This window comes from Coturnix japonica, chromosome 15 (genome assembly GCF_054131305.1).
Source record: "Coturnix japonica strain WE chromosome 15, WE-NBRP24, whole genome shotgun sequence".
Lineage (NCBI taxonomy): Eukaryota > Metazoa > Chordata > Aves > Galliformes > Phasianidae > Coturnix > Coturnix japonica.
This window is the reverse complement of record NC_140677.1, coordinates 12,022,039-12,598,754: the sequence shown is the minus strand read 5'-3', so window position 1 is coordinate 12,598,754 and position 576,716 is coordinate 12,022,039. Positions and strand designations below refer to the sequence as shown.

The 576,716-nt window shown below is 36.2% G+C and overlaps 6 protein-coding genes and 3 long non-coding RNA genes across 38 annotated transcripts in view; 4 read left to right on the top strand and 5 right to left on the bottom strand.

The window, feature by feature from the left end:
- Window positions 1-163,778, top strand: part of CACNA1D (calcium voltage-gated channel subunit alpha1 D) — a 167,501-nt gene extending 3,723 nt beyond the window's left edge. The window contains exons 1-50 of one of the 24 annotated variants that reach the window (XM_085516469.1): window positions 24,562-25,064; window positions 27,027-27,345; window positions 29,019-29,124; window positions 76,128-76,267; window positions 79,514-79,656; window positions 80,492-80,644; window positions 81,118-81,314; window positions 90,960-91,063; window positions 99,774-99,943; window positions 105,935-106,022; window positions 106,584-106,610; window positions 109,116-109,276; window positions 109,883-110,108; window positions 110,322-110,529; window positions 111,256-111,376; window positions 112,461-112,575; window positions 113,294-113,363; window positions 113,961-114,030; window positions 114,902-115,046; window positions 115,845-115,974; window positions 118,343-118,402; window positions 118,482-118,541; window positions 120,737-120,843; window positions 121,919-122,006; window positions 122,479-122,586; window positions 122,750-122,802; window positions 123,089-123,235; window positions 123,393-123,594; window positions 124,656-124,814; window positions 125,697-125,807; window positions 130,900-130,983; window positions 131,322-131,405; window positions 138,801-138,839; window positions 139,262-139,390; window positions 140,131-140,196; window positions 141,151-141,242; window positions 141,771-141,930; window positions 142,223-142,350; window positions 142,463-142,559; window positions 143,031-143,133; window positions 143,356-143,457; window positions 149,055-149,185; window positions 154,683-154,799; window positions 156,242-156,609; window positions 156,896-156,922; window positions 157,405-157,554; window positions 158,620-158,783; window positions 159,509-159,630; window positions 160,308-160,628; window positions 161,582-163,772. In XM_085516469.1, the coding sequence (XP_085372595.1) occupies window positions 25,022-25,064; window positions 27,027-27,345; window positions 29,019-29,124; window positions 76,128-76,267; window positions 79,514-79,656; window positions 80,492-80,644; window positions 81,118-81,314; window positions 90,960-91,063; window positions 99,774-99,943; window positions 105,935-106,022; window positions 106,584-106,610; window positions 109,116-109,276; window positions 109,883-110,108; window positions 110,322-110,529; window positions 111,256-111,376; window positions 112,461-112,575; window positions 113,294-113,363; window positions 113,961-114,030; window positions 114,902-115,046; window positions 115,845-115,974; window positions 118,343-118,402; window positions 118,482-118,541; window positions 120,737-120,843; window positions 121,919-122,006; window positions 122,479-122,586; window positions 122,750-122,802; window positions 123,089-123,235; window positions 123,393-123,594; window positions 124,656-124,814; window positions 125,697-125,807; window positions 130,900-130,983; window positions 131,322-131,405; window positions 138,801-138,839; window positions 139,262-139,390; window positions 140,131-140,196; window positions 141,151-141,242; window positions 141,771-141,930; window positions 142,223-142,350; window positions 142,463-142,559; window positions 143,031-143,133; window positions 143,356-143,457; window positions 149,055-149,185; window positions 154,683-154,799; window positions 156,242-156,609; window positions 156,896-156,922; window positions 157,405-157,554; window positions 158,620-158,783; window positions 159,509-159,630; window positions 160,308-160,628; window positions 161,582-161,875 (6,609 nt within the window). In that variant the 5' untranslated portion in view covers window positions 24,562-25,021 and the 3' untranslated portion in view covers window positions 161,876-163,772. Of the gene's footprint in view, window positions 1-24,561; window positions 25,065-25,856; window positions 26,473-27,026; window positions 27,346-29,018; window positions 29,125-76,127; window positions 76,268-79,513; window positions 79,657-80,491; window positions 80,645-81,117; window positions 81,315-90,345; window positions 90,450-90,959; window positions 91,064-99,773; window positions 99,944-105,934; window positions 106,023-106,583; window positions 106,611-109,115; window positions 109,277-109,882; window positions 110,109-110,321; window positions 110,530-111,255; window positions 111,377-112,460; window positions 112,576-113,293; window positions 113,364-113,960; window positions 114,031-114,901; window positions 115,047-115,844; window positions 115,975-118,342; window positions 118,403-118,481; window positions 118,542-120,736; window positions 120,844-121,918; window positions 122,007-122,478; window positions 122,587-122,749; window positions 122,803-123,088; window positions 123,236-123,392; window positions 123,595-124,655; window positions 124,815-125,696; window positions 125,808-130,899; window positions 130,984-131,321; window positions 131,406-138,800; window positions 138,840-139,261; window positions 139,391-140,130; window positions 140,197-141,150; window positions 141,243-141,770; window positions 141,931-142,222; window positions 142,351-142,462; window positions 142,560-143,030; window positions 143,134-143,355; window positions 143,458-149,054; window positions 149,186-154,682; window positions 154,800-156,241; window positions 156,610-156,895; window positions 156,923-157,404; window positions 157,555-158,619; window positions 158,784-159,508; window positions 159,631-160,307; window positions 160,629-161,581 lie in introns of those variants that run through there. The other 23 variants (XM_015875158.3, XM_015875159.3, XM_015875160.3 and 20 more) reach the window with 23 other exon arrangements.
- On the bottom strand, window positions 160,957-175,905 carry CHDH (choline dehydrogenase). Its single transcript, XM_015875180.3, has 8 exons — window positions 175,311-175,905; window positions 170,612-171,425; window positions 170,027-170,178; window positions 169,393-169,522; window positions 168,581-168,715; window positions 167,130-167,272; window positions 166,527-166,629; window positions 160,957-166,070 (listed from the first exon to the last, which is right to left on the bottom strand). The coding sequence occupies exons 2-8, from the start codon at window positions 171,363-171,365 to the stop codon at window positions 165,652-165,654; spliced, it is 1,836 nt and encodes a 611-aa protein (XP_015730666.2). The 5' UTR covers window positions 171,366-171,425; window positions 175,311-175,905; the 3' UTR covers window positions 160,957-165,651.
- Window positions 175,539-177,510, top strand: LOC107319877 (uncharacterized). Its single transcript, XR_004308846.2, has 3 exons — window positions 175,539-175,674; window positions 176,480-176,573; window positions 177,412-177,510. It is a non-coding gene; the product is annotated as an uncharacterized LOC107319877 (long non-coding RNA).
- Window positions 177,511-177,551: 41 nt separating this feature from the next.
- Window positions 177,552-183,653, bottom strand: ACTR8 (actin related protein 8). 2 transcript variants are annotated; one of them, XR_014934652.1, is made up of 14 exons: window positions 183,502-183,653; window positions 183,246-183,416; window positions 182,976-183,086; window positions 182,613-182,717; window positions 182,193-182,366; window positions 181,962-182,055; window positions 181,480-181,612; window positions 181,010-181,163; window positions 180,606-180,701; window positions 180,048-180,188; window positions 179,393-179,657; window positions 179,191-179,283; window positions 178,913-179,076; window positions 177,552-178,300 (listed from the first exon to the last, which is right to left on the bottom strand). XR_014934652.1 is itself a non-coding variant. In XM_015875177.3 (13 exons), exons 1-13 carry the CDS (start codon window positions 183,616-183,618, stop codon window positions 178,157-178,159), a joined length of 1,869 nt encoding a protein of 622 aa, XP_015730663.2. In that variant the 5' UTR covers window positions 183,619-183,653; the 3' UTR covers window positions 177,552-178,156. The 2 variants fall into 2 exon arrangements, 1 of the variants encoding a protein (XP_015730663.2); XM_015875177.3 differs by lacking the exon at window positions 179,191-179,283.
- A 794-nt stretch (window positions 183,654-184,447) lies between these two features.
- Window positions 184,448-187,699, bottom strand: SELENOK (selenoprotein K). Of its 2 annotated transcripts, XM_015875181.3 has the most exons (5): window positions 187,628-187,699; window positions 187,145-187,235; window positions 186,226-186,303; window positions 185,688-185,780; window positions 184,448-184,734 (listed from the first exon to the last, which is right to left on the bottom strand). In XM_015875181.3, the coding sequence occupies exons 1-5, from the start codon at window positions 187,644-187,646 to the stop codon at window positions 184,731-184,733; spliced, it is 285 nt and encodes a 94-aa protein (XP_015730667.1). In that variant the 5' UTR covers window positions 187,647-187,699; the 3' UTR covers window positions 184,448-184,730. The 2 variants fall into 2 exon arrangements, with proteins under 2 accessions (XP_015730667.1, XP_015730668.1); XM_015875182.3 differs by lacking the exon at window positions 184,448-184,734 and having other exon boundaries at window positions 185,684-185,780.
- A 4,167-nt stretch (window positions 187,700-191,866) lies between these two features.
- On the top strand, window positions 191,867-198,106 carry LOC146758366 (uncharacterized). The gene is made up of 2 exons (XR_014934654.1): window positions 191,867-191,975; window positions 197,835-198,106. It is a non-coding gene; the product is annotated as an uncharacterized LOC146758366 (long non-coding RNA).
- Window positions 192,523-216,362, bottom strand: LOC146758365 (uncharacterized). Its single transcript, XR_014934653.1, has 3 exons — window positions 216,233-216,362; window positions 193,687-193,711; window positions 192,523-193,424 (listed from the first exon to the last, which is right to left on the bottom strand). It is a non-coding gene; the product is annotated as an uncharacterized LOC146758365 (long non-coding RNA).
- A 21,480-nt stretch (window positions 216,363-237,842) lies between these two features.
- On the top strand, window positions 237,843-575,047 carry CACNA2D3 (calcium voltage-gated channel auxiliary subunit alpha2delta 3). Of its 5 annotated transcripts, none has more exons than XM_085516472.1 (38): window positions 237,843-238,944; window positions 239,564-239,645; window positions 311,417-311,533; window positions 345,832-345,891; window positions 377,051-377,213; window positions 395,087-395,218; window positions 396,576-396,636; window positions 396,727-396,877; window positions 403,402-403,476; window positions 411,454-411,543; window positions 414,492-414,605; window positions 451,866-451,944; window positions 456,824-456,957; window positions 471,834-471,851; window positions 479,066-479,122; window positions 479,911-479,991; window positions 483,238-483,312; window positions 493,987-494,070; window positions 498,499-498,570; window positions 498,822-498,883; window positions 500,629-500,696; window positions 502,341-502,386; window positions 502,534-502,631; window positions 503,480-503,573; window positions 504,972-505,067; window positions 505,857-505,978; window positions 506,534-506,614; window positions 534,623-534,684; window positions 535,573-535,617; window positions 539,607-539,669; window positions 543,290-543,360; window positions 552,489-552,564; window positions 554,329-554,381; window positions 555,990-556,045; window positions 558,361-558,472; window positions 572,881-572,996; window positions 573,738-573,817; window positions 574,632-575,047. In XM_085516472.1, exons 1-38 carry the CDS (start codon window positions 238,826-238,828, stop codon window positions 574,722-574,724), a joined length of 3,258 nt encoding a protein of 1,085 aa, XP_085372598.1. In that variant the 5' UTR covers window positions 237,843-238,825; the 3' UTR covers window positions 574,725-575,047. The 5 variants fall into 5 exon arrangements, 3 of the variants coding, with proteins under 3 accessions (XP_085372598.1, XP_085372597.1, XP_085372599.1); XM_085516471.1 differs by having other exon boundaries at window positions 479,051-479,122; XM_085516473.1 differs by lacking the exon at window positions 471,834-471,851 and having other exon boundaries at window positions 479,051-479,122.
- LRTM1 (leucine rich repeat transmembrane protein 1) lies at window positions 513,322-518,785 on the bottom strand. The gene is made up of 3 exons (XM_015875443.3): window positions 518,521-518,785; window positions 516,513-517,109; window positions 513,322-513,895 (listed from the first exon to the last, which is right to left on the bottom strand). Exons 1-3 carry the CDS (start codon window positions 518,525-518,527, stop codon window positions 513,462-513,464), a joined length of 1,038 nt encoding a protein of 345 aa, XP_015730929.1. The 5' UTR covers window positions 518,528-518,785; the 3' UTR covers window positions 513,322-513,461.
- Window positions 575,048-576,716: the final 1,669 nt, after the last annotated feature.

Genomic DNA, 576,716 nt, shown 5'->3' with positions numbered 1-576,716 from the left:
CTCTGCAAAGTGCTCTCTCCCCACGGCTTAGTGGCACGGCGCCAAGTGCTGAGGCATTTAAGGGTAGGAGTTCTTTCCTTTTCAAACAAGGAGATGCCTATGAAGTGAAATTCGCTGCAAGTGAAAGCTGGTAGCTGAAACACTGATGTTACCAGGTGGGTTTGGCTGCCAGTGTGAGGGTACTTTGTTGAACACTTCAACGAAGAGGAAAAAAAAGGTACAAGGTAACTGTATTAAACTATTTCATTTAATACCATCATGTAGTAGTGCAATGGCACTTCTTAAACTTACTCCAGTTCTCTTTGGTTCTTTATACCTTCAAGAAAAATAATCAAAACCAAGAAATTATTGTCTCGAGTTACTTTTCTGTTTGCATCTCTATTCAGAATTTAATATTAGTGTTTGCAATATATTCTAGTCCATGGGCTATTTGCAAACTGTTCACTGGGACTGTTATTTAAACAACCTTAACTGTAGTTTTCAATAACTTAAGTAATGTTGTAGCAGTTCTTGGAAAGCTCCCAAAGCTTCCAGTTCTCCAGAGAATGCATGTAATAGTAATGTAAATAATGACGCATGTAATGGGCCATCAAGGCACATCGATGGTTTTAATTTGCATGTAAAAAGACTAATACTAAGACTACTACTCAGTAGCCGAGGTGTGTGGCTCTTTGAAAAGGCTCTTTCTGTGACCTCCAGCTTGCATCCAGGACCTATTTCAGTCCCAACCTTTGGCTTGTACCCTGGTTTCTATGGCACAGGCTCTTGACCTTTGGCATTTAGCCTGATGGTTGCTGGTCTTTGGATGTCAGATCGTTTCTTGTTCAAGCCCTATATTCTGGTTTCAGATATTATCTCTAGCTGCATCTTACAGCCTGGCACTTAAGTCTTCTTTGTGCTTTTGAAGTTTTCCCCCAAAGTCCTCAATTATACCTGTATTTCTTTTTCAGCCTGTGTAAAGGTGAATTAAAACTCCTGCAAACAGAGCCACCCTGTCGCTCATTTCTAAGTGTACTGTTTCTCTAGTGGTTACTCAAGTGAGAATGCAGAGCTGTTGGGACACTCTTCCCTTCCGTTCAAACTCAACACAGGGAGTCCCTGGGCCGCCTTTATGTTCCTGCCATTTTTCAGGATACCTCCTGGCCTCTGTGCAGGAGACTGGGAGCCTCTCAGCCCACCTCAGCCCCAGATGGCTGCTGGAAATCTGCTTCATGGCCGGATGGTCCTAAACAAAAACATGTGCAAGTCTGAGTGCCAGCACCCTGTTTGCTAGAAATCTGTTGCTGAAACACCAACCTGTATGCTGGCTCAGAAAGAATGACTCGGGAAGAAAACTCCATGAATTAAATATGAAATCAGCTATTTTCCTCCTGTGAAACCTGATATTAAATGACAGTTAGATCATATTTATGAAGAATAAATGCAACCCCCAACACCTCTAGTATTTTCCATAAAGCCACTGACAAATTCTGTTGGTTTTGAAGGTCAGATGGTAGACTTCATGCTCACAGTTGTGACTACATGCTCACATGAGCTTGTTTCCCTGGCTTTGCTGCAAGTGTTTGCATGAATAAGTACTCCTGCAGAGTGAATGAAGGCATCGGCAATCTGGTCCCAGTTGGAAACTTATATCAGAAGCCAGTTCAACCCCTTCATAAAATGCAGATTCTTATGTTATCCTGTTTAGCATTTACTTCATATAATTTGAGATCTTTGGTTAGATTGCTCTTCCATTCCAAATAATTTTCTAATGGAAGAGCTGTGTGCTTCAGAGCTCTCAGTTCTCTTTGGGTATGTATTTGGAATAGATGTTTTTTAGTTTGGGAGGAGAAGGATAATTGCTGCCTGCCTGGGTATCAGTTAATTAGCAGTCTCCTCACTAGTGGATGCCTGGCTAAATTCATTCCTCTGCTGAGTAATTTATTAAATAACTACAAGCCCATTCAGCAAGTCCCAGTAGTATTTTATAGGAGAGCACTAATTATTTCATATAGTTAGTTGGGAAAAAGAGGTGTAAGGAAATGCAGGGTGTGTGTTTTCAATGGTTTTACCAACCTTTTTATCCATGCCTTTCTCCTGGATTCAGTTCTTCCTCAAGTGAGGATGTGGTGTGATTTCATAGGAGACTGACTGACTGTCCTTTTCTTCCACAACTGATGCCTTCTTGGCTGCTTAGAAATGAAGCATAACATTTCAAATAGGAATCACTGTCACAGCCTCAGTGAGGCTGCTCAGATAGAAGAATCAGCTCATTAAGTGCTGCTGTTTGTGGAGCAGCAGAGGAAATGCTCGATAAACCTTGTGCTCGCCTCTCCTGTCACATCTTCTGCAGTGTGGCTGTCCATTAACATGCCACAGACTCAGCCCGAGTGCTGGGCTCTAACCAGATCACTTGGTGGCTGTCAGGTAGATAAGACAAGCTTTCTGGGAAATGCATGAAGATAAGGTGAAGTTAAACCATAGGCATGTGCTTGGCTGTGTGCTTGGAGCAGAGGAGGTTTTATTCTGCTGTGTGGTAACCAGATGGACTTGATGGCTGTTCTTTCAATTTCTGGGGGAGAATTCAGTACATACAGTCTGGAATCAACATATTGTTCTGTGAGCTTGAGTCGCAGCACTCTGCTCCCGTCCCCCATAGTACCCTTTTTTGTTTTATTAACAGAAAATCCACTGGTGAGTGCAAGGAGGTGTGTGTTTGAAGTATGTCAGCTCTTTATCTCTTTGCTGAACCCCTTGGAATCCAGAAGCCCAAGCTCTTTTCTCTTTCCTGCAGGGTAGAGACAGATGCTATTTTGAAAAGAGAGGCTTTGTGCCACAGTCGTTCTTCTCAGCAATTCAAAACAAAACAAAACAATAACAAAACTAACAACAAAACCAAAGGCAAATGCTCTGTTGCTCTGCAGATGATTTGCTGTTTATAATACAGCAAACAGTTGATATAATATACAGCTGAATAAATTGTGCAAATGAAAGGTCAGTTGATTCAACGGTTAGATACAACCGTGCCCTTTTACGAGTGCCAATCCTTGCTGAGTAACTGAGATATGTTAGTGCAAAAAGGTATGCACAGGTATTTCTCATCACTAATGAGGAGGCTGTTGCTGCCCTTATGTCCCCCAGATGGCTGAAGCTTTTCCCATTGTATTTCCTATTTTTCAATCATAACAACACGCCGTCTGTTCTTGCTCATGTTTTATAGTGCACAAACATTCTATATTTATTATAAAGTTTAAATAGGCTTGTTCTGCACCCCTGCTCTGAGCTGCTTGCCAAGAACCAGGTCAGGCTGCCTAGGTCCCACCCAACCTGTACATGAATGCTTTCAGAGATGAGACACCTACAAATTCTGGACAGCTGTGTCAGTCCCTCACTGCCCTCTGAGTGAAGAGTTCTCTCCTAACATCCAACTTAATGTCCCCTCTTTTAGTTTAAAGCTATTCTTCTTTGTTCTATTGCTATCAGATCGTGTAAAGAAAATTTGGTTCCCTTCCTCCTTGTAAGCTCTCATCAAGTTCTTGAAGGCCTCCATGAGATCTCACATGAGCCTTCTTTTCTCCAAGCTAAACAAACCCAACTCCCTCAACCTTCCTGCACAGGAAAGGTGCTCCAGCCCTTTTATCACCTTTGTGGCACTCCTCTGGACCCTTTTTAAGAAATCCATGCCGGTCTTGTTTTGGGGGATCCAGAACTCCCCCAGGTTTCAATATTTTTTACTCACTTGAGATGAAATTTCAAAATATCTGAACCTCCATAGGAGGTATAACTTGTTACTCTCTATGGCATTTTGACACAGATTTCTCTAAAGAAGAATCTGTATCTTTACTACAGTGAGCAGAGTGGTTCTTTTTTCAATCTCAGCTGTTAGGGAATGAGAGTTGTCAGCTGAGGAAAACATGTGTAGCTCACAAGTACTCTCTATCAATAACACATTGTTTAAGAGAAATTAAGACCTGAGAGTCACATTTCTTTTCACCTTGATATTAACTGACCTTCTGAGACAGCAATAACATCAAAACTAATGGGTGTTCCAGAATTTCTACCAGTGAAAAGCTTGTTCTCCAAATGTATTGCACAAAACTCTTCTTACAGTTCCAAGGGATTATTTAAAGAACAAAGTTGCATCAAGATTTTTAGTCTCACTGAAGACCACAAGCATTGGATTAGGTCCTCAGATCCAGTTATGTAAACATTTCTGTAACATTTTTAGGCTGTAATGTTTGGGCTGTTACTACAGAGCACTGCAGTGCTTTTCATAGCTCAGTGTTTTAGTATCTTCTCTTGAAGGGTTTGTAATTTGTTTTCCACCTGATTCATCCTCTTCCTATGTTAACATATACACTGATATCTGAGTACCAGTCTTTACTTTCTCTGCTGCCCGAGGTCTGACAAAATCTAAGAGTGCTGCTGAGTGTCAGTGATTTTTAACTCATAGAATAGCAGAAGAAATCCTTTGCATTTTATCTTGCAGCTATTTCCTTTTTTCTTGTGGGTAAGAGGTCTTTTTTTACCCATTGTCTTTGCTATTCAGTAGATGAATGTGGCCACCCGTGTAAATGTTGCTTGGAAGGCTTTCAGTTTTGACCCATTTTCTCTTTTTACACTTTAAGTTAGATTTTTCCTTCTATAAAGAATCAGCACATAGCTGAAGAATGCTCAACTCCACTTAATCTTGCTTCACCTGTTAGCTGGAGCTTCAGCAACACGGAAGGTTGGGCCAGGATTTACAGAGGAGGCAGATGACCAGGAAACATTTGTTTTTAATTCAGGGGGTGATGTGAACATACAAGAAAAAGACAGCACTCATCATTCTGGGGTCCTATTAGATACAAATGAGAAGCTCAGTTTTAGGGAGACCAGGCTGCTCCCCCATTAATTCTGCATAATGAGCTGATTTATTATATTTAAAAAAAAAAATAAAAAAATCCTAGGAGTGTATCTCATTATTGACTAGGTAATGTTAAACAACAGCAGCAGATTAATCAAAAGAGACTAAATAATAGATGTCTTGCGTCAGAACTGCTGACAGATAGCACGCTGGCAAAGTGAAACACAGCCTACCCTGCATTGTTCATTCATTCTATGCAGCAGTGACATCTGTTACGCTAGCGCAGTAGCACACAGAATCAGTGCATCTCAAACACATCTGTATTTGCACAAAAGAGGCAGACTAGGTGTCAGGAAAATGGTTTTGAATATGTGACCTATATCTTACGTAAACAGTGTGCCCTTCCCTGACAACACAGGCAAGTGCAGAAGTGGACTTCCACCTCCTCTCTGTCATAAATTTCACTAAATTATATAAGAGCATCAACATGAATACATGTCCTAATAAGTCTGTGACAGAGCCGTGGTTCATAAACAACAGAATTTCTAGTTCCCCTGCTAATAAATTAAACTAATGTTACGTGGATGTGTGTTTGTTTTAATACTGCTTTTGATTCCTCATCTTTTACAACCATCAGAGTTCTCAGATGATACGCAGAATTTAATTTCTCCTTATTCAGTTGCTGGATTGCATTAAGAATAATGAGGTAGAATTTCTCACACAACCAAACATTATGAAAGATACAGAGCTGCCCATCTTAGCTTCACAAACCTGCGCTCATTTCTGAAGACAAGGAAGAAGCTACCTAATAAAATCAATGGGTCCAGATGACCTATACAGTTGTTATCTTAGGGTCTTTTTTATAACTAGTTTTGATTTGAGTAGAAGTGTTCAATCTTCATAAAATTTTACTAAGGTAATAATTGCAATGGTATGTTCCATAGATAGTACTGTTTGTCTCAAGTGCTTTTTAAAAATAAGAACCATCTTAATTAATGCTGAAGCAGACTTGAATGGCTTGTGTGCTAAGTCACACAGCACCTACCAACAAAGCTTTAGAATGAGTAATTCTTCCAATGCATCACATCTGTGTAGCAATAACTGCTTCTTCGCAGTTCTTGCTGTTTTCTATTTAAGAAACCAGAACTATTAAAATCTTTATAAAATAAATTTAAAAAATAACTAAGACTGTGGTTCTACACACACTTCAACTCAGTGTTAGTTAATTCTGTAGCTACAAGAAGTGCACCAAGCCCTCTGAGGCTTTGTCACCATCTGATACACAGGAGTAGAATCTCCAGGGCTGGAACAAGATGCAGGAGGTCACGTGGCCCAGCCTCCCACACGAGGCAGCATCAAGACTGCTCTCAGATTGGGTTGTTATGGCTTTTTCCAAGTCAAAACCAACACTCCTTCACCATTTAGCTTTAATCTAGTTCAGTTCCTCCTGCATATCACAGCTGTACTATTTGCCTGTGGTCTGCCTTCTTATCTTGTTTATTTATTTCTATTGCACTGTAGCACACGTTCAACTTAAATTACCACATTGATATTTAGCCTTCTGGATCTGCTAAGCCATTCATAGTGGACTCATAACAGTACATTGCTGAGTTTTCAGTGCCATTCCCTCTCTGTGACACCATCTTAATGAGAGAAGGCATAGTTTTCCCAGTTTAAATGCTTGCAGCATGCTTTGTAAGGTGCTGTTTGCTCTTGACATCTGAGGTATCTGTGGATGCTGTCCTTGAAGGCTTTGCTTTCCTTTTCACTGCATTCTTATTGTGTCTGTCTGTGCTCTAAGTTTTACGCTCTGCCAAATTTTAGCCTGGAGTGACAGCAGAGAAATAAGCATTATAATGAAAGTGCTGACAAACCCTTAGCTGTAATGACGTGAATGGTACAGCTATCATTTGAGTTTGCTGTACTCTTTACTTTAAATCTTTAATGCTATTTTCTCTTTTTATCCTGTGCTGAGCAGTGGGATTAGTCAAGTGGTTTACAGCTTAGAAGTTGTGCAGTTAAGTGAGTTGTTTGGCGGGGTAGAAGGGCTCCTCACTAGGGGATACCTGCTTCACTTCAAATGTGAGCCAAACTTCAAGGATTACAGAGGAAAAATACCATTAGCAAGGTGTTTGATGCTGCAGTGCCATTGCAGCACTGCTGCCAGCATTGTACCCTGTGAGGAGCTGTATGACACCTTATTTTCTATATGTCTGGCTGAGGTAAGGTTGGTATTCACCAAGGTGCAAGAAATAGGGCAATCCGTATTGTAAAGGGGAAGAGAGAAGCAGGAAGTGTGAGAAAATGGAGCTCACAGTAAGAAAATATTTGTTTGTTAATATTTAAGTCTTGAGGCAGGATGTCTGCATTCCTGCTTGTATGGGTGCTGACCAATACAAATCATGCTGTGCTGGATATGAATCAGTGCTGAATGCCTACTCTGTCAATGTGCAGCTGACATTGCAGCAACAAAAGTAACGATCCCATGGAGTTTCCCATTGATTTTATTGAATGCAGAGAAAAGTTTTAAAGAGGCCTTTTGGATTAGGTCTCTAGCTTTCCTAAAGTGACAGAAGGCTTTTCATCTCTAATATGTCCAGCTTACTTACACCAGACTGGCATTTGGTCTTTGACTTGGACAATGTCTGTGTGGCAGCTGGATGCAGTTACTGAATGGAGGAGAGCATGTGCTGCTTTGATGTATGTAAACTTCAAGAAAACTTTTGAAAACTCCAACATAAATATAAGTGTGATAAACTCCAGCCTCTTGGTCCTTCATGCCGCTTTTCCATACAGCTTGCAAGAAATTCAACATGTCACGTCAAAATAAGAACTTGCAAAAACCGAATACATATGCATATTCTGCCCAAGAAGTCACACCTTTTTCATTTCTGAGGACAGAGTCCATATATGGGATCAGAAGAACGTTCAGCTTTGCATATGGTAGCAAGTAAAACCATGTTCATACAGATGTATTTATCATATGTGGAAGCAATGCAAGAACTGCCCTGCAGACAGGTGTGTAGGTATGCTCTCTGCCATCACTGCTCAACTTGGCTGCAGTGTCTTCTGACAGCATCCTTTTTCCTGGATGCAGAGAGAAAACTGGAATTTCATCTTCAGAGGGACCGTGGCAGAGACCTTGGGGGACAGTAGCTCCTTCAGCTGCCTCCCTATCTTGGGGCTCAGGCATCAACTATGAGAAACGCTGCTAAAACTTGTCCTGACCAGTGTAGCTTGTTTTCTTTTTCCCCACTTAAACACGTTACGTCATCAGCAAGTCTGCATGCTATTCTGAGAATTACTTTTCTGCAGATTTCCCTATGGAAAGCAAGAGTCTATCTTGCGGGGAGAAAAAATGTGTAGATGTCTGACACATTACATTTTCTTCTATATTTGCCCTTCATTTGTGTGCAGCAAGAGGCTAAAAATTGTCAAGGATATTTGTTACTTGTCACTCTTATTTGTACATGAACACACACAGCCTTATGCAGGGATGTGAAAACTTTGAATTTTATAACAGTACAAAAAGGTTTTATGTCCTGTTTATCCTCTAGGCACTGTGCTATCATTTCTCTTTATTCTGATGGGAAAGGGGCTTATTAATGATCTGGCTCAATAGATCTATTAAAAGATATATATTTTTTTCACAATAAAGGGTACAGAGACAAAAATTATTATGAGGGTAATGAAGCACTGGCACAGGTTGCCCAGAGAGATGGTAGGATCTCCATTCCTGGAGATGTTTGAGGTAAGGCTGGACAGGCTCAGAGAACCAACTGAAGCTATAGGTGTCCCTGTTGATGCAGGGGAGTTGGGTCAGATTGTCTTTAAGAGTCCCTTCCAACTCAACAATTCTATGACTCTATGATAAGGAAACTGTGTGAACTATGAGCAAAAGAGAGAAGCAAGAAAGATATGATTGTGAAGGCATGACAGATAACAATGGCACTAAGTTTCTGGTTGATTCTTCTTGTGTAGGGGGAATTGGGACAATCACACTGAGATCCTTATTTTCCTCTCCTTGAAGGATTTGAGATCATTTTTCTGTGTCTTCAGCGAATATCCATCTAGTCAGAAGTCTTTGTTCCAGGAAGGAGCAACCTTTCTCCTGTAGATTTCAGTGCACAAAGACAGGAAAATGATTTCTATTGTTTACAACATTTAATTTCACCAAATATAAATGCATTTGATATTTAAAGACAAGCTAATATTTGTCCTGTGACTTCAGCTGAAACAGATGATTGTTAACCCAAATGTTCTGAAGCTAAATACGTTTGTTCAGCAAATTGTGTTTTCAAGATCTTTTTCTGGTTTATGAGAATCAGTCTCCCTTTAAATTCTATTTACTTTGGTTTTAAACCCAATCTTGCTTACATTTTTTTCTGCACGAAGCCCCGGGGCATCGTGACAGCTACACATGCAGCAGACACATACCCTTCCCAGAAGATGTAGTCAGCTGAAAGTAATGTGAGTTGGGGATGAATCTTGTAGAAGTAAATTTTCACACAACAATTTGTCATTGAATCTCATAGAATTCAGTGTAGCCTTCTCTCTAGTTTTCGTGTTAAGAATGTCATTTTATAATTTATTTGTTGACCTTCTCTGTTCTTAACAACCCTTAGATCTACTTTTGTACTGCTCTCTGCATGCACTGTGCAAAAAGTCTTTGGGAGAGTGTTTTGCATCCATACAAATGGTAAGTTAGCTTAGGTCCAGCACCCAAGCTATATATTTAGACAATTAACAGCTAACTTGATCTATGAAGGTCTCGTTTTTCTTTGGGATTTTGCTTTAATAATCTGTGATAAGTGTGCTAAACAAAACACCTAGTTTCTTCAATAAACCCTTCTCTTTCTGGGCATGATGCAGTGTTCATGGAACCAAATGGAAAAAGTAATTTCCTTGTGATAACTGAGCATCAGTCACATGCACTGAAATGCCAATTATACCTGCTGTTGTACATGCAACTTGAGGAATGACTTAGCAAAGACTAGAGAAGATATGAGGGGCAGGAAGAATACAGAAGCAGTTATGTAATGATTCCAAGACCTTTTCATTGCTAACAAAAGTTCAGTCATCCATGTGTCTTTAGCTGGGAGACATTTTTTTCTGCTGAGATTTGTCTACATAATATTCAGTGTGCCTCCCTCATTGTCCTTTGAGCTCAGAAACATTGAATATATGCATAGGCTGAATGAAAATCATGCTTAGCTTGAGAAATTGTAGGAACAGAGGAGAGAAAACACATAGTGCCCACTTTAGTAATACACTAGAATTATTACATGTGATAATGATTAACAGATGATGGGAATTTTAAACCCTGAAGTTTTGAGTTAATTCTCAGGCCTAAAGATCTGTAGTCAATGGGAAACAACTGGCAGTGTATCCAGATTGCAGAGATTGCTTGGTGGAACATTCCTGTGTTTGAAGACCGTGAAAAATTCCATCATGATTTGGAATGTAAAGGGTTAATTGACTGATTAGCCCTCTTTTGGCACATGCTTTATTAACCCCTATTCGCTGTGAGATTCCTTCAGGTAAATAAAACAGCTTCCATGGGGAAAGGAGAACTTGTTGTAAATAAAATTTCCAGGAAGAAAATAATTAAGTGAAATTGTATTCTTTTTGTACATATTCAATTGCTTTTTGTCTAAGCCTGTTTCTAAGTTTTTAATACTTCTGTTAACATTTTTGAGGAAATAACAGAAAATTCAGTTATTTGTTTTTTTAGATTTTTAATACTCTGAAAGTAATGCCTCCCATTTTTGTGCTGTTGGCTTACAACATCAGAGGTAGATGCTGGTAGGATGGCAGCAAGGATGGAGCGTCCCCACTAATAGTTCATTACGTTTGGTTGCTGTGTGACAGGTGTCAGCAGAGGGACAGTCCAACAAAATGGTGCCTGACATGGAACTGTGAATGAAGCAAAGGGATGTCACTGAATTCCTCCAAGGGCTTTACCAGTAATTCTGTGTGATAGTATATAAAACTATAGTATATAAAACTATAGTAGGCCTCTAGATTTGAAAACTGTATGAGATCACTGTGACCACTTCCATCTATGTAATTTTATGAGTGAATCATTGTATTACATCCAACAGCTATGGCTGAAAGAGAACTGGACTTTGAGAAAGTTACCCAATTTTGGTTTAAAGATTTTGTGACTGAAAGTCCTTTGTAAGACTGAGAGATACACCTTCACAATAGAGTACGTCAGCCAATTTTTGTGCACTGTATATTACACTGATGTTACCATCCTATTTTATTAATGGAAAGGACCAGTCAAATACCAGAGGGAAGTCTTAATGTATTACATAGATGAAGTTATTCTATCACAACTTCTCTTAGTCTTGACAGAAAAATAGTATCAGTGTGGTCTAAAAGATTTATTTTCCTCTGCACTGTTCCTACTGGCATGAATTATGTTACCCTCCTTAATTCTTTGTTGCATAAAAATTCCAGTGCTGGTGTTTCTGCTATTTTCCCAGGATTCCTATCAGACTGACAGGCCTGTAATTACCTTGGCCTTTCCATTTGCTCTGTTTAAACTTGGCATGATTCAACTTTATTTCTTTTTTTTCTTTTTTTCCCCTGTCGAGCTGTATTTCAGTGCTGAATTCCCCTTCCAAGATAGGAAATTGTCCTTGGAAATTTTAAAAATAATGACTGACATTGTATTATTCACACCATGAGAACACCAGTATGTGTCACTGTGGTATAAAATAGTTTTCTAAATAGCTAAGTATTTTAACTTCTAGAAGTGCAGGACAAAATTAAATCAACAACAACAACAACAACAAAACAAAAAAAACCCCACAAAACACCTTTGTTAGGATAAGGGTTTGAATATTTATTCTCTCAAAGGTTTTAATTCAGTTGTCAAAGAGCACTTTGCAACAGTGGAGTTTCTGCATGCAGACATGGAAGTTGGGGTGATGGGTTGTGTTGTCACTTAAGAATTTGTTATAGTTTATTTAGAGGTCAAATGCTGACAAGTTAAAACAGAGGAGAACCATCTTGGTAGCTGTTAAGTAATTTGCAAGAGCAAATTAATGTTCAGGAGAACTCAAAACCATAACAGACTGATTAAGAATTCAGAGTGTGCTGTCCTTCAAGAGAGCATTTCTGTTTACTGAAGTACTGAACTACATACTTAAATATCAAAGAAGTTGGAGAGTCTTAAGGGCTTTTCTGAGATAATTGCATTCATTTTTTCTTGGTTGCAGGAGCACAAACAAAACGAGAGTTACTTTTAGTGGGGCTTGGGATATCTGCATTATCATTGATAGTGATGAAAATCTTTGATTTACTGTAGCTCTATAAAGGAAAAAGGGGAGGAAAAAAAACTGTTTAGGAAACTTTAAAAAAATGAATATGCCAGTGGTTTAAGATTCTCCTTAGACTTCCAAATTTACTACTTAAAGATTTTATACCCTATACAAAGTAGAGGCTGATTAAAACTAAGCTATAATGTTTCTCCTGGCTGCAACTTCTTTGCAAAAATATCCTGTTTTGGAGGCTGTTTTCCATTAAAAAGTATTACTCTGTTCAGTACAATGTACTTTCCTGAAGATTTGTTGTTTTGTCTTTACAAATTTGATTCCATATCCATCCATTCTGCTTCAGTGCCCACTTTAGGGGCTTTCAATTATTTTAAGTTACTGAACTAGTATCACATAATTCTTCATGTTTTTGTTCTCTTATATTTCCTTCTGTTTTTCATAAAAGACTGTTAATATTTAAATGTTACATTTTCAGCTCCTTATATAACACATTTTACCATAGCTTATTTTATTTACAATTACTTAAGTAGTGATTCTATTGCAACAATGGGATCAATGTTTATTTTATAGTATGGAGAATGTGTTGTGACAAATTTATATCAAAGAACTCATTATATTTCATGTTATAAATACAGGTTTAATTTCTGTCTGCTCATATACTGACCTGACTGTGCTGACATTGGTTTGCTATCTATGTTGCCTGCGTAGTTTCTGCAGAAGAAAGTTAAGCCCTGGTACTGTTGAAATTAATACTGATAAAATCAATGAAACCTTCTTTTTGGGTGCCTGTAAATCATCAGAATTGTAATTAAAATTCAGTCTAATACTGGCAAATAGCATTGTGCTTGTCTGGGATGCAAGCCTCCTGGAATCTTATTCTTTGGTTTCATAACCACATTCACAAGCCTTGGCACTGGCTGTCATTGCCCGATGGAATGAATGTCTTCAGCGGTATTTGGTCTGCTTGTTCCAGCAACACATTTGGCTCCAAGTTCTGTATGAGGATCTCCAAGCCTGTGATTGCTCTGTAAAGCAATTAGCTAACTAGCCTTGTTCTGAGGGCTGTGCTGACATCAGCAATGATGGTGGTGGCCAAAGAGTTTCAGCATGAATCTCTTTAATGTAATGTCATCAAGTAGAACATTTTCAATACAGCTATTAGGGAAGGTCAGTAAGCAGGAAAGAAGCATATCGACAAACATTTAAAATAAGCAGTATTCAATGACATGAAGGTTGTTTGCATATGATTCAGAGAGGCAGATATCTGCAGAGAAAAGGAAATACCAGTTTCCCAGTGGTGAGTTTATCTAATGTCCAAAACAGAGCAGAAGTATTCTGCTGATTAAGATTAAGATTAAGATTCAAATGCCACTTCAATAGCCTTTCCATGGCATGAAGCATATTAAAGAAAGTAGGCAGCATTACTGCATACTGGGGTGTAGAGAGCCAAGAAGGCAGTAACAATTCTCTTTTCCTGTGGTTAAGAGACAAATGAGTGACTTGATACAACAGGTTGAAACAAACTTGAAATTAGGACAAAATGTTTAGGGGGGTCAATGGGTTCTTTTCCTCATGTTGCTAAATATGAAGCAGGTGATTTGAGGCAGGATGGATCTGTTGCCCTTTCATACAAAGAGCTAATAATGATATACAAGTGCTCTGGTGTGACGGTCTTCCAGCTTTAGGGTTATTTTGCAGTGCTGAAATGGAACTCATGGCCAGCCCAGAGATACCCCTTCTTTTAGGTCTGCTGTCAGATTTTAATAGACTCAGCCTTAAGGTTTTCCTGCCACTGTGAATATGTTCCTGCTGCTCTCCAGTGGTTCTGCCTAAGTAGCAAGCTACTGGATTCTGTGAAAAATCAAAGATAGAAACTGAGAGGTGTTGCAGCCCATCATCTCAGATTGACTTTGCTTCAGAGTAATGGAAAAATTAATTGCAGATGTTGCTCGTTTGCAAAGGTGATTCCATTGTGAATTCACATGGGATACTTTGTACTTCTCCCTAATGCTATATGTGCTGCCTGGCCTCATGCTTTCATATCAGTAGGATTACTCTGGCCTTTCAGGTCATAATGAGTTATCTCTGGTTTCCTAGCATTTTCCAATTTGGTTTTGTGCAGCCTGGAGTAACAACTATTTGTTTTTCTATTCATCTTGAACTCTTTCTGCAAAATCATCTTTAAGGTTTGAAATTTTCTTTCAAGTACACTCACCACAAATAATCGAGCTTCCTGTCTTCTGTGTCTGTAGTTATTCTAAATTGCAAACAGATTGGTTCTTTATTGCACTGGAAGTTGTATTCTCTTTCCTGCATTTTGTTTTTCTTTACTGCATGGGTGTTGAATAGGAAAACGCATTTCATATTTCTAGCTTTATCGTTTTGCTAAGTCCTCTCACGCACAGGTTCTGTTAGCAGCTTGGAGGTTAATTCCTTATTGACCTTCACATCTCTTAAACATATTGAGAACCTGTGTTGTTTTTCTTTCCTTCCTGAGCGATCTTCTTGCTATGCCAATTCTGGCATCTTTAAACAGTGCTGTTGTTGGGTTTGGATATATATATATTTTTTCTTTAAAGTCTTTCTGTCTCGCTTCATAATTCTCCTAATCCTTTTCAGATTTCATGTTCTTATATATGTCATATAACATCTATTTTTCCTCAAGAGCTCTACTGACATTCTTAGTTATTCACACCAGTCTTATCCTTCTTTTATGACTAGAAGAGCTGATATTCATGCCCTCACGAATCACTGACCACCCTCCCTTCCCCAGCTCCTGCTTAGTTCATTATTTAGCACTGGATGTGGCTGGATTGAAAGAAATACAGACCTTATAAAGTCAATGATATTGAAATATCTGCCTATTTAGGAGAAGCACTGATGTTTAGCTTCAGTGTTTCTGAGTCAGCCTTTGCCCCTGGGCTGGTGCTGCATTGCTGGCTCATTTGAGCATCATAGAAGATGGTACTTGGTGATGCAACAGGCACGGTCTGAGCAGGCATAGAGTTGTTTGCCAAAAGGCAAAGATGTGTAAGCAGCATGCTTAGGCAAAGTGAAAAAACAGGCTTTGGAAGACTAAATACTGTGTGCATTGTGTTAAATTTCTAGGAAGACAAGAAAAATCCTGGAGTGAACTTGCTTTCCCATTACTTGCAAGGTATATCTGCTAATGCATTGTACATACATGGCAGCCAGTGTTACTGTGGGCACTGGTGAATTTGGTATTAAATCAAATGTGTTTTTGGTGCACATGCTGCATCTCCAAGCCTTCAAATGGGAATATGCTTTGTGTTTCTGATGAAGTTATAGCACTGAAATGTTGTTTTAAAAGCAGAATTAGAATTGAAAGAGAAAAAGAACATTTCACATGGGTTTGAAGTGAATATTTGACAAAAATCCATCCTGCTGGAGAAGCACTTCTATTTTTGAATAGCTTGGTTCCTGAAGATTTCTAAGTGGTTTAAAAGCTTATTATGCTAAAATACAGTTTCATAGCTAATCTTTATAAAAGTCCCTGTTACAATTGCTGTTTCCATAGCTCTGAAGCAGTAGCTCTCATGCGTTTCAGCACCATGCCTATGTTCATCACTGAGGAACATTTTACACTTCATTATTATAAGCTACTTCCTAAGTAGGGTGAGTGTTCATGTGTGGGCATATGTATGCTCTGTGTACCTCATTACTTGCCTACAACTCATTTCCAGATGAAAGCTATGGCTGCACAGCATGAAAGTCAGTATTAGCCTTCTCCTTTTCTTGTGTAAGACATGAAAATTCACAAAAGACCTGCAGTCTTTGATTCTGTTCAAAACTTCCTGAACTATTTGAGCACTTCTTTCTCCTTTCCACTGAAAGAAAACATTCAGCTATGGCTTGTTCCCCAGTAAGAGCTGCTCAGTGGGGAGATGGCATGGTGGAAAGAGGTACTTGACAGATGTCTTCCCATTCTAGCAACCCAGGACTACAGCTAGGGACTGGTCTAATACCTAACATACATTAATTTACCTTGCAGACTCCTTTAATATATACTTGACTGTGAGACGCTATGAAACTGTGTCATTAGCCTGGGATCTCCTTGGCAAAGGTCACAATCAATTGTATTTCCATTCAGAACATCATGTACTGAATGCTGCAGCAGTTGTCAGGTAACTCTGAAACATCAAGACTTTAAAAATAGTGAGACAAAGTCTTTGCTGGAAGTTTTTAATAATAGTGTATGGAATGTTTAAACTCTGAGTTTGTTATCAAAGTTGAGCTGGAATTTCTGAGGGAATTTCTATGTAACATACCAGGTGCGGCTGTAACACGGCCACATGGTGTGACTTTAGAATCTGATATGGTATGCATAAGGATCTCTGACATAATTCATATTGCTAGGTGCTTGTATTGCCCCTCAGGGGGCATACTAAATATTTCTCTCTCTTCAAGCGTTCTTTTACCCATCATATAATATACACAAAGCAGGTCCAAATGTGCTATGATGAAGGAGAGCCCTTAAACCTAAGTAGGCTTAATCTTAAATTGAACTTCTGAGTGAAATTAACTGTTTAGTTTGTTAACAATTTTACAAACTTGGTATGAGACAAAAGGAAGCAGTCTGTATCTGTAAAGAGCTATAATATGCCCATTAATAAGCTTGATCACTGGCCTTTCTGCAGAATGCAACAAAAAACCTGTATACTAAACTGTCAAGAGGACAAAAACAAATTCTGAGCTTGTACTCTGTATCATTGTCTGCTGTTTTTGTTTGTTTTGTTTTAGTTTTTAAATTGTGCATTTTTATGCAACAGCAAACACAGATTATGCCTTAGTAATTTTTAAGTCTTTGGCATCTGTCCCTTTGCTTTTATTCACATATTTTCATAGCCATAAACTCTACTTTCTTGTTTGATGACGCAAACCTTTCAGATGCAGAAATGGATAAAAATCCTGCTGAGTTTAGTGAGAGTCATTTTCAGGAATAATCCTTTTATTTGACAGGAAAGAACGACCCCAGGCAAAAAAAAAAAAAAAAAAAAAAGAAAAAAAAGAAAAAAAAAGCAGCATGAATATTAAATGACTGAAGATATTAGTGTCCAATGTTTTCATCTCTAGCTTTCCGCATAAAGAAGTGCTTGGAGAATTACTCTACAATAGCAAACTGGAGAAGCCCCAAGACATAATCCACTAGAGCCTCGGTTTTATTTTGCATGCATAATAGAGCTTTATTTTGTTTGAAATTGCAGAGTATGTTGACAGGTCTGTCAGCTGTCTCAAGCAGACATCCATAATGGGAGACACCCCCTCCAAAGGGAGCTGGCACCCTACAATGTGATGCCACTTCCACGGTCATTAAGAGAAGATGTACCCATGTTCAGAGCTATAACTGAACTGCGTCAGCATGCCAGCCATGTGGGTCAGGTGATTATTTTATTTCAGCATTAAGAGATTTGGCTGCACTGGCTTCTTTTTAGTTGATTTCAAGGACATCACAAGGAAGGAAAATGGTAATAGAACTTGCTAGCTATTTTAGAAATACTAACATGATACAGAACTGAAATGTTTCTGTTAACTTAAACACAGCATAGCACATTCTCACTTAATGTGTTTGGGCAATGCTGTCTCCAATGAAAGCAGAACAATCCAAAGTACCCTCAAGGAAATGAACCTTACTCTGTAAACACCTTATGATAATTTCACCTGCTAACTGAAAAGCATAAGAAGAGTCCACTGTATCCTGAAGCAATTTTATTTGCAGATTCTCTGATTGAAAGCTTCTGTGCTGTCTTGTCTGCTACTGACATGATCCTTCCATGCTTTTCTATAGGGATTTGCCTCCCTAGTCTATTAAACTGGTCTTTATGCTGTCCAGAGTTACGCACTGAAGTCTTATGATAAGAAAGGATATTTACTCTACTTCCCTAGTTATGCTTTTGTCCTGTCAGACTCTCTGAACTCCAGTGAAAGCACAGTTGTCAGAGGTCTAGCCTAACCATGGTTCTCTACTGTGATGAATGTGATCGTAAAGCCAAAGGACAAAGATTTTCAGTGAGGTAGAGATCTTGATATCCTACAGCACTGAGAGAGACAAGAAATGCAACCGGTAGATGTACCTAGATATCAATAAAAACAAAGACTGAACATACATATGAGACATTACTCTTAAAGGCAAATATGGAACATTTACATGAGACTCTCCATTCTACCTAGTGAGGTACTTAAAAGTAATTGCTGTACTGTTGAGAACATACCACACTTTCTAAAACATTTAACAACTGTAATTTTCTACTTCCATGAGTAACAGAGCTCATCGGACTGACTTCCCAGTATCAACTTATTTAAAAAACAAAACAAAAAACCCTGCAAGACCTTAAAACCTTTCTCAAGATTTGAAAATCTATACTTGCTTTTTACTTCACTTGGTTTTTTTCCTTTTTCTAACACAATTACTGTGACTCCTCCTTCATTTTAAAGAGCTCCGATTTTCTTATTAACTGCGGTTCCTCTTTCAGTGTGGGATGCCAACACCAACAAAGAGACAGGGCCACGTTTCCACCAGTAGGTATCAATTAGCACAGGCAGAAAGCCATCTTTCTACAGGAGTTAGCTCCTGTTTACTTAAAATCCTTTGCTCGTGCTTACTTCTAACCCTACTTAAAACATGTACAGGTAAATCTGGCATGCTTCTATTGCAGTAAAATGTTGTCTTCTTACAGAATAAGTTTGGAATATGTTTTGTTTTATCCACTGATAAATAAATAAATGGGATTTAATGATACATGTATTTACCCTTCGTGCTGTAAGTGCAGGCTGTCTCACACTACATGGTGCATATTCCTGTGAAAGGAAGAACTGATCATGTGGAACTGTGTCATGATGCAGCCCCAGAATGAAGTAGGGCATCTCTTGACCTTGGTGTGCTCAACCGTGCAGCTGTTGCCTTCTTCAAGAGCTGCTTTTCACAAAGAATGCCTTTGAAAGTCATTTAAAAAATCTATTTGGGAAAAATTCCACAGAGAATTTTGCTACATTTTAATTTTATTTTATTTTATCTTATTCCTGTATCTGGCAAAGAAAGAAACATCTTTTTTTGAACCCCAGGCAATGTGTTGTGTTTAGGAAGCGGAGCAGAGACTGGAAAATCTGAGAATTTGATTTCACTCTGTATGTTGCTGTGTGTCAAGAAGCCTGAATTTTCACTTCATCCCGGATCACTGTAAATGTCACTTTCTTAATATTTAATTCAGGGCTAATAAGTTTTACTTGTACTGGCAAAAATACTTCCAGATACCATCAGAAGTAAAGTTGGTTTAAAAGTAAAAGATAAGTTTACATTTCTGCTACCACAGGGAGAAAGCAAAAGGACTTTGTATCAACAGCCAGGATTCACGCCCAAAAGCACATCTTCACCTGGTTGGGCTTGGGGTGGGAGCACCTTGGAGCAGCACTTTGGGTGGCTCCTCTGGGCACTGGGGTGAGGCTGCAGAGGATGAGGTGCCCAGTGAAGTTGGCACAGCCAACCCAAATGCTGCTCCTCCCCTGTTGTTGGCTGTTATCTCCTGCAGCCACCATGGGAGAGCCCCCCTCAGATGTGTTTTCTTCTATCGAAACCCTGCACAGTTTTTAGCAGCCTCCAGAGTGGAGTTTTGAAGACCCATCATCAGAACTCCCTGCAGAAGCTGCAGCATGGCTTGTATTTATCAAAGTTATTTGTTTGCATGAGGCACATGTGCTGATACTGTGAGTCATCTGTCCATTTCACAGTGGCATTTTCAAGCGCAATTATGTGTAGAGGAATTTTTTTGGTAGCTGTCTATGTTGCCCATCTGTGAAATCATCATTTTACTGAGCGCTAAAAATAGAGATGAAACTCTTCTGAGAAAATTCTGAATCTACTTAAATGACAGTTTGAAATGTGTTCATGCAGTCAACAGTTTAAATATTTTCTATCCTAAATATGGGTACTCTAAATTTAAGGTGATGTAGTCCTGCTGTCACAACTTCACCTTGCTAGCAAAGTGATATAGTTGGAAACAGTTTCTGACCAGCATTCCTGTCCACTGCCCACCAGAGCCAATTTGCACTGGCCTGAGATGACCAGGACTGGTGTAGGAACGTGAGGAAGGTGGATAACACACAGGGTGGGAAGCATCAATAATGGGGAATCACCAGAGGGAAATAAAGTGATGTGACAGTAGAAAAGAGGAAAGAGGGAAAGAAGGCTAGCAAGAAATGAAGCTTTCAGACAAGGAGTAAGAGAAGAGCCAGAACTTCAGAGTGACTCTAGTCCTGATCAAATGTTCAAAGCAGTTAACAAAAAGTGGTGGTAAACTTTAGAAATAGTGAAGATCATAGGTAAAGGAGAGAACTGCTGGAAGAAAATAAATACAGTTGAGTAATTGCACCCTAACTGAAGCCAAGGAATCTAATTAGTCAGGAAAACACATTTCATTACATTCTTAGTAATGTGTTTTGAGGGGAAAAAAAAAAAAAGCTGAATTTTAAATTGAACAGATTCTCAGTGTGTTCAGAGCGTATTAGACCTTATTCCTGTGTAGAATGGAAAGGAAAAATACAGTTTCAGTGATGTATACATTAGAGCATTTAATCCCAAATCGTTTACAATTGGCCCCTAGTGTCTGGGTGCCGTTATATGAAGAGAATATGGGAATAACAAAACGGGGCTCCTGATACGTTGGTGAGCTCCAATGGAGATCTATGGCTTCTTGTTGGCCTGCAGTCAACAAGACGTGCTTGGGGCTGATACTCAGCCAAACAAATGAAAAGAGTTTGTGCAACCCCTGCCTTTCCTCCTTCCCTTTCTCCCTCCTTCTCTGCTTCTGTACAAGTTTTTATAATTATACATGCATATATATACTTTTTTTCTTTCACAAATTTTCAGCTAGATCTCCTGCTAGACTGCTTAGTGTAACTCACCTCATTTACATTTAGCTTTCAGAAACGTGTATTTTTTGTGAGTTTATATGCAAACGATGAGGCTTTGCTGTGGTAGGTTTCTTGTTTTTTGATTATTTATTTATTGGAGGGAAGAATTCTAAATAAGACAAAAAATAGTCAGGATTATATTCTGTATTGGGATACTCTGCTCACCCAAACTGATACAAATGAGTACACAAAGACATAAAGGACTTTTGTAGAGGGCAATTCAAAATTTGATGTTACTTTCTCTTGGTAAACATTTTATGTTTTAAATCTTGAGTGTGGATACAGTCAATAAAATGGACATTTAAGCCACTCTCTCATCATCTTTATTATGTAGTGAATTCCTATATTTTAAAATCCCTACATGTACATTTTATCTATTTTTGAGATCCCAGTCAGTGGGATTTAGAAACATATGCTTTCTATAGTTTTCCACATAAACTACACTTGTAACAAAGTGCTATTTTAAGTTCCCTAGAGCTTGTTACTTGTACTGACATCAGAAAGATGATATTCACCAAGCTGATAGACAATATATGGATATACTGAAGTTTCCTCATGATCTTTTTTAGCAAACAGTTTGAAAAACATCTTCAAACCCAAACTGTGGCTCTACAATGCTTCAGGTGAGCAGAATGACAAGAGTACTTTCAGGCAGAAAGTAAAAGAGGCTGCAGGATGGGGCCCTGGGCAGCCTGTTCTCGTGGGGACAACCAGACACAGCAGGGCTGAGAGCTGGGAGGGATTTAGGAGCACTGCCAACCTGAGGTAATTAAAAGACAGCGTGTGCTAAGTTAGATGGAAGCACGTAATGTGGGTGAGAATGAATTCTACAACTGCTTGTTGTCAACGTGGCTGTCTTTCATTTATACATTCCTCCCATGTGTAAGGACAGTAACAAACAGGTCAGTATGCTAATAACTTCAGCAGAATTATTATGATAAGTAATGGATTAATGCGTGTGAGTTGCCTGCATGTTACAGGACTAGGCTGGTTCTGTTGCTTTATATTATTTTTCAGTTCTGCGTTTGTTATATAACTTCTTCCCACTATGGCAATTATATTCTGATTGGATCAGTCCCTTTCTGCAGTGAGCTGGTCCTGGTTCAGTAGGACTAGCCATGTGTGCTCCTAAATTCTGAATAGGCTTCTGCTCCTAAAATGTCCATAAAATGCTGCTTCTTGGCTCATCTGCTTCTCTTACAGAGAATGAGTCCCTGAAAGCAATAAATGTTATCAGAGGACAAATGATAATAACTGAATGGCAGTTCTGCAACAAATATGTGATAATAGAGAATGTATTTTCTTCCTGCCCTGCCATTCTTTGACTTGTACAGGAAATACACTGATAAGGGCATCACACTGAGCAGATGGCAGTTGAAGACGATCTAAAACATTAACATAATTCCAACCATTTCATTCAGGAATGAGTAAATAACATCCATGTGACATCAAAATGAAGCAGTGTTAGTGAAATAATCAAATATTAGTTTCCAGAAGAGAAGGGCATACAGCTGTGTAGAGAATTAATGGTTTCAGTAATTAGCACTTTTGTGATTAAACTGTATCAGTGTTCTTACAGACTTTCTCAAAACTCGCTAAAAGGACTTTCATTTTCATAATTATTATGAAAATATAGCAGATAATTTGATTATCTAGGAGTTACCTGCTATGTCTGTTGATAGTCTAGGGCTAGATAGCTTTTGAAATAAGCCTAAGTACTTGTTTGCAGATACAGACCAAGCGTGTAAAAGCATCTCTCTCTCATGGTTTTATTGGGAGTCTTTGGAGAGTATTTGTAGTTTCTGTTACATAGTGCTGTTCTCCTTTGTAAGGACAGGGGATTGGAAACCAGGCACTGGCAAGACCAGAACCCTGGGATTTGATGGACTTCTGCAGACTTCAGGCTTTTTCTTTGGGATGCTTTGTTTCTTTTAGATCTGGGCCTGAATACTGATGGATTTGCCAATAGCATCTTTGTGTTGAACTTCATAAGTCTCTTTTAAAACAACAATTAAGGGATCTGAGTCTACACCTGTAAGGGTCCCAGTGGCCAAGCAGGGTGTCTGCCTCCAGCATCCATAGCGCTGGCTAGGCAGCTCCACTCAGGATGCATCTGAAAATACACCAAGCATTTTTGACACCTGAATATCTATCTCTCAAGAGTAGAAGTCATCTTGCCTTTCATGGATGTCTAAGGGAGGTGCTTAAGAACAGAGACTATTATGTTTTTGTATGGAAACTGTTGAGTCACGGCCTGAACCACCTAAGGAAAGACTTTGTCAGTCCTGGGAGCACAAGTGAAGGCAAATCATGTGTGTGACCAAGAAGGATCTTTAGTTGGAGATTCCTCCTTTGTGGAGACTGGATCTTTGGAGATGGGTGAATCCACTCAAAAGGCTGGAGAAAACTGAGTCCCAGACCAAGGCTAACAAGTGGTCCGGAGATGGACATTTTCTCTCTCTGATGGGCACCAGAAGTGATAGTTTCCACCTAACAGGGCCTCCTATAAGACTGGAAGATATCAGAAGTATTAAGGTCTTCTTTCTTTTCTTCTTCTTTTTTTTTTTTTTTTCTTTTTCTTTTTTTTTTTTTTTTCCCTATGTCTTCTCTGTCATTGTTAATTAAGTAAGTTAATTGTGGATGAAGGATAGCCTGAAGATAAGATTGAGACATGGATAAGAAAGTGATGAAAGAGAGGGCTCATAGTTCTGCCAAATGGTTTCTTAATAAAATAGTGCCTTTATCACAGGGTCACACATGCTGTTTTAACAATGGTTTGTTCAGAATGAATATCCTGAAAATGATCTCAAAAAGTGAATCAGGAAGTCATCATTTCAGAGAAAACCACCTGGAACTCCGAAGTGTTCATTCTGTTTGGAATTCGTGTAATCCTTACTTGGTTTCATTATGTACTTATCCTGATGGCTGCGATATTGCCACTGGGAAAAGCATCACAGTAATTGGAGGTGCTGCCCTCACTGTTCCCAGTGCATCCCATGGCTACTCCAGTCATGTGCAACAGTGCACGTGATTGCTGCTTTGAGTCCAATGAAGGAAAAATAAGACCAAATGAAGGATTCTGGCATCTGATGTGAAATGCTGAGAATGGAAAAAAATGGAAAGACAAATGATTTTATTTTTTCTTTCATGAAACGCTGGGGTTGGCTTAGGATGGGAATGGAGCCATTGCAACAGGTCGAGGCGCTGAAGGTTTGAGGAACTGAGCGTTCACCGTATGCACGTGGGCACGAGAACCGAGCGGGGAGCTGTCCAGAGTGCGGGCTGCGCTCGCCACAAGGCGTGGGAGGGGCGACCCCGAACCCACCCTCGTTTCGGCGCTGACCCGGGCGTGCAGAGCCGTGCTGGCTACACGAGCTACACGAGCTCCAGGAGCGGGCGGCTGCGGGGCTGCGGTGTGCGGGGGCGCCGAGGGACGGACTCCGTGCCGGCGGCGGAGGGGTTAAGACGGCGGCGGTTCTATTTGCGGCCGCCGGAGCTCCGGGCGATTAGAGAGCGGCTCCGCTCCCCCGCCCGGCCCGACCGCTGGAGCGCGGCAGCAGCAGGTGGCGGCGGCAGCAGCGAAGAGGGAGTTAAGCCCGAGGTGGCGGCAGCGGCAGGAGGGGGCTGAGGAGGAGCGGCACCGGGAGGAGGGGGCTCGCGTAGCAGGCGGCGGCGGCGGCAGGAGGGGGGGGACCGACGAGCTGGCAGCGGCAGCCGGGTTGCTAGGGATGGAGAGATCCCGTGTCACCCGGATGTGAGTGTCATGTTGGCCCAAACTCGGAGGGATTTGGCAGCGGCGAAGCAGCGGCAGCAGCGGCTGGAGGAGGAGGAGCGGGAGCAGCCCCTCGCGCGTCGCTAGTCGCTACCATGGGGGTCGGGTAGCGGAGCGCAGGGCAGCGCGCACCTGGCTCGGGGCGGCAGGGGCCGTCTCGGCCCTGGCTTTTCTTTTTCTTTTTCCTCTCGCTCGCCGGAGAAAGTGGGAATCATGCAGCACCACCAGCAGCAGCAACACGAGCAGCACCCAGAAGGTAGGAGCGGAGCGGGCAGCAAGGGCAGCGGTGTGCCCGGGGCTGAGGGAGGGGGAGCGGGGGAGGATTTGCGAGGGATTTGGGAGACGGGGATTAGGGGAGGGAGGGAAAGCGTTGGGGCCGGGATGGGTTTGAGGCGGGGAGGGGGCGAGCGGCCGGGCTCGGGGAAGGGGCCGGGAGCGGGAAGGGCGCGGGGTGAGGTTCGGTGGGATGCGGGATGCTGCTCGGGGCCGGAGCTGAGGGCGAGCGGGGGGACGCGGCTCCGCTCGCTCCGCTCCGAACGGGGTGCGGGGGCGAAGCGCCGGCGGCTGCGGCTGGGGGCGGGCGGCTGAGGGGGCGCCGTGGGGCCGCGCCGGTCCCGTGCCGGCTCCGCACGTCCTCCCCTGCCGCGTTCGAACGATTCTCCCCCCCCCGCGCTTCCCCCGTATGAGCTGCGTGCCCGCCGGGGGCAGAGGTTCCCCGGGGAGCACGGCGCTCGGGCTTTGTTTCGCTCGCCAGCACCGATGAGGAGGATGACAGCTAGATGCGTCGATCGGCTGCTGGTTTGCGCCGAACCACGTTGCACGGCATCCCGGGGGGCAGGAGGAAGGCGGGGGAGATGCTGTCGAATTTCTTGAGAAAATTATAAAAAAAAAAAAAAAGAAAGGGGGGAACAGAAATCCTTTGCAAAATGTTGATATCGGCACCTCCGCCTCCGAGCATCCTTACCCCCACTCCCCCAGGCTCGGCGTTAGGGGCTGCCCGGCTCCCACCCCCACCACCACCCAGTGCCGGCCACGGCCCCTCGCTGACCCCGCCGCCCCGGGAGCCATCTTAGAGCCCCCGCGGCCGCCCCTCACGCAGCAGGGCCGGGCTCGGGCTCGCACACATCGACGCATGTTCAGGGCTCTCGCGTCGCTGCCGTTATCTCCGCTCCCACAGTCTGGGAAGGGAGGGCTGCGCTCCCTTCTTCGGCGAACGGCGGTCGCTGGGGAGTTATCTTCCCCTCCTGCCTGGGCAGATCCGTTCCGCTTGCCAGCCCTGATTCCCTGCGCGTGGATTGTGCCATCATTCCTCCATGTTCTGCCCACCCAGGCGTCTTCAAGTTTTGAATTTCACTTAGGAGCTGCTCCTTCCTACAGGTGCATGTAGGTGTCGGCTCTGCTGCTCTAGTCAGGAGCAGAGATCTGTGTGAGGAGGTGGCATTGTGCCTTCCTCGCTGCTATCTAAATAAAAAGAGCTCAAAAAACGTTGTTTAGAATGTACGATTTACGTAGTGAAACCTCGTGAAGAAGCAGGAAGAAACATTCCTTTGCATTGGTTTCACGTGTGTGTAACTCCACCATATCGACATATTTACCACCACGCAGTATGGGATTTTCACTTGTGGGAGGCATCCCTGCATTCTGCTGTGAGAATGCAGAACGAGGTGAGATTCGACTTGCTTGCAGGGTTTCTTTTTTTCTTTGGGAAGGTAGCATTGGTTGTTTTCTATTGAAAAACACACATAAATGACTGTTTGTCTGCTGAACACTGAGGTACCAGCAGCAGAGTTGGTCATTAGGAGGAGGTGTGCTTCGCTGGATAAACGTGGTGACAGGAAAGCTGCCATCGAGTCTGTAAGAAATGTAAAGTGGGAGACTCAAAATGCAAAGCGTTGGTAGAGCACTTGTCATGACATCGAGACTGGGCCTGACGTTACAGTGCTGACTGCTGAGCCTTTTTGGCTACTGTTCAATCACATGTATACATACGTATATATGTTCAATTACGTGTAAGTATATTTATTTGCCTACAGTCATATATATATGTGTATATATATATATATATACTGCAGAGCATGAGTGTATGCACATATATAGGCATCACACCATCAAGAGGTCTTAAAATAATCTTTTCATCGAAAACACGGTGACACATTATGGCATAAAATGTTATAAACAAGTTCTCTTTTTTTTCTCTCCTTTTCCTTTTCTCTCACAGAGGCGAACTATGCAAGTAGCACCAGAATTCCTCTCCCTGGTGACGGACCAACTACTCAGTCCAACAGTTCAGCACCATCCAAGCAAACTGTTCTGTCTTGGCAAGCTGCAATTGATGCTGCTAGACAAGCAAAGGCTGCCCAAAATATGAATACCACCACAGCCCAGCCTGTAGGATCTCTGTCCCAAAGAAAACGCCAGCAATATGCCAAGAGCAAAAAACAGGGTAATACATCTAATAGTCGGCCACCCCGTGCCCTTTTCTGTTTATCCCTCAACAACCCAATACGAAGAGCCTGCATTAGTCTAGTAGAATGGAAGTATCCTTTGATGCAGTTTCAGTTCATCTGTTTCTTGAGTTTTTTAGGTGTATCAAGACTGTCTTGCAAGTTCTCTGATAGCATCATAGCTAACACTGTACTTCACTTACCTGTGTGTAGCTCTCACTAACGTTAATAGTAGCTAGTTTTGTATAAATGGTTCTGATAGATAGGAGACCAGACACACCAGCTTCTCCTTGTGGTGATGTGCATGCTGGGAAGGACTGCTTTATCTTTGTCTCAGCACTTGTGATTTGAAAGTCTGCGGATTTCTTTGGAATAAGTAATATCATGCAGTTATGATATATTGTTTAATTCTCAAGAAAGAAGTTTGAAATAGAAGATAAAGGTTTGTTGAGGTACAAGGAGAAAAATGTTTGCCTGTTAGCCATGGCAACATTCCTGTAGCAGGAAATAGCTGTTCAAGAGAGTACATTACCAAAGTAAAGCTCATTTTCTTACTTTAAACAGAACACCCATCCTGGCAGTATGAAATGTTCCTCATTTATAGGGCTTGTTTTATTTTTTCAGTTCTTTGAACGTAATTAAAGATAGTGAAACAGATTCTACTTTCATTTTAAACTGGTAGAAGTCCAACTAATTTCAGTAAATTGGCCTCTCCTTGGCTAAGGTCAGTTAAATTAAATTGCTATGAGTCTGAAGTGGAATAACTCAGGGCTGAGTTGGTCCCAGTAGCACTATATCATAAAACAAGCTTGGAAGTCTTGCACTGATGTGGTTTGTTCATTTCAATCTGGAGAATGCTGTGTATTAAGATGGGCACTCTATTTTTTTTATATGTACAGTATAGTGGTTGTTGGCATTCCTAGGCTTTTATGGACATCAAAACAATCCTAGAGGTGACAAACTTTGTGGTGCCAACAAACAAAATTTAAAAGTACTTAATGGGCATGTGGGCTTAATAGGTGTTTTCTTCAGAGAAAAGTACATTGTAAACTGAGAAAAATATTCTTTGGAAGGAAGTAGGATTGTATTTGGTGCTCTGCCCTCAGTCTTTTATGGGAATTTTATGGTAAAGACCAAGAAGATAACAGAAAAAAATGGCAAATATCATAGCTAAGGTTCAAAGAATTCCGTTTTGAAATTCTAGAAGTGGTCTCATCTGGGTAATTCCATCTTTTTGAGTTATGAGGATGAAATTCCTGAGTAAATTCCTGAGTATGAATGTATGAATTTGAGGAAACGACCTTTTTTTCATCCACAAGAAATGTATTTCCAGGGTTCTACTACTTTTATCCAGAGGTGGTGTTAAAACTGCAGCTGTACTTCATGCTGCTTGTGCAAAAGCCTTGAGCCTGTATGGCTGCCAAACCAAGAGTAGAATGCCATTCTACTTACCCAAACTTTGATCTGCTCTGGCCAAAGCAAAACTGTTAAGGAGTTCCACTGTCAGAAACATGAAGAGTTCTCTGGCAGCAAGAGTAATAGTTTTCTTGCTTTTGTAAAGAGAAGGGGACATTGAGACGTTGTTGTGATGGAAGATGATGTGGTATGGTGATATAACCAATGGTGATTTGATGTTTGTCCCACTTAATAGTCTAAAGATTTCCTTAAAAGAAGAACTGTCTGTGAGGGTTGAAACAGAAAGGAGAGCAGGGCTTAAAAGTTTGTAGATACTCCGAATCCATTAATTCCTTAACAGGATTTTCCAGACCATTTGACATATTTATATTACTGTCTATTTTTGCCAATTGTGTGGCCTTAGCTGTTTACATCCCATTCCCAGAAGATGATTCTAATTCAACTAATCATAATTTGGTGAGTACTCTTGAGTTTTTGTTTTATATTGGTCTTGAAGTTTTATCTTGGCGGTCAAGATTAGCTGCTAGCGTTTAGGACGGTATTAAGTATAGTAATTTTAGTACAAAAAACAAATTGGTTTACAGTGGTACTCAAATAAAATGCGAGTTGGAATATGGGATTGCATTATTTTCAGTTTCAATATGTACTCTCAAATGTCATATCTTAAAATTATGTTTTCAGTGGTAAAACTCTTTGGAAGAGAACGTACCATAATGTTGTGCTCTGTCTGTGTATGTATTTGTGTGGTGTATGAACTTGTATTTGAACTCCTGTTGTTGCTGAGATGTCTGTTTCAATCCCTGTATGGTTTTACTGCTTTTCCTAGTTTATTTGTCTAATCTGTTCTCAATTTTTAACGCTGCTGTTTGAATGTCTGTTTTTAGCTGTTATTTTAGCTTTTATTGAAAGAGAATGGTGGAAAACTTTACAGCAAAGTGGTAAGAATATCAACGTGAATTCTAGAATCACTTCCGTTATAAGTTGTTTTGAAAAGGGATGATAACACAGTGGGTAGTTCATTTGCGGAGCTGTATTTCTTCAGCTGAAAACAGGATAGCAGTGTTGTACTCGAAAATGATTTAGTTGCTAGTCTCCAAGTCTTACAGGTACTATTACACACAAGGGTGATTAGAAATACATTGTCATGGTTTTGTTCATTCTAAACAGCATTTTGAAATAGTTAGCAGAGCTCTGTGGTCTTGGGAGTTCTGAAAGCCCGTGATTTGTTTTCTGGTATGGCAGGAAAGGGTGTCAGATCATTAAGCAGGTAATTTTGGATTGCTTTGGAAGGGAATTTTTGATTGATACGAGGCTTTCTGTTTATGAAGATGTATGTGTATTTTGTGCATGTGAGCATTTTTATTTTCCTAAAAGTAATTGTTCTAGTCATATGACCCATTTTATATACATTTCATTTATCAAGATTAAGCAAATACAAACAATAAAAATGCTGGTGAAAGGCAGAATAATTCAGGTCAGTGTGAGGTACTCATCGTGCAGCTGTTTATCTAGCCAGCCAATAGTCTCTATTTCTTCATTTTACCCTCCATGAGAAATTCAGGGCACAAGTCTCCATAGCTGTCAATCCACCAAGAGATCCGCTAATAACTGCTTTCATAAAGCATTACGTGAAAAGGGCAAAACAGCTACTTATGTCAGAAGCTAATAATTTTGAAATAAATGTTTTTTAGCATTTGTTTTGTTAGCCCAGTATTTGACCTAATTCTACAGTGTGCTTAGAAAGGAATGGACGTTTCTGTATTTGATGTTTTTATTAACATGGATGGGTGGACAGGTTGGTCTGAACAAAAACACGTTGTGCTTTTTTAGTAAGAGATCCCTGTCCCTTTTAAGTAGAAAGGGGCTTGAACACTCCGAGTTGTGGATCTTTGAGCCTGCTGAAGTGGCTTGTGTGCTTCTAAATTTGCAATAAAATCCCAGAACCTCAGACACACTTATACTTCATTTTTATATTTAGAGGTGAACAAAGGTTAAAGTATGTGTAGACTGTGTTAAGGCAAGGGAAGAGGGAGCAGTGATACATGAGGGCAGAAGGCAGTGGAGCATGGATAAGTGGGAAAAAGAAATGAAACTTGTTCTGTTCTGCCTTTTTGCTGTTCTGTGGGAGTACAAGGTGCGCTACAACTTTTTTCTTGCACGGTAAACTCATGGTCAGCACTTCAGAATGGTATGTTCTGTACTGGATGGTACAAAACAATGCACTTCAAACAAATCAGGAGTACAGAGTTAAATTCTGAATGGACTGAGCTTGGCCACTAACCAGCGTCACAGTCTTGTGTTCTGTGACAAAGTTTATCAAGAAAAGGCCTTGATATGTTTTTGGTCTGTGCTAGGAGCGATGGGAGGAAGGGATCTCCTCTTCTTTGAGTGGAGCACTTCTGTCATGCTTGTCTATTCTGCGCAGAGCACAGTACAGCCTGATAAACTTTGAAAAGCTATTCAGCTAGATTCCAAATTCTTCTTAATTGTTTAGTCCTTAATCAGTTGGTATCTTCACAAGTGAGCAGAGTTCTTCTGAAGGCAGATCTTTTTTCTCCTGCATCAGGAGAACAGGGTCAGTACAACCCCTGCTGAAATTCTCATAACCTCACCTCTTCATTCAGGTTTTACTTTTTTTTTTTTTCATCTGCTTTCAGAAGTTTCAGGTGATCTGAACTCTTGGTGCTTGATTCAGCTCTTTTGGCAGTGTCTCCTGTTTGGGTTTGATAAGAAGCTGTTTTTGGACGGACGATGAATTTCCTGTATATATATTTCTCCTATTTCTGCCTTTTCTGCTTTTTATCCACATACGTCTTGCGATATTTTTCCCTCATGCCTTTTGTCTTCATTAACTTCCCACTCATTTCTTTTTTTTATCTTTTACTTTGGCCTCTGGCTTCCCTCTTTGTTTACTCTTCTGTTGGTCCTCTCCTGCACCATGCTTTATTCTATCTCATTGTCCCACCTCAATTTTTCTTTCTTGTATCATCCTGCCATACCATGTTCTGTTCTCTCTTCCTTCCTCGTGCTTTGCCTCCTACTTACTTTACCACTGGTTTGTCTAGCACTGGGCTTTTTTACAGCATGCAGGCAGACTGGTATAATATTGGTCTGCATTTCTGTTGTGATCAAAGCATTTTTAGTTTTTCTTCTGTTAATAACTAGGCATGAACAATTAGAAGGCATCCATACTGAATCTCTGCAGGTTTGACCCCTGAAATTTGAGTTGAGCCTGCTTTGGGTGTATTGCATCTCTTGTGACCAGGCTCCACAGGTTTTCACTGGTGAGGTTGTTCTGAGTAAGAGGCTGTAAACCCCCATTTGGGGGGGATTTGCATTAATTACAGCAAATTGGCAAGTGCAAAGTCACAAGCACAAAGCTCTCGAGTCTGCTGATAATCACAGACTCTATGCCCACAGTAACAGATTCTTCAGCTTTGCTTCTGACTATGATTGTCAATTGGAAACTCTCTTGAAGGGTGAGGTTTCTGAGATGTGCCTACAGAACTCAGTTGGATACCTCATTTATTTCAAGTTTTCCCAGACAGCTGGGACTGGGAAAGCCATAGCGAGGGATACTGCTACAGAATGCTACAGAAAGGTACTGCCCATGTTTTCTTTCAGGCAAAGATGTTCTCTTTAAGTAGATTTAGGTGTTGCCCCTGAACTGTTAGCTGTGCCTTCAATCTAGGTCACAGCAGCAGAGAACTCACCCACTTGAACTCCTGACTTAAGGTGTCGGGCTTCCTATCCTTATCTCATTAGCAATCCCATGACTCATTCAGTCCTATGGCCACATGACTGAGTAATCCACCCATTGAAAAGATTTTTGGATTTTACCTTACACTTGGCTATGCCATATGTAGCTTATCTGAAAATGTATCTCGTAGAATGCTGTGGGTCTTAACATTTAATATCTTGGTATTAATTGCATTGCTAAATGTTCTGTGGTGCATTTAAAATGGGATTGTAATTATACATGCTGTATTTGCCATCTTTACTCTTCCAGCTGAGGGTGCTTTGGAGCCTAAGTCTCTTCTTTTTCTGATTACCCTGACATCTATGTTTTTTGTTTGTTTGTTGAACAACAGGAGCAGCCTGACTTATTTTGCTAAAAATCAGCAGTGTTGCTGTTTGATGGTTACTAGGTGGGGCATTGTGCTTCAGCAAATAACCTTTAGACAGCCGCAAGAATTCCTTAATTGATCACCCTTCTGCAAGTGGATTATTTAAACGTTATCTTTTACTCAGCCCTACCTTCATATTTGACTTTTTTCTTTCTGCCAGCCCTGAATATCCAATATTACGCACTTGCTAATTGTTATGGAATGGTTTGACTTTTATTAGTACTGATCATAGTTAGAGGAAACCTTTTCTTTTGTGCACACCTCTTCAAAATCAAATGAGAGTTCTGGATTGTTAGTGTATCTGTATGGGAAATCACAGCTTGAACCTCTGATTAATCAGCTGAGGCAAGTGTTGGGTCAGCTGCGGGATCACAGGTGAGAGTAATGTAGCTGTGCTCCTGGAAGGTGTGGAGCTCGACTCCACCTCCTCTAAGACCTCATTTAAGGGCTGATCACCACTGAGGCAGCATCTCTTGGAGATTGCTCCCCAGTGTTGACTGCCTCAGCTTTCTGGTCAAGGCATCAGCAAGTTTTCCTTTGCTAATAACCTCTGACTATCCACTATCATCTTTGTTAACATCTTTATATTAGCCACCCTTACAGTATCACGTCCACTTTATCCTGTAGTCAGCTTTAAGGCCTATTTTGCTCTGTCTCTCTCTACTATGCTAGTAATCTGATTCTTGATTTATTTTTCATAAGGAGAATTGCTATACATCAAGTCCATCTCTAGTGGTGAATGAAAGAGAAGTTTTGCTTCTTCCTGTGGGTTAGGAAAAGGGGCATTCCTGGAAGAAAGATGTGAGCAAGACTGAATTGGAGACTTCCAACTGCTTGAAGGGCTGCTCAGGTCTGTGGTGGTTTGGGAATAACACAGATTTGTCCTTATTACTCTTTTATTCTTGTGTGCCCCAGTATAACTGAAGACCTGGGTTACTTCAGCACAGATTAAAACGAGTCTTACAAGTTTTAGTTAATGACACTGGAAAAATGATTTCCCATCTTTAAGTGTAGGAGATAGCTGTTCAGTTATCCAGACCAGGAGGCCCCACAATAAGATGTACTTAATCACTGCTGTTTGAAAGAAAATGTTTTTTCCACTTTCAAAGTTGCATGCTTGTTCCTATGGGGAATTCCTACTAAGGGCCTGTCTCTCCTTAAAAAGATTTGCTGGTAGTGCTTTACTGGCAAAATGCCTCAGGAGATGCATCATACACCAGAAAGGACTGGAAGGGCCCTTCTTTCTAATACAGCAGTCTCTCAAACTGAATAGTGCTACGTTTTTAGAAGGTGGATTCATTAGTTTAATTGTTCGGGCAAATGCTGTGGAGCCTTATTCCCTCATTTGCCTTTTTATTTTTTCTTTGTTCTGCTTAACAAAGGTGTATCTGTAAAATTTTGCAGTCTAGGCTTCTATCTGTAACATTGTGCCCTTCCACATATACCATATTCTTGGTTACTGTAACGGTCAGTGGGAAAGCAGTTGAATCTTGTATTAAAACTGTAGTCAGTCAAGTTTCAAGAGTTTAAAATGAGTGGGAGAAGTTGGGTCTTTGTATACAAACTGTTGACATGGTGAGACTGAGAGTCGTTTCATAAATGCTCCAAAAGAAATGTGAACAAAACAGTTTGCTTTGTCAATCATGTGAATTACTTGCTTGAGGCTGGAGTAAATTAGTAAATGCAGTGAAATTCTATTAGATAGTTATATTCCTCGATGATAGCTGTTATGCTAAGGGAGACCCTGAGAGTTACAATTCTGAAACTTACTAAGAAAAATTAATACGTTCAATTGTGAATCTTTACATGTTGCCATGTACTATGTTGCCATTGCAGAAGTGGATTGCCATGAAAATTATTTTAGGGCCATAACTGCTGTTTGCTTCACAAATGCTTAGGAACAAAACCAACAGCAAACAAGCTGTGCAGAGCAGAGTTGTGAAGCTAAACAACTTCTCAACAGAATCGTGTCATGAACTGAGACCCTCCCATGCAGGACAGGCTGAATGGGGCTGCGAGCAACAGGATCTAGTGGGAGGAGTCCCTGCCTATAACGAGGGGATGGACTAGATGATCTCAAAGGTCCCTTCCAACCCAGACCACTCTGTTTCTGTATTTTTGCCTGTGTGAAGAGTGCTGTGTCTTGAAGTGTGACATTTCAGATCCATGTTGAAAGTGTTGGCCATAGACACGTTTGCTTGTTTCATTTTAGCAGCAATGGAGGAGCTCTGGGTGCGTTTGGAACCCGGTCTGTGCTTGCTTTGAAAGACTCATGTATTTTTTTTAAGATCAACTAAAATGAATGTGCTGATCTGCTGAGGTTTAATAACAAACTATTTCAGCGATGGTTAATTGGTGTGTGATTTGATTTATCATTTGATGCTGTTAAGCACCAAAACTTTTTGCTTCTGCTGGGCCATCTGGGGGGACAGGACCATGAAACAAGGTTAAATGAATTATAGAGATAGTAGGAGAATGTTAATTAGGGTGCGTTTGCTTTTCAGTGCTTGTCTTTTTTTGGTTATTGTGTGATTCTTTGCAATAAAATACTAATTTAATGAATTACAACTAAAATTCCATCTCTATCTTCCTTTCAGCAAATGTTGAAATCATGATCTTATCCTCGCTTGTGTAAAACTGATTTGGTAGCACTGATTTTAAAGCTTCATATTCAAGTTTTTTAGCACTTATTTTCATGAGGGAAAGTACTTTTGGAGTTCCATTCTCCTTGAAGAATGCTTTGATTCTTATCAGAAATCTTGGTCCTTGCTTTCGGTGTTTGAAGCCAAACTTTAAATAAAGACTTGAGACAGATGCTCAAAGCTTAACAATGAAAATAACATTTTCACTGAAATCAATATAAAACTTTGAAATGATGAGCAGATTAAACAGACTGAATTCTTTGCAAGATTTGTTTACATAGCTATGAAACACCTTTGGTTCTCTTAATACTAGAAGGTATTATGCCATATTCTTTTCACTGCTGATGCATGTCTGGAAGTTCATCCAGTGTTCAACTTGGTTGCAATTCCCTGTTTTCATCGTGGTTGCTATTCATGTGAATAGAGAACTGCTTACAATTCTGCAGTCTTGTAGCATTATACATGTTGACAAAGTCATCAAAGGTCTGACTCCGGATACTTTAGTGCGGTAAATAACACATAATATTGTTGGGTGGTGTTCCAGAAGGGATGATACTAGACAAAGAACTTGAAGAATATGAGCATTAAATCTTTCCACCCTTTTCATTGCATATTTTCTAAGACAAGTTTTCCTCTTAACAGAGGACAGAAGTTCAGCCCAAAGGTTCACCTGACAAGTTGTTTTAGTTATACGCTCTTTAAACGTGATCCAAAACAGGTTCTGATTTACAGCCTAACTATATGATGCTGAAACATCATTTTGTTCTTCAGTAAAAATTTTGCAGATCAAATGCTACAAAGGAGCAGACAGAGCCAGTTATGCTTATATGATGTGGGGACCAGTAAGAACATAAAAATAAGCGTTCATTAATAAGGTTCAGTAGTTCAGTATTTATACTTCTTCTGGATTGGCCTGCTGTGGCTGGAGCTGCTCTCCAGCAGTGCAGCAGCCTCCAGCGAGGTTGCATCTTCTGCTGCTCAGCTAATCAGGGAAATGCAATCCTTCCTAGGAAGTGAGTAGCAAATACCCTGGAGCTGTATTATGTTTATCAGAGTTTTGCTATTGAGTTTTTCACTCTGATGGATTTATTAGGATGCCACGACTTAAAACTTTTTCTCCAAATATCGATTGAGTTCTTTAAAACACAAATGGATTAAATGTGGCATGTTAAATTCGTCACTGTGGTTTGATATTGAAATAATTATGTACTTATCATCATCCCATGAAGTAGTAGTTGTGAATTCAGATGGCTTTTCTTTCTATTTATTTCTTTCCATACCAAAGGGAGAAACTGAAAGAAAACAGCCTATGGAATTATTTATGTCCCATATAGTGCTTTTAAGTAAGGTCTCAAACTCTTGATGCCACCGACTTCAGAAAAAATAAAAGAAAAAAACCAGTAAAAAGTACCTTGTATCTCAAAGTATAAAATGTTGTTACTGCAGTTTGTGTTCTGAGGAGCTGCTAGAGAAAAGATGGGTACTCTGAGATGCAAAGTCTCTGTGATGGATGCGCCCAGTGCAGTGCAGCAAAGCTTTGTCTTCTGTAAGAGTTTCTCTATGCCTGAGAGATGAGTTGAATGATTCTTGAAAATGTTCAGATTTTGTTTTAATTATAAGGAGACAGTGTCAAATTGAATTGAAATGCCCTAGAGCAGAGGCCATGCTATGTTAGTGGTTTTGTGATTTGCTTTTGATTACAGGGCTGTGGATATTTTCACATTACTCCATCTTAAGATGAGAAATGCCTGCCCTCCGTATTCCTGATAAAATAAGAAGACATTTCCCTGAACTCTGAATCTCAGTGGGTGCTTTGCAAGTGTAACAGTCCCGTAGCTGATACAGACTGAGCATAGGTAGGCTGAGCACACGCAGCCCGTCTGGCAGCACTTGTGTTTTAAGGCCCTTGTACTCTATGGTAGAGTCTATCAGCTGCTCCTCACAGCTGTGTTTTCCCTAAGCATCGTATAACTGTGAGGGTGTTCCTGCGGGTGAAAGGTAGTTGGATCTAAGTTGTGGTGTAGCTAAGGCTGACCTCAAAGGATCTTCCTGTTAAGGATAGAAAGCCAAGAAGAGGGGAAAAAAAGAAAACAAAACCCAACTTCTTGAAGTCCCATGTTAGATGTATAACATAACAGAGCTCTTTGAAACATTAGAGGGAATGTGTTTTCAAATACAGCAGAAATGTGGGTGTCAAGGTTTTCTCACTCCTCCCCCCACCCCCTTTTCTTTTTGTTAATAGCAGGAGAGGAATCAGTGTTCCCTGTTTTCCCAAAGGCAGGAGGACATGTATCATACCACAGCTAATCAGCCAACGCCAGGCAGTAGGACAAGACTCCATTAATTTTCATGCTAACAGAGCTGCTTATCTCTAATGGGAACACTGAATTATTCTGGCTAAGGAAATAAAATGATTTGGAGCCTGAATAGAGAGAAAGAGAAGGGGGATAAGAAATTCAGGAGTTTACTTTTTGTTTTAAAATTAATTTATTTTTTTAAGTTTGCTCCCAACATCCTGTGTGTCCTTTGACAGGCTATTTGTATCGTTAGTGTTTTAGTTTCCTGCTTAGAAGTTTCTTTCTACTCTGAAAGGGCATCTAAAAGAAGAGTACGTCTGAGGCTGTGAAATGTTCAGATGTGGTGATGGGGTTTGTATAAATGTTAAAATGAGATCTTGGGAGTTTTCTTAAAAGCATTCCTTGTTTTCTTAATTGGAAATGACTTGGCCGACTTGCTGGTGAACACCAGAAACATGACATCTGTTTTGTTCTCAGAGGCTGTATTTCAGGTTGAACTTAGAATGTTTTGGAAGCAGATTTTGGTCAAGAGAAAGCTCTTGGTGGTGGCAGTATAGGAACAGAAGGAACCACTGCTGTTCCCATAGTGATACAGCGAAAGCAGTGACATTTAGGTAAACAGCAGTAGGAAAGGAAATTTGGGGGAGTTAATATTAGATGTCTCAGAAGATAGAGCAAGCTTCCATGTGGTGTTTCATGTGTATCTAAAAATGTTAATGTTAATCTTTGGGTTGTATTGGTAGCACAAGCACCCTAAGATTTGGTGGGCAGTTCAGTGTCTTCCTTGAACAGATGATCTGTGAATGAAGCCAAGGCAGGCAGCATCCATTCAGCAAAAGAAAGCAGGATGCACTGAGTGATCACAAATAGGCTTATACAGGCTGCCCGATTGGTGTGAATGGTGCCACAGAAGGTGCTTTTAGCATGGTCCTGATGCATGTAAAAGGAAGGTATTTTCAGAAACTCAGTAAATCTAAATATTACATACATGTTAGTCCCAAATAAGTTGCTGTTGAAAAGAATAATTATGTATGAAAGCTCATATACAGGACTGTAGCATTCAGTTTAATTCAGTAAGGGCTGAGACACTGCATGATGCCGCATGTACCTCTGTTTATTAGTCAGCACAGATTGTGGAATCTCAAATGGAATTCTCCATAGGGACCTAGCAAATGAAATGGAAGAGAACTTTTTTTCCTCTTTGAAATTAATTTGTATGAAATAAGAAGAATACAGCATTAAGTATAGGATAGGAGACTAACATTTCAGGTATAGGTGAGGCAGGATGAATGAGGTTTATATATGTATATGTTTTTGGTGGAAACTTTGAGTAAAGTTGGCATGTCAGCTAAAGCGTGGATTAGGTAAACTCTTTTCAAGTAATATTAAGTAAGTGAGGAGGAAAAAAAAAAGACTGCTGATTATTGGAATTAATGACTATACAGAGACTTAGTGCAGGGATATATCTTGTCCCTTTTGTCCAACCCTGTGAACAGGGGTATTTCAGAAGGTATTAGAAGAAAAGAAATTGGAAAGGCTAATGGGGAAGAAAAAATAACTTACTGCACAAAGATGGTGTGTTTTAGTGTGGTATGATGTACCTTGTTTTAATAAATAAGTGGAATGAGGTTAATCTGTTCTTTGAACAAGTATATTGTTTGTATTACATTGCCTTGAATGTGCTTGTTCAGTACCAGTGAAAAGCAAAAAGAAGGCATAGATTTACAGCTTATTTTGAGGTATTGACTCTCGTGGGTGTTCACTGAGTAAAGGATATCCACTGAATGGTTATGTAACATGGATTATAAGCACTCTAGTCTTGTTTTCCTTGCCTTTAAACAACTGCAGAAGAAGGAAATTACAATTGAGTTAGCAGATAGCCTTCTGGCAAATCGATTGCTACATGTTAGTTAAAATTATGGACCTCTGGACTGAGGGTGCTGGAAGTGTATAAAGTGATGTTTAAAGCTTTGTGCTTAAGGGATTCTGTACAATAGCTACTTTTTATTGGTGATAGAAGTGATAATCTTTTTAGTTGTCAGGAGTGCATCAGTTTACTTCATACAACACTTCTCACTATAAACGTATTTCTAAAGAATGTAGTGAAACATAAGGAAGATGCATTATTTTGTAGCTACATTGCTTTATGATTGTGTACTTTCAAAATGTGTGTTTTGCCTTTGAAGAAGGTATATGCAAGCCAAGGTTCTATCTCGCTCCAATTTATGGGAGGGAGAGGAGATTCTTTGATATTCGTCTCTCTCTCTCTTTGCCCTGGTTTCCAAATCTTCAGATAGAAAATTTCTCCAGCTTTGACCAGGACTTGTCTGGAGTTGCCCATCCTTGCTCCTCAGCAAGCTTTGAGACTAAGGTGCACAGAGAATAATCTCTTATACATGCTTTCTAAGCTTCCTTACAAGGGTGTCATGGAGAGACAGGGTCAAGTATCATGTTCAAGTCAAGGTACACATCTGCTTCTATCCCCTCACTTCTCCAGATGGTGGTGACATTATAGAATGCTACCAGGTTGGTCAAGCATGATTCCCCTTAGTGAATCCATACTGTCTATTCCTGATAACCTTTTCTTGCAATTGTTTAGTGATGGCATTCAGAAAAAGTTGTTCCATCACTTTTCGAAGTATGGAGGTGAGGTTGACTGGCCTGTAGTTTCCCAGATCATCCTGCTTGCCCTTTTTCACGACTAGTGTAACACTGGCTATCCTCCAGCATGTTCTCCAGGACCTTTCAATGATGATAGAGAGAGGTTTGTTAATAGCTTCTGCCAGCTCTCTCAATGCTCATGGATGCAGCCCATGGTTTGGTGTGTGGTGTTTTTGGCTAAATGCTCTCTGATCAGGTCCCCCTTGACCAAGAGGAAGTCTTCTATCCCCTGACTCTTACCTCTTGTGTCTGGGATTCCTGAGGGGTAGTCTTAGTAGTAAAGACTGAAGCAAAGAGGGTGTTTAGTATCTTTACATTCTCAGTGTCCCATTACAAAGGCACCCTAATTCTTTAGTGGACGTACATCATCCCTAGTCTTCCTTTTACTATTGAAAATACTTTTAAAAGCCTTTCTTGTTGTCCTTGACCTCCTCTGTCAAAATTAACTCCAGGTGGACCTTGCCTTCCATGTTGCATCCTTGCAGGCCCTGACAACGTTCCTATATAATTTTGAAGGGAACAGACTCTTCCTGCTTGTCGTGGGCCTCATTCTTCCCTTTGAGTTTATCCACAAGCTTCTTGCTCATCCATACTTATTAATGACCCTTCCATGGTAGTTTAACACCATTTCAAGTTGGGAAACTCAATGAATTTTCTAGTGACAATTTAGAGTTCTCTACAGAGAATGAAAAACTACTGAAAATAGTTTTTCCTCAGTTGTGATTTATAGATTTGATAGGTGTGGGCCACAGACTACTACAGGTTTGTGGCTATAAACCGAGAAATCTGGAGGTACTGCTGGTAATGAATAAGCAATTACTGCTTCAGTGCAAAATACCAAAGGCTGTGATCTGCAGCAGGCTGAATAATTCAGTGACCTTTGAAAGTGTATAGACAAGTATGTGTTAGAGCAAAATTATGGAAGAGTCGGGAAAAATCTGAGTTGATTAGTTTTTATAAATGTTGTGGCTTCGTGATGGAATATACTGTTATTAACTGTGTTAGGGAGGTAAAAACTGAGGAATGATTCCAGAATTGCTAAGTTATGCATTACATGTGTATTGAACTCTATGAAAATAATTGGAATCAGAGCCCTCTGTTATACAGCTTTTCCTAGTGCAGTTTTTCTTTCCATACTGATATGTTTTACTAATAGTAAGATATCAATAATGAAAATAATGTTTCAAAGGAGGTTAATATCACTGAATGGTTTCCCTCTATTTCAGCAATAGTTTATTTGATACTTAATTTGTCATTGAAGTCTGGCAATGTTTTAATGATTATCTAGAAATTTGGTATTCCATCTATTTAAATGTGCCATGTTTAAAGAAAAAAATGTCAAGCTTATGTTTGCTAGCTGTGATTTTGCATAAGTGGTAACAAGCAGTAAAATGTGCACTATGTGTCTTGCAGTGATCTTCACTGCTGGGAATAGTGGAAAGAAAAAGCAAAGACATGCTTAAAAATTCTTTGTTTGGAGGGCTAAAGCTGGCCTCTGTTCTGCTGTCCTAATTGTGCATAGTGTCTGTGGAGACCTTTTCAGCTTGGACAGGCACACATCTTCCAAAGGGCAGAATCAAATACTCCATTTTGTTTTTATTTTAACATACTGTGTATATTAAATCAGCCTAAAATAGAGCAGCGTGTTTCTATTGAGCTTGATTTCTAGTCGGCATATTTGGTTTTTATGTAAATCTGAAAAACGTTCTTGCTTTTATAAAGGACTCAAAGGTTATTTTTATTAATAATTTAAGCATTGCAGTTAGTTGGAGAAGTTAAATGTCAGGGTTTTTCTTTCTGTTTGGATGTGCCCAAAGAATGAACCTGGTCATGCTGGAAGCAACTCTGCTTCTTTTTCCTTATTACAGGAATGACACACTGCAGCAGCTGTGCAGGGTTACAGCATCAACCCCCAAATCCTAGCCCAGGCACTGATCGATAAGTGATGTTTAGGCAATGAAATAATAGATGGTACTGACTCCACAGTCTTCAGCTCAATATGTACTTGAGCAAGAAATAAGGTCTTCATTGTCAGTTTTTCTGTATTTCTGTGCAGTCTAATGGAAAGTAGAGTAAGGAAAAAATTATCTTGATCATGTAACAGCTTTATATTATATATTTATTCGATGTTATAAGTAAACAGAATACTTACATGGAATTTACTACAGTGCTTAGAGCTGTCAGTCATGACTTTTCAGCAGACTTCACAGTGACACAGTTTTCTCATTTTAAATGCATAATTTCACTGTAGTATGACTGCAGCCAGCAAATCCTGTACAAACTCTCTCCAGGTAAAAAAAAAAAAAAAAAAAAATCTCCATAAATCTAACATAGATTTTCTCCTCCTTTAGTTTAAAGGCATTTCCGCTGGTACTTTCACAATCAGATCATGTCAAAAGTCACTTCTCCTGCTTAAAAGCTCCCTTCAAGTACTGGAAGGCTGCAATGAGATCTCAGAGCCTACTCTACTCAATCTAAATAAGCCCATCTCCCTCAGTTTTTCTTTATAGCTCCAGCCCTTTGATCATTCTCATGGCCCTCCTCTGGACCCATTCCAACAAATCAGTCTAATTTGGCTTTTTTATTGCTGGTCAGTAATGAAAATGGCATTTTGTTTCCAGATGACCAAGTTTACATACATATATTACAAGCCTATAGTGTACTACCAGTCTTATAAGATACTGAAAGAATGTGATGATTCCTGCTGAAGGTGGAGGAAGACAGAAGTGGACTGAAATTGGTCAGTAGTAGGAAGCTGCTGTTAAAAGTGTTGCTTTCAACATTTCTTGATGAATGGTAGATCAGTTAAGTAGTCAGTATGGATCTTTGCTCCCCGAAAATAGACTCTTACAGAAGAACTGAAGTCCTGAAGGGCAGTAATCCAACGATGACTCACAAATCTATCTTTCTGCTAGTCCTGAAGGTAAGATGATGGCAATCCTGCCACTTCCTTGTTTTCTACTGAGAATGACTAAATCCTCTGTCTGAGGCCAAGATTGATAGAATCTTCCTAATTATTCATGGAATGAGCCTTGATAACCTGTTCAGACATACTTTTCATGATTGGTGCTAAATTTGCTACTAAAGACACTGCTCAGGAAGGCAGAATGGGAATACTTCTAAGTAGCAAACTTTATTATCTGGCCCCTCATTTGGTCTGCAGATCAAATATTGTTTGTCTTCAACATTGCTGTGATTCTAAATAAATGCCTGGCCAGGACATGCGAAGATACACTGCCCTCTTAGTGAGTACGTACTACTACTTTCTCAGCTTGTCAAGCATATTGTGTATCCTGCCCTCCATTGAGCTAGAAGGTATCAAGGAGTGGACCATGTATTTGTTTTTCCAGAGGTTTCTTCATTACACGTATTTTTTGTATGATCTGAGTGAGAATGGTAACTACGACAAAGCAGAACTGCTGAATAACAAAGAGCAATACAACAATCCCAGAGAACGTGCTTCATTTATAGAATTGCTAACTTCAAAGCCTTTCAAGCTCAAGAAATTAAACCAGGGATTTCGTTTGGCATTTGGTGTGCAGCCTTCATGCCGGTGTCTTTATTGCCTTTGCTGACAAAATTATGCCTACATCTCCCCTTCTCTGCCACTTTATTTTCTTCCTTTTTTAGGGATGTTGCATTATGATTTCATTGCAATTTAGGTTAAATGATACATTTTTGTACCTCGTCAGAATGAAAAATGAAGATAAGCTGGGTAAATGAACTCAGAAGTATCTTCGCTCTTTAGTACCGTTAAAGAAAAATTCCAAGCTCTTCTAAATTTCTTATTTATTTATTTGTTTATTGCCAGGAGCATCTCTGGTTGTTTGGAGATAAAATAAATGGATTGTATTTTATGTTTGTAATTCAAGTTAATGCGCAGAAAGTCCTCAGAACCACTGCTTTGAAAATCTGCTGCTTTTAGTCAGGAAGTGGTTACCAATGAGAATGGTACCTTCTCAGTGGAATATCTCTGTATGTGTGCATGTTTACATAACTACATGTATATTCCATAAGTTTCTATGAAAATACACAAATGATACTGGATCAGTCCAGAATGACTCCTCTAAGAGAGCACAGCAGTTGGAATGTTTTTCAGTGCAACTAGATGAGTCAAAATGGTCTTGTGTTGTTCTAATTTATTTTCAGACTGGTAGCTCTGCTATTAGAATAGCCAGATTTTCTTTCCTACCACTTCTCATCCCTTCCTATTGCCTTAATTGTCAAACTTAGCTCAAATCTGCTGGGAAATAGAACTGTTTCCTTGAAGATGTCTCATTTTAGCAGCAGCTGCTGAAGTATTTAATAATCAGTACAGTAGTGATAAAGATGTTGCAGAAATTTCTTTTTCCGTTAAGAAGTTTTTGGATCGATGATAACAGATTTTATGAGTTGTTAAAGGAGACCTTGGCTCTAGGTGGCACAGATTACCAACGTGGGAGCCATCTCAGAAGCAACCATATTCCTTGCCTAAGGCCTGCAGATTCAGTGAGCCAGCTTGCTTATTATTTCTTTCACTTGTGCCTTTGTCTGTAAATTTATATCTTGTAGGAAACTGGACCAGTGAACTAACTGGGTCTGTTCTGTACACCCATATTATTTCATTACAGGACATTGATAATTTTGGCATGGCACAGTTGGAAATAAAATGTGTACAGGATGCCCAAAGATTTCAGTTACCATTGTATCACCACAGGGCTGTGGTGTTAGGAAAAACCCTTGTGCTAATAGTATGTGGGAGCAGCTGCTTGCTGTCTTACCACCCTTTTGGAATGGCCACAGACGTGCTGGGAACGAGATGGGGGAAGTGGGAGCCTGATGATGAGTTTATAAGCACTGTGTTCTGTCCTCATAATGTGGGGAGAAAACAAAATTGGATTCAGGTGCTAAACGGTATTGCTATGTTCCTTCTGGCAGCAGTATATACTGTTAATGATCTCTCATTCTCTCCATCAAAAGTTACAAAGCTACTTGAAAAAAGGGAACTGCAGTATAGAATGCATGCTTTTCCCTCCACTCTTTATGAATTAGTGCTTTATAGTACTTTTGTATTTGTATTTTTGTGTTGTTTTCCCCCAAAATGCAGGTTAGTTCATCTTTTGATGCTGTTACTATAATTTCTTTTTCAGTACAACTTGCTATTTAAAATAAATGAGACAATTATTTTGTGCTGAAAGTTGATGCCTGTAAAAATAGTGTTTTTAAAAAGAACGTTTTCATTTCGCTCATCAGTCAGTTGTAACTTTCATTTTTATCTTCCCAAGAAGATAACAGCTGAGAGAGAAGTGCTCTGGGTTACTTTCACTGCTGATAAATACTTCAAAGATTATTACAGAGAAGTCTTTTTCATGCAGAGGAGAATTCCTGCTTTGTAGTCTATCCTTTCATGAAAATATGGACAGCTCTGTATGTCTCGTTAGCATTAATGCTATCTGTTACAAATCTGCCAGCTACCTCTAGAAGAATAAGCCTGCAGTTTAAGTATCTCAACTGTCTTTTTTTTATTATTATTATTCCACATCAGCATTTTGCATACTGTATCATACACAGCAAGCTTGTAACTCTAGCTGTGTGCGTTATTCTGCCTTTGGCTTGGGGGCAGGGGGAAGGAAGAAATTCCTTACTGGCCCCTTTGAATGGAATTGATGTCAGGGTCATATCCAGTGAGAAATGCAGTGGATATAGAATTTAGTTATGTGAAATAACAGTATGGAAGCCTTTTGTTTTGGGCTAGGGTTCTTTTGTAATTTTAATCTGTGTCAAAACTTCAGGCCGTAGGTGAGTTTTCTAGATGGCTTGTAAGCAAACATCATGTTTCTATAGCCAGATGCCTCTTTTGTAGCATCAAAACCTATTAACTGCTAAGACATGCAGGTCAAGATGCTTTTTATTTTTTTTGAGGTGACGAGTGAGATAGAAGAAGGAAAGAAGAAGGCAAGGAAATCTTAGGAAATTATAAGCACTTCCAAAACATTCGGAATTGTCTAAAAGTCAAGAAAGGACTCTGAATCATCAGCAGTATGAATACAAAGATTATGTAAAGTGTTTATGATTCCCTATTCAGAAGGTTCATCTTTCTAAAATCCAAACTCTATTAATGCTGGCGAAAGTGAGGTAAATGTTTGTGCATGAGTGGGTCTCAGAAACCTGTAAATTTTGAGTTAAGACTGATTTTCTAATTTAAAGTCAAGTTGGTTTAGGCATATAAATGGTGTTATGAATCACTTTTACAGTGTGATGGAATGCACTAAAACCCAAACTCACCACAGGTTCCCATCTCTTCCTCTCTGCCAGAGGATACCTTTGCCTTTTATCTGCCAGCTGAACTGTTGCTGTGGCTGTTCCCTGGTGTATTGTTTCAGTCACAATGAGTTAACTAAAACAGTTTTATACAATAAGAAATGCTTTTCTTTCCAAACTAAGCAGCTAAGAATAGACGGAGTGGAGTTCTCCTTTCTGCTTTACAGCTGGATCCAGAAGAGAATGTCTGCCCACAGTGTCATCTGCAAGTTTGACACGTAGTCTTTAATCAACGAGGTTTCCTCTCTGAGGGGTTTGCAACTAGAATTTCCCTCCCTTGCAAAAATGGTTTGAAACGTAGGAGGTGACAGAGGTAGAGAGCCTCTCTAGTGTTACTCTACAGCTATCACGGGAGGAAGCAAGAAGTGCTTGAGCCAGGTGCTTGCATGAAACTGTCTGTGATGGACTGTGGGCTTTTTTTTTTTTTTTTTTTAATGGCAGCCTTTGAATGCTGGGAGGCATCCTTTGCATTTATGGAAGGATGCAATTACAGCATCAGTGGAGAAAAAGAACTGAAATTCTGGGAATGGAAATCTGGATATTTTCTTGTTTGTTTCTTTGCCCTCTGTGGACCTTTCCGTTTTGCAGATAATTGATACTTACATTAGCATGTGGCTAAGATGTTAATTGTACTAGTTCAGGTAATTAAGAATTAATGTCTTTTTTTTTTTAAAGCTTCAGTGCATATGCAGAGGAGAAGCTTCAATCCATACATGAATGTGAAATATCTGGTAATGAGGCATTATCATCACTTAAAGCACACAGATGGTACCTTTAGTGCTGTACAAGGCATGAAGAGATGTGTTGCCAAGTTCTTGTAGATACAAACAACATCAGTATAGTGCTGCTGTTTTAGAGTTACATCTGTTTATAGTCCTGGCTTTGGGGGAATAGCCCAAGATGTTTTATGAGTTCTTTTTTATATACCAACACAAAAAGGTCTCTTAGTTATTGCATTTAACTCATTCTGTAGTGAGAAGTTGTGATGCACGCCAGCAATGAAGTGAGTTCAGGTTTAATTATTTTTCTTGATTTCTGCATTATTAAATATGTACAGGTTTTAGGAACAGCTTCTTTATTTTCTATACATTTAAGGTCACTTGACAAATGTCTAAAGTGTTCTACATGCACTATAAATGTGTAGCTATCACTTAAAATATGCTGTGATGGGCTGCCATTACCTTAAGGAACAATGTTTTTGTGTTATAGCATCTGCTCTTTGTTGACACTGTCAGAGATCAGTAATGGTATTATGGGCTGCTGTGTACTTAGCAAAGACCAGGGTAAAGCTTTTCTGTTCCTGACATGTTTTGCAACTTGTGTTTGCTTCTACCATCATAGATAAGATTGATTATAAAAACAGTACTGTTTGTAGCTTCCTTATATGCATTTGTGTGTTGATTTTACAGTCCTTTTTCTGGCCTGGTTATAAAATATGTATGTAAAAAAAATGTTGTTAGAAGCACACTCCTACTGAATTCCATGTCTTTGATCATAAGGATGATATCCTCAGCTCTGTAACACATTTTCCAGGACTTGAAATATTGGTCTGAACATAATAGTATAAGATTATATCACATCAAAGCTGGCAGTGTTGGATGTTGCTGAGGAGCGATTATGAGGGCTTAGATGGCATCAGAGAGAGCTATTAAGGCTAACGGGTAGGAAAGGGGGTGTACATCAATAGGTGATCTGGATACAGTCCCTTGTGTCACCAGGGACAGCAGAGAAAGGATATGTGACCAACAGTTGCTGTTACTGTACTTTTAGTGACATTCTGCTGATGCAGCAAAGCTGTGGCCATAGCAGGTTGTACTGTAGAAATGTGTTTTCCTAGGCAATTTTGCTGATGCACCTGGAGGAAAAGGGACCTGAAAGGTGTTATGTACCACTAAAAGCACTGATAGTAATTCTACCAGAACTGAATGTAGAATGTATCTTTTTTTTTTCTCTACTGTGAAATTGTAACCAGAGTCTGTTTTTGCTTCTGGTTAAATGGATTTGTACGCGGCTCAGTAGTATGCCTTAAGAATGAGTAAACAGGAAACCTAAAAAAAATAAATTTCTTAGTTGATCTGATGTTAATTCAGATTTTTTTTTCCTTATTAAATGTTTACTAAATATAAGGTCAAGATCTTTGTTTTTAATTTAAATCTTTATTTATAATTATGGGAGGCACAAACCTTAAGTTTAAATTGTTGTGTAATAAACTCTCTCTTGTCAGGTCTTACTTCTAAATGATAAAACAGCGTTAGCATTTATTTTAAGAGTGCTTTTAGTGGTGAAGAAGTGCTTAATGTTAGGTGGAACCTCTTGTGTTCCACTTTGTGCTCACTTCCTGGCACTAGGAACCACTGAAAAGATCCCTGTTCCCTCCTCTTGCACCCACCCCTCAGGTATTTACACACATAAGATTCCCCCTGGCCTCCTTTTCTCCAGGCTGAACTGTCCCCAAAATATGCTCCTGAAACTTTTGCTGTCCAGAAATGCAGTTGGCAATTCTCCCCTATGAGTGTAGTGTTAGAGCCTATACTTTATTACTTAGGTGGCTTGGGATAGTTTGATTTTATTCTTCTCATGCTTGGAGGCCATTTTTATGTTTGCTTATAAGTCTCTGTGGTCTGCATGTTATCTTATATCCATGGTGTGTTCTGCACAAGTTATGTACTTTGTTCTCTTGGTTATCACAAAAACTGATTTGCCCCACTCTAGGTCTACATTTCTCTGACCGCTGGGGAGTTGTTTGTAGGCTGTGCTGTCTGCCTCTGCTCTCTTACACCATGCCTGTACACCTCTGCTCTGCAGGTTTTCTTCCTGCTTTTCAGTGCCTCTGCTATAATGTCAGACCTTGATTCCTCTATGCTAATCCTGAAAGTTTTGTTCTTCACAAAGAATAAAAACAACAAACAAAACCCAACATAAGGAAAAGTTAAAAACAAATGAAAAGTAGGTGATAATTCTCCTTGTAATGAAGTGAAGCCTTTCCTCCAACAAGCTTAGGCTACTCTGTTAGCTAATTTCTGTAAGTTTTCTACTCTCCTCGTGGTACATAAAGGTGCATTAAATCACTTAATGAAGACGTGAGGTTCTTGGATCAGGTGGCAGCAATTTACCTAACAAGGATGTAGAAAATTACACAGTGGTTTAAGACAAGGATAGGATTATGCAGTGAACATGACATTGGCCTTGGAAAAGTGTGATTGGAAAGGAAGTGGTCTAGATAAAGGCAGTATTGGTCAAAATTCTGTATTTATGTTATTGTATGTATATATCATGGAGGTGTGAACCTTCTGATTTTGTTTGCAGTTTGTCTTTAGATTTCAGTGATACCCTGTTTGCTTGAAACTTTTTGGTGAAAAATTAAGGGCCGTTTTCTTTTTCTAAAACTAAATTACTTACACTGCAAAATTAATTCTTCAGGATCGTTTTGATTTGGAAGCACATAGTTATGGAATTGTAGGGATGTAGGAAGGGACCTCTGGAGATCGTTGAGTCCCACCCCAATGTTGCGTTGTTGTTGTCAGCAAATCAAAATTAAAAAAAAACACCAACCAAACAAACAAAATACCCCAGAAAATTCTGATTGTTTTTAGTTCTAAAGACATGAAAAGCAATTTTTCTAATTTCAAAAACCAAAAAGAGGATGTAGAACTTTTAGGCTCCCTGGAGAGAGTGTGTTGAGTGGAAATGAAATAGTTCCGAAAGGAATGAGTAGAATGAGTAACGTTTCAATAACATTCCATAACATTCAGTTATATGTTGAAGGCAAGCAAAAGTAGGGGGTAATTTACTTGATAAATAGCTGTAGTCTGTTTTAATCAGTCAGAAGGCCTAGGAAATTAGAGATTGCACAGATGCTGTGCGTTGGTACAAGCTATAGAACACCTCTAAGCACAGCTGGTCTCATAGGAGTGGGTATTGAGCTGGACTGTAATGGTTGTTCCTAAGATGTATGTTGCAGAAGAAAATGCTATCACCCATTTTACTGCATAATATTTCCTTGGATTTGTAGGCATGTCCTTGTACGTGCTCTTAGAACTATCTCTGAGGGAGATGTTATCAAGCACTGCAGTGAAAATGCAACAATAAAGCTGTTTTCTTGTTAACAGAGCAATTTAAATATTAACCTGGAACAAACTACTCAGGTTCAGTGAAACCTTACTTATCCACAGCACCTTTTCTCACTTTCAAGATATGTTTTAAAGTAAGAAGCGAGGCTGTTAGTGGAAGGCTAAGAGATGGTGCAGCTACTTGTCATGGTTGATTTAAGGCAATAACCTTGACTTTTTTTGACTTTTTTTACTTCAGAGAAATCCTGAGATAAGCCCTGAGAATTATGTAATATTTACTAAGTTTACTCTTAGATCTTGAACTCAGATTCCTTACTTGAACACACAATTAACAGCTTCAAAGCAGTGGAATTATTATATACTTTCCCAGTGGCACTGCAGTATTGTTCTAAATTAAAGTTGGGAACAGTCACAACTATTTAATGTGAGGATAATAAAGTAAACAGATTGCTCATTTTAAAAAGGAACTAAAATGTACATAAGATGATAAGAAAAGACAATTTCAGTATGTGCTGCTGCTTGTGGGATTAGTTTTTCAGATGCTGTATATATCTGTGTATTATAAAATGGGTAGTTAAGAAGTTGATAGAACATCATGTAGATCTTTTACACAAAACACCTTTTAGAAAGAGATGACTAAAATTGTTTTATCTACTGGAACTGTGAAACAAAGCTAATTTAAACATATTCTGCTCTGAGTTGTTTTTGTTTTTTTTTTTGCATTACTCCTTCTGTAGTTACTTCGTTAGTTTTCCTTGCAGGTACGTAAAGAAAATGGATGCTGTAGTACATGCCCTGGAAACCTGTTGGCTTTTCTGCAATCTTGTGATCAGAGCTCCATGTAGAGAAAACTTTCTTTTGTGAAGGTGCTTATCTAGAATGCAGGCCTATCTTCATTCTTGTAATAGGGTTGCTCTAGATGCACTTTCTAAATTTTATGTTGTTGCAGGTGACTGTAACATTACAGATGACTATTTACTCTTGCACTAGCGTTGCATTTAGTAATATGGTAAAGAACTACATCATTTTTGTCAAAACTAGGTAATATATCTTGTTTTTTCTCTAGCAGCAGAATGACTTATATAAACTGTAGTTGTTCATATTCTGGTCCAGCCCAGACCAGTTTTTCAAAGTTAGAAATATGCTTTCACATTTGCATTAAAAATGTGGATTGTGGTCAACTGAGTGAAGCATCTGGAGCAAATAATTGAGCTTTTTATGGTAAAGAAATGTAATGGGAAGTACGAATATATATGGGTTGTATTTTTCTGTGAAATAAACACAAATATATCTAAGGAAATCCTTATTAATTTCATAATAACGTGACCTATATGTAATTGAAAATTTATTTTTATTTCCTCTTCAGGGTATTTTAAGTGAGGTCATTTTTTCTTTTTAAACTATTGTTGCACGAATTTATGGATCTCTTCTCTCAGCTTAAAAAGTGACATGCATTAGATATTCTCTGAAACACTGTGTTAACCAAATTCACTATGAGATTTTTACAAGAAAAGTAGCTTTCAGCTTCAGTGCTCAAGCACTGTCCATTTAGCCTTATTGAACTGCGTCACACTTTGTTTTGTAGGCAGCAATAGAAGTAACTTTTGCACAAGCTGAGCTGAGAGAATTCTGTGCCTGGATTGGCTGTTTTTAATACTGTAGCGCTGACTCTTGTTTTCTTGCATAAAACAGCTAAAACAATGGTAAGGCTATTCTTGCCAGATAATAAGTTTAAATATTAGATATGTGTGCTACCTGTCATGATGAGCTGATATAGGAGCGTTGTCTCAGGTTTTATCTTGACTTATTTTATGAGCAGTGTTGTAAGTTACATATGTAGGGAATAACAAATATTTATAATTAAAATTGGAACTGCTTTGATCTAATGAAATAGATTCTGTAGGAACTTAAGTATCAGGATGGGAATTCAAATGTAAATGTGTACAAACGTACAGTGTATGAATATATGCTGATGTGAGAATGAAGTTTGGCTAATTTACACTAAATACTTGCTTGACTAGTGGTGCAGAGCTGTATTGTAATAAATCACAGCTTCACTCAAGCTAATGAGCACACAACCCACAACCTGTGCAACTGCACAGCCTTCTGTTTTTCTCCTATTTGTTCCAAATCTTCATTTAAACTGAGGTTGCTGAGAACTTTAACATGAATAATGAAAGAAAATTATGATCTGATGAAAACAAGTTAACCATTTATCATACTGAATTCACAGCAACAGAATTGGATCTGGACAGTTTTTTGTTGCCATTGAATGGTTTAAAAAATATTTTGTAGTATGGTTAATATGGTTAAATGAGTGATTTCCTGTGCTGAGATTTTTGATAAAACTTTTCTAATATTCTTGATCAGACACTGCTATTTTGCTAAATATATGTCTTGTGAATAATAGAAAATGTCTGTGAAACCATTTATAGTTCTGTTGAGCCCCAGATATGTAAATATCCCTTGTGTGTCTGCTTCCTTTCGGATAAAGAAATGTTTCATCTGAAGAAACTTACGTGAAATAATTTTCCAATGGAATTTGTGGTTTGGTTTTTGTTCTTGGAAATTTTGGTGAGAATTTGATGATCCTTTTGTTCCTCAGCATGGCAGTTTGTTGGAGGAGATCTTCCAAAATGAAGCATCTTGGTCTGCAAGACTCTCAGCAGTGGCTGGATTGTGAGACTCATTAAGAACCTTTTATGCAGCATTCTAAAATTGCATTTCTGTGTAGCTGTGGAGTTACCTTACAGATATTCTTCCTATCTGTCCTCGTGGTTCCCAAAATTATGGTCTGATCTTCTTCTGTTTGACTGGACAGTTAACTAAATAAGTAAATAATGGTCTTCCGTTAGAGGAGGTGTGCCTGTCTCTCTCTACCTCTAGCAGACAGTGTCTAACCAGTTTCTTGGAGCACATGGTATTAAGTGGAGAGATTTATGATTCTGCTGTCATGTTTACTCCTAAACCTTAAGCACAAAATATCTTCCTAACTAGCCTAAGCCAAGGTCAAAACTAAATAATTCTGCCAAAAACTGGCCGTTGCTCACCAAACTGCTTCTGCCAAGTTTTTTTCAGTCCATAATGCATTATGAGTGGCCTGTGATGAGTGGGTTCTTCAGCAAAATTTCATTAACTTAATGTTCCACACATATTCTCATTTACTTCCAGAAGAGAAAACCATTATTTCAAACCTTGTTATCATGCATAACTCGTTATAAGTAGTGAAATTATTTATGTATGCAGTGAGACCTTTTAAAATATAGGGTATGATTCAGCCATTCTTGCATTAGAAGGATAGTACTTACTCAGCCTGTAATTCTCTTTGTTTGATTAGCTTTGTATTGATTATTAGCTGGTTATTGTAATGCTTGATCAGAATGACTCCACTTTTAATTAGCCTCCAAGGACATGATGTGACTCATCTTCATGCTGAACTATTTTTAGTAAATATTTATATTCTTACGCAGTACTGGAAGGAAATTCATCCATGCATGTTGATAGAGGAAACAGTAAGGCCCTGCTCTGGAGGTGTTATAAAGCGTAGACTAAATAGTGTTCCCACTTGATGGGCTTCTGTGAAATGAATAGGATTTTCTAGGTCAAATTATTTGTAAGCGTGATCAAGAACAGGAGAGTTGAACGTAAGGAATGAAGTCTAAGACGATATCAAATCAGAGTCTGGTTTAGGGTGCATGCGTGCCTTCTTGGTATGTGCACTTTCTTGGTATTACCATTGTCATTGTTTGTGACATGTACCAGGTATGAAATATTAGTTCAAGTCCTGCTACTTTTCTGCACGGCCTTGAGTGTGTAGGCTCTGGGTGCTTTTTCACAGCTTGGTCTTATACTGACTTCCAATATTATTAAGAGGGTGAGGCTTTATCTTTGTCATCATGCTGTAAATTAAAGGTTGTCTCCTTAAAAAGTAGTGGAAGAATATTCAACATGTACCTGCTGACTTCCATTCCGCTCAATTTATGAGCTTTTTTTCCTGTTTAAGATTTTGATCTCGGTATTGCCAAATAAGGTAGTAGCATTTGGAAATTGGAAGGAAGTCATACTGTAAAACATGCTCACAGAAATAGTAAAGTTGTCAGCAGCAGCAGCTTCTAAAATACATTCTTGTTAAATATTTTAGGATTCCATCATGTTCTCAATCATTTCCTTAGAAGGGACTGTGATCACAGTGGAAAATGTGTTACTTTTCTCTGAGCAAGCTGAAGTCTGTATTCAACAATAAGTAGTTGGAGGCTGGTGACCCCTTAAAATCCTGATGGTATTCTGGGTAGGAAAGTTATTCTGTGGATGTCAGGATGGAATTAAGCGTCCTGATGTGTGAGAGTAGAGGTCTGTGGGAGTGGAAGTGGCTTTACAGGTATAATTTCTGGAGACAGGTAATTTCCACATTTTTCTATAATTTTTCCATATTTTGTTGGGCAAATCCTTCTGTGATTTTATTGTTTCATTCCACCAAGCTGCCAGGTGTTCTGATCACACATGGGAGCCGATCTTTCTGGTCATTCATGCTTTGGCATGTTGATAAAAACCATTAGAAACATGATATTGCAGTGGTGAGAGGTCCTGAACTGATGCAAGTCTGTACACATTGAATTTTGTTTGATGTTTCAAATCCATGATGTGTAGTCATCTGTTTTAGTGAAAATCACTGCATTAAAGTTTATATTGGTTGTTTTTTTTTTAAGTAGCTATAGCAAGAAGAGCTTCATGACAGTGTGGTAAAGAGGAATAAAATAGAATTCACTACCCAAAGCATTTAGTACGATCTAAATCATACTATCTATTATACAATAGCTGTACTTTATTCCGCTCATTTGACATGAACATTGATACACCAGTATATGCAGTTCAAATTAACTTGGCTTTGTTTTTAAACTTCCCTTTTCTGTCTTGGCGTGAACCAAACAGTTCATAGAGGTGTTGCTTAGTCCAAAGAAATTCAGGAAATTCAACCAAGCTGCAAGTTATCACTCGTATACACACATAGACACACACACGTGTGTGTACATATATATGTGTGTGTATATATATATATATAAAAAACATATATATGTTTTGCATTGGAAATGTATGATTTAATCATCTGTTCTAGTGCTTCTTACAGCAGAATATTCATGTTCAGAATTTGTTTGGTGTAAGATTGTGCCTTATGTGTCACCTTTTATTTTTTAATACCTTTAGTGCAGTTGCATTTACTCTAGAGAAGTTTTAATGAATGTGAAACAAAGAGCTCTGTGTTTGGGGAAAGGGGAACTTTTGCTCAGTTCTATTGTGCACCAAAAGGTTGAATAAGATTGTTTCTACAAGGGACAGATACACCTGTAGGAGCAGAGACAGAGCCTGAGGGAGTTTTGAAGAGGACAAATACTTAAAAATACTGAGATTTCCTAAAAATACTGTTCTCTTTCCATCATCTGAAGTAGATTTTGTTTTTAAATGTAAAGCTTCTAATAATTCACTTCCCCTTGCGTTACTGAAACAAACTGGATCCTTCTCTGAAGTCCCAAGGCAAATCTTAATCTCTGACAGCAGTGTAGAAGTCTTTTTTTCTTTTCCTTTGAGTACTTGGCATTTCATTGCTATACAGTTGGTGCTAATCCAGTTTGTTCCCATTATGCATTAGATCACGTCGCTTTGCCTAGTGTGAATTAGTCTGTGAAATCATGGTAGACTTGCTCAGTTTTTCCAAACTTCATTCTGTGTGGGCTGACATAGTTGTTAACTGTATTCATTCTTTACATTTTGTTTTACAAGTCATCATTATATCCTTGCTTGTATCCTCTGTAACCTTAATGCGTCACCCTCACTTTTACATTCAACCATATGCTTATCTCATACCTGTCACTCATTCAATTTTTTAAAATGGTTTATTGTATATTGTTTATTTTAAGAATAACCTGATTCAGAAGATTTAAGGACATCTTACATCAAAACCTATGAATTATATGACTGAAGGAGTTCTCGATAGGCCGCGTGGCACTTGGACTGCATTACTATATTTTTTTTGTTCCAAATCCTAAACTTCTCTGACGCATTGATCCTACACATCTTAATGCTGGAAACTTAAGCTGTGTATATGAATTCTGACAAGATGTGAGGAGAAAAATTTAAACAAGAGATATAGAAAAGTACTGTCAGACTGTTGCAGTGCTATATTAGACACCCTGCATGCTGACCATCCCATTAATGCAGATGGGAAACCATTTGGCCATTTGGTCTCTTTCATCAGGGCCAAGGTAGAGACCAGTCAGAGCTTCTGACCCTGCCCTTCCATAAATGACGGGAAGGCTTGAGTATTCACTATAAATGCTTGCAGCCTGTTTCATGTGTTCTGGTTTTCTTCTGACAAGTTTACTTAGGATCTCAGCCAAGGAAGAGCAGAGAACATCAGAGATGTTTTGAAGGCAAACTGGAGTTATTAGCTGCAATTTATTAAAGGGGATGGCTTCATTCATAGGTGACTTTCTTTCCTCTGCATGGATTGAATGGCAATGCTTTTCCTCCTGAAGGAAAGCAGAAGCTTTTATTCACTGAGCTGAGTAGATCTGTTTTGTAGTCATAAAGTTAGATTAAAAACCGTCCTGAGCTGCTGGCAGTCGTAGTTTCAGTCTACTGAGAAGCAAAACCAGTCTATGCTTTTGTTTTATGAAGAACTGAGGACCAATATTTCTGCTTGGTTTTAAAGTTTCATTGCCTCTGTTGAACAGTTTTCTCTTCCACTGTTTGCGTAAGCATTGCCTTCACCCTCATTGGGGTCCTTTCCTGCATGCCTTATTCTGCAGAGAGGCTACAGGATGTACATAAAGCCACAGTAGTATTTAGAACAAGGAACTATGGGAAACCTAGCCTTTCAGGTCAAACTTCATTAAAACTAAACTGTTCAGTCTGGCTTAGAGGCTGGAAGTACTAATACAAATGCCATAGGCACATGGTGTGGCATTCTGAACTCACGTAAATCCACTTAGCTCTTTCAAGTTTGCTAAATCTTTTTTCAGCAGATCAGCTTTTCATTGACAGACTTCCTGCAGGTGTGGTCTCTTTGGCCTATTAGGTATTACGCTGGATTAGGGATCTTCTGACCTACTTCGGTTGTCAAAAACTTCTATAAACTCTATATTATGTGCTGTGAGTAATTGAAGAAATATGACGTTATGGACATGTATGATATGAATTGTAAGTTTTACTACTGGATAAACTAACCCATGCTGTGACCTTAGAGTCCCAGCCTTCAGACTCATTGCAGTTTTGAATTCTTTGAGCAGAAATTTAGGGGAATAATAGAATCATACAATCATATAATTGTTTGTGTTGGGAATGACCTTTGGAGGTCCTCTAGTCCAAGTCACCTGCATGAACAGGGGCACCTACAGTTCCATCAGATGCTCAGAACCTGCTCATGGTGTTGCTAAGTTGAAGTGAGCTGGCATAAAAATGTAAGAGCGCAGTGAGATATTTGTCAGATGATGTTATACTAATAGGTATTCTCTTGCAAGTTAACTTTAAATGGTAAATGTCTTTCGTATCAGATGAACAGAATAGCTGCTTGCTTACATCTTACGTGTGAAGTTTGTACAACACTGATCATACTGGTATCTGATCATCTGCATTTGTTATAGAAAGTGAATTTATTGTTTCAGGCAGACTGCACTTTATCTACAAAAAGACGCCATCCTAACAGGCTTCATGGGAGCTGTCTGATGTTTCATTGTGAGCCTCAAGTACATCATTTGCTCTGTCTGCTTAGGACTTAATCTGGTTGGGCAAGAGACTGAAGACAGATATTGAGCTAATTTCAATAAAATTGATACAGTGATATTTTTCAAGTGGGCACGGTATAAGGACAATAGGATTCCTCAGGGCAGTCTGCTCTATAAAATGTAATATGTATTATAATATGCAAATATTACTAATATTTGTCAACTAGAAAATATACACAGTTCAGTCAAGGGAAGAGTTGGTGTGTATTAGCTTTTTTTTGCTGTTGAAGTTAAGCAGTTTATCTGGCTATTTATGATATGGCCACACACATGCTAGGAGCTGCTCTGAGTGAACTAGTTCACTGTATTGTAGGCAACAGAAGAATATTCCAAGAATCCACTTTAAATCACTGTGAAACTAAACAGTCTGAACAAGTGATTGGTGCATGGAAGTTTATATCCTGTTATAACTTGCTTTTCAGCTTTGTTTTAAAGTTTATAAGTCTTCTGCTGATCTTTTCTTACACAAACTTTGTTCACACGGGCCAGATTCTTGCCTTTAATTTGCAGTGCTTAGTTTCATCGCTGCTCTCTATATGCTAGAGATAGGAGGAGAGTTTGTATTCTCCTCATGGTTCTTAGGTGCTGGAATAGAGAGCCTAACCAGCCAGCAAGCTGTAATTTATCACACTATTTTATTTTGAGCCAGTGTGAGGTTTTATTGTGCTGTCAAACTGCCTAGCTGTCATAGCTGGTATGCAATGCAGTCAGAGGGTTTATTAGAGAATAGAAAGGGGAGATGTAAAGTTAGCTAGCTTGGGAGCAAAGAACATTTCTGGAGACAGTTCATGTTGGCTCTGTGAAGTTGTGGGTGGTGCTTTTCAGCAGTGACACCAGAGACAGTGGGACACCTTTGCAGGTGCTGATGTTTACAAGCACACCATGCAGGCTGTTGCTCATTGCTGGTGAACTTGCACAGCTAACAGTGGAGACTGTTGGAAAAGTAATGTTTTGTAGCTGAGATTTTTGCTCTATCAAGTACTATTATTGTGTTCTTTGTGTCTGTAATTTCAGTGGAAATAAATAGTAGTCATTACTTTCAGAGCAACCTACATGTGATTAAAGTTTTGCAGTAGTTTAGAGGTAGAATATCTGTTGTTCTAGACAATCTGAAATAATAAAGAGCAAAGCGAATGGAAAGTCTGTCCTCTGTAGTTGGGAGCAAACACAGTCAGTAATGTTAGAAAGGCAGGAGAATGCAGGGCATTTAAGTCAATATGGTGCATTTTCTTTCCTTGCTGCACTTACAGCTTACTTTCCATGGATTTTTTTTCCTCAAATTTGTGAATTTCACACGCTGGGTGGTAGGAAAGCTTGGTATCAGTTACTGTCTTCAAGGCAGCACAGCGTATCTAATGAATTTCAGTGCTAATGTTGTTCCATTGCTGCAGTAATGTTTTGCTGCCTAACTTCAGGCTTTACCTGACTTGCACTTTCTCAGGTCTTGCAACAAAGTGTTGTATGCAGCCAGCAGCTGGCGCGGGGCTGCAGGTTTGGGTCTGGAAAATGCTCTGGGTTACCTGGCAGCTTAGCTGTGTTATCCTATATTGGGCTTTTCTTGAGATCCATGGGGTTTTCTATAGGGGAGAATGGATGGCACCTGAACGTTGCTCTTCGGCAGATAATGCGACTTGATAATGTGTGTTTGCACTGAGCTTTCTTATGTAATGAACTGAAACCTAACTGAGCCATAAAACAGGGAGTCCTGCAGTGTTCTCAGTTGTTAGAGCTGAGGTTGTATTTTCAATAACCTATAGTCTAATTTTCAAATTATCTTCTCTTGGTTTGGTGAAGTAGTATCAGCGTGGCCCTGTTTGTAGTGCTTTTATAATCTTTTGGGAAAGCGAGCTATAATAAAAGGATGCACTCAGTAGACAGAAAAACCACAAATGACAGCATTTAAAATGTCTGTATCAGTATCTAGTACAGAAAATGTAATAGAATAATCCTGCCTTTTTACAGAAATGTGGAATTTTTCAATAATTCTGGGGGCTGATTGCCTGGCCAACTTCTTTGTGCTTTTCTTATTGCTGCCACAGACTCTAAGTGACAACAATGTTACTGGAGTATCTGATCTAGCCATATTTTGCAACAGCAGTAAAAAAGCTTTGCATTTGTCCAACATCTCTCATCCAAACAAAGCATTATTGCTACCAAGTGTCGCTGGATGCTTTCCAAGATCTGGATTCAATCCTCCTCCTTTTGACTTACAAGAAGCTGTTGTCTAACTCCAGACGTGATGTCTACACAACAGTGCAGACATCATCAAGGCTTATGTAACATGGGAAAAGAGCTTCAGGCAAAGTGAACGGAATAATCCTTTTCTAAGAAAATTCACATATGCTTTAAGGACACCCACATGAGGACTCCCACAGGTGAAGCATTTGTGAAGCTCTGTATGTTTGTGTAGAGAGGAAAAATGGTTGGGGTGCTCTAACAGAAATATAAACCTGTTGTTTCACAAATAATAGGGTAAGAAATATTGATTGAATGTGACTGAAAATACTAGTGCTGGTTCTTTGGTAGAGTTCAGTTGGGGACAATTTTAGCAAGGATTTGAAGGCAGGCAGCTTAGAGGTATTCACTGAAATAGAGACGTGTAAATAAATGTATGTTTTTAAATTACGTAACAGATTTATGTGCATACTCTGAACTGTCAAAATTCCTTTCTGATAGAGGGAAAATTCATCCTCCTCTTGTGGATCAATTAATTCCGATAAGCAGGTGCAGAGGAAAGCTAATAGGATGATTTTGGAAGGAAGAGTGAACTGTAACAGCTTGACATTTTTCAGTTGAGAAAATTGAAGAATGAGAGAGAGTTTCATTGGGGGGAAAATGAGGGAGAGAGAAAAGCTGCTTAAGCTGAACTATAACGTCAGCTCAAGAACAGTTGGCTATCTACTGGCTGTGAGTAAAGTTATATTAGAGAGTAGAGAGCTTTCTAAATTCCAGAGGGGTGAGCTACAGGAGTGAACATCCAGAAGGAGTGAAGAGGGCTTGTCTGGAGGATTGGGCCCCCAAAGTGGGACAACTTAACATAGCTAAATGCTGCCAGCCATGCTGGGAGAGAGTTCAGTGAAGGATCAAGAAATTAAGTAGAAGACAGACAAAATTGATGAGTTTACTTATATGTTAATAAAGTATCTCTTGATCCACCCTAAAATCTAATAAGGTACTAGACTACTTATTTTCTTTTTTACTATTACTGTACAAAAATAATGCAAACATATAAAATACTAAGTTGTAATACTAATATTAATTACTAAGGACTATTTACTGATGATGGCTTTGCTTCTCAGCAGACCCTTAGGAACTGGTGAATACTGGCTTGCTGAATTACCCAGAGTACTAAGCTACTAAATCACCTGGTTCAAATAGCTGTAGTCTCTTCAATAATACAAAGTTTTTTATTGTCCAAATTCATTTTTTACTTCTTGGCTGAAAATTAATAAAACAATAAGGATGGTCTTTGTAAAGTAAAAATCTATCTATCTATATGTGTATTATGTACTAATGAGACAGTAATGGCACTGATTTGTTGGAATATATAGATGTTTCTCCAAAAGTAATGCCTCCTATGGATTTCCACAACTGATACAAAGAGCACAATAGCACCATTTGAGAGAGCAGATTCTCAGCTACAAAATGCTGTTTTTCAGCATAGTCACCACCATTAGCTGCTTACACCTTACTAAAATTAAATGACATTATCATATTGCTTGGAGTTTCTGCTCCAGTGAAATATATCAAATACTGTAAAACAAACAGAAAACCCCCTTAAAAATAGCAACAGAAGCCCACCAAGTGGTACTGTAAAATGTTATCTAGTCATTGTTAATGAATAGCAAATACTGGAGGGAAAAAGGTTCTTTATTATATTTTCAGCTATTTACCATGTGCTGTTACAAAAACAAAACAGAAAAATGAAGGTTATTTTGTGGTCAACAAGCACATCCTAGTATTTTCAGTGCATTTCTGCATGCCATTCTTCTTTGGCATCTTTAACAGTTTAACTCTGTTCCCAGGATAAATTAAGTGCGCAGATTAAAAGCTTGTCACTGTCTGTAAACTGTATTAATTATACATGGAGTACACATAGTCTGTGCTTTCAAGAGCTTTTTCCAATCATGTAGCACTGTCAAATGGGAAACTGAAAGTTTAGTCTCATGTGCTGTAAAAAAGGAAGTGAGTAGTTAATATTTCAGAAAGGAAATGGTATCATAATGTAAATATTGGGATTGAACAGTGTAAAGGTGCTGATCTCAGACATGCTTGATACAGATTTTAACATTCAAAACTGAATGTGTTGTTTACTGTGTGACCTTAGGATTCCAAAATTGTACCGTCTTTCATTAGTACTAAAAGGTTAATGCATGCAGTTCACTTGGCATGGCTGTGTAGTATCTTAATTATTGCTTTTGAACATGGTATGTATATGTGATTTAGGGACTGTTTATGCCCCCAGAATGCACAGATCTTACATTGTAATTTTCAGAAATCTGAAGGGTTTTAAGACTGATATAATTGCATTTATTATGTACTGCTGTACGGGGTGACTCCGTTAACGTACAAGACACAATTTGTTGCTTATTTTTCTAAACAAACAAAAAATCTAAACAAACAAAAAGCTCCTCTTCAAACCAAATGGCAACCCGCCCTCCTCCCAGAAAACATCAAGAAGTTCAGATGTCTAAAAAGAATGTGAGCTAAGCCATGTAATATGGCTGAATTTCCCTGAAGGAAGAGGAAGGTGTCAGTTACGATTAATGTGAACAACATTTATGGCCCTCGAGATGTGACCTCTCGTTACAGTAAATGTGACAGCATGAATTACTTTCAATTGCGGTGAACTACATTCAGCTGCATTAGTTCTGACACACCTCAGTAGGAGATTGCTGCTTTGATAGCTAGAAAAAAAACAGCAAAACTTTTGAGTGCAAATGTGTACATCACTTAAACAAAACCACTAGAGTTTGGCGGTGATGTATCACTGCCTCAGGTTTTACACGCTTCTGTTACATCATTTGTTATTTTCATTGCCTTGGGTGCTGGTGAATATGAGAACTACCTTTTTAATATGGCATGTATAATAAATGCAAATGCTAAAAATTATGAAGGAAAAAGAATTAGATTAAATATCCTTCTCTTTTTCTTTTTTTTTTTTTTTCAATCGCAGCCTTCACCTTTACTTGGAGTTTTAAGTAAGATTTTCTGTCTATCAGCACATCCCATTTAGTATCGCATAACTCATTTAAAATATTTTAATATTTAAAATTAATAAAATTATCAAGTCAATCTTGAAAACTAAAGATATCACTACAGAATACATCTCATTGCATGGAAACAGTTGTTATAATGTCACCACGTTTTTCTTCAAGGTTTAATTATCATGCTTCAGTTTATACCTCTAAGCTTTCACAGAAAATAAAAGATGCCCTAGGCTGAAGTCAACCTTTCACTTTTGCTACAGAGGAGATGCCATCTATTTCACGCTGTGCTAAGTATTCCATCGAAACATGAGTAAAACAATGCCTTTGGCAATTCATAAGTTAGAAATAACACTGAGCTAAAGAAATAGCTTTAATTAAGGCATTTTGTTCCAGTTTGAGGACTTGATCTTGCAGAGTATTGGGTGTCTTTTCTGCAAAGATGAAGACCCTCAACTCTTTCCAAATTGAAGGCATGAGTTTTTGTGGCAGTATTAGATGCCAAAAAAACTTGCAATGTAAAATTGCCCATTAGAAAAAGAGATTACAAAATGGCATTTGCCTATACTAAAGTGAGTCTGATTTAATGTCATACTGAGCAAATTTGTCTTCCTCCCATGTTAACTGTTTGAAACCCCAGGTTTTCCAATGAAGACACTGGACATTGTACAATGTATTACTGGATCATGAAAATACTTTTAAACGTGTCAGATAGCTATTTCTAAGATCAATGTGTAGTATAACATTATTTCTATAGCCCAGCATTTCTCTAGGCCATTAAGATGCAAATATTTGTATCTTAGTTGTTTTGCTTACTAAAACTCAAAATAATTATAAAATTTTAAGTGCTTTCCCTAAATCCCTGAAGCAGCTGGAGTTCTAACATTATCAGTTCAGCTTTTCTGACTGTAGAATGCCCTTACTTAGACACTCAGCTCATGAGAGGTAATAAAGTTTTTTATTATATGCTTGTATGACAGAAGAAATTACTGCTGTGATAATGTTTTTCCCCTGTTCTGTGCACTTCAGTACGGGAGAGGAAACATGAAAGACTTAGAGTAGGTGGAAAAAAAAAACGTACCAAAAATGATTTTGTGGCACAGACTTGATGTTCTACCTGCACAAAGAATGTATGTCACTTTTGGGGTTAACTGGTCACACCCCAGGCTTAGAAGTTCTTTGTTTCATCTGTAGGTGACAAGCAGTATTAATAATTCAGTAGTTCTCTTGCTTGATTTGATGCCTGGTAGTGTTTCGCGCCATCAAACCTAACAGAAGCTTTAGAACATCAAACTTTTAGCAACAGTTCAAGACAGCCTCCTATGCACAGGTGTCATGTGCCTAATTATCGGTATGTTGAAGCTGGTGTATTCTTAAAACAAGTAACCAACTCCTTCTAATTTTCTTTCTTCTGTTTTCATGTAATTAATTATCACTTGAATCAACTAATAGTAATGCATAGACTTTGATTTTTTGGATGTAGGCACCACCTACCAATTCTTCTCTCTCCTCAGCAAAATGGCAGTTTGGATGGAGTCACAATATGTGAGCCATGTAGGCTGAGTCGTTCCTAGAACCATCAGGTTCTGTCATATAGATATAAACACATAATGTCTAATATGAATTTATGAGCATGATTCAATAGAATGTATGAGATTAAATTAGCTGAGCTTAGAGGGATTTCCTAATGGAAGCATTTTTATTTTTATACGTACTGAAGTACAAGCAAAATGTGGAACATACAGGATTGACTGCACATTATCATCTTGAGCAAATGGGTCTTGTTGGATTTCTGTGTGTAGAACTCTATTAATAGGAATCACAGTTCAGTTAAGACAGTAGGTTTCCCTCACCTACTTGGGAGTGGTTTTGGCAGATGTAAATGCAGTTCTCTAGGAGTGAAAAGTTGAGAACTTTTCAGAAGGGAAATGAACAGTTCTTGTTCCATGTAGTTACTTTTGAGACCACAACTGTAAATATGTGTCAGGGATGGCAGGAAGCTGCAGGGTCTGTGACACTTTACATCAGGTGGAGAAGAAGCAAGTGTTGGTATATTCAAACACTTGTATAGTGACAGTGAACAGGAAACCATGTCAGAGTTGTTCCTAATGTATTGTTACAGACAGTGAGTTCTCTGGAAATCAAAACTGATCTCCAAAATAAGGAAAAAAAAGAGGAAAAAAGAGAAAAGACTTAGATGGAATTTAGATGAGAATAATAAAAACCAGAACATAATCTTCCTGGTAAAGACTGTTCTGTGTGGATAAGTGGAAAATGAAATAAGAAACTCAAAACCTAAATACATCTCCTGGGTTGCCAAATGACACAGGAAAGAAAGGAAGGAGTTCTTTAGATATAACCTTGAAATTGCCGGGATACTCTTAGAAGTGTTTGAGATTTTCTGAGTGCTGCTTACTGCCTTTAATATTAAGAATAGCTAGGTGATTAAAAAAACAAATAAGCATAGTCATCTGCAGAATCTGGAGCTGTAATTGCAGCAGCAACTGGAGAGGCATTAACTAATGTTAGTAGCATTCCAAAGGAAAGAAAGAAAACTGATTCATCTGTAGAGAAGAAAGAAATTTGGCTTCAGGGCAGGCAGATGTGTGTTTTCCTTTCTATCAGAAGTTGAAGGTTTTTATCAGTAAGGTTTGATCTGTAGATCACAGAAATGATGTAATTATTTTATACCAAGTCCAATGTACTGCCTTTGGATAGTTTAAAAAGAATATATGGGATCTATTAAATCAGAAATCTTTCTTATATGGATTGAAAGGTGAATTACATAATGAATGAAGAACAAATAAAGACTTCTTTCAACTTTACTCAATTTCTTTCAGTTGAGTTTTTTACTGCGTTGAGTACTCCTGGTATTTCAGCAATGACTGTAGGTAACATTCCTGGTGTTCACATCTTTCTAAAGTAGTACACTTATTGTTTTTTTCTGTGAAACAGTTTTCTATCAAGACATACAGGTTAAAATAAAGAGCAAGTCTGAGCATAGAGCCATTTACCTAAATGAATTTTCAGAGGAGTGGACCAATAGCCCTACCTGATCAAGGCTGAAATGCAAATGTGTACGTCTCTCTGATCTTGTCCATGAACTGAGCTGAGTACAAATTGATGACTTTGTTCTGTTTTGGTTTTCTTTTTTTTTCTTTTTTTTTTCTTTCTTTTTTTTTTCTTTTTCCTAGGAGCTCCCTAATGTATACAGGAAACTATTCCACATCATAACTCTTTTCCTTGTGCTCTACACCTGCAAAGAACACACAGCCTACTTTTTTGTTACTTAGAGAGCAGTATTATGGTAGAAGATGGCAATTCTCCTATCAACCATATTATTTCTAGAAATCTGTATTTTCTTGATTATGAAGCAGCCAGAACAATCTGACCCTCACAAGTATGATGCATTAAAAATATGCAGTTCTTGTGTTCACTGAACGTTCTGTTCCAGTTGAAAGAATTATAGAGGTCTCTCCTTTCTTTGTTATCCAAATACTTAATTACTTGCCACACAAAATGGGAATTGCCCTGCCTAGTGTTGCTGCGGGAAAATACCATTTTGTTCAGAAACAATTTGTTCAGCAAACTGAGACAATCAAGGGTAAAGTTGTACTTACACATTGTCGTGGGTGTTGTAGATCATTCATCTGTCAGTTTGGATATATTTCTTTTTGTTCTTCATGTCTTTGTTCTGGACAGTGTCTGCAAGGACTATTCTGTGCTGCCCTCTCCTATAGTTAAAAGTTTTATTAGCATTGTTGCTGTTGACATTTTTACAGTTAGATTTCCAATGTTCAGGCATTCTGTTTGCAGTGAAGCTTGCCATGTTATTTACCTGCCATATTCCTCAGTATACAAGTGCCATATCCACATTATTTGTTGCATTCACTATGTTCTGTATGAAACTCTAGAGGATGTCTGATGTTAGTAAACATTAAATAAGAAACAAAACCAAAATACATGTTTCTTATCAAATTTCTTAACAGTATTATCCCAGTATCCTGGGATAATAATCCTGGAGTACTTTCTAACTTATTTTCTAATAATACTTTGATTCTGTGGTATCTCCTGCTTTATTCCTCCACTCAATTTCAAGAAATGCAGAGAAAAGGATAAAGAAAAAAAAATGCATTTTGTGGACGGAGATCCGTGAAGGTCCCTGAAGATTCTTTTTGGGGAATCTGCATGTAGGTTTAGGCTCCATCCGGATATCATGGGGATTTGGGGTTTAGATACAATATTTGAAATTTAAGTCATCTTCCTTCAAAGTTCATTTAAAAAAAATAACATCCTACTGTTTGCTTATGAAAAAAAACCTCAAGTTATTTGCTTTTTTAATTTTCCAGGTAAGATAAATAAAGGTATTAGCAGTAAGTCACATACTTGTTGAAGTGCATTTGGGAAGAACTGCTTTCCCATTGTGAAAATTAGGGAAGGGAAGAGACCATTAGAGACAATAAGCAAGTAGAGTTGGTTGAAGACAGCGTGGTGTGCGACATTTTTTTGGTAGTCGTTAGTTTATTTCAGCATCGGGAATGAGTTAGAAAAATACTCTAGCAATGGAACCATTATAGTTTACATTGATTTAATTAGTGTTTTTATTACTCACCTTTCCCTTTTTTTTTTTGTTTTTGTTTTTTTTTTTTTGAACATTCTGGTACTTCTCTATTGAAGAAAAATGAGTTAAGCATAAAGCAAATGGGCTTGTGACTACTCTCAGAACGTTTGACTGAGTGCATCTGTATTCTCTTCTATATCTTTACTTCACTGATACTCCTTACTTCGCTTATTTTCTTGAATATCATCAATTAAATAAGAGGACAGCAGAAATACACTCAAGTAATTTGGATTGTATTCCAGTTATATGCTTTATTGCTTGCTTGGCCTGCTTTCCCTTGTGCATTTCAGATTCTTTGGAACATCGTGTTCAATTTTCAGTTGGAGTTTGGGGTTGAATCTTCCACATAGCTACTTATTAGCAGCTTTGCAGCTTGCAATTTACATCTTATCACAATATAGTTATTGCTAAGTGATTGTTTCAAGTCCCCAAATGCTGTACACAGAACAACTCAAATTTTCTTTTTCAGCATTAAATGCTTTTTTTACTCAGGAGATCTTTTTTTGATAATGTTTCAGTAGATGGTAAATTGGTGGGTCCATTGGATTTAGTCACTCATGAGCAGTTTTATGAAGTCATGCCATTTACCTTGTTCCTTTGGAACAAAACAGATAAGAAAAACTGTATTTACAAGGTTATGTAAAGGAGTAGCAATGATGTGTAGTAACATACGTACAGAATGAACAGCAATTTTGTACAGATTATACAAAAATAGTGTGGGCCTACCCAGATGCCTGATGTCAGTAGGAAAATTTGTCAACTGTCTTCATTTTTCTGACTGTACTTCAGATAGTTTATAAAACTGAGGTGTGTAACTCTGTCTCTGTAATTCCACAAGTTAAAGTGGAAAAAACATGATTGAATGTGTGAGAAGTGATCATACTCAAGAGTGAAACACAGATTTACAGCGCATTTAGGGGAAGTGACTACAGGAAATAATGGAAAAAAAGTAATCAGTGTTAAACAGGATCTGTTTAGTCATCTATCTGTGTCTGCCAGAGTCTGTCAGCTGAAAGCATGGGCATTTGTGCTACCCAAAACTGTCTTTGAAAAATCGAGATAATATCTTGGTGACTTACTCAAATGATGCTTCAAATGACATTGGTCAAAAAGGGAGTTGAAGAAACTTACATTTGAACTTAAGTATACTTCGGATTACACATCTATTTTCTTCACCTGCTGTACCCAGTATTTCTGTGATGTCCTATTACAAATTCTTTTCTTACAAGCATGAGATTAGAGAGGGGAACTTCTAATTGTGACTGTACCAAAAGATGGTGAATTCTCAGTTCAGAGGAGATGAAACGTTTTGTGTTCTCTTTGGAAACAGTGCCGTTGCTGTGAGTGAGATTTGTCATTTGACAGTGGTATTAGGAACAGGAGCCCCTTCAGATTTATATAAAACTGGTTTAAAAATGCTTACAGTGCAGCAACTACTTACTGTCAGCAGTACCTCCTAAATATAGAGTTTGCATTTGGTATTGGCTCTTAAATATCAACCTTGCCATCAGATGTATCAGCAGTAAAAGCCTCAAACCACGTGGATCTCTGGTGTTGTGATGGTGTCCTGAGGTCTGTTTAAATCCTTATACTTCTGAGATGAGGTAATGGGTGTCCTGTGAGCAATTTATAGTCAGGCACCATTGCTGTTCACACAGAAACATGAAATGGTCCTCTGTAAATGGAGCACCATGTGCCCTTGGAAACAACACCTACTGGATCCTCTCTGTATTAAAGAGGTGTAATTATGGGTAATTAATTACATTTTCTGAAGTTTTTTTTTTAATTGCTGCTGAACTCCTCTGTCGAAGTAGAAGCTGTACTTAAAAGAGTTTGAATTCAGACCTCTGACATGAAAGTATTGTCTTAAGAAATTCTGAACAGTTACTTTTATGCCATCTTATAAATGCTCTGTTTTCCTTGTAGCAGAATTTGGAAAAATGGCTGTTTCTCAAAAGCATGAATGGCTTTGTGTGCTGTCAAGTTATCGATTGCACAGCATAATTAACAGCACATTGATTATTAATCCCCAGATAAAGAAAAAATATAAAGTCAAAGCATCTGGCTCTCTATATGGCTGAACTGCAGAACACTGAGTAGAGTGACTTTACTTAAATTCAGTCAATTAATCTGATAAGATTTTATTCTGATAGATGCATGTTACTGTGTATGCAAAAATGTTTCCAATATTAAGACGTTATGAAAGTTTCAATGTCCAGGGAATAGGAATTAACGTGAGAAATCTCTTAATTACGTAAAGTGATACGTTTACATTTTTGCAAACCACTGACTTTATTTCTAAGCAGTTTTCTTGTGAGATGTCTTAAGTTCTGTGCTGAGTTTCAGCGTGTCGTGTTAAAATATGTAGCAGTAGCTTTGCCTGTTTCTTTTGGAGATTCTGAAAATATGAAGATAATAAATTATGACTAATGTACACCATCTGGCAGGGGTGGGAAAAAAAATTCTTCCTGAGCAACAGGGTTTCTGCTGGGCTGATTTACTTAAAATAAAAAAGCAAACACATTTCTTTGCTGAGAAAATGTTCCAACAACTTCCCTGAAACTCGGTGGATATGGGTAGTCTTTATTTTGTACTAAATGATCGATCTTAGCGTGGAGCTTGTTGGCCACTTGTGTGACAAGAAGGACAATGGAACTTATCAGTGTTGTTACTGCACCATGAATTCTTAAAAAGATTACTGAGTCTTAGTGGATTTGAGCATCCTTAACAAAAGTGTGAGACAGCTTGCGGTAAAAGAGTGAGGGCCTGGTTCTGTGTGGAAGCAAATCTGTGAACGAGCTACTGTTAATCTGTGCAGCATCACAGATCCTTAGAAACAGCCAGATTTTGCTGCTTCCTGTCATCTTGAGATTTACAGCTATCAGTTTTTAATCTGCTACTTTTGTGATGCTATATAGAATAAATGCCATAGTAGACATTCATAACTATATATCATTTTTAATTTAATCTGTATGGTTTCTAGGATGGAATTGGTCTTTTCAATAACAGTGTTCTTCAGGGACTCAGGCATATGTATGTCCTTATTTAAATTCAGTTGTCCTATGTCTTAGCATTCTTACTTCCATTTTTGAAGGAATAAATTACTCATTTAAAGATCCCAAATAATATGAATAAAATAGAAATGTGCATGGATGTTTCCTTAGTATAGAGAAAAATAGGAAATGCGTTCCTCTTTTAAAACTGCAACCTTCTGTCTGGATCCTTAAATTATCACTCGCTGCCTTAGTTCTGCATAGCAAAACTACTCCTTCCACCCTTCCAGTAATGCTGAAAATGGGATGGTTAAACTTTATTCATTCTTGGTTAATGCTCGCTTAAGATCTGAGCATGCCCGGTGAGACATGGCCATAGATGAGTGTAGGCTGCAGAGAAAGGATTGATGTCCCTAGAGATGGGCAGAAGGTTACAGGAATGCAAGGAGGGACTGCCAGTACCTTCCTGAGGGTGAGCAGGTTGTCAGCTTTGTGTTAGAACATCTGTTGGCTGCCCACCTACTGAAAAACAGAGTGTAAGGAAAGCACAGCCCGTACTTTGGGTACTGTTGTTAAATGCTGGGCCAAATGACTCCTCTGGCCACTGTGGAAGATCTAAAATGTATTTAAAAAAAGAAGAAGGAAAGAAAGAGTGAGTGTGCAAGAGTGTGGAGTGTAAGAATTATTTGAAATAGATTAAAATAATAGAAATATGAACTGGGAAGAACTTCTGGGGATTGTCTAGAACTTCAGTTCCTAGCAGGATAGTTGCCACCGTGCAGTTGTATAGCTGAATCTTCAGAACTTCTTGCCTTGAAGCCACCTGTTCAGATGTTACATTGCCCTATTGGTAGAGAAGTCTTTCTTCCAAACTTGGATCTTTTGGCTCTTTTCCCCTGTTTTACCATCTGCTGCTACTTTCTATTTGGCTTAATCATCTTTGTAACTCCCCTTCAAGTAGTTATTGTACACTGTTAAATATTTATTAGCCTTCTTTTTGATGGAGAGAAGATCTTTCCTTCACTTGCACTTTATCAATGTTCTTTTTGAGCATGACTATAGTAGCTGCACAGCCTCAGCACCGTATAGAGGTGAGATAGTAATTTCCCACAGTTTGCTGGCCGTGCTAAGGAATTCCTAATGCAGCTTAGTATACAATTTGTCTTATTTAAAATCAGCACATTTAGCTTGGCTCTCAGTGTGATTTTCAGGTTCTTTCTCAACCTGTCTTGATGTGTGGGATTATTCAACCCAAGGTACAGAGCTTTACATTTCTCCTGTCTGAAATTCATGAGGTTTCTCTTGGCCCAGCTGTCAATGTTTCTTAAAGTCCTTCTACTTTGACATACTGAGCCTTCTCAGATTGCTTCATGCTCTGTAATTCAGAATGCTCTGAGTTGCAGAACTCACCCTGCTGTGCTGCAGTGGACATCCTGTTGCCTTGATCCCCACTGGTTTAGCATTATGTGGAGCTATCTTGTGAATTTAGGGTACGGAGTGCCAGTGTGTATTTATTTCTCATTCTTTCTTTTTGTGTTAGGGTTGTGTATCCTGTTTCTAACACTTCTCCCCATTCTGTATACATTGCGTGAGATTGATGTAGGAAATCTGAAACAGTAAAACCAAAATGAGTAACAATGAAAACTTAACATAATGCCTCATAAAAGCAAATTTACCAGCTGTGTTATTACCCATCCAGAGTTCTGGCTTGCTTTGTAATAGCCATTCTAATGCCTGTCTTCTTTTTAATTAATGCCAACTGATACTGGTCTTCAGTGGGCCAGTACCCAGTGCTTATCTTTGTCACACACTGCGTGTATTTTTTTAATGGAATCATAGAATCATTAAGGTTGGTAGAGACCACTAAGATCTTCTATTCCAACCATCAGCTCATCCCCACAATGCCCACTAAACCACGTCTTTCAACTTACAGCATTTTTCTAGAAGGCGGCAGGATAGGAGGAGTAGGATCTTACTATATTTATTGTATTTATATCATTCTTTTCAGTCTTGCTTGAGAGGTACAACTTCACTATAATTGCACTGAAAATGTGATACCGTTTTTCTCCCTGATCTGTTAACCAGAAGTAAAAAGCTCATAACAGAGTTATCTCCACTGGAGTTAAAAAATTTGCTTGCTCTAGATAATATATTTCTTGAATAAGATGTTTGCAGTACTGATTAAGAAATAGGAAACAACTCTGCTTCCATAGGAAGGAAAGAAAATCAACAGGAACAAGACCAATGTATTTTAAAAGATGGGAGTTAAGTAGGAAGACAGAGTTAGATGTGAGCTGTAGCATTCAAATGAATGGCAGGAGTATGTAACATAACTATCAAGCACACTGGGACGAGGGATGGTGCCAAGCCCAAATAGCTGTAGAGCATTAAAACTTCCTGTGAAGATGAGCAGAAGGGAGCAAAGTTGCTTTTTAGAAATGAGTCTGATAGGTTTATTATGGGATTATATTACATCTTTGCCTGTAGTAACATCTCAGTGGGCATAATGGCCCAGAAATCTAATCATAGAATGGTTTGAGTTGGAAAGGACCTTAAACACCTAGATCATCACCCTCCTGCTGTGGGCTGGTTGCCACCCACCAGGTCAAACTGCCAAGGGCCCCATATAACCTGGCCTTGGGGCATCCACAACTGGTACTGGCAACCTGTGCCAATGCTTCTCCACTGCCTGAATAAAAAATTTCGTGATGTCTAACCTAACTTTCTCCTCTTTTAGTTTATAACCATTTCCCCTTGTCTTATCACTATCAGCTTGTGTAAAAAGTCCCCCTCCTGTTCGTGAGCTCCCTTCAAGTGCTGGAAGGCCACCATGAGATCTCTGGGGATCCTTTTCTTGTCCCAGCTAAACAAACCCACCTCCCTCAACTTATTTTTCATAGGAGAAGTGCTCCAGCCCTCCAGTCAACTTCCTCTGGCCCACTCTGACATCTCCACATGCTTCTTGTGCTGGGGGACCTTCACCTGGTTATAGTGTGGTGTGGTCTCATGAGGGCAGAATAGAGGGTAACAGTCCCCTCTCTGCCTGCTGCCACCCCTCCGTTGATGTGGACCAGGATACTCTTGACCTTCTGGGCTGCAAGAACACACTGCTGGCTTATTTCAAGACAGACCCCCTTTCCTTTTCCTTTCATGTTAACGAGTTGTTGTTATTTGCATATATGAAGGCTCCTCTCTTTTGTTTCAAGTTTTCTTTTACTATTTTGGCTACTGATATGTATTTTGCCTACAGCAAATGCCAACCTAATATTTTTGCCTTCCTTGTGTTGTCTTAAATTATTTATCTTTCTATACCCTAGTTAGAGACTTGTATATAGAGAGACCGAAATAGATGTTATTGTGGAATGTATACATGGTAGTGCTTGACTGGATTACAGAATTTTGGCAGTATGGTTCTCAGGTGCACTCATAATCTGTATTATTGTTACTTTTGTTGTGCTCTCTGATCAAAGAAATATAATGGCTATTCTTTCACAAAGCATTTATACCTTTCTGACATCACTTGAATCTCTTTACTGTGTAATCGTCCCAGTTTATCAGTGAAAAATTAGAAAGTGGAAGAGACAATACTGTAATTGGTGTTGGCAAAAATAGCAGGGGAATATGGTGGGGATAAGAAGGATGTCCATCATTGTCACTGGGGCAGAAAAACTCATGCAAAACAAGGTAGCTGAGGAGAAGCTGCCTTGGGTGAAGCTCTGTAATCCTTGTTTTCTGACTGTAATCTTTACTGAGCAATTACAGTCTGTATAATTAACGCTGCGTATGATAACAGCTAACAACATCCGTAAGTGCCTGAAGAAGTTTTAAAAAAAATGAATCATTCTGTGTCTTGTATTCATAGCTGCAATGTTTGCATAATGTCAGATAACAAAGCAAGTATTATACAAAGCAATAGAATGATTTCTGAGGGTAAAAAGAATAAACGTGTTAATTGATCTGTTCTGATAGCTGCGATTTTTACAAATCAAATGTGATATTAGGAGACAAAGAAGAAGACACAATTATCAATTACCTATGAAAAGAAATTCAACTTTTATGTTGGTTTAAAATATGAATTTTGGCAAAATGAAGATATAGTGTAGTAATAGTGCTTTGTAAAAAGTACTTAACCTCGAATTGGAGCTTCAATGGTACATGATGGTATACAAAAATAACATTTCTTCAAGCATATTAGGATGACTTAACGCAGATCTTACGATATGCAAGGAAGAATAAATCAATATAAACTTCCATGTCATGATGACTGTGGAATTAAATTATGATCACACTCATAATTTTTCAAAGGTCATTAGTGCATTATGACACTGTCTCAAACTCCTTTGATAGAATTCTGTGTGTTGTAATTTAAGGCTACTGTAAGAAATAGTCATCAGTATAACTCTGCGTACTTTTAAAGGATATTTCAAGGATCCTGCTCTACACCATTTTCTGATTTTAATGAATCTAATGAATCCTACTGATCTGGATGGGACTATTTGCTTAAGCAATTGTTTGCTGAATTGGACCCTTTTTCTCTCATGAAATGTGAAAACAGGAAAGCTCTCGTTCAGTTGTGTAATTTCAACCTTGTCAATACAGCTAACATTAAATGCTATGCAATTAAAATCCAGAAAGTAAACTGACATCGAGTACTGTTTCTCCTTAATCCCGATCAATACATCTTACCTTCTTACTGTGAATTTTAAATAGTAAAAGAGCTGTTAAATTGCATTGTCTTTCATTGTACTTTGTCTTTTTTACAGGAAAAAGTAGAATATGCCTTCCTGATAATTTTTACAGTTGAAACATTTTTGAAGATTATAGCATATGGATTATTATTACACCCCAATGCGTATGTTAGAAATGGATGGAATTTATTGGATTTTGTAATAGTAGTAGTAGGGTAAGTAACTTATCTTCCATTGTATAAATGTTTTAAAGTGAAGTAGATATGGATTTGTTTGGCTGTTTATAAGGGCCTGAGCTTGACATTCATTCCTCTGGAGTAAAAGCATTGACTGATAAGAGTGAAGAGTTCAATATAAAGTCAAAAGTTTTTACTGCTGTAAGCCATATTGCACCATCATCTATACACTAAAAGTTCATAGGGATTTCTGTGTTCTGCCAAACAATTTGACAAGATGTTCCTTAGTTGTCTTGCCTATTGCTGTATCAAGGAGCTCTTAAGAGTTATGACAAGATACTGCTCAAGCCTTGTGCAGGTTACTAAAGACTAGAAAGTGGAATGTCTCTTGGAAAGTGATTATTGAAAAAGGAAGTTTCCAGTATTTTTTTTTAATTTTTTTTTTAATTTTAATTGTTATAGCCTATAGAGAACATTATCTCATATAACCTTGCATATTGTGGCTGGCTTGCAAAGAAGAACCTGGTATGCAAGTTCAAGCTATATAATTTCTCTGTAATTGAAAAAGCCCTGGAGTTCAAGAGTATTCTTCAAAGTACAGGAATTGGTGGTAAAGCATTATTAAATATGGGGAAGTATTCTGCATGTGTTAATAACCAACTTATAACTATTTGATTCTGAGATAGAAAATATTACTGAGAAGATTGAATTTGGGCCAGTTGCTTGGGCAGAAAAAAGAGTTTTCACTGAGGACTAAAATTTATGCATAAATAGATCCTTCATCAGGCTAGGTCATTCTCAACAGATTGGCATCTGCGCCTGAAGGGGAAGCTTGGTGGGTAGGTATGGAGTCTATCAGAGATAAAAGCTCTGTTCTCTTGCCAGGCTCACTTGAATAGACCTCTTCTCTTTTGTCAAATGACCATGGAGCCACAGTAAGCCTGGAGCAGTCTAATTAACATGACCTCTATCTTTGGCTCTGTCCTAAATACATGATAACTAAAAATTTTTCCATTAACTCATAAAATGCTCACTCTTAGAGGCTTAATCTGGTTAGGTTAAATATTTGCACCGAATCCGTAAAAAATAGGAAAAAAGAAAAGACTACATCTTATGAAATGCCCAAAATGTCCCACCAAGATTTAAATTCTACCTCAAACCCAGAAGTTTTGAGATGTAAATTCCTATGTACGTTGTCATCCATTGTCATCTTCCTGGAATTATTGCCCTTCAGTAACAATTTGTTTTTGCTCACTTTGTTAAAAAAAAACAACGGTGTAAAACCCAAGAGAAAACACCATGCACGTAAGTAAAGGAACAAGAATGAGTCCATTTATCTAATTAATACTTAAAAGAAAAGCCTATTGGAAAGTTGATTCTCATATATAACTCAAGATGGATATGGAATCACTTCTGGATCTAATTCTATTTGACTGGCATCACCATGCAATTTCATTAGGTATTTTAATAGCTTTGAAAGAGCTGCTGTGCTGTCCTCTAGTCAACATGTTAGATGAAATTTGCTTTGTGTGCTTTTTCAGCAGAAACTGAAGCAGTCCAAATGCATAAATCTTAACTATGCCAAAAGAAATCTCTACCAGGAAATGAGAAACATGCTTATAGGCTTTTTCCCCAGCATAAAATTCAGCATTTAAACTTTGATAAACTGTATGGGAGGGTAAATGTCAATTTTAAGGATAAGAAGAGTTTGTGTGTTTTACACCTTAATGGCTTTAGATAATGGACATAAAGTGATAGAAGTGTAGACACAGCTACTATTACTCCTGTCTTTGTGACTCCTCTCTGAAACCCGAGTAGGAATTACCTTCTGAGCAGTCTACTACTTCCCTGCATTCTTTGTCATTCCATTTCTGTAGATTTAAGTGAGCTAATAAGGGTCTAGCAAAGAAAGCTTTCATAGTGCTTTTACAGTGCCTGTAGCCTTTAAATTTTCTGAATAATGTACTGATTGGCAGGCTTGAAAGCAGCTTCTCTTAAATTGGGGTTTTATTCAGTCTATTATTGGAGTCTGTTTAACCACGTTGTCTTTGGAGCGCAGGCAGTCTAGCTGAAATCATTGAGGTGGCTCATTTTCTTAGAATTATGCTTCAATTAAATTATGAGGATGAATCAGGATCCACTGTGTGCATTTCTCAAGGTGTTACAGAAGGTGGGTTGTTGGATTGATGTTCATACTAAGAGCCACGTGATGCTCTTTGTGTCTAGCTTTCATTCCAGAGGAGAATGAAGCAGAACAGAGATGGGAATTAATTGACACAGGTTGATTGTTGAGTGGGGGAGGAGAAAATCTTCAAGATTCTACTTCGGGCATTATATGACTTATAGCAACTATCCTACAGCACTGTGAACCAGAGATGTGAAAACTTCTTTTGATGAAGCCAAAAACCTACACATTTCAGGAGTCCTTTGCAAATGTGAAGTATTTCAGGACTGCAAGAATATTGGCTTGATAGTCTTTCCAAGAGAAGCACAGTTTTACAAGTATTGGACAACAGTCTCTGTGCAAAGGATTATTACAGTTTTCATGTTCGGAATTGACTAGAAAATAACATGTCTAAAATTCAGTTCCAAACCATAATAGGGCTAAGTTTACTTTGAATTTCAAACACTTGCATGAGTTTGAATTCCTACTGGAAGCAGGAGGGGAAAAAAACAACAAAAAACCTTGTCTTCCAAACTCTTCTAATGAATTACTAGCTCATTTCTGCAGTGAAAAAATGCAATATAACAAATGAGTCATCTAGGAATATTTTTATACTCAAGGTTATTGTGAATTAGAAACAAATCTTTACTGTGTTATTAAATTTTGGTCTGAAATTATTTTTTAATATATTCAGCTTTTGCTGACTGTATTTAGCATATTGAAGTCACTTGGAGTTCACATATTCCACTAAAATTAAAACAGATGGTTTCTTGTGATTATCTATTTCATATTTTAAAGAGAAGACTACTTCTCACAGTTAAAATGTTTGAACATGGAGAAATGGCAAAGTAGCTTCATTTATCTTCATTTATTTAAAAATAGCCACAGGGTGTGTACAAGTAGGATGCTAATTTATTGGAGACTGTGTGATCGTCACTCTCAGAAGGGATTAGCACTTGCAATTCATAACTCTTCTTGTCATGATTTAATACATCAGTATTCCTCTCACTTTGAAATATGGATGGCTTTGCAGAGTTATTTGCAGTTCAAGTAATTTCCTAATACCTTTGATTGCATGGCAAATGGATGGTGATGACCTTTCCCTTCATCTCATTTTCTAGATTATTTAGTGTAATATTGGAACAATTAACCAAAGAAACAGAAGGTGGCAGCCACTCAGGTGGCAAACCTGGGGGCTTTGATGTCAAAGCCCTAAGAGCCTTTCGTGTATTGCGACCTCTTCGGCTTGTATCAGGAGTGCCCAGTAAGCTCTTTTCTATTTAATTCTATTGAAAAAAAGTATCATAACTGATCTGATTGTTTAACTTTCATGTTCCAGACACTAGGATAAATGAGATAATATAAAGTTGATTTTTGTTTTCCGATTGTTTATATGAAGTGAGATTCAAGATGAATGATATGCTGTTTCAAACTGAACAGAGGATTGTGAATTCACTCAGTGTATGATCATCTTACACAGTTCAATAAGCAGACGGACAAATACACTTCCTTTTTAGAAGCTTTATATAGAATTGAATTACATGTTTAAATGCAAATAAACCAGAAATTAAAATTCAGATTTTTAAAATTCCAAATCCTACACATCTGAAAATGTAGGTGATCCTAAAATAGTTTATATTTTGGTAAGTGCATGCCAAAGCACATTACACATTTCATATTTCCTGCTCCCTCCAATGCACATGAATGCCTTCTGTTTATGTCAATAAAGCTACCAGATAAATTAGGAGACTTGAAAAGCAGAGCAATATTATTTAAAGAAAGCAATTGAATTTTATAACAGTCCTTCCTATTTTCATGCATTACTAACTTCTGAAGCTTTTTGGGCTGAGTAAGAGGTTCATGGCTTACAACTCAACTCTTTCCACTGGTTTTATTTATTATAACTTAGTCTCTTACATAGAAATGGTTGTGTTCCATATATGTTTAGCAAAAAGATTCAGTGTAGAAGGAAGCAGTTTTTAAACAGATATTCTCTGCATGTGTGTATCATAAATGTTGAATAATGTGTAATTACAGAAGTTCTGGTAAGGCATGAACATAGAAACCTCGTTCATATCATGTGTCTTCTTTTATTTTAGGTTTACAAGTTGTCCTGAACTCCATTATAAAAGCCATGGTTCCCCTGCTCCATATTGCCCTTTTGGTATTGTTTGTAATCATAATCTATGCTATTATAGGATTGGAACTTTTTATTGGAAAAATGCACAAATCTTGTTTTCTTATTGATTCAGGTAAGTTGTGAAACTGCTTACTAAAATAAGGAATTGGTTCTGTTGTATTTCAAGTCTGCAGGGTTTCAGTTTGAAATAGAACAGGGGTTGAAGCACTGAGCCTGTTGTAACCCTAGAATTCATTGGACTGTAATTTTAGGAAAAGAATATTCTATTTAACCACATTGTATATGGGCAGTTTCTGAAAAGATGTGTTGCGTTATTAAAACTGTGCAGAGGCTTTTTTTTCCCCTTCCCATTTCTTAATTACTTGAGCTCTTTTATATGCTCAGTTTTGATTAAAAAATTTTCAGATTGAAGGGCCTTTGTGTCAGAGAGACAAACAGCTCTAGAGCTCACGTGAGTTCCCTTTCTCAGCATTTCTCAGGTTGATATCTAGGTTTACATTCTAATAGATTTGCTATTTCTTTGCATAGAAGAATTAACTCACAAATGTTTGAGAAATGAAACAGACTTTTTTGGTCAATTTTCAGATATTCTAGTTGAAGAAGATCCAGCACCTTGTGCATTCTCAGGGAATGGACGTCAGTGTGTCATGAATGGCACTGAATGTAAGGGTGGTTGGGTTGGACCGAATGGAGGCATAACGAACTTCGATAATTTTGCATTTGCAATGTTGACTGTATTCCAGTGTATAACCATGGAAGGATGGACTGATGTGTTATACTGGGTAAGTAACTTCAGAAATCATTCAACGCTGCTTACTTTTTAACAAACTTGAACATTCAAATGAGAAGTAAACTGTTTTCCAATACCATAAGTAAGAGATCTTGGTGAATTTTAATAGAAGAGGAGTTTAACAGCTTAACTTTTAGCTGTCATAGTAACTTTTTGGTGTGCTTAGGCTAGGAAGGCATTTTAGCAACAAATTTATACTTTGGGTTTTATTTGTTTTTGTTTTTTGTCTGTTTCATTTGGATAAAAATAATACCACATTTATGTCCATTGGACTAACAATTTTTTCATGCAAGTATACAGTTTTTCAACATGTCCGATTTAAGTTTAGGAGCTCTGTTTCCACAGTATTTCTGCAAAATATTTTGCAATTTTAACATAAGTTAGACCAAAACGAGCTCTCAGCTGTCATTGCTTGCCTTAGGGATTGTAAACCATTGTTAAACATTAAAACAAACAAACAAAAAACAACAAAAACCAACTCACAACAGTTGTGAGCCTGATGTTGTCATCAAAGAAGCAGCAAAAGGCATTCAAAAGTTATTTACTGCTGTGTAAGGCCCTACTTTAAATGCTACTCCATCATTAAATAATGAGCTTTTTCCATCTTAGAACATAAACAAACAGCTGAACCTAGGCTGGAATCAAGATACTCTTTGTCCTAATTTTGTAGATGAGAATGGAGAAAAAGAACACAGATTTTCAAATGAATAGGGTTACCTAAATATTCAGGTAGGAGTTTCTCTGCCTTACCCTATTCCACTCAAAGAACATTTTGTTCTGCAACTTTTTAAGGACCTAATATTTGGCATGAGTGACTTATAGAAGGTTGTGCAAGAAGCCTATGACAGAGCCAGCCTACCGCAGGTGCTCAGAATCATTGAGAACATTCCATACTACTTGGTACTGAGCAGTAAGTCTTTGCAGCAATTAGGACCTTATGGCATCTCAGCAGTTTGAATACTGAGATTCATTTTTTTATTTTTTTTAACAAAAGAAGAAATTTGACTGCTAGATGTGTAGGTTAAGTTAACTTTTGCTTAGAAATCTGGAGATGAAAGCCAAATAGAATAAGTTTTCTTCAAAACAAACACAAGAAAAACAAACCCACAAAGATTAGAAGCTGCACAAAAATCCTGATTTCCACTTGTTCACTGTGTGAACTGTAAAATTGGCTATGTAGAATTATCTTGCTAGCAGGTGTAAGCTGAGTGGGTGAAATATGTGCAATACTTTGCATCACGTTATGTGGCATTCTGCTAGCAAGAATGACAGCTGAAAATTACAGCTTCCAGCAATGCTCACTAGCACAGCTTGTTTTCACCTGGTTAACAACAGTAAACTCTCCCTAAAAATTCCCCGAGTATCAGGAGTGTTTTTTTCTAATACGTATTTATTATAGATTGAGAGCTTTATCCTGCTACTGCTTGGCACCCTTCCCATCCTGGTGACTCACCAGGAGATCCTGCTACTCACCAGTTTGCACCTGATTCCTACATGTCCTATTACTTTTAGTGCTTTTCCTTGACACTTAGTTGTGAAGATATCTCTTCATGTCTCTTCTTATTGTGTTCGTAGCTTAAGAATCATAAAGGATTGCCTATAAGGAAGAATTTTAAGGTGATATCATGTACTTGAAAGCAACTAGTACACAATCAAAGATTTTTCCTGGAAACAACCAATTATTTTATAAATCTATCTCACAAAAGAAGCCCTTGGCTGATGCACAAAATGTATCATTGTATCCATAAAAAAAGTTGCAGAGCACATTTAAAATATTATGCAAACTATCATCAGAGTGCTGAGATGGAATTTTTAAAGCAAATAAATTAGCAAAATCTTTTTGTATGACCAACAGGTCAAATAAGCAATCATGCTCAAGAACTTTGACTTGAATGTTCTAATATAACATTAGAAAACAAAGGCATAAGTTGATATAAATTATTTAGTCACATTACAGTAGCAGAATTGGAATGCGTGTTATTGCATCCAAACAATACTGGTCAGCAATGAATTTCATCTTAGCCGAAGAATTCAACAGATGCTCAATAGCTTTTCATTCTTCTGTACATTAGCTGCAAATGTTCAGCAAACAGTGTTAAAATTGTGAGCGAATATGCTAGACAAATCTTACAAAATCTGTATTTCTCCCTTTTATTTGTCTTTTATGGTGCTAAGGATAGCTGAGCACTGTTCAACACCACTCACGGGTCATCTAAGGGAGACTCTTCAGTGAAACAAGGCAGTACATCCCCAAAGACACTGATGTGCTGGCTGCACAGTGCTCCCGGCGTTTGATGACTACATAGGCAGAAATTTAACACATGATGTCCAGCTGGAAAAAGAATAGTAGGAACTTTGGATAGCAGTATTAATACACTGCATAAATTGTACCTAAGGGCCAGGGATAACAGACAGGATTTTTTTTTAAGATAATGCATTAATCATTTGAATTCAATTTCAAGCTAGTCCAGTTTAACATGTACCTCTCCCCACTCCCTCCACCTTTAGATAATGGTTTGGACTACTTGTTTTTCCCAGAATCAGCCAATTTTAGATTGCAAAGAGCTGATACTTAAATAATCAATACATTAGAAACCTCAGAGGGAAAATGAAATGATGAAATTCAGACCTGCAAACAGAGCTGCCAAGCCAGGGAATATGCATATTAACGAATTTGAATTAGTATTTGAAGAGATGATCATGTATGTATTTTTAAATGAACAGCTTATCACAACCCACCTGAGCAGGATTTTAAACTACCCCACAGAGAAATATTGTTCCCATGCATTGAACCTGATCTACTTTGACAAGATATCTAGTATCTCAGTCTGAGCTGACTGCTGACCTATACTGCAGTAAAAGCATGGAACTAATTTCTTGTCACACAACATTGCAAATACTCAAAAGAACATATTACTTCTCCCCAGACAGTTTAAATAAAATAGATAGAAACCGGCTTAGAAGTAGGCCACACTTACAGCGCTGAGGACTCCTCTAGCTGAAGCTTCAGTTCATCAGTAACACCACAAGAAGGAAAAAATCATTTAAAACACATTTTACTTCCCAGGCTGTCCCAGGATTATAGCTTAGTAGGTAAATTCAGATGTAGCTTGAGCATTGAGTTTTCATTTGTACATCCCCTATATATGATAAGGTAACAATTATACATCATCAATCCAAATGATTCATGCAAAGTCAACAACACACACATTTATAGTATCAGGTTGTATGGAATATACATAGATAATCCTAGCAGATTTGGCAATAAGTGATTCATTTCAATAATGAAAAAGTCTTTTGAGTCCTTAGATTAACCAAACCAAATCAATGCATTTTAGGTTTAGAAAATAATATAATAAATAAAATATTACAATATAATATACAATATAATAAAAAATATTATACAAATAAACTAAATAAGTTTGAGAAATTTCTTACGTGCAATTTTTTCTGGGCAATATGAATAACTACATAGAAGCCCTAATTAATTGTATTAATCCTAGAGTACTCTGTGGCAACCAATGAAACACTTCTGATTTGTTACACCTTGAACATGAATTTGGTTAAACTTGGTGTAGTCATAGTTTTGCTTCCAACAGTCCTGTAGAAAACATCTGGCTTACTAGAATGGGGAGAGGCACTGCTCACCATTTAGTTATGGTGATGTGCACCTGCTCTGCCACCAATGCAAACTGCTGCCAGAGTGATTCAACACAAGATAGCTGCCTGAAGAAGTAATTTCTTAACAGAAATTAAAGCCTTCTATTCAAATAGGTTGAAGCAAATTAATACAAATGGAGCTAAGTCTTACAAGTTGAAGTTTAATTTGGAAGGGTCACCTATGTGTGTAATTTCAATAACTCTGTAGTTTAGATATGGAAGTTGGGGGTCAAATGTAGAGGCAATGAAGTAATTATGAAGCTCTGCAGGTACTGTAGCAACTTCTCATCTCATCTCTCCAGAAGATACATTCCTTTATAGCCTTCCTTAATGCCTGGGCTTCAGAATTCTGATTTTCCAGTTGTTCTTGAGCCAAGATGCTTAACAGAGCATGAGTTCACATCCACCGGAGCTTCTCAGCATGTGTCTGAGTCTGTCCAACCAGGAGAATGTCAGGGAGGGCTGTGCTTTAACTACAGAACCCAGAGAAGATCGAAGATAAAATTGCATGCTTTCACAAACCATTCGGGAGGCTGCTATGCTTCAAGCGCAGCCTGTTTTAAGTCAGCTTGAAGTTAACTCCACTTCAGCCAGGAATATCTCAGAACACAAACTTTGAAGTCAGCAGGCTTTGAAAAGCTGTCTACTGTATTCTAACGTGAGTAGAATAAATAGTCTGTGATCTTTGGTCTGTGAACCTGTGGCGTATGCTTCAAAGAGAGCAGGATTAGTCCCATTTAGCAAAATACTGATTCCTGAGAGATTTTTACACTCTTCAAGAGGCTGAGTTTGTCAGTCTGAATTTTTAAGATGTTTATATAGGTTCTAGGTAGCTATAAGTAAACTCAGAAATTGTATCTCCATTAGAAGGTTATGAAAGGAGAAAGGTAAGATTGAAAACTAAGGAAGCAAAGAGAATAAATGATTTAGAAACATTGTGAAAAATAGTTTGAAATAGGTTCAGGCATCAGTGGAGTATGATTGTAATAGGACAAATACAGAATTAGAGTGTTATTGCGCTGCTTTGTCATTATCCCCAATTAGGGCTACATTAATCAATACATACAAAGAACTTGCAATGATTTACATAAACCAGTGGCAGCTTTTCAAGAATGTAAGGCTTTGATCTGCACACAGTTGCAGATGGGGATTTTACAGTTACCACAGATAGGACAAGTGAGACATTTTGATGATTTCTAATTAATGCTTTGGATTTGGATGGGCTATCTACCACTGTGTAATATTTATGGCTATATCTGTGCTATAAACTTAGCTTCCTATCTCTATTTCACTTCAGATATATCCCCAAACAGCTACACTACAGGGTATGATAGCTGACTCCATTTATAGCACAGCTAACAAAATAATTCACCCCAAATGCCAGGCAAGGCAGTTTCAGACTTTACCAAGTTTGTCCCATCAGCTAAAGATAATTCTTAAAGAGTTTTCAGGCATATGCATGTTGATATAGAATCAAATATACAAAGAACGTGCTCATCCCTACCAATTGGACTTGCACAGAGTAATTTGTCTCCAGATCTGGTAGAGCCCACATCTGGATCCTATTATGGGGGCTTCAGACTGTTCCTGTGTCACTTATGAAAAGTATTGGAAGAGCTTTAGATTTTAGTTCTAGTGTCTGTATGAAAGCATGAAAATACCAAAAGGGGCAGTCTGTAGAATGAGCATTTTTAAAGACTTACCTAATGGAATACTAGTGCATTTACAATTAAAGTGAAACTGAATTAAGTGGTAAGAAAAACATTCTGTCCTTTTTAGTGTTCAGTATCATGTCTGTCCTCTGGGTCACATGATGGACAAACTAATTAGAACCTAAATAAAAACATTAAGTCTAGTGCTGGAAAAAGACAGGAAGAAGGGCAAGAAGAGTGTCACTTGGCAAGTGTCTTTGCAGTAGGTGTTACGGATGCTGAAATCTTAATGGATTCAAAAAGAGATGGGACAAGCCCATTGGCAGCCATTAGGTATGGCGCTCTCTGTTGTGTTATGTCTCTGAGTCACAGAGGGTGTCTCACAAGACCTTTGCTGAGCAGTTGAGACCTTGTAGCTTATGGATTTCCTGATATAATTTTACCATTATTTGAGTGGCTTTCATTGCTTATGTTTCTTAGTTGCAACTTCCAATAGTCTGGAATTTATGTCTTTAACATTCCTTATTTTTAGATTTTGAGTGAGAAGTCAGTATTAATCCCTTCAATTGGAAATATCTCATCTGTGAGGATGGAAATCTTTTTGTGCATGTGTATTAACTAAGCTCTGTCTCCATCTTTAATCATGAAAAACTGACTCTTCAGATATTTCTTTAAGTGAAAGTTATGGAAAATGCCACAAGGCATGCATGAAATAAACAATTTTTTTCCAAATATAAAGGACTTCCTTACATGCTTTCATCTCTGGTATTAATGCAATCAGAAATATTACTTCATGGATAGAAACGATGATGCATTACCTGAATAGACTTTAACTGTCTTAAGAATTAAGTGGTGAAATTATTAAATAGATACAGTTTCAGGTAGTTGATTTTAGGAGTTAGTGCCAGGCTTCTTAGTTAGAAATGCTTTAAATTAGTTCATCATCTGCCCAATCCAAAATGTTTAATCTGATGCTGGTTAGCTGCAATTTTTAAGCTTTCACATCACTGGGCATTAGTCCTAGACAGATTAGCCTAAAATATTGGGGTTATACATCAAACTGCACAAATGAGATGGGCTTTCTTTCATATATTACACACGTTAATGTGATTTAAGGAGAAGCAAATCACAGTTGTGTGTACCTTTAGAACAGAGCTTGGAAATTCATCTTTGCTCCTGGCTTTCTAAGCTAGCACAATGCCTTGCTTCTTGGATACCTTCTCTTTCTGAGGAGGAAGAATGTGTCAGGTTGGATTCCAGTGATTCCCGGAGCTCTTTTGTTCTCCTCAGATCTTTTGTTTTTCTCAAACTGAAATTGCAAATATTCATCTTTCAAGTTTTTCAAAGCAATTTATAGCAGGAAAATGTTGACATCATCACCAGATGAATGTATGCCCCTTACTCTGAGCTCTGGGACTTGCAAAATGCTGTTTGCTAATGGTATAGTTAAACTGGATGCAAAATACATTCATATGCATGTGAAATTTAATCAAATTGTTAACTCTTGCAAGCTATTATTAGTAAAACACTTTGCCTGATCTGTGTATTATGAATCACTTTTATGAAGTAAACTCAGTTCTAAAATAGTAAAATAACTACAAGGTATGTATGTAAAAAAAAAAAAACACACAAAAAAACAAACAAAAAACAAAACAAAAAAACCACCTTAGTAAATGTTAAGGTCAGATGCCTGCAATTGAAATAAGGTGCAAAGGGCTGCACACACTGGAGCAAAGCAGAAATCCAGTATTGGCAGTAGGTCATTTTACTAATCTGAGCTCTCTTTGTTGTTAAGAGTTCTGAAAACTTTCTTTGGGAAAACATGCATGGGAGATAAAAAGCAACTTAGCCTCCTCAACATAAGCCCCTAATGTATTAAGTATTGCTAAAAGTATTGCGTAGGAGATTGAGTTTAAGTAGGTCAATATAACGGCAGCATTATGAAAGACCTTATTTTCCACGTGAGCATGTTGCAGAATTGGATGACGGAAACCTGGGATCTTTTAGAACTGAAGTCAGTGATTCCAGCCTTCCTGAATGGCTGTAATCTATCTCCATTTTAATTTCTCCAAAACTTACTTTTATTGAAATTAAAAGGAAAAAATCCAAATCAAATATGTACTTCACAATATTTAAATTATTATTAGTAGTACTATTTTGCTATTGAGTAAGTAATTCAAGGTTGCTTTTCAGGATTTCAGTTTGGTTTCTAAAACATTATAACTGAGGATGTACAGGATGTATACAGAGGATACTTTAAAGGACAAATGAAGGAGTTATGTAAAAGAATCTTCTTTTAGTTACTTTGGAAGTCTTAATTTACTTGGTATAACATGTCGTTGTGACAGATTACCATTGAAGAAAAGTGCCTATGGACCTTAATCTGCAAAGACTTAATGTGTGTGCTTACATTTAGCTGTACGTTGCATCCCCTTGTGGAAACTGAAACTATGATACATTTTTAACAGATAGAGGAAAAAATGAAATTAGAAATACCATTTGAAAAGGTTTTGTTGCTGTGTGTAATGTGGAACTGTGTCCGTTTCAGCAAGGATGTTAATGACAGGGTTTAAAGCTGAGCTTTTATAGAGCTCAAAGCCCGATCACAAATTTCAGATGCAATAAACAAGCTTAGGATAGCATTCACATAAAAGGAAAAGGGTCTCCTTGTAAACTGGTCTGAAATGCCATATCTGATCTGGAGTAATCACAGAGTTCTTATGGTCTCCTGAATCCTGGCTAAAAAGCATCTCAAGAAGAATCTAATGCAAAAATAATATGTGAGAAAGTTTTTCCAAAAGGGTCCAGATCAGAATTTATTTGTAACTGACTGAAATGTCTTCTTGCATCCAATAATTACACAAAACACTCAGTTTTCCTGTGTTTTACATGTGATTCTTTGTTTTTTAACAAGTGTTCTAAGATGTCCATGGATATGTTTTTTGAGTCTGTCTCATAGGTGTAATTAGCTTACTAAAATTAGGTGCTTTATTTATAGAAAAACTTGTGTAAACGGAGAATATTACATCTAAAGTTCAGGAACTTCAACCTAACTTAAAAAAAACAAACAAACAAAAAAACCCACAACCAAAACACAACCACAACACTTTTAAAACTTCATTTTGATGTAATTTTGGTTCAGAAGTGTTGCTGGGATATTTCCTCATTTTTGCTGTGTTTATAAAATTTTATTTCAGTTCTTTGTTTTCATAAAGTTCCATTCATGTTTTTGAAGTCTGAATGCATCCAGATGTAGTATTTCAGGAAAAAAACAACAACACTGAAATGTCATTTTGCAGAAAAAAATGATATTACTTGTCCTGTTAAATTACATATCAGTACTTCTTTTCTCAAAGGATCATTCATGAAACTAAAATATATATGAATAGTCCTAGTAAGCATAAATTAACTTAGATCCAAGATGTGCTTTTCTAGGTGTTAAAGAATAGAACTGTTGCAATACTCAATTTGTATGTTTGATAGTATTTTTGGTCTGAAAGCTAGGTTAACTCAGTATGTTCTTTTCAAGTACATATTAGGAATGCAAATTAAATGTGGCCAGTGCCTCCTTTCTTTTATTGTTCCCCTTCTCTAAGTACTGAAAGAATGAAGAGAATGCTATCTCACCTGAACGATTAAATTCTGTTTCTCTGACTCTTAGTTTCTATTACTATAGAGATCTACTCTATAAGATCATCTTATTTCTTGCAGATGAATGATGCTATGGGATTTGAATTGCCATGGGTGTATTTTGTCAGTCTCGTCATCTTTGGGTCATTTTTCGTACTAAATCTTGTTCTTGGTGTATTGAGCGGGTAAGCATACACCTTTTTCATCATGAAGGCAGAGTCCTGAATTCAGTTGCCATGAACACACAGGTTATTTTATACAGGTGAGACTTGAGTTGCCATGATTTCTTTTTTTTTTTTTTCTTTATATAACTAATTTTTTTTTTCTTTTTCTTTTTTTTTCCCGATTAGAACAGAAACAGTTTTTGTAGCCTTCATAAAAAAATAAGAAACACTAAAATTGGTTTAGACATACTAGTATGTATATTCTTCATGTCCATATTTATGGCAAAAGCATAAAAGAACTGAAATTTTTCTTGCTGTTGATTAAATATCTTATTTGAATTAATCTTTGAAGGCATCATATCTGCAATAGAATTTGGGAGAGTAGTGAAATTAAAGGAAAATTAATTGATTTCAAGAACTGTATTAACACAGAACTTACAGTGTTGACACCTACGTGATCTGGCAGCTGCAAAAAGGACTCTGCTGTTTAATGAATGACTGAATCATAACTTATTTCCTTACATTTTACAGGTAAATGATGCAATAGGATGTGAATGGCCATGGATCTATTTTGTTAGTCTTATCATCCTTGGCTCATTTTTCGTACTTAACCTGGTTCTTGGTGTACTTAGTGGGTAAGCAGTTGAGTTAACATTGTGTATGCTACTGCTACTTGTAAGATGGCCTCTGCATTTACTCAAGCTTCTCAGCAATGGCTTCTTTTGCATGTACTTTAGATTATGTCATTCTACCAGTGTTTGCTCTTTGGATTGAACTGTGTGATCCTAATGCCTGTATCTGTCTGACATCACGTTCACCATGCTTGCCAAAAATACTCATTAAATGAGGTGCTGATCCCCACATTCTGTAACATTTCAGCACAGGTATGGGTACTGCTTGTACAAATGTTTTACTCTATAGATATAGTGGTGTTTCTTTCTGAAACTTGCTTTTATTAAAATAGCTGTAAATTCTTTGGATTTACTTGCATTTACTAGTTACTAGGATGATTTATGTAGCCGAATGGGCTTTGTTTTATTCAGGGACAAACATGTCAACTGTTGTAAAACAAACAGTCTATCTCTTGCATCACAGCCACACTGAACAAGCAAGAAAGAAAAGGACAAAAAATGATGGTAGTTGCTGTATGATTTATTTCTCCTTTTGATACTGTTACCTAATGTTGCTGTGTGACTAGGTTTCCCACTAAAGCCATTAGTGGATTAGGTTTTCATATTTCCTTTCACTGGCCCTTAAGAAGGTCATAAGGAGCAGTTAGTTTTCTTCCTGTCATGCAAAGGTGTGCTGTCAAAGCAGTTAATTAGTATTTCCCTTTTCCCTTGCATGACTCAAATTAATTGCTGCTGGTCTCAGATGTTTTAATTTTTTTAAAAGCTAATTGTGGAGAAAGTAATGCCAGATTTGATGTGCTGATGCCCACATTCTTCCATCGAAGCCGTGGAAATTGAGAGATCCATGTAGCAATGCTTTTCATTTGATTTAATACCTTTAAAATATTTTATAAGGTTTGCACCACTTTGTTAAACCAGCTACTTTTTTCACTGCATGATCTTTTTATTTTAGTAAGGTATTATATCAAAGCTATTAAAAACTGAATAAGTCAGATAAATTACTGCATTTTTGATTGCACCCCTCTGCAATTCCATTAAACTCCAATACATTTAGCATAAACTTCCAGGCGTCACTGCTGGTACTCTTTCAGCAGCTTTTCTTCTGTTGCAATGAGATGGTTTTGGTGAGGAAAGTCTTTTGGAATTATGAAGTTGTTTTTAGAACTATTGTTATAATGTAGGGGAAAAGTTGTCTGCTATTAAGGTTCCATTCTTCAGAAAAAAATTACCCGTTTTCTAGGTGTTGCTTGATCCATAGGGCTCTTAGAGCCCTTACCTACTTGCCTTGGCTTTTCAGTGGACTTAAATGGAAGTAGCAAGTGTCGTGTATATTCGAATTTATAATTTCATTCATTCTTTAACTTGTTTTCTGCCACGGTGTCACTAATTGTAGTGTCAGTCGAGCACTCAGGGTGCTTGATGGATTGTCTACTGTTCATGATTTGCATGCTGAAGGAAATGATCCAAGTAAACCGAGATCTGTGATGTATAAATACCACCAATATTGACATTGAGTGGGGAAAGAGAAAAGGGGAAGTGAGTATTCCTGAAAGATATGAAAGACATCTATTATATCAAACTAATAATTGGTACAAAAGAGAAGAAAATGTCCTGGAGAATATGTTTGAAAATCTGATGGGGCCACTGTGGAACAGTTACACAGATTTGATTTGGTCACTGAATGCTTTTATACTTACCATGTAACTATTTTCCACATATTATCTAATTAGACCTACTTGTCTGAATTTTATGGGTATGCTGAACATTCTGTGGATGTATTTGTATTAGTTAGCAGAAAGCTGTATTATATATATTATTCTGAGCCAGGCATTGAATGTGTAACACTTGCATTCTTTGTGTTATTGAAGTTAGCTTTTATGTCTTATGTTCTTCAAACTATAGCATGAAACTACTTCTATGATAAAACCACAAAGTTAAATTTTACTTAACCAAAGAATGCAAAAAGTTATGGCAACTGACTTGAAAAGCATGGCTTTGCATACAGATTTTGTAAGTGGAGTCTGAATGCCTAATACAGTTTTTCTGTATGGAAGTGTTACTTCCTGTAATATACGGTTGTGCTGTATACATTTAAATCTGCTGTTCTGTTTGTGGTTTTGAAATATTCATTAATTCTCTTTACCATCCCTGTGTTACTCTGTGACCATCTGCCCCTTTGTATTTCTGTACTGCCTCCTGTGTGCTGCATGTTTGATGTAGATACTGTTCAAGTGGATAAGAATGATGATTTGGGAGATATTTTATTTTACATGTAGCCCTTTCTGAAGGTGAGTATATTCTGATTATCCATGTCACTTTTACTGACTGAAGATGATGCTCTTAAAAACTCAGTACATATTTTTAATAGCAGATATGTAAATTAAGAGAAATATTATGTGTAAATATTTTAAATTTTGGAAGGAAGCTGTCTATAGAGAGGGTTTTTTTTTTCTTCTAAATACTCTCTTGAATAACAAGAATGGAGAGAATTAATAGGCTGAAGGTTGTACAACTGCTTTTTTGTTAGCTTGTCTTTTTCAAAATGCTCCCTTTTTTATACTCTGTATTAGTCACTAGTCTGATTATTCACATCATTCTCAGAGTGAATTCTCAATTGAAAAGCTATGTTGGATTGCTGAGCTATACAGGAAAAGGCAGTCTGGAAAAAGATTCCTGTTCAGGCTTTAGAAATGCCACCACATCCAGCTCAGTTCGTAGATCTGTTGCAGAAATGAATTGCAGAGCCAGCTTTAGAAAAGACTAGAAATGGTTCCAGTTCCTGCATATATAAATTCTGCAACGTCTAGCTCTGGTGATGCAATCCAGGCAGTGCCTCTAGATCCAACTCTCTAAAGGTATTTTTAGGTAAAACCCTCTAGATGACCTCTAACAAAGACATTTATAAAAACAGCTCCAGAATGGGCTGTTGAAAATGCTCCAGAACATATGTAGATTGAGCTCCAGGAAACTGGACAATCAAAGTTGAGTCCAGCTCTGGAAAAGACCTCAAGAATTGGCTCTAGTCCAGCTCTGGGAAAGGGTACTAATGGGCCTCATAGTTAGTAAGATTCAACTCCAGATGAGAGCTCTAGAAATGGCAATTGAACACCTTTAGATGTGATTCTAGGAAAAGGTTTTATCAATGGCTCTTGGTTCCACTACAAAAGAGGGCTATGTAGAAGCCTAGCTCTAGCTTGAGAAGACCTGATGAACAGCTTCTCCCTAAGCACACTAGGAAAAACTGTACATAGATCCAGTTCCAGAAATGCACCTGGACGTGTGTTTGGAAGTTTGATTCAGAATCATAAATGTTGGTTCTTTTTTTCAGCACAGTGAGTTTTTTGGGAATTTACCTGGTTGGCTGGAACTATTACCTGATCTTTCACTTAAGACTGCAATTTTGAATTCATACAATATTTAGAAACACAGATCAAAATGCTTACTCACAGCTCTGAAAAGCTGCAAATACACCCATTCCTCACATAGCTTTACATTTTCTCTATCTTGGTCTGGCCTGCATTTTACCAATTCACATTATGGATTTAAAGCTGCGTGTGGTTCTGAATGATTGTTTTGGCTACTTGAAATCACAGGTTGTCGTGACATGATCATGTTCTATTTTGATTGCCAGATATTTTGAACTTACAGCGGAGAGGGGGTTCAGCCTGCAAGCAATCCACTAAAGTATACTTCTTTTTCTTTAAAAAAATATGTATATATCCATCTGGTTGGGATCTGAGAACTGGGTAGTGCAGCTTTAGGCCAACTTGACACTTGATGGGCTAGTACAAAAAGTTCTAGTTTGGTAAAGAGTGATGGACTTGTTCAGGAGCCTGCTTTTACATGTAGCTTTTTTACTCACTATGTCTGTATCAGGTGTAAATGGGATCTGTATTCTCTGAGCTCATGAAATACCAGGCAGAAACTGGGAGTTGAGGGCAGACCTCTGTATATTACTGGGAAAACAATTGAGTGTATTGTGACCACCAGAGCAAGAGACAGAAGGCTGAGATTAGAAAGTTGAGTTTGAAATTATAAAGTTAGGGGCTGCCTTGTAAAAGTAAGAGGCAGGAACTGAGAGATAAACATCAACACTGAAAGTACCTTTAAAGGTGTGTTGAAAACTTAAATAAAGATGCCTATAATTCATCATGCATTAAACTATTCTCCTATGAAGTGAAGAAATAATAAATGATGATGCTTCATAGCTTATTTATTAAGAGGCATTGCTTTTTAATGATGCATGATAATCTGTTCTTCAGGATAGTCTTTATCATTAGGGGATGGCTTCTGCTGACAGCATCTTCTGCTTAAAGCATTAGTATGTTATGGGGTAGCCATGGGAACAAGTAAGTCCTTTCAAACACAATAAATCTTCATACATTGAATTTCTTGCTTTACTAAAGGACATAAAGTCATGAGCTTTGGCATGCTCTTCTATGTATCTTCCTGCATGCAGGTCTTGTGTATTTCTAAGAGAATGATAATTTTTTCCATTTATTTCCCACAGTATTATTTATAATATATGTAGCGATTCTGAAAGCTATGGTTACATAGTTATCCATGTCAATCTCGCCAGCAACATCTGCCAATTAATGTAATGTAAAATATATTGGTACAGTGGAGCTGATACACCTAAGAATTGTCTACAGCATACACAGAAAAAAAAAAATCATAGAAAAAGACATTTGAGTAATGATGCACAAAATAGAAAATGGCAGCGAACTGTCAACCATAGTCTTTCAGCAAAAGGGATATGAACTTGTTTTGACAGTATTCCTTTTGACAGCAGAGGGAAAGCGTAGTAGAAAAAAGACATCTGGATAAAAATTTAACTCCCTCACACAATATATATTAAAAAAGAGGAAACCTCAACTCCAGATCTGAGAAGGTTATAAGCTAAAGTAGATTGCTTTTGATTGCACTGTGGATGGTAAAAATAAAACTCAAATACACAAATATTTAAAGAAAAACAAAACAACAATAACAAAACAACAAAAAAAATGGAAATATCCTTGACAGATCAGTTGAATGTACTAACAATGATGTCTGCCAAAGATGATGGCAAATTCTTTCAGATGTAGTAACAAACCAACTGGTCTAAATAGAGACCACTAAAATCTATGGGAGTAATTCAGTACTCTTTAATAAAGAGCATGAACAGAAGTCCTATTGATACATATCACACAGTCATTAGTGTGGGCCCTGTGAAATCACAGAATCACAGAATTGTAATCCTGTGAAATGGGCTTCTGGCAGTTAAAACATCAGTTTTTAAAACTTTGTTGGCAGTGCTCATCATGACAGTAGGTTCAATGTGCTCTGCGGGGTAGAACCTGCCCTTGGTGCTGCCAGTTCTTCCTCTAAGAAATCCAGCGTTGTGAGCCAAGCAGGTCTCTACTCAGGGCAGAATGGGCACGTCTTAAAGTGCTAATGTAAATGCAGTCTGACATGTCAGAACTCAGTTTTGTTTTTCCATCGCCTCTTCTTTCAAATTGTTCTTCATCTTGCTGCTCTTACAGATGATTCCACTGCCTCTTTGACACTATGTGCTGTACAGTATACATTTCTTCAACTGCTGGCTAACTATATAGAAATAACTGTGGATTTGCATTTTCATGTCAAGAGCCCAATTCCCTTTGCTCAAGGAAAATTTCTGCTATGCTTATGTTTCTGCAAAAATAATCCTGTGATATTCAGCCAATGATTTTTTAAGGGATAATGATTTTTTTAAGAAGGGATAATATGTACAGATATTCAGTAATTAAAGATGTGCCATCACTTAACATTTTAAAGTATCTCTTTACACCTGGGATACACCATAGGCCCAGCAGGAGCTGCTGTCTGTGCTCGCTGTGCAGTTTTAGTTCTCTGATGAGATTCTGCTGATTTTTTTTTAAATTTATTTATTTATTTATTTATTTTGGGTTGGTATGGTTACTGCTGCATGAAACCTCTTCTGAGAGGCCAACACTATACTTCTGTGAGCACAATTCCATGATTGTGTGACTCTGTGAATGAACAAGGGTCTAGGATGTCTGGGTGACAGTTTGGCATATGGCATTCTCATAACACTTTCCATGTAGTGGACCATGTGCACAGTAAGTTACCTACTGCAGTAACACTCTCTCATTCTGGCTGCATAAGTATAAGGTCAATAAAACAGCCAGCCAAGAAGCACTATCCTGGTTTACACTTAGAGGTGGAACTTCTTGTTTCCTTTCATCACTGCCTCAGTGATGCACATGAGATAGAGTAGCGCTCATCTTACCAGGTTTCTGTTCCATATCTGCTGGTGTGTCAAATCAGAGTAGCCTCTCAGGGTTTTCAATTTATAGTAACTTGGGTGGAGACTGATTAAAATCACGTATTAGTGAGGGAGAGTTTTATGAGTGTTACCACAGCCACAACATCTCTTTGAATACAATTTTTGTTAAGTTAATTAATGAAATAAAGCAAAACAAAACAATAGAAAAAAAACCCAACACCCAAATTTACACTTTCATATAGCAGATCCAGGTCATCTTTATCAAAACAAAATGAAATATTTATTCTGAAATTAGACCTTACTCCAGGCATTTGTGAAAACAAATATTTACATTGTGGAGGTCCACTTAACACAATTAACGTACAGCTTCCTAAGCCTGTCATCTTCTAAGGCTTCTGGGCTGAGTACTGGGTTGATCACAGTCAGAGAGGCCAGTTCAGGCCATTGGTTTAATATTGCCTACATTAATGATGCCCGCATAACCAGAAGCCTTTCCTTTCTGCCCTGGAACTGGCCTACACTCTCTATAGCCATGAAATGCTGCACAAGCAGCTGTCTTATTCCTCCTTCCAGGAAACCAGCCAATATCTGCGTATTTTGTCTATGTATCCAAATAGGTTGTTGTCTGAATGTCTTTATCAGCAGTTTTAAAGAGCCAACATTTCTCCTTCACTTCACCTCCATCGACTTTTTCAGTTAACTTGTTTTTCCTCTGCTAACAGGATAATTATTTCATTTCCAGTTCAATTTAATTCCACTCTTATAAGTTGTATTTGTGTAAGAGGAGTCACTGGGGACTTTGCCTGGCTGCTTTGACTCTTCAAACATGATCGAGAATGATGCAACTGCATCAATCAGTTCTTTCAGGACCCGGAGATGCCTGCTATCTGTCCCCATAGACTTATACACATTCTGTCTCAGCTGATTTTGAACTTACTCTTCTCTTACAGTGGGAGGGATTTTGTTCCCCCCAGTTTCCACCTGTAGGTTCAGGGTTCTGGAAGACACAAAGAGTCTGGTTGCCTTTGAAGACTGAGGCAAAGAATTCATTCATTATCTCAACCTTTTCTATGTCTGTTGTAACCAGCTTTCTCTTGTCATTTACCACAGGGTACCAATCTATCTGTAGATAGATAGATAGACCTATCTGTAGATAGGTCCTTGCTGAACATTGCAGACAATTGGGTTTTTTAAATTAAGGTAAAATTTTTAAACATTGTGGAAATTAAGCACTTCTGCATCTCTCTCTAATGATAAATTGCCTCAGCATTTAACCAAGACTAATGTCTGGCTTCTGTGCTGTATTGAAGGAAAGGTCATAGATAGCTGTGTGTATGAAAACTGTGCTTAATCCTCTGCATGCAGCTATTTTAATATAAAGACAAGGTTAAAGAGGGGCTCAGTCATGGGTGAAGTGCAGTTTGAAGTAGCAGCTTTGCCAACTGTTTCATTTTACTACTCTCCTACAATAACGGCAGCTTTCCTTTTACTTTATCCTCACAAATCACAAATTCCTCACTCTAATGAAAGGTACCAAAAGACAAAACAAGAATAGTGAGCAAAAGCTTGCAAAAGTTATTGCTTCTGATTTCACAGCATGCTGTGATAGCTCTGTTTTCCAAATGTACTGCTTGTGCAGTGATACAGGTTGGAAGGGTCCTCGGAAGGTCATTTTATGCACCCCTCTTCTCAAAGAGTGTGACTTAATTAGAGTAAGGGTCATTCCATGACAACTCAGGGCATGGACCAAATCACAGAGTTCAATTGGGATGTTTCTTGAGATGGGAGCCAACAGGCAGAGGATTCAGTTTATGTAAAGAGATGCAATTTTTATCTGTAAAAACAGGATTTCCAGGACCATAAAGAATAATGGGGCAAAGCATCCAGATTTCAAACACCACAGGAGTCTCTGCCTGGTGTAATAAAGAGAGAGCTTGTGAGTGACGTTCTGTGAATGAGACATGGCAGTGAGTATGTATCTTTGGTTGTGGACAGTGAGCCATAGCTGGAAGAGAAAGGGGGTTTTTTCAGACTAAATGCCAGAATTTCCTTTTTGTTGGGTGTTACTCAACTCGGTTCTCTGAAATTACTTTATTCGTGCAATCCAGTTTATTTTCTTAGCCATTAGATATGGTTGATCTTTAAAAATATTTATAAAGAGTACATAAACAAATTGTGGCATATAAACTGTCTTGGAAAAGTTAAGAATCTTGTTTAATTTTCAATTAAATTGTAAGAGCTCTGAATGTTCTGATGCAGTACAATGGGGATTTGCTGTGACTTCTTTGCACCACTGTCTTGTTTTCAAAAAGCACTGCAATCTTCTGTGTGGTTGATGCAGTACATTTTCTATGTCAGTATGTTATTCTCCAATGTCAAGACCTAGATCAAAATGCCTGGCAAGCTGACAATTAGTATTTTTTCTGCTTTATCTGAATTTGATAGGGAATTTTCCAAGGAAAGAGAAAAAGCCAAGGCCCAAGGGGACTTTCAGAAGCTACGTGAAAAACAGCAGCTTGAAGAAGATCTGAAGGGATATTTAGACTGGATTACGCAGGCAGAAGACATTGATCCTGAGAATGATGAAGAGGCTGATGAAGAAGGCAAACGGAACAGTATGTGTTCTTTACTCAGTGCTGATTCTGTGTGGAATGGTTTGACTGCTTTCAGTGAGTTACACTGGGGAGAATGCAGCCTGGCTGGTGTTGTTCTCTGATTTTAAGTTCATACAAGTGCTTATTAGCAGAACAATCATGTCCGTTAATATATTGGTACTTGAAGTTATGGGAAAGAATTAAGAATTTTACAATAAGTTGAGAGTTTTTCTCTGACCTGTCCGTGTACAGCTCTCAGCCTGCACTCAGTCTACTCAGATTGAAAAACTTTGCTTTATTTGTGTTCTCTAAAAAATTAGTGCGTATAAGCTGTGTACCACTAAGAGTCATCATAAATACTTGATCAAGAAGGATGTGTTTATGTGTAGGTGCGTGCAGTATAGAAGCAATAACTTAAAAGCTTAAAGTATGCAGTCAAAACTCCAGTAGAAAAATAACCTTGTGCTAACAGAGAGGATGTTTTTGAGTTTCAAAGTGAGGAAATGACACTCTTGATCATTCTGATATTCAAGAATACTATTATATCAAATCTTTTCTACTAGAAGTTTTCATGTACAATTAGAAACTGGGAAATTATGGGGCACTTTTATCGAATGGTAAGAAGTATGATTGTCACTTACTTACAGTGTATTAGTGTATGTAGTAGTGTATAATGGAAATAGTAGTTTATTACCACAATAACTTTCTAGTGCATCTGACCAGAATCCCAACATAAAGAAGTTAGTTTTGTGATCTTGCAAAAACTAAAAGTTATCATTTGTTTCTTCATGTGAGAAGTTATAATTAATAGCAGTATGTTAATGTAATAACTTTATACAAGGTGTTTTGGTCTCTTAGCTGTGTTTGCATAGTAATAAATGAAAAGAGAACTTCTAGAGCTGTACTTAAATAAGAGCATGGATGCTGCTGGTATAATACTGAAAGTAAGATTAAATACCAAATTTCAATATAGATATTGATTTTAAGTAGCACCTTATTATTTGGTTGATACTCTAAAAAGTATATGTAAGGCAGTGTGTCACAAGTAGTTTGTTAAAGGCAACTCAGTACAACATCTTTTGTGTTAAAATAATTTGATTTTACTTTACTTCTTTTTTACTCTAGCACTGCTACCTTGTTCATGAAATCTATAGTCCTTCACAGAAGCTTAAATATTGACTGTTGAAGATAGGAGCAACAGTTTTATACTGCGCTGATTTATAAGTGAACATTATGGATAGAACATGACAGATAGAAATGAGTAGAGCATAGAGCAGAGCATATGCTGCAAAAGAACCCTTTGCTTAAGCATTCCTTAAACAATTTATAGATTATGTTGGTCTTTCATAAATCAGAAGTACTTGTTTGCTTAGTTGTTGGTTTTGAGAGAGCTTTTTAATCTAAATTGTTAACATACATATTCTGGGGTAATTTAAGAGCTGAAAGATTTCCAGCATAACAATAGGACAGGAGATGTAATTAATTAATTAAATCCCAAGAACTGCATTTCAGATGGTTGCTTCTATTTTAAATATAAAACATCAAAGCCAAGTTACTAACATGCGAAACACTAAAGAATACTTGAAGCCTCATTATCAGTGTTGTAAAACTACTGAATACTTTATGTGTTGTATCTTCAAAGCCCTAATACATTGCCTGTCAGCTGGTCCTAATACCCCTACAAAGCAAATGTTAGCAGTATTCCTTTGACTTCTGAGAAAAGTAGTTGAAGTGTAGATCTTTGTGAATGAATTTACTGTGGTGTCATCAATACAGATTTGCTCTTCAATGAATAATGTTTCCTTTGCAGGTGGTCCGCTTTTGTATATTTACAGGATATCTCTTTAGTCCCATCAGCTTGTTGTCTACTATTCTAGCAGTATAAAGTAGTATAAAGAGTATAAAGAGTATAAAGAAACCTGGCAGGCCTGCTGAGATTCCTGCTTCTGCAGCTCTGCTGGCATTGTAGATGTTGTTCTAAGAAGGAAAGAGAAGTAAGAGATCAGGGTGGCAAAGGCTTCAGTATACTGGGCCTTTAACTGTGGCTGAGATGTTGTGATTGGCTTCTGGCAAGATACTGTTCTTAACATCAATTTACCTCCACAGAGAAGGCACAGCACACACAATTATCTGGAGTGGTCTCTAAGTTGTACATTCCAGTCACATCACAAAAAATCATTTCTGGTTTGGCTGAGTCATAAAAAGTTCAAAAAAATGCTTTGCGCAAGCTCAGTGTTTTGTTTTACAGTGAACTATTGATCTGCAAGCATTCCTTTGGCACTGAGCAGGCTTGTGTACATGTGTGTTGAGTGGAAATTTCCAGCAAATAGTCTCCTAGCACTCTTCTGGGTTTTGCACATGTGCTTGAATACGGGGCTGGGGATTTCGTTTTTAGTACCAACTGCTGCAAGTTGTAAAGGAGAGAAAGTTTGCTCAGGCGCTCCACCTTATATTGTCTTGCATTCAGAAGTGTTCTGCTGCTCATCGTGTTGCATGGCAAGGTGTGATGAGAGAGCATGAGCTACCTAGTCACTTACTCCAGAGAAAGCTTTAGGGTTTGGAGTACCAGTATAATGATAAGCAACTTGTTTTGTGAGTGAGGTGAAATTTAGGTAGCTATCATCAGGTTAATAATATTGGGTAGACAAATTAGGTAATAAATTTACTTCAAATATACCAATGATTTCTTGCTTCGAAGAATGACCTTTGAAGCAAAAGAGAGGGATGGCCTGTAGTGTGGGTAGAAGAAGCCACAGTCCTAGACTGAGTGCCCCTGGACATTCAAGATTGCCACTGATGCTATGGTGATGGAAGATCACCATAATGCTCTTCCATGATGTCCAAGAGCTTTGGGTATGGGACACAGAAGGTCTCTCCCTGGCAGGAAGAGGTACAGATTTGAAAGGCTGTTAAATCAATAACTACTAGTTTCTTACATGATCCTTTAAAAGATATTCAGGTTCCTTTGCATTTTAAAAATTGTAACTAGAGTTATTTAGGTTCTAACACAAGTTATTTTTGTATGAAAACCACGTGTTTGTACTTTTTTTTTTCCTCACTGGTGGACGAGAATTCATTGCTGTGGAAAAGGGGGAAGCCTTTTAACTAGTAGAATTGTCACTGTGTCTCTAGGAAAAGACTAGGTAGTATATTTATATGAGCTAATAGTTTTCTACTCTGAGGCCAACAAAAAGAATTTCCCATTGACTTCAAAGGAATTCGAATTTAGCTCAAATTCCAAAAATCCCCAGAGGTGGGGGCTGTAGCTCTGATAAGCTTTTCTGTAGGCAATTTCAATTTGTTTTGTCTAATATTGCTTGTGCTGTATATACGGACACGTCTTTATTTTTTTGCGTTGCAACTGCTGCCATCTACTGTGTAAATGCTGGGATTACATGTACTTAACGCGAAGGGGTTACACTGGCTGACTTAATGGAAGAAAAGAAGAAAAGCAGACTTAGTTGCTTTGGCCGGTCTTCCAATAAACATGGTAAAACACGTTCGAGTTTGCAGTTGAGCTTTCTCTGCATTTGATGTGATAACATTTGAAAGCCCATATTCTATGCATTTTCTGTGCTACAGAAATATACATCTACAGCATGGAGACGTTGGTGCATGCAGTTCTGCTCTTCTAAGTGCATGTTTCTGATAGACTGGTGCTGCAGTGTTCTGCCTTCTTAGAGCATAGTTTTTAATCTGTTTTGATTTCAACTGAATTGACTTTGAATGTTTTTGTTTAAGTGCAGGCTTTCTTTCTTAAACATACCACATACAAAATACGCTTTGAATTCAGGTGTGAAAAATCCATGACAGTATGTCACAAGCTTTATAATTTATTGCAGGTTTAAGATAGCATGGCTATAATAGAATAATAACAGTATTTGGTGTTTTAATTCTACTTTTAATATGGAATCTAACAACAGCAAAAGAAACTTTACTGTATCTGCTCTTGTTATTGATAGTTTTCTGTAATATGTGCTTTCTTCATTTCCTCTCACCCACAATGGAGGCAGACAAGGGTCCTTGTGTGATACATACTTTTAGCTCTGTTCCCTTTTAATACTGGTGAATGTGTTGATTTGACATAATCACAGTGACAGCAGTTAGGAGTTCTGGTTTTAGTCCCATGTAAAATGAATTTTCTGGAGCAACTGATATCCTTGCTGTCATGAAACGATCACTATTGTGACTCAGACTGAGGCTTGAAAATCTGCTCCTTAACGGAATGTATAAGATTAAGTTGGGAATGGCTGGAACGTTATGGATTCATCTTCAGTGAATCAGCTTAGAATTATTTATGTACTCATACATAGTAAGATGGATTATTTCACTCTCCTTCCACTGTCATGTAAGCAAACCATTTCAAACTATCTGGAGTTTTTGAGGGCTGACAAAAAAAAAGAGCCCACAAAAATGAATGCTGGCAGTACCAAAATTAAATCTGCACTGTGTAAGCAGATACCTCACTACAGTGTCATGTGCAGCATCTTCCTGCCAGCCCCTCCATAAGCTGAACTTATAATGAGGTGCCTCACAGTCAGAGCAGCAGGAACCCCTTCTTTCAGATGTGCTTTCTGGACATAAAGTAGATTTAGGGAAATTTGTGATGAATTTTTGATTATTTGGTTGTTCTGATTTCCTTTGTGACCACTTCAAAGCGTTGGCATAACGAATTCAGAAAACCAATGTGCTAATTTGACAAAGAATTAGGACAATGTTGAAGTTTATGGATCTATGGAATTCTTAGCAGGCACAAGGAGAGCATTCTGCAAGGTTTGCTTTAGAATGGTGCCACCTTGTTTTGTGATCATAAGATTCTCTCCAGTAGCTGCTTTCTTCTCCTCATTGGTAAAATGTAATAGCTGATACTTTTGACCTAATTCCTCTGTCCTCAGGAAGGTATCAAGCTGCATGCTGTATGGGTTAGCTATACTGCCTAAAGCAAGCATTCTTTCCTCTAAAATAAGATATTATTTTATGCTTTTGGTTTTTTTTTTCTTTTCTTGCTGTTCTACAGTAATTTCTACCTTCTTTCTCTTTTTTCCTACTTTATATGGCGTTTCTACTATAAAAGCCAGTTTTAATAAAATAAAATAAATTTTTCTTGTTCCTGAGGTTTTCCTTCATTGCTTCCTTTGCATAGAAGTACTACTATTCCCCCATAGGAAGAACTGAGAACTTCGGTGGTTCATCCTTTCCTAATACTTATTCTACATTGGTAGAAGTAAATGGTGATGATGAACAATTGACAAGTGAGCTTTGTCTAACAAATCATTAGCTACAGTTGCTAACTCTGATCCCTCCTTGAGTTAGGATTGGACCAGGTGACCTCCAGAGGTCTTTTCCAACTTCAATTGCTCTTTGATCCACCACATGTGCAGTAATTAACTGGTGTAGTACAAATGTAACAGCCCCCGTTTTGCTAGCATCCCTTGCAGCACCCGTTCTGATATTCCCAGTGCTCCTTCCTGACTTCCTATATGATATTTGCAGGCACAGTTAATTTTTAATGTCTTGCCTTGATAATTTCATAATGGAATTAAAATCATAGAGTGGCCAGTATGATCAAAGTGCAAGTCCCTATTCTCAGAGGAACTGTAGCATTTCTTGGAATTAGCAATGTGTTAGCAAGAGTTCAACTGATAATCACCTCCAAAGTAGTAACAGGACGCTTAAAAGGTCACAGAATCTAGCACTGGTTTATTTATTAGTTACCGTTCCCTGTTCATAATTTTCTCTACGTTGCATTCTGTAGTACATTTATGCAGTTATGATGAATGACTGAAGCAAAACAAAAAGTTTTAATGCCCTTTGGTATTCTGTGTGCTTTCTTTTGCTATATGTGAAGGACTGATGAAGTGTCTGTTCAACTTCATCTGCTATTCCTCAGACCTTCTGAGCTCTCATTAAATCAGCAAAATATGGAGATATTCTTGTCATAGAGCAGGCGGCTAGATGCTGTGTAATGCCATGCTTGGCTGTCAATCTAAAACAATTGCTGTCTCCTAACAGCAAGCATGCCCACCAGTGAAACCGAGTCAGTGAACACAGAGAATGTGAGTGGAGAAGGAGAGAACCCAGCATGCTGTGGGAGCTTATGGTGAGTACAGTGCTGATAGTTTTGAAACATCCTTATACTGTGGTTCAGCCCTGTGGGCAGCTCAGCACCATGCAGCCATTGGCTTGTTCCCCCACAGTAGGATGGAGCAGCTGCTAGGAAGAAAATTAACTCTACCCTAACCAAAACAGGGACACCCCGTCACCTAATCTTCCAGTGGCATCATGTTTTCCTGTAAGCTTTTATTGAATGTAATTATGATCCAAAATGGAACAATATGAACAGCAAGGAAATTGTACACATAGAGGTGTTCGTTGTTTGCAAAGATTTTCCTGCGTACCCAGCATATTCTACATCATCAGATAATTAAAGTTTTTCCTTTGTTTAACTTAGAATATCTGTAAAACTTTTAGAATGGTATGACAGAAAATAAACAACAGATAGTAACATTTGAACATTCACAAAGCATTTTGGGGAGATTATTTTTATGTATATGTAATTCCGATGTATTGATTTGAAAAATTCCATATCCTTCCAAAGAGAGTGAACTTGTGTTAGCTAATTTTTCTGCACTCTTAACACTTCATTTTTCTTTTCTTTTAGTCAAACCATCTCAAAATCCAAGTTCAGGTCAGTATTTTCCTGTCTTTTAAAATAACTTTACTTTTTCTTGGTACATTTTGAACACTATTATGGTCTAATATGTTCATTTTTTATTTATTGTACTTTAAGTTTTACTATTTGAAAATACCAAATCTTGATCTAATTTTCAGTCTTCTGGCCTTAGTCTTACTCCAAACTCAGGGTTGTTGTTCTGCAATGGAATTACACTGTATCTCAGGGCAAAATAACTCAGGACACAATTTGTCAAGAGTATTTGTTTGACTGTGAACTGTTTTGCTTTTGGATAAAAGTAGAAAATACTTCTTATCATATGCCTTACCAGCTATGCCACAAGTGAAAACTGAAGTTAGTCTTTGGAAATATATTTCTGATGAGTCACATGGGTACTTGGTTAAGAGTATTAAATCCTAGAAAGATATAGCAGTTATCTGCCAGTTTATATCAACCGAAAAAATATTCTAGGACATATATATGTATATAGGTAAGCGTGATCTATTTGTAATCTTCCAAGTCAATTTGAGATGTCTTGAAACTCGAGCTGCTGCTTTTCTATTCTAGTAGTGAAGGAAAGGTTTCCTGTACAGATGTTAGTGCCCACAATTACAGAAGAATTTATCTTGAGCATCAATCTTTATATCTCTGTGAGCTGACTAGTGAAAACATGAAGTATTCTAAATTCAAAGAAATAATAATTACATATGTAGTTTGAGCAAGAGAGTACAGTTTAAAAAGTGTCATGTTATTCTGAATCACCACAGATAAAAAAATAATCTGAAAATGAAGGTTGCTAGTTTTACACAGATCTACTAGCAATATTGAAAATGCAAATGGATTGCAGATTACCAAGCTAAACTTCATAGGCTGTGGTGACTGACTTGATGCTGGATTTCCCATTTCAAGTTGAACTCAGGTTTGTGTCTGGGACCTAAAGGACAACCTAATCATGAGTACTTGAGCCATTGGAAGTGATATTGGGAACATATTTGTGAGAATAATGGTTTACTCATGAATAATTATGAAGAAAAAGTAATAAATTATTTAATGGGAACATAAACACTGAGTAATTTGGTTTGTTGTAATAAACTGTATCAATTATAAGGGTCCTTTGTGGTTTGAATACTTATTCAACTGCTTTATTTTGTGGAAAATGCTTCGTAAGTTCATAAAACAGTATTATGTCATTGCAAATTTATGAAAATTATTTTTTTCTTCAAAATTAAAGGCTACGTTTCATTCTTCCCCCAAAATGATGTTAGTGTTTTATAATTGGGAGGGATGATTACTAAAAATAGAAAACTATTGAGAGAAATCAATGTTTTCTGATTTTCCCAAGTATTCCCAAGTCTTTTTGTCACAGCAAGCCATGTACTTATTATTTCTACTTATTTCTTTAGATATTTCAAGCTAATGAAGGTAGAACATTGAAGTTATTCTTGAAGTTATTTTTGAATTTTTGCTGCATTTCTTTTTTTCTTCTTTTAAATACAGTGATATCGTTCAAGCACTTGTACATTTATGTGTCACTGCACACTTTTCAGAAGCATTTTCGTATGTGTACCATTTAGCTGGAGCATTTTGTCACTGATTCCACAGGCCCTGGCTAAGAAAAATCCCATTGGTTTTAGGGAGTGATAACTCATAGGCTTGTTTGAGTAGAGAGATCCAAACAATATTATCTTTATCACACTGGCTTAAAAGATAGAGTGTTCTGTAAGTCTAAGAAAAGCTGTTTTACCTACCTGATAAGTGAGCACTTCCATTGCTGGCTGTGCACCAAGGACTCTTGAGCCAAGAACTGACATGATAAGAGTGTTCTTGAGTGCAGTGTCAGTTCAGGTCAGGGCAGGGTATTTTTCCTTTAAAGAGTTAGAATACTGCAAAGGTCTGGAATATCTTCGTACCAATCAAAACGTATTTATTTCCAGTGCTACCAGTTTAAGGTGTGCAGAGAAAATGTAGATGTCTGAATGCGTTGACAGCTCAGATGTTTGTATGGTGGCATTGTTGTATTGTAGATTCTGTTTACTGGGAGAGATCTAAAGCATTTCTAACTTTACATATAGTCAATAATCTGCTAATTCAGGCACTGGAAGTGAAACCAATATACCTAGTTTTTTATAACAATTTTCAAATGCTGTTTAGTGTCATTTTTATTCCTGTCTGAGTAGTTTAAAGCCTGCATTTTAAGACTAAATGTAATCTCAATTCTATTTCTTCTGCTTTGTGGTCTTTTCTTTACTGCTATCAATTTCATGGGGCCTAGGAAGGCAGGTTACTTGATTGCCTTGTTACTCAGTGAAGTATTGAATCCATTTCACTCCCAAAGTTGTGGTTTACTTCTAAAAACACTCAACAAAATCTAACTTAGTCTACTCATTAATTTACACAAATAACATGTTTTTATGTCAATGCATCTATTCACGTGTGTGCTTGCCCTATGCTTCTTCAGAGATGAAACCCTCTTCAAGTTGACATGCATTTTCAAAAATTTACTTTTATTTGAACTTGCAGCCGACGCTGGCGTCGCTGGAATCGATTTAATCGAAGAAAATGTAGAGCTGCAGTAAAATCTGTCACATTTTATTGGCTTGTTATTGTCTTGGTCTTTCTGAACACATTAACTATCTCATCGGAACATTATAACCAACCTGACTGGCTGACCCAGATCCAAGGTACAGACAAAAATTATTTGTCCTGTTTGTAACTTTGGATAATTACATTCTGTATATCTTTCATACTTTGCCATTTTGTTTGTTGCTGTCCCGAAGATATTCAGCCCACCCAAAAGGCAATACAAGAAATGATTTACTGTATTAGATTTTCACTTCCATAACATAGCTTAATTGCATACCAGCAAAGAAATGGACAATGCTAAATTTCAAATTCCTGTACTTTTGTTTTTAAATCATGCTTGAGAGGTGAGGAAGAAAATGGTAATTGGCAGAGCACACTATGGGCTTCACTGTTCAATTTTAGGCATGGACTCAAGTTCTGAATTGAGCAGCTGCGAACTGCTCAACGTGCTGGAAAAACAAATACTACTTAGATGGCAGGAAGGTGGGCATCCTTGTGTAACTCATGTCACATAAAGCAACAAATACTGTCCAAAGTAATAGATAAGTAAATAAATGAAATTAATAAAATCATTCATTTCTTTCTTCTTAAGGAATTGGCCTTACAGAAAGTGTAGTATTAAGATGTTAAAATGAAAATGGAAGCTATGGGAGAATTCAGAAATGTCATGGGTTTTTTTTTGTTTTTTTAATATTTTGTTCCAGATATCGCAAATAAAGTTCTTCTGGCTTTGTTCACCTGTGAAATGTTAGTAAAGATGTACAGCTTGGGTCTACAGGCTTATTTTGTTTCTCTTTTTAACCGCTTTGATTGCTTCGTTGTTTGTGGTGGCATTGTTGAAACCATTTTGGTGGAGTTGGAAATTATGTCACCCCTTGGAATTTCAGTGTTTCGCTGTGTTCGTCTCCTGCGTATTTTTAAAGTAACAAGGTAAGATTAACTAATACTGCTAACTTTAGGGATAGCTGAAGGGTGATCAGCAATTCTTTTGTAATACTTCATCATGCACTGCTCTTTTACTGTTCTTTTGGTTGTTGTTTTGTTTCTTTTTGGTTGGTTGGTTTTGTTATGTTTTTCTTTTTTTTCTTTTTTTTTTTTTTTTTTTTTTTCGGTGTGTGTTAACACACGCATTTTAATTTATAGGCACTGGGCATCCCTGAGCAACTTGGTAGCATCCTTGTTAAACTCAATGAAGTCCATTGCTTCACTGTTGCTTCTGCTTTTCCTCTTCATCATAATCTTCTCGTTGCTTGGAATGCAGCTGTTTGGAGGCAAATTTAATTTTGATGAAACTCAAACAAAACGGAGCACCTTCGATAATTTTCCACAAGCTCTTTTAACTGTATTCCAGGTAACTGTCTTTCATCCCCTATGAAACATTTTATCTTTGATGATCAGCAGAACTGTTTAAGTGATCATGTTGCCTGAAAGCAAAACCATGAATACTATTTATTCAGTTTAATTCAAGTAGCATTCTGCTCATTAAATTCAGTACTCTGGTAATTCTGCACCATTTGTACCATTTGTTTCATGTCTTATTTGATCTATGCAACATAGCTGTCATATTACTTCACAAAATTAAATCTGTTTTGTCCATCAAATTTACACTTAGAAAAAGAGGTGACATGTTGTCTTCTTTTTATTAATTTATTTCCTTTGACTTCATTAACTATTTAAAAATTCAGCTTTTCCCTATGGAAAATTTGCATTGTTGGAGGGCATATTTGCATATGGGTTTATATTGCATACTCTGATATAGGAATAAGTTTAAAGAGACACTACCAGGCTTATTTCATTTTTAAAGATTAGAGATCAGGCTTATCAGTTCCATCTTTCTAACCATTTCCATGTTCAGCTTTGCAGATGTTGCACATTACCACAGTGTTTGGTTTCAGACATTGTAGGTGAATGTTTAAGGCAGGCACTGTAAGACTCAACTCTGTATCTGATTCCTATCTCCTCTCTAGTAGTTTTTATACACAGAAGGTTAGCTTTATTGTGTATTTTGAACAGAGGAAACATAGTCCTCTATTGCTCCTTTTGATATTGTGTTATTAACAATATCTCTGCTTCTCAGATTCTAACAGGTGAAGATTGGAATGCTGTTATGTATGATGGCATAATGGCGTATGGTGGCCCATCTTCATCAGGCATGATAGTCTGCATATATTTCATTATCCTCTTCATCTGTGGTAACTGTATCCTTTGTGCTTCATGGAAACATCTCCAAATAGAACCATGTGCCAGGGTGTAACCACGCCAGGAGCACAGGCACATTTTCTTTAGAAGGGAGTAAGTTGCAAAGGACGTGCATGCTCATTCTGCACATGCTCAGTCCTTTAAATTGACTTCACAGAGTAATTCTCTTTTTTACATTCCCTGATGAATGAGATTCCAGGGACCTCTAAGTACATCTCCAACCACCACAGTGGCAGGAACAAAAAATATATAAAAAAATCATTTTCCCTTCAGTGGGAAAACAACCTTATTCAACCTGCTTGTCTCTATTTGACATCTCTCCTCTCAAAACGCGTGGATGTAGTTTGATCTCTATGACAGTAATTTCCTGTTTGTCCTTTTGATACTCTGTATAGATCTGTTAGGTCTGACACACACTGACAATGGAGCCAGTGATCCACTGTATACTGCAAGGACCAGATGAGAGGAATTGACAAAGGAGAAATGTTGAGTCAGTTAGGATTAAGTCTTCTGAATCATTCCCCTTCCCTGTCTACAGTATGCTGGAAATAATCCCATACAGCAACAGAAACTAGTGTCTTTCTAAATTCTTAAAAGGTCATGAGGTAATAAAAGGGCAAATACATTCTATTTTCTGTATTACACTGTACTTATAGCAGTATTTGTGTGTAATTGATGTGACTGAAGTCTAAAATTTGATATAGTTTTCATAGACAGAGAAGACAGAGCATTACAGAAATAAATTTTTAAAAATGCCTGAACGTTCCTGACTTTCAAAAGACAATATTTTTTATTTGAAACATGGTCAGGCTAACATGAAGTTAAGTTTCATTTTATGTAATAACAAACAAACAGCAAGTATTCCATTATTTTAAAATCAGTGTTCCTGCTGGATCATGGCTGGTTTTACACCGATTATTATTCCAGTCTGAGTGTTATTTCCAGTAAATTCCAATGTCACCCATCTCTACACTTAAGGTTGGGAACATGGGATTTATCTCTCTCACACTGTCAGTGTTTATACTGATAGTAAACTAAACAAAGTGTGGTAAGGCATAATGTCCTTAAAATGATTTGAAATAGATATCTTGCTAAATGTCTTCTTGGCCATTGCTGTGGATAACTTGGCAGATGCTGAAAGTCTAAATACAGCTCAGAAAGAAGAAGCAGAAGAAAAGGAAAGGAAAAAGAATGCAAGGTAAATGACTCATACATGATGAATGAGCAGGAGAAGGGAGGAGGAGAGAAATGAGTTCTTTCTTGTAATACTTTCTTGCATAAATGCCCTCACTATTTGCAAAATTTATTGGACTTGGGAAACAAAGGGCAGAATTTACCTTGACATTAAAGTAAGACCAAGTAAGAGTGATTTTAGATAAAAGTTGGCTAGTGACTGGGAAAATAGAATGATCTAAGGAGAGAACGATAAGCCAACTGATGTTTAAACATCACAATGGTAAGGATTTATTGTACAATTAGAACAGGAATGTATCTGTTCTTGCCAGTGAAAAAGACCATTTGGAATCTGTTCTGTAAGCCTTATACAGGCAAGAAGAAGACCTTTCCTCAAGATAAGTGCTGCCCATTGAAGTTAGTGCATGTTATTTGAGTCTAAGGGCACGTTTTATCCATCTAGAAAGAAGTAATCATCATGCATCAAATTTTTTAGAGATTAACTTCTGCAGTTAAATTCAAAATAGTAATGTTTGAAATGGATCAACTGTGTTCAAAGGCGGTAGATTTTATAACTTTGGTGACTGCTTCTTTGCAAATCACTTTAAATATCACTTAAATTTTTTACTGTAATTTTTTATGTATACGCAACTTTTAAAAGTATGCTTGTAATTCATTCTAAATCTCCCGTCTTTACGTGATTTGCATTGTAATTGTTTTTTTTGCTTGTTTGTATTTTCTAGAAAAGAGAGTCTGGAAAATAAAAAAAGTGAGAAGTCAGAAGGTGACCAAAAGAAGCCCAAGGATAGTAAGGTGTTTATTTTTTTATATTAAAAAAATATATATTAAAATTTATGTTTAAAAATATATATATTTTTTAAAATCTGTTTAAAAAAAGAATTACTTTGCAGGCCTGCTATTCTTTATGTGATTTTTTTCATGGAGTCATCATCAGTACACTTTTCCAGGGAAGGAAAACAGTTCTAATTCTTAGCATCTTTGCGGAATCTGTTAGCCCAGAAAATCCTTTTGATTTTAAAATCCAAAGAAGGGAAGGTCAAATTAGGATCTCTGAATGTGTTTTGCCTGTTAAATCCAGTGGAAGAAATTAGATGAATTCTTATTTGAATTTTCAACCATTATTAGTAATTTTTACCAAACCTGTTGGTCATCTTGTGATTGTAACGTGTACAGCTAAAAGAATACAGATATTATAGAAAACAACATATTTTAAATATATATTAAAATGTCAATTATTCTCCCTTCTCAGGTTTACCCTGTCTTAAAAAGTCAGACTAGATATGGGCATGACTTTCTTGACTTCGGAGTCTTACTTGTTCTGCCTTCTGTTAAACTTTGCTGTATGCAAAGCTCTACTGAAAACTATTTTCTCCTATTTAATGGCCATAGGTGACAATTGCTGAATATGGAGAAGGAGAGGATGAAGATAAAGATCCCTATCCACCCTGTGATGTACCAGGTATGTGAATACCAGTCCAAAGACGAAAACATTTAAATTTACTAGCTAAAATATCATAAACCGCTCTCTCTGAACACTGAATCAGTTCCTTTGAAATCAATGAAGTTGTACTCTGTTATCACCTCTGAATCACCACTTTTGATCAGCTGGCTATGCTATGTTTGCAAACATGGCTTACTCACTTGGCTGCCAGAGCACACAGCTGGCTCATTTTGAGCCTGTGGTCACCTACTACCCCCACATACCTTTCTGCAGTGCTGCTCTCCAACCATTCATCTCCCACACTCTACTATTTCAAGTGTAGAACTTGGCGCTTACCTCTCTTGAATTTCATGCTATTTGCTGATTGGCTAATGCTCTAGTTTATCTCAATCCCTCTGCAAGACCTCTTGTCCTACCGAAGAATCAACACCTCCTCCCAGATTAGTATCATTAGTGAACTTTCTAAGGATGCTTTCCAGTCCTGCATCCAGATCACTGATGAAAGTGTTGAACAGTACTGGCCCTGGAATTGACCCCTGGGCAACATTGCTAGTGACCCGCTGCAAGCCATAGCCTTATTCACTTTGATCCTTCTTGTAGACAACAACCTATATATAACACTATTCAGGGATCTCCCCAGACTGCCAAGACCCTTGGTAAAGTATTGAGAGGGATACAGCTATAACATCTGTGAACTCCTTCATTACTCTGTGGTGAAACCTGTTTGCCCTCACAGACTTCTGAACATTCATAGACTCATTCACATTTTTTTTAAAGATGTTTAAAGCTGTGGTATATAATTTTGTGATATAAAGCTATGTAAATATATTTTTTTATACTGGTATGAAAAAAAAAATCCTTTTTAGTAAAATAAATGTTTAATTTATAGTAGGTGAAGATGAAGAAGATGAGGAGGATGAACCTGAGGTACCAGCAGGCCCACGTCCCCGTAGAATATCAGAACTAAATATGAAGGAGAAGATAACACCAATCCCTGAAGGGAGTGCCTTCTTCATTTTCAGCAGCACCAATCCGTAAATATCATCCTGAAATATTCTCCTTTTGCTCCTCCAGTGGTGAAGGAGTAGGTCTCCTAGCACTGAGTGTAGGGATAGAACAGCAGTATCTGCAGCAGGATAGGAATTGATTTCTAAGTGACTTGATAAATAAAAATAATTTGTTAAATACATTAATTTGCCTTCCACTTTCAAAGATGATTTTGTAATTATAAATAAAGTATTTTGTAAGTATTGACTATGAGGCCTGCATAGGTCTGAAAAATACCTTTTAATGTCTACTAGCCAGCTTTTCTGTTAGTCACTGGGTATAAAGGTATATAAGGTATGAGGATTTTGGCATGAGATAGGATTCATAGAAACCATGGGAAGAATGGCATGTTTTTATAGCAGTGAGGGTGAGGAATGAGGAAAAAACACATCTCAGCAAATTAATAATTTAATCAACTTTAAGAGTCAAATAACAGTTGGGATCTGAATAACCTTAATATCTGGCATTTGACATGGATATCTATCTACATACACAGAGGCATAAACACTGAAATTTATCATGGCATTCATAATCTGGGAAATTTTCTCCCATATTCTTTTGATAAGAGCACCTTCACAACTGGGGGACTGGATTTTGAATTTATTTAAGTTTTTATTTAAGTTTTTACATAAGAGAGCAATAGCTTCAGCGTTTACACCGTGTTTTAGCTACTGATGGCTTCCCAGATCTGTCATTTCTGGCACAGTAATAGAAAACATGTTGTATATTAGCCATCTGCTGAATTCTGTTTGCACATGTGGCATATTTTTGTATCTTTTCTGCAGAATTCGAGTGGGATGCCACAGGCTCATCAATCACCACATCTTTACCAATCTCATCCTTGTCTTCATCATGCTGAGCAGTGTTTCCCTAGCAGCAGAAGATCCAATTCGCAGCCACTCTTTTCGAAATAATGTAAGCCTATCAATTTTGTGTCTGGAGATAAATATATCCTCATAGAATAATAAACCTCTGGTACTATTGCCTCGTTTTTAATTTTCAAGTGAAGAAATGTTTCTTTTCCAAGTCAAACATTTGCACTTCATTTTGTTGTAATAAACATAAATCTTTCAAAGACAAGTAGGTTTATTGATGGAGCATCATAGGTAGTACAACTGTTTTGCATGAGGGGTGGAGAAAGCTTCTCAAGTTATTGTGAATTGTGCATGCTTCTGGTTAGATATGAAATAGCTGATATGATTGAACTGGTTTGTGGGGATTTGGAAAGAATTGTGAGATCTCTCCTGTCTTACATATATGTTGATTTGCAGGCTAGCCATGGAGTTAGAAGAAATTCTTCCACCTCTTACTAGAAGAATGGGCCTAGTGTGTCAGTAGATGTCAGTAGATGTTCCAGTACTAAAGCTACCAGAGCAATTACTTGGGAAATGCAGCTTTTGTTCAGTGTTTCCTTGTAGGAAAAAGAAAAGAAAAAAGGAAAAAAAGCTTGAAAATTGAACTCAGAATGTCAAAAAACAAACCAACAACCCAAACCATCAGGGCATCAATAGGAAGACCTTCCAAAATCAATCAAAAAATGAATAAATGAATAATAAAAAGTCTAATCTTAGTTTCAGAGTTTTTGACAATCTAAAATGTGATTTTTAAAGGTTTGGGAATGGCCACAACATGACAGTGGGCTAAGTGCTAACCTTCTGTTTCTGAGGAATTAATTCTGTTTAAGAGTCTTTCAGTAGTTTTGACACAAATCTCTAAACTGCCCCAGGTGTTGTGCTTGCATTTGCACTGCAGTTGCACTGCAGCACAAACTAGGTTCCTTTTAGATGAAGCTAAAGCAAGAATTACACCCCAGCACACAAAGTCAAGGCAAAAACTTTTGATTTGTCAAGCATTGGGTTCTAGCTTCTGAAGGCTGAAACTGCAGTCTTACAGAACTAAAGGACTAAGAGATGTCTTTCAACATCTAATGGGACTTGTGTTCATGTAATGAGGAGGGTAAACACTTATAGAGGAAAAATGAAAATATGGTTGTCAATACTGTTTCAGTTCAGTAGCATGGCTTTCTGGTGAGTGTTAGTTCATGTTCTCTTTTCTGCAAATATGATTGCTTCTACTCAGTCCTGTGCTTTTTATGATGGCTATCCCATGTTGGCTTGTTAATGAAGATCATGTTGTTTGTAGCTGTGCTAGCATGGTAAAATTCCAGGATAAAAGACAGCACATTGGATCAAGTCACACTGCCAAACATGGGAGCTGACCATCCTGATGAGTCTAAGGTTAGGTGTGTCTGATAAAATTCATGACAGTAAAAGCATGAAAACACAAGTTTAACAAGCAAGAATTGCTTTAAATACATTATTTAATTCTAGAACAAATTCCTTTCTGACTAATTTTTGTTGAACAGATTTCTTGTATGACTCTTCTTTCAGTCACAGCAAGCGATGGAGGGATGTGATCGTCAGTAGAACATGGGAAGAAAAAGATTTCTTTTGGTCTTACAGGAATATGTCCAGTGTGTGTTGTCTCTTTATTTTATTTCTCCTACCCATTTTCTTAGCTGTTGCACCACAGGAAACATGCCTCTGTGCTCACCTGTTTTCTAGGTTAACTGCTGAATCCTTGAAACTGAACTAACACAGTGCTGCAGTGTACGTCTGTGACTAAATTTGTTGCTAGCAATACTTCCACCTTGAAAGGGTGAAATCCCAGTTCCATTGAAATTTATATGCACTATTCCTATTGACAACTGCAAAATCAATATCACAACTATGATATTTTTAAATTTTGCATGTCACTAAATTACTGGTGTGTGTTCTAAATTTCCAGCAAATAAAGAACTGCTGTGTCTTCCAAGTTAAAAAAAAAAAAAAGGATAATAAAAAGCTGCAGTGCTGATTTTATTTAGTTCAGTTATTCATTAATGTGCTTTGACGTATTCTAACTCAGTCTGTATGGGAACAACAACATCCAAATGACTTACTAATAACAAACATTTACTACTACTAAACATTTCTTGTATAAGATTATGTATGTCTGTGAAAGTCTGAAGCGGATACCTGTGAAAGCCAATAGGGAAAGGTCTGAAAGATCTGAAAGTCTCACTGGGTCTGAGTGGTAAAATCTCACATCTAAATGTGTTGGCATGTGCTAATTTGTTAAGTAAATATAAACTGTTGCTCAATAGCTGGAATATTAAACTACGTTGACTTAATTCCCCATCTACCTGTTTCTATAATTTCAGGTGTTGTTGTACATGTGGTATAAACTGTAAAAACTTATTAATAGTTGAATTTCTTACTGTGGCACGTATTATACCTTGCAGATACTTGGTTACTTTGACTATGCTTTCACAGCCATCTTTACTGTTGAAATCCTGTTAAAGGTAATGCATTGTTATTGATCCTTGTTAGCTCAAAACCAGCTTTAGCAATAATGTTTGTAACTTTTTGTTTACCTTCCAGATCCTAGGGTATGCAGATTATGTCTTCACTAGTATGTTTACATTTGAGATCATTTTGAAGGTAACAGGTTTTCAAAGGAAGTTTGTTTAAAAGGATTTTCCTTGTGTGTCACCTGCCAAGAAAAGGCACTTGAAGTGTTCTTCGCCTTTTCTCTAAGCGATCAAAGCTAAACTTTTTTTCAACCAGAGGAATTTTTTATTTGACAATTTCTCATAGTTTTGATTGGTTATTTTTTACCATTGGATGCATGTAGAAGATGATTTTTTTATCATTACATCAATTTAGTAATTCATTTTTTTACCCTTTTAAAACTTACAGTTGTCAGAAAAGGGAAAAATAATTCACTGCGCATGAGCTTTTCCTTCTCCCTGCTCTGGCATTTCCAAAAGAGTTGATCAGTCTTGTAAGGAGGGAGCATGTAATTTCTCATTTCTCTTGCTGAGCTATACTCACAGAGCTAAAATAGATAACTATTTTCTTGCAATAGGACTTGCAAGATATCTTGCATTTAGCTATCTATACAGTAAGATACTTTTCATTTATCTTATCTTGGGCATACATTTAAATACGCAGAAAGGCATAAATATGCTTGCTTAAATGTATTACCCATGCATGAGTTCAAAAATGGCATTTTAATGTACAGTTTGTGTACTGATTATTAAGATTATCCATTGGGGTTACTCAGAACATATGTATATATATGGAGCTTACTCTGGCAAAGAAGCTCTGTAACTGAGGGTTGGTTTCATGTGTAGGAAACAGTTGGACAAAATAATTCTTATTTATTTATTTTTAATTTGATTAACATTTTTTTTTCTCCAGAAATTTACTTATGATTCTTAAAAGTTAAATCAGTGCATATTCAGTGTAAGTTTTTTGTTGAGTAACCCTGATTTATACACTGGTACACTAAGAATCTGTACATAAACTTTGCATTTCTAGTTGAGGATTAAACTTAACAAAATCTCTTCTCCCAGCTTTTGCTCATATTGCTGTGCATACTCTTCACTGTGCAACTTGAGTAATACTAATTGATGCAATATTTGGGCTGTTTACAAGATAAGCCGTATTGTAAGTAGTAGACTGTTTTTATGCTTGCAAATATTCTCAGACTTCAATTTAATCCCTTCTCATTTTCATCAGTGAGCAGCTTGCTAAAAATTGATTGGTTTTGTATTTGTTATTAAAAGAAAATATAAGTCCTGACTTTTCACATCAAGAGAAAGGCCAAACTAAAGGAAAGAAAGAAATGAGAAAGAAACACTGAAAAGTCTTGTAGCATTCAATCAAAGTAATTCCAAACTCTGAATTTGAGAAGCCATACTAAATATGTTAGCACCATTGGTACAGCAGAAGAGTTGGTCGACCAACTACATGCTCTGAGCAGCAGGTTGTACAGCTCCTGTAGTTCCAGCTGTATCTCTGTACAGACAGAGGAATTACAAAGCATGGCATAAACAAACATAACTAGATATGCTAAGAAAATAAACAGTCTCAGTGACTGCAAAAGATTTTGACATTAAGTTATTCAAGGGAAGTAGGAAGCACTAGAGCATGAACTACTGAAATCTGGCATCATTAAGTAATAAAAAGAAACAAGAAGCCTCATCACAGAAAAGCGTGTTAATACTCCTGACTGCATTAACTGCAGGAAACTCTGCCTGGCAGTGTACTCACATGTATTTATGAAGGAAAATAAATGGTACCATAAAAAAAAGTCAGTGGACAGTCAGAAAATGGCACGTTCATACACAATGCCAGCTTTACTAACTTGTCTCGGACACTGGCTTTGCTTGCTTCGGGCTGGGGCCCTCCTTGTTTCCCCTGTTGCTTTCTGTGCTATGCTTTTCACAGTTCTCAAGACAATAGGAACAATGAGGAGTCATAATCCAGACCTTACAGTGTAGTAAGCATGGAAGGTTTGTGGTGCTTGTAGTCATTTTTCTATCAAAGCCCAGCCACTCCAGTGAAATCCACTCAGCCTAATCAGTTACATAAAAATACAACATTTGTTGGCAGCAGAAGCAACTGACACATTTGCTCATGTTTCCTGAGCAGAATTTTTGTGATTAAAATGAACGTTCCTTAACATATGTAGTATTTTTTTTTTATTTTTTATTTTTAAATTTCAGTTGTTTTTAGAAGGTGATGCTATTGTGCGCATTCACACTCTAGGCAAGTGACTTGTAAACAGCCTAAATGTCAGTGTGAATAGATTGAGATAGAGATTAAACATGTAACAATTCTGTTTTTAGATGACAGCTTTTGGAGCATTCCTTCATAAAGGGTCCTTCTGCAGAAATTACTTTAATTTGCTGGATTTGCTGGTTGTGGGTGTTTCTCTGGTATCATTTGGTATTCAGTAAGTATTACAATGTGAACAATTTATTTTTGCTCTGGGGTTCTCTACTGAAATCAGTCTTGCAGCTCCTTTTGTTCTGCCATTGTGTGTGGGTGTAGTCAGGGCTGGGAACAGGACGAGGTAGTGCTTTATATGGAGAGTTGTAATTCAATACCAATAGAGACTGGAAGCAAATCACTGCTTCCCACTATTGCCAAGAGAACAAGGAGGAACACCACAGCACTCTGTTGTGTAGCAATGAATTCCTGGAGCTTCTGGAGGTTTATATGCCCTCCTTTGTTTTATTGCCACATATGCAGCCTAATTCTATGAGCTTGTTCTTGTGGCATTGTCCTACTGGGATACATAACCTGACAGGATTTGAAAGGGTGAGAAGTTGCAGATTAATCAGGGCTGTAAGTGGTACCGAGAGATGTTTTGCTTCCTTTGGATCAGGCAGAACATAATAACAGTCAGAAGGTGCTTATTGATTCTCTAAGCGAGCAGCTGTGCCATGTTTAAATCATCCGTGAATCCTTTACTGACCTAGAAATGAGCAAAGGCTTGCTGTCAGTTAGTCTCCTCCCAGTCTGTGTTCTGCTTGTGCTACACTACTTATGTGAGATTTTAGTTTTATGATGTGTTCTTCAATGGGCTGTCTGCTGTTATAGCTGCTGAAAGCAAATGTGATTCCATTAAGACCCTTTCAAATCCAGTTGGTTGGAAATGAAGGTATTCATTGACTTGCCGGACTTGCACAAGAGTTTTGAGTCAGGTGTCAGCATTCAAAAAAGAATTTACTCTGGGAAGTAATTTGCTCCTGACCAGCCTTAATTGTGTTTGTGTCAGATGAGCCTCGGAGCTGCTGATTCCCAAGTTGATGCAGAAATCAAAATGATTCTTACAGTATTTATGACATTGTTATTATTTTCCAGTATTGACAAGAGATCAGTGAAGGAGTGCTTCAAAAAATCTTGTATACAATGTCATGATGCTTTATTTGAATTTTCATGTAAAAGGAAGTTGTGAGAATGCTGTTGTTCTTAGAAATAAAATCAATTACCTTAAAAGTAACAAGCTTTTATTTTTTCCCCAGGTCAAGTGCTATCTCAGTTGTGAAGATCCTCAGAGTTTTGAGAGTCTTGAGGCCCCTGAGGGCTATAAACAGAGCAAAAGGACTGAAGGTTTAAATTTTTATCTTTTTAAAGTTACATTTCTGTTGACCTGATTCCTCAATTCTGCTTCAGCTTAAAAAGTCTAACATAATAAAAAATTTCTGGAGGTCACAGGTCAAACCCATAAATCAGTTTCTGATTCTTAAGCGTACTGGGCCAGATTCTGCCCACAGTTCCAGTAACGTATATGTGGAGGAACATGAGCAGAATTTGACCATGATACTTGCTGTGAACCGACATCACAGAAATGGCTCCATTGCCATTCTACAGTGTGTGTGTACATTTTAATCTATACATGTTAATGAGTCTGTCTCAACAGACTTTGGGACAAATTTGGGAAATGAGCTTAGCTATGATAGCAGGTATAATGCTGTCAGTGCAAAAATGTCTTCTTTAAAAAGTAATCTAAATATGATAAAGAAAGCTTTTACTCTTGTGGTAGGTGTTCTAGGTTTAAAACCTATTTTTTCTTTCTTTCCAGCACGTTGTTCAGTGTGTCTTTGTGGCTATTAGAACTATCGGTAATATCATGATCGTTACAACTCTGCTGCAGTTCATGTTTGCTTGTATTGGAGTGCAGCTCTTCAAGGTGAGCAGACTAAAAAGTTGTAATGCAGCAAGAATACAAAAACAGAGTTGAATTCTTGGTGTCTTGCTGCTTGGTGGGTTGGTCTCATTCAGAAGCAGTCATAGTGTTAGTACATTTATTGTGCATATTCTCCATTTTAACACTGTGTTTTGTTTATATGTAGGGAAAATTCTACAAGTGCACTGATGAGGCAAAACAGAATCCAGAGGAATGCCGGTGAGAACTCCTTTGAGCTAAGAAAGTGACACATATGTTGAGTAATGTAAACTGCACCAGATAAGGACAGGCATGTGTTAAGTGACTTAGGTTCATATAAATTGGAATTGCCATCTTGAGATCGATAAGAAAAGTCTAAAATGTAAAAGCTGTCAGGACATGTTAGCAAGGAAATGAAGCAAGCTTATTATGGAGTAAAATAAACTATTTGAATAGATAATTGTATAACTTGAGGGCTAATTAAATACCTTACTAATGGCAGTTTGTTTCCTTTCTTTTCCCACAGGGGGATATACATTGTTTATAAAGATGGAGATGTTGATAATCCAATGGTCAAAGAGAGGGTCTGGCAAAATAGTGATTTCAACTTCGACAATGTTCTCTCTGCTATGATGGCCCTTTTCACAGTGTCCACTTTTGAAGGCTGGCCAGCGTGAGTGGATGCTTCATGACATGTTTGTTAAGACAGATGTTTCAGAAAGATGATGATAATAAGCAGTATTTTATTTCTGAAATCTGTCCTCTGAGTCTGCATATTTTGCTGTCTTTTGCCATTTTAGTGCTAATAAAGATTTTTTTTTCTCCCCTAGGCTGCTGTACAAAGCCATTGATTCCAATGGCGAGAATGTGGGACCTGTGTACAACTACAGAGTGGAAATCTCCATTTTTTTCATCATTTATATCATCATTATTGCTTTCTTCATGATGAACATATTTGTTGGTTTTGTCATTGTTACATTTCAAGAACAGGGAGAACAAGAATACAAGAACTGTGAGCTGGACAAAAATCAGGTTAAAATACATAATGAACTCTTAATTTTTGAGAGTATTCTTTTTTACTTATTTATTCACCAGTTCCTTTCTTCTTTGGGCCAGAGGAGGGCATCAAACACATATCTTAGCAATAAAATAATTTCAAAAAGTAGCCTGAGTAAATAGCATCAGATGGTACTTAAGTCACTCTATATTCTTTCTGTAAGCCAAACATCTCAGTCTTTTTGTTGTGAAGGTTCTTGTATGATGGCTGTTAGTATCTTAGCGTCTCTTCCTCTTTTGTTATTTAATCTTTTCACACAGAAACTTGCCAGTGACCAGTCATGGTTTTTTTGATAGTCTTGTTCCACTGTAACACCCTTCATCCAATGTAGTTAAGCACAAAGCCCTGGGGGAGCATTCTTTATGCATTTCATGCCCCAACAGCCAGCTTTTATAAGCATTCTTCAAAAGGCAAGGAGAAGGCCCAGCTTATATGGAGATTTAGGTGCTAAGACCTGGAGGTGAATCCATGATGTTGCTGTATATCAGTTTATCTCAACTATTAACACCCACTAGTGTTTATTTTGCAGACTGGGATTTTATGCTATGCAGTTACAATAATGATTGAAAACTTAGTTAAGACAAAGTACAGCTTACAGACTAATTAAAAGTCAGCATTATTGTTAGCTGAGATTCTTTACAATTAGTTCTGTATAGTATGTTAATATTATGGTGATTTGGTAACAGTATGGCGATATGTGTATCAGTGCACTTAATACTATAAACCATATGCATATGTACAGATAAATGTGGTTTGTGGTATACTAGTATGCTGTGTGAAGGTGAAATGCTTTTGAGTTTCCATCTGATTCTTTTGCATGTAGCTGAGTAGTGTATGTGCCCAGAAACAGTTGTAAATGACCAACTGAAGGTTGGTAAGCTACTTGATTAATATATAAGTACCTAAAATTGTATGTAAAACAGAGACACTGCTTCTCTCTGCTTTTAACAATTTGCACTCATCATTAATTATATTCCCATTTTTTTTTTGACTCTTGGCCATAATCTGACAATTTTTTATGTACTTGCTTTTACAGCGTCAGTGTGTGGAATACGCCTTGAAGGCACGTCCTCTTCGTAGATACATTCCAAAAAATCCTTACCAGTACAAGTTCTGGTATGTGGTGAATTCTACTGGATTCGAATACATCATGTTTGTCCTCATCATGCTGAACACACTTTGCCTGGCTATGCAGGTAGGAAAAGCAGAAGCTCTTTTGAAGCCACTGGTAGGAAAGGTGTAGAAGATACACTGCCTTCTGTTTATATATATATATTGCTTGTTAATTAAAAAAACAACCCTTCTTAACATAGTACTTTTATAGCTAATCTTATTATTGTATTCTTTAAGCATTGCTTCACACCTTTGTAACTCCTGTACTTGTTTTGTCTTTGTTTCATGTTTGTACTACCCCGTATGTCTGTATCTTCTTAGAAGGTTGGGATTTTTGTCTGTATATGTTTATTTTTTCTTCTCTTCCTGCTCTATTATATCCACTGTTTTTCTTTAGTTCGTAATCTTACCTACTTTTCCAAGTTGTTTTAAATTTAAAATTTTCTTTTCCTTGGTACTTTAGAATTTGATAAGAAAAAGAATCTTTCAAATCCAATTTATATGCCCATCCTACTTAGTTTTTGTGGTAGACTTCCATGGTGCTGTATGCTCTTAAAACATCACTCCTACACAATATGTTTTTCTGTGACTAAGATACTACAGTCTTTCTAAGCAGGTGTGACATGAGATTATGTTATTTAAAAACTACCTTCTAAGACTTGAAAAAATAGCTTTTGTCTAATATTCCATTTTTGTGGGAGCAGTATTCTCCTCAAAGCTATCTCTGAAGGTCACCAGATGTAGAGGAATGCCAGATTTGTTCCGCTCATTGCCGGCCCAAAATAGATGTATATCCATTTTTGGAGAGATATTCATCTAGTCTCATATGATTTAGTTGTGCATCTTGAATGTACCAGAAAATATTTTCTTATGCTGCACTGTTGTCAGCTTTTATGTTGTTGCCTTATTTTCTCTTGGTATTTTAAAACTTTTACCTTTAAATGTGTCATTTTTTCTTCCACAGCACTATGGACAGTCTAAGCTCTTTAATGATGCGATGGACATTATGAATATGGTTTTCACGGGAGTGTTCACTGTTGAAATGGTTTTGAAGCTGATTGCATTCAAACCCAAGGTAAGTTTTATACATGATTTAATTAGGGTATTGCCGCAAGAATTAAGTGTAATGTAAATTTCAGACTAGCCGTGAAATAACAAAAAGAACCTATATGTTCCCACAGTTATCCATCAATTAAATCATAGTAGAAATGTTAATCTGATAATACATATACACATAAATCCAAGAAATGAAATACAGATATCAGAGCAAACATTACAAGGTGGTTGATGACACCTGGAATATTCTGAGGTAACAAAACTGTCCCTTTCTAAATTAGACAAATAATTTCCTGTTACAGGCGTTACCACTTCTAATTCCTGGTACCACATTCGTAACCTTCAACAACGTTGATCTCCATTAAAGATTTATATATTGTGTTTCTCTTTCAAAATACAAAAATATTCCTTTCCTTTTTAAATTATAGCCATGTGCTACAAACATACACAGTAATAATTCAATAGCCATTTTAATGTTTCCAGTTATGTTTACACACCATTTGATAGATGGTCCTGCAGGAGGAGATTCCTTGCTTTAAAGGGACACTGTCAAAATGAAAAATGTAGACATGCTGTTGAAAGTAGATTCACAAGACATACTGATAACTGTTCTTATTAATTCTTAAAAGAAGATTAAAGTTGGATTGTGACAGTTCATGAAGTCTTATTTGTTCTGTTCTCGTACCCCATTTATGGCAGTGCAAAAGACAAACTAAACTAAATTTTGTTTTCCGTACAGTGAAATCAATGTTTTTTCTGGGCTTCTGTCTCTGTATATAAGTGAAGTAGTATGGTCACTCATTAGGTGTCAAATTTGAAAACAACCATTTGATGTTCCTCATCTCAGCATCTAAGGCTGGTTTCTTTTTCATCTTGCACTGCCCTTCTTTTAAAGTAATCAGAATATTGGAATCTGTAAATTGAATGTGGACTGTGCACTTCCTTTGGTTTAAGTAGTATACTGGATGACTCCAGTCTGTGAGGACAACCTTATCTGTGCTTATTTAGCTCTGACACTAACAGCAACATAGCCATGGCAGCCCACATTCTAGTATGCAGTAGATGCATAACTCCTTTCCAGCATTTCAGGACTGTTTATTCAGCATGATTAGCCATGAGCTGTACTGTGTCACCCGGGCTACTTGATTTATGGTTAGCTTATTTTTGCCTGCACAGAAGTAAACAAATCATACATCACTTGAGGTCTGGTGTTGAGATATGAAGTGTGGAATTCTGGGTGAGTTTACTCACTCTCCCATAGTCATTCTCTGCACTGTCTAGACTGTTACACGTTTCTAGTGAATTTATATGTATTTTTTGTCATCTGTGTTATTTAAACACCAAGGATTTCACAGTAAAACCAACATGATCTGAAGCTCTAGAGTACGCTGATTGCATTTCCTGTTCTGTATTTCCTGTTGTATATCACTGTTTCACACTGACATTTCAGAAGACTTTGCTGCATTTTATCATCTGCTCTTAGAAAGAAGATTGTGAATCCTTATGTGGTTCTTCATGCACCTGTTCCTATAGTCAGAAATAGCAGCTAATGCTAAATTGATTGGCCTGATCATGGGTGTATAAATCACAATTCTTCATTTGTATTATGAACTTCCCACTTATTAATGAATGCGGTGTCTTAACAGTGATCTTTAAAACTCGGTACAGTTTGGATTCTAATTGTTGCAATGTGCTTTCTGTCTGATTGGATGCTTTTACTGTAACAGCTCCCTGGATCTGAAAATTGAGTTTGAAGGGAAGACACTTATTTCCTGAATTTCCTGAATTTCATTCCCTCATAGAAGCAGAAGACCTTTAATTTGCTAATTAGCAGGATGAGGTTAAAAATTCATTATATTAATCACAATTTTCAGAGATTAATTAGCACAGGAGGAAGGAAGTGACATATTTTTGAGGTTGTTCCTGTTTTTTTTTTTGTTTTATTTTGCTTCCAAAGATTGTAACTTTTAAAATAATTTATTCCCAAACACTGACTGGCAACATCTACCTCACAGTTCATTAGTAACTTAAAATGAGTTAACAGTCTTAAACAAAATCTAAATTTTAATCTAGGTACATACTTTAAGCGACAATGAATTGTTTAAATTAATGTTAAAATGCTTTAATGGTCAGAACAATTTGAAACCAAGCCTACAATTTTTCTTTAGGATTTTGGGGAAAAACTGGTTCATTTCCTTTGTGTTTAAATCACCATTGGGTTATTTTGTCTACTCTGACAGGATGGACAACGTTATTTACTGCTTTTATGCACTATAGAAATAATTTCAAAGTTGTTCAGAGCATCAACTTGAAACTTCATTACTTACTGTGTAAATATAAGATGAGAACATGTTAGTTTTTATCTGATCTGCTTGACAGTGTCCCCTTAATAACACTGACAAAAATCCCGTAAAAAATGTAAACTTTGCTTTTGCTGTTCATGCAAACTTAGTGCAATTATAAATAATTGATACTCCTACTGTGCTAATTGTGTTGTGTTACACTGAGGTACTGCAGACTGCCTTCTGGCTCTGAAATATATAACCTTTGGATAAATAATAGATGTTAAAGGTGGTGCTGAGTGTCTGGCACACTTGTTGACTGGGAAGTTGGAACACAGAGCACTTTACAGAAAGAGTTCCTGAACTTCTCAAAAGAGTACTGTAATGACTAAAATGTTTATGTAGTTGATCAACAGAAATCTGTGTTTTGTATTAATTCTTGATGCCTACATATTCCCTAGAATTTGTGACTTATCCTCCAGCATTTCTCAATGAATACTTTTTCACAGTGTAAGGTAAAAGAGCAGGCATATTTTTCTCCATGTTGTTCTCCACATATGCTAAATTCTGGTCAGTACGTTATGAAACAAAATATATCAGCAAAATCTAAAACAATGCATCAACACACACTGTATATATAGCTTCGTAATAGCCAACCGATACTTAAACTTGTAATGATTTTCCATGTCATTTTACATCAGATTTTTGTAAGAAAAAAGGAAAGATGGCTAGTAAGTGAACTGATTTTGGGTTATTGCAGTGGTGAAAACAACTTATTTGCATGATGTTTATTTGCTGTGACTTGTCCATTCCTCCCTTTTCCAAAACCATCTTTATTTTCTCTTAGTTTTTTGTTTGTATGCTTTTGCTTTACATATTACTTTGAACAATATTTGTCTATACTGATGGAAAAGGTTTCATAAAATAAATGTTTAAAGTATTTTAGCTGTATTGAATTAAAAGTGTGAATTTGTTATTTAAGTGCTTTATATTGTAGCATGTCTAGTAAAGTCACTTTTTCAGTAGCTGAAAGACCTTTTTTGGTTGCTGGTGTTGTAGAGGAAGATGGATAGCACACCTCGGGAATGCACTGATTATTGGTTAGCTGTTTATCAGCAGCCTCTTATATAAATAGTTATGTGAATAACAAGAAAGATATGGCTTTTAAATGAGATAAATATGGAATACACATGAGCAGAAAAAGTACCATGAGGGAGCGGCTCCCATTCTACCCCTCATCAGTTGGTCTCTCCTAATCTCTTCAGGATTATAAATCAGTATTGTTGAGGTGGTTGAACATTGAAGTTTAGCAGGACATTAGGATTAATTTTAGTGGAGTGAAATGGTGAAGGTGGAGTGGTAGGGAGTTGTGGAGCAACTCTGAGGTGGGTGCATTTATTCAGAAGGAAGAACATATCTTAATTCTTGCTTGAAATTCTGACAGTTTAAGATGTTGGGAAGACTTTTCATAAAACAAACAAACAAAAGCCCAAACAAAAATCCAGCTAACTTTGCTTTTCTATGCTAAATCCAAGTAACAACTAAAACTGCTCAACTAAAACATTATCTTATAGTAAGTAGTGCAGTAATAATACATCAGGTAAGGTCACTGTGCTTATTTTCAACCTCTTGCTAAATTAATTATGTAGATCTGCAATGGCAATTAAGTTACTATTTTAAAATGAGTTATCTGGAAAGCGGAATGCATATGTGCAATATGTACATTGCAGCCTTTGCAATATCAATCCTTAGCTGTTGTTGACTTATCAGTCATTATATTGGAATGAGAAGAAAGATGACTTTGGTAACATTTAGAATTCGGAATTTCTGTAATAATTATGCAAAACTCATCTAAAACCTACATGCCTTGTATCTGTAGAATTACTTTCAACACTGTAATACATCTTGTTCCCAGTGAGAGATTAATCCTGAAACCCAACTCAGTGTTTCTTTTTAATTATCTTTCTGCCCAAACATGGAGTTTTGATTCCAGTAGAAAGATAATTGGAGTATATATTGGATTATAGTGTTTTATAACAATATGCAGCGGTGAACTATTAAAATATACATAGAAGAATATATTTTGAGGCATAAAATGTCAAAAGGGTGACTAAGTGATTAATGACAGTGAATTTTTAGATGTTAGAAAGGCTGTGTTAGAAGTGGTATGAACTTGTCCAAGTTGTTATGGTTCCTAGCCTTGACTTCACTGGTTATGGAATGAGATCCTAACTGCAAAAGTGCTGTGAGTTCCTCTATAAAAAACTTATTTATAAATAGAAAATCCAGTTACGTAATGTGTATGCACAGTTTTTTTCTTGAAGGATGATCACGCATTAATAACCAGGGATGACACTTAAAGTATTTTCTACTAGTTGCTTAGATAGGACTATCACAACATCGTTACTGCTAGGGAGATCTCAATGGGCTAGGTCCTGTAGAAATCTTGTTAAAGGGTTTTTTTTCATGTTGCTTTAGTTTAGATATATTAGACTTCTTCAGCCTTGCTGCTGAGTCCCAAATGAGAGATTTGGCTGATGGCTTGCTTGCCAAAGTTGTGCTTATACGATGGTGTGTTATGCATGTGTAGCGCATGTGTGTGTCTGTATGTGTATATATATGTATATATATACACACCCACACATGCGCACATGTATGTTGCTTTTCCTTCAGTAGGCAATATTGTTTGTTTTATTTTGTTTTGTTTTCTCATTAGACCACAGGTTTTGTTTAACTAATTTCTGTTTATGCAAAACTAAACAGAAGTATGCAAATATTTGACATTTCATGTGTAATCACAAACGTTTGCACCCTGCCTGCTCTGTTCAGGGCTATTTTAGTGATGCCTGGAATACGTTTGACTCCCTCATCGTTATTGGCAGCATAGTAGACGTCGTTCTCAGTGAAGCTGATGTGAGTATACCCCAGCTTACTTTCCCCAGTCCCTACTTCTCTTTCTCTGTCTCCCCACTATTTCCATCATCTGGACAAGTCACAGATTTTGATCTGATGTTTCTAAAGTTTGAATACAGACCATTTATAGGTCAATTATGTTGATATGGGAAATAAATAGCCTTTTTTTTCTACCAATTTTTGTTTTGTTTTGTTTTTAGCTAAGAAAAGGGAAAGATTGTATAGTGGTACATCAGAGAAGCCTAGAGTGTTTCTGTGTTATAACACTGTCCTTTTCTTCTCTTTTTCTGTTTGTGTTTTTCTCTTGCTCTCTTTCTGCTGAATGCTTGTCCTAACAGCACTATTTCACTGATGCATGGAACACTTTTGATGCCTTAATTGTTGTTGGTAGCGTCGTTGATATTGCTATAACAGAAGTTAATGTAAGTAGCAACTGTTCATGCACTAAAAAGTAATTGCTGTCCTCAAGAAATACAGAAAATGTAATTTTTATACCCCCAAATCCTCTTTCACAGAAGTGTGCTTTATCCTGTAATTCAAGACCAAAATACAAGCTATTATTGTTCAACTAAAAAGCCGTACAACTGAACATGCATGCAGTATAGTGAGACATGAAATTATGTTTTCCTGTATATGTTCAGAAAATATTTTAAATCATTTTATTTATAGAACGGGAATTAAGCCTTTACTACTATTTCATTTGAAGTCAGTGATTTTCTTATGTAACCTGACTGAGATAATTCAAGCATCTGTAGGTTGCTTTAATGGCTCAGTTTAACAAGTAATGGTTTATTCCATGTGAGGTTTTGCCTCTAAAGTGGTTTGACCACTCATATCTTAAGAGGTAGTGGAGGAATTGGAAAAGAGTAAGTAAAGACTTCCAAGGTATGAAAAATAAAGTGTTTTTTTGTTTGTTTGTTTTTTGGGTTTTTTTGATTGATTGATTTTTTTTCAATACTGCAGCAAATGCTTTGAAATCCAAACTACTTTTAAAGTACTTTGAAAACTCCACCTTTTTTACCAGAATTTTGATTAATGGCCATTGTAAAAAAAAGATATTTTAACAGAAATACGGGGAAATGTTGATTTTTGCTGACTTTCTATATGACTTGCTGATTTTAAAAAGGAAAGCTGTTTGACAAAAGGAAAAATATATGAAACATGACAAAACACACAGCTGCTCTGGAGCGATGCTCTCCCTATTTATGTGTTTCTGTTGTCCAGTTTTCAGAGGAAAGTTCCTCCAAAGATTGCATGTTTCTCTACATCAGTCTCAGGTTATGAGCTGATTCATAAGTTTCCTATAAGTTTCTCCCATGGAGATCTTTTTTTTATTATTTTTCAGTAGGGACATCAAATTAAGTAAGAAGCATGCAAAATCTTTCAAAAAACTTCAGAGTTTCAATTAATGCTCTTAATTGAATATCTCCAATGACTTGCAACATAATTTCCAATGTAACATAATCAGCAATATCTCTGTCTAGTACTGGAGAGAAGTGAGGCAGAAGAATTTTGATATACTCACAGCCTCAGGGGGGTCATTGTGTAGAAGCTGTTAAGCCCCGTGTATTTCTAAAAAGTCTGCTAAGAATAATCAAACCCTCAACATCACATAACTGGAAAACAAAAAATTTAATTGAATTGATAAGTATTCAAAGGGGGAATATGTGCCATGATATTTTTTCTTTTCTTGTATCTGTGGACTGAAGGGAACCTGAGCTGTCATTGAGATACCAACAGTACAGAGTGGTGTTGTCCCACTGAGACGTTTCTCAAAGTATAATTACAGTTCATGGCTGAGATTTTTCAAGGCTGATTCAAATTTATTTTTTTCCAGAGACATTTGAATTTAGACTTTGGACTGAATTAATTGCATACGGCCTTCTATCTCCATTCACAGTAGTACTGACAGGAGCATAACATGAGGGGTGTAAAAATACTATTAATTTAGAGTAGCTTTCCCTAACAGCTGCCAAATGTACTTAACTGTGCAGCCACTGAAAAATAGCTTTTGCAATTAGAGGTGATGCCTCTGTGCTTAGCCTTGTATTTAGCGCTGCATGGACAGTGTTAATTTGGCAGCATTACTTATAACTAATCGCCGCTGAGCTCTCAGTAGAGATCGTGTACATGGCTACAGAACACGCCAAAGCAAGAACTAGCACTGAGTTTCTTAGTTTTTCATGCTATATTTAGTAGAGAAAAGGCTTATCTTTGACATCTCCCAGTACTGCACAGCAGGCTGTCTGTGTTCTAAGTATTGTCTGTTTCTTGTCTTTCATTTTTTTGTGCTTTGTTTGTGCAGCTGATGAATGTATTTCAATTTCATTTTATTTCTGGGCTTGATTTCCCATTTTCAACATGAAACAGTGAATACTGCAAAGTGTCCAGGGATGTTTTTAAAGTTTTTTATGACTTTTATTGTTTTTATTCTATTCATTTTTTCCTTCTTCATTGGTTTTGGGTAAATCTGTATAATCCAAATTCAGCATTTTAAAATGGTTTTCTCAGTATTTTCTTTGGAAATGAACCATTCCACCCATTCTTTTTCTAGCTAACAATGATCCTGGGAAACCCACAGTTCCACTAGGGTGCTCACAGGGCTTTGTTTTCAATTATATTATAAGCACAAATGGAATTGCACTTGTGACAGTTCCAAGTATAGACAGTACTTTGAGGGAGCTCAGCCTTGTTTGAATGAATGGTCTGCTCTTGCGAACTGCTAGCACTGGTGTAAAAATAGATTGCATTGCAGTTGCAATTGCATGAGTGCAGCCCTCTTAGTTGAACAGTGTAAATGAGGAGATGAAAAGCTGTAAATACCTAAAGTATAGAAAGACTCAAGATGGATTAAATATTCTTATAGGTATGAATATATACTTATGTCATGTGGTGGAATCAAATTGATCTTGTTCCAATCTTTTGTCTGTGTACATTTAGACAAATTCCAAAGGCCAACAATTTCATTATATTTATATCTGACCTGGGTTTTTCAAGTGAGTGGGTAGAACTTTTGTATATGACCTTGATTTTGGTGTTCAATTTTTGAAATAAAATGTCTCCTCTTTGGTTTTGTTTCTTTTTTTTTTTTTTTCCTATTTATTTGTTTTTTAAGTATATGGTGCCTAAAGTCTGATTCTTCTGATCTAATCCCATTCAAATACTAACCAGGAAATTACTGAGCTTTGAATATTCTCAGTGCCCAGGAAAATCAATGCATTTAATTTACAAAACTACTCAGCATCCTCAAGGTCTGGATCAGTGACCAGTTCCAAAACCAAACCACCTCAGAGCAACAGACATTTTGGCTACACACTATTTGCTGTGATTTTTGTTTTTGACTGTCATTTAATATCCCTTTGTTTAAACAGTTATTTTTTTTACCCTAATTGGTTTTCATGTTCATTTTATTTTTAGAAATTTTTAGAGGCAAGTATATATAAGTAAATGTGTATATACTGCATAGCAATACAAGATTTAAAAGCACTACTAAAACCTGCGTAATTACTTTGGCTTTTTTGTAACCTGTTGTTTTCAGAAAGTTTCATGTGACACTTGTGTGGTCATAAAAATGGTTCCTTTTAAATTAGAAAAAAAAAAAGAAAAAAGAGCAGAGTGGTGGTTATGAGACACAAAAAGTGGCCACTCCTCTCTTGGAGATGAAGATACTTAAGAACATGAGAGATAAATGGAAATAAATTTGGAATTAGTTATGAAGTTCTTTATTTGAATTCAGACATGTTTCAGCCTGGCCAGACTGTGATGAAATTATCCACAGTTCCCATTTGGTAGTTCAGAAACCATTTGGATGACCAGTACGGGATGACATAGAGGCATGATCACATTGAAATGCGATAGTAGATACAGACATTTTAATTCACATTTTTAAAATTCCATTTTCCTTTACCATTCGTGTGCTGCCAAAATGTCACGAAAAGAATGAGGAGTTTAATTTACCATTCATTTGTTCAACCAATTTGGGAATAATGTTATGCACCAATAAAATTCAAGTTCTTTGCTTGACAGGAGAGCACTGCTATCTTCTTCCTGATCGCCTCAGGATCTATTCATTTTGAGCTCAGCCTTGTAAACACGTGAGACTCATTCAGTGCTTCCTCTACAGTTAACAGTTGACAGTGGTTAATAGCAATATGATCAAAAAGTCTATCACAAAACTTGAATTGGTCATTCTGTCATTTGCCAGAAGGGAACCAGCCTGTTATCATTTTAGCACTGTGCAGTGCATAGCACTGAGTTGCAGACAGTTGGTCACTTTTTTTGCTAGGCTGCTAGTGGAGCTGGGATGGCTGGTGCTCACTCCTACATAATTCATATCCTCTTCCCATAAGATGTTCTAGATTCCAAGTTTGAACAAAAGCACTGCAGCTCAGTTTGAATCCCACTTCATCCATCAATATCATACTTCAGATCTTGCACTTTGCTACTAATTGCTAATAAGTAATTTATACTTTTTAGTAGAGTAGATATGTTGTTAAGATTTTTCTAAATAAATCTCTTTAAACCTAAGGGGTTTGCTTTAATTAGCATCAAGTGATGTGTAACCTACACTGTGTTGCAGTGTTTAATTTGGAAGTAGAAGTAAATTCCTAAGTTGAGTCCATAAAAATGTTAATACTGATAATTTGGATATTGAACCATGGAATATATATTAGACAGCCATGAGAATAATATCTTCTGCCAACTATGGATGTTAGCTATGAACTTGATATCATTAATAGGGGATGATCCATACTTTTTAATCTACTTTGGGTCACACTGATTCCAAATTTTTACTAACTGATGTGCATGGGCATTTGATTCATGTTCAACAGGGAGTTTACAAAGCACTAAGGCTATGAAGAAAGTTACTTAATAGCAAATTTGACTCCTAGTAATGAGTATCTGAATGAATCTTATGTATACACGTGCACATGTTTCTAAAGATATTTTGGCATCTTGAATGGTTTCCCTGTGTTTGTTGATGTCAGCATATATATTTGTCATTTAGATGTTTCCTGCAGTAATCACAGTCATGACTACATCATCATTAATACATGTAAATTTTGTTTGCATACCCTGGTACACTTTTGCACAATAAGTAACGAGAGGCATTTGATCAAAATTGTGTACTAATATTCACTGTTTTGCACATTGCTTATTTTTTTTTTCTTATACATGGAGCTATGGTTTGCTACCAGTGCATGATGCAGTCAGTTTCACATCAGTCACAGATTTGACACTGAAGCTTTTCCAAAACTAGGGTGGATATATGGAACTTCAATTGCAATATGAGGAGTAGAAAGATAGGTTACTCTTTAGCATATGTGCCAAATTTTTAGTAAGCTGCAGTAAATATGAACCTGAAATGTTTAGCAGGCTGCAAACATCTTCATCTTTTGGTTGATCATTGGTTAATCTTCTTTGAGGGCTGGGATTGTCTGGAGAAGAAAAATGCTACATTGAGCTTCAGTTAAGATATATGTGTGCATGTATATATATACACATATATATGTGCATATATGTGACTGAATAATGGCCTATTTGAAGTATTTAAGAATTGACTTAAAAGCACATGAAGATGAGATGCTTTGCTGGAGTAGTCTCAGTGCAGCTGGCACATGGCTGACAGAAAAGCCAATAATTATCCTAGTCTCTGTTCTCTCCATTCAGTTTGAATACTTCTCCTACATAAAAATAATGTGCCACCTACTTATGTGTGTACATGTCAAGTAATACAACTGAAGTTGTAAATAGGACTGTGTATATGTCTTTTCCTTATCTGTAGGAAGCAGACAGTCTTTGTTGTCAATGTGTCTGTTACTGCAACTTGTGTTAATTTTAGTTTCCAAAATCTTAGTGTAACTGTTGCTAAATACACATACACAAATGTTAACTCTTAGATGAACATTTCCTTAATAAATAAATATAAGTACTGCTTTATTTCAGCACTATCATTTTATTAAATTAATTGAAATTTTAATTAATAAGCCAAGCTACTGTAATATCAGAGGGAAATGCCAGGAGGGATAAGAAATTAAATGCTCTCAATTAGAAATGTCAGTACCCAGAACACTAAGCCAATAATTTTTAACTGATTCTTTCTTTTGTGAATTTATTTCAAAACAAAATCCAGTGATTTTAACAATGATCTTCAGTGTTTCTTGTATTTTGGTTCTTTTTGTCGTTGTTGTGGTTTGTTTGTTTTTAAAGAAACTAAATAGATTCTGCAGGATGAAAGTGTTCTTACCATGTTGTTATATATCTCATACATTGCTATGCTAATACTTCTCCTAATTTTTTTGGAGCCCAATTCTCCTTTAAAAGCTGGTAGAAAATGCACCCAAATGTAAAATCCAGCATTTTATTTCATTCTTTCAGTGTGAGCTTCTGAAGGTGCTATAACTTAATCTGTTCTTTTGCTGTGAAACACTTTAATTTTTGATAACACAAAATACCGCATGCAAATTAATTTGATCGCTGATAAAGGCCGTATTCCTCAGCATGAATCAGCCACCAGCTGTTAATATGAAACATCAGGCCCCATCTGCAGAAGTTGTAATGAAACCCTTTTTCTTTAAAGGTTTCAGATGGAAAAATTATTTCTGCAACAAAAATCAGTAGCAATGTGGGTCAGTGTGCACCAGTACAGGCTTGTGATTGGTACAGGGAGACTTTGTGAGATTATTTGAGCATTATGTGATATTTTGGCATTGATGATGTTTGTGATTATTACTTATGAATTTCAAGTTTGATGATTTGCTTCAACTTGCAGAAGTACACAGGGAATTTCTAATACAACAGTTCTTTCATTGGTAGCATTTTATCACTGTTTATACAAAGGTTTACAAAGCTTAGACATGATCACTGATTTTACAAATTCTCTGCTTACTGAAGATTTAACTCAGTGGCATTGAGAGTGTGCCTGATGCATGTGCAGAGTGCTGGAAGCAGCACATAGAAGGCATCGTGGTTACTGTCACTGTATGTAACATCTGTTGAAAAACAACGCTTCAAAAAGATGCCCTTTTTGGGCAAGAAAGAAAGTCCCATCACTTGGATCTAACCTCCAGGAATCCATTCATTCTAGTGCTGTGAAGTTTTAAAGACTTTTCCATTCAGTCTGAAAGAAGCTGCAATGAACATCAGCGCACAAGCAAGCATAGACAGCTGGCCCATAAAGCTTTTCTAGCTGCTGTACTTCAGTGCCTGGCCATTTAGTATACTGGGACAGTTTCTCCAAAGACTAATAAAAATTAGAAAAAGAGAAGTTTTGGCTCTGATTAAGAAGCTGGCATGCCTCTCTCCTATCTGTAGCTCATTAACTTGTGAACTTTGTTTTGAAGGAACTCCCAATTTGATATAAAGCCCAATTCATTAAATATGGTTAGATTCGAGTGATGGAATAATTAACTGTCAAAAAAACTGTCAAGTAAACAGCAGAGAACTTGAAAACCTGATTTGACCCCAAAGCTTTGTTTCTGAGTTGTATTTAAGGCTTATTGCTACATTTTTACACAACCTGTGGAAACTGGGGGCTAATTTTGTTTGGCTTAAATGAGATCAGGTATTTAATTTTGTTTTCAGTTCATATTGACTCTCTTAAATGTGTTTTAAAATAGCAGATTTTAGTATGAGTCAGCCAATGTAAAATGCTAAATTGAAGGTTTTGCTGAAGGTATCATTGTTCTGTTCTGGGAGAATATAGAGTTGAAAGATGTACGTTTACATATAGAAATGAAAAATGTCCTGTTTATGGTGAAGCTGCTTTTTTGATCTCTTACTTGATTTTAATATTTAATGTTCTTAATTTCTTAAAGCCAAAGCCAACTGAAACAGTCACAACTGATGAGTCTGGGGTAAGATTAGTAAACAGACCCCAGTGGTTTTACCTCTACTTGAGTTTATTCTTTTTACCATGTCTCTTTTTTTCCACCAATTTTTTCTGTATTTTTCATAACTGTCCTATTACAAAGGTGTATGCAGTGGTTTGCATTCATTGTCAATGTATTATTGAAGTCTACTACAATCAAACCCAGTATGATCCCTATTAACAAACCAGAAAACTTGGAAATGCATGTGATGTGTGAAGCATTTCTACAGGTCCTGTGTTTTTAGCATGTAATTTTTTTCCTTTCATATCATTCTTATCAAGGTGAAAAGGCCCTCAAGATACATTTTCAAATCCTACCTCTTCCACCTCTGCATTTGATGTTGTTTTTCTGAAAGTGTTGCATGTCTGTGTTTGTATTTGGTTTGACTTCTTCATGATGCTCTTCAGAACTCCGAAGACAGCGCGAGAATCTCCATCACTTTTTTCCGTCTCTTCCGTGTGATGAGGTTGGTGAAGCTGCTTAGCAGAGGAGAAGGAATCAGGACTTTATTGTGGACATTTATTAAGTCATTTCAGGTTAGCAAAGTTTCTTTAAATTTGCTTTGTAATTATCACCTCTTTGTATACCAATTTTTATGAAGCGACACATTGTGGAGTATAAATAATATTTCTTTTGAAATCCATTCTATCAATGATTACACATAGAAATACTTTTACATATTAATACTACAAAAAACTTCACCTGCTGCTTCCTTCTGGGAGTCCAAGGATCATTCTTTGTCATAAACATTAGCTGCCACAATGAGATTTCTATAGTATTCCATATACAGCATTAGATATGCCTAAAAAATACTTTATTGCTGTGAAATTAAATTATTATTTGATTTAAAGCACACCGGTCTTCTGCACATTTTATTAGGTGATTTGAAAAGAGGAATTTAGTCTTATAAGGGGCTGATTTCATAAGTGTAGTAAATAGATATTTGAAACCTTGCCCTTGAAAACTGTGATGAATGTGAAGTTAATGTCATTCGATATGAAGTAGTTTTGTGTTGGCAGAATCAGGAATGTAAATAAAATTTAAATCTGTTAAAGTTGGGCCTTTCCCCTGGATTACTGGCAGAAGTAATTTAAAATATAACAAAGCTCATGTTCATTGCATATGACAGATTATTAAGAGGTGATAACATTTCAAGCATTTGCCTAGGAAGAAACCTCGCAAGAGCCTGTAATGTACAGAGAAATTATTTTTGTGAATTGAAATGGAAATTATGGTGTGAAATTATTAATATACAATGCACTTGTCCCTTTTCTAGGCTCTGCCTTATGTTGCCCTTCTGATAGCCATGCTATTTTTCATCTATGCTGTCATTGGAATGCAGGTAATTTTAGGTGTTTTCAGCTCTCAACAGAAGCGTGGTGTTGGCTATTCTGAGACCTGTTTGCCAAGGTGCTTTCTGAAATATTCTCCTGAGAGTGGTGCTATTCCTTAGGCAGAGCTTTCAGAATAATGCAGACATCTTTTGTTGGCTGTAATTTCGACAGTCCAAAAAGACAGAAGATCTGAGTGTGTGCTCATAGTATCTTATTTTGCTGAGAGATGACCTTCCTCTTTCATTTACTGTGTAGCTTATTCCAATGCATGAATGAATGAAAAAAATGCATTTATTGTAGATTTGTTTCTGGAGTAAGGCATTGCAATCAAAAAGATTTTCTTTTGATCCCAAAGTTGTAAGGTTCTAAACCAAGAGACCTGCCTGTATGCAGAGCATGGTAACATTAATCTCTTTTAATTAAATAACAAATTCCACTGTACTGCAAGTGGATATCAATTAATTATTTTGGAGAGAAAGAATGAAAGAATGAGAAAGAAGGAATTACAGCTTAATTTTGGAGAACTGCTCATTTTCCTCTCTGGCTGGGACAAGGTGCTCAGACTGTATTCATTGACTTCCATCTTTATATCTGTCTATTTAGATTTGAGATTTTCAGGACAGAAATCACTTCTTAATACAAGTATGCACAGTACCTATTGTAATGAAGTTTCAATCACAGTAAAGGACTGTAGCTGCCAGTTCAGAGCAGGTACATAGTCATCTAAAATACAGGAGAGAATGTTAGTATGGTAACGATTTCTTGTTGCCAAATTAAAACTAAGAATTATCTTGTACACGTGAAAAATTTACTAAAACTACATTGTTAGGAAAAAATCTAAGGACTTTACAGAAAGTGCATGTGTGTTTTTCATATGTACTGAAGCTGGTCTAAATTATGGGGACCACAGGTTCTGAGAGTATGGGCCACAAAGATGAAAGTAAAATCTTGTTTTCCTGTAGGTGTTTGGAAAAGTGGCCATGAGAGACAACAATCAAATAAACAGAAACAACAATTTTCAAACATTCCCCCAAGCTGTGCTGCTTCTCTTCAGGTGAGTAAACCTGAACTCTCTCTTGGTGCACCCCATTTCAACAATCCAGGGAAAATGTCAATAGAACTTCTTGTGGATTTGCTCTAAATGTGTTTCTAAGTTAGGAACTATTCTCTGTCAGCACATACTGCTCAGCAGATGCTGAGCATCCACTATGTTCTAACCAGGATCTACAGGCCTGAAGTAGAGAATCCCCCATAACCCTGGGAGATTATGGAATCTTCATCACTAGAAGGGTTAAGAGCAAAGTAAACCTGTGTTGGGAGTGCTTCTAAATCACAGCTTGGGGTGCAAAATTTTCACATGCAAGCCTTTCTGGTGTATGAGTGTGCTCTGTCAAGTCTAAGCTTCTCATGTTTGAAACATATCCTATAATTTTTAATTAGTTCCTACTCTCAGGATTTTACTATCCGTTTTCACATTTCTACACATACAGCTCCAGGCATTTAATTGGAACTTAACAAATTAATACGTCTTCAGTTCGTTTTGATCAATTAATACTTCGTTTCTCTTTGTAACTTTATAAAGGTGTGCAACTGGAGAAGCCTGGCAGGAAATCATGCTGGCCTGTTTGCCTGGTAAACGCTGTGATCCAGAATCTGATTATAATCCAGGGGAAGAATACACGTGTGGAAGCAATTTTGCCATCATTTATTTTATCAGTTTTTATATGCTTTGTGCATTTTTGGTGAGTTCAGCTGGTGATTATTATCAGAAATAAGTTTTAAGAAATAAGTTTCTGAATTTCTTCTGAAATAAAACAGCAGTGAAGTCAGAGAATGATGTAGAGTCCCATGTCTAAAATATTTTTGCAAGGATTTGTTTTTCATACATGCCCCTATATCCTGTATCCTGTATTTATAAGATCAATTTATTTAACTTCTTGAATTTTGCACCGTCTACCTTAAACTTTATTTGTATAATATATTTAGACTTCCAAAAAATTAAATGTAGATCTGTGTTCTTAATTGCTTTTTTAGATAATAAACTTATTTGTGGCTGTCATTATGGATAACTTTGACTATTTGACGCGTGACTGGTCCATTCTGGGTCCTCATCATTTGGATGAGTTCAAAAGGATATGGTCAGAATATGACCCTGAAGCAAAGTAAGTTAGAACATCTATCTGGTAGGAGTTATCTGTTAAAAATATTGAAAGCAGAGCACTGTATGTACTGAGAATTTATGTGTATTTGGTAACTGATATGTGTTGGTTCTAGGGGAAGGATAAAGCATCTTGATGTGGTTACATTACTGAGACGTATTCAGCCACCACTTGGTTTCGGCAAATTATGCCCTCACCGAGTGGCCTGCAAGGTAGGTTCTACCCTTTTTCCTTTGTAGGTTTCTTTCACTGTTCAAACATTCATTTGTTCAACTCTTCAAAATACTTCTTGCATCTGCACAGTAATCCTGTTTTTTCACAAGATCTCCAGTCTCTAGTTTTCCCAGTTTTCTGCAGGCTTGACTTAAACCAGCAACATCAGTATCGTTTCTCTAAGGGTAATCATTTGAATTTATTGCCAACATAAAATTGTTGACAGAGCACCATAATAAAAAGGAATTGGTCTGTACATTTGTCATTAGTCTTTTATTGTGATGTATATGAAATAGGTGATAGTGGTGTTAGTTACAGATAGCTGGGATAGAAGCCTCAGTGCTTTTGAAGAGTTCCACAATGTTATATCTCTTAGTGATATTATTCATGTCCCCTTTTCAGAAGTGAAAGTTACACAAGTTTTTTTTTTCTTCTTTTTTTCAAACAAAGTTTTCTTTTCTCCTTCACAGAGGTTAGTAGCCATGAATATGCCACTAAACAGTGACGGAACCGTCATGTTCAATGCTACTTTGTTTGCTTTGGTTAGAACTGCACTAAAGATAAAAACAGAAGGTAAGGTTCTTATCTGCCAAGTTTTTATTGCACTTGTCAGAAAGTGCAATGAGGAAAAACTAGAAATTATTACTTTTGTTGAACTTGATTAAGGCTTCTTAAGTCTCTTTATCAGTCTTTCTCAGAGTCTTTATCAGTCCTTATGTGGATACAAGTAATTAATATCCAAAGGATCATTCAAACATAATTGTCATCCTCTATGTCTCTATTTTGTTGCCACAGGTAACCTAGAGCAAGCAAATGAAGAACTTAGAGCAGTTATAAAGAAAATATGGAAGAAAACTAGCATGAAATTACTTGACCAAGTTGTCCCTCCGGCTGGCGGTCAGTGTGATAAACTTTGCCATATGCTTTTCTCTTTTAATTCTTTGGCCTTTGTAGATTGGTAGGGACTAAAGAAATAAAATTAGTAAAGCTTGAAATGATAATGTCATTAAAGGACAACAAACAATAACAGCAAAATAATACAGATAATGTTATATACTGTTACAATAGATAATAAATGTAGGACTAAATAATACAACTTCCTTAGATCAAAAAGAAAGAGGAAAATATACCTAATGTTTGTTTTCTTATTTGACAAAGAAAACCAAACCAACAAAACCCTATTAGACCAATATGTATTCTTAATTTCAAGTCATTCAGTGAAATAAACTAAAGTTAGTTTTATTTCATTGCATTCAGCAAAATAATATGTATTTTTTACTAACTAAGCTTGACAGTGTACACTGCATTTCAGCTGATATCCTTGTAAATGTTGAACACTTCTGGGAGGAAACTAAAAAAAAGTTAATTGCAAAACTAAACATATTTTTTCTGTTAAACTGACAAAGCAAGAGGCTAAGCTACCTCAGTTGCATTAGTTTAAACTGGAGCAGTTCCACAGCCAACATATAATGGAACTGCTTCAGATTTATGCCAGTATGACTAAGGTATAAATATGGCCCATGTAAAAAATACCTAAATTATCATACCAATGTGTTTGCAAGAAGTATAAGGCACGTATATTGTTTCTACGTGCAGTGAGATGACATCAAATATTTGTTATATTTCTTTTTAAATATATATATTCCAATATATATATTTAGAGTTTTCTGATATATACATTTTTACCAATATGCTATAGTATAGGTTTAGGTGACATTATACTTGCTTTTTCAAGTTTTAAAGGTGCAGGATCTGTTGCACTGTCCATTCATACCCAGGATAGATGTACCTAGACATCCAATATTCCAATCCACTGTAATCACCTGGTATTTTTTGTAGTTTATTGTACTTTTATAGTGTTACAGCAGCTTTCAAGACTGATCAGACTCAGGTTTGGAAGCAGACTCAAGATCCAGGCTCGATGGTGGTGGAGGCTGATCCCTTTCTGAAGGTGACACTCTCAGTCTCTAGGGGAGGAGGAGCATGCTGGCTGCCCCGCTGTTCAGCATGACCCCAGAAGCAGCATTAGCTTGGTTGCTGCAGGGAGCCACGTGCTACTGGTGTGGTGGCTGCCAGCTGGTAGTCGGGATTAATACAAAGATCTAGCAAATTTGACGATCCAAAGGGGAACTGATACTGCACATTTAAAACAATTTTTTTGTGTTCTACTCTGTTGTTTTCAGCTTTACACCTAGTTGCTTGCATGGCATAGATGAATTGCTTTGTTACTGTTGTAACTATGTGCTTGAGCTTTTTCTGCAGCCTCTGTTCCTTTCAACTATGAGTCTTTCCGAATATTCTGAAGCAATTCTGTTTTAGGGTGGTGGCATGGAATTGGTGTTGCCTCTTGCCAACTTTATTCCCCTACATTTTTTATTGAAATAGAGATGCATGCTTCAGAATAGCGAGCTGTGCCTGCCTTAAACCAATCTGACAAAGAATCTTTAAAGATCATAATCCTAGAACTAATCTCACACAGCAACTCACTGTTAACTTCAGTTTCATCTCATTGCTGAATATAAGCTGTATATTTACTTTCAGCTATACTAAAATTCGTTGCTAATATTTCTTCCACAAATTTAGCTCTTCAGTGTAGCTAGAAGAAAATCTAGGTCACAATCTGCATGATAAAAACCCGTATGGCTTCAACAGCATAAACAAGGACATTTTGGGAAGTCATAGAATCATTCAGGTTGGAAAAGGCTGCTATGAACATCCAGTCCAACCATCAAAGTCCTTAAGATTCACCAGTTTTCAATTTCATTTTGACTTCATTTCTCTGCAGGCCTCATTAAGACTTACACAATAATTGAAAAAGAAATAAAAATAAGAAGAGGAATGCAGCTATTTTACATTCATGTGCCATAGGAGTGTAAAATAGCTAAGTATAGGGAAAAAAAAGTTTCTATCAAAGCTTAATATTCAGTATCAAATTGTATATGACATTAATACCAGTGACAGCTGATAAAAAACAGTCTGCCAAGAGACAGGTTTTCAATATTAATCAACAAAGCGTCCAAGTTCGCTGTACTAGAATCACATGTACTTACAAATATTGGGCTGTTCATGGTATTACTGAGTGCTAGATCCTTCAAGTGCTTGTGATCATGCCTCCTGAACACAAGGAGAACAGATCCATTAGTTGCAGAGCAGAATGAAAACAATCAATATTTCTTTTTTTCTTTTTTCTTTTTTTTTTTTTTTTTTTTTGGCTAAATTATAAATAGATGCGCCAGAAATGGGCAGCCAGCTAAGTGTTGGTACTGGCTGAATAACTCATTAATACAATGTAATTAAACTGTTAAAAGTTAGGAACGGATTCTCAAGAAAACTAAAGCTGCTCTGCAGGAACATAGAATTAAAGTCAAAAGCCTGAATGTATAAATGTGTTAACATTATTCCTAGGGTACTACAGAGTAAGAGAAAGGCATACCACCAACTAAAGATTCACCTGCTTTCTATTCTTTAAATTCCCCAGTCTCCACCTGCAAGACCGTTTAATCCTGCCTACTACTTTTTGCCCTCTTAAATAACTTCCTACTGAAATGATTCCTTTTGCTGTCCCCAATTGTAGCTATAGATCTGTCAATACTGTGGTCAGTTACGCTTAGCTGCCTCCCTCCCTGTCCATATCTGGCTTTATGTGTCAAGGATGGCTCCCCTTGGCCAAGCTTTAGTTCTTGTGTGCACGTGTCTGCAATACAACTGACTGTGCCTGTGAAGTAAACATGCATCTTGTTGGTACATACAGACTTTGGCATGCACGATTCAGGAAACTGGTAATGCATTCAACTAATCTGCTTAATAAAAAAAAATTGGTGTGTGTCCACAGCAATTAATAGGGCCCTTCATTTGTGCATACTGAGACTTTGGAGGTATGGTTGTCTCAGGTACAGTCAGTAATCATAGCCTGTCTTGAGACATGCTCTAAGTGCAACCCATGGTAGTGTCTGTTATATGAAGTCTGTCACTTCTATGTGCGTGTTCTTTCTATGAGCCATTTGCTATATCACTTCCTCAAAGAGTTCTGTTCAAATAGTTGAAACAAAGAAATACGAAGGATGGGGAAAGGCTCATCTGGGGAGTTTGAGCAAGGATGCATTACAGAAATGAACTGATTCAGCTAAGCTAAGGAAGGCAAATTTAGATCAGATACTTTATAAGAGATCTCTTCTGAATACAAAAGACCACAAGGCTCCAGAGAAGCTGCCAAGAGAGATCACAGATGTGCATCAAAACAAATGCTCATACAAAACATTAAAAATTCTATTTGGGGAGTCAGTAAAAAAGCTTTTCTACTACTGAGACTGAATTGGGACACTGGGGAGCTTTTCTTGTGAGCTGTGGAGCCCGTGCTTCCCAGTGGGAACTGGAGGCACTCAGCCCTTACAGAGATGTCGGTATTTGGCAGAACAGACACACTAACATGCAAAGACATTTCCCATGGCAGGCTGGTCTTCCAGCCAAGACATTTTAAGGCAATTACTAGAATTTGTTTTGCTCTGATGCATTTAAAGAAATAAAACTTTGGTATCATACATCCCTGGTGCAATTTTCCTGAAATTAAAGCTTGTCGTAGTTTCTCACATGCGTATAGCCTACATCAGACATCACAATGAAATACATCCTGTGAACTCTGTGGAAGGTGCTTGTTTTGAATGCTGAGGATTCACTTGGAGGCAGATTTTGTCACAGAGACAGAAATAAGTTTTAACAGTTTTACACACAGATTGGATTTCCCCATCCTTTTTATTGACTTGAAAGCAGGTCATGAAAAGTAGAAAGTTAATAATGTTTAAATTAGTTAACAGTATCGCAGGTTTTGCTATTATTACTGAGATACATTGGGAGAGATTGTTGATGAAGCTAAAACACAAGGAGAATGTTTTATTCTAACACTAATTGTGATGTTACAGTAAATGATGGTCACATTAAAAGTATCTCTTGAGAGGGGAATATCTTGCTTGACAAGATGTGTTCATAGGTAAGAAAGAAAGATGAATAGAGCAAATGAAGTTACCACTCAGGTCTGTACTAAATCTTCATTAGAGAGAAAAAAACAATTGAGATAAAACTTAAAAAAAAAAAAAAAAAGTAATGATAAGATTTTTCTTCTATCAAAGACATGTTAAAATATATACGAGCACCTTAGATTTCCTGTGTGCAACCAAACAAGTCATGACAGCGTAACCCAGATCCCAAAGTCTGTAAGCACCTGCCCATCACAAGGGTGACTGGGATGGCAGGGACTTACTGTCTGGATGTGAGCCCCTGCCAGGGGCTACCAATCTTCCTTTCTGTACAGCTCTACCCAACCAGTTGCAAATAGCTGTCTTGGCATACTGCAAAAATACAGAGGGTAGGCAACACAGCAGGAAGAGAAACAGCTAGCTTTGTACCAGATGACTCTGGGGAAGTGTGTGAGAACAAAAGCAATGTTTTTTGAATAGAAAACTATTCCTAGTTTTCTGGCAAGCATATTACATGTCAGGAGATCAAACTTAAACAGCTGAATGATTGAATGGAACATGCTTACATGCTATGGACAAGGAGATTTTGGTATCATAAGGTACCTGTCTTTGAACTGTGAAAACTTTGAAATTTGGATTCTTTTCACAATAGGGACTCTCAAAAATGGTGGTTTTTTACTGCACTTACTGTCTGTGTATCTTTTGAAGTGTACAAAATTAATTGACATGAATTATTTTCATATCTATCAGCATTTCAGAGGTGGTACAATACAATTATATGGGGAAGCACCACGTGTGTTTCATACTCACTTTTATCACCACCTGGCTGGGAGGTGACTCAGGACCAAGTCTTTACTTAAGCAAGAGCCTCACAGAAAATGTGTGAAATTGTAAACACTGTGAGATTTCAGTCTAGAGTCACCTGTCTTGGGTGACAGCAAGAGAGCAAAAGATACAGCCCAACTTGAGTATCTGGGATACACAGCCAATTCAAAGTGGAAGATGTTAAGAAAGTACTTAGCAAATCAACCTATAAGGTTGTCAAAGTCCTTATCTAATTACAAATATACTATGTTAATGCACTAATCAAGAAAATCTGTAGCAGCAGGAATAAAAAGTGAGATACTGTGAGCAGAACTTTTTAGATAAACTCCTCTGTAAGTCACAGTAACTCTTAGTTTAATTCATTTATTTCAACTAATGAAAGCCAATATTTCAGTTTCTGTGCACGTACAAACATGCTGATGGTTTTGTTAGAAACTTGCTTGAGCTTACCCACAGGTACGTGAGACTTGGTAAAGTGTTGTATTTTCTTCTTTATTGAGGATGAGTCCACTTAACTGACTGAGCATAACCTGCTTGCTAAAACATTGCTTTAAGCTAGCTAGAGGTCCCATTTATTATAAGGTGAAAGTGTAGTGCCTATTGCACCCATCACATTTCTTCCCCCAAATCAGATTTGAGTGTACAGGCTATTGCCAAATGTGCTGACTTGGGAGAGATCTGTCTGGTCTGTTCATTTAGATGATGAGGTAACCGTGGGGAAGTTCTATGCCACCTTCCTGATACAGGACTACTTTAGGAAATTCAAGAAACGCAAAGAACAAGGACTGGTGGGGAAATATCCTGCGAAGAATACCACGATTGCTCTGCAGGTGATTTTGTTTTTACATTTTAACTAACCATTTTGTGAACTTGACATACCAGGTAGATGAATGTTGATGGTTGTGCAGTGCTACAAGGATTTTGTTTAGCTCGGACTCTTTGTTCATCAGAAAAGTAAAACATAATCCTGCTTTTCTATCAGTAACAAGGTAAGTGCGGTACGTTACTCTCTGTGGATTACTCAGATGGTAGCAAATAAGATTCTTCAACCAATACAGTCGGTGTAAAAATCAGATAAATGAAGTTCTAAGATATACCATTTCCTTTATTTGTTTTACTTTTCTTTAATTTCCTTCCACATTTTAAGCCAGTTCTCAGAGAACATCCTGACAGGTGTTATCTCATCATAAAGAAATTTTTATATGGCATTGTTTTGCTTCCTAATTCTCAGTGTTCTTTTTTTTTTTTTTTTTTTCTTTTTTCTATTCATTACTGGCGAAATTGCTTCCTATCAGCAGTTTCAGTGTTTGGAACTTAACTTTCTATAGAAGTAATATCAGCATGCTATATTAATGCTATGTACTTCTGCCTGTCTCTTAAAACAAGCTATCAGTTGGAAGCCAGGACTGTAGACAGTGCTCTTTGACCTTCCCTCTCTCAGGAAGCCTGCAGCAAGCTGTTCATTGAGTATAAGTGGTCTGGAGGTTATATTTTGAAAGATTCTATCTGGGTATACCCTTTGTGTTATAAACTTTGAAACAGAAAAATGGGTCCTCAAATAATTCCAGACATCATACACTGCATTGTTTTTTAGTGGATTAAGACTTTATTCCTGTTACTGGGCCTTATGAAGAGAAGAAAAGCATCTAGTTTTGAAATGATAATCCTGTTAGCTATCTACTAAAGTTTTTGTTGCATTAGTACACTCCAGGGGCATGAGTCACAAAATTCCTTAGGGCTGCATTGCTCACAGTGCCTTTCTTGTCCTGTTGACTGATATTTATGCTTTAAGAAAGAATATAACTTAGCTCTGGTCTTTGTTCTGTAGCAGTAGTTAAAGAGATGACTTTCTGTGTCGGAAATGTGTATCGAGCAAAAACAATAGTCACGTTGCCAGTAAAGATAAATGTTAAGTGAAGCATGAACAGCTTTAATTACTTCCATCTACTGTGCAGAACAAATGATGAATTAACTTTAGCCTAAACTATGTAGTATTTTTATCTAGATTTTACATTTATTTACATATAACCCTCTTCAGTAGCAGGTACAAATAAAAGTTGATGGATATTTCTCTTCATATCACAAATAAACAAAACACCGAGCAGAACTTGATTTGGGGAATGTGCTTCAGGTTATCGAATTATGATTTTTCTCATGATTATTTCTTTTCTAAACTAATATCAACAATTAGCTTGGGAGAAAAAAGCCCTCTAGGAAGCATCAGCTGAGGGGTTAACAAGTTTTGCTCAAGTTCAATTTAATTGTCTCCTGTGTTGTTGTCGCACTCACAGCAGGGCTTAGCTAGAAGGGAGTCTGGGTTTGAACAAAAGCCCAGAGCTTTTGTGTGGTTGTAGAGCAGAGCTCAGCCTCAGCTCTGGAGGATGGACTCGATGGAGATGAGTAACACTGGGGAATCAAGACTGGGCTACTATGTCTCTTATGTTCACTGCTATAGCGTAGGTCTATTCAGCTATTCTGCATGCTTTCTTACTTAAGGAGTTTGGGATTTTTATTCTGTTCATATTAGCTTCAGCTTATTCTTATGTTGTATCAGTTCAGCTGTGGTGTTGGGGTTTTGTTTGTTGTTTTCTTCACTGTAAAAGAAGCAGATAGTAAAAACATGTTCGTTTTCTGAAATGGTTTTATGGAGAGTTTCATAGTCATGTGCTTCCAGCACTGTGAAATTCTTAAGGCATAAGAATTAAGAATTCATGTTTGTACTTTATTTCAGATCCAGTGAGTTTATATAGCAATATATGTAACTATCCATTATTTTTCTGTAATCTATGAAGCAGGGCTTATAAGTATCACTTCCATTTCCTGATATCATTGTAAAATGCCTCAACTATGGAGCACTGTCTATTATATGACAATACAGTGGTGATAATGATTCTTATTCACCCTGTTGCATTTACTTATCTTAATGTAAGCTTAAACTTCTTTATGTGTAGGCTGCTTCATACTTCAAGGCAGATTTGCACTTGGTTCACATATAGGGAAAACCTTTTTTGGTTGTTCCAACACTTATGAACATTAATGTGCTTTTCTGAAAGTTCTGACTTGGGGCTCTTTTATCATACAAAATCTTCTTACTGTGAAATGAAGTTCTAAAATGTTGTGATTGTTTTGTGAATGATATAGATGTATAAAATAGATCTTAAAACTATTTGGTAGTAGTTCAGCATTTAAAAGCATACGTGTCATCTCAGCGCTGCTGCCACAGACAGAGGCATCATTAATCGTCTCTTGAGATGTAATCTAGCAGGCAGTGTATTAGTGCTAAGTGCTTTGTGCTTCGTGACATCTTGAAAGAATTGCAGGTGCTGTTGTGCCTCATAAAGCACAGCTGCACAGAATTGTTGTGTTAATTTCAAGGCATCTTGTATATTTAGAAGAAAGCCTATTTAAAGCCATGATTGGTTTTATTATGTAATTATGTTGCTCAGAGCACTGTGTGTCACTGGTTTGATAACTAACCATTGGACTGATGCATCTCATCTTTCCCACACAACAAATTAAGCAACAAAGGAATCAGAAATTAAATTTTGCAGAGAAAATGTCTGAATAAGAAAAACACGTTTACAAATGTCATGTGAAATCTTTTGAATAGAATAACATGCAATCAAACACAGTAGCATGTAGCTCTTTTCTTCCTCCACTTCAAAGAAACATCGATAAACCTGAGTAGAAACAACAGCTGCTCTCTTGCAGAGCAGCATGAATAATTCAGTGTGCTGTTTTGATTGTTATCCCTTTACAACTAGTGGCTGAACATCACTTGCATGCGTTTTATCTGCTCTATTGTAGATCTTTCCATTTTCTAATGTCTTTAAAAACAAAGTTTGTTGAAAGCTACAGGGTAAAAGTACCTAAATATTGACTTCCATATGCAAAAGAAAAGAAAAAAAAGTGTATGCACTAAAATCACATTTGTAGGTAAAACCAAAATGTTTCATCAGTCCATACTTCCCTTGTGGTCCTTGCAGAAGACTTAATCATGGTCCAGTGGAACAATATTCCTACTGCCAGATAGGTATTTTTGCATCAGTCCAACTTCAGCGGTAGTTGGTTGGCTCACATCTCAATGTGGTCATCTTATCAGTTAAAGCGCAGCATGGGAATTTGTCTCACAACGCAGAGCTCTCTCTTGGCTTGAAAACTGTTCTTAGATTGCTTGGAATATTTAATTGTACTCTGCTTAAAATAGGGCAGTACATGGGAGTGGTCACTTTAATGACAGAGTTGGCAAAATTGTAAATGAATCTGTTAGGGCAAATAAGCTGAGGGGAATTTTAATTCTGCAAACCTATGGTTTTGGTACTGAATTTCAGACAATAAAGCTCATTGTTTTAGCTTAACCAGAAGATACATGTTTGTATACAGTGATCCAGATTTTACTTTTCTGCTGTTGGCTGTGTCATTACAAGAGATCTGTCATAGGCAAATTAGTGATGCTGAAGAGATAACTATTTAGCCTTCTTTAAGAGGGAGTAATTCTCCAAGAAATAAACCAGAAGGAAGTGGGACGTGTAATTGAAATGACGTGACTATTGAATATGTTCCTGACAAGCATATGCCTTTTTTCAGCATTCAGGCATACATTTATGGGGCGTTGTCACTGTCTGTCAGACAGGAATATAAGCTGGTAGTTTTTGCCAGAGTTAAAATTTATAATACTGCTGTCTTAGATTGTTGTGTTCGCAGAGAGGTGTAGCTAGAAGGGAGACTGGGTTGGAGTGAAAGCCCAGAGCTTTTGTGCAGCTGTAGAGCAGAGCGCAGCCTCAGTGCAAGAGAATGGGCTCAGTGGAGATGTGTAATGCTGGGAAAACAAGACTGGGCTACTCTGTCCCTTATGTTCACTGCTATAGCAAAGGTCTATTCACCTATTCTTCTGCGTGCTTGTTTACTTAAGGATTTCTGACTTTGTATTCTGTTTATCCTACAGTTTATTTTACACTGTCAGTGATTTGGAAATGCAAGTGATTATTGTTTCTAATGACGGAGTAATGAAAATGCTAAAGCCTTTGGTCTGCCTTGAAAACTGCATCTGGGAGTGTTAATGTTACTTCCCTTTAGCACCTTATGCTATGATGATATTAGCAACCTCGCTAAGCTTGGCTGTGCTATTAGCATAAGAAGTAGGAAAATGTATTCATGAAAAGAACGTTGTATATTAACTGTCCAATAAGTGATTTTTTAGTTTAGTTCAATTATAGCATGTCTCTCAAAGTTCGCCCTCGAGACTGTAATTGCCAAATTCAGGTAGGTAATGTGATTAGTCAAGCGCCTTTTTTAGGAAGTGAAATACTAGAATGAGTGAAACCTAAAGAAGAGCGTATGGTAAAGTCAGATATGAAGCTTTTTGCTTGATCCCTTTCCAGGTTCTGATTGCCCACACTGCCCAAACACCATTTTGCTCCCCAGCCAGCAGGCTCTTTCCATTTGGAGCTGAAGCCTGGCTGCAGCGTGCTGCCGGGGTCGCGTGAGTGGGACTGAGCCACGCGTGCTGTCCTCCACGGTCGTTCAGTTCTGTCTGCAGCAATGTAGCATGCAAAATTCCCCACGCATCTTCATGCCACGTTATTCCCTATGGGAATAATGCACATCTTCATGCCCATTCCCCATGCAAATAACATGTGTTTGATACGTATCTGTATCAAAAACACACAGCCAAATGATAAAATAGACTTCTAGATAATGAGCAGCAATTGTGCCAACTGTAGGTCTCTCTTTGGCAGTCCCAGCAGAAACCTCCTGCTACAAATCACTCATGCTAGCAGACTGGAGAAGGAATTTGACTGAGTACATGTTGAGCTCCCAGCTGCTGGAGCTAGATGGCTCTTTGTCTTAAACTAAAGCTTTGAAACAGATTTCTGCATATCACAGTACAGTGCAGATGGGCTGGAATTATTTCACTGCTTTCTTTACCATTTGAGCTCTGCTAAAACTGCTGGTGCTGTAGCAAAGATCTCATGTTTCCTGTGTGGACACAGGCTGCAAACATGTTTTTGACATTAAATGTACATCCCATTGAAATACACTATTATAGTTCTTGTTGATTGCTTACTGCTTTATTACAAAATGATGCAGGGTTCCATAAACATCAGTGGTCTTTTAGTCAGCATCTACTCTGGTAATAAGGACATGATCACCTCAACAGGATTGGATTGTAGTGGACTACAGGCCGTTTTTTTATAATAATAAAGAGACATATAGGAGGGTGCATCCTCTACAGTGACCAGGATACAAAAACTTGATGACTGTATTTAAAAGTTACTGAAGAAGAATTTGCATTCCTAATATATTATGATATTGTCCTTGATTTAGGCAGGACTAAGGACACTTCATGATATCGGCCCTGAAATACGCCGAGCTATATCCTGTGACTTGCAAGATGATGAACCAGAGGAAAACAATCCAGACGAGGAGGAAGAAGTTTATAAAGTAATGTCAGAACACAGCTATGTGATTTTTTTTTTTTTTGGTTATGTAATATGAGTTTTGTAGAATGAGCTTATCCTTGAACATGGAAGACTAATCAAAACCTCAAGTCAGCCAAAGATAAATATTTAATAAACATCAGTATTTATATCATCAGACATTTATATCTGGAAAAGTGGTATTACCAGGCACCTGCATCTTATCATAATCTTAGGAAGCAGTTCCTGCTGGGTGATTCTCCTGCCCCTAATTCCTTTTTATTAATTCTTATTTATTCTTAACCAGATCCTAAGAAAACAAGGAGCTTTGCAGGGTGCCTACAAAACCAAACTGTGATAGTGTTAAGGAACCTGGACATGCTGTAACTTTCTGCATTGGTGGAAGAGATTAAATTCTAGGCAGCCAAGCCTCAAAAGATGCAGAGATGCATGTATAAAAAGAAACCTAGAATTATACTGTAGTCAACTAAGAATAACGGCCAGTCCGTTTCCTGTGAGAGATATCAAGAAAAATCAGTCTGGAGAAAAGATGAGTTTCAGGAGCTATCTGTACACCACTGTTAGCCAGCAAGAAAGCTTAAATAAGAAGTAGATTTAAAGGTGAGATTCTGCAGAAATTGTCATAAGCCCCGTAGCGTGCTTTTGTCTTTCACTGAAGAGGAGGATGTGGCAATGGGGACAGTGCTACAGTGAGCAGTAGTGGATGTGTTTCTCAGCCAATCATCATTACGTCCTGTCTTCTCTAGATTGAGCTTCAAGACAGACTGCTGTCATCCAGGACCACACCTGGCTAGACAGGGAGGCTACATAATCTGGGTTGGATGTAAAAGAGAGTTGCATGACATAGTCATAATTTTTCACTTCATTCTCTTCCTCACCATCCATTACACTCTCAGGGCTGATAAAGGGTTATTGCTCTTTCTTGTACCTCTGCAAGAAGGAAGAACGGAACCACTGAAGCTTTATGCTGTCTACTTGAGATATGCTTGCGAGCTGTTGCATGGCACTCCATCCTGTCTGAGTGATGCCTGCTGCAAACCAGTGCTCCACGAGAACAGGAGAATTCCACCAAAACTTTATTGAGAATTACACAGACATGTCCATTTTTGAGGAATTTGGTGCATGTTCTTTGTTTATGGGAGTCTGGGTTTCTCCTGTATAATGAAACACGGAGAAAGCTAGATGACACAGGCGTATGGAAAAGGAATAATGCTCACTGCATAATGTTGATTTGACTTTGAAATCTAAGTATTGTCATTGTCACAATCACATCTCTGTCACTTCAGGAGATGCCATCTGAGGCATCATAAAATTAGAAGGGAAATTCACAGTGTATTTGAATTGTTACTTTGTACGCACATAGGAGAAAAGTCAAGAATCATCAGTCAAAAATGTGTTCTACTAAGGTATCTGATTTTATTTTTTCTTTCTCTTCCCCTGTAACAGAGGAATGGTGCCCTCTTTGGCAACCATATAAACCATATTAGCAGTGACAGACGAGATTCATTTCAGCAGATCAACACTACGCACCGTCCCTTACATGTGCAGCGGCCTTCAATTCCATCTGCGAGCGATACTGAGAAAAATATATATTCTCAGACAGGAAATTCTGTGTACCACAATCATCATAACCACAACTCAGTAGGAAAACAAGTTCCAAACTCAACAAATGCCAATCTCAATAATGCCAATGTATCCAAAGCACTTCACGGGAAACACACTAATTTTGGAAGTCATGAGCATAGATCTGAAAATGGTTACCATTCGTACTCTAGAGCTGACCATGAGAAGCGTAGAAGGCCAAGCAGTAGGAGGTAAATTTACACATATATCTGCTTTTAAAGGAATTTTGAATACTCTGTAAGAAAACTTGTGCAAACTAATTTGTTGTATTTAGCTTCATTTCAGTTCTCTATTGATTTATGAACTTAAAGCATGGCTGTAATGTATAGGAACAGTTTGTAATTTTAATAAGGTTTGAAAATAGTCAGTTTCTTAAAACAGTAGTTACTTTATAGGCATTGTAATCACCAGTGAATTTCTCAAAACTATGTGATTATAAAATATCTTTCTCCATAATTTCATGGCTTACCTGGATAGAACCCGCTACTACGAAACATATATTAGGTGAGTTAACTTTTTTCTGTTTACAGACTACTTCCCAGTTCTAAAAACTAACTGTCTTAGAATGTGTATGCTGGAAAAATAAAATAGAATATGGGAATACTTCTAAGACACGTTTTCCACTGCCAATTCTGAGAGAGTAGTCTGGATAAGAAAGTCCAGGCCAGTTTGTTCTTTAATTTTTTGGCTATTTTATAAACATGAGACACTTGAGAGAGGTTTATTCTGCCAAGTATTCTGAATTTATATCTTGAAAAAATGTCTTTGTCAAATGTATTTGGCTCTTCAGAGCATCCCCCCGTTTTCATGTCTGTATCCCAAATATTCTCCCATCTTTTCATAGTTGTATCAGATCAATTACTTTTGGGCTGTACTTCTGCAGAACATACTGTAAAGTCACACTCTGCCCACAGGAGTTGTCATTTCTTGTCTTTTTTTCTTGAAAGCACCGTAATCAGTCCTGAGTGTTTTCTTGCCGCTTACAGGTCTGACTCTGGTGATGGCCGTCGACCAACTATTTGCCGTGAGGAACGTGACATTCGAGACTATTGCAATGACGATCGTTATTTAGCAGAGCAGGAATACTATAGTGGAGAAGAATACTATGAGGAAGACAGCATGTTGTCAGGAAGCAGGTGAGTATGTTTGTTTATACTGAGGAAGGGACTTCAGTAATTGATGTGCTCATCCATGTAGGCTTCACTGAGTGCACTTGCACTGAAAATCCTCTGATAAAACTAATGCTTCATAACCACTGTTTTGTAAGGTGATGGACAAGAAAAGTTGGTGCACCAAGAATCTTTGTATTTGTCATCAAGTGCTGAATCTAGAAGTTCTTCATCAAATTTAAAGCAAAGCAGAAAGTTCATTTAACCTGAGTATAAACTAGTGCTTATATTAACTCAATTAATATAGAATTGGGTATCTTTCTTTTGATAATTCTCATTCTGTTACTTCATTAATCATCCTCATCTTGGCACCATTTTCTGTCTTGTTAATACACACACAACACTCTTACAGTTGTCCTGGCCTTTATGAGCTCAAAACAGATGGTTTTTATGGTTTGTTCCATACTCTTTATGGAAACGTCATAGATGGCATTTCAGTCGGCACGCTGGCACTGCTTCGCATTTGTATTGTTGCGCAATATGGAAACTTGTATTGATCTGAGGCTCTGTGCTGTAACTGCAGGGTTCCAGCTTTATAACCCAATTGGGGGTTTTAGGATTGGCATCCTAATCTGCATCGTGTTGGACTGCATGAAAGCTAAGTCTTGCATAACAGCTGAGTTTTACAGAATTCTCAGGACATTCATCTTTTGTATGATAATGGCAGCCAAATAATAACCTTGAACTATTTGATTTTTGACTAAAGAAATTCCAGGAGTGTGAAAGGCTGAGTTCTGTTTCCTGAACTGCTGAGCTCCACCACCAGGGTGGCAATTGGTATTGATAAGAATAACTTCATTTCAAATATACTTTGATAAACATTTCATCTGACAACATGTTATGTAATTATACTAGTAGAAAACTGTATGCTGCCTCCAAATCTGTATATACACTATAGATTTCAAAACTGAGTCATGTTATTACATGATGTAGTTATACCTGGTTTTGTTCGGATATCTTCTAGAAGAAATCTAAATGGCTCAACATACAGAAACTCTGAAATAATCTTTTTTATACTGTGCTTGAATGCAGGCATGTGTATGATTACCACTGTAGACATCACTGCCATGACTCAGATTTTGAGAGACCAAAAGGTTACCATCATCCACATGGGTTTTTTGAGGAAGATGATTCACAGACCTGTTACGATACAAAAAGATCTCCTAGGAGACGGCTGCTACCTCCAACACCAGCATGTACGTACATTAAGAACAAGCTGTTTGCAAACCCAGAATGAATTGAATTCATAAAAATATTTTCCAGTTCAAAAAGCTTATTTGTAACTTGGATTTCAAATGTGACATTTCATGATGAATATTGCCAGCAGATTTCTGAGAGATGCTCAGAATCTACAGATCCTGACATAGAAATTAGCCAAATATCTCTTGCCTCACTGCTCCAATAGTATGAAAACAATCAGTGTAATTGCTGATTTACATGAACTGGTAAATGAAGGTAGAATGAAGTTTCAGTTTTCTTTGAAACGTTTATCAGATGGATTCAGTCTGAGCCTTCCTTATTCACACTCGCAGATGTGCAGCATTGCTCATCTGCTGGTGCCACCCTGCCCCTTAACAGCCATGCTTCTTAATGACATAGAAATTACTTCTGTATATCTCCTACTGTTTTAGTAAGCACTAGAGACTGAATTTCAGTGATTTGCAGGGAAAACAGAACCAAGTACTAGCTTAATGGTGTGGGATTGAGGGTTTTTTATTTGTAAACCTGGGATTTGGTGTTTCCTTTGGAAATCTGACTCATCTGAATGAAGAATTTAGAAGTATGGAGAAGAAAGAATAAAGTCCTTTTCTTCTCAGTAGGATCTTTTTTGTGTGATAGCTGTTGCACAGTGGAATTCTGGAAACAACAGACACTGAGGAAAACTGCTCCATTTTCCTAATCAATTATGCTTTCTCCATAGCAAATAGACGATCGTCCTTTAATTTTGAATGCCTCCGCCGACAGAGTAGTCAAGATGATATCCCACTCTCTCCAAATTTTCACCATCGCACTGCTTTACCGCTTCACCTAATGCAACAGCAGGTAAATCCAGGTCTTTATTTAACTAGTAATGAATTACGTCTTTCTATCTTCTATATTGTACCTTATACTTTCATTGTTGCTTGAAACTGTACTAAAGGATTATGAGTAGAGAAAGTACTAGGTGGTCATTCCTAGTGCATGAGGATCTTTTAATAAGTATAGGCAGTATATAATGAATATAAATAAATCCATATTCTTTCTCCTATAGCTGAATTTAATTACATGCTATATATGTCTGTTTACTTGATCTGAAGTAGGACTTGTGTCATGTGGTCTTGTTAATTGTTTATTAATGTTTTTAATTACTTCATGTCAAGTGGAATAGTTTAGTTTCATATGAGCAACCAAAACATTTCTGTGGCACAAATCTCCTGTTCCCTGCTGCAACCCCAAGCAGAGGTCTTTAAACAATTCTGGATGCTGAATAGGTCTCTCTTCTGCAGAGGCCAAAGCAAGCAAGGTACATAAACTAATTATAATTAAAAATATACAATTTTATTTTCTCTATTTACTAATTGCAGTTTGGTTCCTCTTTTAAATGACTCTGAACATCAAAAAATACTAACTTTGCACAGCAGCTGCCTGAAGAATTGGTTGGAGATAAGTGCTGAAATCAGGATCATGTAGGATTTGGAGTGTCTGAAATCACTAACTTTAAAAATTCTTCCTCATTCCAGGTCATGGCTGTTGCGGGTTTAGATTCCAGTAAAGCTCATAAACATTCACCAAGTCGTTCCACACGTTCATGGGCTACCCCACCTGCAACCCCTTCCAACAGGGACCGTTCTCCATATTATACACCTCTAATCCAAGTTGACAGGGCTGAATCTACAGAACATATGAATGGTAGCCTGCCTTCCTTGCACAGGAGCTCCTGGTACACAGACGACCCTGATATCTCCTACCGAACATTTACACCAGCCAATTTAACAGTACCTAATGACTTTAGGCATAAACACAGTGACAAACAGAGGAGTGCAGACAGTTTGGTAGAAGCGGTAAGTATTACAGAAATCTCTGAAGTCATCAAGAATGTCTGCCTAGTGTTTGTGTTCCCATCAAAATGTGGTATTTTCACTCTCAACTGAAACTGATCTTAAGTAAAGATAGTAAAGATAACTTCCTGGTTGCTGTGTTGTAAAGGATCAGTGGAATCCAAAATCACAGCATCAGTGTCAGAGGGCAGGAAGTCAGGCTGCAAGAAATCAGTAGAAGGAAAGTTGGGAACATATCAGGGACAGGATTTAAAATGAACTTTAAGCTTTCTAGCCGATGATGATCAATTGTGAAATATCCTCTCACAAGAGCCAATTATGAATACACGTGTTTTCTCTGCTTTATTTCCATGTATTATTGATATTATTTTATATGTATAGATATCCATTTTTACAGTAGTCTGATTAAAAGAACAAGAGCTCTATGAAGTAGTTGTGTACTGGCTGCAGAGAGGGTGAATAAAGACAACCAGGATTGATTTGCAGGTGTACTAAAGAATGTTAGAAATTCTTTTGTATGAATAATAGTAACATATTGCATTTCTGAGTGTGACAACTACTGTTCTTGCTTCTGTCTATCATTTCCTTTCTATTGCCACAAGTCAAACACTGTTTCCAAATGGGACTTCAGCATCCTTCTTCCATGTATTCTGCAATACCTAGAATGTATCTAGAACTCTGTTTCAGCAATTTGTCCCAGTTTTCTCATCTGGGATTTAGCAGCTGCTGTCCTATGTTTATCAGACTCCTCCTAAGTTTCTAATGACAACAGTTACATGTATTGCATTATCAATTACAATGCCACACAACTGATACAGTGTAGACTGAAGCCATTTGATTGTTGATTTGTAATTTAGCATGGAGTTTCTAAAATCTTCTACAAATGAAAAATGTTTTTTATGATATGTCCTTTCTTCCATAATTCTGCTTTATATCTCATTCTCTCCATCTGCCAGGTACTTATATCTGAAGGCCTAGGAAGGTATGCAAAGGACCCTAAATTCGTTTCAGCTACAAAACACGAGATTGCTGATGCTTGTGACATGACTATCGATGAGATGGAAAGTGCAGCAAGTAATCTTCTCAATGGAAACATCAGCAATGGGACCAATGGGGATATGTTTCCCATTTTAAGCAGACAAGATTATGAACTTCAAGATTTTGGTCCTGGCTACAGTGACGAAGAACCAGAACCAGGACGATATGAAGAAGACTTAGCTGATGAAATGATATGCATTACAAGCTTATAGTATTTAGCAAGGGAAATGATTTTAAATAACAGAAAAAGTGCCTCATAGTTTAAAGATGCTAGGCACTAGTTGGGGTTAACTGATCAAGTTTTGTACAAGTGATGTCACACCTCAAGGAAGCCATAACCAATAAACAGATTATCTCCGGGTTGCTGAAATGTGATCAGAGCTGCAGCACATCATCTCTTCCCACAGGATCTTCAGTTTCTCTGTAGGAATAAGGTTATTTTGAAAAGAAGCAGGTTCTGACAATCAGTTTTTTGAGGGCTAGAGTGGGATTCTGAGGTGTAATATCTTGCCTGTCATTCAACCTTGTGCTGCTGTCCTTCATAGTAGAGCAGGATTTTGTTATGAAAATGTGTAAGTCCAGCACAACATGAGGTGAGTGATGACAACCAATAATGTCATTACCTCAGTACCCAAGAGCATATCAGCTATCCATTGCATATCTATTCTGTTTTCAAACCTGCCTCCTGATTTCTTTTCTTAATGCTCTTCTAAAACATGGTTTGTCATGCTCTACCTGTTAGAGATCATTGGAAAAAGAAGTTATATAAAGAATACTCTGTCATATGTAACATCAGTTTACATAGGGAAATATCATTCAGATGGTCTGTTTTATGACTATCACATTAAGGGCAAAATATACTGGAATAATTGCATTCTTACTAATGCACTTGCAACCAGGTTAAAGTAGAAATAGATAAGATAGTTTGCTAAAAATTATATAGTAGAAATTATTGTAAATGAATTGTAATATACAATGATTTGTATTTGTAAAGAGATGTTCTATATTTTGTAATTATTGTACCGTAATTGAACTGCAGCAATATTTATGGACCCTAATTATTGTAACTCTCCACAGAATTCTAGATATGAGTATTTTTACTTGGAATATATAGATCTATAGCATAAATATTTAAATAGAGCCACCTCTCATTGTAAATCTTTTTGGGATAAAATGTCAAGTTTGAACTTGACAACACAGACTTTTTTTTTTAACATAACGGTGTCAAATGAATCTCTGTGTGTAAGGGATGCACAGTTGACCATTTGCAGTCTTATACTTGGAAAGGGAAAAGATTTGAAATTATTTTAACATTTTGATTGAAAAATAAGCCGTAATTTTATTTTTGTATTAATCCCATGCTACTGAAATATTAAAATCATTAAAATATTGGCAAGTTCATGCCAGGGCACTACTGGTCATGGGACAGTTTGTTTCGACAAAATACATTATCTATGTACCCTACTATGATAGGAAGCATCTGGGACAGAAACTGTTTCATAGGTAAAGGAAGGAGAATGCTTTACTTCAGTACTGCTTACTTTGCTCAGAAAAAGAAGAAATATGATTCAGTGATTCTTCAAAGAACCAAAAAAAAAGAAAAAAAAAAGAAAAAAAGATCTACAAAGTATACGACTTCATTGCCTCTACCTTTGTGTTTCATGTGTACTGTTTCAGAGATTTATTTTTATGCAATCAAAAGAGGGCTGAGATATTGTTCACAATGCAGTAAAACCCTGAAATGACTTTGAGGCTAATACGACCTTGGAGGAAAAACAAAAAATACTGAAAGCTACGATCTATTTTGTTAGCACTGGATAACAATGACTTGTTCTAACAAGTTGCATTATCAGGTTTTACCTGTAGTTCATATGCTAGATAGCAATCCAGTTCACATTTTTACAAATGTGATGTTTAAAACATGTCAATAAACATTTTGTACATAATGATGATTTCCTATGAATAGCATACAGACTTCCTCTGAAATCATTCTTATTTCAAATGCCAGGATAAGAACTTAAAGGTTTGTAAATTCTTTCTTGACCTAAATCATTTTGTATTAAAACAAATGCAAAATGTTCTTCAAAATAAAACTGTGTAATAATTTTATTATAACTGGGACTCCTTTTACTCACAGTTTTTCACCAGGAAGCTCCAAAAGTGAAATTCTGTTTGCACCATTTGGAGAATGGTAAGGAACGCATAGAATTTGATAACTAATCTATGGCTCTATAGTGTGCAAGCTCTTCATGGATAATTGCTGTTAACCAGAAAGGAGAAAAGTGATTAGAGTATTTGTATGAACAAGGGCTGTATTCCTGCTGTTCACTGCAGGGGATTAATGTTCCCAGAGGTGTAGATCTATGGGAGCAACCAGGCAAATCTGACTTAGCACCGCTTAAGAAGTGAAAAGTAAATCTGTTGTGCATTTCTGTCACTTGGGTGGGTTGCGCACTCTAGTCATTTTGTTACCCATCTCAGCTTACAGGAGCAAAGTAGAATAAATCACAGAGACGTAGCCATCGTTCCATTAAAAGAAATGAAAGTGATCTCAGCAATTAACGCATTTATCATGATTTCCCTGATTTGTTTATATACAAACATACTGACAGAAAGCATTATAGTTGTCTGTTAGCAAGGAGTTAAATACAGCTAAGCAAAGTTATATTCACTTAAAAATTGCACATACAAAATATACTCATATTTGAACACTGTCCTTTTTTTGGAGGTTGGATGACAGAACAATATAGACTAGAAGTGAGAATACTGTAATAAGGTGCTCGTGTTGTATCAGGTTTTGCTTTATAATTCAACAGCTTCTTAGTCCGAAGCTAGTTTGGAATACTTAACAAATCCATACAATTGGATGAATTTAGTTCTAGTTAATGAATTTTGTTTCTTTAGGTGTATTATTTTCATTCCTTTGTTTGTTTTTCAGTTCAGCACCAGTAAGTTAGAAACACACAGAAACAGCCATGAAGATCATGTGTTTGCTTGATTTATCTGAAGATAGTAAGCAAAGATTTAAGTCCTAACTGAAGTACAGCATTGGTTTGCTGAGTAAGTTGTTTGCCTTTGAATTCAAAATGATCTCCCCTCATATCACTGATATCTTATTTAATATAGTTATTTCAAGGGAACTTCCATTTTAAAGCTACCTCAGCTATAAATCTTTTTAATGAATTTTGATTGATAGTTGTGCACTACTGAGTATATTTGCATGCACTCATCTTTGAGCAAAGATCAGTGGCTTTATGGAAATTATTGGGATCATGGATCCCTTAATGTGGTACAAGATAAAGCAGCACAACTAAATGAGCTTAAATTGCAAAATCTACTGTGTTTCTTGGAAAAAATAATAATTAAAAAAAAGCAAAGGGAAAGTCCAGCTTTCCAACATGCTTTTATAAATATCAGTTCTAGTTCTGCATTTATTAGGAAAAAAAAGTTTTTGATAAATGTATTTTAGGTCTTTTTTTCTAAGTTAAGGGCGCTAAGTATAGCAAAATCCACCTTCTAGTATGTATCTGTAAGTTATGCATTCTTTCCATAAAAAACACACGTCTGTCAAATTCTGGACATGTTAAGTGTCTCTTCTATGAATTCTTTTACTTACTACTTTGGCCTGTAAGTACATAAATGCTTGCATTTACTTTGCAGAATGTGGGAATTACTGAGTAGCTGTAATCCTGGGTAGTAATCTCATAACAGTTAAAATTCTTACTTTAAATAATGAGACATACCATAAGGACTTTCTAAGTAACACACATTGATCTCTTCCTGTCTAACTAAAATAAACAGCTTGAGCCAACTGATACTAAAAAAAAAAAAAAAAATAAAAATAAAAAATTATCTAATCATATATCAGAATGGACCAAATTAATAGCTGCCTTACTATGATGTGTTATTTTTTATGGCATTTGTTTTTGTTGGCCCTTCCAATGTAAGATATAAAGAGATGAAAAAGTGGTAAAAATGTGAAAGGTGTTTATCGCTGTGTTTCCAAGGTCTTGGGCTTATATACAGGAACATTTTTTTCCTGAAGTGATGGGAGCCCCTTAATTATATCTGCAGCTTTCTCTGCTATCATAATAGTAGGGGCATTCAAATTCCCACTGACTATACTGGGCATTATTGAGGCATCTACTACTCTCAAATTTTCAACACCAATTACTTTTGTTTGGGGATCAACTACAGCAGTGCTGTCTGAAGGCTGACCCATTTTACAAGTGCAAGAAGGATGATAAGCAGTATCACTCTTGTGTCTTATGAAGGCATCTATTTCTTTGTCAGACTGAACATGGTTTCCTGGTTGAATTTCAGGTCCACGAAAGTTTTCAAAAGCTTTCTGAGCAAAGATCTCTCTGGTCAGCTTGATACACTGGCGGAATTCCCAAATATCTCTCTCTGCATGAAGAGAAAATAAGAGGGCTTAAGTACATTGTAACATAGCAGGAAAAAATAAAAACATAGCAGGAAAGAGAGAAGGGTAAAGAGAAAGTCTCTTTATTGCTGAAAGCCAAAATAGAAATATTAAAAAAAAACAAAAACAACAACAAAAAAAAACAACAACATAGATTTATACTCATTGTGAGCAAAATAGCTACACATATTGCATGCTCTCAAAAGGAATAAGTGAGCTATGGAAAGATGCTCTTTGTTTTGATCTACTACGTGTCTCTGTCTGCATTCCCAGCAAGAAATTCTTTGTATCTGAGTAGAACTTTGTACAGTGGCCTCATTGATACAATCTGACAATACACCAACCTTCACTTCTGAACTGATTTCAAGTAGATGTGAAAATCTGCTACTGTATCAGGCAGGAAATAAGTTGTCATCAGAGGGTGGAGAAGCTGCTTTTACCTGCTGACATGTAGTTAGGCTCAATGATGGGATGGTCCGTTGGGTCTGCACTCTTCAGCTTTAGCCAGCCCACACTTGTGCTCCTCATGGGTCCTACGTGAACCTGCAAACCCACTCTATACTCATGACAAAATCCCACCAGATATATTTCCAAATTTAGAACATTCTATTTCTTTATTCTCACCATTAACACAGACTTTTGGATCAAAATTACATATTAAAAAGGAGGTTGGATTTATGCCAATAAATAGATGAGTACCTTCATATATTCTAGCTTAAACCTCTGCCAAAACTGCAGGGGAATAGAGAACACCTTGGCTTAGTTTTGTATAACATCTAGTACTACGGTGCTCTGATGAACAGTACTATGGCACTTCAATTGTGCAATTACTTAAACACATTTACAGAGATAAAAGGCAACATAATTTTGGTAGCAATATCAAATAATTATCATTTACTTTTATCCCAATGCAGGAGGTTAAGCCAACTCTTTGTGCTGAAAAAGGTATTTCACAGCGTACAGTCAAATCACAAATGACCACAGCGATCTACTTCCTATAGGGACTACAGAACCCTACTGGAATAAGTTCTTAAAAAACTCACCTGGTAAGCTTCCATTGTGGAAGCAACCCGACCATGATCAATCACCTGAGAAGGGAGAAAGTGGAACTGAATGTCTGGGTGAGGAACTCCTGGCTGACTTCGGATAAACCCACCAGACTCTAAGTGGGCAGTGGCTCCCTCACCTAGAGAGTGAAAATGAGAGATAAAATGCCATTACAAGATCTCAGAAAAGCCAGAAACTCAATTCTTTTTAACTAGTTTTACTACAGATAATATGTTCATCACTCCAAAAGTAATGCCTCCTATTTATTTCCACGGAAACTACAGTGCTATTTTTATCACATAGAGGAATTCAATTACGTGTTTGCTTTTTTTCACTTTGTGAGACTGTCTCTCTGCTGCCATCTATCACACAGCAACAAAATGTCCCAAGATATTGGTGGGAATGTTCAGTGTCTACTGCCATGCCACCAGTCCACTTCTGACACCATGGGCCAACATCATAAAATAGGAGGTGTTACTTTCAGAGCAGCCCTCACAATTCATACATACAGTGAGAATTGTTAAGAATACAAACATTTCAGGAACAGCTTGCAGTGGAAACAACATGTATTACTTTCACTTCCTTCTTAATCACTAGGTAAGTATAATTCCATATTACTTTGGAAATTCCAGTTATTTCACAGTGAGATGTTTCAGTTACCACAGTATAACTGGCAGAAGAACTGCCTACAGTCTACAGAGGCAGATTCAGTACTGGGACTCTGCTAGATGTGGATGGAACCAGCTGCAGCGTCCTGATATCACTGCACTGCATGCTTCAAGAGAAGAAACATTGCTATCCCATCAGTCACATGTAATAGGCAAAGACATCCACAGTGCCTACCCTGAAGGGGAAAAATGAAGACACTACTATATCCCCCTTATTATGTTATTTTCAGATCCATTTAAACCATGATTCATCCCTCCGTGACCATTACTTCCATGGTAAAATGCCACACATACATAAGTCATCACCGTGGGCCAGCTTATGACACAATGATTCAGCAAGAGATGAAGACTTTGAGTTTGGCCAACTATTTTAATAATTTCAAGGATTATTTGATAGATTCTTTATAAAGTCTGGATTACTATAACATGAAGCTGGATTATAAAATGAGAGCGCCATTTTTAACAGAAGTTACTCTGAAGGATTCTGCCTGAAGCAACAAAATAATTCTTTTGTGACAAGAATTAGGAAAAATAATTCAGTTCACAGCACATTTTTATCCATGCAATATCTGTTTTTAAATAAAATCTTTTTCTCTATTTTTAACAAAGCTTTTATCAGCGCCACCAAGATTTAAAAGGCCCTTTGCAAACTCCAGTTAGTTTAAAAGATATAACATAATTTTATATGAAGATTTCCCAGATTTCAAAATTCACAGATAAAAAGCTTTAATAATTCTAAAGCAATTGGTGGTTGAAGAATCGCATACTTTGTTTCATACCTGTAGACTTCCAAAGCCATTCCAGACCAATCCTCACCATGTTAACTGGCTTTTGTGCGCTGTATAGAGTAATAGGTTTGGTGCACTTCTGCTGGACATACACTTCTAGATGATCTTGAAGGTTCTGGCCAACTCCTGATGAAAGGATTCATAGGGGGGAAGGAAAGAGAAAAAAGAAAAAAGAAAATAAAGTCATTTCACATAGTACAGTTATACTCAAAATCTGCTACTAGAAAACAGCATAAATGGAAACTAATCCAACATCTTCCAAGGGCAATGATGACTAGAATCAAGACCACGAGTCATATCATCAGCCCTTTGCTCACGTCATAATCAGGTTTTAAACAAGCATAGCATAACTAGAACAAAAATAGTAACTTAAATGGCAGACATATAATTTGTTCTAAAATTCCCAGATCTGACTGCTGATTAGAGTATCAGATTTTCTAGTTTAAAGAAGTTCATATTGTTCTTTCCATCTTTTAACATATGACAATGAGAGTTGATACAGTCTCTTGTGGATCTAAACTCCTCATTCAAAACTCTAAATTCTAAGTATGCAGCTTTATTTTAAAGCCACTTAGTAGCATTTTTCAGAAAGGCATTTTCCACTATCAAACATAGCAGAGAAACTGTAGGGGTACACTGCTCAGTTCCAAAATCAATGCATGTCTCACTTATTTGTAACACTGTTGATTTCTGTTGGTAGTACCTGACACAAAGACAACCAAAATTCATGAGTTTGTTCAGTTTAATAGACTTTGAATTGAATCCTTAGGAAGATACAAGGTGGAAAGAAAGAATAAAATTACCGGGAAGGTGGCATACAACAGGGATCCCCAGTTTTTTTAAATCGTCTGCATTGCCAATCCCAGACAACATAAGGAGCTGCGGAGAATTTATGGCACCTCCACTTAAAATAACTTCTTTAGTGGCAAAAGCCTAAAACAAAAATGAGCAGAAAAATCCTAATGTTATTAAGCTTGACCTGAAACTAAGTGAGCTTCAACTCAGATACAATTCTGAGATTAGGTAACCCTCCCTCACATTTTTATTATTCTAGATGTATTACTACCTTGCTAGAAGTTTTCTTTAAGATCAAGCTTTCAATATGAGCAGACAAGCTGTGACTTGTGTAATGTGTCGTGTAATGTTTCAAGCTGGAACCAACAGTATATTATCTCTGTAAACCGGAATGTGCTGAAATGCTGGTATTTCAGAAAAACAGTTCTGAACAAACTGTTATCTCTGAAACGGAGACAATCTCTAAATCAATACAACTGAAGTATCACCTACTGTAAATAACTCACAAAGAATCATACACTGGAAGCTGACATTTTACAGAGTAAAACATCACTTGTACTACATACCTACTTGTTTCATTTATTTATTAATAAATTTTGCTATGAATAATGTCTTTCATACTGGAAAACAAAAATATCTTACCTTTTCCCTTTGTCCGTTTTTCACATACTCGACACCAACGGATTTTGTTCCTTGAAACAAGATTTTTGTTACAAGTGTCCTCTCAGTAACTGACAGATTGGGGCGTGATATGGCTGGACGAAGGTAAGCAGAAGCTGTGCTCCATCTTTTACCTGCAATGTATACTTAAATTTAAAATCAAAATAGTTGCACTATGTTTTCTTGAAGATTTTCACCAATACCAATCAGTATGTTTACACAATAAAAGCATTCTTCTGTAGTGTTCAAAGCAAATATTATTTGATATATACAACTAGATATTTTATTTTAACATAACAAACTTGTCAATGACATTCTCAAAATCTCTTATCCCAAATTTACCTTTAACTCGAGATCTGCGTGCCAATATATTTTTAAATGAAATACACTCTAGACTGACAACAAGTTGCTGTGAAATGAGTAGGTGAAATTTAGAGTTTGGTAGCTGTTCATCAATCCAAACAACCAAACAGCATTCAGTGCAGATTGTGTCTGTATTCTAAAATTACTTCAGTACTTCTGGTGGGTCAGAAACACAAATTCCATAATGAAGCCTTTGTAATTCACCTTGGTGTATAGTCATGTCCATCCAGCCAAATCCTTCTTGTTGATAACCATTCATATCATCTGTGAAGGGATACCCAGCTTGCTGAGCTGCATCCAGGAATGCTTGATGAAGAGGATGGTTTGTTTTCCCCCTTGACACATAAAGAGGTCCTTTTCCACCCCTATACTGATCTGATCCCAGTTCATGTGTTTGTGCCTTCTTAAAATAAGGCAAGCAATGATCATAGTCCCATCCTACAGCCCCTTCTCTGCTCCATCGATTATAATCTTCTGCATGCCCACGAATATATACCATAGCATTGAGAGAAGACGAACCACCCCACACTCTTCCTCGGGGCCAGTACATAATTCTGTTATCCATATGCTTCTGTGAAGTTGTGTGATAATACCAGTTATATTTCTCATCACAGAGGTTATAAGTTAATGCAGCAGGCATATGAATCTTCCACAGTAGTCTTTTACTACCTAAAAGAGTGTCCTTAGGGCCTGCTTCCAAAAGCAGTACGGTATTGTGAGGGTCTTCAGTCAGCCTGTTGGCTAATACACACCCTGCTGATCCAGCTCCAACAATGACATAATCATAAGAGTTTGTCTTTTCAGAACTAAGCTGAGACAATGCACGTGAGATTTTTAATTGTTGTTCCTTGATGCCCCAAGTGTTCCTTAATAGGTGTGTTTTAAACACAGCTCCTGTTACTTTGTGCATCTGATTCACAGGACAGCAACGTTGAACTCCATTGATTAAGTAGGACATCTTAACTAATAACACCACTCTTGCAGAATTAAAAAATAAAAATAAAAATCCAGTTTCACCCTAGGGAAAAGAAAAAAGTCCAAATTAAAATGTAATCATTAGTACAGTGTGTAACCCCTAAAATATCTATCATTTTCAGGTAAAAATGCTGTACTATGCTCATTCTCACTATCCAAAAGTTTAACTACAAGGCCAATAAGACAACAAACATTTACTCTGAAACTGGCACTGTTTGAGTGGCATGCTATTTGATATTATATGTAGTTCAGTTTTGCTTTGCTTCTGGTTTATACCTTCAAGTATTTGCCAAAACTGTGAAGGATAGAAAAATTGCTTACTGAGTAGTCTCTCTTTACCTGCCTTTAGCGGACAAGGATGTAAGAAAAACACCAATTGCATAAATTCCCCTAAAAGTTTGTGAGTCGGTAGTATTGCATAGTCAGTCTAAAACCATGGAAAAGATTCAGCTGGAAATCCAGAATTACTGTTTTTGAAGAATGTCACCTAATGTAGGTAAAGGCAACACTCGTACATCTCCCTTATTACTGAAACCAGACCCTGCAGGAGTGATCTGAATACAGCTATGATGTGATACCACCAGGTCCTGATGCTTGGTAGGAATGGCAATCATTTACCTTCAGAAAGCCTGCTGACCTTGCAAACAGCTCAGGTTTGGCTGTGTTCAGGCAGTTCAGGTATAAGGACTACATGCAAGATTTTCATAGCTCATTTTTATGTCATAAGTACTGGTACTGCTGGCCAGTTTGAAACATGTTTCTCTTGCTTTCTCCCTTTGAAACCATTACTCCTGTTCAAAGAATGAGTAAAAACAGTTAAATATCCTAGGCTTGTAAAATCTAACTTTTCCTAGCCCACAGCTCCTAAGGATTTGATGGAGATTCCACAGACAGCAACCTAGTTTTTGTGAGAGAAACCTCTCAAGTTTGTGAAAGCACACACAAGCTCAGGATCCATAGCAAAATTAGATGCAGTCTCTAACAAATGATTGTAAGTCTTCCATAAGGAACTGTATTTATTTACATATTTGATATCAAATACATTTTTTGAGGGAAATAAGCACAATCTTTTTCACTAAGAAAGCTTGCAATAGGCTGTACAAATCCTGAAAGCTCCACAACGTGAATGTGAAAACACATCTGTGTGTGAAAACAGTTTAGCCTTGCAGGTCACACACCTGATTCTCATGTGGCTAGTTCAAAATGGATCCCAGCTGAAGGTAGGAGGGCACCTTTTACAGGTGAAGAATATTAAAAGGATTATTGGAGGGGAAGAGAGTTTCTTGTGTTGCAGGAGAAGACAGAAGGGTAGAAAGGTTTTATGTGTTAAAGGATTTTATTATGATATGGGCTTAGGCCCTGCTAATCTGGGAAAGATGCTTCATCCCTATCTAACAAGGTATTTTACTTCTTTCTTGTCTTTTTATTTCATATGGGAGATTCATTGAGGTAAAGTTTTGAGCTTCTTTCCTGAAGAAGCAAAATTCCTTTGATGTTAATACTAAAGATGCTTCCTAATCAGGCAGGAAGAGTTTCTAGGTTCTGGAACAAATATTAGCCTATTGATTTTGGCATAAAATCTATAATGCCATTAAGTGTTATTGTGTCTTCTAACCAGACTGCTGGCTACAAGCCATGGCCTACTTAATTGTTGGTGATAAAGAGGGGTGAACTGTGCAGAATCCTTGGAATCATATTCAGCTGGAGTTACTTTGTGTCAAAGACCTGAGGGTAGTGCCCATAGTCTGTAGTTCTATGGTTTGCTACAGCACAAGCAGCAGCTACTGATCTTCTGAAAATGTTAACTCAAATGGCATTCCAAAAGCAATACAGATATTACAGTACTGTTTCTGTCCTGCCTTACTCTAGGGCACTATTACTGAAGTGCAGACCCTTTAAAAAACTAATTACTTGAGAGGCTCTCACATGTACAAACTTTGAAGCTCACAGAGCAATTCAAACTTATAATGAAGGGGTCATTGCTTTCTGAAACTAGAACATGATGATACTTTGCTCTCTAATAACCTGTGCAGCTTTGTGTGCACAAGTAGTTTTATCATTGTTTAAATTCTTTTACAGTCTTGGGGAAATTTGCAGGAGTCTTTCTTTGAAGAGAATAACATCAGCAAAATTTAACCTAATCAATTGCTTTTCTAAACTTTCCCTCAGTTTTAACCTGCTCTTTTAAGAGTGAGAATTTACTGCCAATATATTTTATTCCAAAAATCTGTTTCAATGAAAGTAGGGTTTGGTTGGTTTCTTACCTGTATCTGTAATAATCAAGTTGTTATCTCAGTAGGTACAATTGTCTGAAACTTGCTGGGTGTGCCATGTATAAATTTTATACAGGACAGAGCTTTATGGCCACCTCTGTTAAATATTATAGTAACTGTCAAAGTAAAACATGTGGAAATAGGAAGATTTAACCAGCTCAGTTCTAATGAAATGCTCTGTGGTTACTACCAACGAAACATTGTCTTTTAGGCTTACTGGATATTACTGCAAGACTTTATCTCGGTTCTTGCATATCATGACTCTTTTATGTTCATAGTAAAAGATTCCTTATCAGTCAGTAAACAGCTCTGCAGAAATGCATAAAGCAAGATAAAGTACATTCATTTATTGCACCAGAGCTTCATAATTTGAACTCACTTGAAAAAATTGTATCTATTTTACATGTAAATATTGTTGAAAGATTTTGTTGACAGTGTTCTTACCTGGCTAAAGAGCTAGAGAACCTCAGCAGGAAAACTTTATTGTTACAATGTAAGCACAGTACATGTGATCATACATTAGGTAGCTAAAAGTGAGCAGAGCTCTTAAATTAGTTGAATGGGTCTCATTCACCTAATTCAAATGATTCAATGCTCATTTGAAGTTACTAAAGTAAGTGATGGTTTGAATCTACTCCATCAAGTAAATTCACCACATCTATATTTACATGTTATTTCATGTTTTCCTACAAAGGATTTCTTTTTTTTTTTTTAATGAACTTATTAGAATAGAACAAGAGTAGCTGAGTACTATAGGAGATGAGGCTGTTTTCTCCTGAGAAGGGTGCATAGGAAGAGGTCAGACAACAGTCTTTAAGTGACTCTGAGAATCAGTGTGCAGGTGATACATCACTTTTTGTGCTTTAAAGCTTGAAGGTGCAGAGGTAAACTCTCAAGCCATTTTGTTTCAATATAAATCCAACATAAATAGCTGGATATGTACATTAGTATTAATGAACAGTTCTTACATGATCCAGGCACTCATTTGCTCGTGGGCCTCCTGTCTGAATGCCATGAATGCCAGCTCCTCCTGACATTGAAACCAAAAGGAAACCCTCACTGGCTGATATTCCACTCCTGCTTCTGTTTTACCAGGGCCAGGTGAAATATCCCTCAGCTGGAGATGTCCAGCAACACACACCTGGGAGCTGTGAGGCCTTTCCTGGCCATCACCCTTCACCAGCCCTGCATGCGGAGGTGCAAGAGGAACAACCAACACCTCAGGTAAAGCAGCAGCCTGCATTTTCACTGCTGGCTGTGTGTGTCATTTCAGTTCATGCACTGTGGAATTATCTTGGACTAACTTTGCCCTCAGCCATTCCAGTAACTGTGAGTTCATCCACCCACAGAGGAGCTGGGAGACGTTTCAGGCTGATGCAGCTCATCCTGCTCTAAGCACAAACTTCTCGGCAGGCCTGGGGGGTGCGGCACAGCCATGATCTGAGGCCACGAGCAACAGCTCAATCCCCGCAGAGCTCCTTCCCGGCCTCCGTTCGGCAGGACGTGGCACATCGGGGTCCGCCACCGGGGCTTCACCCCCCTCCCCGCCTCCATTCCTACCCCGCCACGGCCCCGCTTCTTCTGCAGCCCCCTCCCAGCCCTTCCACCTCGTGTCTCCCCGCAGCTCCAGCTCGGAGCCTCTCGGCCCCACTCACGCTGTTCCTACGGCGAAGGCGGCGCGGGGCTAAAGCCGGATCCCGTCACACGCCCCCGACCCCGCGCAGGGGGAGCGGCCTGTTGGGGGGAGGTGGCCTGCAGCTGTGTCCGCAAGAACGTCGGGCTCTTCGGCCGTCGTGGAAAGTCTGTCGGGGGAGCTCAGCGATGTTTCGAAACAGTACGAGCAGCTGCGGGGCAAAGTCCGCCTCACGCACCCTCATAAGTTCACAGAATCACAGAAGTCGTACTGAAATAGGTAATTACGAGGTGTACAGGCGGGCATCTGGAGAGCAGGGGAACCACACTTCAATAGCATCATCAGGCCGTCTTTGCCTGCACGCTAACAGAATCGAAGTCCTGCTTGTGAGTCTTCTCCTATATTCCATGGCCTTAAGATTTAGTTTAGCTACTGGCATAAAGTACTTTCAATAGACTAAATCCTTGCACATTTGTGTATGCAGATTACTAAGAGTAAGCACTGTTTCTAAACCTGTTGAAGCTTTCTGGTATTTTTATCCTGTAACTTTCCAGCCATCAGTACCTGAACCCATACAACAGCTGTGTCTCTTTCTGACCAACGCTTCTGACTTGTCCTCTTCTGCAGCACAAACGCTGCTAGGTCATAAGCTGCCATCTGCAGGGTGTATGGTGCCTGTCACAGAAATCCATTTAATCAGTTAGTTATTAAACAGATTAACGCACCACTCGGGAACTTTGTGGAATCCAAATGTTACTGTCTATAAAACAGAGACAGAAGTGAATTCTAGAGTAATTAGTCTTGGGTTTGAATATTTAATGCTGTTTTATGAGTGTCAAAAGTATGAAGTACTTGAGAAAACAGGAAAAAAATGTAATTTTCTGTTTAATCATAATACACCGAAAGCATAGTCTCTGAAATTCTCCTATACTACAACAGTAGGAAACATGTTTCCACTGATATAAAATCAATAGGGATGACCAGCAAGCTCTGGAGAGAGTCTAAGAACTCTGGTTATTCTCAGACCTGTACTTCACTGTTATGTTACTTGTATAGATGATATTGTGTTTTTATTATAGTTTTAATCCAAATTCATTTGGTCAGAATGAGATTAATCAATGATTGATTCTTTTGCGTTACCTTTTAGCAAAATTTCTCTTCTATACAGACGTTTCTTTTCTTTTTCCCCAGAAATCCTCACAGTCAATTCAGCTGGAAGATTTTTTTTCTTCTTTCTGCTCTACTTGTGGTTGTATGCATTATTACTGTGGTAGCTGATATAGAGGTAAGAATTCTCACTTCTTTTGAACCTTGGTGTTCCTGTAATTACTATATTAATCGATGTTATGAAGTGTTTTAATACAATATACTTTATAGTTGCAAATATGGATTTGAAGCTTGATTTGAGGTTGATGGGAGCCTTAGTTACAGAAGATAAAACAAGAAATAGAACTTCTGTAACTAAGGATTAGTTATAAGGAGAAGAAGCCTCTGTGGCTGTTGGTGCTGGCTATGTGAAGAAATCTAGTAGTTCTTCTGGGTCGTCCTGGGTGGTGAGAAGACGTTATATTATGTCAATAAATATATTCTAGCTTCTCCCTTATGAGGGCAGTACAATGTAACACTTTAGCAGTGACTTAAGATACAACGTGCATGAATACACTTGAATATTTACAGCGCAGAGGGTAGAGTTAAACATAAACGTACAGGAGGCCCTCCTGCTGAGCCATGAGGTTCATACCCTTGCTTTCTAACCTCCCTGAACCTTGGAGGTAAGGATCCTAGGGGTGGCTGAATCCACTCCTAGTCCCAGGCTTCATTAGTGGTTTATATCTAAGGGATTATATGTGCACAACCAATCTAAGACTGAATCTTAGTGAAGCTAACAAAGCCTAAAACAATTAGTCACTTACAGAGGAGCTGTACTGGCAAGGGGTCTTGACATCAGGGTGTAAGGGATTTATCTCTGTGCAGCTGTAACCTCAAAGGGTGCCCCTGTTCAAGGGGAGATCCTGTCATGCAGCTGTGCAAGACAGCTCAAAGGGGCTGGGGCTGCTTACCATTTATGGAACAAGATGATAGTCATAAATTGCTTTTTAAGTGTATGCTCAATTGGTTTTCAGCTGCCGAACCAGCTGTCTGCTATCAGGTTCACTGTCCTCTTGTGCAAGGCCAGGCTGAAGGAAGGTAGGTGATGGTGTAAAATTGGGGGGACACATTTTATATTGTTATTTTTAAATAGGGAAAAGGTAAATACCAAGGATAACGAAAGGCTAATAATTTTTTTAATGATAAAAACAAGCAAGAAAAATATACTTAAGTTGAAAATGATGTTTTTCCACTGAATAATACAACTTGTTATAGAAACTACAACAGCAACTGAAGTTTAGGTTCTCCCTTTCATGGTTTCCACAGTGATGGTTTATTACAACAATTTCATCTTCTGGTAACATTAGCATAGGAACTGTAATAAAACATTAATCCCACAGACTGCAGTCTTCACTTGCTGATTCTGTGTATCTACTTGCATGTCTGGAACCAATCTTGGCTTAATATTTACCATTTTAGCACCTGATACCTCATATTCCTGCACTGTTTAACTTTAATGAGATGAAGGTTGTTTTCTGTACGTGGAATTCAATGCCTACAACTCAAAATAGAATTGAGTATAGTGATACTGAAGTAATATGGACTTTGTAAGATTTCTGCACTGCTACCGGAAAAATTTCAGTTCAATTTAATTTTATTAAGAGAAATATCAGCATAAGATCAATACATTTTTTTTTTCCAGTGCCTTGGAAAAACAAAACAGAAAAACAATGGCATGTGGGGGAACTGAATTTTTAGTTAACTATGTGAACATATCTGTTACCATACAAATGCAGCTCGCTCTCGTAACATTCTGACACCAAAACGCTGCCATTCTCGCTGATATATCCACAGCTCCTGAGTTGTATCAAGACAGGCCAAGACAGCACCTCCTTTCCATGCAATTAAGCGAGGATCCATATCCTGAATTCAAAAACAGGATTATACACAGTCACTAGTCTGATTTTTTGCACAGCTCTCAAGCCTTGCATCCTATTTATTCCAACTGTATTCATCACTTGGAATCATGGGGGTGAGAGGAGGAGAAAAAACTTTGAAAATTATGTAAGAGAAACTTCTTCAGGATAATGAGTTAAAAATATGGAAAGACTATCGGAGGTTGTGGAGGAATATGTATTTAATATCTTATTTAAATATGGCTTTTAGGCATGCCCATGAAAATCTTGCCCTCAGCAGGCAGGCTGATGGCTCTTAAAAATATGCATGCTTGGATTTTTTGAAGATTTTGCTTGATTAAAGCAAATTACTTACTTATGCCATACTTTTACATTGCTAATCAAAAAACAAAACAGAAATAACCTCTGTCTTTCAGCAAGGAATTGTGTTAACTTCAGGAACCCATGCTAATTCTTTAGAAATATGGCCTTCACATTCACCAGTAAATTTGCTTTACCTTTAATTACCTAAATCTCCTCAGAAATGTAACTGATCTGTGGTTTTGAGAATTTTATATTATCTTTTGAAGAACTCAATTGTAGTTGATTAACCATTTAGCTATCAGTCAACGATATATACCTTAGGTCTTGTGATGACTTCAACGTTTTCAACGACTCTTCTGAAAGATGGGGGCATTTTGTTGAGAATTCGTTGTTGAAGGAACTCTTGAGCTTTATGAAACATAAGGCCTCCTCCCACTACTAAGATGGAGCTGTACATTTTCTTTTTTGTATCATCAGATGCTGGAATGAATGGATGCATATAGAAATACATATATTTAGAAGTTAACAGTGCCTCTATTTTATTATAAAGAACTTAGTGCAAATCAAATCAAATAGAAACTGAGAAATGCTTACTATTAAAACTTCTTTGTTTCTTGGAGCTTCATAACCAAGCTCAAGCACTCTAAAAATATGCTGTAACAAAGAATAGTGCAGCTACCTCTAGAGCTGGTAAAATTAAGGGATATACGTATTACTTTCCTAGAATATAGTAGTCAACATAAATAATCTGCATTGACAAGCATAGTTCCCAGAATCGTAACAATGTAATCCTTACCACAGCAGTCAATACTATGAAGAATGGCTTTGTCAAGGCCTAAGGCTTTGCCTTCAAATTGAGAAACAGCTGTTTTTCTGGACATGTGTGCAGTTAAAGGTTCTTCTGAATCATTTCCAGATATCATACAGTCACTCTGGGAGGATCCCAGTTCAACTTCTTGTGGGTACATCCTCTCTGTAATTTCTGTGACTTGGCTTCTCACGTCTCCCTCAAAGGTACAAGGCTTTGATGTGGATTTTCTATCAGCTGTAGCTTTTGAAGACTTAAAAGTAAGGATATAAGTTGATTGTTAAACTATGAAAAACTGAAAAAGATATTCAGCAGATTACAGAACAATATAATAACTAAACATCACCTCTTTACCTTTTTGCACAGACAGGTTAAACATAACAATACTACTTTATATCAAAACAAGGGTTTTACTTTCAAATCTGTCAGATGTATCAATGCCATTAATATGAAGATCCTTTAGACTGAAAATACACAGTTTAGATTAAGATTTTTTTCTAGATACTTGTAATTCCTTAGACTTAATTCTTTTATGCTGTTGACCCAGATAATAAACTTCAGTTCCTGAAATGAGGCAATGAGTCCTTATTTTATTCCTGAATTAAAGAATACTTCATGGAGGAAAAAATAAGCACTTACACACCTGTTCCTGCTTACTTTGTGTGGCTAGCAGATAATGCTCATCATGAGGATCCTCAGGGTCCCCTTGTGACCTGTGTTGCAAAGTTGTCATTTTTTGTCCAACAATTCCAAAAGTTGCTGGATAAAACAGAGCCATTGGAGCCTGAAAAAATGAGAGATTTGGCATTTTATTATGTATATTTTTACTAATTGGAATTTACTATAGGGAAGAAAAGCTTGTTCTTAGTTTTCTTGCAGTACATCTTTTTTTTCTAACAGATTCATACAAATTTTGCATGTGTGTTTTAAAACTTATACCCGTGTACGTAGACTTTACAGGTTCTGGCAATGTGTTATGTACAAGTAATTCAAATGTTGTTTGTTACAGAATGAAATGCTTGCACAATTCCTTGCAGTTGAAGGATAAGCATCATAACATTCAATTGAAATGACAGTCATTTTGGTTAAGGTTATTAGAACATCTCCTACCGCTTCATTAGGTACATCCATACATAATGCAATTCATTTTAATGCTATTACCAAGTGTGAATATACTACATGTTCATTTTACAAAAATTACCTGCAATTTTTCATCCCCTAATCGAAACTGGTATAATAGAGCTGGAGAATCTGGATGCCGAATTTGGAACTCGTGGTCTTGCAATCCAGAAATATCCTGCAGTAAAAAAAAAAAAAAGTATTAAAAATAAATATTTTTACACATCTACATTAAGGTGTGTAACTTAAATTCTGCATAACTTAAAATGTGGACAATAACAAAAAGTAACAAAACACTTCAGCCTCTGAATTTCACTTACCTATTCTTCAGCTCCTTTAAAAATGTTTTTATTGTAGCATCTTATGAACTGTTTGCCCTGTTTTGATTATTTTATACACTTTTTAATTTGAAAGCATTTGTAAACTCCTACAGAGTTTCCCCAAAGCAGCATTCTACAAAGAGAATACATCACTTTGTCTTCTCACCTGGTCTAGGTGACAAAATGTCTCCTTTAGGTGCTGAAGCAGAAGGCAGTCCAACTTATTAGTTAACTGACAGTCTCTGTATGGAAAACCTGCTCGTTGCATAAGCCAGTAAAAACACCTTGACACGTCAGATCCTCCATATGCAAGGCAGATCCTAAAGCATAAAAGAAAATAAATTATTTTCTAAAGTACTGGCCTTCTCCTGTGGTATAAATAGCAGTACAGCGTTTTACATGTATTGTGATCATGGCTACCAAACAGTTTGTACACCACAGTATCAGTTACACCATTTTCTTCTTTTAGACATCATTTCTTTAAGGCTCATACTGTACCATAATGATCCTGTTGAACAGCTTGCAATAACAACAAAATCCTCAACTCTGTAGAAGTATTATTATTTTTTTAATAAGTAAGATCTTTAGTAAGTAATTAAGTATATGCTTGTAATAATTCTGCACGTGAAGAGATACCTGGTGTTGTGTTGAGAAACTCCGTCTTCTACGCAGCAAACACTTGTCTTCTGATCTCCCACATCTACTATACATGCACTGCCTAAACCACTTCCAAATGTAGCACAGACTGACTCTTGGTGCACCACAATTCCTAGCAACATGAGGAAAAAAAAATATATTCAATTTATACCAATCTCCAGAGCTACATTTCTGACACTCAAAGGACACCTTAATGTCTTTTAAAACCTGCTAACAGCCTGACTCCATATATTAAATGAAGATGGGGCTGCACAGGGCCTTGGAGTTCTGGGAAAAGCCAAAAAAAATATGGATGCCTATATTTGTGCATTCCTATCTTGTAAGGTTTAGGATACTGTTGCCAGACTTAATCTAGCTGAAACCAGCCTGGATAAACTTTCCTTAAAGCAAAATCAAACAAACAAACAACACAAAGTCTTTATGCTATTAATCACTCACTGCTTGCTTACATATGGTTTTACCTGAGAAGCCCATCTTCATTAGGATCATGTTCACCAGTTCTTTCACGTGTTGTTTATTGTAGATGTCTGGAATTAGTAAAATGCACCTGTAGTACTGAAATGAAGAATGAAAAAGTCAGCACTCAAATTAAGCTATCTCTCTGCATGATTGAATACCTGTTTTGAAGAAATAAAGTATTGCGTGCAAGGATAGGATAGGATACAGCCCTTATAAAGTTGTTTGTAGCTCACCTTTAGGTCTTTCAGTGGTATTTCCAGGTACTTTTGTATTGCGTGTGACCATATAACTTCCAGATCTGCTAATACTGCAGTGAGGGAGCCGCCAGGTCCTGTGTGGATATTCAGCTGCCCTCTTCTAATAGGCCAATGTATATTATAAGAATCTAATGGATTAACATACAGTGCCTGAAAATAAGAGAAGTTGTTATTTTCCCCCAATATTCATAATAAATAATGGAAAAATGTATCAGAAACAGACAGAACTTGCTGTACAGCAGCACTGAGGCCAATGCAATGGCAATATGGTAGCTTTCTGTTTAGCAGGGCTGTATTGTGTTAAGACAGACTAAATTAAGTCCAAATTGCTCTTCAATATGCAGCTATATTAAAGGATAACACTAAGCCTCATTTCAGGTAGGAAATGAATCTTACCTCTTCTCCTACCAAAACCTCAGGATGATTAGATGTGTTTGTCCACTTGGCCCCAGAGCTGTGATCTAAAATAGCCGGCCTCATCTGTCTGTTGTATGACCTGGCCTGAAATGTAATCAAATCAAACACTATTTTACCAGACACTCTTTATACATGAAAGGAACAAACAGACAACCCCCAACAATCCACAGTGAAAATCCATTTTAAACCTGCATCTTCTTCTTAGATCTTTGGACGTAAGGGACACAATGACACTATTCATATATCCTTTATACAGCACATCTATTCTTATGCGTTAAAACATAGCATTACACCACATAAGCACAGAAACAAACTATTTATTCCTATTTCAAGAGGAGTTACCTGTTCAGGTGACACCGGGATACGTCTGGCACCATTTGACATCTTTTTAGACCATATTGCTTGGTCCACCATTTTTAGGCCATTTTGTCTCTGCTCTGTACTTTCAGGTTTCTAAGCAACAGAAACAGCACGTCATAAATACTTGCTGCACGGCCTGAAAACTGCTGAATTAAATATTGAATTAAATTAGCCTGAGGGATGGAGAGGTTTTTGCATTGGAGGTCCAGGCGGCTCCTGTCAAAGCCATCACGACACACGGGCAACGCTTACATTGAGGCCGTCCCGCAGCAGCCAGCTGTCCCGATAGGCCGCCTGGCCCTGCTGCTTGTGCCTCCGAGCGATGACATGGGGGATGCCCACGGGCAGCGTGTCCGTGGCCCTCCCGAGGCGCAGGGTCGTGGAGCCGGGATGGATCACCACGATAAAGTTGCTCTGGATTTGCTGCAAGCACAAAGCGAGGCCAGTGAGCGGCCGCCCCGCAGCACTCCTTTAAAAGGGCCTTTAAAAGGGGCCGGTACAGCCTCACCTCCTGCAGGGACTCGGGCACGGCGGCGGGGACGATGGGTCTCTTACCACCGCGCTGCTCTCTTTCACGCTCCCTGTCTTTGCCGTTCTCCGTCTCGCCCTTCTCCGCCTGTGTCATGTTCCCGGCCTGCCAGGAAGATCCGAGCTGGGCCCGGCGGCGGCTCGGAGCGGAACAGGCGGGGCTTTGACAGGCACCGCCCCCCGGACAGCTCAGACGAGTAGCAAAGGGGACGGGTGGATGCTCGTGCTTCTCTATGAACAGTTGGAGGAAGGCAAAGCGTTCATAGATCCGCTGCTAACAGTGGGGTGTTGAATACAGTGTTTACCTGCTGGAGGCTGTTAGAAAAAGTAAGTGAAAAACTGCAAGTGGCACCTCATATTAGTTAGCTCTGACTGGGTTCTGTGGGGTGGAACCAACCTGCTCCCATTGACCAAACAATCCCTGGAATAATGATTAAAAATCCCAGAATGTGCAGAAAAGCAGTTTCTTTTTGAAAGAAAATGGCTGCTGTGTCAGTGCTCAGTGTTACTGAGCAACTCCCTGTAATGAAAATGAAACCTCATTTTATTGAGAGTATCCTATTCTGTGCAAACACTAATGTGCACCTGTGTTGATGACAGAAGGAAGTTGTTCCATGAATGCTTATAAATTGGGCATGTTATAAAAGCTATGACTGGGCTTTAAGGAAGTGAGCTTTTTAAAATGGAAGGACTGTAAAACAACCTACCTTAGATTGCATTTTAGAAGAGTTTTTAGCACATCATTAATATTAGAAAAACACGGCAAGGATCAGTAAAGACAAAACCTTTAAGGAAGCATTGCTTTAAGTGATTGTTGAGTGATCTTCTGTGTAAGTATTCCATATTTGTCCTCATTTGACCAGGGAGGTGTTCATCATGCTTTGAGTAGAACTTTTTGGTTGTCTAAAAATTATGAGTCCACCTTCTGACAAGCCATATATAATTTAATTTGCAACTACAGTAAAATGTTCAGAAACTATACAAAGACTTTAGACAGACAGTAAACACGTATTTAATAACACTGCAAGTTCAGTTACACCGGATCCTTGAAGGAGTTCCCAGTACAACTTCATTAATCTGCTTATATTGCAGAGCAGTTCTCAGTTAGACATGCACATTCACAACACCCAAACTCGTTTGGTCCACCACTCTCTTCCCTTTCTTCTTGCAAATGTGCATGGTCCTTTGCCTGCCTCTTACAGCAGGCATTTACCTAGAAGACAAAATAATTGCATCGTTTAAAAACAAGGTTTTTCCTTTGCAAGATATAAGTAGCCATCTGTATGGGAAATTGGTAATCACAGCCTGAACCTCTGATTAATCAGCTGAGGCAAATGTTGGGTCAGCTGTGGGAGCACAGGTGAGAGTAATTTAGCTGTGCTCCTGGAAAGGGTGAGCTTGACTCCACCTCCTCTAGACCTCATTTTAGGGCTGACCACCACTAAAGCAGCACCTCTTGGACATTGCTCTTTGGTGGAGATTGCCTCAGCAGTTCCCAGCAGACTGAAGGCTTCCATATAGGTGAGTTTTTTCTGTAAATAACCTTTTGGGTATTTAATACCATCTTTTCATTATTGTCACTATATGTATATATATATATTTTTTCAGTGTTAGACAAAAGTCCCATCATCTTAACAAAACAGAATTCATATTTTGAATTATAATTATTGGGCAGTAGCAAGAACTTTAACATTGGGATAGGGCTTTTGAAAGGTGTTCCCTCTATTTTTAAGTAGTTCTGATTTGTGCTGTATTACAATTCAAGATGTGCAGTGAAAATGTAAGTCATGGCTCTAAGCAGTGATTAAGCAGCTGGTGGGAAGGCAGGGCCAACCCAGGGGAGCACAGGTGAATGCAATACAATTTAAGGGTTGGCAGTGGAGGTAAGGGTATCTTGCTGGAGCTCCCTGCCTACTTGTGGTCTTCTAAGGGTAAGCAGATTCTTTTTCTTTGTTTCTGCAGCCGCAGTTATATATGAGCAAACCCTCACTTGTTGCAGCCTAGGACTTTGCTACTTTGCTATTATTGCTGTGTTTCCCATTGCATTACAGTAGAATAACATACTCAATTCTATCTTAAGCTCTATTATTACTGTTATCTCTTGGAGCTAAATAATAATAATAAAAAAAACTAAACTAAACCAGAATAGAGGAGATTGGGAATTACCTTCCTCATCCACCTCCTGCCATGGGTGGTGGACTAGGGCCTCCACCCCAGTGATTTATTCTGCCCATTCTACGACGAGGATTTCCTGGAGGCCTACAAAGAAAGCAAGAAAAACACAATCTATTTAATAGGCATTCATTTAATTTAGAAATATAAAAGCACTGTATTAGCTATTTGATTGATAAAGCCTTTAGAAAGTTGTTTGGTTTGATGTGAAATTTTGCAGCTGCTACTGAGTGATGCTTTTACACAGCTTTGCTGTCCATTAGGAACAAAGAAACACAGTAGCTATAATGTCTAGAGAAACTATATTTGCATAAAAGTATATTGTTTAAAATATATAGATAAATCTAATACATGAAGTGACCTCTTTCATGCAAATCTAACAATATAAGCAAGGCCAACAAAACAAGAATTTAAAAGATGAACATTGTCTACTATGATCTGATTTGATGCAAATCATGACTACGATCGTGTTATGACATTTTTTCTGGGGCAGTGAAAAAAAGATAAATGGAACTATTAATATGAAAAATACCCTCTTCCATCACTTTGTCTTAAGTAGGAGGATGTGTAACCTCTTCTCCTCACATCTGGTTGAATAATGCTCTGGAAGCTGAAAAACAAAACAGGAGGAGTTATGTTCAAGTGATGGCTAAACATAGCTTCTAGATTTTTGGGACTGCAAAGTAAGAGGTGGGCTAAAACAGCAGTGTCAGGAATGAATAGTATCTTGTTAAATTGCAAAGATTAAACAACAGTAATCTTGCCTTCTACATGGAATTCTATTGCAACTTTATAATTCTAAGTTACAATACAGCTCAAATATACCAAATTTTCAGATATTTAAAACTAAACATTATTCTTGTACTGAATGAAGTGCAAGCAATGCATGAAAGATAACCTGCAAGTAAAATAACGGAGGGCTGTTGAAGACATCAAAAGAACTGATTCTTCACTGGCTTTGGTCTGAAGTATACACGTGAAAGCATCAGCTTTCATACACTTTGTATTAAATACACACATCAAATGCCTCATAAGTAAGCAAGGCCATGTAACCATATTAAAACATTCATAGATGTTTTCCAGGCCTTTATCGGTGGTAGTCAGCAATAGCAATGGGCACAAACTGGAACACAGGGAGTTCCATACTAACGCAAGGAAGAACTTCTTTACTGTGGCAGTGATAAAGCACTGGAATGGGTGGCCCAGAGAGGCTGTGGGATTATCCCCTGGTGATATTCAAAGCCTGTGGAACCTGCTTGAGCAGAGGGGTTGGACTTGAGGAGCTCCAGAGGTCCTCAAGTCCCTACAACTCTAATTTTGTGACTAGTACCTATGGAATAAGACTAAATCCAGTGTTTTTTGTGGTACTGCGTTACTGATAGTACTTAGTAGCATCAACATATGACAAGTTTAAAATAAAGCTCATCAAAATAATACTTTTTTTTACTTACAACATAACTACAAAGTCTGCTATCGACCAGAAGAAATCTGTTATGGATGACAAGCTCCATGGAGCCCGGCTCCGGTTATCCAACACTTGTCCTGTTGGGCAGCAAGACAGGAAACATTCAACACTGTTTGAGTTAAATCAGTATAAGACTTGGAGCAGTATCAAAGACAGGATAGGGGATTATGTCCTGTGCCTAAAGGTTTACTTAGGGGGATAGGAGACTGCGCCATCAGACACTGCATCTAGGCATGAGTGTACATAAGAACATATGCAGGGCTCGAAGCAGCTCAGGGGGTCAGGAAGGGGACGACGTGTTGCAGAGCTGGAGATGCCGGAAGGGGGTTGGCTGCAGCTTGGCCTGCACCCCCCGCCCCACCAAAAGAAGCTGTTGCTTCAAAGCCGGACCGCTCAGCCACCCCCCAGCAGCCGCTGCCTGCTGCGCTCCTCACCCTCCCATGTCCCCTCCCCGACATTCGCCGCTCACCGTTAGATATGTACACCATCGCGACGGGCTCCAAGCGCTACCCCGTCACCTGCCCCTGCCTATAGAGCATGCGTATCCCGTCCACGCATGCACAACGTAAGTGGCTGTGGGCGGTGCGGGGCTGTAGCGCCGGCTCCGCGCATCCGGCTGACGGGGCAGAAGGGAACGCGGCGCTGGGCGGGACTTGTCGCCTTGGTGCCGGTGTCGCAGCTGCATTTGGGGCGGTTCGGGACGTTGGTCCCTCGCAACGATATCTTCTGTTTATTATTATCTCCAGCGTCATAAATGTAGATAATTACAATGCGAATGTTGTATGTGAAATGTACTTTTGATAAATTGGATATATATTAGAGTAACGGTGCCTTGAGCTCTGGGTGGCACAAAATCCGTGGTTTTGAAGTTATTTGAAAGTCTAGAAAGAATCTTCCATATTCCTTCACCCAGAGGAAACAATCTGCTACGTGTTGTCTTAGGTGTATTTTGTAATTGTACATGAGCAAGAGTGAAGAGAACTGATTCACTCAGTAGCATTGAATGGTGCTGATACTTGGAATAGCCATTAGGTGGCAGCGTGTCAAATAACACGAGCTGCTGCCTTAAATTACAGGGCAGATTTTTCTACCATGTTGATGGTAACGCGTTTGGTTTCTGCCTTACAGAAAGATTGCTGGTCTGCTAGTAATTTGTCGTGCATAAGTGGCAAATTCTTACTTGATTAAGAAATGGTGTGGAATACATAGGTAAATAATTGTGGGCAGCTCGTTTGTAGGGTCTTTAGTTAAGTCTTGAGTTAAACTTATTGTGTATTTACTTATCTCCAGTCTACAAAGAGAAAGATACTGTGGAAACAGAGAGCTGAATTTCTATCTCAATGCATGATTAATTTCTAGAATAGCGTTTGACATTGAAGATTTTTTGCTTAGTGCAGTAGACTTGAACAATGTTTTTGAGTCATATATTTTTGTGTGCTTGGCTTTTTTCTCTTTTTTCTTGTTTTATCTCAATTAGACTGAGGAGGGACCAAGAACTCTGCTGTGTGCTTGCAAACTCCTAATGTTACCTATGGCTACTTCAAACAAATGAAGAAATGTGAGAGCATTAGGATGAATGTGGATAGTTAGAAAACAAGACAACACACAAACACTTACAGAAATATTTCAGTGTCCAAAAATGGTAATGACTTATATTAAAAAAAAAAATAAAAATAGAAGCATAACAGATATGTTTAATATTTTCTTTTGAAGTACACTAGGTAGGAAAAATAAGTATCAGATGGGTCTACTGGAAATAAAACTTCCTTAAAGTTATTAAGCAAATGAGTGGTAAAGCTTGTAAGTTTTTTTCATCATTAACAGAAGTTCCTATGTGCTGTCCTGGGAGTGTTTGCTGAACTTGTTTCTAAGGAGAAGTAATGTAGTATTCAGCTCCAGTCTGCAGCTTTACAGTGCTGAGAACCACTAAGCATCAGTTCAGATCAATCCTATGATTGAAGTCAAGTGCAGGTGTAAAAATGTGAGCATTTTGATCCAAAATGTAACATGATTATCTTTCTTATTAGTTGGGATCAACCTGCTTCCTCAGTCAACTTTTAGATGCTGCCAGGATAGCCAGGCTACAGAATCTATTAGAAATTCTCTAAGTGGTGTTGGATGTCATTTGTAAAGAGCATTAGTTGGGTGTAACTCATGGAGAAAATATTCCTGAGCATTTCCCATCTGCAACAAGACTCTAGGCCAGCCTTTATCCAGCAGTTTCCCTGCTGTGTAAAAAAGGGAAGGTGATTGGTATTTGGATCTCTGTGCAGCTGTCAATACACAAAGAACAAGGATGCCTGCCTGAGACGGTGCTCTTGATCACCAAACAGAAGATTCCTAGGTGTGTGGTAGCATGATAAGCTGTTGGTAATCAAGTCCTACATTCTCTTCGGTATTTCCTTCACTTGAAAGTCCTTACTGATCCTTTCAAACTGTCACCATTTTGAATCATTAAGAAGGAGAGAGAAAGGGTAAAGATACATCATTCCTTTTTGCTTTTAGTTCCACCTGGAGTATTTTGGCTCCCTGTTCTGCCTATTTCTCAATTTCAAAAAGATTCATTCACAGCCTTCATCCTTAATGTTAGATTTTCTTCTAGGCTGTTAGCCAGGTACATGAATCACCGCTGTCCTGATCAGAGAAACAAGAACTAAAATGGTACGAAGAAAGCTTGCAAATCATTGAATTTATAATAGATAACAATGTTTTATTAGACTAATAGGCTTCAGGAAGTACTTGTTTACAGATTACAGATTCTCCACTTGAAGCAGCTCCTGAGAGCGATTTTATATATAGCGAGTAGTTTTGGCCATCATTCACTGTTCTGCTGCAATGTGAATGGCCCCAGCTGACTTCACTTGTTTAATGGTGAAAGGCATAATCTAAATTCTGGAACCAGTGAGCTATGTTTTGTCAGCTTGCTTTCTTCTGTCAATTATAGCTGTCCCAGAGAGACAGAAACTTCAGTAATAGCTTCTTAACGTTCTTCCTGTTCCTTAGGGTTAGTAGCTTTCTGTGCATAGAAAGTGACACTGTTGCCTTCAATTTGCAGATGTATTTTTTGCTTGACAGTATTGTGTTGATTTGGCTTCCTATCTTTTTCTTGAAGGTTTATTTCCTATAGCTGTTTTTGTGATGACACCTGATTACAACAATACATCTATTAAAATGAGATTTTAGTAGTAGCATATGCAATCTGCATTTTTGCGTGTAGATTGTATCATTTGATACTAAACTACCTAATTTTTATTGCTAGGAGTACACTGCTGTTATACCAATGAAAATCACATGTACTTCAGGGGCAAGACCATAAAGGTCTCTTCATGGACTTTTTTATTAACCAATAATGTGAAATCTGACAATCTCTTTCATTGGGTAAATTGCCTGTGTCGTTTCATATCTTTCCTGAATGTCAGCTTGAGCAGATTCTGGTATGTTTGCAAGTACTACATTAATAGCATATCCAGTATTTGGGTACCCACAAGGTAGTGTTATTGCAGAGAATGATCATTCACAGAGACTTGTTCTTTAATAAAACTGATCTACAAGAAAAACTGGAAAGCAGAATTTCACTCTCCAAAACCACTGTTTGAATCTTTTATGCTGAGTGTGTCTGCCTTTGGCTATCCGTGAGTTCATTTTGATGATCTTGAGGCAGCTCTTCCCTCAACATTTTTACAGGCAGAATTGGTGATAGCATACAGATTATCAACACTTAAAGATCCAGATTCCTGATTACAGCATTCTTCCCTCTCTTTCCATTAATTTTCTAATTAAGTTTATATTGCACTTTCCATTTTTGCTATGTTGGAAATGCTTATAATCAGTTAAAGCTACGTATAAAATGAAGTTAGGATATCAACTATGCTGTATGTTACATTTTAAGGATGAAACTGAATAAACTTGATGCTTCTGGCAAAAAACCCATTTCCTTAATAAGAATAATCAATTACATTTTCCTCTCTGCCACATGGGCAGACATGCAGAGCATATCTTTCCACCTGAGTTTCTCACATCATTTGAAAAATCAAAATTAAAAGGGACAGAAGAGGGATTGCAGTCCTCTCTGTTTCATCATGCAAACTTTTCCTCTGTGCAGCTGGTTCTCTGTTAACATAACAGCTTCAGAATAGACTCGATAGATACTAAATGTGAGGGAAAGAAACTTCAGTTCTGTACTGTGGTTTTTGTTGTAGAGAGTTTGTATTGTTGGGACTGATAGCCATCTTAGCACTTGAGTATAAAACAAGATAAAAAGAGTTTCCTTATATTTTTCTGGAAATGGCTGTTTTGGTGGGTTTTTTTTTTTTTTTTTTTTTTGTTTTTTCTCCTGCCCTCCTTGAAACTTCTGTCAATTGATCTTTCAGTGTAGGTGTTCTTTGCGATGCATCAACTGTAATAATAAATGGCCACCAAATGATTCCTTCCTTTAGTAATGAAGAATAAAATAGTTGGGTTGAGAAATAAAACACGGAAATGAGGCAGAATGAAAGTGCTGTATGCATAAGTGTTTGTTAATGTCTGTGCTACAGCTACTCACATCCCCTGCTGCTGTGGATGGCACTGAAGTCTCACCTCATGCTAAGTGATTTCTCGGAAGCCTGTAGGCACTTCCTTTGAAGTAAATTGCTGTATGGCTCTTTAAGCCTCCCTGAGTAACTGAAATGGTTTCTATGAGACAGTGTTGTGGCTTTTACTGGCTGGGTCAAGGAACAGATAGATCTCTCTCAGCTGAAGAAGTTACTACACGTGTTACACACAGTTTTCTCTATATTATGAAGTCAGCCTCATTGCTCTAATTCAGAATTCTTCAGGTAGGGTCTTTACAGAGCTCTTAAGTTTTCATTGTTCTCTCATCAGAATGTGTTACTTTTCCAACTCCTGGGCGTGCTGTGACTCTGGAATTCTACAGAATGGTGCCAGTGCTTTTGCAGCACCTTTCCTACTCTTTGCATATTGATATATTGTGCTCATCTCACGTATAACTAGTGCAGCATTTTGTTGTAAGATGTTGTTATAAATCAGCTTTATGTTTTCAAATGTCGTTGCAAGGTGGTGGAATGACTAAGCAGAAAATAGTGCACTTGCTGACAGCAGATTCTTGCCTTTAAGAGATAATGCTTGCGAAAACACAATATGGTAGTGTAAGCAGAAAAAAATCTGGAAGATGTGTGGCCCACTTCAATGCTGTGACCTTGGATACAATGGAAAGACTTCTCAAGCAATCTGTAGGTAGTCCTATATACAGTCTTACCTGCCTTTATGAAGAAAGAGATGAAATAAAGCAGAATCTTGACATGAAAGATAACTATACTGTTTTGTTTTTGTTTTCTCTTCTAAGGTTTGTTTTTAGTACATTTTGAGGTCTAAACAAATACAAATTTCCTTTTTTTAATGTACCAGCTCCATCTAATGCAGCAAATATACTAAAGATATCAGAAAATAAGTTTTTTTTGTTTTTGTTTTTTTTTTTAATTTCCAAGCAAACCTTTATCTAATAAAAAAAGGCTGAAGTTTCCTCTTTATTCTCCAAAACTTCTGTTTGACTATGTTATCTATGTTATCATTAGTATACGTCTGTCTTATTTTCATTTGAATCTGTTCATTTTATGATGGGAAATCTTATTCTAATCCTTAACTCTCTTTGTTCTGTGAAGGCTCCTACTTTGTCTACCTAAAGGCTGTGGTAACAGTTTATGCAAAGTCTCTTTCAGACTTTCCTAACCAATATCCTGATTGAGAAATCTTTATTATTATCAGCAAAATGAGTTCTGAGTGCTGTCAGACATGTTCTGTTTTTATTTTGTCATGTTCTGACATAGTTCAGAACTACCAAGTCTTTTCTGTGGTTGTGTGGAGATTAACAGGGCAGAGCTATTTATCTTCTATTTATTTTTTTTTTCTCATTAGTCTCCTCATTCTTTTGTTTTTTGGGTCTCTGAAGGAATTATGGGAACTGTCATTCATTGCTTGAAGTCTCAGAAGAGTTAGGTAGTTCTGGGGGAGGAGAAGACATGGGAATATGAATGTCTTGATATACTTAGCCTGAAACTAATAGCAAATACCAGGCTCTTCATCCAGCTGTGAGCTCTAGAACAACAATGTAACTGCGTGAAACATCTTGTAACTTCAAACTAAAAAGACAATGTGAGAGATTCCCAGACTGCTTTGACTGTGGCAGAGCTGAGGTACACTTGTGGTTACTTCCTTGGGAACGGCTGCTGGTGCTTTCTGTCAAACATAGCTCTTTTAGGGTGACATTTCTGAAAGGAAGAAAAAGTACATATATTTTAAGCAGAGTGCCAATCATCCTAGAACAGTAGCACTGGATGACGTTTTCCTCTCCCTACCATCTTATCCCCTTGTCAATAATATCTTTGGGCCAGTATTGCTGTGATTAGGAAAGAGGTGGATTGCTTTTTAAAGATACTTTACTGAGTATTTAAAAACAAAATAGGAAAAGAGGACTATTCACAGTTAGCTGATGTAGCAGGGCAAACTAAGTGGTCTTGAAGTTGCAGTTACCTGAAGATCATGAAAGTCACTGCACCTGTAAGATAACAGACAAGATGCTGTGTCAGGACATTTAGGGACAGTGTATTCATTGTTCTTCAGTTGTCCAAAGTAGCAATTAATGTGATTAAGCTAGTGTCAAATCTGTTTTAAATACTATTGCACTGGATCATTAACTTTAACACTGTCATCATGTTCTCCCTACTGCATTTACCTTATTTAGGGAAGATACTGATGCTTGCCATTCGCTCGAATTGCAGAGTATATTAATGCTTCTCTAATTCTCAAGATATTACTCAGCTATTTCTTGTACTAGGAACTGAGCCAGTAGGGGGGAAAAAAACCTCAGTCCTATAACCCTTAGTCACCTATAACTCCTACAGAAATGGTAGCAAGAGTCTCTAGGTCCATAATTTGCAAACCTGTTGGTGGTTAGCCAGGGGTATGTGTGTTTGCAGGGGGAAGTTGATGTTTGTTTTTCTTCTTGATGGATGTTCCTTTAGGTGACCTCTCAGTCTGTCTGGAATAAAGAGCTGTATTTAGATCCTGTGAAGGATATATTTCAAGGTAATTCCTTGAAAGAAGGAACTCTCCAGATGAACTTTGTAACTGGATTTCATTCTATAGGACCTGGGCAAGGATTCTGATGTCAGTTACACAGTTGTGAATTACAGAAGCAGTTACTCAAGTAGCAGTTGTTGTAGGTGGTTTCTAATCTTTACCAAATAGACTTGAAATAAGGAAGTGGACTAATATGTACCAAAATATCTTTATGCTATGAACTTATTGTAAGGAAAGAAATACATCTTCATAGCTGCTTCATTCCCTAACATATATCTTGGAAAAATGGCCATAGTTTTAGGTAGAGATTAGCTTCTTTTTCCACTTTCAACTCTGATGCACAGCATAAACTACATTACCTTAATAACCTCACTGCTCTAGATTTTATGGCATATGTTTGTAGTAGTTCATATCTAGAAATAAACCAGAGGGAGAACTTTCACAGTTCAGTAGAATTATCTGACTTGATGTCTCCTGAAGAAGAATGAGATTTTTCTCATACACTAGCCAGATGGGTTCCACAGATTCCATGTTATAAAGTCTAATCTGTACTCCTGGCAACAGTTACTTTCTGATGTGCAGCTTAGCTTCAGTTTTAAATTTGGGATGTCCTTTGCTTTTTAACTACGTTACTTACAAGCAGTCACTGTCATTTAGTTACAAAGTCAGTGTGCCATGGCAAGGATTCTGTGGGCACCTATTGGCTGATGCTAATTCACTACCAGGGCACTAATTCCCATACATGAAGAACATATAATCCAATTATAAATATGACACTAAAGGAAACCCTGAATTCCACAAATTATGCAACAGTGCTTTAGTTCTTGTTCCTGCATGTTCCTTTTATTGGCTTCTGAAAAAGAATGACTTCAAGCAGCTGCATTTAAATTAAGGTTGAAGTAAGTTATAAGCAGAATAAAACAGTCATAATGTTTCAGTAAACAATAATGGTACCTTAAAAATGAACAAAATATAAAATCCTTCATAAAAAAGTCCTATTTGCATTCATTGCTCTTTCATCATGAAGGCCACATCTTCTCATGTGATTTGCTTGCTTCACAGCTATTGTTAGCACTTTAAACTGCATTTTGCCTTAGATTATAAATGTGTTGGTATGTCTGGAGATTAATGGTTGTGTCATGTAAAACCTAGATGCAATATATGACATGAAAGTACAGTATAAATATCAACATATATGTATAGACAACTAACAGATAATTATCAGTAGCTGACATATATGTGAAATTATGGTGATTCTAGGCACTGAAAGTAACCACCTTTTTGCTTCTTAGTGCTTATTCTCATTGGGAAACCGTGGGTTCTTTTCCAGGATGCTCTTGTATGTGTTAGTACTTTCTGTGAAACACTCACAGAGAAAAAAATGCTGAAAAATTGACATTTCTCAAGCTTTCACTGACAATCCATATCTGACCTTTCCATCAAGGAAGGAAAAGTCATTATAGATCAGACATTTTTCCTGCCTGAAACTAAAGCCAATGCAATGTCTATAATAGGTTTCCAGCAAATTAGCAGAAGTGGTCTAGCATGAAAAAAATCAAATACACCTTGTGATAGTTGCTTTTGGAGTTGAGAAATTGATTTTATTTTAAAGATACATTTTTATTTTTTTTTTCACTCATAGTGAAGACTTTTCCCACACTGTGGCTTGCTTAGCATGGATTTCAGTTGTATATTATTACATATAATGGATTTTGGTACACTTGGGACTTCAGAATTGTGGAGCAACAATATTTCATTGTTGCATTTTTTTTCCCTTGCAATGTTACAAACATCATTGCAGAAGTACATCAAATTCATCAGAAGACCCAAACAAAAAAAACTAGCCACAACTGCTAAAATAGAAACTATAAATTCAGGTCAGTAATACATATCTGCAAGCATACGTATATACAAAAGACCCTGCATCTTTTAGGCTATATTTTAAAATTCCAATTACAGAGCAGTAATTACAGTGAGGTTAAGATAAAACTGTCAGCCCTTAGTATTGTTTGAAAAGGTCTATTGTAATGATGCTCTTTAATGAAAGCATTTTAGATGTAAGGTGAGTCACTTACAGTATGTTAGATATACATTTCAAACACGAATAACTTATCTTCACTGAAAAATGACCTTTTATACTATCTTCCTCTGCTAAAACAGATATGCAAGCCAGAGATTTTTATTTCAATATGTAGTCAGTGTATGTGCATTCACTGATTTGGCAGGTGTAGCTGCAGCTTATTTCATAATCTGAAGGATAGTGATTCAGTTATTTACTAAATGAGCAGGTCATCCATGGCATCATTTATCGAACTGTATCCTGGTGACTTCTGTAGAACATGTTCACACTGCAGGGATCATCTCCAAATAACTGATCAATAACTTCTGTGTAGTACATGCTATTATAGTTCCATTACGGCATGCGGTGAAGTGGTAACTGCAGTTAGTGTCATCCGTTTTGGTGTGGAAGAGCTGATAATGGAATCAATTATTATCATTTGTTTCAATTATTGGGACAAACTGGTAGTTCATGATTTCCTGCAGTTTCTCAAGGATATGCAATGAACGGTTGGATAAAGAACTTCTGATAACTGAACTTCTCTTGTGTAAGCTCTAGAGCTCCCAGCTTGTGTTTACTTGAAAATATACTAAATGTTCAATACAAAAAGATGTCCAAAATAACAAATTTTCCCTTGTGTTAATTCCAAAACCTTTATGGCCTTACTATTGCTATTGAATCTTACCTGTGAGAATGTATTTCAACTCTGAAGTGAACAGAGCAAAGTGAATCATTCACTGCTAAATCCAGTGCAGAGCAGTAATGTGTGAGGGCTGCTCCAAAAGTAATGCCTTCTATATTGACCCACAACATCAGCGGTGGATGTTGGTGGTGTGGCAGTAGAGACTGAACCTTCCTACCAATATTTCATTACATCTTGTTGTTGTGTAACAGATAGCAGTAGAGGGACAAGTATGACAAAATTGCATCTGACACGGAAGTGTCTATGAATCAAATGAATGGAATTGAATTCCTCCATGTGGAAAAAACGCTATTGCTGATATTCATCTATACTTGCTGAATGCTTATGGAGATCAAACAGTGGATGTGAGTACAGTGAATATACTGTCCTAACTATTGCCTTGGGGTTACAGTAGGTAGTTCTATCAAAATATTAGCTTGAAACCTGGTAGTGTTGGAGGGAAAAATGAAGAGTTAGGGAAGCAGCTACAGAAGTTGTTATGCCTCTGAATGAAAGTACAATGTGCAGTTCAAGTTGTCCTTTCTGCAATATGATATAGCATAATGAGAAAAGATGCAGAAGATGGTTTCAGTGATGTTTACAGGTGTGGAAGTGGTTTTGTACAAAGCACAGCTACAGAGACTCTTCAGCTTTGATAGGACAATTGAAGAGAATGTTCAATAGTGTGGAGAAGTTGCTGAATGAACTGAGTTTTTTTGAGATGGTCAGTGGTAATTCAATTGCTAACCTAGTATGGAATGAGAAGTAAAATGAGTTAGTTCATTTATCAGGTGGAAAAGCCAAATAATTGTAGTACAGATGAAATTCAACTGTATCATTCTGTCTCCTTCCCTGTAGGTGCTTGGACTTGTGACAGCATATTGCCTGGTTTCATCAGTGTAACATCCAAAAAACTGTCAAGTTTCCATTATCACCATCTCTTTGGTACATGTGGAAGATTTTCAGTAGATGATTCATGAGACTGTGTTGTTGGAAAGGACTGCTCTGAAATGTGTGTGGCAGATGTCAAAGGAATATTACTTATATATTTTAAGTGCTGCTTCCAATTGGGCATCTTTGAAGTGTAAATATCCTATAGCAACAAGGAATAAAATTCTGAGATCATCAAATTCCTTTGCAAATGGCTTTCTGGAGACAAGTTGAGTTTTTATTATGATACTGGCTATAATAATCCCTTTTTTCTGATAAGGGAAAAACCTAGAATAACAACTCAAGCCACCCTTCTGAATGGAGCATGTTTTGTAGTTAGATTATGTACATTGCTATAATGGTTGTCAATGGTAACACTCTGCTCCTTAAATAAAGAAACAAAAATACACTGCTTATTGTAGTTTAATTAAGGTGAAAGATCTCTGTGTCTCTGACATGGAATGTGTATTTCTGGCTACCATAGCAGCAACACTCTCATTTTATAAGCCAAGAATTCATTAAAAAGTGAATTCCTTTTTTGTAAGGAGTAGAATTTTGTAATAACTCTGGTAATCACTGTTCCAGATTCCTCTATTCATCAGAATGGTTCAAGATGCTGGGCAAAATAAAGGCTGATACATTATAATTCATTATAATTCAATGAAGGATTCAGTGGCAAGAAGACTTAGTAAAGGCAGTCATTTTAAAAGATATTTTCACTCCTAGTCTTTCACTGGGACTTGAAGAAGTGTGTGAATCTGTTCTCAATAGTTCCACCATCAGGGATGATCTCTGTACTGTGTTTTCTTGAGGAACAGGCTATCTTACTTTTCATTTCATCCAAGATTAACTGATCTGTGACTGCACGTAACTAAGACAAGTCCAGTGGTTTGAAGTATATGTACGGATGTCATTAAGGTGGCTTTGTTATCTAACTTTTCTGTTGTCTTAATATAATTATACAGGATATATATATATATATATATATGCTAGGAATGTAATCATATTACTCTGTTTCAATAATTTATATGTATATATATTTTATTAGAGAATTGATGTTTATTTAACATTCAGTGGTTTATTTATGAACTGGTTGTTGAAAGATGGGGCTGTTTCCTTTAAGGAAAGGAATAAATGAGCCATAAGCATGCTGTGCCAGCCTTAGGCTTACTGAGCACTGATACCAGCTTATATACCTTTTAGCAGGCTGGGTGAAACCTGTGGGACAGTTTCATCTGTGAATTTTGCTTATGTGCCTTGTTATTTGCAGTGAAATATATTTTATGGAGGTCAGTAGCATGAGCTACTGTGCATGTTTTTATACTGTACATATATTTCTGTATCTCATATATATCTATTTCTATTTAAAAGGCTTCTTTCTAACAGAAACTGCATCGTTATATAGTCAGACACTGTGTTTTTATGCTGTGTATGCCATGCTCCAAGTAATGGTCAGAAAAATAGTCTTTCCTCTTGGTTTCTGTCTGTAAGTTCAAATGCGTTCTGAGATGTGACACTGTCAGCTAGTTTTGTGCTTTCATGTATTTGCTCAAAAAGAAGTGCACTTTTGATGTTGTTCTACTTATGTCTCATCAAAGGTTTTGTGGCAGCTGCATTTCATGGTTCTCTGCAAAACCACCTGGAAAACATCCCTCCTCTGAAAGTGATATTCTTAAGAGGGCCTTACAGACTGAGATTTGCAGGTTGCTGAATGCTGCTAAATTGAAAACGACCTTATTTGAAAGTAAATGGATGCCGTCAATCCTTTAAGAATATCAAAAGCTACAGTACAAACAGCTCACAAAATGTAATGGGTGCCTGGAGAACCAGCTGTAAAGCTGCAGTGCTAGTGTAATCTGTTGAATTCTAGTCATATAGAAGATTTTGCACATCTCTTTCAAAACGATATTATGCCGAATGCCTATTTTAAAACTTTACTGAATATGTGATTACTTGTTCTAATTGAAAGAGACAAGACGTACATTTAATGGAATTGTGGTTAAATACTCCCAGTACCCTTCTGCTTCCCACTATGAAGTTGCCAAGGAGAAAACCATATACATTAAGTTTTAATTTGCTTTTCCCAAATGTGGATGCATTTAAAAGATAGCTGATGAAGTATCATTAGGATTTTCCAATGATAGTTTAAAAATAATTGATATACCTTTTAAAGAGGGATAATGAATTATGAATGTTCATAATAAAGTCACTCAAGAAGTCTCACAGGGATCTGTCCATGGACCTACATTCAGTGTAATTGTATACATTTCTCAATTACTCATAAAAGAAGTAAACAATACACAGCATCAGCAAATTTCACATCTTCAATTATTTTACATAGCTAAAACTTCATTTGACTGCAGGCAGATACAGGGAGATTTTAATACCTTTTATACTTTCATAAAGTGCCAAGTAGTATGTAGAGAAAATATACCGGATTAATCCTGGTGGATTTAGAGAAGATGCTTTTTGGTGAAACAAGTATCTGTTTGTAACAACTCAATTTATTGCCAAAGGAAAAAAAAAAAAAAAAAAAAAAAGCAAACAAAATCGTTGTTTTAAGCTAAATTACTCAAGGAAAATTAAGATGTAAACACATTTGAAATTAAGGGAAAATGCAAGTTGTTCTATTTTCTTTTTCTTTTTGCCTTGTATTAATCTGCTGTGTATTTCCATCCATCTTTTCTAGTGGGACTTAATGTTGTGATTTGTGTCATTAATTTATTCAAAGTGTTACACATATAGCATGTAATAATTACCTTTTACATCCTGTAGTATCGTTTTCACTAACTGCTGCATGAAAGGACAGATATCTCTGCACTGATCTGACATCTTTTACTCCTCAGGTGATGTAAAGGAGCCAGATGCCAGCTGTAATTAATAAGCAGATTTTCTGTTGATGAAATGCTCTCAGCTGGAATAAAGCACAGAGAGCTGGCTTCTGCTTCACGTGCTTGTGCTACTCTGACCTCACAAGAGGGGCAAATTTTAATCCCTTAATCCTGCTAATGTGTAATGTCCTGTGAAAGACATGTATTGCTAGGTCACTAGGGTGGTAGTGCCTTGCCCATGGGATCATGGAGCTGCAGTTATTTCCTTGTTTTCGATTTGTTCCATTGATGAGATGAAGAATGTAGGCAAAACATAAAGTGTAGAAAAATTTGGACTGTATTGTTTTTCTGAGTAATGCTGGTCCAACTGGGGTAAAAAGTAAACAGAATATGGGATATATGTAACTTTGTTTTATGAAATATTCTACATCTATGAATAACATGTGATGATCTCGTTAGTCATGTGTTGAATAATAAAAGAATGCTTAAGAAAACTATTTCCTTAAAAATACTGGCTACATTTCTACACAGAAAAGCATCTCCCAATTTGCCCTTCTCTCTGGGTCTCTCAAGCCAGAAGTGTGCATATGTTTTCTATTAAACTGTTTCCCTCTTTCTACGTTACAGTTGAAGTTAAAGCAAGAATAAATTGAATGAGAAAACAGAATGAAAATTAGAATCTTTATTCAAAATGTAAAAGTAAAACATTCTGGGAAAATTTTTATGACTGTTCAGAAAGAAAAAACATCAGGTTTTAATTTATCTGTAGTTTTGTATGATGTATTTATTTCAAATCACAGAGAAAGGAACATTTCTTCAAAGAAGTAATGGCTCTCAAAGTTGGAATGTGTCATTTATTTGAAGTATTGTTGAAGACTTTTTAAATGAGTTTCTTAATCTCATGATTGATGGCCAAGTGGTAACTAAAAGTTTTGGAAATTGCAGTGTAAGAAAGAAGTTTAAACTGTTTTCCTAAGGAGCAGCTTTACCCTTCGGTTTCTGTGCTACTTGTTTGTTTCCACTAGGTGTCTCCGCACTACATAGGAAGAACATGCAGCGCGTGGAAACAGATAGAATACACGAATGCATAAAAAGATGGTTCGAAATACAGTTCAACGGTAGGTTATAGAAAATGGGCTTATTTAAATGAATCCTATCTTTCAGATTTGAAAACTTGAAGGGCAGCTGACTTTTACTTTCATCCACAAAAGTGCTGAAATGTGTACTGGTACAGATACTTTATGATGATCTCACTTTGAGAATATGATATCTGCTCTCAGTATGTAAATACTCAGAAGGTAGTGCATCCTATTTATTTCCCTGGCAGTTATAATGGATATAAAGAGCACAGTAATATTATTTGATAGAACAATTTCTCAGCTTTGAAACTATTTTTTTCAATCAAGTCACCGTCATTATCCATGCATTTTTGCCAGCAATGAACAATTACTGTGTGCCTCTTCCATAAACATGTGCACTAGTGGAGGTGCCTTGCTGTTGCTGCTGCTGAAGCACACCACCCACCACCTCACTTTGCCAGCATCCACTGTTTGATCTCCAGGGAGCAAGTATTGATGAGTGCCAATGGATGCCATTTTTTTTCTGCATGGAAGAATTTTGCTTCATCCATGCGTTAAATAGATTGTAATTGTAATAAATGTAGAAAATATTGTTTTTAAAACCCAGACCGTGGTGTGATGCAAAGGAAATGTTAGGTCAGGTTCAAGGAAAAGTTATTCATGTATTAAATGGCCACAGGACTAATATGTTTAAGGTACAGTTCTAGCATTTCAAAGGAATACTGGTCCACAGAAACATGTCAGTGTTAAGATGTGAACCAAAACAAGAAACTTTGCTGTCCAATGTGTATAAATAATATGCCTCAAAAAAAGCATTGCACTTTGACAACCATCTATGTTCTGTGGTGCAGTTCTGCTTTAGTTCAGAAATGGCATTACTAATCAGTCTTTGCTCTTAAGTGTTTATGAATTCAGAAATACATGCATACATATACTCATATACTAATTTAAAACTGCATAAATAATTGACTTTATTTAACTACTAATCCATGTGAAATGTTTGTACTATGATTTGACAGCTGCTTCCTTCTTTCTATATCTTCCAAATAATTTTTATAAGGTCCTTGAGGTTAGAGGCTACTGTGTCATTAGAATTTGCATCTTCAAAGATGTGGAAGTCTGTGAAGTCAGCTGCTAGAGTTCATTCACTGTTTCCAATTGCTCCTTCCTTAATATTCAGCTTTCTTAGCCTGTAGTTCAGATGTCTGGGGAAGGCTGGATTTCAGCTCTAGCAAGTTCTTCAACAGCTGCAGCTGGTTAGTCAGCATTTTATAGGTGATTGTCATTGTGTGATATGGCAGTGAGAATGCTGCATTGAATAATGCCATATATTTAGTAAGCATAGAGCTTCTTCAGGAAGCATAAACATTTAAATGTTTCCTAAAATAATAAAAACTTTCTAAGCTTCATCTGTTATACCTACAAAAGTTATACATAGTACTTTCTGAAGCATCTCTTTAAAATGTTTGTAGTCTACATCCAGAATCATAATGATTTCCAGTCCTGCTATACTGGACTATTCTGTGTTGAGGTGGGAATGTTTCGTTAGCTGCTTTTGTCATGAAGAAAGCTTTTATTTCATGAGAAGGTTATGTGTGTGGTTCTTTTGCAATGAGCTGTGAAAATAACTCTGTAATAGAGCATTTCCCAACCTTAGGATCAGAACTGACAACACCCTGGCTCTAGTCCTCAGCTGCACTGCAGGCTCTTTGCACCATGCCAGCAGTGCAAGGTGACTCCAAAGCCAATTTAATTGGCCATGGAGGGATCCTCTTAGCATAAGGGTTTTCCCTGGAGGCTGTACAGTGTGTGTGGTTGGGCCTTCCTTATAGAATTGCCAAGCTGGCTAGAGCAAAGCCTTTGGGACTATTGGCAGCCAGTGTAAATCTGATTAGAATTTGGGCAGCTATGATTTATGTGAAAAGACAGGGCCAGTTAATGCATGGCCAGCCCACTCCTCAGCCAGTGTTTACAGGGAGGTATTTACAGTGTACTCTGTGGTATGCAGATTGTTTCGCATTTTTATTGTATCTGTCCATACTACGTTAAATACATGATTGTTTCCATTAAAATTGTGGAAAAAAATAATTTAATCAACGTATTTCTATCATCTTACTGTATAATTCTCATTGGAATAGAAATGCCCCAGTTCATGAATTTAACCTCTAAGCTAGTCATGGCTAGGGTTAAATCTAACCCAATCTAGAGAACTGTCTGTTCCACTGGAAGGAGTTAAGAGATGAAGAACAAGGGATGTGCGGTTAAGGTATTTGCATGAAATTGTTAGGTGAGTTGTGGGAAGCATTTTAATTTTATAATCTTTCATAAATTATTCATTTTTTTTTTTAAATAGCATCACAAATTTGAACACAGCTAAAAGGTACCAGGCGTTAGAGTAAATCACAGCTTTTGCAGTCACAATGGAAAGCATGCCCTTTCAGATTCTTATGTTTTCTCCAGCCATTTGTTCACCGGGAAAGAGTGAAGGAAAAAGATATCTCAAGCTTTTCCCCTTTCATTTTCCTCCTCCTACCTAGAAAATTATGGCACTGAGTCAGAAGGATGTTTAAGAATAAAAAGAGTAGTTTTTTGTTTACATTCTTTTACTAGTTTTCAGAGCTCTTTTTTATTTCAAGATTTTTTCTTGTAGTTCTGAGACTATATTTTGCAGACTACTCATACTACATTTATTGATGATTCAAAACCATTTGCTTTTTGAGAGGTTGTTTTTTTTGTCAGTTTTTTTTTTTTCCCCTTGTTTCTTCAGTACATTATGGATGATTCTTGTTAACACAAGGAAACAATAATATAAATGCAGTTGTTGGTATAGTAATAGGATATAGGGCTTGTCACTAATTCAACTGTTCTTACTTTGCCCTTAGTTGGACTGTCACATAATACCTCTGTTGGTGTTATTGATCCAAACTGCAAATAGAGCAAATAGATATCCTTTGGATTTCTAAACCTTCAGATTAGACAAATTACATGTTTATTTTAGCAGAAAGACCAGGGACTAATCAGTAACAGAGGCAGTCACATCCAGGTAATGAGTGAGGCATATCAATGTTAAGACAGCTATGGCTGTTTCCTTATGTAGGACCTATTATCTTAATCATGACTGTTAGTTTCCATCACTCTCCTTTTTTTTTATTTTTCCTTTTTTTTTTTTTTTTTTTTTTTTTTCCATATTGAATATACAACATATTTTGCCATTTTATTTTAGTTCTCACTTCTGCCCAAAATAGTGATACAGGGTTTCTATCATACATTTACCATGTGCCTTTTTTCACAGTCTAGTTCAGGAAAAAACGCCACATTTATCTCCTGGATATAAAATAAATGATGGTAGCAGTGGTGCAATTAGCATTATGAGGGAATAATAAAATGTCTCTAGCTTAACAAACAGCTTGGTTCACATTTTTTCCTCTATTCTCAAATGCTAATTGTAACTTTCAGTTGGACCAAACAGCTCAGCAAAAAGAGTAATATCACCTGAAAAATATACCCCTGCAATGTTTCACTGTGGGGAACGTAGTGGTATGTGAAATTAAAGGTACGTCACATACTGGCACATCAGCTTAGTCACTTCACCCACTCTGTAGCACTGCAGACTTTAGGTGACATGCCACAGTTGAAAAGCCAGCATATGACAAGCTCTTCATTTAACCGAGTATGCCAGATGCTGGGAAATACTGCAGTCTCCTCTCCTGTTTTGTATAATCAGTTTTCCTGCCATTGTGCTCTCTCAAATCTGGTGTTTTGAAACACCCTTTAGGCAGAACAATGATTATCTATACTTTAAGTACGCATCTGGAATAAAAAATGAAAATAATCCTCTCCACAAATCTCTTGCCTCTACATCTGCAATCATTTAAACCTAACCACTTATTTCAGGACCCTACATTTGCCGATGAATGTCAGAAATCCACATGATGTCCCAAGTGCCAGATTTTGTATTTGGATCTCTGACTTAGATGAATAATGTGTAAAAGTTCATGAGGTGTGAAACTGCATATAGATGGTTCCTCACTCGTTTATGCACATGAGGACATTAAGGTTTCTTCCAAGGTCAGTTTAATTTATGCTCACCAAATGCTATCAGAAATGTCACTTGCCTCAGAGATAGGAAATGACTAAGCATTTTCTTCATATTAGTTTACTGTTCCACCATGCCCACTTTTGAACCCCTTTTGAAATACGAAGGATGTAAAGACTCATCCTCCCTTCTGGTATTTTAGTTTAGTTACCTGGTACTTTTTATTTAGAGAAATAGATAAAAGCAAGGACAGAAGTTAGGATAATTTTTTTTGGGTGGTGCACCTGTCACCAGCACAGGGAAGAAACAGGATCCTATGAGGAAGTGGAGTGTGTAATAGAACAAATGGACGTGGTTTAGTGGGGAAATATGGATAGCTGGTGGATTGCTGGACTGGATGACCTTGGAGGTCTTTTGCAATCGTAGCAATTCTATGATTCTATGAAATGTCTTGTGGTGTCTACTGCTAAGGAGCATCTCAGGAGAATCCAGAATGTTATATGCTTGCAAATACTCAGCTGAGATACATTCATTTTGCGTAACTTATTGATACAGAGGACAATAATTATATCAACCCATATGTAGCTTTTGCATGTAGATAACATATCACTTATACTTTGCCAGAAGCTCAGCATGGCTAACACAGTGGGACTAGCTTTTAAATTGATCAGAGACCTATCTGTAGTAAAATCATAAATTTTAACATATTGAGATATGAACATATAGTCCATCTTACACTAAGTTGTTAGAGTTCATGTTTACTTAGTTCTGGAAAACAAAACAGTTGGCTTTCTGTGCAAATTTGTTTTTGGATTTATTCAGTTATGAGCAAATGCTGAGACTGTCATGCCATGTTAGCATTCTTATTGTTCTGAAATCTGAAAGACTTGTGTTTGAGCTACAGTAATGTGAAGACGATGTGATGATTTAATGGAGAAGCAAGTTTTTCTAAATATAGAACTTTTTTGTTGTTGTTTTATTTTGCTTTTTTAAACACATATTTTTTTCCTTTTATATTGCCATCTTTATTTTCAAAAATACTTGACCTATATATTTCAAATGTATGGAAAAGTAAATAAAATATATAAATATGAATGAGTAGATATAAATAAAATATTCATGCTAGAAGAGAAACGAGATTTCCAATATCCAAGCTGCATTTTTGTTATAATTCTGGCTGAAAATATGTCTTTTGAAAGTATATGTGGACTGAAAGTTCAAGTTTCTCCAGCCATTAATTAGTTCCACAGAATATTGAGTGGATTTCTGTGAGTACCGAGGTAAGAGATTAAATTCTTAAGTTTGAAATCTGATTCGAAATCTTCTGATTGGTACCCAAATATAATGCCTGTTTTTCAGAATGTTAAGTGTCAGTACATCATACTGAACCAAACTATTCCTATGGTTAAAATGATTAAATTCTGTGATTTATTTCCTTCTAGAATCTCTACCTCTTTTTCTGTTGAACTCTGTCAGATGTTGACAACGATGTGTTGTTAATGACCTTCTGAGGAGGCTTAGATTTTTGTAACAGAAATTAATGTATTCAGATGACCATGTCTTTAAATCCCGATGCTATGTGATTGCCTCTTTACTGAATATTTATGAGCTCAGAGATGTAAACTGACCTAAATGGAAAGACACCAGCTTGAGTTTGCGTAGAAGTAGACCTGGAAAAAAAAAGATGATAACTAATGTAGTAATTATATATTTTTAAGGAAGTGATCTCTCTCCTTACCTGATCATCACAAAATTTACAGTGAGTTTCTGAACCATTACTACAGCAGGAGTTCTAGGGATTGGGAATCCATTGCTTAGGGTTCGTGAATGCTTTGGTCCTTTTGTTGAGTGTTTATTCCTAATGTCTTTCATGTTTACATGATTTTTGCTCTTATAGTTGCTGTTTGGTGATACTTCCTCTGTAAACTTGCAGTGTATTAGTCACATTTCTTTGAAATAATTGCTCTTAAAATAATGTACTGCTCTAAAATACCCAGATTGTCCAAGGTGAATTCTTTTGTGGTGATGCAACCTGATACTCTTTGATGAAAAACTGTACATGTGGCATTTTATATATTAGGGAAAAACAGGCTGACTGTGTGAGAAAAGGAGTGGTGAGTCAGGAGAGATGAGTGACCTTTTCCTTTTTTATTCTTCACGTTCATCTAATACGTGGGAAACATAGTCGTAATTTCAAGATGATATAAAGTCACCAGCTAATTAATTCACTGTAATGTATAAATGATTTCTGAAGTGAATAAACAGTGTTTGAAAAAATAATAGAAATATAAGAATTTTTAAAATAGGGATTTGCACATTATCAACAAATAATATTCATCTGCCACACCACAATTACTTTTAGAATCTGCCATCTTGGTGTGCTTCATTGCAATTCCAGAGCATTGAGTAGTGTACATTAAATGACTTCTTGCTTTAATACAATATAGAACTGTTACTGAAATAATTGTCAGTAAAACCTCTGCTGTGTTACTGCAACTGTTTTGGCCATGGATTATTTTGTAATATAATTGCAAAATTGATTTAGGTTAGATATAAGGAAAGAATCTTCTACGCAGAAGGTGGTGAGGCATTGGAACAGGTTGCCCAGTGATGTTGCTGATATCCCATCTCTGGAGACTTTCAAGGCAAGGCTGGATAAAGCCCTGGGCAATATGATCTGGCTGTGGTGTCCCTGTCCATTGTGGAGGAGTTGGACTCGATCACCTCAGAGGTCTCTTCCAACTCTGTAAATTCTATGATTCTATACATGAAAATCATTTGATACAAATTACAAAAAGAAATCCATATAGATGCTGATTTCTAAAAAGGTCTTGTAAAAGTACATAGTTGGGTATGTTGGAAATTGAACTGGAACATGTGTGAGCATGCTGGATTTTGGCTTATGTTCTTTTACTTGGGTTTACAGTCACTGCTAGGCTTACACTGAGGTTAGCTGAAATCTTGTTACAGTTCTAAAATCCACCTATGTGAAATTAAGTGGTTAATGAAGCATGGCTAAATGGCTGCACACAAGTGAATAAAATGTCACTCTTGAATGATCTTATGAAAAAATGTATATTGTGTTAGTAAGGATTCTCCTCACCCCCCAGTGTGCATTTCTGATTCTACAATGATAGCATACACTAGGAGTATAAATACACCTAACACAAACTTTGTAAATAAAACTTCAAGGTGTTTCACGTAAGTATTTTTTTTCTTTAATAATTGCATCCTTCAAACAGTTGTAAATCTAGCTTAAGAACAATTTGTTGTGATGCTCTCTGTTAAACAGTTTACACAGATTCCAGTGATTTTTAAGAGACTCCAAGAGGAGAAAGGAAATTACTATCATAACATTGCCTGTATTTGTTAGTACTTTTTCTCGAGGTGCCGTAAACATGTATGGTTTGAAGAACTCCTTTGGGATTCAGAATTCTTGGAGAAGCCATTGCTACACATAAGTATGTGTTTATGTAGACCCATACACCTGCACGCAATATGCACTGAGACATCCTAGGCATCTGAAATATGTCTGAATAAGTTATTAGACCGTTCATAGGGTATTAATCAGACTAGCTTGAGTGTTTGATTTAGAAACAACTGATGAATTTATCATATTGACAAATGCGTTTTCCTTTTATGTGGATGTTTTGTATCCATAGGGAAATACATGAGGTTGTCAGGGTAACCATGAAGTTCTAGGATGAGTAAATATTTCAATGACTTTATGGCTCTGTATGGGGTGAAAAGTATTCTATTTATGGTCATTTTGACAAATTCCAGGGTGGAGTGCATCTAGTATCCCTTATAACTAGGTATGCACTGACTGAGTCCTAGAATCTCTATCAGGAAAGTGATGGTATTGCTCTGAAAGTTCTTTAACAGATGTATCTAATAGAGTCTGCCTGACTTTGCTTTCCCTGAAAGAGGTTAACTTGCTCCTAACTGAATGTATTTCAGCCAGGAAAAAATGTGGTTATCTTGGTGAGCAGCACCCAGACCTGCTCTGATGGTTTGCAAGAGTGCAGGCTGGCTACTATGAGCAACTAGTGATTTCATTTGCCATCCTAAATTAGACACAGAGAAACCACTTTCATGTGTTGAAATATTTTACTGCTTTTGGAAAAAAGTAAAATAAACACCAAAGGTGCCTAATGATAAAGGTTGAAAGCCAAAAAATTGTGAGTCTTAACTGTATCTTGTGATGGGATTAAGTCAGTCTCACAGCTCTGCTTGGCTGAGAGTTAATGGAATAGCTTCTGCAGAGCAAACATGTTCATGAATGTAGAGACTAGCTACTACTAATATCCATAAGCATAGCTACTGCTGTAGATCTTACTGATAAACTTAATTATATGAAGATAGCTAAACTTTCCAGATTTCAAAATATCTTGTTTTCCAGAACCATGTAAGGATTAGCTTTGGAACGTTTACATTTGGAAATATAAAATAAGACAGTGGACATAACTGCATTCACACATTCAGTGTAAGAGGTGAAACCTAGCAATCTTGAAGTTGGATGTTATATCATCACAAACATTTTCCACTGTAGTAAAAATTCAGGTTAAGGAAAGCCAGATTTAATGGATTATAAATATTTGCTTTACATTTTTGTGGTCTCAACAAAAAAATATTGGTGTAGAGCCACTACCCAAGTACAAATACATTATACTGATGAGACTACACATGATTGACTCTGTCTTCATTACCTTTGGTTGTAATGCAATGATACTGCAGTTTGAAGCTGTAGACCTAAAATGGCCTTTTTTAACAGTAGTATTAGTTACTTTAAAAAAGTGATGCAACTCTAGTAAGAAGAGATTCAAAGTTGTCTGTCATTCTCATCTCTGAGATCTAAGCAAAGTTTAGAATTTTATTTTAGTGCATAATTTAGAAGCTTCTCTCTAGTGGAAATGAATTCAGCCTTAAGATGTTTAAGATGTTTTAAAAGATTTAAAATGGTGGAGACTTTTGTTTAATTCTCTTTGGACAGCTCAGTTCTGCACAAATTAGAAGTTAATTTAATAATTTGCTCAAAACTTAAAACTCCAGTTCAGATGTTTCCTATGTTCTTTTGCTTGATTTTATTTCTTTATTCCTTCTTTCGAGGGATGGAATCTTTTTTTAATGCTTCTCAGCCATGAATGGCTGATAAAGCTTTGCTATTTTTGGTGAAATACAATGCAGCTAATTTGAATAAGGAATACTGCACGCTGGTTAAAATGCTCTGGGATAGAGAAGGGGATAGAAGAAAGGCTGGATATTGGGAGGACTATGGATACTTTGTTTTCAACTTTGTTTTAACAAAACTATAATAAAATCATTTGCCAAGGTCAGATACTTTATTATAATACTACTTGAAATATTTCTAAAATACTTCCCTGAAGTTGTGTGCAAGTCCAAAGTAACTTCACTCCTATAGTGAAAGTTTTACAGTGAAATAGAGGGTGATATGTCATTGAGAGAAAGCACATCACAAACAAATATCCATAAATCCTAAAAATGACTTTTTAACTTATTCTTCTAAGAACTAGGAAGCCTTGATCAAAAGGGACTTTGTCAATATTTTTTTACAGTTTCCAAGCTGGATTTGTGTGACTACCTTGAATGGCTATTACTTGCAATGATTTCAGATATTTCAGGACTGAACCTGAAATCTGCTGATGCAGCAGTCATTGAATGCTGTGGCAGTTGCTCATGCATTCAATACAGATTTTTACTAAGTATTTGTGGCTGATCTGAAAGTAATGTTAATATTTATGGCATTGGCCCATAACTGAATTTCTCCATTTGGAAAAAAATGGTAGACATTCACATTCGTTGATAGTTCCTGAACATTTATGGAGATTAAAGGGTAAATATTAGCAAAGTGTGGTGGTGGCTGGTGCATTTTAGCAGTGGCTACAGCAATGTACACAGTCCAGACTTAGGACCTTCCAACTTTCACCTATTTGGGCTGATAAGAGATGAACTGCTGGGGCAAATTCTTTCTAGCAATGTTGCTGTTGTAGCAACTGTGATACAGTGGATCACCTCTGCCACTGTGTATTTTTGCAAGTGTGGCATTCAGGCTCTTGTTCATTATCAGCAAACATGAATAGCCAATGGTGACCACTATGGTGAAAAACTGCACTTTGTAGCTGAGAATCTGCTCTATCAAACTGTGGTATTGCACTCTTTGTACCAATTGTAGTTTCTGTTAAGGTAAATAGGAGACATTGCTACATAAATACTACATAACTCCCACCTGTGTCTGCTCCTGAGTCGGACCTTCGCTTTCTGCTTGCTCAGAGTTTAGTGCTTTTCATTGTGTGTCTTTTACTATAGTATAAACATTCAACACTAAAGTAGGTTGTACTTCTGTAAGATCTTGCTCCCAAGAAATCTCATCGTAGTGCATTGTCATTAGAATCAAGGTATGTCTAAACAGAGCAATGGGGTATCATGCGATGAGCCCCAAACAGGCTGATAATTCCTGTTAAACCAGGAGAGAGTCGTGCTTTAGCTTCCATTAATCAGCTTATAACTCTTTATCAAGATCAGTGAACTCGCAAGATGTTAATATAGCTGTGAGATTTGATGCAGAGTGTCTTAGGGGTGATACTTTGGACTGCGAGGTGTATAAAATATTTTCTTACTGTATATTTAACAATCGTTACGTGTTCTGTGCCAGTCACATAAAATACTTTTGACAAGTCTCAGCTGCATTGTTTAGAGCTCATAGAAACTGGAATGACTCTCTTTGGCTCCACTCTTATTTATGTTATCATTTATTCTTTGAGGATTTATGTTTTGGGTACAAATACAAATGTCTTTGCTATGCCTAGACAGATGCATTAGGCAAAGTAGAATTAAAACTCATTAGAACAGAATGGAGAATTTCCAGCATCTTCCTAAGAAAAGGTTTTTCTGAAGAGAAGAAATGAAAGCTATTTATTTCTTCACTAACTTTTGTCTTCTCTCCTATGCCATTTCACAAGTGTAGGGTAGGCTCCTAGCACCCAGTTTGTGTTATCTTCTGAGGATCTAAACAGTACTGAACCTTGTGCAAGAAACTGACAGTGACAAAGTGTAGGGTCTGCGTTCCTTTCATCTGGCTCACATCAAACCATCGCTCATCTCAGAGACTCTCTCTCTGAGTTGGTCAAATCTTATTTCACTGTTTATATCAAAGCATTTGAATAGCATCATCATTTTATGAATATTTTCTAAAGACATATTTAAAATACAGCTACTGATGTCAGTCTCTTTTGCTTTATGAAGTGGGTGAGAGTAACTGTGATTTAATCAGGTTTTCTTTTCCTAACCCATCAGCTGACACATGCATATTTCCCATCTGTGTATCTTTTTCTTTCCTCTAGGAATTTAGCAGGAAGCATAGTATACATTGAACATTACTAGATCCAAATATTTTAGTAATTTCTATTCTGGTCACATCATAAATATTCCTTTGAATACTTGTTCCAGCACGTACTAAAGGTGTTTGAGAACAATATACACAACTTGTAATCTTGGAGATCTTTCCTAACCTTAGTGATTCTTTTGAGTGGACACAGCAGTGTTTGGTTGATGGTTGGTCTTGATCTTAGAGGTCTTAGCCAACCTTAATGACTCTATGACTCTATGAACTGTGTGGAGTGGAATTGATTTGGAATCACTAGAATACTATTAAACCAGCATACTCATAATTACTTCTCATAGTTAAAATATTGCTGTTATCTATAACCACATGGGAAAGGGAGATTTCTAAGGCTATCAGGTGTACAATAATGAACCATAATGCTGCATTGCACTTGAAAAACCAATTCTTTTTCTGGATCCCATAGAGGTAAATTAATCTTGTCTCTTATTTCTCTGTGTTGCATGCACATTCAGAAGTGATGAAATGAGACACCAAGCCAGAATTAAATACTCAAACACATTTAGAAAATATGAACACTTTGTTCACAATAGGAGGCAGAACCTAAGAGCAAAACTACGTACAACTGAATACCTTTGAAAGGTGGAAGTGTCAACAACAAATATTAATTTTGTAGATGTGGTGACTCTCTCAAGGTATAGCCTTTAAACAACAGTATGTATTCTTAGGTGAAGTAATTGGGATATGTGTATTAGGTGTTAAATCATAGGTGCCAGTGCTGGCATACATGTATGATGTCTTCAGATATTTTAATTAGAATTAACTGAAATAAATTTTTGATTTATTCCGCTTATTGAGTGCCAAATTATATATTTTATGCATTTTTGGCATGTCCTATTTTCAGCAGCATGTTAAGATAACCCACATTCCTGAGCTCAGATTACTCATGTTCATTATAGTAGTGCCTAGGGACCAACTATAGCAATGAAAATGGTAGAGATAATATATTTTGATATTTTATCACACATAGCAGTTGCCTGTCTCTGCCCTTAAGCTGCCTTTAAGATCTTCTGTTAGAGGGAAAGATTTTTTTCTGCCTTTAAAAACAGAGGACTCCCTTAATTATTCAAGACATTCACACTGCACCTTTTTAGAGAAGTAAGATAAATTACAATTAAAAACAAACACTTCACCTGAAGAAAACATAAAAAGGTTGCATCCTTTATTATCCACAGTGCTATGAATTAGGCTTTTTAGTATATAGTATCTCAGCCCTCAGCATCCTGGCAGTACAAGTGGAGCTATGTAGCCAGCTGTCTCTGATCTCACATGTTGAACATCCTACCAAGAGCAAGAAACTGTCAAAAGTTTTAAGGGATATTTCTAAAATATTCATTAGTTTAGAACATACAATACAACATTCACTTAATTATGAGAAACTTAAGTACAGGTTTACCATATAAGATGGCTGGCAGGGATAAAATCTGTAGTAAGTAACACTGGAAAGGTACAAGTTTTTACAGCATCTTGTAATGAATTCTCAGTTTTGGGGGTGTTTCTTTAAAGCTAACGCAGAACTTGGTAAAGTATCCGTGCTGTCTACCTCCTTACTAGAAGGTTCTACTGTAGCTTGAGAAAATTAGAAGAGACCAGTTGAAGATCTTTGCTTAGTGTCCCAGTATTTTGTTTCTGATGCAGTAATGTAACATAAACAGGCTGGATGTCATTTTGCAATTTAAGAAATTTTAATAATACATTATTAACTTCTAAGTGCTGTTTATAATGATAATTCTTTGCATTTATGCAGAACAAAACTCTTAAATTGCTGACAAGATCATGCATCGGAAAACATTCTGAGGTCTGTGGGTGTACAATGCTCTCTGGCTTAGGTCAGAATCCTCTAGGGGATATATTCTTCCTCCTCTTCATATAACTATCCTGCTGAATCTCAAAAGCTCTTATTCTCTGGCATTTTCAGCCAGTGCCCTTCTGGTTTCTGAATTGATAGGAGCTCTTTTTATTCTTCCAATAACAGCTTCATTTCCAAAATTTTCATATGGTAAATTTGCTCTGAAAGTCCAAGAACCCATCCAACTGTAGTTACTCCCTTGTAGCTCTGATATGCAAAGCTTGTCTTGCCACTAGTTATAACCAATTTTAGTGTGCTGGAATGCATAACCTGATTTAAGAACCAGAGTTGGTGTTCTGCTGTTTAAAGGAATTTCTCTGGTATGAATATGGAGGTAATGTGTTTTAATTTCATTCTGATAGTGTTTCTTAAGTTTGTGATCTGCCGCAGACATATCTAATTTTAAGTCTAATTCAACGTGTACCTTTTAAGATCTATTATAACAAGCTGCCTGATTTAGTCTGAGTAGTAAACCGTAAAACACTTCTTCTCCGACCCCTCCCAGTGCTAATTATGTCTCCTCCTAGAAAGATCTCTTTCAGTCTGAGTCCTACAGAGGAAGCAATTGGCTGCTTTGTTGTTCTGTTATTATCCTCTAACTGCTTGTACTGCTGAATCATCCTGTCTCATCTACTAGTGTCTTTTCTTGTGGTCAGGTGTTCCAGTGACCTTGGCACCTACAAGAATTTTGCTTTGGATTGCTGATGGAAATGCAAAGTTAAATAGAAGTTAAAGCTTCTTCGGTACAAAGATGTGATCTACATTCTAGACAAAGAAAAGGATTTGAAGCCTAGGAAGCTGTAACAATACTTTGCTTATGCCTGGCATTTAACTCAGTTCTTCTTACCTTTGGCATCCCATGTCCTGTTCCCCTGGGGACAAAATTACAATCTGCTAGCTGCAGGCTGACTCTGTTAGATTACTGCAGCTGACAGCTGCAGAACTCAGGACTGGCCATTGAGCCAGCAGCAATGAGTTTGCAAACATAATTATGCTCTGCATGTCTTAATTTTAACTTAAAAAAAAAAATAAAAAATAAAAATCATGGGCTGATAATACTTTTGGCATCGGTGATGGCTGACTTTATCTGATGTAATAGAAGTGGATATACCTGCATGTGTATGCGCTTTTTTTCCACCCCATGGTATTGATTTCATCTTTTTTTGTTGTTGTTGTTTTCTTTCTTTCTTTCCTTCTTTCCTTCTTTTTTCTTCCCCAGAGCCTGAGTTCTTGCACTGTCATCCCTTTATTTTCAGTTATAGGAAAGAATGACACATGTGGAGGTTGAGGGGAAATAGAAGAGATGGATAGGCAAACTGGAAAGCAAACAATGGAGATGACATTAGGAGGGAGCACATGCCAATGTATGTCACTGTCTTAGCATAACAAAGGAAATCTGAAAAGTCTGTGCCATATGTTACTTTGTATGAGTAGAAATAAAAGCACAAGTATTTCTAATTTATGAAAGAAGCTGACTGGTTCAACAACTAGGAAGTTTTGGATTGAAGATAATCTTCTTATGTACTTTTACTGGCTAAAGTAAGTTTACTACTACTGTACTACTTGTACTTCTGTAAAATGCTATATCACAATTTCATTATATCACTAGTTTTTTTAAAAAATAATATACAGCGGTTGGTTTTTTTTTTCCTTTTTTTTTCTTTTTCTTTGCTTTATTACAATTAATAGTAGTTTGAAATGTGACAAAAATGGGTGGTTTCGGTTCATCTAAAGGTGGGCACTGCTAAGTCATGGCTGAACCAATGATTGATCATCTGGGGAAAGGACACAACCAGCCCTGGGAACACAGGTGAAAGTGATTCAGGTTCCACCCCTCCCTAAGCCTCATTTAAGGGCTGGCTGCCCCAAGAGAAAGCCTCTACTCTGAGATTTGTACTTGTAGAGTATTTCCTGAGCCCTTATGCTTGGAATGGGTAAGCAAATCCTTCTTTTTTTAACTGGATTATGACTATTACTCACTTTTTGGGTAATTTAGAATTAGTGTTCTGCTGTTACATTTCCCTACAGTTTTCATCTGTCAGTATGGAAGTAATCATTATTTTGAAATCTGTTAGTATGTTATGTTGAAATTACTCTGCTGTTTGGGATCTCCCAGAGTAGTGATTGCTGATACTCTGTCTGTGCTTGGACTTTTTCCCCCTCACCATGTGCGTGCACGCTTTTACTTTTAAATAAGATGAAACTATTGGAATGGTGCTATCTTTTTAAAATCCTTTCTTCCAGTTCTGGCTGAAAGGTATCTGGTATGCAAAGACCTTAGAGAAACCAAACTCAGCAAGTTATTTGATTCGTACATCTTGTGGATTTGCTTTGATGTCTTTGAATGTTCTTGCTGAACTCTTTCTAAGGCTTGTGAGCTTCACCTATCCAGTGTGACAGGGGAAATAGATTCATTTTCTGCTACCTGGAACATGTACAGTGTAGTTACGAACACCTATATGAAGAGTAGTAACAGCAGTAGAACGTGCCCTGCAACTGCTTTCTGCTTACTGGCTTCATTCCATTAAACATCTGAAATAATGGTAGTATTGAGACTCCATGTCCATGGAGTAAGTACTCAAGGGGTTGAGGATGAGTTTCTGGAACTGGAGAATATCTGCTGCTTTACTGAGGAAGGAAAAGCTGACTTTGATACAACTTAGCACAGCTTAGAAACCAACACCTGAAAACCTTGCAATTAATATGGTTCTTATCTGCTTAATTTTCCTTTTAATAAGTATGCGTCAAATCTGTTTCCTCTCCTTTTGGTGTTTTTGACTTTGTAGTTTTCCTACTTTCCTTTTGAAAAGATTGCTTTTGAAAAAAGAACTAGTTTAAAACAGAAAAGCCCATTCAGTAGTGCCAAAATATGCATAAATTCTATTTTAAGTCAAGACTTATTCACATATTCATTATCCTATCTTTACTGCCTTTTCCTATCACTGCTGTATTTTGACCTAATATGAGAAATGAATCTGTCTCTCTTGATTTGATAGCTTTGTAGATATTAAATAAGGAAAAAGTCTGCTAAAATACTTGTTGTTTTTTTATCCTTGGTCAATCTGGATATGTACTCTTCAAAGTTTTGTTCATTCTTTTAAATGACTCATAGTGAACAGTAATGACAGACATCTTAGAGCAAGATAATCAGTACTATTAAACTCTCGGTAGTATCTCATATTTCTCTTTTCGTTCTAAACATAATCAGATGAGAATAATAGATAAAAGCTCATCTGGGGCACTGCAGCCTATTCCAGGGAATAGATTTAACAACATGCTTCAAACCTGTGGATTTTCTCAGGAAACTCTAATGAAAAAATATCAAGTCTCCTGTTTTTAAAAATGATGTCCAGTACTTGAGATTCTGTAAATGATTATAAACCACAGGTAGTGCTGACTTTTCAATTATGAAGCCATAAGATACTTTTGTTCTCCTGTGAAGCTTGACTAGCTTTCTGTTGCTAAAAATACAGTGGGTTGTCTCCTTTAAAGTAGATCTGTTTTGTTTGGAATTAAAAGAGGAAATATTCAATAATTTATAACTTGACAGGCTGATCCTTGATATTTAAAATAAGACAGCAAGTCCTGTAGTAATGGAATCTTTAGGGATAATGCTTTCCTAGGTGCACAAATGACTTGCTACTTTTATTCCATTGCTTCCATTTTTTTTTTTGCTATCTGGAAAACACTTCAGTCTCTAACTTTTCTTTTTAATAAGCAAAGGTCTAGGAGCCAACACTAACTTGAGCTGAAAGAGTACGATCTATTTTCTTTCTTAAAGTGCAAGACGGGAGAAGTGTGTAACAGGCTGTAATTTTCCTTGAGAAGCAGGTTAAAAAGGTTACAAAATATTCTTTTACTGTCACTCACAAAAGCTGTTTCTGCGAGAAATGCAGAAAATCATGGTTTAATTTGGTAGACAGCATTATCAGTTTTCCTAGATATCATGTGGGGTTTTTTTTTTTCTGTATTATATTTAGTGTGCTTTGTACATAGTTGGCTTCATCTTTATTATAAATTTAAAAAAATAATAATAAGAAGAATTTGCTCTGTAATGCTAATAGCCTGTTCACTTGTGAGTGAAGATCAAGTACAACAAACAATAGATCTTATACACTCTTGGAACTAAAAGCAACTCCATAGGCATGTTTTCTGTTCAGTTAAGCAGCATTTGTGCTTGAATTGTACTTTAATGTAAAGAAGGCAGCAGTAGCCAATGATTGTAGAACATTATTTCAGATGTCCTGCAACTGTTGATATTGATAACTTGAAATTTCTGCTATATCTACAATGTTAAATTATTAACATAGTCTGCTTAATTCTCCTATTTGTAGTTTGCAATCCATATGGTATGATATGTAATAACAGGCTTGCATCTCCTCACAGAAAAACTGTGATTTGAAGTTCTACATAATTCAAGTTATTAGTTAATGTACGGGAACTACATTTGTATATCGAAGTTAGAGTTGCTCCATCTAAGTAGAAAAAAATCCATCAAATCAGACAAGGTTAGATATAAGGACATAATAGCTGAAGGAGCACATTTTAAATGGCCAGTTGAAAGACACAAATGTGTTAGTATTTAATGTTAACTTCCTGGAAGTGATGATGGTGGAAACAACTTGCAGATTGTCTTGAGATGGAAGAAAATAAATACTGAACAATGCAGCTGAACAGAAGTAGTTTTTAAGTATACTGGTAAGCTATACATAATCCTCAAATTAATGTTCTATCAGTGAAGCCTGAAGTTCAGGTATTAGTGTATTAGTAGCGCCTGAAATCTAAGAGTAGAGAAAAAAGTTTTACATTCTGAAAGCAGCACTATATCCAAGTGCAGTGTTTATTTAAAAGGTGGTTTAGATCTATATATGTGGGAAAGAGACTAAGAGGAATGCCAAATAATCTGTTGCTAATGCATATATATTCTGTTCTTTGGTTCTATATGTTAGTAGTGAGCATTTTGCACTTCTTTTTGAAGCAAGAAAAAGATAGAAAATCTGCCAGGCAACTTTTAAAAAATCACTGACTCGTTGAAAGTATTTTCTTGTGTTACAGTATTTCAATTAGTCATGTAGGTCTTTTAATGACTTTCTTTTGTATGATGAAGTATACCTTTGTAAGGAGCCATCACCTACTCATGTCTGACTTCTTGAATCTTATACATCTTCAGGTCCTTGTTCAGATGTTGAACATCCTAGATTTATAGAATGTAACTCCTGTTTGAAAAGCACCTTTATGAAATAGTGCCTTGTGACACGTCAAATCAGCCTCTGTAGTGATTTTTGTCAACTGTCAAGTTATTTTTGTTTATGTCACATCTGAAGAGTGACTGAGAGCCATTAAGGAGTCAGACTAACAATGCAGGAAGTGGCTATGATGGGTTTAGCACTCTGTATTGTCCTCAACAGTCCAGAGACCTTCAGAGGAATGGCAAGAAGACAGAAAACAAAGTTGTAGAAGAAGGTAGTCATTGTATTCATTCTTCATCTAGACTATTTTTATTTGTCTGAAAATCTAACAATGCTTTTTGGCCCCTTCTACTCTAGATTTCAGTAGTAATTCATTGAATCAGGTTTAAGAAAGCTCATAACTTCTACTAGCTGAGTTAAAAGGTGAAAGATATTTCTTACTACGTGAGAGTGTTTTCCTGCTTAGTTTAAGATTGGAAAGTTGCTTTTAAATTCCTGCAACTTGGATATCCTAGACTTCTTTTTAGATTATCTCCAAACAGTATAAGGCCAAGATTATTAAAGTGATGTATTTGGCCCATTACTTGTACCAAAAGAAATGAAACTTGGGGAATTGGATGTTTGCCTTGCTATTTTCCAATAGCAGTTTCTATTTCCTCTTATCCTGTCCTTTATTTATCTTAATCTCTGTGGAGATTATTCTGAGACAAAACGAAACAGAGTTTAGAATAGAGCTTGGTTTTTTACTTTCCGAAATGAGTATATTCTACAAATGAATGCACATAATAAGCTTTATCAAAATCCTCTAACCTTGAAATAAAAAATAAATACTGTACTGCTGCCCTCAGCATGGTTGACTCTACTGCAAACTTGAGTGTTATCTTTTCACATCTTGTAAAAATGTGAGAGTAACGGTGGGTATAGGTTTGTTTTTAGGGCAGTACTACCTGTATTTCTTGCATTACAAGGTTTTCATTTTCTTTGTTAACTGTATTTCTGATTTTGGGCAAATTACCTCAGTGTTGAAGTTAAGGAGATGTTTGTAAAGATTTCTGTCTAAATAAGGTCTTTAAACTTTTTCTTTTCCTGATCACTATATGGATGACTGCAATTGAAATGAATTGGACTGTGTTTGTATTAAAGTTTTTCTTTCAAATATCTGGAGATTTAACATCTCCCAATTTCCTTTTGAGTGATTACTGAAAGTGTGTATTTTGATCTGGAATTAGTGGTTCTTAATTCAGGTGGCTCTTCAGTGGTACCAGCTGAGGGAAGCAATTCAGGATGATAATCAATTCTCCAGGATTCAGAAAGGGGCATCGTGCCATCATTTGGATGGAGAAACGTTTAGTTGCGTGATTGCTCTTTAATAACTAGAAGCATGAGCTGCTCTAAATATTTTTCAGGTGTGAAGGGCTGCAACTTCTACTTCTGTCTGTGCTTTCACCTGCTTGCTTCTGGTTCTTGACTGTTATGTGCTAGCAATGGGACATGGCTTTTTGTTTAGTACCCACTGGTTTGTTGTTTTTTGTCTCTTGTATACTTATTGAAATCAAGTAATCTGACCACATTTTGAAACAAATAGAAAGTAATTTTATTTACAGCTTTCTGATAATCTTCATTAGGGGAATGTTAAAACATTAAAATCTACTGACAAGCGTGTTTCAATACAGTGGTTCACTAAGCTTGTAGTAGTTGCTGAGTTTTCTGGCTCCTGCTGCTTTGGATGTTTTGTGTTTTCTCTGTGAGAATAGTTAGAGAATAGGACTCCAGTAAAAGGCTTTCAACACTGAAGGGCTTGTGATGCAATCATTATTGGGGGGGCATTTTGTTATGCTTCTTTCCACGACAGGCATAGCCTGTAGTCACAAATGGCTCTTATGGATCTTCCTTTTTTTTTGTTTGTTTTAACTCTTAAGTTTTCATGTTTTTGATGAATGAATGCTGTTTTGGGATCATCTTAATATTTGCTGGCCATATTAAAAACATATACAAGGTCTCTTAAGTGGGAAGAGGATAAAACCCATAAATAAAGCAAGTGAGAAAACCCTACCAGCCTAAAAACTATACTGGAATTCGGCATCTCAGACTGGTGTTTTAGATCCTCTATGGAACATTCAACTTTCCTAAAACCAAAGATATTAAAGAAGACAGGATGTGGAAACAACAACATCTTTTGGTTGATGGAGGAATCCATTTCTGATGAGGCACTAGATGCTTGCAGCTGGCAGGGGAGAGCAGTTGGTACAGAGCTGTCAGGAGAGAAGAACTGGCATTGAGCAAAGGCACTACTTCCTCTTGCTGTGTTCAGGGAAACAAGACTTTATGCTGTCTCACTGAAGATGAACAGGATTGCATCAAGAAACATTTGGCTCTGACATCTGTTTCACTTAAAAACAATCATCTCCAGGATTCTGTAGTTGCTGTCTGGCCCAGGAAGTTGTTTCTGTTCTCTGGTGTTGTGATTGTGAGTTGCTTTTGAAGCCAAGCTTTGCAGCTGACCTCTCGAATTTGAAGTGCTGTCTTCTGTAGTGGAACACAGTACTCCCTCTACCAAGTAATACTAGCACATGTGGGCCCTGCTTTTTCTGTTTTGGGACTTCATTTTTCTAAACTTATAGTCCATTGTAAAGAAAATAGAGAATAAACCAACTCCCCTGCAATGAACATGGACATTCACAGCTAGACTGGGTTGCTCAGAGGCTAATACCTTTATTCTGAGCCTGTTATAATTAAGGTGGCTGCACTAATTCTGTACAGGCAAGTGTAATGTGAAAATAACTTCTGTTTGAATTTGAATCTTATCTGACATTCCATTTAGTGAAAATGCTGACTAGAGCAGTCATCCTTCTGCTCTGACACCTACATCTGGTAGTGACCAGTGGTAGATATTTTGGGGAAGAAAAAAATATGTGACAAAATAAAAAAAACTATGGTAGGAATATTTAAAGTAACTTTCTCCTTTGGGGAATATATTCTAGAATACATGCTGATGTGGAAGGAATGTAATGAAGACCCTAGGGCATTCAGTAGCCAAGGCCTGTTCTTGTCTTCTTGCCAAAGATCGATTTCTTTTAAGTTTTGGTTTTTAAGTTTTACTAGATTATGAAAAACACACTAATTGGTAAGATCTCAAAGAAAACTGAAGTAAAAATTCCAGAGCCAAATCTGTAGCACTTTCTCAGAGATGGATATTGGTAACATACAGATTTGACTCACTATAAATGAAGCTACTATTTTTGTTGCTACTTGCTCTACAAACAGTTAATGAACTGGCTGAAATTTCTTTGTGTAAGAGTCAAGTCTGAATAAATGTATTTTTCTGGGCTATGTGGTTGCAGGATATGTGGAGTGAGCATACGTGTAGATGTTGGCTAGTACAGCGTATAGTTATTGCTATTCAAATATAATTTGCACATATATGGTATTAATGAAGGTGGATTGTGTTGTTTTGGAAAAAGATACTGAATTTACAGCCTTTTTTTTTTTTTTTTTTTTTTCCTGTGTAACACTTAAGAATTACTACTTTGGGTGAGAGATGCTGGCTGCTGTTTTGTATGTGGAAAGCAATTGTAGTCCTCACCAAGTACAGCATCTGAGCAGACAGATGCCTTTGAAAATCCTAGTAGATGTCCATCTCTATTTATAGGTGCTTGAACAACATTTCAGAATCTAGTCTGAAATTCAAAAAACAAAACAAAACCAAAACAAAAGCCAACTCTAAAAACATAAAAGCAATGCTTTAATCCTGATTTGAAAATGGTGATTTGGCAGATACCCTGTCTTTTGCCTCCTTTGATTTTAAGATGGAAAGGAGGTCTTGGGAACAGAGTGGAAAATTTTTAGGCCTCAGCAAGTGGTAACTCTGACCTCTACAATGAAATTGATTGATGTTCTGGGTAACAGTGTCCAGAACTCTCTGCCAAGCAAACCTTGGCCATTGTTCCACAAGGAAGAAGGGGTGGAAAAAAAGACTTGGGGGTTGAGGCTGAATAAGCAAGCTTGAAAATTATTATTATTTTTTAAATATTCTGCTGAAGGAATAACAAGAGGTAAATTAGGCATCTTTTTTGGGGGGGTGATGCTTTCAGGTGAGTTGCTGTTAAGTACCTGTTGATAGGTTGCCAGCCCTGTACTGTTCACTAGATAAGTCATCTGGATTTTATCCCGCCATTTTTGTTTGCCATTCAGACCCTCTACCATTACTTGGTCTGCTTGTTCTTAGTGAAAAAAAGTGGTTTACACAGGGTGAACTAAAAACCAATGATCATTTTGCTCTTATTGGTTATGTGTGAAGGTTTACAGTGGCTTGATGGTGAAACAGAGTTTTGATAGAAATGAGAGAAAAAGACTAAATTTACTGTGAAAGTCATAAAAATTAACTAGCCTTGAAATACTAGTGGTGTAATCAATATCTGCTTTGCAAGATGATCTACAACAGGGAATACTTGTATCTAATTTTTATGTGGCAACAGGCAATAACTGTGTATGGGTTCATACAACACTTCTTGTAGTCTGAGTAACTTCTATTTCCACCAAGTCTTCTGGAAAAAAGCATTTAGGTTTCTTGCCTTCCTCAGAAGGAAGAACTTAGTTATTTGGTTCCATGGAGAAGGCACAAGAGGTGAACTTAGAGGTTGTAATTGTATTTTAGTTCTATGAAAATGTGTGAGGCTGGGGAGAGGAAGTCACTTGGTCCTTTAATGTGCTCAATAAAAGCATACCTTCTTGTACAAAAGCTTACCTCACCTAGTATGAGACTAAACTTTCATCTTGCTTTACTGGTGTTAAAGTGAAGAGACTGTTGAGGCAGCATTCATAAAAGTGGATTATGAGATACAGTAGACAAAAGCCCTTTAAGTATCCTTTGGTCAGCATCTTCTAATAGTGCAGAGGACATGGTTTACAGTACTGTTCTGTGTATTTTATTAAGGCTTCTGTCATTATACTGCTTAGTAAATCTAACTTAGGGTCTACAAAATAGGTTTTGGAATGATCACTATATGTAAAATATATTGTGAAGAACCCCTCAAAACCAAACCTAAACACCAAAACAAGTTATTTTTGAGTCTTTTGTATTGTTCCTGCCTTTGACTTCCTTGTTACATGGGAAGAATGTGATGAACAAGCTACACTTATTTCTGGCTAATCAGTAGAGGTTTTTGGATGGGATGACTTATGCCTTTGGCTAATTTTATTGAAGACAACCTCAAGTCTATGATGACTCTTAATAGCATATTAAATATATGTAATGCCTCTTACATTTTAATATTATTTATTGGAAAGACTCCCCTCCTCTCCCCCCCAGTATTCTGGATCAGAGTAAGGTACCAGGTACAGGCTTAAATTTAAAGGGAAAATTTAAAGTTTAACTGCTTTTGCTTGATCTTTAGAACTTCTGAAATAACTTCTCCTTGATATTGACAAGTTCTGGTTCTTTGCTCACTAGGAACTGCTCTGTGAAAGCACTGAACTATGAATCTCTTCCATTGCTAATCATAGCAATTTTCTTCCTTTAATGGAATCAGCATTTCTTAATCTACTCAGAATAAAATGTATCAGAATAACTAGCATTTGCTTTTGCTGATACTGCAGGGTTTTTTTTTGTTTGTTTGTTTTTTGTTTTCTTATCCTGACTATCTATTGATAGAGTTCTGGTACTCCTCCTAGCATCCTGGTTCACATATTTAGTGTTTAACTGGTAAATATTCTGCATTTTGTTTACTGTTATTGTAGAATAATTCCCTCCTGAAGGGACTTGGCTGTCAAAATGAGAAGGTACTGCAAATTTGCTAATAGTAAGTAATAGGCTTTTTTCAGTCGGAAGGTTTACTAGCCTGTTCCTTAGAGACTGACAGCTTCGATTCGCCTCCTGCAGGCATGTAACTATTACTAGTATCACTGTTTGCCACTTTACAATTTAATTAACACAAAGTTGCCAAGTTTTTGAAGTAGCCTAAGGCTTCAGCTAAGACGAAACATGTTAAATATGCTCTACTAATGCCACCTGCTGATGCTTAGAGTACATATCTGCTTACAGTTTCATTTTATGTGAAGTCATATGCAATCCAGTATCCATTCAGTCCAATCAGAATAACTTTTTGCATGCTATCCTGGTGTTATTCTAGTTCCATAGTAATGAATTAGTTCCATTTCTTATTCTAGCTTGCAGTAATTTAGTTTTAGCTAGAGTACAGCTCCTGAATTACAAATCTAGCTGTAAAAAAAGTGTTGTCCTTGTTCTTCCTCACTGTGTAGTAACTGCATGCATTGATAAACAGCAGAGTTAGTGATCTTATGAAACTCTAAGGAATCGTTCATTGTACCTTACTATCTGTGAAAGACTTTGTGTGTCTAGCATGAGAACTTGCTTGTAGCTCTTAGGCTTGTATGCAACGCTGCAATAAAAAAGTTTTTGTGACTCAACATTTTGCCTTCTCTCTCCATAGCAGAGAGCATGTGTCCAATGTATCCCTGATGATTAGTATCAAGTGTAGTATAAAGTTGTTACTTATTCTGGGGAGGAAAAAGCAATAGACTAAAACATGCTGTGCGTTAACTTTAATTACTGCAAGAGAATTCATTTCACATTAGCAAGAAATTTGTTAAAACCATTCTATGATTCTATTAATTTAGGACTGTTATGGGAAGGGAACGTATTGCTGGCACTTTCATAGTAGTTAGTAGTTCAGGAAAATATACAGTAAACTGACATTTCTATTAATGTCGAGTAGTTATTTGAAGCTAACTTAGTTGCTTAGTTTAAAAGATACTGAAATTCTCAAACAGGAGTAGCTGAAGATACAGGACAGTAGAAGAAACAGATGGGTACTTTTAACCTGAAAGTGGAGTTTCTACCCTTGCTAATGATAAGATCAAAGAAACTTGTAGCTGGAAGAGGGACCTCCTTATGATGCCACACTCAGAACCAACCCTGACAACTCTTGGCTTAGTGAGGAGCAAGGAAAGAAAAATTAAAAACAAATGAAAAGGGAAAGATGGGTGCTGTAGTAGTATTTATCTATTTTTAGTTTGTGTGTTGGGTAATGTGCATGTGTGGACCTGACAAGCATATGTTTGTGGTTTAGACATTCATGCCTACGGCTGCTCATGCTTCGGTTCACTCTGGCCTGGAACATGTGCTTGCCTTCTGTATCTGTCTCTTCTCCCCTTCCCTGTCCCCCAGTGTGACTGAGAGTCACTGTGCTGTGAAATGCTGCACTAGCAGTTAGATAATGTCGTTACAAGAAATGTGAGGTAAGGAACTTGCACTGACAAGCTGAGAGAGACTTTATGTGTTTAGAGACCTGCTGCACCCTCACAGGTACAGTGCAAAGACAGGCGGTTTTTAAACACCATCATAAGAGAAAATTGGTGCTGACTGATAGTCTCTGGCTCTAGAGAGTAGAATTAAGAAGTTCAGAACCAAAACTCTAGTCATACATGATTCTTGCTTTGCAGCCTAATGATGGCTTGGCTTTTTCCTCACCATTGTCTTGGTCTTATTTTTCATTTTTGTAACAGAACAACTATGGACTTAGTCCAACAAGTAGAACAGGGCTTTCGTGTGAGTTTCCCTGTATTTTTTCAAGAGAAGGAGAGAGACTCAGTGATGGGGTACAAGGAAGCCACATTTGGTCTGCATGCACTCCCTAGAGAATGATGGTTGAATTCTGAATGCACTGTTAGAAGTTCAAGGTAGGGTAAAGGTGTGTATCTAACTTGAAGGGTGCTCAGATGCATTCAAAAATTTGAGCAAACTCCTAATATAGAAAGATTAAGAGGCAGATTTTAGGTATGCTAACAAAACACCTCACCTTACTTTGCCTGTGAACTTTTGAACTGAGTAGGAAGAACAGGCTTTCAACTGATGTGTTTTCATTAAATTTTAAAATACATATCCAGGTTTGTAGTGTCAGCAAAGAAAATAATTTCTTCTAGCAGGATTCAGAGTCAGAGCCTTGAGATTTGAATAGGTAGATTGCTGCTCCTATTGCTGTGGTTGTATTTTTATACGACATTACACCTACTAGCTAGGAGCTGAGGATTGCTCCAGTAGAGACATATTTACCATGTGCAATCTTTGCAGTTCACATTGACTGTTGTCACATATCTTAGTAGAAAAGGTTTCTCTCTCCACAACAAAAAAACTTGCGAGTTCACTACACACCTCTTCTTAAACTCTTGCTGAGCCTTGGCAGCCTGGACCAATGCAGATTCTGCAGCTGTTTTTCCTTAATGACCTGGAAATGGCATTGTATGGGTGCAGACTTGGTGTTAACCCATGATTGATGTGTTATTTCACTAGGTAACTTCCAATGTGTGTGTATTAGTGCAGAACAGATATGTTTCACTGCACACAATAGGTTCATTCTTCACTAGGTAAGTATAATGCGAGTAATTGCAGTTCATTATGTAAATACCCCCATATGAGGTTTTTATGGAGTAGTAATGGATTTTGCAGAAAATTTTCTCCTCTAAAGGGTACGATTCCATTGATTTATTTTTTTTTTTAATTATTATTATTTTTTAAACAATGCAACAGTGACCATCAAGAGGAAGGCTTCCTGCCACTTTCATTATAGCTTGGTCTGACTTGATTTGAACTGAGGAGAACTGTTCTGTCTGTTCAAACATCTAACCACCTACTATATGGGGATGGGGAAAAGGAAAATGAGGCAGTCCTTTCTTCATATGCTTCTCAGTTTTTCAATAACCAGAGCAGTGGTTTGATAGGGGCAAAAACAGAATTAGCTGACACTTTTAAATTTTGGAGATAATACTGATGAAGCAGTGATGATTGGTTTAAAGAAGACCAAATAAAGGTCTGTTTGGTGTTGTAAAGACTGCATGTTGTATTGTAGTATTTGTGGTTCTTTTTGTAATTTTAAGCATGTGGTTCTTAAAAGCAAAGAGAAAGGAGAGTTAAGAGAATGCGATAGAGGAAAAATTAAGGTCCAGAAGGTGCAACACCAAAAAGGGTATTCCTTTCAACCTAAAATATTATAAATGTATGTGCATTTGTTATACAGAATAATTTTACAATCATCTCACATTTTTACATGTAACTGCAGCTTTCTGCCTAGGTTTTGTTTGCTGGCATGAAAAAAGAGCCACAACAAAACCAGACAGATTAATTGAAGATAACAACAAAAGAGGCCAAACAGCCATTAAAAACTATAAACAAAAACCCACAACAAAAACCCCAAGACAAAAACAAACAGTGCTTGTGTAATATAGTAGCAAGTCCCTACTTCCTGGGTAATAAAAACTAAGTCAGTGAAAATAGTGTTGGGTGTATATTCTTCTGTTTTGTAAACAGAAAAGCGTCTTTGTCCTTACACTCTTTGGTAACAAAAAGGTGCACAAAGGATGCTGAAGATGGTCAGCTCTGTGAAAGGGAAAGTTGTACATGTTTTGAAGACAGATCTTTTGTTGAGTCATAGAGAATCCCAGCCAGTACGGTCACGTATCTGGAGAACTCTAACATATCCCTGAAATACTGGCATATACAAAATGGAAGCCTTTGTGCGCTTTGCTATAGCTAAGTTACTTACATACTGAGCAAAATCTATAGTGAGAAAAATAGTTCTGACTTATAAAAAAAATTCAAGTCTATAATTGAATGAAGGGAGAAGCCAAATAGCACAGCTGCTTTATGTAATGGCTAGCCTGTCTTCAAACAACTCGGCTGTGAAATGATGCAAGCCTTGAGATTATTACTTGTCCCCACTGGCAATTTGTATTCTCGAAGTGTGTGTGCGAGTGCGTTTCTGTATTTCGGCCTTGGGTGGGGGAGGCAGGATGCTGGGTGGTACTTGCTGTGCCAGTTGTGGCAAATGAGGTTGGCTGGAATGTTTGAGCTTCTCTAAATAAACCCCCTAGTCACTTCATCTACTATTTTTTTATTTTTTTGAATTTTTTTAAATGTAGAACTCTGATTCTCTTGGTAATACAGTTAGGGCAAGATGCCCAGGAAGATAACATAAGTTGTCTTCAACTACTGCAGTTCTATGGTCTTACATATTTCTTGAAGCAGCAACTGCTGTTCTAGGGAATGCTGCTTGAAGTGTCTGCTGCTGTGGAGCACTGCTTCTCTGTGATAACGGAAGTGTGTTACCAGACGTTACCTAGGACAGTATGAGAGTTGTTTAGCTTTGCTAAAGCATTGTATTGACTGTATGCATCAGTAGGCTTAAAGCCGAACACATGCTGCTTACATCCAGAATAACATCGTGCGTTGTCTCAGGGAGCTGATAGCAGCTTTTTGTTTCCCTGATTTTTGGAGAACTTGTCTCTTTAGAAATTTGCAGTTTCTCAGCAGTGTGGTGGCTACTTTTCCTTGCTTAGGGTCAGTTTGCTTGGTTAACAATGGAGGTGAGAGAAGATCCACTAGCACAAGGTTGTAACAAATGCAATATCATTTGTTACAGTTGTTCCTTTATTGATTTCAGTAGCTTGGACTAAAGTAAAGATTCAGAAAAACCATTTAGTTGCAGTGTTGTTTTCCCCCAGTATTTCTTGCAACTCAGTGTTTGTGTGTAATCATGTCTCCTTTGCTAAGAATTTTGATCACTTAACAGAATAAGAGAGTCAGTAACGAAATCCATTGCCCACTCTCACTTGAATGGAGCATGATTTTGATAGAGGCAAGCTGTCTTAAGAGTGCAGTATTTGCATCAGAGCTGAGCAGCCTAAAAACTTCCTATCTGTAAGTAGGAGAATGACACAAATCTTGTAGGACACGGTATGCAGCTTTCAGATAAAATGCACCAGCAAAAATACAAACTTAGCAATGATTTATGGTGTTCAACTGTTATATAGATTTGTATATGTAGGGAGATGAAAGAAAACATTCTTGTCTCAGTCTGTTCAGCGGCACCTATCTTAGATGTATTCTGTTAGGCAAGCCTTTGTGGTTCATTGTTTTCATGATCATAGTAGTAGTAAGAGTAATCTATACAGTTGAGTAACTACAAGAAGATTGTTCCAGCTGTAGCTTCTGGCCCTCCAGGTAATGACTTGTACCTGCAAGAGAACCTGGAGGAGATAAGGATGAGCCTAAATAAGCTCAAAACTCTGACAACTCCTGTTCTTTCTCTGATAAAAACTGAGTATACACATGAAGAAGGTGTAGACTGGTACTCTGTTAGTATCAAGGAAGTTCCCTTCTCTGCCACCAAGTTGGCCAACCTAAAGAAGGATTTTCTTTTCTGACCTAGGGAATCAGAGGCAGAGAATGTACAGTGAGCATCACTTACAGGGGAAGACCAGATACTGCTGACTGAAAAGGAAGTGGAGTGTTGCTAGGGGCCCCTTTACTACTGGTAACCACAGCGCCCTGCAGACCCTAATTCAAAGAGCTGCTTGTTAGGCAGGTAGATTAAATCTCCTGGAATGTGGAGACCCCCCTCACTATTAATGGGGCTATGAACCATCTAGTGGAAAGTGTCTAAAAGGCAGCCTGCCTTCAGAAGCATGATAGGGAACTCTGGACATATTAGGAATTCCCTATGATTATGCCTGTGGATCCAGAGACACAAATCAGTCTCTTGCTTTGGTGTTTCTGATTCTATATTGTAGTTTTTCTGCGATAGAGTGGTATTATTCTTTGTGATGAGAGAGGGAATGGCCAAGTTTGGCATTTCTGCTGACTTAGGGTATTTGAAGAGTAGTATCTCTACTAGATCTATTTCAGTTGCTTAGAGGCAGCAAGGTTTCAACTAATGTTCTCTAGAATGTGTAGCCTCCTGTATTGATGGTGCTGGGGGAGAGCCAGCCTAAATGAGGTCTTTGCCCATGGTAGCAGGAACTGCTGAAGATGGGAAACCTGATTCAGATGAAGCAGTAAGTCTTAAGTAGGTTGTATCAGGTTGAGGCAACTAATGAATTGCCTATCCTATTTTATTCAGTGATAAAGTATCTTAACAGCTGCATAGCTAAGAAATGTATTTAGGGCTTCTTAATATTATTTTAATCCAATTAGAACCTATTTGCCTTTTGATAATTCTTTGTCTTACTCTGAAATTGTGATCGGTATTCAAGAAAATCTGATATCCTCACTTTATAGGATTTTTTTTCTGGGAAGGAAGTCAGTGGAATTAATTGTCATAATGCTTGATTTTTTAATGTATGCTATTTCCAATAGTATTTTAAGAGAACTTTGATTTTTCAGGATCAGAATTCATGGTAAATAAACAAGACACTTTAGAATGACAGAGCAGAATTATATCACAATTTACCAAGTGCTGCTGTAGAATTATATAAAACTCGTTTTCTGTAATATTCATAAGCAGCACTGCATTGAATAAAATTCCAGTTCATTCATCTGATGTTCAAGACTTCAGAAGAGTCACATTTCTACCTTGAATTCATCTTTGCAATTTAATCAGTGGCAGAACTATAGGCCGTGAAGTGCTTATGGATGTCTACATGATCACTTGTCATAGTGTTGTCTTACGGACAAAAGGCTGTTCCAACTTTGTAGTAAGGAAACTATTTTGAAAATAATGAAATGTTAGTCTGAAGTTTGCAGCTGGGTGGTTGGAAACATACCCTGAAGACAATGGATCAATAGATGTCATTTCACCCAGTGGTGCATTGAAAGAGGCTTCTCAGTACTGCTTTTCACCTATTTCTGAGTAGGTTTCCAACCAATCATGATTTTTGATACCCAGTGTCTGTGTCACTAATCCTGCAAAGACCTGAAGTAACAGCAATGCTTTTCCTTACCTTTGAAGTCTGTGCACTGGGGACCCTCTTCAGAGGAATTTGCAAGGTTTAGATGAACGTTCACGGACCATTGTAGATGTAACTAAGGGTTTCATTCCAGTCTATAGACTGGTTTCATTTCAGTGTATAGTAGTAGATCAGCACTGATATACATTTTGACCTTTGATCTCCATTTGTATCTTCAGAGGAAAATGCTGGTTTTGTTTGTTTCTGTAGTATTGTCTCTATTATGTTAGCACTCTCAATTACGGTTTCTCATTTTTAGGTCGTACCTTCAGTTTTGAAGCATTCTGAATGCAATGAAAGCACTAACATTTACAACCTAGCAGTAGCCTTGGGAGATAAATGGAATTTATTTCTGTAGAGAAGCGTTCATTTCCTAGACTGATGCTTAAAAGAAACCAAGTGCAGCCTTTGTCTTAATGATTGAAAATTCAAAATAATAAAGAAAGCTCATGTAAAATGACACAAACAGACTAGAGCTACAGTGGACTACAGAAATTGGATTTGGTTAGCTATAAACATCATTAGCTTAAAGCATTCTAGCTTACCATGCGGTGTGAGTTCTCATAGGCTGGGATGTGATAATGCTTTGCTCTTTTACGTTTTAACTCCTTGTGGAGATGCTAAAAGCCAGCTGAATATAGGCTTTGTAGAAGCTAAATTAACCATGCATTCCCTGAGGGCTTATGGCAAACTGTGAGGTTTATTTGGTGGTGGAGCATGCTGAAAATAATGTGATAGTAACCTAAAATGCTACTTATTAGTTGTAAGTATTAGAATTTTGAGTCTTATGAGCTTTTATTTATTTGTATGTAGCAGATTTTGATTACCTGTAAACATGTGTTGTGTATCCTTTGTACTGACTGTGAACTGAAATATCATTTTTTATTTGATGTAAATGATATAAGTATACTGGATGATGACATTATGAACTTGCTTACAAAAGACTGATATGGTTTTTAGAATTTTGTACCATTTTTAGTTTCCCAAGGCACTAGCTAATGTGCACAATGTGGAATTGTGCTCATTTAATCCAGTGGGTAATGTTACTTGACCTCAATCTTCGTTGTAAGTGGGTTGGAAAGAGTCAATAAACAGGCATCCCCATACCAATGAAACACTTATCCACACGGGACCTCCATAAAATTCAAAGAGGACATGTACATCTGTGTAGACTCTACAGAATAATAAGCGGTCTCTTGCTCTCTGTGTACAGCTCACTCAAAACCAGTAAACCTACATCCTCACTGCATGGAAACACTACTTGATGAATGCCTTCACCATGAAGTTGTTTCCCGATCTGGAGTGTTCAGATTTTGCATTTTATCTGACAGTCTTGATGTGCTTTGTAAAGCTGAGATGTCCTTTGTTATTCCACTATGTCTCCTGTCTTCATTTTTCTTTGTTCATATATAGAATGTGCTAAGAAATAAGGGTGCAATTGCGTACAGGTTAAAGGCTGGAAGGATTTTCAGTACAGAACATATTAAATTGCTGATTGCGTAAGGTGGCTACTTCTTCCTTTTTTTTCCCCCCATCTCTTCTATTTTTCATATTTTAAGGGTTACTGTTTTTGAAAAAGATTTTGAAGGTGTAATTGTGGGGGCACGTTTTCAACTCTTAGCCCAAATGAAAAAATGTGCCGCGATGAATAAGTTGGATGATTTGAAAGTTGGTGTTTAGAACCGCTGTGTAATGCATCACAGAGCAATTAATAACACCATCATATGCTGTGTAGTTAGGACTTGTTTGTCTATTTTTGCAGTAATTGAATTTTATGATATATGTTGAAGGTAGCAAAACTGATGCATTTCCTCCTCCCCCACCCCTCCCTTTTTTATTAATAACTTTCAATGGAGATCACTTGCATCTTCAATAAGACTTTCAGCACTTTAGCCTTCTGCATTTATTTTCCTTTTTGGATAAAAATCATTGTAGATAAGAAGAATCCAAAGAGAAATACAATAAACGTTTGTGTTAATTATATCATTTCCTCCCACTATTCTCCCCTGCAACATATGTCATCCTCTCCCCATGCATCTCCATTGATTTTTATTTATTTTATTCTGGCTTGATACAAATCTAATCAAAGACCTCAAATCATGCTCTGATGCTACAAAGATGACCCTATTCCTGCACCCTTCTATCAGCTTAAATATATCTAGATGTAGGCAGAGGAAGTTACTCTGTGCATACAGGACTTTCCTTTAGTCTGTATTCCCTGCTTCGGTCTGTGCCCATTCTCATGTTACCATTTCATTCATCAGTGCTCTCTGACCATGCCTGTGACTTTCTATTACGACACTGGATACTTCATGAATCCGTATTTATTTATTTAATTAATGCCTTAGTGGAGAAAGCAGATTTCTTCATATACTGAAATACTAATATAATGATACTTGATCATCAGTGAGTGAGACATAACGTGACATTTCCCCATTTTAAAATGGGAGTGGGGGATGAGGTTTATATATGGGGGCTTCTGCTGCTTCTGAGGTCAGTGGCAACTGAATAACTTCCCTACATGCACTGCTAAGATGCCACTTCAGTTTTGGTGGAGTTACTTGTTTGATCAATTATCTATATGTAACATCTTTTTTCCTAATGGGACCAGCACTTAACTGCTGGATTTCAAGCAGAATATTTGCTCTAATGATAGCACAAGCACATGATAGAAATGCTGTATTACTTCCAAAATAATGGTTATTTTACTTCTCCAACACTCAGTTTTCTTCTGACTTTGTTCCATGGTATTACAAGGCTTTATCTAATAACTTCTACAACCCCATTATAAAGGACTAAAATCTTTCAGTATTAGCTTTCTTTCCCCCCTTCCACCCCTCCTATTTATATGCCTCGGTCCTCATGCCTACTTTAGGGGAAGTTTCTACATCTGACATGTGAGGACAACATAGTGGTTGTAAGATTAGCTTTTGATCCTGGTATTCTGGCTGCAGTGATCTGCATATGGACGTAGCTTGTGCTGGTCAGGCCAGGATGCGGTATGAGCCCTTGTCTTTTGTGACAGGAGATGTTGCCACTGCTGGAGGCTTATATGCACATGTGTTAAACCACTGCTGTGGCATATGGTGGCTTTTCAGTCACTGAACTATTGAAAGGAACCAAATAACTGCCTGAACTTACTGGTGTGTGTCAATGAAAGATGCAGAAAGTACTCCATGGTATGACGGATACAAAAGCCTGTCAGTGCTATGGGTGGTGGCTGTTCTTATACTGAATTGCATCGATGTATTTTTCAAGAGTTGTGGTTTTTTTTTCCCCTGAGATTAGTGATAGTAGAAATAAGATCTTTATATTAAAGAACAGAAAGGAATATAATTTACCAGTTATATGTGGCAAATGTATGTTGTGAATCTGATATGATATTCAGTGCTTAGTAAATGTAAATACAGTCAGGGTTGGACAAGTGCCTTCTGTATTTTGATGACAATAATTAGTGAGGGTTTTAATGCACGTTAAATCTCTCTGGCTATTGAACACAGACGTGCTATATGTGCTTTCAGGAAGTTTCAAGAGCTTCCAATAATTCCTTGAAGTATGAAGGTAGCTCTAGCTTGTCATCAGTGAGATGTATATTGACCTGAGGGGGTTAGTGTTATCTTCATGTAAATAGAGAAGCTGGAGTCTCACAAGCTAGCATTACACATTTCTTTCCTGACACAGTTTGAAAATATATTCAAAAGAAAAACAACAACCAAACAACAAACTGTACAGCACAAGTGGTGAGGCAGCCCACTGCTCTTATTTCATCCTCCTTCAGAAAAGATAGTATTGCTTATATAACACGTTCAAAGGAGCACGCAATTCATTATGTATGGTTAGTCAGCCATGTGCATTTTTACATTTCTGCCTGTAGGTAGGCTGAACACCTGGTGACATGGCAGCATATTTAAAACACTGTTTAGAAAATCCACAGTGCAGATCTGAGCACTTTCAAAATGGTTGAATAACAGACAAAATAAGCCCAGCATCTCTTCTGACAACTTACTTCATAGGAAGGCAGTAGTATGGGGAGAATCAAATACTTTTTGTCCCTGAGAGATGGTCAGCGTGTGCTGAAGGCTGCAGCATGCTGTCTGACTCTTGTTCTGTACAGCAGCTTACCTAAGGCAACCTTTCTTTCTTTAAACTTCCAGAGAAAGCAGAAAGCTTCCGTTGGCCAGGTGCTGAACAGAGATTTTGATGTTTTAAAGCAAACTGTTCCGTGCTCTTAAAAATGGTAACGTGGGGAAAAAATACAAGTACTACACATCTAGTTTAGAGACAAAGTGTTAAACGAGTACAGCACACAGAGGCAGAGTGAATATTTTGAGGAATACTCTAACAGGAGGGGGAAGAAACAAGAATCCTGGAGCGGATGCTGGAGCAACGGGTGATGTAAGGATGACTCAGCCCGCGTTCAGCTCATCTCCAGGTTTTGCTGTGCTTATTTACATTAAAGTTCAATTGCTATTCTTAAGTCTGTGTGTTTAGGGGAGAGGAAGGTGAGAAAGAAGCAGAAGAGAAAGGAGGGAGGGAAGGCTTTAAAACGCGACAACAACAAAAATACCTGGACCAATCCCTCCTGCTCTCCACGCCGTTCGCTCCGTGGAGGAGCCTGTCATCCTATGCTCTCTCTATCGAGGGGATTCTTCTGAGAGCGCAAATTAATAATTTATTCACAGGCTCGAGTCGGTTAGCCAGCATTGATTCACTTATGCTGCGTTTCTTTTCACTCACATGCCTTCGCTAGTCCCCATCTCTCGGATAGTGTCTCGCTGCAGCGCTCCGGCGTGGGAGGAAGCAGCGAACGTGCCTCCGTGCACAAGGACGGGCCGTGCGGGACGCGGTTCCATGTGCGAGCATCACCTACAACCGGGACCCTCCCTCGCTCCGGCATCTCGCTGCCCGCCGGCACTGCCGCCTCGGTGGTGCTCGGCGCTCCGCTCCCGGCGGGGCGGGGGGTTTAGCCCAAGGCTGGGCGGGGGCCGAGCACGACCGTGCTGCCCGGCCTGCACCCGCCCGTCATGCGGCGCTGCCCCGCCTGAATTGGCCGCGTCCCCGCCGGGTGGGCACAGCCTTCCCCCTTCCTTCCCTCCCTCCAAGCCGCCCTGGCTCAGCCCCCGGCAACGTGCGGCGCTCTGCTCTGCTCTGCTCTCCTCCCTGCAAGGGCTCAACTCCACTTTCAGCTCCTTCAGACTTTGGCTGCTCTTGCCATCCGGAGGCTCCCTCCCGCCGGTCCGGCTCCTCCTGTGCCTGCCTCTCCGCGCTATCCCGTTAAAAGGCTGCAGCTGACGCTCTCTGAGCCAGTCGTTGGTTGACTCCGTCTGGGATGAAGGCTGGAGGTTACCGGCGAGAGAAAGGAGACCTCTAGGCAGCTTTCCATTTGCAAAGTGAGCGGTAATTGCGAGGAGACAGCCTCCCCAGTTGGAATCAATAGTCTGCTTTCTTGCTGCTAAGGGCACTTTGGAGCAGTAGTAGGTCACTGAAGTAACTCCAGCACGCTGCTGACTGCGGAGTTGTAAAGAACTGCGTGCAAGTGGCTGCAGGAGTGCTGAAAAACGCGTCCCTGTTGCCAGGGACGGAGTAGTTCTCAAGTCATTAGAGCTTCTGGTCTTCTTCCATTACACAGAGAGGGTCACTTCTGGGAGGGATGAGGATGGAGAAGTGATTCCTCCAAGTGTCGCTCTCGTGGAGGGGGTGAGGGTGGCTTTAAAAGCCAACCCCAACTGCTATTAAATTCAGACTTACCTGAATTTCCCCAGACCTCTTCAAGCACAATGCTAGAAAATCTGAATCTTCTTCGGGCTTTTGGGGGTTTTTTCTTTATCTTCTGGACAGCTTTTAACACAGCCTTAGTGGATGTGGTTGGATCGGAGCAGCAGATCCCCCTGTCTGTGTAAGTGTTTTCATGGTATTTCTCTCAGGACTGTGCTCGAGGATGAGAACTTGACTGCTCAAGTTCCTATTCCTTATTGCAGATATTTGGTTGTTCGAGGCACCTTTGCTCCTCTGTCATCTATTTCTGAAATCCTGGTCTTTAAAATGCTTGGAACCACTTTAAATTTATGCTAGTGCATGTATTGTTGGAGTTAGTGGCCGCAGAGCTTTATTTTAAACACTCCTATTTACTGGAGTTCATATGTTATGTTAACTCATTGTTATGCGAGAAGAACCGTTCAGAACCGTTCTGCTGTTTTGTCTGCTCCTTTCATTTGTGTGACCTCATGCCAAAGTGTGTTTCTGGGCAAGTTGATCGTTTAAATTTAAAAAGCTCAGGTTGGGTGGTTTGGAGTCGGAGGCCTCACCTTAGCAGAGCATCCAGCTTGTGCTTGTACTTAAACAGCTTTGCTAATCTTTTTGCTGTGCCTAGCTTCCTTTGTGAGCTCCTTAATGCAAAATTGCTTGAATCCTTATGAGTGCAGCTGAAGCTGCTACAGTCTGTGTTGCTTGCTATGACATGTGTATTACATTTCTTCCTGCCTCTTTTTTTTTTTTTTTTTTTTTTCCCCTCACAGTGTGAAGCTTTGGGCCTCAGCGTTTGGTGGGGAGATCAAATCTATTGCAGCCAAGTACTCGGGTTCCCAGCTCCTGCAGAAGGTAAGGATCTTTTTTGCTTGTAATAAGGAAGGTTTTAAAGGGAAAATGGAGGCAGGTTTAATTTTTTAAACAGGAAAGCAGAGCAGTGCATCCTTTGGTCTAAGATCTATTTTTGTATTGCATACTGGTCCCTGATGACTCTTTGCATTGCACAGCACTGTTTGGAGACTCCTTGATTAAAACGAGTTGGTTTTGAGGGGTGTGGGATTTTTTTGCTTTCATTAGAAAGTAAACTCTGCTGTTTTAGTTGTGGGGTTTTTTTAATTTTTTTATTTTTATTTATTTATTTATTTATTTATTTATTTTTTAAATTGAAGTCTAGATTGCGGGTGTTTTGTCTGGTTGCTGCATTGTGATGATCATGTTTCTATGTAGAAACAGCTGCTGCTTATGAAAAACATTAATTTCATTCAAAGAGCAGAATTAGGGCATATTTTATTATTTTTTGCCCTATGCTGCATGTATGCAATTGACTGTATCGGGAGAAGGAGGCTGCACTGTTGTTTGTCATCTCTGCAGTTTTTACAATCCCATTATTCCCCAATCATCTCAACCCAGTGCTGGGATGTATTACATCATTACAGATAAAAGGAATGAATGTGGTTATCTTCTTGCTCAGCTGCACAGCTGGGTAATAAGCTAGTAAAGTATTGCGAAAACTTGAGAAATTGGCATAAGTCTACATAATTTGGGCAGAGAGGAATGAGAAAGCGGATTTGAGTATTAGACATATATTAAGAGACTGCATCTAGTCTAATATAAATATGCAACCAATAATAGAGTTCCGTGTTGTAGACCACTCATTTTTACAGGAGTTGCTGAATAAAGCATGGGGAAAGACTGAGACAAATACGTTGAAGTTTTTAACATTGTGATTTTCTGGCATTTATTGTGATCCTTAAAATGTGATGTGGAAACAGAAAAACACTGGGATGTTCTCTGACTACAGAGACCAGTCATTCAATCCATATGTTATATTTCTGCTTGTTTTAGATGTGATTTTTGGTTTTGAGTAACACTTGTTTGTTTTTGTTTGCTTGTGAAGGAAAAGCTTCAGCTTGTAGCGCTTATTTTGAAAGGCTTGTATGCTCGTGAGATTATGTAATGGACAGTAAAGGTAGCAATTCAAATAAACAGCTTATACTGTCTGCATAACACCAAGCAACTATAACAATACTTAAAGGCGTGGGAGATCCTGAACAGTATGACTTTTCATTATTATGTACCCAGGACTGTTAAACCTGTCCTTAACTATGCTGCAATACTGAGCTATTAAGAACATGAATAGTTGAGGTCTTTCAGTGCTTCAAGGACCTTAAGTAGCTTCTATTAAGGACGTTTGGCTAACTTTAAATCTAAAAGTGAGGGCATTTAGTATTTATTGTATTCTTAGCTCCTGTTCTTTAAAATCTTTGTGTAGTCTTAAATCTGTATAAACTCTTTCGGTTCATAATGCAGATGGACCTTTCAGTTTCAATTAGTATCTAATCAAGTATTATTAAAAGGCTTTAATTTTTATTTATCAGCCCCTAACAAACAAGAACATTTATTTAACTTTGGAACATCTCCATGTGCAGCCATTTTTGAACTAAAATGACTTAAAATGTTTTTGTCTATCAGAAAAAAACATGGAAAGTGCTGCGTTTGGCAGTGGTGCTAAAATCCACAAAGACTCGCTATAAGGTCCTTCATCATGCTTCTCTTCTTCATAGTAGATGTGTAATAGATATAGGCAATATGGCTGATCATTTCTGTAATGTACTTTTCCTATGTGGTATCAATATTACTTCCTATAGGTTGTTATAACTGTAGGCAATAGGAAGCCATTCACTTTATGTTTTCATCAGCATTCTTTCTGTTTCACTGACAAAACCCTATTCCTATTTTTAAAGGCAGACAATAAAGATTCATTCCATGTTATTTTGTTTTGTTTCCTGCATTTGTTAAGTTTCATTACAGAATTAAAGGGGAAAGATGGAATGTACAATTAAAGGTATTCTGAGTTCATTTGTACCCCCATTGCATCCTCTACTCTTTTTTCCCCTCTTTTCTTGCCTTCTGACTATAACAATTTAAGGAAACCATGGTACCTTTCAATCTCATTGAAAAGTTCCATTTGTTTCTCCTTTTATACTTGCCATTGCTTAGTGTTGGCCATGTTAGATGAGTCTGGATGACAGATGATTTTTAGCATGGACTTTTTTGCATTGTTGTGAAACGTATTTATTTTGTAAGCTTCTATGAATAAAAGCATATCAAACTTGAAGATTCACAAGTATTTTCACCATGTGAAGTCAATGGCAGAAGCTGTCATAACAATTAACCAAAGTGATAGCAAGCTCTAAATCCAAGCATGGTTGTTTGTAGCTTTTTTTCTTCCTCTGCTACTAGCCAAACATCAAGAATCCATTTGGTGTTTACTGTGAGCTGAGTGTTCAGAATCTATGTCCTTTTCAAGGCGAGATTCCACTTGCCGAGGTAGCATGGCTTCTAATGTTAAGTGGATGAATCAATACTTTTTGATCATGAATTAAGCATCATTAGTAAATTAAGATATAAAAACACGTATAATTATGTATTGGGCACTATGGATTTATTAATTACCAACTGCTTTGCAGTGCCATTTAGTTTAATAAAAGCTTGATAAATGATAAATTAGTGTAAAGACTATTTGATTCATTTTGTTAGCATATATGTTGAGTGCTACTTTCAAAGGAATGTGTGATAAACCAGGGTCCAATTGACACAATCTTTTACTCAAACGCTTTACTCAGTAGAATTCATGAGACCCGTCTTGAGTTTTCATTGAGAAAATGAAGTTATGTGAGATACTCAGTTAAAAGAATTGTCAGATTGTAGCTGTGGGTATTGATACAGATATTGTAAATCCCAAGTATCGCTGTGCTGTGAACACAAAATGAATAACCAGCATTGCAGTCCTATTGAGTTTTGAAACATATAAGAACATTTTAATCACTGTTCTTTGTATAAAAAAGCAACATGATTCTATGAACATTGTTTATCTTAACTGAGTGTTTTTTATAATTTCATCCCATTATAATTATCTAAGTATGTCATTACACCTTCTAATAATATGTGAGATATATGGCTTTTCCTGCAATTGGCTTTAGATAAAATACAGACTGTAAATAGTTTGGAAAATAATAATAATAGCTCAGTAAATATTTCAGAAATGAAGATGAGATTTTTAAGCAAACGAACACTTTATTTGTTGCATTATATTGCTCTATTCCTTACTTTCAGAGTGAAGAAAGGCCATTCTGAGTTCAAAACACCAAGCATAAGAAAATAGGACAGTATTATTCTTAAATTAGCTGGCTTGTGGAGGTTTTACAGTTGTCATGTAGATTTGGCAGCATACATGAATCTGCTTGGTGCATGCTTTTCACCTAGCTAGAAAATACTTCTGGGGCCTAAAATCTATTCAAATTTTAATTGTTTCTTAGGTAACGTGTAGCACAGTATGATAGAATTTTTTTCTCCTTGTACTTGGAAAAGGAATCTGCTTTATTTGAATCTTGACACATCTTTATACTTTTCTTTTTTAAACACTGATCATTTTTTTAGTTTTAATGCTAGTACAGCCTGGTGGCAAAGCCAGGCTTATTAAGCATAGGATGAAAGCAAGGGTTAGGTCCCATTTTTAGTTTAGATTCATTTCATTCTATGATTGTTCCTCTGAAATTCTATGCTTAGGGAATGCTATTGTTCACGTTACAGTGTTCATGATAATGATGTGTTTTCAGTTCTATATGCTATTGCAAAGTAATAGTAGCAACAAAATGCAAGTAGAAAGTGGAGGTAATTTGCCTTCTGTTAATGTTAAAAATAATTGACGTTTGCAAAGTAAATCTCTAATATAAAATAAGTCCAATTATTTCTATATGCGAGCTGGTTTGTGCTTTATTACTCTTGGAGAAAACTCTAGGCATACTTTGAGAAATTCTTGATTTGGTCTTGAACAGTAAATAGTAATTTATTACTACTATAGGAACAATTAATAATTGAATATGGGCTTTTCTTTTGAGGGTTCTACCATTATGGTTTCTTGCTGAAAGCCAGCTTTTTAAAAGCCCTCATAGAATTTCCTTATGTAAGTTGCTGAACGGAGTCTTCAGTGTTATGTAAGCAGTTAAAGCCCTAGTTTCAAGCAGTCTAAAGTCTGCACATGCCCACTCATTCCAACATTATCTTCATTGTATGAAGAGTTCTCAAATCCATTGTGCTTTCTCCAAGCAAGTCTTCCCATCAGTATAGAATTTCTATTTTTAAAGTTTCAAAATTACATTTTGTCTTAGCAGATAGTGCTGCAGCTTGTTTCTTACAACTATGGAAATGTCAGTACAAAACTAATAGGACAGAGTGATTTAGATCAGTTTGCGTTCAGCTGGCACATCTGATTCATGTGGTAAAGTTATCTTTAGTTTTAATATGTATAATAGTGACTTAAATACTTATAGAGGTTTAGTACCATCATCTTGACATTAATTGCTTTTATTCAGCCTGTTTCTGGTCTTTTTAGGCTGTTTTTTTCTTTGCTCAAGACACTACAATTACTGCTGCCTTCTTTGAAGGAAGGGTCAGTAGGATTGGGATGTGCACTTTAAGCTGCAGATATGGACTGCCTTTTTGATTATTAATTTAATTTTTCCAGCTGAACTATTAATTTTAATCCTGCCAAAAAGTGATGGAAGAAAAATTACCTTATATGTATAAACAAGCGAAAAGTCCAACACCAAAACCCACCCAACCTGAAAGGTGATTATGATTTTAAATAAGTCAAACGAACAAAACCTATCCAGGCAAACCATAGTAAGCTTAATGAAAACTCTATTTACAGTTAATTCATTACATTCGTACCCCTGAACGCTGGATTCTGAAAAATGTCTCATATTACTGAATTAAATTCAAGCATTAAATGATAAACAAAATTTGCATCTTAAAACACTTAAATTCTGATGGTTAGCACAATGATATTTTGCAGCTTGCAGTACTTAAGCCCTTTTTCTTTTCAACTTTTCCAGGCCGTGTAGATAATGGAGTTATTCCCCATGCCAAACTAGTTGCTGAGTATGTTAGACTACTATATGTTTACTACACACTTAAAGTTATTATGTGGTGATATAAATTATTTTGGATAAATATTTTATATTTCCTTCTTTTCCAAGATGAAGAAGTGTGCTATGATGTGGGGAAACCTGCTGGGTCCATTCCCAATTTTCAGTTAGTATATTGATCTGTAGAGAAAAACATTTTAGTACAACCTAACTTTCAATAACATGGTTTCCTTTTCTCAATAAGTGAATTGCAGTTTTTTCTTCTATACATATAAATTTTCTTCTATATCAATAATAATTCTTCGTTGTGATGAAGTCCTGCCTTTTCTGAAAGTATTAGGGAATTTTGTTTTGCTTTTGAGTTGGAAGGGCATCTTGCACGTGCTTTCTCTCATCTCTCTTTGGAATGTTTTGTAGGGAGAACACGTTTCTTGGTATGTTTTAAAGTACATGAATTATCAATCATCATTCTTTATATTTCTTTTTTTAAAACATACAAGACCCTGTTTAAAGCTGTGGTGAATCTGTGCTATTCTGCTACCAGTACTCTGTGTTTTGTAGAACTGTTTATCTTTCCAGGTTTTCCAAGTACAGCACGATCCCCTTGCTTGTATTATTAGAAGTAAACATTTTCTATTGCTGATGTATAACACAAATAGGAGATCACTTCTGTAAGTATGATACGTGCCTTCAGCTTCCAATCATGGTTTTTTAATATGGAAATTGAGAAGGCAATCCAACTGGAAAACATCAGATCTTGAAAAGAGATGAATGCTAATTTCTGTACTTAATGCTTTTAAAGTTGTTTGTTTTCTCATCCTGCATCCGAAAGTGCTTGCACTTCAAGGTTAAAAGTGCTGGCCTCCATGCAGATTATTTTGACAGAGAATGTATACAGCCATAAGTTGAAGCTGCATTCTAATGGTGATTCACTTTTGAACAACTGCTAATCAATACTCTATACTTTCAAATGCCGTGACTGTTCTGTAGGGTACAATTTTTTGTTGCTGATAATAACTGGCTCCATGTTGTACAAAACAAATTATATATTGGTAGCACAGATAGTATTTTCTTTTTGGGTTGATGTAGACACTTCAATAAGAGGTCTTCTTGAAATACTTTCATATATTCTTATGAAATTCCCGTTCTGCTTTTTTATGTGTTATATATATATATAAAATTTTCCAACTGTGGACATTCTTGTGACCCTACTTTTCCCTTATCTTCCAAAAGATTAATTACTTACTATGTGAATGACATAATCATTTCAATCTTTGCAGTTGAAAAACAAATGTGTGCAACAAAGCTTTTTGTAAAAATAACACTTAGAATTTAAGAATGTTTTTGGGTACCTTTCTAGAAGTGATAAATTCCAGGGACAGATGCTTTCCTAAAATATCCTACCTTCAGATTGTAAAGGACCAACAGAAAGCACTGTCTGACTTTCTGGGGTGTGCTTGGCGTATCTCAAACACTTGCAGTGCAAGGCTATTGCCATGACAGCCAGCTGAAGGCTGACATCAGGAAGTATGATAAAGTATCACATCCTGCCCTCTCAAAGGGATAGCCCTCCTTCTTGCAAGAAAGTTTTGGCTACAAACTTACCTTTGACAAAGTTGTTACTGTGAACTCAGTTGCCTAGTGTCCTTGGGACGGCGTACCTGCAAACTTACCAGGCATAAGCGGACACCTGAGAGAGACCCTGGGGGGGGTCTTTATTTTCGTCATCATTGTCTTCTTGGTGATCATTGTTACTGCCTACTGTTTTCAGACTGTGATCTCTGGACAAGTGTGCTTACCCTATGTTCCTTCTCCAGTGCTGTAGGCCGACACTAGAACTCCTCAAAACAGGCCTTATAAATAAATCAGTGATCAGTCTGTTTCCTATTCATTTTTCTGGCTCTTTCATGCTTTTCTAGCAGTCCTTTCACAGACCGCAGTTGCCATCAAGAGACTTTCTGAAATAAGGTAAAAGACATCCACAGCTCTTCACTCATTTACAGGTATATTCTTTTTGTTGAAGAAGGAAATCAGGCTATGAGATTCTGTATCCTTCAATGTAAATCGAAACGTCTACTGAAGCAGTTTTAAGCAACTCTATTAAGATATCACTGTCTTGCTGCAAAGGCAGATGCCTTCCTTATTGTGAAATACTCATAAAATGTAAGACCTAATAAAAATCACGAGTAGTACTGTGGACCTTTTTTTTTTTTTTTTTTTTTTTGGTTGGTGAAGAACCATTAAGAACCATTGACCATATCTGTTTGGAAATAAATTTAGCGAAGGGAACTTGTATTCTCTCTATCAGATCTGCACATATTTCATCAACTCAGGATTTCAGTTCTTGAGTTAAATCTCTTCACATAGCCAAAAATAAGTGTTTGCCTAAACTCGACATTTTTAGTACACTTACAAGAGAATTCTCAATTGTATCAGTTAGATTTTCAATTCTGTCTCACTTTGTGTCTGTTTCTCCTGACAGTTGTCGTGGCAGGCCTCTATTAGGCCCCAGCCATAAAGCATATTCTACCATCTTTTAGATATTTCCTCAGATCTCACCATTTTCTCTTCAAACTAATTCTTTCAAAATTCTTGTGTTTCTATTGCAAGGTCATAAATTAAACTCTTTTCTGTCTAATATTCAGGTGGACTTTCTTCCGCACATATTCCTGTTCTTACAGTAGGAGTATGTGGTTTTGAAGCTTTGAGATTAGATTCAACTAACCTGATTGTAAGAACTGGAAAACTTTTTTTTTTTTTTTTTAGTTTTGTCATGGTAACACAGGCACTTCCCTTGTAGGGCTAAACCCAATTCTAGCTCCTAGTTACCTCATTCTAGACATTTTATTTTACTATATTTACCAACCAGATTACCTTAAATGAACTCAGTGTTGCACAGAAATCATTTGTCATCTGGTAGATTATGCCTCATATGTTTTCACTTCAGATTATTCTGCTGGCAGGGAGCTTCTACAGGCTCATGTACAAACTAGAATTTGACTTGCTTTCCTAAAAAGTAGGGGCCGAGCTATGCAGTGATAGTATTTCTAGCCTGCTAAATATAAGATACTGAAAATGTTATTTGGAAGGTATTATTAAAAAAAAAAAAAAAAAGTTAGAACAACAGCACATACACTTCCTATTGTTCCTCTAGGTTGTATTTGAACACTTGTTTATTCAGTAAACTCCTCAGAGTTTATCAAGCTAAGCTGCTAATTTTCAAGACATAAGAAAGAGGTTTATGTGTTATGGATATTAAAGTTTGATGTGTTGGGAACGCATCGTTGGTCACAAAACCAGATAATTATCTTCTAAAGTGACAAAGCTTCAAAGATGAAAAGCAGGAATATTCAAACTTCAGCTTTACAGCTTTACCTTGAAGCAAAATGACTATCATTTTATGACAGCTGTGCCAAATCTGACTGCTGAGCTGTTTGTACATGATGCTATCGTATTACATTAATAGAAATTTTTACTGATAATGAAAACTGTAGGAGGCTAAGAGTAAAGCTTTATGTTATGACTTGCAGCCATTGACTATCTGCATCCAACAGATTTATTACCCCCTTCGCACATTGTGCCTTTTACAATATCTTCTGCAGTTTTTTCAGTGAAGTACAACAAAGAGATGATATTATAGATGTCACTGTACAAGAAGGCTGAGTACTCACTTCACGTTTCAGATGTCCCCCTATCATTACAAACTGCAACACAATTTCACGGTACAAGTAGAGATGAGATCTGATGTTTGTCTGAAATTTATTGTGCAAAATACTAAGCAAAAAAGTAAAAAATAAGAGGATATTTTTGGCTACCTAACCTTAAATTTCCTTTTAAAATCAAGGTAGGAGGCTGAGGTTTCCTCTGAATCTGTCTTTATCCTAGATCTATGGTGACTTCCTTGATGGTCTGTTCAGGCAGTGAAGTGATCAAGCATGGCATTAAAATACGCTTACAATGTCATATATACAAAGTTCAGAACTTGTAGCAGTGATGTAGTTTTTTTCCAGAGCACCATAGGTCTTTTATTGAAAGTTAGAACTGAGAGCAAGGTTTTCCACATATCACTACCCCTGACTCAGTGGTAGACCACCTGCAAATCAGTTCTGATATATCCATTACATTTGGTATGCAGGATTTTCTACATTGTTTTCTGTTGCATGTTTTATTTTTTAATTTAATATTTGGATAGCAACTTTATTTGGAATTCACTTCATAAAGAAATTAAAGGACTTTCTAATTCATTGGTTGACTAAACAGGTCAATTTTTGGAACCATTGCATACAGTAGTAGTCCAGTCAGAAGCACTCTTTAAAACGTGAATGAAAACAAAATGAATACAAAATTCATGCTGTTATTTCAATTTAATTTAAGAATAAACTAATTGTCAGAAAATTTAAATTCACATGAATTCAGGAGTAATTGAGAAAAAATCAGATATTTGTTGCTGTGAGTGGCACCTCTGTGATAGTTTTGCCCCTAAAATGAAGCCATTTTTGATAAAAACCTGCATTCTTTTAATGAAAGATACTGGCATAAAATTTTGAGTAGCACGAATGTTGTAAAGAGAAAAAAATGTTATTTCATTGACCATTAAGTACTGTCATGACTGCTGTTGTAGAGAAGGAAACTGAGAAAAGGAATGTGTGCTGCACTGACAAGTAGCTGTGGTACATTCAGGTAGGTCTGTATCTGTTACAATTGCATGTTTTCTATTAAGCTTTGAAAACAGTTCTTAGAATGCTGTCTGTGTATAAATCCCAAAGTGATTTCTTTTATATTCAGAATAGTCAGAATATTCAGAATAGAATATTCTTTTATATTCAGAATACTAATTACATAGTAATTAGACAGCTATCTGTAATGAGACTGTATTCTGTTGGAGAAGGGATGTAGAGTGTTTGAGTGTACATCATTCTTTAGACCAGAAAATGTTATAGTTTCAGTATGAAGAGTAATTATAAATCTCCTTGATGGTTTCATATAAACTCAAGATGTAATTTTCTTTAACTGCAAAAGTGTATATTCTTCTCCAGCTTTTACTTCTTTGTAGATAAGAGGTTAGAAATCATAGATTGCTTTTGTTTCCTTGTTTAATTGCCTAAAGAGAAGAGTAACTGTAATAGAATCACATTCCTTGTAGGTGAACAGTAGAATAAAATTATCTCCTAGTGACTTCAGTATTAGGGTTCTCTGATTCTACTCTTTATTTCTATCTAAGGGAGCATGAATTCCTTTTGTGGCCCAAGATCTTCTCATATATATATATATATGTATATATGATATATACACACACACTCCTTTCTCTTACTGCCAACTCCTCTGAAATTCCTCGATAAGGAAATGGTATTTGTCAGATCCAGGTTCTGTTAGTGTGTCTCTGGAACTACTAGGTAAGCTTGAATAAGTGGCTTTTGTTCTGTAGACATCGTGTGTAATAGTAGCAGCATCTGTGAGGCAGCCCAGTTCAGTTTGTGTAAAAGTAGCTCTCTGCATCTACTGCACAACTGGAAAGTTGTTATTAAAACTTCATTTTCTTTGTGCTTACAGCTCCATTACTAGAGAGACTGCAACCCAGTTCTCCAGCATGATTCATTCGTGCTGTTTCTTGTCAACTGTTGCCAAATTTCCTTACTGTGATGTGATTCCAGCTTTGGATAAGGATTACAGAAGGCACTTGCTTTTGTAACCTGGATAGCCAAGTTATTAAAGAAGAAAACAGAGAGAAAAAAAAAAACCTGTAGAGCCTTCCCCACCCTTACATTAGAAATGCAAAGATTTCTCTATGTTCAAAGGGTACCAAGGAAGTTGTTGCTCTGTAGGTTACATTCATACAGGTGTGAAAGTATGTCCCTTTTATCCTGGCCTTCCTGAACTGTAGAGGAAATATGAAGAATTTTTCTTTTGTACTAAACTACAAATTAATGGCAGTCAATTATAAAACATAGAAGTAATGGGGGAAAGAAAGGCAGTAGGTGAAACTGGATACTGCGTGTCATTGTGCAAGATGAGCCAAGTCTACTGTAGTCTGACCTTCAAAGAGCAGAATTGATTGATTGATTTGCTTTTAAGTTCCTTTGATCTTTTTAAAAAAAATAAAAATCCCTTCCATATTAAAAAAACCAAAACAACAAAACATCATTAACTCTTACCAAAGTGGTGTTATATGCTTTATATACTTTTTGTTTGTTTGTTTGTTTCTTGACATTTAAATTTTAGAATGTTTTCCAGCAAAACTAGCTGGCATATGGTAAGCATTCAAGGTATTCGAAGAGTCTGAATTCTTATGTAGTTTCTTTTAGTCAACAGTGCAGCTATTTTGACTTTCTTTGAAGAGAAATCTTTTGAATTCTTTACTTAGTACTCTGTCTATTTTTTAGTTCATTCAAGACATTCTATTTGGGAGATTAGGTTAATTTCTTTTAATATGTATTATTTTAAACTAATGTTTAAATGTTTAAAGTTAATATTTCTGTTTAATTTTGTAAAAACACTTTTTAAGCAATTGAAAACAATAGTGTTTAGATACTTAGACCAAGAACAACAAGCACCCTGTACTACAAGAAATGTCTTAGTGCTTAGCTTCTGTTCTAGGAAATTGCCTTGCCTGGAGCTGCAACTGTACGGCATGTTTAGGAGTGAACTGAAAATACTGCTCTTACTCAGGAGTGCACTTTGGTAGTGTATAGGTGAGCAATGTTCTCATTTCTTTTTTTTTTTTTTGGTACATGTTTCAAACAAAACGTCAAACTGAAAAAGAAAACTCAAATGTAAAACCGGCTTGGGGAATTGCTGCCTTGCTGAGATTTGATGTGTAGTTGACCCCAGAGGGAAAATACTGGGAAAGACTTTTTGGGTTATAAGAATGGAAACATAGCCAGGTGTATTTCTCCTTAAGTCTACCTGAAATGCTCAATTTTATTTGATTAAAACTTTAATCAAGTTAAGATTAACATTTTAATCAAAGGCTGATTCTTAGTGACTAATTATGTGTTTCTGGTGTGCTCTGCCAGTTATCTATCCTGCACGGATGTCGCAAATTTTAAAGACTACTGTGTGGGATTTCACTCCTTTGTCTTTCCTGTGCACCAGCTCTGAGATGCTGAGACTTGGTCTGCTGCTTGCAGTCTAGCCTTGGGATAAAAGGCTGCCTCATGCAGTTGCCAGAGTACCTGAAAGCTATAATGTGTTGGATTATTTTGACTTTTTTTTTGGATCAGCTGAAACTTTTAGACACTTTACATTCTTGACTCTGAGTTCTTTGCTCTTGAAGTTAAACTATTTGCAGGTTACTTTGTGACCCTTATTTAGTTCACTTTATTCATGCTCAATGAACTCGTAGCACAATTTCTTCTTGGTGGATTATTTATTTGTTTATTTTAATCTCTCTTTTACATTGTTCACACTTCTGTGAGATGAAGCCTCTTTTAAGGTGTGATTTCATTACCAATATCTTGAAGAGACACAGCAGCAAAATGAATAGGTTAAAAAAAACAAAACACCTCACAATACATGTAGCCTTCCTAAGCCTTCGTTCTGGATAAAAACCAACAAAAAATGTAAGTTTCAGAGAAACCAAATGATTGTAAAATGCTTTACTATCATATGGTTTAAGAAATTTACAGATCTGTTACTGCTGAAACAAAATCAGTTTGTTTTGTACTCTGTAGAACTCCCATCCACTCAGTGTTACTCATCAGTAGCAACCTTTATATTGGTACCGGAAAGAAAAAGTACTGGATGTTGTTTAAGGCTTTGACAACATAGTGGGGAAGTGGAGAACTTTCCATAGCTGTAGGTATCTGCCTAGCCATGGTCCTTTTTTCCTCTTGTAAAGAATTGTCTGTTAATAAGCTGCTAATACTAGAAGCGAAAGTGTGACTGTGCCAGAAAGTGTTAAGTCAGACTGTAAATCTTGCAGTGAATGGTAAGATTGATAGTCCCTGCAGTGAGTCCTTGGATTCTGGTGCAACCTAGTCCACACTTGGTCTATAAGCAGATTTTTAGTTAAATACTATCAATTTTAAGCTCATATAGCTGGAAAGAAAATAATGACAAAATAATGTAACCTTCCTCCTTTTGGGTGTACTGCTAGAAAAGTTTCTGCTTTCAGATTTTGCTGTTCTAAGAGCTCCTCAGTAGAGTAATGAGCAGCAATCACTGCAAACAGCACTTGCAAACATGCCAAAGATTTTTACATGCACTTTACAATTGACTTTTCTAGTACTTTATTAATCTATTTTTCTCACTCATGCTAACTTACCCATCTCCTATTAAGGGGCTGCAAATTTTCAAGCGCACTCTTTCATTTTTCACGAGGTTTTTCTTAGCCAGTGTCATGTACAAGGCAGGCTTTCTAACTAACCCATCTTGTCCTACTTTCAAAAATAACCCCCTCAGTGTTTCTGCAGTTTCCTGAGCATTTTACTTCTGTGATCTGTGCTTTTTAATTTTTTTCTTTCCCCCCTTCCTTTTTAGTCCTTGCTGGTGGCTCTGGAATTTGACAATTTCCATCATCAGTACAAGTCAAAATACCTACATACTTTTTCAGCCTGCTTTGACTCCACTAGGCTAACAGCCTGTCTTTCCTCTTGAATAAGGTATTGACTCAATGACAGCCTTATAACAGGCAGCTCAAAGAGCGGCTGTGAGAGCAGCATGGCCTGCGATCTGTTCACTTTACCACTTGTGTGCCTGCATTGGAAAGCAGCCTGCCTGCACCCTGCCAGTTCAAAAATCCTGGGCATGAAGGCACTGAGCCGTACTATGCCCAGAACAGCCGTGCTCAGGTGGGTGATGTCTTCTGTGATCCAGAGGTGTTCTCAGCCATATCTTCAGGCTGGCTGTCCACAGATCTAGTCTAAGAACTCGCCACATGGGACATGCACAGTTGAATGGGTACATGCTTGCCGTTCTCCTTGTCCTCATGTTCCCTGATAAGCTGTTGCCTGTGTTTTATCTTATTTTTTTCCCCTCTAAGCTGTGGTGCTATTTCAACCACTGAAGAATCTGATGACTTTGTAGGCTACAAACCAAACCTGATATACAGTTGAATTCTCTTATCCCATTTGTCCCTTATTTTGGTCTCAGTATCACAGCTGATATGCTCATACTTGAAGGTAACCTGCATTGCTATCAAGTCATGGAAATTTACAAGCCCAGTGCTTTTTTAACTTGGAGATAAAATTACAACTCCAACCTTTATAGAACTTATTACTGCTACTTAATTTAGCTATTTATTAATATTATTATTTTTTAGGAAGGATCAGACTAATGTTTATATTTCCCTTACAGCCCCGTTCCAATTTACATCATTTCATGTGTGATGGGGCACTATTTCAGCATTTTTATTCTATAACTTTCAATAAATGTTTCCTGTTACGTTGTACATCTAATAAGCTCTTATTAGCGTGGTCTGTTTTGTATCTTTTTGTTGTTGTTTTGGGGCAATTTCTGTAATATCTTTTTAACACTGTTAAAACGATAAAGTAATTACACAGCGCTTTAAGGCATTGTGTTTTGAAGTTTCATGTTTGATGCAAGACTTTCTTCTGAGCTTTAAAAACACCCAACATTTCTTAAGTATCTTGATTCTTTTTTTCTCTTTTGTGTGGAGCTTTATTTTTGCATCTTGCATTTACTGTTCTTTGTCACAGGATGGCAGCATGAGTAAGATGCTAAGAAGGTATATGTGACGAGGCCTTGTTTACACATTATAAGGATTTGTACAGGGTTCATGTGTTGCTTTTCAAGGTGAGGTGTCAGATGTATGTGGGTTGCTCTAAAAAGAATGCCTCCTATTTATTTCTATGGAAACTACAACAAAGACAAAGAGTGAAATAACACTCTTTGATAGAGCAGATTCTCAGCTATAAAGCACTATTTTTCAGTATAGCCACCACCACTATTTGTGTGTTTTCACCAGCAACAAATAAGCCTGCGTGCCATGCTCCTAAAAATCTGCACCAGTGGAAGTGCTGCTCACTGTTGCCACTGCTGAAATGCACCACCCACATAAAAACATACCTGACCCAAATAAGAACATACATGACCCAAATGCTTTGTTCCCTAAACTTCATAGAGGTTTGCAGGCTGAATCCATTCTGAAATAAGTGATTTGATCACTGCCTTAACCTGCTCCTGGCAAAAAGCTCTGGCAAAATACTAGTTTGTGCTGCTTCTATTAGTTATGCCCAGGTCAGGTGCAGTGACTGTACCTCAAAAACATACAGTGTTTCTGAAAAAATACTCAAGAATCTGTAAATCTACTCAAGCAAAAAAAAGTACCTATTTTTCCAATGAAGTAGTTCTTAAACTTGTATTTATATTTTTGTATTCATACAAAATCAAAGATCAAATTTTCTTGCCTTTGCATTAATCCTTGAAACTGCTGGCTTGGAAACATTTGATATGAATAAAAGGAAGCCTTCTTTCCCTTTATGACTTAGCATTATCTTTTTATTGTTGTTACTTAAATCTAAACTCTTCAAACTTAATAGCTTTAATTTCCTCTGAATTATATTCCCTGCTGTTTTTGTGTCCTGCTTGACTGTTATATTTAGGAGCTTCCTAAGTGAAAATTCAGACTCTCAACACTTGTTCCAGCTCAGAGATATGAAGAAAAACATTTTTCTTATGCCTCCTGGAAACTGTTTGGACTGCAGACTGATTTTTTCTCCCTAATTCCATAGAAGAATTCAATAGAAAGGACCTAGGATATGTCATTTTGTCACAGTGCTATGCCTCGTAGAGGACCCAGACGATACAAAGAACAGTCTGGGTTCACCTGTGCTTTTAGAAAACAATTTGTCTGAAATAAGTGTTTGCTTTCATAGCTATGTGATTTCTGGAATAGCTGTGGCAGCTGTCTATTAACAAATGATAGTTTTCAGTGCTGTGTCCACCAGTATGACAAAAGGACTTGTCTTGTGAGATGTCTTTTCCTTTCCCATGATGTTTTCAACCGGAGATGAATGAAGCAATTTGTGTTGTGGAGGGAGAAAAAAAAAAAAGCTGCTCAAAATTTTTAAAAGGAGATAATGCAAGAAAATTTAAGCAAGATTTTGGTATGTGATATGCAGAAGTGACTCAGTTTATGTAGTTTCTAGAACTTATTTATGCATGCAGAATAACTGATTTTGCAGATAATAGCAGTGGAAGAATAGTACTGCTGTGCAATAGGTGACAATCTCTATTTTCTTTACTTTTTTCAGAGGAATAATGATTATAATTACAGGATGTTTGCAATCAAGATGGAGGAATTGGTGAGATGTTAGACTTCTCGTGAGTTTGGGGTAATACATGTGCTAATACCTCAATCAGTGTGATTCTGGCTGTGTAATCTTTCATCCCTTCCAGGCTCCTTTCATATCAGGTCTTCATTTGCCCCTGCAGACAGTTTTGCTGTAAAACACTCAGAGTAATATCTCACATGAAGCTAAATCAACCACAAAGCTAGCAGTGTCTTTGATCAGTTCTGTGATGTTTATTAGTCACTTTTCTTTTGGGAATTTCTGTGTCCCTTTGAAAGCATAAAAGAATTATATGATATTATCCAATCCTGCATTCAACAGAGACATCTGAAGAGGGATAGGGCTGTGCATTAGTCCTCCTCCCCCCCCCCCCTTTTTGCTGGTCCTGCATCTATGGGGGAGTTCAGCAAAAAGCAGTATGTAGCTTCTCTACTGCTGCCTGGGATCTAAGCAAACTTGCTTCCAGCTGTCAGTAATTTTTAGAGGCTTTAACTACATTGCTCACTATGCAGATTTACAGTTACAAACTTTGTCCATTTTATTTTGAGAGTGGTTCATGTCCCTCGTATTCATTTTCTGTGTATTGAGTGTTATTTCAGCTCTAATTTGTTTGACGTTCTTGCTAGTAGTATATTTGTATTCACAGAAAAACATGTGAACAATTTCATCTATTGATGCTGCACAATGCTCCTATTAGATATACAAGTAGCATTTGAATATATCCCCCATGCATTGTTAGGCCTCTTCAAATGATAATGTGGCCGTGTTCCTCTATGAGGCTGATGCTGCATAAGAATGAGTCTGCAATCTTCAAGGACCTGTGTGTTGTGCTAGCAGTGACCAGAAATTGAAAGTAATTGCTTCCATTACTTACATAGAGAATAGTGTAGAATCTGTGGTTTCATTATGTTCATTAGTTTCACTTGTAGATCAAAGCCATTAGCAAATCATAGCATTTCAGTGTGACAGGAGGCTGTGTTGGGGAGCTCATCCTTTTTCCCATGATGTTATCACAAGCAGAAATAGAGCAAAAAATACTTAGCCATTCCCTAGATGCTTCTACATGAAGAGGTATGGTTAAAAAACGGTATGAGTTTTAAATCCTCTAATTGTTCTGTACCAGCTCCACTAAAAATAGCTTTGTGCAGTGCAACTTGTTATGCAGTGACAATATACGCATACAGATCTTCTTATTGGCTGCTTTTTCTTTTTATTTATTTATTTATTTATTTTAAACAGAGCTATTTCTATTTGCAAAGAGGGAAAGGCATAAGGTGATTTACTTTCAATTACCCAGGAAAGAGAAATTAAAAAGAAATTATGCTTATTTTGTCCTTTTTGGTTAAAGGATCAAACAGTAATAAGTTATCTTACATAAAGGCGATCTCATTGTAGCATAACTAGAGAGCTGCAAAGTTTGTGTATTAAGATCCCCTTGAAGGCAAGTGCTAGGAATGACAAAAAACACATTAACATTTATGTCCTGATCAGAATTTTAGGCATGTCTGCTTCCTTTATGGAAGTAACTGGCAAGTGCTCTGTATGGAACAGCCAGCATGTGGGAGTCTCAGCAGGATCACAGTGTGCTACCAGTAATCTCACTAAAAAAATAGTAATGAAATAAGAAGGGAAGCAAGTATCCACTGGTAACATATATTCCAGTGAGTGAGTTATTTGATATAAATAGTTCAAAGGCATAACGGTTCCAAAATGGAATAAGATTAACTTAAATAGAATATTTATTAGGCAACTACTTTAGGCTTGTGTAGCGTCTCGCTCTTGAGGGAGAACTGTAGAATGCAGAGTTCTTGAGGTGTTTGCCTTGATTTGATTCTGACTCGATGAAGTCAAACCAATTACTGCAGAATCTCTTGAAGATACTTTTAAATTTACCAGGTAAAAAGTTAAACGTTAAATAGGGAAGATAAACTTGGGAATAGCTGAATACTGAAATTAGTCATGCAGTTTTGGCTACAAACAATACATCAAAATGGTATTGCAAAACAGTATTGCAAAACATCTGAATGTCTCATTTTTACCCAACAGGCGACAGCCATAGAACTCAGTGCTCAAATTGCTAAACTCTTTGGCTTATATGGGAGTGTTGAGCTATAAAGTGAGGCCAAGCAATAAAAATAACAGAATTTGTTTACTCAACAAAAAGCAGTCATACTTTGTTTCCAGCAGTCTTCTGTAGAACCTTCCTTCCACAAGTACTTTAACCAGAATGCCATTTTCAGATGTTCTATGTGATTCCAAAGAAAATTAATAGCATGGAGTGCAAAATTTGCCTTTTAATTAAGGGGGATGGACTCTGTAATATTTCATTTGCTGTGTAATCAGTGGCGCCTAACGAATGCTGCTGTTAGTTGGCAAGTGTAGAGAACAGACTTCATCCTTCTGCAGCGAGAAATGGTGGAGGGTCACTTGTCTCCTGTCCAGTAAGGTGAATTAACTGCTTTTAGCTTAAGAACTGGTATTTCCCCATAGCAGTGCGTGCTGCAAGTTTTGGGTACTGTTTGTTGGGTGGTGAGTGTATGGGAAAGAAATGATCTTATCTGGGAGGCCAGTCTTAGATCTGCTGATCTTCAAGTCCTCAAAGACCTCCACTGTTCTCCTTCCTCTGTAAATATCCAGTGCCATTAGCTGCTCATTTATCTGTGCAGGTAAGTGACAAAGTGGAGGAGAGTAGATATATCACCTTGCTCACAGGTGATGACATGACCAGACGCTAAATGCTCTTTTAGCGTTCGCACTGCCATCAAATAGCTTTAGAAGCCCCACAGCAGATTTGAGTTAAATGTTACCTGTGCTCCAACTTTTAGTTTGTATGAGAAAAACCTCAAAACAGACTCCCCAGAGTACAGGGGAAAAGGAAGCTCAATCCTTAGTGTAACTTATGGACAGATAAACTTTAAAAAGTAAATTAAGTAGTTTAGAAGCATCCTTCTCAGAGGCAGTAAGCTGCTACAAAATGAGTGATCCTCTTTTCATATGTAAGTATTTGTCTTCAGAGGCTGCATTGATTTTTGCACTACATTTATTAATGCACATAGTGCACTTAATAACTCTTGTTAAAATATATGAAAAATTATTTAATGCTAGAGAATTTATATCTTGTTACAAATTGGAAAATGGGATCATCAGTTCAGATTTCCCTTTTTAATCAGAGAGTTCTTGCTGAAAGCTATGTGAAAAGTTTATGCAAAACAGACTAAGTGTATTACTACGTCAATTTTCATATTGAAATGTATTAGAAGTGAAAACTGACACAGTTAAAACTACATTTCTTTGCTTGTTTCTACAAAGATAAGTATTGATCTATATAGTATATATCAGAATTTTTGGTATAAAGTAATCTGAAAACTGTGAACATAATGAAAATAATGTGCAATTCACTTTTTTTTTTCCCCTGTAAAATATGCTGCTGTACAGTGGGCTGTTACTGAGAAGTAGGATAGACTGTATGACTTGAACTACTGCAGAAGATTCAGTGCTTGCACCTGGTGTAGCAATGCCTTTTGTGAATAGTAAATGGAATAACATCCGTTTAAATCATGCATGGCACTCACCCAAGGGTACTAAAATCAGTAAAAATCATGTGACTTCACTTGACATTACATCAGAGTCTTAAGCTTTCAAGCTCAAAATTTGCTTGATCTAAACATTATTTGATTTGAACTACAGAAATAACATGCTTAGCTAGTAATATATGCTTAAAAAGAAGCCAACAATGTGTGTGGTGGTGAAGGTACTTTAATGTGCTCTTTAGGTTACCAGCAGTGAATTGCCTTCTCTGAAGTTGAATGGTTGTGTCCCATTGTTGCTAACTGGTGGACAGATGATGTAAATTGCATAAGCAAGTGCATGAAGGTTTTCTGTCCTGAGCATCTGTTATTTCAAAGGGCAAGCCCAAGGTTGAGAAAGTCACTTCCTTGTGCTGTGTGTGCGTGTTCCAAGGATCATTGGCAGATTTCTTTTATCATGTTCATTCATCCATATATTCTATGAAGGATTGCAGTGCTAAGTTGTTAGACTCCACACTCAATACCATTAATCTTGAGTAAGTAATTTAACTTATTGTAGGTTATTAGATGTTCACCTTGAAAATCTGTGAATAAAGAGAAAATTATCCTGATGTCTAGAATTATATATTAATTGAAAAAGTGGTGACTAAACTCAGTAATTGTCATTAGCATCAGAAAGAAGACAATGTCATTCAAAGTATTGTTTTAGATTTCCTGTTACTTAGTAACTGAAGTAAATTATACAGCTCATATTTTGAAGGAGAATTTTCTCTCCCTACTTTTCACACCACCACGTACACCAAAATATTTCAGAGTTTATCTAAGAGCAGATATCCACAGCCTCCCCATTACACCCTGTAGCAGTGCTCTGTGTTGCATTCTAGAAACTGAACTGCTTACTGAATTCATCAGACTTTTTCGTCTGCTCTTTTCTGTATTGCTTTGCTGTGTTTACAGGAAGAATTCAGCATCACTACCATCAACCATTCAAAATTTTTGAAAGAAATAATAGGTTATATACATAGATAATGCCTGTTGATTCAAAGTATGAAGGTAAACTTGTGAATTTACTGATATGACTGATAAATTTTAAGAAATGAATTTTCAGAAGAGCTCAGGCATTTCAATGGGTATTTTTAGCTTACATTTTTAATCGTTTGTTCAATCTTTTCAAACTTTCTTCAAATGCCTTTTAAAACAATTCTAATTTGGTGAAATAATTATTCCAAATCTAAGTGAAAATCTTGAATTAACTGGTCTTACATTTTCTTTGCAGTTCGGATTCTGCTTAACAATGGAAAATCTTCCACATACTTAAAATTCATGAGTTATGATATTCGATCATACATGCTTTTCAGTTATAGAGTATGACATTGTATTATACTGCAGTTATCACATAATGGAATAGTAACTACTTTACAGTCATTATGTCAGTGTATAAGAGATACATAAGGTTTGCTTTGAAGGGTGTTTTTTTCCCTTCTTTCCTCCTCTCAGGAGGAAAGTTAGGACACAGCTAATAACCATAGCTTGCTGCTCCTTCCCATGTGTACCTTTGCTTCCCCAACCTCTTCTTGTCATGAAGTGTTTTGTCTTGACAGAAAATAGCTGAAAAACTCTTACATCCCTTGATGCTACAGCAATGATTCTTTCCTCTTCTAAACTTAATGACTTTAAAAAGCAAAACAAAACCAACACCAAGTAAAACAAAACAAACAAACACAAAAAAATCCCAGCATATTTTCCCTAAAGCTTAAATATCCGGAAACTGATCAGACAATGAAGCAATGTTTAGTCTTGGTAGTTAGTAATTCGTTATGCATCCGCAAAAAGCATTTGGCCTTCTTGCCTGATCTTATCCTGGTCTGCAGAGATGTGATTATCTTACAAAAAAGGCAGTTGTCATCAATGAAATTCTAAGTAAGAAAGAGTGATTTAAGACAACTTTGTGATTTACTGCTTGATTTCATGATAAATCATCATAATTAAAATCAATGATTTACCATTGATTTCTGATGTTTTTTATATTGATGTAATTGTCAGGATGTAGTTTGGATTCTCCTCCAAGATTAGAAACCAATTACACTGGGATTCTGTGAGTACATCTAAGCTTCTTCTTTAGATTTTTTGGAGTTTTGATTTTGATACTACTTGCAGAGACACAGAAGAGCTGAAATGCATCCGCATGTTGCATGATTATCCTCTAATGGCAGAGCAGATTACCATTCATGTATTAGAGGATTTTTCTCAGTTTTATGTAGCAACTATTTAATGTGGTCAAGCCGATAATGAAATATTTCCCCTTCTCTACCCACATTTCCATAATTTATGCCAATTTAAAAGTCAGTGCTGAGCATTTTAAATGAATGTTATTGATGGTGACTTCTTGGAAAAAAAAAAAAATAGAGAGTTTGGTAGCGGATGAAAATCCACAAACACTTCTGTTCTAGGTAAGTGCTGGAAGTCTGATATTAAATCAGACATCTTAATGTTTGAGCCATTTTGAATTCATTACTTTCTTAAGGTTTGAGCTGTGTATGGCACTAGTATGACAGACAGAAATACAGTAAAAGTTGCTTAGTTAAAAAAAGAATTGCTTAATATTTTTAATCTTTCACTGTTTTTTCCCATTTTATAGGAATGGAAGTGGGATTTAATGTCTTAGTTGTATTATGGACTGAGTTCTATCAGCTACATGAATTAGCGAATGAAAAAGTGAACAAACTGTTTTATCTTTATAGCATATTTAAGCATCTATTTTGGGATGCAGTATTGGTGAACACTGTGTTCATCCAGTACAGTTATTTGTACACTCATATTGATTATTTCTTGACTACACAAAAAATGCCTTGTTTAATGCTATAGGTGATGGCAGAAGTTGTGATTGCTTCAAGGCAATAAATCATGTAGGACACCAGGCACAACTTCCTGAGCTGAACAGAAACGAATCCACAGTATGTCACTGTATCTCTGATTTATAATTTCCTTACCTTTTATTATAAGTATTTGTTAGCTTATTGAGTGGAGGAAGCATGATTGTGTGAAGTTTTGGTAACATACTAGTATAAATACTTTTTGGTTGATGCACACCTGGATAGAGGAATGATGCATTTGCATTTCTTTTCTGATCACTTCTATGTGATATTTTTAATGTGTATGAAAGAAAGGGAACTAAAACAGCTACTGACTGTTTTACTGTACCAAGCTGCTTCTTACTGCTGTTTCTTCAAGTGATTTTCCATTTCACTGTGGTTTGTATTTGTGAGTTCAGCTAGATTTAAATTCCTTGATAAACTGCCTGTTAATTGGAGTATTTCAAAAGGTGGATTAAAATTATTTAGCTGTAGAGAAATCTACTGATATCTGAAAAATTGTTTGAAGACATCTTAAAGAGTTTGATTCAGTGACAAAGATGAATATGCACTTAGATTTTAAAACCTATCTGCAGGAACCTCCTGCTGTCACAAAATTGGATGGGAAATGCTCTGCTTATGTGCTGGGTATGCTGTAGTGCAGCATGAGTGGAGAATTCCATATATGAATGTCCAAACGTTTCTTCTGTTGTTTCCCTGGAGTTCCTTACTGTGCATCGCTTACAGGGAGGTTTTGTCTAAAAAAATCAAACCGACAAAAACAAATCAAAACTGATACGGGGAGCCTCTGCTGCATCATTAAAACAATTTGCACTCTGTTGCTCCAAATAGACTATTTGAAGTCATATGTTGCTTATTAGACGTCAGTAGTTCCTTTATGTTTTCCTTCCAACTTGTAGTTTAAATAGCAGAGCTGTGTACACATAATATTAATTAAAGAATAAAAAAGAAACAACTTTTCACACTGTGTACACTTCAGCTCTTTTACTTTTTATAAGTGGTGAATGGACTTGAAACTGGGCTGAACAACTGACACTTAAAATACTTATGCTGTGCTTATTGTGTGAGAAACAAACTGTAGCATCATTAATCAAGCTGTCAGGTACAATCCAGAAGTCCTGTATTTATTACATAAAGAGGAACTCCATAAAGAAATGGATTCCTATGATGAATAGGCACTGGACACCAATTATTGTGGTGCTATTAATCATTATAACTATAGTTAACACAGGCCGGTAGCTGCGCACTTAAACTTCTGTGGGGGAAGAAATGTGAATGTTCACATACATATATACAGTTTTGTGAGCTTTATAACCTTAAAGGTTCATTTGATGAGATGACAGCTAGAAGTGAATGTTGCCAGGCTAACTTAGAAACACTTTCATGGAAACTATGATGAATGAGAAATTTTCATGCCATATGTCCTCTGTGAACTACATGTGTCACACCAACTTTGCCTTTCACAACCTTCTTTGTGAGTGCTAATTTTATATTTTGAAGAGAGATTTCTAGTATTCATTCTTAAGAATGTTTTTTTTTGTAGTTGAAAAATTCCTCAGCATATGCTTACAATATGAAAAGAACATACTCCCAAATGACAAGAATGGGATGTAACATGTAATCATTGTTTTTTTCCCAGTTAATAAGTAAATCTGCAGATATATTTAATAGATATGCAGACATATAAATTGGTAATTTATTTTATTTATTTATTTATTTATTTATTATTTTTTGTACAATAGCAATCATCATGGCTTGCAGTTTTCCATGCTTAAATGGAATTTTCTGTACGTAGTTTGGCAGTAGATACTTTTCATGCCTTATGCATTCGTCCTGTAATTCTTGGAGCTTCTCTGAGTGGTTTAGTAAATTTGAAAATAATTTGAAAAATAAAACAAATTTGAAGGAAGTAAAAAAACTGCAAGGCAGTCACTGTTTTCTAAGTGATGTATAATGAGAAAAGTGTACTTTCCATTGAAGACTCGGCAACCAAAAAAAGCCTTTCCTCTTAAGCAGGAACTGTGCAAATTGGTATAGATCACTTAACAGGAGATCTACAGGAATTGTTTCAGCTCCAAAATATATATTTTAGCCATGTCTTTTGCTCCAACAATAGCTTTTGAAAGCCTTTTTTGTATATTACTTTTTGAATTATTCTTTCATTTGTGTTATAGTTGAAATAACAGAAATACAGGAATTTTGATGGCTGCAGCCATAAACCAAGTTTTGAAGTTTAAGCTCTCTTCAGTTTGACTGCTCATCCTTCTCTAATATTTTCACAAATAATTCTCTGAGCTGTGTCAGAAATCTGGAGTTCAATTTTACTCCGATATACACAGAACTATGCGTCAAGCATCCTCTCTATTTTTTTTTTATCAGGTTTTGAGTAGAAACTCTTTCTGCTGCATTGCCTGTGCTTTTCAAATTATCTCTTGAATCCCAAAGAGTTTTTAGTTTTTCAGGCTGCTGAAAGCAAACGTTGCCATCTGAATGTCTCGCTGCAGAGAGGAAGCCAATCGCACGAGGCCACTTTCTGAACAATCAGCCGCGGCGCATTCAGCCAGAGCTGAGCAAAGCCCCAGTCAGAATTAATTGCTAAAATTATATAATTACAGCTGCACTGAATGAGACTAGACCACAGCATCTGTTCCAGCCTCAACTGCATTTATTCTGGCTTTTGGGGGAAAATTGCAAATGAGGATATATTCTTTATTGTGCATTTTTGTGAACTGCTAAATGAAATAGCATTATACTTGACAGGGTATTCTCAAATGAAATAGGTATTTTAAAAACATTTTGTGGTGATAAGGTTACCAAGGAAAGAGAAAATTTATCATTTAAATCCTGAAGGGATTTTAGAATTTATTTTCTTTTCTTGTGTTACTCTCAACTTTCAGATTGCTTATTGTTACTTGAGATTACTTTTACATAATCATAAAATTAAATGGTGGCTTAAAAATGAAGATTATTTGCATCCTGCGTCCAGATGAAGTACTATTACTTATAAACATGATAAATTGAACATTTAAGTTTAAATAGCGAGTGAAATAGAGCAGAATAGGATGCTTTTGAATATACAATGAGAATATGAAGAAGCAACTAACCAGGTTGAGTGCATGCTGTACTTTAGCCTTTCTGAGTTTCTCCCTGCTTGTATGCCTGCAACCTCCTTGTACTCTGCTTGAGGTACCCAGCCCTTCTTCCACAGGAGGTAAACTCTTTTTCTCCCAAAGTCTCAGCAAAAGTTCAGCCACACTGGTCTTCTTCCCTGCTGGCTCATCTTCTGGCACAGAGGGCCAGCCTGATCCTGTGCATTTAAGACTTCCTTATTAAGGAACAGCCAGCCTTCCTGGACTTCTTTGTCTTTCAGGACAGATTCCCAAGGGATTTTTCCTACCCGTGTCCTAAATAGTTCTAAGTCTACCCTCAGGATGACCAAGGTAGCAGTTTCTCTGAACCCCCTCCTGACTTCACAGTGAATAGTAAACTCTTCAATTTCTTGGTCTCTCTGTTCTAGACAGCTCTTGTCCATCACATCTCCCACCCATCCTTCTCCATTTGTGAACAGCATGCCTAGTAGGGCACCTCCTGTGGTGTCAGGAAGTTATCTTCCGTTCACTCCAGGTACCTCCTAGACTGCTTTCACTGGAATCTATTTTATTTCCAGTGCATATCACGGAAGTTTAAGTCCCCCATGAGAGCAGAGGATAGTGATCGTGGAATGTCTTCTAGCTGACTGTAGAATTGAATCCATCTCTTTATCCTGGTTTGGCAGTCTATAACAGATGCCCACCAGGGTGTCCTTCTAACTGGCTTCTCCCGATCCTTACTCATAGGGACTTGAACTTGTAATTCCCAGCCCAGTTCTGAAACAATCACTGTTGCCGCGTTGCAACACCGGAGGGCCCGGGTTCAAATCCTCCCTGTGGCGCAAGTGGTAGAAGTGCCACTCTGCTACACAGGGGCTCGAATCCCGGGAGTTGGACTCGATGATCTCTAAGGTCCCTTCCAACCCGCACGAGACTATTACCTATTACCTAAAACAGAGAGACATGCACCACCCCAATACTGTTGCCCATCTCTTCTGAAGAGATTGTAGCCATCCATCGCAGCACCTCAGCTGTGGGAATGATCTCACCATGTTTCAGTAATGAGAACTAAGTATTGTTTGCCTGTTACACAGTGTCTTTCTGCTCCTCCTGCTGCCCATCCGGCTGGCGTACATTGCTGTAGATGCACTTCAGCTGAGCCATTGGCCTCACTCCCAACCATCGTTCACCCAGGCTCAACTCAAATGGCATCAAATAGCTTGAGATTTGCTACCATGAATAACAAAAGCTTGGTGCACTTGGTTTAGTAGCATGTACTGCTGAGTCCCTGTTATTTCCCTTACTATGCTAACGTGACTAGTTTTGAGAATATTTTTTCACCTATTGGATTTTTTATGGTCTGAAATTAATGTCTCAAAAACCAAACTGTGCAGAATGTGCAAGGCTCTCATTTATTGCAAGATATCAAGTAAGAACAGCAGCATCAGTTTTGTAATTTCATTTACTTCTCTGTCTTGCTACAAAGGCAGTTTTCTATGGTTTACACGTGTAATAAATGTTGACAATATGTGTCACAAACTTGTTATTAAATAGGACGAAGAGATAAAATTGGATTTCATAATAAAAAGAGCAATCAAACAATCTCATTTAGAATGTATAGTCTCTTTTGCACTGCCAATCTGCAGAGCTGTTTGAATGGTGATGAGTTCTGGTTACACGAACAAGGTATTTTACTGACTGAATTGTTAATGTGCTTAATTTTCAGCATGCTTTGCTGATGCATGAGTGCATGTAGTGGAGTTATAGCTGTCAACTTACACATTTGTGATACTTTCTTGATCTGGAATTCATTTTCTATTCATATGTTAACTTATTTTTGCACTGTGAGAGATCACATTTCTCTATGACTTACCATTTGTTATACAACAGTGAACATTTAAAACTGAAGTCAGAAAACAGTATTTAAAATGATAAATAAACAATAGTTTTAATGTCATAATAATATTTCTATAGCCTGTCATAATCTGTACAACTGAACACGTGCATATTTGGCATATGAAGATATGGATAGGGTAGGAGGAGAGGAAGTCAGTATATTAGTTACAGGTGTTTACCTACAAATTCAATATAGTTTAGTAGTTCTTATGAAAATTGATTGTATTTGTTATTGGAAAAAAAACACATTCCATTCTTTTCTCCCTACTCCTATCCAACCCTTTGCTATTTGTATCACAAGGTCACAGTGTAAGACAGGAATTAGTGGGTCAGCACACAGAGAAAACAGAAAAATTGGAGAAAAATGTGATACACATGAGATCGGACTTGTAGGACATTTGCATTTTCTTCAAAGATTCTATGTCTGTCTGTGTGTAACTAATCACATGTTCCACAGAGATCTTCACTTCATACTTCAATCCAGTTTTTGCCTAATGCTTTATATTTCTGGATTAATTGGCTGAAATGTATTCACTGCTTTCCAGCTGTAATTATTTACAGTGGAGTATTCAAAATTATTTTGATATTTAAGTAGCTAGAGAACAGCTTTGTCTGAATTTTAATTATGATATTAATACTAGTATTAAGTTGCCCGAGGAAAAATTGGCCAATGTGGCTGGATATCCAAGAGGATACAGAAGGCACAATATGGGATATATAGAGCACAGTAACGAAGTTGGTTGTTGGGCTGTCATGGACATTGGTTTAGAAAGAAGTCCACAGGCTGGTTGAATATTGACTGACCTTTGAATGTCAGCGCAGATTTGTAGATGTGTACTTCTTGAAGGAGTTTAAACAGCTGTGAACTGCACTTTGTCTATGTGTGGCACGAGTATGGCACTTCAAAGCAGCAGTGCAGTCAGTGTCTTGGAATGTCACAAGGATTAAGTGAAAGTTGAAGTCTGAATGGTTTCTCTCTCTCTGGAATGTGGTAGAAACAGATTCTGTGTGTGCATTAACAATTTGGTCTATGAAATGTTGGGAAGGAAATCCCAAACTCATTGAAGCCTACATTTCTGAATTTTCTATTGACTTTCCTATTGTTGTAAGGATTTGAAGGATGATCAACTGCTCCATGTCTTTTTTTGGTCTCTAACTGCAGGAATATAAACTGCTGCATTAAATTTTCTCTGTTTCTGTGAGGTAAAAGTACATAGGATATCTAGAAGTAGCAGTGTTACATTAATAGGTACATTCTTTGTGTGGTAGGTGATAGGTTGGTTGTCATGTAATGAGAAGAATCTAAAAATAATGTATAATAGAGTCATGAAATGAGCTCCTATCCATCTGCTGTATAAAATTAGCTAAAGTACTTAAAGACAGCTATAAGGATAATAGTTATCTATTCTTTAGCTTTCATAATTAACAGTAAAACTTCTGTATGGATGCATTTGGCCATTGTAGATTCCAAAGGTACTTGGAAATGGTTCTCTAAGTCTGACTCCAATCTCTATTGGTCACTACAGTCTTGAAATTAATATCAGTTCGTATAACACTACAGTTAGTTCTGTCAAGAAAAATGGTATAGTATTCAGAATGGCATACCTTTTTATTTGGTTTAGTTTAATTTTTATTTTTTGATATTCAACCTTTGTGGAAAGGCAAATATTTAAACTGTCACAATTCTAGTTTGCCTATGATGCCAAGTCAGTCATTTCCAGACTTTGGCATTCACTTTATCACATATGACTGTGGAGCTTTAGAGCTCTCAGGCATACGTAGAACTCAGTGGCAGATAAACTCTTCTATGTGGAAAGTCTGAGTCTGTTGCTGACCTCTTTCCTCACCCTTCTTCTCCTGTTTTGATTACCAAAACAGTGCTACTGAAGACTGACTTCCCTGTTTAGCTTTATGGCCAGAAAAGTCACACATCCATGCTCTTGGTCAATTCCATATCCTACTGTTTTTCACTTTCAGAGGTTTCAGTACTCATTTATTTAGTAGTTGGGCATTATTGACTAAACTCCATGGTGGTGGAGAGTCATTTAGCGAAGGACCTTCTAACCGTTAATTCCTTTATAATCTCTTCAGATATCAGCCTGTTTGGCCTTTGTCTTTCAGTTTGAGAATATGGCAATAGTTCAGAGACAACAGCAGTCTACAGCATGAAGTTTTCACAGACACGCTTATTTAGGGCCTGACATTTATCCTGATGGTGTAATTTTCTGTTGTTATGGTCCTGCTATGCTTTGCCTTTTCTTCATAGATTATGAAATTAGGTTTTATCTGAACTTGACATATTGTCAGTAGACATTTCTACTGTTAAACTGATCCTTGTTTTGATCAGGAGTATGGAGCTGGAAATAGGTCTTTGTTTGACATTTTGTAATGTCATGATGAACAAATGTAATCTATATTCTATTTTGCATGTAGTGATTTTATGTTTGCATTTTCATTTGATTCATTTATTAATAGCTTCTGATGAAATATAGATATTACAGTATTTTCTGCATTATTAATATTTAGTGGTTGAGCTTCACATATCTTCCAAATCAACACTGACAAAGTAAAATTAAACAAGTAAGAAATAGAAAACTGCTTGCAACTAATTGGGATTTTTTTTTTGCTGGTTCACATTCGTGACTGAATGGTCTCTCGATTGAAGCCTTGTTATGACATTATGTATTATTAAATTGCATTGCCATCCAAACTATATTGCCCCCATAATATATCTATAAATTGCTTTTGTGCTTTTTTCTCTTTGAATCTTTGGAGCAAGGACCCTTCTTTCATAATGAGGGTGCATCTCTACCCACATAATATTTAAAGCAGATATGATTTCAACCCAGATGCAGAAAGTTCATCTAATTTGCTCTAGTTATTGTACTGATGAAGATGTGTATTTCCATGTACAAAAATACAATTCTGTGAATTCTTTTTGGAGACCTAAAAATTTCAGTTAGCAATAATAATTATATATATATTTTCCTGGTTAAAACTGATATTCCTATTTGTAGGAAGCTTCATTCAGCATCTCTCCAGTGGTGGTTGTATTCTAGCTTTCTGATGGTTTTCATTTAACGTGTCTTGAATCTGTTTATCACTGACTTGGTATTTTGACCAAGTGAGTGTGTACTGCTTTGGTCCTGCGCAACTTGACTTCCTTGACATCAAAAAGACAACTTTCCATTTGAATACTAGCCAACAGAAAATGGAAGGATAGATATTGTAAGGATAACAAGTTGTTGTCTTTCCCCACATCCTTTTTGTAATTTGACCATGCTGAATCAGTGAAAGCCTTCCCCATCCTGCCGTGCTGTATCACAGGCTTTTCCTTTTGTTTGGTTGCTGACATGTTTCATTAAGTGGTAAGCTGAGCAATGCTCTTGGCATTCTCTTCTTTCAGAGTGAGTCATGTTTCCATCTACAGTTTGAAGAAACTGAGACACAGTTGGAAACTGGTCTTGCAGTAAATATTTCTGTCCAAAAATAAAAGAAAGTTATTCTGCCAATCTTTTAAAATGAATCTCAGTGGTCTAGTCAAGTAAAATGATGTGATCTATTTATACATTTTCTATCCTCTGGAATGCCTTTAATGTGTTTGAGGAGATAATTCATTTTTATAGGAGATCATATGAAATATGAAAAAGTGCTGTTATTCAGGTGACGATGTACAACAGAAGGGTGAAAGAAGAATATATGTTGTAGCTATGTGTCTAAAGCCTAAGCCTAGTAGGTGGGTGGACTCCTTACATGTCTGTAGCAATCATACCAGCATGTAGAATAAGGAGAATCTAAGAAAATTAACAAGTGTCCCTTAAAAACAAAGAAATTTCTGCTGTCATGGAATGCTTTATGTAGGTTTCTTGGAGTCCTCAAAGATGGTGCTTGTTGTGTGAACTTTCACTGGATCTCTTAAATAGATGACATCAGGATGTCAAACTATGTGAGAAGCCATAGTTTTGATTTCATTTTAACTGTTCATATACAATGTTATGGTTAGGCACATATTTTTTTTAGAATGTGAAAGTTGTCCCAGACGTGGACAAAACAAAATCCTTAGGAGAAATAAAATGTAACAAGTTATGGAAGCTGTGTTGTTTTGAATAACTGTCAAACACTTTTCAGAAAATAAATAAATAAACCAGAGAAGTGAGCTTCTAACAGAAGCCTTGTTTTATGTGCAGATTGAATCATCTGGAGACGTGATAAATTCAATTCCTTTTAATTTGGAAAAGGTAAATTGGTACATTCTAATGAAGATTAAGTAAACTGCAGATTTATCAGGCAGAAAAAAAATAGTCTAAGGAAAACATCAAGCCTGTTCTGGGTTCTGTACATGCTACCATTTATTAGGATCTGGAACTGGTTAATAGAGATGAAATTAGCTGGGGCAATGGCGTTTCAGTGAAACAAACCAACCCACCCACACTGAGCACAGGCTGCACTAGATCACACTTGTGTTATGCCAGGGTAGCTCCAGTGCCTTTCCTGTGATGGTGGGTGATTTCTTGAAAATGCTAGCAAAGACAAGGCTTTTGAGATGTTAATTTGCTCTTATGCAAATTAACCTGTCAGTGGTGCAGTGACTGTGGAAGACCCAACTCTTTTCCTAAAGTGGTTCCTATGGTTTCTGAGGTATGCTTTGTCAGTTTGGAAGTTATGAATATTTATGGTATAAAGAAAACCTCTCTATGTTGCAGTTTCGATAATATTTATTTAATTTTACTTTAAAAGATGTCATTTCTATCCATTGCGTAGGTAAATGGCTTCATCAGTAATTATTTTATGCATGCAAGAGCTGGTCTGATTTACAGAATGCAAAACACAGATGGGTCTGTTCCTAATGCTTGCTAGTAGTTACTGTAGGAAATAGTACACAGTATATGCCTAATACATTATTTACTGAAGATAAATGCCAGACGTGATTATGGTAAATTAGACCTCTTGAATTATTTATGAGAGTCGGTGCTAAATGTTTTTCTCCTCCTTGTGTTACTATAAAAGCTGTTATATAATTGTTGGTAAACACTTTTTTGGTTAATTATTCAAGATAGAGGAAATAGAATGTTTGGTTAAGTGAACCTGTTATTCACTTACAGCCATCTGGTTTTGTTTTTGTTTTAAATGTTTCAACGTTTATCTCTGCTTTCTGAGGTAAAATATTGGTGTGTTAATAGATACCATTGCTTGTAGTCCTGTCGTCACCTAGATGGAGAAACAGAACTGAAAAATAGTGCTGTATGGAAAATACTAACCAAACAGAGCAACACTTTTTGTCAGTCATAATACTTTCTAATATTTCCATTACTCAGAAGTGGAAACCTTTTCCACGTATGCATGGTAATTCTTTATTGGGTGGATGCAGTTTGGTACTTTAGCTGGTGTTTGATTGTATGGTATTTGCCCTCTTTTCCACTGAAACATTTGGATGCTGGAGGAAAACAGGTTTGTGCAGTCCCAGCACAGTACTTTGCACTCTCTTGCTGCTCTGTTGGTTACTGGTAAATTACCAAAGACAAATTCTGATCCCGAATTAAGTATTCTTTACAAGGTATTCCTCCTCCACTCACAGTAATGTTTGTGGGTGCTTTTTTCTAATTATATTCAGAAACTGAAATTCTAAGATGCCACAGTTCCCAAAGGCCAAATGCACATAATCTATTCGACAGCAGGCTGGCTTTTGGCAGCAAGGAACACACTGACAATGTGGGCATATACATCTTTTGTCAGTTTTTATTTACCATGCAAAATAGATTTCCAGTGCTCTGAGAGTACTTCTGCACCAGACTTAAAGCTATGCTAGCGAGAATGTGTTCAAGTCTCATTGCGTATTTTTCATGTAGAGCACACTCATTTATTCAAACTGATGCATCTTTAAAGTCCTTCACAATCATTCATGAACCTTTTTATTTATTTATTTATTCATTTTTCTCTCTCTCTCTTTTCCCCCCACTTGGTTAAGACAGAAAAAATCACTTGTTTGCAGTTGTTTATGCATCACATCTTAAACTACTATTAAAAACTGCAATTCTGAAATGTGACTTTGAGAAAATTAATTGTAGGAGAATTCTGCTTGTATTTAGGAAAACCAAAAGTTCACCCAAAGAAGTTTGGATGGTGCTCTAACTGTACTGAAGACTGTTTTGCAGTGTTGTTCCCATATGCATTCTCCACATTTTTGGCTAGTGGCTGGAAGGAAACCCATTTGAACTGGTAAAAGGTGGAAAGAGTTGGGTTAGAAAACTCTAAGGATACCATTCTGCCGAAGGTATTTATGATCCATCATTCTTGTCAAATGAAGAACAGCTCAGCTCTCCTCCCAGCAAGGCTATTCTGGAAGGCTGCTACTCTTTCTTCTTTCTCTGTTTACTTTTCGCTACTCTTTCCTGGATTCAGAAAGGAAAAGTAAATTCCATGACAGCCTGCAGTTTTCTAATAAACAATTGATGTAATATTCTATCTAGGGGGAAAGCAAAAGAGTTTAGAAGGTATCTTAGCTAAAAATTATAGGGGGAAGCAAAAGAGTTTAGAAGGTATCTTAGCTAAAAAATTATTTTAAATGAAATTGTGAAGTAATGGGCCCAAGGGACATGGTGATTTAAAACTGCACTGAGTAATAATTATGGTAAGGTTTGTAAATTGAAAAGCCCTCAATATTTGCAGGTTCAGACAAATGATAATTTATTGCACATGGTTAATTTGTGTTTTAAGTTTGTTTGAAATAAGACATATGAGGCTTTATGGCTGACTTATTTTTCCGTATAAAAACACCAATCAGAAACAACAACCCAAACAAACCCAGAACTGCATGGGGGGGAGATGCTGAGGATCACTTCAGAGTGGCTGATAACTTTTGACTAGCATTTACCTAAAAAGATGTTGGATGTACACAGCAAGATGTGGGTTTGAAAAAAAAATATATTAACAGATAATGAAGAAATACAAGTATTAAGAGAAACAAAAGCAATCGTCATAGATTAGTGGTATATTTACTCAATAGTTATGCTTCTGGTTAAAGCAGGGTTAAATCTTCTCCTGTCCCCAGCAGTGCATTAATAATACATTTAAAATTCCTTACTGGTAATTTTATCACTGGTAGCAGTGTACTGTGCTGTAGTGGAAGTGCTGATAAGAGTCTGTGCAGAGAGGATAACAGCCCTTTTCCTGGGTGTCTGAGCATGTGTGTGCGCCTGTGTTTGCATGCACCAAATGCCCTGTGCCATTTCAGGTCCCCTACCTGTATTGGCCCCTGGTGCTACAGGCAGCATTGGCCGCCCCCAAATTCAGCATCTCACCTAACTTCTGCAGAAGTTGTCTCCAATGTTGTTTTATGCAGATGACCAAAGTTTAGATAACGAATGGCTTTATAGCAGAGTGTCTATTCCTCATGTTGTATGAGTTCCAGTATTGCACATTAGGTTTTTCCTACAGTGTTCAGTAAGAAAGTATTATTTCAATAACAGTTTTATTATAGAGAGAAATAAATATCTGTCCTTCAGCGTGTAAGTAAACTAAAAGCATGAGATATTTGCTTTGTTTCCCGATGAAGACAGTACTAAGCTATTTCCAAATTACTTCTGACTCTTCATCTAGTTGCATAGAAAATAGAGACATTTGAAAAAAGATGGATAATCACTTGTAGACATCAGAATATTAGCAGTAAATTGTCAGATGAAAAACTATTCCTAATGATGACAAGGGTTGACTTCCAAGCAGTGCTAGATTAAACTGAGGTTTGCTGAATGTGGATTGCCAACCTTGCCCTAAGCTTTCCTTAGAAAACATAGTTCCTGCAAAGAGATATAGAAAAAAAATGAGGTAACACATAATGTCCTTTGTATAACTTCATAGTTAATCACCTATGTTAAAAAATCTGACCATTACTTGTGGTTCTGAAGGGTTTTTTGTATGTCTCACCCAGCATCCTTATAGAAAACTGGATGGGCAGCTGGAATCATGTATTGTTTCAACCCTCTCTCTATTTTACATTCTTGTTTGCAGTGCTATCCTGAGTGTTGCATTTGGATGATGGCGTGGAGGTGCTGTATGTTAAGGGGTTGTTGTTCTCTTTCAGAAACCTGAGAACTCAGCAGAACTGAGGGTAACCTGGTTTTTACTATGTTAACTGATGATTCGTAGCTGTCATTTTAGCTGCTTTCAGTCTGTTTCATAGAGTAACAGAAAGCCTGTGCTGATTCTTTTTAGGGGCTAAAATATTCTTGACTATGTCAGAGTATAAATTGTATGTAAATGAAATAATTGCTTCTGTCTTGATTAATTACACTCAGTGTTTTGAGTTCCAGTGTTAGTCAATCTTTACACTTGTACACACATCACTACTTTAAATGAGAGTCCAACTGGGATGAAAATGGTCAAAAAACCACACAGTTCTGTAGGCAGTCTCATTGGCCACACCAAGAGTGTTTAAAGTGTTAGAGATTGAACAGATTAAGAGCTGAGTGATGTAATGTAAGGTTGCAATCCCTATGTGATCTATAAAGCTCAGTTTCTGCTCCCAGTAAAGCTAGTAGGAGCATTGGCAGCTCTTACAAAAGCATCTGTATCTTTTAAATCCTAACCACACACAACATAAAAGAAATCCTGAAATAACCTCAACCCAAAAATCTCAAATCCCTGGAAAAACGAATCCTACTATTTGACACAGGACTTGCTCCAGGAACATACGTTAAATTCAATAGAGCTGAAAATCTGATGCAGCAAATATGCGGGCAGTATCACAAGAGGTAACATAGGCATCAGGAGACAAAATCACTTTGATTAGGTCCTGATTTTAACAAAATAAAACTGCTAAAGGATTGCCTTTAGTTTTCAGTAATTTTTGTTTTCTACTTAAATAAGAAAACCCAAAATGTCTTGTTATGTGACTGAATGCTGAAACCTGCAGATGGAAGCTGTTGTTGATTAACTGCCATTAAAATGACATTAACTGACATTAAAATGGGCAGGACGCACTGTAATGTCCAATGTAAAATACTTGCTCACAATGAAACCCAGCTTTATTTATTTATTTATTTATTTATTTATTTATTTATTTATTTATTTTTCCCTCTGAAAAACTATCAGCGTAATGAAACAGTAATGGATGATTTTAAAATTATGCTTGGTATATTTAGCAATGTGCAGTGTTTCCCCTAATCCATTTTAATAGGATTTACAGTCCTTTTGATCAGAGCTTTCAAGCCTTTCTGGGTCTTCACTAAAGCTACAGTTGTAGTGAAGCCAAAAAGGGTTCTATGAATTTGGTTCAGTGTCTCATGATGGAGTAAAAGTCTTCTGGCAACCTGCATGTATGGCACGTCCAAAACATTCCTTTTTACTGGGTTTGTTCAGGAGATATAATAGCCTTTAAACACTGACCTTAAAAAGGTCTGTGAACACATAAATCCACTGTGGTATGAAATATTTGACCAGACCCAGATTCAAAAGCTTCCTGTTACAGTTACAAAGAGAAATCAGATAATTAGTCTAAAAGTTGTGAAGTTAGTGCAGTGTGACTTTTCACACCTTTTGACCACATAAATACTTTTATTTGTGCAGATGTTTAAGATAGCTTTAAAACTATAACATTACCTTTAGCTTCATTCCAAATAATAAACCTGAAGCACCATACAAAGCCTGGAAGCACTGCCACTCGATATTGAGTGCAATGGACAGGAAAAATAGCTACTGCTTTTCTTTTCCGAATGGGAAAGGAAAAAAATCTCAATTTGGGTTAATTCTTCTGCAAATACTTGGTAAGAAAATGAGCCTTGCATCCTTCTATGAAACTCAGAGCTTCAAGTTACTGAGTGAGTCATCCCTGGGATTCTGGGAATGCCCTGGAAATGTCCTGTTATCAAATCTAAACATTTATATCCTCCAAATGGTGTTAGCAACACCTTCCCTCTTTCAAGTTACTATAGTTACACTGAGTGTAAATTTACAATCTAAGCTGATGTTCACTTTGTAATTGTGTCAATTGCAATAGGCCTCACTGAGATATCAGCCACTAGATTTTGACTTTATTTAGTCTATGGGAAGTAGTTGGAGTGCAGGCATCTCAGGGAGTCAGCTAATTTGTGGAGGTAAATCACATGGTGGACAGCATCCTCACAATGGCTGGTTGTTTTGAGAATGTTTGTGCTATTGACATACACAATTGGAGGAGAGGAGAGATGGCAGCTTCTGAAAGCGAGCTTAGTGCATAGCTGCTGCAGGAAGGATCAAGGAACGGTCAGCCAGGTTAGGGATTTCTGCCAGCTGTCTTGTCCTGCCTTCAAAGGGAGGATTTTGTATCTTCTTCACACACAAAGAGGATTATATTTAAGATACCTGACTTGGCCAGATTTTCTTATTTGGAAAAGTAAGCATTCTTTTCCTGAGATGTTGAGTGTGTGCCTTTGGCCCTTCATCTGTTTAGGACACCCTCAGGATAGATGGTGAATTCCACAGTGTGTTACAATGGAGTAGAGCCCTGAGTAACATTATATTTGTTTGCTTATTTTCTGATACTTAAAGATTTCTCCCTTGTTCTATGCAGGGTAAATACAAACTCCACTGCAATCAGACTTTCACTGCTGGCTGATTGAAATATTTGATTTTTATTACTGTAACAAAATTCCCCATTGGCAAATTCAGAAAAGCAAAGACAGAGGATTATGACTGCCTGCTTCTTTGGAAATGCTTTAACTAACAGAGACAGAGGCTTTGAAAGAGCAGTGCAAGAAAAAGATATGGTAATTTTAGTGGTGTTTCTAAAAAGCAACAACCACTCTGCTTTCTGTTATTTTAATCTTCTTGGGCCCAAAAAGCACTGAGATGAATGTCACTATGGGACTGTATTCCCAGCTGTGCCAAGCTTTATTCTAGAAATTCTTCCGATGCATTCGGAGAAAAGTTTAGCCTGGTATTGTGGATCCATTTTATAGGAAGGATGAAGCAGAGGAGCAAGTGGGGAAGTAATTTGGAAAAAACCTTGCAAACCAAGAAGAATCTACAGTTTTTGAGGAATATTGGAATGAATATAAGGTTACTACAGCACTTCAAATAGAAAAGGTATGAAAGTCTAATCTAAAGTAGGGTTCTAGTCTATCCCCATCATAATTTGCATTCCTTTTAGAGGAAAAGTCTGCAGGTTGCTCTGAAAGTAATGCCTTCTATTGATTTCCATGGAAGCTACAGCAGACACAAAGAGCACAGTAGGTGCTATTTGGTAGAACAACTTTGATAGAACACTATTTTTAAACATAGTCACCACTGATCATTTTTGGAGTAGCCCTTGTAAATAAGCTGTTGCTGGGAGAAGTTGTTTTGGAATCTAAAATTTGCTAGATGAATTCTTTTATTGAACGTCACTATAGTAAATTAGAAATTCACTGTAGCCTCTGTCTATTATGTTAATGTCTATTAACTAATGAGCTTGCCTCGCACATGAACATTGTGTGCACTACCTATTTTCCCATTTTAAGCAAGAAGTTCTGTAGTTACATTTGGATATAAATGACTTCTGTTCCATGCTGAGGTCATTTCAGTCACAGTATATTGTGAAGATACCTTAAAATCTCATATTTAGCCATGGGAAAGACTACAAATGTGTGGTCTTAGAAAGCCCATGTTAGTTCGGAGTAGACTGTTTGAGAGAAAATCCTGACATCATATATGTATATATATTTTTTGTCAACTAAAGCCGTTCTAGATTAGCAACGTATGGCAGTTTCTAGATTTTACATCTATAATAATGCATATCAATTACTTTTAATGTGTAATTCATCCACTCTGTAGAATTCAATAATGAAATGATTTAATTTGTTGTCCTCTTTAAAAGTCATAAATTAAATAACTGCAGAATATTTGCCAGTGTTGAACTATGGTCACTTCAAAAGGTCTGTCTGTAGCTGATGCTGCCAATGATTACTGAAAAGCATTTAAGAACATGGGAAGTTAAGTGCTGAGAAATCTGAAATTCTGAAACAAGACTTGAGTCACTGAACTTCGTGGTCACAAAGCCTGAATAATGCTGCAGAGGTACGGTTGAGAGACTCTATTGGGAAAGCAATTAATCCATTGAGAAAGATCTATTAATATGCAAATGAGGTTCATGACATGGTCAGCATGTTTAAAAGGGTTGTGTGTCACTAGCAGACATTTCCATCAGACTGAAAAAAAAAATGAAACATTTGCAGGAAAATGGAGTTCTGAGGAAGGAAGCTTTGTTGTGTAGAAGATGACACTTCCAGAAGTGCCCATTCTCTGCCTCTTTCAGACTGAACTGTGGTGACACACATATCGAAGCAGTGTGCTCGTCTGGCATGAGTGCTGTCAGGTTGATGTAACTTGTTCTTGTGCACACTTTGGCATCCATAATGTTTCAGAGTGCTGAGTCTTGTACTACTGAGTCAGACCAGGCACTATCTTACCCAGTCAGATTTTTTTGGGTAGAATGGGACTTTGCATTAGCACACAACCGGAGACTCTAAGGATGGAAGAAAACTGTCTGGACTACCTGTACTTATTTGAGGAGTTTTAACATAGAAAAATGTGTGTAAAAGGAAGCGCAGAGCTGTGGAATAAATTATATTTCATTTCCTTTTTAAACTTGTTTTGTAATTCTAGCTCTAAAATCTGTCTGTCTACAGTGGAGTAGATATGAATGACATTGCTTTTGTACAGAGAAAGTCTCAGAGCTTCCAGTAAGTATGTTAGAGTGGGAAGCAATGGTCTGAAGGACTGTGTGTCAAGTGATTAAAGAAAATACCTATCTTATACTGTGATACGGAAATTGTTTTCCCGTAACAAAACACTTCTGTTTTCAGTAGCACTGGAAGAAATTCAGTATGTCTTACACTGCTCACATAAAATGTCAAAAGGCTGGGAGTGAGCTGTTCACATTGCGCAACTTAGCATGGGAGAATAGTTCTTCAACCTGATTTTATGGATACAGTATTTCAACTATGATTTTATGGTAGACTTCAGCCTACGTTGAACAATAAGGTTTTAAGAGAAAAGACTGCAATACTTGTGTTTCTGCTTTCTGAACAGCAGCAATACTGCATTTTTGCAGTAAAAATAAGGAAGGTGCAGAGTGGCTGGGAGTTGCTGGATGGGGGATCCAAAGATGCTGTGCCTCAGTCTTTGAATTTGCATAAAATGAAGTGGCTAATTTTCATTTGTGGTAGCAGTTGACAGCATAGTGAATATACATATTTCATAGGTAAGACTTGAGGATTTGAGAATAAATGTTAGAACTTGTAAGGTGTGCTTTTCAAAATGCCTTTTGCAAGTAGAAATATTTAAAATAGTGAACAAGAAGGATTAGGTTTGAGTGTTTTTCTCCCTTAGAATACTTGCTTCTTTATTTTCTTCTAGTCTTGCTCTACAAGCCATATTTTGATATGAAATGAGGATCTTGTAACATAGCATACTTGAATAATATTCAGCCATATGTAGTTGTTGAATATTACTTCTTTTATATATTATTTCATGAACACTGACACTATTCCTATGCCTTATAAAAGGAGAAGAGGTATTCTAGTATATCAAACAATGAAAATGTAAGAAGGAAGGAAAAGTCATTTGAATTATAATGAAGTGGTATAGAATTCACAGTACATTAGTTTTCATCTGTGGGATCTTATAATGAGTATTATTCTGCCAGGCTAAAAATTAATGTTGTGAGGAACTCCCCTCAAGTGCTGTGTGATGTTTCATATCTTTTCACCATGTTAACCATCATAGGGTTTGACCCCAAGTTCCCAAATGTATCTAATTAACACAGAGGTTGTTTTGCTTCAGTTTGAGCAGTAAAAATCACTGTAGATGACTGTCAGTTCATCAGTAGAATAGAAATCTGGAAGTTTTCGGAATGTTATTTTATTTGATTAATAAAAAGTATCTTGAGAGCATCAATACTTGCTGTAGGAACTTTGGTGACTTTGCTGGTGGTGGTGTATGAAATTTTAGCTCACCTTCCCTGCGTTTCTACTAGCACAGAACTGAGAGACAGCATCCTTAGCCTGAGACAGAATCTACTTGTATGCTGAGTATTTTCTTTCAAGAGCACGTTGCCAGTTTCAGTCAACTTTGCATTCCCAGATTTCTTGTATTGGTCTTTGAAAGCTGAAGAATCAACCTAACATCTCTGTACAGTGTATAGCAGTTCTTTCTGTGAAAGTTACACTGAATTGTGGAACTTGATCTGAGTGTGTAGAATACACTAAGCTTCTTTTGTGATCAAATAAGGAAAGGCACAGCTTTAGCTTTTATTTACAGTAATTTTCAGCTGCTGGAGTTAGTGTCTGCTTTTCTGTGGTTCTGTTAATGATTCAGATCTATGTTTGGAGCTATAAAATGTTGCTGCTTCCAGAGAAATGCTTCCTTGATGCAAAACATTAGAATGGCATAGACATAAAAGTGCAATTAAATATAATAATTTTGCATAAAAAGCATCATTAGAATTGCAAAACTGTACGTTTGAAACCTTAGTTTGTGAGATTCAGTACACAGGGTGGTCTCACAAAGTCACTGATCTAAGGAAGAAACAGCACTTACAGCTTGCTTCATAAAATGTTTGCATAAGCAAGTGCAAATGCTTTTGCAGCTATAAATCAAGCTTTTCTTAGTTCACAAGTGCTCAAGTTTGTCAGCTGAGTAGTTTTTTTAATGTAGCTTGTTTGCATCTTATTTCCCTGAGGGTTTTCATTTGCACTTTTTTAACAATAAACCTCAGATTCTTATGTGTCCAGTTATAATTGCCCTTTGTGTGGATCAAATCAGTTGCTTCTGTGCTTCTGCTTGTGTGTGCTCAATTTTTAGGACTGATGGTATGGCAGCCTTTGACTTGAGAAACTCAGCCTTACAAGTATCCACATGTATACACATGCCCCACTTCTGTTTCAAAGTTGATGTCTCTATATTCTTTTCAAACTAGAAGGAAAAGAAGGTGATAATGCAGTTTAACACAAGATGAAGTATTTGATTTAATGACTGAAATGAAAAGTATTATTTGTTGCGCAAATTCCACAAGGTGAATAACAGCACTGCTGACGAATCTGAGACAATGCAAATTGCAAATTTTTCATACAGTGAATATTTTATTAAATTATTCTAACTTGTTTGTTTTTGAGCATCTTGGAGTTCGGTCATGTATAATTACCAGTGGGCAATGAGAATACAGTTTTATCCCCAGAAGTCTGCAGTTTAAATGTAATGTGAGAGAACAGCTAAATACTGCAGCAACATGGGTGTTCTAGGAGAGTGGAAGAGTTGTATTAAGTGTAATAATCAGTGGTCACAGCACCCCATCTGTCTCACCAACAAGAAGCAACTTTAAACTGGATTAGATATTCATGAGTTTAGCTTCTGTGGTTTACTGTCTTAAAGCTTACAATTGACTTCATTTACTTGTCAGATAAGTAAATAAGAAATTATTAGTGGACAAGATGACATGAGAATATATCTTGGCAGCATGGTTTAGAAGGGTCTGAAGATAAGAGGATGACAATAAACAAAACGATTTGTGTCTTTAGAAAAAGAGATTCTCTGAAGTAGCTGACTTAATCTGCACTGATGTGCACTTCATAGTAACATGTGATATAAACTGGAATTGGAAATACTTTTATAAAGGTAGACTTACATGTAATGAGATAGCTTATTTAACATAATGCTCTGTGTAAAGAAGAAGAAAATGATAATTTGTGCAAAGCTTTGCATAGAACAGTGGTTAAAAATGCCTGGGTTGGCTGTGTTTAGCTATTGATGTTTGGTATAAAATAAAGTCTTCCTTTCCTGGGATTCCTGAGGGCTAGTCTTAGTATTAAGGATTGAAGCAAAGGAGGCATTCAGAATCTCTGCCTTCTCAGCATCCTGTTACCAAGGCACCCACCTCGTTTAGTAGTGGACCCACATTTTCCCTAGTCTTTTACTGTTTCTCTAGTTCCTTTTACTGTTAACATATTTAAAATAACCTTTCTTGTTATCTTTTACTTTTTTTGCAAGGTTTAATTCCAAGTGGGCCCTATCCTTCCTTGTTGCATCCCTACAGGTCTTGACAACCTACCAATACTCTTCCCAGGTGCACAGGAACTTTTTCCACACTTCATGGATCATCTTCTTTCCACAAGTTTATCCACAAGTTCCTTGTTCATCCACACAAGTCTCTTGCTATCTTTCCCCAATTTCTTACATAAATTCTTAAGTATGCACTGATCTTGAGCTTGGGAGAAGTGGTATTTAAGTGCCAACCAGCTCTCATGGGCCCCTTTGCGTTCTAACACTGGAGCCTATCGGATACCTCTAAGTGGGCCTTCAAAGAAGTCAAAGGTGGCTCTTCTGACATGCAGGGTAGCAGTTGTTGAGCCATTGTTTAGTCAGCATTAAAAGCAAATTCTCAGTCAGCACTAGTGTGCACGCCTCTGCTAGAACTTTATCATTAGACAAAGGATAAAGGAACAAACTGTTGTGGGAAGATAAAATTTTAGTTATTAAACTGTGTCACTGTTCTCCAAAGCAAGAGAATGAGGCTAAATCTATAATACGCATTCTTGAGAAGCAGAGCAATTAACTGGAATAATAACCTGTCAACTAATTCTAAAGCTCTTAAATATTTTCAGTTGTCACAATTTCTGCATAGATGTACAAAACCCATGGATGGGTGCTTCTGGCCCTTCTACACAATGGCTTCAGGGATCTCTGCAGCCTATGTTGGCTTGGATTGCTGTCAGCAAAACCTTGCTTTAGGAGAGCATACTTTGGGGGCTTGCAGTTTGTTTACAAAGCTGAGTTGCAGCCGTCTCCTGTGAAATGCTGTTGAGCGGAAGGTAGTAATGCTATGAAATTATATTTAGGAGTTAATTACCTCCAGAGATTTCTGGCCATTTGAAATGAACAGAAATGAAGGGCTGTGGCACAAAGAGCTGCTTCAGCTCTAGGGAAACTGAATTAATTTGCCGTGTTTTAGTAAAGGTGGCTTTGCACAGTGGTAGCAAAATATTCAAAGTACATCTCTGTGCTTAATAACACTATTTGTCTTTATCAACATTAAATGCTGTTGTCAACACTTTTATTATGACTGTTAATGTTCAGTTTTAAATGATAGTGATACAAATGTATAAACAATAAGGGAAAGTTGCTCTTTTCATTTCTAGAGCATAGCAAGGAAAAAATATGCATTATTCTGGCACACATATATGGTTTTCAAAGCATGATTTGTTGTAATAGTGAACTAATTCTGCTTTAGTGATGGCACGTGGACACCTCAGGCATCTTCAGTTGTTTTTCTCTGTCAGCTATTTTGAGACAGCAAGGATTGCCTGACATTCATTCACCAGCTGTGCACAGCTTTTGCTTAAGGAAGGTTTTTTAATATTATGATGCATTAAAAGTATAAATTATAAAGACATAAAGACTCCTGAATGCAGTGTGTGTATTTGCTTTACAGAAAACCTGTCCCTGCATGAGTTTATACAATCCTATAGATCGTAAACCTCCTATAATTTATAGATATATCACAAGATTCTTTATTGTATTTTGAAGGCTTCCCCCCCTCACCCCCCCCCATAAATTCTTACCAGAATTTACAGAATAAATGTTCTTACAGTTGCTTTTATTCCTGTATGAAAAGCCTGGGTTTCTCAAAGCTGGTCTTGCACACTGAGGCACACCATGCGCCCTTAGCACAAGATTAGCGTATCTGCACGGAGAGCACTGCAGAAAATACTGCTTCACTACAGTAGAGCTGCCATCTGTTTCGTCTGATTCTGTGTTTGTGGTATCTGTAGGGTATGTTTTGCAACTTGGTTTTGTACATTTTAAGCATTCTGTTTAGAAAGGCTTTTCCAAAAAACCTTTCTTTTTTTTTTTTGAAGGATGTGAGATGAGAGTAAATGGCACAAATTGCTGATTGTTCACCCTTTTGACTGTAGGTTTAAAAAATGTGATGGCGCTTGTTAAAAGGTCAGCATTTATCAGAACTGGTCTGGTAGTATCTGAATAATTATAGTTCTTTTCTGATTAAAATTTACAAAACTGTGAAAGCCTCAGTGTCTGGTGGCTTTTGAACAGAGATTTTGAGATGATTTTAATATTGCATTAAACAGACTTTCCCGGCTGTTAGAAGCAGGAAATAATTAAAGTATCTTAGACAAATGTAGATCATCTTTCTTATGATATCATTAAGGTGGAAATGTAATCTCCTTGAGGAAAAAAATCTAAGACGGCATTGTAATATGGAACTAAGTGGAGCATAGTGTAGAATGTATAAATAGAACAATTAAAAATTGTTTAGCTATCCAAAGACTTAAAATATTTTTTTATTCTTACTGTTCTGGTATTTATGAAGGGCTCTCTTTTATAAGGCCTGATCTAAAATGTGCGTGAGAAAAAAACAACAAGGCAATTCCTCCTGAATTCAGTGTGATCTGAAACAAGTCCTATGTGAATGCATTTTTTTCATCGTTATTAATGACAGAATAAGTGGAGGCTATTATTTGAGATAATAATTGCTCCTTACTGTTCTTGCTTTGCAAAATTTCATTTATTTTAACCTAAGCATCCATGCTTCGAAATGTTCCATATTATTAGCTGCAATTCTAAGGCTTTTAATGGCTTGCTAAAGATGTCGGAAAGAAAAGAGTTGGAACTCAGCCATGCTGTTTGCAATCGTTACCTTTTCACGTTTCAGTTCACCTTTTCATGCCTGGAGATGCACAAGAATTTATACTAATCTTGTTGGCCAAGTATTTTTTAAAAAGGTAACCTGGATTGCTGTCATTTCCTATACTTCTGCTTTACCACCAAGAATACTGGAGTACTGAATTCAACCTCTGTATTTAGCCACTGCAAAGCTGGTACACTTAAGGTCGGCTGCTGTTTGAGGTTCTGGAAAATCTATTATAAGGCAGAACATTTCATGCTTCAGTAAGCTCCAAATTAATTACATTGATGGTACATGAATATCAAAAGAAAGTGAGCATAATTAATGCAACTTCAGCAAACATCAGAGGAAATATTAGTGATTTGCAATTGATGATAATGCTAATGTGTTATATAAAATATTTTATTAGAAATGGTATAATACTGTCTCTTGCTATGCCTGTGTAATGTGCTAGCTTATTAATTTAAAGATGTTTTTATTGGCAATTTGAGATTATATCAGCATGCAAAGATATTTTAATATAGTCTTAATTAGCTGCTGTTCATGAGTAGGACAGTTTAGATGTGAGGACAGACAAATCTAAAATAAAAGAAGAACATGTTATGAAGATGTCTTCCAGGGCTTAGGGGGCAGCATTGGAAGCTGATACTACCTCAACACCATCTGCAACACACAAAAATATCCCACTAATGGCATTATGCCCTCTATTGTTTACAATTTGAACGTTAATGCATTCCACCCTACCTATTGTAGAGTGCTGTAAGAGCAGCCACTGTAAAATGAGCTGTCGCCATCCAGAATGCAGTTTCTCACCCAGAAACAATGTAATAAGAAATATAATTAGATTCTCTGATTAGCAGAACACAGTGAAATTATATAAGGTTTTCTGATTTTTTTTTTTTTTTTTTTTTTTTTTTTTTGCGGATGTTAGCACTTTATGAATTTGCATTGGAATCTTATTTCAGCCACTAAGACTGACTTTCAAGCAACAGTAAGCAGGGTATAGTTAACCACTGAAGCAGAAATCTAGAGTCAATGAGTAATTATTAAGAGCTTTCCAGAATATTAGCTGTTTCAGTTGCTGCAGTGATGGAATAGTCCATTAGATATTTGTTTCTGGCAACTCCTGAGAATTGATTCTGATACGAAACAACCAGCCATTTTGATCAATACTGTAATTACTCTTATTGATGGATTGTTTTACAATGATAGTCATCATTGCAGTATGTCTGCTCAGGAGGCATCAGGACTGTCCGCTACATGCAGTAATGCACCACAAATATCTGATTCAAATCAACACACTATTGAGACTGGGCTGACAAGCGTGAAATTAATTGTTCCACTTCATGTAAGACCTGCATTCTTCTTTTGAGAGAGTAATTTGTTGCTGTATGTAGCTTGGGAACAGTACAGCCTCAGTGCCGTGTTAGGTGTGGCTTTTTGGGTCTTTGTCTTTTTCCCACAAGATTGCTTCTTTCACCCTTTTAAGCATCATAAGTGAAGGAGTTCATGACTCAGGGGCTCTGACACAATTCATATCCTTTCTGGTTTTTGAGCGATGGATTGCGTATCTTGGTAAGAGAAAAGCAGGCTTTATGAGCCAATTTACTGAAAACCATTAAAATATAGAAATAACGCTGAGGCAAGAAAATCCCAAACTCTTGTGCGTAATCATCTAGGAGAGCAAGACAGTGTGTGGAAGCAGACTTTTTGTTTCATCTCAAGTGCTCCATTGTTGTTAGGTTTGTGGATTGTTTTTGTTGTTGTTGTTTTTTGTGGGTGTTTATGTTGAAAACATTATCTTCAAATTGCTTTGTTGGAAAAACAGGGACTACACCTAGTGAAAGAAAATGCTTAGAAATGAAATAAATTGATGCACTACATCATGCCACTGGTCTATTGGTTGATGGCTGGCCAAACGTCTTATTAGGAAATAGAGACTAAGTCATCCAGTGTTTATTGTGATAATGTAGTGATGGTTATTAGCACATTTCACAATATTATGCTCCCATTACTACCCTGTGTGTTTCTACTTTAAGACTGTGTCTTGTTTAAGCTTTAGGTTTAACCAAAGGATATTCATACTCTCAAAACACCCAAGCTAAAATGTTTATAACATTTTTGTATTCTGTATCCTCATTTTCTTCTTTTTTTATATGAGCTTTTGTGCCTATTTGTGCCTATAACAAACTAGCATAGTGTAAATGTGTTTGTACAATTACTGTATCACTTCTGTTTAATGTTTAACAAAAGACAGTAATCAGTGGTCAAGAATGAACTATAGTTTTATTATGAATAAATAATGTATAAATTATGAGAAATTTATAAATAGCTATGGAAGTCACTGGTCAGTTCTTTGTTTACCATCCTATTAGTTCTGGTCTTTGAGGATGATGCTTATATTTCCATTTCGGACACCTGGGAATTGCTCTCCTGCAGAAGTAGAAGGTCCAGCACACAGTCCCTAGTTTATTTGCACAAAAGTGAATGTCTGTTTCTTCACTGGAAAAAATCCTGTGGAAAGCCACTGAATTCTCTCATTAGCTCAACAGAGGTTCAATCTTTTTAAAATTCCTCTTATCTAGTTGATTTCAATGTGTTATATGTGATGATAAATTCTACGCTTTAAAAAACTTTTACAGTTTTTTTTTTTTTTTTAAAATACTTCTAAAGCGACTTGTTTATCATGTTTTCATGTTAAAATTTTGTTGCTTTCTTACAGTATATCCAGGGACTCTTTGAGTGATGTATCACTACCAGCAAATGTTTCATATACCCTAAGCAGATACAGGTAGATGATTTATTTTTCAAGAATATCACTTAACAGGTCTTGCCCAGAAAACCTTTTCAGAGACCTGAGTGGTACTCAGTAGCTTGTATCATACAGATCCCACGAGACCTCTTCTGTTCCCTATGCCACGTGCTTCACATCTGTCACTCCATATGTGTTGGCGATGGGCAGCAGTGTTGTAATGTAGCTCAATGCTGATGCAGACAGTACCAACACTGTTCAGTGCTGGTAATCTCATAGTGTCTGCAATGTTTCCTGGCAGATTTCATAACTTCACCATATCTGTAATCTAATCTGTACTTTGTCCCATCCAGCTCCTATGCCCATTGTTTTTTGTAGGAAGAATTCAGATCAGCATGCCACTTGGTTCCCTCCCTCCCTTCCTGAAAGTAACAATAGAGAGAAAATAATTGTAAACATTTTATAATACTCAGAAAAATTCGGGAAGAGGAAATAACATGCAGCAGTTGTGATTCTTGCTTAAACTACCTTCCAGGTGACATCCCGAATCTTTTCTCTGATGCTCTAGACTGCTATCTCCTCCTTCTGCTATGATGGTAAAGACCCTCTCCCTTAACAAAGATTCATTAAAGGAAAACGATCTGGTAAAATGACTGGGCAGATGGGTGTTGTTTGTGACCTAAAATGTCTCTGCTTTCACTGAAGAGGCGTTTTTACAGAATGTGTTTACAAATACTGATGGAACACTTGTCTAACAACAAAGTGGGTAGCTGTAGTCATTAACAGTGCTTCATGTTAGAAAACATGGAAGGACTAAAAAAGAGATTGGAGAAGCATAGTTATCCCGTGTGCATTTTCAAGTATAAGTTTGACTTGCACTGTGCATTGTGTTCCACGTGTTGAGTAGCTGTACAGTTTCTCTTTTTAATCAATAAAATAAGCCACTGAATATTAATATAATACATTATATTAATATAATACTGAATATCTGGTTTTTTGTTTTTTTTTTTTCTCTGTTTTCTTATTTTTTAAGGCTTGGACTTAGGTCTATGAATGGAGTTTATTTGTATAATTTCCCTGGCACTGATTATTGCCTGTCTTAAGAATTTAAGAGAAAAGCTTCTTCAAAATAATCTCATAATAAGTATCTTATACACAATATCATGTTATTTAAGGGCAATAAAGAGTGGAAAGAACAATTAAAAAAAAAACCCTTAATTCCATGCTTATTTTGAAATCCACTGAAGACTTTTTGAAGATGGTTTAACAAATGTTCAGGGTTGTTTAAAGAAAACAATACTGCTGTAGGTAAGCCAGGAGGCACCTTCTGAGAGCTGAGGCTACTGATGCGTATCAGCACATTTAGAGACTTTGTAGAAATAAGTGTTACAGCCTGGAGAAAGTAGCTTAGTTAAGTCACGTCCCTCACGCAGCAAGATGAGTTACTTAGAGTTGTATGGAATAACTAAAAAAATCCAAATATTGTATGGAACATTTAGCTCAATTTGGCCTGTGTTACTGGAGTGCATTTTTAGTTTGACTTGCTTGGAATTTTAGTTGCTTTTTGCCTGAGCAGATTTAATTTACAGTGAGATCTGAAGATTACATTGTACTGCCAGGATGTAGACACAGATACAAAAGAAGTGAGGGCCAATTTTGGTTCATTATAATTACATTTGCTATATATGACAAATATAAAGAACTATTACGGACATCAGGTTTTGCACTCCCTTTTTTTCCTGTTGTTGTGCTTGGACATTCAGCAAAGATCTTATATTACTAATATCTTGAAAATAAATTTGTTAAATCGAATAATAAATTTAATTTTGTTCTGAAATTTTAGTGTGTAGATCTATCAAAATCCATGTTTTCTTCTAAAGAGACATGGATAAAAAGTAAGAAAATACTGTTGTGCTGCTACAAATAAAGAAATAATAATTAAAAAGAAAAAATGGAAACAACATCTTATTAGCTTTCCTTTATGAAGGTTGTTTTCAGTTGTGCTGAGTTTCAAGGGCTGGTTCCTTGATACTGCTTTTTGCAAAGAACACAGTGAAATCTTGAACTCATCTGTAGGCTGAGTACACAATCAAGTTCTTTCCTCAAGGTACGTTATGCTGAGCTAACAAAAAAATCAGACTGCTCTCTGGGTCAGAAACTGATAGCCCAGGTTCCTGATGACTGTCCAAAATATAGCAGGCATTCTATCGACCTCTCTGCTCCTTAATTACCATGATGCTGTCTGTTATGTTGCTGTTGTGGTATGTGATGTGTGAGCGCTCAGGTTTTATCTACTGTATCAAATATAATGCGCTCTCCATATCTTATAGTTCTAAGATTGTTTCTACATGTATTGATCTTTAGCTTGCTTTATTAAATGGCAAGGAGAAGAAATTCAAGAGTGTGTTTGATAAATGTCTTACAACTGCAGTTTCTTGTAAGGAAGAAATATCTGCTACATGAAGTAGGAAAAGGAAATCAAAGGATTGGGTTGTCTTTAGAGGACAGAGCAGAGAGGGTTGCAAGGCAGAATAATAGGCACGTTGGACATGCTTACTTAAGTATATCGTTGCCCTAGAGATATAGATAATAACTATTTGTCTTCTTTCTGGACAGCTTTGCCTGAGACAAAAAGAAATTCTGAGCAGAGATCATTTCCCCTGGTTGAATTTCAAGCAAGACTTTACATTTCTGAAAGGCAGAATCAAGTTTTTGTGTTTAATGTCTATGAAATGTTCATTTCTGATAGTCATGTATTTGAGCATGTCGCACACAGCTTCTAATCCTAATTCCTCTTGTGGGGTTTCCTGAGTGCTTGTGTGTGTCATAGTGTGCCTCTGTTTTTTGGTTGGATACTCTTTTATAGTAAAGAATTGTTCTCTACTTAAATTTTATATATACTGTTTGAACAATCACTGGTTATGGTGCTTTAAGAACTGAAAGTCAAGACAAACTTAGGTATTATAAAAGAATAATGGTAAGCTTTGTCTGTCATTATTACTGTTGCCATTATTATTACTTATTATTTATTGCTTGAAATCAGTGTTAAAACTTCCATTTAGTCAATGGCTATTTGTGTGTAAAAAACTTCATTTATAGCTAGTTTTGACAAAATAGAACCAAGGAAACATGTATTTTTCATGTAGTAGGACTCTCAGCTTGTTGTCAGCTTACATAGTCATTGGTTCTTAATTTTATTAACTCTTCAGACATGCTGCAGTGAAAACTATGTATTTATATGTTTAAAAACATGGTTGCAATGATGATAAAATGTGAAAATGAAATTGAGGTGCTGATTATTTTCTGTAATGTCCAGAACAAAATGACAAATCAAGGGATCTGTGTGACAGCTAAGCAGGTACGCCTTGGCTTTTTCCCTGCTGTGGTAGTGCTGCAGCTGAAGGTCTTTCTGCACTTTGATACACAGAGCGGAGTGGAAGTGCCCCCTCCTTCCCTGCCTGGCTGCCTACTGCAGTGAGATGCTTTTAAAAAATAAAGGAAGGAAGCGGCTATATAGAAAAGCACAAAGCTGAGTACTGTTAAATGGGAAACACTTTGACAGAGGGTTTTTTTGTGGCTATTGACTGCCTGGATCTGGTACTGTTATGAAACTTGAGTGTGTTATTAAAAACAAACCTAATGCTGTCTTTTAAACCAGAAATATGTCTCCATCTGTATTTGAAACAGCAAGTGCTCTGTGCTTTGATCTAATTAGCAGATTTGAGGATTTTATTTGTCCATTTCTGAGATGGAAAACACTTATTCTAAAACAAATAAATAATAGCCCTGCATGCCTGTGTGTATATGTTAGTTTCTCAGAAATTTTAGTTTATTTCCTTACGCTTTAATACAGGTGAGGCAGACATGGAGTATGCACAGAGAAAATCAGGGAGGGAAGGACTTTTTTAATTTGTCAAGCTGAAATGCAGGTAAATGTATATGCATTCAATGCATTATACAGTTATTACTTGTTTGAAATATAGCTTCTTATTCTGCTTGCATTGGCTTGATCCAGCCATCACACCTCTCACAGAGGCACTAGTTACTCATTTGCCTTGGCCACAGAATATCCACTGTCATCTGAGAATTACCTGGCTGTACCAAGTTTAGCGCATGAAGATTAACGTTTTGTTTCTCTGTACCTTTCTTCTTAGCACATTTTGGGAATAAAGCTAAGACTTAGGCTTGAAAAGCAGAGAAGTGTGCTGGAGTAGTAGAACATGCTAGTGTGCTATAATCCATTGGACTGCCTACGCTATGATTTTGAGTTGCTCCTAGTTCTGTTCCAGAACGTTATTTTTCAGCTGTCTTAGCAAGCAACTGACTTGCTCCATGCAGGATGAACTGTGGGCACTGGTTTGCTCTAGGATCCCATCAAGGATTGCAGCATGCCGTTATGTTCTGGGGTGAGATCCCTCAACTTTGTATGGTCCTTCATGGTATCCAAGCAGGCCATATTTGCCTAGGTGGTCCTGTATGCCCAAAGGGGGAGCACCTTAAACTTGTTGCTGGAAAACAAGTTTGTTTTCCTGCATCACAGCTAGCAGACGGTTGATGATATGTCAGGAGCTGAGGGTAGATGTAGAGTGAACAAAGCCATTTACCACTACATACTGTACATACTGCTGGATTTAACTGATTTGCATTTACCCCCGTGTTCTGCTCTTCAGTTGTAAATTTTGAATTCTTTCATATACTTTCTTTGAGATGGAAATAGTGCAGCAGATTCTAATATAGTTACATATAATGTATTTGCAGTTTTAAAAATGATCCAAACCCAAGACTTCAACATTTCTCCTTTTTAGGAGTGGAAAACGTGAAAGCCGAGAGCATGATATGGACAATTTACACTGGAAATATGAGGAAATATATAAACAAACTAAATGTGGAAGTGAACCTGGTTGTTATGTTTTGAAAAGAAGCCATTGTGCGTGTGTGGGAACTTGTTTCCAACACAAATTTTTCAGGGGTAGATTTATTGAGCAAGGCATAGTACCAAATGGTCACAGTAAAATGCAGTCACTTATTTGGGTCTGGATCAATAATCCATATATAAAAATAGGTGATTGCCTATGTGCAGGTGATTGAATTTTCAAGCTAGAATTATGTGGAAGAATGAATCTGTCTTGTCAAGGGTTTTTCAAGCAAGGGACTGTTTTGATACACTTCAGATCTGCAGTACCCAAATAATATTAAATGAAATGGACCCACAAGGAGGGAGTTACCCTGTCAGGTTGTGGAGAAAAAAAGGTTTCCTCCTTTATGGAGCTATTAAAATAGTGGTAAAACTGATTTTGGTTTTGATTAAAAAATGTACAAATGCTATATGTATAATGTAATTGCAGAATCCTACTGTGCTTTATTTTCAGATTAATAGAAATTGGAGATAGCAATCCAGTCAAGGCACTATTTAGTACACCTCCAGCTTCAGCAGCAAAAGTACTGTCCTCTGGTTGTAGGATACAGTAGAATGATTGCAGGATATTGCAGGCAAACCAGATCTTGATCTCATTTATTCCATATGCTGTAGTAGGTGAAGTCTTTGAATGTGGTAGATAAAATATAAGTTTTTAGCAAATATGATCAAGGTAAATGTTTCTGTTATCCCTCTGTCAAGTGCTGTTCTGCGTGTCTAGGGGCTATCTTTCTTTAGTTAAAACTGTATTTTGCACTTCGTATTGTATTTGCATTGAATATAAGCCCAATACTCACTATGTTTGAATTATGGGTTCTTGTATTTCATACTACCTTTACAGCTTTTCAGACTCCTTCTTTCATGCTGTCTATATGTACTTTTAAACTGAAGCTCTGTGTGGCAGCCCCTGCTCCTGCGAATGCTGTTAGCACGGGCAGGAGCTGCGCTGCTGCTTTGATCAAGGAGGTGAAGGAGGGTTTGCAGGAATGTATCAGCTGCTGTATTCAAATCTCTTTGAGCTTAGTGACTTAAAATTCTTACTTCTAAGGCATAAAGCAATAAAATTTTCTTCACCTTAAAAAAAAAAGGAAAGGAAGAAAAATACAGCCACAAAAACAGCTCTAATCTGCTCCTACCTTTTCTCTCTCTCTTTTTAATTTTTTTTTTTTTGCTAATTAAATATATATATAATATTAAATATATATATAATATATATAAAATATATATATTTATTTCTTATATTTCTTAAAATATATCTTTCTATTATGAAGCTGGTAAAGTTGGGATTTTTTTAGTCTGTTTTAATAACGTTAGCTTTACCTCTGTACCTCTTTCCCTCAGGGGATTTTGCCTATGGTTAATAAAAAGGCACAGTCTCTTAACACTGTGGCTTATTTTGAGAGAATAGATGAAGCTTTTGCCCCTATTTTTGGTTAATTTTTGTGATCATTTCCAAGAAATCGAGTGGAGCTGGACATTTTGTAGTTCTAAGTGGGAAACTGTTGGAAAAGTGAACAGTTTGTGTAGAGCTCACTGTATTATTTTTGGACTGGAAAAATCTGACATCCAGGAAAATTGCTTATGCAGTTAGATTTTGTTGTTTCTCCTTTAGGATGGATTCCATAGTTCACCGTAGAGAAAAAAAATAAATGATGATTTATGCAAGTACATAATGGTCTGGGGTAATGAGTGCACAAATACTTGTTCTGTGCAAATGAGATCCAGGCAACCGTTATGTATAGAATAAATAGTGACAACGCTGAATAACAGACCCATAATTCCATTGCGGACTTCTGTTGATGACATACCCTTCAAATGTGAAGCTCCAGTGGTTTGCATTGCTCCATTGCTGGACCTCAGAAGAGGAATTATTTCCAGTGTAAGGTCAATAATTGCAAATTCAAGCAATTTTCTTTTGTTTCTCAGCATGTGAATCTCACCTCCCTTCCCACTGTCGATTGTCTCTGTATATATCTGTTTTATGGCAGTGTCCCACTCCTTACCTGTCCCCATTTCTTTTTATCTTGTAACCTTATGGATAGGAACAGAAATATCTCTCATTTTCAGTGTTCAAACTACAGCAAACTAAAATCTTAGCTGTAGCTGAAATGTTTTAAATGTGTTTTTAAATATCCAAAGCTGCCTGTCATTCAGCTTAAAGTCTTTTGACACTGTGCTTGATAAAAGCTTTTAGCTTGATATATTCTTGATTTTGTAGAATCTAAATAGAGAACAAGTGTTTTGTGATTCTAATTGCAATTAATCGAGCTTCTATTTCATCCGCAGTTTTACAGCAGTGGTAGGTATTTTCATGCTTTGCAATTGTTTCAAGTTCTTTCTCAGAGAGGAGTGAAACAAAGAGCATTTATGTTCAAAATTGCTGTTTTTATTTATAAGCAACATAAAGACCTTGTGATGCTTCATGATAGTTATTTACCACGTGCTTGAGGAGTGGATAACTATTCTTACAAACTGAGTAATAGATTATGTGCATAAACATTTCATGGTAGATAAACACATGGAGCATTTCTCTTATTTGTTTGAATGTATCGCCGTACTTCAGAGTGACAGGTATTTTGTGCTATTGCTACTCAAGGACTGTTGCTATATATCTTCCTTGCATGTAAATTGTGCAAAGTACATTTTATGCCATTCATTTCAGCTTTTACTCAAAATTCCATATTTCTTTCACTTTTCAAAAGTATATACAGAGCTCTGAATATACAGTAATAGATTTAAAATAACCACTATTTGTTTTTTGAATTGTTATATTTGAAGGTAACTAGGTAGGTTTTTAAGCAACTGCTTTAATAAACCTTTGCCTTTCATGCACATACACTGTATACGACAAAAACTTTATTGCAGGAATAGTGGTTAAGCTGCAGTGCTGTTGTTGACTGCATCTATTACTGGAATTCCTAGGGTTTACGATTTTGAGATCGTTTTTGATCTTTTGATGTTTGAGATAACACAGTGCAAATGAAGCCTGCTGGCAAGTCTTCAGAACAGAAACTAATTCCCAATCCTGATGCAGATTGTTCTTGGGACTGATGTACTGGATTTTGTACAGATTTTGTTTTCTATCTGATCTGCAGGACTGATACCTGTAAAATCAAGGTGAAAACTAACTATTGGAAATATTACCAACCTTTTTAAATATCTTGATAACATGGGAATTAAATGACCAGTTCAAGGTTATGCAGAACTCTGTGGCAGAGCTGGGATCTGAGCCCAATTCCTTTGAGCCCAGGGTTAATCTCTCAACCACCAGACCATTCTTTCTCTAAGAATATAGCTGTTATTATAACTCCACATTTCACTTATGCTAATTTTACTGCAAAACCCAAGTCCCTTTGACTTGAATTTTCCATCACTGCCCTCAAATAAGAGGGGATTTGAAACTGCTTCTGGAAAGTCTGCTTGACAGTGAAGCAAAATAACTGATTTTTGGTAAAATAACTGATTTATTTTTTTTGTTTGTTTTCAAAATGCCTTTAAATTTAACCAGTGAGATTTCGTATGCTGTCAGTGATATTTCCTTTCTTCTGTTTGTACAGATAATTTTGTTTTCCACTTGTTGTAGACATTGCTTAAAACTATACAGATCTTGTTTTTCCCAGACCTGTTAAAAGCACAGTTTTGAAATAAATGGAAAGAAGAAATATATATAAAATTAAGGCTGAATTAATAATGTGGTAGTTCAGTACTGTAAAATTTAAAGCCTCTGTAGCAGAACAGTGAATATCAGGTTTGATTTGTATTGTAGTCCTCATTTTAAAGAATTCAGAGCCCTGTGCACAGGTAAAAAATGAAGCATAAGGATTTGCTGACTGTCTATAAGGTACTTCATTATAGTGTAAAATACTGAATACTGAGAAACACAAGTCCAATAACTAATTAGGAGACTAAACAGACTAAACATACCTGCTACACATGACTGGGAGCAAAACAGAAATGCTAAGTCTAAAAGACTGTAAACTAATGAGTTTGTGCTGTTAAGAAAATTCCACTCTTTTAATTACCAAGGTGTTTTTGAGAGAACTTGATCTTCAGATACAGCTTCCAAGGTTTGTTCTGTTAGTTACACTGTCACAATATCCTGTTGATATATTGTAACAGAAAGAAGTTCAACTTTTTGACTATTTATTTATTTATTTTCCGTTTGTTTTTAATATATTCTAGTGCTGGTTCATCTTAAACTGTTTCAGAAAACCTTAAATTTAAATGTCATCAGCTCTTTGTAAATATTGTACCAAATGAATAATATCTTTTAAAATGTTTATACACCCTTTCGATGCAAGTATACTGAAGAATGATAGTAATTTTGGCACCAAGCGGTTCCTGTCAGACCGCTTTATTTTATGAAGGAGGAAATGAGGATGGAAGTTAAAGTAATTCTGTGAAAAGAATTCTGCAGTGCTGGAAGACTGCCGCAGTGCCTAGATGAGTTTTCTTCCCAATTGCCAATTAGCAAATGCTTCTCCTTTGTCTAAACCCTAAATGTGCAAAATAGAAGGCTCATATACATCCAGCTAAAAGAATAGTAAAAGCCATCAAACAATTCCCAGTTTCTGGAACCAGAACAGTTCTTTATTGACTACCTGCAGAAGTTCAGCTCCAAGAATCATGGAAAGGGGTTTTCTTTTCTTAATTGACTGATCTTTTTGCGCAGAGTTACAGTAAAGTAGTATCATTTGGAAACTGTGTTAGGGAAGAATTCCAGGCGAAGTCAAAGATGATGAACTGATGGTGATCTTGACTCATTTGTTGTTATAAAATGTGTAAAATTTTTCTGCCTGTTAGTTAACTTATTATCTGGGAACAAAGACTTTTTCTGGGCAGGATTATAGCTGCTGCATGCTAATTAATGGAATAAAGATTTGAGGGCTACAGAAGCAGTAACAGTAAAATATCCAGGAACAGTTGCTGGGGACATTATTTTCCTGTCAGCTGTTCTGCTGTGTGCTTTGGCATTTCTCTTGTCGTCCCACAGTAACCAGAGACTTCTGTGAGGGCCTCTCAAAAACATGCCGTGTTCTAGTCCTGTGGCTTTTCTTTTCCAGAGGGTAATCTTAGACACTGGGTCAGCAGAACCAGATGGGGAGAAAATAATAATCTAGTGCTGGTATTCTTAGTGGGAAGTTAATGGCTCACCAGAAGCGATAGAGGTTGGGTGATTTTTGTAGCCACTAATTGAGGAATAAACAGTTTGTGGTGGAGTGCGTCACTCTTCAGAAATATATACCTGGTGACTTTGGTATCCTCAGTCTTTTTTGGCAGAAGATCACAACATATAGTGGAGGATATTTTCCCAGCTATCAGAGATATCAAAGAGTTGTAATTCTTGTGACCAATACTTAACTCTTATGGGAAAGCTTGAATGTATGATAAAAAATTAGTTTGCTAAAAACTTGTTTGTATGTAATACTGACTACCAGAGTTTAAATATCCGGCATTGTCTTCATTTCTGTTTCATCATCTTTATTGGGACACTGTTGGCTTTTTGAAGATTCCATACTATTTCACATAATATTCCATACTACATTCATGCTTTGTGACACCTGAACAACAATTTCTTCTTAATCAAGTGGGTTCATTAAATTGCATACTTCTTGTTGCAAACAAACTTCCATTAACACCTCTTCTAAGTCTATTGCCATATCTTTTCGTTTGATGTAAATGGAAATGAATGGAATATTTTCATGCGTTGACATTCTGTAAGACGCAGTATTGACAGAAAGCTGTAGAGTTTACAGGAATCAAATCAACATCCTTTAATGTAAGCTGTTATTGCAAAATTATCTAATTTGCTGCAGTAAATATACCCTCCCTCTTTGTCTCCCCTATAAATGCATAATTTTATTTTCCTGACTTGCAAGAAGCTAGTGATGAAGTGATTGGCAGTATTCTTGTGGTTTGACTCTTAATCTCCAGTTGGAACAGGAAAATTTTAAAGAATGAGCCAAAACCAAATTGCTTATTATGAATAGTGATTCTTATTTTGTTTGTTTTATTTTAAGACTGGAAAACATTCCAATTTTATCCACAGCATCTTTCAGTGTAGGCCTGCTTACTGTGTTCTAGAGGCATCTAGAGACATGAGATGGCACCTCTGGTATCTTTATGGTATTGATAACACTCAGAAACCCTGCAGGAATTGTTGATGATGAACTGATAAAATAGTAAAGTACTGCATGCAGCATTTGGTTGTTCCTGCAAAAGATAATTTCCATTTAATAATTCTTTGGATGATTTCTGGTGCAGATTATGTCCAAAAATGTTGTTTGTACAAGCCTATTCGGGGAGAAGAAACATGCTGCTTGCGCATTCCCAGTAACATTGAGACCAGGCACAGCTTTACTAAGTCTTCTCCTTTTTATTGTCTACAGCTATATAGATAGTCTATATCCCAGTGACACTGGGATATCACTTCACTGTCTCCTAATTTGCATCTCAGCAGTACCTGTGCACATGTGACAGTAAACTAGAAGCTGCATTAGCCCTGTTACCCTGAAAGGAGATATGGTGGGCTCATCTTACTGCCTAGCCTCTTCTACTTATCCTTCCACAATAACTGGAAGAGAGGATAAGCCTCCTCAAGCTGATAATAGAGATACTGCTCCATGTATGTAAAGATTTGGATTTATTCCTGAAATTAAGATCCATGAGTTATTGTGATATTGAAAGCAGAATTGTGTTGCTAAAAAGAAACATGAAAAATGAGAAATTTATTTTGAACAAATTAAAGGCAGCATTCTTTCAATGCCTTTTTAAAAGCTGCTGAAGAATGATCCTTATTTTTTTGACTGAAATGGAGCTCTTTGTTGATTTGCTTGGTAATGCCCAAAAGCAGTGGTGAGTCCAAGGTTGTCTTTATTGTGACATAAAATTTGCATTTACAGAACCCTTCCCAACTGTGATACTGCCATAGTAACACGGGCTTTTTCAAAGGTAAGAATTTCAGTGCAAATATTGAAAGTTAATTTAGAGCACATGAATAGTTTTTTAGTAATGGAATATGTAGTGACAGTACCAGGTAGAATCTAGTGTAAGAAAAGGTGCAGGTAGTCCAACCAATGGTTAAAATGGTGCTAGCAGATTGCTTTCAGTTTGCCTTTGAAAAAAAATAATGCTAGTGTTCTTAGAAAGACTTAAAGATATCTTGTATCTTTGGATATTGGCTATTATGCATTCAGGCACCTCAGGAACAAAGAAATGACAGTGAAATGGATGGCCTGGGTTTAACTAAGTAGGTGATGGTACAGATGAGGCCCGATAAGCTTAACACTTCATCTCCGTTCTGCCACTGCGGTTTGCGAGGAGATTAGAACTGTCTGACTGTGAGGAGGGCAAGCTCCACAAATTCACTCATACATGGCAGTTCTGTAATGAGGTGATACTTCATTCCTTAAACTACTGAACTAGAACTGCACAAACAGATGTATGCCTCTGGCAGTCCTGTGCATGCAGCACATGCTCTACCTCCAAATGCAAACAGTGTCCAGTTGCCACAGTTATATTTTATTGATGCACACTGTTCTATTCATAGCAATATAAGGGACAACTTGCATTTTTGTGAAAAAAAGAAACCTGCAAATAAGTTCATAATTTTTATATTGCAGAGTACCATTTGATAAGAATCTAAATATTTTACTTTTTCATTGCTTAAAATGATAAAATCTGATGTTGGAAATTAAGAGAGGATTTTGCCCTTGGCTATATGCATTATGTTCTTTCACAGAAAAACTTTCAGAAAGCTGAGGAGATGGGGATTTGACCCTCATTTATGAATCATTTACACAGTTGCTGGTAAATAACCAAAGGTTAAGCTAAGTCTTAAAAGTTTTTGTTTGTTTGTTTGTATTGAGCTTGATATTTCTTTAATAAAATTGCAGAGAGCTGTAAATGACCACCATCAGTGACAAGTAGATGGCTTTAAGTACCTGGTTTATTCTGCCTGCTTCAGTAGGAGCCCTGTGATTTTGACTTAAGCGTATGTTAATTATTGCTGTCTTAGAGACATAAAAGCAGTTCACCAGGGTCAATGCTTTGTGGTGAGCACAGCAGAATTTGTCAATAGATTGACTAGCCAGCTTCTGCAATTCAGGTGGCTTCCAGGTTCTGAGGGTTAGCCAGTTGTGGGAAAGGAATATTACTTCACAAGCAGTTAAGTAGAAGTGGATTGCTGATGGCAGTTTGCTGAATATTATCGTGGAGAGTGTATCTTAACAATGGAAATTTAAATTTCTTTGTCTTTATGAGCACATTAATTGTTGCAGTTTGAGTTTTGAAGTTTGGTTTGTGTGAAAATAATACTTAACGGAATTGCAACAAGATGGCTGTTAAAATTCTGCTCCTCAGAATATAATAATGTTATTTTTAAAGCCAGAGAACCAGAACTTGTTTCCTCTTGTGAGGGCTTGCAGGCCTATGGCCAGACTCTTGAAGCAATAGGACCACTTCCTTCCTTACAAGGAGGGACTGCCACTGCTAGGTGCTGGTCACTTAAACCTGTGACTTAAACCTAACTGACTTTAGACATCATTATTCGTTTGTGATAATGAACATCCCAACTAGAATAAGATATTTTATTTAAGGAAACAAGCACTCAAGTGGTCGTACTGCAAAGCATCACTCAGTATAGGCATATGTTCCTAAAACACAAGCTGTTTTCTGGAGATGTGTGCAAATAAAGTAATACTCCAAGTGCTTTAAGCATACGAACTGAAAAGATATGTTAAGGAGATACCACTGTGTTCTCTTTCTATTTAGAAACTTTAATGTGATTAAAATGTTATTTCATTAGGTTGCTCTTGTGTATGATGGGAGAAAAAGTAAATTAATTACCATTATCTGAAGGAGAGCAGACTGTATTCTTTATGACTTTATAGTATTGATTTGGCTATTATTCTTGTCTTCTGTTCTCTGCTATGCAAATTGATACATCTTTAATTCCTAGACACGTTATCATCAATAGTGATCCATGAGCAAAACAGAACACTTGCTGGATACTTTTTAGTACAGAAGCTCAACATTTTCTGATAAATGTTAGTTCATGCATTCTATTATAGACTCTTGTGTTTAATGTTTTATTTCTGTTCATTATGTCAATAACCTGCATGTAATACACTATATATTTTTGGCAAGATGAACACTATCACTAAAGAGTTCCTAAATAACAGAAACAGTTTCTTCTTCTGCAAGAACCAGTCAAAAAATGGGTAAGCATCTCCATGCTTGTGAGTGTGATATTGAATTAAATGTATGTAGAAAGCACTGTAAATAAAACGAATGTCCCTCATAATTCATCTTGAGATGGAGTTTGTTCACATTTAATTATATGAAATTTTCGGAAAGACTTTTTAATCTTGCAATGACCATATGAAAAATAAAACTGTTTTTGGTTGAAAAATATGATCAAAATTTGCATATTAATTAATTTCTTGATTTTGTTTGTTTGGTTTTGTTTTTGAATGAAAGGAAAGAGTAAAAAAAATGAAGACTAATGCAACCATGAGACTGTAGTCTTGGGCCTGAGTCTGGTTAGTTCTTGGTTTATCTTCTGATGAGTGTGATAGTCGCAAACAGCTGTGTACTCTTTGACAAGATGCCTTGTGTTTCCAGTTTCAAGGAGAAATAAGGACAGATAGAGGGTGATATTCAGCTTTCTCTTGTCTAACTTTTAAATTTCTCAGTTTACTTACACACTGTATTGTGAATAACTTGGAATAACTGTTTATAATAAATATAGCATGGGTGGGATATGATACAGAAGAAGTTATTGTGTAGATTGCTCACTAGATTTTCCTAAAAAAGTAACAAAAGCTACAGTCAGAATAATAAGGTTTTGGTGTGGTTGTTTTATTTTATTTTACTTATTTTCTGGTTATTTATTTGTAATATTGTTCTCACAGGCTTTTACAAGTGATTGAAAATCACATAGGAAAGCAGAGCATCAGTGTCATGCAGTGCTTTGTTGTGCAAGACAACAAATGTGGATTCGCACTTCCAGGCAGTACCAAATACAATAATTTTGGTTTCCAAATTCTTAATTTTTATCATTATCCTAATAGTCTAATAAATTCTTTTCAAGACATCAGCATAGAGACAATGTGCAGGTGGTCAAGTTTTCAGTCTGAGAACATACTGATATTGCTGACTTTGATACAACAGAGAGGATTTAGATTTTTGCAAAGGAAATAATTTTTCATCTTCAGTAATTATAATGAAGAATTAGAAGCCTAAATCTGGATGCCAGTTCAGCTATTCAGAAGTTACTGTCTTTGTTGTAATTAGGAGAGTCCAGTTTGATATATAGTGTTCTGGTATCTGTCTAAAAAAACAAAATCAATATAAATACTTTTATCAGGTGGAAGCAGAAAAGTGCAATGATGAGATACAGCAGCAGCAATCAATGCCGTGTCCTCCATTGGGACAATAAATGAATTAAAACCTGTTTAGAAGTTAATGTCAAAGGTACCACGTAATGCAAAGAGTAAAGGTTTAAAATTATTATCTAAGCAGATGAATGCTAGTTACAGAAAACACTGCAAATCACAAGCAGAGTTTCAGTTTCCCAAGGAGATGAAACTGTGTTGTTTTGTTTGTTTGCTTTTTGTTTCTTGCTTTTCCTGAGAAAAATTTACCACCACTTATTTTAAAAGAGTGGTACCTTTTCAACTTGTCATGAGGTGTGAGGTTTGTTATGCAATATTGTCTTCAGGGTGCATTTTGTTTTTCTCTTTAGTCCACCTTCATCTCTTGCTTTCTTCATTACTCATTTTATTTTGTAACTAAATAAAGGGCAACTATGGAAGGTGAGGAGATGACTGTCTAACTTGCTGTTTTGGAATGGAAAATAGGCACTGTCTAATAAAAGTATATGGGGATACTGATACCCAAAGCAGTGCCCGGGGATAAGGCAGGCATAGGTCTGCCAATGTGGAAGAAAAAGGAGATGGACAGACATGATGATAAAAGAAAGCATAATGAGAAAAATGCTATAAAGAAAGGCTGATTGAATGAATTACCTTGTAGATGTACCTTGTGACCTTTCAACACAAAGCAAGCTATCTCTTTGGCTGTCCTTGTTTCCAGTTGCCATAAAAGCTTTCAGAGAAGGTTGATGCAGTTTGGTGCGCAACAGAAAATGTTGCAGTATGTTGTCCCAGCTGAGAAATGGATGTAAATAGTAGGTTATCAGGTTCCCTGCTTCTCAATCTGCAGTGACTCAGATCAGCTTTCCAGGATGAAAGAACAAATTCTCACATTTCTTCAGACTGTTGTTAGGAACAGGTGAGATGTATGTGTTCCTAATAGTTGCTTTCACCTGAAAATATAATGGCGGCTTTGCCTTGGATGACATACCCTCTGGGTTGCACTGTGGTCCTTCAGACTTACACCTATGATTTTTTATTTCATTGTTTAAACTGTTTCATGTGAAATACTGTAGTGGGTTTTCAAGAGTACATCTTTATGGGAAAAGAAGTCTGTAGGACAGTTTCAGAATGTTCCTTTTTTGAGTTGACATTCTCTTCTAAGACAGAAGAAAGGCATATATCATTACAAGAATAGGCTCTATAAGATAAAAAAGCAGTTTTAACTGTCTCTTAAAAAAAAAAAGAAAAACAATACCTACCCTTGTCAAGTCTTATAATGGTAACTGATCTCCCAGGTAAGCTTGTCTTTGGTTATAGCATACAAAGTATAGCTCTGTGTAGCTAATTGTAGTAAAAAATTGTGCAACAAATGTTTCCATACTTTGCATTTCAAAATGTACATTATTTTATGAAGCAGGTAAACTGAAGTTTGAGGTAACAGGAGTTCCTCAGCCACCAGTAAGTGACAAAGATCAAAAATGATGGGCTGGTGTAGAGTTCCTTGGAGTCATTTGATGAAGTGAATAAAAATTTCCCTGTAGAAAAGGAGTGTGGCACCACACTGGTCATTGCTGATGGATTTCATCAACACAAAGAGGTTCAGTAAAGGTTAATAGGAGTGTCTAATGTGGTGTAACACAAACTTCCAATTATTAGATAATTATAAAAAATTATTTAATGTCAAGGTGAGGAGAAATAGGCCATTGTGACTCATATTTCCTTACAGATCAAGCTGGAGTTAACAGTGCTGTCTTTGATCTATTGGGCAGGGCACTGGAAGAGTAACCAAGGGAGCTTGTATTCTGTTGCTCTGAAGTGTTGTAGGACATTGGGCACATCACGGAATTTATCTGTCTCAATATCTTCTTGTACAGAACTGAGGTTGTTAGGACCTTCTTTTATAAAGTCTTCCCAGATCTATGGATGATAAATTTTATATTGGTTTTAAACCAAAATTTTTTTGTTCATAAATTCTTATCAGGCATTGACTACAAAGTAAAGACAAATCTAATGTTGCTTACTTTGTTAAGATATTAAATCTTGCTCCACCAAATTTGTTTTAGAATGAGGAGGAACAGGCAACAACTTAACAGTGATATTCTTGTTTAAACAAAAAACCAACAAACCTCCAAACCACTACCCTGAGGTCATTGTGGTAATGGAGAAATACAGAAATCTTTTACTATGGAGAGATTCACAGATGAGTCTATCAGAGGAGTGCACCATCTGTAGTTGCTATCTCTGCTGTGGAAGTGCCATCTGAGTACCCTTCTGCTCAGTGGAAATGCTCAGATTCCCACTCACATGCACATGTAATTCTGGAGACTACTATTTCATTGGCTTCAAATTCAGGTTTACTCAAACAGTACACATTTAATTAGTGACCCCTCACTTGTAATGAAGCATTTAAAGGCTGTGTTGTGTGTTATTAAATCATATGCAGGAAACTGCTCTTGCATGCGGAAGGGTTGTGTGCTACTATGGAAGAGCACCTCAAGAGCTCAAATGACAGAAGGTTTGAGCTTTCCTGAGCTTTCCAAGTTTGTGTCTCTCCAATTTGAACATGATCATTGTTTTAAAATTTTATTGTCTTATAGCTTCCCCACATCAAGGACAAGTTATATTCTTAGTTTTGATTCAAAATCTCGGAGGCATATTTTCCTGATAGTAGAAAACCTCACTCTGTTGATATCTCTTCTATCTTCTATAGAATTATTAATGGTGGAAGGCAGCACATAGTGCAACTGTCTTGTCAATCCACTCCACACAAATGGTGGGGCTGGAATTTTATGACTAAAAGCAAAATAACTAAAAAATGAGTAGGTGTTTTAATGCACTCTGAATAAATGCCATTTAAATTTTGTTCAGTAGAGCTAACATCATGCATTTTAAAAATTCTTATATGAGGAAAATATTGAAAAATCAATGTGAGCTTTATGTGTGTTTCCATAATCTCAGTTTACATTTGAAGTTTTGAGTCTTGAACATCTGAAAGTGTTTTTGGTTTGTGTTTTTTTATGAATGACATTGAATAAACATTTTTTTTTTTTCATGGAAGTGATAGATTGAAATGTATAACTGAACTTTCATTTGCATGTTGGTTCTGCTTTCCCTCTATAAAATAATAGTGCAGTCATACATCGAACTGCAATGTACGTGAGAGAAAAACACTATCTCAAATAGCCACATTTGTGCCTATGTGCAAATATGCAAGACATAGTCATGAATACATCTCAGAGGCTTATATCTGTTCCTAAATATGCAACACAGATTGTTTTTAAAGGCTTATTATGGAGCTGCTGTTGAGTAAATACAATTCTTTAATCAGGATGGTAGTGATATTTGCTGCCTCTTAAGATCTGGAAGTGGAAAGTCTTTTCTTGATAGATAGTTCTGCCTATGTTCAAAGCACCCACTTGTTGAAAGAGTGATGTTGAGAACTGCTTACACACTTGCCCGTAACTTGAAATGTTTTGGTACACAACACAATTATCTGGATTTTGATAAAAGTTTACAGGTAGATACAGAAAGAGGAACACAATTATCAAACTGTAGCTGATCTGTGGTATCTTTCTGAAGTTGTCTTTCTTCAAGAGAATATTTCTTTTATTCCTTACTCACTCAATCTGCATGTTTGTTTTTGTGTTTGTTTCTTTGTATTTTTTTTTGGTTTTTTTTTGTTTTTTTTGTTTTTTTGCTTTTTAACCATAATTAATGTTGGTATTGTTTATTTAGTACTTCTTTATACTTCAGTGCCAAATGTTTGGATTGCATTAAGTGATTCAGACTTGAGTTTTGTGTGGACTCTTTTCTGGCATGGAGATTTTAGACAAATGCTTACCATGCACGTGGAGAAGGATGGAAAGCAAAACAAAAAAGACCCCTAAACTATATCGATGAACAGCATTAGAAGTTCTGAGAGTGAAGTGCTTTCTGTCTTTGCCGGTACTTATGTGAAATGATGTGATAAAGCTGATATTGCAGAAATAACCTATTTTTTATCTGTTGTGTCAAATGATAAATGTTCACGTCTCTGTGGAGAATTTCCTAGCAAATGTGAATTTTGCTAACAAAAAGAAACAAACCACAAGTTGCTTAGTTGTATCTGCACAGTCTTCTTGGCAACTGGAAGACCACTTATCAAGAGAAATGTCTAACTATGACACTAAATTTTGATACATTTTTGTGGAAAAATCAGTTATTTACAGTTTATATTTTTGACAAAGAAAGGAAAATGGCTGATTTAAAGCATTGTTTGGAAGAATTATTCAGAGTGGATATATGAATGTAGTTTGCATCTAAGCAGTATAAAGGATAACCCAGGCCAAAAGCTGAGTATTATCCACCAGCAATTTTCCAATAGTTTTTCCTTAGCACTGTGCCAGTAAGGTTGAAATTGTTTCTTCAAGATTACATTAAAATAAAATAACTGTATTTTAAAATTTGTTCAAATTTATTTTGAGTGAACGTCTGAGTGCTTTTAGCTAATTTATTTAAATTAAAACCAAATGCAGACTGTAAATTTTAGTGTCAGGAAAACAATGAAACACTGGAGATCAGACAGCAGTGGGAGTGGTGGGAGGAAGAGAGTCCATTGTTAATGACTTTTTTTTTTTTTTTTTTGTAGCAGATTTATTTTGTGATGGTTTTTTCGTATCTGCTTTGACTCAGATTTCTTGTGTTGATACTTTTGTTGGTCAGCATCTTTCTAGACTCAAAGAAAATTACCATCTTCCTGAGCAGTCAGTACTGAGAGGAGGAGGTTCATGCACATGCACAGGCAAAGCTGGCACCTCTCCCCTCCACACACAAACAGTAGAGTAAAAGAATTCTAAAAGCTGCTATTCTTTCCAGCCACATCATTTCTCCTGTCTTGGAACCTTCCACTGATGGCTGAATAAATAGTAGGATTGTTTTTATGGCAATGAAATTCTGAATATAAAATACATATTAAGTAAACACCTTGATTGCCAAAGTCTTGTGGATCAAGTAAATACTCCTAGTTTGTTGCAAATGTTCTTGAAGGTTTCCAGCAATTGGCTGGACACGCACTATGCAAGATGTGTGGTCTTTTGTTGTTAGAAAATGAATGAAAGTATTGAGTAGTATCTCACTCCCACATATTTTGAATTCAAGCTACTTGTTAATTATAAAAAAAAAATAGAAATTATTCAAAATTAAGAAATGTGAGTCTTTAATACATTTCCTCAGTAACCTGAGATACTATATGATGCAGTTTTCTGTGGCTAGAAAATGTGTTTAATTTCATTCTAACATGCAATTTTCCAACAAATGCAGTGAATAATCTGATTTTCTTCACTTAACTGCAAAGCTTAAATCAATACATCCGGAGACCTGAGAACAGCCTCTTGAAGGATGTATTTTAGAATACTTTCTAAGAATTCGAAGATCAATACTGCAGGGAACAGTTTTTATCAGACTCTGATATGTTGAACATGAGCTGTGCAGTTTGAAATAAATGAGTCAAATTTGTACTTAGTCTGTTGACATAATAAATATGATAGTTGTTCATAGCAGTGCATTTTGTCACTTGTTTTATATTCTCCAAAGCTTCTAATCCTGTGGGACGTGTGCAGACTGAGATCATTAATTAACTGGGAGTGTTTTCAATTTACTGTTATCTAGTCCATTTTACCACACTTCATTACAGTAATATTTACCTCTCTGTTGTCTACTCTGTTCTTTTGTTTTCTCCAATAATCACAAAGAAAGATATGTCTATTTGAGACAATGCTATCCTATCCTATCTATCTTATCTATCTATCTATCTATCTATCTATCTATCTATCTATCTATCTAATCATCTATCTATATTTTTCAGAATGGATAATAGAACTTGAGCCTGAGATTAGTACTGGACTTGCAGAGCTGAAATGAAAACATCTATAGGCATGGGGAAAAAAGGCTAAAAGGGGGACAAAAAACATCCTGCTATCCTCCAAAGAACAAAAGGCAGGCAGTCTGCTTGAGGCATATTCGTCTGAAATAAAATTGTCTCATAGTGGGAAGCAATGTAAAAGTAAATAAAATAATTACTGGAATAGGAAAATTACAGAATACAAAAAATTAAATATCCTAAATGTTTTCTGATGTCATTGCTACCCTTCTTATGACATGGTCTGCAAATGATATTTTATCAAATTTTCAAAACATTAATGAAAGCTTTTACAGAGAAGCATTCAGATTAAAGCTGGTTCGAAGTGTCATTTGCCTTGAAAATTAGTTGGAAGAAATGAGAATAAATGCACAGGAATTCTCTCACAAAAAATTCCTTTCTTCTGTCACCTGCCAGGTCATGACTGGTCCTCACTTATTCATTGTTTTGATCACTGAAATGTTCTTTCTGGTGCTTTAAGCCATTTTTCTTTTATCTCCTTATTATTCCTTCTCTCTTGTGTTGCATATGTTTTGGAGAAAATCATTACTGCAAAGGCAAATGTTCTTTATGAATTTACTTAATATTACCAATATAGCAGAGTGACGTGAGTAGGAGAAACAGCTCCCATATAAAATGCTGTGAAATTTGTCTCCAGAGAATATTACACTTTTTTATTTTTATTTTTTTATTTTTATTTTTTTATTTTTTATTTTTTTATGGTACATTATGTTATGGTACAAGGTTCATTTATAAACACTGATTGAAATAAACAACAAAATTCCAAGGTTGTTATGCTGAAAATAATGAGGATAAAGTTGATTGTATTTTCAGTCTAAGAGTTATGTTGTGAATGAAACCAAACGTTAATGTTCATCCATACTGTGCAAATGATGCTTTGCATTCAGATAATGTACATATTTCTGTGGTTTGTTGAGGGTTTTCCTTGCAAGGAAAGTTAAGGACATGTAGATATGCTTATACAATAAGTATTCCTAATCTAAGGATTTTTTTTTTTAACCACATAAAATAGGTATTTGTTGTATCTTCATTGGAGCAGGTTTCTAAAAGGCTAAGATATGTATGTGTATCATTGGTTTTAAATATTTCTGAATGGAATACAATGGAATACAGAGATTTTTTTCTTCAATATTTTGATGTTTGGTTGTCTGGAGGGGTAATTTAACTGTTGTGAAGGAAAATCACTATATTCCTATTATGCATAGCATAAATATTTCTACTGTATTTTCTTAGCAGAGTTCTGGTACTAACCCCATTATTTCTTCTGTATGTTAGTGCACAGCAGCCTTCTGTCAACAAATAAGCGCCAAATAAATTGAGAATGTCAGCATCAGCGTAAATGGAACTAATCATTAGTTGTTGAAATTTCAACTGGTTCCTTTGAATAATTTTTCCTTAATTCTTTTTTATTATTATTATTTTTTTTCATTTCTTCCCTCAGAAATACAAAGAATATGAGAAAGACGTTGCAATAGAAGAAATTGATGGCCTTCAGCTTGTGAAAAAGTTAGCAAAGAACATGGAAGAAATGTTTCATAAGAAGTCTGAAGCTGTGCGGGTAAGCAGCAGACCTGTCTGCTATTTCATTCTCTAATGTCAAACTAAGCATGGAATTTAGGTTCTGCTCTGGAAGAGGTACAAGCAACTGAAAATGAAATGGAAACACTGAAGTGTTCAGAAGTATTTTTAAACTCAGTTCTCGAGAGAATATATATAATATTTTTTTGGTCATCAATAGGTAAACACAAAAGTGTAGCAAGGTTTGGACTACCTGTTTCCCATATGGATTTGTAAGCTATCACTTGTGTTTGGTAAAACATAGCTATTATGTATGGTTGTGCATTATTGTATTAGAATTCACATCATCAAACCAAAGCAGACTTCATATTATTGCTTTCTAGTACAAAAACAGTACTGGGAGAAACTTCTGATTCCAATAGCTGTCCTTTAGATCAGGTCAAGAAAAAGATGAAAATGCTTCATATAGGAATGAACTCCAAACTCCTTTATTTGTGGTAAGTAATACATCACTATAAAGGCAACCTATCAACCATCTACAGTAGCTATCTACTTTCTGCGCTTCTGCAGGCCTGAGTGGTTTGTTCTTTTTTTCTTTTCTTTTTTAACTCCCTTCTGACACTTTATTTGTGATCAGTTGTCTTAGTAGATTTACCATAGTAAAAGGAAAAAGTCTGACACCTGTGTTCTTCTGCATTAAATAGGATTATTATTTTTATTATTTATAACACTTGCCCTAACAAATAGCAGCTATTCCTGTTCTACTTTTTGTTTTACACTGTTCTTTGAAACTGAGGTGACTGCTTATAACCGTAGTTCCTGCTGTATCGGTAGTGTCGATGAGCTGACAATCTGATGTGGTGATGCTCTATACTGTCATCTGCCTTGCTTTTGGCCATATGTCTGTTCAGTTGAGATGGAGGTCTCAGCATCTCAACTGTGCAGCTGAAGGCATCACCAAAGGAAGGGGATTCCATTTGTGTAGCTGCAGAAACAATTCAAACTTTTATCATTTTATTTTATTTTAATGCAAAAGGTAGGAAGGAATTTGGTGCTCTTTCAGAGGCTGAATTTTCTGGGTTGGCAGCAAAGTAAAATTTCAGCTTGTAAACTGAGATCACTTGGCAGGGAAGCAGGGAAAGACAAAAAACATGGAACCCCACAGCAGCATTTTAAGTCTGTTTTTCAGAGGGAAAACTGCACTTTTAAGTTATGTGCAGCAGCTTCCAGTAACCTGCAAATTGCATGCAGAAGACCATTGATTCTGGAATGATGGTTTTCCTTATTTTCTAGAGAAAACTACTGCCCTGATGTTGTTAAAATGTCCAGAAGTGTTCTTAGAGCAGTGATCTGCTAGAGCTAGAAGTGACTGCAAGTTGTGTGCAGTGAAAGAGAACAGGTGTGGAGCACTGTGGGGGAAAAGCACTTGTTCTCTCAGTTAAAGTTTTGTAATGAATGTTTTCCAACAATGGTGAAGTGTATAGAGCTGCTTTGGCTTCTTCACATAGTTGCATTTAGAAGCTTGGTTTGAACATGGAGGCTTCATTTTAAAGTTAATTTCTCTAGTGTATCTTCCAGGAGCGTTATTTTTCTCATAATTACGAGACGTGGCTCATCTGAGGTGGTTCTGTTTTGTTTTGCTTTGTACTTTCAAACGCATTAACTTGTTCTGAGGTACTAATCACTACTGAACTCTCTTCTCCCTCCTACTCCGTTATAGTCTGGTTGAATTTTTATCTTTGTCTCATCGCTTTTCATAGTTATTAGTTGCTTCAGTGTGATTTTTATCATATTCATCCCGTTTGAATTACCCTTCACTATGCAATTATCCTATCACAAAAATGTCCTATTTTTGTGCTGTCAGATACATAAAATAAATGGAAAACTGAAAGTGCTAAACCAATTATGTAACCTTTTGTCATCTACTTGCTGATGGAAACCCTTGCAAGCAACTCCCCCTACTCCTAGTGTTCATTATTTACATTAGATTTATGTCAGATCAGGATATTTCTGTTAACTGTTTCTTCCCTAACACTGCCCTACTTGATAAAATTTCAGGCAAATAAAATCTCATTTTTAAATGTTTGTGACAAGGTTTGAGTTAATACCATGGAAGAGTGGTTTTAATTCCAAATTGTTAATAATAAGCTTTGGTTATAACTGTGGCAAATGCAGAGGTATCTTGTTAAAACCATGCCATTCTGATTGGAAAAAAATTCTTACTGCCCATTACGTATTAATAAATAAATTAATAAATAAATATGTCCTGAGCTGTTCGGCGGTAGTTTTAATTTTACAGTAATCAGTTGGAGATCATTGCACAGTCCACTGTCACTTCAGACACCTTTCCTGGACTTTTACCCATTTCATTCAGAGGAAATGGGTTTGCTCAGCCTTAATGTAAAGTTAGCTGTTTTTCTTTATTTTAATAATGTTAAGAGGTGACATGATTCTCTACTGTCTCTGCTCTTTGGAAACTAAAAAGAATAGAGCATGATGGCATGGTGCTTACTGACAAAGGTCTATTATAAGAAACTTAGTGGCAGAAAAGAGGTAGAATTAAAACTATTCATTCGCTGGTTTTATATATTTTTTTTCTAGTTAATGGTGTCATGGAAAAAAAAAAAACAAAGAAAGGAAGGAAGTGAAAGAAAGTAGTATGATATATAAATTGTTAGGGATTATTTTAAAACAGAAGCCAGAATTAAAATAATAGCTATGTAGTTAAACTTCCATTTTCAACCGTATCATTCTGCAGGAAAAGAGAATCCTATAAAATTGGTCATTGATTTACTTCTGAGGATTATTTTTCTTTCAGGTAACTACAATTGCTACAGCGGAAAATGCAAATAAAACTATTTTTTTTATTAACTTTTCTACCGTAGCTACCTGGTGTTCATTGTGGAGCTGATTCTCATTATAACTGTGCTGTGAAAAGTAATTGCTGTTGTACAGTAATTCAATTTCAGGGCATTCATGCATCAGTAAGCCAGTGGGGTTTATCTTGAGAAACCCGTGAGTTTAAAGCTTTTTATCATGAAATTCCACATGCAGAGAGATCTTCCAAGGACTAGAATATCAGCATTAATATTTAACGAACATTTACAATGAGGAAAAATAGATTTTTATTTTTCCCCACAGGTGCTTTCTACAGTGGTCTTCAAACTGTTTTCAGATATTATTAGAGCTGTATTGTTCATATGTGGATAAAAAGAAAGTGTAATGTGTGTTTGAAATGTTTATACTTAGTATATATATTCAGTATATGAATGCATTTGCACAATTTATTTTATCGATGCGTATGTAAGGGAGATTACATACCTTTACACACATTGAAGTTTACATATGTAATATTAACAGATGCAGCTTATTGATTTGCATGTGTGTGACTGTGCATGATCTGAGTAAGCAATATATTCAAATCCACCAACGTTGCCTGGCAATTACTGATGAACTGGTACCCTGATCAATAGATCAATTTTGATTTGTATCTGTGTATATATACACAAAGACATGCATGCAAAATATAATTTATGCTGGGAGGGCAAAATGAGCTTGCTTGGATGAACATAGAGCTATGAATATACATATTAGGAAAACTAAAGTAATTGTGCTGAATAGGCTAGCCAATGAATGTAGCTTTACTTACAGACTGCCCACAAATTCTTTATTCTTTCCTTGGCAGCATGTAGTGTTTAATTCAGGTGTGTTGCTTAAAGAAGAATGCTTCCTCATTGATCAGACATGTTGATCAGGGAAGGTGGTGGTTGTTTTCTGTTTGGCTGAGGCTCATATTTAGAATTGGATTTGGAGGTAGCTCTACCAACTGCTTAAACACCTTTCATTTAGAAGAGTTATTCCAGTCGTTCACTTTAGTGCTTCTAAGTGATGTCACTAAAAACATACAAAAAAACCTACTGAAAATTAAATACAAATAGAAAGCTAGAAAGTTACTATTATTTACATTTGGTCATTAGTGAGGAAGTTTTTAATATAAAGTTTTGGGAGTTTTTTTTGGTTTTCTTAGGGGTAGGTTGTTTTCAGTGTGTTCTACACTTGAGATTTATTGACTACTTTTCCCACAGTTTCCATTTGAGTCTGCTGTCACTTTCGATAGTTGTTAAATCCTTACAGGTGTCATGGGTGGTTACAGAATGTGGCCTCGCTGATGAAAGTCAGAGAAAATGCAGTCATAAGAAAGGCCTGGATATGAGAGGGACCTAAATGTTTTTGTTTTGGGAAGCTAATTTAGTTAACGATGGGTAGAAATGAGAAGTATTATAATAAGTTGCTATGCTGAAAATGGGAGACTTCAACAAATCAAAAAACTAAATAAAAATAAGAAAAAGCTAAAATAGCAAAATCCAACAATCTTTTAATTCAGGGAAGCAGAATATGTTCCTATTATGTCTGTATGCCAATTTAGAGCATTTACTGAGGACAGGACATTCCTGTGTGGTGCTCTTTTTCATCTAGATTTTATATTGTTAACTTGGTGGTTGAAACATATTGACTTCCAACAAAGAAAAAATTGAGGCAACAGTGAGCAATATTCCAGTGAATTTTTTGAACAGGTACTATTTCTACAAGACTGTTTCAGATGTGCACTTTCTACAGTGTCCACTGTGGGTTTTATTACTGCTATTTTCATTCTAATTTTCTATCACTTAGATCAAAGCTAGATTGAGAATGGCATTCTTGAGAAGGATATGGTTGTCAATATTTCATATTCATACAGTAGAAGATGAAAAGGTTCTAAGCTACAAAGCTTATTACAGTATTAGCCTGGCTATATTAAAATGTATAATAAACACATATCTACTGTCCATAGTGCTCCCTCATCAATCTAACTTGTATCTGTAGAATTACAAAGGAAAATGAATATCAGCATACGCTACTTAAAGCTGTGCTGCTCGATGGGTGCTATTTTGATCAATAGATGAAAAAAAAATATATATATATATATATAAATTACTGAAGGTAAAATTTGTATATGATTATGGGTGGAAGGAAATTATGGTGAAACAACCCAATGTCACTATAAATAGTCTGAAATGAATGAGGACATAATGAATAAAAGAGAATTAGCTACAACTGTGTTAATTACTAGCATCAAATTAAAACTTTTCAGCAGTATTTTTACATTCACATTTAATATTTTAACTTAATTGTTGCTAGTTACTTCTGCTATCATTTGAATTTTGCTCACAGTTTGACTGGTTCTTCATATGTAAGTGTTGAATTTCTGTTCTGAAAGCATTAAGAGCTTTACTTAATTTTTCGCAAAGTAGACTACACTGGAAGATAATAAGATGGTTAATAATCCACTGACAGCCAGAGGATTATTTAGAAGCATAATACTTAGTAATTATAGCTTGAAGAATATTTAAAGACACATTGAATATTTTTCTTGTTTACTGCCATTGCATTTAACATTTGAATTTTTGATGTGCAGAAACTAAGATTTTCAAGAAATACAGTATTAGCAAGCTTATCTTAATTCAGTTCATCTAGATCTCATATTGCTTCTTTACTTTTGAATTCTGAGTTTTCAAAAAACTGTATATTTGTAAACAGATATTGCTGTGACTTCTGAGAGATAATAAAGAAATAAATATTGAAAATCATTATTTCATTCTCATTGAAGAGCCAGTAGGCTTCTCTTATCCTTAGCCTTCATACCTACTAGGGAACTGCAACCTGCCCTTGGCCATGTTGCTGGTGAACAAAGGGGAAAGCAGCAATCAGCTGATTGCACACCTGTGCTACCTGTGGGACAGAGCAGCTGGGTGCTGTGGGAGCCGGGAGCTCTGTCTGCAGCACTGAGTCAGAGCATGGAACTAAGGGTATTCATCAAATCTGTGTCTAAAAAATTTCTTAAAGCCCACTTTTGTTGAGACTGTGGAAAACAATTCTTTTACTGGAGGATGACAGGGAGAGAGAGGGAAAACCTGGTTAACTCAGTTGCTTGCCTTTTCTCACACGCACAAAGTTTGAATGTTTAACTTCCATAGAAAGATATCCAGCAAGAACTTCACTGAGATTCTTCACTATCCGCTTAGTCAATTATTTTTAATAGTTCAGGAATGGCTTCATTGCAGCAACTATGTAAGTCTAGATAATTTTGTTTATCAACCTTTCTTCACTGATCAGGAATAATATTCTACTTTCAGACCCTGTGTACTAATCTGTATTAAAGGGAGAAACTGTTAACTTGGTAGATTCATTTTTAAGGAAAGGACAGTAGTTTGTTCTGATTATTTTTAAGAGATTGGAGGAAATCGTATCTCTTTAGATTTTTAGAGTCATGCACATAATCTGGCACATGGGGCCTCCAGGAAGCATTTCCTGAGTACCAACTTATATGGTACTGCAGATCTGAAGCTCTCATTGTTCTGGTGCAGCTTGAAATAAATACCCAAACAAAGTAACTTAAACTGGGCTTTGAATTTTGTCTGGCTTTAAAACTCCAGGCAATTTGTCTGCTCAATAAAACCAATCTAAGTAGCCCCAGGGAATTCAGTGAATTTCTTTTGGAAGTTTAAATTTAGGGGAAAAAAAAAACCCACCAAAAACGCACACACACAAAACCCCTCTTAAATAAAAGGAAAGGGGGAAAATGAGGACTTACAGAGAAAATCTAAAAGCATTTTATGCTGGAAATGATTATGATAGTTTTATCCTTAGTGCTGAGGAAAAAAAGTGAAAAGTATTTAAAGATAGTGCTTTCAAATATGAAACACTTATCTGAAAGTACAGGCAGAGAGAAAAATCAAATCAGACACTTCACAGAATAATTCATTTACTAAACTTCATTGCAAAAGTATATAACATTCAGTGTTTGCCATCAACAACATAAAATAGCTTTCCTCACAGCAGGAAGAAAAAAGTAAAGTAGCTTTGGAAGAATAAACTAGAGGAGATTGGCCTCATGTATCCTTCTTTCTTATCACTGTTTTAGAGAATTACCATATTTTAATATTTAACATTATTTTAACAAAAATAGTTGTATTTCCAACTTGCTGTTTACTGTCTGATTTATACGTATCGCTTCAAATAGTGAAACTTTATACGGTGTGTTTAATTCCACTTGCATGATTGCCACCTGTTCAGTTATTTATAATTTTTATTTCATTTTCTGCGTACATATCATTAAATCCATTTTTGGAAAGATAAACACTGTTCTCAGATGTTGTAAGCACTGATACTTCTATGTCATGACAACATAATTAAAAAAAATCAGTTTCAGCTCACTTCTAGGTGGCTTGCTGCTACTTATTATTAATTGACTACTTTAAATACCCTCTTGAGAGAGTACCCCCATGGCCTGCAATGCTGTTTGTATAATATTTGCCTGTTTTCTGCAACATGACACACATTCAGTGTAATGTTTACATAACTAACGAAGGTAACTTCTTGGAGAGAACCCTCTGGGGCATGCCCTGTGCTCGTCACAGCACAGATGATCATGCTGCTGTCTCTTTCCCATTACAAGATCTGGAAACAAACTGGTAGCACATTTTTGGTGATTGCAGTGTACATCTGTGTCCATCCAAAACTGTCGCAGGCGCTCCTCCGTAATAGTACATTTCAATGAAACATTCTCTAAGGAGAATCTATTTTTAAAAGAAATTTACTCTTGGCTCCGCTCTTCCTTTACACTTCTGTATGGTAACTGTTGAGTCCCGGCCTGAACCGCTGATTGATCACCTGGGGAAAGGACCTGGTCAGCCCTGGGAGCACAGGTGAAGGCAATTCAGCTGTGTAATCAGAAAGGGTGGAGTCCAGCTGCACCTCTCTTAGACCATGTTTAAGGGCTGACTGCCACTCGGGAAGGATCTATCATTGGGGATCACTCCCTTGTGGAGTTTTGCTAGCCTAGATCTTCAGAGATGGGTGAGTACTTTGTTTTTTTCTTTGTAACACCTTTTTGGCTTGCTAGTCCCTTTGTTGTTACATCTCCTGGGTTATCCATTGAATTGAACTTTCTGATTGATATAGGTTGCTATGCCAGATCAGCTAGGTGCTGTGGCTCAGCCCAGGTGGCTGCAGGAGCACCACAGGAAGGCAACATAGTAAGGAAAAAGCTGAGGCAAGTGGTTTTTAGAGCTTTCAGTAGTTAAAGATAATCTTTGGAATATTTGATGAATAGTAGGAAAAAAATCTCATTCTATTTGATAATGTCGAACTTTTTATTGATACTACCCTATACTTGGATATGCTTGCAAATTGGTACTGGATTCTATGACTGATGGATTATTCAGAACAAAAACAAGCAAACCAAAAACTCAAAACCCTAAGCCAGTAACCTAAAAGGGTCTTTATTTTCATTAGATAAACTCAGATTTTGTTCATTGCATGAGGTGAACAGCCTGTGTGAAAGGAAAGCAGAGGAGAGACACAGGAGTGAGTCAGATCAATTAAATTTAATTTGGGTTTTAATTTCTTTATTCATGGTGGCTTAAAACCACATCAAACTATCTTCCTATCTAATTAGAGGTGTGTCAGCTACTCTGGCGAATGCCCAGATGTTTAGGGAAATTTCTAATCACCTGTGTGCAAATCAGTTGCTTCAAGCCTGATATTCCATAATGTAGGTTAGCATCTTCTGTTCCAGCTGATTTGTAGAGAATCAGTTTCTTCTGTACGGTGGTTTTAGAAAGGTGAGCTCTTGAGCTCAAGCTGTAGATATTTGATTAAAAGTATTTTAAATTACAAACCTGAAGTATTGGGGAAAAACCTTGAAATTCACTTTTTCTCGGAGCAAGACAAAAGTTTACTGTCTTGCAGAACGAAATGATTTTTAGTTTTGAGGCTTCTGCTAGACAGATGGGCAATATCACCAGAGCAACATAAACCTTCCCAACCCTGAATCTTATAGCTATCAACTTCTGTTGTTATTGGAGTCTTGGACACTGGAGATAAAGCAGCTTTAGAAGCGATAGAAATGATGTAAAGAATCCTATTAAGAACCTAGAATTGCTGTTGATTAATTGACTGATTCATTAAAGTATGCTTTAAAATAATCTGATAAGTGGTTTTAAATCACTTCCTAAGATGGATTTTGAATGTAGGGTTTTGCAAAACTGTCCAAGCAATTCTTCCTGTGTAGATGAATGAAGACCTTAAAACATTTATGTTATAGGATTAAGATCTGCAGAAAGAGCAGCTGAGGACAAGTGCTCTGCAAAGCTGTGCTGCAGTGCACTGGTGTAAGAGCAGGTATGGGGATTGATGTGCTTGGCATTGCTTTTCTGCTTAGAGATGACACCCAGAAAAGCAGAAATGTGATTTTGTTTTTGTGGTATTTGAGGTGTTTGAGGGAGAAAATTGCGTAGCTGATCTTTTCATTTTGAAGTCTGTCTTTCTCAAGGGTTGTGTCATTTGGTTCTTTGTCTTCGGTATTGTGCAACAGTCATTTATTTTAGGTAGCATCTTGATTTCAGTGTCACACTGTATGATTATGGCTTGTTAGCAAATGCTTTAAAATTATTTATGCATGGGGAAAAAAAGCAATAAATTATAGAGAAAACTATAAGTTATTTTACAGGCTGTAAAAATAGGTACAGACTTGTATTCCTGGATCAAAAGCATTTCTTTGTCCTTTAAGTTAGCACAGCATATCGTGGATGATTGCTTCTGGCAGTGCTGTGGAAGTACAGCAGGAGGACAAACAGTCTGAACAAAGCATAACAAAAAAAGGTATTGCATGGAAAAAATGAGCAGTTCCAAAGTGATACTGTAAATTGAAGTTTTATTGATGAAGCTGTTTTTTATTATAAAGATTAATTTACAGGAATCAGTGGGACACACTGCACTACAGAAATACTGTTATAGAAAAAGTCTTGTACCCTTTATTTCTGATGGATCATTCCAATGGAATGGAAAAATGCACCAAGAACATTACACGCAAGAGAAAAGGAAATAACTGCTTGATATCTGTGAATGTATCTATTCTAAGCCAGAATTGGAGAGGCAAATTATACCATATTGTCACATCCCCCTTTCCAGATGTGCTCTAGAACCTTGTAAAATGATTGCAGAGCAACTTCTTGTAAGTCAGAGCTCAGGGGACAACTGTGGTCGGTTTTTCACATAATTCTTATGTGTGAGGCTGAGACAGTTTAAAACTGTTTTGTTTATTTGAAATAGCTGTCAAATTTGTGTCACAGACAGAAGGCATCTTAAGGGAGAACAGTGAAAGGCCCCTTTGCGTTTCACAGTGTTTCAGCAGTGGATTGGGTTTGTTGGGTTCTGGTAACCTTTGGAACTAACACACTGAGGAGGTTTTGTCCTCTTTCAGGCACTCAGCAGGCTAGAATAATATCTGTAATTAAACAAGGTTGGCTTATGTTGAACTTTTTCCTGACACTGGTGAAGGATTTTTGTTAAGAAAATCATTATTATCATTCATTTCCTGTATCTTGTGATGAGACGGTAATTTTACTCTTTTAAATCTGCCAGTAAATTAGTATTTCTATAGTTATTAATTTTGAATTTATCTTAATTATCTTTCTTTTATGGATATTTATGAAGTGTTTTGTTTTTACACATGAAAAATTACTACTGTTATTCTTAAGATGTATCTAAGGAGACTAAATTATTTTAATGCAAATATTTCTGACATATAAAAATGGAAATACTGTCTTGGTTTTTGAATTAAGCAATTTTCATTTAAATGTCACTGAATCATTACAGAAATAGGAATAGTTATTTTCTTTTTGCTTTCAGGTAATTTCAATCTCGTGATCTGAAAATTAAATGACTAGCCTCCTGATCTTTATTTTTTTTTACTGAAATTTAATAAGGAATTAAATTAATAAAGATAAGTCCACAGGTGGCTAATTAATATGCCGATGGACTGTGCATATAGTCAAGACATAGTTCAAGAAGTCTATTAAACACTGATTATGTCCTTTTTTAAGTACACACTGCTGACCACTGCTGGGGAGTGGCTTGGAGCTATGTACGTGCTAAGATCATGTGGTGTGGTGGCATACACTTGTTGCTGTGTTTCTATATGCCTCATGAAAAGCTGAACTTAAAATTCATTAAATCAGTAGGCTGAGGCATTTGGTTTTGTTTGCTTTCTTTGGCCATTGAAACTTTGTGATATACAGAACAAAGCCATTAATGCTGGGTAAAATAATGTATACATATGTTTACTGTAACGACTCAGTTTTGCTTGTCTGTTTCAATCTGCTCTACATCTGTGAGAATACAGGCAGTACTATGTGTTCCCATCCTGGATGCAGGTGATGATGGTGTTGAACTTTTACCCAATGCATTGCTTGAAAACACTATGGATTGGTAGAAATACATTTTATTACTCCATTTCTCTCCTGATGCCCATAGTGCAGGATAATCACAAATAGTCTGCAGACTCATTTGCTGTCTTTCATGACTAAGTAGGTGGAGTGTGTAGTGAAAGCTGGAGGGATGTAGATTAGTTAATTACTTTCAGCAGTTCGTATGACAGCCTGCACTGAAGGAATTAGCAATGCCTTGGTAGACCTTACTTAAGCTAGAAGCTATTGTAGTGCTCTATCTGGGAGATTCGTGGAAATTACTTAATTACTTTGGTTCTTTCCTCTCTTCTGTGTCCAAGTTCTCATTAAAAGAAGGAAAAGAAAAAATTTTTCAGTCTTTTGTGACTTTTATACTAAACTTCAGGCAAGTACTTCACCACTTCTGTGTTATATAAATACTGTCCACCACTTTCTTCCCATCTCACTTGTAGCCCGTCTGTCTCTTCCCAGCATACTTATTTTGTGAAGAAATTCTGCTGTTTTATTTTATGTATATTTATAGGTATATGAAAAATTTGGAGTTACGTGTTAATTTTCTTCCCTTGTTATCTGAGTCTTTTGAAAACTTTAAGCCTACTTTGCTCTACTGGGTCTACTCGCCATGTGAGGCCTCATCTTACCTTCTAATCAGTTTTCCTTTTGTACTTACTGTTCCTTAAGCATTATTAAACTAGGTGTTGGACTTCCTGCTTAACAAAAAAAAACAAAAAAAAAAAATAATAATTGTGAATCTGGAAATAAGTTCCAGCCCTTGGAAGATTGTTATTTGATTTTGTATATTTTTCAGTTACTTTACAGTTCTGCTGCCATGTGCAGTATGCAGCCTACTAATTACAAAAGAAACAATAAAAATTACAATGACCTTGTATCTGAAGGGGGGGGTGAGGGGTGAGAGAAGTTTGTTAGAATATTTTAGAAGATTAGATTTCTAATGACGGGATTTGAAAGTTGGTTATTACACAAGTTTATACAGCCAGATGATGGCGTAGGGAAGAATGTGGTTTTACTACACCATCAAAATAGACAAGGATAATTTTTAAATATTTTATGAGTAATGCCAAATAACGACTTATATATCACATTACAATTCTTAATGTCACTTATTATTAGATTAGTCTGTAGGCATATACATTTTAAATATATTTAGTTTGAATGCATGACTTGTATGCAATCAACCATAGCATACGTAGATGCAAAATCATAAAAATCCAGCTGGTCCCTTCTGAGGATTATATTTATTAAAGGAGATAAGATGTAGTCAGTGAAAACTCAAGGCTTTCTACATGAAATAGCTAAAATGTCTCATCTAAAATAAGTCAAAATTAGAAGTGTTTCATAATGTATGCATGATTTAAAAGCAGTCTTAAATGGCTCATTCCATAGCTGAAAAGCTGAGGATCATGGCTCAGTAGAGTGTATCATGTTACAAAGATGAATAGTCTTACAATAGTCTTGTTATATTTTACACATTATTTTCATGAATTTACAAGGCTGAAATCTCTGTGGGTACCTTCATAGGAATGGATTTCTTCTTACATGGTGTGTAAGTGTGAACTGTGAAGGCAAAAGTAGATGGACTATTAAAAATCATAAGCACCAAGCTATATGTTAACTTTAATTTGTTGGAGCAAAAGACTTCCAAGGTAGCTTGAGCATCAGGGATGTTGATGGACTTCTTTAGATTGAGATACTGTGGAAGCTGTATTAAAACTTCAGAACCTCTACTGTCATGTGAAATGTAACATTCAAACTTCATGCAACAATTTGTTGCTTATCCTGCTCCTTCGGAGACAAACAAGTACAGCCTACTGGCATAAAAGCAGCCAATAAAAATTTACAGAAACATTAAACTGTTAATCTACCAACTTTGTAAGCTTTCTTTCTGTTGCTTTATTTTATTTCAATTTTCTGTTCAAAAGGACTTGTCAATCTCAGTATTTCAGCCCACGCAGTTCTCTTCTATTGAAAATTCAACCCTCCTGTTCTACTTAAGTAAATACCACATGAAATAATTATAAGGTGTTGCAAATACAAAACTAATGCATGAATTATATATATGGTTTTTGTAATCGAGGTGCCATTGTGTTAAGTGTTTTAGTTATCTGATGTGACAGAGTATATGATTTAGATGAGGGAAATTTTATTAACGTATTGTTTTTTGTGCAGTGATCACGGTAATATTAAAATAAAAAGGAGTAGGCCTTTGTTTTAGAACAAATAGAAAAAGAATATGAGTTAATCATTACTAGTTTGTTAGATTGTGTATTCACTTGGTTTATCTTGCTTTTATATAGCTCCAGGTATCTTTTCAAATGTTTAATACGTTAACATATTTGTGGTTAAAAGCTGTTAAATTGTTCCCCTTTACTTTTCTTTCGTTGGGGAATTCAAGTACTCTGAGCCAAAATTAGCACTCAGGTCATTACAAAGACACTGCTGATATTGTATTTCATACTTAATGAATCTTTATTGGCATCTGGGTCTAACCTTGACTCTGCTTAGTGAATCATAACTTGGCAGACCTACTGCCAATGTCCTATCTAATTCCAGGGGAAATAAACTTGTCTTCCAAGTATTGGCAATTTCATAATGAAATGCACTTTTGTGCTTCTTTTGAAGAAAAGAAGCATATAGATCTGTGTTTTATGAAAGCCTTGTATCAAAAGCAGCTGGACGATGTTCTGGAGATGCAGTGCTGGTCTAGATGTGCTGCTGCCAGCTATAGAGGGGCAGTATGTAGTCTTGTTCTGGTGGTACTTACAGCCTGAAAAGGTGCACTCTTGGCACCTTGCTAGCAATGAGCTGGATTTCTTTGCAGGAATCTGTTTAAAAAACTTCAAATCTCATAGATTTTTATTGCAGGGAAAAAAGGAGGACTTTCTTTTTTGTTTGTTTTTTAGCTTTAAGGTCAGCTCCAAATTCTTAAAATAAGGAGTACAGTATAAACCCAGGTCAAGTCTTCACCTGAACAGTTTCTCAGTTATTTGAAAGAGAGCTCTCACTGTCTGTCATGTATTCAGAGGTCTCTTTCCTCTTTACTAGGAATACCATTCTCTTCTTGCACTCGTAAGAAATCTGCCAAGCTTTTGATCATTTTTAATAGAAGCCTCCTTTATCCTTTTTGTTTTTATTTTAAATCAAGGCTCTTTTTTTAAATCTGGGGACTCTTTTATTTTCTGCAGTTCTGATGGATGTGCAGCTCATGTACTGACAGATTCTAGTGTCCTTGTTTATTTCCCCCCCAGCCTCTCCCCCAAGAAATATGCCTTTGGTAACTGCAAGAGAAACCATTGCAAAATGGTCCCCAGGCAATGTTTTGGATCTTTTCTCATTATATAAATTAAATCAACTTTTGCTACAGGGCAAAAAAAAAAACAACCAACCTAATATTTCTGGCCTGTGGATGTTCCTGGCATTTCAGAATTTGTCATCTGTGCCATGTAATATAGAAAGAAGATATTGAGAGCAAAGGGTTTTTGGGGACTTACGTGAAATGTGGGATACTGCAATCAAGAGAGAATATTTAAATGTCTCACTTAAACTGTCAGGCAAACTAGATATGCAGTGATGCATATGTTCTGAGAATATCAAGTCTGCTGTATGGGGTATCTTCAAAGGGAGACTTTGAAATAGAAATTACAGCTAAAATGAATTCTGTAAAGCACTTCCCTGTCTTCTGGAATTGACATCAAACTTGCCTCAGAACACCATGACCAAAAACCAAGAAAAATCTTGCAGAAGCCACCTGGGAATATGGAGAGCTTCTAGAAGTGTTAACATTATTACTGAAGTTGCCAAACAGCCGAACTAGCAATATAATTCGCTGTATCCTTTAATTTTAATGCCTCAATCTACTCTATCTGGAAATAACTTAATTAAAAAAGAAAGAAAGGAATACCTCCAACGCACTGATTAATTTTGGGGTAAGCTGTGTGAAATCTGTCAGTCTGAGTTCACAGCTTCATTTATTTTGGATTTGAAAATAAACCCTAAACCTCAAGGATGAAATGCCACCATGGCTCATTTCATTACTCCAGGAAAATAATAAAACAGACCAGAATTAGCATTTTCTCCCTGTAGGCATGCTGTTATTCTTAGGTAGCAGTCTTCAGTGATAGCAGGGCTGGCAGCAGCGATCCTTTCCATCACTGCAGCCCTCTTCTCACTGGTATTAGCCCTTATATGTGTGGGATCTGCAGGTCTTAGTGCTGGCCCTCTAGCATTGCTATTTGCTGGAAATTCCAAGAGTGCAGCAACAGAGGATGGACTTGCAATATTTCTTTCCCTATATTTTAATTAGCAGAGGGTTCTATTCCTTACACCCTGCTTTCCCACTTTGCAGAGTACTTGATCTTCTATGTGAAATGGAAGCTGGGTTAGTTTGGTTTTGCTTTCCTACATCCACAGTCAGAGACTGCAGGATTGATTGGCTTTGAGGTTTCCAAACCTGTACTTTACAAAGAGTAACTAGAGAGGAGCCTGTGTGGGAGACAAATGGCTCTAAGGCAGAGCAGTGCTGTTTGTGGCCCAGAGGAGCTCTCTGAAGTTCTCCATGAAGCTCTTGCTTTGAAACTGAAAGGTAAATTGGAACAATTTCTGTGCCTTTGACAGAGCTGGTTCCTCTCTGTGGTGCTACAGCATTCATACTGGTGATTATTTTTATTCTAGTAGCTTGTAGGAAATGCTCAGAAATCTTTATGTACTTATTGCTTTCTTTGAGAACCAAAGCACATGAAGCTTTAGAAACAAAACAATAAAGGAAAAACACAGTTCTCTTGAAAAGATTTAGCAGTACAGACATTGTATGCACTCTGATATCCACTGCAGGACATGAAAATACTTTTTTTTTTTTTTTTTTGTTAATATGTAATGTTTCAGAGTTGCTTACATACTCAGATGGTTGTGTGCTGACTTGCTCACATCCAGCAGTTGAACATCCCTGGTGATGCAGAGCTGCCCACTTGTTGCTCAGGCAGGTTCCTTTGTCACTCATCAGTTTGGAATTCGTCCAGAAATAAAAGATTTACTGTCTTTTTTGATAAAGTGACTTTCTTTTTGGCTTTCCTGAATTGGATTTGAGCAGTGGCTATTTAGCGTGGCTTTGTCATAAGGCAATGTGAACTATGTGAAGTTCATTTTGGGAACTGACCCAAAACAAATTGAATTTCCAGAGATGGGAAAAGTCACCCACCTGAACCCAGAGTTCTTCAGGGTGCTGGGTAGTGTTCTGTTTGGTGCTCTCTAACTGATTTTGGACAAGAGAGAAGTCAAACTTTTTGAATGAAAATACATTGTAGCTGATCCTGACTACTTCCTTCTGCTGTGTGAACTCCTGGAATGATGATGTCTGGTTCTGTCTCATAGAGTGGCAGCGAGTCCTCGAATGAGCACCCAGTGTTAGGACTATGGAAAGATAGTTTTCAAATTAGCATAGAGATTGGAAAATGGATGCAAATGAATATGTAATTCTGTTGAGGAAAGCATGATTAATGCTGTCGTTTCTGTGATGCAGTGGAGCTTTCCACAAGAAAAAAGGTGGTTGATGATGAGTTTATCTTCCAGGAGGGAAGAATGACCTTGAAGAGGAATAGCCTCAAGTTTTCCTTTAGAGAAAATCTTAGAATAGCTTGGTTTGGAAGACACATCGAAAAACATCTAGAGTAAACTTACTGTCATGGGCAGGGTTGCTAACTGCTAAATCGGGCACTAGGCTCTTTTGTCCATTCCAAATATAAAACATATTTGCTTTCCCCTGCTTTCTCTACTGTAAGGAAAGTTAATGTATATGTTAAGAAAAACATGTGAATGACTGAAAAATAACAGCTAGGAACCAACACCAACTTGGAGAATGCTAAGAACCTGTCACATATGCATCATCTTTTAGGAGGAGGAAAAGTGAATATTTGTGGCAAGTGGGAGGCTAGGACTTTGCTGGCATTTAATGTGCTGGCATCACTTCTGTGTGGCGTCACTGGTAGCCTAATATCCTGATTCAAGTCTGAAACATGCTATTCAATCCTATTTATATCTTAAGTTGTTATAATTCCCTCAATTTGTTTTCTATCTTCCTTGAAACATGAATAGGTCACAGGTTTGCACAAATATATAAACACTTTTCTTGCGGTTGTTCAAAATCTGGTGTAATGTATGGCTTGAAAACACAGGGCTTTGCTGCATTTAGATTCTTAGATAAAAGGTTCTTAAAACTTTTTTCATGATAGACTGAATAAAATATGCTTTGTCATTGCAAAATATGAAATGTTGCTAAGATTATGTATAAAGGTGACAGTTGCAGGCTGGTTGGGAATATTTATAATATTTGTTTTCTCTCTAACATGAAAAAAAAAGATAAACTGTGAAATCCTAGGCAATATTAATTGAGGCGAAAAAATGTGTGTAATATCTGTTAAATGAACTGAAAAATGAATGACTCCTACGATGACTTCAAAGTACTTGGGGGATGTAAATAGTTAGACATCTCAGCAGAACAAACCACGCGATTTTTCAAGGTTTGATTTTTTTCATATATAAACAATACTTGAATATAACAATTGACACTCAAACTCAAGAACTTAACACTGCAATTTGTTAAAGTGATTGAAAAGATATGTATGGCAATACTAGTATACCTGCATAGAATAATTAGCTGCCTTACAGTGCTAAGGTATCTTTCTTTACAAAGATCCTTGTAGTGGTTGATGCTGAAAAACAATACTATTTCATTTTCTAGAAGTGATGCTTCCAAACCAATTTTTAGCTCTTGATCTATTAAGGCAAAGCAGAGCTAACCATCAAAATATGAGCCCCGTTTCTTCACTTCTGTGGCTGATTAATGTGATGCAAAAAGAGAGTGGCTTTTCATGATATGAGTGGTTCAGGGAAGGTGAGCATGCTACCAAGGTTATGAGAGAATTATGTGTTTCACCTGTGAAGTTTTATCTCTCACTGCCACTGTAGCTTATTATTAGCATATCCTTTGACACTTTTTTTCCTAAAGACATGGAAAACAAAGCAAAATAAAAGTGGAAGTCATATAAACAATATTGTTGTCTATATACTGTCATGGTACTTTTTTTTCTTGCCTAGTAAAATGCTTTGGACAGTCTTTTTTGGTCTTAAGCAGATATCTGAATGATGATCTCCAAAAACTGGTTGGAGACAAGCAGTTGTGGCTGTAATTTTTCATGGTGTGTCTTTTTGCAGCTGTTAGAAGTTAATACAAAAAATGTTACACTCACGTAATTTTAAGACATTATACTATTCTTCCACCTTGCTCATTTCATCAGGCAGTTAAGCATGATGGTGTTAGTATAAACTTTGTATCCAAATGTGATTTTAATTCACTTAATAACATCCCTATTTATACCAGGGAGTGATGTGCTATTCTACTTACCAGTAGCATACCACTTTATTACTGTGTAAGGGTTTACGCGTCGCCACTTTGATGTTTGACTGTGTAAGTGAGGAACTGAAATATATTGCTAGATATATCTGTGGAGATCTCTGGGATTCAGTGTCTCTTTTGGAAATCCCTGCTGAGTATCTGAAGAAGAGAGCAATATCACAACTTCAAAAACCCGAGGATTTAATTACCGTTTATACAGTCTATTGCACATTTGTGGAACAAAATTGACCTTGCAGGTTTTATTGGTTTGTGGCTTAGTCCACATTCCTACTTCTTAAAGATTCATGGGAAATAACTCATATCACTACTTAAAAATAATTTTCTAAACATTCTGAACACTGTGGGGGAGGGGAGATTATACCTAAGCAACAGCACGTACAAAAAGTAAAATTAAAGAATTTAATGCTCAAACTGTCAATTAACTAATACTGTTCTATATGGCTATGCCCAGTCTTTCTATGTAACAGACCTAAAAATTTTTCTCTTGGCCTTCTCAGTCAGCTAAAAGCTATCCAGGGAAAGATATTAAAGACATTAAGCCTGGCCAACAGAATGTGCTTTGGAAAAGGCTGTTTTCTTCAGCAAGTGGTGTAATATGTGCACTGGGAACATGGCAGTCCCCATATGGAAGTCCTACTGACAGTAGCATAATACTTTTTAAGCAGTATGTATTGCCACACTACTCTGAAGACTGCAAATTTTGTTATGTGGAAGCTTGTACCATATTCCTCCTCCATCTGTGCGGGACGGATTTGGTGCCAGACAGGTAGTAGGCTTCGCTGTGCTCTGCTACCCTTCATCTGCTTTCATAAGTCCCACTAGTAAAAGCAGAATTATGCCACAGAAATTCAGTGAAATCGGTGGAATTCCATATGGCATGAGGTTATTCACATGTTTTCAATACTACTAGTCCTTAAAGGAGGCTGGCTGCAATTGTGAGGTTATTTCGACTTTTAAGATCAGCAGGGAAGATCTGTTAAAGTTTCTAATTTTAACAGATTGTGTGCTATTTTTGTTTACTTAAAAACAAACAAAAACCCCTTTGACATTTGTCTAAGATGCATCTGCATATTAAATGTGTGTGTAATGAAACTGATTTCCAATATTGTACTTGAGGCTAAAGTTTTCAAATGCTCTTCTCCAGCATCAGATTGCTTTTGTGTAAATTGAATAGATTTTTGTATTTTTATTATTAAAATTGGCATATCTCTTTTTTTAATACTTGAAATACTAACTAAAACTCCAAGTAGCCAAATAGCCCTGTAAAGAATTTGACTTCCTTTTCCTCTTGTTCTTGATAATTCAGTGGCAAGATTACTCACACCTGGTGCTTTTGTTACCCCTCAGTATTTTGATTGCCTCTTGAAGCTCTTCAGAATCCCATTCTTCTCCAAATGGCTCAGCTGTCTGGGTGGTTGTAGTTTGCTTTTGTGAATCTCAGCATCGAGGAGCTCAGTAAAATACTCTTTTGATCTTCCTGTAGTTGCATTTGTTTTGAAGATAAATATGTCTGCAATTTGGTGTCCATCCTTTAACTAACGCGATTACTGCATGTTTTGACATCCTCACAATTTAGTCTTGCATTATTAGTACTATATAACTCTCGTGCCACCCGGTGTATTCCTTGGCTTTTCTTTCTAAGTTTTCCTCTGGCCCCCCTTGTCACTTGTTTTGTACCTTCTTTTGCCCTCTGTATTTCTTGCATCATTTGGATCTGTCAGGGTAGTTGGTATCACTATTTCCCAAAAAACTCTATAGACTCTTCTAAAGCTGCAGCCTCTTTTCTTATTAATCTCCCAGGGGTTTTATGTCTTAGTTGTCTGTAAAGGAGGAGATTCTATTCTAAAGTTTTAACTGTGGTTTGTATTTTCCAGAAGGAATCTGAAGACTCATTTATTTTGTTCATTCCTTTATTGTTGCAAGCCTTTCACCTTGCTCTGTCAAGGTCATAGTCACGAGTCTGATTTCAGATATACTTTATTGCCAAAGGGAAATATATATGTGTGCTTAGCCTTGGGACTAGTGGGATTTCTTGGTACATCTGGGCATATTTGGCATCTATTTAAGCCCGATGAAGTCAGGGTGCAGTATAAGTCCTTATTGTTCCTCTGTCACCAGCGAATGACAAGGAAATCCATAAACTTGGAAATCCATTTTGTCCTCTCTCATTTTGGCTCAGTCTTCTTTTATGGTTACTTTGTTCCAGTGGCAAAATATTGGTGTAAAGTTCTTTCTATTGAACCACGCCACTGTAACTGTACCAAATGATAGACATCGAGAGCTGATATATAAATGAGGTAAAAACCATATATCCCAATTTCCAAAATGAAAAGTTTTATTTCCAAGGTGAAGCACTGAAAATACTGGAAATATCAGAATTAGGATTGGCAATAACTTACTTGCACGATGATACAATTGCTTGTTAATCATTTTTCTGACCTCACATGTAAAGCAGACCTACTTGTAGGTTAAATCAGTGCTGTGGGTGAAAGAAAGGTATGTTGCACTACACAAAGCAGCTCTGGTGGTGCGTTTTTCTCAGGATGCTTTCTGCTGAACTTTGTTTTGTTCTTCAGCTTTATTTATTTATTTATTTTTTCTGAATATAAGTATATAAAATAATGTTTACTAAATCATTAATTTGTGTAAAAAAAACAGACTTTGTTACAGACTATTGCCAAAAGGTGGCAGTCTTTGTCCCCAAAATTCTGAGCTGTTTGATTTCCAGTAAATGTTACATACAACAAACAGATTTTATTCCTATGCTAAATAATAAAAAATATTTGATTTATAGATAGAGGACAAAAGCAACATGTGCTTGAAAGTTGAAGGATGACAAAGTTATGCTTTTTTTTTTTTCTTGACAGAGGACTGTTAAATTACAAATCTTGGGAGAGAGAACAGTGGAGAAGGAGTATGTCTCAAGTAGACTGTTAATAAGCATGAGCTACTTGTGTTTCAGTTTTGATGCTTTAAGTATTTTGGCTTTGGAGATGTTGTTAGGGTGTGGTACATCAGATCAGTAGGTTGCTATGTTCATCAATCAGCACAATGAAGTGCATAGGAATAACGCACTAAGTAGCCAAACATTCATACTGCAGTATTTGATTTTCCTCTCCACGTGTTCAAGTGGATCCCAGCAAAGCACAGCTTATTTTCTTGTAAATTACTGTTAAGAAATGACTGGAGATAAAGGATTGCCTTTGTTGAAGACCTGCAAAAATGTTTTTGGATGTATATTTTTTTTGTTTTAATTAATTAGTAGCTTATTTCCAGATTGGAGAGAGTATCAGTAGAAATATTTCAATTTTAGGAAGTCTCCACATTTGCAATCATATTTAACTACTCTTATTCATATATATTTAGAAGGCTAGCATACTATATTAAACCATTGACTAGATAGTAACCAAGAATGAAACTATTTACCATAAGAAATAAAACTTGCAGCTATTTATAAGTTTAGCTGAGCTGAGGATGGTACTGATATGATGCCAACAACAATGGTGCGACAATCCCAGCTGTGGATGTGTGTCTGTCCTCCTCACTGGCCAGGCAGCTCATGCTTTGTGCAAGGCCTGTACTGAACTCTTCTTCTTCCAGTCCGCCCCAGCAACCCTGCTGTGAGGGAGTGACCATGCAGCAAAGCTGGGATAAATTCTCCATGCTCAGATGTTGTTGCACTGGAGCCTCCTTACAGAGAGTCCAGTGCTGAAAAGATGCCATCCTGTTCTCTGCTCAAGCAGGTTGCATGGAAAGGCTGTGTGTTGGGACAGGACTCTGCCAGACCCAAACAATTGCTTTTAGTTAGGTCAGGGGATACCTGAGCAGTCTAGAAACCTTAGGGAAGTTAGTAATAGTATGTCCGTCTTTCTTAATGGCTTTATGTTACTGAGTTAAAAGTGAAGCAATAAATTTACATACAAATTTAGCAATGTAACACTATGGTTTCAGCACAAAAAATGAAAGTCGTACAGAATCATGAAAAGAGTAGGAATTATGGTAAGCTCACTGTTAAAAACTGTATTTTCTCTTGTAAATCTGTGTGTGTTATACATGCTGTCAGTATAGATGTGCAGTATACTCATTTTTATGTATACAAATTTTATAGAGCAAAAAGTATGAGTAGTTTTTGAAGCTCTTAGTAAATAATATACGAGAAGTATCTTGAAAATGACACATCCTTTTGTTACATTTCCTTGTCGGTTTTCCAGAATGTAAGAGAACCTGAAAGATCTGTCATGTTAAAAATAATTTTGAAAAAAACAAAACATTTCTAAATGCCAGAGCAAAAAATAAAAAAAAATTAAAAAAAATCCGGATACATGCTCTTATTTAACAGTACTTTGAAATGAGAGATAAATGCAAAGGTTCCCATTTTATTCTTTTCTGTAATTTGGGGATGATTTTGTGGGAACAATAAGCCACAGGGCTCTTTTTAAAATCTAATCACTCAGTATCATTATCAGTAGCTATGATAAACTCCAAGATGGATGCCTGTGTGATGTAGCTCCTCATTTCAGGTGTTTGACATAGATTTGGTATAATTCAAGAGTTCTACCCATGTGGCACATTGTAATGAGAAAATGAAGCAATTTTACCCAAGTAATGGAAGCAGTGCTTTGTTTGTGTTTACTTACCTGCTCGTATTCAGATTCTGGGAGACCAACAGGGCTCTTAAAACAGATGTAGTTTATCATACCACAGAAAGCCAGGGCTTTCCTAGAGTACTTGAGCAGTGTTGAACCTCCATATGTTTTGATGTAAACTTGTTTTAGAGAAGAACATGAACTATAATCTCTTCAAACTGAATTTTTCCAAAATATGGATCCAGTTTGAGTGGGGGAAAACCTGCATCTCATTTCTGCAGCAGTACTTTCCCTTTCTAAAGGATGAGGTGAATTTGAATTTTCAGTCACTCTTTGAATATTTGCAGAGCAGTTAAAAAAAAAAAAAAAAAAGAGAGAGAGAGAGGTGTTTAAATAGAGGTTATTTGTTAATGCTTGAGCAGTCTGGTTCGTACCTGACGGTCAGATGATAAAGACATTGCTAACGTGCAAGTTGCAAACAGCTTTTTGACAAAAGCTTGCATTTCAAAGCTCTTTGAATGAATTTCTTGCATAGAAGGATAAGACAAAATACAAACTATGGCTGTCTTGCATGTGTTGTTCTGAATGTAAAAAGGAAATATCTCCTCTTAGAGAAGTTATTTTGTTGACAGTTGGTATTGGATCATATCAGGGCTAACTACTAAAATCAATATGAATTATGATCTTTTAACAACTCAAAAAGCCTCTGCTGGTTGAGTAATATACCACAATGACATTATCGTACTCATTTTTTTACTCAGTGCACTGATATCTATAAAGAGATTCAGGTACTGCTTGCAGAGTACTTTGAATATGGAAAAAAATGTCATTATTATACTGAATGTTCCTTTCAAGGCTTCTCAATCAATTCTTATTTCATATCTCCTGCTGATATTTATAGTAGAACGTTAGGAAATTTTCTGATGCAAGACATCATTGCTCTGTTTTTATTTTTGTCTCTTGTAATTTTAATTTCTGTTTATTACTACTTACATAACTGATATGGCCTTTTACTGTTTATATGGGTGGTCATGTATCAGAAACAGGAAAAAAAAATTCCAACAGACAAGAACTCATTCAGAAAGGTGGGAGAGTTCTTTGTCTTTCCTAAAATCTGTGACAAAAACCAGATTTGAGTAATCTTTCTCTCCCCAGGTACTAAAAACAGTGATTGTTTTTGTTGTAGAAAATAGTCGCTTTAGTCTATGCGGCAATAGTGACAGTTATTACAAATCACTTTTATATTAAATTTATTTTTCTTTAATAGATTATTACTGCTTAAAGGTCATGAAAGAGTCTTTTTAAAAGGCCAGTGTACTGCAGAAGTCTTCAAGAGAGATTGCCTAACAGATTTCATAACCAGTGGGTGAGAGATTTCACAATCTGGCTCTGCACAAATATTTATCTCAACATCCCTTCCGATGATATCAGTGGGGTTACACGGAGGTGACATCTAAGGCTGGACCTACATGTTTACCTAAGGCACTCTCATTCCATCACCATGTAGACCATGAGCTGGAGGAAATGCAGCCTGTTCTCATACCTGACCCTGACCAAATTACTGCAAGTGTGTGGTATAGATTTGTTGCAGTGTACAAAAATCAAGGTGTCCACGACCTTCCAAGCATGGACAGTTTTACAGAATAAGGATTTAACATGTGGGAAACATACCTCTGTGTTGGGGGAAAAAAGAGTTAATTCAGTGTTTTCTCTCCTTTGTGTGTCTTGTTTTTGTGGTTTAGACTGGAAAGACTGAAAAAATAAGGAGTATGAGTACCACAGGCCTTTGGGGGCTTCACATTTTGTTGGTGGAAAAATTGTTTTGCACAGGTTTCTCATGATCAGAGATCCTGGGAGTCTAAGCTGTAGCAACACTGATTTTGATGTTTTTGTTCTTGCACAGAGTTTAAAGGTTGGAGTAGAGTTGTTGGTTGTAGATATGAGTGGGACTGCCAGTCCTTCAACCAGTGGGAGAAGCTTCTTCAGTCGCATTGGACTGTGGTGTACACTTATTAACCAAATTAAATGGAAAATTACTGTAATAAAATATTCACTACCTCTGCAAACATAAGGTATTTGTCAGTTGCATCACAGTCTTTGCTTGTCCCTTTTGAATCTGCAGGTGTTAGCAATGTGAACATTTGTTCTGTTCCCCTAATGCACTCAGGAATATTTGGACTATCAAGGAAAAGGTTAAAAATGGTAATGTTCTATGAAGTTAGTTCCCTAGGTGACAGAGTAATCTAGAGACATGTCAGTGGAAATGAGGTGCTGTGTTGCGTATTTTACTTCATTTTCCAAATAAAACTGTGCATTAATTAAATGCTGAATGACTGATAAAAACTAATTAAGACATGAAAGTATAGCAATCGTTTAGTTACTAGGAGAATACAAGTTACAAGACATAAGAAAAACAAAGAACCCACTGGAATTGAACTCATTCCCTTTACAAAGTAAAGCAGATAAGGTTCTGACACTGTGCAACTCAGCCTTTCCTTTGGGTTTGGAAATTTGCAAATGTTCATTTAATTACAAGTACGGTTTAATACAGTAAGGATGCAAGTTTAAATTGACTTCTTTTACTTCTTAGAAGTACAGGCAGTTGGGGTACGTGTGTTTGTGTGTGTAGAGATAATCTCTGTATAAGCTGTATTTGAGGAAAATTTTGCCCTTATTTTTTTCTGAGAATTCAGCATTATTTCATATTTCCATATTAAAAAAAATCTTTCTTGGTCAAAATACCAATGTCTGGTTACCAAGAGTGTGGACGTAGGATCTCGGGATTAATCAGCTGGATAAATCTGTGAATAGAGTGCTTCAGTACAGCCTTTTTTCTTTTTCTTATCGAAGCTGACAGAGTATACAAAATTATGAAAGACTAAATTATCTCCTAGTCTGAAGCTACATTTGTAATTAATACCAGAATCTTCACTCCATCAAGTCTTCAGAGTGATAAAATGTGGTCTTTAGTCTCAAAAAAATAACTTGCTTTCAGGAGGTTTAAAGAAAAAGAGTTTGGAATCTTATCTTTGCACTTCAGCTGTTTCCAGGAAAGAAAGTAGGCAAAACTGCATCCGCTTACTCTTTTTAGAATAATTCTGATGTTCTTTTCATTAAGTCTGTAACACTCCTATGCTTGAGAACCAACTCTTGAAGTTGGCAGGGATGTGGCTTTCTTTGAAACACAAGGCTTTCTTTGAAAATCTGTTCCAGCTGGATCAAGTTATCATTTGGAAAATCTGCTCATAGAGGCATATGGCCATTAGAAACCTATCGAACAAAACTATCTATAAGTAAAATCACTGAAAATTCTTTACACTGTGATTTTTCAATACGTAATGTAACTTGAACGTAGTCGAGCAATGGCACCGTTAGTCCATCTTAGCTTGAAACAGCAGCAGGTTTTGGAAATGAAGTGTTCACTGGCAGATTGTCAGTGTGTCCACATGCCTACTAAGCACAGAATAGAGATTAAGAAGGTTAAAAAACATAGATTTCTAATCTTTTTTGTCTGTGTTTGAGGGCGCTAGAAAATGAGTCAGCAGCAACAGAAGTTAATCAGTGGGCACAGGAGAGGCTGAGGACAGGAGAATGGGAAATAATGAGATAGTTTGAGGAGATGCTGGGAACTGGATTGGACTGCTCTGGGATTTAGAAATATGGTGTGAGATACTCTTGGTGTGGCCAGTGAGGCTGTATACCCAGGAACATGAAAAAATGGAAGTTATTGTTGGCAGGGTTAGGAATGAGATATTGTCAGTGGCCTGGAAATTACTGGTCATGAAGAGAATGTTTGGTAGCATGGGAGCTAGAGTTTATATGTTAAGTGCTAGAGAATAGTATGGAAAACCTTAGTACTGGAGTTTGGGGAGCACATGTGAACATACTGAGCTTAGGATATAGAAGGAGGGATGGAAAAGAAATATGAGTATGTCTAGACTGTGATCAAGTATGAAAGGAACAGAATTAAATCATGATTATGATTGAAGACAGAATGAGTACACTTCAGTATTGAAGTCTGCCAAGCAATCTGTGCCTGTATAACCTGAGATGTAACACTGAATTTCTAAGTCTGAGATGAATGATTGTATGGTCCAATTCTGGTTTGTATAAAATGAACACCTGCTGCCATTGGTCTATGAGGACTGCAAAGGTCTCAACATTTATCAGTATTCTAATCAAACAAAATCATGTGAACAAAGTCATGCACTATCACGTTGATAGTGATAGTATGGTACTACTGGGACTGAAATACAGACAGTTTCATTCTGATGTGTTCTGGTATTTATGAGTTTGGCTTTACATTCATAGCTGTGATTGAAGTTTCTAACTTGATGTTTTTGTTGTAAAAATATAGGACCATAACAATGCAAACATTTGATTTGTTTAGCTTCTCAGCTCGGTTGTTAGGAAAGGTGGAATGTTTGTTACAGTATCCCCTCTGTATCTCACTTTCAAATTACCTCCATCTGTTGCATCTTACCGTCTTACTTCATGAAATGTTTCTTTGTTCATCCCTTTCCAGTAATACTCTACTCACCTTAATATCTAGCTTAGAGCATTTTTATCACCTGTTCTGCTTGCAGCAGGGAGTCGGGGAGATCTTTAGTAAAAAACTGTTTAAATTTTATTTATTTATTTATTTATTTATTATTTAGTATTTTTAGTCTATTGGCAGTTGAAATCCAGACCCCGTGGAAAGTCAGTAACAGTGCAATTAACCTTGAGAAAGAGTGATAACTCCTGTTTTCAGAGCTTAGGTTGAAAGTAAAGTAAAGACAAGTCTCTGTGTCTCGTGATTGAATGCTGGGCTAGGGAATTGAAATAGGTCCTGCAGACTCTGAAACTGACCTTTGTTTTAAGTGATAAATCTAGTGGACCTTTTATTGTGTCATAGAATCTGGTAGGAAACTAGGAGGAAGGTATATCACTGCTGATTTTGCTGAAGTGGACCACGGATTGTAAGCTGGACTTGAATTTTCTTGAGGCAAGTGAGCTTTAGTGCAGAGATGAGGAGAGAAGCAAAAGGTAGGGAACAGAGCAAAACAGTTGGATTCATTTAGTTCTTCCACATAGAGCAGAAACACCTTAGCGTAGTGCCTAGTCCTATCTACTTCATCATAACTAATCCATTTACAGTTTCATCGCTGTTTGTCTAGCTCCTTGTCAAACTGAGCTCTTTGTAGCTTTTGTTGCTTAAAAAACAACAACAACAAAAAAAAAAAACCAAAAAAAAAACCCCACAAACAAAAACCTAGCCAACACTCTAGCATCCATCGACTTGGAAATCCTGCAGCCTTGAATGAATAAATGGGGATAATTTAAGTTATTTACAGTAATTGCATATTCTAAGCTTTTAACTTATTTTTTTCTTAATTTATAATTTATGCTTTGATTGTGCATTGATGCATCACTTACTGTGACTGATCATTACCTAGTGAGTTGTTAGAATTGAAGCTGATAATCTTAAAGTAGTTTTTTTTGGTATCATATTATTTGCAGGATTGGTATTTGTCTCATGCCACAAGAACTAGAAGTTTAACATCAAAATAACAGCCTAAATTTTCAGTGTTGTAGGCCCAGCAGCAGCCATTTTAGTGATAGAATCTCAGAGAAAATACCATGTAACTGACGAAAACAGTGAAATAATATGTTTTGCTGTACTTTCTGAAAAGAAACTTTTCTTTGGTCCACTTCCCTGCTCTGATTAATACAAGAAGAAACAATCTGTGAAGCGTTCATCAGCTTGCTATATGCTATTGCTTTTGAGCAAAGAAAATAACAGGGTTACTGATGAGCACCACCAAATGTTCTCTGACAGCTTTTTTGCCTTCTCCACTAAGAGAAACTATAAAAGAAGCAAACTTCAGAACTCTGGTGGATGTACGGAACTTGCAGAACCACGGAATTGCAGGGGTTGGAAGGGATCTCTGGAGATCATTAAGTCCAAAACCCTGCTAAAGCAGGTTGCACAGGAAAGTGAGTTTTGAGTATCTTCACTATCTCTGGGCAGCCCATTCCAGTGCTGTCACACTCGCAAAGAAATTCTTTCTCACCTTCTGACTGAACTTCCTGTGTTCCTGTTTGTCCCCACTGCCCCTTGTTGGTTCCACTGGGCACCAATGGAAAAAGTCTGGCATCGTCTTCTTGATACCCTCCCTTTAGGTATTTATTCAATAAGACCTTGTCTCAGTCTTCTCATCTTCGGGTTGAACAGTCTCAGGTCTCTTAGCCTTTCTTCATAAAAGAAATGCTCCAGGTCCTGGAGTTATTACCTAAGCTGATAGGTAATAGGCTATCACAATAATAAATCTCGTTGTTTTCCAAAACATCCAAACCTTTTTCAGAAGTTATCAAAGTACCTGCACCTTCAAAGGCTTCCAGGAAAGAAAGTCCATTTTCACTTCTGAAATGAACACCAAAATTAGGAATTCACAGGAAGGTAACTGGGTAGTATTTAATGGTTTGGTAATCTATTACTGAATGTTCCCACGTGAACAACATAATCTTCTAATGAAGGAGCCAGTGAAGAAAATTGCTCTGATGATTGAAATGCAAGTTCTGATTTCTCTCTGAGGACTATACTCAACTGTTGAACTGCATTTTAAATAATTATGTAGCTGCACTTTAGGAAGTATTTTTGGCATGTTCACAGCTCAATTACTGTTAATTTTGATTAGAAATTTGATGTTCAAATCAATAATAAGGTTATTAAAGTTACACACAGTACTTCACCTGAAAAAGGATTACTATTAGTACTTATCAGTGTTTCCCATTATAGAGGATTGCTGTTTGGTTGGATTTTTTTAAATTTAAATTTTTATTTTTTTCTTGTTTGTTTGGTAATGTAACAGAAGAAAATATGTAAGAATTAAGTTCTTGAAGGAAATGAGATTAATTTTCATTTTACTGCCTTTTTTTTTTCTTTTTTTTTTTCTTTTTTTTTTTCCCCCTGATTTAAAGTATCCTACCTGGAATTCTTGCAGCCTCCAGATTTGCATAATGTACTGAAGTAGTTAAGACATAGTCTAGTGAATTTGGAAGGTTGTCCTGGTAGAAGGCGTCTAATGTGATTTAACAGGCAGAAATAATGTTGGCTTCTTGGCCAGCAGTGAGGACTGAGCAAAGGAGCATCTACCATTGAGGGGGTTGATCTTTCATATCCAGTTGCTTTGTGTTTAAATATCATAATATAGCATTTTTCACTGTTTTGAAGTGAGTTTTTTATCTCAATGTCATGGAATATAAACTGTTAATGTGATGGACTAAAATGGTATCAGTACCAAAGTGGTATTAGCAGTATAGTAGAACAGTCTTCTGTTCTCCTTTGAAGTCTGTGGCAGTTTGATTTGGAGAAGGAAGGAATTTCTAGCTGCATTTCTGGCTCTGTGTGGCAAGTGGTTTACCTTAGGAAAAGAGAAAGGAATCAATCAAATGGAAATGTGTTTCTTCCAATTTTGATAGCTGAAGAGAGAAAGGAACATAATATCAGGCAGCTTTTATGGTTAAGTTTAGTGCTCAGGAGTTAAAACAGGTGCCCTCTGCTCTATTTCTTTCATTTTTCCTAAGAATTGAAATTTTCTTCTTTCTTCACTTATTTTCACCTTTTTCCTATCTGTTCTACTTTTACCCTAATTTCTGTTGGCTTCTACTTTTTCCCTACCTATTCTGTCTCATTCACCTTTGTCAAACAAACAATCCTGTTCAGAGATAGCCAGGGGAATTTTTTTTTAACATCATTGAGGAAAAACTTTTTCCCTCTAAAACTGCTTTATGTTATTTGTGGTACAAGTAGTACTAAAAATATCCAACTTTGGGTTTGTAATTTGGTGATCATTTTGGTGTGTTTTTTGGGAGTGATATTTGCTCCATTCTCTAGTTTACGCCCTGTTCTTATTTGTGTTGCATTTTCATATTCTAGATAAGTGAGTTCATCTTTCTGCCATGTATATATTTGGAAATTATAGAAATCAGTTCCTTAATGTGTGGTGCTTCACATAAACTGTGCCATATAGTGTGAAAACTGCTCTTTAAGTATTATATGAAGCCTTTGACTTGCATGTGCATGCACATGCAAACAACTTTCCACATACTAAGCTAGATAATTTTAAATTATATATACCCTTATATTGTTTAACTACAACAATAGCTCACTTGGTGTTTGTAATTCATTTAATGTGAATTTATATAGATAACTCACAATTCCCTTCAGAATAACCACAGCTTGGTGAGCATTTATTTGCTCTCACACTGATTTTAGAGCGTGTTTACTTTAATAAAAATATATGGGCATTTGTCTTAAGAGTGTCATTATTAACTATTAACTTAAAAATTGCTAATCATGCAAAATGTTGAGCAGTCTTTGCTAAATAACTGTTCAGTCATGAAAATATTTTAGAAGGTTATCATTGGCCATAGAATAAGAACGTTGCAGTGTTATTTATATGAATTTTATTGCTCTCTGATTTCTTACAATTTCTTTCTGATGGTGCTGTGAAATTTAAAGCAACCTTTGCTATTAAAGACTACTACATTTGTTGTAGTAGTTTGTTGTCTACGTTCAGTGTAACAAAATATAAGTGTTCCTGTTAGCTTTGTAAGGGTGGAGCTCATAGTGTGCATGTATGTTTGTGTCTGCCTGTCCAAGGAAATGAGTTTATAGACTGATTGCTTTTATTTGCACTGTTTCCTATGGAGAATGTTGAAAAAAGTTACATACAAATACAGCAACTAAAATTTAAATGAAAAATCAATAGAGTATCAATTGGTACACTTCATTTCTGTGCTGCCCTACTTACCAGTTGCTTTTGCTATTACTCACCTTATGCTTCTCTAGCTGTTTCTTACATGTGGGTATAAATTCTAGTTTATATTTATTTCACTGTGGCAAAAATGTAATTGAAACACATTGGGATCGATTCAAACTATGTATGAAGCTGTGAATTATTTTTCTAGCCCTCCAGGTAATGATATCTCATGAAATACTAGCATAATTTTTCTTTTGTTGTGTGTTTCAGCACAGAAAGAGAAACACGTCCCTTTTCCCCTTTTTTTTGCCTTTGTTTCACATTTAGATCTACTGCATTTAGAAAATCCTTCACAGTTTATGACATGTGCACAGAGTAGTAATGCAACTCTTGGTCTTCTATAAAGTGATGCATATCTCTGGAAATGCAGTGGAGTATTTATTTTACATAAAATGTCTTCTTTTTAATTAAGAAATGAAGACTAAATTTGTTAAATATCATCATCAGATCACTGCCATGCTAAAGGTGGGCTTCTGAGATCAATGAAATGTGTAAGCCTCAGTGTTCTAAATGAGGTCTCTTCCAACCCAAGCCATTCTATGATTCTGTAAAAATAGTTTGGAGTACTACTTTTATTATTATTACTTCCTTTTAATTCTAAAAGCAAAACAAAAAAAAGTGGGTCAAATTAATATTCAACGATTTTTCAAGTTAAAGGGTGTGACTTTGTTAGTCACACAGCATGGGAGCAGTTGGGACAGTTCCACAGAACTTGATGGTTTTTTTTTTTTTTTGCAGTACTGTGTCATTCCCCTCATGTAATGTTGTGTTGCATTGTTACATGTTGTTTTCCGTCCGTGGGAGGGTGAGCCGGCATGCTTCTCAGTTTGATTCTGGTTTGAATTTGCTGGCATTGGAACTGTTTCAGTTCTGTTCTGGAGTATGCTAGAAGAGTTTACTAAGAGCAGCTGGACTTACGTGGGACAGGACTTTAAAGGTCAAAGCAGTCAAATGAAGCTGTTCATTGTGGTCTTTGTCTTTTCTCTCTTGCTGTGTCAACCTGGGCATTGCTAGGGTTTCAATTTTCTGTCTTCTCCTGGGACATATAACACTGCACTAAGGTAAAAGGTGTGAAAACCCCTCTGGGCAGAACACAGTTTGCAAGCTGTGAGATGAGACTCAGATGGGGAAGGCAAGGCTGTGACCTGTGCTGCATGCAAAATTAACCAACAAGGATCTGCTTTAAACTTTCACTTTTTGTTGTAGAGTTATTCATTCTGAATTGACAAGCAGAGATATTTTTCATTATAGTTTAAATTGTATGGTAATAGATGTGAATTCTGACTGCATTTTGATTTATATCCAAAGACTTCATAAAAGTGTGTGCGTGAAACAGAAAGCAGAAGGGTACACAGTTGTACTCTAAGTGCCATGAACAGCAGCACTGAGCTCACTTGCCTTGTGATTAAAAATATGTATATATGAAAATAAATGTTCATACTGGTATCTGGTCAATCAAAGAAAATAAAAATGATGGATTGAAATATTCCGTGGCAAATCACACTTTGATTAATTTTGGGTTGTACATTGATGAATTTTCATTTAACTGAAATAAAAAGCAGGAAGATTTAGAGTTAAAATACTAAAAGGAACCCTGGAGAGAACATCCTAGAAAGGATATTATCGTTTTTCAGAAGAGAATGTCTGCAGCAAAACTCCTGTATGAATTAGTTTTCAAGTAGCTATGTTCTAATACAAACCTTATTTTGTCCTTAAAATAAAAGTAGCACAGAACACAGTACATAGTTCTGTGTATTAAGAGGAAAAAACACAACTAAATTACTATCATTCAGTAAACATTACATCCATAACAGAAAGTTCTTGTTGTGATTACACACCACATTAATGTAGTATGTTCAACACTTGAAATACACTAAGTAGATGAACCACATCTTAAATTTTCTATTCTTCCATATTTGTGTTATTTAAAAAATATTTTTATTTCAGTTGTTTGCAATCAAGAGCAGTATTAGGAAATGCCTCCCACTTACTTTTTAGATTTGAAAAGGGCTCCTATATGCAGAATTAAGTCCAGAGTGTTGAAACACCTTTGTGGGCTTTTTGTTCTTGTTTGTTTGCTTTTGTGTTTTTAATTGTATCAGAATGGGTGCTGTGGGATGCTGAGCAGTCGTAGTTTTGTTGTCATACTGGGAGAAACACTTAAGTTTAAATGCATTATCAAGTATTCAAAAAATACAGCTTTTTTTCCCTCTTTTTTTTTTTTTTTCCAGCGTCTTGTTGAGGCTGCAGAAGATGCTTACCTGAAACATGAGTTTGATGCTGATTTACAGGTAATTAATATTTGATTTATCAATATTTATCCTAAGAGTATACTGTAAAAGTTTGTATAGTACCTTGTGTGAACTGAACTGCTGTAGAAAGCCAAGTATGTGAGTGATACAAGGATGCTGACTACAGGAGATGGAGCCAATGAAAGCTGGCTTAGCATTTTGATTGGTTACAGATTCAGGGTGTGTGCTGGGAGACCTAGCAGGTGGGTTTTACTCTGAGAGATTTCATTTCTATTCTTTATGCGTCTGCCTAGGTCAAGCTGTAATTAGCAGCATGTTTCATTCTTGCAGTGTACAGGCAAGGAACTGTTCAATAGGGAGCTGAAGTTGCGGATGAGGTGGGATCCACTGGGATGGGATTAGCATGACCTTGATTTATGCAATTGGTTTATGTTTGGATCCCTGTCTAAAACAGGCAGCATTCTTTTTCCTTCCTGGAAGCCCTCAGAGCCAGACTATTGATTCCAAATATTGCCTTTAGGTTTAATATGGCAAGGAGGAGTGGTGGCATCTCACAATTGAAATTGTTAGAGAGAAAAGCTTTTGCTTAAATAAAACAATTAAAATGAGATTATTTTAAAAACCACATGATCTAACAATTTGAAGTTTAAGAGACAATGCTGCTCAAGAGTTAGATGAGTATTGTTCTTCATACCTTTCATGAATTCCTACATCCTCTGTTTCTTGAATATCATCTTAGGTGGAGTTTTGTTTATCTATTTCAATTCAATTTTAAACCTTTCTGTGAGTATTAGCCACGTGTCTATTGAAATTCTGAGCTTAATCTTGAAGAGAAGCAGAGACTTTTTTTTTTTTGGTAGTCTTTCCCATACGTTTAGCTGGTTAATACACAAGTTCTGTTCTCAGAATTTACCATGGTTACATCCAATAATCACAAAATATTTTAATGAGAATGTGATTCAAGTAACTGTTCTCTGTGCAGAACAAATAAAACATGAATGAACTCTTTAGAGCTAAGGATAAAAAGTTGAGTGTAGTAGACTGTGATGCTGACATCTGTCACTGCATGTTGGAGTAAGGAGAAGATGAGGGCACTGAAAGTGATTATTCATATTATTGCTGTGGTCAGTGAATACTGACTTTTATATTCCAGTGCTTTGGAGCTCTATTACATTCAACACTGTTAAGGGTGTGCTGTTTTTTTTAACTTTATGTCTTGAAGAAATAGAAGCTCTTGTCTGGATAAATCAGGAACACGCTTTATAGAAGATTTTAATTTCATTTTTGAGATCTCCAGTAAATACATCTTCACTGTGGGATAATTCTCACTTTGACAAAGTCCTTCATTTGCTGAGGCTCTGAAAATATTAACACTTTGAGGAAGCCATTTGTGTCAGTAGCATTAATGGGACAATCAAATCTTTGTGTAGAGCTCTGTGGTTTATTACTGTCACGGTCCATTAAAGCTAATCAATTGCTAATCTTGGTTTCAGCGACCCCTTTGCAACCCTTGCTGAGTGATTGTTGTTCTTTATCGAGAATCTCATAATACCATCTGCTCAATATAAAACAATGGCCAGAATACTTCACTAGCCTGCGGAGGTGGACAGAGAGTTTAAATAGTACACATTCTATATAATTCCACTATCAAAGAGGGACTTTCTAGTGTTTGTATTGCCTCAGTCAATGTGTGAAAGACAGGATTAAGTGTTTTGCATTTGTGGTGTGTGATGCAGCGCCGGTTGGTTCTGTGTGTGCTCAGGTATTCTGAAAATTCAGAAACCACATTAAGGAAATGCTTCTGTGCCTTTTATTGGCCCAACATCTCTTCCTATGTCTTGAAGGCTGTATAGTTAATATAGTTCTGTCGGTATATAAAAATGATAGAGATGAGAGGTAAGATTATTTTTATTTTTATTGACTTTATTATTCTTTATAAGATCATTGGTTTTGTCCTTAGTTATTCTATAGGTACTCTAATCAATATACTGTATAATTGTCTAAGCTTAGAGAGCTATGAGGTCCTCTCCTGAATCTATTGACACAACAACAAAAAACAACCTTATAGCTTAAAAAAACAACCACAAAACAAAACAAAAAGAGAAACACAACCCACAGAACTCCAAGTGAATTGAAAAATATAAATCAAAGTAGGTGATGTGACAATGACTCATCAACATTATACACTGAATGTCTGAGAAATGACCAAATTGGACTGATGAGAGCTGGCTCTAAAGCATCAACCTGCAGCACTTCACATTCAGAATTTCTTTTCCCTTTTAGGGAATCAAACTAAGATCTGTACTTGTAGCAAGTTATGAGGAAATTATGTTCTAAATGTCACTTATTTCAGCCTTTAACCCATACCAGGGTTTTTCTCAACGTTGGCTGTGGTTTCAAGCTATTTTGTATAATTAAAGACTGTTGAAATGGCAACAAAGTGGTATAACTATGTCTGTGTTAAATAATGTATTTGCTGATGTAAAATATTACCATCTGTATTACTATGGTAGGTTGACTTATGAAATCTGTACAGATTATAAGAATTGCTCATCTTTATACAGGGATACTGTCTCTGGTCTTGCCTCTGTCTAAAGTGCAGGGAAGTATACATCATTCATCCGGAATCTTGTCTTTAACATGATAAGAAATACAGGATCTAACTGCAAAGCACTATACTATTGGATTAGTTTGCTGATGTATTCTATGTCAGAAATATTTTTTTGAGAAAAACAGATCATTATATATAATCATAATATACTTTTTTGGTGGAACGGATCTATTAGAATATTTTTACTTTGTTTCTTATAAACTTTAAACATGTTTTTTTTTTTCTTCCTCAGTAGAATTCTTACAATAAATGATTCCTCATCAGTTTTTATACCTCTGATATCAATTACAAGAGAAAGTTTAAAAAATGTTTTGTTGTGACTACCGGTCCATTTTCCTGATGGCTTCATTGCACAGACTTGCAGAGCAGCTTTTATTTTCCATGTTAACTAAGAGTTGCTATACACTGCAGTTGAGTTTTCTCTCTCGGTGTGATGTGATAATATAAATGCAAGCTTGCTTCTTTTTAGAAGAATCAAGGCTATTCCGTAATTGACATAACCTGAAGTACTAGACGTTTTATTTTCAGAGTGCTGTAGTTTTACGTTCTACATAATATAGGACAGGTTTGAACCAATGCATTAAGATGTTTGACATATTTTAATTTTATGTCACAGGGCTAGAAGATGGTTAAGCAATTAGAATTTTTAATAAAAGGTTACATTTTAGAATACACTTAAAGTTAATTTGGTGGGATAAAAAGAGGAATAATGGCATAAAGCTGCTTTTTATTATTCCTTTCTTAAATCTGTAACGTATGACAGAATCCTAGAGACTCAGGTTTTCAGCACCACACGCACCAGTTACGTCCGTCTTTGTGTGATTTTTGCCTGTTGTTAGCTCCTAATTGCGTTGTAGAATCCTTAGTGTTGGAAGGGGACCATTAACAGTCATCTAGTCCACCCCCCCTGCAATGAGCAGGAACACCCATAGCTAGATTAGATGCTTAAACCCCTGTCCAGCATGGCCTTGAAAGTCTTCAGGGATGTGGCATACACCACCTGTGGATATAGCAAGCTTTCCATAGCCATCAATTAGAGCTTTCTTTCTGGCTCTAATTCTGCAACAGATAATATTAGTAGGTAGCTCATTGGTATATTTCAAAGGGTGGAACATGAGATCCAATAATATTTAAATTTGACTACTTGATGTAGAGCGTAAATGTGGACATAAAAGCATGACCCAAACTATTGTTATATTTTTAAAATTCTAATTATTATAGCCTGATTTATAGGGATTTTAAATGCTTAGGTATTTAATAATATTTATTAAAACTTACAGTAAGTACATTAGCACAAGAATCTGGCGTCAGTGAATTATGGGGCTAAATGATTAAAAAACATTGATATCTTTCTCATCCCAAGAGCATTTTCGAAATTATAAGTTCTCCAATTAAACACTGAGTCATTCCAAAGATTTTCAGAGCAACAGAAACCTCAACCTGAGAACAACTTATAATCAGATAGGTGGGGCTCTTGGTGTAGAAATGAGGCCTGTTTAAGCTGCTTCTCTTGTGAATATTAAATTATATACATGATGTGAAACAATTACAAAAGAAGATTGTGAGAGGCTCAACTTGGAAGAGCCCAAAGGATAGGCTAGTCACTCTGTTTCTCAGAGGCCCTGGTCAGAATCTCTTCTGCTTGGTCCAGGTCATGGATCCAAGCTGTACCACAAGTCTTTCCCCTCTGGTGCAATTCTACAAAAACTTTCTAATACTAGAAAGAATCACAGGTCAGGTCTAACAGCAATAAAGAAGTGGAACAGAAAGTATTTACACATGTATAATGCATACACACTGCTCCTTTCCCATACTCAAATTATTAACTGTTTCTGGGTTGCTTTTTATGCTTTCTGTAAGCAGCTGTAAGAAATAGAGTTGTGTTTAAGAGAAATGAATGCTGAAATTCTTGCATGTTCACATAAATTCATCTACTGAGTTTTTAAGTGAAACAGAAGTTTTCATTAGAATGTTGATACAACTCACTGTCTGCAGCACTGAATTTTTCTCTTTTATTGGTTTTACAAGGCAAGTCTTTATCTTATACCAGTAGAGCAATGAACCAATTCTGTTCAGGTAAAAAGATAATACGTGCTAGGAACAGTCAACCAAATTAAGCAGATGTTTGCTTCTGCAAGTGGGCTAAGAAAATCAGCAATAATACTTTATGAAGCATTCTTAATGTGGTGATGTTGTTAGCCCTAAAATCTGGTTGAAATTTGTTGCAACAAGGAAGGAGTTTGAGGTAAACTAACAATTCCTGGTGTCTCAGAAAGTGTACTCTTTCCAAAGCCCGGCATTCTTCTCAAAAGTGCCCAAACAACTCTGCCAGTGTGACTGCCAGAGCAGAATTAGCACGTGATCAGAGCATGCTGTGATTGGGAGCAACCAGGCAGTGGCTTTCCCTGTCTTTGGAAGCACCTGCACAGCCCCATTTCTGTGGGTCTGGATGGGGAACGAACAGCAGAAGGCAGAAGGGAGAAGAAAACAAGGTTTGTGGGCTGGGGCCAAGGGAAGGCTGATGGAGAATGCAGCATCCTTGGAGTAAAAGAAGTAGATGTCAATAGATTGTCAAGTGCAGGAAAGGAAGCTGTAGAAGGAGAAACAAGTACTGTGTAAAGGGAAAGATGTTAAGCATTAATTGCTTTGTGTTTTAAGAGTACTGACAGTAATCTTTTTTAAGTCTTTCAAAAACCATTACCTTACCTCACAGTGGATATGAAATGGAGAAATCATTTTCAGCTCCTTTTTTTTAAAAAAAAAAAAACACAAAATAACCCCCAAACCTAAACTTTTCTCTACCCTCTCCAGTGTCAGGCAAAGCAATTATGTAAACAGTGAGGAGCTGTCTGACACGAGCTTCATTAAAACACAAAAGAAACCCTCAGAGAATAAGTGGGTAAGGTTCAAATACAATTTAAAAACGAGCTTGGGAGAACTTTGGCAGAATAAGTATTCACTGAGTGAGGGATGAACGCTGCATCAAAATGAGGGAGTGTAGCACAGTGCTCCTGGAGGCTGCCACAGACCTCTGGGAAGCTTCTTCCTGTCACCACAGACAGAGCTGATGTGTTTAAATGTCTTTAGCTTATCGGTTTCCAATTCTGACACATCAGAGAGACAGGTAAAGAACCAGAGAAAAGGAGGAATGACTGTGTGAGGTGAAATTAAACATGCCAAAAGTTGGGGTTTGGCGTGTTGGTGACAGGAAGCAGGAATCTGGATTGAAATATCTTTCAGTTGTTGTTCAAATTAGTTGTCAAGATTTGCTTCTCAGAAACTGGACTGAGTTTAGTGGTCATCTTTCCCTTAGAAAAAAAGAGCTGAGTGCTGTGCTGCTGCTGGGCCCTGCAGCCCCGAGAGCATCAGGTGCAGCACTGTTTCTATTGAGGTTCACTGTAGCTCTGGTTTAACACTCCTTTAATTGAGGATGTTTATCTCATATCAGCTGGTGCAAGCGGCAGATGATGCACAATGTTGTTTCCTCATTTTCTGAGACTTCTGCACAGAAAACGCTCAGCTGTATCTATAATCAAAGCTGTGTATTTGCTGTCTGCTAGAGTGGTGTGCTTTCTGAGCCTTCCTGGTAGATATAGTTTGAAGCATGTTTAATTCTGTATGGCCTTGCATTGTTCTGCATGTGTGTTTAGATTCTGATGTGCTGTGAGACAAAATGCGAAGGTGCTCTGAGGAGCAGCAGTGCTGGAGTTAACGTTTGTATTTATAAGGCTCATTGGTCAGTGATACTGAGCAATCCTGCAGGAAAAAGTTCCTCAGTTCACTCTTGCAAAATTCAATGCCCTATTGTTCTCACTTTTCTGAAGTCACTGTTTATAACATTGCTCTCCTTTCTCCTCTGAGGAATAATATAATTTATTGGAGCAGTTCATTCATAGACTATGTGATATCTATCTTCTGGGACAGAGATACCTTCTGCATGATGTACGCACTGTTAGCTTCAAACTCTTCCTGTTTGCTCTTTGTGAAAGGGTTTGTAATCAGGAATATTTATGCATCCTGGTACCCAATTGTGCTGTGCTTGCTGTTTTCCACTCTTCATAGAAAATTAAACTTTTTTTTTTTCTTCTTTTTTTCCTTTTTGGCTTACACCTACCTGAAAAGAAAAAGATTTTAGAATATTACCCTATGGATTTATGATTACCAGGCAGATAGCCAATAATAAGCAGTGATATCTGATACTACAGCCCAGACATACTCTGCCTTTTTCCACCTTTTTCCTATTATCTTTAGGTTTAATAAACTATAAATGGGGGAAATAAATGGCGGATCATCTTTTCTTTTTGCCTTTTTTTTTTTTCTTTTTTTTTCTTTTTTGGAGGTGCTTGGTGATGAGATTAAGCTAAAGGTCATATAGTCTTCTAACGTATTTAAGAATAGGCAAATTATTGAAAAGGGTGGAAGTAATCTAGGGTTATTCATTTTTGTGGGAGAACAGCTTTTTTACTACACAACCATCATTTTCAATGGAAACAACTGTATTATAGATAAAGATTTAATGAATATATATGAGAAAGGCAAGTTAGTAAGCCGTTCATAGCTGTAGGTGAGGTCACGTTTCTGGCTTGTGTAGTATGAAAGTGAGTAAATCTTAGAAGATCATAGTGGAAATATTTCCAGGGTATTATGGATACTGCTTATTCTAGGAATAATTTTTCTTGCCTTTGGCTTATAGGAAGTATATTGTCTGCATTTCTGCCTTAGCATTACAACTCCATGTATTGTTTTTTTGTTTCTGAATCTCCCATAATTACTGATTGGAAAATTAAAATACCAAGCTCATTATTTCAATCGTAAGATACAGCTTGCTTTAGTCACATGTTTTGTCTATAATTGGAGTGTGTGTGTGTTGAGCTTCATTAACTTGAAACAGAAGGAACCCCTGCTTTTGTGTTGAAGTTAATTAAAGCTGGTAATGATTATTGTCTGAAAATATTCTGGGTTTGAGTAGGTTATTTTGCTTCTACCTCTATTTTCACACATCATTTCATTGATCATGCGGTTGGCCGATTCATAATACACAGGATTTGTCTGAATTCAGTGAACAATGATTTTTGTTATCATAAAAATGCACTTGCATGTTTGTTTAACAGTTAATTGAAAGCTTCTGCTTATGAAAAAGTCACTGATGACTTTTAAACTCCTATTTTGAGAAAATTATTTGCAAAAGTAAAAATGATTATCTTTCCATGACTAATGAGTAATAGCACAAAACAGAATGGGCAGAGCAATGTCAAGGACTGTCAGGGCTTTTAAATATAAAAATGAAAAACTCAAAATATGATAATTCTCTGATAATTTGTATAAACTTCAAAGTAGGTCTTCTAATCTGTGCTCCACATAACTAGCACAGTTTTGACCATGGCAGTAGTATATTTAGATGTATATGTGCAGTTTAGGATTCGTTTTGATCAGTTTTTGTAAATCTCTGCATTTTGGCCTTATATATTTTGCCTGGTGACTTTATCACTAGTTCTGTAGGGTGTGTTGTAGAATGAGATAGAAGGAAACAGTAGCAAAATCGAACCAATGAAACAGCAGAATTAGACTTGCAGAGAGGAAAAGCTTAAAAAACCTGAATGTATATTCACAATGAAATCCACAATATTGTTTAGTTTACAATTTATTGTGGCTTTTTTTTATATATGTATACAATAACAACATTTTAATTTAATGTTACATTTTATACATTTCAGATTGTAATTAACTTGAGATTGTATTCTGGGATTCTGGGTCCGGTTAGCTGTTTGAAATGAGGAGCATGTGTTCAGAGAAATATTACTGTGGACTGAATGTTCCAATCAAGGATGCTAATGGTATTTTTAATGGCTGTTCTGTGACTGTGCAAAGCTCTTGCTGACAAAGTCAACTCAACGGATTTGAGCGTTGTGTGCAAAACTTTTGCAGCAAAATAGGGTCAAGGTTGGGGCAGAAGATTTGTTGGAAGGGTCAGTAGGGGTTTTGGGTATGGGGCTGGTGAAGGCCAGCTGGTTGGTAGGGAGGAAGAGATGTGGAAGATTATCTGAGTTTATGAAAGGCATTGGATGTTTTGGAGAGTTTGCATGTTTCAAGCACTGTTTTACCCCAAGGACTTTTTGCCACCCTGGCACAATTCTGAACTGCCCTGTCTCTGGTGGGCTCCTCCATTCCTGCCGCACTTCTCACTCCACTTCCCAACTCAGTTCCCCTTCCCTCACAGGCAGACTGTGGTCTGCTCTGGAAAGGTGTGTGCTACCTTTGAAGATGAGTGAACTCATCTTCACTCTAGTGTCAGTGGTGATCTAGACAGAATGCTGCCTTGTATGACTTTACCTGTATTTTGCACGGAGGCTGGCTGTTGGTTGATCATATCTTGAACACATATCTCTTATAGCAAGATATGTACTATTTCTCACAATACCATATGCCACTTCAGATCGCCCTAAGTTTTATCCCTAAACAAGCATCATGCTGTCTTGTGCATTTATGTGATAGTCTGGAATCTAACTGCTTCCTGCAGTTTAGTAGACCTGTGGAATTTAGTGTCACTGGTAGAGGCAAGGGTGTTCAAAGTTGAGTTGAGTGCTCACCTCTTATTGAAGAGGTAAATCCTGTATTGCCTCTAGGAAATTGTTGTGGATTTTATTAGAGTTCCTGTGCAGGTAAATGGCTATTGAGGTAGCTCTATAGAGGTCAAGGAGTCATTGTTCTACTAGACAGACCTGAATTTCCATTCTTCAGTGACCTGAAAAATGTCAAAGAGATGAAAAGACATAGTAAGAATGGGAAATATAAGATGTTCTGAAAAAAATTCCTCATTTTCTATACCTGTACCCCTATGCCCTTCAGAACTACAACCTACTGTAAATTTCATGGGCTGTATGTTCATTGGGATCTAATACAGGTTACTGAATAAAAAATCTCTTGAAGATTGTCTTCCAATTTAAAAAATATGCTCTGTAAAACATGTGAGTCTCAAAGCATTTGTCATTTTTTGACCAAGCTCTATGCTAAACTGCACAACACATCAACAAAACAGCAGCCCAATTAGTGCCCACAGTTATACCTACAGAGAAATACCTTTTAAAAATTCCTTGTGGTGTGTTTGCAAATAGCATGCTAATATGTTTTCTGTAAGTAATGTGTCAGTCCTTGACCTTTTTTGCACATGGGTAGTGCTAGTGCTCCTCTTGAGCAGGAATTGCAAAGCTTATAAAGAAGTGAAGCAGTAATGAGGGAGATTTTGATGAGAAAAAGCAGTGGAGATGGAACAAAATCAAACTAAGACCCCTTTCAGCCTGCAGTGAAGGCTTGTAATGTGGGTTTTACATTTTCTCACTAACTGTAACTGATGGTGATATTTCCTGTCTCACATCTGCCTGTAAGAATGCGAAACTGGGAAGAGAGGATGTCATAAAGTCTCAAGCATTTCAACTGATGTGCCTACATCTTTCATGGGTGAATGACACCCACAGTGCTTGTGTGGTGAGAGCCACAGGTAACCCCAGCCTAGCAGGGTCAGCCTGGACACAGAGACAAGAGAACTCCCAGACAGTGTAAGGACTTTGTTGTTTGAATTAGACCTTACAGTACTGTGAACAGTGACATCATTGTATATACATAGCAATATATAACGATGAGTAAAACAAATTCAGTCTTTGGTGCTGACTGATGTGTGTTTCAGGCCCAGATTTAAAATGAACTTTCATATTCCATTCTTAGAGCATTTAAAAAAAAATAAAAAAAATAAAAAAATTGACTTCTGCAATCATAAAATGAGGTCAGGAAATCTGTTAAAGTTAACTTTTAAAAAATGTTTTCAACTGCATCACATTGTTTTAAAAATCATTTCCATTTGTTATCTGCATGTGTAAGTAGATTGTGTTTTCTCATGATGGATTCCCTGAAGGAGAGCATTAACAGATTCCTGTAATTGATTATACTTTAATGATACTTAATGGCTAGTTCTGTTTTCCATTATTGTTACCCTACATGGTAAACTGTAACAGCCTTGATACCAGAATGTATATTGATACACAATTGATTTGGTAACTTTTTACCACTTGAACTGCCTCGCATGAACTAAAAACATGTCAGCCTGTCTTCAGCACAACTGCTCGTTCCCATGTTCAGGGCAGATATCCCTCATATCTCTGCAGATGATCTGTTCCTTCAGCATGCAGGAGCTGGTAAAAGACAATGCTGCTTGCTGTTGCAGGCATTTTTTCTGGAGTTCATAGATGACTACAGATGGGATTTTTAGTTTTTCTTACAGTGCTAATTACTCGCTTCTATTGCTCTTCTTCTTGATTGTGCTTTATCAACAAATGATACTCTGCTGCTCTCACCCCAGCCCCTCCAAAATCACTGCTGGCAAACAAGGTGGTGGATGGTGTCATAGTGTCAGCATTGCTTACCATCCTGCCAGACGTTATATAATTATTTACTGATGTCCCCTGTCCTTTCTTGTAAATTTGTTGCCTTGTGTTTTGCCTGAAATCACTACAGTAGGGATAACTTTGCATGCACGCATGTGTTCGTGTGTGTTTGCAATAACAATTAGCACATTTGAGTCCTGCTTTGTGACTCAAGCTCCTATGTGCTCTTTACTTACACAAACAAACAGTGCAATTCAATTGCTGCTTAGCTGTGCTTTAGCTCTTGAACATGTTGCTTGTCCTAATGATGAGCTCACAGGGAAGGACCAATGAGAGAAGTTGTGTGCGTGGTTAGCTAGCGTGCATGGGAAACTGTGTAATGCTAATTTAAAGTCTGAGTTTTGCTGATGTGTCAGAAAGGCACATAGCTGTTGTCTTTTGATACTCATAGGAAAAACACAAGAACCTTTACAGCTGGAATGCTATAACGATCTAAAATTGTTATTATAAGTATTTAGTGTACTGACTAAAGTTTCCACAATTGCCTATGTTTTAAACCTTATTTATTGAGAGTTGGATCATACTTAAAGCATTTAATTCAGGCAAGTTGTGGAAATAAAATATATTTGCTGTAGTGTATTGTAAGTCGGCAGCACTATTACTGAGATGGTAGAAAATAGATAAGGGTTATGCTGTCCTCAGTTTTAATATTTTCAGAATTATTTCCTTGTTTTCCAATGAGATTTGAGTTGAGGCTTTTATTCTCTATTACCACCACATACAGGTTTTTGTATTTTTTTCCTTGTTTCATTTAAAGAATTATTTTAAATTGTTGTTTAACACTGTATTAACACGGAACACATGAATTCTGTAACTATACGTTATTTCTAAGTATTATTTTAACAGCTTTTTGTATGACATTGATTGTAATTCAAATTTTCTTGGCATGCTGTTTTTAACTGCTGATAGTAATAGTACTTGTAACGTTTGCTTTCATTTTTGTCCTGGTTGGAAACAGTAATATCAATTAATAGGTGCTTACATTTGCGTGATTGTGTTGGCCAATGATTGTTAGAGAATTTAATTTTGCTGTCGAGAACAGCTTTTAAAAGATAGGCACTGCAAATGCAAAACAGTTGAAGTTATTTAGATGGCCTTTTCAGCAGCAATATACAAAAAAATCAGGAATGACTGTGGTATCTCCGACTCATTTTGGAAAATAATACACAGTTTCTTCTCTTATTCATTTGCTGCTCTAGAGGAGCAGTTTCTGGACTGTGAAGTAGAATTTCACTTCTATTGTTATATGTTCTTAACTCAGTCCCAAATCCCCAAAGCAACTTCTGCACATTTCTTTAATTTAGAAAACATAAGTTCCTTCCTAATTAGTTATACAGAGACTTTGTTAGATTTTTTCCAACTGCAAAATGATTAATAATGTGTAATTAAAAGTGAACCTGCTCAAGAGCTCATCAAGTCTCTCTAATGCTCAAACACCAAACCCTTTCTGCAGCAAGCAAAGTGATATTGCCCCAGGGGATATGAAAGACTCAAGTCTCAGGAGGAATTTCCAAAATTCTCAGTTGGGGAACTTTTCCAATACTCTCACAGTAAAAATAAGCGATTCATGAAAGAGTATTAAGTGGATCTTCGAAAATGTAACCAAACATGTATTTGATGTATGGAAGTACTACGTTAATATTCTTTATAGTTGAAAGTGCTGACCAGGCATCCTGTGTACAGAAAGAACAGACCACTGTTAGTCAACAGCTGTACTAAATATTTTCTTAGAGACTGTGCAATTTCTTCTTGCTTGATATAAAAAGAATTTTCCATCCACTCACTTCTAGACTAAGTTGCAAACAAAGTGCAGATAAGCAGAGAATAATACCTCTGTATTTGTTCCTTTATATGTCAACCTTTTTTTCCTTTTCTCCAAGTTTTGCTAGCAAGATACTCACCAGATACTCGATTATGGTCCAGACGAGTGTAATGAATACTATAGAAAAGCGGGTCTGGAACATATCCCAGCTGTTCAATGGGAATATGAACCATAACGCTGAGAGCCACTAGATGCCACTCTTGTTTCATCCCAGTACAACCCTGAGAGTATTTATGATTGTTTGAAAAACCTAACTATGCTCTTCCATCCAAAAAACCCCTCTAAATATGTTCCTTCAGTATTCCAACTATTTTGTACTTTTTAAAGTTATAATTTTACCCTACCGTTTATAGTATTCCTTCCCTCTTTAATGATGCTGTGCTTGTTTATAAATATCTCAGTTATCTCTAGACAACCTCTTGTGTATCTATGTTGTGCTATGTCTCTTTGGGTGGAATTCACAAACTTCTGACGTGTATATTTGTCTGGTTTTCCAATTGATTTCATAGGCACTTATCATGCAAGGAAGCTTCAAGTGGAATTTTAAAATTCTATTAAGCGTTTAGTCTTTGCATTTTTTTTTTCTCTAGTAGATGCAGTAGGAAATTCTTGAACTTCTTGTAGTTTCAAACTGTACCACTGGTGACATTTGCCATATGAATAGCATGGAAGCTGCCCATCCATAGATTCCTGTCTCTTAGTACACGTATTTCAACTGTTTCCTGGACTGGTAGTTGATGAAACTTAAATGTAGAAATGATGAAGCTGTTTGCTACAATGCAGGAAAAACTCTTAAATAAATTCCCAGCAACATTTAAGGTAACAAAATTTATATTCTAATTCTCTGCGCAAGACATAATACAGACCTAGCCCTCAATATAGTACATATGAATTTTTGTTCAATCTCTTAAAAGAAAGCACTGAACCTCACATGGAGACACAGTTAAAACAGTAAGTTTGTCTGAGTTTCTCCATCTTATAAAGAAAGTACAGTAAAAACCTGACTATTTGCATAAGAATTGGTTCTTTATCTTATGAAAGTGTGTGGAATATAATGGGAAGTTGTTTCTAGAGAAGCATTTTTGAAGTCAATTCCTTTAAAGCTGTGACTGAAAAATTTAGTAAGAATATTTATCTTGAAACTTACCGTCTCACAGAGAAAGGAATACCAAAATGAATTTGTTATACAGTGAGTAATGCTGGACAAATAAACCCTCAAAGTGAAAATCTAAAAGTTAAAGTGTATTCTCTTTCATAGGATATATTTGAGGAGAACAAAAATCTGTTCTCTAGTTTGTGTGAATTATTATATAATGTTTAATTATATGATTTTATATTGTTTTATGTACAACATCAAATATTAATATGGCTGCTTTAAACATAAATGAGATAGCTCCTAGTACTGTGAATAACATGTGTGCCAGCCAGAGTCAATGCAAGTAAATTACTTGAAAAATACACACTGCATATTTTGTACATAACCTGCAAGAGCCTGTGTGTAACCAGACAAAGCAGTGATGAAAGATTATACGTATGCAAAGACCTACTGTGCATTAAATTAAGTTAGATTTAGATTTGAGTACTTTCTAGGGTGTATGGAAGAACTGATAGCAAAAAGCAGAGAGATGCATCCATTGCAAAAGCCCTTTATCGCACTGTTATGTTCCTAGATGTGAGCATCGCCAGTGGGGCACTCATAGAGAAATGTGATTGGAATGTCAGCATGGCTAAACATAGGCGAAGGATCTTTGTGCATAAAAATGAGTTTGTAAGATGGAGACTCCATTATTTAAATTAAAATAGAGCTTACTGCTGAGTTTGAAGACTTTGTGCAAATAAAAATTATTATTCTTCTCTTTTTAGTTAAAAGAAAAAATAAATTAGTGATTTATAGAATTAGCAGCCATGCTTTGTGTTAAGAAAAATTCAGAGTTGAGGATGCTTATGGAACCTTTATTGCTTCCATATCGCCGAATAACAACTGCAACCTTAGAGCTCCTTTATGCCATTTGTGAAGGAACAATTTAATATATTTAAGTTTCTGTGATGAACACTTAATGTCTTACACATGTAGGACAGGGGATAGTCTGTGACTCAGTGCTCGAGCCTTATAACAGTCTGCCTGCAGCGTGGAGTCTGTTTGTGGTCATTAGCCAATGCTGATCTCTCAGTTTGTATACATGGTCTTGGCTGTGCAGCCGTGGAAGGGCAAGTGAAGGGAATGCACTTCTATTAACTCATGTGGGACCATTGCAGTTATTTATTGAAGGTCACTGTAGCTCTGTTTTCCCCTGCAGTCAGACATTCCATTTGTAATCTGTTCTGAATAAACTCTCCATTACTTTTCCTTTTCTGTGAATATTGAAGAGAATATGCTGGAAAACGAATCTTTGTGTCAGTCTTTAAAATGTGTCTTTGTGCAGCAGATCTGTTGCATTGATCCAGAGGCTTCCAGTCCTTTACACACACAGAAGTGGTGGTGGGCATCCACTAGGGTTCCTTATGCAGCAACACTTGAACAGAGAGTATTGGGAGCTCCAGGCTGTGAGACTTGCTGTGCGTGGTTAAAGGGAAGTCCCTTGTCAAAGAGGGGGTTGTGTGCATATTTCTGCCCCTAACAGAATAGTTTCTCCCCCGACTCCTTGTAATATTAAGTTAGAAAGTTCTCCTCAGATGTAAGAAGGCAGACACTTTGATGGAAATTAGTGGTAATGTAATAAAGCTTTAGAATTTGCAGTAAGCATAAACTTTCATAATAGAGCCAAATGCAGTACAGTGTAATGAGTTTCGAGAAGTAGGAGAATACATGGCCAAATGTTTTTGTGTTTGTTTGTTTTTAAATAAATGCTGGGACAGGGAGCTTTGTTCCACCACCAGTGCAGGTACAGAAGAGAGAGGCAGGTGAGTGCCAGGTAGATGTGGGCTGCAAAATACAAGCAAATGTGGATAAGAGACAGACATTATTTTCAGAGTATAATACTCTTTGGTATGTAGAATTTGGATAAAAATACTTATCAGTGGCTCGTCATTATATTGTTTTCATGTGCATATAACCTATAGCCTGTGTGCTTTTTAGCTTAACCAAGTTGGATATTAGGAAATTGGGATCATTTTATACTGAACTTGAGACAATTTTGCTTATTATCTATATTATAATATTTCAGGCTAGGAAATTATGATTACAAATCAGGATCATGTTGTAAAATAATATCCAGTATTATTATATGCCACTGAATAAATTGGAAACACCTATGTCCAGTTTTTCTGAACCATTATTGCTGCATGCAGTATAAGATGCTGGTCTATCAGCACAGCCAAATGCAGTGTTATCAGAGGATGGTTCACTCTACTCTGGAAAACAGGAGGTCTGTGTGTGCAAGGCTGCTCCTTATGTGGGATGATGTGTTTCTGAATAAACCTAAAGAAGCTGGGCATAGTGCTGTGCTCACTTTTCTCTGAATTGAGAGTTTCTGCCCTGGGCTGTGTTGTACACCTTAGTTATCCTTCAGCACAGCAGTTATTCACACCAATTTTAAAGCCAAATGCAACATTTGAGAATGAAATTTAAATAGTTAAGTCACTTGGCAATATACTTTTTCCATTTTCAGAAGATGTGCAATGTGGGGCAGAGTACGATGCAGGTCTTCATTTCTCTTCTCTAGCATTCCTTATATCCTTGACTTTTGTCTTCCTGCTTTCACTTAATTTTAATGCAGTGAAATACACAAATTCAGTAACGGTGTACATGTGGGAATACATTATCTTGCTTATTTCAGGTAAACTCTAGTAAAAGTATGTGCTTATCAGAGCTTTGCAGACCTTATGTTAAACTTGTGCAACCGTGCCAAGCATTGATGGATTTCAGTTACAATGGAGAACTAAACTTCCATGGGAGTTTTCTAAGCTTCACAGAACTCTTCAAGCAAACTTGAGCCTCGTTGCTCTGAGGATTGATTTATTGTTCTGTAACAATTTCCAAGATTTTGGTCTCATCTTTTCACTGTTACATGTAAATTTCAAAGGTTCTGACGCACATCTCAGAGCAGAATCCAGAGTGAACCAGAGTAGAAACCCCAAACCTTTCCTTTTCAGATCACTGTGATGAAACCTGCGGCTTTTTTCCTAGAACTGTGTACTGTGTGCCTTTGAAAGGATTGACAATATTTCCTGTTTATTTCACAAATATAGGCAAATAAGACTTGGCAAACAGGCTAATGAGAAAGCAATGAAGAGTAGAATGAAGGAAAATACATACAAAGAACCTGTGAGCCAGCCAGCCCAGAACTGTAGTGTGAAATTATATGGTTAAAATATGTGCATGGTAAATAGTGTGACACTGAAAAATGAAACATTACATTCTACAGCCAGAGGAGAAAAAAGCCAGTTCCCAAAACTAAGTTCTGGCAGAGTGTTCAGAGAGTTGAATAGGCATTTGCTTGATTGCAGTTTGGGTGGAGAGAAAGGATGAGATCTGCAGAGCAGTATTCCAGTTTTTTTATATATATATCTCCGCAGTATGAATTAATCACATTTAATACTATCTGTATACTTGCTACATTCTAAATTTCTGCATAAACTGTGGAAAAATATGGAGACACTTCCAAGTCTGGAGCAGCTTTGACAATGAGTCTGTAGATGTGCTTTTGCAATTGTTTGCTGTGCGTCATATTCAAGCCCAGCTATGTTCTGCAGATTTACACTTATGTACTTTGATGGTGATTTACACTCCTAGGGAAGCAGTTGGGTGAAACCATGTCTCAGAAATGTGGGAGCTTAATATAAATAAATTAAACACAGACACTTGATTTCAGTGAATTGCTGCCATTTGACATTTATAATTTCAAGGCATTGTCACCAGCAAGTCAACTTCTGTGACTCATGATTGTACATGGCTGGTAGAAAATGTAAGAAGTATTTGTTAGCTGTTCTAGGATGTTTTCTGGCCTGAACCCACAGCGTAGAGACTAATTCATAGACATATTAGAAAACTGCCTTATAACTTCTCTTTCTGAAATAATAATCAGCTCACCTGTAAACAAGTAGATTACCTGTAGATTTTCTCCTGTGCTTTGCAAAGTTGATTGGTAAGTATTTACTTCCTGCTAAAAATACAACCAGCAACTGACTCTGATGGTGAAATGATTATTTCATCAGGTAAATCTGTTGCTCTTGCCTGGGATTAGACAATGTTATCCATGTTACTTTGCAAATGTTGTATTCTAAGAGAAATTGTTAGAAAATTGAGTTTACTTGAAATTTAAGCTTTTGCAGAACTATTCAGAATGGTATTTTAAGAGCTTGGATGGAATCTGGAGTACTACTCTGAATTATTGTAGGCAATGTATATTAGAGGATTTGTTAATAAAGAAGTAATAGTGATGCTATGGAGTGTTTATCAACTGTCAGTTTCAAGCTTGCAAAATTGTGTGATTGTTCCCATTTTACAGGAAAGCAAGACTGATCTCTCTCCTAGGAGATGCAAAGTGTCGACCTTCCTTTTCCTTTTGCTCTTAAGATGCTTAAAAATTATTATCTATTAAAAAAATATATTTTTGCAAAATTTCATTATGAAAGCATATAGATATGCTTGATTGCTTTCTAAATCTAAGTAAATCAATTTGCTGTCATGTTGGAATGGAAAAGAAAACTTAAAAGTTTCAGAAATAGTATTTTAGAATTTGTTGATTCTTACTTGAAGAATTGTTGACCTACTGATTTGCAGTTAATAGCAAAGCCTCAAGTGCTGAGTCTCTGGGAAGATGGATATAAAGAAAGAAGTTTCTAATTTTATCTGACTTGCCCAAGGTTTTACTGCTGGCATTGTGGTAATAGTTATATTTGCTGCTTCAGTTATACTTCGTTTTATCTGAACTAAATTTGGGAAGAATAGCTGTAGGAAAAGAAACAAGTGGTTGATGCTCTTTGCCATTTGTCACCTAATATTCCTTAAACAGATCTAATGAAATACTGAGCAGCCGCGTAAGGAGAAGCTTAAGTACTACCATAGGAAATAGAAATGTTTGAGAAATGCAAATACTGGGGCTAACTGGGAAAAGGTTGGTGAGGTGATCTTTCATTTTGCTTTCTGTGGAGGTCTTCAGAGGGCTGTCTTCTCCCATTAGTCAATATTTGACTGACAAAGGTCTAGCCTTTAGTAATTACTGCATGGCTCAGAAATCCCAACTTCAAGCTTGAACTTTGACAGCGAGGTGTCAGTGCTGTGTGTTAATACGTTCAGCAGGAAGCACAGAAAAATTTATTGAATATATGAGTCTTGGGCCATCACTGTTCTCTTTCTAGATGTCCTTAGTGGAGAGAAAGAATGCAGTTTGCTCTTTGGCTTCTGCTAGGACTCAAAGTGCATGGAAGCTGTTAGAACTACTGCAACACAGAAGTACTGAAAATCAAAATCATTTCACCTTCCAGGGACCCTCATGCAGAGGATTTGGGGGTGGTATGGGGATAAAAAATGCATTTGAAAATCCTTTAAGTTCTTCCGTCCATCAAAATGGAATATCAGATCAGCTCCTTAGTTCAATACGTGTATCAAGATCATAGAATACAAGGCTCAGGCTGGAAGGGACATCAGAGATCATCTAGTTCAACCCCCAGCTGTGGGCAGGGTTGCCAATCACTAAATCAGGCACTATATCAGCCTGCCCCAGACCCCATCCAGCTTGATCTTAAACAGTTCTAGTCATTGTTTTTAGCTGCTACAACCACCGTCTTGCTAATTTTTAAGTTTCTGCATTGCTGTAACAGAGCCAATAAGTGTTCTTTCTGTTTCTACTTTTTTTTTTTTTAAATAATAATGTTTCATTTCCTAAAAGCATTTATGGTTTGTCACTATCTAACTGAAGCCAAGATGCTGACAAATACACATGTCAACTGTAAAGTTAAAATACAGGATGTCTCTACTTACAGATATTTAAGTAGAGACTTTCCTCTGATTAGAAAATAATCCTGTATTAATAATAAGTCTTCCTGTTGTAAAACTCTTTCTAAATACAGTAATATTCAAAATGGGAATTGGTGAGATTGCAGAGATGCTGTTTCATTATTCTCAATCAACTTTACTGTAAGCAAACCCTGCACATTTTCAGCCTCAGCATAAACCATGAGTGTGAGCTCAGGTAAACCTAAGCTCAGATTTGTGCTCTAAGTACCTGAATGTTTGCTGAGAAGTTATCTGTGGTATATTTCTGACTTAAGATATGTACTATGTTGGACATTTGAATGGTATCCATTAGCATAAATCCTTCTGCTTTTAAAAATATATTTTGTCACCAAAGTTTATAAGTCTGGTTTAGATCTCTGTTTGTTTAAACTACAGATCAGTAAGTGGTTGAGATGTGTATTACATTTCAGGGCTTTTTCATGATATGTTGTATGTATTGTTCAAATCCCTGTGTGGTCTAGTCAGTACATATATTATGTCAATGAAATAGCTAATGACCAGCTGGTTGCTAACCAAAGTGCTTTCATAGCACCTTATGTAGGAGGAAGGAACTTTTTTTATGGCAGTTGGTGGAGAGAGTAACAGTATCTACTCTAATTTCTCCCTTGCAATCTACATGTAGCATGTCACCTGTGTAGTAAACTGATGTCTGGGAAAACTGAATTAATGATCTCTGAGTCAGCCTTATGAACTTTTCATTATTTAAATAATTTCTCCAATTGGTTGTGCCTTTTTTAGATGCTGAATTGAAATGGCTATAACCTGTCTTTTTCAGGGAAGGCTATTAATACTGTATGTCATTACTGACATAGATGTAAAATCAAGAAAGCAAGGGAGAGAGCCATACTGAATATAGTAATTACCCATTAGAAGAACCGTTTAAAACATCAAGTCAAATTAAACATTTAAGAATATTGTTTTAGCTTTGGCAGTAAGCTCAGAGCCAAGACACGCAAAACTGGGGGATCCTTTTTTATAAGTATATGCATTTCCAGTAGTTGTTGTTTCTACAGCAGAAGTTGAAAGGACATATAGGATTGGAACAGGCTGCCCAAGGAAGCAGTAGATTCACCACCCCTAGGGCTTTCCAAGAAAAGTATAGATGTCACTCTGAGAGATGTGATGTCACAGGTGTGGGTTGATGGTTGGACTAAATCTCAGTGGTTGATTCTATGGTTCTGTGATTTTCTGTAAGTCATAATTAAGAACTTGTATGGTCTTTTCACATTCAACTCTTCTCTATTGATGTAGTCAAACACAGGAATTTGTATATCTGTAGAACGTGTTTTCCACTAGAAGGTTAGTAACAAGTGAGGAGAAAAAAAACTGTGTATGTATCCTTAAACATTGTTCTTCATACAATGTCCTGCTAACAAAAGAAAAGGAACCTTAGATAAACATCTGGTAAGAATGAAGGTCTCTTCATGTTTTTCTGTTTTGCTCTCTCTTTCTCTCTCTCTCTCCCCCTCTCCCTCTCTTTTCCCCCCAAGATGAGCATTTTAGACTCATTTGTGTCTGAGCAACATATTCCCTCTTATATCTTGTTTTCAATTTATTTTTTTTTACCAGAGACAGGAAGGGAGCAGTAAAGTAGGAAATTGGGATGTTTAGAAAGAGTATCCAAGGATTGCTACAAACTAGTTTTTAATTTGTTTAGATGGCTGAGGGGCTGCTATGCGTGTGATCTATCCTGTCCAGCTGAAGGGAACGCACAGGCACTGTGCAGCTTGCCGAGACTGCCCCTTCCCACTGCTGCTCCCATTACCTCCAGTGATCACTTCATGTGAAGCTCTTCCAATGGATGTTTCCTTCATAGTCTTTGGAAGATGTTATCTCTATATCATCTTTTAGCTTGCACTTCCTAAACCTGTAAGCAAACTGAGAAGCATGTTGGATTGTGGGGTTAGGCAATTTGTAAAACTGCCATTTGCCCCATTGTCCAGATGCCCTTGAATACCTTGCTTTACCTGAGCAGCTATTCTAAAAGTGTTAATTGGTTTTAATTCAGAACAGATAAAAATGCCACACAGATTTCAGCTGGATCATGGAAAACGGTAATGCTTCTGAAAATCTGAATGGTCTTTGCAATTGCTTTCACAGAGCCTTGCACTGTGCTGTGGTTTGCCTGTTACCTCTGAAGTTTTGAGTACAATAGCAACAATCTGCAGTTCAGATAGAATACTAGTAAATTGTTCCATGAACAGCTCAGGTAAAGAAACAATAGTACAGACTCCAGATAGCTTCATGATGTTGCTCTGACAAGCTCAATTTATATAATGCATTTCTTTATTGCTGCTGTTATATTTATCATTATTAGCCTGCCTTTGCTTATGAAAAATGGTTTAAAGCTGAAAGTATAGAAATCTATATTTCATGATCCTAGACCTTGGACTGTACCACTCCCCTTCACCAATTAGAGAAGTGAGTAGTACTTTGCTGTTTGTTTTACCCATGCAGTGTTTTGCAATAACCAGATTGTTAGTGTACTCCCACTCTTCTCCAACAGCAGCTTCATACTAGCTTAGTTCATAGGCTGATATAAAATGTCATTTTATGGTTTATATAGTTCTGTTTCTATAACTAGGACTCACACTCGTTGAATGAAGTCAAGAAAAAACTCTGAGTGTGACATGTGAAAGTATTTTTGTATCTTTTACTTTTTTTCCCCCCTGCTTGTTGGGCAATTATTTTCTTGACCAAGTTTTTCTTCATGACATTTTTTTTTAAATGGTTAAAAATCTCATTATGAACAAAATAGATGTCACTCTCTCCTCCCCCCTGCTTCCCACATCATCTCCTTTAGAACTCTGTGACTCTGGAGATGTGTGTTTCTTTTATTAAATTAACTCATCATCGTGGTCTTGTTATTTCAACTGTGGGCTTAGCTGACCAAATTTCTATTTTGCATGAGAGAGTCATTAATCATTTGAAGAGGATTTGTATACATTCATTTGCTCAACATCTCATCTCTCACTTTACTCCCAAATAAATTCAATAACGTTACATGTGTTCTTTGCTTTCCTTTGTATAGTCAATAATATTAATTTAACCTCCTGCGTGTATGGTGGGTGGCTGGGAGTAGCAAAACAAACCTAAGATTGCGGTGAGCCTTATAAAAATTTGTTCTGTGCTAGTTCTTCAGTATCTAATTATTTTGATTATCCTCTGTTGGTATGAAAAAAAATCTGGTGAAGTACATGGTTTAATTCAGCCTGAGTTGCAGTTCGTGTTCAAATGTTGTAGACTGCTGTGTATAAACTGCCTGTTTCTTACTGTTTTGTTAGGAATAGTTATTTACCTTCCACCTTACACTGTATACAGGCTCTGTACTATCCCCAAGCATGGCCTTGAGTAGACAGTACAGCTCTCAATGACAGCAGCTTTACATGCATGCCTTAGACTAGGAATGGTCTGAGTTCAAGTTGCTTCTCATGCAAGATAGAGAAGATGCAGAGCTTGAGAAATATTTTTTTCTTCCTACTTGGACATTGGAATGAGGCACTTGAAGTGTGTGATTGCGGAAAGGCACACAGAAGTCCGATATGTCCCTACTGATAATTAGAAGCAGCTTTGAGGTTGTCATCAGCCTGCCTGTGTCAGATGAGCTGAACATGCACAGAACTGCACCGATTTCACTTTAAACTTTTCACCTTATATCTTGTGAAATAGTCTGCTTTTTTATTGCTGTTTGGTTTATAATATCTGTGGCACATTCTAATTGTCTCGAATTGTCTGGAAAGTTAGTGCATTGATTTTGAAGCAATTCTGCCATTATCCTATTCTTTTGTGGAGTATCCTTTTACTGAATCATTTTATAGAAGTGCCTGTTCACTAGCTTGATATGATCTAAAGGGAGTTTTAGAGAAATAAAGGAGGCCTGTGGTTCTAGGTAGTAAAGAAAAGTGTATTAAGTTTGGGAACTTGGTTTTGTTTTAATCTTCCAAGATGCTCAAATAGCAGAATTTGTGTAAAGAGGTCAGTCTCATACAACTGATTTCAGGAACATTTGAGTTAGACTTTAGAGAGGAGAAATCTGTTGACAATTAGCTTGCTTTGTGCAATGCAAGCTTTTTTTCAGAATTGGATTCTGAGGGCAAATATAACAAACTCTAAATTGTACTTCATGCGCTTTTTAAATGTGCCAACAATCTTCAAAATACTGTTCAAGTCCATAACATGCATAACCTTATACCCTGAGCATAGCCAGAAGAAGCCAGAAGTTAATCCTGTTGTAAAAATTGCTCAGGATTCATTTTTACTTTTTTACTATCCCCTGCTTGCTGACCAAGAATGAATGCTTCTCCTTAGTGCCATCTTTTTAAAAATAGGTATAGAAAAGCAGAAATATAGCACTCTGCTCCCTGGGCATCCCAGCAGTGTGGCAGGGTGCCATATTTTGAACCTGCGTTTTGGTTTTGCCCATGTCAAAGGGATGCTACTTTTAATCTCAGAATGAAATAGGTCATAGTGTGGGGGGATTCTAATGCTCTGGAGTACACTGTTAATGGACTCAGAGTTTACTGTGTCAGTTGTATCACTGTTTTTGAAATCTACAAAAGGGGAGATCACCACTACTGTAGTGGTGGAAGTAATGGCAAGCTTGATACAAATGGTTCAGCATTTTCAAGTGAAACATACTCCTGTATTTTTATTTGCTCTTACATATGCTTTGTCCTTTTGGAAAGGTTGTTCCTTCTTCCAATGCGTGGCTTAAATGATACCTGGCAGTGTTCGTGTTTATTAGCAATAAAAATGAGCCTCTGCTATTGGTGTATTTCTGAGCTGGAGGAGAGGAGCTCCCCATAACCCTCAGCAGTGGGATGTGCTATGGTTCCTCCCAGCGGTACAGAGCCACAGCAGCAGAGCTGGAGGGGGAGAGCGTCAGGTGTGCCCCAGCCTCTGAAGGATTCCAGTCATTCTCACTCAGCAATATGTGCCACATGATAAGCCTTATCAAACAGAGCCACACTGCTGTACTGGAGGATTTTCCAGGTTGGAGAATTTTGCCCTGTTACTGTTTCATGGTATTAAAGTATAAGCTCATTGGCAGGGAATATGGCTTTCTGCGGTCTGTGGTAATTATGCGGTTCTGAAACACTCAGCGTTCACAAATGCACAGAATTGGCCATTTTTGTATTCTGGTTATAAGATAGTTGCAAGTTGTGAAATTCTTACTTAAAATTGCTCTAGAAACGTTCAGGTAATTGCTTCTATGGTTCACTCCGACTCTGTCCAAGCATGATAACCAGCTCTGAAACTGCTCATCTGTGTAACTGCTGTCATTTAACACACATCCATGGACTTAGGAAAAAAAAGAGTGTGACACAGAGTGGAGATTTGTTGTGCTGTATAGAAGAAAATATTCCCCGGGAGGCTTTTATGCGTATGAAAATTAACACTGAACACTTTAGGAGAGAGTAAAAGCATTAGATTTCCAGTAAGTCTTATGATGCAGAGGTTCAAACTGTAAGTTCAATGCAAGATGTATAGCTTTCCATCCTTCTTGTGCTTATTAGCTTCAAGAATGACCAATGAGTTTTTGCTGTCTTGACACAAATAAAAAGTCTTGATAGCTTCTGCATAGGTCTGTTTGAGTTTATTAATCTTTAAAGAAAAGGAGACTTACCATCTGAATCATGCAGTCACAGTGTCTTTCTTGAACTTCAGCAGGTCATTTAAAATAGCCATCATAATTACTTGCTATTTGCCATTTTCAGTGAATCAGTTAATTCTTATGAGACCTCTGAAACCTTGTTGCATTATCAGTTTGCATGCTGGTATAATTGATTTTTTACTATAATAAAATGTTAATTATTTATACTATTTTAATACAGTTTTAATGGTGTAATCATGCTGAGAAGGAATGGACAGCCTGGGGAAAGGTCATCTTAATCCTATTGTGTAGGAATGTAGGCCAGTTGCTTTTGTGTGGATCCATGTAACATTTCTGTACTCCTGCAATTAGAGAGAGCTCTCTGGTCACAACATTTCAAATCTCGGGTGGTTTCTGAGCTTTGATGTTGGATAAAGACATTAAAAAGAATAAATAAGCATTGGAAGTCCTTCCAGAGAAACAAGTAAGAACTTCCAGGGAAAAAATGTAAAAGATTTTAATGTGCAGGAAATGAAGGAGATGCCAGTTTTCTCAATTTTTAAAAGCTTTTTAAAATTCAGAGCAGATTTTATTACATGAGGCAGTTTGCTTTTGTGCCCCTTTATGCTTGTTTGGTAAGCATCAAACTGAATACTTGAATACAAAAGCTTTAATCGTACACTGAATTCTCCTTAGTGGACAATCGTCAAAAGGCACTTTTGAACCCTGGAAGTTAATGTGCATTGAGACACACATTGAGTGGAGACTGCTGTCAGTGTGTGTTCTGTGGTAGAAAGTCACCCTCAGAAAGGATGACTCATTTCATTTTTGTTTTTGCATATCTGCCTTTTCAGGGAGACCTTCTGCTTGTCAGTCTTGAGGAAAAGAATTTTTCATCCTTTTTCTTTAAGCTTACGATAGTACCTGTTGTGTTGAAAGTCTCATAGATATTCCATGCCATTAAATGTTAATTTCCTTCTTCAGTTTCCTTAACATCTGTTCCTTTTTCACTTTCTCTGCTATGATTTGAGGTCCACACAAATACCATAACTGTTCCTTGATTTAGTATCTTCCAGGGAAATTCATTTTTGGCTTTACCTGAATGATATAATTGCAGATACTGTAAAAATGATTCTAGCATAGTTAATAATTACTAGCATAACCCCAATGCTGCTATAGTTCTGAACCACTGGTGCAAATCATTTCCCTTAGCATTCTTACACCTTCCTCACCACTCTTTGAACAGAGGATTTTATGCTGTCTTGCAATAATAATTTCTGTACAATAGGAAAAAAAATACATGAAACTAAAATTGTAAAATGTGTTGTTTCATACCAATAAATGCAAATTCATTTTCATTTTAAAAAGGGAGCCATCTGAAAAGTGTTTATTGTTATGTGCCAGGTACTCTTTGATTCACAAAGGCAATTTGCATCTTAATGTGTCTTTTAAATGAAACAGTAAAGATTTACATTTAAAGAAAAATAGTCTCTGTACAATCTTAACAAATATTTGATTAATAACATAAGTATAATAGGGTACTGATTTATAATAAGATAAATATAATTGGAAGTAGGGAATGTCAGTCTTTTAAAATTTTGTACAGATTTACATTTATGATGATATGTTTTAATTTTTTTTAGTATTATACTTAAATTACTGATGTATTTTCTCAGCAAAGTATCTATTACAATCAAGGTGCTTATTTAGTTGTTAGGCTGAACTAAGTGGCTAAACTGAAGCAACTGCCAAGTTTACCTATCGCCTTACTTATCAGCTCTCCCCTGCAGCTTAACCCTTAGGTTCTCTTTGCTTGCTGAAACTCTTGCACTTCCACTTCTGATAGCTTTTGCAGGAGTTAATTTTTATCATCCTTATCCTCAGTCTGTGACAGCCATTCTCAGAAAGCAGACCACACATATCTTGGTATTGCGGCTGAGGCTGTCACATGGTGATTTAAAACAAAGCTCGCCTTTTCCAGTAATTTTGAATGAATCTGTAAAATAATTGTTTGATCGACCTCCTAACAGTGCCCCAGGTGTCTGCCTCCTGTGATCATTTCACTATATCAGAACAGCCCAGTGTTCTGCAGTCTGTGTCAGCAATATGATTCTTAGGGACGTCTCATAAATATACCCAGTCCCTTGCTGAGGAAGAGTGATCCAGATGCTTGCTTTGAGTTCTGGTGAGCACTACTGATCAGTATAGATTGGCTTGCATGGGAGTCTTTCTTCAGAAGGGTAAATAGCAGCGTGTGAGAACTGAGGTTCCCATTTCTCCCTGATTTTATGGCCTTGCTCTAAGTCTTGTTCATTACAGTATCAAGGGGATTTCAAAATGCTTGACAAAACATTCAGAGTGATGACAATGTCAAGGACAGAGATTTTAAAAATGAACAGAACAACAGAACCCCATGTTCCTGCTTAAGTGAAAGCTTGAATAAATGTAAGTGTTCATATTCAGATCTTGAGATGTGCATACTACGTTCTGTGAATGAAATTTCCTTTGAGTGTTTTTTCTTCAGTTCATTGCTCACCACACAAGCCCGTGCATATACAGTTAGTGTAAGCTCATCTGTTGGTCAAGTCACAGCAAAGCCAGGATGTGCTCCTAACCTAGATAATTGTTTTGTTATTTATTAGACTAATATCCTCTTGGCATGTAATACTGTGCACACTCAGAACTCACCAAGTTAAGGTTACATCAAAGATTGACCTCAATTGACAAGATTAAATTGAAGTCATTTTCTTTTAGAGCTTAGCAGGTAAAGTATTTGTGTTGTCAGCAAACAGGACTTTATCCTCTTTCCCTTGGGCATTATCTTAAATGCGGTGTCAGAATGCCAGATGGATTTGCTTCACTACTTTTTCTCCAATTTTTATTTTTAATTTTCCTTCTACTGCCTTTCAGCTGTCACATTCAATAATTTCTTTCGAAGCAAAATATGCAGTATAAGCCACTGTAAAACAGCTCTGCCTACGTGCTGAACTTTTTCAAAAGAAGTATTTTTGAGCTGTGCATGTTACTGAGTCTTTCTGAACTTTCAGGACTGTCTGAAATCTGTTATTTTTGTAAACTTCTCATTAGGGCAAAAGGGAGGGGATTATAAAATTCTCCTGGTTTTTCATCCTTTGTCTGTTATAAAATTAGGATGGTATTGTACAACAATTTACTTCAAAAACTCAGATACTGTAATTTTAAATACATTTATAGAGTTAAAAAGAGATAATACAGTTGTGGACCAATAAATCGGTGAATACTGTATCAATTAAAGAAACAATCAACTTTTAATACCCTTGATTGTGAAATGATTGATATAATTTATTTAAAATATAACAATTTTTAGTACTTGGTTAGCCTTGCCACTTATAGAACATGATGAAGGAAAATGTTTACTAATTAATTCATTTGGAAAAGGAAATAACCAATGGAATGAAAGGAGATAATGTTCTTTAAAAGATTATTGCTATGCTTTGCATGTAAAATGCATTCTGATATTCTTATTTCAAATTATGTTTATCACTGTACTCCCTGTGCCAGGTTTTCCTCCAGTCTTACTGTCCTATCTACTGTAATATGGAAAGTCTATGCAGCTTACTTCCTTGCTTTGTGCTGGATTGTTGGTTTTTGTTTTTTGTTTTACAGCAGCCATTAGTGCATGGCTTAATGTTGGAAGGAATATTTATTTCTAACTAAGACTGGAAATCCAAGTTGGGCTTTTAAGTCTTCTGCCAGCTGTTACTGGCTGTTGCAGAAAGGGAAATTGAAACAGCTCCTGTCACATGTCAGAAACATGCATACAGTGTGGTTAATCATCCCTGGTAAACTTGGGTAGGAAACACGGGTGGAGAAGGTTTCTCCCAGACTGAGTAAGAACAGTATTTGTTGCACATTATCCTATTTCCTTATCCTTTTGCTGTGGGAAGAACTAGAAATATAAATGTGACATCTTCCCAGTGGAATTAGGTGGGCTTGGGATAATTCTCATAATTAATGCATTAATTCCCAAAGTTAATGAAAAGACAGCTTTAAGCAAATTATATCTGCTGTCTTTTCTTTATCAGTATTTCCAGAATTGCAGGGTGGGGGCAAGAACAGGACAACAACAACAGTAACAACAAGCAAATAAATAAAACACGGAAACTATCAGTATAAGGCGCTTAATATAAAATAAGCTTAATTGTGACAGATTTATTTTGTTAAGATTGATTTTAAAATATTGATGCATTTTGTCCATTTTATATGATTAGAGATGGGGAATATCAAGCTTGTCTGTATATTTCTCTTTCACAGATGCTTAATATCTAGCTATAGGATTTTTGTTTTATGATTCTGCTTTCATCTAAAATACCAGTTATGTCCCTGGATGTGTTTAAAAACAGTTTGGATGTAGTACTAGGAGTCATGATTTAATGAAGGTTTGTTATTTAGGGTAATATGGTTAAGTTGTAGTTGGACTTATTGATCTTTAAGGTTTTTTCCAACCTGAACAATTCTATGATTCTATGCATTGAACACTGTGAAAATAAAATTGAAAGAGATATGGAAATTTTGCCACAAAAGCCTCCATTTAAGATACCAATTATCAAGTCTTTAATGGAAACATACTGATTTTAAGATTTTTTCCTAATTCTTGTTCAGTAGAATGAGTTGCATATCATGCTGAGAAGCAGTACTCATGAAAAGCCTTTGAAGTTTTTGTACTTGCTGATCTGCTCTATCTTTGTAAATGGTATCATATATTTATCCGTGTAAAAGTTTTATAGATTATATGCAATCTATGATTTTATAGATTCTTATTATTTACATTGATTTCCAATCAAATGGGTAGTTAGGGCAGACACTGGGATTTAAGTTAATGAGATTCTTCAAAGACGCTATCCTTTGGCCTGTTTCAATTAAGGAATAGATCATGAAAACTGCTGCCAAGGGGTTTTAAGGACATTTGGGAGGTTAAAACGTACTCTTCTCTGTTTGTTGCCTTCAAAGCTTGATAGAATTTCTCAGTAATCTAGGCCATAAAAATCAATAATTTTATCTAAATTGCTTTTGCTTATCTGTACAAAATAGGCCAAATACTCTCCAGGAATCTGTAAACAGTCAAACAATAATTTCTTGTTCAAAATAAGACACTGCTGAGTTTGTGACTATGTTAGAGTATGCATGACTTTACAAAACCTACAGTGATGCACACAGGTAAGTTTCAGCTCAAAGTGAATGTCTTTCATTAGGGAACATCAGTCAGTACACATTGGGTAAGCAGCAACAGCTTGAGGAAACAAAGGCCTAAGAAAATTTGTCATCACTTGTTTATTTAATATTCCTGCGAAGTAGAAAGGCTTTAGCCTGTCAAGGCCCAGCTTCTGCACTGATCTTGAAATGATGAAAATAATCTAAACAGAGAGATTTCATTAGATAGCCATCCAGCAAATGATGTAAATATAGAATCCTATGTGTTAAAAAATAGTGCTTTCACCATCTATGTTCAAGGTGTTAATTGGGCTGCATGCAACATTTTCTGAGCAGGCTGACATCTTAGATAATTATGGGGTTCATGTGAGATGTATTGATAAAAGTATATTTCTGAAAGCAAATAGAGATATATGAGGAGTATAGAGGGAATCTGAGAGGTAATAAAAATATCTTGGTTTTCAATTCTAAATGAAGATATGCTTAAACATTAATAATTGTATTAAAAGATACCTTAAAGTATTTGAGCTTCCTTATATTTTTATACTGATTGCAATTTCAGAATACTGAATGTGGATTTCTATTGCAGTATGAGTACTTCAATGCTGTGCTTATAAATGAAAGAGATGAAGAAGGGAACTATCTGGAGCTGGGAAAGGAGTTCATTCTTGTGCCAAACGACCACTTCAATAACTTGCCTGTAAATATCAGTCTGAGTGACGTGCAAGTACCAACCAATATGTATAATAAAGGTAAGATAAGAGTTGTTTTATTTCATCGTTCCTATGGCCAGACATAAATTGGGAACTTTTTTGCTTATAAAGTGAAACTTTAAATGGACAAAGTGTTGCATTCATTTTACGGTTTGCAATTGTTCTGAAATCTCAGCAGAAGAATATTAAAAGCATGCCATGGAACAAAATGTTTTACAAAACTGTCAAAGTCATTAGCAATTACATATGGCCAAGTTTCTTCAAATCTATTGAGTAGTTCTTACATTAGTGCTTACCAGTTGCATTCTCTTTCCTATGAGCTAGAGTATCTTTTTAGCATTTTGCTTTCAAGCTAGTGGGAATAATTCTGTCTGTATTTGACTGTATTTAACAGTTGATGTGAGTTTTCAGTTCATATTTAGGAATAATAATCTATGCATAAATTTCTACTACCTTGGCTACTTTCATAGGTGCTGTATAGCACGTGATACTAACAAAAAGCTGCTGCATTAGATGGTTTTAGGAGTGATGGACTTGGGCCTGAAACTGGGAAAAGAAGTTGAACTCAGATACATGTGTGCTCATTTTCCTTTCGCCACTTCCTTTTGATCAGGAAACAAAATTTTGTGATTTTGTGGTGCTTACGCAGCACTTGTCTGCTTTTTAAGATGCACACAATTAAAAAAATATATAAAAAAAGTAAAGCACAGACTTTACTAAATCGTGTCTGCAGCGTATTTGTCATTAGTCAGTAGAGAGCTGCCTAATCTCATTATCTGGTTCCTCTTCCTTTTAGCTATGCGAAAATACAGCTAAAAATACATTAAATGCTTTCCTGGTAATTCAGTCCAGGCTAGCAACTGTATTAATTCATGCAAGGATATTGTGTATCACAAATGGAATGAATAGTAGTTTAGATAGCTTGGGCTTGCAGAAGTGATTAAAATGGCAGTTTGTCTTCTAAATTACGAATCTCAACAAGCCAAAAATTGTGCAAGTCTTCAAAAGAATGCCTTAAAGTAGAGATTTCCAAATAATAAAGCTTCTGAGAGAGCTTTAGAAAGCCTATGAAATGATTAATGTGGAATATTTTTAGGAGATTTAGAAAATGTTTAAGGGTTCTAAAATTACTAAGCCATTTGTGTTGTGAAAGTCGTATTATTAGCTTTATAGAAGTTGTTTGTAAGTTAATCCATTTTAGAATTTTTATTTATATGTATTACCATCTTTAATAAACAAAATCAAAAGGGAAAGAAGGAAAAGAATGGTTGCAGAGGGATATATATGTAGCCAGTCACACTCTGGAGAAGCAAACTAGCCTGATGCTATGCATAGAATCCATTTTTATATGCTGATTAATTGCTGATAAGCGCAAAGTCAAAGGGCTTGTTGCGTCTTGTTTTGGCCTCTAATGTAGGAACTGCCATCAGAGATGTGGGAGATAGAACTCTGTGATGATTCCTGTTTTCACTTCATCTAATTCAAACCAGCCATAATCTGTACTTTAAGCAGCTGCAGAAACACTTTTTTTTAAATCTCTTAAATGTATTCCAACTGTTGAAATCCGTTTTCTTGCTGACGTTTTCCACGCACATGGACGTGATGGTCCCAGTTTGGAGACTGAAGTGTTGGTCTTACTATGAAAAATAGGGCTGAGGACTTATATTTTTCATTGCCCATTTCTCAAGTTCTGTAGTGCAGTGGTATGACAACAATTTAATCAAATCCTAGCTGTAGGGCACAGGAGGTAGATATTGATAGGTTTACAACTAGGTATCTGAATATCTGTTACTCTAGAAAATGTCTGTTGTTTGTTTCCAAGTTATGTTCAATTTTATGAAATTAATAGGTGAAAGCACAGCTGAAGCTTATAGTTTAGAGCAGTGGGATCCTTGAATTGTTAAACACAGGACTCTAAAGTCAGCCTAGAAATATGAATGTTATATTGGTCAGCTAATTTAAAGTGGTTTTTTTTTGTTCGTTTGTTTTGTGTGTGTGTGTGTGTGTGTGTGTGTGTGTGTGTGTGTTTTGCGATGTGTTCATAGGGTAGTCAGAGGGCTCACCACAGAGTTGAGGAATGTGTCTTAGTCCAAAAGACTTCTAGAACTCTTCTATTTTAACTTAGATAAAAGATAAGTAGAGGATTAAGTGGTTGGTTTCTAATAAAATGTAAATCTGGTTGCCACCATTTTAAAAAATGAAATTGGACTTAGTTAAACTACGGAGGCTTATTTTCTGTTACTGTTTTTATGAAGATAGTTAATCACTTAGGCAATTTACAATGGTCTATGAGAAGGTTTTTTTTGTTTTTTGTTCTCCTGTCTAGTAGATCTTAATCAAGACCAGATTCTTTTTGTTTATTATTTAAATAATACATTGTCTAGAATTAGTTTAGGGAAAAACTTTGGCCTGGTCAGCTTGCGTGATCATGATGATCTTTTCCAGCTGTAGAAGCACTAAACTGAATGTTCACAGTCCCTGACTAAACTCTAAATGAGATTGGCTTAAAACCATGGGACATAAATACAATTGCTTTTAGTAAATATCTTCTGACTCTTTTAGTATCTGCATAGAAAAGATTAAAAATATGAATAGTAACAAGACAAATAATTCCCATTCTAAAAAAGCAATTCAACTTGAGGCTCTGAAAATGTGAAGAAAAAAACAAATTTCATGACAGGATGATGAAATCAAAAAAGCTTAAATGCCATAAATATCACAGCTATGAAATTAAAATTTAACATTGGATTTTTGAAGGGAAAAATGAGATGGGGGGGAAAAAAAAAAGGCTGCCAACTTGATTTGTGAGTGTATTCATAACTTTCCATAATGACAATATACTGACGGAGGGGGGGGGGGAGCATTTGGATGATTATGCATTACAGATAAGTATCCCTTGTCCTAACATGGAGAGGCCTCTCCATGTCTTTGGAAGCACATATCTTTTTACATAACAGTTGATGTATTTTAAACTGCAATTAGGAAAGAAATTAATAGGAATTATTATCAATTTTAAGTTTATATAGTTTCAACATTTGCTTATTTGCTTTCTGAGATGCTAGCAGTGTGTTTAGAAGAACCTGGGAATGTAATATATGTACATATAAAATTAAAAAACAGGCATTTGGAATGTGGATGAGGCTTTCTGGCATCCATCCACGAAGAACGTAGTTTCTGACAATAGGATAGCCAGTAGCAAAGGAGCAGGATTCTGTAATGGATTTATGTATGCAAGGAGATGATAAAGGAAAGCTTCAGAAACTCAAATCTGATATGACATTGTGAATATATGAATATAAAGGAAAAATATATCAGAATCTTATCTTTTCTTAGTATAAGAATGCAGATAGAAAGTAGAATTTTTAAGTGAAGACTTTGTCCAAAGTGTATGCTGTATTTGAGCTGAAGAACATATTCATTTTTTATTCTTCTAAGTCTAGGTCACACCATATTATTTCCTTAAAGTTGTGCTCAGTAATTACGTAGTTTCTTCTATTGAGTTTATACTCAGCGTGCTCAGAATTTTTTTCCAGCTCTTGGAATAGATTTATAAGCACCTGACTAAATAATATGGTACTGTTCCAACTATCCCAATCTTTTGGATTGCAGAAGAATGTAGACAAAAGCCAATGCCAGAGTGGATGTGTCCTGATAGCATATGCTTAGAAAATTCTAAAATATGGGACCAGTTGAAAAGTGAAACATAGCAGAATGCTGTATCAGAGATTACACACATCAGGATTTCAGATGCTCATATATTGCATAAAGTCCGCAACATTCAGGAGGATGTTGACAAATATATTATCTCAATATCAGCTGAAATCATCTCCCTAGGAATGCTACAGGAGTCTATTTAGACATACCAGAACAGACACATATTTGCCTGGAAGACTTGTTAATGTTTTTCCATTTCTGGGGAATTACTCCAGTGGTCCTTGAATGTTACTGAGATTTGAAATAGCAGAATATTATCAGAGTAACTCTAAAGTGTAATAATTATTACTGGTTTATAAGGACAACAGATGCTTCATGTTTTCTTAAGTGTTTGTTTTGTTTTTAAACCATCTTTAGTTGTTATTATAACTAGAATTTTGGATTTTAAGTACTTCAGTGTTTACAGCTACTGGTTAGGAATGAATGAGAATGTATGAGTCTTAGGTGCATCTAATTTGATTGCATTGACTATTTATTTATTTATTTATTTATTTTTAAATCAGTAGACAGGAACTGACTCAGATCTCTAGAAACAAATGAACATGATGAAAAGTGAAGTGAAGCATGCAGACCCTTTACAGTGGAAACAGAATAACAAAACCAAATGTCTTATCACAGTTGGATGCAAAAAAATGTTCCATTATTGCTGAATCTCTGTTTAGTTTGTATGCATTCAACATTCAGTACTATTGTTTCTTCAGTGAAATTTAGACCTATGGGGGGACTTCTGTGCCTGAGCTTTTCCAACTATAAAAGTACTATTTATTTCTAAATATGTCACGTCATAAAACGTTCACAGTAGGTCTGCCTTTGAATGTAAGCTAGACTAAAATATCTCTCTGAAGGGAAGAAAATCTTTATGTCTTCTTGGGAAGAGGAAAAATAGCATTTTTAGATGATGTCTCTTTCACTTTTCTGGTTGGGTATCTACTACCTCAGTTTCCCATGCTTTTCTTCTCAAGATGGCACAAAGATTGAACAATGTTCTCCAGGCCTACTTTTGTACCAACAAGGTGAACTTGTATAATGTAGTTTTCTCTTCACATAGATCTTTTCATTACTTGTCTAAAAGGGAACAGTTTTTTTCCTGCCTTCTGAAAAAGCTATTTGCTACCCTGAAATTTCATCTTCATTGTCAATTGGAATTAGATCTAGCTTGAGCTTCTTTGTATTATGGGCTATGTGAAGGCTTTCTTTATCTTTTAAGTTGAATAACTATAATGAAATTATCAAGTGTCTCAAGGCAGTTGGATGTTTGGTGTCAGCTGCAGCTTACCAGGGATATGAAATTCCTGCTCTCTGCTACTTGTTCTTTCTGGGTATTACCACCCTGGTTCAGACCAGCTGTCATGAGCTGTTCTGTAAGCTCTTCCCAAAGCTGGTTCAGTTAGTCAGATCAGCATTTTTATTTTTATTTTTTCCTAGAAGAGTGGAATTAGAAGCATTTTGACAGAACTAGGGTGGGGGTGTGATCTTATTGCCTACCTGTGGACAGTAGTTTTAGGGAGATGGCAGAGGAGATGGATGTGCCAGTGGAGGTAATCTAGGGAAAGCTGTGCTCTCTACTGCGATCAGATGCAGCTTGAGCAGCATGTCTAACTTTGTGCTAAAGAGAAACAAGAGAAGACAAATAATTACTTTTGGCAGTAGAAAGGAAATAGGCTTACATAAGTTGATTTAAGCTAATGGGAGTTTTTCCTTTGTACTCATTTCTGGTTTACAGTATATAATCTTGTTTAACTCACTAAATTTTATAATGGAGGAATACTTCCTAGAGGATAAACCTTCACCCTATTAACACAGCTGACAGGGGAGTTAAATGCATTCTACAGCTTTGCAAGAAGGAAGAGAGCCCAAACTTAGAATCCAGATAAGCAACACATTTCCAGCTTCTAAGGGCTCCTAATAATTTTTAATATACCTTTATGCCTTTGTGTACATCACTACCCACTGTCAGAAGAAATGACATGTAGGTAAATCTGTGCTACATGGTGGAGAGTTGTGCATTCTCTTAGCACAATGGATCTAGGCACACGTGCATAATTCATTGGAGTATTGCATGGAAATATGAACAAATGTGGTTATACGGGCATGATTCTGCAAAAGAGTTACCTAGATCTGACCCTCAATAATTGTAATTTATTAAGGTACAGCACAAGGTTAATGTCTCTATTTTGCTTCAACACCAGAGACAGCTAGATTGCAGCTCTGCACTGTCCTCCTTTTGTACAGTGCATGACATATAGCTTTCAAGAGACATATTTTTGTGCGCAAATATTATAGTGCTTGCTTGTTTTTCCCATAGTTTGCTTCCAGTGAGATTCCATTACGTAGCCTGAGGCACAATTTCTCATGTTAAATTCTGTGACCCTTACAACAGTTTTAGATGAGACTCGGTAATCTGGGAGTCTTCATTACAGCTCCTCCCTACAAATAGTTATGTTCCATTGATTTCCGGGGTCTTAAAATGCAATGCTTGCTAAACTACTGTGCTATGTATGGGGAGACTGAAAGCTATGCTTAAAAGTTTTGTGGAACTGCCATCTACATATTTTGGCTTCGGCTTTTCATCTTTAACTCCTACTGAACTCACGGGGTGAATATTGCATGAATACTTAAATGCTAGTCTTTTTCAATGCACACAAGCTGAAATTCCTTACCTCCTGTACATATGAATAAGCTTGTTCTGAAGAAATGCAGTCTTGGAAAAATTTCTTCCTTGTTTGATTTATAATGATATCTGTTCCAATTAATTTTCTTGGTAAAATGTCCACTTTTAGCTTGAAAAAATTAATTCCGAAGACTCTGGGAAGAGAATTGATTGCTGTCTTTGAAGTGCTCCAGGTGAAACGTTGATTGGCATGTGGAAAAAGCAGGATGTAGGGGGAACACACAAAAGGGACATATTAACATGACTACGTACAGTAAAGTCTACAGTAATTATTTTCTAAATGGCTTTCTGATCCAACAAGGCACTTAAAAGAACCTTCCTACTTGTTGCTCAAGCTGAAATAAAGTATCAGTGCCTGGACATGAGCAGGTATTCAAATTTTTCTTTCTGTAGAGACTTGGCATCAATAACTGCCCTAAGAGGCAAAGGACTCTGCTTCAAGGGGAAAGTGTGCCCTGTGCAGGAAGAAGGAAATGTGCTAGAATCAATTACTGATTTTAGTAATTATATGTCAAAAGAAAATATAGACTATCCTCAGAAGTGTAAGGTCTGGAAAGTTACTCTCTGGCTTTCATTGCTTTCATTTATAATAGAGAATGGGATTTACTCTACTACAGTATTTCAACTCTTTCCCTATAGAGTACATTTTAATTTAAGGAATTTAATTACATGAACTTCCTAGCACTCTCCTTACAATGGTTTCCTTTTAATGTCGACATTATTTACTTTGAGTAAATTTTTCTTGACGTTTTTCTACAGCTTGGTCTGATATGACATTACTGTCTTCCAGTACAAAAAAACGATTTTTCTGACATTGTGGGCCATCATCATGAAATAGGAAGGAGCTACTTTAGTGTGATCAAGTCATCTGCACAAATTAGCTAACAGCGGTGACATTGTTGAAAAATGGTATTTTGCAGCTGAGAATTTTCTCTGTCTGGTGGTGTTATTGTGCTTTTTGTATCTGTTGTAGTAAATCAATAGGACAGGTTACTTTTGTAGCTATCCACATACTTCATTACTTGTTTCATGGTTAGACTGGAAAATGTGTTTTAAGGAATGACATTTCTTAAGGAAGCTGGAAAACAGCTTGGACATGAACATGTAGAATATTCATTTCTTGAGTCCTGCTTGTTTGAGGCATTTAAAAATCATACAAAAATATAAATAAAATGATGACCTTGGATTGCAGGTTGTTGAATATCTACCCAGACATGTTTAGATAATGAAATAGCCTTAGTGCAAGATGTTGCTGTGTCTTCACTCACAGACTGTAAGAATGGCAACAAAATAATAAGAAGAAAATTTTTTGAATTTTTATAAATTCTACATAATCCAAAATATAATCTACTGCTTTGAAAAATGAAAGCAATAGATTTGAACCTAGAGAAGTCTGTGTGTCTTCTGTCCGTTAGACTTTCCATCCTCATTCTGTGGTATAGCTGCTATTTTGCTCTTTTTGAAGTACTGGAAGGGACTTTATTAGCTCCTTCCATAACTGCAGTTTTTCTGTGATGGATGCTGTAGACAATGAATATTTTCAAGTATTTTTGTCAACATGGGATATGGTTTGTGTCAACTAATAAACATACAGCACATTATTTGCTGCTGAGAGGTGCAATTTGTGTCATCAGCACATAAAAAAATAAAATTGATTCATGGATATAAATTACAGTTAGAAGCTCAACAATATGTAAACAATATAAGAAAAAAAAATCATTACCTTACTCAATGTTGCCAAAACGTGTTTTTTTTTGTTTGTTTGTTTGTCATTAATATCTCACTGAGAATAATTATATGCCATTGGAATCAAAATACATGTATGTATTAGCAACCTTTTGAGTTCAACAGTAATCACCGCTAACAAGTATGGGTTTATTAAAGTGATTAAGAAATGTCTTACATGACCTGAAATGCATTTTGGGCTTCATTCATTTTTGAGACAAGACTAAATACCCTATATTTTCCTATATAGTCCTACTCAATTTTTATTATTGCTGTCATTATTTTCATTGTTCACGTGCTTTCCTCCAGGAGAGCCCATCTTTAGCGTACTTCCATGAATAAGAACATTTATTTATTTAATGTATTATTTTTTTTTACAGTGGCTCATGATACTCTTCTGCAAAAATAGGCTTTATCTCTTTCTGTCAGAGCTTTGAGCATGACAGTTATTTGTAAGATGTCTGTCCTGTCTTTTGTGCCTTTCTTTTGTCTCTCCCATCCCCTATGATTTTATGGCTGTTGAAATTAGAGGTTGTATCATGTGACTTAAGCCTTTGTTTAAAAGCTTTGTGCTTGGTGATGATTATAATAGAAAATAGACTAGCAATTATTTACATGCTCTCATATTTTTTTCTGGATGTTTTCTTCTTTCAGTTGCTTCTTTATTTCCGTCTTGCAATCTTTGTACTTAATTGCAAATACTTAAATGATTTACAGAAAGTATGAATGCAATGCAGCATCAAGTGTAGCCTGTGCTTTTCTGCTTTCCATGTTTACTTCTTAATACTACTAGAAGCACTGCAAAAGTAATTTCAAACTCATGCTTCAAAAATTTTCTTCAAGTTTTGCTTGATCGCTTTAAAGACTGGTAAAGAATATCATCTGTGTCAAATGGCATTTCCATTGCATGATTTTAACTGCGTGTTAATGGATGAATTTAGGCACTACAAGTCAATAAATGCAGGCTGTTATGAAAAGTTTGGATTGCATAGGAAAAAAATCTACTGCATGTAATAGAGCCTTCTTTAGAAGATATGGAAACATGATGAACCACAACCACTTTTGATTGAGACTTTTTTTCAATTTGCTACTTAAAAAGAGCTATGAATATTGCTCAGTCATACTTTCCTATCAACTCCTTCCAAGAGGCTGTCAAAACCAAAATTACCTATTATCTAGAATATTAGAACCAAAAAAAAAATTAATTTCTCAAGTGATGCAGAAAGGCTATAATCTGCAACTAGCAGATGCATAAAACCACTTCCCTGCAAGGTGTGAAATTAAGAAATAAAATCTTGTCTGTCACTGTCGTATATGATTTCATGGGCTATGCTTCTGAAGATTCAACATATTGGAACTGTTATTTAAACAGTCATAGCCACATATTGTCCTGGGCCACTATATTTATGTTTTGAAATCCTTCCCTTGAATTGTTTGTCTTCACATTTTAAGATCTTTAGGACAGTGTTTGCACTGTCTTCCTAACTTTGGTCATTGTTTAATTTAAAAGGAATTTTGTTAGTCTGATTTAGTCAAGGTTGCAGAGAATTTCCTATCTCCCCATATTTCTTTGTTTTAACTCTTACTGGCTATTGGACAAAGATACACAGACTTCTCTACTTGTTCTGTCTGGTTTTTCTCAAGTTCTGCCTACAATCCAATTCCCAGAGTCTCCTTGGGCTGCTACTCTGTTCTTGCAAAAGGCTTATGCTTCACAGATATATTTTTTTAATTCTTTGTTTTGAACAACAAGCCTTTTGGAAATGTTGGCATCACTGTGCAAGATGTGTACTGTGCTTTATCTTTCTTGTATCCTAGTCTGTGTTTCTGGCTGTGGATCTAATCTATACATTTCTAGTACATCCACATCACCATGGCAACTAGATGTCAGATACAACTACACGGTAACATTAGGTTTCTATATTAAAAGCCCTATTCTCTACCACTCCTTATTCAGCAGCTGTTGCTTAGTTACTTGGGGTTGGGCTTTGTCTTTTGACAAATGTGAGGCTGTGAAGGTTTGCTAATGTGCGCTATTTTAGATACAGTTTTAAGAGACTTTTTGACCTGAGAAACCTCTGTTAATCATGATGTCTTCCATACATCCTTGTTGCTTCCTGGGGCAAGATAGTAATAACAATTTGCCATTGATCTATAATGGTAGAAAATTACTTGGTCTTCTTTCATCTTTCCATTTTCTGTATTATGCTTATTTTCTGATGAGTATTAGCTTGTCTGATGGTTGGATAGAAGCTATGGAGTCAATATTTCAGCTCCCATGGTGAAGAAGTGGAAGCAGCAGCTGCTTAATGCTGATCCTACCATTCACTTGATTCTGCGTTAACCCAGATATGCAGTAGCACATACAAAATGGCACATCTATAACACTTGTTGGACCTCAGCTGAGAGCATTAGCAAGACTCCTGCAGAAAACAAATCCTGTTAAGAGGATACTTGTTGACTTATGTTCTGCCACGCTATTTCAGCTCATTGACTTCCAGGACCCAAACCTTGATATTGCTGTGCATGGCGTGGACCTGGATATGTTGCATGAATAAGCTGTGTAAGCACAGAAATCTCTGTTGCCTCAGTGTCCATGACCATGAACTCACACTGGGTTCTGCTGATTTAACTCTTCAGAAAGTATCTCAGGTTTATATGTTCAAACTGAATTTTTCCTACTCTTTCCCAACTAACGTGGTTTAATTTGAGTGAGAGATGTAGTATTGGAATGACCAATGAGAGAAATGACACATTTATCATTTGAAGGGTAAGAGTGTGAATTTCTCTCTCTCTCTCTCTCTATCTATCTATATATATGTGTGACAATAAAGTAAATGAAACTCAAAAGCAAAAGTAACCGATATCTGGATGAGAAAGAATGATAAGAAGCAAGGTAGTGGCAAACACCTCTTTGAATCAATGATCTAGCTGATGTTGCATAACTAACTGATGTAGGATGTCAGTTGAGGCTTTTGAAGTAGTTTTTAACTCGAGCACTATTACTCTCCATAATCTCAACATCTCTGATTTGGGCATGTTTGGGGTGCTAATTTGAAGTGAGTTGGATAAGTTACTTCAGATTCACATTTGATTATCTTGGAAATTACCCATTTTACTCAAGCACACCTCAAGTGAGACAGATTCCTGCCTGGCCTGTTTACAATCAGCATCACTGAGTGAAAAGCATCTTAAACATCTTAGCAGTCATCTCGTGAGATGGAAGTTTTTTTTTTCTTATTGTCTTATACATGAATTTCATGCCTGAAGCAGAAGATAGTGCAAAAGTCAGGCATTATTTATTTAATGAATGTGTGTACAAAAAGATACAGAGTTCTTTTTCTATCATCAGCAATAGGAATAAATTCTACTGAAGGCACTTCTGGAAACTTCAGTAAGGGTGTTATTGTCCTCCCTAGGAGCAGTTACTTTGTCTTTCACAAACTGCAAAGAAATTCAATTACTTGAAACACTGGAGGTGTCTACTTTCTACCTTTGTTCTCTGCAATGCGAGTCAGGTAAAAGATTGGTTTTGGGGTTTTCTGTTTAACTGCTCTGTAAGCCAAAGAAAGATTTGAATAGAATCATAGAAGTCTCTCCAAAGATGTGTTTTATTCTTTTTGTCTACTATTTTATAATAAATATTTCCCTCTCTACCCTGCCACATAACACAGATCCGATTTGGATTTTTCTTGGATCTGTTTTGTGTGAAGAGGAGAAAAGGAGCCTGCTCTTCTGGTCAAGTATTAGAATGCTTGGCTAGAATGTAAACTGTTTCAGAATACCATTTGGCTAAAATCCTACAAAGATATTTTTATACTGTACTTTATTTATCTAGGTGTCTTTCTGGCAGCATTCCTGAAGGAGCAAATAATGTTAAGAATCCATAAGTGTTTTTGTAATGTATTTGTCTCAAGATGCATTTGTTCATCTGCTCAGTGTTTTCAGTATGTTTTAGTGTCAGCTTTGCAGTACTGAACCAAACTTTCTCATATCAGTGAGGCTTTTTACAACTTTTTGAGTAGAACTTTCATTCTACTCAACTGGTGTTAATGTTCTTTTGTGCAAGAAGAAAGAATGACAAAAGGCTGTTAAAGCAGCATTAAGACAGAGAGTGAAATGCAATTACTTTTCATGAGAATAGATAACTGCCCTTGATGGTGATAATTAACACATTCGTATTGTGTTGATACTCCCAGGAATGTATCAATAGATATTTAAATTGTTTAGTTTTGCCCTATGTGGTTGTAATACATTTTACGGACTACAGCATTTCCCTCTGAAAGTTCTCATTCAATTCTCCTATTCAATTTTTGGGACTTCTTTGTATTGTGTGGTGTAACTAAGTTAGCCCGTTTCTATAATTAAATGTCTCTCTCTGATTATCAGAACAGTAGTAATCTTACATTTATTGTAAACTGTAAATTTACAGTTTGTGTGTCCAATTTTTAAATGGTTTTAGTAAAATTTTGTGAGCTGGTCTATCTTTGGGCAGTTTCTGCAAGGATGACTTTTATTTCAAAGGCTGTATCTTGCCTTTGTCATATATCACTTTGACAACAGCTCTGCTACAGTTGCTTCTTCTGGTATGTTGTGCATTAAACATTTTACAGCACAGTTGGCTTCATTTAGCATCAGTCATGTTTGCTTTCTTTTCCTGTAATTTGCAATTTGTTCTACTGGCTTCCTGTGTTGGTTGTCCTGATGTTTTTTCCTGCCCTGCCACTTGTACAGATATAGATTTCCTGGTCACTGTTTCATCAGCCTGTTCAGAAATTTCTTCTTCCCATATGTCAGAAATGTCTCTATATTTTTTTCCCAGTCTTTAATTTTGTTTCTTCAGTTAAATTGCTGTATCTACATTTGTTTAAATCCCATGATCTGAGCACTTGTCTTTCCTACCTAGAAAATTTATTCCTAATGGCATTTTTTCATGTGTTTCACTTTTTCTCAGTCATACCATGGCATCCTCCAGCTCTGCTGAGTGTTATTTTCTAATCTGCTTTTTAGTTTTCATAGTTTTGAATTAGTATCCTGCAAAAATGTGGAAAGGGGGTACACTCTTTTAAAAATACAGAAATACCCTGTTTTCTGTGATCACATCAATTTATGGTCTGATCCTCTCATCACTATGGGGCTGTGACTTGAGTTCTGCTCAGCTTTTATGGCTTTTTATGAAACTTAACTGTATTTAGTGATAGCTGTAACTGCCCTATGTGCTCAACTTGCAGGACAGCAGCAGTTAGAGGATAATCTTGGTAGTTCATCTGAGGGTGGACAAAGTGTGACTTCTGCTCCAAACTCCTCCTTCAATTAAAAACAAATAAATAATAATAGTTAGTGTTCATATTAGACATTTACCTTCCTACTGGTTGCTTTTAGCTGTTATATCTGTTTTAAGTTATGCAGGGTCAAGTAAATTGAAAAAAAAAAAACCAACCAAACATCCACTGTGAAACTCGGTGTGAAAATATACATATCTGGCAATATTCCAGTCCTTAAAGTGCCATTTCATAGGAGAGAAGGAAGTGTTATTAGAGAAACTGGAAGCTGAAACAACTGCCTAGTTACCAATGTGTCTCTATGCAATCATGCACTTGAAGTCTTTACCACCCCATGTATATGTGAAAAGGGAGTGTTATTTTTGACATTGTTGGTTCATGAATCTCAACACATGAAGCAAAAGAGGCAGTCACTTTCATTTCTGTCTACAGATGCTTTGATCTGTGAGTTGATGCATTCACAGTACCCAGTAGAGGGGGAGGGAAGGGGAAGAGTGAATAAAGCAAAGGCAGTTGTCAAAATTGGCATCCAGCCCCAGCTCTTGAATATGTTGGACCACCCTGAAATGCATTCATATTAGCGTTGAGTAGTATAATTATTAGATTGTTGGTGTATGTCCCAGTAAAGTATGTGATTTTGTTATTCTTTAAAATATGACCAGACTAAATATGTTGTCATTGTCATCAAAACTAAGCTAATATTGTCACTATCTTTGAGCCAAGAGTGCTGGATTTTGCATTCTTTTCCAGTGACTGGTCCTATAGGCTGTGCTTGTACTGCTTCATTGTATGACAACACTGCTCTGCAATGTTAGGGGCTGTTCCTTAAGGTCAGATACTGCAAAGAGGAACACCATTTTGGATGCCAGAGTCTTTGACAGCTTTCCCTGAGAGATTAATGATCACATTACAAAGGTAATATGCTAGAGGAAAAAACAAAGAATTACTGGTAACAGTTTTTCTTGGTAATGAAGCAGAAGATAAAAAGAAAGGGTGGTATTCTGCATTTTCTTCATAGTAACTGAATTCCTGAGCAGGTCTCCCTTATTTTCTATACAGGAAAATCTGAAAAGCAAAAGGCACTGAGTATATATTATTTTATTTCTGTAGCTTAATCTCACTGTAGATATTTTTACAAATTCTGGTTATTAAAATACTTTCTGTTGTAGTCTTAACCTCTGTCATGCTGTTGTACATCTTTCAGTCTGCACGCCTTGGTTGCCTTTGTCAAGTCTTCAGCCCTGTTTCTTAGGGTCAGCAGTATTTGTGACAGCAACTTAATTGTTACGAGCAGTTATACTGTTATTTCACCATTATATTTCACATTCCTGTCAATGTTCCTATTTTCTTGAGGTTAGTTTTTATTAAATATCTACACAAACAGCAGTGGAGCAAAATGCCATGTAATTGCAAGCAAGCTCATCTAAGAGGCTGGGGAAGAGAAATACTTGAATTGTATTTTGCTGTTATTGCCAGGAAGCACAAACAGAAATTATGTTTCAAGATGTCTGGTGGAAACTGTGTGCTTATTGTCCTTGAAACTCCTCCATAACATCACTGAAATGATTTTGCATTTGTATTATGTTCTTTTCTTTTTTGTTCATTTATTTGGTTTTTCCCCTCCCCAAATTCCTACTCACAGGCACTTAGTTCCATGTCTATATTGGTAGTGATTTTGGGGATACAAATGACATTCACCAGCAATATGAAAACAATACTGATTTCAGTTGAAGTAGTGGGGGCAATGTCAGCAAAATTACTAAAACTGAGAATTGCCTGGAACCACATAATATAATAACATATCTGTTATTAGAAACAGATAAGATTTTAATGAGGCTATAAATTGAGAGCTCAGATGCAATTCAGATTGTACAAATGCAAAAAGTTGCATTCATCAGACATAACCAAATTTACCACAAGGAGTTTGGTTTGGAAATCATTTTACCTGCAGATACAGTATCTAGTAGAGAGAGATGATTTCCACTTCTGGACTGTCTGCCTGCAGTTGGTACTGTGGATAGATTTTTTTTCCCCACTTCATTTTTCTTCCAGTATAATAAGGATTAAAATGTGACCTAATTTACTTAAAATAACCCAAAAAACAAAATAACAACAACAAAGAAAGACAACAAGTTTGATACATAAAATTTGACTTATGGATTGCTCTTGGCATATTGTAGAAATTACAGCCAGTGTATAGATATGCAGGTTGTAGGAAAGTAGTGAATTGCCACCAGGATTAATTTTAAAGGAATCTGGTCATCACAGATTGCATTTTAATTGCACTCTCTTGTTTAATATGCTTGCTTAATGCTTCTTTCATTAAAAAGAAAAAATCCTATTAGTTTCAGTGTCATTGGATTAATATTTTAGGTGATCAGCATTTGGATGATTAGTGCTTAGAGGTGTCAACATAATGCAGAACTACACAGTAAGCAGCGCCTCATAGATGGGCTCAAAAAAGTAATCTGCTACCATGGTGCTATGGATAATTTAGTATAAATTCATTTTAAAAATAGCTTCATATATGTATTTATTATATAAATATGTGCTTTAAATGCCAGGAGATGGAGGTTAGATTCAGTTGAAAGATTAACAGTGTGGACAACTAAGGCTGTCTCATGAACTAATGGAGATGATGTGTACATTAAATCCAAAGGAAGTAATCTTTGAGTGGAGAGTCAAAGTGAAGGTTCTGATGATGGCACTGTGGCACTGATCCCCTAGGAAAAGGCAGTAATGCTTAGCCTCTGAGGAAGGCGGGATAGAAGTTACCTGATCTGCTCGATATTGCAAAGCACTACTGTAAAATGAGCAGTCTTGGAATGAGGTTCAAATACAAATTGCAAAGAAACATTAAAGATTATTTTAAATATAAATTAAGGTGTAATTATTTCATAGAAGATCAGTTTGGCTTTTCAGGCATACTGGTAACTGAAAGATGTGCAAAGAACTTCATGCTCTGATTCTGAGAACAGCTTCCAGTTCCTACAAGAAGATTTCTAGAAACTAGAGATTCAGTTTCTCCATCAGAAGATGTAAATAAGAGCAGAACTGAGAGGTTGCACTGGACTGAGAAATGGATTTTCACTTCAGTGCATCACTTCTCATTTAATGTTTAAGTGCTGAGCAATGGATCTCGGCCCAATAGGTATTTTGAGGTGTTGAAATACTTCTGAAAACCAATGAGAGATCACAGGATAGCAGTCTTGACAGTTGATTCTTGATGTCTCAATCACAGCTTGCTATTGGAGATTTGAAAATACCTAGACAGTGATTCTTGCCAGCTAGACAAAATTGAAGAAGTACATTGGACTGGTGATATTTGATGCATTTGATTGGGCAGATTTTAAGTGTATATTTCATCTGCTAGAGTAACAAATAACTATACCAGACATGTTTTAAAAACAAAATCTGTTTTCTTGACCTTGACTTTTCTTGACCAAAATATTTAGATGAAAGTAATACTTAAAGACATGTAGCTCAGATGTTTCACTTTTTGTACTGTTTTTCTTGATGAGTGTAAGGAAAGAGAACAATTCACCTTTACTCCATTACATTAAAATCACATTCTGATCAGTCTTCTGAAATGAGTAAAGTAACATTATTTCATGAGTTAATGAAAGCATTATTTCAAATGTTTGAACAAATGTTAGTATGTACATACACTTCCACAAATGAAATAACACACCTGTGGCTTTAGTTCTTTTCATTGCTTTCTCCATTGCTGATTTCATGTACAGATTGAATTGGTAAGGCTGTATATCCTAATTGTATCTTGTCCGTCAATGACTCTTGACATCACAGTTTGAAGTTGAACAGCTTTTTTAGATGTATTCATTTACTCCTGAAAAAAAAAAACGTCTGCAACTTAAAAATGTACTTGAGCAGGCTGGGATTGAAGGAATTGCTGCCTGGGGGAGTTACTAAAATGTAATAAACAGAGAACTTATTTTCACCATCAAGGATTTGTTTTGTATTCCTCTCTCTCTCTCTTTCTTGCTCGCTCTGGGGGTCAAAAATAACAGGATGTTGTTGTGAAATCTGAGTTCTGTGTTTTCCGATACAATTAGTGTTACATGCTATAAGATTTTGTGTTTCGGTGTATGCCATAATTCACCGAAGTATGGAATAAAGGTTATTTTACTTCATGTTTCCACAAGTAAACTTTCAAAGAGAGTAATAATGACTGTACAGAACTGAAGATTAAAGGAATGTGTAAAATGTTGCTATGAGACATTCTAAACACTTAGGGGAAATAAATAAATAATCAATCATTAGGCTTACTCATTTATGTTCTCCAGAAAATGTGATATAGGAGTTCCAAATAAATGGCCTGATTAGCAATCTTATCTACAAAATGTATATGATTTCTCTTTGGCATTTTAATCATACTTCTACAATGTAAGTATTTATTTTCAATCTTTTAATTGACACAGGTAACTGCAATAGTTTGTGCTTACTGGATTTCAGAAGTAATAAGTGAGCTGAAGATGATAACAATTTTTTTCCTTCTCTAGATCCAGCCATTGTAAATGGAGTTTATTGGTCAGAATCCTTAAATAAAGTGTTTGTTGATAACTTTGATCGTGACCCTTCTCTCATCTGGCAGTACTTCGGAAGTGCAAAAGGATTTTTCAGACAGTATCCAGGTATGAATAGCAGAGGTTACAGAGAAACAAGAAAGTATGCTATGGCTGCACATTTCTATGGAGCACTGTAACTAATCAGTACGTTCACAGATACTTGGAGGTTCAATTTTACTTCATCTAGTTTTCAGAGAGAGATTCCTAATCAACATTTTCAATGTTCAGAGTTTTTTTTTCTGCTAATTTTCATTTGAAAATGAATGTAGCCTCTAAGATAACCCTCACATATTCTTTATTCACATATACACAGGTGAATAATGACTTCTAAACTGACTGTAGAGAACAAAATAGACCCTTCGTATAGCACTGAACTAAGATAGCATTGCTCAATCAAGACAAACAATGCAACTTAATTGCAATTTATTCCCTTCTTGCATAGATGATAACATGTTGTCTTGCATTTAGAGATTTTGAAAGTTTGTTTTAAAGATACTTTTACGCAAGTTGGAATAAAATGTGACTATGCAATTTATGTTATTTCTATGCAGTAATTAAAATGAATATTAAATGGAAATTGTGCATCAAATGCACTACATGCTAAATATAATAAAATGCTAAATAGACTGATTCTCAACTTCTGCAACTTTGGGTCAGGTTCTTCATTATTTCAGCTGACTGTTTAGAAACCAACAGTAGGTTGATTGGTTTGATTTTAAACCTAAAATGTCAAGTTTAATGTGAGCTGGTCTGCTATAAGCCTGTATGTGTCAAAGTAGCTGAATGGATTGTGTACTACATTTGTATTAATTTTAGTTAATGGCTGAGTTATCAAGCACTGCATGATAGTGAAGAATAGGGAACGTCTTTAATTTAATGGCTGTGTTTGTTTTGTTTTGTTTGTAATTTGGAGATTTTTTTACCATATTTTGTTTGACTCACGGCCTGGAGGTACTAGACATAGTGACTGGTCAAAACACAAAATGTGCGGTCTGAGTGAAGCTACAAGCAAGTACAAGCTATTATCAAATTAGCAAGCATGGCTGTATAGCTGCTGAGATCAGCCATGAACTGTAAGCACTCATGGCTAAAAAGGGGCCTGGCCAGCCTGTGTAGCATTTGGGCAGCACTGGAGACCAGATGCAATATTACTTTAGTGACACAAATATGATGAGCATGGTAGGATTGAAGAGGTTTTTACCATACAGTAGGCTAAAAAGAAGTGAGGAAACCATATTGTTTCTGGCAGTTAAAGTTTATTAGTGTTTTCCAGCATTTGCTATATTATAATAGCATTGACTGTGAGGTTGATTGAAGTATGAAGCTGTTAAATGCTGCTTTGCCACAATATCACATAGATATTTTGATCACTTACTATACAAAATGTTGTAATTTAATCTTTTCATCTCTTTTGTCTGAACAGGAATTAAATGGGAACCTGATGAGAATGGAGTAATTGCATTTGACTGCAGAAATAGAAAATGGTAGGCAATGGATGTGTATTATGTTTAAGAAATGGGGAATTTAAAAAGTTCATTTTTTTAAGGAACAGGATGTTTTGTCTTTTATATTAGGTACATCCAAGCAGCAACTTCTCCAAAAGATGTGGTAATTTTAGTAGATGTCAGTGGCAGTATGAAAGGACTTCGCTTGACTATCGCTAAACAGACAGTTTCATCTATTTTAGATACCCTTGGAGATGATGACTTCTTCAATATAATTGCCGTGAGTGTCTCAGGATTTTTCTTCTATATTTTTCTACTGTCCATTGTATTTTACATCACACAGTAAACTTGAGAAATGCTGCAGGGAAGTGATTGTTCTAAGATGACATTTGTAGCTACTGGACAAACTCTAGTTTTCTGATGATGGTGATTGTGTAAAAAATTAATAGAATTAGATGTTAGCTCTTGCTGAAGCTTGCTTGGCAGGATAAAATGTCAGTTTACCTTCCAATTTTTATTTTATTTTCTCAGTGAGAATTCAAAATGTGTTGTATGTGTACCAAGTTAAATGAGTTTCAGAAAAGTGAGATGCTCATGAAGAAGAACTCTAAAACATGCTAATGAATATAAGAACACACTGTGTGCCACTGCTTTACTTATTTTAAATCTACCATTTTTATTTCTAATATTCACATTTTTCTTCTAATTATAGTGCAAATGCTTAATATTGATAATTAAGTCAATCCTCATGCTACTGTCCAAAAGTGCATTTTAACAGTCTATAAAATTGTGTGAAAAGCAGTGCCTGATATACATTAAGTTCTAGGACATTTTTTTTGTGTTGATGCTATGACATCACATTACCTTACAAATAACAGCAAGAGTTTTTTGAAGCCTTGCGGAAATGTATTACTGCTGCTTAATTACAGTGATAATTTAGATCAATAGTACCTATTGATGCGTCAGATAGCATTCACGTGTTTTAAATACATAATAAGAGACCGGTTTTACATCTATTTAGGCATAATGAGAGTGATGTGGGTAAGGATGGTTTGAACATGTAGTTCAACTAAGTAGAACCAAGTAGTTAGTTCTAGCTACTAAGACATTTAACTTGCCATTCTTAGTGTATAATCTCTGATTTGTTTAGAACTCATAACAGTTATTGTAAGCATATGGAATGACTATGAAATATTTGCATGAGGAGGTTTTTCTGTTTTTGTTTTGTTTTCTTTACTTTGGGAAGAACAAAATGTCATCTACAACAAAGAACGTGAAGCAAGGATCCAAAGAAAACATTTTGCTGAAGTAACTGTACTATGTACAAATATTTCAGTATGCTCAAGTGTGAAGTAATGTCATTTAAAACTTTACTTGAAAATAAACAGGGCTGTGCTTAAAATAGTGTTCACAGTGGCATAAGGCAGCTCATGGCCCCCTTCCACAGCACCCAACACTGCAGCCCTGCATACTTGGTTAATACAGGAAATTCTTATAATAAGAGATGTAATTACTGTGGTAATTATAGCATGTGTACAAGGTGATTTCTTCATCTAAAGGCTTTTATTTTTGTTCTTTTTTTTTTCCTATTCCTATTCTATAGCTTATTTCAGGGTGATTATGTATTTATTTGTTGAAATAAACTGACTGAGAGTGCAATTTTATTCTTATTAGCTCAGCTGTTCAGTTTTGGTAGGACGCTTGTGGTTTAGTTGCTGTGCAAATATGACCCCGAAACAATTCACTGTATTGAAAGAAGTACTGCAAGGATGCAGGAGGCTGTGACAGGATTGGCAAAGAGTGGGAGAGGTGTTATTCTGCCACATGGAAGAAGGGCTTTAAGGAGTTGTTTTGAACTGAATACCACAAAATAATCCTCGCTGTCTCCTCACAAGGCAAAAGTGGTAATTTAAAGAAAGCACAAAATTTGTTTGCTTGAAAATGTAACAAGCTGTTAACTGAAGTGCTGTGGAGAAGGCAGCTCACCTTTCTGGTAGGAATGGTGTAGGTTGGCTGGCACTGCATTACAGGCTCCTTTTAAAATGTGATGTGTTAGAGGAAGGTATACTGAGGGTCTGCAGTATAGCCAGGTTTACTGTGACTAATGCTCAGCAGAAATGACTTTTGAAGCACTGATATCAGCCTGAAATGAAATGAAATGCCTGTTTAGATGGCTGCTCTGTGAGACCTGAGACAAAAAATGCAGTATCCCTTTCTCTTCCCAGGTCAAATTGTGAAGCATAATATATATGTGGGAGCACTGGACAAGCAATACATGTGCAAGATTAAGTGAAAAGTTTTGAACCTGAATAATTGTATGGCTTTTCTATGCACAGTGATTAATGGAGGACTCTTATGAGGAAGTGGGTCAGGAATTAGGAGTCAAATGGATTAAGGAGTTCACACACTGCAGTTCTAAGGAAAAGAAGGAAATAAAAGGAAAATAGTGGTGAAAGATGTGATAGAGGACCTAAAGATAATCAACAGGCAAAATGAAGCCAGCAGAAGGTTTACACAAACAGATGAGAAACTTCTGTGTTTGTTACAGGAAAGAAGGAAGAACACATTTAAGTTTACCAAAAGAGAAGATGAGATTAGAGAAAGGCAAGATGTTTTATAATTTATCTTTTGAAAGAAGGCAGGCCTTGTTTAAAAAGTGTCAGGGTTGATAAGTGAGAAAACAGAGCAGCATTGTGGGAACAGGAATGAGTTACCTTGTAAAAGGCGATCAGGTGGCAAAGATCATGCATCTGTAATGGCGCTCAGCCTCAAATCTTTGTTCTGTGCACAAGTGGGACTGCTGTAAGCCAGGGTCAGGTTTGGAAAGGAATTGAGCATTGAGGAAATAGTTATATATATATATAGAAGAATGAGGAGCAGAGCTTAGTAGATGGAAAACTGAAGTCTGAAATGCATTTGTGCAAAATTTGTGGTCATCAAATCTGTTAGTTTTTTGTTCTCCTTTCACAGTATTTCACTGCATAAAAAGTTTCTGAAACAAATTTCAGTTTGCTTTTCGTGTTGTTAAACATTTCCGTATTCTGTCCACATACGGAAATTGACTGTTCTCATTAATGATAGTGGGAGTTACAATCAGTACACACTAACATCATTAAAAATTCAATTAACAATTAAAAATATTCAGTAAAATAGAAAAACAAAACAAATCCTGCCAATCCCAAAAGTTACTAGCTGTACGTTAATTGGGTTGATTCATATCCACTGTGTCGATTTGATTTTTCACTAAAATACTTTTCTAACTTTATAAGTAGAGGAAAACAAAATTCAGTGCAAGTCTTTCCAGAGAATAAACATAAAAACATTATGTTAAAAATCATTTCAGTTTTCATGTTTAGTTTGGAAAATCTGTCTGAAACTGATGGACTAGATGATTGAATTGCAAAAAAAAACCCCTATTGAAACACAAGAGCAATTTTGTGCTGCCTATGTTAAAATTTAAGGTCAGTTTACTGGCACATGAAAGAGATGCTGGCAAGAACAAGAGAAAAGGCATATTTTTTCAATTCCCTTTGAAGCATAACTCCAAGTCATGCATTAAATTAACAATATTATCATAAAAGGGGTACTAATTCTGTTCAATGTTGAAATTTTTCAAATGCTTTTACAAAAATGTAAACTCTACATTAAAAGAACAAAATATTAACTGAGCTGAGAATGCCAAATCAATTTTAATGCTGTTGTCACACCATATTAGGAAAATATATTAGAGGGGTATTATTTGTTCATTCAGTGCACAGTAGCATAGTTCCTGGTTTTAATCTGTAGAATTTTCCATTATAAGTATTTTCTGTGTTGTCCTGTTAAAGTTCTTGTATTCATTCTGAATGTTTAAACCTATTTTTTATCTGGCCTGAGTAATCAAATTCTGTGCAGGTAACATGGCAGGAGGCTGAGCAATGGGAAGGCAGCCAATTGTCAATCTCCATATAACTGCTCCAAGCCATGGGCTGTGCTCGTATGTGTGTGGTAATGCTAGGGGAAGTTTGGAAATACCTGAACAAGAATAAAAGGAATTGGTTTGGCTTTGTTGTTTGATCTTAGGGTGGGCTGAAATAGATATCTTGAGTTGTGTGAAATCTTGCACAACACAATATGAAAGTTCTGGATCTTGTTCCAGACTGCTGAAAAGAATAAATATGCAAAATGCTGAGGTAAATGCAAACTACTTGCATAGGTTTAGAGCCACATCTCATATTTTCAGAGTATGGGTAGTATCTGATTATACAAGATCAATCAGCAGCTGTGATTCCTTTTTCAGATTTTGGCCTACTCATTTTATCTTATGACTGTTGTGCAAAGAAACAACTAGATGGGCAACTAAATGTAAATAAGTAAATATGTTAATACTACTAACAAAGTAATAATAATAAATGTGTCCTTAAGTGTTTAAATTATAAGAGTACTTAAAGCAGTCCAAGGTTTTAAGAGGAGATCATAAAGCATGTTAATTCTTTATCTCCTTCCTTTGGTGAAGCACAGGCTATACACAGATTTAATCCTCAATGCTATAGCATTGCAGATATCACATCTGTAAAGGGATAATGATTTCCTATGGTTGCATGCATGGATGTGGTACTGTGTAATGTTCAGAAATATTAGAAAAGCTGAATGTAGACTTCTACTCAAGTAGATTAATTTTGTAGTAGTTTATATGAAAACTGAGTACTCACAACTTTGAACTAAAGCAGAAAAGTCTATTTCAAAAATCTCCTTGCCCAGGGAATAAGAAATCTGTAGCAGATATTGCTGGCAAAGTCAGCAGTTAGCAACAACCCTTTTGATTGAAGATCAGGAGGCAATTTCATTGAAATATGAAATTCTGCATGTCGTAGAAAAACTGCAGAACTGAGTTCAAATTGCTGTATAAGTTTGTGAGAAGTATGTGGTGGTTTTTTCTAGACTGAGAAAATTCTGGAATGCCTTTTTTTTTTTTTTTTTTTCCAACTCTGAAGGAAATTGTGATAAGTTTTTAAAAAAATATCACAAATAGTACCACAATATATTCTACAAAAAGGCAAAAAGGCCAAAAGGAATTTGTGATTCATCTGTTTGCTGGTAATAAGAATTGCTTTGCAGATTTTGCATTATTATTTTGCAGTGGCTGTCAGGAGACAGACAGGAAAGCAATCTGAAGAGAAACTGCAGCAAAAAGTACATCATTTAGTAGTCAAATGAATGGCTATGACACTGGGATGCACAGAGGACATTCCCAGTAACTCTCAAGTGTTTCAGTTGTCATTGCCTTGTGTTTTCATATTAGATTTGGAGCAATGTATATGTCTGCAGGCTCTCATAAATTGGAACAACACTGATGGGAATAAAATAATTAGAAAAGCTTGCAAATCTGCTGCAGAAATTTTGCATAAATCCTTTTCAGAATTTTGGTTTGTTTTTAAACATTTAAAAAACTACTTTGTAGATATCGATGTAAATGTTCTATATATCCAGGAGTAGGAAATGGAGTTTCTCTGAGTATATAGCTCTTTGTAGCTAAGGACTGAGTCTGACACAGCACCTCAAGAATAACTTGATGAAATTCTAATTAAAAACTCTTCCCTTTGCAGCAATAATCATGTAATTAATTAATTAGTGTGGCAAGTAGTACACTGTTGACATGAATGCTGATGACAGATGTCCATTGAGGAACAGGTTGCAGTGATCTGTGTTTATGCATATGTACAGACAAAGGAATGGTGTTAAACTGAAGAGGAAGTCAATCAAATTCAGAGCTACAGCAGAAATGAGGTCATGCAGTGACCAAGAACCTTGTGTAAGAAACACTCAAAAATGAATTGTTGTTGGAAGACCTTTTTTGTTTTGTTTTGTTTTTATTCATGTTGAGGTGGAGGAGCAAGTGAGTAAATGCATATGTTAATCACTGGAAATGCTATCCCTGATTATTTTTGGCTTTTCTTCATTTGTTGTTTGCTATGGATGCTCTGATTCACTTAATGTCTGGGAAAGAGTGAAAACAAGTAGAGCTTAAATGCAAAAGCTCTTTAATCTGTGAAGAAATAAGTGAAATAAGTGAAAATCAGATCTTTACAAGGGATATCATGGAGTTTTTGAAGGAATCTATTAATCTGACCTGTTTTGAAAGGTTTAAGATTTAAACAAGTTGATTTTCAATCAAGTCAATCAAGTATCAATAGTTCTGTTAGATGTACTGAATGCAAATGAGGCTGTTCATTTAAATTCTTAAGATGTTTCTGAAAGTGAATCTGGACTGTCTAACTCAAACCTTGAAAGATAAGCAGAGAATTCATTCAGCTTTACGTATCATTGTACAATGAGTTATTTTGCTTGACTTAAATTCTGACTCTTAAATCCAGATGTATTCAGAATTGATTCAAGCTCACAGACTTTTTGGCATAGTTATTTTGCTATTAACCTTCCAAAAAGTGTTAGCAAATGCTTCAATTATTTGTCTTTTATTTAATATGTAACAAAGAATTGGGAGTTGTGACTGTGATAGGTCAAATCTGAACTCCTGATCTCTTAATATTATTCAGATTTCTGCTTCAAGGGTATTTTATGCCAGCTAGTGTGTATAGTACACATTAACTCCACCTGAACTGGCATCAATTCCACTGAATGCTCCTTTAGAAAGTCTAAATCTCTAAGCATAACAAAGAAAAGATGTCTATGTTCAGTTTTTAAAAATGAATTGAATCCAATTGTTCTTGCTTTATATGCATGCTGCCCTGCCATTCTAAGTCATTAAATTGTATCTTTCAGAGCTTTTAATTAAATTTTCATAATACTTTTTATTTCTCTGCATAGTATAATGAAGAACTTCACTATGTAGAACCGTGTCTGAATGGAACATTGGTTCAAGCAGACAGAACCAACAAAGAGGTAAGAAATGAAAGGAACAAAGCAACAGAGAGGTTGCATTGCCTAAAAGGTGCTGTGATGATCTTTTCCTAGTATAATGAATTACGTTATTACAAATAATAAATTAATTATTCCACTTCTGACATTTCTAAGGAATCTTGTGTGACTCAGTATAAAGAAAAATATTCATCTGTTGATGAATTTTAATTGAAAAATACAGAAATCTTTGAACACACACACACACACACACACACACACACACACACAAAGACTGAGGGACAGATTGTATTCTTAAGTCTCACTAACTCTAAAGTTGAAACAGATATTATACTGTATAGTATATAGTATATAACTGGTAATGTGACCATTCCAAAGGACGTGTGAAAAGAATAACGTATTAATCTAAGAAAATTCAGTATGCATGCAAATGCATTATATACTACTGACGGTTTTTATTTTTTAATAAAAATATGCTGTTTATTGAAAGTGTTCTTTTAAGGGCTATCACAGAATCAGTCTGTAGTTTAAAGCTTGATTTACTTGATTTACTGGATTTACTGCCTGCCATTCAAGTGCAGTTGCTCTGTACAAGCAATACTGCATTGCACATCGTAGAAGGTTAAGTTAGGATAGCTTATGCCAAATAAAATTATGGAATTCTGGGTTTAATAAGATAGTTGAAAAGTTCTTGTAGATTGAAAGGCTGTTAAAAACACACCTGTAACTACAGTACTTCTCTTGTAATGGATCTTGCTTATGCCTGGATGATGCAAAACTGCTGCTGTGTCTTAAATATTTGTCTGTGTATTTTCTACTGAATGCAGACCAGAAGTGTTTCAGCTCAGCACTGACCTGCACTTCGGGTTGAGCATGACAGTTCATTTTTACTAAAACAGTCAATAAGGCATTGCAGGAAGTAGCAAATATAACTATGAAAACACATTTCTAAGTGTGTCTATCTTAGATCTTTTCACATATGCCAAGATGGAACTAATTTGATCTGGTTCTGCTAAACCTTATTGTATTACTCACATGAGTTCTTCTCATTTCACCCAAATATACACCAACATTTCACAGGAATTATTCTTCATGGGCTACTTGCTTAATATGCTTGATGTTCTTCACTATTATTTTTTTGGATACATAGCATTTGGTTGCTGTATGGAGCAACGTGTATTGTTTCTAATCATTTCCTTTAGAAGACCCTTATTTGTGGACTGTTACTTAGTTTTCTAAAGCAGCATTTTATTGGATGAATTGAATGAGCCATATGCATGTTGTAGGCTAAAAGCTAAAGATTTAAATATATTGCCAAGATGTATTGTCTGTAATTAATCCAAATACGAATCTTTCCTTCACTCTGCAACTGATCATAATGCTGATTAATATATACCCATATGTTACTTAATGGCAGATTTATTTTAATTTAAATAAACAAAAAGTTTGTGTGCCTCTTGGATGATGCTCAGATTTTATGAATACTGTTGTTACTCAAAACAGCTAAGTACAATTTCATGCTGTTCTTCAGGGTAAGCTTTAACATCCTTTACAGTTAAGCTGAGTAATACATTCAAGGGTTTGGAGAATAATTAAATATAATCTTTTTGCAGCTATTTATATTTGTGAGATGGTTATTGATATCTTTCCCTTGAAAATAAACTTGAGATAGCATATCATAGTTGTATGCATTTTCCCCTTCCTTTTCCTTTCCCTCCCTTCCATCTTTTCTTCTCCCATCACCTTTTTAATGAGCTCAGGTGACAATTTGAGTTTACTTTTCAGTTTATGTAATAAAGGAGCCCAGAAGAGAATTTATGAACCTGAATTGTTTCACTAAACAAGCAAAGTAGCAACAATGCAAAAGCTTGAGTAATATACCTTTGTAACATTCAGCTTAACCAAATAAATATTTTGAAGACATATAATTTTCATGGTAGTTGGGGTAGTGAAAGTAGGAATAATTTATTTTTTTAAATGCTCCATCACACTTGTCAGAGTAACTTGATCAAGATCAGTCCTCGATTACAGCATTATTATCCATCTGCTGCATTACAGTAGACTTTTAAAGAGCTAAAAGTAATTGCAATATATTGTTATATATTACATAATCTTTATATTTATAAAATACATAATTTTAAAATTTAAGATGTTTGTGAATTTTTACTGTGGAAAAGGAATGAGAGCTGCGTAATAAATAGGTTTTCACCTGAATTTCCAGCATGTTAATAATGAAATTTAAAAAAATGTTTTCTTTTAATAAGGAGTGAAGATACAATGATAAAAGTGATGATTCTAAGCACCTAGATCTGTTTCCTACCAGCTTCAAGAACTGTACATACTGCAGTTTTGGGTTGTAAATCTTTGTGTAATGACTTCATTTTTATTTTATTTTATTTTTTTTTTTTTAAGGTTGGCTTTGTTTATTGCTGTCAACAATCAACAAGGAAAAGTTACTTATGTTTAGAAACATCCACTGGTTTTCATCAAGTTTGCTCTTGATCAAGTTTTGTCTTCACCCCCCCACACCCCCCCCTTTTTTTTTCTTCCTTAGTTTCCCTCCCCACCTTCCACAAATCTTTGATTATATGAAAGCTCATGTTACGTATAGTTTTCTAAGCAGTGTGGATATAATCGAATTTCTTTCAACTACAACTTCTGAAAGCATACTCCTTTTGAGAAGCTTGACTGAATCAAGTCAATTTTTGTATATTTATAAAAGGCAAACTTCTAACTTCAAGTATAACTGTGATGTGAGTGGCGTTAATATATATATACCACAAGTTCTACTGAGATACAAAGCAGACATCCCAGTCCAAGGCTTCTTCCAACATATAGTGGTACTGCTTTCATTTTTACAATAAAAGACTACAGCAATTTGGTTTTGAATTATAATTTACAGGTGATATGGCAGGCATCTGCTTCTTTCAAAATCTTTTCAAAGGATGGCACTTGTTTTTGTGAGCATTGGAGGCTTCCTTTGCAGGTGTGCAGATGTACTTTCAGAATGTTGTAAACTATTCTTAATTGGCAGAACTGTAAGTTCTCTTTAGCACAATGAAAAAATTTGTAAGTATACTGGGTAGCATAAACGAGATAGAAATGAATCTGTGACCCTAAATGTGGTTTAGTAATGTAAAGCATGTAATATGAATTTGAATTTTACCGGACTAATTTATAATTTGGCATTAGCATTAAACAGCTGCTACCTTGAAGTGTATCAATTTGCTATACACATATTTAAAAAAAGAGTGGGAAATAGTTCAGACACTGTTCTGTCACCGTCTGCACTTTCTCCACAAATTACAAACATGTGGAACTGCCTATTTTAATACTGGTTTTCTTGGGCCAAGAGGTTTTCATCTTTGAGAAACTCCATGTTGCAATTTACCTACCCCAAAGGAATCGGATGACAATCTGATTTAGTGTAACTCCAGATTTAAAGTAACAATATTACAATATGCATTCCTTTTTTATATGTTTTTTTAATATGCTATATATGGGTTGAGGACATTTCTCTATAAGCGTTTCCATATGAAATATATCATCTTCTAGATGCACACATAGGCACAATAACTCCAAACTAAGTTGAGAATTTACCCTTGCGTAAATTGGAAGACAAAAATAGACAGATGTTGCATTTAGTTTCTAGTAAATTTTTATATGCAGTTAGGAGAAATTGAATAACTAGAAGACTGATTCATAATTTTTGACTTAAAATCTAACTTAGATTTCTCTTTTAGTTTAAAGCCATTCCCCCTTTTTCTGTCACTATTAGACTGTGTAAAAGTCAGTCCCTCTCCAAGTATTGGGAGGCCGCAATAAGGTTTACCCAGAGCCTTCTCTTCTCCAAAATATGTATTTCAAATACTTCTAAAATGATTGTAGATACCTCTACAGCTGAACACATCCGTACTTCTTTACTGTAACAAGACACATCTTCTTCTGTTGAGCTCTGGCCCTATAATTTTGTAATCAGACATCAGAGTCTGATTGTCATAATTGTGTGTCTAATTTGCATTTAGAATTACCAAGATTATGCATGTCAATTAGATATTTGAGTCCACAATTAGATATTGCACGTTATGGTAATTGCACATGGAAATTAGACATACAGTTGCATGCAAATGCTTGTGCACACTGTTGGTTGAGATACCAAGTGCAAGCTTTAGGTAATTCAAATACAGGATCTCCAGTGTGACAGTAAAGAGAAACTGAGATGGACCAATACTATTGCTTGTGTAGTTTGGTACTAGGTGAGCTGCATAAAATAAAAATATTAAATGAAAACATGGTGTAATGTCTTTTTGAATTGTTATGAGCAAGTGATCCTGCTTTTTGGGATCTGTTTCATTTAAGGAAGCTACTGAAAGAAAAACTGAAGTGTTTGTTATCTCATTGCAAAGTCATTTATTGTTCTTTATGGTGATGATTCAGTGGTTAAGCTCCTGTCTTGACATTTTTTTGCAGTAGTACACGGTTGAATTATAGCTGTCTTGCCGAGCATTTTTAAGTTACCAAATTATTAGGTGACAGTTACAGGTACCTGTCAGCAGGTTATCAAGAAATTGAGACAGGTATACTAGGTTGAAAATTTGGTATTCTCATATCAAAATGATACAGTGCTTTAAAAATGCCTTGGCTTTTTTAATAACAAAAGGAGCACTACAGCATGGCTGGTAAGCGTGCAGCAGTCTGCAGAAATGAACTGGTACATTTTCATTGTTTACAGTGAAACAGCCTGATTTAGATAAAGTGTGGACTGTTTGAGGAAGTTATTCTTTGTGTTGCCTGTAAAATGAAACATGATGTCTTTCAGTGTGGTTTCAATTAATGCCACACACTCAGAGCGTCTGGTGTGATAAAGAAGGAAACAAATGTTAATTGGAATGTTATGCAATTTTTTAGTGGACATACCTAGCACTAAAACTCCTGTGGGGGAAAAAAAAAAGATTTAAAACACTTCAAAGATAAAGAATGGAGTCAATAAAAGCACACATTTGTTTTAGTCACTGGATCCTTTTGCAGAATCACCTTGTCTAGTGTTCATTTGTTCAGAAGCCTGGGGGCAGCAAACAATTATTTGTTACAATTCATACTATGTGAAATGGATTTTTAATATTTTTAAAATTTTTATATCAAACAAACATTACTATTACATTTTCAGAAAGTGCGTATGTATGTGTATGTAAAGAGAGAGAGCACTGGGGCAAGAGAAAGTATTTATTCTTCTGACCTATCATGTACTGACTGATACACTGGAGATTATAGTGCTTATGTGTGATTTTTGGTAATCTATTTATTCTGTATGTTCATACTTGATAATGTAGATGCTTTGCATAAATATTCCACAGTGCTTACTCCTGAAATACTCAGAGATTTTACACACAATTCTGATTTTTAATAGCAAAGTAATTTTCATTTAATTATGAAGCAGTAAAGTATTTCAAAGACAAATGTGATTTGGCATGATTATTTAACATGCCAAATTTACAAAAAGAAAAGATTGGAAACTTATTTCCATGACAAAATTTTGGTGATTATCAATTTTCTGAAAGCTCTGTTTTGGGGTGAATCGTTGTGTTATTGGAAGCATCTGTGACAACTGTAAACTGACCTCAGTCTCATGGTTCTGAGAGAGGCTGTAAGCACAGAGCTGCTCCCACAGCTTGAAAACTTCTGGTCAATGCTTACACTGGATGTTTTGAAATTGCTTTGAACATCAATGGAACAGAAGCAAACTGCTTGTTTTCAACATTTTATGTAGCAGCAAACTACATTTTCTGGTTTAAACCTATCAACCATATGTGAAAATTGTTTTGGTAGAATGTTTCCTGAGGGCTTTTATAAACATATTTTAGTTTTTGATGAATTTCAGTGAACAATTTAAAAATAATGTATGTTTAAATATTTCATCCAAAAAATATATGTGCAATTTCTGAGTTTCTGTAAATCTTCAGTTGCTGAAAAAATCCTATTTCTGTCTGTTTATGTGTAGAAGTCAGTGGCCTTTGAGGCTGAGTGCAGGTCAGTTGTGTTTTGGAGTGACGGAAAGCACACCGTGTTGTGCTGCTGACAGATGACGTGGCCCTTGTCTGGGAAACTGCTTTTGCATTGCTACTCTCAATTTCCAGTCTGTGTTAATTGAATTCAAGAATATGCCTATATTGTATATGAGCTTACAACTAACTTTCAGAGATATTTTGAAGTAGGATACAGAATAACAAGAGGTTATTTGAACATTCAAATTTTTTACATTCATTTGTGTTGTTATTATTTGTAAAAATACGAAGGATACAGTATAAGGGACAATAGGAGTTTAATTCTTCTGCAAACGTTATTAGTTTGTTTTCTTGGATGTATATTAATGTTTTGACATGGCTAATGAAGTGACGGAAATGTTCCTTTACTATCTTATTGAACTAAACTTTTTATGTAACTGTTGGATGTAACAAGTGTTTCACATTTCCTCCTTTTTTTTTTTTTTTTTTTAAATCCCACTGTATGTGTTTTCATTTCCTTATTCCAAATTGTTGTATTTATAAATCATATTTAAAACTGTAATTTATGTTACTGTGCTGATAGTGATAAGTTTTACTTAAGTTAGCTGTGTTTAAGTTGGCAAAAAATAATTGTTTTGCAATTAAGCTATGTAGAGATTAATGCTATTGCTGTTTGCTTAGACTGACAAGACTGCCTTCTGGCTGTTCAAAGCACTGCACTGCAATCAACAACATTTACTAGGCCACTGTGGACTAACTGTTTTGAGAAAACAGCCTGTTTTTGTGGCAGCAGCTTATGCTTCAAAATTGCCTACAGCTAGGATGTAAATTTTCCTCATTTTGATATTCTGAAATTTATTAATGAAATAGAAAGGACTCTGCCTTCCAATACGCAGAGGTAATATCTTTTTATTTTACAGAAGAGAAAGATATGTATCCATCAGATAAAATCAGAGGAGTCACACTTGTTGATATTTCATTCAGTATTCTCCCTTTTATGGCAGCATGCCTCATGACACTGGATTTTATCACGTGTAATCCCTTAAAAACTAAAGAGGCTTTATTTCTCCTCTGAACATATTATTTTCAAAAATAAGTGCTACCGTACTTTTGAAAATGTTCTTACTTAATCTAAAAATTAAAGCTACAATTTCATGTTTGTTTTATAGTATAGGCCTTTATTTTTGCTAAATGTAAGATTTGTGAAATTGTTCAACTTTCTGGCATATCTGGAGAAATAATGTATGTGACAAGAGGAGTGGAACTGGATGATCTCTGGGGTCCCTTCCAGCCCCAGATATTTCATGATTCTATGACTGTGTTTAGTACGAGGGGAATATAGGATGAATGCTGGCATGAGCATCAGAACTGTTTGCCAGAAGATTTTACCAATGCTCGTGGACAAGCAAGCATAGCAGTGAATAACTGATGAAACATTTAAAACTGCAAAAATTAGGCTTATGTCTATGCAACATAAACCTGAACATAATTGCCAAGAGCTAGCAAGACCCATTCTCTACACATTATGCTGACATTGATAAACAACATGTACTGCAGTGAGCTGAAAAATTGTATCTATCAATTTCTGGGGAGAGATAACACAAAATAGAATACGAAAACTAAATTTTAGAGTGAATAATTATTAAGTAGTATTTCCTGAAAGCTAAAAGTTGAATAATTAGAAATAAAGTAAAAATCATTATATGAAGATATGTATGTCTGAATGTAGAAAAACATACTAAAAGGCAAAGGTAAAACAGCCTGAGTAACTAATAAAAAAAAGAAATCTTGTGATGTTTTTACATTGTTGTTATTCTAATAACAATAGTAGTTTGGTGTGACTTTGTCAAAAATACTGAGCAAGGACTGCTGTGGTTTATGAATTATGTTTGCAGTCAGGTTAACTATAATAGGTAAGTCTCAAGAGGAAAACTTTAATTATATAAATATATATGTTATAAGAATAATCTGGCAAATAAAACATTCTTCTTCATTTCAGCATTTTAGGGAACACCTTGACAAGCTTTTTGCAAAAGGAATTGGAATGCTGGACATTGCTTTAAATGAAGCTTTCAACATGCTCAATGAAGTAAGTTAATGCTCTTCAGGTTTACACTGCTGATATTTTTCCAGCTCTTTAGCAATTACTGTCAATTTTAAGGTAATAAATTAGAACTCACTCCAAAATAGTTGTGACAGTACAATACTGCCCATAGAAGAAGCAATGTTTATAATCTATATGTGGGGGGAGTATGCTTATATTTACTAACTTTATAATTATGTTGCTTTTGTTGTTGTTGTTTGTGTACATGTGTGTACACAGTATTCACCTCTATATGTCTATGTCTTTAAATAAGTTTATTTCAGTAGCTGCTCTAGGTGTTAAAAAATACTAGGATAATATGCAAATTTCACCAATTTGATTCTCTTTTATTTTTTTTCTTTTGGAAGGGTTAACATTTCAGGTACCACAAGAATTTTTCTATTTCATAAACATTCTGAGGATACACCTTGACTAGAATCCCAGAATGATGACTCATTGGTTTGATTTGTGGCATGTTGATTATAGTGTCTTATAGCTTATTTAAAGGAAGAACAGTTGAATAATTTTGTGTTTGTTTTTATGTGTCTTGAAGAGCCTCAGCAGCTCAGAGGTACTAATATTAATTAGTAAGTAGATAATGAAATGATTTAATCCTTGTTTGGAATCCCTGTGTAAGGAGGAAGGCTTTAGGATAAAAGAGGGATTACTAGAAAGACAAAGCAATATCAAATGGGTGGTAGGTTAGTGAAAACAAAAATCATGTGGATTTCTAATGGTTAAATAACTATTAAAAGAGATTCTTCGATATTTGTTAGATGTGTTAACTTTTTCAAATGAAATTGAAAGACTTTTAAAGACTTTCCCAAAGGAAGAAAAAGGGAATATTGCAATGCACTGCAAATAAAAAACAGTGATTTGATGACAGATTATTTCTTTAGGCTATTTTTTCTAGATGATTGTTTTCTTCTACTAAACTTCCAATGTCATTATGATAATAATGTAGCTCCGTATTTAGGCATTCTGGTTGGTCCACAGATACAGACTAGTAACTTAATGTTATCCTGGTGACAGTCCAGCTGACAGCACTTTGTGTTGTGTAATATTAAAAAAGTGATGGACATGTCTTAGAAATTGCATTTCTTTCTATGCATAGTTTGTCCTTTAGTGAGAGTCACACTTTGTATCTAGGAAAGCGTGATAAACCATGCTTACATGTATGTTCAGCTCAGTTCAGACATAACAGGATCAAGCTTTCTTTCTTGCATACTTTTAAGAATTCACATTTCTATTTTCTGCAGGCACATCAGCAAAGTCTCTTGAGAGCTCCTGCTATACAACCTAGGCCCGAAAAAAAAACAAATAAACAAAAGCCAACTATCCTTAAAAGAATACTGCTAACCTTTTTACACTTTGTCTACAGCATGTGACCTTTATATGCCAGAAATCTGTCCAAGTGAACTACGGCTTAGTTAAAGATGTCTGGGTTACATTTAAAAAAGAAAGATGGAAGGGAGGCTTATTTAGAATCTAGGTGGGTTTTCAGAATGGTTCAGGATTTACAGTAATTAAACTCATTTAATTTTGTCTTGCAATTACCTGCATTTCAATTTCTGTATTTGCCTAGGTTGTTAAAATCTGAAGATGTTGATACTGATCTTTGAAATGCATGTTTAAAATCTACTTCCTAATTCTTTCCAACCATTGATTTAAGCAGTGTTCATTAGTTGCTGTAAGAATACAGAAGTGCTTAGTAGAGCAGTTAGGCACCTACACTGTCATGTGACAACTGCAATTATCTCTTTTGGTGACAAATGTGGTCTTTGCAGTGATTACCTTTTTAAAAAAATCAAAGCCAATTAAATAAAATTCTGTGACATTTCAAAGACTGCTAATCACAACCAAATGCTCTGAATGTCAGGATGCATAGAAATTTATGCTGCTTACTGATGAATCACTGAGTTAATTGTAGTTCATCATAAGTCCCTTGTCATTGTTATTATTATGGTAAACACTTTCATCATTCTTGCTATTCAATAAAATTAAAGTTCTAGACAAATATGTGAAGATATCACCAAAGTATTTGAATTTCATCTCATTCTTAAAAATATTCAAACAGCCATGTAGAATAATGCATATGCACACAGATTAATATTTTAAAATAGATATATGAAGGCATTCCCCCTTCATTAATTTCCCTTTTACTATAACTTGTGCATTTCAAAGTATGTTGATCATATGAATGGAGTGGGTGTTGTGATAGAACAAGGAATAATGGCTTTAAAGTAAAAGAGGGTAGATTTAGAATGGTTTTAAAATAAAAGAGGCTACATTTAGCTTAGGTACTAGGAGGAAATCCTTTACTGAGGAAATGGTGAGGCACTGGAAGGGATTGCTCAGAGAAACTGTAGATGCCCCATCACAGGAAGTGTTCAAGGGTACATTTAATGAGTTCCTTGGCAGCTCGTTCTAATGGGAAGTATCCCAGCCAATGGCAGGGGGGTTTGGAACTGGGTGATCCTGAATGTCCCTTCCAACTCAAAACACTGTGTTTTGTTGAATATTTATGAAGATGAAGTCTCTTTCATCTTTATGAAGAAGTATTATATCCAGGATCATATTAATGAAGGAATTCAACTTTAATAGTTATGCATAAGGATAAGACTGGAAAAATTGATAAGACTGAAAAAAAAGTTAAGGATAAATTAACTTGCAGGTATCACAGACAATAGCTTCTATACTTGCACACTTCAAGTACATGCTGGTGTCTGTCTGTCTACCTGTGCTGTAGTGCTGCTGTCCAGCAGCATATGTATGTTCATTTCGTGAGTATGTGAGAATCTGGGAAACTTGGTTCTCCCAGATAAACGTTTTATGAAAAATAACATGTGGTATGTAATATGGAGTGAATACAAATGCCATAAGAATAGCACGTCTCTAAATTGTGTATCCTCTAACAGAATGCGTTGTATATAATTGAAGTTTTTCTTTTACAGTTCAATCACACAGGACAAGGAAGTATTTGCAGCCAAGCCATAATGTTGATTACTGATGGAGCTGTGGACACATATGATACCATATTTGCAAAATATAATTGGCCAGACAGAAAAGTAAGTATTTTCTCACCTGTATTTAATGGAAAAACAAAATTATCTTATGCAGTATGAAATATAAGTTTATTAAAAAGTCAGTAGTATTCCTGCTATTCATCTAAACATGATTTTGGTTAACTGGATGTTTTGTTAGTGACAAAAATAATGCTTATGTGGTATTGCTTGAGGATAGACGTGGCCTTTTAATGTAGTATTGAACTAGGATAATAAGATATTATGGAAATACTAACCTTCAAAGTATATTTTTGGTTATTATATAATGCTTTCCATATGATACATTACTGAACATGAAAACCTTTCTCTTCCTTATCCTAAAATATTAATTAATAATTCAGTGCTTTTTGAATCTTGAGAAGAATGTATATAATCTGGAGCTAGAATAGTTTACTATAGTTGAAGAAGAAACAGATGTAGTTCTCAATATCTTTTCTTTCTATGTTAGAGTAATGGGTATAGTTGTCAATGGATGAACTTTTATTGGAAAAAAAAATATATATTTTTTTAAAGATTATTTGGTGCATTTTGGAGACATAAAGAAAGCATTCCAAAACTTAAGATATGTCTTATGCACACAGATTTTATCTAGATGAGTATGAGTAATCACTACTTGCATCTGACATAAACTCCACATCACTGAAAAATGTGGCTGAATGCCACTGCTAACAAGGGACTCTGAAGTATTATAAGTAAATCTCATAATAAGAACCTGATATCTTTGGATTCTGTCTAGTGATCCACAAAATGAATATAACAAACCTGACCTGACATTTGAATCAATCTAAGGTCTTAATTTTATTTATTTATGTATTTATTTATTTATGTCATTATGCCAGAAGCATGACTATTAAAATATGCATAGTAATTGCACAACTGTATTTCATTCTATGGACTGTATCTGCTTTTGAGGTAGTGTTTTTTCTGTGAAGGATTATATCATCCAGTTAGGGAAACAGTGAGATCATCTATGTCTTGAAATTGTTCAATAGCGTGATAAAAACTGCAGTTCAGTTTGTATGGTTTAAGTTGAACAATGCTTCAATTATACTGAAAGCCAGTGCTTGTTTTCAGTTACCTCTCTTTATAATATATGCAGCTTCTTACTTAAATAAGATCAGCAGAAAAGAGATGTTTGAGTTGTTCTGTTTCAAGCAAGCATCTGCGGTCTCTGCAAAATTTAAAGAGTGCACATTATTAATTTCTCACCAGCAAAAAAGCAATCATAATTGCTTATGAAACTCATTTGTTTGCATTTGATAATAAGAGATAACATAGTATGCCAATTAATTAATTTGGATTAGTAAATAAAATTACAGATGGTAAGAAACTGAAGATGAAGTTGGACTGAATGTCTTTATTATTTGCATCTGGAACAAGCTGAAATCAACAGAATCTATAATAAAGGTCCCAATTTGGAGGAAAGTGTAGGTGCAAAATGGGATTAAAATGACAAAACTTGGGTTATGCTTGGTCATCTCTGTTTGTTACAATAAAGAAATAGCAGAACTACAGGACTGCTTTCTTTATAAATACTTTCTGTTCATTGTAGCTCAAGATTAACTGAAAACTCCTGACTGTTCACTGATTTTACAGACAAGGAAGATGGAAATCTTAATCTGCGTTTTTTTCAAAGGCTGTTATAGGCCTCCTTTTGTAGCCTTTGGAATATAGTGAAATAAAATTTCAAATTTCTATTTTTATTTTTTTATTTTTTAGAATGCAAATCAAGCCAGAACCAAGCACAATGTTGTATAGTGGACAAGTATTTACAGGGTTTAAGATATGTTTATGTCTGACAAGTATGTTTACAGCTACGTGTGGTAGCACAAGTAGAGGAAAGAGTCCAAACATGAGGCTTAAATAAGAAAATGATTTACTGCATATTTTTCTAACCGATTGTTCAGGTACATTGCTGGTCTGATGAGGTATGGCAATTCCAGTAGCCTCTGAGTAATTGTTAACTACCCTGGAAAACTATAGACTAGCAAAAATAAGTTGTTTTCAGATTTTTGCATCTGGATGTTGAAAGTATTTCTACCTAGTTTGCATGATCCACTCTTAGTTCATTCCTGGATCACTTTTCTTTTAACAATATCTTCATATAATTCTATTTTATATAATTCTTACTGAATTAAAATAAGCCATCATGTGTTGTTTTTCTACATACTGAGGCTTTAAGTGAACTTCTGCTGGGTATTTACATTAAGTTTAGAAGGTTGGTAAATTGCATGTTTAAATATCAAATCTCAAGAGATGTTTGGAAAGGGAATGTTACAAAGGGAGGAAGTTAAATGTTTGGTATAGTATTCTCTTGCTGGCATCTTATTACATATAGTAAATGGTATTTCTTGCTCATTTTGCTCTGAGAGGCCAAATTCTGCTGGTTTAAAAATGTAACAGACATTGTTTATATATGAAATTGTTATTCATATATACCATTTTGCCAGAGAACCTCTGTTAGCCTTCGTGGTGTCTGGCTATAGAGTAATCCAACAATACACGCACATATATCAAGATGGTGTGGAAGATTCATTACATGCAGATCATAGATGTGTAGTTTAGTATTCATTTCAGCAAAGCGCTTACATATGTGAATTATTACATCTCAGCTAACCAAAGCAAGGTATTCAGGCATACATTAAAGTGCTTTACTGAATTAAGAACTAAACAAGTCATTCCAAACAATTCCCTCTTTAGAACTCTGTTGTGGGTCTGCTGAGCCTTTCTAAGTAAATCTTGAGCTGTTAGTGAATCTGCATTTTATAGAATATCCATTTAGAGCATGCTTTTTTCATCTCAATTTATATTTATATGTATAGATAGATTTAAACTGACATAACAACATTACCTAGAATCTGAGACTTCTGAAGAATGTGTTTGTCTCTGTAGACATAACTTTTCTATTCTGTTCCCATGTGTAGACATTTGTTGCAATACTGATTAAAAACCTATTCTTCTGTGTGAAGTTCCAAATACCGTCATCTTGTAATCCTCCCTACTCTTCCTATCATAATTTTCTCAGTGCGAAAGTGACAGATTAGTATGTCTGAATGAATATGTTCTGTTTTAATGGGATAATGTATCTGCATTGACTTCTGTTAAGCTCAGTCACAAAGGTTTCTTCTTATGAACTGATGAAACCTTTTTTTAAGGAATTTTAACACCGGAGTTCAGTTTAGAACATTGATAAATGCCCTAGAAAACTCAAGTTCTTGTTCTGTCATCTTACATTTTTAGAAATTCAAATTTTGAAAAACCATGTAGGATTTTAAATCTTTTGGGTCTAATTATTGAACTTGCATTGTGACAGTAAAATGTATATCCCAATGGTTGCTGGTCAGCAATTCATTATGACAATAGAAGCAGCTGTAAATACTGCAGAAGAATTTGGTTTTTTAACTTCTAACTCCTCTATGCAAATGAAGACAATAGCCACTGAGAGTTTGCTCTTTTTTTTAAGGATTGTGTATCTTGCAAACCCTACAGTCCATTTCCATATCTGTAATACTTCAATAGAATCTCAAATTATTGGTAACTTCTGGTAACATTTTTATGCTTAATTCAATTTTTTAAAAAAGAAATAGTAACAAGTTATACTTGTTTGATGAAATATCACTCCCACAAACACCCTCAAAAAGATGACACATGTATGTCGTTAGGAAGCTTAAAGTAGAATTTGGAAGTATACATGAATGGAGGCAAGAGATGTATACACTACACAAGCTCCTGGCCTTCATTCCTCTTGTTAAGAGCAAAACAGGACTTTCTATTATGTGATTCTCATTGCCAGCTTCTGATGAATAAGAATTTTTTATTTTTGAATTATAACAAAGGTAGCATGAGTTATGGTCTGTCTTTTCTGTCTTCATGCTTTCCAATTGCTTTAATAATATGAGACAACAAAACCATGAAGAAAAATTTACTTAGTATGGAGAATGATGACAAAAGATAAAATAATACTGTTCTTACAATTAATAATTTACATTTCAGTCACTAGAAATAAACTGAACTAAATATTCAGTATTTCAGATAGAAAGCAAAGTGCAAGTTTTAAACTCAAGAATATCTGCTCTTGTTCTTGTAGATTTTCTCTTTTATACTAGAGAAAACTCATGCAAATAAGAAATTGGTGGAGCATACATACCAGCAACTGGTAAACCATCTGAAAGTTATTTTTTGTTATGGATTTGCATGAAAGGCTGCAGTGAGTTATCTTTGTGTGCAAATGAGGTCTTGCAAAGCCCCCATAAATGTTGGACCTGAGTATGATTTCCAACAAACAGTGGATTTGTGGCTTCAGCTGATCTCCCTTACGATGTCCCTTACACTTCCAGGTACAAAAAGCACTCATCATACAGTGCTGAGTTATCTGCCGTGTGTTACTTATTCAAGATTCCAATGTGCTTCTTTTGGAACACATGCCTCACCCCAATTTTGCATTGTCAAAAAAAAAACATACAAAAAACCAAAACTTGACCAGCCTGAAAATGACTTAATTGCAATTGCCCTGAAGTAGGTGTGCAGTTGTTTTCAATTATTTTTACAAATAAATGGAAAAATCCCTAGGCAGTTCATCTATTCTATTAACTTAATCTCCAAGAATTAAATTAACCTAGTATGTATTTATTAGTTTTGCTCACACTGTGAAAAATAAATGGCCGAATTTTCCATAAAAGGAGAGGTTTGTCTAAATACTGCTTGCTGAAACATCTGTGATAGAGATAGGTGAGCACTAAACATTTGCCTTGAGTATACTTATATAAAACTTAAGGTTTAATTTTCATCATTTACTCATGCTATCAAGTCTCATAGGCACAAATATTTGTGGATGAATTTAATCCTGTTTGCAAAAGTGGTCTTGGATACATTATCTTTCTATCCTACCATTTATTGTCATTTGCAGTTGAAAAAGTGTTTCTCATCTCACCAATCTGTGGGAGTACCATCAGTGTGGTGTTCTTGTGGTTGTATTGCTAGGAATTTTGATTAGGGACCATAGAATCTGACTGGAGAGTATGAACAGTTGCAGATTTCTGCTGTTTTCTTGAGTAAAACTCGAACCTGACTTTATGACTTATATTCCAGCGAAAAAGAAAAATCGGACCACATTCAGAAATGTATTTAGAATTGTATTGATTGCAAGTTTAATTCCCTATTTCCCCCACATCTCTTCTTGTGAATGTCCCACCCCTGGAGTTGTTTAAGGCCAGGTTGGATGGGGCCCTGGGCAATCTGGTCTAGTTCTAGATCTGGTGGCTGGCAGCTCTGTGTGTAGATGGGGTTTTGCAACTTAATGATACTTGAGGTCTCTTCCAATCCAAGCTGCTCTATGATTCTGATGCTACAGTGGGAGTACTGCTTGCAATTTTTTTCCATGCAGAATTGGGAATATATTGGTAGCATCATGCCATTGTGTGGAAAGTAGAGATTAGTGACGTCTAAAATCTCTTATGTTTAACAGAGACCACGTCTAACTTTAAAAGGATTCAGACTTTTAGTACAGTTCAGAATTTCTGCCTCTGCTGAATCTATAATGGGGACATCCAGTATCCAGTAGCTGAGTTAACTCAATTTAATAGAAAATGTGTGTTCTCGGCAGTGCTGCTCCCAAGTGTCTGGGATGTAGGCAGCACACACAACCCACCAGAGATTTATCCATTGTAACAATATTTTCCTCATCCTATCTGCACAGCATTGCCAGAAGAGTTTCTTTAGAAAATTGCTGTATTTCAGAGAGCGCTAGGAATTCTCTTTTCTTTGTTTCCTACATAAGCAGAATATTTGCCAAGAGTAAAGGGACCTGTTAGCTGCTTTGTGAAATCATTTTTTCCTTTTGTTATATAAAATCTGTTTACAGCACCTTGTATGTTATTCAGTGGAATACCATCAAAATGAGCGTTATCTGCTCTTTTTGGACTATTTATCTAAATTATCACGGATTTCATGCTGAGAAGTACATAGCACCTATAAAGAGATTGAGACTGTTGAGAATAATAAAAATAAAAAATGGGTGGCAGAACTCATTCTATAAGAAGCATGATGGAAACTTAGCAGTATTATCATTAATATGATTGTAATAACTGTGATAGTATTTTTTCAATATTTTGATTTGTTTGAGAAACCAGAACCAAATTTGTGCAAAATATTCGTATACTTATACTAACAGCATGAGAAATTTGTGACTACAGAGATATTAGCACCGTATCTGATAATACTGAGTTTTTGGCTAAAAACAATTCTGCCTGACTAAGTACGTTTTGACATATGGCACCCCATTTTGAAAGAAACTGTTTTATTCAGGCTGACCTAAATTCTCCTTAAAAGGTTATGTATGGAAGCTAGAGATGAGCCAAACATCTGACGACGCCTTTGTGGTACGTCATGTTTGTGCAATTTCAGCCAGAAAAAATGCATTTGGCTCTACATTTGTAGCAAAAGTAACATCTAATAAGCCATTAGGTCATTGTAACTAGTGGAATTCTCCTATGAATATATGTTAAATTCAACATATAGTTATTCTGAAACATGAAGCTCAGAACTCTCTTTGCGTGTGTTCTACTTGTATAAAAAATAGGAAATACTAAACAATTTTCATAATCGTTCTGATCACAATGGAATCCTCACATGCTTTCCCCATATTAGTAGACATGACTAAATTGAAGTTACTCCATTTTTGGTCACATAGAAGCAAGTATGTAGGAAATTTTTCTTCTCTCTTCGTAGCTTTCAAAAAGTTGCTCAAAATTGTGTCCCCTTTCCATAAAGGGAGCTGCAGTCATTAATTGGTGCCAGCCAGCCAGATCAAGTGCTTCAGTTGAAAAGCACTGAAACTTCAGGAAAGTGAGCAAATTTCTTTCCTGCAAAAGTAAATTCCTCCATCAACTTCCTCATTTCAGGTAGGGAACTCTGGTAAGCACTGTACCTCTCTACACCAGAGCAATTCTTAGGTGTGATCTTTGTTGCCATTATTAAATTCCATAAGTACAGTGTGTTAACAGTAGGAACAGCTGCCTAAAAGGAGTGTTCAGGAGCCCACTAGGGACTCTTAGGAAAAGGATACAGTACAGCAGGCAAGCTCTTCACTCCAGTTCTCACATTGCTGAATTTCAAGTAACTACTGTCCAGATTTAAAGGAAAATATAATAGATGTTTCAGCATCCAATGTTACTATATTCTGTATTTTTACATTTAAATCTTTTTTTTTTTTAATAGGCAATGGCATTAATTGAATGGTTTGAAATAACATGTAGATTTTCAGAAAGCAATCTAGATAACTTTACAACATCTAGTGAGAAATAGATGGATAAACACCTGGTTTAGTTCACAGCTTTTTAAATAACAGAACATTTAATAGCCATAAGGGAATAGTAATGTAAAACAAGCCATACAAGTTTGTTAAAAACTCTACCAATGAACTACTTTTTTTTTCTACTAACTTTTCTTTTCTACTAATTTAGACTTCCCAAAAGAAAGTAGCTCAACAAAACATTTGTCTTTTCCTCCTTCCTCCAGAGTGACTTATTAATAGGTTGTTGAGTGGCAAGAGAACCTGGCCTTCGTTCCTACATTTATATTTAATCAAGTGCTAACAGTATCTACAAGACCCAGAACTACTCACAGGAACTGTATCAGTTCAAAGTGTACTTGCCCTCTGACTGAGGCTAGATTATTAAATTAGAGACGCAGGCCAAGTCATGATGCCATCATAAGCAGATACTCTTGCATTTAATTTGCTTAATTAATTTTGCTGCTGTTCTAAGAGTAAAATGTCTTATGCTGGTTTGGTCTTTTGAGCATGACTACTCACACTGTGATATATTTCCCAGTTAGGAAGTTTCTTTCAATGCATAATTTCTTGTAAGAAGTTTTCTGAAACAACACTTTGAGATTAGACTTTTAAAAATTCATCTATCCTGTATGCCACATTCATTTATCCTTCTAGCCATGCTAGAAGTCAGTGTAAAGTTCTTCCAGTATTGCTGAAGTGCTCTATATCCTTCTTAATGTGGTTGAAGTAGCTGGTGTATTGTATTCAAGTAATACATAAAATTCATAACAGATTAAAAAAAGGTGTTTCGGAGCTTCATTAATGCTTGTTTTCCATCATAACTGGTTTTAAGTTTTTAGGAGTGCTCCACTGTGTTAACTAGAAATACTGGGAAGGTCTGTGATGTGAGGAAAAAAAGCATCTGGACCAACTGACAAAATGTAGAGCTTAAAAAAACAACAACCAGGCTATTCAAGAATTGAACAGTACATTTCTCCTTGGAAGTTAAGTCTTAATTTTCTGTATCCTACAATGTATTAGTCTGGATTATAATCTCAGTATTAACAGATGTTAACACTAATGTTTTAATGTATTTAGAAATTCCATTGCATTTCACCTGTCTGCACTGTACAAATTTCAGAAAAGTGAAGGTAGTGGTTTTATGTAAATGTGTCATTGGCTAATCTGTAACGTTATCCCCCACAACTGCTGCAATACGTGCTGCTGGTGTGATTTTCTGTGATAGCACTGTTAATAAATTAGGCCCATTGCCTCTTGATGGCAGTGTATTTCCTTCTCAAGTTCATAGGCCTTACAGAACGTTTATAACTCATTACAGCCAGTGCAGCAGTTTGTGCCCTAATAAATCAGAGGAGCTTTGCAGAGATGATCTTGACAGTAATGAATCTTTCTGTTGGCATTTTCACTTCACAGACACAAATAATGAAGCAAAACTGCCCCATCTGGCCACTCAGTAAGAGTCAAATCACAGCGGGAAGCTGTTTTCTCAAGCATGACAAAGGTCATTGTGTGCAGCAGGAGTGAGCGATAGAGGGTTGTGCTGTGAGTGACAGTGTAGAATGAAGCCATTTATGAGCTTTTATCATTATAATTACAATTATTAGCTGTGCAGCCAAGGTTCTCTCCGCCCTTCTACCAGCTCTGTGTGCTGTTACATCAAGAACTACCTTAACTGATTTCTGCAGATTTACTGGGAGAGATTTTGGTTGTTGCAAAGGAATTGATTCAATCAACTCAGTCAACCATTGAAGTGGTATTATTAAAGTCTCTCTTAGAATTTCTTTTAAAATGAATCTCTGCAAATTTACTTCCTTGAAAGTGTAAATGCTGACAAAAGTTGTTGTACACCATTTGTAAGCTAATAGATGAAGCGAGTTCACTCAGTTTTAGGAACACATGGCAGAAATACAGAATATGTCATCTCCAATTGGCCAGTGGCTCTGTCAAGTCTACTGCATGGTCTCTGGCAGAATGCAAGCAGGCGATCATTCCACCTGCTCTAAAATCCTCAGCTCTTAGGTCTGACTTCATTGTTATACTATTCATTTATCAATGGAGTTCTGCCACAGAACTTTGATACACACAGAGTATCAAGTTTTCCTGAGTGCCCTTTGCTAAGTTCTGCCCCTGTTGCAGACCAGCTCTACATTCAGTGAAGAGTCACATAGCATCTCTCTCTAAAGTTTATAGCACATTTCTTATAATCTTACTTTCACCTACTTGATATTAGTGTTGTTTCTGATTTCTTCCTTTTCTAAGATGAAGTATTTTCTCCCAGCTTTGTTTACTGAATGGAGTTTCTTGATTGTGTTAGACAATAGACTAGAAAAAAGGCTTTCTTCTGCTGTAGAGGTGTTCAGGATAGGTTTGTCTTCTTCCCCTTCTTCTTTTGTTTTTTTCTCATCGGTTCAGTGCTCTTTTAGTAGCAATCCAGTCCTGAAAAAATGACGTTGTTAGTAAAAGTAATTGCAGCAGAGAGACCTCGCATAGCTGATGTTTCTAACAGCTCTACCAGGTGATATTAGGCAGATGTCACCCGGATACTCCCCCCACTGACATACTGCTCTTTTCTTCTTCCATGCCATATGCTGAAATGTTTGTTAGTGCCTATATTCACTTTTCTGCCTAGGTTGTTTTTCCTCTAGTTCTGAAATGCTGTTGTTTCAGTAGTCATAACTCAGCAGGAGCTATCAGAGAAGAAAGTTAGTTAATGTTAATTTCTGAAACGTGACAAACTTTGTACTAATTTTTCCTTCACCTAGAGTATGCATTTCTATCTTCTATTTACGTAATGATTTTTATCCAGGAAAGTTCATGTTTACTTTATGAATGATATATTTAAGGAGCATTCATTCATCACAGGAATGTAGATATTCATTCTATGCCAGCACTACAGAACAGATTTATTTTTATTTTTTTTAAAGCGAAAGTCCAAAAATGATTTTATTTTTCAGTTGAAATTTTACAAGGGTAATTTCACACAGAGAGAATACAATTCTCTGAGTACAAATCTCTCTACAATATGGATGCTGTAACTGCATGTTGACAGTACCAAATGATCCAGAATAACCACAGATAAGTAAAGACTCAGTTTTATTTTCCTAACCTTCATAGTTTTACATAATGGTATTATTATTAACAACCCGAAGGAGGGGCCACATCATTGCTGTCAAAACTGAACTTGTACCTTGTATTTTTTATCCTTACAAAGAGTTATTTTTTGTTCTTATTATCTGTGGTATTCCCTTTTTTTTCCAACTTGCAATCATGAAACAATGCATAATGAAAACATATATTTGATCCTAAAATAGGAATGAAGGTCTAGAAGGGGCAGCTTGGGTCAAATGCTGTTCAGTTTAATAAATTCTTCTGAGTTTGCTGGACTGACATGGCAGCCAGAGCCTGTAAAGGAAGGGAGAGGTACAAAGAACATCCAGGTCAATAGAGGCAATGCTAGTGAGAGGGAAGGGGAGGGAACCTGAAGATGCAGTTTCAAGTAAGATGAAAGGTTAAAAAAAGTGAAGCTTTGAGAATGGTGGAAAGGAGCAGTCAGTGAGTCTGTGGCTATAAGAAAGCGTTCAGAAGACTGTACAAGAACATGCACTTTGAACTTTCTCTACACAGATTCACAATCTGTGAAATAACATGACAAATACATAGGTTTGCTACGACACATCAGAATGCTTAGAGATGCTCTTGTGCAATAGGAGATAGCTTTATTTTAGAGTTCTCTTTATTTTAGAGAACAAGGCTGTTTGAAAATGTCTACTTGATCCTGGGAATGGATATGTGCAGTGTGCTGTAGAAGAGGGCAGCAATTCTCTGCTTGTCCTTTCAGATATGATGTGAGTAAATCCTCATGTTTGTCTAAGAGTAAAACACCCTAGCTAAACTTTGTGTTTTTTATTGTCTTGACAGAAGTACCACTGTACTCTGTTCCTGTCCCTCACTGATAGCTATGGGCTAGCACTAAAGCTTGAGTGATAAAGTAGAAGTCATTTTCTTTCCCAGTACGCGGCCAGCGGGATCTGACATTAACAATGCCGTATTTTCATATTAAAAGAAACACATCTAATTTTCCATTCATCTTGTGTTGTGTATTTTAGTCCTTTTTAAAAGCTAAATTATCACTATGTTGGCAGTTAGTGTTAATTATATTGTTAGTGGGTCACAGTTTTATGCCTTTCAAAAAACCAAAAAGACGTTGTAATGGTGTTGAGGCAATAATGCACACACATTTATCTTACCAAATGAGAAGACAACATAAAATAGTCAAAACACAGGAGGGAAGCATTATGTGCATATAATGTCAATTTTAGTTCTTAAATATTACTTTTCCTGAAGTATTTTAAATCAGAGCAATTTTCATTTTTATCCTCTTCACTGTTGTATCTCGTAGCATAGGCTAACTCAGATATTTTTCTTAGAAGTTACTGATCTTCAGTCACAGATGAACATATGAATGTGAAGAGAATAAATTTGAACTCTGCTGGTTGCCTTGCAGTTAGTTTTAAGTCTGCTCTTTCTCTGCTTAGAAATTTTGCCAACTTGACTGTGTCTCGCAGATGCAACAAGGATCTCTTTAGCTACCACCTCATTAACATCTTAAATTTGCGACTGCAGTGCTATTATAATACTTGGTAACACCACCTACAATCGCTTTCACTATGACATGGCTCTCTGTGGTTGTATCATCTCTATTTTACTGCCACTAGTTTTGTGAGTTGACAACACAGTAAAAACCTTGCTAAAAAAGAAAGATGGCAAGAACATAAGAGCACCATGGTTGAAATTGTCTTAAGCTTTCTGTGATAGCATTCTGGATGAGCTTTCATTAGACTAGTGGTTCAATCTGGCTGTGTCAATGAAGTGGGTACTTGCAGGAGCAAGGAAGGAGGGAGGTGGGGGTTGATCTCTGCTATGTGTTTTCTGTCTTGCTCTAGCAGCACAGGCCAGAGGCAGAGGAATGTGTGCTAAACCATGAAGGTCCAGGTGCTTCTGGACCCTGATGAGCAGTGACACCAACAATGGCAAAAGCAGGAAGTGCTAGATGTCTGTTCATATGCAGAAATGATATATCAATGCAAAAGCTTCTGCTGCTGCTGAAAAGAACATCTGTTCCTTCCCTGTTCTCCTTCCCCCTTCAAGTTCTTTCTCCTAAGCTCACTGTGAGCTCAAAGACTGAGTTCAGATGTCTGAGCAGACAGATAATTAACCTGGCAAAAAGAAAAATACTTCAGCTTCTAGGTCAGAACAGGAGTGGGAGGGGAGAGAGGGGGAACTTTTGTCATTGGAAATCTTTCTTGTTCAGTAGCAAAAACCTCCCTTTTTTGGGGTAGAATGTTCTATCAGTAACAATAATGTTATTCTTGGTAAAATTAAGAGTGCTTGTTGGGAAGTTTTAATATAATACAGGGAAGCTCCTGTATAATGCAAAGGCAAATTATGTGTATTCAAATCAGTATTATGAAAGAGAAGTTTTGGGGAAGCTTTCTTATAATTTTTAGTTTAAAATAACATTGACAAAAGGAAGAATATTAATTTAGAAGGCAGAATAAAAAGAAAGGGTGGGGCAGCATGCTTTAGGTTGTGTAATAAGAAACAAGATGATTTCATTATACATAAATTAATTCATTACCACATATTTTTCAACTTAATTTTTGTGTTGATTGCTTTTATTATTTTTAGTTTCTTGAATGAAATACATATGCAAGAAACTATACAACTTGGCAGTATTAAGTGAAGTGAATTAAAGCCATGTCATTAAATGGTGCTATTAATTGGGCGGAGATTTTTCTAGAGGAAATTATATAGATTCTAAACTTGATCTTGCTCCTACTTGCCTTAACAGCCACATTCCTTAGCAGTCACATTTGGTACCCAAATTTAAGCATCCATAAATTCTGATTGATGAGTACACTTGTATCTTAGGAAGGAATATGTTTTGTAAATGGAGGTTTGAAAAAAAGCAGATGAAAAACATCTTAGACTCAGGTATGGGTAGTGCATAATAACTGGAGAGTCCTTCTGACATGTAATGGATGTCCTTCAGCTTGAGTGTATTACCAAGCTTGGCAGTCTGTGGTTTTGAAAAGAGTAATTATCTGCTGATAAGGTTAGCAATGTCTGTGTTGACTTAAGAAAGTTTTATGTGCCTCTGTTGCATTAAGATGTTCTGTGCTGTGAGACCTGAAAGTAAAAGAAGAATATTTCAAATCTTTTGACAATGAATATATGTGTTTTCTTATAACTTAAAGCAAACTTTGAGGATCTGTTTGGGAATTTCATCATTAATAATTCATAAATGATTAAGTGAAAATTAGTCAAAGCTGAAACCATTTACAGAGATGTATGAAAATGACCTGTGAGAGAAATGCTGATTTAATTTTGAGGACTTGCTATTTTTGTGACTGTTTTTTGTACTAGATGTGTTGAACTGAACATCTCAGATTTATACTAGGTATTTCACAAAGGGGGTATGGTATATGTAAAGGCTAAGCAGTGAAACTTTTCTGTTCATTTGTTGTATCACATCTGACCCATTTATATTACTGTAACTGCTAAAAGGCAACAGGCTTTAGAATTGCTTAGTTTTGACTAAATGTCGATCCAGAGGCTACAACCTTTGCTCATAATTAGAACATAGTCTTTTAGCAGTCAGCCAAAGCACTGCATTTTGCAGTTAACATCATCACTAAAAGCACTGAATATAGAAAGTTTCTCCCCAGGGGTTTCTAAAGCGGCAAAAAGTGCTGAGTGAAAGGCTTAATGTTAAATGGGAGGTCATAACCCTAACTATCTGTGCTAGCTCCTATACTACAAAATGAGCTAGTAATGGCTGGCATAGCTAAAGAGCATCAAAGCTTTAGCTGCCAGCGAGGTGTTCCATTCATGGATATTTTAACCACAGATTGTGTGCCTGCGCTAGAAATATCCTGTTAACTCATATACTGTAGAAACTCATTTAACTTAATAAACTTAAAGTGCTATAAGTGGATACAATAAATGTAGGTCACTCTGAAAGTAATGTCTCCTATTTTCTTTCTACTGATAATGCATACAATTTTTGCATATTTGAGTTTTGGAGGCAGTCCACTCTTTATTCATTGAGATGCACAACCTGCTGCTAAAGTTCAGCTTAGGTTGTAGGCTGCTAACTTCAAAGAGACGTTAACAAAATTCCCCTTGACAGATAAGTAACTTGTTTTTCCATAGCTAAGAGTTTTCTTTAGACACAGAAAAGAGCATCTTTAGGTACAGAAATACATAAGAAATCTTAGAAGTACATGAGTTATATCCCTAGGCATAAACAGGTGAGTTCAGAAACAATTGCTAGTGTACAAGTTTGATGCTCTCAAATGTTAGCCTAATGAGGCACTGTATGGGAACCCTTGAGACGTGAACTGAGTCACTGAAAATCTGGGAAAAAGATCTGGTCAGCCCTGAGAGCACAGGTAAAGGCAATTCCACCCCTATTAGACCTCCTTTAAGGGCTGACTGCCACCGAAGGATCTCTTTGTGGAGATTTCTCCTTAGTGAAGCTTTCTCCTGTGAACCTAGAATCTTCTGATATGGGTGAGTAATCTTCTTCCCTTCCTTTATAGCACCTTTCTGTTGTGCCAGTCCTTCTGTCATCACACCTTTGCTGTAACACCTTTCCTATCGTGTTGATCTGTCCAATTGTTACAGGCACTCAAACATGGATTTCTGGGCTATATCTGTATGATAACATGCCTTAAAAGATATGTTGAGTATTCATAGGAAATTCTCTACTAAATTTACATAAAATGGTGTGTGTAATGATTTTACAAGCCAAATTCTATTCCTCTGTTCAAAGATAATATTTCTTTTTAAATTCATGATGTTTGTACAATATGACCTTCTAAAAGAGGCTTATACCATAATAATATGTTATGAAATATTAGTTATAATATTGTTTGAAATACACACTGGTTTGAGTGCATCTTTATTAGAGATATTTCTTCCCAGTTAGAAAGTAGATGTATAAAAGAACTGTCCATGTATGAATCTTTAGAAATGTATGCAAAGATTTTTGATAACAGCAGTTTCTTTTTGTATAGTCTATTTAAAGTGCATTCTGGCAGGAAAACCATTCCACTCATCTTAAGGAGATCAGGATGTCAGTGTTCACTTAACAGCATATTCCTTTTTGAAAAGTGCAATTAAAGCATGTATCGTTGTATCCTGAATGAGGTTTGATGATATAAATTTAATCATTCTAGACTGTGAAGAAATTTAGGCTCTTCACGGCTTCACTCTAATAGAATTCTTTTTAATATGTATTTGTGATGTTCTTTAAGTCATACTTAAGAGGTGACTCAACAAAGCAAAACAAAACAAAAGATGACCAGTAGCTTCACCCAGTTGTACTTTTCAACTGAAAGAAAAAAAAAATATATATTGGGTTAAGCTGTAATTGCAGTAAAGCTAAGACCAAATACTAATTAATCTTATATATTGGTAACATTATTTTTTTTCTCCTTTGCCCTGTTTGCTTCTCGTGATAGCTATATAGTTTGTTATGCATACAGTTCGGTAACTTATATTTGCTCGCAAAAGAGCTAAAATTGTTTGCCTCTACTTCTTCTAGGCTAGAACAAATATCAAACTTATTTCACTGATTTTAATACATGCTCTCTGATGAAGGCATACAGAATCTCTAGTGAAAAGAATTTTACTGTCTTGATAAAAGACCTTGCATGCACATTAAGATGTTAATGTTTGTATTTGAATTGATTTTTTTTGTTGGGTTATCTTCTCAAAGCTTTTGTCTTTAGTAGTTGGTTGGAGTAGAAGAATATGCATCTTACCAATATTTAATCAAAGCATTGATTAAAAGTGCTCTGAAAGTACAATTGCACATTTACTCTTCTACTTTTGTGTGAAAATTTGAGAACATACCTCTTCAAGATTTGGGGTTCTGTTCAATTTTTTTTTTCTTTTTTTTTTTTTCTTTTTTTTTTTTTCTTTCTTTCTTTTTTTTTTTTTTTTCCAGAGACTGCATTTTATTTTCTTCTTTCTTTTTTTTTTCCCCCTTTCTTTTCTTTTGCCTTCTGGTCCTTCGTGATCATCGTGAATGATGATAAACTGAGTAATAAACAAATCAGTGTATTTGGTTATTAATAGTAAAATGACCCATGCCATCACTGAATCTTCATTAGCCTTCCTTTTCTGTAACCTTCAAATTGGTGATGTTTCCCTTGGAACAGAAATGCAAATGATGGAGCCAGGGCATGTCCTTTGAAGAGCACAAAAGTTTCTTCCGTAACAGTGTTTAACTGTTCATTGGAAGCTTTATTGAATTACTTAGTACTAAATGAATGTGGAGACCTGCCTTCATTTTTCCTGTGAGCTCAGGTTATGAACTTTAATGGTTTTTCCAACCCAAGCCATTCTAGGATTCTATGATAGTGTGATTGTCCTTTGTAGAGAGCAAGCATCTTAAAACATTCGGTTAGTCCTTCTCTTTTCTAATGATATACTTGCATGGTATAGAAGTTGGGGAAAGTTATGCTCTCAGAAACTCTTGCATTTCAGTCAATTTTTGTTATAAATCAGTGATTTGGCTCCTATTTCCTTTGGAAAGTATACTCTGTGAGAAACACGTTTAATCTAACACTGGGACTAGCTGTAGTCATAAAGCAAAATCGAGCAGGAACCATTGCCAGGGGTTTCAAATTTAATGCACTGACTGTCAAATAATACGTATGAGTACAGCATAGCCACATAAGAGCTATACTGTTTTATCTTCCATCTGCAAGGCTTATGAAGATTTGCCTAAATAGGGAAGTCCTCAAACTTTTTCCATTTTCCTCAATTTCTGGAACTGAGAAGTTGTAACAGACTTAGAGATGTCAGCATGCTAAAGTGCCACTGTGCAGTGTGAGACTGTTAAATATGGCTGTTGAACACATTTCTACAAGAGCACTGCTATGCATGTGCTCTTCCATGTCTGGAAGTCTAGGAAATGAGTATGACAGGTTGTTAGTTCCCTGTATGAAATTTTATCTTACATTTTGAACTGATTTCTGTTGTGTTTGGCAAGTGCTTTGCTTTTGAGTATTGAGTACAGGACTCAGCCATCGTGTGTTCCCAGTGTGCAAGTCTTTAAGCAAAATTAATAATAGAATCATGTATTCTTTGTCGTATTCACTGACCTTCATTTCAAGCTCTAGTATGCTCTGTGGTAGCACTGTAATGTTATGGAGATGTCAATAGCTGCTTTTTACTGCTTAAAGCTGCTTAATGGTTTGGACATTTAGGTGCCCGTTTAAGATCTGAAGCAAACAGGACCATTGAGACAGTGTTAATTTAATCCTGTTTCTTTTTACTAATTAAGTTTACTTCCCGCTGCTTTATCAGAAGAAAGATAGTAACAATTCTATTTGTCTTGTTGGAACTGTGGGCTATGTAGCCCACAGATGGTCTTTCCTGGCAGTGTTTTACAGAGCACCCTTTATTTTCCTTCTGTAGGATTAAGACACTGACATATTTTTAACTGTGCAAATGTTTTGAGTTTCTGCAACACACTTTAGAATGTTGTTGCAACATAATGCATTAATTGACAGCAGTATATTTCTTTTCCTCTTGAAAAAGTATCATACCAGAGAGAAAAATCCCATACATCATCACATGTAGTTCTAATAATATGCATGTGTTTGAATATTTAAGGTTTCTTTGACTTGTGGTCTGGCATGGGTTATATCTCAGTCTACTGTGTAAGAAGCAAGTATTAAAATAAACAGTCAATATATGCATGTCATTAAATGTGCTAGAAACTGACAGGGAGTGGCTGTGCAAAAGTTGAAAGAGCTGAAATGGTAAGAGACTGGAATCCAAAAAAGGGAATGAAAGCATTGTCATGACTATAAGAAAGAAGGACTGAACACATTGTCATCACCTTCTTGATGATGAGAGATCCAGGAACAAATTCCACTCGAGCTGTCACATCTGTGCAGTATTAGTAAGAGAAGGAAGAAACCTAAAGGAAGATGCATTTAGAAAGGGGCTTTTATTTCTACTTACACATGTATGTTTCTATGAAAATTGGTGCGCTGTATCCTCCTGGCTTGGGCTCTATAGACAGCTGCTGCACTGAGTCCAGCAGTGAAAAAGTGATGGCTCAAAATAACTTCTTTTGTCACTTTCCAACTGAAACAAAGTACAAGCAGAAAAAAATAATAAATAAAAGGAAGTCATATAAAGTCTTCAGAGTTTGGTGAAAGGGTTGTGATAGAGTACAGTTCCTTTTCATGCACTTCTTAACAAGTGTGACGTTTTGCAGCAGTAATGTATTTAGTGCAGCTTAAAATAGCCCCCTTCTGTCTATTCTTCATTTTACTATAGCCAGACTTCAATTAATCCAGATAGAAATGGCTGTAGCTGTCCATTGCTATGTTATCATTTTTCGGAATTCATTTGAAATTGCTAGCTTGTAATTGTTTGTACTTGTTAGCAATTAGTTACTATTTTAAAACAAAAATAATGGTGAGCAGGTAGTAGGTTGACAATGTTTGAAGCGCAGCAAAATTTGTAGCTTTGCTAAGAGAATCTAGCCACAACAATAATAAATTTTACCTCTGTACAATCATAGCTGAGATCTGTTATCTCTAGTATCTAGGATCTCAAGACTGGCCATGTATTTTCTCTTATGCTACTAAATTAAATTAAGTTTTAAAAGCCAGGGATTTTCTGGCTTAAAACATTGTGGCAGTCTGTGGAAGGGAGAATTTTTCTGATGTTATTTTTGAGGCCATGTTAAATTTAAGAAGAATTTTAAGTCCGTAGGCAAAATAAATTTTGTAGAGGATTACAGTAGAGATTTGTCATTATTAACTTCAGCTGGTAACAGTCACCTGGTATGCAATTGGAATGGCCAACTTTTCTGCACAGATGATGACTTTGGCCAACTGAGCATCTCTTAAAACACTTTGGAGTTGGTCTAAGAATGTAAAGTCAGTGTATGTGTGTTTACTCTTGATTTCAAGAATAGAAATATAACAGGCTTTACACATTTTTCATATGTTCCAGGAATGAACGTGCTTACACTAATTTTGAATGTGAGACCTCTTCAATTTCCTTCAAGTGACGTATTTTTAAAGATACCAGAACTACCTCTGGAAAACAAGAAGAAAGAGGAGAATATTTTCTGAAATTCTCCATGTAAATTGCAGATAATTTGTAGGTGCACGTATCTTCATAGCCGGTGATTTTTCTTGCAGGAAAAAAAAAAGGGGGGGGGGGGGGGGATGTGAGTGAATAGGGGAAAAACATTTTCCAGTGTTGGTAATTCCTATTTATTCATTGATAAAGGAAGCAAATATTTCTGAATTATGGATTTAATAGCATAGCTTTCCATGCAGTGCTGTGCTACTTCAATCAATCTGAATTGTATTTCAGAACTTCCTTTAAACTACATTTATACATTTAAAGTACATTATATTGATATATAAACATGAAGAGAATGTCTATCTGACAAAAAGAAATAGAATGTGTCAGTAGGCATCTGGTTTCATGATCTTTCCACCCACTTTGATAGGTTTATTGGAAGAAAAGTTGGGCAAACCCTTTTAGCAGTATGTTGAGTATTTTGCTTAGAATTTAGTGTTCCAGTGTCTTGTGTCCGCCCTGCCCCTCCATCCCTAGAGTTTGAAAATGCATGAGAAAAACTAAATTCACTGTAGGAAAAACGTTAAAAAATATATATATCGTATTTTCTCATTACGTATCTTTTTAAAGAAAAGGAAAGGATTTAGAAGAGAAATGGAAAGTAGGAGAAAAGTTGAGATAGTTGGCAGGAACTGTTCTCTGAAAATAAAAACCAAAGAAAATCCTGAGATGCATCTTTCTATGCGGTTGCAGATTTACTGTGAATTCTGGCCTGAACTTTTCCCTGCTGCAGCCAGGGGACAGGCTTCGCTTCTAACTAATTTACAGTCCATGCCTACAGATGGCTTCAGTCCAGTGTGAGCTGATGTCAGTGAATAGTTGAGCAGGTAAAATGTGACAGTCAATGAAGCAATACCTTTTACTGTTCTCTGTTTGGATAGTTTCCACTAGCTACTGTAAGTGCTATGATATTACTCCGTGTAATTTTCGCCTTCTCCTTTTTTGTCATCTTTTAGATAAATTCATGGAGTCCAGATTGGGATTTCATGGTCTGTTGTCCCTGTTCCTGGTAAAAAATAACCAGGAAAATTTGTTTTGAAAATTTGATTTTGATCTGTTCTATAGCTTGACCCACATATTGTCCGTTGCAGCATAGTTTTTCACATGCAAATTGCTCTTTGTATCCTCCATACACACTGTAGGTATGAAGTCTGTTCTACCCTTAAGGTATTGTATATTTGGGAATAAAAAAAAAAGGTATCCTATTTGGATGGGAAATACCTGGAGGGTCTTGTTTTAAATACATTAGTATACACTATCTATTTGTCTATTTCAGACTAGTCAAAGTTAGACCTTTGAGTTTTAATATAATATGGAGATACTTAGATAGCTGTAGAGTTTAGATTGGTGCACCATTTGATTTTGTAGTATCTACAACTTCCAAAGACAAAAATGACCAAAAAGAAAAAAAAAGAAAAAAAAAAGAAGGGAAAAATAAATCTGTGTCTGAATGGATAAACCTGAACAAAATCTCTTTGATTAGAGCATTTGGGATAACTGCCAGGCTGGATTTTGAGTTGTTTATAACAGGCTATGTGTTGATTGAGGAGAGGGGCATGAAAGGTACAGTTTTAGCACCCTTAACCTCTGCCAAAATATGCAGGAAAGTGAAGACTGCTGTTTGGACAGGGAACAGATCAATTAAATATTTTAGGACAGGATGCTTTAAAATGCATGTTTGTAAGTTAAGACATAACCTAAACATTTAAATCACAAGAGATTCTGAAGTTTTATCCACCCACTGAGTTCTTGGTGGGGAATCAACATTTAAACAGGCTCTCATAGACCTTCAGCAATACATTTCTGTTCGACTATATAGATTTTGAACTGGCTGAACATTGAGTTTATTCTTGTCCCCTTCTAATTACAGTCTGTAAGGAGATTTGATGTATCTTTTATTTAAGTTTCAGAGCAGATAGTTCAAGATTGATTTACTCAAATTCTGTATCCTGGTTGGGTTGTAATTTTAAGTAGAAATATACGTTTTAGTTTTTGATTCCGGAAATCCTAAACAAAATTGTTAGTAAAAATAGCTGTAACAAATATCAATAAGTGAATAGAATCCATGACTGCTTGTATAGAATACCTGGCAAAGGATTGTAAGAGAATGTTTTTTTTTTTCTTTTTTTCTAGACCCATCTAGATCTAATCAGTCTAAACTTCAAAGTCCTGAAGTGCTTTTATCTTTTGGCTATTGTAATTTAATGGAATTCCTTCAAGTAAAATTTTGTTCATTAGATGCTCCAGAAAGAATGTTACTAAACAAAACAATAAAGACTGTTCTTTACAAACTTAGATAGTTAATAGTTTGGAGGTATTTACTGTGCATGGCATGAGGAAAGACAGAAATGACACCAAGCATTTCTTGTAGTGTATTCTTCTGTTGTAACACCCAACTGGTGTATGTTTTAGTAGTAACATCTTGTTCTGATGGTCACAAAATGTTCCCAGTAAAGACTCATAAACTCCAGTTAATTCTTGTTAGTATTTTTCCTGTGTACCATGCTGTGTATGCATAGGAAAAGATGGTCTTCAGCTGGAAAACTTGCTCTCCAGTTACTGCAGTGAGACTGCAAATGAGACAGTGAGCAGGCACAGATGGACATATTTTCCGTATGTTACCAACACAGGAAGGAATGGATTTCAGGCATTTGAAATCCAGATCCTTGCGTTATTCTCTACTGTCTGGGTGGCAGCCATGAGCATTCAGTTTCCTGAGTGACTGAAAGCTAAACCACTGTCTCCTGAGGCAAAATGTTAATGAATTTACCTATCCAATTATTGGGTCTTCTATAAATTCAGTTTTGCTTTTTTTATTATATAGATAACAGTAAAATGCCTTGGGCAACTTAACAAAATAAGTATGCCAATACTACAGCAGAAAAACTCTTGTCATCTACATGAGTTTGTTGGGGAACTTCACTTGTTCCAACTCTCCACAAAAAGACAGTTCTTGTACAATATTTTTATGAAGATCGGTGCTTCTGGACAGATTCAGTGTGATGGAGTCTGCTCCCAAACAAAGTGTTTCTAAAATAAAATGCTTTAATTCCATCCTCTTTTAAGCAAGGCAGCTTCAATAGTTTTAGGAGAGCAATCTAGGTGAAATATTATTTAAATTAATTTTGATAGATTTGACCTTCGTGATAAAGACAGTATAGGAATTATATCATTACTAGATTAGATATCAAAATGGAACAAAGATACATAAATATTTTTCTGGAATATGTTGCTGTATTTTGATGTTTAGGGAAAAACATAAGTGATCATAGAAAGGATGACATGAAATAAGAGATTGCAATTCTTTGATTCATTGCCCAAAGCTTTTCTGGGCTCAGCTGCTGGCTCCAGAGCAGCTGGGGCAATTTGTGCAGCGCCTGTGTTGGTAATGTGCATAACAAATGGTGAACACAAGCTGTATAAAAAGGAAAGATATCATTTTCACTATAATAGCTCACTTCTTCCTTAGGTATACTGGCATCGTTTGAGATTTCTCCTGATTCAACATCAGCCAGCTAATTGTTAGCCTTATCCTAATCTCTCTCTGACAGTGGCCCAGGCCATCAATAGCACTGTCTGGATGAACAAAGACTGAGATCACTGTTGACCAGATCTTCTCATAAGCTCTCATAATAAATTCTTATGCAAAAGAAGGGAAAACAAAAGATTAGAACGGTTTAGAACTGCACATGATAGTGCAGCCCCCTTCATCTGAGGTATACATGTTTTCTGGATGTTCAAAGCCTTTTGAACTGTTAATTATCTAAGAAATACATTGAATTAGATTTTACAGTTGGAAAATAAAAAAAAGATAATGTTTGGCAGTGAAGACAAAATGCAATGAATTTCACTGCGAGATGAAGTTCAGTAACAGGAACAGAAATGTTGTAGGAGAAGACATCTGGGAGTAAAAGCTCATGAAGAGCTTTTCAGGAAAAAAGGCTACGGAAAGTGCTTGCATATTTGTGTGGTGCCTGTATTTTCAGTAGGCACTGCTTAAATAGAGAGTGTGATTTCATGACCATTCTAAACTACAACTGTGGGGCCATTGGACTGATCTTAGAATGAAATCTGAAGTGGCCAAGTTGAAGCTAGAAAGTGAGATGATGTTTTATGCCGTTTGTTTAAGATGAATGTACTGTGAATTTGAAGTTGTAGTTATTCTTTCTGTTTTAGTATTCAGAATCTAAATCTCTCTTTAATTTGTATTTATTTATTTATTTATTTTGTTAGAAAAATGAAAAAATGAAAATGATTTTTCTAGAATTAAGAGCTGTTGAGATGGACACAAATACAGGAAGGGAGTGATGGACAGGTGAGGAAGTAATCATAGTGAAGCTACAAATTCCTTCTCTCATCTGCCAGGATTCCTGGAGTTTCATCGCCCCCAGCTGGCCAGTGCTCCTCCTCTGGTACCCACTTATTCCCCTAGTCCGTCAGAGTGCACAAAGGATCAGTCTTGGGGACTGTACCCTTGCTCTGTGACAGCTGTCCCTACTGCAAAGCCCATGGGACTGCCAGGTCCTCAGGCTCATCTGAGCAGGGATTTAATTCCATGTGTCAAATGTTGTCTGACTTAATTAACCTTCTTCTACCTTTGGTAGAATAATAGCCTTTCCTCTTTGGACTGTCTCATTAAAAGGTTGAGTAAAATCTGTCTTAATTTTTGTACATTAGATTTCCCTTTTCCAAGGCATATTTTATAGAGAGAATTTGTCTTATTCTCACATGCACGCATTTTTTCCCCTATCTCTTCTGTATTTTGTGTGTGTGTGTGTGTGCTCTGCAGTGTTGCTCTCCTTTTTCAGTACAGCCATGTGTTTCTTTTTGCTAGAATATAAGGTGCAATGGACTTGTACCTTGCCTTCATCGTATTATTAATTTTTCTCGTCTCTTCATTGGACATTTTTTCCCCCTCTATTGCGTGTCAGGTATTCTATTTCATTATTTCATGCAACTAGTCTTCTGCATAGTTTGTTGGTTTGTTATTCCTTCTTTTCTAAAAACTCCTGTTGGTTCTGCTAAGAAAACTCTTCCCTTTATAGTTCTCAGAAATGCTGTCTTCCCTCTATTGTAAGCTACTGTTTTCTTTAAAGCTGTTTTAATTTTCTTCCAAAGCCTTTTTTTTATTCACACTTCTACTTGACAATGAGAATACATACTTTATGCTCTTGTCTTTACCTTCTTATTTTAAGAACCTTTTATTTTTCTGTTCAATTTATTTTCTTATTTCTGAAGTGTTTTATTGTTGTTGTTTTGTTTTGTTTTTGTCTATGAAAACAGTGATACTAAGTGCTCATTGCTTATTTTATTCTTAACTGAGGATAATTGATTATAGGTACAAATTTGTCATCTCCTGACATCTGTCTCCAAAAAGACACTCGTGATTCCTCTGGAGACAACAGGATTGTGGGTGGTTTATTCTAGCTCATCTGTAACGATCAGCTGAAAATAACTTAATTAAGGAAATCAAGCAAGATGTTAGATGTCTGGGTTTATATTTCACATGCTGGAAGCTTAATTGAAGTTCTGTAGTATTTTCTGTATCAGTTGCTGATGCTACCCTGCCATATAGAATTGGTATCAATATTCAGAGATTATGAATTTATTGTTTCCTAAGAAGTCTTAATCTTTAACTTCCATTCTACACTGTGGTTAAGAAGATGCAGTCTCCTGCAATGTAATGACATACATGGGAGCCAATGCTTGTGAATACTGTGTTTCTTTGTGTCTGATCCCTCTGAAATACAGACTTGAATTCAGGAGGATTTTTTAATCTTTTTCTCTGTTGTCAGATCACTCCTCAGATTTAATATTACTCCCTTGTAGTGTCTATCATTATGTGCTGACGGGGTAGTGGCTTTCTGATAATATTTTTTGCTTGTACACACCTTTATGATTCTACATGCAAAATATTTTTGTGTTTGGGTCCCAAAGGTAGAAACAAGCAACTGTTTTCAACAAATCCTGAAGGTTTTTTAGACACTTAAAACCTTGGTACATATTTAAAATATCATAGAGTTCTGATTTATTGCTCTCATTTTGACTCTGTTAATTGATGGTAGTGGGTGAGGCAACAAAAAGTCAAAAAAGGCGATCTTAGAATAGATTCAATTATTTCCTGAGAAAAATTGCCACGAGGAAAAAAAAAAAGCATGCATTGATGTAGTATCAGAAACTTTTCAAAGAAATGAGTTGTTAAGTATCAAAATTCCTCCAGGAAAATGAGTTACTCTTTTCTCATGACTTCGGAGTTCTTCACTTTTCACTGCTAACTCTGCTTTCCTGTATTTCTTTATGTCAAATGTAAGCATGCTGATGCTCTGTTCTTTTTTTTTTTTTTTTTTTTTTTTTTTAAATCCAGTTTCTCTAAAAAGAGAAGGAAGCCCTTTGTTTAGGCTACATGTTCTAGGAGCAAAGTGTGTTTATAAAGTATTCATCTGTTTTTCTTGTCCATGATACATATGGTGACATAACTGCATGCTTTTATATGGTTTGGACAATGCAAAACCAGCAGTGAAAAAGGGAGAGAGCAAACAAGCGTGTTTGTTATAATTAAGTACAGAACTTAAAGCATAGTTTGTGAGTCATGTTAAAAAAAAAACAAAAACAAAAAACAAAAAAACAAGAAACCAAAAACCCTACGCTCACTGTGAAATCAAATGATGAACTTCCCTGAGCTGTTTTCATTTAGTGTCCTAAGAAGTTCTGCTCCTCATTCTTCATTCTTTCTAGTACCAGGTTTAAAATATGTAATCAAAGTAGTTATTTCCAAACACTTCAACTGCTGTCATTGATATTAATCAAGTGTTGAAACATGAGTGAATTCAAACTGACAGATAAAAAAAACACCTGATGTTTCATCCATATTGTAACAGGGTTAGTACTGAAGACAGACATCTGTAGCTTGGTAACCACAGTACCTGGTATCAGCCACAGGTTAAATCACTAGATGACTTATTCAGGATGCGGTCAGTAAAGAATTATCAACTCTAATAAATCTATTTTTTATATTTAATATTTTATTAACTATAGCAAGCAATATATTATAATGTACATAGGCTTGTCTGCAATATACTTTAATATTGGACTTCACTCTGCTTTATGGAGCTGAGATTAGCCTGGATGGCTAATGAGAATTTAATAAAAAAAATAAAAATCTCCTGGATATGCAGCATTCTAGCTTTATCAAAGACTTTTCTAACAGCATCAAGCTCTTTTTTTTTTTTTTTTTTTCTTTTTCACAGTTAGAGCTGAATAGCTCTAACAGCTCTTGGTCTTGCATTGATGTCAAGTTCCTATTGCTGATTCTTGCAGCCACATGATGATAGATACTCATTATTTCAGTAACTTCGTTTTAATCCATAATGCATTTGTGGTACTTTCTAAAATCTGAAAGGTGCTCTAGTACCAGTTTTCTCAACTTTTAGTCAATACATTAAAAATTTCCATCCTAATTATGTACTTATTCGAGCTAGATTTAGTCCTGTTTATTATGGACCATGTCTTTCACAAAAATATTCTATTGAATTCTGCGATGTGCTTATAACACCTTTCAGCTTTGCATCATCGGATACATTTCTGTGTCCTCTCTAGACAGTCATCTAATTGCTGAATTGAATTCTTACATTACACTCAATCTGGGCTGGATCATTCCCACCCCTCTAAAAAACTCTCTTCCTCATATGACAACAATAAATACACTTTGAGAGCACAGCTGCCTGAAAAGTGTATTCACCTTATGTCGATTTCATTAGGCTAGTAATCCTTACATATACACAATATCCCTGAGCAGATAACATGCTGTGGTTGTTTTTTTTCTGTCAGTCTCAATTAAATGCTTCTGTTTTACTATGGAAATGAACAATATTGAAAGCTCTCATGAATGTTGTGCTGCCCGTGTATTGCAGATTGGTGGTGATGAACACGCTTCTCAGAAAAATACTCACGGAATTGAGCCAAGGAGTGTCTCTCTTTTCTCCTACAGTGCACAAAGGGTACTTGTCATAAAAGGAAAGGTGATTGGCTCGACAGAATGGCTTTTGGGTTGATGCTGGCAATTTCCTTCCATCTTATTTTGTTGTACGTGCTTTTGAGCTTTTTGTTAAATTGCTTTTAATAGTGTCTTTCTGTGTAGAAATATCCGGGAAATACTTCTACATTGTTTTTCTTGTTTTTGGAAGTCTTTTTAGTCCTTCTCTAGTCCTGCAGGACCAAGCAAATCTTGGGGGAAAAAATACACCAAAACATCCCTAATGGTTTAAAGATTGGTTTGATTAGATTCTTGAATACTGTATGGGAAATTTTGTCAGGCCTTATTGATGTGAACACATCTAATTTGTCTGTTATCTTCTTCCAAATATGATCTCAGCTCCTAATCCCTTTGTTAATAATATTTCTGTCAAGTGACTGTTCACAACTAAGCTTTGTGGTCAAGGTTAAAGTAAATAAACCATTGACTACTCGAAACTTTTCTAGGTCCCAGTTATTTCAATGGCTCTGAAGCAAACACAGTAATTCTCAGGTCAATTGGATTACAATCATGTTTTATGAAACATTTTAAGAATATGTTCTATGAAACCAAGCATCATGATTGTCATTATTACTATTATTATTTTGGAAGGCAGTAACTCTATGGAAACAATCCTATACTAAATAGCATTAAACAAACAGTACCTAATATCTTCAGTTTAATGTAGAAATGAGTTTGCATGCTCTGTATTGCACTACAGGCACAGAAATTAAATAGTTTTTTTTGTTGTTGTTGTTCTTACTCTACAAGTTTCTACCTTAAACTTCAGCAAAGCATCATTTTCAGAAGTTCTGCTGTCCAGAAAATAATGCTTATCGTCACTGCTCATGTTTGGAGAGCAGGAAATGGAGGGAAAGTTTTCATGTTTGTTCTTTTCCCATAGTAGTCTTGACAAATCAGCTGCCCTTTCTGATAGATGAGTTGCAGTGTTTAGTGTGATTCCTGTGAGTTTACCAGTACTGAAAAAGAAAATTAAAAACTTTCCAAGATTAGACAAATAAGGAGAAATAAATCAAAAGGTGAAAAGGCCATGCTTTTACATTCAGCCTATAAACGACTGCAGATTTTTGTGACCTGCTCTAATGAAAGGGTTAAATAAAGTATGATAAACTGTTTGCTGTCTTTAGGCATTTGTTCTATATCCATGGACTTATTTTAATGTAAATAGGCACCTCAACAGCTGTGTCCCCTTAAGCACGTTTTATTTAGCAGCTGGGTTATACACGTCACTTGGCAGCCATGGATTTTCAATTTTTCTCTGTGCCAAGGGGGCAGCTGGAATAATTTGAGTGCTCATTAATTTGGGAGAAATATGAGCTGTGTAAGTCAGACAACACGAGTCTTCTGTATGGTGTTGTACAAGGATAAGCGGATCAGGGTAGAAGCAATTTGCCCTGTCCCAAGGGGGCCTTCATTTTTTAATAAGCTGGTTATGAAAATTCTATTTCATTGCAGTTTGAAGAGTCTAATTAGAGCCTGTAATTTCTCTCATATAACTGAAGTGGATGAAGGTTAACTTTAGGCCTCCAGAGTCTTTTCACATTCATTTACAGACTTAAATCAGGTAATAGTTTGTAGCTAATTAGAATAGTGTATTAAATATTTAGTTTGACTTAACTGCAGGAACACATGAATGCTGTACGATTACAAAAAAATGATAAAGTAGAGCTAAATTTAATTTTTAATCAAAGATAAACTTAAAGATAGTACAGTACTTATAGTATTGACTGATATACCCTGTCTGAACAGCAATTGTGTTCACTTGGTTGAAATGTCAAGTTAAAGGAGCAAGATGTCTATTTTTAATGTCTTTGCTATAATGCTACAGTTCAAACAATTCATGGTGGATATGCACAGTGTATAAAGAACAAAATGTATTTCAGCGTAACGTACAGTTTTAATCTAAAATCTCATTTATTTCTTCATTCACCAACTCAGAAATTTCAGGAACAAATTCTTTGGGAAATCAGAGTGTTTCTTGATGCGGAAATTTCTGATTACCCAGGAAGTTCAACAGTAAGCACGCATTCCTACTGGAATTTGCCAAACAGTGAGTCTGCTGTTCTGTTAGAGCAATATTTGCATTTGGAATTTTTTTTTTTTTTGTTTGTTTTTTGTTTTGTTTTGTTTTGTTTCAGTGAGTTAGTAAGATAATCCCAGAACTCCATGATTAATTCTTAGTTGTTCTTCCTATAAACAAAGCCTTCAAATTTTTATTACTGTGTTTGTAATTTTCAAAATTCTTAGCATTCAGTAAGTAGAGTTCAGTTTTCTATGCTAGACTACAAAACTACCCATTGCTTGTGGACTGAATTTGAGCTTTATTCTACTGAACGTAGTATAAAGCACATGAAATTCTGTTGTGCAGAACCAAACGTGGACTTAGAAATTGGAGCTCAACATCAAGCTATCTTATACTTAAAATGTTTAGCTCAAGACCTGTGCAGTGATTTGCATCTGTACTCTGTGAAGGTGCACTTGTTCTAGTTAAGTCCAGGGAAGTGCTCTGATAAAGTGATGATTTAGTTATTGAAGCAAAATAAAGATGAAATGTACTATTTATTTAACAGCAACAACAAAGGCAAAAAAAGCATCAGTAACTTCAGAATAGTCAAACTCTTCTAGCTGTAAGCTTATTCAGCCCTCAGATTCGTGGCTCATAATCTGTAGTATTAATTTCAAATTTCCTCTCCAGCATTTTTTTGGATGTTAGAAACTCCATTATAGATTGGTAGAAAATCTGTGATAAAACTTCTAAACATCACCTTATTTTGTTACATTGGTTTCTCAGTTGCCAATTTTTGGGATGGTTTATGAATGCAATAATCCATTCAAAATCAGCTGTTATGGGAGATAATAGCCAGTTGTCAGAGCATTAACCACCCTTGACTTCACTTTGGGCTATTACGTAACAAAAGAATGAGTTGGTGGTGAGGTTGCCAGGTGTATTAAATTATATGATGAATTATAGAGATTCTGTAATGGGGATTAGTGTCCAAAAGAGACTAGTGGAGATTGCCAAAGCCATTATCTGATAGGACTGTAGACTGGACAGAATCCCAAGGGTGAAAGGCTGTCGCTTTATCCATTATGTCATCCTCTAATCTGCGTCTGCGCTGTGTACAGTGAAGTACACTGTAAATGAGTTACCATTGTTTAGTACTTCATCCTATAACTATATAATACTAGAAGTGGAGTAGTTGGCAGTATTTGGTTACTTAGAATTTAGTCTGATTTTGATCTTCTCTCATGGACTCTTCCAAAATAAATGATATACAAGAAAGCCAAATAGTGTACTAGCAGGAATTGTACGAGCCTGTTTTTTCCAAAGAAGCTTCAGCTAGTTCCAAGAAAGTTAGTTATGTCATGGTTTGTGTTCTAATCTCTTCTCACTCTCTCTATTCAGGCAAATTAATTTGTTTAGGCTGCTATTTTGCATTTTATTAACACAATTACTGTTCTAAATTTCACCAAATTCACTTACACATTGAAGAAAGAAAATACACAATTCATTAAGTGATAGTTGAATTAGCTGTTAGAAGATCATCCAGGCTTAGCTGTTAAATGTAACGACATGCGGAATCTCACACACTTAGAGATGCTCTATGAAGATTTTATTGGCATTCTATAGATATATCTAACATGACATGTAAGCCGTTTGTCTTAAAGTGATCTGTAAAAGTAACAGAAATATTAGAGTTTTTGTTAAGAATTAAAGCTATAGTGAAGATAAGAAACTGGTTTTTTTGGTTTTTTTTTGTAATCTCCCTTTTTTCAAATAATCAGAACTTTTTTTTTAATTATTATTTTTATTTTTATTTTTTTTTTAATAAAGGAGTCTTTGAGTTTAAATTTTCTAGCAGTTGTTTTAGTCCCAAAGATTAATATTCTTAAAATCTGGAAATTTGCTGTTGATTAGACTGTTAAACTTCTAAGAAGGATTTAATGTTTCCAAGGCTTATTTTGTGTTTTGCTGTTAAATGCCAAATCTTAACTGCTTATTTAATGCAAAATATTTGCTCTGCCAAGTCTCTATGTATAATTAATCAGCAATTGCTGCAGAGCTGTTCAATCCTCATCTACCTGTGAGGGAACTGGTCTTGCCCAGTTCTGTGACCAATACTTCGCAATGCGTAATGCAGCTAGAACTTTTGTCCCATAAGCGGCCTAAGACATTTTGTTCCTTTCAAAACTGCCAAGTATTAAATTCCTGGAGGGAGGCAATAAATCTTGTGCTAATTAGAAAGAACACTTTCTAATCACCTGATCTATCCTTCTGCAGTGAAAATAGCAAAATCCCATATTTCTCTCCTAACACCATCTCTATTTTATTAGGGGGAGTTTTTTACAGTGGGAAATAATGCTGTATTAATCTTGAGTTGCCTTTTAATCTTCTGTAAATCTACAAAGGATGTAAGCATTACCTCTGCTAGAGATCTTGGTAATTTTCTCTAGATTTTCCATTTCTGTCAAGTTTTTTGTCTTTATTTGGCATTATAAGAAACAAAACAGACTAAAAAAACTCCCCACACTGTGTCCCATATCTTGTTTGAATTATCTAAAACTGACCCTCAACAATTCCAGACTTTGAGGGTGGGTGGATACGCTTCTTGCAGGTGAGTATAACATAGTAATCTTCTTCCCTGACCGCAGGGGATTAACTAGAGCATCAATTTCCTTTTTTCCTGCACATTATTTCTGAGGTAGGTCTATACAAATAGCTATTGGGGAGGCAGATGTTTAGGAAAACAGGGCTCAGCTGCTTGAAGATCCCCAGACAGATTAAATGTTTGTCTTGTTTGTCTTTGTTACTGTTTTTGCTTACAGAATCTTATTTTCCAGCTAAATAGGCCTGTTAATTTGGGGTGGGGGATGTGGAGATTTGTTTCTCTTACTGTTCACTGGCTACTTAGGGTACAATGCACAGTGTTTAGGACATCATGGTAATAGAAGACACTGTTATAAAATTGGATACATTGTGCAATTGCAGGAAACAAAATATGAGGAAATATATAAACGTTTTCAAAAAAGATATTTGAAATGCTGTAATGGTTGATAAATCTGCAAGTATCCTTTTAGTTCTACAGCAGTAACTGCCTGATGTACTCTCTGAATCACCCAGATTCTCCAATCAGGTGGCTAATCAATACTTTCAAATATAGAAATAGTGCCTAACTGGAGGTCTGGTCATCGCATGTATTGACTGGAGAAATGTCTCAGGCTATTCTCACCTGCGGATCTGGAGAGCTCCTGTAATGAGGCAGTTCCTTATGGTAAGGCTCCCTAAGAGTTCAGGCAATTATTCAGTCTCACAGTTCTTCTAAATCAATCAATTTTGTCATCTACAGAGAGGCTACCTGGAACATTTCGGGACTATCAAAACTTGCAACTATAAAAACTTGAATTTTATCTATATATTGTGTTTATGACTTAAATTTCCTAGCTCTTGTCACAAGGCTATTGTTATTTCTTGTTAAGCCTGAAAGGAAAGACTGTTTTTCTGAAGGTGTCCATGAAGTAGTTTGCAGCTGCAAACAGATGTCTCCACTGTCAGCTGCAAGCAGAAATCCCATTTCTCCTCTCACACTGTATCTTAAGTTTCTGGAAAGACAATTTTTCAGCCTGTTTGGCATGAAGATACAAATTCACAGTTTGAGTGTGTAGAATTTTGCAGAGCAACTTTTCTCACTTAACACAGATTTCTGTTCTCTCTGCTGCTAGTTAAATGAAGTTTCAGAGGTGAGGGCAGTTCAGGGACTGCAGACTAGTCTATTCATAATGTATGAAACTGTTAAGTGGATATTTCAGATTATGTAGTTAGCACTCAAATAGCTGTCACTTAGATTGTCATTCTTCATTTTCTTTATTAATGGTTGAATGCATGAATCTCTGAGATTATTATATAATCTATCTATCCTGAGTTTAAAGGTTCAATCTTCAGAATATTCCATGACTGTAACAGCAAGAAACTTATTTGTACTCTTGTCTTATTTTTCAAAGCGATGCATCTCATGGATACATCAAAAGATGGAGCGCAAACCATCCATGTAATCCAAACCGTGATCAATGCCTAAGTAAGGCAGAAAGGGTGTAAAACATAGAGACTGAGAAACCAGAAAGAAAAAAGATAAAACATAATGGTAGCTTATACAGTTAAGTGTTTACTATTAATCTGAGTATTTTTCTCTCGTCCAAGATTGGCACTTAATTTTGACTGCTGAACTAATGAGCAATTCAGTGAAATACTGAGCAATTGCAATTCAGTGTCGTCATGATCTGCTGTGTCATGGGGGTTGTTACCAGCAAAATTTGTGACAACTGTTGATATGTTGTGCTTATTCTCACTAGCTCACTGTGGGTTAGTGGTTTGGACCAGAGTCTGTGGTGTTGCGCATAGAAGCTGTTGGTCATAAAATGCACTGTTGGAGTTGGTTTGTTTCTTAATAGGAATATAATTCTATGCCTCAGAATCATTTGGGCCTATGCAGCAGTCTTTTAGTAAGAATAGTAGCTGACTGGAATACTCTTTCCCAGAAGTGATCCTTCTGAGCCAGAAAGTTATTATGTCTGCGACATAATAAGAAGGTAATATATGGGAGATTTCTACAACCGCTTTTAAAAGATAATTAAAATACATCAATCTCAAATTGTTTTCTTTGCATTTAATGTTTGCTTTAGAAAAAAATACAGATAAATATGAATTGAGAAAGTCAAGAGCTCTGTTAAAGATTCTATTTCCACTGCCCTTTCAGTTTCTTTTATGTTGCATGTTCCATTTTCTATGAATATTGTCCTAAAGAAATGGTAGTCTCTGGCACATCTGTAGGAGCTGCACACTGTCCAAGAGCAGTGAGTATAACTCCAAACATCATAGAATCATGGATTGGCTTGGATTGGAGAAGACCTGCAAGATCATCTCATTCTAATGCCCCTGTCATAGACAGCACTGCTGCATACTAGATCAGGTTGCCCAGGCAGGGCTTCATCCAGCCTGGCCTTGAACGCTTTCTGGGATAGGGCATCCACAACTTCTCTGGACAACACCACATTCCACTGCCTCACCACCCTCAGAGTAAAAAATTCCCACTTAACATCTAACCTAATCATAGATCTCTAAATCTCCCCTCTTTAATTTTAAAGCTATTCCCCCCTCATCCTGTCACTATCAGACCATGTAAAAAGTTGGTATCCCTCCTGCTTATAAACTCCCTTCAAGTGCTGGAGAGTCTCAATGTGGTCTTTGCAGAGACTTTTACTCTCCAGGCACTGAATTTGTTGTTGTTGTTTTTGTTGCTTTCTTTAATTACCTAAAATACCTTTCTGTGATTTTACATGGTTGTTTTCTTATCAAGCCACTATGAATACGTCATTCTGTTAAGTAATGAACAGTAGAGAAATGGTGTTTTACAGATGTTGCTTTCCTTAGAATTTTTTTTATAGAAGATTTTGTACCTTACGATAAAGCTAGTAAACATCATTTTTTTGATACGTGCAGTGACAAGTGCAGAGATTAATACACAACTCATTATGACAGTGATGGATAACAGCATTTAATGAACTGATAACTTATCTTCACTGCTAGCTGACTACTTCATAGCTTTTATTTTTACTGCTAATGCCAACCAATTAGCAGTATTTTTGAAGATGCTTAAAATACCTTATAGAGAAAGAGTAGATACCAAGTAAATAAACTACATGTTTAAAATGCACTCAGAGAAAGATCACTAAAATCCTTGAAACTGTATCGCAGAAGCCATCCATTTTTCATGATGATCTATGATACCTATGTGATGAAATTTCATTTGTAGTCTTAATGCAGTTTTGTTGCTGCCTGGTCTTATAATCATGCTTGTTGCTCATTCTTTCAGATAAAGCTGGTCTCCTTTTATTAGGAACACAGTGTAGTTTGATTCTGTTTAGATTAAAGATGGTGGTTAGATATGAATCTCTCAGATGTATTCAGTCTCATCATAGGCTGTATTCAAGCATTATTTTCAGAAAGATAAACCGTGACATTGATTCATGCTATATTTTTAGAGTATAAATCATAGTGTTGTCTTTTTATTGTGCTAAGAGAATAAAGATATATATGTTTTTTAATTAATGGTTATGGTAGCTATCAATAAGGCATTCATTCTTTAGACACTTGATTGAATTATGCGTATTATTTGATTTTAATAATAATACGGCACAATTAGTGTATTTATATTTTTAATGATGTAAATCATGATCAAATTTTATCAACATTTTACCTTTTAAAGACTAGAATGGACTTTGTGATCCAAGCACTATCTCTATATTATCTTTAGGCATCGTAACTGAAGATATGCTGCTCTGATCAGGCTGTTCAGGAGTTTGTCTCTCAGAGTGCAGGTTCTACAGCTTCTCTGGGCAATGGTTTTTACATTTCATTGCCCTCATGATACAAGGGGTTTTTTTTATGAGATAAAACCTCATAGTTTCTTGTGTATAATTTCTCATGAGCATCCTGGAAGAAGTTTTCTCTTGTTCTGTGTGTTGTATGGGTCATATGAAGATATAGCCGCAGACAAATAGAAGTTATGGATGAATCAATGATAATCTTTCAGATCAGACCCATTGCCCTGAAAGAACAGAATAGAGTTCTTCAAGTAGCAGCATGTTAGGTACAGTACTGACAGTAATAATGCAAAAAAATAAAAGAGCGTCACATCGCAAAAGCCATCATGTAGTTTGCTGTCGTTATTTTGTGCTTGTGAAAATTATATATCAGAAATAGCATGTATTTTTAGCAGCATTACTCTACATCGTGTCTGTGCTGATGTTATTTATGTGAGTGCAAAGTTAAATCAGAAATATATCAAAGTACAATAAAAGACAGCAATTGAGGTGACATAAGAAAAGGGAATGCTCTTACGATTTCATTTTTTTTTAAATGGCAACTTTAGATAACTATTTTAAATAAACAATTATTTCTCTATTCCAGTTTAATCATTGCCTACTAAGTCTGATAGGAGTTACAAAGGTTTATTTCTTAAATATCTGTCCTGTACATGTTTCTGGAGGGATGCTTTTCAATCTGTGACTGTTTTGACCTCAGGACTGTCTCTCTTTTCTAGTGCTTAGTGCCAAACTCTATAAAGCCTTAAAGGAGGTGCAGGCTTCTCAGTACACAATTGTGATTCACTCAGTCCTGTTAAAAGCAAGTAGTATAGAGCTGGCATTCACATATAAGACAGATGCTGCACTGCATGCAGTAGATAAAGTTGTGATTGATTTGCTTGATTGGAAGGACTCCTTTACACATGTCCACCTGATGAGAAAAGCAGTGTATCTGGCAAATATTTTGGATGCTTTCCTGCACTGTTTTTTAATACCTTTACTGAAATATCTGTATTTGACTGCTGTTTGGGGAAAAACTGCTTTCAGAAGCAAGGATGGCTGCCAGTCATGATTTAAGGGCAGAGATATTTCACTTTATTTTAACTGAATATCTGTAAAGTCGATAATTTGATAATAATTATGACTTAAAAGATGCGAAGACTCACATTTAATACTATAGGCTCTTGATTTTACAGGAAGAATTATTTGATGTAAAAGGATGCTCTCTGTTATGGGAGTGACAGGATCCATCCACAAGATCCATTCAGTTTCTGAGTCTTTCTTCTCGCATACATGAATGTAGCCCAACTACATGGTATCTGAAATTTCACTGTATAGGTTTTAAATGACTGCAGTATTAATTGACTTGATCTCTTCATTTTACTTTCAGGTTCGTATTTTTACCTATCTGATTGGAAGAGAAGCTGCTTTTGCTGATAACTTGAAGTGGATGGCCTGTGCTAACAAAGGTTAGTTGGCTTTCTACTGTAAAAGCTTTGCTTTCAAAACTGTATTACTGATTCTTCCTGAATACCTGGTTGTATCTGCATAGAGATATTGTGCTACTGATGTCTAATAAAAGAGGATGTTTATTTTTTTTCCAAGGGAAAAGCTTATTTGTCTGTAACACACAAATTTAGATGTCTGAAGCTCGCTGATGGTCTATTCTTAAAATTTAATTAAGAGAACAATGTTTAGATTCAAAGCATTTGTCCCATTATTGCTGTTATTACTCAGTCGTAGTTAGTTTGTCGCCTAAGAATGTTGTGTGTGAACACTGTTGAGTCAGTCATGGTATGTAAAACACCAGACATCCTGTCCCTTGAGGAACTGACAGTGTAATTGAAAAAACAGATTTATTCTGTAAGGAAAGAGCATTAAACACATAAGATGCTGAGATGCTGCAGTAGAAGGGCTGACTAATGTAAGAATGATTCAAGAAAAAAAAAAAAAAAAAAAAAGAAAGCAAAATTAATTAGTCTTCAGGTTTTCCTTTTTTCTTGGCAAAAGTTCTTTTTTCCTTTGTGCCACATTATATTATGATGAATTGCTTCAGGTGCTATCCATTTAGTCATTATTTCTTTAACTACTGTTATGTCCAGCTGATGGAAATTACTTAGTTTGAAGTCTTGTCTTAATCAGCTAATATTACACCATAATTTAGTTTAAGTAATAGTATAAGAATCCTTTGAAGCATCTTTTTGAAGACAATTTAATCAACAAAATATTTTAGCTCTGTTCTTCAGATTCATAAAGATCTAAGTATAGCAACTCAGAAAATAGGACCAGGCAGTAGAGTTTGCCTCACTAGATCATCTGGTCCACGTCTTTATTCTCTGAGGGGTCATCGTTGTCATTTTTCAGGACAGCTTTGTTCTTTTCAGAGCCACATTGCTTTGAGTCAGAATCTTACTCATGTGAAATCAACTGAACAGTTTAATGACTGCTTCTTCTATACATTTTTTTTTTTTTTTACACTCTGCTTAGTAGATACAATATCTGCTTTCTGGTAGCTTACAATGACAAAAAAGTCTTTTACCTATAATTAAAAAATAAATAGTTTTTTATAACTTTCAAAATCATAACTGGAAGCAGCATCAGTCATCATGTCAGGTGTTATGGATTTAGAGTTTTTCCGTTACAGTTTTCAGCTACAGCTCACCCATTTTCTCCTAGCGAGAGGAAGGATTACAGCACAGACAGATGAGCAGTGTAGGAAAGCCACTCTAAAGATTGCCTAAATGGCTGGATTGCAGTTTTCTGCTTTCCTGGGTGGGCCAAAGTATGTTGCTGTCACTGAGGGTCAATGGCTCTAAAATCAATTTTCCTAGCAGCGATTTTTGACTTCAATTCACAACACAGAGGAGAAGGGTGTTTGGTGGGTTTCCAGCTGACTAGACAGTGGACAGCAGTCCTTTCCATCAAAAAGGATCACAGGGGAAATTCATACCACCTTGCAAAACTTATTTAGCTTCCAGATTCCAATGATGAATCCTTGAACAACACCCTCCCCCCACCTTCATTTTCTGTTTCATTTCTGTGTATAAGTAGGGCATATCTAGAGGGAGTTGGCTTAATGAAGCAAAACACCAAACCATTTTAAATGCATTAAAACATTCAAGAACCCCAGTGTCCCTCTAGAGTGGTTTGTGAATTTTGCGATGATTTACTCATGTGTACCATAAGACAGTGCACGTGAAGGAAAAGAATTAAGATTTACTAACATCCTCAATTGCAGGAAGGTAAAAGTTTCCTAATGTTAAGTGTGCATGTGCTGGGTTTTAAAATAAGCAGGCACTGCCTTTTCCTCAGCAGTCACTTCCAACAGAATGCTGTAAAATAAAGATGGGAGTTAATGTGTTACTGACTATCAAAGCAGACAGTAGTAGATTATGTTTTTCTTTTTTCCCAGAATAATCTGTCTTAGCAATTTGACAGCCTCTGTTTTGAATGCTTATTAATTAGCCAGCATCACTGTGGTTAGCATATTGGAAAATGGACAAAGAAGGGGATTCATCAGTACAAAGGAGCAGAAGCTGGGAAAGCAGTGAAGAGCAAATGCTTTGCATATCAGAGGTCTGATAGCAGCTATCTAACTGCCAGCAGAGGACAGATTAGCCCTGAGGCAAACTGTGCCCCAGCTGGAGCAGTTTATAGGCTATTGTATTAGAAGGGAAGCCTTGTGCACAGGAAGCTCCAGTCACATCCATTCCCATTAATAGCATGACCCCAGCACCTCCTGCACTGTGGGCTATTGTGGGGAGTGGCAGGCAGCCAGTTACAGGCTGTTCACCTGCTTGAGAGGCCTCCTAAGAGGAGGGGGATGCATTCTCTGTGTGAGCTTTACAGCTGTGGTGAAACAATGAATTCCCTCCTTAGTCCCTACCCAAAGAGGAAATTTTTAATTCTGGGTATTTTATTAGTTTCAATAATAGTGCACCTACTTTGCATGTGTCCAGAAAATGAGAAGCATCTATTTAAAAATGTATTTGGAAGCATTTTTAAAAGTTCCAAGTCTGATGTTGGATGTTTTAGAGAAAAACAAACTATCCAGAAACACTGCAATGTAATATGTGTAACACTGTGTAATATGGAAAGTCAGAGCATAAGTGTCTGTGTTTAACCATATGATGATACATATCTTATGCCTGTCATTACCAAATCCTACCCATTCCTTTCACAATTTTTTCCCTGCTGAGGAGAAGAAAGTAGCAGTGAGTGTAAGGAGCTCTGGGGTGGCATAGTTCACACACCAGGGAGAAGAGAAGCATGTGTGAGAATGCAAAATGTTAAGTACAGGCTTGCTGCCGTTGCTTACACAGACTCAGCAACTGTGCTCAGAACTTCAGAGCATGTCTTTATGTGATGATTAAGCCTCGCTACAGGAAGGGTAAGATTTTAAACCCATGGGGTACCTCTGATCTCTGGGAAGGAGAGTTTAATTGAACAATGTAGGAAGTTAATTCTTGTGAGGTTTGACATTAGTCACACATAGCTGCAAACACATGAATCATCGAAAGGTCTAAATATGGAGAGAAAGTGAACTAAGAGAACCCTGCCAAATGCTGTTTCTACCTATACTATAGAATTTTTTCTGTAGAGTAGAACAAATATCAAAAATGTAGGAAAGGTGATTTGCATAGCTATTTGCTTTATTGTAATGGAAACTGGAACTTAAGAAAAAACTTTTATAGAAAAAAATAAGTAGGTGGACCATACGTTCATAGAAAACAGAAGTTTTTAATATAATACAGAACCATATGCACAATAGTTATGAGTAATCTGCTTAGGTTGGCAGTACCTGATCCATATATTGGTCTCATCTAAATGAAAACCAAACAGTGTTCACCATCATCAATGTCTTGCAACATATATCAGTGTGTATGGCACAAACATTTAGATGTTACACAGCAAAGTTTTTTCACTTGAAAAATGGATATAAAATCTTTTCAGGAGGCAATCAGATTTAATTATTATTTTCCAGAAAGGCTTTTTTCTATCTGAAAGGTAATTTACATTCCGTGATTAAATAATTTTCCAAGCAAAAACATCTGTGAGCTTCTTAAATTAACCTTTAACATTTTGACTTTAATTGAAGCATTACATTAAAAAGTATTAGCTAACTGCAGTTTCAACCTCTATGGATGTAAAAGTAATGTTTGATTAAAGTCATCTTGTTCATCACCTTAGGAAAAGTGCCATTTTTTCAAACTGTTAACCTGTTCTAACATTTTAGCCATAATATTTATCAAATATTGTTAATATATAAAATCTGTAAGTACAGCGGTTGGTCCTTTGTTAACTGTACAACACTTAGTGCAAACAAATATTTGTTCCATCTATAAATTTGCACACTTGTATGAGAGAAGTATTGACATTACATGCAGTGAAATTTTCATGAGCTCAGCAGAAAGAAAGAATATTGGGGTAATGATATAAAATTGCATGGAAAATGCTGAAATAAAACAATGCCCAAGTCTGTTATTTAAGGCCAACTAAAGAGTTGTCCATGGGGACAATTGAAAGTATGTGCTTGGTGCAGAAGAACAGGGTTGGCTGAACATAGTTGGAGGTCCCTGAGCAGTGTCTTGTGTGCTCTTTGCTTTTAGGGGTTTGAGTCCTGGTGAAACTGTAGCCTTGAAATTTGTCAGTCCTTTGTCACCCTTGCATGATGTGGGCTCCAAAAGCCAAGGTGATGACGTATAAAGATACTTGACATCCAAGGAATGAAGAGGAAGTGGTGACAGCTCAAATAGCTGTGGCCTCTGCTGTTCTCAGTGCTGTTAGGTTGTAGGTGAAGCTTTAAAGGATTAACAAAGCTGTAATTGGTTAGAAAAGCAATTCCTGTCTGAGTCTCCATTCTCAGTGACCTACCATTTGAAAATAACACACTGTTGTTATCAAAGACACATTCTACAAGGATGAATATTTTAGAATGTTTGCAACTGCTGTTGTATAACTAGTTCTAATGATTAAGGCTTCTTGAGGCTGGCCAAACTTAAGGTGAGATGTTTTTGTACAAATGTAATGGCTAACACATTCAAAAAACAAACAAATAAATAAAGGCAATGATTTTTTCTGGAAATAGAGAATTTAGGACATGCAGTGCAGAAATTCATAGCAGCCTTGGGAACCCAGACTTCAAGAATGGCCAACAGCTTTACTGACTTCTTCCTCTTTGAGGCTTAACTTAACTCTTTGAGGCTGCTTCTAGTCAAATGTTCCTTCTTTGCATTTCTCCTTTGGAAACAAAGAAGCAGAAAACACAACTGAGGTAACCCATCATACATCTTGAAATCTTTAATTGGTTTTGCATGATTTGTAACTTCAAATTGTCTGTTTTCACAGGGTTTTTTACTCAGATCTCCACCTTAGCTGATGTCCAAGAGAATGTCATGGAGTACCTCCATGTTCTTAGCCGACCAAAAGTTATTGACCAAGAACATGATGTGGTATGGACTGAGGCATATATTGACAGCACAGTAAGTCTGCATGAGAAATCATTTAATGTAAGCTAACTATACTTAATGAGGAATTTATAGAGAAACTGTTGTTAAAAAACACTAGTTGTGCATTTCTGTCACTGGAATGCTCCAGTTCAATGAGAAAATCACATCTTGACATCTTTGTTACGAGCAAGTAGTTTGAGACTACTGAACGTCACCGGGCATTTATATATTATAAATTACACAGAAAATAATGAAACAAATATGAGTGATAGCGTTGTGTTTAAATTTGACCTCCAAAAACTTTTTTTTTTTTTTTTCCTTTCCTTAATCAGCATGGTCACTGAACAGAAATTGGTTGGATTGAATGAACACTTTTTCTATATGCTGTCAGACAGAATATATGACTATGTCGATGTAAAAGTGCAGGCTGACAAGGATCAATGTTTTTAGTGTAGAGGTGTTGATCAGCAGCTAAATGACAATTATGCTGTTTTAGTGGGGGAAAAAGACCAAATAGATTTCACCTTTTAAAGTAGATTGAGTGGGTGATCTGATAACAAAATTGTCATAACCATTTAATTTTAACTTGACATCCTTGTAAAAGCCTTTAAGAAGCCAATTCCTTGGCCATTTTGCTTTGGAGTTATAGAGGTGCCACCCAAATGATCCTCTACATTTTCTCAGGCAATTTGTGTCCCTGCACATCCACAGCTTCTGCTTAGACCTTGTTAGCTAAGAAATAGAAGTGTGCTGCCAGAAAATTTAAATGTTCTTGTCATCCAATTGTGTCAAAAAAGCCATGGGTGGATTGTTGGGACCGCACATATGGGTGTAATACGTGTCACTGTGTTTTGGTAATGTGTCTCTCTCACACCCTCACCAAAAATGAGAGTTGACCGTCTCTGCTGTTCTAGAGCAAGCAACAATATGTTGGAGCATACTAGGATCCAGACAAAAACAGTGTCAATGAATGTAAGACTTCTGACAAAGGAGTGCTGTGATCTTAAGAGGTGCCCTTGACCCTCAGAAAAAATTAACAGATTTCTGAAATCCTTTTAAGTTAGGTCTTTGGAGAACTGGTCTTAATCATCGTTGCTGTCTGTTCAGAAATTTGCTTGAGAAACAGTCTTTTGAAGACTATCTTGAGCTAATTCCAAAGTCAGCTTCACAGTAGTTGAAGTGCTGTTTCTGTAATAGTTTAGTAGTTGATAGGTGCTGCCAATACCATTAGAGTAAGATCTTGAGATTGAAATATTTGATAGAAGTCCATCAGTGTGTTGTGTCATAATTCAGTCCCGTGGTTCCATATTCCACACCCCTCCTAGCACCAGCCTCATTTCTATTTGCACCTCTCTACTCAGTAGTTTGATATGCGCTGAAAGTAAGTGTTGGATCTTTGCAGGTCTCAGGGGAAGAGAATTTGGGTTATCAAGAGTAAGGGGATAGGCAGATATTGAACATAGGCAGATTATGAAGTGTAATAGAAGAACCATCATGCTATATCTTGGTGTTCAGTTGTGTAGAGACACTGTAAGAGTTGCAGATAGGACATCTGGTTGATATGCCCTAGATAATGGTGTCTGGATAGCATTCCACCAGACCTGTCTAGGTATAAATTTTCTGCCTCAAAACTGGGTCAAATTTTTTTCCGATACTGCTACTTTAATGTCATTAGGTCCTACAAGTACTTAATGCCTCAGAACATAGAATAACCTAATGGGTCCTCAAAAATAGTTGGTTTTCCAAATGAAAGCTTCTAATGATACTCTTTCCTGAGTAGATAATGACTATAAAGTATGAAATTATTTCAGGAAAGTAACATTATTGAAATGGTCAGTGACTTCTTTTAAGCATATGTGCAGCCATAGCAGGTCAAGACTGGTGAATACACTGAGGGAAAATGGAAAAGTGCCTGGGCACTGGGATATTTTAGTAAACTGATGTATAGAGCTACTATCTTGGGAAGATGGGTAATTGTCTATAAAATACAGAAGCCCTTAATTCATTCTCTTGATAACATCTGGAATGGGGAGAAACATTACTTCTTTTATTTTTCTGTAGGAAATGGAAAAAGAAAGACTGGGCTGGCACCTGAATTCCCACTGTTTAAATGCTTACAATTGAGAATTTGTTTATTGAAGCGTGTAACTTGACTTACTTGAACCTTTTCTCACTCTTTCTGGGGAAATTTGTTTCTCATAAGTATACCTTAGGATATTCTCTGGTTCTAATGCACCGTTGAGTTCATCTCCTTCAGGCTATTAGTTTCAAGCTGTGAGCACATTCAGACATGCATTACCATATTGGCCCTGTTCGCTTTCCAACTGGAGGATTGCTTTTCATAAAAAGGTCAAATTATTACTTCATTTAATATTTTGAGTTGTCTAGTGCTTTGGAAGCGAAGAGTTCATTAAAAAACAAAAAGCATTCAGACAGATCATGACTAAGTATTTATGAAAACCTAAAAATGAGTATTGTAATTATTATATATACGATTCATCAATTTCAGTTTAGTTCTTTTCATTCTTATAAACTACTCTCAGTGTACTCATGCAGGTTCTTTGCGTAAATTTGGTAGGCAGTATAGGAAGCTAACACTTCAGACGTATGTCATATCAGTTTCAAAATATTTTTGACTGTGGAAACTGATTCTGGGATACAACTCTTTATCAGTGGTGAATTCTAATCCAGTTTCAGAGAAGCAGCAGAGCTGTGCATGAGATTGTGTATAATGTGCAGATATAAAAAGCTCCAACAGACTCAAAGCCATTATGCTGGCATTTTTTCCATCTAGGAGTTCTGGGTAAGGTATTGTGCTGTTTAGTTTTTCTCCCATGCACTCAATTTTATTTCTGCTCAATGCACAGAAGAGCTTTTATGAAGTAACAAAAATAAAATACTATCCCATTTCCACTAGCTTCTGTTCCCAGAGATATCTTCAAATGCTTTTGGTAGCACAAGTTAATTATGCTATTATAATAAGTAGACGTAGTTAGCATTTTTATCATGGTAAATGTTCCCTGGGCCTCTATTTCCAAAGTAACTTATAGATTGTAGTATTGGAATGCATTAAAGTACATCAGGGTATTCAGAATTCTCCCATATATCTATGGCAAGTAAATATTGCTAATCACTGCAGAACTGAATGTCAGGAAATGTCATTAATCCACAGCTGCTAAAAGGAAATTTACACAGAGACAGTAAATGATTTTTTTAATGCTAGTCTTAAAAATTGGAGAACTGTGATGATGTTGTGTTGTAGCTTTTTTGTTTGTTAGCTTTGTTTGTTTTTGTTTTGTTTTGTTTGTTTGTTTTCCTTATTCAGTGTAGAAATTGTTTATACCATCTAACTCTTCCTTTGTGGCCATAATTAATAGGGTTTGATCAGGGTATGTCATAAACACTAACTGGCTCTGATATTCCCATGAAGATTTCCTTTTCTTGCTTTAACATTTGTTCATATAAATACACTTGGGGGAGAATAAGCCATGCTTGAATATCAGGCCTTCCATCAGGTAGGTTTATTTTTAAAATAAGATTCTTCAAACACTGTTTTGTCTGCTATGGACCTGTAGCAATCTTTTAACAACAGAGATATGAGAGCAAAATTAGAAAGTAGCCAATGAGTGCCTTCTCATCAACTCTCAGCCCAGATTATTTTTCTTCGAAAAATACTATAATTCCAACTATTTCATCTTTTCCATTTTGAGGATTCAGACCATCTGCTCCAGTAATTACAGCAGTCTGCTGTATTTATGCTGGAATCTTACAGATAGTGCTTGAAAAATAGCAAGGGTGATCAATACAAGAAATGTACATAGAATTAAAAAATATATATATGCGCATATTTACATGTAGGTGCAACATCCCTTAAGGCTTCTGCTTTGGGGGCTGTCTGTGGGAGCTTCACTGGGAGTCCAATAGAAAAGTCTGCAAGTCATGTCTATGAGGTCTCTTCTCCAAAATTTCCAGTCACAGTAATTAAGCATTCTCATTTATTTTTTTTTCCTGAACAGCTCTAATCTGTTTGTTTTACTGCTGAATCTAGAAAAAATGAAATATCAACAACATTAACTGCTTCATATTCAGTAAGATCTGTGTCAACTGTCAAAACATAATGAGTGCTCAAGAAAGTAAATGAATAAACCTCTCAACTGGATAGAATTAATGCATATTCATTATCTTTTAAGATACAGCTCCAAAGAACAATGGATTTTGTTTCTTTTTGTTAGCAAATGCACATCCGATTTACTTATGTTAGGCAGCAGGGTGCAAATCAGTACAAAGAAGCTGCGCTGCTTTAATTTGAGTTTAGAGCCCTTGCTCACACACCAGCAGTGCAACAAACATGTCACAGTGTGTCCCCACAAAACACACAAATTGGGAACCCTCCCCCAAATGAAAATGCAGACATGCACAGCCAAATAAAATTCATATTGATCTGATAGGAATATGGATACTTAAGAGATACTTAAGATACATAAGAGTATGTACACTGTTAGATTCAGTGTATACAAATTAGGTCATGCCATGCACATACTTATATATATGTGTGTGCTTTGCAGTTTTTGAAGTAAACTACTTTGATAAATTATGTGTTTGCTTTACTCCACTGCTAACGCTGGGAGTTATGCTATTAGGGCAATTATCAGTGATTGCATTAAGCACAGAGTATTACTACAGAGAATTAATTGCTGATTTTCTAAGCCACTAGGAAAAAATGTTGTAAAGAGATGGCAGTATTTATTTTAATGAATTAACACTTTTCATGTGTATTTATGTATATAGTATTTACACTATAAAATGCTATATGCTATACATCAAAAAGATGTTTAAAACATCAAAAACACAAGCAAAAACAAAAGTTCTGCACTTAAAGAGGAACATAAAATTTCCTGCTGGGGATGTGGAACATGGAATGCCATCTGTATTATATGGCACTGAGAAAACTGATTACGTTTGGACCTCTATTTCATAGCAGATGGGTTCATTAAATTTAATAGCCTCCAGAGCCTTTAGGAACAGTGTTAAAAACATGTGGAACATGCTGAGACACTTCACTTCTCGCCCCACAGTCATTATAACTCTGGCTCAGACTATAAATATTACAGTACTTTATTTCCATTGAAACGGATTACTATTATAATTATTTTTCCTAGTGTATATTTGCATGAGAAATGAAGAATACACATCCTACTTTTTCAAACTTTGAGATATGCAGTTGATTTTTTTAAATGCATTTTAAAGTTCTTTATGCTTTGGCGGATTTAACTTTTTATTTTTCTGCGACATCAGCAAGCAGCTGTAAAGTCACAACAAAACTCAGTGTTAAGAAGCTCTGCTCCAAGACAAGCATTATATTAATGCATAGAAAAGAGATTAAAGTAGTGCTACGTGTTTGCTTTTAGCTGTGTGTTGGTTCTCTTTTCTAGTATTTTATATGATAGGTGAACTGACTTTGGCCTTTGTTCATCTTTCAGCATTAGTGCATTATATACATGAAAAATCCAATTTCAAGACTGGATTTTGCAGTTCCTGCAAAAGAGTTTATTTAAACGGGTTTTAGAAAATATTTTCAGAATTTGATAGCTAAGCAAATATTTTGGAGCTATTTACTCTTTTGTTTTAAATTGCTTCAGATGAGAACATGGAAATTTTACTATTGTAGATGTTTAAGAGTATCTCCTAAAGCAATCTCCTACAATACAGTTCTAAATAATCCTTCTGTTTTCTTTCCTACTTAATGATGTGGACATCCGCAGCATATTCTCCTGCCTTCTAAGATAATTTTTCTTTTTAATTTGTGCTGAATATTTTAATGAGAATTTTCCCTTTCACATCACTGAGGTTACTTTTGCCACTGACCATTGTTGGTTAAATGAGGATACCTCTTTAATATAATTTACATGCATGCAAAGTATGAGGTACGAGCCATTTATTGTTTAGAAGGAGAAGAGATGGTGGTGTAAAGACACAGATAGTGCAGGTCAACACTATAAGCAATGGTCCATCTATGAGACCCTAAGTATTAAGGTTAGTAAATGAAAGTATGCATAAATGAATGTTCAAATCTTTCAAATCATATTGCTTTCTTCTACAAGGTTTCCATAAAAGTGCTGTGTGTCCTGTCCCAGCTTTAAAAATTGTGGAGTTCTTGCTTGTTTTGATTAAACATAGTCCATGGAATTATGTGGACAGTGCAGTGTTTACAGCTCTTAAAATATTCTAGAGAAGTTACATCCTCAAATCACATTCTGTAATGAAATTTTGGAAGTAAAGAGTCATTAAATTTAAATGTGAACGTGATTTTCTGTTGTGAGAGCTGTAAAGTGCAAACATTGCATTGCCATTAATAGTTAAAGGGTGCTTTTTTTGTTACTTTGCTGTAAGTATCATGTATCTTGTCCTTCAATTACTTTGCCCCGAATTTCTGTTTCTTCTTACAGGAAAACTGATTTGGATGTATGTTAAAAAGAATCTGTGGAATTACACGGATCTGTAGGGTTCACCTGCTAGATGTTCTCTCACCAGTTACTATAGCTTATTTACAGTGAATTGCTCAGCTACTGAATGTGATTAACAGGCATATTCATGCCAAAAGGTGTATTGGTCTCATTTGCAGACACCTGCACACTAGAGATAAAGCAGTTTGGGACCGTTTCCAGCTGTGGTCTACCAATGATGTACAGTGCCTCTAGGTGAGGGGACAGAAAATGCTTTTTATTTCCAATGTTTCACAGATAATTTTCTGCTTTATTATGACAGAAATGACAATCAAAGGGTGACAAGTCAGTAACTAGAGGGAGAATTTTTTTTCTAGGTCTCCATATGTTATGTTGAATGCAACATTTAGGAGGATGTTTCTATTCTTAATGAATTTAACTACCTAAAGAGATTTGCAGCCAAAACTGTTTGCCCATCTTTGATCTTAATACCTCTATTCTGAGTGAAATGTAACTAATTACAGGGAAGTTGTTTCTATTTGGTCAGATATATCACATTTTTTTTCTCTGTGTATTTGCCTTCAGTTTTAATATAATAGATTATTTAAGGGATAAAGCTGGAAATCATTGAAGTTAGCATAATTCATTGGCATAATGGCCTGATCTTATGTATGCCATTATTTGACTAGATAGAAGAAAGAGGACAGTGAAGATGTCATATACTTTATCTTCACTGCTGGAGTAAAACCTGAAATAATAAGGCTCATTAAATTACTGCTGCTATTTAAGTTTTGCTGCAGTGGCAGAATTTGGTGCATAAATGAAAAGAAGAAGAAAGAATAAAAGGAAGTAATCTTCTCTTTTGTCTATTATTCTGCAGATATTGAAGCTGTTATTTATAGCTCTGATACTTTTGTACAATCAAGAGATTTCATATAACTCATTCATACACATAATAGAGTACCCACATGAAAGTTATGTTTGCCACAGTCATTGTGATTAAGATTTACTTTGAACTTAGTAATTTCTGAAGAAACTATTCAGAAGTGCACTTTATTCTATAAGGAATAGGATGTTTTTATAATGTTGTCCTTGCTGCTTGACAGCAAGGTGTTTACCTTTCTCCACATCATTGGAGAAATACTTTGTCAGATCAGATCTTTCCCAGCAAGTATTTCCATTAACAATTAATTCAAAGATGATCTACCCAGTAGGTAAAAATCTGATCATCAACATGAGTATCAAGAGAAAGCTTAGAATATTTAGCATTTTCTTTGGGATGCAGAACCACTTTGACTGCATTGATGTCAGATTTTTCAGAGGGAATGTGTAATCACCCTAAAATTTCCATTGCCTAGTTTTTGGTAAAATATTAAAATCCCAAAGTATTCTAAATATTCTGATCCCTAAGATTCTGTAGTAAGATTTGACATAAAGGGCCTCCAATAGCCATTCCATTTGAGGGCTTCTTTTACATAATAACAACAATTTTTAAGTAATTTTTACAATGGAGTTTATTTATTAGCAGAAAATAATATGAGGGGATGTATACTAGAAAGGATGCAGCTACATCAAAGAGCTGTCTTGCTTAGTGAAAAAAACACCTAAAGCAAAAACACCTAAAGTGCCTAAATCAGCTGTATACTTGGGTTCCATATGGGCAACATTTCTTGATAATACCTATTAAATTTACTCTGCATACCCTCCGTTTATGTACCTTGAGTTACACTGATGTAAACAGAGGACGGATTCAATAGTTAAAACTCAGTTAAAGATTGGGTTTGTACTTCTGTAGGCTGATGGAATAATTCTAACATTTTCCTTGTCAAATTAAATCCTTAAAATTGGATTTTCAATCCTCTATTTTCTTTTTGCTACTGTCTAGTTTAATAATATGGACATACAGCCCATTGTTCACAAGTTGATTTTGAGGTTTTAGTGCAGCTAACTACAAGGTGGTAATTTGCCACTTTTTAGGTCCTGACATGCCTGAATATGACCTTAGCATTTGCAAACAGTTCTAACTCGGGGATAGCTAAAAGAATTCTGATTCCATATCTTATGAGTTCCTCAAGCGAAGGAATGAAGCGGCATTAATTAATTAATTAATTTATTTATTTATTTAATCTTCTAGGTGATATAATAAGGGAAAAAAAGCAAAAGACAATTTGGAAATTTGCTGCAGGCTGAAAGAATTCTTTGAACTAGATATCATAAACATTGTATTAAATAATGGCAAACTGCATAGCTGAAATTGACTCAGATCGTCTAGAAATGCTCTCAGTTGTTTTTTCTTCCAGCTTAAGCGTCCTACTTTTTGGCCATCAGGTCAAGGTGGCCCTTAGGAAGCTTTGAAATTTCAAGTTGTAAAGAGTACAGACAGAAAGTTTCTTGCAAAATAAAATAGCATGAGAAATGTAACTCTGCAAAGTGAGTGAATCTTTAAATAGCCTGATGAAGTCAACTTGCAGTGTGAAAAGTCCATGAAATGCTTCATGGCTTTCACAATACAGTGTAGCTATAAAATCTCAGAGTAAAACTAGAATGGTGAGATACATTACCCATGTTTTGATTAAAAGGATATGGAAACAGTAACTGTTTCTCAGAACAGGGCTAATGAATAAGGATTAGCATTGATTGGAATGCTTTATCAGTATACGTCAGCACCAGACAGATCTATACCAATCTTTCCACAGGCTGCTAAAAATATATTGTTTTTAAGTATCTGTTGATTAGGAATTTATCTAAGAGATTTCGTAGTGTTAAATTATGTAATATGATTAAAGGTTATTATTTTTTAATTCTTTTTTTCATGATATATTTTTAAACTAATACTTCTACCAATTAGTGACTTAAACACCTGCTGTCTGATCTCGTACATCTCTATTAGCAGTAGCTTTGTTCTGAAGCATGAAGACTGGAAAACATGATACTGATTTGGAGGCACACAGTGGCCACCTTGCTGTCAGTGAGTGTTAGCAATTGCTGTTTTCTGAATAAACATTGAACATTTGCTTCTTAAATGTTTATTAACAAACCTGGACACCTGCACAGAGTATACCACCTTTCCTTACAAAGCAAAAAAGCACATGCACTCATGTACAGGAGCTTCACTCTTGGGTTTCTAAGTGCAGTATTTATGAACTATTTTTACACACAATATTTTTCTTCTCATTTGTGTATGCTTCCTCTGAAACTGTGCAGATGTTTCTGAAGATAAAGCAGTTTATGTTTGCAAGTTGTTAAATAGGAGAAAAGATGATTCCCTTCATAAAGCTCTTTGAAGCTTTTAATTTATTAGCTCTGCAGTTCATGCACTTCTTACTGCTTTCTAGAGCTCTTGATCTGTATCTGTGGATTTTTTTCCTCATGAAATGAAACAGCGATAACACTTTAGTGCCTTATTTCTTTCCTTTAAAATGTATCCCCTAACACTTATCAGCTCAAGTAATCTTTTGAACATATAGTGTGTACCTCATTATGCCCTCCAGCATACTTCCTCATTCAGAGCTGTTCTGGACCACTGGCTTACTGACATAATCTTCAAGGTATTTTGTGGTAGCTAAATAAAAGTTTCTATAATAGTATTGTATTTTTAGAAGTGATAACTGAGGAAAAAAGAATGAAATGTAATACTTTATCTCAATGCGTGGTGCCCAGCATAGAAATGACTTTTAGTAAGTGTAAAGGACAGCTTATCATTTCTATCATTATTGTGTCTTTTAGGGTGTAACTAAAATGGCAGATTTTTCCCTGAATAAAAATTTTCAACATTTTATTTCTAAGTAAGAACTAGTTCTAGCACTTTAGCACTGTACTGATTTCAGTCTTTGCTTCAGACTTCTAGAATCAGATAGTAGATTGCCAAATACTTTTATAACAACGAATGGAACAAAGAGAAGCTACAATAAGGATAACAAAGAGCAAAATAATGTCAAATGTTAAATATTGTGAGTGGGCTTAGACTATGGATTTCAGAGCAAGTTTTTGCAGAATACTATTTTTCAGCATCAATTCAGACTAATTCTAATTATATAATAAATAATAATTCTAATTCTAGATTTAATTCTAATCTGATCTCTAGTCTGAAAGATACTATGTTTTCTCTTTTGCATATTCACAAGAGCTAGCATCTCTTCTTTCTGCCTTTATAGAAATATTTGTAAAGAAAGAGCTAGCATGATAGTTTTCATCTATATTTTATGATGCCCTTCTCCATAGCAACATTAAATTTCCTCTGACTGGAATAATTTGTATGCAGTGCAGTCTGTCCTTGACTGAACTGCTGTAGTTACTGTAAAATATGTGATGGCATAGTAAAACAATTATGTGAACAGAGAAAGATTTGTTATAGAATCCCTTGAAATATCAAATGCATTTTCCTATGTAAGCTGCCTAGGAAGCTGCAGGTTATCATCACTCATAGTACTTATACTGAAGTCTTAACATCAGGAACATCTCAGTAGGAAGCTGAATTTTATGTCTTTCTGTATGCACATAGTTACCTGTAATGCTACTAGTTCTTACAGGCATCACAGAAGAGACTAAATGCACGGATTGTAAAAGAAAAATTGCCCAAATTGCGAGATTTAAATGCTGTACCTTGTGGCAAGTAGAATCATTGAAACATATTTAAAGTAGGAAAACAAAACTTTCTGCTAAAAACTGAAAGAGTTCAAATGTTCTTTCTCTCTGTGCTCCCCCCAAATTTTTTGCCATTTTGGATAAGATCTGTGGAAGCCAGCCTCACAATGCAGGACATGCACTGCATCTCTTTTTTGCGAGTGTAAACTGTTAATCACCCCTACATTGTGTGAAGTCTTAAAACATGGCCCATATTATAAAGTATCTGGCACACACATACACTATTGTCTGTTTTTGTCTTGACCTTCTCTGATGAGCTTCACTGGAGTTTCTTTTTTCTGTGGTGTTAACAATGACCACGACCATGTAGAAATCTTAAATATCTATATACATTTGTATGTATATAGATATATATATATTATATGTATATATAAACATCACAGACACATTGTCTCTTTCTCTGATTTGAACAGGGAAACTTATTTTCATTTTATAATTCTTTAAATATAAAAGCATAGACCAAATAGAATTTAGAATCAAAGCAATGAAAGTAGAAACCTTTGGTGAAGTGGTGGATCTGGACAGATTACCCACTGAGTCTTTGAACTCATTTTTCAGAATGACTGACAGCTTGCTGTTTAATGCATTTGATAACATTTTCACTTTCTTCTTTCTTGCCCATGTTGAGGAAGGATGCATAGTAATCCAAAGTGAAGATCGTAATGGTATATGAGTTTTAAATGTGCTTTTTACTTGGAAACACACATAAGCACACATGTAAGCATTAGTATGGCTCAGGTTATGGCCACATAAGTAGCTAGTTACAAACAAACTGATTCACTAAGACATGTTGGACTAATAGAAGGCATTCTGCAATAGAAAACATGAGTAAGCATGTGAGTCTCGTGCAGTGTACCTGGCTGAAATCTCAAGCTTGTTTAATGGTTTCACTCTGTAAATAAGCATTCCGTAAAGTTAAAAACAGTAATATCTATTTGGGTGATTAATTAGTTTTTGAGGTCAATATCATTTAATGGATGACTCTGCCTACAGAAACCTTCAATTCTAAGTCAGTGAATATGTCTACACTACAAATACCAAATTCATTTCATTTTTTATGTGAGTACACCCGAGTTGAAAAGAGCAGTTGAATCAAGGGAAAAATTTACTTGACTGTTCTTAAATGTTACCTTAAAATATTGATGAACTTTAGAATCAATGTAAAAACCAATCTGTTTAGCAATTGCAAATGTCATTACTGTCATAATAGCCTATAAATAAATTTAAAAATATGTTATTTTTTAAAAAATTATGTTTAGAAGTTTGAAATCCCTCTGTAAAACTATTTAGTCTATTTGTGATGTATTATGAAAAACAGCAGTTTGAGACAAGAGGTCAGCTCTGATTGCTATTCTTGGTGGGAGTATATTTTTGTAGTATAAAATAGAATATGAAATGTTCTCTGGTTAAAAAAATAAAAGAGAAGGTAGTGGTGCATCTGGGAAAGATAGGTTGAAATGAAAGGATCTGAAGGCAAATCCACTTCCCTTTCCTTCACTGTGTTCTTGCAAGGTCCTGCACACTAAACTTGCTCTTTATCAGTTGTAGCAAGATTTACAGTGTTCCATAGGGATCATTAATGAAGTCTGTGTTTCTCTGTTTAAAAATCCTCTCAGGTTTTCACTGGCATTTCTGTGTCTGCAGGCTCCTGACCCTGCTATACCTGTAGTAGGAGGAAGGTAAAATTCCCCATCCTTCAAGCAGCAGAAGACAGTAAATGGCCATACCTTGCACCTCGGCCACAGTTATATTAACAAAACTGGTTAACTAGGAGCAAGTCAAACATATATATGTCTGATCACGTGTCTTCTTTTATTGTTCATCATCAGAAAGAGGAAGAGGCACTAGCAGAAAAACAGATAGAAAGTGTGGGCACTTTGGCATGATTGTGCCTGATAAAGCTCCCAAAATGACATAGTTTACCATAGGTGCAAGTAGAATAAAAAATTATGCGGAGTTTTTTAAGGGTCAGGAAGAGATCATACAATTTACTGCAAAAGTGCCTCTTGGCAGGGTATAAGGCAAACCCCAGGAAGCAGAGGTACCCACTGGGCTTTACACAGACAGGCAATTTTTAGACTGTGCAATAAAGGGACAGACCAGAGAGCTATTACTGTTATTGTTAGGAAAATTATTTGTTTCCTATGGCCTCCCAGAAGGGGTAATGTCAGACAAACCTCCATGGTTTATTTCAAAGGAATTTATAGCAATTATGAAAGTGAATTGCTGGCATATAGATCTTGTAACAGCCAAGTTTTGAATAATAATAATACTAATTAAAAAAAAAAAAAAAGTAAGATTTTTCTGGCCCTAGCAAAGACAGATTTTTGGATGAAAAGATTGTGAACCTGGATTCTGAAGCTTAGATGAAAAGAGATGAGAATCCTTATCCAGAAAAAAAAAAAAAAAAAAAGCTTAGTGGGATGTAAATCTAATCTGCTGTACCTATTATTCTTAGTCAAGGCTTTGATGAAAAATCTTTCAGAGCAAAGAAATATTCTCCATTTTTATTAAAGGCAATAAATGGGATTGGCATACTGCATTCAGCAACAAATAGCATGCAGCTCTGTTTTGCCAAATATTATTAATGTTCTATTGAGAATAATATCAGTAAAGGCAAGAGGACTAATTTCTTAATTGAAAGTATGTAGCATCCAGTTTGTGTAATAATTACCAATAGGAAATCCTGACTTGCGTATGGACTTGTCTTATGTTTGAAGTCATACCAGAGCACTGTGTATGTGCATACATTTGTGGTTCCTATTTTTGATGAGTTTATTGGTTTTCCATTACTACCTTAAACATATCTGCATTTATATGGACTCGACGTTTTCTAATTTAGTTTGAATGTTATCTGGAGGTAATAATTTCTGCAATGATATTCCTGTACCTAATACACATATCATACTTTGGATACATTTACTGTACTTTAAACACTGTTTTGTAGAATATGATGCTCAAATTAGTTGCTTGACAGCACCTGAATTTGTAAAAACATGTTGTGATGATAAAGGTTTATTTTTCTAAGTTCCTCTCCATTATCTACAATGAGGTTGTTTGTGGTTGTTTTTCCCCCTTAAGTGGAAAAAGAACTCATTTTTGAATATGATAAATAAGGTGTTTGGATGTAATGGAGTCTAATGCCTGCTCTCCATACTTTGTGTGAGTTGTTTTTGTAAATACTTTGCATACAACCATTTATGGGGCAATCTTGCTTAAGAACATGAGTCATGTAAATAGTCATATATGCATAAACATCTTGTTTTTGCATATATGTTCCTAATCCTATTTGTTACACTACAAATATGTTTTTCTATGCATACATTGTTGTATTGTATGCATACATGATAGAATGTTTGCATAAACAGACACTACTATCATTTTGTTTTCCTTTCCTGAGAATTCAGCCTACCTTAATGCAATAGACTTCTAATGTCCACTTCATTCTTAATAGCTATAGATTTAGATCTTTCCCAACAAAGAATGCCTGGTTTTAAACTGAAACTATCTTTATGTTGAATTATATTTGTGTACAGAAAGATGGAACTACTTCACGAATCAAGTGTGATACCATATCTGATGAAAAAATAATGTTTCTTTTTAGTATGCTATTTAACAAGTTGCGTGGTACTTTTGTGATACCTAGCAGAGGAGCTGTCAAATAAGTTAGTGTAAGCCTTCAGTGTAAAGTTAGTTTCCTTAGATTCTATTTTTTATACATTTTTTTTTTACATTTGTGATTTTATGAATACAACAGCTGAAGTAGCTGTTCAAATTTATTTAATGTATAATGATCACTTGTTCTGTTTTGTTGTTTTCCAGCTCCCTCAGGCTCAAAAGGTAAAATATTTTACTCAGATCTTAGTTATTCAAAGTAATCACCACTCCTTCATGTTTCCATGGTGTCATGAGTATGGTACAGTAGTGATCAGTGAAACATTCACTGTACTGGGGCACTGGATGTTAAAGCATTGCATTGTGGCCCTCTTAAGAGCAGCTCTTCAAACACAAGCTATTTGAACACAATAGGCACGTACCGGCCTACAGCTTGAAAACAGCAAGGAAGTTATTTTATCAATAATTTGAAGTAATAGTGAGAAAAAAATAAACTCACCCCATTACTGTATGTGAAATATCTCTAGACCATTTTTATTTGTATTATAGAGACAACAAAACCCATGTTGAAGCTGGTACCCATTCACTGCTCCCCACTGTATCTATCAACACCTCTTTGAATACATCTGACATTCGACTTCTTTAATAAGTTGCAAGCAATTTTTTATATAATATGCTTTTTAAACAACTTCTGCATCAATATGGTATTTTACCAGTCACCTCTGCACATCATGAAAGCACAATGATTATGGCAAAATCTAAGAACTGCTTGATGCTTGTTCCCTCATTCTTGTATATTTCACAAATATAATCAAAGGTTCTAGAAAAGAGAAAACCTAGATGCTGTTTTGTGGGTTGTGATTCAAAGCACTGAAATGAAAAATGTAATTGAATATATTGGGGAATAGCAACATGTACTTATTCAATTATTTCTTGTGCTAGATAAAGCACTTTTAAATGGAATGTCATCGAAATTTAAATGCGCTATTTTTACAGGCTTTGAATGATGATAAAAGTTGAATTTTTAATGAAAGATATAGATTAAGTGATTATCAGTGGATAGCTTTTGTGGAATGGTTAGGGCATCCGTGGACCTCAAACAGTTAGAATGGTTTATTAGTATATTCAGTGCACTTTCTAATTTAGAAAGCATTAATTTCAGCTTGGAAACTTTATAGTGCTGTATATATTTGAGATTTTCTTGCTCATGGATCTCAGAAAATCCTGTTTTAAGTCTGTAGGTAGTATGGTAGTCTGTCACACTGGACTATGTCCAAACTTTGTTCTTGTGTTCTCTGGAGTCTAACAAATGTGTCATTAGGGTAACAAAAGTTGTTGCTGCTGTTATTTTTTCCACTAGAAATAGATGGAATAAAATTCTTTTGTTTACAGCTTCCTGGACAAGTAGAAGTGCTAAAAGACTGGCTAACTTTGACTTATTCATGTTAACCTACTTGTTTATGCCATATGCTTCTCCTAACAGTTTGCAGAAAGAAGAAACAGGGTGAGATTAAAATATGCTGATGGGGAAATTTATATCAGGCTGCTTAGTAGTGTCATGTGATACTCTATTTTAGATTGTAATGTCTACATTTCTGAGCTATTAAATAATATTCTGATAGAGGTTATTCAAGTTCTAGATTACAAAAAGGTAAAAAAAAATTCTTTCATAAAGCTATAGCCACACACTTTGTATGCTTGTGTCATAATGGATACCTTCATGTAGAGAAAGAGGAGAGGGATGCTAAGGAGGACAGATAAATGTAGTCTCTGAGGTCTTTTGCTAACTTCAGGTAAGAATGAACTTTTTCTTAAACACAGCCTGCTAGTTATGTAAATATAGTAGACTTTGAGGCAGGAAAAGATGATTGTTATTTCTTCCTGACAGGTTTACTTTGCTCCTAGCAGGTTGATCTTTATGAGGCTACTTTATATGTGATTATGAAAACTTTTCTACTCTAGGTGTTTTCTCACTGTCCTTCAGTCCTACCTTATTTGAATCTGTATTTTCTCTTGGATTCCCTTGCTGAGCATCTCAGTGGCAGTCTGCTAATGAAATCCAATGTTTTAGCTCAAAACCTAAATTCTCTCCTCCCTGCTCTTCAAGCAACTAAACTTGAGCAAATCCTTCATAGCTGTAGTTTTCTTATATCCCTGTCTGAGTTTATTATGACTCCATTCAGACGTTAAAGTTCAGTTGAGTGCATTGAGATTTCCAGATATAGAGGCTTGCTGTTCAGTCTTAAACTGGTCAATAGTTTGCCACAACTATTCATGAAGCAATGAAAAGTCTAATTGTCATTTAATAGAAGCCAAAATTTTCTTCCATTAGGTGCCACACAAAACTATTGTTTAATATCCAAGTTTTCTTCCAGCTAGCCAGAATGTGGCAGTCATTCTGGCCAAATTAAAAAATCTCTATCTCCCTGTCTGCAAGGTGAAGGGAAGCAACACAGGACTGATATGCATTGCCTGTATGAATGACTTAGTCACTAGTGTACGTGTTTTGCCATATGGTGTCTGAACTTGCACTGTATTTTTGTTGGATTCTATGTATCATCTTGCAAATGTTTTCTCTATAAACATTTCAAACAGTCATGTCTCTCTAAACATATTCACTTTAATCTTCTAGTGATCTGAAAGAAAAATGTGTCATTCCAAGTTTACCTTTACTATTTTATATCCATTATAAATACTTGGTCATCTTGATGAAATGTTATGTCTTTTATATGAAACACTTGGATACAGTCTTCTCAGTGTTTAGTTAATGTTCTATGGTAATTAGCTATCAATTTTAAAGACCAGAGGTTGTATTCTGTCTTTGACAGTTAAATAACAAATTGCAGATTTGGAGTGCAGATGTAATGAAGTATGAGGAGTTGGAGTTGGATGTCTGTTGAAGCACAATATTTGACCTGAAACAAGCTCTGCAATATTCCCTATAATTAAAATAGTTAATGCAACAAATTAAAATATTAAAATTACTAATAATGATAATAATAAAAGTCCACCATAATTTCAGGTGATAAAGGTTCTGATTCAATATGGTCATGTAGCTTTCATAAGAAAATACGTCTGGGAATAGCCAGTGAGTCTAAAGAAGAGCCACTATCCAGACTAATATATGAATGTGAATATCTTAATGTCATCTGTATTGTTTTTCTGCATCTTTCTAGATAGATCCTACATAACTGTGAAAATGAAAATAATAATAATGAACTCATAACTCAAATTTAGCAATTTTCTGACTTTTCCACTTTGGCTTCAGAAATGATCTTTATTACTGAAACGCATTTGAAAAGCAGTTTTTGTATTCATGGATAAACAAAAGCTATTCCTTTTTAATAGCTCAACAAGGTGTTTGGTTTCCTAGCAGGAAAGCTTTCCTTGCTTTCTTGCACAAACACAGCAGGATTCAAATCTGTTGTCCTTCTCCTGCTGTGATGTTTTGTTCTACTTAGTTTGTATGAACAGGTAGAATTGAATAAATTAGAAACATAAATCAGAAGCAGATAGTTGTGTTTAGGAACATAGAATTTGTTTTTAATGGTTCTCTCATGAATAGAATCGTATTTCCTCCATATAGAAATGTTTTGATTATGTTTGTTGCCCAAAAGTTCCTGACAGCTTTCTTCTCTCTTTCTGTGTTATCCCTTAACTTCTGTAAGTAGTGCTTTGCCCTCCTTTTATCTTGATGCTGTCATCTTTCAGCCATTTGGAAACATCATTGATCATTCCCTGCATCATTTACCTTCCTATACTTTGAAGTGTTGAATTGACTGTCACTGGGAATAGAAAATAAAAAAATTCAAAGCTGCTGTTTCACTGAAGTGCATGGCCAGTAATTTTAGCATTCTTATAAATTTTTGGAAGCCAAATTTAATCTAATGAGATATAAAATAATCAAGTAGTAAACATTTTGACCCTGATTTATTATTCCTTTGTTTCTTTCTCCCAGTGAGGTGTTATCTTTCAATTTTGTAATGTATTTGGTTGAGTGACCCATTCAGAAAACTGCTTTAAGATTTCTGCATGTATATTAAACAGGATCTTAAATTTAGTCTCCAAGCGTTTGCCTCAGGCTCCTCAACAAGTGACTTGATATCTAGTAGCACTGAGTAATCAATTTGCCTATTGTAACTGAGTAAGCATTTTAAACTGATGTTTTTTGGTGTTTCTGTGTGGCTAAACATAGAAATATCCTTGTAACTTTTAACACTCACGCAGTTTCCTATATGGTCCCAGGCTGTAATTTATATCTAAGCTAAAATAATATCTATTCTTCATACCAGTAGTCTATATAAAACTATGTAATGGTCAATTTCCAATTATCTGATGCTACCAGCCTGTCTTATGACTCTGCTTAGAACACAGAAGTACAGTAGTCTGAGCAGAAGACAACACCAGGTGAAACAAGGCTATACTGAGTGGGGAAAGGAAGGGGGTTGGACTAGGAAGATGATAAGTACTGAAATAGAAACAAAGCCTCAGCTTGAAACTCATATTTCAAGTACATCCTTATGGAACTGCTGCCTGCTATGGATAAAGTTTCAACACTGTGGCAGCCAGTTTCAACACTGATGCCTTGTCACAGAGTTTTCAGTGTTCCCATGCACCAAATTTTCACTCCATTTTTAGTCCCTTTGATTGTAGCAATGTTCTACCCAACTTCTCAGCTTTTGCACAGGGAATATGGCTGTGCAGGCCAACAAATCTTCACTTTGACCTATTTCTTTGCCCTATTCTCCTAAGTCCTATTTCCTTTCAGGCCCACAGATCAATGTTTGTTTGTTTCTGAGAATTACTCAATTTTTTGAACATTTGCATAAGCTATCACAGAGTTCTGTTATAGGTAAGAAATTATCAGACTTAAAAAGAACAATGCAGAATTCCTAGGTCATGGCTTCCTTTGCAGTTTATTTGCTGACTCAAGCATTAACTGCCCAAGCAGTAATACCCAGTGGCTACCATTTCACTATTTCAAAGTACTTCTGTCAAAATGTCATTGCCCAGGGAATAAAGTTGTCCTCTTCCCCTGGAGATAACTCCTCCCAGTCTAGCAGAAGTGAATACTGCAGCATAAGTTGGTAACTCAATAAAACATCCCAAACACGAGTCATCAATCATCCAGTTATTTTTTGACTGCCCTTATAGAAGCAGCCAACAAACTGCCCATCTACCAAAAAGAAAAGAAAGAAGTCGAAAACCTATCAAAAAATTAAATAGCACTTCCATGAAAAAATGATTGCATTAGCAATTGTAGATACTTGCAGTTATTACAGTTACAGGGCAGTAATAATCTGCATACTTCCATAGTAGTTACTTTTGAGAGTTCATGGTCAGTTCTCTGAGAATTTCCCAGAAACTCCATACTATTCTTTTTCCCCCATTTAATGAATTTCAAACACCCTAAAACTTTACTGACAAGTCCCTTGGCTGGCATCCTATCTGATAAATTATTTCTAGTAATCCCTTGAGAGTAAGAAGGCTCATGGTAAAATAATACCATAATGATACTTGACAAATGCATAATATCAGAGATGAACAACCCTGGGCAATCATATACAATCTCTAAACACTCCAAGATGTCACCCCATAATCAGCAGAATGCTTTTCTAGTTCCTGGTGTACATGTGTTCAGGACTATTGAACATCGATACCGCAGCAGGCTCCTGTCCATACCAATCACGTCAGTGTGCTTAACTGTGCTACTCTAGCCAAAGATGGTACATTCCTGGGCTAATTCAGCTGCTTTTAGTGCAACCCCTGGACTCAGTGTTTTGTTGGGTTGCCACTTCTTCTGCTTGTTTCTTAATAATTTACTCTTGTTTATTGATCAAGGATCAGGGCTGGAATTTAGGTATTTATTAAAAGGGAAAAGAAGACAAATAAGTCATGATCATGAGCTGGTTCCACCTCATGTCCCTGTTGATTCCTTATTGGATGTAAACCTTGATCCTAAAACTCATTTGTGTTTGTCTGATGTCTGCAAACATTCTTCCTCACCATAAGTTAGTGCCGTGCTTCAGTTAGAGAAACTGAAACCCTCCTGAAACAGACTGGGAGCTGCAAGCCATGTGAAGTTCTAGATTTTTCTTGTCTAATTTATTGATGTGAAACATGATTCATAAAACACTGTAGTAACAATACATGGGCTTTTTGTTCTGTAAATTTAGAGACTTTATCTATTTAATTATTTAAAAAATAAATATATATTGTTAGGGAAAAAAAATTGCACAAATTCTTACAAATAGAAGTGTTTTAAAATACTGCCTGAGTACAGGAAATATGATACTGATGGAGCAGCAGTAGAATATCACTGTTGCAATTGGTATGACTCTCACCTCCAAATTTTTTCATTAAAATTGTCTCTCCTTGTGAATTTTGCTAAACACAGATGCAATTTAGCAGAACTGAATTGTCCTTAGATGAAATTTAGCAGAACTGAATTGTCCTTAGAAATTATAAATCACAATACAGTTGTGTTTATAACTGGATATGTTATACTTTTATAAGTAGGATAAGCTTTTTAAACTTTAACTATCTTCCAAAATTACAGGGGCAGAAAGTGCTTAACAGTAACTCTGAACTTCCTCCTTGCATTATTTCACATGTAGATGATGGAGATCCACAAGCAAACAGAGCTGTGCTTGTTTCTTGAGCACAGAAACTAACACTTGCCTTATGACAGAGATACAGTGAGAGATATAGGCAGAGAGCATGAAGAGACAATAGTCTGAGCAAAGCCACTTTGCTGTGGCCAATGATAAGCATTCTGTATGTTTCTCTTGAATGAAACCAAGGTCAGGATATCTGTGTTTTTGTTTTTTTTTTAACTAAATTGAAGAAATATGTTGCAACCTGAAATGCAGCATCAGCTAATGCTTCATGCTACCACTTAGTCCAGCAAACTGAAACCGGATAGAGCAAAGATACTCCTGGGATTGTAACTGGCCGTCATCCTTTCTACTGCAGTGCTAGCTGATGAGATCTCAATCTGAACCAGAAACAAAGTGCATGCGACTCATGACCTCTTGTTCTTTGCTGGGAGAATACAACCCAAGGCAATCTTGGCATAGCTGACACTGGGAAAGATGTGGAACAGAGCTCCAGCTGCTTTGCTACTGCACATGCTGCTTCCACAATCCACATTCCAGCCCCTTTGTGTCTCTCACGGGAAATTGCAATAGGAATGAAGAAGAGGCATCTTTCCTGCCAGTCCAGATGGTGGGGTGGGCAGGGCCTCTGTAGTTGAGATGGAACAAGGTGGGGCTGGGCTGGACTGACTGCAATTCTAAATTGATAAGTATCATTTAGATAAATTGCCTTCTCTCACTTTAACGAAGAAAACGTAATTGAAAAATGCAATCACACCTGTAATTATTCCTTGGTTCTTAGAGATAATATTTCTTTTTTAAATATAGCTTGCTGACGATCAGGGATTGGTGTTGATGACAACTGTTGCCATGCCAGTATTTAGTAAGCAAAATGAGACTGTAAGTACTCAGACTGTTTCTGCTGTGTGATCATAGGGTGACTGCTGGGAAGCTGCTTTTAGGAATCTAACAGTGCTTTAGCCTGCTCTGTAAATTTTTATTATTCTCTCCTTATTTAGTCAAGAGTTATTATCCCCATGTTGGTATAAAAATGTGGACAAATAACCCCAAATACTTATACCCTAGACACTATAATAAAATAATAAAACGCTATGTCTAAGCAAACAACTCAGGCAAAAACATTCTTTCTTCTATGTTATCTTTTTACAGCAGATAGTCCATATAGTTTTCCTTCTTTGTACTGGTAGGCTTCTATTGTGTAGATTCAGAATTTAATTACTTGTGCACACATTAAGTATATGTGTGTTTACTTTTGCTAATTTAAGACTTTATGAAAGAAAATTATGCATACTTTTTCTTTTATGCTTAGTCCTTCTCTGCTGCCTACTGAATGGCAGGATAAAGTTTGAATGGAGTAACACACTTTAGCCATATTTTTTTCATTTGGAAACTATTTCGCATGGGGAGATTTTTTTTAAATGGACTCAGTAACTACTAAAATTTTGAATACCTCATCTATCTGAATTGCAGATAAAGTAGAAGGGAGAACCACTATTGACTAAATGATTGCTTGATTGGATTAACAGTACCAGCCTCTGCTTTCCCTACCTTTTAAATGCTCTCTCTGTTGTCTGTTCACTCCTCTAGAGTAGCTACAATGTTAAATTAGTGGTGAGAATGTTAATTCCTATTATGTTTCTCAGTACCTGTCTTATTGTTCTTTGCAGAGATCAAAAGGGATTCTCCTAGGAGTGGTTGGCACAGATGTCCCGGTTAAAGAACTTCTAAAAGCTATTCCAAAATACAAGGTAATTCACAAATGTTGATATGTTGTTTTTACTCAGCATATCTGATATAATATCAGTTATTTAGCATTTATTTATGCAAAATGAGAACTAGAATGCAATTCTATGTTTATACTGACTTAGTTCCATTGTGTCACCTATTTTCCTCAGGAGTTTAGCTATGTATAGCCAATTATTCCTGCCAAAATGTATGTATGGCTGCATCTTCAAATTTCTGCACATCTCAATGTGCTCTAAAAGGTCATCTTTAATAATTTCTTGGAACTTGCATTCCATTGGGATAGACACCCATGCAAATGCAGAACAGAACTACTGTCCCAACTGGGAAGAAGTTTGCAAGTATGAGAAGAGGCAGCAGATGGCACCTTGGTATGAGGGCTTAGTGAAGAGAGACTTTCCAGGTCAGGATAAATAACAGTACAGTCTACATATAGGAACCACTGAAGTTAATTAACCACAATATATATTATAAGATTTGTGTATGCAGAATCACTAGGAGGTGGCAGAGGAAAAGATTACATATGCTAAATCTGGAGCTGTGAACATCTTTTGTTGTCACCTTCCTATAAGCTAAGGATAGAACGAGTTTCATTTGCAATGAAAAAGATGAAAGTGTTGTAGGAACTGAAGGTATGACTGGTGAAAGCCTGGCTGTTCATGGCTGTATAATAATGCCTAAATCATAGAGATATTATTCAGAAGGATTCTGTAAGATTTGGACATATTCTGAATACACAAAGTGTAGAGTATGGACCCTGAATGACAGGTATTGCAGCAGATTTATTCAGAGCAATTCAGAAAAGGAGAAGATAGGCAAGGAGATAAATATTTCTGGTTTATTCATATGATATAATATTTGTAAAGACTTAGTTTTCAGAGGAAGTAATATACAATCCTGTTTCTGAATATGAGACTATTTGAAAGTACATTTTAAACTGCAGGATGTAATGGAAGAGAAGATTATTACAAGAGGCATCAATATCATGCAATACAATTACGTTAGTGAAATCATTTGAGTTATAACTTCCAGTCTCACATACCATAAACATTTCTGAACAGTAAAAAGACCATGCAATTGCAAGAGCATAATCTCCCCTGGGACCCATTCCTGCAGAGGCAGTATGTGAAATAAAATTCACACAGGGATATAAAATGATTGGTTGGAAATAGAATTCTGCTGACCTGGAATTCTCTCAGCTTGGATGAGATGGGTTTTATGCCGAGGAAGATGAATAATAACAATGAGCTATTTTCAGCAGTCATTTTCCAGACTGAACTTCCCCAGATGTCAATGGGAGTTTGTTCTTAATAAGGTAGAGTTGGATTTACTTTTCATGTGGCATTTTACTGTAAGAGAATTTTTTCATTTCTCGGTTTGTCATTTAGAGAGTTTAAGCTTAAAAGTGGCAACACAGCCATAGGCAGTACTCCCTCTCAAACCAAAGCATTTTATATGCAAAGTGTACAGTCTCATGTATTGCACAATGGATACTACCCTTGCTGTGCTGGTATACTTCAAATCAGCAAATACTTTTTATGCTGTGAATTGTACCACCCACATTTGTTTTGTTACCTGACATCCATTGCTTGGACATCATTCTGCAGTTATCAGCACAGGCAGTTATACTCAAGATCTGATATTTAGCCAACAGCCAGTTCACTTGTCATACTATAATAGGTAAAATATGTTCACTGTTATTATTTTGGTTCTCCTTTATGAAGAGATGCCAAGAACATATCACCTTCTATTACTTTCGCAGAAGTTTATTGCTTTAGGAAAACTGCTAATTTATGAAACAATCTTCTCTATAGCAGATACAGTTGACTATATACAATAATTCACAGACAGGTATGGTATAAATCTACCTGGCATGTTTTCTCTGTGACCTTGCTATAATGTTGTATATTCCCAGAAAATTACAGAAGCCCATAGAGTTGCTGTCCTATTTATCTCTTAGAAATGATTCTAGCTTGTCAACCTTTCTCACATTGCTTTATGCCAGACAAAGTCCTGAGGACCCACTTCAACAAAACATCTAAGAATGGACTAATGTTGAGGAAACAAGCAAACAAAAAAAAGCTTGAATTGAATTTGAATATCTTGGTAAGGCACATTGCTGAATAAGGACAGTTTGCTCTTTTCTCAGTCAGATTATTCAGAGGGAACAAGGGAACAATTCTGTTTTCAAAAATTTTTTAGCAGGGAGAAACATGGAGCAAACACGAAAGCAGAATATGTCTGGGTTGTGGGCTTTCCTTTGTTTTGTTTTGGTCCCTCAACAAATCAAGTTGCTTACATAAAGATATGGCTATTGAAACTGAATCACTTTCACACTGAGCAGTTTCACAGCTCTGTGGAACGTCACATTACTTTGCTTCACAATTGGAAAGCAGTGAATGAGGATGCTTAGCAAGCATGCCCTCGGCATGGCAGAAGGCAGTTACACACTGAAGGTGCCGAAAGATTCTATATTAGCATCACAATTATGCTAAGAACGGATGTTCAAATGACCAGATGAATGATTTGTAGGTGTATTTTGGCACTCCATGGGTGCAGTCAACTGTGTAATGGACATATTGTTAAAAGAGTGGTAGTGTTATTTAAATAAGTACAGTATTAAATTTGATTACGTATCCCGTTTCGCTTCATAAAGCATTTCATTGCTCTTGTATGATGTCCCATAATTCCACTTGGTACAAACATGTAAATTACATGAATTTGTAGGTGCATGCCTACTTCTGTGTATCCTAGTGATTCTGAATTAACAGAGAGCTAAATGTAAATAACATCTATGGCAGGCAACTGCTTGGTCAGTGTAACTACTTCCAGTATCATTGATTTAAGTGCTTATTTTACAACATCACTTGAACAAGTGAGGTAAACCAAACCTAGCTGCTCCTGGGAATGTGTGAAGGTGTCAGCATACCTTTGATTTGACACACGTTGTATGGGACATGCTATGTACGAGTAGGTATCTAATTCACTCCAAGTAACATGGAAGTGAGTGTCCTAGATAACAAAATGTGTCTGTGACATTTTAAAGTTGTGCTATATGCTGAATTCATCACAATGGCAGGTTCTCATTTGCAAAAATGTCAGGGATCAAAGCTCTGCATATATTTTAATGAAATACTGTCTGGGTGAGTTATGAATACCATCTTTAAGCCCTGGAAAACTAAATATTTACCAGCTTTTGTTTAAGAATTTAGTGTAGGCCATGCTAATTAGTATTTCTTTCTCTTTTACAGTTAGGTATTCATGGATATGCTTTTGCAATTACGAACAATGGATATATTTTGACTCATCCAGAACTTCGGCCTTTGGTAAGAATGCCAATTACCAATCTATTTTATCTAGATATATACATTGTACTTGTTTATCTTTTAATGTAAAGAATATATTGATCGGATGATGTACTTTATAATGCTTTATATCACTTTAAAATGCTTGATAATTTTACCTCTGGAAACAAAGGTTAGCTTAAAAACATCATGGAAAATAAACATACTGGTCGCTTGAAGGGATGGGATACAAGCCTCTATTGCTGCAAAATGGCAAAGCCAAAAATTGCTGTAATTATGTTCATTTTATATTGAAATGGAATGCTGTGTAATAACCCCTATTTGTCATGTTAAAGTGTTAAAGCTAATTCAATATGTGTACAGAAATTTCAGTAAAGCATACTTATAAGCAAAATAGGGGCACTAGGGATATTCATACTAAAAGAGAACTAGCAGCCAATTCTGCCTTTATTTTCCCTTTTCATTGTCTTTGCATTAATCACAGTAAGAAAAATAGAAGTGCCTGTTACACAAGTGTTTATAAGCTTTACGCCCACGAGAATTGCTACATTCTTGATTGCATCATTGTTTAGTAACAGCACATGCAAGTGTTCCATCACTATCAACTCTTAGTAAAGCATTGGTATTAATGATTCCACTGCTGTGTACACATGGATGCCATATGTATCATTATAATTTTTCTTCAATCAAGAATATCTCTCATGGTTCTGGTAGAATTTCTCACAGACCTGGAAAGGAAGCCAGTATGTGCTTAGAATATGTCAAATTACTGACCAATAAGCAACATAATTCTCATAAATGACTTTTGCAAATTAACCCACCGTCAGATCCCAGTCAGTTAAATTAGCATGCTTCAGTGACTGTTTTTTGCTGAAATATTTGCTTTACCTTCATCTTCCCTATAGATGATTTCCAATGAAGATGAATTTTTATCCTATTGCTCCATGGGGAACAGGGCCTCTGCCATCTGAATATATAGCAGCTAGGGAATAAAAAACTTCCAGCCCCAGTAGAAGCAGTTTACTCTTAAGGAAGATAGCAAGCTCTGAATCAGTCCCTAAGCATTTCCTCTCTTAATGCATTTTGTCTCTACAAGACAGTGCATACATCTCAAGTATATACTAAAAGAATCTTCTGACTCCAATTACTGGCAGTGTCCAGTATGAGATTGCTCCTGAGGAAGATGCAGGAACTGAGTAAGAGGATGTAGGGAAGTCTCACAGTAGTTAGCATAATTCTTTAACTTCAGATAGGCTTCTGCTCGGAAACATTTGGTTCTCATTTTTAAACATTAAGGCCTGTTAGAGTGGATTCTTGTGTTATCCATACTAACGTACTCATTTTTGCAGTCAGCGTAACTTCTCATAGTAATGATTTTTCCATATTGTAACTGCATTATGCAGAGGTTTTATTTTTTGTTCTGGTTTTAAATTTCATTAGAAGTAGTTTTCACGGACATGGAAAGCAGAAGCTCCTAATGTATCGTTTCTTTTCCATTTCTTACTTTGTGTAATGATTTGTAATTGTTATCTCACTGAAACATCTCACCATAATAAACAACCAGTATTTTCAATATTGCTGTAATTTTCTGTACTTGCTTTTCTACACAGTGTTGATGTATTCTCTCTGTCTTTCTGACCTCATATTTGTCCTGTCTCCCATGTTCATTGCTTTCTTGACTGCTGAGCTATGTTTGGTAACTGTAGCTGAGCAGAGGCAGCAATAGAGGCTGTACTAACCTCCTTAGAGCACCTGGGTTACATACAGAGATTTTTAGTGCACCTTAAGGTTTCTTCTCCTGCATCTTCACTGCTTTGGTACCTTACCCATGTCAGGTGTCTATAACTTTACTTCTAGCTCACATACAGGTGTATCAAATACATAACCTAAGGATTGTTTAAATGAGCACTGAGAATTGTTTAAATAAGGGCAATGAATTAGATGAGATGTGACTGTACTGGCGTTCTGTATGTATTGCTAACATATTCATGCTACTTGAATTTTTTTAACCCAGTGATGCTAATTGTCCTCAGTGGTTAAAGGGATGAAATAGATGCTGTTTTGCTATTGCATAAGCTTTTTATATGAACCTTTCTCTCTGTGTGAAGTACCATTGTGTGGAGAAGTTGTCTTCAATGTTTTGTAGCTATTGCAAAGGAAAATGTGATGAGATTGGTTTTACTTTAAGAATGGCCACCACTACGCTTACAATTACTTATCTTTGCATGCTTTAAAACTATCCAGAGGGTATGGCAGGTACATCAAGCAGCTTATATTTGCAAATCTATATGTATATGTATTTGAAATTTCCCTGCTTACATTACAAGAATTAGACAACATGCAATCGCAGTATTGTGCCGTTTTTCTTCTGGCAAATTACTTCAAGGATTGTTCCGAAAATAATATTTATTCTTTATAGAATAGAGATTTTAATATACAGAAGGCAATAAAATCCAGGAACAGTGGATAGTTTCAATTATACAGACAAAAGCTGCTGTCTGATTTCCTTATTTCTGTTGCGGTGGCATGTATTTATGAGGCAAAAGTTGCTTTTCTGTTACTATCCCGAGCCCCAGCATACATCTTGAAGGCACTTATTTCATTATCTTATACAACAGTCTCTCTTTTCAAAATCAGAACATTGGGCAGTCGCCCATAAGCTGTCAACTGTAGGGAAGTCACAGTGATATATATTCATGGTCTGCTCATTTTATTTTTTGGAAGACTCATTTTTACCTCTGGGTTCTGTCAGTAGTCTATAATGGGAGTCTTTTTTTGTTGTTTTTTGCTTTTTGTTTTTACTTCAGTGGAGTTTTTGAGAGTGAAGTGATTGCTGGCCTGAGCCCTTAGATTGATATTTCAGGACAAATCCTGATAGTACTGTTAACAGTGGCAAAACACTGTGAACATCGTGACAGTAAGTATGTGAAAATAGGCAAATAAAACCAGATCTGTATATCTGACTAAAGAGCTATCCTGAAATACGAGGGCTGCTCTGAAAGTAATGCCTCCTATTTTATGAGGCAGGCCCACTACATCAGAGGTGGATGTTGGTGGGATGGCACAGGGCACTGAACCTTCCTACCAATAGCCCATTATGTTTTGTTGCCATGTGACAGATAGCAGCGTAGGGGCAGCGTGACAAAATGATATCTGATGTGGTAGTGCTTATGAAACACAGGTATGTCGCTGAATTCCTCCATGCAGAAAAGAAAAGCACCCATTGATATTAATTGATGTTTGCTGAACATTTATGAGACCAAACAGTGGATGTGAGCACAGTGAGGAAGTTGGTGGTGCATCTCAAGCAGTGCTGGTGCAGATCTTTCTTTTTTTTCCCTCTCCTTAACTTTAAGGCCATTTCCCCTCATCCTATTTCGATCAGGCAGTGTAAAAATTTGATCCCCTGCTTATAAGCTCCCTTCAAGTACTGGAAGGCTGCAATGAGGACACCCAGGGACCTTCTTCAAGAAGCTCAACTTCCTCAGCCTTTCTGCATAGGGGAGAGGTGCTTCAGCCCTTTGATCATCTTCGTGGCCTGGACCCATTCCAACTGCTCCTTGTCTTTTTTTGTGATGGGGCTACTAGGCCTGGGCACGGTCCTTATTCAACCAATTCCTTATACACCAAACATTATCTCAGAGATAATGCGGGACCATGTCAAAGGCTTTGCACAAGTCCAGGTAGACAACATCAGTAACCCTTCCTGTGTCCAACACTGCATCATAGAAGACTGTTCCAAACAGCTCTTTCCTGGGGGTGGGACACGGGTCATGATATCCAGGGCATAAAGTATCCCTTGGAAATTCCTAAAAAAAAATATCCCAACTTTATGAGGTCCTTTTTGTCCTATGATTGAGTGCACTTTACCCTTATGCATCATTTGCACGGAAACGTGGTTTCTTACCCATTTTTCCACCCTTCTCTTCCCTAAACCACCTCAACCTGCACCAGATAATCCTCCCAATGACTCCCGACGTCTTTCCGAGCCTCCTCCCCACCGCGCTGTCCGCGACCTTGCCCTCCCCTCCCGCGGGGCTGCCCCGCTGCGCTGCCGGACAGTGGCCATTAGGTGGCGCCCCAGCACCGCCCGGCGGTCTTGGGGATAGGAATAGAGCTGAAAAGTGCCCTTCTCCCCGTGCTGTTCTGTCTCAAAAGTTCTTATTACTGTCATTTTTAATCTTGTTTTTAATTACAGACCACCCGATTAAGCTTAATTTCTACTTTTTAACGTTACTTTTCATTTCGTGTTTAATTGCGGAACTGACAAGTCCCTTTTTTTACTTCTTCCCCTTCTCCTTCCCTTCCCCTCTTTTTCATGGTAATTCCAGAAACTATAGCTGAATGTCCTGTTGTTATTTCTCACGTTACAGATTGTCAATGAAATGAGTGCACTAAAGGCAAAGGATGGATAGCAAACAGATGATGCAGACTTTTTACGTATACTTAAAAACAACTGCTGTGTTAGTTGTGGCTGATTGATTCTTACAAAGCTGTCACTGAAGTTTGTTAATGCTGGCAGAAAACTGCCGTTTGATGAAGGCTTGGTGGGGTTACAGGGAAGTTAGAGAACGCCACTGAATGAGCAGCGCCTGCCGTAGTCACTGAGGGACACCTTTGTGAATCTGATCTTGTTGTACTTTTGCTCCACCTTCATAATATTTGTGTGGTTTTCACTGAAGAATAGCAGGGCTGCTGGTAGCTGTTGTGAAGTCTGCAGCTTTGGTGATTAGGAGCTGGCAGTAGGAGTTGTATTTCTGTTTAGGGAATAAAGAGGAATTTCGTTTTCAGTAATTATCAGGTTTGTTTAAGGTAGAATGCTCAGAGTTCCTGGCCAAGAAGCTCAGGTTCCAGACGTAAAGAAAATGTGCGTTTAAAGAAATATATCTGACAGAATCAAATCACATATTTTATTCGCATTCTACCATTCTTTTTATAAAAGTAAAATGAGGACTGTTTTACCAATTACGTGAGGCGATTATGATATCCCTTTCCTTAATCCAATAACATCTACGATGACTGAGGGTTTTATAATGTTTCTGAATTGAAATTAAAGCTTTCTGTTCCCCCAAGGAAACCAAGGCAGATATTCCTAATCAGGATAAGCTCTGGAAGACAAGTTGTGGTAATTTTCGAATGGTTGTATGTGAATGCACTTTTTATCACTGTAAACCATTTGGGAAGTTGTTTTCTTTAAAACGATGCACATCTTTATTTGCTTCTGATCAGTATTAATTGGCAGCGTTACCAATAGAGATCAAAGCCCCTGAATATACGGTAATGCCTTCAGTGGAATACATTGGAGGTTTAGCTGCCTGAGTAATTTGCCATTTAAAACTTGTTGACTATCATGATATATTGCATTTAGCTGAAGGACTTGGGTGTATTTAAAGATCGCTAGACCAATATTAAGTCTTTTGTAGCTGTAAATTCTGGGAAAATTTGTTTCTCCTAATATAGAAAAACAGAGAAACGCAAGTCTCAGGGGAAACATTAATGCCCCACTTAAGCAGTGTTAGCCTTTCATAAGCAGCAAATCTCATTTCTCTCTGGGGAGTCCCGCCTGGAACGTAAGATAACCTACACTTACCCTTGCTTTATTCAGCGACTCCATAAAACTCTACAGCTGTAGCTGACAGCAGAATATTTAAATGATTTGAACAGTGTAAATGCCTCACGTTCATTTGAATAACTGAAGAATTCAATCACTTGAATGCCAATGATTATTCCTATTGGAGTTTACATTTTAAAAAAGACAGCCCATCTGAATCCCTGTGAGAGCATTAAATTGCTGTCTAATTAGAAGTGCAAAATTACATATATTTAAAAGATAATTAAGGGTTTGAAGGCTGTTGAATAACTGGTTGTACATATAAATGAATCACTGAAAATTTGTTAGCAGTATGTGAAGCTTTCTTTTATTCCTTGCTTTCAGCTTTGAAGTTAGGTATAACTGAGCTCATGGGTTAAAGTCTGGTAGTATTAAGATAAAGGCAGATGTTTTTAATTATTTCTACTCAAACCCCAAATAATTATAAGCAGCTGCCAGTTTTACATAATCCCAAATGATAAGGTCCTGAGAATGCAAATAAAATCCTAAATAGAGAGGTTGTTTTGTTTTTTTTTTCCAGCTTAGTAAATCGCATACATGTTGCATTGCTAGACAACTGCAATCCACCTGAAAATGCGAGTTCAGCCAATGCACTCTTTGTCCAGTTTGTAGATGTGTGACTTAGAGCTATTTTTTGTTCCCTTGCTTTTTACCTCCTGCTATGTATTTCCATATGTTGTTTCATCGATGCGACCATTTCTGCAGTATTTGTAATGCAAACACATATGTTATGGTTGTAAATAGAGAAATGCAAATACATGTGGCACAAGATTTTTATTTTATTTTATTTTATTTTTTTATTTTGCTAGGAGGTTCTTCTGTGTATGTGGTACATTTGATTGCTCCTGCTTATTCTCTTCCTGGAAACTTTAAATTGTGTTTTTCTCTTTACCCCAGTGAATGATATGGCTCCTGTTGTCAGCTTCTCTCTGCAGTATTGCTGGAAATTTTATAGTGTGGCAGTTTTTCACTGCTATCTGGCATGAAAAACGAGTCCAAAATAACTGTTTTTCACTGCCAACCATAACCTAGAAACTTCAGGATTAATGACTTAAATAATAGGCTTATCATGAAAGTCTCCCTTTGGAAAGAGAAGTTCTTCTTTTCCTAAGGTAATCATAATGTTACTTAAAATATATATATTTTAAAAAGACCTTTGTATAGCAAGCAACTTTCTTTCTGACTTGATACCCAAGAGTATTCTACAAATTTAAGCTTTTGGTTGTCTTCTATTATATGCTTTCTTGCTATTGTATTTTCTCCCAGATGATTCCACAAATGGGGCTAGGCAAGTTCACTGAAGTTTAGTGATGCTTTCAAGGCAATCTGAAGTTGCCCTGATGCTATCAGAGTAACCTACTCTCATACCTCCCAGTTATCCAGATGGAGCACGTCTGAGAAACTGCAATCACCTTAGACCCAAGGCTTGCAGCTGTTAAGACGTAGCTTGCTCCTTCTGTGATCAGATGGCTATACTTTGACTTAATAAACACGTGGCCGTATTTAGTGCAGATGGTTTGGGACAGCTCGTGTTAAAAAAAAAAAAGGGGGGGGGGGGGGGGGGAAGGAAATCAAAGCAAAGAGCTTACGAATGGCACATGTAAATGGTTGTATGGGAGGTGGTGAAAAAATGTGATTCAGTCCTTAAACTGTACACACTGCACATTGTTTGAATCACCCAGTGCTATAACAGTTTGGCCAAGCCTCAAATAAAAGATAGTCAGTAAGATAAATCTCATTCTGGTTTTAAAATAAAATCATTTCCCCTGCTCTTTCCACAAACAAAAGACTGTTAGAGCTAGCATTGAGTTCTAAACAGACTAAAGGATTCTTTATTCACAGTCCAGGTATTTGAAAAATTTCATTGGCTATCATTTCTTTCCAGGTTTTAACTACTCTATAATATCACCGCACAATTTATACTGGTCTAAGTAGATTAACAACACGCAGGCTAAATCTAGCCCTTTTCCTCCTGCACTTAAATCAGTGCAAGTTGGTAGAGCTCCTAGTTTCTATCTTTCCCAATGGGTCCCTTACTAATTTGTTTCAGTGCTTTATAGTAATCTTGCGAATGGGATTGGCTTCAGTCTTCAATCGCTATTTTATACTTCACCCGGGAGTCTCAGACAGAGATAAAAGTGAAGGTAGATTCAGTATGTTACCAAAGAAAATGGCATAGATGAATGTCATTCTTACAAGCTGGTGAATAGCTTCTATGCCCGTGAATAACTTTTACTGAGAAATTAGTTTAGCAGTAAAACTAAATGAAACTTGAGAAGAATGAATTGTAGTTGTGTGAAATACTTGACATTTGATCTCCTTGCATTTATTTTACATATGAATATGTAAATTTACTGTAAGGAGTAATCTTCACAGAAAAATAGACACATATTTCCAGGTATAAGATATCCAGATATAGAAATAACTGCTATTTTTGTTATTAGAACAAAATCCAGTCCTTGCTGGAAATTGAATTTTTATTTTCTCTGCCATTATTAATTTTATCATAAACATATTCTTCACACATTGAACTCCTGTGTAGGAATTAACACTAGTCCCCTAAAGTGTAATAACAGAATGAGAGGTTAGACTTCTTAGTACTTTATTACTTCCTGCCCTAACTATGGTTTAAGATCTCTGTTTTCAGTTTATTCAAGTGTGTATGGAGTCTTCTGCTTTCTTAAGCACTGGGATTTTGACTTGCTTTCTACTTACCTGAATTTTTAAGACATGATACTTCCATTTCTGGCTTTGCTGCAAAAATTTGAATGTTTTATAAAGCAATTTGTGTGGGTGCTTTTGGATTTTGTTTTTGCTTTTTGCATGCACAGTATGGAATCTATATAATTTAAATAAATAAAGCCCCCATAATCAATATGATACAAACAATTTATTATATACTCAAAGCCCACTTCTGCTGTCAGACACACAAGATCTACTCCTATTGTCATATGTAAGGACTTGCACATGTATCTGAGAATGCATTTTAGCCCAGAAGCCCTTCAACATCTGTGAGTAAGGATGTAATTAAACATTGGACACAGTACAGGAGTTGTTTCACATTTGTTCTACTCAAATGATCCCAGTTAACTTCTATGTAACACTTTTCAGCTCTCAGTATTTTGGATCTCAACTGCCACAATGTCTATGCTGGTGTGAATAAATAAGACCAAAGCCACAGAGAGTAGGCATAGTTTGTCCTTGTAACGATTAAAGATAATATTGATATAGCTGCAGCCACAATTAGAGGTTTGCAAAGCACAGAAAGCTACCAAAATCAAGTCTTGCTCATGAAGCAGATGTTATCCTCTCCTTCTTATACTTGTGAGATTTAACTATAGGGGCTTCCAAGTTTTGTACTTCTGTATTGTGTATAGTTTTCTCTTCAGATATCAGAGCTTAGTTGTAAAGCAAGAAAAGCAGCACTGAGATGCTTGAATTCACAATCTGGCTTATGGACATGCACTGAAATGGGAAAATCTTTACATCTCTGAGTATCCCATTTGTTGAATAGCATGAGCCCAGAAGAAGATACCCTACTTGTTCTGAGAATATAAATTTCTAGCAAAGGGTCAGTAAAAATGCATGAAATTATTCTTCTGTTACATTCACATGAACTGTCGGAAATCAGTCTGAGAGTTGCACCAACAGAGTAGTTAGTATTTTTTATGAATGAGATTTTTTTTATGAGACTAAGAATTGACTCAGGATTTCATCCCGAGTAGATTCCCAAAAGGCTGGTCTGTAGAAATAACTGTTTCTAAGTTCTTTTTAGGGAAAGAATTTTGTACTAGCAGAAATATCACTGTTCTTCCAATATCTCAAAATCTGTGATTACAATTCAGCGGCTTTTGTCATGCTTGTTTTTAAACACTGTGACTCTACAAAATCAGTGGTGAGATTCACATGAGAATAATTCAGACAGGAAAGTATCAGGATGGGAATAACCTTTCAAATGCTCAGAGACCAGGTTTTCTCAGTGGCCTCTCTGTGATGTGCAGAAAAGGACTCTTAAGTTCCTGCTACAATGACCCGGTGATAAACAGTACTGAGCGCTCAGAGCTTTGATTGGTGGTATAATTGGTTCTGCCCTGAGGGAGGAGAATCAACCACATATTCTTCCTTACTGGTGCAGTCTCTATCCTATCATTCTATTTCTGAGGAGTCACAGAATTAATTTGGGGTAATTCTCATAGTTCTCAGCATCTCTCGTCATAACTCATGGAAAGAATTGTGGTGGTCCTCCCCCTTATTTGCATAATAGAAGATAAATGGTCATTATTTCACATTGCACAGATCTGCTCCCATTTTTAGACATTTCAAATAGATTCTCATATTTTTTCTTAACTGTTCACAGATGTCCTAAGTACTTTTCTTCTTCCACTGATCAGGATTTTTGTTACGCTAGTGGGCTCTCTCATTTGAATGTTCAGCAGAGGGCAGAATTTCCTGTATTATAAATTCCCCCGTGTCAAATCAATTTGTCACTAGAATGTTTATTTAAAATGTGAGATTTACAGGGTAACAGTGACTAGTGATAAAAAAAATCAAAAAAACCCTATAAATTATTAGTATATTACTTTTTTCCCATGAAGTTGTAGATAAAATGTAGTATCAGCAAATGTTAACACCACACTTCCCAAGACTTGCATCTTATCTTGTTTAAAGAGAAGCGTGTAAACATTTTCTTGATAAGATTATAGCAAATATAACTTCCTGTACAGCTGAGATTGTTAGTTTGAGACATTTAACATAAACTACAAGAGGAAGGTCTCATGTAGGGTTCCATATGAGAAGAAGAAAAAGGTGCAACTGCAGAGTTTGACTTTCTTCAGTGCCCTTCAAGAACTGCTTTGTGTCATGGCAACAGATCATACAAATAGTCATGTATGAAGTAGTTTTTTAGTCTACAGAGTGTATTTTTGCAGCAGTGTGGTTCATTATCTATCAATTAAGCTGCCTACTCTGTTAGACCTAGCATTTCCAAATAAAATGAGCATACGTCCAAGTTAAGAAAATATATATCTTCTGTTACAAAGTGTTCATACAGGATGTGCTAAACATCTCATTCTTTTTTATGCCAGTATGAAGAAGGGAAGAAACGAAGAAAGCCCAACTACAGTAGTGTGGATCTTTCTGAGGTTGAGTGGGAAGACAGAGATGATGTGGTAAGCGATGTGTTTTAAAACCCTATCAAAAAACACTTTATGTGGAAGTTGTTTGATTAGTTATCAGAGCAGCCACTTGACTGCTCTCAGAAAGGAAAAAAAGAATGGTCCACTTTACCTGGTTCAGAATTTCAATTTTTTATTTTATTTATTTATTTTTTTTTAATTGGTTTTGACTTATATGTAAATGGTCATGCACCACAAACACAGACTCCTTGTATGTTTGGTAAAACTCATCACCCAACTTGCACACTCCACACATCCTGCAGTATATTTTTGCTGGATAGCAAGAGAAAGGGAATATCTCTCTCGGGCCCATCCAGACAACTGCTGAAGCTTAGAAATGAATGAAAGTGCTTAACTTCCCTTTAGGAGATCCCACTTTGCTTAATGTAAATAATGAGAACTTTTTTCCTTAATGTACAAAATCTGTATGAATAAGCAAATTGGATTCTCTGTTCAGAACAGAGTCATAAAAGATTCTCTCAAAACTCCTAGTTCAGACATATGGGGAGCTGCAGAACCATTCAGTCAATGTCTATCATCTGTTATGCACACAATTCATTCTGGTAAACTCATTTTTCAGTGCTTCATCTACGCTGTGATTCACTCTTTTTCTTTCATATCTTGCAGACTTAGCTTTTTCTGCAGTTCTGTATCAAAAGCTTTCCTTATGTCCATGTCTTAACCTTTGCCTGGTCTTTCTGTTATTTCCTCAATAAATCTGATTTGTTAGGCATGATTTGTTTTGTGTGAATCTGTGCTGACTGTCTTTAATTAAATCATAACTTTCCAGGTGTTCCCCTTTCTGTCCTTTAATTTAGTTTCTTTCCCATCAGTTTCCTGCTACCAAAGTCAAAACTGCATGTCTGTGTTTTTCATAGATGTTTCCTAGATCTCTTTTCAAATGTCAGTAACTACATTAGGTTCTCTTGAGTCCCTCAGCCCTGCTTTTCCAAAGAGGTTTTGAATACATCCACTGGAAGTTCCCATATTTACTTTCTCATGTCCTTCCTAAATCTGGGATGGATCATGTACAACAGCCCCTGGAGTTTTGTCAGTTTTCAAATGTACTAATTTCTTGATCCCTATTCTGACATAAGTCTGTGTTTTCTTTCTCCCTTGATAAATTTATCTACCATTCCTCACTCTCTCCACCCTCTTTGTGAATAGTGAAACAGTTCATTTATGTTTTTAGCAGTGGCTCTTTCATCTGGTGATGGATTGTCCTCATCCTTTCATAGGAGGCCATCTTTCCTCCTTACTTAAACTTGTGCACTGGAATGTTTCTTTGGAGTGTTTATTGTATAGTTGCATGGTTTTCTGTGCATACATTACTTAAGACTTCCTCATTAGATGCTCATGTTCTGTACCAACCTTCTGTAATCTTGGCAATAAGGCTGACTTCGTACCTTACCTTTTATCTTTGACAGCATATTAGTCAGTTCCTCTGTGAATGACCTTTTTTAAAAGTTTCTTCTCTCCTTTCAAATGTTATTGCAGTAGTTAAGTACGGCTTTTAAACCTTCATGAATTTGTTTTTCTTCTTGTTTCTCTTTGTTCTTATTCCTTTTTACTTCTTCCAATTATCTGTTAAATTTCTGCAGTTTTAATCATTATTTATGATCTCCTAGTAGAAATTCAGTGGTTTGGTTAAAGTAGCATTGAAGCATTTATCAGACATTGAAAATTATGTTTTATTTATAACTGTGATTTGTTCTGAATGCACATGAAAGCAAGAAGTCCAGATTCAGCTCTCTCTACGTGTTTCCCTTGACACACCCAATCTCTGCCCAGTTTTTTGAGAATTTCTAACAAAAGTTGAATTTTTCAAATCTGGAAACATACAGAAAGTTAAATTTCATACTCTGATGAAAGGATTGTACAGAAAATTTCTCTTTCCCTCTAACGTAAAAAAAAAAAGTTAAAAAGTGATATTTAATTTTGACATAGAGCTGCCTTTAGCAACATAGAATACTACTAGTATATTTGTTTCCCATTTAACACTTATATGGAGGCTGATTGTGTTGATTACTTTTTACTACATTAATTCAACGGTTGCATAATTTTCCAAGTATATAGAATGATCTCATACTATAGCAGTGAAACTAGGTTGTTAGCAGTTGATTGGAAGACATTTAGTTGAAAGAGTAGTACTTATCACTATAAAGAGATGAATAAATAGGTTCTCTCCAGAGATTCAATAAGGAAAACGTTTTGCTATGAAATACAGTTGTTGCAGTTATATACTCATCTGTTAATTTCCCAGGATGAAGTACCTGCCATCTTGCTTTTACTTCATTTTATTATATAGTCTTGATTTCTAGCTGAATGAAGATTTGTTTTTGTTGTGGGGGCTCTTTTTGTTCTGGTTTTTTGTTGTTGTTGTTGTTGTTGCTTTGTTTTATTTGTTTGTTTTTATTAAAACACCATGAATGAATCTTGGGGGCTTGAAGCCAGTTGAGGTGGTACTTTTTTTTATGCACTTGAGAAGGAAGATGGGACTGCAGAAGAGCTGAGAAAACAGATTACAAAGCCAAGAAATGTAATCACGGCAAGCAAAAAAAAACAAAGGAAAGTAAAACTCCAAGTCCCACATGCAGACTTGATCTTAAACACTACTGAGAGTTGAAGGCCCTTTTCATAAATCTGTGACTTGCCTGAGGCTTGCAAAAGGAATGGGTCTCAGACAACTGCAGGCACCAATAGGAGAAAAATGAAAACCATGTTAAAGATAAATGGAACTGTTCTGTAAATGTTAGAAAGTGGATGGTTAATTAAGACCAGCTCTGCAAGTACAAAACCACAAAACTGAAAATGGGAAAATATTTCCAGAATTGCCTATTATGTATTGTTAAAAAAATCTGCAGTAAAATATATGCTTTATTTTATACATGCCCCCAGCTAAAATTATCCTTTTACATTCACTGTCAGAAGATTAAGCCTGTTAATTCAAATGTAGATTCTCCAGAATTAAATTTAAAGAGCGGCAAAGTTTGCAGTTTTAGACAGGTCAGCCATGCACAACTTTGTCATGAAAATAAAACCAGATATTTCACTGGCAAGTTTGGGCATTCTCTTTTCACTCTGTACTAACTCAAAAAGTCTGCAGACTGCATAGACATGACTATTTTCAGAAATTTGGATTAAAATCTGAGTGAATTCCCCAACCTGGGAATGAATGGCATGAAGTACAGGAAAACAAGAGATTTATTTTGCAAGAATGCTGTGTCCAAAATTGTGTTCAGGCTGATAAGCGATAGAAGAGAGATTTAAAAAAGCTCATTTTGTTGATATTTTTCTGCATTTTCAATACCTCTAACAAGGGGGTGGGAATTTATTAGCAGTATTGGAGCGTTCCTATTGTAATGAAAATTGTTGTTGCAGAACATTTAATTTATAGATGTAACTTACCACAGGAAGTGCCCCATAAGTATGGTAATATCACCTTGTAATTGAACATATCTCCTAAAAAACATCCTAAAGTTTCTACTTCTTCCACCCTTAAATCTGAGAGCATAAAATACTTCCATGTTTCTATGGTATAACTGCCAAGCAGTAACTTTCTAATTTATTCCCTAAAATCCAGAACAGGAAGGCAGACAAATTCAGAATGCAAAGGCTGAGAATTTCTCAGAAACCAGATCTTGTCGTAGTTCAGTTTCAGTCCACAGACCACATTCTCATATGGGCTATGGCAGTGTAGCCTATGCACCTTGCGAGGTACACCTTGTCATTTTTGTACGTAGTCCTGATGAATAGTCATGGCATGTTCCTCTAAAAGAGAGACTGTGCCAATTGGCATCCTCCAGGAGGGAGTCTCTCCTTTTCTGGGGAGCAAATAGATGTGCTAAGAAAAGGCACTGTAGACTTGATGTGTAAGGGATTTGCAGCACAAAGCCTGGAACTCATGCAGAAGCTGACTGAAGGGTACAGAGAGCCTCAGAGAGCACAGGAAGACACCTTGGAATCACAAGTGACTGGTTATTTGTGGCAGTCCAAATAGGAACAGATTTAACCATCAGAGCAGGAAGGAGGTAAATCATTCTGTATGAACACTTTGAGTATATTTTGTTTTCCATAGCACCTTTGAGTTTTCTCTCTTTAAAAACTAAATGCAAGTTGATCATAGTGCTCTGTAGCTGTATGTTCCCATTGCAACAGGTTACTGATCAAATGAGCTGTCATGCTTCTACTATTGTTGCATGCTGGGATGTAGTTTCTCATGCTGGTTTGGGATGCAGCCCAATGTAGAGGGTAAATCTTGGCCTATACAGAATACCATAAAATCTGCAAAGGGTTTGTTCATGTGTAGCAGAACTACTTATAAATGGAGAGTACTACTTAGGTCAAATGAACAGAATAAAGACCTCAAAGAATTGCAGTAGTTGCAAATAAATCATTTGACACTCATTTCATTCATTTTAGCTTCGAAATGCAATGGTGAATCGTAAAACAGGAAAATTCTCCATGGAAGTGAAGAAGACAGTGGACAAAGGGGTAATGTTAGAAATATCCTTCTAACTAGTTGTAAAGCAAGCAGATGGTTTTTTGTTTGTTTATTTGTTTTAATTTTTACAACTTTTAACATAGATTACTATAAACATTATTCACCATGGTGTGTCTTTTCACTCCCTCAATGTATACCTTGCTTGGAATTTTTATCACTGACTGCTTGAATTTTTATACTTTTCTTATGGCAAACTAACTGTTTTCCCCCTTTCTTTCTGACTTTCTTGTTCTGAATCTAGAAACGGGTATTGGTGATGACAAATGACTACTATTATACAGACATCAAGGGTACTCCGTTCAGGTAGAGCCGACCATAATAAATGGCCATTTCATCAGACTCATTGGACTTGCATTTGTACAGAGCTTGTGAACTCATTAAAAGCTCATCAGTGAAAGCTGACAATAAAATATCCTTGGACAATGCTGAAAATAGCAAGGGAAAGGAGCTTACTAGCATTCCCTTCAGTTTTTCTAGGGATGGAAAGTTTGTGCAAGCTCACACAGGCAAACTTTCAGTGTTTGTCATGGCTTACATTTCATTAAAAAAATATTCAGTTGAGGTTTATGTTGAACGAAAGGCTTTCGCAAGTACTTACAGAGCTATAAATACTATAATCCATTTAAGTAATTACATATTGAGCCTCATTTTGATTTTTTTCAACAACAAAATGTAATGTAAAATGAGATAGTATTTCACTTCTAATTTGAGGTTTGGATATTTTGTTTCTCTGAACTACCTAGAGTATATTTGTGTAAATAAAATTGAGCACGGCAGCCATGTTATTTTGCCGTCCATCTTAGCAAAAACAAAAAAAGGCAAGAAGTCACTTTATAAGTGCTCTTATTTGAGTTAGAAATAATAGATTGAACCTTATACTTAAAGTAGGAGGCTGATAGTTCTAATACTCAACTGAAATTTTCTTCAATGGAACCACGTCACAGAACTCAAGCTATGTTTTTACATAGAGAAAATATAGTCACATTTCTCATCTCTAATGCATGTGTTTATTCATCTTAAAATCCAAACATGTGTTGTAAAACTGTGTAATTTTGGGGGAATGTCATTCTTATTCTATTTAGTAAACAGATGTGTGACTACATATATGCGTGCAGTGTGGCTTCTAATCCTTAGGACAGAAATAATAGTAGTAAAACTCTCTTCTTTTCAAAAAGATCTGTATGTAGTTATGGTGGGATGAGAACATAGCTTCAGGAAGACAGCAGGGGCAACATTTATTAAAATATATACTGAAATGTCAAAGATGTTTACTTTCAGCCTATTTCCAGATTGAGCTTTTGATTGCATCATGTGTGCACTTGGATTTGGTGCTTCTACATATCCCCAAAGGATGAACCCATGCTTTTCAGTCATAATGATTACTGGCAGGATCCTAACCTGAGATACCTTCTGGCATTCATTCATTTAAGGCAGTTATGCTGTGTATGTATTCCATATGAAGAGCTATGTATCCTCCATCTGGTTAATTAAATTTGAATTCTTTTAATGGTAGATTTAAAGTAACACAAAACAAAGCACTTAACTGTAAAAGTTTATGAGGCTGGGGTCATTGCAAAAATGTTGAAGTAGCAAAAAATATGAATAGCAGAATAATCCAAGAATTGTGCTGCTGTTGCTACATATGAAATTATTTTCCCCTCAGTAGTTCCATTGATTCCAGCATTTATGAGTTTCTAGACATCTTAGTCTTGTTTCCTTCAGTGTAAGGCCATAGGTATGTTCAAGGCTCAGCTGGAGATGTGTCATGCTGAGTAAGCTTAGGTGGGCACATTTATTAGTTTGCTAGGTAATACTGATGTTCCGCACCTCTAAACACACATAATAAAGGCAGTTGTTGTAGGCTCATCAGAACAGATCCATCAGATCCCACAGAAGCAGCTAGCTGAACAATGTGATCAGTGAGGCTCTGGAAACAGTTTTTGAAAGTTAATAAGTGTACACAAGTTTGAAATGTTAGAAATGAAAATATTTCTGAATGTGTGTTTTTGTGTCACAGATTTCAAGGTCTGCTCTATTTCTCTGCACAGTTTAGGTGTGGCTCTCTCTAGAGGACATGGAAAATATTTCTTCAGAGGGAATGTAACTGTGGAAGAAGGTAAGATACACTCTATCTTCTCATGTTCCTTACACAGTAGTCGAATTGTTGATCTGGTAGACCTAAAGCTTGTATCTTTCTCTGCAGATTCCATGAGGGAATTAGATTTCATTTTTTAAGATCTTGTACTTCATGGGATGTTTTTACATTAAGCATACTGAGGCCATGAATTTTCTTTAGATGGGCATAAACTCCCCTCCTCCTCTCCCAGTGTTTCACAAACTACTTGAACACCTCCAGGTGACTCCACCGCCTCCCTGGGCAGCGTGTTCCAATACCTCATCATTCTTGGTGAAGAAATTATTCCTAACATCCAACCCTAACTTCCCTCAGTGCAACTTGATGCCATTGCCTCTTCTCCTACCACTGTTACTGAGAAGAGACTGACCCCCGCCTTATTTCAACCTTCTCTCATGGAGTGCAGAAAGTAATGTTTTCCCTGAGTATCCTCTACATGGTGTACATATCCAGTGGAGGAGCTTTATACTTTGAGGTGGTGATGTTCCTGAGGAAAAAAAGTCTTACAGGAGAGGAAAATTTTATGATTTTTATTCCCAAATCTTTCTTTCTAATCCTGCTTCTTAATTCATTGGTGATATTAATATAGTTTCTTCAGGTATTTGTTCCTCAGCTTTGTGTCAAAAATAAGTTTCTGTTCCTAGAAGATGTGTAAAAAGAAATGTTTTAAAGTTTATGAATCACAAAAAGCAAACATAAAAAAGCATGCTTGGTAAGACTTGGAGCTTACTCTTCATACTGTTCCCAAACTATATCTCACCTATTATCCATCTCAGCCAGCCATCTGATCCTTCCTTTCAGATGCATCACTTGCTAACTCTCTCTTTCTTGTCTTTTCTGACTGTTTCCCTGTAGTTCACACATCACCATCCTAAGTAGTACAATTGCAGTTCTTGTTTTGAATTCCCTCTTTGTCTTTAATCACCAGGGCTCTGTCTTTACTTAGTATGCGCTCTGGGGGTTAAACACAGAGCCTGCCTTCTGAATCATATTTGCTTATTGTCTATTGATACATGCTTTAAGAGTTTTGAAAATTGCCAAGGTACATTTTTATTGTGCTATATAATATATGATATAGTTCTTATTTATAAGCATCTTTGTGGCCAGTTAGAACAATAAACCTATTCTCAACAATCCTGTAAATTGCTGTTTGTGCTCATAGAGAGTGTGCTTAGGTTTTTGGGATTTGTTCCTTTTAAAGAAGTATTATTTAACAGAGAAAAACTCCCATAAAATGAGAAGTATTCATTTTAGCATAGAGAGCTTCACTAGCCACAAAGAACAAGGGAATATGTATAGGAGTTTGTATTATTATTATTAACCATTGTGCATTGCTCTGTTCAGGTTCTCTTCTAAACTTCAAGTATATCACATGAACAGTTTGTATGAGTTAAACATGTTAATGCAATGGCGGTTTTTCCTTCCTTTTCATTTTTAGATCTGATTTAGTTTGCTTTTGCCAGTCTGTTAGATTCTACAGTGTAGCTGAATAGTTTACTGTGATTTATTATATTGTGGTAATAATGCACTTTCTAAGAAGGAAGGGTTTATGTTATGGAGTGTATGTTAATAACCATCTGTTACCCAGACTGCTCCCTAAATAAACCATTATTATTCCTGTTACAGGTTTACATGATTTAGAACACCCTGATGTATCTTTAGCAGATGAATGGTAAGCCTTAAACAAAGCATGAGATTGGTGTCTGTTACCCTTCTTGGCTTCGTGTTGTTTGTGCTTTCTGTAACCAATTCTTTATGTCCAAAGAGAGATCATGCTTATGCATATTAACATTTTAATGTTTTGACAATGTGTTCTTAGGTCCTATTGCAACACTGACTTGCATCCTGAACACCGTCAAATGACTCAGTTAGAAGCAATTAAACGCTACCTCACAGGCAAAGAGCCATTGCTCCAATGCAAGTATTTTGTTAAGTATACATGTTGTAGAGTTAATCCCAGCTAAAATCTGTTATACTGTACCATCTTTACAAAATGAAAAGCTACTTAGTTTGATAACTTGAGATTGGATTGCATGGCTGATACCACTTTAAATGTCATTTGCTGTTAAGCTTTTCCAGAGGATCAATAAAAATAAAGATGATACAAAATTCTGGGTTTTATGGTAAGCAATGTGCCTGAACCAAATATTCAAATTTCTGCTCAGATGATATAGCTAAACTGTGCAATATTGTCATATTGTTTCATAAGTCAAACAGGGTTAGTCTGAGTCAGTCCTTGGATTAGTCCTCTAAAAATTGTACCAGATATTTCCAGAGTGCCTTAGGGACAATAGGTATGAAGTTAGCATTACTGGACTGAAAAACAGAATAAAAAGAATCACATAGATAAATGCATTTTCTCCAAGATCTTTTCATGTACTTAGGGCTTTTGTGACATAGTAGACAGAGTGATTTTAACCTTATTTTATATGAAAATGCAAGCATGGGATATGTACAGGAATGTGCTACACGGAGTGGAAAATGCTTTTTTTTTTTTTTTCCTGCGTGTGTTTCCTTTATAGTTATTAGTAATTAGTAATTAGTAATTATTAGTAACTGTTAATGCATTGAAATAACATAAGGAAAACTACAGTTCAGTTACATATCATATAATATTACATTGTAAATGCTTTATACTGCAGAAGGTTTGAACAAAATACAGCACAGTCTAAAAAAAAAAAAACAACAAACAACATTGTTTAGTCATTTAACAGCAACACAAATTCTCTGCATGTGTGTTTACTGATTTTAATGTAACATAATAGGTGATAAAGAGTTGATCCAGGAAGTTCTGTTTGATGCAGTGGTGAGTGCACCAATTGAAGCTTATTGGACCAGTTTAGCACTAAATAAATCAGAGTAAGTAAGCTTTGAATCAGTCATTATTATCATGGTTGACATGTAATAGCTATGTTTAAAAACTGGTAAAATGCTTTGCAAATCCTGATATTTTGTCAGATTACCAAGATTTATTTGAATCAGATTTTTCATTCCTTTCAGTTTATTTACACAGGAATTTTATTTTTTCAACTACATTAAAAAGAATTAAAAGAGCATATTAACCAGTGTATCTTAAATACCACCAGTTTTGAATTCTGTATTAAGTGTTTATATTGCACTATACATCATGATGATTAGTTGTGTAAGGTTACTCAAATTTTACAATATAACTAATGAGATTGTATATGAAGCACAGCACACAGTTGAGACTATTTCTAACAACTGTTTAGAATAATTGAGGAATTTAATGCATAATTTACCAAAATTGTTTATTGAATGGGTAATTTGTCTCAGAACAAATTATATACAATTATATACAGTTTTTTTAAAATTAATATTTTTTTCTTTTCCCCGGAGCTAAGTGTTAAGCAAGAAGATGTCATATATATGTATATGGTACAGGAAGCAGATGTTAAGATTAGCAGTTTCCATGAGATACTGCTGATAAAAGGCAATTTGGGGAGTTGTCCTGATTAGCTTTTTTTAATTTTGCATCATGTTTAGAAGTTGCAAGAAAAAGATATTTTTGGAAATGCATACTGAATAAGTAAAATCAAATTCAGTGAGAACTAATTCAGCAAGCTGATTACGCAGTGTTCTGTTTGAAGAATTAGATGGGAAAATATAGCATGCTAGTATGCTGTAGGCATCAGTTAATGTGTATAAGATGTACAGGACTTTTAGGAATCCTCCTACACAATGAAATAACAACAGGCCCAATAAAAACTAGGAGGAAAACTTCAGAGACATACTAGTTGGAGACTTGATCCCCTTTCATATTCTCATGTACACTAACAAGATAGGACATCTTGGAACAAAGCATGTGAGGCTCTTCTCAGCATACAAGAGCTAGTTTTTAAAACAGCTACTTTGGTTGTGATAGCAGTGCAGAAAGAGCATTCAGCCTGACCTACCTGCTGCAATTTTTCCTAAGGTCTGGCAGCAGATAGCTGTCCTAATGGCAGCTACATTTGACTCTGAACTAATTGTTTAAATCTAGCTAAGTTTTTGATGCCAGAACAGCAGTCACAGTTATGGCTTGAAGTGTAGATGTACCGTCAAAATAGCATTTCTACACTGTATGTTTGCCACAACCTAAACTTTAACTAAAAATATATATTAAAAAAAATTGCAACTGTGCTTAATATTATCTTCCTTGAAAATGTGTGTGCTTGTATTTTCTGTGACTAGTAATATAGCTTTATCTGTTTACTGTCTGGAAACATTGTCTTTTGTTTGTGTTCTGCTCTACTTCAGAAATTCTGACAAGGGAGTAGAAGTTGCCTTCCTTGGAACACGGACCGGACTGTCTCGTATCAACCTGTTTGTGGGTCCAGAACAGCTTACTAATCAGTAAGTAACAAACCTATGCTTAACAACTATGTTCAGGTTTCTTAAAACGGAGAGCCATAAAATAAGGTCTGATAATTAATGCCTTTTTTGTCAGCACTTTAGTAATGTCAGGCAAATATAGACATTGTACATGTGAAAAAACCTGCACTTTATTGATTAAGTAAGTTTATTGAACATAAAATTGTATGATGCCTATCTGACCACAAACTATTTAGTGTCAGTAGCCCAACAGATGAGATCAATAGCACTGCAGTTGCTTAATGTCAGACAGCAAACCAGAACAATAGCATGGAGACCATACTTGCTATTTATTCTCAGATAAATTTTCCTCTATCAACATACCACGAGATCATTGACGAATAAAGTATGCAGTTTTCCACTACTTCTCCCTACCTGTAATTTGGAAAGTAGGATGTTCATTAGTTTGTTAGGGTTTTCTTTTTCTTAAAAATAGATACCAATGGCAGCAAACAATCAAATGACTTTTTCATTGTATAGTTCTTGTGTTCTGCTGTTGAATTATTCTGAATGAGCATTTTTACTTTATATCAGTAGTGTATGTTTACTACTACTTAGTTTATGAGATTTTCCAATTGCAAATCTGTTATGAATGAGTACTAGGGGCTTAAGTTAACCCTCTCTTGTACAAATGATATTAGAATAACTGTCAAATCATTTTATTTCCTAAAAGATTGAGTTTTGTCTTTTTTTTCCTCTTGTCTTTCAAATCTAGACATTACTGTGTGACATACAACAAACAAGTATTTTCTTTCTCTCTTCTTTCTCAAGAGATTTCCTGACAGCTGAAGACAAGGAAAACATTTTTAATGCTGATCATTTTCCACTCTGGTACAGAAGAGCTGCTGAGCAAATACCCGGGAGCTTTGTCTATTCAATCCCATTTAGTACAGGTCTATAATTTTGTCATTATTTATGTTCTGAACCATATATGTTACCAAAAGGGTAGCAAATCTTTCAGCACAAGAAGTCACTGTAGTTAAGTTTAAATGTTAATATGCATTGAAATCTGCATCTAGTTTACTGGTCCTTTGACCAGGTACATCTTTTGCAGGAGCTCCAAGTGAAAACCCAAGATGCTACGTACCTGTTGTTGAGTATTTGCTAGATTGAATTTAGAGCTTCATATTTTAAGCAAGAAAAGTCCAAACATACAACTACTCAAATCTCTGGGAAGCCCAAACAATTGTCATCTTTGTTGCCATTCTTATCGGAAAAAGCAAGAACTGATTACTAATGTTGGTGATTTAAGCTTGTTGGGCTGCTTGGGAATTTTGAATCATCAATGCCTGTATGTTCTGTTCATATATATACCATGATATTTGCTGTCTTTTTAATATATTTCCTGAGCTCCGCATTCACTAAATTATTCTGAACTATGATGGATTTCCTTATTCTGAGATATGGTTTTTTTTCCTATTTTTTTTTTTTCTTATTATGTCTTATAGAAACAGCAAACAAAAGCAACGTAGTGACAGCCAGTACTGCCATTCAACTTTTGGATGACAGAAAATCTCCAGTCGTTGCAGGTAAATTTCTTATAGTTTATTTCTTTTGTCAATTTTTTAATAGCAGCGAATGAGTTCCTCACTTTTTATTTTAGTTTGGCAATTACATTATGTAGGAATGTAATATTTTGAGAAGAGAAGGAGGGAATTATGCAGTTGTATGAGACACATTTGAATCCCTTAATGTAGAGAACACTTAATGATTCTTCTGCTTAAGAACTTGATCTTTCGTTAAATGACCATCCAAGGTCTCTGTGAGCAATGGAGTTTAATAGAAATAATAATTATAATCATTTTTTGTGGATGCAATTCCACAAAATCATGAAACAGAATCACAGATTCATATATGCTACACAGATTCAGATATGCTTCATCATAAAACAGAATATATTATGTTAAGCAGAAGGAGATGTAAGAAATGACTGTTTAATGTGTAAAGAATCCACATAATCTTCAGGTTTGAAAATCCTATTCTATAATAAATACTGTGAATCTGGGATTTCTCAATGTAGTTATTATGAATGGAGCAACTTGACTGAATTATATCTTCCGACATTCATTTAAAAGGTAGTATGAGTATGTTAAATGTTGATAGCATTCAGTGTGAGTTTTGTATTCTTTGATACTGCATGGTGATTGAACTTAGTTCACATTCTTGGGGTGAACATCTACTTCCAAACATCTGTAAGAGAATTTCTGTGAATGCAACATAGAACTTGTGCAATGTGTACATGTTTATTTTTAGTTCTGAACCACGGAAAATGATGGTTTTATCACCATAATTTTGTATAAAATCATTTTATAAAGGTACAGCTTAGTTATATACACTAATTTGTTATACAGATAAACTAAAGTCCTCCTTTTTGTTTCCCCATCCATAAGAGTAATGAAGTTTTTATCATATCTTCTTTCAGCACCAATTTGTTAAAAATGGCATGTGATTTTGAATGATACAGTAAAGCAACCCTGAAAATCCTGATGTTTCAATCCATGCCTTTAAAAAAAAAAAACAAGAATGACCCAAACTCTCACATTACTTTTGAAATATAAATATGTCTGTTTTAGGCTGGTCACACTTCAGTTCTATTTCATCTTTCTGTTTGAATCTGCATCTGCAGGACAGCAGTTTGCAAGGAGAATCAATAAGCATACCAGTTTAACAGTAACGGAGACTTAGTTATGTAGGCTCTAAGTAAGCAAGATCTTTTTATATGTTTTATGGAGGAAAATGTGAGCATTGTATGGGAGACTAGCTGCTTTTATATGGTAAAACTTATGATGTTCATCCTCTTTCTTGTGTGTGTGTTAGTAATTGTATGAAATTTACTTTGAAACTCTACTTAGGATTTTTCATTTATTTATTTATTGTTTTTTAATGAATGAATTAGAATGAAGTTCATATGCACATCTTTCTTTGAGCCAGATCCAGCACATGTTTTGAAGAAGTGACTTCCACTAATTTAATTAAAACTGGCTTAAATTACTTATGTTTCTAGGAGTGGCAGGTATTGTAAATGCCTCACAAATTGTTAAGTCAGCTATTGTTACAACAGAGCAATAGAATCATAACTATTTTAAACCTCTCAGTTCTGGTTGCATCTTTCCCTCCTTTTTGCAACGTGAATTGCTTTGATATTGCTATATTAAAAACATGCATGCAAATGTCAACATCATACGCAGTCCTTAAAATTTATGGCACCATCTATAAAACTGCATTTTAGTATGAAGGCTTAAGGGAAAATGAATATGTCATCAGAATGACACACCAACCAAATTGTTGAATCGTTCTAAAATAGATGTTTTCCTTGTCAGGCAAGACAGTGATTTACTTAATCTTTACTCCACATTGTAAGCCACAGAAGATTATATTCAGCAGTACTGTTTAGTAAATCCCTCAAAATGCTTTGCATGCTTTGGTGGAAAACCACTCTTTTATTTTTTATTTTTTTTTCTGAAGTTTCTTGTTCATTTTGAATATTATCTGTGTATTCATAAATCTAATATTAGTCTATAGACTAATGTTTTCAGTTTCAGGAAAATTGGAATGTATATTTGTACAGTCAAGAGTTTAATAGCTGACAGATATAGGAGAAAAGCCATGACTTGATTAGGAAATGTACTTTGTAGGTAATGTATGAAGACATGCAAAGTGCCCTACTGAGTGTCTCGGAGCAAGTAGTGAAATCCTGCCTCCCACCATTGCCCGAACAGTGAATCTAAAGTTAGATGGTATACTCAGAATTCATACGTTTGCACTCATTTCTGTTTGCTCTCATTTTTTTTCTGTACAGAATTACTATTTGGATTAATTAGATAACATGGATATTTAAGATATTTATTTGCTTGTATTTACTTCAGAATATAAACCCTACCTAATTCTTGGGCTCTCCTTAGCAGCTCTCTGGGGGATAAATTAGATCAGTTTTCCAATGTGTGTAATAGAATAGATGCGAGAAAATTTTACAGAGCATTCTCCATTTCTGCACTTCTCCTTTGCTTTTGGAGTTTGCTTGCTTATTTGATTTTGAGTACTATGCAATTTTGGTGGAGTGGAAGATCTTAAGTAGAAGAATGAGTCTTGTGATCTAATAGCAATCTGATTTTAAATAATTCTACTAGTGCAATACATCCTTGATTGTAGTTTGAGACAGCAGAAAAGACATCAGGTCCTTTTAAAAACTTCAAATAATACAGCACAAGGATGAAATTCAAAAGCACTTTGAGTAGTAATTCTCTGTCATTATGTTGTATATGAATACATTAATTTCAGTTTAAGTACTGGGGATCAATTAATTCATTTTCCACTGGAACAATATTTGAAAACATTAGCAGTTTTACTGTGTGTTTGTTACGTCTTGAAGTGAGGTGGTAGTCTTACACAAAAAGTCATACCTATGTTGTATAAAGCCATAAAACTATGGGGTATCCGTAATCAGAGATAACTGTGCCTTTCACTGGTTTGTTTATTATGGGTTTCCAGTTCCTATTCCTTCTCCCCCTGTTGTGGCTGACACATCCAGATGATTGATGTTGCTGCCTGTCTCATATGGGGAGCATTCTGCCACATTTCAGATGATATAAGCTCAGGAAGTATCCAGACCTTTTGTGATTGTTAGTACTGTGTCACTTTTCAAACACATTCAAAAAGATCAAAGCTGTAAAATTCAGCATATTTTCTATAAGCTTAACTAAAGCCTGCACATTTTTGTGTGCAGCAAAGACAAATAGTTCTTAGTAGGCAACAGTTGGCCGTTCTGAGTTAATGCTGTTAATGATAGATAAGCTATGTATAATGTCATTCAATTCTACTTTGATATCCAAGAAGAGGGATCCTGATTTTGGTAAGACAGAGGGAGGCTGAGTGTTGATTTCTTTTACAAGTTTTGAATGGAAAGGCACATACGGCAAATAAATTTGTTTCAGTTTAAGGTTTGTTTCTTTTGATACAGTTTCTAAGGGCAATTCCTGTAAAGAATGTTGACATATTGCCATTTCTAAACTCTTTTAAATCAAAATTTTAGAAAGCTGGCTTTTCAGAAAACATAGTAAAATCGTGAATCTCTATATAAAATTCAAGAATCAAACAACATGTTCATTTTACCATTGCAAATACTATGGCAGATAATGTATCCTGATTTTTTTTTTTTTTAATTTTACTTTGTTGAAAGAAGATTAGGAAAAAATACTGTGCTTACCATAATACCACTTACTAGATTGCTGGAAAAATAACAAAGCTTTCTCAGCAACCTTCATCTGAAATATAAAGCTGTGCAGAGAACTTATTTCAGCAGCAGATGTCCATTGCTAAGCTTTACAAATTAAGGATGCTTCTATGGGGAATCCCTAGATCCAGTCTACTACATTACGGTCAAAGGTTGTTATAGACAGTTCGCTATAGGCAATAAAACTGCACTTTTTATGTCTAGTTTTTCATTAGTTTCTTCTACTGAAAAATAAATAATTTTATATTTATTATTTCAAGCAATGAAATCAATTCTATTTGCCTGTTTTTTGCATCTTAAATAACTGGAATTTGATAACTGCAGACAGTTGTAAATGTATAAAGTCTTGACAGAGTTAAATGAGACATTTCATGGGTGTATTTTTTAAATTATTATTATTATTAAAGAACATTATTAAAGAACATTTGAAAGTATAAATCATGTTTTGCAGGGATTTGTTTGCTGTACTCCCATGGCACAGTGAACAAACAGAAATACAAAATACTTTGCTTTTTGACAGAACTTTATATCCATTTACAACATTATTTGTGCATAAATCCCCAAAGGATTTTAAATTTTACTTGGAAAATGTTCCTTTAAATGTTGTTGCACCCTTCATTGCCTCTTCCTCTTTGTTTTCTTTTTTTCTTTCTTTTTTTTTTCTTTTCTTTTTATTTCTTACAGTAAGAAAAACCTAAGTGTTTTTTGTTAATAAGGTTATTTTTTAAAGTCAAAGATGTTGTTCTGGTTATTTCTGGCAGGGAAACATAATCCTTCCTCTGCTTGACTATATGAGAGGTGTAAACTTGTTTGTAATGGGAGTTGCATTGCTGTTAAAAACACTGTGGATGAAATCTCTATGGAGGTCAGAGGTTTATTAGCTTTCATGTTAGAATCTGTAGTCTGAATGAAAGTGTACTCATTTCAGGTGGTCACCATAGGAAAGCAATGTTATTTGGCTTGGCTCTGAACTAATTTTTTGGCCCATAGGCAGTAAAATACTTCCCTGAATTATTTCTCTATCTGAAAAGCTGTGTTTTCCTTTGAAAAATAATATCCTGCTAAATTGTTAAAAAGAGTAATGAATGTAGATCTCCACACTAGAATGACTTTGCTCTGAAAACAGATTATTCATTAAACCTTAGAAAATATATCAGCAGAAAAAAAAAAAAAAAAAGAGTACATTCACTTTGGAATTACATCATCAAGAGATCAGATTTAAATAGCCTGAATATAAATATTCCAAGCGATTTTGTGCTGATAATGTCTCAGCTGAAGTAATATACCCTAGTCCAAAGCACCACATTAAAAATATATATATATAGATATATGTATAGAAATACTGAAAAGGTTTCTGAGAATGAAGGAAAAAAAGTGTTTGGAAGATGTATTCTTATAGGAAATTTTGAAACAGCTTGGCTTATTTGGTCCAGAACAGCCCAACTATAATGTGAAGTGTGCTGTAGTAGTAACCACAAAAATAATAAAAAACTAAAAACAATTTAATAATAATAATAATAATAATAATAATAATAATAATAATAATAATAATAATAATAAAAGAAAAGCGTAATAAATTGTTTTCATTGTGCACTAGATTTACATTAAGACCAAAATGTTTAATTTCTCCTGGGCATGAAAGCAACTGAAGATGCAGGAATGAGCTTTAAAATTTAGGTTTCAATAATTACTAAGCAGATAAGAGCAAGGGTTACGTGACTCCTGCCATATAGCTCATTACTCATTTGGGGCTGTAATTGGAATGGCTGTAGCTGCTCTAATAAGACTTGGTCTGGGAATCCATCTGTTGGATGTAGATTGGAGGTGTCCAAATGCTGTGGCACAGCTTCATTTTGTTTTTATCGGAGATACAGCTGCTGTTCTCAAGTCTCCCGGCCATTAAAATACACTAGCAGTATTTTTAGCAAAGCAGGTTTAGGGAAGATACTAAGAAACAATCTACTATAAGCAAAGTCAATTGCTGTATCTGCTTCCTAGGCAGGTTGTTAATCCATGTCACCTTAGACAAACATCTGTCGCAGACTGGACATTATTCCATCTAGTCTCAGAAAGGACAGGTGAAGTAGCTGATCCCATTTGTTTGTTTTGAGACTATATTTCCTCAGAACTATTTGAAAACTCTATGCATATTCAGTATATTCTTTGTGTTATAAATTAGTTGCTGTGGTTTTTGCTCTGGTTTTCTCTGACAGCAGAAAAGTGTGGCAAAAAGGTCAGACCCTTGAATTAATTCAGCTGAATGCTTTCTCTTTGAGAATGTGCAAATATGCAGCTAGGTGATCTCCCTGCTCAAGGGCAGCACTCTGATCAGGACTCCATCTGTAGTCCTGAGGTTATGTGGATTTTGGATTAAGGAGTTTCAGAAATGTATTTAACAAGCATGTATCCCACTAGGATAATAGGTAGTGTCTCTTCATATATGCAGTGTATGCTTATCTTGGTGACTGAAACACAGTGTGGAATTACTTCCTCCTCCTGCAGTTTCTCAGCTCTCTTCTTCCTTGTAAGTACTTTAAAGATTAAATATAACAGATAACAAGGTACTTCCTGTTTTCTAAACTCCATAATGGGGGCAAATTAGGAGGTAGGAAATAGGTATTTGGAAATGTTGAAACAATTTTGTAAGTTATCAGTCTATAGAATGGCCCATTCTAAAACTGATTATGAATTATATTTCTGAATGCATATCAGGTATTTTAAGATCCTAAACTCTCATCATTCGTGTTTTTCTTTGCAAAAAACTCACTCATGTTGAGTGCTAAGGGTTGGCACACCATTATTCATATATTGAACTAATATTACATCAAAAGCTAGGAATGAAGAATGGAATACTTGGAAATAACTGTGCTAAAATTTCATTCTCTCACATATTCACCCTTACATTTTGGCTTCAGAATATTCAAAACAAAAGTACAGATATATGCAGTGAGTTGCATTCTGCTACATAAATATATCTTAATATATATTCCAAGGAACATAAGTATATGTATATACACAGATAATTTCTTTAATGTGAAAAAGGAAATAAAAGCCGTCCTAACTATTAAACCAAACCTTTTTAAGTTCTAAGCTTCTAAATTGATGTTAGGGCTTTTTATTTTGAAGAAACCAAAGACAAAAGTAACTCAAGCCAAGCATCTTTCAAATGGCTCTTTTTCCTCTGGAGTCCCATGCTGTCTTGCAGGGGCCAAATGTTCTCTGTGGTATTTAGCAGTAATTGCAGCATAGGCACAACCATAAACAGCAGCTGCCAACATCATTAGACACACAATTCCACAGACAACTCCAGTTATTACTACAGTGGCAATTGCACGACGCAAACTAACAGGCTTCGGCTTTGGTTTGGGTTCACAACTTAGCCTGCTGTTTTCCCCATGTTCATTGTGATGAGAGTGCTTTGGAGAACTCCTGTGCTCAAAGCTGTGGTGATGAGTGGTGGCCAGATGAGCGTGAGCTGTCATAAGTGGGCATGCCCCAAAGAGCTCATAAGGAACTTTGAGGAGGTCCTTTCCCTTCCGAATCCCTGGTGTTGCACAGATGATGCCATCACTTATTCCTCCTGAAAAGAAAAATTTTTAAAAAAACTAACAGAGTATGATCTTAATATTTTTATGGTTTCTGAATTCTCTTCATATTAAGTTTACAGACTCCCAAATTACATTTATAGTCAATGTTGACTTTATAATTTTAGCTGTATCTAGTAAAAGGCCAACAAGGCTGGAGAATACTCTCTATGAATAGTGTCTGAATGAACTGGGGCTGTTTGCTCTGGGGAAGAGAAGGCTGAGCGGAGACCTTATTGCTCATCAAATTCCTGAAAGGTGGTTGCAGTGAGAGTGGAGTTGGTCTCTTCTCACTGGTGATAGGACAAGGGGAAATGACCTCAAGTTGCACCAGGGTAAGTTTAGGTTTGATATCATAAAAAATGTCTTTACAGAAGGGGTTGTTAAGCACTGGAATAGGCTCCCCAGGGAGGTGGTTGAATCACCATCCCTGAATGTGTTTAAAAACTTCCTGGATGTGGTGCTCAGGGACATGATTTAGCAGTGGGTTGTTAGAGTTAGGGTAGTGTGGTTAGGTTGTGATTGGACTTGATGATCTAGAAGGTCTTTTCCATCCTGAGCTATTCTATAATTCTGTCTTTTTCCAGTTAGATCAAAGGTAACAATATTGCACTTTAACAATCATAGAAGAAAAAGATAATTTATTTGTAAATGTTTCTCACTTGATTGAAATAACCCTTGAAATAATCAGTCTTCTGAAATCATGCTTTAATTATAAAGAAGTAAAAAGAAAATGCAGTATGTTGAGTACATGAACAACATTTTCAGGGTTCGTAGTAAGAATTCAGAGTTCTAAAGAAGTTAAGATTAATCAATCTATTACTTGTTCAAGTGGTAAGCTTCGTAATTGATCACAGCCAGCTTCTGCAGCCTCTCAAGGTATGTTTTTAGTATAAACAGGAAATGAGGTAGGAAGCCTCAGTCTCAGTAAATCACACCGTTGTTTCAAAGCATGTAGAGCAACACACGCAGGGTGTTGCTCTCGGGGTTCTAATTAGACCATACATCACAGCTGTAGGAGTATGGTGTGCTGAGGAGTAAACAAAGCTAAAACCTAAAACCAATGTTTACATATTTTAAAATTTCAACTTAACCAAGTTAGTTGAATTTTCTCCCTCTTCTCTGAAATAATCCATCTTTTAGTTAAATCAAGGCACATACATTTTCATTCTTAAAAGATTTTATTTGAGAAAGTAGTGAATAAAAATGGACTCAGTTGAAAATCTGGATCCTACTTCACCAAAAATATTGATGATATTCCAAGATAGAGATGAGCATAGCAGCTTGTCAAAACTCCCACTGAAATTTGTTTTAGGAAATGGTTCCTGCATAATGCAACTTTAAGCCCTGGGATAGCGTATGTAATATCATCCAAAATATTAAGATGAGAGGAGTTTAGGCTTTTGTCTGTTTTGAAAGATTACTTCTGTAAGTGGCTTTTCCTCCCCAAGAAGACTGTTTCTGTGTCCCCATGCTGACAGTACAGTTTTCCAACTGGCTTATAGACTTCTGATGCTTGGATATGACAGTACATCACAGGCAACATGGACCATCTTCTTACATTCCATGTCGCCTTCATGTACAGATAGTTCACCACATTCAAGCATCAAAGCTTGATTTAGAGAAAAGTAAATTGCACTGCAATTTTGAATTCTGAGTCTGAACGTACCTCCCAGGAGAAAGAAATTTGCTTAAAGTCTTTCCTGCATTCATTGTGGGTGAAATGGATATGAATAACAATGCTTTGGGATGATGAAAGCTTGCTGTTTTTTGTGGATTTTTTTTTTTTTTGTGTGTGTGTGTGTGGTTTTTTGTTTTGTTTTTTTAAATCACCTTAAATTATAAAGTTTCTCTGTGCTCTGGAGGCAAAACAAATTCTTAGATACATAAAATTAGAATTAGATCATGTTCTCTTTTATAAAGCATAACTCTTGAATGTATTTGAAAGCAATGAACAAAATGTGAAACGACTTTTACATGCAAAATTCCTCAGGCGGTGGTATTGCATATATCACTCAGGATATTATAGTGAATTTAGTAGTACAACAAATTAGAAAGTAATATCAGACAAGAGTAGGCTTCTATAAGGTGAAACACATTTATGGATAAGAATACTTATAAGGAAATACTGAGTTGTAATTTGAAGAGTAATTAGAGTTCTCTAAATTGGTACTGATAACTGTTGATGCTTAGTTTCATGCATCAGGTAAAAAGTTCCTGCATGTTAGGTTGGATTCTAGCAAAAGCATTCTGGTAGTATTAAAGCAAGTATATGTGTTCAAGGATACTTGTTATATATGTAGATATAGATATGGATGTATATACATACATTCACTACAGACATGTATTTCTAGAATGTAGAAGAGAGTGTACACTACACTGTGTAGTCTCTCTCTCTCAATGGAAACAATCCCCTATGATTCTAGTTGTCTCCCTGTAATGATGAATGCACTTATATTCCGGTGTGTGCATAGGAATATATTTTAGTGTGCTTATTTGATAGCATAATGCAAAATGTGAGGTAAATTGGTATGCTATAGTAGTGAAGATCAGTTAGCTGCATTTGTAAGGTTGTGTTCTCGTGTGTTTTATGTAATGAGAAGATTTCCTTACCTCTGTATAAAAAGCTCTCCAACCACAGTTTCAGGCCAAAGACATTGCAATTACATAGCCAGGGATTATCCTTGAAAAGAACAACTTTCAGGTTTGGAAGTGACTCCAGCAGAACTCTTCCCATTTTCTGAAGCTTGTTATGCTTCACTGACAGTAATGTTATATTCCCTGTGCTGTTTCCAAAAGTCTCAGGCAAACGTACAATGCTGTTGGATGACAAGTCTAGTTCTTTGAGGTGTGGAAGGAAACTGAAAGTCTTGTTTTCTATGTAATGAATCAAATTTCTAGTTAGGTTTAGAACCTGTAGGTACCGTAATTTTTGGAAAGTACCTGGTGCAAAACTTGAGAGAGAATTATTAGACAAGTCTAAGATTTTCAGCAATGGTGTTCCAGTGAATGCATTTTGGTTGATTCTCCAAATACGGTTATTCTGCAACTGCAGTATCTGAGTTTCAGGTGGTAAGTGGGCAGGAATTTCAGTAAAACCTCTATTCTTGCAGTCTGTGGTCTTTGAAGCCATATGGCATAGGCACTTTTGAGGACATCCATGAGCCATGTGTATTGTGAAGACAATGCTCAGCACCAGAAGCCAGTTACCTGTACCACAAATGAAAGAAGTAATGATGCTTTGAAAGTACTATAAAATATTTCTCTTTTGACAATACAGACGCTAATAACAAATTAAAAGCATATATAGCCCCTTCGTAAGCCATAATGTAGACAGCAGAAATGTAGTTTATAACTTTCACAGTGCATTAGTAAATCACTGATATTATTGAAATACTTTTATAAAATGGAGTGAAATAAGTGCTCCCAGTGTCTTAATGAAAAGTACTGCTCATTTGGCTTTATCTTAAGTATAAATCATTTTCAGGAGGTTTTGCTATCTGCAAAGATGTAATTGAAGAGAATTGTGTGAAGTTTCTAAAATTACTAAATTGTAATGTTCCTCTGTATGCAGTACTAATAATTTTCAGCTATCTTATGTCAGAAGAGTCGTTTTTATTCTCATAGTTTTACTACCTAAAAAGAATTATGTTAATGTACTACCAAAAGAGTAACAAGCTTTAAAGGCATTTCCATGAAAACAGTTAACAATACTTTTCTGCAACTGTTAAATTCGTTCTTTAAAATATCTGTGTTAACACTTATTGCTCAGATTCCAGCTGTAACTCTCATAGATACATGTTTCTACTCACTCAGCAAACATTTGTCAAGAAACTGTTATAAAGATAAATGAGGTCACATGAGTACTTAACACTATTTAGTATTTATCATTTATAATTATCATCTGCTCCCTGATGTTCAGCCTTAACAGAAAAAAAATATATCATTTTTATCTTTCATATATTGTTTGTGATCTTCCTTTGTATAAGAGCATGCAATTGTATGCAAAACATGAATTTAAGATGAATAATCAAATGATGTTAAGTGGTATGATTTTCTCTGAATAAAGAGAGTCAGTCATTCTTTACTTACATTGGTTTTGAGACACTTGAAACCATTTTTAATATTTACTATTTCTGAATGAAATATTACTTTATTACTTGAAACCTATGGAAATTAGAGGACATGCTGCTTATTGGCTTACAAATATCAAATATTAATTATTAACAGGGAATACTGTATTGAAGGAACAAATATGTGATTTTATCATTGAATATAAAAAGCATATACATAAAAATATGAATGAAAGTTTTACTTTGAGGCTGCAGTTTAACTGATAAATTCCTCATTAATTTTCCCTGTAAAATGAAATTGTATTCATATTAAAATTATAAATAATCCCCTGACACCTCTGAATTCTATATTGTAAAATTCATTAGAAAAAACAAGAAAGCACCCCTGTAAATAAGAAATACATTCCATTCATTACATTCTTCTGCAACAGTTGGCTTCAAAACCTGACATACAGCTTCCAATGTGGAATAAAAAATATGTATGAGTCAAGGAAATGCCTAGAGAACAGAATAGCTTCATTATTAGTCAGAATGCATCAGTATCTCACCTGTCATTCTCCTTTGCTTGCTTCCCACCTTGAAGAAGACTCAGTCCAGTTTCCTGATATAAAAGAGTAAATGTAGGCTTTATTCTGGTTCCTCCTTCAAATCTGTAACATGCTCATCCAATTTCTTCAGTTTGTCTTGTTGCGGTGTTGTTTGTTGTTGTTATATACATATATATTTAAGATTGTATATGTAGCTTGAGTAGAAGTGCTACAATTTCTAGTGAGTTAATCCATCAGCCTTTGCTTTTTTTCTTTTCTTTATCACAATCTTTTTTTTCTCCTCAATGTCCATATCTGACTCTCAGAGTCTTATTCTGCCTCTTTTAATCTGTCAGCAGGCCATGCAAAAGAGTCTGTCAACTCTAACTGGACAGCTGTAACATACAAATCATGACCTGATAGCCCCATCCTTTTGATTATTTAATCTGCCTCAAATGGAAGGCACAAAAATAAAGCTGCCTTTAAAAATCCAGTATATTTTCTGAATTGTGGTGGATTATTAGCTATGCTGTGTCAATTTTTGCAAGATCAGATGACTCTGAACAAGGATTCTGATTATCCTGAGCTGTGACTGGAGGCAGTGGAGTGTGTAATATTGCCACGAATAGTCATGTGGGTTGATGACATGGTTTTGACAGTGCACTTGTTTGCTCTTCTAAGCTTATTCATCTGACATCCATTAGTTGTGCTGACAGGATTTTCTTGCATGGGAACACATAACTGGTGTCTCATTCCATAAAAATGGCAATGGACACCAAGAATACTGAAGGAATTTATTTCCAAACATTATTTGAAAGAAAGGACTGTGTTCTTACAGCACTTTGATTTGCCTCCTTGATACTACTACTCATTCATACTGTACAGCTACAACAACAACAAAAAAGAATGAATGACTTGTGACTATGAAATAACTCAAAGGTGTTTTGAGGAATAAATGATCTGGTATAATAGAGTCTTTCATGGTCATATTATCACTCTATCATCTATTAGCTTTCTTGTTAGGAGGGAAGCTGTTCAATCAAAAACTTTCAGGACAGTTCTGACATAGCAGTAGCACATAGCATAGGCAACTTTGGTCCAAATTCTTCTTATGTGAAAGTCTAAGAAAACTCATTTTCTACTGCAGAATTTGTATGCTATATCCAATATGATAGAAGGAATTCTACACAAGTGGAGTTTGAAAATTGCTGTTGAAAGCAAGGCCTTACATGAGATCACTCAGCACTTTGTCATGCTGAGACTTGAATTTCTAGGATAGGACCTCCAAAGCAGCTCTTGTGTCTGCTACTTTCCAGCAGCTTTAGTCCTGTCTATAACTTCCAGCTCATACTTTTCTGCATTTCCCAGGTCATGTATGTGCACACACACATTGAAGAAACACAGAAACAGACCTATCTGAAATAGTACCACTGAATCATTTTAATGAAGATAGAACTAAATGTAAGAAGGGCATTTATTAAATACAGCAATCCTTAGAAAGTGCAGCCTTTGTAGTTGCAGATGTTTTGCTTTGTTCTTTAGAAGAATGAATTTAGCTCAGGTGCTTGTTGCTACAGACAGTTTGCCTCTGTCCTTGATATAATCCATACCTTGTAACAATAGTAGCCCTTCTCATGACTGTTGTTATATTACAGGATGTATTAGCTATGCTGCTGTTGTGTTATGACATCACCTTTTCATCCTTTTAAGTTCTCTTCAGAATCTGTATTTTTTATTTTTGATCATGAATTCAGTGATTAACAGAGTTGTGGGGGTTGGAATGGACCTTTGGGGATCGTCACATCCAACCCTCAGCTAAAGAGTTGAAAGAGATTAATTGAAAGTTTCTTTTTTAACTAGTTGTTCTTCTTTAAATAACATTTGCTGACCAGGTAGGCTTGTAAGTCTCCCACAACACTTTGTATCATCTAATGGAAGACTTAAAGAATGTCTCTTAACCGCCCCTCTTATTTTAGGTAAGTGTTCGCTGCTATAATTGTATTATTTTTAGCACTCACAGTATTAAATTGATGTTCATAGGACAAGGTCACAGAAAGTTAAGCACCGTGGGAGGTTCAGTTCCAACAATAATGCAGAGGTTGTTTTATGTACTCTGAATTGTGGTATAAGAAGTTATTACTCTTTTTTAAAAAATCTTCATGGTGGGTTCAGATTTGGAAACATATGATTAAATCTGTCAATTTGCTTTTCATGTAGATGTGGCCATTTCATCTTCACATTGAGAACTCTGAATACACATATTTTGTAAACAGAATTTTCCCTAACCTATAATCCATATCCTATTCCCATTTATTAGTAATAATACTTTGGTTATGACGGAGAAGTCTGATGTGGTGAAAATTATAGCTGTGAAACAGGTAGATTTGCCAGAAACAGAATAACTCATGAAATCTACTCTACTTCTGGCCTTTTGAACAACCAGCAGGATTCTTTTCAGTTGTCTGATGTGGTGCAGCAACTGTGTTATTGTGACTGCTTAAATTAACTTGGGCCTTGTTGTAACAAGATACGTTTCCCTTTGCCCATGGCAAGCCCGCCTGGTCAACTTATGTCCTATCCATGTATGCTGGTGGGGCACTTCACTGTCAGATTGCCAGAATATACTTTGTTACAGCAGCTTACTGCTTTCATCTTGAAAAGAGTAGCGTGTATAAGAATCACCTCCTCACGCATACAACTCAAGTCAGTGGACTGATATACACACCGATCCTTACCATGGAGTACTGTATCTTGAATTCCTTGTGTTTCCCTCTACAAAGGCAGTTTCTGCACCCAAAGAGTTCAGGACCCCCTCAACTTTTGTTATCAAGGAAGTAGATTTTCAAAAGTAGACAAAAATTAGAGGAAGGCATTGGTTTCTACTCCAGACCACCTTTCATAAGAGAAGGGTAAGTCTTTAGATCAAATCAAATTTAGCTTGGAGAACTTTATAACCTTAAAATGTTGGCCATAATTCACAGAAGATGTCTGTCTGTGTAGATTTCTTCAGACATCTTATTAGTTAGGCAGGATAAGGGAAGGGTAATAACAGTCAGAGTTCAATGACATCAAATCCTGATTATCACAACAGAGGCACCATTATTACATTGTTATCCAGAAGCTGCTTGTTCCTGCTCATTTGCTAGTAAGTCTGAATACGAGAAACAAGATTTTTTAACTCCAAAAATATAGAAATCAGTAGGCAGTTGTGATTTTGTTTTTCAGCTCACTGAATTGAGGGGAAGAGCCCCATTTTTTTCTCTTCAGTGGCTTCTTTCAGCATACATAGATACATCTGGTACTTGTTTATAAAATACATAATTAATTTGTGAAACAGTGCTGGAAGTTATCCTTAGGCCAAAAATTAGTAGGATTCATACATAATCTGGAGCCCTTGTTAACTTCATTGGACAAAAAGAAAAAAGAAAAGAAAAAAAAAAAAAAAGAAAGAAAGAAATCATTTAGAAGAGATATAAACTTTCACTCTTAAGGACTTTAATCAAGAACTAATGATACAAGTTATGGAGAAAAACCTGGCCCTGTGGGCAAGGTTTTTCATTATTCTTTTTTTCTTTCCATAATTATTATTTATGAGATTTTTACACCTTCCTCTGACACCTCTAGTTGAGGCCAGCACATGAGATACAATAGAGGACGAGCTGAAACACTCTGCATTCAAGGTGCAAATTTGCAGTGGGGGAAAGAAACAGGATGGTTCAGAGGGACTTACAGCCTGCTATTTCCAACAAGCTGCAAACTAGAATAGCATCTGTCACTGTGTCACATGGTGTCATTGATTATTGTAGATGCCTGGGTGAGGTCAGGGCTGCATTCATCCCCAAACTGTTTTTTGGTTTGGACAGAAAAATTCTTTCAACATTAATATCCAGCTCATTGCAGGTAATCTGGTACAGCTTTTTGGGTCAATCTTTGTCAGATTTTTTCATTGCTTTTGTTTTGTTTTGTTTTTTAACTTCACAAAGGGGATGCAAGAATTTCAATCCAGCTATCTGTAGTGAAGTTATAACTCTAACATAATTAGTTTTGTTGTCCATTTGGCTTATACTTCTTTCCCTAAACAGTATTTGAAGGTTGTAAAGAGTTTCCTCAAGAATACTTCAGCACCAGCCCTAATAGCATGCTTCAGTAGGTAGAAACTTCACTGCATGGGATTCAAGGCCTTCATAATGAGAAGTGCAAAGAGAAATGCAAAGTTGCTTTTCCTTAAATGCAAGCTAGATTGAGTTATATTTAAGGGCAGATTACATGTCAGTATTTATTCTGACACAGGCAGAAGGAGGGAGGGGAAAACTGTTCAGACATTTCCTGATGAATAACAAGCACCTGTTATTACATGCTGAGAATCTCTATGTGGAACTAAGAGATATCACTGACATGATTAACTAATTAATGGATTCATTTTGCTGCTACTGTAAGAAGGAATGTATGCTGCTTGACACGAAGGCAACAGAAATGAAAGGAATAGAACTAAGACAAAGGCAAAGTAACTATAAAAATATTAAACATTTTGTTTTATCTTGACAATCTCTTAAATGTGTTGAAATTGAGGTCACTTTCACTATCATTCTAGTTAGCTTCTCCATCTTACAATGAATACTTTTCCATTGGGGTTGGGTTTTTTTGATTGTTTAATGTTTGAAAAGATTTTCTGTTTATAGTCATACTATAAACTTAATACTCTCATACTTAAGATTTTAAATATGGTAAATATTTCTGATTCTTAAGCTGCTGTGGTGAACAGATAAAAAAAAGAACTCATATTTCATTAATTGTTTTTATGCCTTTATGGCAGGACACTATTATGTAAGTAAAATTCACTGATGAATGTTGGGATTTCTCATCTGTTAAGTTTGTCTAGTTGTACTGTTTGCAGATATGATAAAGTCTTGGGAAAATTCATATGAAAGATGAATTTCTCTTCAGAATTTGTAAAAAGGCCAGTAGGAGAATTTTTTCTTTAGAAAGAAAGGGAGAAAAAATATGCACAGAGAATAAATGTCTTCCTACGGAGTGTGTTTTATTAATGAGAATTACAATACTGGAAAATCTGGTGTAGATTAACAAAGAACAGTAAGAACAGGAACAGTGTATCCAAATGGAACTGGTTGGATAATTAAATTCCTTTAATAGGTACTGAAACTTAAACCTCTTGATCCCTCTGACGTAAGCCATACTCTTAAAAGACATGGAACTTGATTCTAAAAGAGTTATGTGGGAGAGAAATATTGGGATGATGATTAAGGATTTCAGATACCCTGGGAGGAAATTTATGCAGGAAAAAAAAACAATATACATTTAAATAAAGTAACAGAAAAGCAACCAAACAGCAAGAAAAACCCCATGGCTATGAAATATAAAAAGAAGCTTTAATAAAAGCCCTTTTATAGAGCTGTGCAGTTTATACCGGCAATAATGAAGCAACTTTATTGGGATAGCCCAATGGCAAATAAAGGAAACTGAAGATTGAAATCTTTAAGGAAAACCCCTTTTCTCTGTTTCTGTTCTCTTTCTTTCTTTCTTTCTTTCTTTTTGCTTTGTTTTGTTTATTTTGCTTTGGCTTACTATTTTCATACCCAGAATCACAAAAGGGCCTTGTTCTGTGGTTTATATTCTCATCACTAAGGTAGAATTATTCAGTAGTAATTTCAATTTATAAATTTATATTTTTATTTATATATAAGCATATAAATATAAACCTATTTTTATATAGGTTATGATATTCTTCTCTCCTTCACCTGGTGAAAATGCAAATAATTTACTGAGATTTACTTTAATACAATTATTAGAAGTATCGTGCCAAATAGCTGACATGCTGCCTGCTAGGTAAAGAGGAAAATTTATTAATAATTTTGGCATAAATGTTAGAATCTTGCCAGTTGTAAAACTGAGCCATATCTGCTGGCTTAGGTTGCTCTGTTTATTTTGTTTTTGTACTAATCAAAGTTATCTGCAAGCTTGTTACCATGATTTCTATTTTACTGTCCCTTAAAATGCTGAGGGATTAGTTTTCTAGCTCAAGTAAAAGCATTAGTTTTTAGGGTAACAATATTATAACAGCACTTGAAAAGCCTGTGGGCAAGTATAAAGAAAAAATGGTACAGTATGAAAGTAAGTCATTACTTCTAAAGCTGAGGAAATGTTAGTCTCATCTTTTTATCTCCAGTGTTAGCATATGACTTCTGTTTCACTGAGTAGGACTATGAGTACTCAGGTGATACATATCTTCATTTTGTGCCATACAGCATATCTCTTTTTATGTAAAGGTACTTTTATTCTATTGCCATTTAATTTAGGACATTAGCTCAAAAGTTCCCAGCCTCACTGATCTTCCTATGTCCAAAGGACTATGGCAGTATTGGTCAACATGAGCATATTTTGATCTTTATTTGCTTTCATTCTGCTGTGCAGTAAGTTATTTTTGAACATAATGGCAGGGCTGACCTTGATTACTCATGTTTTGGCTGAAACTTCTTATCTTTTTCCCTTCACAAAATGACAGTACATTTCTCAGTGTCCATTTTCTCTCTGTGTTTCAGCAGATTTAGAATAGATAAGTTCAAAGAACAATATTACTGCCTTCTCTGCTTCTGAAAGTAGTCATTGGGAGAAAGAAAGCTACCATTTTTAGAAGCTGAAGAAGTTAAGCATTATGTGCCTGGTTTAGAGAACTAATCATTTCCATACCTCTGCTTTTAGTGTCTGTAAGATCTTAGATAGGTTTTCATTAGTTACTGCTACAAGCTGTCTTTCTCTAAATTCTCCAGGAACAGGAAAAAGCAGAGGATTCTCTCTCTGTGTAATTGTTAGTTTTTGATGATTTGGGGTTCTAATGATTCACACATAGGCTTTGGTGAACATTTGTATTTTGTGCAACTGAAAGGGGCTGCAGTGTTCAATACAAGCTTTTTCATGGAAAGTTAACACCTTGTCTACTAGAAGCCCTTGGTTGGTCATGTTTTACATATTAACACTTTTTAACTTAGGAGTCAAAGGGATACCTAGTTTTGTAGCCTGCAGTTTCTTAAATCAGGTACCTGAAAGCAGATTTGTAAAATAAGCAGACACTGATATGTTAGAAGGAGTCACACAGTGCATGATTCTCCAACACTTTGATTGGAACCTGGCTCAAAACAGTAATGCAGAACAACATTCCAATTTCATAATGGTGCAGTGATGATTTACACTGCAAAAGATATGAATCTGTTTAGCTCCAAACCTCTTCAGCAGTGTTTCGTTACTGTTGCTAAAGCATGTTCTTCAGTTTTACATTATCAAGAGTTTGGGCCCAGTTATATACATTTACATATCACACCCTAATGTGCAACATGTATTTGTAATATGTAGGTGTTACTGCTTTCATTATAGTCACTTTTTATAGAATGTAAGTCTTTTGTTCCTTTTCACTAACAAGGAAATGGAGCACAGAACAGAAAGGTGGGATAATTTGCTCAAAGGTTGCACTGCAGGCAAACAGCGGAGCAAGGAACAGAACAATCTTCAGACTCTCAGTTCTTAAGCCACTGTGACCACCCAGTCTTCATAGATGTGTGTTCTCTGATGGAAGCTCCTCAGAAATTCAGATGCTGTAGGGTAACGTCCTTATGTACTAAGAATGTAACACATGAATAATATTGTCATTTAATATGAGGTTATTTTATAAGACCAGTTAACATGTCTTGAGCAATGGTAATGCTGCTGTTTACCATTTTTCAGAGATTAAGATGGGTTGAATGATGGAGGGTTTCCCATGCTAAAAAGTCCTGCTGTAAATGTTTCTTCTGGTAATGAAATTAGGAAATATTGGCCTTGGTTAATGTAACTTAAAGAAAACATGTTGTCTTCATCAAACTTTTTCAAGTTTTTAAACAGGCATCGCCTTGTCTAGAAAGAAAATGGGAGCATATAGAGTTTCCATGGAAACTCAGTTAAAATGCTGATTTGTGGAAATGGTCATAATCAGTACCATAATCTAATCTTATTGAATTAAGTGGGGAAAAAAATATCTTAGTTAATAAGTACTGAAGAACAGTATAAGAGTATCTATATGCATTCAGAAATCATACACTTCTGCCTCTACAGATACTTTCTAAGTGCAATTAAAAGCATGGAATAAAGCAAGGAAATTTCTGGTAGAATTCTCATTTTCCTCTTATGGATAGTTTCACTATGATTTTAAACATAAAAATCAATATACAAACATAAATCTATGTAAATGTGTTTTACTTTAGTTGGTAAAATCTTACTGCATTTCTAGTATGTATGTTAGATGTTTTCCTATAATGAAAGGAAGGTGGGCTTTTCCCTTGGAGTAGGGCATACCTGCTCTGTAAGGTGAAAAATTTGAGATAATCTTTGCTTCCCCTACAGACATAGTGAAAAATTTATTCATTCTAGATAAGAGTCTAGAATCCTTGCTGATAAAATACAGAGCTGATTAATTTGACTGTATTAGAAAAGGAAACATTCTAATAAATACGCTGTAGTAACATTTTCATTTCTCTGTCCTTATAGATGGATATGTCCTAACCGCCAATTTAAGAAACTGCTGTAAAATTTTGGCCTTTGGAAGACATTTGTCATTCTAAGTAAATACCTGATCCCCTGTACAATAACATCATTTCTGAAAATTCATATCAAAAGTATTCTCTGAATGGATATTTAAGGGCTTTTTCTATTCCGATCGTATACAGAGCAACCCTTAACTTTCACAGACTTCGGTGAGCAGTAGCAGTGCTCAACAGCTTTCAGACACGAGCCCCAGTTGAATTTGCACATATCTCACTACTTAGTAGAGATAGCAACTATTTTGTGTGTGATAAAACCTTAGTTTAGTGAAATGTCAAAGACAGCTAACTTTCAGCAAACCCTCGTGATTTATTTCATAGCTATTCCTTTAGAGAGGATTAGAGCTGGTATCTGTGATTTTGATTCCCTAAAAAAATGTGAATTTATTCTCTTAAAATATGCTTCACTTCTCTATTGAAAGCTAAATCCTACACATTATTAGGAAATAAATTGAATTATACTTCTTGAAGCATGTGGATAATAGGTTTTGCAAAGTACACTGCATTTGTACTGCTACTGTGGAAAACATGACAGGACTTCTTCTATTTCCAGAATTTAGTAACTCACAGATAATTTCAAGAGTAGTCATAACTTGGCACATGGATCTCTCTCAGACAATGATGAAAATTTATGAAGAAATTTTAAAAAATCTATCAGCGCCTTTTGATTTTATTGGTTTTAATGTTTTTGACATTTAACATTGAACATTTGTTGTTTTCTTGGAATACCCTTTAAAAGTGTTTATTAAATATGTACTTGGACATAGATAAGTCAGTAGAATGCTCTTTGTATTTTGTAACACCAGGGAGTTGCAAAATTCTTCATTTATCTAATGAAGCAAATAAGCTCTTGGCTACTTTGTAGCAGCATGAAAATCTCTCTAAATCATGAATATTCAGAAGATCAGCCCTAAGCAAATATTTCTGCTGGAGGCTACCTAAGCTTATCTAGAAATTCAGCAGATGATTTTTCTTTTTCCCAAAATGTGGTAAGAGAAAAAGAATGGAAAGTTGTTATTCTGTCCCTCAGTGCCTGACCTGTTCATTGCACTGTTCTCCAGTTCACGCACTTAAATAAAAGAAAATATAAATTTATTTCTCCAATAAAGGTAATTCCTAAAAGGGATAATTAGTGTATCTTGACAGTTTTGTAACACTAGAATTTCTACAAATGTAATATAAATAATAAAGCTAACTAAATCTGAATGTATTCAGATCATAGCCAATGTTAATCCAGTTCTAGAAACTGAATAAATTTTCATTGGAAAGTATGCTGTCTGTAGCCTCTACAATTGCTGCCTTTTATGGTTGTTCAGTAGAGACACAAACATAATATAGGAGGTTTGCAAAACCAGTATTACTGTTTTCTTTATACTTTCAAATACAGAATCCATAATGGAAATATTTCTAATGTGTTACTTTAGTCTTCCAGCAATTCTAGGTAATTTGATAATCACAGTACAGTGCAATTTTGTAGAGAATGTCACATTATAACTCAGTTATGAAGGAATCCAAGTCTTATTTCTAGTGATACGATGATTATGACAAAATGTTGGTGTTTTCTTACTCAATATACCATCTGTTTGACTAATAAGGTTTTGTATATTCTCAGCAGCCATTCTGAAATGCTGGAATTCCAATTTGGGGAGGACAGACTTATTTGGTAATAAGAGCAGTAAACATTTTTCCCATATCTGAAAAGAGTCTTTTTCACAATGCTAATATTTGTTGATAAGAACTTTGTCTTTCAGCTGAGCTATGTAGTAGCCATGATCAAATCTGAAAAAATGAAACACTATCAAAGTTTGACCACAGTGCATTTTAGTTAAAGCGGAAGCTGAGAGCCTGACATCTCCTAAGAGAATCTGGTCAAAGCCTCCAAGAGTTCAGATAAGGATCCTAATTTTTGGATGTTTTTCTGAACTCTGAGTCTCTTGAGGTTCATTAATTGAAAACTTGAAACCACAGCTTGTTGGCTGAGATGTGAAAGAAATACTGGCTAAGCCACACTGACTATTAGGACTGGGGCTTCAGCAGTGAGAAATAAAACTACTCAATACCCTCTTCTTTCTCTTTTCCTTTTCTTTTTCCTTTTCCTTTTCCTCTTTCTCTCTTCCTCTTCCTCTCTTCTTTTTTCTCTTCCCTCTTCTTTTTCTTTTTATCTTAATTTTTCCCTTTTCCACTTCTCTTTTCTTTCCCTAATGCAATGAAACAGGTGTCAATAGATGTCAGATATATTCTAAAAATCACAGTAAAGTATTCTCTAGACACCAGACAGGGCTTAACTATGCTCTACTTCACTCTCTTTGGATTGTACAGTTTAAACCACTTTTATACTATCAATGTTCTCCTTGTACTTCTTGGGAACAAGGTATATATATTTCTAGCAAAATGCACTTAGTATAATTTTGCATGCCAAGTGGTTACCTCCCTCCAGGAATATGAAAGATTTTTTTCTTTTCCTGGAAAAATTACAAACGCATTCCCAAGTAGCTCCCTTGAGCTGTACTCTAGGTGCACTGAGTTTATCATGGGGTAAAATACTAGATTTTTTGTGGGAGCCCTTTGTTACAGTGTTGGCAGCACATCTACTATCTTGTAAAGTTTGAAATATGGCATAACTATCTGAATGATAATTTACAGATAACCTGTTTTCCTCCAAGATCCCCAGTGAAGCCTTCTGAAAAGGCAAATGACTTTCAGTCAACAATGTCTATATTTTTTTCTGTTTCCACTCAATTTATATCCTTTCTCTGTTTCCTCTTGCTCCTGTTGCTACTTCATTAGTCCTCCAGAAGGAAGATATGTGTCGGGGAGTCAAAGGGAGTCTGGTTTGTGATGATGTTCACAGACTGCCCTCCGCAGTTCTGTTTTTCAGGGGTTGGCTGCAAACCAAGCCCTTCAGCTTTCCCCCGTGGTTTTAGTTTGCATGAACTTCGGCCTCCCAGCAATCATCATCCTGCTCCCCTTTCAGCTTGGCCTCACATCAAGTTCCTAGTATCTCCTCCCTTTCTGCTTAAGCTTGGCCTCCAGGAAATACCAGTTGCCGCTGCCTTTGCTGTATCTTGGGAGTTTCCATCCAGACATATACTTCCCCACTAATTCTAAACATGTTCTAGGAGAAAATTGTAGGTTTAAGATCTGTGAGTAAAGAGGGAGAACTTCAACTTTCCATTTTCCATTTAAGAAGAATGCATATGTTTACGTGTTACATCTTAGTATACCTGATGGAGTATTCTATGCTTTCACTAAGACCTTATGACATGTTATGAAAACTGTTTTGTCTCTTGTAACAAAGCTCTGACACTGATAAATACTTAGAAATTTATTTAATTTGGTGCTTAGAAATTTATGTGCATATGCGTGCAGTCATCCCACTTATCGGAAGCTAACAAGATCAAGGTAAAATACCTGTATTAACACTGTAGGTTTTTTTCTGAAAATTGGTCAAAGTCCAAAAAAAAAAATCTGATTATGATTTTTTTTTTTCTATTTCATGTTGTATCTTGGTTAATAAATTCTTGTATTTGGGAAAATCAATCGGCAAGTTTTAATAAGGCACTGGCTCAAATTGTGGTGCAAAAGTACTTGTGCATCTACATGGATTTTGAATGAATGTAACATTAAAGCATTTTAAAAATAATTTTAAAACGTTATTAGGATAGCTTAAGAGTAATGAAATATGCAGTAGTAGATACAGGTGATAAGTCTATTAATTTTTGCTGTTTTGCTTGTCCAAAAATTTTCGTTGTGAGCCAATATGGAGATTGACAGCCTCTTTTCAGCTATGAAATGTTATTTGTTGTCATTTTTTAATTGTGGAAAAAAAACCCATACTATCTATCAGTGAAAAATGACCGCAGTACAGTATGAAAGTTTCCAAACAAACTCTGAGAATTTTCTCCATAGTATTGTTTCTTGTCTTCTTTGCAGCTGGTATACTTTTGCCAAACATTTTAAAGCAATGGTTTGTATTTTCTTTGAATTTCTTTTGCAGTATAGGCTTGTCAGACACATATACTTACTAAATGCTAAAAGTTTGTTAGAGTGATTATGTTTCCATAATTTGGATGTGAGATACTTCAGTTAATCTCTAACAGAGGTACTTTTTTGGCAGTTATGCTGTTTATTGCTCGATATTTTACCATGGAGTGTAATATTCTCCCTCTTAAGCCTTGGATAAGCTAAAATTGAAGACAGAAAGATTTTGAACAGAATCAAAGAGTTAGAGTGTAGACAAAAGAAATGCAATCAGTTTTTTTGTAAGCAGTTATATCTGTTCTGGAATACTTCACATTTACTTATTAGGTATTTTAGTAGATATTAAGAGATAATAGAAGTAGTCGGAAAGAAAGAAATCTTAAGGAGTCTCAGCTTAATACACAAAGGAGATACAGGTAAAGAAAAATAATCTTTCTACAAGTCTGTCTTCAAGACTTATTATTATGAAGCCACATTAAGCCTCCCTTAAGATAATTCCATCAGAAATAGGATGTCCAATTATCCTTACATTGTTGAGCACCTTTTATGTATTACTTACTTATGTATTAATTACCTTAGGCTAGCTATACTCTACTTTCTGTGGAAAAGGGGAATAGATACCTTAATATATTTCTTTAATCTTGCTAATCTTCTGCTTTTGTATAATGTTAAGTTTCCTGGATATTCTACAGAATGGAAACCCTTTTACATTTTACTGTTTTTTCCTTCAATCTGTATTTTGTTTATTTCTCCCAGGTTTATAGGGAGTTTCATCTCCTCTCATGCTAGAAATAAATCAGTCTGCTCTGTTTTCTTTTCTTGGTTTAAGTAGGAGTTGGGCTTTTTTACATAAAGCATAAGAGCTCTACACAGAACAAGACTAATTTATTGAGGGAGGATTTCCTTATCATTCTGTCTGTTTGCTTAACCATGGAGATTTTGAGATGAATACAAGCAATTCTGATCTATTCAAATAATTTATTTGTTTTCTTATATTTTTTGCTTGATACTAAACGGGCCTGAGTTCTGTAGAAGTTGAACACTTCCCAATAACTTTATCATTACAGCATCCCACAAAAAAAAAAAAAAAGAATTATTACCTTCATCCTTGGAATAAATGCGTAGGGAAATACATTATTTAACAATTATGGGGCCAAGAAGTTAACTCAGTAGTTCTTAAACATCTTATTTCATAGAGTATGTGCTACAGAATACCAATTACTGTATTAAACAGAGGAAAGAAATGTTGAAGAGTTCATGTCTGCTACCCATGCACAGCATTAAAGCTGTTTATTGAAGTTTCTTACATAAATTTGATAGTATGGTTGACACAATAAATTGGATTTTCAGTATTCGTCTGAAATGTTACATTTTGTGTTACAGAAAATAGACAAGTACATGAAGAAAGAGCCTTAATAACATTTTTCATGAACTGAAAAAATAAAACAGAGGTGAGATGAAAATCTCACAGGAAGATGCCTTTGTTCAAAGCAAATGCCATTGCTGTTTTTACTGTGCAGTGTACATGGGAGATGTGTTTTCTCCTCCAATCTTGAAACATAGATACAAATCTTTTAGCTCTTCATTGAAACAAGACAAAACAAAAACACAATTATAAGGATTGTAAATCTATCACATGGGAAATATGTATTTTGTTGTCCATTATACTTGAAAAGTTGCCACTGTGACTTAATGAACTTGAGCAGAACAGACAAAAGTTTTGAAGTGTACCTCATTCAATAGTATTGTACCTGAGAGATAAATGATAGAGCTCCTCTAGAAGTTTGGTAGAGAAATAAACTGAATCATTCTTGAAAAGGAAGGAAAGCGGTAAAGTCTGGTCCCTTACTTTCTACAATAACTACATTAGTCTTGAAATTACGGGCATTTGCTTGAAAGAGAGAAAGTTTAGTATTCAGCCCCGGTCTTTTATATCCCATCAGAGTTTCCCTAAGTATCAAAATTCACAGAGTTAATTCCATGAAAACAAAGCTGTAGCTGCCTGTGTCCTCTCATTCTCATCCAGAGGGATGCTCTACATTTCACGGAAATTAGTCCCAGGATTTCAGTTGTCTTCATGCTACAGCATTCCATTATGCAACTGATTAAAATATTCACATGGAATGTTTTACAGATGAACTTTCTTGTAAATATCTTGTTTCTTTTCAGAATGTGTCTCATGTGTGGTATGAAATATATACTGGTCACTGGAAGACCTTCGGTACACATTTGTTTTCTTCTTATTTAAGAGTCTAGACTGCACAGTTAGCTTTTCTCTTCAAAATTTTAGACTTGGTTTTGAGAATCATAAAATAGTTCAGATTGGGAGGATTCTCCTGAGGTCATCTAGATCAAACTTCTTTATAAAGTTACATATACCTACAATTTAATTACATGAGAACAGGTATTTTAATGATTTCTTTACCAGTTTGAGGCTTAGACTGTTAAAGGTAAGTTTAGGCCTTGATACTGTATAATACCTACTTGTGTATCTGTTGATCATGCAGTTTGTTCAGTGATTTGAACAGAAATGTTCATGTGTGTAAAACAAGGCAAAGACTGTGCTTGATGAAATCTAGGAAATATGAGCTGGTAGAAGTGTTTACATTAACTCATAGATGCTGAAATGGATGACAACAAATGTAATGTGAGATTGAAATTTCAAATACTGGTATAGCAGATATTTCTGTATTTGAAATTTCTTTGTGGAAACTTCCTGAGAATATGCATTTCCTCCATTTCAGAAAAAAGAGTGAGATGTGCAGATCACCTGCATACTAGGAGTGAACTTAAAGGCAAAAAACAGATGTAGAAAACATGTGTTACATGGCTGTCAGACAGCATCTCCTTATTGACTGTAAAATAAATTACTACACAATAAAATGCAGTTGGAGAGAGTTTCCTCTGGATTTCATTCTAAAGAAGAGGTGGATTTCTGTCCTTACTCTCTTAAGCAAAAATGTCAATGAGTTATCGATAGTAAAAAACTATTTATAACCTGCTATGCACATACCTTTTTCTGCCTTGTAATACAAAAGAAAAATATGTTCGTGACATCAGCGTGTTTACATTTGCAGAAAAACCATTAACAATGATATAAAGGTAAATATGTTTTTAGATGATTCTTTCTGTAGATCCAACAGAAAGAATGAGAAAATGAAATTTTGTTCAAGTTTCCCATACAGGATCACTTGAAATATTAACCAACCCTCTCCTGTGTTTCAGCTCATAGAGGATACAATGTATTCCTCCAGCTGTTGTATTACTGTCAGTAGAACATGGATCTGAGATAGGTCTGAATATAAATACATTCAGCTTGTGCTTCTTTTGAATAATATGGAGATGTATTTGTCACATTGTATTAGCAATATTTTCATGTTTAACCAAACTATAAATAATTTGAAATATAATTATATGCTCTCCTATTTAATCACTAGTGTCTTTTTATTATGGGACTTTCCCTATTTATTATAAGAATAGTTCCATTTTTGATTTATCTAAAATGATAATTTTGAGGCAGTTATATAACATACTGTTTTTATTTATGTATTTCCCAGCTGTAGGTATCCAAATGAAACTTGAATTTTTCCAGCGGAAATTTTGGACAGCGAGCAGACAGGTATGTTTTAAATGGAAATTTTTCTTGTCACTGAATCCACAACATCTTTCTAACCACATAGTTGATCCTCAATTACTTTGTCACAAAATTGCTGTAAACAAGCAATTTATATGAAATGTACCTCACGTAAGTTGTTAGCTCTTCTGATATACCTTCCAGTTAATTGTTAGATGAAAATGATACTCAGTGTGCTTGATTCCATATTTATGGAAGGATAGAAAAAAGTTGTTATGTATAAGGAAATGCTTTGTTGATCTGACACGTGTTAATTTTCTCCTTCAGATAAAAGGAAAACAGCAGACCAAGTTGTTATACCTTTTCATTTTCAGTAATAGCAGAATTTCACCTACTTGCAAACCTAGTACCTTTCTTCTGACATTCAGTTACTAGCAGCATCACCTAAATCAATCAACTAAATGACGTGACTGAATCATGCTTGGCATCTATAGTATTTGATAAACTATTGCTAACATGTTTAGGATGTAGCGTGTGCATTCACTGAAGAGAGTGAATGTACACAATCATACACTTCCTGAGGATTCCAGAGAACAACTCCTAAAATGCATGTCAAACCCTAGCACCACCCCCCTCATTAAAAAAAATCTTGTATTCTTCTTGATGAACTATTTCCAAGCTTCTAACCAAAAGGAGATAATGATTTGTATAACACTTGAAAGTGATACGGTGTGAGTACAGACAGGAGCAGAAAAAGATTGGTGAACAGATGTAACACTTACCTTCTCTTGCTTTTTGAACAACTGCTGCCTTTGATAAAAATATAATCAATTTCAACATCATTACAATTGCACTCACCTCGAATCTGAAACTGTCATTTTTCATAATCATCAAGCTGAAATTGAAAATATTTATTTTTGATATTGTCTCTAGTGTGCGTCTCTTGATGGCAGATGTGCAATAAGTTGTGATGATGAAGTAAGTATTTAACAGATCTTTATTTTCCATTTATGTTTCTATTGCAGTAGAACATGAAGTTGATTATAATGTACAGTGAGTGGTTCAGACTAAATTAATCTCTGATACAATTAGGAATTGCCTTCTAAATATTATGCAATTTATGTAGTGAAACTCATAACTCCTTATGAACATCCTTTCATTTATGATATTGACAGCAATACCTCAAATATGCATTGCAATAGATTTTGCTCATGAATCCACTTTTGGAAGTCACATGAAGATGCCCAAACATATTTTTATCTTCTTTGTTGTTCACCTGAGATAGAAGCTAATCTCTAATATTCAAGCTTGTATAAAACATAAACTTTAAGTTGAGCCAATGCAGAACTGATAAATAGCACTTCAGAAATAGGAAAGAAGTAGTCTGAGTCAGTAGTTCTTAATTAATATACCAAAGTGGCTTTTTAAGTAATGTTTATTTTGGTAGATGAAAATAATTTATTATATATTTTATGCATAGATTTTTTGCAAAGCATATGGTATCTGACTATGTGATCTTTCGATTGAGCAACTTATAAGTCAAAGGAATCATGTAAAAAGCATCTGCCTCTGTAATTTTTGTTGATGTAATATTTTTTACAATCTTTTTTTAATGTAGAACAACCTTATCACAACCTTTAAGTGTAACTGTTGGAAGACAGAAATAGCAAGAAATAATTGGAAAAGCTTACAATTAGCCAAAGCACAGAAGTACGATGATCATACCATCTTTGGCATGAAACACACCTTAGTCCATTTCTATCACAGTAATGGTAGATAGTTTCTTGTGTAAAACATTCTCTCAGCAACATGTTTATCTGCTTTGTCAAAACAAGAACTTAAGGATATTATCATGCCTGGAGAAGTACTTTTAATACATCGTGGCAAAGAACCAAGTATACAGTCATAAAGACTGCAATATTGTAAAAATAATCCACTTCTTTCTTTTTATTCCTTTGTCTAGTTAGTAAAAATAGGCATATGCTTTGCTGAGTAGTCATGCAGAACTTCCTTTGGTATTGCATTTATATACAAAGTAAGCACAGTCCGTTTAAAAGCCATTCAGCTATTTTCACTTGACACCAGCAGGAGCCACATAAGCACAGGGAGAAATTCAGTAATAGTGTGAAGCTGGGTAACGTAGATGTTCCAGTATTTTTATTTTATTTTATTTCATTTCATTTTTGTAATGACTCAGTCAAATACTATAGGTATTCTTTAATATTTTAAAGCTAGCTTATCTCAACAGTAAGAAAATCTCTGCTGAGCAATTTCTGTACAAGTTAAAGCATTTAAAAGCATTAAGAAATGAAATTAATAGTAGTAGATAAGCACAATATTCACACAGAACTAGCTGATGAGTCCTTGTGATAATTTTGATTCTAAAATACAATAGCATATATACGTTTTTTCCTATTCTTTTACATCTTTCAATTTGCTCTTTTTTTCTTTTTTCTTTTTTTTTTTTTCTTGTTTTCCAAGTGCCTCACATTTTATTTTAGTTTTTTGCTTTCTTTCTTTTTCATATTTGGTTTCTTAACCCATTTAACATTCCATTACTGTTATACATTGGAGCTGTGACAAATACATAGAGGACTTGAACTTGATCAAAGTTACTGTGCTCCAAATGTGTTCTCAGACCACAGTCAACATTCTTGGTGTGTTTATTCTGGACTTCATGCCTGCTGTATTTTACAAGCTCAGGGACTCTCTACCTATGGAACATTCCCTTGAAATCTCAAGTTCACTGAACTTGAACCTTTGGGCAAACCTGTGCGTAGTTCACTTCCAACACCTGTGAGCCATTGTGAATTAAACCTTTTTTCATACAGCTCTAGTCTATGCAAATGCTATTATCCTATGCATTAATTTTGAATTTGACATTTTCTGTTTGAGATTTGCTGATATAGTGGACAAGTAAATGCACCCTACTGTGCTTTGTCAGTGCTAAATTTCATTTGAAAATGATTCTTTAATACAGTACTGAATAGCAAAAGTTATTTATCTTGCTGGTGGGTAGATGAATGACTGGCCTAAATTTCTGTTTCTGAAATGGATAGAATTAGAAACCCTATTATCTTCACACAGCAAAATACAAATTCTTCCAACTGCCCATATGAAATATTAATCCTAAATTGTTAATATAATTTTAAATTTTAAAAAATACCAATTACATCACTATGGCATAGAGATTCGATACATGATTATTCATTCTTTTGTCAGAGAAGTGGTTTTCCAACTGGATATATTCTGTGAGCTATGAAATGATGAACCCTCTCTCTCTTGTCCATGTAACTACTCTTCACTATTTTCTATGCTGTGAAGAAGTACTATTTCTAATACCCTGTCTTTAGATTAATATTTCATGCAGGAGAACTGCAAATATGTATCCTTGAAAGAGATCTTTGTTGACTTAGCTCCTCTCCTATAAAGTTCGTGGGAGGTTTATGGTTTACTTAGGGGAGAGAAGTGTTCTGGAGTTTCAGTCTACTTCTGAAATTCCACTCTTCATATACCACTGAGGTTAAGTAGCTGCCTCTTCTGAATGCATTAGCTCTACTCAGATCTTTGCCAGCATCATCAACTTTTCACATTGCATTTGCCAATTTTTGGTTTTCTGGCAGATCAAAGGTTGGAAATTAGTTGTTTCAAACTTCCTTTTTGACAGGTTTTCTGCCACTGGGGTGGTTTGCAGCTTAGGTTTCCCTATTAGAACGCATATCCTACATTTGCATTAGGGAATGACATTCTTTTCAAACTTTGGCCTGGTTTGAGTTTCTATTTTTAAGGGAAAATAAACAAAACAAAAACGAAAACAAAAACAAGAACAAAAACAAAAACAAAAAACAACTGATACTTAAATACAGGCCAACATTTCTGCAAGTCCCTCTTCTTCTGAAGTCCCACAGAACAGAAATAATACATGGACAGAGTGAGAATCAGACTGACCCAGAAGTTTTGAAAAATCAAACTGCACAAGTGCTGCTGCAGGATCACCCACACTTTCCTTTCAAAAGAAGTTTTGCTGCATGCACGGAGTGCATGTCACCATCTTTCTGTTCAGCCTTTTCACAGCAGAGAAGGTTTTGAATTAAGAGCAAAGCCGTGATGATTTTTGTATTGGAAGCCATGAAAACATTAGCTGATTTAGACCAATGATAGAAATATGTTATAGATTTAACACTGAGGTAGGTTTTTGGCAATGATGAAGAAAAACTGAGTTATATGACGGTTTGAGTTGTACCTTATGCTTAAACACTGAAGCAAAGTAATTAAAACTTTGCCTGTAGCAAATAACTCACTTGAGTTAAAATAGAGCATGAGTGTATGGAGGGAAGCACTGATTTCAGTTTATCTTGCTTTATACAAGTTATAAGTCTGACCTACGAAAAGCTAACAGTCTTACCTCGGGATCCAGTTCCCAATTAAAAACACAATTTGAAAAGCTTTAGGAGACCTGTGGGGCCTCTTATGCAGAAGTTTCTGCTTCCCTCCCCCACTGACCAAATTAAAAAATATTACCTGGTCCCCTGTTAGTCCTCCAGGCAGACACTGTGTTTTCATTAATACATCATTAGGGTAATGACATTGTGCTGATGTTTTTCTCCCAGCACAGGATAAGCCATCAGGAGTAGCAGCTCTGTGCCTTTGCAACTTAGTTACAAGGAAATACTTCTAAGAATAAATTAAAAAAAAACAAAGACCATGTTCTTCTTATATTTGTTTACAATTTATCTTTTATCCTCTCTTTCTATATACATCTTTTTGTTTGGCATGAATTATCTGCTTTAAAGTCTAAATCAGATAACATCCCATTGGCAGAATCTACACTTAGAAGTTAGGTAAGCCACTAGAAGAAAATGGAGGTTTTATTAATTTAGAAGTCATTTGGAAGTAAACAAAATAACAAAGTTCCGACTGCATCCAAAAACCAAAGTTAGAACTGTGTGTTGGTATTACTTTTTCAGGCAATCAACTGTTACCTAATAGACAACAATGGATTTATCCTAGTGTCTGAAGACTATGGGCAGGTAAGAGAATAATTTTTATTCAGCCCTTTCATGTAGCACATTTATATAATTGTTTTTCTTAAATAGGTCATGATTTTAAAATGTTAAGTAACTAGTAACATAACATTGAAAGCTTCTATCAATTAAATGTGAGCTCTACTTGACAAAAGCTCACTTTCTATCTCCCACTGGTGTGGGTTCTGCTGTTAAACTCCTAAACGTTCCCTCAGAGGGCTTTTTTTGCTGCAAAAGTTCTGTCTTCTTTAAGACCTTTTTACCCCCAAAAGAAAGAGTCACTGCGGAATTTTGCCAGCAGTAAAGTGTGAGAAGAGAGTGAGGAGGCTGGGGATGTAGAACACTTATAATCAAACTTCAGATAATGAAATGATATGCAGCTGCTTGTTGAATTTACTCTCTGAGTACATCACAGTTACTGGTGGATTAAAACTAAGTACAGCAATACATAGGACAAGGATCATTATTAATAGAGACCATTTAAAACATTGATTCGCTCTGCTTCTTGGCAAATGACTAAAGAATGTGTAGTAGTTCAATTCTGTGAGCTTTTTGATGAACCCACCACTTATTCTCATTAACTTTGCCTGGAAACAGTTGGGATGGTGACCCAATTATACCAGAGTTATCTGAAGTTGAATTTCTTTTAGGTGTTGGTACTGTGAATAGGAATTACACATACACTTACTTAGCCCTTAGGTGAATTAAATTTGTTGTGACGAGCTTGGCTGCTGAGAAACTTAGCTATCATAAAAAACTCTGGGTGACTTAGAAGAGTGACTTGAGAGGAGAGGTACGAAAAAAATGAATCTCTAAGTGGATGTTGAAAAAGAAGCCAAACTGAGCATTTTGCTTTTAGACTAAAAACATGAAATACAGCAACCTTAAATCTAACACTTCTGAAAGTAAAAAGATACAGATGTTTTGGTTTGGTTTTTTGGTTTTTTTTTTTTTTTGTTGTTGTTGTTGTTATTTTTTCATAGCTCCGAAGTAGCTGGATAACCTTTCCTCACTGTCCCTCTGTACCTTTTTCAATTTTGGTTGATGCTTTGAAAAGTGTGCTAGCAAGCAGTAAACAAGTGAAGCAAACTTTTTCTGAAACTGTTGTCCTTTCTGTACTATACTTAGAGCATTAACTGCTCAACAGATAATGTGCTGTGCTTTGAAGCAGTCATTCTTCGCAATATGCTGTCTAACATGCAAAACCAAGGACTGAAATTTAATATTTTGTTTTACTTTATTATGTACATTGCCTTATCCTTTTGGAATGTCAAACATGTTGTGAATATAATTCCAAGATGGACCCATAAAATTATACGAACCAAAAGTATGATGTTATTGAAATATGTTATCTTTGAAACAGTGTGTTTTTGCGTTTGTTTTTTTTTTCCTCTATTGAGTATGTATTTTTACTTAGTTGAACCGAAAAGTAACTCTCATTGTAGAATAATCTTGATGCACTGAAAATTTTTTATTTGGTTATTCTCCCCACTGTGTGCAAATGTGTGTACAATTATGTATGGTATTTTTGTAGCTCATTTGCTAGCTAGTAGTTGGCTACAAGCAATAAATATGATTAGGAATACATTTTTCCTTTGGTAGGTCACTTGATACTAGCTATTAGAAATTTCCTTGAAGAACCTATTATGGACAGTGCAGGACGAAAATTAGGCTAGACATGTGTAATGACTTAGATTTCAAGTTGCTACTGGTAAAGCATCAAAAATGTGAGTCTAAAAGCCAAACTAGCATGTCTGTTTCCTGGGCAAGAAGGAAAGTATTTGAGAATCATACATTGCTGACAGAATGTCAGAAAACAGGTGATAAAATTTTTTGAGAAACCTATTGCCAAGATTTATTGAACCTTGTTCCTATGTCACTACCTCCTGATGTACATATATAGGGAGAAAACCTTCCTACTGTGTCATGGCATAAGGTGCTAATTCCTGTTCTTCTATATCTAGCGCTGGTAGCTCCTTCAAAATATTTAGCTGCTTAACTGCGGTTAAACTCAACATTAGTTAGGACAGCTGCAAGCCAGAGACAGTCAGTTTGTTGATATAACACTGCAGTAATAGTATGACAATTACAGTATATGGTTTTTACTCACACATATTTATATATATGTATGTATACACTCTTTCTTTGGAAGGAATAGGGAAGTGGGATGATGCCTTTTTAGTTACCTTTCTGGGCTTATTTCAGTGGTGTTTTTCTTTGGACTTGCCAGAAAGTGGCCTGAACCGCTCTAAAACCTTGTCCTGGGGCACTGTAATTCTTCATCCAAGTTACCACTAAATCCAAATATATTAAAAAATAACAATTGTCTGGGTGTTACTACTTTGGGGAGAACTAGCATTTACAAATGGAGCTTTTGTGGAAAGAACTGTCAATGAAATGTCTTCATAAGACTGAAGCATAACTTAATAAATCATGTTTATTGCTATCTAAGGTTATACTAGTCACTTATGGTTTGGGATTTTTGACGTTAGCTGCCTGCCTCTCCCATAGTAAGGATAATCTTTCTTCATCAGTCAACTAGGGCTATTGAAGCTAGTATTTTTAGTCATATAAACTACAAATGTTCCTCTTGTTTCTAGGAGATTTTGCACACCCATATGTTTTGGAAAATATTCCAAGTTTCCCCTGAGTTTAAAAAAAGGAAAAAAAGGGCAATACTTGCTTTTTAGGTAGAGGAATGCATTTTCTTGGCTTGGACTGTAACTTCTCTGCCTGCAAACTCCCAGGTGCATACTTGAGGTCAAGTAAGTTCCTTGTAATGGAATTGGGGTTTAGTTCATACAAAACCTATGGAATTCATGCAATTTGAGAGTGTAGTGCCCTTTCCACCAATAAATTGTGGGATTTCTCCCTTTAAACATGATGGAGAACATATTCAATCCTTATGGGAGTTGAGGTCCTCGGATGAGAAAATGTCTTCCTAAACTAGAAAAAAAATGTTGTAGATACTAGATTTTTGAATTCTATATGAATGGCTACAGAAAATGGAGTCACTTCCATGTTGCATACCAAATTCGAAACGTTAATGTTTGCTTTCTCAAAAGAGATTTATTTTTATTAGGCCACATCTACTGAACAAAGACAAAATGTGTAATTCATCAGGCTGAGTGGTTTTAAGTATAAAATGACTTTGAATGAAGTTAGAATTTCTAGGACTGATGAAATGTACTGTCCTGGCTCTTTAAACAGGTCATGCAGGAATTATAAACAATGCTTTTTTATGACCGCTTATGAAATCCTCTCACAACGTGTTTATATCTTTCTGAGTAACATTTTAATCACAAGGGTTTGTGATCAGATTAATGTGTTTCCTTTGCAAGCTTTAGGTTGGGATGGCTTTTATTTCTGATATTAGATGTTATATAATGTCCCTCAATCTATTGTATAAGCTCTCACATCTGCTCAGGGGTAATAATTTAGTCTGTATAACTTGCCATGACTATGAAGTCCTCTTTAGTTTTTATGTAGCAATAGTCCTGAAAACCTATCTATGTAGCTGTCAAACCAACTCTTGTCAGATCCTAGAATATGCCAGTTTCAATTACATCCATTTTTTGTTTTGCACTTTTCTACATCTGGTAACTTTTTGTATTTTTCCCTTGCAGACTGGTAACTTTTTTGGGGAGATTGAAGGGGCTGTGATGAACAAATTACTAACAATGGGCTCCTTTAAGAGGTAAGAATTAAATTAGTGTTTTATCTCTTACAAAACGTTAAAAAACAAACAAAACAAACAACCCAACAAAATAAAACAAAAGTCATATAAAATAAGGCCAAAATTGACAGCTTGGCTGGATTTTCATTATGCCTTTTTTTCTATATGACCTTGGTATAATTCCATACATTTCATTAAACATTTTGGAGAGAGACAACAGGGAGTTGCTTTTTTATTGGACTGTGATGCTAAAACCTTGTGTCTCTCCTGTTCCCACTGTGCTCAAGTGAAAATAAGATTAGACTCTATCTACTACTGAACAATTCTAAATGGCTCTAGAGCACATCACTGATGAAGCACTAAACATGTTGACTTGTAAAAAGTTGGAGATTGCTCAAATTACATAGTAAACAATGCCCTACTGTTTTCTGCTAGTAATTTTTTCACCTCACATGTTAACTGAACTTTGAACATTTCTGTGACTACTGACTTAATCTTACTATCATCATGACAGTATAACTAATGGTGATTTGATGTGCTGTCCTTTGAAATAAATTAAGCATTTTGGAAAAGTAAGAAAACTTTTCCTTGTAACTCAGCACTGAAGTCTTCATGGCTTTCACATATCCTTATCCCTTTGTCCCCTTCCAACTCATGCAAGAACATGAGAGAATTGCAGTCCATGTGCATAGCACTTTTCACTTTAATATTCCTGTGCATTTCTAGCATAAAAAAATGACACATCACTGTTCCCATCAACCACTGAATTTAGTTACTGCATGCAGGGTGTACACAGAGGCTTTCAAAACAGATGGTTTGTGTGTTTCCTGGGTATAGCGGCTCTCTTAAAGGCAGAAAGCTTTCCATGTGTATTATAGGCAGAAAGCTTTTACTCTGTGCATTATAGCTGAATGCCGCTTGCAGTAAATGACTGACCTGAAATAGAAAGATCCAGTGCACACTGAATCATCCCACATCCTCGTTCTTTAAGGGTGGCAACCTTTATGTGTTTAGCACTACATTCTTAACATGTGCTGTAAAAGGAAGTGAAGTAATACCTATTTATAGAATGAGCTCTACAATGGAAAGATCTGTTTATACAAGAGCTGAAGAATTTTATTGAATGCAAACAAAAAAGTGCTACTAAAATCAAAGGATAAAGCTTTAATTTGTCCTACTTTGTTTTGTCCTGCCTAGAAAGGTTTTCAAACAGTGTATCTACTGAACTGTATCTACTGAGGCGGTGAGCACCTCAGTTGAGAAAACAAAGGCTGCACGGTTTGAGTATTCCACCTAAACTGCAATGGGCACCAATTTGACATGGATCATTGGCTCAGGATATTTCTGGTCTGGAGCTGTGAGGGAGTTACAGATAATGAAGCCACTAGCTCCATGAAACAGAGCTGCAAGCTAAGGAAATGTAAACACAATGAGCCAATTATTTAAGCACAATAAACTGGTCATTGCCAATCAGTTAAAAATGGGAGAGAATCAAAGTAGTGTAATTGCACTAAATGAGCCACCTGCTTTTCCTGCTGTACAGCAGATAGCTCAGTGCAGCAACAGAAAACAAACTGTCTTCGAACTGTGCTGGATGAGACCTTTAAAATAAATTATTGCAGCAATTTGAATAAAAAAAACTTTGCTGCCTCTAATGAACAATTCAAGCACATGTACTGTATTTTTAAGGTTGTTTATCCTATATTTATTATCTTAGGGAATAAAAGAAGAGGAAAAAAAATAGGATGGTGCAGTGGCAAAATATATTATATTGAGGTCTCAGGATATACATTGCATTACCTTTGTTACTCCTGCTTGTAGCATGAAGGCAAAATGAGAGATCAAGCTCTGGTCTTAGCCATTCATTCCATCCTTCCTTGCAACTTATTTCTAATACAAAATCTACCAACCAACAGTTGAAATAAACCTAAAATTTCCCTCTCAAGTATGGTTTTGCTAGTTTCTCATTTGTTTTAGAGGTAGAAGGTTCCACAGCTCCTGATCTTATCTGCAGAAGAGTTTCCTGACATGCCCCATAACTGTGGGGATGGGAGTCCTCTCTTCCTTTGCTACCAAGAACCTGAGTAGGAGTGCAGATACCTGCTGATCCAGGCCTCGCAGCTTCATACCGGCTTGTAGGCTGTATGGCCACAAAAGGAATGAAATAACCCTTTGTGAGTTCACTCAACTACCGCTCACTCAGAGGGATAGAGAAGTTCTTTTCAGGATTGAGCTGGAGGTGTTAAACAAAAGGGGGTTGTTAGCTCCTGACTATATTTCTTTTCAACCTGCAGCAGGATGAAATTCAATTTTTGTGTTAGCTGTTTATTTTTTAAAGTGAACTTAAATACCTCCTTCCCTCCCTAATTTCTTTAAACTCAGTACTTCTTTTGATTTCTATTTATGTATATATACGTGTATATTTTCTTAGTTTATGGATTTTATATTTAGAGGAAAAAATGGTATCAGTGTCTCCACAGCAACGTGATGTTCTGTGATTTCTTTTAGCAAAATAATGTTTACCTTATACCCTGAATATTGCATACAATTAAATAGTTAAAACATAATTTAAATTCATTATTAAATAAAATAAGATGTGCTTATGGAAAAGTATCTGCTTCACATAACAGGAAAAAAAAAAAGTTTCTTTATAGATTCCTCAGTACTTTGCTTATGTAAAAATAGTGAGAGCCAAAAATTGATTATTTGAAGCATGAAAATACAAGGAAAAATAATAACATTATGAAAATCAAGAGCCATTAAAGTAATGAGATCCCCAAATAAATGAGTTTAGTAAATATATTATAAAAAATTGAATCTCTTGACTTGAAATCAGCTTGATACTTTCCAGTACAGGGAAAGATAAGCTATTATTTAAGACAAATATGGAAGCAGCATAATTTCCTCTTAGTAGTTTTGCTTCCACCAGTCATACTCTTGGTTTCTGAGGAGAAATCTGTGTTTTGGTGTCTCATGGTGTTGTGATAGTTAAGTGAAATGGTGCATCCCTGATTTCCAGCTTTTCCAGATGCTAGGGCTTACTCTAATAAGCTCTTGTTGCTTTGAGAGCTTCCCTGGTTTCTTACTCTTTCATCCTCTGTTCCTTTATCTTTACTCACATGTTTCCTAGCGAATAATGCGTACTGTTTATGCCCTTATGGCACAGTGTAGTTCAAATCCTTCACCTGTGTTCTCTAAATGCGCTCACATAGGGGCCGACTTTCATCTCCCTGACTTGACTGGCTTTATACTCCAAACCTAACAAGTGTTTTGCCTCTGGGTTATAAGATTATACAAAAAATTGGAAACTCTTTGCTAAGCCACTCAAAGGGAGCTAAACAATCCTAAAGCCAAATTATGAAAAAAGTAACTGTTTGATCAGGTTGCTAATTCGCACTGAGGCAGTACAGCCTCCAAATGAGGGATATTCTTCTGTTTAGTTTAGACCACTTTGTCTTTTTTAACCTTTTGATTCAATTAAATATTCTTGAAATTTTGTGAATATGCCACCACTATATATATTTAGCAATTTTTCATGCGTATTCCTAGTCATTGATTTAAATTTTCAAAATATAATGAGGTTCATTTTGTGTTCATTTGGAAATGTTTCTGAATGTAGATCTTTGGGGAAGATCTGTAGTAGGGTAAAAGAACAATTTCAGATGGGTTTACTGAAACTGTTATTGGATAAAAGTCAATTATAAAGATTCTATCTTTAGTAGTGATTTATTTTGTAAAAGTAAGCACAAGATATACCCCGTGTTTAGAGCACAAATATATAGAATCACAGAATGATTTAGATTGGAAGGAATCTTTGAAGCTCTTGTAGTTGTACCCCTCTGACATGGGTGCAGACATCTTTCACTAGGTCAGATTGCTCAAAGACCATCCAACCTGACTTTGAACATCTCCAGTGATAAGACACCAGCAGCTTCTCTGGGTGACCTCTTCCAGTGCCTCAGCACACTCATCATGAAAAATTCCTCCTTTATATGCAATTTACATCTCCCCTCTTACAGCTTAGAAGTGTCATTTCACTATATGTCCCAGTAAAAAAAAAAAAAATTAATGAACTTTGCAATTTATTTCAAACATTATTATCATCTCCTGTATTAACTGTCATCTGCACTACAGAATGTTTTTTAAGCATACACACTGACTCTTCAACTTCTAGATGAATAGCATTTAATTATCCTGCTCTGAAGAGTGACTTTCCATTTTCATCAATGAAATAGCTGTCAAACAGAAAAATATAGCAAACTGTCTAGTGCAGGTTTACAAGCAGACCTTGTTCCTAGCTGCATGCTGCTTGTAGGTACAAAATAACATACTTCACTGCTCTCTTGTCATCACCAATGACAAGGAATTAGACCTAATTTTTTTCACATCTGCCAGATGTACATCTTGTACTTGTGCTCTGAAACTCTCGTCTTGCTGTGTTGATGTTTTCTGCTCCTATCTTGTCCTTGTGACATCTAAAATTAATGTCTCTAAAGAGTTTAGGTCTAGTTTGAATTTCCATCTCTGTAAATATTGCTACTAATTTCATGGAGAGTATTAATATTTTGGGATCCTCTTACCAACCTAAAGAGAGGCTCAGACATGTGCAGTGTAAATGAATTGTCATTCCATAAGCTGGAATTGCAGGCTGAGCTTTGGGTTTTATACATTTTATGCTCTGGAGCACTTTGACAACTAGAAGTAGCTGAATTAAAAGCAAAGGTATGTGATGACAAGCTTATTTTCTCAAGATGCTCTTATTTAATTTTTTCTTTTTTTTTTTTTTTTTTTGTTATAATCATTTCCTTGGTGATGAAAAATATTAGTTTGACTGCTTTTGGGTATTGTTGATTTGTAAATGAAAGGAAAGCCAGAAAAGACACAGTACAGATCTTCAAATGCTGTGCTGCTATCTCCTAACAGGGATCCTCTCTAGACTTAAGACACTAGTTTATTCTTCACAACATTCAGCACTGTCCCTCATCCTGCTCCTTGCAAAAGTATGAGGCAGGCTACACATCTTTTTGAGTGAATGAACACACTGCCACCAGAAGTAGGCTTCAGTCACTGTCTCACATAGATCACTGGGAAAAAGCAGCATAAAAAAATTAGGACTTCCTTTATCATTGGCTTCCTATACTTGTTTCCTGCACTTCTTTTGTTGTGTTTATTCTATGATAAGAAGTGTATTGTTCCTATACACTGTTTAAAAATCCCCAACTATCTGGAACTGATGACAAGGTATTTGAAATGTTATGCCTTGAAAATCCTTCAGCTGTTATCAGTGATGATATTTCACACTGCCACCTAAAAAATCCATAGGTATTCTGAAAATCTAGCTGGAAGCAATAGAATACATCTGTTGATGTAGCCTGTACTTCTGGCAGGTCTTAATTTTCTCGAACTAGGTTTGCACTTTCTTGTTGCAGAATGTAAGGCTGGAATTCACTGTATCTGGAAATTAACATTGAAAAGTTTTTCGCTGAAATCTATTTGTCTCCTGAAGTTGCATACCTCATTTAATTTTCAGAAAGTTATCTTCCACTAGATCCAGACAATTACACACAGCTTGGGTTTCTCCTATGTCTGATGTTGAAACCAATTCCTGCACAGACTTTAGTGATGAGGTGTAGGAATGGGGGCAGTTAGCAGGGTGGGGATGGTAGAAAGCCCCAGCATGTTGTCTTTAGCAAAGCTCTCCCGTGGAGTGCTGTAATACACAGAATGGAATTGGGCATCTAGATGGGTTTAAAATTAGATTGTGGGAAGCAGACAATTATGTTCGCTAAGTATAGTCGGTTGAAAAGGATACGGGTAGCTGCAAACAGTTATTTAAAACTGTAACGCAATCACTTCAAAAAGGGTAATCTGGAAGCCTTTCTTTTTGCAGCAGTGAGTTAAGTCTGTCTGAATGAAAGAAAGATTATTTGGTAAAATCTCAAAGACATTAGCAATAAAATAACACTCGAGAAACGACACCTGAACAAAGAAGCACAACAGTGCTTTAGAGTACTGTTTTGACTACCTTTACTGTAGTAGCCTTTGCAAGGAATAAGGCTGGAAGGCTCTTGCTATTACATTTACAAGTATAAAAACAAAACAAAGCAAAGCTGTATTTGAATTTGTTAATGCCTTGGAACTCGTTTATACTGAGCTTCAATACCATTCATAGAGACAGAGAGTCTAGAATTGATTCAATATGTTGCAGTGTTCAGATTTCAACATGGCTATGGGCTTCGTCCACAGATCTTTCAAGTGTAGTGCAAAATTCCTTTTTGTTTTTAGCACGGAAGAATCAGGTCTTTGTAAGATCGTTTGGCAATAATGTTTTGGCAGGTATATTTTGTACATTATGTATTGCAGTAGTTTGAGTAGTCTTTAGAAACTTTCAGATAGGTGTTGAACCTGCCCACTATGAAAGTCACAGACATTCCCTTTAAGCAAGGGAATACTCAGTTAAAAACTAGAACTCTTTACAACTCTTCCAGGCTTTTTTTTTTCTTTCTTTTCTTTTTTTTTTTTTTTTTTTTTTTTAATAAACATTTGTCGTGCACTTTTCTAAAGATTGGCCCTTTTCAAATTCTTCTCTTTCTTTTTTTAAATTTATTTATTTATTTGCAAACTTGATCCTGAGCCACAATCTTTACAGTGGAAAAACTTTCAAACATATTTACTTCATCTAAGCTTGTTTTACCATCCATAGATGATATTGTAGCATTTCCAGACAACAACTTTGTAGTATTCCATGCCAATGTTGAGATTTTTCTTACAACTCTTCTCCATTGCTCAAAACTTTAGTATTTGTTCCCTTTTAAGAGAGGTGCTATTTAACTACACAAATTTTAACATTTTTTATTCTAGTTACTCATAATACAGTTCTAGATTTTTGTCCACTCCATGCAGTACAGCACAATAATACACAAATCTAGCATGTTGTGGCACAATATAAGTTATATTTCTGATTATTTGTGTGAAAACAAACTTCAATACTTTATCTTTGAGCATTCAAAAAAACTACTTATTCTGGCTTAACCATAATACTAGCAGGCATAAATACTTGGGGAGGGGAGAAGGGTTTTTTCCAGATATTTAGTGTCAGTGCACAACAATAGTATTTGGTTAACACTTCTAACAGGATAACCAAGTGGTTCTTATATATAAACTGAAAGTTGAGAAAATGATTGCATTTTCCAATACCAATTGAAGAGTCACCAAAATTATTATGAAACCTTTTACCAAGAATGAAGACAAAGTTGAGTGCAATTCAACTTGTAGCACTCAAGACTGATGAGACCATTTCATCCAAGTATAGTTCTTTCACTGCTTTGCAGAGAGCACGTTAAAATCCTTAAACTGTCTTGTATGTGCGCGTATCTCTTGCCACCATCAATAGCAGGTCCGTGTGGACATATGCAGCAGAGTTCTTAACAGCAGAGAAATAAAATAGTCAAGTCAACCAGGACTGGAAAGGCAAGCTGTAGAGACTGTTTTATGGGGGTTTTATTCTGACCATGGCTAAAGGGGGGAAAAAAAATAAAGGAAAAGAATGCTAGGGAAAGTGGTGTATTACTGCATGCCATACAGGCAGCACAGCTTACACCATGTACTGCTCTGTTTGTCTTGGCAGATCTGTGTGCGTGGATCTGGCTGTGGGCGTGATTCTGCCAAAGATGGTCAGTGTTCAACTTGCACCCATGTTTAGGTCTCTAGTTATGCGTTTGTCTACCATGTGCCTCTCTCTGCCAGTCCACAAAACAATGGCTTCCTAGCCATTTCTATTTTGAAAATAAGATGAAATGAATGATGTAAGCTCTATGACCAAGTACTAAACGTTTAGCTGAAGCTGCAAGATCCAATATATTTAGATATTTTGCCTGTAAGCCAAAAAGAAAATATAGTGAATAGTAAAGAAGATTTCAGTGATGGTTGCTGTCACTAAATTAGATCAGAAAAAGTTGTATACAGTTTCTACCATAATGGTTTAAAATGTTTTGTTGGTATAGGTTGCTACATTTCAAGTCATGCAGTGCAGAATGCCTTATGGTGGTACTGAATGCATTTCATGACCTGGTTTTGGCAGCTTCTGGGACATCCCTTCCATAGCTGAACTTGTGTGCACTCCTTTCCACTTCACTTAGAAGCAAGGCACACATTGCAAAATGTTGAAGTCCCATCTCATACATCTTTAAGACATATATGTCCAATTGTATTCTCTTTGTCCCTCTGATGATGCAGAAGTCAAATGGATATATTCAGTTAAGCTGGTAACATTCATGTATCTACATTCATTACAACTTATCAGCTACAGATTCTTTACATCTGCTACTGATTTTAACTTCTTTTTATGGTTGGATGTAGTCTGTTAATTGTTCTATGGACGGACAGATTTAGAGAAATAATCACAACTCCATATACTATCTCTGAGTTCTGGATTTTACATTTAGATCTCTGAAGTGTGTCAATGAGTAAAATCACAAACAGAAAGAAATTGCCATTTACTATGCATCTGAGGAGGCTTGTAGCATATGTTGATTGTAACAGGTACCTGACATGAAATACTTGCCCTATGAGATGATGCAAAAGGAAGTCCAACCTTCCTTAATCATCTGTCCCATGAATACACTGAAATTTCACTTCTCTCTTTGGAAGCAACACTGTTATTTCAGATTCATTACATTTGACATGTTATAGCTGCAGACGTGACATTTTGCCTTTTCTGGAGTTTGAGTGTTCTGTTGTGAGAAGCCCCTCAAATGCATAGATTCTTTCACTTTCTGGGCTAAATGTGCTTGATCTCAGTCCAGAACCAATTGTTTAAGCATCATGTTGAATGTGTATTCTCCTCTTCCTCTCATTGTGTGTTATACTGTATGTGTATCTTCCCCTTTTTTCTCCTAGTTATGCTTTTGCTTTGTTCTGCAGTCTCGTAAAATCCTTAAAAGTTTTCATATAGACTATTACCTATATAGTTTTTCATCTTTATTCTCCTTTATGCAACAAGTATTTTTAAATCCCTTTCTGTCCTTTCTGTGCTGCCCTTCCTTTTCTTTTTTTCCTGTCTATTTTGTGGGCAGACTGTTTCATATCACCATGTTTATTCCACTGTGTTTTCTCCTTTTAGTCAAGCAGTTTTCTGTTCTTCCCTGTAGAATTACACTTTATGACTACCAGGCCATGTGTAGAACAAACAAAGAGAGTAGCGACAGTGCCCATAGCTTACTGGACGTAAGTACAGTGAATTTTATGAGCACCTTTCCATGCACTCATCAAAGAAAACTGTTGCAAATATCTCATGGCCATTCTAAGCCCATTATTTTAATTTGGAATGCTTAAAACACTTGTGTTTGTCATAGTGCATACAAGGAATAGTTCATTATAAACCAAAGGGAAGTGTTAAGCATTTTTAAGTGCAAATACTTATGCAGTCATTTTTACACTTGCCTTCCATTTCTGTCTGACATTCCATCAGAATGTCCATTGCACCAGATGAGACTCATGGCATGTCCTTTCCTTATTTTATTAAAGGCAGGGCTGGACTCTGGTGCCGGTGTTTGGGTTGTGTAACTAAAATGATAAATTAAAAATGGACAAGAATAACAGATTGTTTGATCATTTTCTTTACCAGTACACAATTACTTCTTAAAAGACAACCTGTTAGTTTGCAACTTAGCATATTTTATTGTTTCAAATTATTTAAGCCCAGATAAGCCTCTGTAGAACCAATTGGTTGGAAGGAATTCAGTGCCATCCTCAACCTTTGGCTCTCAGTGTTAGCTGAGATATGTGCAGAGATGAAAGCTGGTTGCAGTTGTTGAGGGAACAGTCTTTGAGTGTGAAAGGCTGTCTTAATAAAATCCTGTATCATGAGAACACATTTCTAGCTATGTAATGAAGTCTTCTCTGCTAAAATTCCAACACATTTTTGATTCTGTAATAATAATTTTGACTTTTTTTCCAGATGTTTTTAAAGAGTTATTTCATTTTCTTTCAGCTCTCATATTAAAAGTTACATTTTTACAATACATATCATACTTTACATGTATTAGTTACAAACAATATGTACATGTTATTTTCCATTATATAATGTGGTATTATCCAAGCAAAAGTGCACAACAAAATATTTAATTACTCGCATGGGAAATGTCAAGTTTTCTGATAGGGAAAGAAAAAGGATGTCCGGCAGGGTTGAAATTTTGTTTTGTTTTCATCCCTAGCAAATACTCACAGCCATTTTATCCTCCCCTGTCAGGCAATACTTAATTGGAGAAAGCCTTGACTGTCCTGACCTGCATTCTGCTAGCTTATTATTTCAGAATTTCATGCCAGTGAATTATATGCTTTCATAAATCAATAATCTTATGGATATTCTTTTTTAGAAAACAAAATGATATTATTTATCTGTATTATTCATAATACTGTAAATACAGGGTTTTTAAAATATTTACTTTGTTGTGATAGCTATAATCCAGCAAAATGAAAGAAATGAGGAAGGATCTTACAATTACATCCAGTGCTTAAAATTGAGCCTTCACTATCACACAGATTACTTTGTATAGGCAATTTCAAATGACAGAAACATTTCCTAGTCTCATTAGAGTGAGATAATGAATAGAGATTTACATTATAGAGAGGCAAGTCTGTCAGTTGCAGCCTAAGAAAAGCCCATCTCTTCTAACAGAGCCGTTCCTCCAGCAATAGCCTGGGAAATAGGAACCCCTAGAGGTTAAATATTTAAGAATATATTGCAAAACTTTCCTTTTTCCAGCTGATAGTGTGTGTCCAACCAACCACATTAAAAGAAAATTGCATTACTGTATATTTTACTATTCGGCAGAATGGTTTATTTTCTTTCATAACAAAGTTATTGTTCTTTTTCTCATGCTACCCATGCATTTTAATATCCATAACATTGTCTTTACATGACGAATTCAGTTAAGATATAAAAACTGCATGTTTTGCCCTTTTATTAAATGGGTTGCTTCTCTCCAGCCTTATAATGCCTTCTTTGCTGCAGTAAAATGGATTATGACAGAGCTTGTCTTGTAAGTAATTTTTTTCAAGCATTTAATGGATATTTATACAAATTAATGAGTATTTGTAGTTTTGAATTATTAATGAACATTTGTAGCTTTTGTAATTTACATATACTGTATTATTTTTATTTTATTATTTTAAATTTGGTAATAGTTTTCCTTTTTCCTTTTTTTTTTTTTTTTTTTTTTTTTCCAGTTCAATTTAGCACTGTTAAATTAAGTCTGAAAAAATCCCTGCTATGCAAAGGCACCGTTGCACTTTTCTATTACATTATTCATGGTCTTCACTTCTATCTGTATGTCTTAGTAAGTAGCATATAGCAATATACAAACCAAATTTATTATTTCGGTTAAATTTAACAGTGAATGTTGAGTTTAACATGAGTGTCTGGCTCTAATGCTGCTTGGGCAGGCTGTTGTGCGTACAGCAGACTGTTAGAGTGATTCATTGCGGAGTTTGTCATCCCCTATATTTTTGTAAGATGGACCCTTTGCAGCATATGCCAGATAAGGCATCCTCTGTAGATTATATTCAGTTTCCACTTTGTCTAATTCTTCTAACAATTAAAATTAGTATAATATGAACATTGCCCTTAAGAAAGTTAGTGTCAGTGAATTCATGAGAAATACTGTACGAAGAGGAAGCCTATAAATGTATTGAATTTGTTTTACTGTGTTTGTCAGAGAGCAGGCTTGCAGGTCGAACTATTTTTATCTCCCTTGAAATAGAATTAATCTTTTTTCTTGTAGTCAGTTTGTTTTAATTGCAAATTATGTGAACTTCCCAGAGAATTTGGGATAAAAGGTAAGGAAAATCAACTGGGTGGTTATTGCCAGAGGGCAGAGATTGATCTTAATAGCAGTATTCAAAGTAAAGATCAGGAAAATAAATTGTGTTAAAATATTTGTTGATGCAAACCATCATAGCATCAAAAAAGTTAAGGGACTTTCTGTGGTTAGAAATGTTGGAGTTTCACATTCCTGTGATAAACTGGATATTGATTTTACATTCCACACTTATACTAAGTGATAGATGGATGTGTTTCAGACCATTCTACAGAGCAAATTAAAGTATATTTTAGTGGGGAAAATGCATTCACTAATCGTCTATTTAGAGCTAGATTTAGATTAGGCACCGGTTAATTAGTCTTTGCTTCTCCTAGAAATAAAATAATTTTTATTATTTTAAATTGTGAAGTAATTGAGGGAATTATTCTATTTCTTCTTGTGGTAGTGAGGGTAGTTATCTGTCTCATGGCACTTTACTAGAGAGTCGAAATGCATTACATAATGAAGAGGAGCTTTCAGTCATGTTCACCAATAAAAATACTGTGTGCTGCCATGCACTGAGAGTTTTTATGGACACCAGATAAGAATAAGTACATAGTTCAGCAGTAGGGAAATGTATGATTTATTGATTGGGTTTATTCTGGAATAAATTCCTGGTGGTAAGATACAACAGAAGCAGAAGTTGATAACCCCAGACTTACGTTAGCCACATGAATTTCAGTTCTGCATTAGCTTCTCTTTAAAGTGGGATTAACGATATCGAACTTCAGTCAATGTAGTGTACTGAAAACATTCTGTGGGATAATTTGAAAAATCTAATTTATTTAGGTTCCTCGTAGAGTTTAATCTATGCAGTTGGTGGCACTCTGATCTAACAGCAAAAGGTAAGTGTAAATTCTGTTTTTCTTTATTTTTAAATCTAAATGTACATTAAAAAATTAGATTAAATAGTAGACTTCTGAATAAATTAGTTTGCCTTTCATTTCAGCATCCTCTTCTGTTTTAATATTTCCTAAGATAAAAAGGAGAATTGAGATCTATGAATAACCAGAGTACTTGTGTGCTCTAAGAATGCAGTGTGCTGCTATAATGGAAAAGTTGAAATAGTAGACAATGAAATAGTAGGTTTTATTTTTCCTCTAAGATATTTCTCTTCATTCTAAGACAATTTATGTGTTAAAAAGTTGGACTGCCTTTTTTTCTCCTTGCTACTACTCGTCTCTTCTGGAGCTGCTAAATATGTATGGGATGCTTGTGCTTCAAAATGCCATTTCAATTTAGTTCCAAAGAAAAATGATAATCTCAATATAATTTTGCATGGAAATAATTTTTAAATGTTAAGATACTAAATTTTATGCTTTTAAACAATACAAGCTAAAAATATATATTATTTTATTTTACTATTCATAATTCTTCTCAAATAACAGTGAAATTTTAAGAATCCCTAAGAACCCTAAATTTTGAATTTCAGTTGTCTCATATTTTCACAGATTTTTAAATTACATTTTAGAAGTGTTACTCATAAGTAAAGAGCTAATTTGCATCAGTGCTAGTCAATGGGCTATTTCATAGGCCAGTTGTGCAGCACAGCATTTACTGGTATACTGTTTTAAAGTAATTTTTTCAGACTCAGCTTTGCAGTTTTCTATACTCCTCAACGAGGCAGGGACTAAACGTGCTGCTTTATATTTTAATTACTGTTTGCATTGGTACTACGTTGTCTTTATACCAAAATAAGATCCTTGCTGAAAGTAGAGCATTGGGGAAATCGAACACCCTGATAGCCTGGAGTATCCCAGTGTCCTCTACTAGTCATTAACTGGGCAGTATAGCAGTAAATGGTAAAGCACTAGTAAGCTTCTGCCTGATGTTTGAGCGGAGCAAAGAGAAAAGAAGGCTGAGATGAGTGTCTACTGGAGATGAAGGTTTGAGACTTATGTGTATCAGCTTGGTGCAGCATTTCCCACACTGATGGAAACTGTACATTTTATTGCAACGCTGCAGCCAATTTTTCTGTTGTGTGAACAATGATCCTGGTGTAAACTGGATCCACATATAGAAGCCCATCTCCATGAGAACCTTGCTTTCCAGTGATGCCCCTAACCATGATGAAAAGATCTCTTACATGGATGGCTGTGTAGGACAGCAGGGTTTGCTGTGCCAGGCATAGGAAAGGCAAATCTGTTCCTACATGAACAGGAAGGGTGGATATGCCAGCCATCACACTTATTGTTTGTACAACAGCACAAAGCAGCCTGAGTATGGAAAAGTTACCTTCTTTGGTGGTTTTTTTTTCAAGTGTACAGTACAGATATGCCTTAATATATCTCATTTTGATGTATCCAATGACACTTGTATTGTATTTATATCCTGTAAGGGCAGCATCCCTCCTCATCTCTTTAAAATAAATGTCTGTTTCGATTTTTACACATGCTAACTACAAAAGGCAGCAATTAATAAGTAGTAACCTTTCATTTCCTGACAACATCACTTTATGTCACTTTAAATCAGCAGAGTGATTGAAGGATTTTCATTCCTATGTTAGTTGAAAGTGAAGTTTTTGCTACACTATTCCACTGCTCCATTTCTTTGATGAGTAAGGGTAACCAAAATAGGCTTTCGTCACACTTCATCTTGTAATATTAATCATATAGTTATAGTGATTGCAATTTTGGGAAGCAGATTACCGACATTAGTTCTAGGCAAGGTGATGCTTCTGTCCCCTACCCACAGAGTTATTTTAACTGCTGAAACTCTCTAGAGATCCCCAAGTTTTAACTCAAAAAAAAATTTTTTTTTTGGCTTCAGTAAAATCTATCAAAATTTGGTTGTCAAATATACGGAACCACCCATAGTTAGTGATGCACAACATCACTGAAATAAAAACAACAGCAAGTCCATCCTGATTCCACTGAGAAAGAATAAGAAATTGTCCGTAAACAAGTTTGGCAAAGGCTAAACCATGAATAACTACTTTAATGGTTACATGCTAGAAAATTACATTCCATGGATAGTTTTTTTTTTTCCTTTAATTGAAAAAAATAGTGTTATGCACTGCCTAGAAAATCTCACAGGGTGGCAGAAGCTGAGTAACATTTCCATTCTCTGTGTTCTGTAATACAGCTTCTCATCTTGTTCAGAATTCTGTGTGCTGTTCTTCCCATGTTAACATCAAGATATGTTTTTGCTGTGCCTATAGCGCAGAGGTTGAAACAAACCCTAGAGCCCTGTGATACTGAATATCCAGCTTTTGTTTCCGAACGCACTATAAAGGAGACCACGGGGAATATTGCTTGCGATGACTGTTTCAAGTAAGCCCTTTTGATTTTTTTTTATACAACTTTGTGGCAAAGCAGTAAAACTGAATTATTCAAGGTTCTGTTGAAGAACGTACAAGTCTGTATGTTTTATCTTAGATAACAACCGCTATGTCTTTTTCCAGGGGTCATTTAGAAGTTTAATGCTCTTAAATTAATGCAGTGCCTATTATTGTTATTTTTTTAAATGTAAAACCAGTAGAAACTTTTTCTAATTTAAAAGAATACTGAAGTCTTCTCCTGGGAATAGGCAGCATTATAAGGGCAAATTTTGCAAAGATTTGGATACACAGAAGTTAGTACTGTTAGCGCTTCTACAGAGGAATGGAACTATGCTGGGTAGGTTATAAGTTCCCTTGTTCTGTGGTGAGATCTGGTTGTTTTACTTGCATGCCAAATGTTTCCTGCTTACAACTGTTAGGCTGAAAGAGCAGGAGATTAAACCTATCCTTCAAACTTTCAGTGCTAGAATGCTGAGTTAGTAGTAATACATCTCTCATGTCAATGCTGTAACCTTGTCAGTTCTGCTGGTGCTACAGTAAGTTTGCCCATCATAGGGTTAAAAGAAGAGGATGACTTTCTTCCTTCACATCGAAAATGTCTCTTCTGTATTTCATGCCTTTGCACAATGACATTTGTACTGTAGTTATGCTGCACCCTAATTGGACAAGTGTTTAGTTATTGAACATTAATATTATTTATGCAAATTTCTGTACTTCAGTAAGTCTTTTTAAATTAGATTTCCTTTTTGCTGAGAGATCTTGGACATTAACATTTACCGCAATAATTTGTCTAACAATATAAATGTCAATAATTTATAAGTCAAACAGAAATTGTTACGGCTGTCCCCTTCTAGAAGAAATCAATGTGCAGATAGCAAAAAAAAAAAAAAAAAAAAAAAAAAAACCCACAAAAAACTGTGAGATCATCTTTTTGAAGGCAATAGGTATGCTTCTGGTTTGGCTGCTAAATTTTCTCATCAATGTATTCACTGTTTAAGAATAGAGAATAAGAGTAATTGCACTGGATATGTCATTAAAGCACTGATATTCACTTTTAATTTGCTGTTGACCAACTTTAAATTGTTTGGAAATCATTAAAATCTAGTGTGAATAATTGTTCTCATATGGCTTTGTAGAATAGGAACACAAAAGTTCTTCATAAGTCAATCTGAAATAACACTTTAAATGTTTAGTGTTCAGTCCCACTGACTGAAAAGAACAAACACAACAAAATCAAGCTATGTCTTTTCCACTTGACATATCCAACACAATGCACATTGCACTGCTTTGGGTGCTTGATGCTCTGTTGAGTTCAAGCAGTTTTTTGCTCATTTAGCAGAATATTGAGAAGCTACGTGAAAAGCTGTGTAACAACTATGATATCTCTTGTGTTTAATAATTGGAAAACAGGAACGTTTCTATCAAAAGAAGATTAATCTGACAGGACCAGGTTTTCTGAGAGGAATGTAGATTTCAGTCTGTCTTCTTAGGTAACTTCAGGTCAAAGGAAATAGCTTTCAAAAATAACACAATTCTGCAGTGCTTGGATAGCAATGAGTTGGAAACTGCGTTGAGTGAAAATTATAGTATTTCAGAAATAATGCGCTAAGATCTTTTTCATAGAAAAACATTTTTTGTGTTCCGCAGTGGAACAAAAAAAAAAAAAAAAGAAGAAAAGAAAAGAAAGAAAGAAAAGAAAACCCTTTAAGTTACAAACTGATCTCAAGGCACCCATTAATTTTCTCCACAAGCAATGGCAAAATAGCCCAGAAAAACTGTTAAATTCTCATGGGAAAGTTCTTTGTTATGTCATTTACCCATTGTCATTAACAATCTACAAAATGCATCTAAAGTTGTAGACTACATTGGATCCCAAATATTTTTGTTATAACCCCAGACACTTTCCTGTGGAACAGCTAAGGAATTTGACCCAAAGTCCTTTGTAGACCTACATCTACTGACCCAGTTTTCTGTTTCGTGGTCTCAGTGTCAATAAATATTTTTACAAGTAAGTGTATTGCTTAATGCTTGTAATTTAAGAATGATGAGCTCAATCACTCAATATTAGGGTTCAGCCTTATATGCAGTGAGATGTGAACTGATGCTTTGGTCTGTGAACACATCTGAACGGTATCTATTGTATATGTGGGGATAAAATCACCTCCATTTGAGACAGTGGAATATTATTATGTGCCCACCTTGAATTGTGTTACAGATTAATTTATTTATTATGTATACATGCCGACATTTATTGCAATTACGAGAAGAGGCATGTAAACGTTTAGCTGAATATTCATCAAAGCTAATATTGTAGGATAACCACTTCCTCTCAAGTACACTCTGTAGAAAGTCAGTATACTGTGAACAGTTTTGCAACTAGAAGTTGTGCAATACTCTGCTGCAAGGAAATTTTTGTCATAGGTTACTTATTCAAGGCACTACCTTTCTTTTCTACAGTGTCACGCACAAGAGAACCCTTGTCTGAAAAAGGAGAATAAAAACAGTTGTAGAGTAGAAGTAAAAATGATGACTGTGGTTAATTGAGATCATATAGTGTTATTTAGATAAGACATTTTGGAGTACAAATACTGTGGTATTTCTAACATAGTCAAAGTCATTGTCAACAGGGTCACGTGGTGAGAGCCAAGGGCTCAGTTTTATTCAACAGTGAATGTGCTATTACTGGTCTCCACAGTGCTTAATCAAAGGGAAACAGTTACAGGCTGCAGTTAGGAAAACTAAGCCTTGCTCTTATAAATACTCTGAATTTCAACGATGGATGCTTAGACCTAAAGTATCCTCACAAATAAATCACACTCTGTGGTTTATGCTAATTACTTCAGAAATGGCTGGATTACCTTAGCAAGTCATCTCTCAAAACTTATTCTACCAATGGAAAGTCACCTATAGACTGAAATGGACTTGAGTCAGCCACCGAGTGTATAAAGATATTTAAAATATACTCCCTATATGTAAACTTATCTCTTACTAGCAAAAAAATAAATGCTACTTTGGGATAATTTGCAGTGTTTAAAACTGATTTTCAAAAATATAGGTTTTATTAAGAAAGCAGGAGCCTAAAAGAAAATAAGAATTAACGTAAGAATGTCATTAGGGTCAGGGTTTGGCTATCCAACCCCATAATTTTTTGTTATTCTATATCCCAACAATTATTAAATTAATCTGTTATTTAAAGAACAATCAAAAATAAGTCAGCCCACATTTTCTGTGTGCTGTCAACAAATGAGAAAAAAATGGTATTTTTTAAAAATATGAATTGCTTTCATATTTTCCAATAAGCTAATCTGTTTTGTAGCAAAAAAATAAAGGAAGAAAGAAAGAAGAAAGGAAAGAAAGGAAAAGAAAAAACAAAAAGATAAGAAAAAGGAAGAGAAATGAAAAAGAGAGAAAGAGAAAGAGGGAAAAAAGGAAAAAAAAAAAAAAGAAAAGTGAAATGATGGATTGATAAATGTTTCATGGCAGCTTCAGTACTGGAAACATTTAATTGCTGAAGAGTCAGAAATATGCTTTGGCTAACGTAGCATCTCAGTGCTTTTGCAGTTTTATGAGGTATTTCTGCAATTTGTTCATCAATTTGTAATGCAAGTATGTCAACTAAAGTTCTCCAGCAATTCTCACCAGATACATGACCAGGTTTTGCTTTCTGCAGCTCTTTGTATTACAGAGTTTAATTGTTGATATTTAAGATCACTAAGAATTATGTTCTTATAAATTAGCAAGGATTATCATCTATCTAACCAAAATAAGTTACCTGATGTTTTTACTGTATCTACTTATATTTAAAAAAAAAAAAAAAAAAATAGAAAAAAGAAAAACTCCTTTTCTCTCATTGCATGTCTGTTTTTTGGAGAAATCTAATATTTTTATTTAGTTTCAATTGGCAAAGCACCATAAATAGCATTGTTAACTTATGAATGTAGATATAAATATTCTTTGGTAGATCCAGCAACTTACTAAATAAAATAATCTATTAATACATTAAGTATGTGTACTAGAGTTGCAGGATTCATTTTAGTTCATGCTTGCCAAATTTGCATGTGCAATTCTAGAAACTATGAATATACATATCAGACAGCAGTTGCATAGTCAAATGTTTTAAAATCTACCCTTCTAACCTCTCATGTTCTTCTGTGATTACATGCTGGACTTGAATGTAGATCAAAAATCTGGCCTTACTACCAGTGACCCTAAAGGAAAATTGCCCTTCTGTTCAAACTGAAGTACTCATAGGTCCACATGGTTGATACAGAAAGCGTAAATAAATGTTTTGCTTTTTTTTTTCCCCAATATTTTTGATTTTTTTCCCCAATTGATTGTTTGCATGTAAACTTAAGACATAAAATAGAAAAATAAAAATCAGAGAGGTATATTCTCAGAGTAACAAGGAAAAATATAGCTGCAATCATCCTTACTTGGGGAAAGACTTCTGCAATAGATTTAGTTATGCAAGATGAAATGTGAGCTCTTTACTTTGTTGTATATCATGTGTGAATTAACTATGAAATTCATAGAAATTGCCTAATTAATTAAATACTGGCCTAAATAGTGCATATTTCGCTGAGCATTGAGTTCTGTCCATTGTCACTAAAAAGAGTGCTGTCATGATGGAATTGTTGTTCAGGATGATGCTAAACCCTTTGTGTGAATTTCTAGTGGGAAAGTTAAGATTTGTCCACCAATTGAATTTGTTTGGCAGTAAAAGACAAATAACAATACAAATTAGATTCAGATTGTTTAGGGCATGAATCTATTAGTCACAGGAATAGTGCAATCTGTAGACATTAAAATGGTAATGGTTTTTGAAAACCGCCTAATCTTGAGCTCTGCCATCATTTGCTAAAATGTTTCTGCACTTGTTCCTCAGTAGAAGCTTGCCAAACTGCTGTACTTGATCATGTTTAAAATGTGTAAACAAATATGCAGTTCAATTTCCCATGAAATAAATAATCATTTGCCTTTTCAGATGTAGTTAGTTTACTTCTAAACAAATCAGCTTGCCACATAAAACAAGCAAAGCATCAAGGACCTATTTCTTCTCATTTGGAGCTTTATATACATACATCAGATTATTCCTGTCGATTTCCTGAAGTAGTTTGGCAGTAAATTATAATCAGTCTTCTCAAAGACATTTTATGTTGTATTCATTTTACTGTATCAATCTTTTATGACCCTGAAGGAAAGCAAATGTTCTCTGTATTTCTCTGTACTTTATGTTTAGACTGTATGTTTTTATATGGCTGCTTTTCAGTAACCATGCCAAGTACGCATGATACCATGCACATAAATGGTTTTGACCTATGCTCATTTGGAGTCAAAGGTGTGCTGTAGTTACATTGACCTTGGCAATGTTGGACAGATTTTAATCTCTGAGTTTTGTTTAGATGTTTGTTGAAATCAAGGAATATCTACAAAGGAAAGTCAACGTTTCACATAGCTCAGTAGTTATATTGTTGAAGTCTCAAGTTCACCTCTAAAAATAGGATCTTCCAGACTTGCAGAATATTTATGTTTAGAGGTCTCTGAAGCATCACCTTTTGAACAACCTTGTGGTGACAAAAACCTTCAAAATTTAGGAGACCCCCAGAACCTTTTTTTTAATTATTTTTTATTTTTTGCTTTCTTTGCAAAAAGTATCAAATTATGCAATCTAGGCTGGTAGAATTCTTTACAAAGGTTTTTATACATAGTGTAAAATCTCATATCTTGTTACCAACATGCCAGCAATTGCATGTTGAGTAAGTTCCCCTTCACTCCAAAAGCAGCAGTGATTACATTGGTTGGCATGCAGGTGCAATTTAAAGCCACTGTGTGGGTAACTTTATCGCTACCCCTTGATAATGTATATTTTTAATGACCAGTTTAGGAAACACTGTAAATTACCATTTTCTTTTAAGAAACTGGATATAGTTAACCATTATTATTCTTGGTTTTTATTTGTGTCAAAGCTTTCCAAAAGGAACAAATAAGTTGGAATTTGCTTATCTAGTTGACAAAGCTATTTGCTACTTTGCTTTCTTTCTTGCAATTTATTTGGCATTGTAGCATTCATGAAAAGGCTAATGAATAAAAAATCACCATGGATCAACACTTAAAGTAAAAAATAAATCTGACCATGCTAATCTTGTTTTTCAAAGGTTGTTTTTAAGGACAAGGAGTATGCAGTGAATGTGATGAGAATTCCATAGAAGGAAGAGAAAAATGAGGAAATGTTCAGGCCTCTTTTCTTGCAGTTATGTGAAATGTTTTCGTTAGGGCCCTTCATAGCACTGTCCACGTGGTCCATCTGTAAGTATTTTAAAACCCTGGAGATGCATGGGGTGACTTATAGCAACTCCATTCACTGATGTTTTCATTAGTATCAGTGTACTTTCTTTCTTTCTTTCTTTTTTTTTTTTTTTTCTTTTTCCTGAAAAATGGGATGAGATGTGCTCCACCTCTTAGCTCTTCGGTTCCCTACTTATATCTTCCAAATAGCCCACAGCTGAACTGCTTGAGATGTTTACATATAAAACTTATGTGTGGGAAGGTGGCGATCTCCATCGTTCAGTGTTCATAGTTAAGCTCAGTAGTGCTATAAAATGTAAATATTACCAATGCTTAAAAGTAACATAATTTTACACTTTAAACAAGCAGTAATAAATATTAAACAAATGGTAGATAGAAGCTGACATAGTGAAAGGATGCTTTGTAATGACAGGAGATTTAGAATGTTAGATGAATATCATAATATATTCAGCTGAATAGTAATATGCATATCAGAAATTATTTGGAAGGGGAAAACTTAGTAAAATTGGAAAACACTGCTGTGAATTTTTAAAGCCAGGTACAGTTGTGAAGAATTGCTAATACTAGGAAACTCTTGTCAGTATATAATGTATTAACAATATCATACAGCTTAATTGATGAAGTATGATACAAACATGGCTTAGGCATTTGTACATTTCACAACTCTCATTATGGTGAACTTTGGAGTTTAATAGTTATTTAATAGATATTTGATAACCTTCATGATGGAAAAACACCATGAATCTTAGTACTTGAATTCCATTCAAGGGAACACTTATATATATATCCTTAAATAATACAGAATTTTAAATTTCCTTAAATAATACATATATGGAGATGATGACAGATACTGCACCTAATTATTTCAGAATTGGTTGGACTAGATGATCTTAGTGGTCCATTACAACCATAATGATGTTGAAGTTCTATGAAACAGAGTAGCTACCAACCATGCAACAACTGTCCAGTGTTCTAAGCCTACAGCAACAGTGTGGATGATACTGTTCATTTTCCTTCTTCATTCTGAACTTTTTTTTTTTTTTTTTTTTTTTTTTTTAAATTATTAGGTATGTTTATATTGACACTAAGTTGTTCTCACATCAGTAAGGCTATATGTGGTAGCAGCAATATTTTAGCTTGGGCTCAGGTTACAGGCCTGAACCAGAGAGCTTATTCGTCTCTTTTTATATGATAGAATGACTAGGTATTTCTTTTTTTTTTTTTCACATAGTTTAACTGCTCTCAGAAATGTTATTATTGGCATATGTATTATTTTTATAAGTTGCATCAAAGATGTTCCATTCTCTAACACCATTTATTTCTGGTGGTGGGGAAAGGGGGGAAAGCAACAACAAAAAACAAGTAGCCCAATGTATGTATGATATAAACATTTGATTCATTTAAAAAATGTGATAAGTAAGAGAAATGTGGGTTGGAAATGTGGCCAGTGGCCTGGAAAGCACATGATAGTAGTTGGGCACATATCTGCATTTCAGTTGAATGGTTAAAGTTTGTTCCAGGCCATTAGGGTTGAACAGTTGCAACCACGAGTTATGTGAGTAACAGATATTTGAGTGCAGAATGCACAACATTTTCCACTTACTCTACCCTGGTGCTAGTATGTTTTTTCTTTCTCTAAAAAATAGGAATGATCAAATTTGACATATATGAAATGTAATCCCAAAGTAACAACTAATCTTAATCCAAAATAAACAAACTTCTATAGTGCTGGTCTGCACTGAAAAAAAATACGCTGAAAGGCTTAGAGGGAAATGGCTGAATTTACAGAGATGTTCAAGCTCCCATTTAGGGCTGAGTTGAATATAATGGAAATTAAGAATATTTTTTCAAGTCTTTGTGCATGTATTTAGGTTGCCAATTTGAAAATATTGCCCTAATTGCTTTCAGTTCAAATAATCATAGTGAAATTCTTCCAGGCTTTGTAGGCTTCTTCTTCTTGGCCCAAACAACTGCTAACTAAAATATCTTTTTTATTACCTCCTAAAAATGATTGATATGGTTGTATATTGGCATATGCTAACAAAATAATGGAATTTTATTCCAATCATAATTTGAGTATAAGTCCCCCAGTCATCACTGTGACATTAAAGAATAATATTAGAATTCTTGCCATCATTCCAGAAAAATTAAAAAAAAAAAAAAAGAAAAGAAAAAGAACAAAATTACATAAAGGATGTTGTTTTTGAATTGGGCTGTTAAATCTCACTATCATGAAATTACATATGAATCCGAACAGCCATTTAAATGTTTATAGGATTAAAATCCCACCTAAGCCATATGTTTATTTCCATCGTGTACTTGACTCCATAGCATCTGTCATCATAAGCATGGGCATAATAAGAGCATATCTTTGTAAAATTAAACAAACAAACAAACAAAAAGAATTTGATTGTAAAATATGCCATATAGATCAATAATTCTTAAATCTGAAGATATGTGGCCTAAAAAGAAAGCACAACAGTGCAGTATTTCTATGATAAAACACAATAAGTTTTAATTGTAAACATGCAGCACTGTATTTAAATAAATTGAATTGCATTTATTGTTATTGCCATACTCAAATTGTCTCCAGTTTTCAAAGGAATATCTTCCATTCTGCAGAATAAGGGGAATATACCTTTTCTAATTTTTTGTTTCCTCAAACACAGTCTTGTATCCTTACAAGACTTGTATCATTATAGTTTTCTGTTCCTTGTTATTCATTTTGTTCCCTTAAGCACTTTTCTGTCTTTGAAGGGCAAAAGTGAAAACTGATCTGAAAATCAGAGATTGCTGAATGCTACTTAAGAGATTTATTATCTCTTAGTCATTGAAATGAGTCCTGTAGCAGTGACACTGGCCACCAAATAATGGCAGCAGGGTTCTAAGCCGGGAAATGGAAAATAGTTCAGTCATTGATGGCATTTTGGATTCCAATGGACAAAGAAATAGATTAGCTCTCCTGCTTGGAAATACAGACACTAAGCCAGTTTACAGTGATATTGATTTCCTTTATTTCCTTAGTTGCCTTATTGATACTTTGCCACCTGAGAGATTCAGAGTTCATGTGGAAAGAGGGTTGTGCAGCAAGTGTGGAGTCCACTCAGTCCCTACTCCACTACCTTGAGTGTATTTTCCAATTATTCCTTCCTAAAATAGAAAGTAACTCTTATATGAAGAAATAGAGTTGCAGTTTATGAAATGAGTCGATTAAATATATTTATATTAATATATATATTAATATATATAATATTTAAGTATTATATATATTACGTATATCATAACTGTATGAAAGTTCTCATACGTACAAGCAAAAGGAAGAGATCCAATTGTAAAAGAAAATCAGGTTTTAATACAATTTGCTAGATGTTTCAGAACAGGTGTTGTGGTCTGCATTTTGCTTTAGGCATCATGTTTCACCAAGTTCAGGTTGCTTTTCTTTATAGGGTCCCTCTTTTGCCATTAAAGAGAGAGGAAGACAGAAAGGCAGACGGTAATCAGATCAACAAAGCCAAGTTCCTGGTCTGAATTATCCCTGAATTGTTTGTGTCTGCACGTACTCTGTTCAGATTGGAGATGATCACTGTTCTAACATAGGCACATAAGTCAGTTGAGCACTCGGCACGACTGCTCCCAAGTTGTATATTACTGTTCTTCTATGATGCTTCAAAAATTCCAGGCCACCTTAAGAAATTATGATGCAGTTATAACTTCTTAAAAACATACCTTACCATGTCCTCATAAGTACAACTTTAGCAAATGCAATTACGATTCATTCAACAATGAAAAAAAAAACAAACTTTCAATGAGTAGATAAATATATACTTGCATACTTGAGAAATAAATTACTATTTATAGGTAAATCATGGAGCTAGTTTTATTTTCCAATTCATTTTTTATTATGTTTATGCAGATGTTCTAAATGAACTGATACAGAAATAGGTTAGAAAGGAAAAAATAAAGTGTATGCAAATGAGAAAAGTTAAAATTCAGACTTTCATGAAGGTTTCCTCTCTACGTTTAGTTTTTCTTCATTAATAAAATAGTTTGGTATGAATAGGGTTTTTTCCGACCCTTTTTAGGTATCAAATTTCTTCCTTCCTTACCTTCCCCTAGAAAGCAAAATGAAGAAGCTGCTTGTGTTTGAGCCTGTTTTGAACCTCTGGAGTGGCACTTTAAATAAACCAAGCCAGTTCCTCAGTGGATGAAAGATGGAGTAAAAGTTATTAAGGTTCTTACTGACTCAGTGTGGCTTCAACATAACTGGAACCACAACAGCTTGTTACATTTTTTATATGGAGACATATGCAAGGCTTTTGCTATGCAATAACTATCAAATGATGATAATACTATTGTAAGGGAAAAAGGTTCAGACCAAAAGATTTACTTAATGTAAAAAGAGCTTTACACTTTAAATGTGAAATATTCTCCATAAACATTAAATATAGGCATTAAACGTAGGCTTCATTTTATTTCTTAATGCAGCAAAAAAGTTCAAGAGAAGTCCTTAGTCTGTTAATGATTGTTTGCTCCCAAACCTCAGCCAGTAGGTGTTCAGAAATGCTTATTATAATTTTAAAATAAGAGACTCGCAGTGGAACTTACATAAGGGACAAAACCCTTTTCATTAATTTGTCAGTAGCTTTATTTCCCTCTGCAGTCATGGAAGCTGTATACAGTGACACATTTTGATGGAATACTTCAGTATTTAAAAGATATTTTCTTCTGTGTATACACACATTTTATTTCCTGTGAATGTTCAGTTCCTGAGACTTGCTGACATGTTCTTTCACTTAAAATGAGCTTCAAACCTGCAAATGGAACTCTGGAAACTGAATTTGAACACCAAAAGAAGACATGCTGCTGGGCTGATGGTGGGCATGGAGGCAGTGCCATGTGAATTATCCAAATAGTCACAGAGCAACTGAAGAGTCTAAGGATTGGAAGGAACTTGTTTGTCCATGATTTAGTCAGGGTAATATCTCGTGTCTTTGAAATTATCTTAAATTAGAGCAGCTGAAAGAAGTATAATTTGCTCATGCACACACTATTACTGGAAAAGAAAGCTAAATTAGACTTTTTTTTCTTTTTCTTTCTCCCCCCCCCCCCCCCCCCCCAAATGTTTGCTCAACTCAATCTCCGTATTCAGTCCTCTGTCTTCACTTGGTGATATCTAAATCTTTTGCCAGTGACCTCACAGTCAATGATTGGTGAGAACATGCATTTGGCATCTCAACTTCATTGAAAGATTAGATTCAATAGTTGTGGAAGGGAAAACATTCACTTCTTGTGAAAGTTAAAATTTTCTTTTGAATTTGTCTCTAGCACGGTCCAGGAGATGTTCCAGAAAAATATTTGTTTAGCTTTTATTATGAGCAGTGGAAAAAAATTATTTCAGGGAGCCAAAAGGTTCATATTTTTATAGTTCTTTAGATGACAAACACATATTCTTTGGCAATTACCACAGATGTCTGTAATAGGACTATAGATACGTATAGATATGCAAAAGATAGATATAAAAATATAATAGCCTATAGATTTGAAAAATATCCAATTTTTGGTAAAACGAACCAGTGTAGATTGTAGATATCTATCTTTTACAGTTTCAAAATTAGAAAGGTTTATGTTTTTTCTACATCAACTAATAAATTTAATCCTTGCAGTCTCTTCAGTTTTAATTTTAATAAATCCGTACACATACACTCAACCATTTCTAGCAAAATTTTCTGTAGAATATAATTTTTACTAACCTTTTTAGCTTCTGACCATGTTGTCAAAGAACCCATGTAGTAATCTGTTCAGCATCATAATCCTATAGTGAAAACTTTCTTCTGAATTACAGTGTTTTCTTCTTATCATTTCAGATTGTGAATTGATAGGAATATCAATATCATTTTTATTTTTTTCTCCTCTCTTTTATGTGGAAGATGTACCCTATACTGTACAGCTCTTAAGCCACCCTGGTCAAGTGAGTGAAAATGGGGAATGTCTACCCCTTTTATTAAATAGCAATATTCAGGTTAGCTGTATAGTGCACGCTTCCTGACAAGCTTCAGTATTTACCTGGGGGCCACAAATGAAGTTGTTACAAAAGGTCTTTAGATCCTTCGAGATTCTAGATTCCTTCTAGATTCCCTAATCTAGAAGGAATGGTTTTAAGCTGCGTCAGGGGAGATTCAGGCTGGACATTAGAAAGTATTACTTTTTGGAAAGAGTAATCAGGCATTGGAATGCACTGCCCAGGGAGGTGGTGGAGTCACCGACCATGGGAGTGTTCAAGAAACACTTGGATGTGGTGCTGAGGAATATGATTTAGCCTGGAAGTATTGGTAATGGTTGGACAAGATGATCTTCTAGGTCTTTTCCAACCTTGATAATTCTGTGATTCTGTCTTTGAGCCAGTCACACCCTTTGTACAGCAGTAGTTACTCCTAAGCGCTCTAGGCGGAGCAAATCATATAGCAGTTAACCGTGATGGCTCTTTATTTCTTTCATGTCATTTTCTGAGTTAGTTTAAAAGATTCAATAAATATTTTAAATATTTTTAAATGCACAACATCCAAATTGAACGAGATTAGGAATAAAATCAAATTAGATTTGATTGATTGTTGTTTTGTTTTGTTTTTTCTGTCTTTTGCAGTTTCAATTATTCATAATAGTTTTGAGAAATTCATTCACTACAATTCAGAGGTTGTTTCCTGTTAAGAATTTTCCCTCCTTTCCTTTTATTGGCCCCATTTCTCCCACACACAAATCCACAAAAGCCACAGATGCTCCATTACAATGATGTCAGTCGTGCTACATGCTCCAGCTGTTTCATAGGTGCATTTATAAAGTTCAACCTTTTACGTTATGCCATAAATGTATATTTCATGTATAAACATAAAGCTAACACACTGCAGATCTCTCTAAGTGTAATTTTAATGGAGGTTTAGTAAGTTTAAAAAATGCTGAGAAGTGTTTAATCTTTCTGTTGGCAACAATTTTATAGCAGGATTTCCAATTATTGTTTTTTGTTTTTTTTTTCTTGGAGCTAAGTTCAAATATTCCCCACCCCTTCCACAGTTTCATTTTAGGTGATTTTTGCAAAACACGGGGAGTTATTTTAGTAAAAAAATTATGTATTTTATGTGAAGATGTCTGTGGAAAATGTTTCCCTCCCTCCTGTCTCTGAACCTTAAAGCATTTCTTGTGTTCTGAATTTCAAAGAAAGAGTTAAACAGTGCCCTTTGGTCCTTCAACCATCCTCTTTTCTCTTTGTAAGTGCTGAAGAATTCAGCTCATTGCAGATATGGGGACCATTAAACTGTACCCACAGGTTCCTTCCCTGGCCTCCCCTGGGTGATTTCCTTCCTACAAGCAATATCTTTATTTCACTCTCTCTCTCTTTCAGTTGCGTACTTTGTTTTAATTTGATTATAGTGCTGAGTTATCACCACATTTGTACTATATAATTGGCATTATTCTAAAATAAATCACCCCACTTATGAAGATTTTGAGGTTTAATCTCTGTTTTATTGGCCTAGAAATAAAATGACTCTCAGGAGGCCAGATGAAAGCTGTCTCAACAATTCATGTTGCTTCATGCCATGCAAGATCCAGAGTGAATAAATCCCCTGACGTGATTCTAGATGCAATAGGTGGGACTTGGTGCTATTACCATCTGGCTGCAGAAGAACCTGCTTATTTTTGCTGATTGGTTTCACATGTACTTGAAAGTTCCAGATCATAAATAGTTAGCTAGTTATTAATTATGGAGAAAAGATTCAGTATCAAAGGAAAGAGAAAGAAGATAAGTTCCTTGGCAACTCAGCTGTGTTCCAATTCAAGGTGACAGGCATTAACACAGCAGCAGAATAAACCTGCCTGTTCCATTCCGCCTGTGTACTAGAAATTAGGTGCATCTCAAAATGTGTTAGCATATTCTATCAGCTGAGCAAAGCATTGCCATAGATCCTCTTCTTCTACAATGTTTAGAGATTTAGTACAATATATAAACACAGGTGTTGCTGACAAGCTCAAAATACCTTAATAAAACCTGTTGCTAAAAAATATAGAAAATGTCACCATTAATTATTTTCTTTTATTTTGCAGGTCCTTTGTAATCCAGCAAATCCCAAGCAGCAATCTCTTCATGGTGGTAGTAGATAACGAATGCTTCTGTGATTCTGTCCCACCAATTACCATGGCTCCTATAGAAATAAGATATATCCTTTTATTTGCATAGTTGTCAAGAAGAGATTCAAGATGTAAACACTGAAAAATTTCTTCTTACATAAAGTGACTTAAGAACTTCAAAGAATGCATCACAGCTGGGGCTGGTTGAAATTAAGCCAGCTAAGAATGCATTCTTACTTATTTGCAAGGAGAGTTCACATGTTTAGCTATTTAGGACAGCCAATCAAATTTAAGCAAACATACATGCATTTTTAAGTATTGTAAGGTCACAGTCTCTATTTTTAGGTAGTGGGACTTCTTTCATGTTTTGAACTAAATACGTAAGTTCCTTCTGAGAGTGGAAGTCCTGATTGTATGGACATTATAAGACTGGTCTGGAGCATTGAAATCATTTCAGAATCCTGCTTTCCAAACATATAAAAATCAAGGAAACTAAAGATAGCAGTTGATTTTTAGCTGTTGAACTTTTTATTCTGTGCTGTTCTGTATACTTCAGGATTTGTTTACTCAAATTAATTGGAATTTATCAAAAATAGTGTGTTTTTATTGTAGGTGTTATTTAAAGACAGGTTAATAGCATTAGCGTAAATGATGCTGTTTGGATCACTGAGGAGAAAACATTAGAATTATACTATTATTCTTGTGTTGACTACAAACCTCAGGTCAGAGCTTTGAATGAAAGGAAAAGTGAGTTGCATTTCAAAGCACACAAATGAATTCAGGATATTTAAATGCAGTGTTCAGAGGATCTCTCCTTAACTATGTGGTACATAATGAATCCCTTAAATGTGAACGTTTAAAATCTCAGAAGATAAGAAGACGCCCAGAATCTTGCCATGGATTTCACCCTGAAGTAAGTTTCTACTATTTTTTTATTATTGTTGTTTTAGTCTCTAGTAGAAGTTTTATTCCTTTTTAAAATGGCACTTGGGAAAGCTGTCTTATAAGATGAAACTCATCAGAAAATATTTTGAATGCTCAGAACACTTTACTAAGTGACACTGTAAGAGCAGAAAATTTTTTAGTATTCCTGTAGACAGTGTTTTGTCTTGTCGCTTTTGTAGACTGTTTTATGTCATGTAGTAGAATGTGGTAGGAGTGAGCACAAATTGGCAGCCTGGAATATGGGAGCTTATTTTGCCTGTGCACTCACCACAGGATTCCTCATTAGAGATGGCTGGGAACTTTGGACTGTTAATGTTTTTATTTTGGAAACTAACTAAATGATACCAACTGTGATGGAATATTCATCATATTTACATATAGTAATTATTGGGGCAGGTCACTACACATATTTACTACCCCATATTCACCATAGCACTGATGGACAGTAAGGAGATCTGATAGAGAATAGAAGGCACTCATTTTACATGAGTAATTTTTTTAGTGCCTCCAGTTCCTTAGTGGAATGTAGAGTGAGACCTAAAATGTTGTGTGGAGGACAGTGTATGATTCTTGTTGATCCTGTTTCCTTTTAGTCTGCAACTTGTTGAGATGAAAAATACCTGTGTTACTTTCTGAGTGTATTCATTTCACAGCTTTTGTGGTTTGTATCAATCTTGTTCTGCCTTTGCAGTTTGATAAATTCTCATATGCTGTAATTGGAAGTCTTGGCTTATGTTTATTTTTTGCTTTGTTTTTGTTTTCTTTTCTTTCTTCCTCTTCAGGAAAATGCAAGAGAATGTGGTGGTGTCCCAGGTCTTAGTGCTAAGCCTCCTTTTGTTCTTCTTCCTCTGCTATTGACAATATTCTCAAGGTGACATTGACTGATGTGTTCAATTGGCATGCTAATACATGGATAAACTGTGAACTGAGAAATGGTGCAACACAGAGGATATGAAATATAGTCAGAGCATCAGCATTTCATGATTTTAAACTGTTGGTGATATAAATTCTTAAAGATGTGTTGAAAAAAAAAAAAAGATTTATCTTTTTACTTTGCTAGTCATGCAGATGTGAATTTGGCATATGATAGTTATGATTCATCAAAAAAGGACTTGGTAGATAGTGATGATCATTGCTTTGTCCCATTGAAAATAATTTAAAATGGTGTACTTTTTCAATAAAGTATATTAAAATCACAGTTTCAGAGTGCATTTTAAGTCCAATAGTATATTTGTTCAATTAATTGATAATGGGAAGGGAATAAACTAAGCCAAATATGTTTTTCTTATGCTCTTAGCCTGTTTCTGAAAGATAATGAAAAGAAAATGTGGAGTTAGCTTTTATAATAAGGCAGAATCGCTTTTATTAAGTCAAGGAAACACATGTGCATACATGAAGCTGAGCAGGTAATACGCTGCATTGATTTATACTGAAGTTTTGCTTTCTGGAAATAGCTATAAAACATCTTAGTCACATTTAGAGGGTGAGCCAAAGCTCGATTAAAGCCTTTTCCCTAACTTGGGCAAGCTTTACATCAGACCATTTGATTTGGTTGCATATGGCAAAATTAAATACTTTCATCTGTTACAATTTGTAATGTATATAAAAGGATGATACTGTTCTGTTAGTATTCTGCCATACAGAAAGCGAGCCAGCTAGGGCTTGCTGGAAATACATAAGCAGAGCAAGTTTGACTTGCAGTGTGTCTGTGTCAGCAGAAACTGTTATGGTTTTTGCTGTGAATCCATTGAGGCTTACCCTCACAGGGCAAAGATCAAGACCAATCTTTCTTAATTCTAGGCCTTATATTCTTCTACACAAGGGAAATAAGAAGATAAAAGCAACAAGTTCTTGGTGTCTTTAAAAGCCCTGTACAAAGACTGCTATTTATTCTACCCATCGTATAATGAATCACAGAATCACAGAATCACAGAATTACCCGGGTTGGAAGGGACCTCAAGGATCATGTAGTTCCAACCCCCCTGCCTAGCAGGGCCACCAAACATACACCTTTACTAGATCAGGTTGCCCAGGGCCCCGTCCAACCTGGTCTTGAACACCTCCAAGGACGGGGCATCCACAACCTCACTGGGCAGCCTGTTCCAGGACCTAACCACTCTTCTAGTAAAGAACTTTCCCCTAACATCCAACCTAAATCTTCCCTCCTTCAACTTAAAACCATTTCCCCTAGTCCTGCTATTATCAGCCCTTTCGAAGAGTTTACTCCCTTCCTGGGAGTAAGTTCCCGTCAGGTATTGAAAGGCTGCAATGAGGTCACCCCGCAACCTTCTCTTCTCCAGGCTGAACAAACCCAACTCCCTCAGCCTGTCCTCATAGGGGAGGTGCTCCAGCCCCCTGATCATCTTCGTGGCCCTCCTCTGGACCCTTTCCAAAATCTCCATATCTTTTTTGTACTGAGGGCTCCACACCTGGACACAGTACTCCAGATGGGGCCTCACAAGAGCAGAGTAGAGAGGGACGATCACCTCCCTATCCCTGCTGACCACCCCTCTCCTTGAGTTGGTAGTAAAGTCCCTATTATGGATATGTTTGTTGAGGATCTTGATATTTGATCTTTGAGGTATGTTAATCGCTGGTTTATGTTTGGATTTTTATCTGAGGTAGAGTTCTATCAAGAAAATAACCCTGCTCAGCCAAAAAGGGAAGGCAGTTTTCTGAATAGTGAGGAGCAAGAGAGTAATAAAAGAGATGAAGATGTGACAGTGTAAAACAATATTATTAGAAAGATGAAAATATGAGTGTATAAATGAACATTGCTCAGAAAAACTGTGGCAGTTTATTCTCATACAGTAAGGAAAATTTATATAGGCAGAATGTACTAGTGTACAGATACCAGTTAGTGTTTA

Excerpts from the sequence above, each read along its gene's own strand:
- CHDH (XM_015875180.3), bottom strand. The coding sequence starts at position 171,365 with ATGTCCTACTTAATCAATGGAGTTCAACGTTGCTGTCCTGTGAATCAG. Across the intron at positions 168,716-169,392 it reads TGTTGTATGCCACCTTCCCG|GAGTTGGCCAGAACCTTCAA; the intron begins GTAATTTTATTC and ends TCCTTTCATCAG. Across the intron at positions 166,630-167,129 it reads CCACAATGGAAGCTTACCAG|GTTCACGTAGGACCCATGAG; the intron begins GTGAGTTTTTTA and ends GTGGGTTTGCAG.
- ACTR8 (XM_015875177.3), bottom strand. The coding sequence starts at position 183,618 with ATGACACAGGCGGAGAAGGGCGAGACGGAGAACGGCAAAGACAGGGAG. Across the intron at positions 180,702-181,009 it reads CATTTTGTCACCTAGACCAG|GATATTTCTGGATTGCAAGA; the intron begins GTGAGAAGACAA and ends TTTTTACTGCAG. Across the intron at positions 180,189-180,605 it reads TAGGGGATGAAAAATTGCAG|GCTCCAATGGCTCTGTTTTA; the intron begins GTAATTTTTGTA and ends TCATTTTTTCAG.
- CACNA2D3 (XM_085516471.1), top strand. The coding sequence starts at position 238,826 with ATGCTAGAAAATCTGAATCTTCTTCGGGCTTTTGGGGGTTTTTTCTTT. Across the intron at positions 554,382-555,989 it reads ATTATGACAGAGCTTGTCTT|GTTCCTCGTAGAGTTTAATC; the intron begins GTAAGTAATTTT and ends TAATTTATTTAG. Across the intron at positions 556,046-558,360 it reads CTCTGATCTAACAGCAAAAG|CGCAGAGGTTGAAACAAACC; the intron begins GTAAGTGTAAAT and ends CTGTGCCTATAG.
- LRTM1 (XM_015875443.3), bottom strand. Across the intron at positions 513,896-516,512 it reads GGAGAGCTTTTTATACAGAG|GAGGAATAAGTGATGGCATC; the intron begins GTAAGGAAATCT and ends TTTTCTTTTCAG.